Source organism: Galleria mellonella, unplaced genomic scaffold (assembly GCF_026898425.1).
Source record: "Galleria mellonella isolate WM207_F2 unplaced genomic scaffold, CSIRO_AGI_GalMel_v1 utg1260, whole genome shotgun sequence".
Classification (NCBI taxonomy): domain Eukaryota; kingdom Metazoa; phylum Arthropoda; class Insecta; order Lepidoptera; family Pyralidae; genus Galleria; species Galleria mellonella.
Window position 1 is genome coordinate 699032 of NW_026441985.1, and position 576716 is coordinate 1275747.

Sequence of the window (576716 nt, forward strand, 5' to 3'; positions counted from 1 at the left end):
AAAAGTGTTGTGTTAATATCAAATATAATATAAAACATTTGAATGTCTGGATATATATGAAATGTTTATTAAAACATTTGAAAATATATTGAAAATATGTTTTTGTGAAATTTCATATTCAAATTTAATATAGGTACTGTTCTATTCTGTGAATGGACAATCAACTGATAAAGTTTTATACATTTCCTCTCACCATATATTTTCATTTAATGTTATTTTAGTCTTTTTTTATTATTATTAAATTTATTCTTTTCTTGTTTTGAGAGAAAACATTGATTGCTTTTCTAGCTGTTCATCAAAACCTGTCAATTATAAAATAAATGTATATTTTTTTTTTAAATAATGACATATGTGCAGATACTATTTATTTATTTATTATCTATTAATGTGATTAATTATGTGTCAATCATCACTTTGACTAAATTTTGTATATTTAATATGTAAAGATTGGATTGTACATATATATATATATAATTATATATTTCTGTTTTGCCAAGGGTTGACTAGGAGAAAATGCTACATAGCATTAAGTCCGCCTTTTGTACCAATCATTTTTTGTAATGTGGTCATAAAAGAAAAAAGAAGGAACTTATATCCAGCTTCATTACTTTCGCTGTAATATGTACACAAGAACAAAATAAAATGTGATAATTGCTATTACTATAAATAGACCGGTATCTATGTCGGGTCACTTTTATCCGAAAGCTTGTTTATTATGGCCCTTTGTCCTCAATTAACATTTTAAGCGATACCTACACGTAATCAGGGGCATTTAATAGACTTACCCAAATATTACCTAGCACATTGAAATCAAACGTGCTACGAGACTAATGGTATTTCTTTAATTAATACGAGTAGTTTGTTACTAGTGTTTTCAATCATCGTTTGTTCCTTCATGTAGTATTTTAGTCCACAAAAAAACTAATTTTTGTCATTGATAAGTCTAGGTAATATATAGCAATATCTTTATATTGAAGTTATAATATCTATACGTATATTGTCCCAATAACAGATATATTAGATATCGGTTATCCAATATATAATATAGCAAAGAAAAACCCACTCATAATGAATATAGATTTTTTTTTTACAACTTAGAATGGCAAACAAGCTGACATCCCACCTGATGAAAAATGGTAACCGTCGCCTATAGACATGAACAGTACCATGGACATAACAGAGTATACTGTTTTGCCCATGATGCCCCCCTTGCGTTGCCATTCCTGAGGACTAAGGTGTTATTCCTCTGTACCCTGTAAATTCACGCCATATCCCACTCTTCAAACCGAAACACAGTCATGCAAACACAGCTGCTTCACGGTTGAAACACGAATGGGATAGAGGTACCCAAGCAATCGACTTTTGTACAAAGTCTCTATCTGACTGTTATGGGCGATATCACAATGGGCGATCATCAACGTTCAAAAGAACTCAATATATAGATATTGGGTATTATCCATCTCTAGTCATGTAAATATTAATATAGGACTAATATGAGATAAACGCTGTCGATAAAAATATAAAAAATCGGTTTAAAACTGGCAAAAATATAACTTAATATATAACAAAAAGAAATACATATACATTTTTCTTTACAATAAAGCTACTTCAAACTTGAAGACACGTGAATGTGTCGAAACAATATTATAAATCCTTACCCTTATCTTACATACCCTTGTCTTTTCTATTTTCTATCCAAAGGTTGTCTGGAAGAGATTATCGACCGCCTTTTATATCACTTCGCCTTAAATTTATTTAATAACTAACCCGACATACGTTGCCCTGTCAAATGTACAAACTGCGAAGATAAAACAGTCATTACGTTTTCTGAAATTTTCCAATTTTCTGCGCATTTTTCTTATCTTTTCTTTCCTTCAGAACCTTCCACAAAGTTTTAAGAAACATAAAAAAGACGAATGAAATCGGTTAAGTCGTTCTCAAATTAAGACAAAGGAAAATAGGAATCCATTTATATATATATATATATATATATATATATATATATATATATATATATATATATATATATAATATATTTTTGTATTTATTTTTATTTTGTTTTAAGCATGAGATACTAAAGGTACTATTGGACAACAGCAAACTGTCGTGGATTCAGAGGATTGTTAGTAATGCGGACTAGTCCTATTGCTAGCAGTATACCGACCCTGTCAAGCCGACCTCCACGTGGTCCCGCCTGGAGACCATCGTGCTGAATTCCAGCCGTATTCATCAGGGTGGGCTCTTTAACCTGCTAAAATATATGATATTTAATTGCAATATAAAATAAAACTGACTTCAATTTTATTAAAATACAATCTTTAACTTGCTATATTACAATGAAACAAGCAAGTTTTGAAGTTGGAGATAATTTGTCAGGAACTTGGACGATTATATATATATATATATATATATATATATATATATATATATATATATATATATATATATATATATATATATATATATATATATAATTTATTTTTGTATTTATTTTTATTTTGTTTTAAGCATGAGATACTAAAGGTACTATTGGACAACAGCAAACTGTCGTGGATTCAGAGGATTGTTAGTAATGCGGACTAGTCCTATTGCTAGCAGTATACCGACCCTGTCAAGCCGACCTCCACGTGGTCCCGCCTGGAGACCATCGTGCTGAATTCCAGCCGTATTCATCAGGGTGGGCTCTTTAACCTGTCTTTTCATTTTCACCTATCATCTCTCACCGGTGCCATCGTATACCAATAGCGCAGACGGGGTTGCTATTCTATTATCATCCATTAACAAAAAAACAGCAAACTACCTATGGTCGGGTCAATATTAGTTTGTTTGCATATTCATTAAGTTCCATTGAAACAGTTTATACCTAGAAATTTCGACAGAGTAACACATCGCACGACGCAGTATCTAATAGGAATCAGTCTAGCCGTCTCGACGTCTGACTAAAGTTTTCAATCTTTAAAATGTTTTTTTTTTCTCAATATTCAAATATAATTTGGTAGAATTTTATCTGAAACCTAACCAAGAGAATATTGGTTTCGCAGTCGTTTCATATTTTAATTAGATAAGTTGCTAAGACTTTGTACTTAGAAGTGGAGATTGCTCCACAAAGAAAATCAATTATTTTAATCATAATAAAATTCCTCATGTTATATTAATTAACGTAACACATTCCTTAAAACTACTGTCAGTATTTATTCTATTTATGCAATTTAGAATGGCAAACAAGCTAACGGTCCACCCGATGGAAAGTGGTAACCGTCACCTATAGACATAAGCAGTACCATGGACATAACAAATTATAAAGTTTCACCCATAATACCCTCATGCGTTGCCATTCCTGAGGACACAGGTGTTCCTTCTCTTATTCTTCTGTATCCTGTAAATTCACTGCCATATCCTACCCTTCAAACCGAAACAACAATGCAAATACAACTGCTTCATGGTAGAAACACGAATAGAACAGAGGTGCCCAAGCAAATGACTTTTGTGCAAAGTCTTCCGCTGGTAAATTTTGAATATATCAAAAAATTTTGATATATTAAAAAAAATTTGAATATATTAAAATCTAACTATATGTACATACATACCTTGTAATGTATAGTACCGTTATTGGTACAAATACTGGTAATTCTTCATTAATTGAATTTTAACTTTTTTGTTTTTTTTTTAGTAATGCATATATGTAATTTCTTTTATAAGAATAATAATATCTTTTGAAAAAGCTTTAAATGCAGTTCATCATCTTCATCATCATCATCTTTGATCTCTGTCGTCGTTTATTAGTATTATAATAAATAATCTATAAGTATGCATGTATATTTATATTTGTATATATGTTTTATAATATATATATTGTATATGTAAATAATATTTGGTTAATATATTCATGTGTATATATTTATATAATCATAATATGCAGTAATAACCCATTATATGTGTTATGATTTGTAATAAATATCGATACATACCATATGTGTAATTATTTATCTGCAGCAATTTAAAATTTTTATATCACATTTCTGTTTTGCCAAAGGTTGACTGGAAGAGAATGCTATATTCGTATAGTACTAAGTTCGCCTTTTGTATCAGACTTTTTTTTTATAATATGGTCAATAAAGAATAAAGAAATTAAAAATAATATAATTAATTATAAAATATTTTCAGGGTCCTGTTAATAAATAATTATACTAATTTTAAAGAATGGGTTACGTTAATTGGCATACTGTATATACTAATATAGTACTATATTATCTGTAATACTAGTAAACTGGCTGTTTTTTTAAATAAATTAAATATGAATATTAATCCGGAATTTGCACTGCAATGAAAAATAGAAGCTAAAGTCGTAACAAAAATAATGTATCCACTACATTAATGTAGCACTATCCGAGTAAACCCAGTCCAATATAAAAATAACCATACAAATCTGTTTCGAATTGGTATAATATTTTCGTTGCAGGAATTGAGAATCTACTCTGTTCTCTTAATTTCATTCTACATATATGCTGTCTGGGCGAAAAACTAAAAATCCAAAGGTCGGCAGAGAGTTGGTTCACCTGCCTCCTGGGGCTGCTGTCTTTCTCCATAGTGCAGCTAAGGATCCTCATGGGCTCCGGAGCACGCACAAATGTTTTATTTTAATAGGATAACGTGACATCGGGTACTTCACATGTCCATGGCACATACCAGTTTTTCCATTAATAGAAACTTAGTCTTATTATAAAATCTAACAAGTAGTACACAAAACCACGTAGCAAACTATGAATTTCACTTAGTTGTTCTTTATTATAAAATAAATACACGAAACAGAGCGTATGCTGCTAACAATCCATCATTACTTTTCGCGCCAACGCCATATTGCTTTTTTTTTTATCAATCTGAACATAGTTGCGCTCAGCTTGTTGCTTCACTGATTCGTCCAATTTATAAATTTTATCATACTAGGTTAATAAAACAATTTTAACAAATAGGTCTAGACATGGCTTAATTAAAAACAAAGTTAAAGTGTTTGTCTAACCTCTTGAAACATCTCATGCTTCCAATCATAATTATAAATAAACAATAAGACTTTTTTAATTATAAAAACACAAAAGTCAAGGTATACAATATTTCATGTCACTAACTCCATTTTTTTTTCTTTTTCACTTGATAATTTGTGTTCCTACAAAATTCTAGTCTGATACTCCTCTATATTATATGGCACAAATAATAATAAATATTAATTTAAGATTTTTACTAATTAATTATAAGAAGATAAAAGCCGAGGTACACAGTACCTTATGTTAACAACTTTATTTTTTGTACTCTCTTAATTATTTGTATTTCTACGAAATTCTAAATATATTAAATTAATATTTTATATTAATTGAAAAATCTAGTATAAATTTCCTTTATGCATATACCATATAGCATAATTAAGTAATATTATTTTTTATTTATTAATTATTTAATAAATATAGTCCTATTACTTTATAAGTAATGAACACACAATCTCATTTGAGTTAAGGGGGAAAGATTGAGGGGATAAGAGGGGTTTTGCCAGTTCCCATACTTGGCAGGTGAATTGGCAACTGTAGTTATATATAATATATATATATATATATATATATATATATATATATATATATATATATATATATATATATATATATATATATATATATATATATATATATATATATATATATATATATATATATATATATATATATATATATATAAAATAAAACTGAATGCTAAAATATATGATATTTAATTGCAAAATTTTATACAATCTTTAACTTGCTATATTACAATGAAACAAGCAAGTTTTGAAGTTGGAGATAATTTGTCAGGAACTTGGACGATTTGGGAACAAAAGTGAAAGATAAAGTTACGTTGACGTTACTTGAATTGCTTTTGATGTCTTTTTAGAGAGCATAAAGTGTCACATTTATTTCTGTTTGAAAATATATATATATATATATTCATGTTTGTAGTCATATTATAACTTAACTAGACATGCTTTGTATTTCCAAATTTGTCCGAGAAAACGAGAAATTGCGATGAGAAGAGTAAGAAACTTAGACTATAGTATAAAACATTCTGAAGAACGATTTAGTAATGAAAACAATATAAACAAGTAATTTATAGACATTGGCCGTGTGGTCCTGGCATAGGCAAAGCCACCCGTTCCTTTCCTGTGGCTGTCGTAAGAGGCGACTAAGAGTACTTAATAGTAAAAAGATGGGCAGCAACGTCCCTCTTGAAACATCTCTAAAAGCCTATCTGCGGTTGCCAATTTGCCTGTCAAGCGTGGCAACTACTGGAAAAAGTCCTCTGATAGGAAAGGCTTATATTCAGCAGTGGACATTTAATGGTTAAAATGAAAAAATGTATATATAAGTTACTATATATATGCGTATATATGTTATATTGCAAATAAAGAATCTTTAAAATAGAGATATATATCAGGGAGCTAAAAAGAGAATATTACTTATCTTTAACACCACACAAAGTAAAAATAGCAAATATGGTACAAAAATTTTTAATAGTAGAAAAATATCATTTATAATTTCAGTTATTAATTTTCCTCTTCTGAACACACGCCTCTTCTATAGAGTACATTACATAAGGAACGGTCCTGAGCCACCTGCGTCCACTGCCTCTCGACAAAATACATTTGAAGTCGTCGCTTCGTCTAGTGGGGGCTAGTGAGCAAACACTTCAACGAAAATAATGGGAAAACTTGAATACGCAATCCGTTAGGATTCTCACTACATAAAATTTTCCAGACATCTAAGTAGTTTCTCAATATTGGTAATCTATCACTTTAATGTGTCTCAATGAAAAAAAGGTTGTTTATTTATAAAATTGCATGTAATATCCTACGAAAAACAAAACTGTAAAAACATGCCAAGTTCTTGGATTCCATAAATTATATGGTTGAATATAATTCAACAAACAAGTTAGACGCGAAATATAACAAAATTTTAAAATTATTTCCTTTGAATGTATTTTTTACCTTCACATAGAAGAGTGAAATTAAAGCATTTAAAATATCTTGTCATATCGTAATGAAAAGGCTCTTCAATCCATCTAGTGTAGTAGTAATTAGATAGATAGATACTTTTTATTGTTTCCACCAAAAGATTACAACAATAAACTTATTCTAGATATAAAGAATTAAAAGTAATTATGGAGTATCCATATAGCCATACTTGAGATGTATAAAGAATCTCATTGTATGTGTACGTGTATATATATAGGTTACTGCTAAGTGTTATTATTATTATTTTTTAAACAATTCTCGTTTATTTAAAATATATTATTTATACTGCTTTGATAAAATACAAGCAAGTGCCCGTATCCATATGTCTATACATACAAACTAATTGTTTGTAAAAATAAATTTTTACAAACAATTTTAACCTCTCATCTATATGAGAGGTTAAAATTGTTTGTAAAAATTTTAAAATTTCAATATTAAAATATAATAATATGGTACTATATATTAGACGTTCGTAGAACGTATGCTTTTTCGCTTTTATTAGCACTTGGCCCTGTTTTTCGATTTCAACTCATTTCAAAGAGAAAGAGGTTCTCAATTCGATTATATTTTTTTTTATATTTGTTACCTCTTAACTCCGTCGGTTCTCAACCGATATGGAAAAACTTTTTTTTATCTGAAAATATATACTTACAAATTAGTCTCATAGAAATTTTAGCAATATCGGTTTAGTAGTTTTTATTTTTAAAACAAAATAACTGGCATTGTTACAATAGAAGTCGGTTATTTTGACTTAAATTATTGTAAATCAAATTTAATCATTTAATTTTATTTAATAGAAATATTAAAAAAAAATATTCACGTAAACTTGATAATAATTAATTTGAAATAGTCATTCTTTTTATAAAACTACCATCCAGTTTGGAATGCAAATTCAGGTGAGAATTGTATTAATTGCACATATTTTTAGATACAACTATGCTTTGCTTTTAATGGCATGGCAAATTTTGCATTAAATAATATTAATACTAACTTACAGTACTTTTGGATATTTATTTACGTTATTTCATCTCATTTTGTTATTATTACAAATTTATAATTGTTGGACATAAATTCCTTTTGTCTGTACATAGAGTTAACTTCCTACCTATGAATTTTTACCTTCCTATCAAGTTTAATTTTTGTTTGGAAACTATTTGCGTGCGTGCGTGCGTGCGTGCGTGCGTGCATGCGTACGTGTGTGCGTGCGTACGCGTGTGCGTGCGTGCGTGCGCGCGCGTGTGTGTATGTGCGTGTGTATTTGTGCGTGTGTGTGTGTATGTGTGTGTGTATGCGTGTATGTTTTTGTAAATCTATAATCTAATTTGGGTAATCATACTTTTTATTTTAATTTACGCGGTCAGAATTTCGGTATATATATCGATAGTCAAAATATTTATGATATGTGTGTGTATATGTGTGCGTGTGTGTGTGTGTGTCTGTGTGTGTGTGTGTGTGTTTGTATGTGTGTATGTTTGTCTAAATCTATAATCTGATTTGGGTAATCATACTTTTTATTTTAATTCACACGGTCAGAATTACGGTAGGTATATCGGTAGTCAAAATATTTATGATTAAATAAATATTTAAATACCGCTATAGCTAATTTTTATTTACATACCCGCGTCTGAGACTATACTCTGATAATAATTGTATCATATGACACCTCATTTCTAAAACCACAAATTGCAAACACGTGACATAACTCATAACGCATATAAAAATGGCCGTGTAAACGGCAACTTCTTTTGGTATTACAAAAAAAATAGAAATCGTTAAAAACATTTAAATTTCAGTATAATGCCGAACGCGAGGCGCCGTAGGTTTTCAGTACAAAATGACATCGCTCAAAGGGATCCATCTAAAATGCAGAACGCTTCGCCAAACAGGTAAATAGTGAAAATATTTGAACAACACTACAAGCTCTGTATATATCCCCTTATGCCCTGTTCTGAATATAAATCTATTGCTTCAGCGGCAATTCATAACCCTTTACATGAATATATAACACTACAATTCCAAAAGTAACAAGAACTGTAATTTAAAAGAAATATTTAATAAGTACACAATTTTCAAAATGTTTATCATACAACGCCACGATTTATTTTCTGCTATTTGTTATCCGTAAATACTGACATCTTTTTCTTTATATATGAAATACCGACATATGTCTGCTTACATTAATAAGATAGTATTTAAAAAAACAACTGGCTTCGCTTATGGTAAAACCGGTTATTTTGTTTTATCAACTAAACTACTGAATTGAGTGTGATAAAATTTTTGTGGGACCAATCTGTAAGTATCCTTTTAGATAAAAAATATACGAGAATTCGTAACTTGTATAGAAAGATTTTATTATTGTCATACAAATTATTTTATCATATTTATGATATATATATATATATATATATATATATATATATATATATATATATATATATATATATATATATATATATATATATATATATATATATATATATATATATATATATATATATATATATATATATATATATAGGTATCTACTTAGTTTCAGCAGCATATTTATTATATAGCAGGTATTCATAATGGGCTTAGTTGTACTGAATATATCAAATATTATATAGGAAGTCATAAATGAATGTAGATGATTTGTTGCATTATCAGTGAATGGAGGTATTAAAAGATTCCTACGTGTACACTAATACGACTGAGGAGGGGGGGGGGGGGTAGAATATCTAATAATGGGACCTAACAACCCCATTACTAGCAATGAAAAATACCCTATCAGATTAACCTCCACATGGTTTCCCCTGGAAACCATTGTGATTAATTCTTGTTCATGATAGTCCAACTGACTTGTCGTCATCACTTATCATCTATCAGTAGTGCCACACTAGCTTATGGACGTTGCTACCTAACGCGAACATTAAATTTAACTTAGTCACCTATATATAAACTATATAAGTCTGACAATAAACAATAAGTGTTACTTAGGTGAGGCTCCAGCTGAACTTCCTGAAATATTTGTGGCCAACGGAGTGGTTGCTGTTCAGAAAACTAATATCTGTAATGTAGTTTCAGTAAACTATCTGTGTAATTGTTTGCTCTCCTAAATAAATAAAAGTATATCCGGCACGAGACCTAAAAGCTAGATAAAACATTGTAGTCAAACATTATAATATGTTTCCTGAAGTTTCCTCACGGCATAAAGTAGAATTTTTCACTGATGTCACAAAAAAGAATATTCACTTTTTTATAAACGAATTCAAATAAAACTTGTACAATCGACAATCTTATGTTGATTACATTTGTTACAAATGAAATAAGTTGTTTTAACCGACTTTAAATAGAAAGAAGTTCTCAATTTAATTGTTTTTTCTTTGAAAATACAATTTTAAATAATTATATAACGCAGTCGTAATCAAACATATATGATCTGTCTGATAGTACGATCACTTATATATTACCGAAGTTTATGACTGAATGTTTCGAATTACACTAACTAGTAATTTTATAATATGCAATAACAATATTATGAAAATAAAAATGTACTATTAAATAATTTTTCCTAAATCTGAGTATAGGCACAAGATCATCTGATAGGAAAAGTGTGGGGTAAATTTTATCTTTGCTAAAAATTTTACAACATAGTCCGGTTACAACCAATTGTGCTTAGTAGGTACTTTAAATTATGTAAAATATAAATTTCTAATTACATTTCAGGTATCAAAATCCCAACACCGATGGAGCAAACCATAATGTTGGTGGCATGAAAATATCTAGTACCAAAAATAAATCATTTCCTTACAGCTTTAAAAATAATAATACTCTAGAAATAGTAGCCGAATGTGACAGTAATAAATCTTTACTAAAAGTTTCAACAGTTAATAAAAAACACTCGTCAATAATTATGGACAAAGATGTCACTGCAAGTTCTAGTAATATAGATCTCATGACAAACACGCATGCTAAGCTAAGCATGATAAACACAGATAATGAAACTAAACCTGAAATATATAACAAAATAATAAATTCTGATGAATCTAAGAAAAGAAATGGACGTACACTTCATAGAGACATAACACCATTAAGAAGAGATAAACACCCAAGACAACATCGAATTAAAGTAAGGAGTCCAAAGAGACGAATGAGTATGCCTGATAAAATGCACAATAATGATGTGAATAACAACAAACGATCAATTGGTACAATAGTTATGGATTGGAATCAAGAAGTAATAGAAGTAGTTGAACAATTAGCAGAGACATCTGATGAGTCTAGACTGAGTGATAATTCTCTAGATGGTATGTGTCGAATATGTCACGGCGGAGGAGCATTGTCATCAGAACTGGGGTGAAACTGACTATTTAAAAGTTTTTTTTATACTACTTATAATGGCAAACAAGCTGACGGCCCACCTGATTGAAAGTGGTAACCGACGCCTATAGACATGAGCAGTACCAGGGACATAACAGAGTATACTGTTTCGCCCATGATACCACCCATGCGTTGCTATTCCTGAGGACTCAGATGTTATTTCTCTGTACCCTGTAAATTCACGCCATTTCCCTCCCTTCAAAGCGAAACACAGCTATGCAAACACAACTTCTTTTCGGTTGAAACACGAATGGGACAGAGGTACCCAAGCAAACGACTTTTGTACAAAGTCTCCCTTTGGTAATTATGATATGATCACTATGAAGGTTTCTATACACGTATTTAATGGGAAGTAGGAGGACATACATTACTTTTTATCCCAGTTTAATATATCCCGATCACGCAGACGAAATCGCGAGTGAATGCTAGTTATATACCGAACAATCATTATTATCCATCCGTTCAAAATCTGGAATTTACCAAACGTCACGTTTATAATATTGGTAAGGTTTAGATACATAATACCTAAATCAAAATCAAACGGATATATACAAGATAATAACTACAGTTTAATTATACAAAGACATCATATGAATACTGTTACGGATATCCAAACAAATCAACATCCTTATCATTAACAATACGCAGAATATCAACCAAAATAGATATTTGTAATAGTGAATATTCGTTTGAACATTTTGAATTCCGATTTCCTTATCTTCCTTTGTAGTTAAATTTGATAAAGTAATCAAAATTAATCAACGCTGTGTCTCTTGCAGATTTGCCGGTTGAAATTTCCATTATTTAGTTTTGTCACCAAATTTTGTATTACATTATTACTTAGATAATTCAATTAATTAGGCACATTGGCTATTTAAAACTTTTAAAGTCCTAACTCAATCTTTTAGTCTGTACTAAGAAATATAATTAGTAGTTTTATTATCTATCCGATGTCCACATCTATCTTTCCGCTTATACTTCTACTAAACTACGCAATAGATTTAAATAAATAAATAGGGGTATTTATTTATTTAAATCTTTCGACATATTACGCCAACGCCATCTAGTTCTAAATTAAGCAATACTTATGTCTACTACTTTTTACATAAATACTTTTTGTTTAAAAGTATAATTTACACCCATGAGATGCCAAGACGGTTTGCTAATTTTTAATACATAGATATTAGAGATGTTTATATAAAATTTAGCAAAATATTTGAATACCAGTGATCGATTTTTAAAACGCACATGCACATTTTAATATGCACAATGGTTTCCAAGGAGAAGGTAGACCTAACAAGTTATATTAGTCGTAATGAGGCTATTAGATCACACTACCAACAATTCCATTCCCATACACACAATACACACAAAACGTCGCCATTTCTAAATCAATTTTGTCAATTCTTTTTGCAAGCCATAACATTTATTCCCATATGAAACGACCGTATAATTTTGGTGACAACCGGAGCAAAGTCACAGTTGTTTTTTCTTTAATTTTAATATTTTTAATCAAATTAAACATGCCGTAAATCATGGGAGCATTTTATTCGTTTTAAAATAAAGGTAGTGTAATTCCTACATACATATATATACATATCTGTCACGCCTGTCTCCCATTAGGATATGCAGAAAATATGAAACACCACATGCTACGATTCAAACAAGCCACTTTCGCGTCCTCCACATTCATTAATCTTTTTACACATGATCGCCGATTACGGATATTTTTAATTTGGCTCTTCTTCGGCTGTTGGTCGAGGTATTTTTTTTTTATACAACTTAAAATAGCAATTAAGCTGATGACCCACCTGATGGAAATTGGTAACCGTCGCCTATAGACATGAGCAATACCATAGACATAACAGAGTATACTGTTTCGCCCATGATACCCTCCATGCGTTGCCATTCCTGAGAACTCAGGTGTTATTCCTCTGTACCCTGTAAATTCATGCCATATTCCACCCTTTAAACCGAAACACAACACGACATATGGTCCATTTAGGGTGGTCCCTACCGACATTTTCATTTTTGTTCGATAAATTTTGAAATTTTTCTTTCATCCGTGCTCTCCAAATAGCCAAACTAGCGCAAGATTCCCTTTTCGATTTTCTCACTACATCGTCTTTCAGTCCACAGTTCTCTAGTCAATATTAATTTTGTCAAGTTTGTGCTCGCTGTTTTTTTTTTTTTTTTACGGATCAAAGTCATAACGTCTAGACATGATATTTTCCATTTAAACTTTTCATATTGAACTGTATTTTTATGAGATTTCACCCATACCTTATTCTACGTTATCTAATTATTTCAAGTTTCTATTGTGTCACTTAAGTATCAGTTTTGTATGGAAATGTGAAAAGTTAAGATAGTCTCAAACATATTTTTTTAAGGCTCCAATTTTGATGATATTTTTTCTTAGTCCTGTGTTATTTAAAAACTAATTTTGCGAAGGTTACCTAAATATCAGAATGGAGACTTTGTACAAAAGTCGTTTGCTTGGGTACCTCTGTCCCATTCGTGTTTCTGCCGTGCAGCAATTGTGTTTGCATGACTGTGTTTCGATTTGAAGGGTGGGATTTGGCAGTGAATTTACAGAGTATAGAGGAATAACACCTGAGTCCTCGGGAATGTCATCAGTTAACTGAATCAACTGTCCACTTAGTGGAAAATGACAATCGTCGCTTATAAACATGATCAATATTATGGTTATTTACACTGTAATGTCCAACGCTTCATACGTTGCTATTTCTGAAGACTAAAATGTTATGTCTCTGTAATTTTGTCCTAAAATTTAAGGTATTATTAATATATTTAATCAAAACTTAAATAATAAGAAATAACAAATCACAGTAAAATAAAGCATTTAAGCATATATAGAGTAGGTAGAAAGAGCGCTCTACTAATGCTTTTGTTCTTATTTATACATTTCATCTATTACAATCTAAACTAAACCTAATAATACTAATAATTAGCGTCCAATTTCAAAATCCTTCAGGTATGCTATTATTGTTGGATCGTGTCAGCGGCGACGCGTCACGCACTTGGCTGGTGGGTCTGGTATAGTTCACAATACGAAGTTCGACTCCAGTTTCAAGATAGTGAAGACTAATTAAGAAGTATCGTGAAATAATTAAATATTAAATGTAATAACTCATTTAATATACCAATTAATTAAACTATCAATGAACTTTTAATATTATTGTATTTTGTATATTCTAAAATCGGAGAATTTACATTTTAACTGATTCAAAACGAAGAAAGTTTTCGATTTGATTATATTTTTTTTTAATCTGAGCATTTATTTTTAACCAATTCAAAATGAAGGAGGTTCTCGATTTGATTCTATTCTTTTTTTTTTTAATTAAATAATATACTTACAGATCGGTCGTAGAAGTATTATACAAATAATTCAGTATATCAAGTAACTGATTTTGCCACAATTGAAATCGGTTTTTTGTGGAACACAATTTTATTACTCTTTCATGTTTACAAAATGTTTCCTCGTGTAAGCCGTGTACTTACAAAACGCGCGTGTACATACAAACTTAGATATTTTATGATAGAACTGAAATATACATTGGGTGCCGCCTCTCGTTAGAATTATAAGCCTAAACAAACGAAGCATATATAAGGGAAATATAACAAGTGAATTAAATGTTCCTCGTTTACGCAAGCTATTAATCAGCTAATGAGATTATTTTCATTTCTAACTTATTAAAATGTACATGTATATGTATATATATACAGTGTAGAAACCTCTTGATGGCGATGTCATTAGTGCTAAAATCTTTACGAATAAACATCTCATTTCTAAAGTGCATTTTAATTTTTACCCTGTTTGCCTAAATAAATTAAACCTGAAAAAATAGTAGTATAAGCTGAAAGCTAAGACATAGAATACAGTAAAAACTAAAGAAGAAATAATAATAACTACTAAAATAAAAAAAGAGTATTATCGAATTTAAAAATCAATTTGTTCAAAAATCTTGGATATTTACATTTTCAAGTATTGCTCGCTCAATAGCTGAACGGATTACAATAAAATTTAGTGTACAGATAAATTGTATTTGCATAGTATGGCTGTTAATTCATGCATGCCGAATCACGCTCGGCTTTACTTATGAATTTAACTGCGGGGTTGCCTGACTACTTATGGACTGTAAAAGAACCCTTATAATCGTAACTACGTAATTTAAAAAAAGCAATTATTAACCAATGACTAAATGAAGAAAAACTATGAAAAATCTTTACAATTTTTTACTTTCATCTTCATTTTGTCTCAAAATAATTTAACGCCCCGTTTTCGGGTCGAGACAAGAGTAAGAAAAGTTTGAATCAAAAGGAATATAAATAGAATAAAACAAACACAAAATGAATTAGTCTAAAGAGTGCAAATGAACAAATAAGTGCATGAAACGTATATCGAAGTATAAAGAAAGTTCATTAACTCCGCAAAAGGGGCATTAAAATATGTCAGGAACATTCCTTAGTCTATAAAAGAAGATATTTGTCCTTTTAATTGAATAAATACTCTTATTCATTTTGCAACTTGTTTACCAGTTGCCATTCACAATCATATAATAAAGTACCTATACAAGACATCATGCTGTCTTTCGTTGAAATATTTCTCCATCTAAAAATGTATATTATACATATTAAAAAACAACACAAAACCCCTATTTTTGTTTATTATTTATTTATTTATAAACGATAGAACCTTTTTGTTCTTTTTACTGAACTAGGTGTTATGGAAATCCATATTACTCAGTATTTGATTTCAATTATTTTGTTTAATTCCACTATCAATAGAGTATGTGTAGTACAATAGTATTAATTAGTGTAAATAACTTGATATGTACAAAAATTATAATTACCTGTAGTGTGTTGGAGTTTGACCATCTATAAACTGCAGGTAATACTAGTAATATAATAGTATAATATATTACTAATAAAGAAATAAATAAATATGTATTTGAGTGTTGGCAGACACACACATACTAATGGTAACGGAATTAAACAAAAAAAATTTAATCAAATAACATATTTGTTCTACTCTTTATATTCACATAGTATATGTAAAATTTGCATGTGTTTTTTTTATTAGGTGATAATGATGGTAATGGTAACCCCGTCTACACTATCAGTATATACTGACGAGACACCAGTAAGGGGTGATAGGTGACAATAAAAGCAGGTCCGTTAGCCCATCGTGACGAGTTCCACTAGAATTAACCACGATAGTTTCCAGGAAGAACCGCGTGTAGATCGACTTGATAGAGTACATTGCTAGCAATGGGGTTGTCTGATCCTATCTATTACTATCTATTACTAATAATCCCTTTCCCCCCAGTTTGCATGTTTTAATGACAAATTTGTAACTGTGTAGCTAGCTTTTTCAAGCAGGCGCTTCCTTTTTATTATTATTGTACCGTCTATTTTTGTATCTATATATTAGCAATATATCATTGAACAGTTGTAGCACTAACTAGAATATTACTATAATTCTATACATCAAAATGAAACGAATCGAAATTTATTATCGAATATCAGAGTTTATTATAAATAAATTCCATTCTCATTCATGACGAGACAACATGTATACCAAAAAATGCGAAATAATTGTGTTTCATCTTTTCTCCTATAATAAAATTATAACTTAACGATGTCTATACATAAGAGATGTTAAAGAAATATTAGTTAATGTTGCTGGCAAAATAATATTTTTTTTATTCCTTGTCTGTTTATCCCTGAATCGCACAAAATTATTGCACCAAATTAAAAACAGCTTTCTATCCTGAAAATTGGTGTATCTTATTGCGGATAAGAGATAGTTTTTCTTTTATTTTTTATCAAAATCAGAACTGAGATTCAATTCGGCAAATATTGTTTGTTATTGATGTTAAGTAAATAATTCCGAGATATTTCCGACCGATAAATTTAACTTAAGTATGTCATCAAGCACTTTGTACTCCGACAACATTTTCCAGGAATTTAATTTCTCCCCATATTAACATTTCATCACACTGTTTACACATTAATTTACGTTTTGTAAGATTTAATTTCTATTTACCTTGACATATTAACGTTTTTATATAAATAATGGAATAAGAACTTGGTTTACATTGACTCACATATAAACTTGTTGAGTCCTCCAAACATGTTGATTAACTAATCGTTGTATGTCTATCTTTGTAGATCTATCTATGTAGATACATCATTAGTGATAAAATTATTCAGAGAGAGAGAGAAAGGGATTAACAATTAACAGGGTCTTAAATCACCATTACCAACAATATTAGATCAACTGCCAAGCGTTTTCACCTGGAAACCGTCATAGTTAATGCTTAATGAATTTGTCATGATGAGCTATCTGACCTGCTTTCATCCTCATTTATCTCCCACTGGTGCTCTCTCAGTATATACCGGTAGCATAGGCGGAGTTAGCATTCCATTTTCACCCATTAAAGATAGCGTATATACAATTTGTAAACTTCAATGAGAATATATATATATATATATATATATATATACTCGTAAGATAGGATAGGCATCAGACAATTCTGGGGTGCCCCCCCCCCCTTTCAAATATGCCTATGATTATCACTTTCTTATAATAATAAGGAAAGAAACCCATGCCTTGTGTAATAAAGCAACAGTCGTGTTTCTGATATCTATTATGAAACCCAAAAAAATTTAGTTCAAGATGACTTCAGACATTTTATATTCTTATTAACTTTTTATATCATTAACAAATGCAGATTATATGAGTCTGTTTAAAAAGAACTTAATAGAAAGGCAATTAAGTTTACGTTTATTAAGTTTCATTGAAACTAACCATAGTGTAATTATATAAACATACTTTCAATCAAATTTCAATGAAAGTGGCTGCTTCACCTTTAACATCGCTCAATCCATTTAGAAAAGGTTTGGGTAAGTATTATTATAATTAAATCAGACCCTACTTCAGCATTATCTAAAAGAGATAAAATTTATCCCAACCCATTTGTTTTAAGCTTTCTAAAATTTAATGGATACTTCAAAACTTTAAAAATATTAATATTCTCTCATATTATTCTCCAACTCTTAATATTCAATTCAATAGTAACTAGCGCCAACACAGGATAATCAGGATAAAAAAGGCCTTAATAAATAGACAGGATTAGTTACAAATATTATGTATTTGCATCAATAAAAAATAATCTGTATTTCTTATTGTTATATTTATTATATGAGTAGTAAATGCAAAAGAAAGATGTATTTTTTGCAGTCAAACAATTACAGAATTACTATGAATATATTATATACAAGTCATTGATAAAATATCCGATATACCTATTTCATATTGATGAGTACTCAGTGATCTATAATCCTAATTTAAAGATGCATTTACACTTTTTTACAAATATATTTTTGTTATAGCATGCATAAAACCTAGCAATGTTTTAATGTTTCATGAGTGTCAAATAAATATGAAAGTAATACGAAGAAACAGACTACATAAACTTTTCTTCTTCATCAATCAATAATTCTGTATTCAAATTTGTATTCAGCCTTTCTGTAAATGCAGTTCAGTGGAAGTGTCTATATGTTGACATGGGACTAAATTGCTTTATATTGTCTTATCATTATTATTTATCTTATTCAATACCTACGACAATGCAATTTGAGCCTTGTATGAACACTTAACAATATATGACGAGCGAGCAACTTAGTTTTTAATAGAGCTAACATCTTCCATCCAGTTGGGCCATGATCTTATTTCATTGTAGAGCTTCCGTCCAGGACTCTCTGTAGCGATGAGCTGCCGGTGTGCAACCACGTGGTAGTCAGAAGTCAGATGACCATTCTCAACACCACACTTTAATAGCTCTTTTAGTGCATTAATCATAGAACTTGACAGAGGATCATCTAAAATAACATAAATAAAATTAATTATATTCTATTACAATGTTGTGATGGAGATGAGAAAGAGTGGCACTATTTTTTATTCCCAGGACATTATAAAAGATAGTGAAACATGAGTAAAATAATAAATCAGAATACATCAGAACAAGAAAAACAAAATTTGAAAGAAAATCTTTTGCCAACCCAGCTGTTGTAGGGACATTATCATCATCTTCCGGCGCTTACTTCAATTATTTGGGTTCATCTTAATATATTTTTCTTTTTCATTCATCTTTATCTGCAGTATTTTCAACATTCACTCCTTTCCTGGTCATATCATCTATTACACAGTTCATCCATCTCTATTTTGATCTTCCTCTACCATTAAAACTATCTTATTGTATCATTCATTATACATGCAAGTGCTATTACTTGGCGGTAGAATTAACTTGAAAGTCAGAAGCATAACAATTCTTGGTAAGTTGGTAGCAATTATTTTGTTTAATTCCGTTATCATTAGTATGCGTGCGACTGCCAACGTTTGAAGTTTGATTATTATTATTATTAGAAGTTCTACAACATTCCACATTAATCAGCAATCTCCGACTGTTATTCAATCCATGCACATACTCGTATACTATATTGCAACACATATTTCATCTCTTAATAAGACATCTTCAGACACATTAATAGATCACTATTCAGAGCCTAGTGTTAACCGTTCGACGCCTAAACTGTTAATTCGCATTGTTAGCAAACGCACGTATACTGATGGTAACGGAATTAAACACAGTGTTCCACAAAAAAACCTGACTTCATTTATTACAAAACAAGTTATTTTGATTTAAAAATTAAACTATTGAACCGATTTTGATAATTTTTTTCTCTGTAAGTATATCCTTTCAAATAAATAAAAAATCTAAATCTGTTTAGGACTGACGGAGTTTTAAGGTAACAAACATAAAAAATATGACCGAATTATGTAGCTTCTTCTTTTTGAAATTGGTTTGAATTCTAATCTTCTAATCTGTGATATGGGCTTCCGCAAAATAACACCCAGTTCGATAAAATATTTGAAAAATTCTTGGTAATTAACAAAGGTACACTCAACCGTTATAGATGACCTTGTACAAAATGTGCCTCTGGTCCCTTTGCAATATAAATCATGTTTGCTGAGCCATCCCACTAATCCGATTTAATTTTAATTTATTTAAAAGCTTGTAAATAAATGTGATATTTTGTTAGGTGATTGTAAACGGCTAAACGGATTTGGACTAAATTTCAACCGATTCACTTAACACATAGGATATTTTAGTTCCTCTTGAATAATTTTAACCCAATTACGGAGTTCACAGAAACAAAGTAACATTGTAAAAGCTGAATGTAAATTTTAATTGAAAACAGAATCGTCCGGGTGGCTGAGTGATGCCAATTTGACTCTACTCGGAGGCTTAAATTTTACAATTTAATATTTATTGACTCTATCTGATTATTTTAAATACAATACAACAGTACAAAATATGATAAACTTTGCTTAGTATTTACTTGCATATGGGAGATAAAATGGAAAAGATTCACATAATGTTTTTTTTCCTATACACGTACACGAAACAAAAAAACTGCTGATCACATAAGAATTGTGAAAAACTCTTGTTTCATCATCATCATCATCAGTTCCATCAAAAATACAATATAACAGTTTTACTGCAATACCTTGCCATTTAAGCAACTTCCTAAAATGAGGCTCTCAAATGGAAGTTGTACTTTTTTGTATTTAAGCTGCTCCCCAAATGGAAAAAAATCCCTTAAATGATAATAATCCAAAATTATACTTTACAAATTTCAAACATATTTTTTCATTTCCATTTCTACTAAAAATATTAATAAATAAATATGTTGCAAACTCCTTAATTCTTTTATAGATTTTATTGTTATAATATTTCGATACTTCTTTATTTTTATAATTGTCACATGTCAGTTTCATATCGCTTTCGTAGTCTGTCGTCTTTATTATATGTAGTTATTTTTCTTTAAACCCATTGTTTAATTATAATCAATACATCAACATACAGTCTATAATATCACCTACAAAATAAAGACTTAAATTCGTTGTTACAGAACTTTTATGTGATCTTTCAAAAAATAATATTATAATATGTAAAATGTTTTAGTTAAGCAAGTAATTTAGGTATGTCTGAAATTTAACAGGTAATACAGATGTTGCCATTCTTAAAAGGTAACGCTTCATAGACGAGGTGAATGCACTCCAGGATGATGCTGAATCATTATGGCTGTGTACAGAAATCAATACTTTTTACATTAAATTTAAGTATAATAAATTTGAATGCAAATACATTTCCGATTAAATACCCTGAGACATTACGAAGGAAGTTTCAATACAAATAGAAAAATAATAGAAAAATTACAGTAAATATTGATTTTAATCCTTCAACTTAATACATTGGTGGATATTTCTTTAATAAGTGAAGGAACTAGGTAATCAGCCGTATGCTCACTATAACTTTTGTTTATTTGAGTACCTTTTATACAAAGCCGTTTTCACGCGACCGCCCAATGTGTATACGGCATGATTAATTTTATTCTAATAATTTTTTGTTAAAAAGTTTTCCTCTATATTTATAGCAATCTATATTTAAATTACTTATATACAGTGTAGAGGTAAAATATTGCAATGTTCAGGAAAGGCCACTATCACTGTTATAATACTGCATCTTAATGTTTGAAGACACAATATTTCGTAAGATTCTTTGTTTCAACGAAGCATCTAGAAAAATATAATTTAAATTTAAAGTTTAAAAACGAGATAAAACGGCGTATGGCGACACTGTGTAATTAACGTTTCGGTTTGTTGTGTTTCTTTTTTATATATAATAATTTTATATTTATTTTATTTTTCCTTTAATAAAGAATCTGAAGTTTTAATTTTCTTAAATATTGTTTTTTTTTTAATACTAATTTATTATCAAATTTTACTTTTTTTATTTTTTAATAGTTATATCTAGGTATTATTGTTTTGTTATTGACAATGTTGCTGTAGTTTTCAATAGTATTGTTTAATTTTGTGTTTCCTGCACTTGTATTATACAACTTTAATGGCTGTAAAATTATTATTTTAGTGTGTAATTACGTATTGTATACCTGTCTGTTTTGCTTTAAATAAATAAATGTCTTATATTTTTACTATAGAAAGGTCATTATTTGCGAAAAAGAAATGGTAAATGCATTTGCTATCACAGACAGCTCGGTAAAAGATTTCGTTTAGTATTAATTCTCTCTTACGTTGATGTGGTATTTTAAGTTACCTTAATGGGGAACAGCACTCTTATAAAAAAATAAACATTGCAGTGACATATCTGAGAGTGCATACAGGTCTTCACTTATCCCCTCCCCCTTAAAAATAATCCTAAGTACGCCTTACCTATCATCTCTCACTGGTATTTCACTAGTTTAAACCAACAACACAGGTGAGGTTACTATTCTATTTTTAAACGAATTTTATAAAAGAAGATTTTTTCCATTGTTTCTGCCTACCCTAATGGGAGACAGGCGTGACAGATATGTATGTATGTATTTTATAAAAGAAGGTTCTCAATTAAGTTTTTTTTTAATATTTGTTAACTCCATTAGTTATAAATCCCATATAATAGATTGGTCCCATAGAATTTGTATCAAATTTAGTTCAATAGTTTAAGTTGAAATCAAAGTAACTATGCTACATTTGAAGTCGGTTTTTTAACACAATCTTTAACTATCATCCAGTAAAAAACATACTTATTCTATTATAATTTATCGAAAGAGAGCTTTTTGGGCAAACTAAAAAATTAAGATGTAACTTAAACCGTGACTTTACCGCAGTTGGTGAATAAAAGGTTAAACAGTTAAATTACAAACTTACTGTTAAAGTTTCCAAGGAATGCGATTCCCAAGGACTTTTTGTTATAACCTCTAGTATGCGCACCGACGTGTAACCACCCGGCGCCCTCGTACACTTTACCGTTACCACCAATGATAAAACTGAAAAAGGAGTACACAATTATTACGTCTTTTAAGTTTTTTTTTTATTTCTTTAACTTCTTTCTTTTTAACACTTAATAATTATATTTACACTTAAATATTATTACGTTTGTCTTTTATACAAACATTTCGATTTCATTCAATTGTTATTCTTTATTTCTTTAGGGTAAGTACAATTCTTACGTCGGCATCGCAACCTCTCGCCTAGCATTGACAATACGCAATTTGTTGTTATCTAGTTATCTAGATAAATAATTAACATATAAATGTAAATTATTGTTTTTATGAAAATAAAATAAAAAAAAAATATTCAAATAAACTCGTTTACGAGCTCTTGAGTTTCCGAATGTTTTATCTGCTGAAAAGAACATGAATCACATCCTAATTGTACACAATATTTAAAAATATCCTAACTTTCGAAAATTAGAAGAAAAAAATGTTTGTTATGGAATACCCATAAGAGGTCCCACTGCCAGCAATATATACCCTATCAAATCGATCTCCACTTAATCCTTTGAACCCAATGTAATTCCTAATCACGATGGTCCAATTTTGTTATACTTCACCTATCAGTCCTCATTGAAGTTCTGCCAGTGTACAGTGATAGTGTAAGCAGTTACCATACAATTATTATATATTATAAAAAAAACTCTCAAAAGTTGTCTAAAAAGATCTGAGCAAGAGCGATGGGCATTTTGTTTTTTTGACAAAATTTCCTTTTATGTAACACTTATAAAAGAATAAAAAAATGATATAAAAATAAAATCAAATTTTTACTTTTAAACTTTCGCGCTGCATATTTGACACATCGAGTTAATTTAGAGAAATTGTCATAGTTTGCTTAAATGATCACATTAATTGCCGTTTATTGTAAACCATAAAAGGGAATTGTGTTCACCAACAATTAAAACAACATTTAATTCACGGGCAATACTTCATTTCGTGTGCGCAGGGCATAACTGTACGTAACAATAAAAAATATTGGTGGGGAATATTTTAACTGAGCAATTGGAAAACCTATAAATTGATTGTCTATTGTTCTCAATTGTCTATTGAAATCACAAACATTTTATTCTATCTAAATACATATTATAAAACAAAGTCGCTGGTTATGTTCTTCTGTTTCTCCACGCAACAGTTTTTAACATGCGTTTGAGTTTAATATAAATATTGTTCTTTTACAGAAGGTAAGTATATATCTTAATTATACTCGTACTTTTGTATAAATAGAATTCCCAACTCGGCTACCAAGCGTAGCTAGTTGCCACGCTTGGTAGTCAGTTAGCCCATCGTGACGAATTCAACTATAAATTAGTCACGATGGTTTCAAGGGGGAACAACGTGGAGGTAGACCTGATAGCGTATATTAATAGCAATAGAGACTATCGTCCCCATTACTAACAATAGTTGACTAGTAGAGACCGCCGTTAGGTGTAAAGTCCGCTATATGTTTAAATAAATAAACAAAATAATAACATTCGTATAAAGCCGTGACGGGTTATTAATCATTTATAAATATTTATAGATGCCGATGTATGGAACTGATAACAGGTAAATTACCTCTGTGCGTTGTATACCTATACCTACTAAGAATTACTCAGAAGTTTTTTCGCTACTAGCCTCGGCCTAGGGAAAGTACCGTGCGAAATACTTAGTAGGTAATCAAATAGAATGTTATTAAGTATTGATTGTAACATTTCAAATGTCAATAAATAAGGTTTAAGCAAAAAAAGTTAATATTTTTGGAGAATAAATATTATTATCATTAAATTACAACGCTGACCATATCTTAAGTGTTATAGTACAGAACTGATAATGGTGCTAGTGTAACTACAGTAATCACTCTACTCAGAGAAATCAAATCCACAAAAAACTTATAAATGTATCTGCTGTATCCTGTGGCTTTGGTCTCATGAATCATATAAAGTATTCTACCTTATGGCCCCGGTATGAAATAGGCCACCCCGTCCATTTTTCGTGAGTGTCGTATGAGACAACTTATTTCTTATAGGTATCTAATAATCATGACATTCATCTAATTCTCAAGCCAGGATAACCTATGTTATGGGAAACTAGGCAATGAATGCCTGTGAACAAAAACAACTGGGTGTTCTGGGTACAACCCAGAACACGCAGCCCATGCAGACCAGGGGTTCCCAAACTTATTTTGTTTACTGTCCACTTTGAGAATAAATTATTTTTTAGCGCCCTCATTTTTTCACCTACTTAAAAACCACTATTACTTCAAGATCAACAAATCATCGTCCAAGCCTCTTCACAACGCCCCCATTTTTTTTGGGTCTGTTACCCCTTTAGGCCTGCAGCGCCCACAAGGGGGCGTTATCGCCCACTTTGGGAAAGGCTGCCATAGACAATTCAAATTATAATCTATTTATGTTGTAAAATAAAAAATCAAAATTAATACTTACTTATAGCCAATATCCCAAAAGCCAAGGTTCTCTATTTGGTTGGTCTGTATATTCCTCACGAGCTCAGCGCAGCGCTGATCGGTGTTGCAGGTGGGCGTCACTGTATGCGCAATAATGACGAGGTCTACAGGCCTGGGGAGGTACTGCACATGGGCTGGGTTCAGTCCATCCCACTCGCTCTTACTCACCACTCCGCAGTCTAGAAATTAAACGTAAAATCCATACAATTATGTAAATCATAGATTCCCAAATTATTTTGGACAAGAGACCCCTTTTCCAAAATGAAATGATACCTTAGACTTGCATATCCAAATAACTTTAAAAGTTCTATATCTAGTTTTTTTTTTTCTATTCTTACAAAACACTTACCAGTTTAAAAACTTTATAGTTGGTTAAGTGAATAAGCTCGATATCATTTTCTCGTCAAAATTTAACAAAATATTTACTTGTTAAATTTTCATTAGAATACATAAAATTAAATAAACATCAATTGTTATTAATAATTATTAAAAATTGAGTAGGTATTTACTTAAAAAAACAATATTAATTAATAGGGGTCGATTTTTAGATCCCGTCGATTCCCAAAATATGTTTTCATTTATGTCGACGTCTGAGAAACCGATTTCGACCCCAAAGAATCGATATTGACCATTTTGTAAATGCCTGATGTAAACGATTACTTATAGTATGCATAATTTATATTAATTTCCTCAATAAAAGACTTCAATAAACTCTGATACTCAACAACACACAAAGAGTACTTTGGTTAACATACTATCTACATTCTGTTATATCTATGATGCTTGCTCTTTATATCTATGGATGAGTGTTACCATTTTCCTTGAGGAAAGCCATCAGTTTATTTGCAACTCTAAGTTCCATTAAAAAAAAAACAATCATAACAAAACTTGTATAAGAAATTACAAAAAGAAATCGAGTCAAAATTGGTGTTGTAATCGCATAACTACAAAATATAAACAATTAAGAACTTCTTTCTTTAAAACGTTAGTAATCAAACATTTGTAACTGCATAGCTTAAACTGCTGATTTCAAAAACATTAAATTTTGTTTCCCAACTTTCATTTAAAATACGTACTTACAATTTTGTTAGGTTATAGATAATTCAGGTATGATATTTATGTATTTAATTCAATTTTATTGATCAATAAAATACCTACAAAGGATTACTTAATTATTTATTTATTGTACACAAAAACTACATCATATTACTACATGTAATTTTACTTTAAGATTTGTGCTTAAAACAAATATTTCAATAAACACTCACCTCCATTCACATAACTCCACTGTACGGTGACAAAAAGTATAAAACAATATATTAAATGCATTATTGAACAAAGTCACTGCAACCATCTATAGCAAGAGAACGAATTATACTGAATCACTTTATTCATACTTTGCATGCAAACATGTTGGAACCGCAAGATAACAGTCTGTCCCTCTCATGCATTATAATATTGAAACGAGACAAAAAAAGTTGAATGTTCTTGTTCCTTTTTAATCATATATAATTTGCAGAATAATTAAATTAACCATAGATAATTTTTTTACAAAATGAAAAATAAATTGACAATCCATTTAATATTTTGCTTAAATGTCTCGATTCTGAGATCATCTCTCTCCAATTATTTCTGAACCCAACATTTTAATTTGATAGTTTCTGTTTTATGATAAGATGGCCAACTATTTTTTGTTTAAAAAGAATACAGTTTGCAAGTATTTCATCAATGAAAAAAAAAGAAGAAAAAACGATAAAAACTATATTTTCTTTTAAAACATATTTTTGTTCAAAGTGGATTTTTTTTTTGCTAAATGAGGATGTTTGTCTAATAATATAGCCGCATCCGAACAACTTTCATTTAGCATATTAAATTTGACTGTTAAGACGGCAGATAATATTTTTACAGAAAGTTGCGACTTCTCACTGCTCCAATAATCATTCCCTAGTGAAAATACCCTTTCAACAGCAGCATTAGTGCCTGGACAACATAAGGAAATTTCTATTAATACATTTTATACTTTCTTTATGTTGTCGGATATGTTCTACTCTAAAATGCCGAAAGATTTCGACCCATCTTTTGTTAAATAAAATAATCTAAAAAAATGTTTTAGAAATACAAATGAGTATAAAATTATACAAATTAGAACTTTCAGAGTACAGGATTTGAAAAGAGTACGGTTTGCGAAAAAAGAGTACAAAATTCAGTAAATGAGTATAATTGGTCACCTTATTTATTATTTTATGGAAATTATTAGATGAAGCGACGACCTCGAATGCATTGCAGGGAATCAGTGGATACAGACAGCTTGAGACCGTTCCTTATGACGATTTGTGAGGGAGATAGTTAACAGCTGATATGATGATGATCATAATTGTTTTATGAATCATTATAAACTAAATTTGTAACAAGTTTGATGTAAATCTGTTAGAAATTTAGTTTATCTATAGTTCATATATATATAAGGACTATCCTTACTATAAAGATTTTACTGGAATATCAAGTTGAAATTTTAATTTATATATATTTTATTATTTAATTTATATAATGTACAAAACAAGTAAAAATAACCCTGTTTAAAGCTTTTTGTCAGGTGTTCTACACGAGTAGCTTGTGGGTCAACTATAGTCAAAAAACTTACAATGCTTTTCGAGTCCAATATAATAATGCCTTCAGGGCACTGTTGGGGCTACCTAGTTACTGTAGTGCGTCACACATGTTTGCATGAGAACATACGGATGATGTTTACGCAATACAGCGCAAACGAATTGTTTCGCTGTTGGGTAGGGTGCGTGTTAGCTCAAACAGTGTCCTGGAGACAATTGCTAACAAAATGGACTGTCCTATCCTAAAATATTGGGTGAGACAAGTTATCAATGTAAGAGCATTATGACCACTCATTTACCAACATAGGTTAAGTCAATTTATAACTAACAAAATGGGCTTTATGTAGTCTAATTAAATAAATATTATTGATATTATTATATATAGATTTAGAGAATAACGCCTCAGAATCGATCTTATTACGCTTATCAGACGCGCAAGGAAATTAGTTATAAATTTGTAAACAAACAGACCTTTTTCCTCAAGTCGGGATTTTTTGTAATAGATAATAAAATATGAACCCTGCCTGTTTTATCAGTATACGAATATACTACCGGCTACCAGTGAATGATGATAAGTGGGAATGAAGACAGACCTAGTGGCATGGTAACGAATACAAAAGGAATTAACCGTTATTGTTTCCAGGGAGATGTGACGTACCATGTGGAGATCAACTCGACAGGTTTATATATGGTGGTGTGTGTATTATTTTTTTATGGTGTTTTTAGTCCTTATTATAACCTAAACCTGCAAATAACTTCAACTTTTATCTTTTTGATTGATAGGTAGAGCAAATTAAATAATTATAGTTATATATACATATATAATAATCGAGAAGTGGACAGCAGCGTCCCTTTTAAAACATCACTAAAGCCTCGTTGCCAAGCTTGACAGGCGGGTTGACAACCGCAGTTAGGCTTTAGCGATGTTTTAAGAGTTTAATTTTACATATTTATTTAAAAATCTCGAATCACAGAGGAATGCAACCAAATCGTCAACAAACAAATATTTCAATATAAATGAAATATAACAAAGTATTCTACGTATTTCGTTAGGATATAACCTACACAGTACATGAACTAAATTTTATTTAAATCTTTTCAATAATTTTTACGTAAAAGAGTAACATCCTTACAGACATTCTCATTTATACGTGTAATTGTAGCAAAAGTGAACGTTCAAATATCTATGTACCTCCAAAAAAAAACTTAAACAAATTGACCTATTTTGTTTTTCTAAATATTAAAAATAGCCAAGGGAGTTCCCGCTATTTTTATTATTCTTTTTAATTGGAAATGCGTGTACTTATTATCTGTTTATGCATATTTCGTGTAATCAATTATCTGTTATACACAGCCGGCCAGATCAAGTTCAAATGTCATCTAAATATATCTCAATATTATACAAATTCAATACAGTATTACGGGAATTGGAAAGGTCGAAAAGTCTATAGGTACATCCCGTTTATTAGTTGAGAGAGTATTCAGTATTTTATTTTTCTTGAATCAGTCAATTTTAATAAAATTGATAGATATATATCTGAAATAAAAGCATATTGTTTATTACGTATATTTACTTTTTGGATGACAATTTTCTTTCTTTCTAAATAAAATGTTATATTAAGAATACAGCAGATAGAGACTGCACAAACTTAGTTCGTCATTTGCTTAGATATCTCTATTCCACTCGTGATTCTGTCGTTAGACGCGTTTATTTGTATGTTTGTGTCTCCATTTATGGGGGAATAGGATAGTGAAGTTACAAAGTTCGCAGGCATAACACTATCCTTAGGAATAACACCATATAAAAGATATCATGAACGTCACGATACTCTTTAATGTCCATAGTATCGTTACCAATATTACAAATGGGAAAGTGAGTTTGTTTGTTTGTTACCTAATAGCACTTTGACGGCTTAACCAATCTACATGAAATGATAGTTGTACTATATGTGATGGAGAAGGATTTATCCGAGTCAGTAAACATATCCCGATTACGCGGACAAAGTTGCGGGTAAAAGTTAGTATAGTAGATGGTACAATAACGGTGCTGTTCATGCCTAGATGACGGTTACGACTTTTCAAGAAATGGGCTATTATCCTATTTATCTATTTGGTACATCGACAGATTACAAACAAAACTTTTTCTAATAGAATATAACAAAAGCATTATAAGTTTGCAACCCAATTATATACAACATTAAGAGAGATAACAGGAACACGCACACTAACACGCACACGTGTTAGTGTACGTGTAGTGTGTGTTTGCAATAAAATTCATTAATTCATTCATTCATTCATTCAGGCACACTAACACGCACACGCACGCACGCACACACACGCACATTCGCTAGCATACACAAACCCGCTCTTGGACTTTATTAGAATAATTAGAATTATAAAATATTGTATAGTTAACGTTAGATAGTTTATTTTGTTTTTTTTTTTTACATTATATGTTATTTACTTACATTGTTACAACTTGTCTGGAGGTGGTGGCCTGGTGGCTGCAGCACAGGTTTTCCTAGTTCAGCCATCAGTCTTCACAATACATACACTGTGTATTCTTAAGTGAATAGTTTGTTCATACAGTATTGTGGAGAATGAATAAATATTTTGAATTTGAATTAACACAGATGAAACAGCATATATTATATTATATATAATATTTGTAATTAATTTTATATATAATTATTGTTAAATATAATTATTATTATATATAATTATATATAATATTTATATATAATATTTGTTTGTTAATCTGAGTTGTATAAATAAAATACCACACCACAAGAACGAAGTCGCTTACGGGACGTTAAGCATTTATGCGTTTAACGTGCCCTCCAAAACAAAAAAGCAAGTGACAATTATTTTTGTCTGTATTGGCTGAAGTTATTGGTACTGAGGTCAATCTAGAAATACCAAAAACCAAACCGAGCCAAGCTTATATGGCGTGGTTAATAGAAAAATATCCGTCTCTCGCGGATCACAGAAAAGTTCCATGTCGATCCAAGAATTGCGTTGCTATGATAACGACAAAGTCGTTATCATTGTATCAGTCGTAATCTGTCCACTGCTAAACATACATCTACCCCTCTTGAGGAGTTTTGCCAGTAGTTGTCACGCTTTGCAGGCGGATTAGCAACCGCAGTTAGGCTTTGTTGATGTTTAAAGAGAGACGCTGCTGCCTATTGCTTGACTATTAAGATCCCTTAGTCCCCTCCTACGACACCCACGGGAAAGGAAGGGAAAGATGGTGTAAAAACTCATAAAAATAGAATAATAGTCGAAGAAATAATTATCTTTATTATTATTTATAACATATATATGTAATTATTATAAATAATTATTCCCTTTTATTGGATAAGTCCGCCATTGTACTCATTCTTTTCTTGAGAATTCTGTATCATATAATTTAGGACTTTACTATACAATAAAGTGTTACAAACAAACAAATCATATTACAGTTACCAACCATTACTCAAAAATTATAAATACAAACATAAATGATATTCTGACATTGGAAATATCTCACAAAATATTATTTTTTCACATTAATTTTTTATGCAACTTAGAATGGGCATGAGCTGCCGACCCATCTGATGGAAAGTGATAACCGTCGCCTATAGACATGAGCAATACCATGGACATAACAGAATACCTGTAATGTTTCATGTATTTAGTCCTTTATATCTTCGAATATGTATACAAACTAGATATCGCGTCCAATATTAACAAAAGTCAAATATGTTCATCATCCGACTATACTACTATAAAACTGTAAATGATTTCATTGTAAATTAAACATTAATTACAAATGTTAAAACACATTTTTTCTTGTTCCAAAATAAGGTAAATTCATTGAAATTAAGAATCATTCATTCTATAAGTGAAGCAACACTCATATTTACTTCACCGACTTTGAGGCGTTAATTATTGATGGTCGAAGCTCAATACAGCTGAAGTGAATGAGTAACAATTAGTTTCTAATAGAGCTGACGTCTTCCAGCCAGTTGGGCCAGCTTCTTATTTCGTTATACAGCTTTCGTCCAGGGCTGTCTAAGTTCGCCAGTTGACGGTGTGCGACCACGTGGTAGTCGGAGGTGAGGTGGCCATTCCTAACGCCGCAATTCAATAGTGCCTTCACTGCATCTATCATTGAGCGTTTCACCTGATCATCTGGAATAACATGAATATATTTATGTAAGTATAATGCAATAATTACGTATTTTTTTAATGGATGACAACGGAATGTTTACCCCGCCTGCGCTAACGGTATACGCCGGACGGCACCAGTGAAAGGTGATAGGTGAGCATGAAGCAAATCAGGTAGCCCATAGTGACGAATTCAACAAGAATTGTTCACGATGGTTTTCAGGGAGGACCACGTGGAGGTTGATCTAATAGGGCATATTGCTAGCAATGGGGCTGTCAAACAATCCCTTTCCCCCCAATAATTGTGTATTCTAAATACCTGTTAATTGTAACTGTTAGTAATTTGATTTTCCCTCCGGAAATAAAATGTATCTAATACCTATTAAGTGGGAGGACAGGGATTATTAATAATGTGGACTAATAGCCCCATTGCTAGCAAGCCCTGTCAGGTCGACCTCCACGCGCTTCCCCTTGAGAACGATTGTGATTAATACTTCCTGTATTCGTCGCGATGGGCTAACTGACCTGCTTTCATACTCATCTATCATTCTTCACTGATGCCCCGCCAGTGTATACCGATAGCGCAGACGCGGTCACCATTTCATTGTCATCGATTAAAAAAAATACCTATTAAGTTGACAGTTAATTAGGTAAAGCCGTAACTTACTGTTAAAGTTCCCAATGAATGCGATACCCAAGGCCCTATTGTTATATCCTCTAGTATGCGCACCGACGTGTAACCACCCGGCGCCCTCATACACTTTGCCATTACCACCGACGATAAAACTGAAAAAAAAGTAAAATTATTTCTTAGTTAATGTATTTTTTATAAATACTTGGTCCCGTCATAGAATAGGCCACCCCTTCCTATCCCGTGGGTGTCGTAAGAGGCGACTAAGGGAGGGCGAGGCATGAACAGCAGCGTCCCTCTTAAAATATCTCCAAAGCATAACTGCAGTTGCCAATCCGTCTGCCAAGAGTGGCAACTACTGGCAAAACCCCCCAAGGGGGAGGCTTATGCTCAGCAATAGACAGTTAAAAACTGATATGGTATATACAGAAATTTGAAAAGTGGTGACACATTGTGTTTTATTATCGCCATCAAATAGAGATTTTTGCTGTGAAGCAGTTGTGTTTGCATGACTGTGTTGCAATTTGAAGGGCAGTGAAATTACAAGATATTGAGGCATAACACATTGGCCCTCAGGATTAGCAACACATACATAGATAACACATGAAGGATATCATGGACGACACAGAATATTCTGTTATGCCCATGGTACTGTTCATGAACTGTTACCACTTTCCATCAGGTGGGCCGTCAGTTTGTTGGCGATTGTAAGTTGCATAAAAAGAGGAATGTTTTGCTCCTCAGGAAATTATTAAAACATTTGTATTTTAAAGCATCGGCAGATACTTACTTGTAACCAATATCCCAAAAGTTTCTAGTTTCCATATGGTAATTCTGAATACTCCTCACGCGTTCAGCGCAGCGCTGATCAGTGTTACAAGTGGGCGTCACTGTATGCTGGATGATGACCAGATCAACGGGCCTGGGGAGGTACTGCACATGGACTGGGTTCAGTCCATCCCACTCGCTCTTACTGACCACTCCACAATCTAAAAATAAACAAAATTATCATGCTATACCACGATAATACCAATCCTGTTTTCCTCAATAATTAAAGATCCCACAAAGACAAACCGACCTCACTTGTAACAAAATTAGTTATTTTAGTTTAAAACTAAACTACTAAACCGACTTACGACTGAAGGTTATCCAAATACCAAGGGGAAGCTTTGTACAAAAGTCGTTTGCTTGGGCATCTCTATCCCATTCGTGTTTCTATCGTGAACCAGTTGTGCTTGCAGGGTTGTGTTTCGGTTTGAAGGGTGGGATATGGCAGTGAATTTACAGGGTACAGAGAAATAACACTCGATTCCTCAAAAATAGCAACGCATGGGGGGTATCATGGGCGAAACAGTATACACTGTTATGCCTATGGTACTGCTCATGTCTATAGGCGACAGTTACCACTTTCCTTTAGGTAGGCCGTCAGCTTGTTTGCCATTCTGAGTTGCATAAAAAAAGACTAATAAAATTTCTATGCGAACAATCTGTAAGTATTCCTTTCAGATAAAAAAAGAATTTTCCAAATCTATCTAACAGGAGTTGTAAACCGATTTTTAAGTTAATTTAAAGTTATAAGGTAACAAACATACATAAAAAAGCAACCGAACTGAGAACCTCTTTTTCTTGATGTCGGTTGAAAATGGCTTTATTGAATAATTACTATCGTGAGTCGTGATATATTGTAATCATTTATATCTCATTTTACTCACGTATTATCTTCAGGGTTAAAGGTTTGGGGGTAAGGTCTCCTATGCAGTTCAAAACCAATCGGATGGAAACTAACATGTAAATAAAGCCAATATATATAATTATAATAAAATGGCTTTATTGCTATCCAGAAAGTAAACGTTTAAATTTTTAATAATTATTAAGAAATACTGGACATTAGAATTTCCACTGAGATATTCCAAAACACAATTTTAAAGTTAGGATATATGATTATAATGAAAAATGTTAATATTTTATAGATAATATAGATAGAGCATCGAGCCTAAAAAACGGGACAACTTTTTGTCAGCTAATTGTCAAATTAACTGATACGTTTTTTTTTATCAGTGTTCTATATACTTATGCATAAATGTATCTTGAGGTATTATTTAATAAATAAAATGAGTATTCATGCATTAAAAAGATGCAGAAATTATAAAACAAAATATAAATAGAAGTTATAAAGAATCGAATCAGAACTATTTATCACGCAAAATTGTATGAAAAAGTTGAATAGTTTTTCTCGAAGCATTTCTATGGAGACACTCTATCTATATAATCTAAGGTTTGTACCTGAAACGTGACCTATTCTCCATCCATAGTGTCATATTATCTAAGCCTACACATGCTTATTTGAACTATACAATATCTAATACACTCGGCAAAATATGCATATGTCGGGAGCAAGGGATTATTAGTAATAGGAAATATATGCTGTCTATGCTGTCATATATTTGATCACGAGGAAGTCAATATTTCCTCGTGATCCCCTTGGAAATCATCGTACTTAATTTCAAGTGAACTTATGAAGTCATATCTATGTTTATGCGTGCAATGCAGTCAGGAAATTGTTTGTTTATTAAAAAGTTTACAGTATCAACCGTTAAGTGCCCACTGCTGAACATAGTCTCCCCCATAAGGGAGACTTTGCCAGTAGTTGCCACGCTTGACAGGCAGATTGGCAACCGCAATTAAGTTTTGTTGATATATTAAAAGAAACGCTGCTGTGTGGTTGATGAATGGACATTCATCAACCACGCAGTTCTATGGGGAAAAGGATTGTTAGCAATGGAGTTTGACAGCTCCATTGCTAGCAATATACCTTATTAGGTCGACCTCCACGTGGTTCCCCCTGGAAACCATCGTGAACAATTCTTGTTGAATTCGTCACGATGGGCTAACTGATCTGCTTCATCTTCACCTATCATTCTTCACTGGTGCCCCGCCGGTGTATACCGATAGCGCGGGTGGGGTTACCATTCCAATATCATCCATTAAAAAAAAAAAAAAAACACACAGTTCTCTTAGTCAACATATACCTACGGATACCTACGGAAAAAGAAGGGGTGGCTCATTCTATTATCACCTATTAAAAGAAACGGATACGTCTGATGTTATGTCATAAATAACATCTTATGTTACTCACAACGGCAACATCAACAAATCCCTTTTAACACTTCATCAGGCATTATAGCCGAAAGTAAAATTATTTTATTTATTTATTTATCTATTTATGTACCTAATTTTATCTCATTCAAAACTATATACCTACTCTTTTTGTACACATTCATTACATTACATTAACATTAGTCAAAACAAAATTGTACAAAGAGTTTTGTGGGCCTACAGTACTTCAAACATCAAGGCAACCTAAATTTATTTGAAAATAATTACTTTAGCTGTAATTTAATGGACGAGAATTTGTTTTAGAACCTCAATTTAATCGCTTAAAGGTTTACTTGTCAACAAAAAAGTGATTATCAAATTGTTAACAAATCTCTCGAATAACGTTTAGTAAAATGAATGTATTTCAAAATAAACAGTATTCTATCGTAAATACAAACATAGTGAGAAACTGGAACTAAACCACGAAATACTCCATAGATCATCATCATCTTTATATCAACCATTAACTGCCTGCTAAACATAGGCCCTCCTTCTATTAAGGAATTTTTCTAGTAGTTGCTATGCTTGGCAAGCGGGTTGACAACTCCTGCTAGGCTTTCGATAATGTTTAAAGAGGACACTAAGGCCCATCCCTCGACCATTAAGTTCCCTTGGTTGCCTCTTATAATATCCATGGGAAAGGAAGTGGTGGCCCATTCTATGCCGGGTCCATACGGCAAACGATTTATAGGCATAGATACTTTAAAAAAATTTTTTTAATACGCGAAATAGGTTGTTTATATGCAGATATTGCTTTACAATGCATATTCTTTATTTAAAAAAAATAGCTTTGATTAACACAAAATTAATATGCTATCATAATTTAAATAATCTCTGTCGATTATAAAGATTGTTTTCCACACAAAAAAAAAACATAAATTATAGCAAAAACATTTATTTTTATTTAAAAAGCAGTTTATAACTGACAGAGCTATATATGAGGTAATAAATAAATAAATAAATAAAAAACAACCGAAATAAGAACGACGAACGAGATAAGAACGAGATTCTTTTTTCAGACAGTTGCAAAACATTAAGACAAATTAAGAATTTAATTCTTTTGGAAATCTTTTAAAATTCGAATAACTCTATAAATTTCCTTTCCATAAAACTATTTTCATTTTAATATAAACTATTTTATGTCGATTTTGATAGTTGTTTTTAATTGGATTTACTATGAAACTAATACTAAATTTGTTTATTTTGCTGATGATACTTTTTTTATTACAAAAATAAATATAAAAGATATATACTCACCTCCTTTCACATAACTCCATTGAAGGAAAATAACAAGAACAAAACAATGTGTTAAACCCATTTTAGAACACTGCACCGATATACAGCAACGGTATAATATATACTGATTCACTTTAGTTCGTATATCTCTATATTTCACATCTGTATAAGAAAAATATCACTCTATCCTTATCATACTGTATAGTGTTAAAATGTGATGGGAAACTTAAATAATTTATCTGGTCATTATTACCTATACTGATAATTTTATATGCAAAATACCTAACAATTATCATTTGGGTTCTTTATAATAAAGATGAGTGTAAGACTATTTTAATGTCTGACTAATGAATTTGATAATTCAACTTTTGATGTTTGTGGGTTCAATCCTCGCCTCGGTCCAAACAATACAACCGGGGGGAAAGGGATTGTTAGCAATGGAGTTTGACAGCCCCATTGCTAGCAATATACCTTATTTTTTTGTTAATGTATGATAATGGAATGGTAACCCCACCCGCGCTATCGGTATACACCGGCGGGGCACCAGTGAAGGATGATAGGTGAGGAGATGAAGTAGGTCAGTTAGCCCATCGTGACGAATTCAACGAGAATTATTCACGATGGTTTCCAGGGGGAACCACGTGGAGGTCGACCTAATAAGGCATATTGCTAGCAATGGGGCTGTCAAACTTCATTACTAACAATCCCTTTCCCCCCAATATACCTTATTAGGTCGACTTCCACGTGGTTCTCCCTGGAAACCATCGTGAACAATTCTCGTTGAATTCGTCACGATGGGCTAACTGACCTACTTCATCCTTACCTATCATCCTTCACTAGTGCCTCGCCTGTGTATACCGATAGAGCGGGTGGGGTTATCATTCCATTACCATTATTTAAAAAAAAAAACAATACAACCATTATAGTCTATATACATGTGTAATAGGAATTTTCAACTGACTTCAATAAAAAATAAAGTTCTCAATTTGGCTGTATTTTTTATGTTTGTTACCTTGTTTGTCATTCCATCAGTGCTAAACTGATTTTAAAAAATATTTTTTTACCTGATAGGCTATACTTACACATAGAATATTAGAAATTTTAACAAAATCGATTCAATAGTTTTTTAAGTCAAAATAACTAATTTTTCCTGAATAAAAGTGGATTTTTTTTTTGTTGAACACCAACTTAAATTATGTGAACTTACTATATTTGTTAATTTCGTCAATTGTTTCCACTTTATTCAGAAGTCTTATTCAGGGTTAACATGTGTTTTAGCAAGTTTCTTTTTTTTTTATACAACTTAGAATGGCAAACAAGCTGACGACCCACCTGATGGAAAGTAGTAACCGTCGCCTATAGATAAAAAAATAAAAATAACGCCTATAATTTAATTTATTTTCATTAAATTTCAATATAGCAAGTTAAATTGAAACAAAATATTTTTTATTATATATTTAAATTTAAGCAAAGATGGACTCTCTTTTACGTTTACGAGACTGAAATTAAACACTTTTCTGGCAGACTTTTTTATATCCAGAGATAACAAACAAGCGTACAGCCCGCCTGATGGTAAACGATTACTATAGCCTATGGATGCCTTCAAAATCAAGGATATCACATGTAGCATAAAATTTTATTGTGCTGACTCCAATAAGCATCAGATTATATTATATATGCGTGATTTTCTTTAAGAAATCATTTATAAGTATTAACTAATAAATATCGAAACATGCCTGAGGATCCTCACAGTCTCAGAGAACCCTAAACAAATTAAGTCTTAACTATTACTTTTTTACAATAAAAAACCGATGATGCGTAATGAATACTATAAACATTCCAAAGTCTATAAAAAAAACTAAGGGAATTCCTGCAGTTTTTATTCATAAAATTATTATCTCTTTCGAGGAAATATTTAATTTAATTTATCATTTCATATAATAGCAACAAATTAAATCCAAGCATCAATAACAAGTGTTATCTATCTATACAAAGATATTATTATTCGCGCTCATGAATAAGCCGAAGCCACAATACAGTTCTAATGTCAGTCTCTATTTGTTCTCGACTCGATCTCGGGAAAAACAGTTCGAGATTGATCTTGACTGGAAAAGAACGGAGCTAGATAGTAGTTGGTCGACAATTCCTTCTTTTTTTAAATTATTTATTATTATTGTTGATTAAAATGGTAGAAATACAATATTAATATACTTATAATTTAAAGATTATTTATTTTGTTTTAAAAATTAAACCACTGTATTGATATTGAAAAACATGACATATGCGCAAACAAAAAAACAATCGAATTGAGAATCTCTTGCTTCTTTGAAGTTTACTGAAAAAGGATAAAAAATATACCAATGAATTAATTGTAGATTCACAAATATAATAGATTTCATTTATTAAATTTAAAACGCGCAATCGTATCTTAAATACAAAAACACAGAAACGAGAAGAATTTTCTGGTAACAAATTAACATCAAACAAAGAGGTCGACAATAGAAATATACTTCTTGTATATACCAAGAAACGTTTGTTGTTTGTTTTATATATTTGATATAAGTAGGCACTCTGTATAAGTAGGAGCAAAAAAAAGGAAATATACGTATACGTATATACCATTTCGTAGAATATTCGAACACAAAACAATATCAGATTTACCATAAAACATAACATTCATCGAATTATAAATAAAGCTTCAGACAAATAATATTTGAAAAAACCAACAACACAATAACATATACATGTTATCGTCATGCTATCGAATATCACAAGGTTATACAAAATGGTAATTCATAACCTTAGGAAACCTATAAACATACCGCTGTTGTTATGATATTTATCTTTTCTTTATTTATTTACTCTTTATTACATATATATTTGCTACTCATTAAGTGTCACTCATATATATGTTACACTTATGAAGTACAAAAAACGGTCATGTCGTTAAAGCAATCTCTTCCAGACACATTTGGATAGAGGAGAAAAATTATATTGGCGCAAGAAGTATATCTAGTAAAAAACGCTCATATTAATAAAACATATGTTGGGGGGAAAGGGATTGTTAGTAATGGAGACTGAGAATCCCATTGCTAGCAATATACCCAACCAGGTCGACCTCCTCGCGGATCCCCCTGGAAACTATCATAGTTAATTCCTGATGAATTCATTATGATGGGCCAACTGGCCTGTTTTCATTCTCATCTGTTTCACCCTTCACTGGTGCTCCGCCAGCGTATCCCGTTAGTGCAGGCTGAGTTACCATACCATTTCCACTCATCAAAAAAAAAACATATGCAAATAATCATATGCGTATCTTCTACCTTTAAAGAAATAATTAAAAATTAATTAGTACGATACTAAAATTATACAAACTACTAGCTGACACGACAAACATTGTTCTACCATATATTTTTTTTTCTAGAACACCTTAGCACCTAGCGATATGAAATATACTTTACTACCTATTCTTATACCTACCAAATTTACGTAAAAAAATTGATAAAAATCGATCAAATCGTTTCTGAGGAATTCGACCATAAACACAGTAATACGAAATATTTATATAAGATGTAATAGTTTATTTTCTCTCATGAACGTAGATGCTGCAGAATGAGCTCCCTGTCGAGGTTTTCTCTATATGGTATTTCTCTATAGGGTTCTTCAAAAAGTATGTATTAAGATTTCTTCAGTGTCGACAACGCCGTAACACCACGGAACAGTGTTGCGGAACTAGTGTTGCACCTCCTCGCGGGGAAACTGTCATGGTTAATTCCTGATGAATTCATCATGATGGACTAACTAGCCTGTTTTCATTCTCATCTATCACTCTTCCTGGTGCTCCGCCAGCGTATCCCGTTAGCGCAGGCGGGGTTACCATACCATTATCACCCATAAAAAAAAAACTAGTATTGCAGGCGTCCATAAGCTACAGTGACCGTTTATCAACAGACGGGCTGTATGCTTATTTGCCACTTTAGTGGTATAAAAAAAATTGAGTATATCTTACAATAGAATATAAACAAACTTTTTGTTGTTAAAGTAACATAACCCAAAAATTTGTAATGACGTTCAAACTTTAATCACTCGTAATTACCTCTGTAGTCTACAATGTTACCTTGAGTTTTTTCTCTATACTAATTATATCACAATGACACTTACGTTAGTCATAACGACGTGGAAGTTAATCTATTTTAGGTGTTTTACTTCTCAATTTTCACCTTCATGTTCTGTAAGTTCCGGAAAGTAGCGAAATGTAATTAAATTTACATTAACAAAGTCTAATCAAATAAGTCAGCATGGATACTTTGGTGTTCATTATTCTATCACGCTGAACGGATTTACCTATTTCAAGGAAATTTTTCATGCAACTTTGAATGGAAAAACAAGCTACCGAAAATACTTTAATCTCTTTTAATTAATATATTTGGAAAAAATTGCAGGATATACTTTGTAGACTATATTACCACAGGGAGACTTTGTACAAAAGTCGATTGCTTGGATACCTCTATCCCATTCGTGTCTCAACCGTGAAGCAGTTGTGTTTGCATGGCTGTGTTTCCGTTTGAAGTGTGGGATATGGCGTGAATTTACTGGATACAGAGGAATAACACCTGAGTCCTCAGGAATGGCAACGCATGGGGAGTATCATGGGCCAAACAGTATACTCTGTTATGTCCATGGTACTGCTCATGTTTATAGGCAACGGTTACCACTTTCCATCAGGTGGGCCGTCAGCTTGTTTACCATTCTAAATTGTATAAAAAAAAATTATTCAGTTAATATAATTTATTAAATACTCCTAATGAAAATACTCTGTAACTGTAACACCCCTCACGCGTTGAGGTTTACATTGTCATGCCTATAGAGGCATACAGGGTATAGATCCTGTATGCCTTTATAAATATGAGATGGCTAAGAAAATTTAATTGTCAACGGAGCAGCGTTCCGCTGCTGCCCATCTTTAGACATTACCAAAGCCTAACTGCAGTTGTCAACCCACCTGCAAAGTGTGGCAACTACTGGCAAAACTCCCTAAGGGGGGGAGGCTTATGATCAACAGTAGACAGTCAACGGCTAATAAAAGGGAGCTAATGAATAAGTAATAAACGGGAAGAAGGAATTGTTAGAAATGTGGACTATCAGTTCCATTATCAGGTCAGGTCGACCTCCATGTGGCTCTCCCTGGAAACTATTATGTTGGATTCCAGGTATCTTTATCACGATGAGCTAACTGACCTGCCTTTTCATTCTCACCTATCATCTCTCACTGATGCCCCATTAGCATATACCGTTAGCACAAGCGGGGCTACCATTCCATTATCATCCATTCAAAAAATATTATGATGACAATGTGATAATATTACATTACTATGCATATAAAACGATGATGAGATCTGAAAACTACCATTGGAATTTTTTAATCTTACTTTCACATTTACAATACATATTAATAAATTAAAACTTCCCTATGGTTGACTGGGAGAGAATGCTTTTTGCATTAAGTCCGCCATTTACACATATATATGTACTAATGAATAAATAAATAAAAAAAGCTGTTGCTTTTTTTATTTATTTTTTGGCTAACTAGCCAAACTCTAAAAGAAACAAAAGCACATTGCCCTCTCAATTTTGACAGAGCTTTGATGTTTATCACTCATATGCGAAACAAAATATTAACGATGCGGGAGAGGCACCCACGCACAGGGTCATTGTATCCATACAAAATCAGCATAATAACCTACTTTAATCTTAATAAGATTTATGTGGGATCGCACGGATGTAAAGCCTTTTAAACGAAATATTTTTGATAAGAGTTTGATGCCACTCTTATTTAAGGTTTTACGTACGTATTAGTCCCATATAAATATCAAGATTAGAGCTTTTAAGAATTCATGAAGATATTAAATAACATACCTATATTATGTGACCGTCTCCTATAAGGGTTTATTAGTAACTAGCGGCCCATCCCAACTTCGCACGGGTGGACATTTTTACAACATTTCAAAAAGTGATTATTGTGACATAACGATAATAGTTGAACATATAGTATCGCGAAGTTTTTTGTAATTATTGATATTTTCTTCAATATTGTAGAACATGCTTTTGTTCTATCACCAATAGTTTCCGCAGCGCACGCGACGAAAGATATTTTATAGCATTTTTTTACACCTTGAGTTACGTTACTAAAGTTTTAGTAAGGATCCCTAATCTTTTCTAGCCATAAATATAGCCTATGTTACTCAGGGTGAATGTAGCTTACTAATGGTGAAAGAATATTTGAAATCAGCAAAGTCGTTTTTGAGTTTATTCATTATAAACATACATACACACAAAAATACAAATCTTTCCTCTTTATAATATTAGTGTAAATGTAGATGGTGACTAACAGCCCCTTAGTTAACTATATAATTATAATACTATACCCTGTCAGATTGACTTCAACGCATATCCACATGTTTCTCCCTAAAAATTGTTGTGCTTTACTTTTTTTTACAACTTAGAATGGCAAACAAGCTGACGGCCCACCTGATGGAAAGTGGTTACCGTCGCCTACAGACATGAGCAGTACCATATACATAACAGAGTATACTGTTCCGCTCATGATACCCCAATGCGTAACTTCTGATGAAGTGCCTCATGATAGACCAATTGACCCGACTACATCCTCACCTATCTCTCACTGGTATCCCGTCAGGTTACACTAATGTGTAGACAGGACCACTGCTTTGTTATCTCTTATAAAATATAGGTACTCATTGCATATTCCTAATGAATATTATTATTATTAATATATCAGCCATTAACTGTCCACTGCTGAACATAGGCCTTCCCCATAGGAGGAGTTTTACCAGTAGTTGTAACGCTTAGCAGGCGGGTTGGCAACCACAGTTAGGCTTTGGCGATATTTTAAGCGGGACGCTGCTGCCTATCCCAAGATCTTAAACTCCCTTAGTCGCCTCTTACGACATCCACGAGAAAGGACATTGACCCTTTCTATACCGGGATCACATAGCATCGAATGAATGTAACTGAAGACTTATTGTACCACGGTGCTATAAAGTAGAGTCCTTCAAGGAATTCCATTCACCAGACCAGTATTAATCGGGGTGCGGAAATGCTAATTAATTCACTAAGAGTGTTGTTTATAATTAATTACTGTGTAATTAACGTGCGACGCATGTGGCTTGCCTTCCTTTGAGCTTAGCCTAAGCTGAAGTACGTATTCAGAAGCATTGCTCTCTTCAAAAGCCTTTAACCTCAGAGCAATTTTACCCACATAATGTTTAATATAAGAGGTAGGGGGAAGGGATTGTTAGTCAGAAGATCTAATAGCACCATTGCTAGCAATATAGGGTATATTCAGGTTGACCTCCACACGGTTTTCTCTGGAAACTATCATGGTTAATTCTTGTCGAATTCATCATGATAGACCAATTGACCTGTATTCATTCTCACCTATCATCTTCCAATGGTGCCCCGCTGGTGTATACCGATAGCGCGGGCAGGGTTACCATTCCATTTTCAACCATTAAAAAAAATATAAGAAGTGAGGGGGAAAAGAATTGTTAGTAATGGGGAGGTTAATCGCCATTTCTATCAATATACCCTATCAGGTTGACCTCCACGTGCTTTCCTCTGGAAATTATCGTGACTAATTTATCTTTGAATTCGTCATGATGGGCTAACTGACCTGGTTTTTCATCCTCACTTTTTCTTTTTTATCCTCATTAGTCCCCCGCTAGTGTATACCGATAGCGCAGCCGGGGTTACGATTTCATTACCATTCAAAAAATATAAGAGGTAAAAGGGAAAAGGATTGTTACCAATAGGAACTAGCAGTCCTATTGCTAGCTGTTGGCAACAGACCTCTTTTTATATAAGTTTACCTTTTTACATTTATATTTTTATATTATGAATATGTCTTTGATACTTATTTTGTTTTTCTATTTGATTGACATATTGTTATACTGTGATTGTCTTAGGAAAATATACTGGTAAGCCTCTCTTAATATTATTTTATTATTGTCGCTGCCCTCCTCTCCTACCAGCGCCGTTTTTACTAGCAATATACGCTGTTCAGTGAACCCCAATGCAATTCCCTCTAGAAACCGTCGTTATTAATTCGTCGTTAGTAATCGACTGATTGTGTCGTTGAATACGTCACAATCAGTCGATTGTGATTGTCAGAATTGACTTTTTTTAATGCTCACCTATCATCCCTTACTGGTGCCCCGCCACCTGGAATGATAACTCTCTATTAGCTGGCAAGTTGTTTGCTCTATGACACAAGTGCATTGTATTATATTTTCACTCATATTTCATTTAAACCAAATTTCATTAAAAAGCCTTTTGCAGGTATAAACCTGCAGAAGTCCGAAACGAAATTTAAACTTATTTAAGCCGTTTTATAGATATTAAATATTAAGGCAAGAGTTATTCTTTTCCCTCATAGAATGCCATAAGGAATGAATTTAAGCTTTCTGTACTCACTGATTCTCTGTAAGGTTTTTAAGATCGTTGCTCCATCTAGTAGAGGGTCGCTCTATACTGTGTGTGTGTCTTCTCTATCGGTTATCGGTTCTTCGATTTATGTGACACTTCAGCTTACTTATCCCTTGGGTTAAGTATATTACTTTGAAAACTTTACAGGAGTTATATAAATATCAATAATTAGGTACTTAATTCTTTTTCTATTTCTTTTTAACTGTTATTTTTTTGTTTCCCCAATTCACAATTTTTGTCAGATATTCAAAGGTTAACTGGAAGAAATCCCATTTTTTGGGATAAGTCCGCCATTGTACACATTATTTTCTTACCAACTGATTAATTCTTATTGAATGCCAAATTCGCTAACTGAACTGCATTCATCTTCATCTATCATCTCTCACTGGTGCCCCGCCAGCATATATCAACAAATATACAATATATATACAAATTAAATACACAGGCGGGGTTACCATTCCATCTTCATCCATTACAAAAAAAATAGCCGCTAATACATATAAATAGCACCAAAGACAACACTGAATACACTGTGACGTCGTAACTATTATTTAGTTGTTTTTAGCGACTAAAACAAGAGTGGGGCTCTCTAATTTCTAGGTAGCTATTAGTTGGAAATCAGCAAGTGAAGTATCCACTATCTAAACTAATACCTTTTCAAATATACGATACTGATTATTGAGAATTTAATGAACTTATTGTATTTTTGTATCGTTTTCGATAATTAAAAAAGGGTTTTTTCTATAGACATCCTTTTATTATACAAACTCATCCTTTTATTACTCAAACTTGGCACCGTTTCTAAAAAAACAAGTTACAAATTTGAATTTCGAAACAAGTATTTTACGTTTTGTATCTAGACATAATACGAGGGATCTTTTTTCGTTGTCATGTTTATATATTATTACTAGCTGACTCGGCAAACGTTGTTTTACCATATACATTATTTGTAGAACTATACATGAAAATTTATCCTACTACAATTATTATATTGGATTGCCATCTTGCAACCCTAAAATTTGTCAAAAAATAAAAAAAAAATATTTTGGGGAGGGTCACCCTTATCCTCAATGATATGAATGGTATAAAAAATAGATGTTGGCCGATTCTCAGATCTATCCAATATGCACATAAAATTTCATAAAAATCGGTAAAGCCGTTTCGGAGGAGTTTGGTAACAAACACCGTGACACGAGAATTTTATATATAAGATTTATTTTACGAAATTGAAAGTAAACCGAACCAAAGCTAACAAAATTGGGCATTTTATTCAAAGAAATATACGTCGAAAAACGACAAAAAAATTTGAGCCTCTTACACTAGTACAGCGTTATATGAATATAGCACGTAAATATTTGCCATTAATATTTTTTTTATTAACGAAATGTATTTCCTGATATATTCTACAACATAAGTAGATTCTTAATTTAATATACCACTAAATAATTTAATTTCACCCTATATGATCATATGGGCTATTACCTGTCCACTGCTGAACATAGGCATTTACCATGGGCAACATTTGTCATGGGCGGCGGTAGTCACTTACCATCATGTGAGCCGCATCCGCATGCTCATTTGCCCCCTGTGTTGTAACAAAAAATTGGTCTTTCATAAATAAGCCATAAGGGAGATTTTGCCAGTAGTTGGCATGCTTGTCAAGAGGGTTGGCAAACGCAGTGGGGCTTTTGGTGATGTTTAAAGAGGGACGCTGCTATCATCCCTCGATCATTAAGTTTCCTTAGTCGCCTCTCACGATACCCACGAAAATATATATATATATATATATATATATATATATATATATATATATATATATATGAAATATAGAAATTTTAATAATACAATAAATGCGAAAGTTTGTAATAATACTTAGATGTATGTTTGTTACTCTTTCACGCAAAAACTTCTGAACGAATTAGCACATAACGCACTAATTAACATGGGCGGAACTACGGGATACAGCTAGTTTTAAATATATAACAGCATTTAATGCTCTGGTAGCGCCTAATATTTCTCTCATCAAAAATATTTCAATACATCTTATTTGCTATAAATTTTATGTCCGATTAAAGAACTAATTAATAATCGCTTTCCAGAAATTTACAACTTTTATGTGTAGGTGGGTAGCCAGATTGCAAGAATATAATTTCACTTGTATTTTAGAATGCAAAGTTTAACAAAACTTTATTTCAAGCTATTCTTATCCGTGGGAAATTCCAGTAACACATTTTCAATGTAAATGTTTTTTAATTCATCTTTCTTTCCACTAAATGGGCCATTAGCTTATTTTTTAGTCCGTGTTACATAAAAAACAATGACATATAGCCTACTATTATTATTTCTTTGAATTTTCTTTCAATTAATGTTTAAGCAAAAAAGAAAAAAAATTTAAAATTATACTATGTAATAAGTATTTAAAAATTAAGTATATGTAAGTTCAATGATTAATATTTGCATGTTATTTTATGTGGGGAAAGTTGATAAATGCAACATCTTATTTACAATGGTTCTGGCAAATAAATTTAATTTTATTTCATGTCAGTTCCTCGCATTTCATCCCATTTTATTCTATTTCATTTCACTGATTTACCCGAGAAAACCAATAGGATAGGATAGGATGCAGGATACAGCTTGTACTTACATATATATTATACACAAGTGAAATATAACCCCCTTCTAAACAATAATGTAAGCGAAAAGGCAAGTGTCAGTTTCTCTCATTTACTCACATAGATATTTACATTTCACACAAAATCTAATTAGTAAACAAGACCATATTATCATCAGTCAAATGATAATTTTGGCCTTCGAGGTTGGGTTAAGTCCCGGGGTACTGATAACACGTACGCATCAGTACGTGATAACATTATTTCACGCTAACAATTCAGACTGTGCAATTTTGACTCATGTGTGTACATATAATACAGTTTAAATTAGAATAATTTTTCGCTGCACCAGAAATGTGGGCGTAAGCTCTAGAGCAATTAAAAATTACAGCACAGAAAAATGAACTTAATGGTTTGTGTTTTTAAATCTAGCTGTGTAATGTGATAATCTTTTCAGCCGATTTAAAAAGGGATGTGCTTCTCGATTCCACTTTTCGTAGGTGTTACGTGATAATTCTCTGCCCAATTCTGAACTTATTTTTTTTTTCATCTAAAATCCTCATAATTCTGTCAAGATGGAAGTAATTTATTTCGGTGTACATTGAAATTGGAAATTTAAAAATTCTTTTCTTCATAGAAATTTTCAATTATATTTTTTTTTAATCTCGAAGTTTTTTCGTTTATGAAAACTAAATATTTTTGATTTACACTGGCGGAGTAACTAACTAGCTACTACACTATTTTAACTATAGTACTAATGAGGGATGATAGGTTAGAATAAAATGAGATTTGCTGATCCGTGCATAGCAACAAATTCCCCAAAAATTAACCAACACAGTGTTTAGAGGAAGTCCACATGAAGTTGGATCTAACCTATATATTATATTACTAACAATTGAACCACTAAATTCCATCCCAAATAATCTCTTTTCCTTAGTAGATGTTATTTAACCGCTTTTCTTTTGGAGAGAATAAGGGATTACTAATACGATAGCGCCGCCATTGCTAACAATATAAAGTCGACTTTCACAAAAATCTCATTGTAAACCATCGTGATTACTGTTGAATTTATTACGATGGCTCAACAGACCTATTTTCATTCTCACCTATCGCCACTCACTAGTGCTCCGCTAGCGTTAACTGGTAACGCAGGCGAGGTTACCATTTTATTATCATCTATAAAAAAAATATTTATTCAATTTTAGTTTGTTTAATAAAATAAAAAAATATAATTAAATATTCTCATAAATATTGTGATAATCACTAATGAGATAATAGGAAATAATCGACTATTATCATGGTGGTCAGTAATCGAAGATTAACATTACGTGGATCATAATTCTTGACATGTTCACATGTTTTCACTGTAATTTTTAACAAACTCTCGGCTTTTGACGTGTAAATAGTAATACACTCCTGAAACGTGACGCTCTCAGAAAACAATTTTCGAGTGAGAATTCCAAAAACATTTTCTTGAAAAGAAACCGGCAGAAACAAAAACAAATTTAGAAGGAAAAAAAAACAGTTTTTACAACACAGTTAAGAAAAAAAACACCCATTTTTCTTAGAAAAACACACTTTTTCCTTAAGAAATTATACTGCCTAAGGAAAACAATTTTATCTTAATTAGGTTTTTGAAATGTTCTCTTTTCAGAGTTCCGCACCAAATGGTACACCATTGATACTCTTATTATCCGTCCATTCGTCCATTTGTCTCAGTATATATATATATATATATATATATATATATATATATATATATATATATATATAATGTTTCTCTGAAATTATTAATGCTAACTCATTTGCTCTTTTTGTCGATTTTAGGTAACAACATGTTGCTAAGGACGATATTTAAAAGTAAAGCAACTTCTACGTTTGACAAGCGATCCAGAACAAAAAAAAATCAATGAGATATCAAAAACTGTTTGCCGTATGGTCACCCCTTCTTTAGATGCCTTCCTTGTTGTAATAGACGACTACGTGAACTTAATGGTCGAGAAATGGACAGCAACATTCCTTTTAAAACATCACCAAAACTTAACTGCGGTTAAATTTTGGTGATGTTTTTAAATACACATAATGTTAATAGAGATTTAAAAGAGTGACTTGAGTTCTTTTTTGCGAGTTCTTCTCAACAAATAAAAAGTTTCTAAACCCTGCATTCATAAAAAAAAAATACAATTTAAAAATGCTTGTAAACAAGTCTATTTGAATAAAGATATTTTGTATTTCTTATTGAGTATTTATTTTGTACGTTTATTTATTTTATTTTAATAATAATAATTTATATAACAGTGATAATATAAAATCCAGTCAATTAATACCAAATAAATCGTTTATTAACATGAAATTGAAATGAAAATATTTTTGGGTGAATTTTTTAAAAAAAAAACTGTATTATAGTGATTATTTAAATTATACTTGTATTTTGTTATTTGAATAGATTACCTTTATCAATACATTATATTTATTTTATACATGCAAAAATTATATATTTAAATATTTACTTATTATATTTTGATGTTTATAGTTTTTGCGAATTATTTTTTTCTCTATCTGTAATATAATATTTGCGTCATTTATTGTTATGGTATTTGCAAACAGCGTTATTTTATTACGTAGCTGTGTTTTTACGTCATTTAATTACACAGTTAAACCATAGATGATAGTAAGTAATTATTATTAAAACGTAATTTGTTCACGAACAATGTATGTAATTGATAAACCAGTGTTATTTACGTCAATAACTGCGTTAATTCTTAAGAATTGATGTGTAACTTTGTAGCATAACTAAATCGTAACAATGTTTGTGTATGATCCCTTGTATATATATATATATATATATATATATATATATATATATATATATATATATATATATATATATATATATATATGTATAATATGAGGGACTTAAAAAAACAAATGGATGCTAAAATAGCAATTACTAGAAAATTTTCTTGCCTCTCTGTTTGTTCCGGCATCACGCAGATACTATTGGATGCAATTCACACAATTGCATTTTTGATAGTCTAACTTAAAATCTGTCATATATGTACTTTATCTTAATACGCTATCTGGAAGTAGAAGATTTTCCACATCTAAAATCCACGCATACAATGTAGTGGGCACAAGCTAGTGTATAGGTAATAAAATTGTAACTAGATGACGCCTGAAATGTAATGTAAATTGGACTCTATTTTCCGGGCTAGGCCTCTCATTTGTGCTATTGGGCGTAGATAACGCCTTTGCATAGGAGATATTTAAGAATAATTAATAGAAGAAGATCAATGGAACCCGAAACAACAGTTTTTAGATATTTTATGTCTATCCATCTTTATTTATTCGGCTATCACGCAAAAGTTACTATGACAAATTGGAAGCAGTTTTCGGTATCCAATTTAAAATCTGATGTACATTTTGATACGATCCAAAAGAGATTGGTTTTAGATGTTTGGAAATATCCAAACATCTATTTCCTATTTCCACGCATACAAATTATAAAATATAATTTTTTTTTAATACAATTTTTCAAAATTATTTGATTAACTTTTACTTCTTTAACAAAAGGTTGTCTGTAAGAGATTTCCCTAGTGATAAGACCACCTTTTGTGTTTTTTTATGTATGTACATATATATTTTAATTTGTAATTTATGTTACTGTAGTTCACTTAAATTGTTTAATTTTCATTGTATATTTTATGTTTCTGGTGTAACAAAGAGTTAAATCAATATATAACTATCTTAACATAACATAATTTTCTGGGATATTTTTATATATATTTTTTTTATGATAATTGAATGGTAAGGTAACCCCGCCTGCGCTAACGGTATACACTGGCGGGTTACCAGTGAGGGATGATACGTAAGAATGAAAAGGCAGGCCAGTTAGCCCATCGTGATGAATATACTTGGAATTCAGCACGATGGTTTCCAGGGGGAACCACGGGGAAGTCGACCTGTTAAGGTATATTGTTAGCAATGGGAGTAGTAATCCGCATTACTAACATCCCTTTACAGACAGTCTGTATGTATGTAATACTGTCTACTTGAAATAAATAAATAATAAAAATAAATGCTGCGTAATTATTCATAATGATGCTTATTTTTACCGATTGATTGACTTTGATATATATATGAATATAAAATTAAAATATATCCTTTTGAAGTTATTTAAAATGAACGCCATTTTAATTAATATGTATATATTGATTTGTGAGTAACGTGTACGTATATTTATATTATATCAGATAAGTGGACCCCAATTAAAAAAAATATCTTTTTAATCTGTATTGCTGAAAAAATGATTCCGCGAAAAGCGAACCATGGTACTGCTCATGTCTATCGGCGACGGTTACCACTTTCCATCAGGTGGGTCGTCAGCTTGTTTGCCATTCTAAGTTGTATAAAAAAAATACAAAAAATTTCAAGAAACGAAGTCTCTAGTGACTTTATTATTCATAGTATTATTTTTACTTCTTTCGGGTTCTCAAGGTTGACTCAAAAAGTCCCTTTAAGAGATAAGTCCGCCTATATACATTTTTGTTATAGCCTAATATCTATATTATAAGTGAATGTACCAAAGCATACAAATAAATAATTTATATCTGCACTAAACATAAATATGATATAGAAAGTATTAGTCAAACAACCAGGCTTCATCCCACCCACCATGCCAAAGAGTAAATAAACTACATGCGTTATTAAAGAGCCAATACTGTCCTTATATTGATAAAATTGGAAAATAAATCGATACAACCGCCTACAAGTATCATATTTATAGTATTGTAGACTGTGCATTATATTGATATGGATAGGTATCATTAAAATATCTGACACTGCGTTTCACAACCACTCAATAGCTACTACTTACTCGTCATATTACCTATACAGTAAATTTTGTGACAAACGACATCTGTGACATATTTATCTTATCTCTCCTAGACATATTTGCAATTCTCAATTTTTGTTTTTTTTTATGCAACTTAGAATGGCAAACAAGCTGATGACCCATCTGATGAAAAGTAATAACCGTCGCCTATAGACACGAGCAATACCATAGACATATACAGTCTCACCCATGATACCTTCTGTGCGTTGCCATTCCTAAGGACTCAGGTGTTATTCCTCTGTACCCTGTAAATTCACTGCCATATCCCACCCTTCAAACTGGCTGTGTTTCAGCCATACAAACATAACTGTTTATCAGAAACACGAACGGAACAGAGGTGCCCAAGCAAACGACTTTTGTACAAAGTCGCCTTCAAGTAAAATGTATATTTTTAAATTAGCTTGACTATATAGGTGCATAATATATAGAAATTTAAACTGTTTTTAATAAAGCGGTGGATTGGAAAGTCAAATAATGGAGACACCTATAAAATATATTATTATAAAATATAGATTGCAAATTAGATTGGATTAAGCTGACAGACAGTATGGTATGAGACGGAATGGTAAACCAAAATACAATAGAATTCTACATCACAAAATAGGCATATAAAAAGGAAAGTTTTTAGCGGCCAATCATGAATACTGTTATTAAAGATGTTACTGTTAGGAGGGAAAGGGATTGTTAGTAATAGGGTTAAATAACCCCATTACTAGCAATATACCCTGTCAAGTCGACCTCCACGTGGTTCGCCCTGGAAACCATCGTGACTAATTCTAGTTGAATTTGTCAGGATGGACTGACTGACCTGTTTCTTCTTCATCTATCATCCCTCATTGGTGCCCCGCCGGTGTATACCGATAGCGCGAGTGGAGTTACTATTTCATTATCACCCATAAAAAAAAAAGAAGTTACTGTTTTCTATTTATTTCTTATTAAGTAGAGTATTGTTTCTCATAGACAATAGATGGCGTTAAAATTAAAATATATAACAATGTTGCATTAAATATGTTTGTGTAAGTATGTAAGCTAAAGTACAAATAAATACACGCAAAAGAAGTCGCAGGAAGAACTGGTCCTACGATAAGCTTTTTTAATGTTATTTATTTTTATGACAGCTTTAAAGAACTTTCAAATAAATCTAAGATAGATTTTGGCAGTTTATTGTAAAACTTTATACAATTCTCTAAGAAAGAATTACCTTACTTTTTCGATCGGCACAGTGACAACAGTAATTTTTTCCTTATTGCGGAAGTTCTTGTTAGTTTACGATTGTCTTTGTAATGGATTTAGAAATACATAAAAAGTTTTTTACTTTAATATGCATTCACAATCCACTAATCTAGAAATTTTACTTTATACAAGTTTACATTGTTTTTGTACATGTATTTAAAGGCAACTATGAGGATATTTGAATTCTTAACAAACATACTCCCTTGAACACATATTATTAAAAGAGTATATATTAAAATTTTGTTTCAAAATTTTTGTTTCAAAATTTTCACAATATTATATACCGCTCTACCCGCTGATATTGATGCTCCTTTTCACTTTGAGTTTGCTGGAAGACAAACTCTTTTATAGTTAAGATCGCCTTTGTACATTTGATTACCTCTGTCATATTTGTATGTATAAATAGTATACAATAAAGTATTAAATAAACAAAATAAAATATAGATGGGCCGTCAGCTTGTTTGCTATTCTAAGTTGCATTGAAAATATTATATATATATATATATATATATATATATATATATATATATATATATATATATATATATATATATATATATATATATATATATATATATATATATATATATATATATATATATATATTAGATTAATATTTTTATATGCAACTTAGAATAGCAAACAAGCTGACGGCCCACCTATATTTTATTTTGTTTATTTAATACTTTAATTTATTATAGATATTGCTATTAGAGAAGAGAGCGTTATAACCTATAACTCTCTTGCTATCTTGAAGAAATGTTATTAACAGAATATATATATATATATATTCTGTTAATAACATTTCTTCAAGATAGCAAGAGAGTTATAGGTTATAATGCTCTCTTCTCTAATAGCAATATCTATAATATGAATGTCTAATCCCTTCATTAGTAGAATACAGGTCAAAATACTGTGAAAATAACTACAATAAACAAATTTAATATTTAAAAATAAAACAATAATCATTCATCATCACCATTTCAGCCTGTATCTATACAATGCTTGTTATAAGACTTCCCCTATGCCTTCGCTTTTCGCACTGGCAGCCACACGTCACTAGTCCTTTTTATTTGGGAATTTATTCACATAAGTCACCACGCTGGGCAACTGGTTTAGTGACAGGAATTATTGAAAGAACTTTTATGTGAATTTTTATAGGAGTTTAGGGGAAGGGATAGGATGTCACTATGTGAGAGGGTGTAGTATACAATAGTGACAGCTGTAGTCTCCGGGGGCGTATACCCGTATTCATCGGCAAAATAAACCATCCGAAGAAAACCAGAGCAATAGTATTTAGATCAAATAATGTAAAAATCTATTTTATTTAATATTATTTCTTATTACTGTTATGATTAGAAGACATGAAAACATGAAGGTGATTAACATTTTTTGTTTTATACCTATGTTTATTTGATTCAGTTTCATTCCAAAAAACACCTCCCTAAAAGAAAAGAGGAAAATATTGTTAATAAATGAAGACTAGTGACCCCACTAATTGATCCCAGCAATATAACCTGCTTTTTTTAATGGGTAAAAATGGAATGGTAACCACGCCTGCGCTATCGGTATACACTGGCGGGGCACCGGTGAGACGTAATTGGTGAGGATGAAAGCAGGTCAGTTAGCCCATCGTGAAGAATTCCATGAAAAATAACCACGATGGTTTCCAGGGTGAACCGCGTGAAGGTCGACCTGATAGAGTACATTGCTAGTAATGGAGCAGTTAGATCCTATTACCAACAATCCCTTTCACCTATAGCGCAAACAGGCTTATAAGCCCATTTTCATACATACAGAAAAATTTAAAAGACTTTTCTTTCTTCTGCAGTCAGATAAAGGGCACGTCGTGCAAAGTAGGTACTAATAGATCTTTGGCGCCTTCTATCTTCATTACCTACTTTTGGTATTGTTTGTTTGTTCAATTTACATACATACAATACGGCATTTATAATCGTATCTATGACACATATTATGATGGCCTCTCGGAAAGAGGTTAATAAATAGTATTTAAACTGAAAGTGCGTTGAATTTATTATTTAATTTTATAATAGATGTGCGGAGTACAAAAAATATGTATTATTACTACATTATTCATACATAATGCCCTTGTCCTTACAAATATATTTTTTTTTTATACAACTTAGAATGGCAAACAAGCTGACAGCCCACTTGGTGGAAAGTGGTACAGTCGCCTATAGATATTAGCAGTACCATGGACATAACGGAGTATACTGTTTCGAATAAAATATGTGTGAATTTGTTTGCTACCTCTTTCCGTTTTAAAGGTTCAACTAATTGCCACGAAATTGGATTTACAATTTCTATTTACACCTTTCACGTGGATAAAGTTGTTAAATAAAAATAATAAATAAAGTAGCAATTATTATGTATCTACAGGAGACACAGATTGTTAATTTAAACATGTCTTAATATATGGTACATTTTCCAACTATACATATAATGTAATATACGAATCAAAGGCATTATCATTATCATCTTATCGGCCTTCAACTGTCCACTTCTAAAGCCTCAACCTTGGGGGGTTGCCAGTAGTTGCCACACTTGGCAGGCAGGTTAGCAAACGCAGTTAGGCTTTGAAGATATTTTAAGAAGTACGCTACAGCCCATCCGTCGCCCTCCCTTAGTCGTCTCTTACGACACTTACGGGAAAGGAAGGTGTGGTTTATTCTATGCCGGAACCATACGGCCAAGACAGAGAATGTTAAGTTTAAATATTATATATTGTATTGTATTGTAACATCTTTATTGTACAAAAACATGCTGAATACATTAAAGGATTTAATATACAATGGCGGACTTATCCCTATACTTATAGTATAAAGGGATCTCTTACAGTCAACCTTTGAGTAGCTGAAAGAAAACTGTAGAATGCATAAGGGTAGTAACCATACAATTAAAGATAAACTAAATAATACCCAGTAAAAAATTGAATATATAATACAATAAAAACAGCTCTATATACCTACATATGTAAATAATAAAATTACATAAATAATAATATAACATTAGATAATAATATTATTGTAAATATATAAAATATATTCAAATTAAATATAATTTATTTAATTTACTGACAAATTATTAAATAACAGTAAACAATAATAATATATTCTTAAACAAATAATAATTAGTGTTACTTTGAATGACATGTCCATACAACCTTTCATCCTTTATTTTACCCCTTTAGGGGGTGGAATTTCCAAAAATCTGTTCCTAATGGATGTTAACAAAATGAAATGCTTTACCTGCCAAAATTTCAAGTTTTTAACTCTTATGATTTGGGGCTGTGCATTAATTATAGTCAAGACAAACGTTTATATATATATATATGAAGTGAAGCAGTTGTGTTTGCATGGCTGTGTTTCGGTTTGAAGGGTGGGATATGCCGTGAGTATAGAGGAATAACACCTGAGTCCTCAGGAATGGCAACGCATGGCGGGTATCATGGGCGAAACAGTATACTCTGTTATGTCCATGGTACTGCTATGTCTATAGGCGACGGTTACCACTTTCCATCAGGTGGGCCGTCAGCTTGTTTGCCATTTTAAGTTGTATAATATATATATAGAATTATTATAATATTATTATTTATTATAATAATTCTCTATTACAATGAAATTAATTATAATACAATAAGATAATAATATAAATAATATAATTTTAAGACCTTGAACAAAGCTACAAAACAGTTTGCACCCAATGCGGCCATGTTTTTACAATTGCCTGTAACTCTCTTCCAGGACTTAGTGTAGAAAACACTTGCTGATGGCCTACCAGCTGATAATCTTCAGACAAATACATATTTGTCACGCCGCATGATATCAGACTGTGTGCTGCTTGCAGCGCCTCTGTGGTGGGCAATTTGTCTAAAACATCAAAGTATCAATCAAGTTTCAGTTTATTAATTTATATACTCGTATAGCAGTGTTTTTCAATCTTTTTTATGACGCGACCCCTTTATTATAAAAATATCTTGCGACCCCCTACCCTCCACGGTTTTAAATGTGTATGAATTTTATTACAGTACAATTATAAAATACGTACAGTTGTATTTATATTCACAATTAGGTATTGATTAAATAAAATAAATAATACATAATTAAGTATCAAAAACAGACATTTAATCTATCTCTATTATAGATACTTCATTATGTATTATTGATTGATTGATGTATTTACGGAACTGTTGATTTTTCACTGCTTCGTGACCTTCCGCGACCCCTTTGTAGAGGCTCGGAGACCCCCAAGGGGTCGCGACCCACACTTTGAAAAACACGGATCACCAATTTTACCAGAGGGAGACTTTGTACAAAAGTCGATTGCTTGGATACCTCTATCCCATTCGTGTTTCACTCGTGAAGCAGTTGTGTTTGCATGGCTGTGTTTCGGTTTGAAGGGTGGGATATGGCGTGAATTTACTGGGTACAGAGGAATAACATCTGAGTCCTGAGGAATGGCAACGCATGAGGGGTATCATAAGCGAAACAGTATAGTCTGTTATGTCTATGGTACTGCTCATGTCTATAGGCGACGGTTAACACTTTCCATCAGGTGGGCCTTTAGCTTGTTTGTCATTCAAAATTGTATAAAAAAAAGTCTAAATATAGACCACCACCTTGTAGGGTATTTCCCGCAGTTGCCACACTTGGCAAGCGGGTTGGCAATCCATTCCTCGACCTTTAAGTTCTTTTAGTCACCTCTAACGACTCTACTGAAAAGAGCTGTTATTCAATAATTATTATTGAATTACAGCTCTTTTCAGATTTTGTGTATTAATAAATACACAAAATCAAACGGCAATTATCACCCGTCTAATTGCGGTTATCAACTCGCCTGCCAAGTGTGGCAACAAGTAGCAAAACCCCCCTTATGTGCGAGACCTATGTTCATCAATGACTGATTAGTTAACGACTGACATGATGATGACGACGATAATTTAGTAATCCCTTCTCTATATCCAATCTGAACATGAAATCAGATAATTTTTAGAAGGTAACACTTACTTTGAAAGTTTCCCATAAAAGAGATCCCTATTGAACGATTATTGTATAGCTTTGTATGAGCTCCGACTCGGTTCCATCCAGCGCCTTCGTAAACTTTTCCATTGCCACCAATTAGAAAACTGAAATCATATAGTTATATTTCATTTCAAGATACACGATTACAACAAAAATATCGATACCAAATTGAATATCACAATCATTACAAATTTAAAATGTTATTTATTATTATATAATTAATTCAATAAATTTATATCATTTGAAATAACAAAAATGTCAACATATTAATAAATAAATATTGTCAGCAACTACTCTGCATTCACCAGTGATATCGACTTCCGCATGATAATACCTAGTTTAGTAAAATATTTACTAAGCATTTATATTTTAAGTTTACGTCGGCTAAGCATTTTTATCATTATCATATTCTTCTATCCATGGGATATGGCAGTAAATTTACAGGGTGCAGAAGCATAATACCTTACTACTCAGATATGACAACGTATGGAGGATATCATGGGCAAAACAGTATACTCTATTATATCCATGGTACTGCTCATGTCTATAGGCGATGGTTACCGCATTTCATCAGGTGGGTCGTTAGCTTGTTTGCCATTCTAAGTTGTATAAAAAAAAAAACGTTCTATTTCATTCAAGTCCTCACAAACTTTTGCGTTTATAACAACAGTATGATTTATAAGATTTTTTATTATTTGGTTAACACAATATAGCTACGATGCAGTTTTTTTAATAGGTCAAAATGGAACGTTAGCCACGCTTGCGCTGTCGATATGCACTAACAAGGCAAGTGAGAGATGTTATTTTAAGTTAAAAGCAGATTAGTGAATTTATCAAGGTGAACTAATCTTGACAAGTTCAACAACCACTTAACACGATGATTTCCAAGAACTAGCAATGGGACTGTTAGACCCATTGCTAAGAACACCTGCCCCGGGTACAATGAGGTTTATATACCTGATTTAGACGTAATCCAATCCAAAATAGATACCTTTACTAACTTTTACATTTATAATGTTAAAAGAATTTAGATTTAACTTCTAATCAAAGAATTGTTCGTTCGTGTTCCGTTAAATTAAATGAAAGCTTTCTAGTTAACAAAAGAACCCGCTGCTTGGAAATTAGCTTAAATACCTGGAAATCACGGGCGCCTCAAAGCTGACTATCGTGAAATTTTGTTAGTACAAGTAAAAATTAGCGAGAATTAAGAAAAAAATCTAGCTCTAGAAATTTACTTTTGCTTTTTTGTCAAACAATTCGAAGACGGAAGGAGTACAGTTGTACTTTGTGTTTATGGTACACGATACCATGACAATTTCAAAAAGGTAGAATTTCTCAATTCGATAGTACCTTGAATTTGCATACATATGTATTACATGACATCTTTAGCAATTTTGAATTAGTTGCAATAAGTATTTTTGTAATTGATAAGGTTTACCTACTTCCGAATCAGTTCCATTTTCATTTTGTTGTCCTTTGTTTAAAGGAAAAAATGTTTTTTTTTAATAAGTAAAGATAAAATGGTAATATCGCCTGCGCTATCAATATACATTGGCGGGCCACCAGTGAGGGATGATAGGAGTGAAGATGAAAGCAGATCAGTCGGCCCATGGTAACGAATTCATCAAACCACGATGATTTCCAGGATGAATCGCGCCAAGATCGACCTGTTAAATCCCATTACTAACAACCACTTTCCCCCTTTAACAAAATGTTATGACAATTATTTTGTCCTCGTGTTAGATAATAATTTTTATTTTATTTTTTATTTTTAATACTAAAATCAATCGTTTTCTTTAAAGTACTCCTACTTAAAGATAGGCATTTATCCTAAAAATACGCAAAATATTTTTATAGCGAAAATTTTGGATAAAAGCAGTTATAGATAAATTTAAATATACTTCATTCACTTACGATGGACCTATGTCATCGAATCCCTTTTCGAATCTATGGTAATTCCTGATCCCTTTCGCGATAGTCTGACACCGGTCGTCAGTATTGCATTCCTGGCTCTCTGTATGTTGTATGATCACCAGCTTTACAGGATTCTGGAGAATCTGTTTACGATACGAGGATTCTCCACCCCATTCAGATATTGGAATTACACCACAGGTTTCTGGAAAAAAAATTTGAATTTTGAAGTACCATGATATAATTTAGGTAACTGAGCACTGATCTCTCTCCATAAGAGAAAGGTATTAGCTTCTGACCAAATCATTTAATGTAGATTTTTTTGCGTTCATGTATAGTACTTTATTCCCTAAGTAAATGTAAGAAATATTGAGAAATAAATGAATTGATAATTTGTAAATAAGTTACAGGTTTTTTTTCTGTAACTTACCTCTCTCCTTTTCTATATTAAGTATATATTAATAGATTGACAATTTGTATTAAAACAAATTAATTAATCAATTCAATCCAAATTATTCCTAACAATATTTCATCATGTTGAGCACATTTTATTAGTTATAAAAAGATATTATTACAGAATTTTACAGTAAACAGAAAAAGTATGAGGGAATGAAATGATAAATATCTAATAATTGTCCAAAAATATGAAAAAATACTGAATACGAATGAAACTCTTTAATAACACAACGTACTCTGAATATCACAATTATCGATACTATACAACAACTTACAAATACAGATAAAAAATATTAAAAAAATATTTTATTCGAGTTAGTTTTCTTCATCATCATCATACCAGCTATTAACAGTCCACTGCTGAACATAGACATCCTTCCACTGGGGGGTTTATCCCATAGTTACCACACTAGGGGGGCGGGCCTTTTAGTAATAAATATTTAATGTATGAATATGTAAATACAAAAAGAAAGTAATTTATTTAAAATTTACATGAAAAAAGAAATTTATTTTAAAATGAGAACACTATATTGCATAATATGAATACATACCATGAGCTTCAACAAATATCACAACGGTTACCACAAAAACAATAAAATGTTTCATTTTGTAGAAATGAAAAATTCAGTTTAATGTCAATAGTGTTCGAACAGTATTGTGTTTCAATAATGTAATATGTAAATATAAATCTTCCCTTTATATAATCATATATAGGAAATATATATAATATATATATATTATATAGAATAGAATATAGAGAATAGTAGGTTAAATAGATAATGAAGAATAGGGCTACAGAAATCCCCTCTTATCTTAAAGCTTTATGTCAGATGGGGAAAATATTATTGCTCATCCCGTACTTTTTTATGTCAAACACCGAGTACAAGGGACTTTCCTCTAACCGGTTTTATCAACTAAGGGGAGGGGAAAGGAATTGTTAGTAATAGGGTAAGTAACTTAATTACCAGCTATGTACCTTGTAAATTGGCCTTCCCCTAAAAATCATCCTGACCGATTCACGATAGACCAACTGTACTTATTCCATCCTTATTTATCATTATTTATTGGGATCCCGCAATATACAAATGATGCGTGTAGAACGGCTATTCTAATTTCATTCTATTAAAAATATCTTGCAATATAGAAGAGTTGAAACCAAAAATAAGCATTTTTATTTTTCCAAAGTTTTGTTGGGAGAGAATCATCGTCAGTATCATCATATCTGCCCTCTGCTCAACATAAGCCGGTTGATGCTTGCCAAAAGGGTTGTCAACTGCAGTTAGGATTTAGTGATTTTTAAGAAAGACGCTGCTGCCCATTCGTAGACCTTAAGTTTCCTTAGTTACCCCTTACAACACCCACGGGAAAGGGTCAGACCATTCTATGCCGGGAACACACGGCAAGTGGGAGAAAATGCTAAATACAAATAAAAATGTCTTTATTGTGAATCATAGTCAGGTCAGGTTAAGGTATTAATATCAATTTTTTTTTACAAAACACGGGGCAAATGAGCATGCGGATCACCTGATGGTAAGTGACTACCGCCCATGATCACCCACAACACCAGCGGCATTGCAGGTGTGCTGCCGGCCTTTTAAAAAGGAATATACTCATTTAAATAGTAAATAAATAGTATCTCCATATCCTGGTATATAAGCATACAATATGTTATATAAAATACTTGTATATCAGCTACATGCATTATTCAACAATAAATAAAACACAATATTACAATATTATATAGTAAAATATACTATTAGCATTTAATTTTTTGTATCTTCTATTATTTTTTTAATAATAGATCGTATAATTTACGAAAGCATTTGAACCTATATCGCTCGGCCATACGGGTCGAAAGTGTTTCCAATTATCTGCACACGGAAGGGAGAGGTCTCGTTTTTGACATTATAATAAAACTTTGGTCCATAAAAAATAGACCCTTTGATCGTCAAAAATATTTAATATGGGACTGACATAAAAATAACTCTTATAGACAAAAAAAAAGTTGAATGCTTCGTTTAACATAACCACAAAGAGTAATTTAGACGACATGCGAACCTCCTTTGAAAAATCGCTTATAATTATTCTTGCCAGAAGGAGCGTTTGTACAAAAGTCGTTTGCTTGGGCACCTCTGTCCCATTCGTGTTTCTACCGTGAAGCAGTTTTGTTTGCATGGCTGTATTTCGGATTGAAGTATAAGATATGGCAGTGAATTTAAAGGGTACAGAGGAAAAACACCTAAGTGTTTAGGAATGACTACGCATAGGGGCTATAATGAGCGAAAGAGTATACTCTGTTATGTCCATGGTACTGCTCATGTCTATAGGCGACGGTTACCACTTTCCATCAAGTGAGTCGTTAGATTATTTGTCATTCTAAATTGCATAAAAATAATTATTTATCTTACGCGCTTATCAACAAGACATAATTCACATTAGGTTATCGACACTACCTCCACGTGACCCGGCGGCACGAACCGTATCCGGTTAACAAATTGGCGTATATTACTAGCTGTTTTATTTAATTAGAATAACTATTTCAATATAATGTTCCCCCATTTTACCCTTTCGGTCTATGCAGATGTCGGGTTTTTTATTTAAAATTTCCCTTTGTGTAAGTTGTACGCGAACAACTATACAAAGAAGACACACTACTGGTGCGTTTTCTCCGCAGATCGCCCATCATCTGCACAGTCTTTAAAAACGTTCATAATTAAGTGTGACAATGTCGTAATTATCTGCCAATATTAAAAAAAAAAAAATATTTTCAACATTTCTAACTGATTATTTAAAAAGACCTCTGCTTACAAACTAAAACGTTAATCATGCAATAATAATATTAATCATGATTAACGTTTTATACTTCTTTCCACTTTTGGTTTGAACTGGAAAAGAACTCTTTTAGAGTTAAGCACGCCTTTGTACATTTGACTACCTCTGTCATATTTTTATGTATAATTAGTGTGTACAATAACGTATTAAATAAACAAAATAAAATATGCTTATTGAGCTATCACTGAAATTTTTAATTTTAATGGCACAAAATTTGTTTGTAAAATTTTTAAGCAAAATACGAAATAGGTACAAAGAATTTACAGACGGAATTCATCTTCACACGCTTGAACATAGATAGTCGCATACAGTACGGTTACAAAGGAATTATCACCCGCGAACGCTCAAGCTGTGGAATGCCGAGGCTTTCCCAAGAGAATACAGTATGGGGTTCTTCAAAAAGGTATATTAAGTTTTCTTCAAGGTCTGCAACGCGTACGTGACACCCCTAATGTTGCAGGCGTCTATAGGCTACAGTGATCATTTACATCGGGCTATTATGCTAGTTGCCACCTTTGTGGTATAAAAAAAAATTACAATAGATTTGTTATGTATTGATGCATTATACGATTAATGTTTTTACTTCACTAATAAAACACTTTTTAAATAATGGAAAGGAAACAATGAAATGTTATATTTATTTTTCAATATTGACAGATAATTTTGACGTAACCATACTTCGATAAAAAAGAGTACACCTATGTCCTGAACCCATGCCATAGTAAAAGTTTGCGGGACGTGTCTTGCTGGGCTTGTATTTACCTGCGTGGGTGGTAGATAAGTACTTGCTGAAGTGAAACTCCCTTTACAGTGTTTAATAATTATTCTAATTGTTGTTTTTATATTAATTATAGAAAATTTAACAGGTTGAACGGCAGCGGTATGCCAGAAGAGACAAAACGGAGTAGCCATACGTTAGACGTATTAAAAATAAATACGAGTATAATTTTGCCAACAAAATGAACTATATGTATTGAGAACTATGTCCATAACAATAATTATCATCATATCAGCTATTGTCCACTGAATACAGGCCTCCTTCTTAGATAAATAGATAATTTATTTGCAAGTAACATTAGATATTGGTGCATATTCGTACTTAAAAAAAAAGAGATAAAAGTATACATATACAAAAAAAAAACAAAAGAAAAGTATATAAAAGAGGTAACATAATTTTTCAAGAGAAAAATTATATTACACAAAATGTCACAACCCGGTTTATTGCCCCCAGAAGAGCAAAATACTGATATTTTGTTGTGACCAAAAGCCAATTAGGGGATTTTGCCAGTAGGCAAACATTTGGCAGACAGGCTTTGATGATGTTTTCAGATGTCTTTTTCAAAGAGAGTTGCCCATTCTATGCCGGGACCACACGGCTTATTATCTATAATAATAAATAATGATTTTTTTAATTAACTAAGTATCGCTCGTGTTCACCAGCGACTTTGTTTGACCAGAATATATTAATTGATTTGATTAGGTACAAATATCATCTGTCATTCTCCATCCCAAATATAACAAATTTGATGACTACCGGTTAAGCCATTATAACACCAAGAGGAACAAACAAACTTACTTTCACGTTCATATTTTTTTAATTAATTATTTATACTTTATTGTATACACAGATAGTACATAAAAACATGACACAGGTAAGTAAATGTACAAAGACGAACTTAACTCTAAAAGAGTTCTCTTCCAGCAAACCCAAAGTGGAAAGGAGCGTCAATGTCAGCGGGTAAAACGGTGTACAATAATATTAGTAATTTATTTTATAATAATATTATTTTTAAATAATAATATTAATAATAGATTCTACAAATATACCACATGACCCGGTAACGTAAACGGTGTCCGGGTAACAGATGGACGCGTGTTACCGGACATTTAATTAGAATAACTATTAAAATGGTGTACAATGTTGCGTATTTGAATATTATTTTCGTCCATTTTACCCTTACTGAAACTTTACTGGCATTATAATTTTATTGTTACGACCCTTATAGTTTTTGTGTGACCTTGGTCCAAAATGTCAAAGATCTTATATTTTTATGACCTTCGTGAGAATTGGTGTGGCATTTAAAGAGCCAAAAAATAAAAAAAATAAAAACTGAGCAAGTACGAGTATAAATTCGCGTGGAGATTCTGTACGTTGATTTATATTTACATCCCATAACATTTTTACAATGTTTCGCTAAATATGTAAATACCATAGACTTTTTATAAAATCTATTTTTGCATTTATTTTAAAATTTTAGGTCCAATAGGTTCTGAATTTTCACTTTATTATATATATATATATATATTTGTTGCATGATTCCTCCAAAAGTACACGTTCTTCTGTGGGACACCGTTTCAAAGCAAATTAGATGTAACAAACGGACGATCAAACAGACACGTGAACATTTCTATAAGGGATCCATTTTTTCTTTTTATGATACGAATCCCTGACAAACAATTTTTTATGTAACTTAGAATGAGAAACAAACTGACGATATATCTGATGGAAAATGGCAACTTCTAATATAAATTTTTCTTACTAAGAATAATAGATACCAAAACAATAATTGTTAGAAGTTTTGTCTATCTATCTATTTGTATGTTTGTTCCGCTATCACACAAAAACTACTGTACTAATTGATGCAGTTTACGCAGTTTATATTCTTGAAGGTGTAACTCAAAATCTGATGTGCTTGTAAGAGTTGTTATTGTAAAACACGGATATTTTCTAGTGACTGCCCTAAAAAAGGTCATTTACCTCAGGCATGAACTAGCTGACGTTGTAGTTTTTCGAGACCTTCATATAAATGGTTGTAATACATAAAACAAAATACCATTTGTCTGAATTAGCTTTTTACAAGATAAACGGTCATTTACCTCTAATATGAATTGTTTTCCGTATTTGTCCTTCGACTAAATGAATATAATACAAATAAATATATACTGCTCAGTGAAAAACGTACTTACATATACACACACACATATACATACAAAAAGGCGCGCGTGCGCAAGCACAAACACACACGCAGTTAAACGTCTAGATATTTCTTAAACTTAAACTTTACACTGAAAGTATTTGAAACAAGCTATTTCCTCCGACTTCGTCCGCGTGATTGAGACACATTGATTAACCGGGATAAATAGCAATGTATGTATTACCTTCTGCGTGGCATATAGTACACGTATACCAAATTTCATGACAATTGCTTGAGCCATTAAGGTGCTAAGAAATAACAAACAAACTTACAAAATGTGTCATCCCATGATTTTTTATTTCACTTTTATTATGCAACTTACAATGGCAAACAAGCTGACGGCCTACCTGATGGAAAGTGGCAACCGTCGCCTATAAACATGAGCAGTACCATAGACACAACAGAGTACACTGTTTCGCCCATGATACCCCCCATGCGTTGCCATTCCTGAGGACCCGGATGTTATTTATCTGTACCCTGTAAATTCACGCCATATCCCACCCTTCAAACCGAAACACAGCTATGCAAACACAACTGCTTCACGGTTGAAACACGAATGGGACAGAGGTACCCAAGCAATCGAGTTTTGTACAAAGTCTCCCTCTAGCCACAATTTCTACAAAGTCTAACCAGCAATGGGACAATTAATCCCTGTTAGCAGTAATTAATTTATTACATACATACGAGTAATTTAATACAAATATTTAAAATTAAAACGACCTACTCGAGCGTGTATGAATAGATTGATGAATATGGAGGAAAAATGAGGTATGTTATGAATCGCAGCATTTCACGCTTCATTGTTTCTGCCTACTCCATAGACAGATACGTGACAAATGTGTACGTATGTATGGTACACAAGTTTGATCTCACGACCTTTGAGGTCTACAAGTCGGGATAGTATTCCACTGGGCCATGACGCACAAAAATATAAATTATTATATTGTTTTTCATTACCTACAAGAGTAAAGACCAACCATCCAATAACACAAACACGTCAATCACAGTAACCGAGTACTGCGACGACTGACGCAAAACATTATTATATTCAAATTGTCTACAAATACTAATGGAATATTATGGTGTTTTAACTATTTTCCAAATGGCGTTTTTTTTAGGTGACAAAACTCTACATTAATAAATGTCTATCTATCTATCTATCCATTTAAGAGCTGCGCTCTTGTCGGTGGAGCTCTTGCCACTCACTACGATTTTCAACGAGTCTCTTCACCTCTTGATACGACACGACACCAACTCCTTCCTTGATCTGCCTGATGTAACGTCGGTCTCCCTCTCCCCCTTCTTCCTTCTATCTTACTTTCTATTATATATATATATATATATATATATATATATATATATATATATATATATAAACTTACATACGAGTATACTATATTTTACGACGCGTTTCCCACGCTTACTTAAATTATTTCATTCATAATTCAAACTGCTGAACGGATTTGAATAAAACTTATTACAAAGACAGTCCGTAATGCTAGCACTACCCAGGAGACTAGTACTGTCATTTTATTCTACTCTAACAAAGCCTAAAAATTAATACTTTATTGACTGATTATTGTAAAAAAAATATGAAAATCATAGAAGTCACAAGGTCATCTCAAGAGCGTTAATTGCGTAATTTCGTATACCTATATATCAAATATAACGCAATAATCTTGCTACAAGACTAATAAATATTTTAGATTAGATAATATTATAAACTATTATCATCCATTATATTCATTTATCGCAATTATTGATAAGAATATACGATATTGTATTATTATTAGGGTCAAACAAAGATTACATGCAAGTCAGACGTGTTGGCATGCTTATAATAATTACATTTCTATATTTACCTCGAATATCTCAGTAATGTATTTAATTTAATGTCAAAGATCACCCTTAAATGGCTTAAAGGATTTCATATCGCTATCGTGTTTCATAAATTCTAGGTAATTAGTTTATTTAGTAATTTAATATTCTGTTCAAGGAATGTAAATAGAGACCTTTGGAATGACAAAATTATTACGAAACCAATACGGAAGTAAATCTCATTAAATGTAAAAATTAGTTTAAAATTAACTAGCTAGGGACCGTTCCTTATGATGGTCTAAAGGGGAGGCCTATATTTTTTTCAATAGATGATTATGGTACGGTAACCCCGTCTGCGGTAACGGTATACACTAGCGGGGCACCAGTAAATGATGTTAGATGAGGATGAAAAGGCAGGTCTGTTAGCTCATCGTGATGATTTCGCTCGGAACTGAGCACGATGCTTTCCAGGGAAAACGGCAAGGAGGCCTACCTGACAGAGTATATTGCTAGCAATGGGGCTACAAATCCCCATTACTAACAATCCTTCTTCCTCCTGGAGACCTATATTCAACAGAGGACGGATGTCGGCTAATATAATGATAGCAAAATAAACACACCAACAAACAACATCGTTTTTCAGAGAAGAAAGGAATTGTTACTTATGAGGTTTAAAAGCCCCATTGCTAGCAATTGCAATATACTCTATTAGGCCGACCTTCATGCGGTTCCCCGTGGAAACCGTGATTGATTCATTGAATTCATCACGACAGGCTAACTAACCTGCTTCATTCTCACCTATCATCCCTCACTGGGGCCCTGCCAGTGTATATCGATAGCGCTTACAGAGTCACCATTCTACTATGATCCATTAAATAAAGAAAAAAGACATAATGTTTCATAGACACATTCGTTTGAAAATATTGTAATTTAGAATTGTTTACAAATAAATGTTTATGTGAAAACGAAATACGGTGGTTTCGATCGTCATTAAATTAATATGGAAATAACAAGAGGATATAACCCGAATATATACATATACTGATTGTAAAAAAATATCGAAATACGTTTATAATTGCCAACATACTCGCGTTACATAACCACAAAAAATACAGACGAATTGACAAGTACCTAGTTCATTATGTCACTTAAAAAATAAATGCGACACCAAGAATTTCAAATTTAAAAACATGTAAAAAAAATCTTGTAAATCTATTAATTTATATTTTGTGACGCGATACTAGTTATAAATAAATTTTCAGGGTGCTCCTTGAAAATTCGATGTCTCATTAGTATTAACTTAATTCAAATAATGAACAAAGAAATAATAGACCTTATTGAAACCTTAATAAAGAAGCAAGTATGGTATTATCGAAATTTCAAGACGCTTAAATGTGCCCGTAAAATTACTCCAAGTTTTAATGGCTTCGATATCAAAAGAGGCTAATTGAACAAGACAAAACAATAATTTTAAAGCATACCATCCACCGCTAATAGTGGCAATAAATGTTTTATTACTTATACTAGTTTATACCCGTGATTTCAACCGTGTAACCGTGATATATTAATTAACCGGAATAAGAAGTAGTCTATGTTTTATTCTGAACTAGATTTTTGCCTGCTTCATATACGCAGATAATATATACATAATAAAATACCAAAAAAAACATACACTAATTTTTAAATTACACCTTCAGGAATACAATAGTGAAACCCATATTCGATTTGATGTAGCAGTTTTTGCATGATATTGGGACAAATATACAAATAGACATACAAAATACCGAAAAATATTGTTTTTACTTTTTTTTTATACTTAGACTTAAATACTCGAGACCGCCTGTTGGCTTGGCATCATAGACAATTCTCATTGCCGTCTTTGAACCGAGTCAAGAGGACCAAGCTGGTACCCATACGCTCCGGTCAACAGGTGAGAGCAGTACTCCATGAGAGAGCGGGCTTGCAATTTATAAAATAACTTAGTCTCGAGGTCAAGTACCGTTACGCTCTGTTAATCACCCCGAGCTTCTTGAACGCCAGCATAATCTCATCTTTTGGACTCCTAATAAAACCCCTTACATCACTTTTTAAAAATATCTTCCATGTACAAACATTGTATCATTATTATTTATATTTTTATATACATTAAAATCATCAAATTGACATCTACAGGGCGGAGTTAATGCCTAATGGCACACTCTACCAGTCAACCGTAATATATTAGAAGATAAATACTACCTACGCGTATGTCAAATTGTTGTACTACTGTTTGTTTTTTTTATTTGTTTGTAGAAATAAATAAAGTCACTTTCACATTTATAATTATGCACAATATCAATAAAGGTACTAACTCAGGATTTAAAAAATTTATGTAATGATCTGTCGGTCTGCTAAATTCGTTGAATAGTTAATTGTATGAGGTGGATTCATAAACGATTAAACATATTTACAAACTTATTCTATGAGATTCATCATTATCATCTCAGCCATTATGTGTTCACTACTGAACATAAGTTTTCCCATAAACTGCCATAAGGAAAGGTCCTGAGCTACCTGCATCCACTGACTCCCTGCAATGCACTTGAGATCTTTACTTCATCTATGGTAGTTGGGTGTCCTCCCTACACTGGGTTTTCCCGCACGATGTTGCCACTTAAGAAACTCTTTTACCCATCCTTTGTCACTAAACTATGTGACCAGTCCATCGCCACTTTAGTAGAAATAGGTAATATTCAATATCTATATATTGACTTCTTTTGAACTTTGATGACCACCCATTGCGATATCGCTCATACCAATCGAATATCAATATTCATTACGAGCGGGTTCTTCTTTTATAATATAGTATTATATATTGGATAACCGATATGTAATATATCTGATATTGGGTCAATATATGTATAGATATTGTTACTATGATATATATATAGATATTACTAGATAATACTAACCGTTATATTTCAGCTTTCTTATCCTTCCTATCCTATGGCATTAATAGCATGCAAAACTACGAACTGTTATTTTCATATCTTAAATTTTTATTTGTCAATTATCTCAAAAGAGGTAGGTACGTCCAATTTGTTATCATCGATTTTCAAGCTTCATATGTACTTTTTACGTTATTTTTTTATTGTATTTTCCTTTTACTACTTGCGTGATAGTGTTGTAATCTGGTGTCAAAGTTTTTTATACTAACTTGACCGTATGAAAAGGCCTTTGACCTGACTAATCTAACTACGACTCTACATGCCCTCTGAAACATAAAGTAGTTGGCAAGCGTTTTAACAATTTATTCAAATACGAATTTTCGAGCACCTACGTTCCTATGCGAAAAATGAGTAGGTACCCATATATTTTTTAATTATTTATTTATTTATTTAACTCTTTATTGCACCATAAATAAAAATATACAATAACAAATGAATAATTCAAGTTAAATCCATAAATAATATAGATTAATATACATAAAGGTACAAAAGGCGGTCTTCAATCTCTTACAGACAACCTTTGGTTTTGCAGGTAATAATTAATGTTGGTAATGGAACGGTAACGTCTACGCTATCGATGTACACTAGCGGGATACCAGTGATAGATGATAGACGAGGATGAAAGCAGATCAGTTGGCCCAACGTGATGAATTCAACAACTATTGTTTCTAAGGGGAATCGCGTGAACGTCAATCTAATAAGGGTGTACTAGCAATAGGACTAGTTCACGACTTGGCACTCTCGGATCACACCGCCCAAATACTTACATGTCCTATCAAAAAAACTTGTAGTATTAAATTTTGGTATATAAAACGTCGAGATTACTCTATAGAAAATAGACAAAAGTTTATTGATTCAATTGGTCAACTTAAATTTGCTGATGTTTTTAAATCTCAGGAACCTAATCAGGCATTTAATATCTTTTATTTTTATTGACGACCTAGTGACAAAATGATTTTATGAAACTTTTAAATTGATATATGATCTATATTTCCCGATCATAAAAATTAAATGTAACGTAATGCATAGACCTAAATGGATAACACGAGGTATTAAAACCTGTAGTAAACGTAAAAGGCAACTTCTATGGGCTTACAGGAAACGTCCTACAAACAATAATAAACAGGCCTTTACTACTTATGCTAAAAGATTGAAACGTATTATAGATTTGACTCAAAAATCTCAGAATAATTATTATATACAATCCTCTGTCAATAAGTCTAAAGCCATGTGGAAAATCATAAATAAAACTAAAACAAACTATCCAAAAGAGTATATAACAAATTTGAATATTAATGGTAAGATGTTGTCTAATCCTATAGATGTGGCAAATGTATTGAATAACTTTTTTATCGGCGACACAAAATCTACAAATATAAAATGTGATACCCCCTTTAACATAAAATACAATAATTTTCGTTATTTATGACTCCAATAATTCCACAGGATATAGATTATATTATAAAAGCATTAAAAAATACTAACAGTGCTGGATATGATGACATAGTTACTAGTGTAATTAAAGATGTGTCTCACATCATATCTCCGGTACTGTGCCATATTTTTAATTTGTGTTTGGAGTTTGGCATATTTCCTGACAAGTTGAAAATTACTATAATTAGGCCATTATTTAAGAAGGATGATAGAACGATTATGCATAACTATAGACCAATAGCTCTCGTACCTATATTTTCAAAAATATTAGAAAAAATAATTTATAATATATTATATAAATTCTTTGAACAAAATAAATTATTTGCTCCTGAACAACATGCTTTCAGAAAGAATAAATCCATTAATATAGCTCTTTATGAATTTCTTAATAAAGTAATATCGGGTATGGATCGTAGATTATCAAGTGTTGCAATATATTTAGATATACTAAGGCTTTTGATAATGTTGACCATAATATATTACTTTCAAAACTATATAATTATGGAATAAGAGGAATTGCTTTAAGCCTAATAAAGTCATATTTATCAGGTAGATCACAAATGACTTACATAAATAAAATACATATTAGTACAAAAACAGAAGAAACATATATATCAAATTCTAGAACGGTAATTAAAGGAGTACCACAAGGAAGCGTTTTAGGACCACTTTTATTCATTATATATATAAATGACATGCCCTTAACTACTAGACACCATATGACTTTATTTGCAGATGATAGCACTATTTTAATATCAGACAATGACATTGCTAATTTAAAGATTAAGATTATTAATTCTTTGACATTAATAAATAAATGGCTTGATTCTAATAAATTGAAAATAAATATCGAAAAAACCAAATTAATATATTTTAAACAGCGACTACATGATAATGAAATTAAATTTGACATTAGTTACAATGGAAAAACTATTGACGAAACGACTACAACAAAGTTTTTGGGACTATACATTGACAATAAAATTAATTGGAAAACTCATATTGAGCATACATGTAAAAAATTAAGTCAATATGCATATGCTTTGTATAAACTACGTAAAATTGTTAATATGGAAACAGTTTTATCGTCATATCATGCACATGTAGGTTCCTTATTGAGGTATGGCATACTGTTTTGGGGAAACTCTACTAATAAAGATATCGTTTTGAAATATCAAAAACGTTGCATACGGGCCATTTGTAATTTGCGAAGGCGGGACACATGCGTGCCACATTTTAAACAATTAAAATTATTGACAGTGCCTTGTTTGTATATTTATGAGTGTGCTAATTTTGTAAAAACAAATATTGATAAATTTAAATTTCGCACTAGAGCTCGGCATATTGACCAATTATGTGTAGTACCATCTAAAACAAAATTGATGAAGGACAGCATATTTTGTAAAGCTGTAATAATTTATAATAACTTACCAAAACATATACGAGGATTGACTGAGGTAAATGTTTTTAAAAAGAACCTTCATGATATATTAATAAATAAATGTTATTATAGCCTGGACGAATATATCAATGATAAAGATAAATAGTCATCATTTGTAAAAAATAATGTCTCATATAAATGTATTTTGTTTCACTGTATAATTTTAAATGTTATGTTTTGTATACTGTTAACTGTTCCATATATTGTACGCTTATATAGCAGGACACGGAGATACTATTTAACTCATGTAATACCTTAATTTAACCTATGATCCACAGTAAAGTCTTTGTATTTGTATTTGTATTTGTATTTTATCCTAATACTAACAATCGCTTTGCCTACCTTTAGATAGGTGTAGTGGCAAGACTCAATGGCAAACTAAGCCCGGAAGAGAAGCAGTTTATAAAGTTGAATTTATAAGCTTTTTATTCAGTTTATATTTACATCTATAAGTATTTATGAATAGTTGAAATCTTACAAGTGAATGTTAACTTAAACATACATAATTTTTAAGTCTAATTTAACATTCACTCTTAAGATTTCAACTATTAGACTACTTACTTTTTACTATTTTACTACTTATTACTAAATTAGACTTAAAAATTATGTATGTTTAAGTCTAATTTAAGAGTATGGATATACATAAGGAACATAGATACGTATGTAGGCCCCTAGAACAAAGGCCTGGGCCGGGTTCCCCTTTTTTTTTCAAACCCTGTTAGTCCATCACTGCATAGATCAAGAGTACCTAGTGCGTCACGACTCTGTTCTGTTCATTGCCCTTTGATCAACATGATATATTTTAATGATATTATTATCTTTTATTACTAGTTATTATTATATTATTTACAATAGATACTATACTTACACAACAAAACAATTTAATTTATATATAATAAATGTAACTATCATAATTTGTAGGTAGTAGGTACTTCTATTATGATAATTTATAGCTATCTAAAAATGATATTTTTCAAAAAGATAATTTGTAATTTTTCACCAACTGACTGAAATTGAAATCAGGAAAAACTGAAAAATTATCTGAAATAAACATAGATCATCCATCCATGTCTATTTAGAAAATTTTTAGTTAAAAAATGTTTAGTTTACAATACCAAAAAATAGGTATGGAAACCGCTCAGTATGTGTTAATAAAAACAAAAAAATTCATTTCATAGTTTTTTTTTTGAGAATTATATTATAATTCACTGATGGAACACTTCCTTGAAAAAATTATAATAATACATATATATATAAGTATATATACAAAAGAACGTATCAACTCTTTCCGAAACGTCTACTTTCAGTAGTTTCTAGCATTACCAATTTAATACGTCTCTATTTGCTATAGCTTACGAACGACAGGTCAGACAATAGGATCAATTCTGAGGCTCTATTCTCCAAACCTTTCACTAAAACGAATATTTTAATTTTGTAATTTTTGCATAAAATGTAAATAAAATACCATTTGGAACAAAATTTATGATAATTTTGATTAAAATTCATTAGAAATTTAGTTTATACTAGCAATCCGACCCGGCTTCGCACGAATAGACAGAATTTTTGAAAATCAATACATGTAATAAAAAAGTTTCAGCCAATCCAACTGATCGGTCATTTTATAGCATTTTATCTTTAGATTAATATCATTATTTTATTTATGAACCGACGGAAAGAAAATACACACTAAATAATAAGTGGAACAAACTGCAACGCATTAGTGAAAGCGCATAGGTTTAAAGAGTCATTATATATCAATCATTAACTGTCCACTGTTGAACATAGGCCTTCCCCACAAGGTTTAAAATATGACGTCACAAAATTGACCCCAATACTATACCGAACTACGTGACTCCCAACACGTAAGGGAGATCCGTCACAATGTTAATCTAACAATAAAATGTTTATTTATCGTTAATTTGTTCTTTACAAATATGAGTAGTGTAGTTGTGTACCGAGGACTGTTTATTGTCTAATATATTAGTTACCATAATATTATTTTAATGAAAATAACCCATTCTAACATCCTAGTTACTAAACCTGTGGGTAGGGGGGAAAGGGATTGTTAGTAATGGTGACTGAGAATCCCACTGCTAGCCATGGAATATACCCAACCAGGTCGACCTCCACGCGATTCCCCCTGGAAACTATCATGGTTAATTCCTGATGAATTCATCATGATGGGCTAATTGGCCTGTTTTCATTCTCATCTATCACCCTTCACTGGTGCTCCGCCAGCGTATCCCGTTAGCGCAGGCGGGGTTACCATACCATTTTCACCCATCGAAAAAAAACCTGTGGATAATTACCCTCGCGGGCATAGAACAACGCTTCTACAAGATAATCAAGCTGCGACTAACGTAATAAATATGAAAGTTTTAAAATTTGATTGTTACGGAGGGAAAGAAAATAAATATAAATAATTCATATCTTATCATCACACAGGTAGACTCGATCTCTTCCTATAAAATGAAGATTCTAACTCACAATTGCCGGAGGAAAAGGATTGTTAGTAACGCGGTCTAAAGCCCCATCACTAGCAACATACACTATCAAGTTGACCTCCGCGCGATTCCTCCTGGAAATCACGTGGTTAATTCCTGTGGAATTCGAGTTCCGAACCTCGACTATTGTAGTAGTAACCGAAAGCAAAAACAAGCAGTAATATCCAGGGTATCTACCATGAAATGAACTTCCGAATTTTAGAACTCAATTTCGTGTTTTCTTTCACACCAAAGTCGGCCCAGTAAATGTAACTTAACATTGCATTCACAAATCCTACCATAATAGTCCAAAGGAACGATAGTAACATTTTTAATATTTTTAATCGGTATGTTTTACGTAATTTTAACATCAGATTTTTAATTGTTCTACCCCGAAATTTCGGAAAAGATTTCATGGTAGGCCCTTTGTCTTATTTTTTTCTTATGCGAACACTAACCAAAATGATTCCATTTAAAAATGTAAACACAGGTATAGTTTCGTTTACTATTTGTCTAGGAGAGCTGGTGTATATGGTTTATTCACCTTGTCATCTATTGCGTCATATAAACCACTGACCATGTTATAAATATACAATAGGTTAAGTTCATCCAGATATAACACAGTCATAAAGCAATAAAAGCCATTATGCGTAAGCAAACCTAACTAATGATAAACTGAAATAAACCAATTGCAACATATTATATAATTAACACAAAAAACCTATAAAAATATTAGTCTAAATTTTATATTATGTTATAAGAAGGACGCATTTGATTTTTTGTTTATAATAGAAAAAGTAAAAAAAAATACCTAACCGATTATAAAAATTGTTTCACTTATAGAAACTACATAGCTTTCTGCAGGTAAAAAAAAATGTTTAAGACTCCTTGTTAACTGATTCTTGGAACTCAGTTTCTCTAATTTACAAGAGTCTTAATTTTTTTTTCCCTGTTATTAAGAAAATTTTGAAAATGAGAAGGTATGGTAACAGGATGCACTTATACGTCAACATATAACTATAGTAACCTTAATATTTGTAATTTTTTGACAAACTCATTATACAAATTTAGTATTCTCTTAATATTATAATGATGTTTTATAACATGAACAGTTATTCAATCAACTATATAATACGAGTACTATTCAAATTACTTGTATTTTGTTCCACAAATTTTTATTCAAAATATAAAAATACATTTTAATAAAAATCATGAAACAAAGTACAAATATTTTAAATAAAATAATGTAGTCAATATAAGGAAGTTCCATCACGAAGTCACAATATTCACAGTGAATTATAAAAATATGGAAACTTAAGGTAAAACAAGTACTTTATTAATCCTGTAAAAAAGGATTAACCAAAATTTCCACAAGAATAAAAAAATGCTGTGTTTATGTTTGTGAAACCGCAGAAAATGGCTAGGTTTATATAAAACCCTTCCATTTTTTTTAATATCAACAAAAAATTAAATTATATTGCAATGTAATTAATAGATAATTAAATATTCTTGACTTGAATAAGATAAAACACATACAAATTACGAAAAAGCTAATTTAACATGCCTAATTAAGTAGACACAACAGCGACTTAATTTAATACAGATAACCTCTAATTTTATGATAGAGATAACACTTGGCGTTATCTTTGTTATGTCTCTTGCATCCGATAGTCTGTACATATTGGACGCACGTACGCGAAACACTTAACGAATAGATACTAACCTATTATCTCTGTAGATAGGCCTCTGTATAAACAGAGTACAGAGACTACATGACATTTCACTGGTGATGATAATGATTATAGATATAAGAAGAAATATCTGACACGTAACGTAATTTATTAAATTTAAATATATTTTTTTTATTTTTGATAATTCAAAATAGTAATCACACGGACGTCGGTACTTCGCAAGTTTTAGGCACTCTACTGAAATCTCCATTGAAAACAGTTCAAATAATGAGGTCGATTTTTAAATTTATTCTAAAATTAAAACATGGTGTCACAGCGATATCTTTATTCAAAGGAGGAATATGAACTTAATTTCTAGTAGATTTAAATCAGAACTATTAAAAATTTAATTTGCAATGGCCTTTAAAACATTCACTTTGCACAACTGTCATATTAAAATATATATATTTATATGTGTATGTATATGTAGTATATATTATTTGTTATAATAAGTAGTTTAATACATAATATACATTTGATGTTTTCGTGCATTATAGGTTTTTGTATATGTTGCACGTAAAAATGATTAATTCATTCTTGTGCCACCTACCCACTTCTATATGTTCTCCTTTAACCAAAAGTATGTTTATGTACATATTTTAAACTGTACTTCATGCTACTGTATTTCACTTAAATTGTTTATATGTCATTGTTTATTTTTATGTTCGTGGTACAATAAAGAATTAAATAAATAAATAAAATATTTGATAAAATAGAGAAATGGTACATCAAATCGACACCAATCTATATCTAAAACAAAGTAATCTAATAATTTGTAAGACAATCCCTTGAGGGTATTGTGTAACAAATACGAAAGATATAAAGGGAATAATCAAACATACGAGTAGGTACCAGTATATTTATTTATATTTTATTATCTTTAAATCACGAATAACATAAATCAGACCAATTTATAAATATGTAGGTCAGTAACATAATGCACCTAAATACATGGTCATTGAACCTAATATTCATCATCATTGTATATTTAACATTAGATAATATTCACTTCTATTAAATAGTAGTACTTAATAACACTATTTACTTATCTAATTATGTAGTTGTATTACTTAGTAATCTGATTCTTGAAATAATTGCTACTAGTGAAGCCACTAAACATTTATCTAATACTAGCAACATGGCCGGGCTCCACGCAGATGTCAATTTGTATGTTTTTTTTTTTTTTGTATATGAATGCGAATGTAATGGTAACTCCACTTGCGCTAACGGTATACGCTGGTAAGGTACTAGTGAGGAATGATAGGTGAGAATAAAAAGGCAGATCAGTTAGCTCGCCATAATGAATGCACCTGGACATCGTCACGATGGTTTGGAAACCATCGTGCCGATGTCCAGGTGAGTTCGTGAAGGTTGTATTTTACAGATAAAATAGTTTTTAGAAAAAATAAATTAATATTATTCCACTAATTTGTTATTCGACTTGCAAAAAAAAAACATATTTCGATGTATTATAAGTTATTGTTTACAATCTAAGTTACAAGTATACCATCTACATATACCATAACTATTACGTATTTTTTGCTTGTATATTTTTTTGTGAATACTGTAGGTAGATACATATTTTTGTATATAAATAGAACAATATACCAAAAACATGTCTGACATTGAAGTATTAATAGAATTCTTTAGTAACATTTTCATGTTTTAACATAGTAAATTTTACTAACTATTAACTAATTACTCCTTCCCATCCAAAGGTTGCTTGAAAGAAATCGCTTTCAGCGATAAAGCCGGCCATTGTTTTCTCACTGTGATCATTTCTTGTAATTACTTATATCTATAATAAGTTTACTATTATAATTTTCTGGAGGAAATAATAAAGAGTACCTATCTTTGTATCTAACTAACTCGGCAAATGTTGTATTACAACCTACCGCCACCTACTAGATTCGTTATTTCTTATTGGGATAAAAACTATCCTGTGTTTCAAGTTAAATCAAATAAATACACAACTTTTAAGATTTTATTAAATTTGCTTGAATAATGTTAAAAATCAATGCAAAAAAACATCTTGTACTGGATTTACAACCGACTCCAAAAAGGAAATTCTCAGTTCAGTTTTATTTATTTTTTACGTTTGTTAACTTGTAACTCCGTCAGTTAAAAACCGTTTTCAAAAATTCTTTTCTTATCTGAAATAATCACAAATTGGTTCCATAGATATTTTATCAAAATCGGTTCAGTGGTTTGGTTTTAAAATCAAATTATCTGGTTTTGTCACAATTAAAGTAAGTTTCTTTTTTGTGAAACACAAGTTTAATTATTTTAAGTTATTATAATTTTAAATTATCAGAACTATTTACATTAAAAGCCTGAGGTATAACGTCATAAGAAATAAACAATAAAAAAATGCATGTAAACATATTTTAATATTTAACTTTAAACCGCATTCAAGCGATCATCTTATGTCAACAATGGAGGTCAAACGTAATTGAGTTTCTACATAAAAATAATAGTGTACCTATGATTTCAAGATCTACAATCAGTATTTATTCTAAGAATTTGTCGTGAGACCTAATTAAGGACTATAAAGTTATCTTGGCGTATATATTTATTTTAAAATTTATTGCTATAATTTCCATATATAATGTAAACATTTTTCTCTAGATCAGATATAATAACGTTAAGATAGAATCGTTTATATGAGAACAACAAAGCATATAATTGAAATTGATTCATTATCATAATTCATAATAATAGTTGAAGCAATTTTCCCAATAAAATACCAACACAATTATTCTGCAAACATCGATTACCTGCAATTTGAGATCGATACTCAACAGTGATGGGTCGTCCCACCCTACATTAGCTTGTACAAGGGCACCATTTACAAATTTTATAATCATCATCATCATCATCATATAAGCTGTTAACAGCCCACTGCTGAACATAGGCCTCTCCATAGTGGAGGTTTTGCCATAGCTGTCACGCTTGGCAGGCGGCTTGGCAACCGCAGTTCGGCTTTGGTGATGTTTTAAAAGGGTCGCTGCTGCTCATCTTTCAAACATTAAATTCCATTATTCATCTGTTACGACACCCACGGGAAAGGAAGGATTGACCCATATGTCGGGACCACACGGCGAATTTTATAAGGTCTCATTTCAAATTTTTTGTAATATTTTATTATTTCACAAAATAATGTTAATTAATGTTAAAGATAATTAAATTTTTTTATATGTAACTTAGAATTACAAACAAGCCGACGGCCCACCTGATGGGAAGTGGTAACCGTCGCCTATAGACATGAGCAGTACCATGGACATATAAGAGTATACTATTTCGCCCATGATACCCCCCATGCGTTGCCATTCCTGAGGACTCAGGACTCAAATTTCATTTCTTTCGTATAAATACGAGTATGTTTATCTTATGATAGCTAATGTTGAAGGTCACAAATGAGATTAAAATTTACTTATATTAACATATTCAGGATACACCTGTGTGATATTGATTTTTTTTACGTAAACAAAGTTAAAGGCCTTTCTTTATTAACAAATTGCAGATCTTTTTGTGTCAAGTACGTGACAGACATATATACGTTTTTAGCTTTTGTTTGTTACGAGAGATCATGAGTAAACGTGCTCCTGATGACTGTAATTGTATGAGAGATATCATGGAAAATTGTTAAGGTATGTTTATAAGTGACAGTTACCATTTTATGACATCTCATAAAATGGTAGCTGTCATTTATAAACATTTTATACAGGGCATGAGATTATTTGCAATTTTTTTTATGGACGAATAAATTGGATTGAAAAGAAAGATATTGGAAGAAACAGGACTGTGCAGCATCCTATACTCAAATATCTATGCAATGAAAGAACACTAATAAATAAAGAAACAAAAAACAAGAAAACAGTAAAGAAGAAGTCAAGTAGATAAGAAGAAGTAAATAAATAAGTCAATTCACTAGAAATTGTATTGTTGATGATTTCCTATATGTACTGCATGGTTATCTAACTGACGAGATATTTTTTTTATACAACTTAGAATGGCATACAAGCTGACGGCCCACCTGATGTAAAGTGGTAACCGTCGCCTATAGACATGAGCAGTACCATGGACATAACAGAGTATACTGTTTCGCCCATGATACCCCCCATGCGTTGCCATTCCTGAGGACTCAGGTGTTATTCCTCTGTACCCAGTACATTCACACCATATCCCACCCTTCAAACCGAAACACAGCCATGCAAACACAACTGCTTCACGGTTGAAACACGAATGGGGCAGAGGTATCCAAGCAATCGACTTTTGTACAAAGTCTCCCTCCCTCCCTCCCTCCCTCAAAAAATCCCATTAATATTATAAATGGAAAAGTTTGTAACAATGGATGGATGGAGGGATGTTTGATACTCTTTCATGTAAAAACTTTTGAACGGATTTCAATGAAATTTGGTGTATGGGTAGGTTATATGGTATTCCAACTTCACACATTATACAATTACTGATTCATACGAGTAAAGCCGCGGGACACAGGTGGTAAATAATAAATGCTTTTGAATATAAAATTAGGCAGTGCATCCAGTGTACTAAATTAAGCAGAATTTATACCTATAGTACTATACCCAACTAAGAGAGACACTTAATTAGTTTTTTAACTAAATACATCGTTGCACAGAGAACAGACCTAGACAGACATACAATCAAACATTACTCATATATACAAATGTTTAAATTGTACAAGATACAAAACCCGCGGCCATTGAAAGATAAGACGAGAAGATTATTGGGGTTGCCCAATCGAAAGCCGAACGCTCTCTTATTTCACTAGGAATCTTAGGCTGTCTATCTTACCTACTCTATGTCTCCTAACTTACACTCTACCTACAAATATATATGACTCGATGTGCCCAATAGAGCAGGCATCTCGCCACTCGTAGCGAGGACGGGATGTCTGAACAAATGCACCTAAAACTATAAAAAAAGAAGCAAAAGGTATGTTACTACACCACCAATATCGTGAGTGGAGAATGGATTGTTAATAATGAAGATTAGTAGTTCTATTGCTAGCAGTACACCCTGTCAGGTCGACCGCTACGTGGTTCCCCTTGGAAACCATCGTGAACAATTCTTGTTGAATTCGTCACGATGAGCTAACTGACCTGCTTCATCCTCACCTATCATCTTTCACTGGTGCCTCGCCGTTGTATACCGATAGCGCGGGTGGGGTTACCATTCCAATATCACTCATAAAAAAAAACAAACACACTTTAACATTTATAATATTCGTATTAGTAAAGATTAGTATAGGTATCCGTCTTAGATATTTCAAAATTGGAAATCTTTTAATTACTATATTTTTGTATCAATAATTCCCTTTATGAAAATAGACTACTAAGATATTATGTATTATTTATTTATGTATCAATGTTTTATGTATGTGAGGTATTTTATAAAATTAGGGTATGATGAGGCTGACATATCCTTGTAGGATAAAATCCTCTAAAAAAAAAGATAAAAAAAATTTGACTCTGTGAATTTTATTAATAGGTACGTAATAACCGAATAAATAGTTATAAGTTAATACATATAACAATAGATGCAACAGCGGCGTGACTTATATGTACGTATGTATTACATAAAACCTGCATCTATATTTTCCTTGCATGACAGAATCCGAAATAAAGATATCCGCAAAAGAACCAAAGTGAACGACATATCCCGAAGGATAAACAAGCTGAACTGGCAATGGGCTGGTCACATAACTCAAAGAAGCGACAGCCGATGGGCAAGTAGAATCCTTGAGTGACGAACCCGTACGGGCAAACGCAATGTAGAGCAACCTCCTACCAGACGGAGTGACGACATCAAATTCATTGCAAAAAAATCAGTGGATGCAGGTGGCTCAGGACCGTTCCTTATGGTGGTCTATGGGAGAGGCCTATATTCAGTAGTGGACGGATAATAATTAATATGTTGATGACGATGATGTAAAATTCCAAGACTTTACATAACGGATGTCATTATAACCTGGTAATTAAATACATCCGTTACTTATTCACATATACATTCTGGTTTAACCATTTACACATATATGTTTACGTCAATCGCAATAGTCAATAAAGAAACAATTAAGACACCAATCACAGTGCGGTGCTAATTAGAATTACACTTACGACATCTTTTACTTCTTACAATCGATACGTAAAATATCTTTATTTAATACGATTTAGCGATCCAGCCCAACTTCCCACGGATAGACCTCTTCCAGTCATACACTCTTGACAGAGTGGTCGTGGTTTTCATGATTATAGTGGATTGTCGATGAAGCTCTTTTTCGCGATTAAGGTCCTCGCAATGTGTCTCCATCTATTCCGCTTATAGCCGAGCGAAAGTATTCCACAGTATGGAAATATATATGTGTAATATAGTGTAAAGCGATAAATCTGTTAATTGTAATTCTTAATGATATTTTCTCGACGACGTCGCGGCTAAAAATTAGTATTATAAATGTCATATTTATTAGCATTGATCAACACCTAATACTTGCATGCGCAATGTCTACGAAAAATTCCATTTGTCTTGTTTTACCGCAAATGTATTCGTCTAACGTCTACTTATTTACAATTATGTAATGTTAAATAAACTGGATTGTTGAATAAATAAGATCTTACCTAAAATCTATATCTATCTTGTACCTAGAAAATTGTAACTGAATTATGTTTATAACACGGGGCACATTTAAGAAGAATTATATTAAAAGTCTTTAACCCTTAAAAGCCTGATTTTTTAATCAAATTAAAAAATATATAAGTATATCCTTTACTGTGTCCACTAATGGGGAAAAATAGTAAAAAAATCAAAATGATATTTTTATATATTTATTTTGAAAAAAAAATATTTGGTTTCATTTTTGATACTTTAGGCATTACGGTATTTAAAATATTTAAATTTATTTAACAATGAAACAATGCAAACCCCGGTATCAAATTTGAAACTTCAAGCATTTAAGGGTTAAAAGAGCAATAGAAGCCAAAACAGTATTCGGAATTTTGTCCGTCCGTCTGTTTATCTGTCGATCTGTATATTTGTCCCGGTATTACGCTAGAACTACTACACTAAAATAGATGCGGTTTCCTCAGTTGTGTCTAACTTGAAATCTAGTATATGTTTTATCTTGATTGGAGTGGTTAATTTATTTTCTTTTCCTATTTCTAAAATCTACACGTCCTAAGTAGCGGACACAACGTATTGGAAATCTATTTAAGAGAATAAGAAGCCAAAACCATATTCGGAATTTTGTCGATCTGTCTTTCAATATTTAAATAAAATCAAATATTCGTCATCATATTAGCCTTTAACTGTCCACTTCTGAACATAAACCTCCTCTTGGAGGGTTTTGCCAGTAGTTGTCATACTTGGCAAGCGTATTGGCAACCGCAATTAAGTTTTAGAGATGTTTTAAGAGGGACGTTGCTGCCCATCCCTCGCCCTCCCTTACTCATCTCTTACGACGCCCATGGGATAGGAAGGGGTGTTCTATTCTATGCCGGGACCACATATCCAATATTACATTGTAAACAATTATATAAACATACTAATACACAAAAAATATATACAAATGAATTGAGAATCTCCGTTTTCCACTTTTTTTATACTCTTTTTTTTTATACAACTTAGAATGACAAACAAGCTGACAGCCCACCTGATGTAAAGTAGTAACCGTCGCCTATAGACATGAGTAGTACCACGGACATAACAGAGTATACTTTTTCGCCCACGATACCCCCCATGCGTTGCCATTCCTGAGGACTCGGGTGTTATTCCTCTGTACCCAGTAAATTTACGCCATATCCCACCCTTCAAACCGAAACACAGCTATGCAAACACAACTGCTTCACGGTTGAAACACGAATGGGACAGAAGTACCCAAGCAATCGACTTTTGTACAAAGTCTCCCTCTGGTATACTACGAAAGTGGTAAACAAAAAACCGTCTGATGGTAAACTGTTACTCTAGACTTTGGTCGCCAACAACACTAGGGTTGTCACACCTAGTGGCAAACAACCGAAATAAACTTAAGGTTTAGATTAAGTCTATGAACGAAATGTGCCTTTCACGAAATTATCAGGAAAATATTTTATACAACTTAGTAACAACAAACTGAGGGCCTACCCAATGGAATGTGGTAAACGTCAACTATACACATAAACTCCACCAAGGGCTTAACAGTTACTGTAAAACAAAATATGATTCGATTGAGTGCAGTTATGTATAATAGCTAGTTAAGACTATTGATACATAGAACATTCATTTGTTTTACAAACTGTGGAACGCAACGAATACGTATGTAATCTAAAAACGTTACAACTTTTACGTTTATTCGACTGCGTCAAATCTAAATCTATTTTATTATCAATCGGATTTGCTTCCGTGACAATTGTTGTTGTTTTATTGTCAATATTGCATCGTAATCAGGGTAGAAACAGACGGAAATCGTATTAAGTCCCAAAGTAGGTTATACCTATATCTACCCGTTATTGAACAACTGATCGAAAATTCAAAACAAAGATTATATAGACAGTTACTTGATCACGTGAATCGTTCTTAATTGATACACGCTCAAATGAGAATATTTTAATTATACAATTATAAACAGACAAGAACTCTCGACTATCTAGCCAGCTCGTCTATTAAAAAAAATATACTATTAGGGAGGTACACACATTCAAACGGACCAATCAAAATACATTAAACGATCACGTTATATAAATTATATCTATTATCTGACCCCAACGAAACCACGCATTAGTTTGTTAAATGTTATTTACATTCATTAACGACTGATCTGACCTGCGCATGGGCATCGTATATAGTGATATCGCTGTGACAATTTCTTCATATCGCATTCAGCGCTCTCAGTGTACGGACGTGTCAGTTCTGTGATCTGTGAAACAAAATGTATACTAATCCGTTTGAAAGGAAGCACTCGTCGCTAAGACAAACATTGGATCGGATTATAGTGGAGACGAGGCAGAGCATCAAGAAGAAAATCAACCTGACGAAGAACAAAACTAGCGGTAGCACGTCTTCCATGTCTTCGACCTCAAGTTTTGAGTTCAAGATGAAATACAACCAGAAAAGATGAAGTTTTTAACAGCAATCAGGATACCATTCATAGGAATTGATTGTTCCACTCTCGGAAAAGGTTAGTTGTGATTTGTGTATTATTTTATTTTTAATTTAGAGAAACATAATACGTTAAGAATAGGAAGGCACGAGGTGGCCATGTGGGTGACAGTTATTCTGTAATGTTCATAGACTAATTCATATTACCATTTTCGACGGTTACCATTTTCTATTAGTTAACTAAAAATATAAAAGAAATATTTTTAATAATATTGTAAATGAGAAAGTAAGTTTGATTATGTGTTCGTTTATTATATCTTGGTGCCTTAACGGCTCAAACAATCATCATGAAATTTGAATGGAGAAATGGAAGGCTACTTTTTATCCGGGTCAATTATTATATCCAACTAACATGATGAAGTCGAAGTCAAAATAATAAAACTAGTACGTAAGCTGTTATAGAAAATACTGTTTAATTCAACAATTCGAAATGCTCACCGTTCCAACCAAAATTTTTTGTCCAATATCCAATTTGTACTTACTATTATTACATACGATTGAGGTTGTAATTGTTACAAGTTTATCAAAAATATCATTTTTATTGAATACATTTGAGACTGTTTTCATATCATCTAGCTTATTATTTAGTTATCGCAAATAATCATATAATTTTATTTAAAATCCGTTGATTAGTATCTAAATAGTCACCTTCACGAATGCGATAACAAATTTATAAGTTTTCATTATTATTTGATGCCAATAAGTAGGTACCTATAATGATAAGTTACAAGGGCTTCAACACTGTATCTATATGAAATATATTCAATCAAAAGATACAACATAAATGATCTAAAACAAAATTGAAATACTATTTATATTTTGTTTTGAATTCTTCTATTTCTAAATTTAAAATCTCCTGAATAGAACTAAGTAAGTGATTATCTCTGTGACTCGACTATATCCTATGAAAAGTCTGAGCTGAATATAAATAAATAAATTCATACTTAGATAACTTATATTTCTATAAATAAATATATTTTCGACTGATTTGGAATTTAAGACACTTAGAACCATCATATATTACTGTTACAACTTCAAAAAAAAAGCTCATAAATTTTTATTCACAAAAGTGATAATGATCACAATGGATTCTCTATAAAATATGTCTATAGCATTTTTACTTCTTTGATGTTTAAAGACGGCTATCGTACTTTAACACTACTTTATAAGAACCCTAAAAAAGGAGGATAAGACGTTAGAAAATTTTACTGAAGTAGTTTTTACACATGATCGCTCGGATAAAAAGTAGCTTATCGTCTCGTCTCCATTTCAAATAACACGTGTAGGTATATTATATTACGTGGCGTTTGGTTGGGCTATATAATGAGACTCTTAGAATAATGTAAAATTGTTTAATTTTATTTGCAATTCAGACTTCGTTAATCATGCAATATAAATCCTTTTAATATACCGTTAATAATAAAGTCAACAAAATCCTTGTATCAATTTTTATAATGAACAAATAACTCAATATTAATAAGTTTGTTGTTGAAGTATCATTCAATTCATCTTCTTGAAATTGTACCTTCTGTATTTGGGTTAAAAAGATCGTTTCGAATCTAAGTATATAGAAAATAAATATTTTATACATATATATATATATATATATATATATATATATATATATAAATCATCAGGCGAACCGTATGCTGAATGTACGTCTGAGATAAATATAAAAGTAGCCTTATTAGAATAAATTTCATTAAAAGGCAGAACTCCTTGTAACATTCTGCAAAAAATTCAGAAAAAAATTAAATGAGTTCTTAAAATTTCATCTGTGCATTGATCAAACAGTCTATTACATTATACATATATAACAATATAAATATTTTGTTGACAAAATATATACTTTTTAAAACACTGGCATTTGATGTACAAATTTCAAACAGACATTATGATCTATTTACAAATAAAATGCATGTCTCTATACAAACCGACCGACCTTAGACGCGTCGGAATTAGGAAGGAACTAGGAACTGTCAAGTCAAAACCCGTTTCTATCTTATTTGACCGAATAAACAAGGCCCAAGTAACTATAAATATCTCACCAAACAAGTTTATCATCGAAAATAATGTTACAATGTTTTGTCCACAGATCGAGTGTTATTAATTAATCGGCAGTGACGTCAAACGAACCGGTATTGGAGCACACTGCGGCATTAGGAAATTAAAAACATAATCAAATACACATTTTGTTGGACCTCTAATGATTTGTTTCATTTGTTGACCTAAAATATTACAATGTTTACAGTCAATACTTACTTATACAAGTCACGATAATTAAGTACACATAATCTATTTTTTATATACTTAACACTATTACTTAGCTAACAATCTTGGCAAGTCTTATTTTTTAATTAGTCATTTAAAAATAACTTTATTATTTATATTTTTATTTATAAAAATTTACAATCATTATACCTAATTTATTCCCTAATTATACCAAATATATAAAAAAACAGATTACAAACAAGTTACAACTGGATTTTAAGTATACATTATACTAGAGTAAATCCAATTATTACAAAAAAGGAATAAACTTGAATAAAAACCATATAAATAAAGGAATAGTGTAGAATTGTCGAAGATAATACAGCGTAACATACACGCAAATATTAACTACATTCTAATTAAGAAAATTTCTTTTAAAGTTTGTTGCAAATTACCAAACGTAAAACATCTCATTGACTCGACGGAATATTTTTCTTAGTCCTATAAAAATATATCGAATAAGAGAAGGGAATTATGCTTGATTGAAAAAAATATTCAAGATACATATTTTTCTGATTGAACTAAAAATATTTTGATATCATATTATAAACGCAATTTAATATGTCATACAGATTTTATTACATAGAAAAATAGAGAAATGTATGTCATGTCTATAAGTCAACGGGATATTTAGTATGTTAGTATTTCTTTATATATTTATTATATATTACATTTATTAATTATTATATATTAATATTTTAGGATTGTAGTATTAGTAAAATACTAATAATTAAAAAGAATATGTTTGAAACTCAATTACAGTTACACTTAAACAACTTAATTTAAATTAAATTCGATATCCAGATGATAAAACACGAATTAAATCATATCTTAAATTAATACATAGAATTATCGTAATTCTTACAAATAATGGAAGAGTAACATTTAATAATTGTATTCATAGAGTTATTTTACTCTCTCTCTCTCTCTCTCTCTCTCTCTCTCTCTCTCTCTCTTTCTCTCTCTCTCTAAACATTAACTTTTACATCTTGTATATTTGTCAAGAATCTTACAAATAATCTCTGCAACAATGTATAGCTATTACAGTTCCGTTTTAATCTCCTTAACCCCAAAAAGCGACCAAGAGACTAAAATATTAGGATGATCAAATAAATAGTTGCAGAAATAAAAAGTAGTAAAGATATCAGATAAATAATAAATTACTTCACAAACAAACGCAAATAACCATGTAGGTTATTGAAGTAAATTATGTCACAATAACGATAATATTATGCCGATGTAATATAATTTGTTTCAATAATAATCCTACTTTTATGTTGAGAAAAAAATTGTAAGATCCTATTCAAAGTATTTGATGTTCTTTTGTGTTCCTTTATACTAAGTTACCAATACTCATGAATGAAAATTAACCGATATATCTGTTGCTAAGCGTAAAATTCGAGAACCGCTAAACAAAATTCGTTTTTTTTTTTTGTTTAATAATCATTAAAATTCGAGAAAGGTACTTATGAAGAGATGAAGCACGGAAAACCTCTTATTGTTTCTACTTGTAGCTGCCATTTTAAATATTTCAATACCTTTTGAGGGTACGACGACTGTTGGGTCTACATGTTTTTAATAAATAATGACTTTAAATTAATTTAATAAAATAAAACCTTTCTAATCAGTACAGATAGAGATTAATTAAAAACTTCCTTTATTTTTAACTAATTTAACCATATAACTGCCCTTTTCGGGTTTACCCAACAAAAGATGTCCTACCAATAACCTCTGTATCGAAATTATCTGATACAGAACCTGTGTTTGTATATTTTTTTTTTTACCATTTTATCAACTGTCTATTACATTTACATAATAATAAGAGAGAATATTGATCAAAAGTTTTTGATAAGTGCTTTAATACTACTAGTCATAGCTAGTTACAAATATTTACAAATTAAGTACAATATCACATTGCCGATTTAAATAGATCGCTGAGAGCTTGGCAACTGCTTTAAAACCAAGCTGTCAAAAGGTTTAATAACATTTGAAACTTCTGCAAGATAAACATGTAAGTCTCTTCGCCAAACGATAGCCTTAACTGGTCGTTATTTTATACCTTATTATTATTCATTAAACGTGAGAAATTTAAAAAGTTTCGATTATATGAATATTACTACCATACAGAATTAGTCTCAAAAAGTAATTTGCATATTTTATTTTTATCAAAATGTGAAAATATTTTTTCAACCTCTCGTATAAATTGATCTCGTAACCGCATGACTTGCAGGAAAATTACTAAAATTCCTTTTATATACAAAATTTGTTCCTTGGTAAAAATTGTTCAGTTTTATGAATACAGTAATAGTAGGGCATCGACTTGATACTTCTTTTACAACTAACTCTGTGTAATCTAATTTAGTCAAAGTAAAAAGATATTTAAATCGTGTATACCTTGTTCATACAAAGTGAAATTGGAGTTGTTTTAAGAGAGTAAGTACTAATGAAACTCAAATATCGAGTTAGTATGGGATGGGAGACTCAAAAGTTCTTGTCATTTTTCGACATTTTTCTTTATCTATTCATTTTTTTTTTTTTATAAAAAATATTCAGTTTCACTGACAGAACTACGTATTTAAAAGGGCATTGATACTTTGATATTGTATAATGTAAATAAAAAAGGGGACATTTTACAGCATGATTTCAGAAATAAGTAAACCAATAAAATAGATAACTTCTAAATGGCGTATCAAGATAAAACTAACATCAGTTTTTAAGTTAAACCTCCAGAAACAAACTGTGGAAACCACATTAATTAATTTAGTGCGATATTGATTGCATAATACTGGAGCAAATATACAGACAGACTGACTGACAAAATTTCTAAAAATTATTTTTTTTGCATCTATTTTTGTTATTAAGACCTCTCATAAATATATATATATATATATATATATATATATATATATATATATATATATATATATGTTACATTACAAATTACAATTTTATAATATTAATAAGGCATTAAGAAGGTATATTAGGGTCAATTTAAAGATACATATTCCAGTCATCCAATTTTTATCATTATATCCAATACATTTTTAAATTTTCGCATGCAATAGTCACATACACCGGGTGAAATTGGACAGACGAAACAGTCAGTCCCTGAAACAATAAATATTTATTGAAGTTTTAACAATCGCATTGCCAAAGGCTGATCCCGAAATTGTATAATATACAAAGTGTAAATAAAATATTACTACGTCAGACGAGGCTCATAACTTTGTCTGTATAAATTTTTCCATATCTACCAATAATTTAATATATAAAATTAAATGGCGTTAGTAAATTTAAATATCTATAACACATCATACATATCTACAGTTATAAAGTTGTTTAACAGTAAGAATGTAATCTAATAATATAATTAATATGAATGGATGTATGTTTGTTACTCTTTCACGCAAAAACTACTTAATGGATTTGAATAAAATTTGATACAAGGGTAAGTTATATTCTAAATTAGCACATAGGGTACTTTATATGCTAATTTACGTAGGTGAAACTGCGATATATAACTAGTAAAAAGATATTTAGTAAATAACAGTGCATAAAAAAAAACAAATAGAATAAAAGAAAACATTAAGTATGTATGTCAAAGGGTCTTTGATAAGACTATAGCGATCACAAGATATACTGTGCCGATCTGCTTTGCCAACCTAGAGTACTAAAATTACCTAAAAGAATACATAATAAGATTTGCATTTTTATGCAACTTGCAAAGGCATAAAAATGCAAATCTTACTGACAATCCACAAATAGGAAAGAGATAACTACGCCAAAAATTGTACGACAGGCTTCACAAAGTAAATACACTGTGACAGCCGGGGTATTCGCTTCAGTATCATAAGACTGTTATGCCCCCTCGCTAGTATAGCTGGCAGAAACACTAGTAACACAAAAGTTCCCATATAGACGATTTATTATGCATTACCCCAATGCCCAATGGCGGCCACATTGTTCTACTTAAATGAGGTCTCAGATTCGATTCCTTGTTGAGTCAATTTAGAAAATATACATTTCTAAATAGCATATTGTGATGTTCTAGGATTACCTGGTACCTCATAACAAAGCTAAAATAGCTTAAAGTTCAGACAATGTATAGGTATGTTGCTACTTTACAACAATAATAGGTAAGTTATCTGTCCAGACAAGTCGCTAAAAACTCTCCACTAATTAAAGAATTAATTATACTGATAATGTATTTAATAGATAAAGTGATTATGATAAATAATAATAATAGTTAACACATATAATATAGATTATTATAAATACAGACATCAGTCATAAGATATAATTGATATTGATAAAGGTATTTTTAATTAAAATTTAAACTGTGGAATCTTTTTTTTAATAACTACCTTTTTTTCTTCCTATGTGCACTGGATAAAATTTATTTTGTATAAAAAATTTTTCGCTGTTACATTTTTTCGGCACTTATTGTTCAGTAGAACAGTTCAGTTCAGGTATTCATTCGACAATATAATTTTGAATAATTACAATTTAAACGTCTTTGGCGCAGTATTTTAAGCTTTCCTATAATCTGTATATTGTCTCTTGAACCATTTTCAGCTTAATATATGTACTATAAAATTATATCACAATCGATTGTATTACCATAAAACATCAATATACAAATTGATAACAGAGAAAAATTTGAATAATCTTTGTTTGTTGTTTTCATTTTAGTGTCACATATAATAGGTATACTAAGTGTATCCTATGGATTCTTACATAAAAGAAAATTAAATTGAATTTACAGCATATAGGGTGTCATGGGCGAAACAGAATACTCTGTTATATCCATGGTACTGCTCATGTCCATAGACGACGGTTACCACTTTCTATCTGGTGGGCCGTCAGCTTGTTTGCCATTCTAAGTTGCATAAAAAAAAAGAAAAAGTACATAAAGTGTCCTCCTGTGTGTTAAGCGAGATTAAAACCTAACCAATTACCAGATTCAAATCTGTTCAATAGTTTTAGTAAAAAAGCAACAAACATCCATCCATTTTTATAAACTTGCGCAATTTATATTAATAGTAAAATTGTAACTGAAATATAAAATATTTTAATGGCATTAACAATAATTTTGACTACATTACGATTTTATGTAAAAAAACAGTACCAATTTTAAACTCTAAGAATGTTATACAACGCAATAAAATTATCACGAAGTTAGCTACAACACAATAGACTAGCTCATTAGTATTACATACGTTTGACGTCAATTACATACAACCACAGAATGGTCGGTTTGTTGGAAAAAGCCAATGCACTTAGATTAATCATGGATTGTAATGATCGTCTTCCATGTAATAATGATGTCAAAATAACAGCGATGCCATACGCTGACGCACTTTTTCCATTTCAGAAGGACAGTTAAGAAATATGAATGTGCCAAACATTTTTTTTTTAATATTTTTTATTTCAAATATCATCCGTTCATCCATTACTATATCAGTCGTTTACTCTCCGACTGCTGAACATAAAGGGGGTTTTGCCAGTAGTCGCCAAGCTTAGCAGGTGGGTTAGCAACCGCAGTTAGCCTTTGGTGATGTTTGAAGAGAGACGCTACTGGCCATTCCTCTACCGTTAAGTTGCCTTAATCGCCTTTTACAACACCCATGAGAAAGGAACGCCGGGACCACGCGATTTCTAAATATGCTAATGTTTAATAAAGAATCTTGTCATGTCCTTTTTTATTATGGTATTTGAACGCGTTTGACAACATTTTCAAGGGGTAACATGCTCTAAGATAAAACATGCAAACTTGTGTATAAAATAGACAGACAGCTAGAATTGATAAATCAGTAATTATTTGTTAGTTTTAGTTTAAATTGACTCATTTTGTTAAAAGAATAAAGAAGATTGTTGACATTAAATATGCGAAATGTAGAGAAGTACATAATATTTAAAGGAATATAGCAACAAAATAAATCGTCAACCACTTTTGAGTGCCTTAACCTTAAGGTTTTTCCATACTACTCGTATACCAAGAACTACTCGTATCTCCGGCGACATGATTAAGTAAACTTCTCGATAAAAAAGAAAAAGTTGATAGATCTTCTCGATAGGGAATGGGCATCAAATAGTATAATAAGACATCGAAGGATATTGTACATCTATCTTTTAATAAATTTAAAACTGTTATTAAAAAAACACTTATTGCACAAAGGTACCACCACCACAAAGTCACCATTATACATTTTAGTGTCGTCACAGATATTATAAAGTATTATATTATGTGTGACGACACTAAAGCGTAAACGACACACTAGTATAGTAATACTAGTGTGTCGTTTACGATTACTTTAATGACAAACGTACATATATGGTGTTAGTTGATCATACACGGACTTTTGATCTGGCTTTTTAAATTTAATGATGATGAAGTAAGTTTAGATATGTGTTAGTCACTGTGCGTGCCCCGGCATAGAACGGGCCACCCCTTCCTTTTCTGTGGGTGTCATATGTGACGATTAAGGGAGGGCAAGGGATAGGTAACAGCGATCCTCTTAAAACATCTCTAAAGTCTAACTGCGTGTGTTAACCCGCCTGCCTTAAGTTAGTTTGGCAACTACTTGCAAAACTCCCCTTATGTTAAAGCTTACGTCCAGCAGTGGACAGTTAACGGCTAAAATGATAAGTTTAGACATAATACATTAAATAAATACACATAATTTATTATTACATGATTTTAATTTGATTAAAAATCTGTAAACTGCATATCCATTTTGGTGGTCTGGATGATTTTCTTAAGTGCTTGTTATCCAAATTACCAAAATAAACAGCATAGATGTTATAAATTGTATCATTTTTATAACAGATTATCAAGAACACTCTTTTTTAGTGCATATTTTTTCATTCTTTTATTATTAGGGTGCTACCTTAATGTCTTACCAATTGCTATAAAATTTATATAGGTACAATATCGGATGGAAAAAGTTATAGTATATACTACTACTATATATAGATATACTGCTTTATATCTCGGTCAGAGAACATATCCCGGTCACGCGGACAAAGTCGTGGGTAAAAGCTAATATACGCAACATCATATCAGTCTTATCTAACCACAGCTGAACATAAACCTCCGCCCATCGGGGAGTTTTGCCAGTAGTTGCCACGCTTGGCAGGCAGATTGGCAGGTTTTGGAGATGTTTTAAAAGGGACGCTGCCCATCCCTCACCATCTTACGACACCCACGGAAAAGGAACGGGTGGCTATGCCGGAACCAAACGGAAAACCTCAAAATTATATTAAATACTCATACAATAATGTATTACTTAATTGTACCTAATTATCTAGAAAGCCACAGTGAGTCAGAGTTGTTTGATGTTTACATTAAACAATTTAGTAAATGGTATCAAAATAAACTAAGTCATTACTGTTAATGTAACCTGTTCTAAATTGTATATTATTAGAATTTGAAACACGGAATTATAATATCGCAAAGCAAGTACATGCCTACAGGCATTTAGAGCTTCATTGTGATATAGAAATTTAATTATAATTTTAAGACACCCATGTATATTAGTAATCTATTCAATAGAAATTAAAAAAGACTAGAATGCCAATATTTGTGAATTTTCAATATATTTATTCCATAGATTTTTTTTCCAGGAAATAAAACAAAATAAATAATACTATGTGTAAAAGAAATTTATTTATTTAGTTTACACTTTATTGTACAGAATAATAATAGATACAGAAATGTGATAGTTGAAAGCAAATATACAAAGACGATCTTAACTCTACAAGAGTTCTCTTCCAGGAAACGTAAAGTGGAAACAAATACAAATATTGGGTAGAGCAGTGTACAATACTCTGAACTAAATAAACTGATTTCGTTTACTATCATATAGATATAGTCAATATGACTATATTTTTTTTTATGCAACTTAGAATGGCAAACAAGCTGACGGCCCACCTGATCGAAAGTGGTAACCGTCACCTATAGACATGAGCAGTACTATGGACATAACAGAGTATACTATTTCACCCATGATACCCCCCATGCGTTGTCATTCCTGGGGACTCAGGTATTATTCCTCTGTACGCTCTGTATATTCACGCCATATCTCATCCGTTCAAACCGAAACACAGCATGCAAACACAACTGCTGAAGCAGTCGTGTTTCTACCGTTCACGGTAGAAACACGAATGGGACAGAGGTACTCAAGCAATCGACTTTTACTATAATATACTAACGAAATAATCAAATATCTTTATAAAATATAGTACAAATAAAAGACCTTATTTATTTTAGTTTTCTATTTTATTAAAAACTAGCTATTTTCCGCAACTTTATACGCGTTGATTTTAAAACTAAGAAAAGTAAAGGAACAGAGCATTTTTAGATGGCGTATAAAAATAAAATCACACCAGATTTTAATAAAAGAATGTAACTATGAAAACTGTATTTTAATTAATGCAGTAATTTTTGCTTGATACCGCAATAACGTTTATTCCGGCATCATCTTTTAAAAAAAATATCATTTTGGCTACTATTGCTCTTGTTATTCTATTGCTCTTATGTACAGACATTATTAAGTTACAATTATTTTTATATTAATATAAGATACCATTTTTATATTTAAACATTTTAAAATGCTACAGCATTGAAATAATAAAAAACAAAATGTACTGTTCCGAATCTATAGATATTAGACAAATAATAACTATTCTTTGTCTATGGTTTAAACAAAATAATACTTCTTTGCTCAAAGAATCTTATACCTTCACAAGGAGTCACGTTTCATAAGAAAAATAAAACACCCAATATAAAAATCTTTCACCGTTCACTCTTTATTAGTTTTGTACTTGACTACAATCTATTATTATTCTATAAACGTACAAGCAGATCTAAACATTCACAATCAATTTATCAACTATTTTCAAATATATATATATATATTACACTTATGAAGTACAAAAGGCGGTCTTATCGCTAAAGCAGTCTTTTCCAGACAACCTTTGGGTAGAGGAGATAAGGAAAAGGCGGTAGCTATTATACATGTTTTTTATTATTGCGCAAAGGAACAAATTTCCTTGGAATAGTATATACACACACCTTTGCTAATGCTTTAGCAATGAAAGATGAAATAAATATTAAATCAGGGTAGTTGCCCTATCTTGATTAATTACGATGACTTCAAAGGAAAAACTTCGTTGATGTCAACCTGACAGAATAAGTACATTAGTAGCAGATGGAAAGAAATTGTTAGTAATGGAGTATAACAGCGACATTGCTTGAAATATACCCCATAAGGTCGACCTCCACACGGTTCCCTGAAAACTTTCGTGGTTAATTCTTGCTGAAGTCGTTACAATGAGTCAAATGATTTGCATTCATGCTCATCTATCATTCCTAATTGGTACCTACACTTTAATTAATTAATGCATGAAATTGGAATTATAACCCTGCGTTATCGGTTTACGCTGGCATGGTAACAGTGAGGGATGATAGGTGAGGATGAAGCAAATCAGTTGGCCCATCGTGGTGAATTCATCCATAAATAACCACAATGGTTTCCAAGGGGAACCGCGTGACAGTCGACCTGTTAGGGTAGTAATGGATCTGTTAAATCTCATCACTTACAAGCCCTTTCCTTTAACAGGTACACTAGAACTCCGCTACCGTAAACCAATATCATAGGTAAGGTTGCCATACAATTTTCATTTAATAAGAAAAATAGTATTTAGGGGATTAGAGTCTCCATTACCAACATTCCCTTCCCACCGGGGGACCAATTGTCTCAAATACAATACTTAGTTGTTCTACCTAATTGTGATTCGTTGTACTGACAAACGACAGACAATAGCTGTAATTTATCGTAGTACATAGGCCGTAAGTATTAAAGTAATTTGCAATTCAAATCAATCGTTGTAGGTATTATTTGCAACATTGCTTGTAGTCTAGACTTGGTTGTTTTGTTATCCTTTACAGGTGCAAATGATAAGAAAAGATATTGTGTAGGTACACAATATCGCAAATTTTATGTGTCTAAATTAAGACATTGTTAATTGTTGTACAAATTTAAATTATACAAATAATCTTACTGATATTATAAATATGAAAATCTGTAAAAATGTTTGTATGTTCGTTTTTTTATGAACGATAATGTAATGCTAACCCCGCCTGCGCTGTTGGCACTTACGGGGCACTAAGGAATGATATGTGAGAATGAAAAGGCAGGTCAGTTAGCCCATCGTGATTAATTCACCTGGAATTTAGCACGATAGTTGATAGGAGGACCATGTGGAGGTCGATCTGACAGGGTATATTGCTAGCAATGGGACTGGCAGTCTGTGTTACCAACAATCCCTCCCCCCGCAACTAGATTTTTTTTTATGGGTGAAAATGGAATTGTAACCCCGCCTGCGCTAACGGGATACGCGGGCGGAGCACCAGTGAAGGGTGTTCGATGAGAATGAAAACAGGCCAGTTAGCCCATCATGATGAATTCATCAAGAATTAACCATGATACTAGATATTGCCCTTGACATTGTCTACATGGAATTTGATGTATCCAAAATAACTTAAGTGTATATCTTTATTTATTATTATCTATTCTTTATTTATCTCAACACGCATAAAATATATCATATCGAATAAACTTTATAATTATAATATTTAGGTATATAAAATTACATACATACATTATGTATTCACTGATAAAAGAATGGACAGTCTACACCGAAGGTGAGGTGGTGACGTCCTATAACAGCAAAGAATGAGCGAACACTTCGCAAGTGATTGCGACGTAATTGGTACAAAAATGTTATTACATGGCTACGTCCTAGTAATTATAATTTCTTAAAAAAAAAATGTGAATCTGTGAAAACCGTATCTAAATTAGTGCAAACATTTTGCGTGATGCTGAAACAAACATACAGACGGACAGAGAAGAACACGAGACAAACAAAATTTCTAAAAAAAATTGTTTCACATTAATTTTATTTAAATATCTTCTATATATAGATATTATCTAGTTACAATTTTATTATTTTATGTACAAATACATAAGTACATTTTTTATGCAACTTGGAAATATATTTGAGTATACATACCAAGAATAAAATTAGTTAAAATAATCTTCACGCACAGTCTTTGCTGGATCAGCAGAGAGGACCAAATATCTTTATCTTTACATACATAATTTAATAAATGTATCAACCTTCCACATGATTCCTCTTCCAGATACCCCACGCTGTATCTAAACATTATTAAGTTAATCTCTCTCAGAACCAACAGCTATCTACTTTCGCATTTTATGTTCTCTTACTTTGATAAATTTCAGTTTAACTTGATTCCCTATTTATTTTTCAGGGGCCTAAAAATGTAATTTATGAAGCGTTAGGTTGCTAACTTTGGATGAGTAAAAAGTTACAAATCAGTATATTTTTAGTCAGTAAACACGAATAGCGAACTTATTTCAATAATTTAATATTGTATTAAATTGTATCCTACTAGCAATACTAATTTGATAAATTTTTATAATTTGTTGATAAAGGACGTCGAATATTTATTGAACTAATTAAAAAAGAATGGTGATTTTCAAATTCTCAATTATGTGTTACACGCACGATTCTCACCAATTCTGAATTGATCTGCACTAATTCTAAACCGATTTAGGGCATTCTTTTTAAAGTCGACGGTAGTTAATGTTACGTGTCAATAGAGTGTTAAAAAATCTGCAACGATTGATTTCTTTTGTTGTTTATTTTTGTGAAATTTGAAGTAATAGATATTGTACCAATTATAATACTACATGATATTCTTAATAGTATCAACAACCTACAGCTATGTGTCTATCCAACTGACTTTTGACCGCTATTCTTAAATATGGATAAACTATGATAAAAACTCTAGTAAAAAAAAACACAATCCTTAACATAATTCTGTATTAATTTAAGAGTTTTTATATCCTCTTGATAAGTTTTATAACGTACAGATGACTATTTTCTATTATACTCTCTGATAAAGATAAACACCAAAAACGAACATAATAAATTCGCGAGACGGTAGAATACTGTGAAAAATATCGTTGTTATTCACTACATTATTTACCATCAGGGATGATAACATTGGAGACGCAGTTCTTGATATTAGGAATATCAGGTCAACCTGCACGATGTCGCCCTCAAAATTATTATGATCAAAATAGTAATATCAGCACGGTGCGACAACTGACCTGACTTCATCCGCTATCTATTTGCTATCATTTGTTTTTTAAGCAACTTAGAACGGCGAACAAGCTGACGGCCCACCTGATAGAAAGTGGTAACCGTCGCCTATAGACATGAGCAGTACCATGTACATAACAGAGTATACTGTTTAGCCCATGATACCCCCCATGCGGTGCCATTCCTGAGGACTAATGTGTTATTCCTCTGTACCCAGTAAACTCACATAGGCGAATGCACAACTCAATTTATCTATTATAAAAGTATCCCGTTAAATACAATAACAAACGCAGTTTTTCTATTTTTATTCGATTTATTGAACAGAGCACAATATAGTGTTACAGTCAAAGGCAGCAAGCAATCACATCAAACTTGCCAACTCTATAAAACTTGTTTGAACTTAAACATATCCGAAACGCACGAGCCATAGCACGTGTTAGAAGAGTATTAATAGGTTATAATGAAGACGATGATATGATCAATGACCCCATGCAATATTAAAGAGCAGTTATTTGTTATTACAAGCCTAAACGGTACCCTTACGCACACATATAAATATTACATTATCAACGTGACCCCAACTGTCTTTATTGCATTAAATACATGCCTTTAAAACGTTCGGCGCAACGTGTTAACATATGACCTTAATTAAGCCGGTTAATAAACATGTTTATTCAAAACATACGAGTACAGGACAATTAGTTATCTATGTAACAAAAAATATTTAATTTCAATTATTACGAAACTTTAGATAATGAAAAATGAAAGATGAAAAATATATAATTAAGATGAATAATGGTCTTCGGAAAGAAGGATTAAATAATAATCAACTATGACGTTATAAATTTATTTATTTGTGATAAAAATGAGATTGGCCTGCGCATATTCTTTATAATTGTTCGACTAGTTTACTTTATACACTATGACGATCCGGTTTTTCTTACAAATAATAATATTGTACGTATTAGTATACCTAACCTTATTGCAAACTAGCGATTTGCTCCGGTTCTGCACGATCTTTTTATAAATATTATACAGCCGTTGTTGCTTGCTTATAATAGCTTTCTATAGGTGAAAGAATTTTTAAAATCGATTAAGTAGTTCTTTTTTTTTAATATTATTTCAGATTACAAATTATATAATATTTTTAATTTCTGTGGAAAATATAATTATTTTTCAGTAGACATTTGTCAGTAGCTACATAACATTTCAGTCATAAGAGGTAATTAAGAGAACTAATTGGTCGACGGATTTTTTTTTAAATGGATGATAATAGAATGGTAACCCCACCCGCGCTATCGGTATACACCGGCGGGGCACCAGTGAAGGATGATAGGTGAGGATGAAGCAGGTCAGTTAGCCCATCGTGACGAATTCAACAAGAATTGTTCACGATGGTTTCCAGGGGGAACCACGTGGAGGTTGACCTAATAAGGTATATTCCTAGCAATGGGGCTGTCAAACTCCATTGCTAACAATCCTTTTCCCCACAATGGTCAAGGGATGGACAGTAGCGTCCCTCTTACATCACCAAAGCCTAACTGCGATTGCCAACCTATCCGCTAAGCATGGCAACTACTGGCAAAAACCCCCTTATGAGGAAGGCCTATATTCAGTAGTCGAAAAGTTAACAGTGGCTGATTTAATAGATATCAAAGTTAGTTAAATATTAAATAAGACACACATTTTATTTATTTAAACGTTATCGACAGTAACATCCGTAAAGTGTGCTTAAAATTTCGATAAGTTAAAAAAAAAAATTTTTATCTAAGACACTTGTTTTACAAAAAATATTACACATTTATTTACATTTCATTAATTATGAATAGGTATACATTGTCTGTACCTATCGCCTGTTTTCTATCACGCAAACCATTGTTCCCTGTTTTTATGAGAATTATCATTGAAAATATCTATATTATAATACTATAATACATTGTAACGACCCACCCATGCTTCACACAATCTCAATTTGCTACTTATACAGAAGTATAGCATACCTAATGATCATCGACATCATATCAGCCTTTAAATGCCCACTGCCGAACACAAGCCTCCCTCTTGGAGAGTTTTTCCAGTAGTTGCTGGACACGCTTGACAGGCGGATTGGCAACCGCAGTTAGGCTGGGGGAAAGGGATTGTTAGTGATGGAGACTGAGAATCCCATTGCTAGTAATATACCCAACCAGGTCGACCTCCTCGCGGTTCTCCCTGGAAACTATCGTGGTTAATTCCTGATGAATTCATCATGATGGGCTAACTGGCCTGTTTTCATTCTCATCTATCACCCTTCACTGGTGCTCCGCCAGCGTATCCCGTTAGCGCAGGCGGGGTTATTATACCATTTTCATCCATAATAAAAAAAAATCGCAGTTAGGCTTTAGAGATGTTTAAAGAGTAATGGTGCTGCCCATCCCTCACCCTCAGTTGTTCGTCTCTTTCGACACCTACGGGAAAGAAAGGGGTGGTCTATTCTATGTCGGGACTACTAGGCCAACCTAGCATACCTAGTATAGCAATAATATTATATATTGTATTGGTATGCTTGCATTTATTTATTTATATATTCTTTATTGACCACATTACAAAAAACAGTCAGGTGCAAAAGGCGGACTTAATACTGTATAACATTATCACCCTGTCAACCAATACAGAAATGTGGTGAAAAAATTGAAAATTGTTACAGATAAACAATAACACGTACATAACCATATTGACTTACAAATCACAACAATTACAATGGAGAACTACTGCATATTATGATTATATGAATATACATACATAAATACATTAAACAAATATTACATATACAAATATATATCATAAAAACGTACATACAAATATAAATATATGTACATACTTATAAATTATATACGATAACACCAATAAACAACGATAGAGATCAAAGGGTGATGATGATGAACTGCTTTGACAGCTTCTTCAAAAGATATTCGTAGATTTAAAAAAAATAAATTTGTTAGACACTTGTCCTATGTCAATGGGTGTCAATCAATTGCGTGCCCGCTTAGTACACGTATAAGAACCTTTATTAAAAAGATTGGCTATGTAAGCCACATCCGAGCACACCAACACCAATAATAGCGGAGTCAAAGCGGTCGCCGTGACCGAAAACGGTCAGGACTCATCAGCATCATACCTAGTGTGGTGGACATACAAAACTTTGGCAAAATAATTTAAGATTGGGTTCCAGAAAAAAAAACTTTCTTCGTGATAAAACTAGTTACTTTCACTTAAAAACTAAATCACTGAATCGATTTTTATAAAATTTCTATGAGACTAATCTAAAAGTATATCTTTCAGATAAAAAAAAAAAAACAATTTTCTAAATTAATTCATATATGATTAATATGACCACTTCTAGATGGCGCTTTAAAATATAACATACACCAGATTTTATTTTAGACTTTACTATTACTCTAATGAAACCAATTGCATTTTTTTTTTTTTAAATATCTCTCATATACAAATATCATCCAGTTACAATTTTAATATATTAGTCAAATAAGATATGTATTTGTAACACACCAATGAGCGAAAAATGTTTTGTAAAAACGAGATTTGAATATTATAATTTAGAAAGCGAAGTCTATAAATATCGCGCAACAAGCAGAACATTAATCAAAAATTTATTTAAATTCGGAATGCCATTTAAAGAAAACCTACCAGTTTAATTATCATTATATTAATATACAATCAAAATGGAAGTAAATTCAATCAATTGTAAAAAGAACTATCAAAATTGGTTCAGAGTTAACGAAAAAATCGCGTTATCTCACCAGAGGGAGACTTTGTACAAAAGTCGATTGCTTAGACAGAGGTACCCCTGTCCCATTCGTGTTTCAATTGTGAAGCAGTTGTATTTGCATGGCTGTGTTTCGGTTTGAAGGGTGGGATATGGCGTGAATTTACTGGGTACAGAGGAATAACACCTGAGTCCTCAGGAATGGCAACACATGGGGGGAATCATGGGCGAAACAGTATACTCTGTTATTTTCATGGTACTGCTCATGTCTATAGGCGACGGTTACCACTTTCCATCAGGTGGACCGTCAACTTGTTTGCCAGTCTAAGTTGTATAAAAAAAAAAACTATATTAACAACTAGCGATCCATCCATGCTTCGCACACACGTTTAATAACATTTTCGAAAATAATATATACTCGCTGATAATGTAGCTTTCTATTGGTAACAGAAATTTTAAAATCCTGAGTAAATTTTTGAGTTTGTTCATTACAAACAAATAATCAAATCTTTTCTCTTTATAAAATTAGTATTGATATGGGATTTTTCAAAAAACGTGCTTATAAACATTTAAAAGGCTGTTCGTTTGCCTCCTTGACAATAAAAAAAATATAACTAAATTCTACTACTAATAGAAAGCATAATTTAATGAAGAACCATTTTTTAGAGAAGCTAGTTACTTAATAAGTTTCTTTTATTTATTCTTATATTATTACAAAGGGTTTATTATTTAAGAATATGTCACTCCCATAGGTGCAAAAATATACAAAGATTTATTCTTTACATTTGATATACACTTTACAGTGAAAGTACACAACACATACTGGTAATAACAATTCATTAAAAAAATAATGTTGAAGCTTATCTCAATAAGAGATTTCTTCAAATGTTTCCATGTTAATGTGTTATTTTATAAATAAAAATAGGCAGTCATACGATCTGCATATATTGAAACATAAGTTATGTATACACAGAATAATACAAACTACACATTATAAATTACATAAAATAGCTGTTGACATATATTTACATTTAATTTATATATATATTACTATATAATATATAAATATAAAAATGATAACAGATTAATCTTATAGCAAATATATGTTTTTTAGCAAATATTACATTTTCTTATAAAGATAGATAACTTTTCTTAAACATTTAATTGTACACTTCACGGTCATTTTAGCTAATATTTTATTTCATTAATCCAAATATCCAGTACTTCGGTGTTTGCAAAGCTGGCAACATTCAAGTTGTTACTACCTAGAACTTTTCGACTTAAGAATTTATGCTCGAACTTGATACATTTAATCAGTTACCTGGAATAAAATCCTAGTAATATTATAAATGTAAAAGTTTGTAAGGATGTTTGTTACTCAGTAAACAACTAAGGTTTTTAGTGAAATTTCGTACATAAGCAAGTAATAACTTAATTAAACATATATTGGAGAGAACAAACATGCAGGAAACAGCTAGTAAACAATAATTTTTAACAACAACAAATTCCTTTAATTTTAATTATTTTACAACAGACTCACAACAACGAAACAAACTGGCTATAAGAATACTTGCCTTCAAGGCCGACAAGTAATAGCTAAATTGTAAATAAATTTAAATAAATTAAATAAATGTTATGTAATAAATTGTCATTTAAGATTGTATTCCACAATAAAAACGACTTCAGTTGTAGCAAAACCGGTTATTTAGATTTATAAACTAATCTACTAGATCGACTTTGATAAAATTTCTATAAGACTTATGTGAAAATATATTCTTTCAAATAAAAACGAATTTTCGATATCGGTTTATAACTGATGGCGATATGAGGTAACAAACGTGAAAAAATACAAACGAATAGAGAACCTACTCCTTTTTTGTGTAGAAAATAAATGAAAATAATTAAAAAAAGAATGTAAATTAAATAAAAACTTAGTTTACCAAATCACTAAAAATAATATAGTGGGAAAAAAAAAACTATTATGTGAAAATTATGACTTAAATTATAGTAAAGTATTCAAAGGATGATGGTAGTCATAACTGATTTGCCTCGTCCCATTAAATCTTCAAAGAGTACTAACGGAAGATTATAAACATCAATTTTATCAAGAAGCTTAGATTATATAGATACAGCATTGAGTAACAAAAATGTGTCATATTTAGTCAGTTAAACTAACATTTGGCAGTCTTAATTTGCCACATATTTTGTTTTAATCAACAGCTGAATAAGCTTATTCCTTTTACCTTTCTAATGATGAGGAAAAGGGAAAACAGAACCAAAAAACAAATCGGAACAAAACAAAGTATTTTTTCATTGTTGCAAGTAATTAAATTACAAATTTCCCAGAACAATTTAATTTTTTAAATTTGAATTCAGATCCGTTTCTTCTGATATTATTACATATAAATACATATTATTACATTTCAATAACCAAAGTATTTATATATTTTTGTGTACAATAAAAAAAAAAAAGAATAAAGAATATGTAATAATATCTATATATATATATATATATATATATATATATATATATATATATATATATATATATATATTCTTTTACAATTTAATTTCTCCCATATATAGAATAGTCAATGTACTCGTACATACTGGTAATCCTATTCCCACACACATAAATAATAAAGTTTACCTGTTTCTAATAAAGCATTTGTATGGAAACGCTTTCTCTATATAACCTATATCAAAAGTTAATTCTCAAAAGTAAAAATATCCAACGAAAATGTCTAAATTACAATTCGTGGATTTTATATAATACCTTCCAGTGCAATATCATACAAAAGCGACATTGTACGTAAATTTTCCTAATATAGATACTTTTTCTCTTCTCGAGATAAAAGTTATACTTCTAGGAAAAGTCTTTGAATTGGTCGAAGATTTAAAACTTACATTGAGAGATTTACTTTTATGAGCAAATCCCGATCAACTTACGAAAAGTCTTTGGAGCATTATATCAAGCACTGCGGTATTCTAAGATAATCTCTAAATGTTTTGTCAATGAATTATATTTTTAATTTTATCGAAATTTCTTCTTATTTTTTTTTTTTAAATAGCACAGCATGGAACCGCAAAATCATAAACAAATACAGAGACAACGTGGGCCATGAATGTAATCAACCAAAGAGAATGTTCTACTCTCAATGGTTGGGCGCACTATGGCGGCTCACTATGTGCTTTTACACACTACGTTTAAAGGATATATATATATATATATATATATATATATATATATACATAAGGGAAATACTATTCCATATACCTTACGATAAAAGTACTAGGAAAAGTCTTTTGGTCGAAGATTTTTTTGAGAGATACAACTTAGAATGGCAAACAAGCACTGACGGCGCACCTGATGTAAAGAATTATATTTTTGGTTTTATAACCGTCGCCTTATTTTTTTTTTATAGACATGCATGGCAATACCATGGACATAACAGATGTATACAGAATGTTTCGCTCCATGATACCCCCTATGCGTTCCCATTCCCGAGGACTCAGGTGTTATTCCTCTGTACCCAGTAAATTCACGCCAGAGTTTGAATATTTATTATATGCAAGCGCGCGGCGGTCTTTTATTGTTATTTTTATATATTTTACATATAGTTTAAGCATAAATTATACAAATAAGTAGCTAGATTTATACTAGAGAATTCTAGATCTACTGCCAATTGAAACAATGATAGCAGATAGTTCTATGACCTTAGATAACTATCCGAACGCGAATAAAAATATTATACCTACTACAACTGCCAATTAAAATTATTAACGTAACAATAATTTAACATCTATTTAACAGATCGATGGCAGAACTCTTGATAACCTTAGATAATAAACTGAATGATAACAGTACGGTACCATCGAAGCAGGAAGTAAGGCAATTGACAGCTGTAGAGGTAATATCCTCAAATAAATGTAATATTAGAAGAAAGCGAAATCGAATATTTCCAAACTGATATTGACATGAGATGCCAGCTTTTTACGTAGATGCGGCGTTTAACAGCTTTTTGACTTAGCGTTGTATAGTAATTTTCTTTATTTGTTTTTATACAATGGTTGCAATACACACAGCCCTTTAGTAAACGACTTTCATAGTCTGTGGACACCTGGAGAGTACTGGAAAATAAGGAGCGTCACGTTATCGACCCTTAAGAAATCTTATTACATACTTTTTGTAAAACTCCATACTCTAGTCTCAATATTGGCGAAAGGAAACTCCTCTGAAACTGCACTGTGCGTGATTTTTTTAAGTTTACGTAAAAACAAATTATTCCATTTGCTACAAAAAGTATCGATTGACGTATTTCTTTTTTTGTGATAACGAATAAAAAGAGAGAAAAAAATATACTTTTTTGTCAATTAATATTATATCTAAGATTATATGTTACCGTAACAATATTATGTAACGTCAATATATTTTAGATATCTATCAGTATCTACCTCGTAGATTAATGGTGTCTAATTTTTTATTCGACAGTCACCCTTTCTTTGTTTTCTATTTTTCAGTTTTTTTTTTTATTTTCACAAAAAATACAAAGTTATAGAAATTATGTTACATTAGCATTCAGAAACCACGTAGGTTTATATTAATAAATTTCCAAGAGTACTTAAAATTTGTTTGTATTTTCAAAAAAACTAATATGATAAAATATGCTAATAAACAACAGGTTGTGTCGTAAATTGAAAATATAGAATGTCGTAAATTTAGAATGCCAGGTCACCTGTCACGTAGTTTTCAAAATATAAAACTGCATTTGTTTTACTCTGCAAAGAAAAGCAACAACTTCAATTCAATGGATGCTGTCATTTGCAATAATAATTATCTAAATCAGTCCAGAATTATCAAGGAACAATCACTAAAAGAAACATTTCAAACGAATTGCAAACGTCCCTTGTTTTGAAAATGGCTTTAAATAATAAATTACATATTAATATCAATTTAGTCTTTATCAAAATCTTTGCGAATAACTTTTTTATTAAATAAATATCCATACTATAAATTTGGAGTAACACCTAATCCTATTAATATCGTAAATGTCAAATGTGTGTCAAGATATTTATCTGTTTGTTTTTTTTTATGTCACGAAGGTGTCAAACAAGCATACAACCCGTCTGATGGTAAACGGTTACTGTAACATATAAACATTTGTTATCGTACCAACTAAACATCATCATGAAAAACATCCCAACATGTGCAGAAAATATAATAATGTATGTATAATGAAAATATAATAATGTATTCCGGACAATCCTTGCAATGTTACATTAAGGCTGTCAATTTGTTACTTTAATTTTATAGCAATTATTCTTTTAATGTATATAATATCGAATGTTGTATGTAATATTTATTTTATATTTATTTTAAATATAAAATAAATATTACAATATAAAAAAACTATTTTATAAATGTATTAATTTGTAATCTGTTGCCTTGCTATAAATAAATAAATATTTACGAAATATCACATTCAAAATATTAGTAGAACCTTTTATGCAATTTAAAATAGGAAGTAGTTGTCCAAATTGGCTTGACCGTGAATCGAGTCAGCAAATTTTATTGATGCAAAGCAATATTCCAATTACTCTACGGAAGTCACCATGATTTTTTTATTTCAAGTCTTATAAAAATAGATACATAGTAAAGAATCCATAAATTATGCATATAAAACTTTACAATTATTGGTCATAAATAGGGCATGAAACTTGCTTACTGCCTAGTTACGATGATAACCCCAACAATTAACCTAAAAGAAATTGCGACAGTTAAAATTTAGGTGGCTTTTTATCTTAAGTTACCATTTAATGGTCTCTAACTAATATCAATGTGCCATTAAAAATGTTTTTATTGACACGGTTATATACAACTTGAGAACAAGTTATAATAATAATTTATTAAATTAACTAGGGGCTGTGTCATTACTTTTGTTACATAGGTATACAATGTAATTATAATATGAATATATATGATTATAATATTTATAATCCATTTTAGAAAGTTATTTCAAACAGCTGTAAATTAAATTTACGTTATACAAAGGATCCAAATTTACATTCCTATATAACGATTATATTTAAAGAAAATATAAAAAGTCTACATTTTTAGTAAATTTATTTACTAACAATAATATTTCTAATAATGTTATTATTATAATTTTGAAACAATAACCTAATAAAAATACTGTATTCATATTAAAGTAGCAGTAAGCTGCTAGCAACATTGTTTCCTTGTTATATCTAAGGTAATACATTGTCCAAAGAAAGTCTACTGAATGACTCCAATAAGATTTTATTAGAAAAGTACTACAAGTATTTTCTCTTCCACAAATAATTGTAATAAATACCTGATTGATTTCGCCATTCAATGCATTTTTAAAACCTTAAACATATACACTAGTTAAAAGAAAGTTAATAAAACAAGATGTATAGATAGTAGACGAATCCAATAAACGTTACGACATTTTCTAGACTTGTCCGTGCTGACCACATGGATACAGAGTTTCCACTCATTTAGAATGAAACTGTATACGAAACCAATCGTAATCAATATTAAATCAACATACTTTCTTATAAGTTTACAAAACCTATTACATAATGAGTAATAAAATTAAAACAAAATAACATCAAACGACTTAGGAAATAAACACAACGTGTAATTTCACAAATACCTACCTACCATCGAAGTTGTCAATAAAAATCTTACCAAACCTTCATAATGTAGAAACAAGACACGGCGCGGCGTCGACAATGAACTTGACCCTTGAGTTTTGCAAGTTTCGATGCCCACTGGCAAGCGTATTCACTCACGCAAGAACTACTATTAAGCGCGCACGAACCAAACGGAGCGCTGACAAAAAACCAAAAATGTATCCGAATCCTTTCGACAGAAAACATTCGACGATTAGACAAGTCTTGGACCGTTTATTTAAAGACTCGAAACCAATAAGAAATAAAACTAATCTCTCAAGAAAAAATAGTAACAGCTCATCATGTTCGAACTCATCGACGAATTCAGAAAGGCGGAAATACTACGGTCTTAGACTTCTCCCTTGATCGGATTGTGTGCTAAAAAGTGTTATTTGTTTTACTGCTAGCCATCACGTTCCAGTACATTAACAACGGTAAGTTTATGTCTATATTTATTGAAAAACTAAATAATTTAAACGTTGAAGTTAGAATTAAATATAAATTGTAAGTATATAAGCAAACAACATACAATAATTAAACAAATAAGCTATAAAAAGCCAAATAAAAAAGTGTAGCCCGCCTCAGTTTTCTTCTATTCCTAGGGGAATTCCCAAAATTTTTGTAATCCACACAAAAAAAAATGTAGTCAGGATAAATCGAAAAACCAAATTTGGATATAATCTAAAAAGAATTTAACTGCTAAAAAATCATTTTTATATACAATTTTTTTTTTTATTTTCTTATTTAGTCAATGTATGAGTGGTATTTCTGTTTTATCTGAAAGAAATACTTTTGTCATATAGCAATAAGGCATATATATAATAAGGCATAGTCAATAAGGCATTATTTGTTAATTAGTTATGTTCACATCAGATATTAGAGTTTAATTTTCTCACTTCTAAAATAACCTAATTGTAGCATTAGAAGCATCTTGGGCAACGCAATATCATTTTTTAAATGCACGTCGTGACTATTGCAAGAAACGATGTCTAACCACTGAAAACCAGTCGAGTCCGGTCTCGAGTACATATTGCGACACGCGAATAAATAGATTTCCACTTGCATACAAAGGAATATTTACATAATGCAATAACATCTAATGACATACAATAAAATCCATAGGTGCCGTCACTTTAATACAACCTTCTTTCCTTACGTGTTATGAAGATATTTCTTGTGATTTGATATTCTATTTGATAAAACAAGAAGCAAACAGTTCCCTACTAGCTTGTGCTGTTAACCTTCGATTTATTATCGTCTTTAAAACTTTTTGTCCACTAATATATTTTACATTTTCTTCTTCAATCTAAAACTGAATGTAGAATCATTGATTATTAATATTTCTTAGTGAAGGGTAGTTTATAATAATGAATTGCGTAGAATAAAAGCATAACGTCGTAGTTTTTAGCAATAGTACATTACATATAAGAGGTCCTGTCATGGGCATCTCAGTTTGTTATGTGATGTCTATGGTGCTGTTCCTATCTACATATATAAAGTTACTACTTTTAACAGTTGGATCGCCTGTTTCTTTCCCATTCCAAGTTATATAAAAATATATTATCTGTTAAATTCTCAAAGCGTCTATTAAAGAATATTTCTCTATAGAAAAGATTAGTGTAAATTTATTGTAAAATGTTAAATTATTTCATTAAAGAAATAACTGAGTGCAGTAGCCATTACTATGTTCCACCTTGTAAGGTTATATAAATTACTAGTAGTAATTAACCTTAGTTTGTTGTAAAGATGTAAGAAATAAAAGTTTTACTATAAAACTGACTATAAAAAATATACACCGTTATGTTTATCTCTAACAGATAACTTTTTTAATTTAGTTTTTAAGATGAATGTTTCGTTAAAGTTACCGATGCATAGTAGTTATCCTCTTTCAGTAATTATTATTATAGTAAAATTACTGTAGTAAATGTTCTCTATACAATAATAAAGAAATATGATAAGAATCAAGCATTTTTTATAATTTCCAAAAATAAAAGGCAACTATTGGAAAACAATAGCAAAATTCACAGGGACAATATCCAAAGTAGTTGGTGTACCAATCTGTCTGACTAGTGTGTTAACAGTAGCCTATAATTCTTATGGAGAGAGATTTAAATACAGCTTATTAAATAACTATATTCTTAATATGTAATCTTTTCTTGTAATTTTTTTATATTTATAATAAGTTTATTGCTGTAATCTTTTCAATGAAGCAATTTGTCTCAATCTATTTTAGGTATTTGAAATACGAATACCAACCATGTATTTGTATTTTAATTACAAGTAATTCAAAACTGCTCAGCCCTGATTGCAGTAATATTATTAGAAGTATGAACAATTGTTGACAAATACTATACTGTGTTATTTTAATATGTTTTCCCCATAAACTAGTTACTCACAGTTTAAAAATAAAATTTATAAGATTACTGGTTTAACCCACTACTTGTTTCACATAATCGGAATAATTTAATGACTGGGATTTATTTATTTTGATCCCTCATATCAATTTTTTTTTTCAAATATTTCCTATATTCAGACTAGTTATGAGTACAAATGTGTACATCATATTGCGTGTTACAGCGTTTATTTACGCTAATTTCCGAAACTACTTAACTGATTTTAAAGTAAGTAAAATTTGTAAATTTGCTATTGTTTGAGAGTCAGGTTAGTTCTCCTTTGACCGAAGGTTATCTATAAGAGATTGTCTTAGCGATAAAATGGCATTTTAATTTGTACTTTATGCTACTGTATTTCACTTGAATTTTCTAATTGTTTAATAATTTTATATTTCTGGTGCAATAAAAAATTAATAATAATTATACTGAAATTATTCTAATCGTTTTGTTAGTAAACGACCTTATCCCAACCAGTCTGGAACAACATCTCAGACGGTTGAGATCTCAAGGCAACTCACTTGCAGAAAGATGCAGAAAGCGATTCTCTTAGATACCTGAATACTACGCCGGTTTTTCTCCCTGGAGCCCGATATGATCTCCGGCCAACTTTGCTTCTGCCAGGGGTTAGTTTGCCATCTCCTCTCTTTTTAAGAGGGGAAACGTGAATTTTATTTTAAAATATTATAATAATTATGTTTATCCTAATAAAAAAAAAATATAAATCTATTAGTTGGCAGTACAGGGCAAAGCAATGTTTCCAGGTATATATTTCTGTATTGGATAAAAGTATAAGACATAAGGACTAGTAACAATTCTTAATAAGATTAATATAATTTAATTATTAGATAAGAAAGAGTAAGTATAAAAGAAAAACTTGATTAGTTGCCTATCAATACCACACACCGCATGAATAGGGTCGTAAAATATGAATAAATTTTACATTGAGATTCTATACAATAAAGATCCGCCGATAAAGGATTTTTTGATTTATCCGCGGAAATGGGAAGTGTTTGTGTGACTGAAACCTTGGTATTTATTTCTGGTATATAATAACAATATAAAGGTGAAATACGTTTCGCTATATAAACACGAACTGACTAGAATCGAAGACGATACCTATTAATAATAGTTACATTATAATCTGTTTTTTTTAACTATATTTTACTACTTTATAATTTATCCTTATAAACAATCTTGCCGTTTCTATAAAAAAAAAATGACATTAAAGATCTTGTGATGCATCAGTAAGCGTATTGCTTTGCGTAATGAAGTTCTGAGTTCGATTCGCAGTCTTGACAATTTAGAAAACGAACTTTCCTAAATTGACAGGAATCTAATTAATTTGGTTTCTCCCCCTAATTGTTGCCTGATTTCTCATGGCACAGGACATCCTAGTTATGTATATTTACTTATTATGTATATTAATATTAACATTAATAACAACAAGAATTGATTAATAAATTGCGAATATCTGCAATAAAAATATTATAGTGATTGATTATATATATAGTATTAAATAGCAGTTCTTACCCGCGACTTCATCTCTATGACCGGGATATATTATATATATGTAATAAAAAATAGACTATAAGTCCTTCTTAAATATACCAAGATACAAGTACCAAGATGTAATTCTTATGAATATTATAATGTAAAAGTAAGTTTTTCTGTTACTCTGTAACGCCTTAATAACTTAACTAATTAATATGAATTTTAATATACAAGGTTATAAGCAACCTTTTATCCCAAGCACATGAACGAAGACACGGGTGAAAGTTAGTAAACAAATAAGAAAACTCACTTTAGCTTTTATAAAATATTAGTAAAGAATATTTTTTCTATGTCCTTCTTTTATTTTTAAATGACACATTTCGATAAAAAGATGTCAAGATCATTTATTAAATACGCCAGGAATAAAATAAAAGTTACAATACTCTGGGATAGTAACTGGTTATTACTTATATTTTATATACCCTAAGGACGTAAAGTCCATCCGAAAAAACAGACCGAATAATTTGAAAGACGGGAATATTATTAGGCATTTGCTTTTCATCTAATCGTCAAAAATATTTTTGGAATGTCTGAAAATATGTGTCTATCCCATTCGTGTTTCTGCTGTAGAGCAGTTGTGTTTGCATAGCTGTATTTCAATTTTTTTTAATGGGTGTAAATGGAATAATAACCCCGCCAGCGCTAACGGTATACACCGTCGAGGCACTAGTGGGAAATGATAGGTAAGAATGAATACAAATCAATTGGCCAACCATGATGAATTCGATAAGAATTAACCATGATAGTTTCCAGGGGGAAACGCGTGGAGGTCGACCTGAGAGAGTATATTGCTAACAATGGGGCTATTAGACCTCATTACTAATAATCCCTTTTCCCCCAGCTGTATTTCAGTTTGAAAGGTGAGATATAGCAATTAAAATTACAGGGTATAAAGGCACACCACCTTAGCCCCTAAAAATAGCAACAGATGAAAGATATCGTGAATGACACAGTATATTTTGTTATGTCTATGGTACTGTTCATATCTATAGGCGACAATTACCACTTTTCATCAAATGGGCCGTCAGTTTTTTTTGCCGTTTTAAATTTCATAATAAAAATTATATACTTACAGGGATAATTAAAACTGATTCTAAAATATTATAATAAAAAAATGCCTTTAGGTGTAGTAACTAACAAAAGTATGGTGTTAGTTATAAAGTTATACCGATTCTAAACTGTTAAGTAAGATTTAATCTTATTAAAATCTTCGAAATATCTTTTCAAAGTCTGTTCTATTATTAATGGAGTATTTGAACAGTTTTCTTTTATTTCTAATTTGTGACAAAATAAAATAGTTACTTAATTGTTACCAAGGAATCTACGACAGATTCGATATGATCTTTTGATACTTATATTTATATTTTTTTAACAGTAAATGTTTTCTTTTTAACAGTTATTTTAAAAATTATTTATGTTAAAAGCCTTCTATTCCCTCAGGAAATCAGATAGGGACTTTGAAAATTTTAGAATATACTTGACATTAAATATAGGTATCTATTGTATACGAACTCTTTAATTTGGTATATCTACACCAAATGGGGAAATGGATTATGCATAACAACGGGGCAGTAAATTCATTAAGTAATTTTATGAAGTAATTAAGCCAATAAATTTATCACAAGCCAATGATGTATTCCTCCTTTATCATTCTTCACTAGTACTCTACTAAAGCGAACCAATAGTAGGCTGGATTACCATTCATTTTTAAAAACTTACATCGAGCAATTTTTTATACATAATAATGTTGTTCCATATCCAATTTATTAGTATCCATAGCACAGTCTAAAAAACTGTAAGCCTATATACACTCTACCACGTGTTGCGTCCAAACAAATCTGGAACCTTCCATCCGTGCAAGCGGAATGCGTCGGTCAGACATGGTCGAGTTTCATCATACTTTCACGCAATTCAGTTAGGTGTAATTGCATGTACCAACTCGTAATTTATAAATGTAAGTACTTAGTTAGTAGTTAGCAAACGACCTTAGTATAATTTCTTATATTTTTACTTTATTTAAATCTTTTTTTTTTTTAATTTTATTAAACATCAAACTTTTAATTAAACCCGCTGCTAACTTTTGCAGATACTGAAAATGTGTATTAAATATAAAATGAATGTGCATATTTATTTATTTAACACTTTATTGCACCAATATTAGATATTATGAGTTAAAATAATTATATTTATGTGGAATCAATCGTATGCTACTGAGAGAGCATTGACTCTCATATGATAAGTTAAATCTCAACCTAATGTTATTAAGTATCCTAATACCATAGGGAAAAAATCCTTATACTTATCTTACCTTGTTATTGTGATAATTCCGTTACGTGACTAATGGTATTTTGAAAATGAAAATATTAAATTTTCACTTTCAAAATACCACTAAATATTTCATGTAAACATATATTTCATGTAACTTTTTATTTTTTAATATACACATACAAAACCGCAAGTTATAGGTTGTTTAATTTAAATAGGTATACTCATATTTTAAATTCAATAATTGGCATTTAACATAGATGACAGATAGTTTATAAGTTAATTTAATTAAAACATTAATAATTACGTTAGGTGTAGTTAAATATGTTATTTTGTTTCATACAAAGTTAGGAGTATATATTTGTTTTTCTTTTCTTTTTTTATTTAAATCTCATTGAAATACTCATAATCGTATTAACTAAGTATTAACCTTAGATTATATAGATAGCCTCAAAAACAGGTCGACTTTTCGTCAGTTAATTTCCCAATTAATGACTCGTTTTTTTATTAATGTTCTATATATTTACGCACACAATGTATCTATATTTAATTATTTAATAAATAAAATTAATTTTGCGCATTAATATTGTAAAGAATTTAAAGAACAAAATAAATATAGAAGTTATAAAGGAATCACTCATACCTATTTATCACGCAAAATTTTATGAAAAAGTTGACCTGCTTTTCTCGAAGTATTTGTATGGCAACACTCTATCTACTCGTATATAATCTAAGGTTTTAAGGTTAACATATTGTTTAGCTAGTAAAGAACTGAGTATTAAAATAAATATTTCTTGTTATTTTCACAGGTACGTGACGATGCTGTCGATGGATAAAACCTGTTAAGATTTATGTAGATACATACCTATCTCCACCTGAAATTCATATTATTTGTGAATAATATTTTGTACATATTTTACAAGAGTCTGAACTTTAGAGAATACGTTGAACTTGTTATTATTATACGACTAATAGAAGAGTACTGCTTAAGTTTTATTGTACTTGTTATAAACGTCTACGTTGTTGACACTGCCTAACTACTAGCAATAAAAGATATAAATCTATCTAATTTTAAAAATTGCATGAGATACTTTTAAATGTCTGATCGTGTGTTCTTTATTCTTGGTAAGGTATGGGTGCACTTTACGAGTAACTTTTTCAGTTTTTATTTATGAACTTTCATATATTGTGAATTGTTTCATATACCTTCAAGGTTGATAACTTATATTATTATTTTCCTTCTGTTGTAATTATATACTTAATAGGAAATTAATTATAGCATGATTATGAATTCCAAATTTAAATTAAGACTTTATTCAGGCAATATTAGACTCGATCCAACAATCCAAATCGAACGCAGAAACTCTCTAAAGAAGTATAAGTCTTAAAAGTTTGTAATAACTTCATTGTATTTTTCATTGAATGTAATAAATATATTTGTATATATATATTTTTAATATCACTACTTTTCTAAATGAAAGTATAAAATGAAAGTAAAACTGTAATAAATAGGTATTGTTATGATGCCATTTAAAGCTTTAATAATTGTAAGACATTAAATATTAATCTTAGTAATAAATTAACACATTATTTTTTACAACAATAAATATTTTAAAAATGCAATATTTTTTCATTTTCTTTGAGACCTATAACTTTGTTGTGTTATTTTTTAATCTATGATAATAAAATAGTAACCCCGCTGGCAACCAAATCAGAATAGGCTGGCAGACCACAAATAAAATATGATATAAACAGCTAAGGTGGCTTATCGAATTAAGAATTAATCATAATAGATTCCAAGAAGAACCACATTGAGATCGACGTGCAGGTCTACTCTTGAATCTTATAGCCATATTAATCCAATCTATTTCCAATGACAATTTTACACTGCACTCATAAAACAACAGTTAGGAATTAAGTTATAATTAGGATCAATTTTCAATAGTTTGCTTGGCAAGTTACATTAATATGCACCTATCAAAACAATATGGAGCCATAATGTCGCAAACTATTGCAATTCGAGAGTGCGATACATCTCAATTTCAATCTCGATTTATTCGCATTTATTTCAAGAGTGACCCCACTGATGGGTATTTCCTAGCAGTAAAGCCGATAGATCTAAATAAGGTAGAAAACTAACTTTCCTTCTCACCAGCACTATTGTGTTATCCAATTATATAAAAAGGAAATACCTAAAGGAACCTAATCCTTAAAAATTCATCATCATCTTCCGATCTTTTTTTATATAACCCAAAAACGTAAACCCTCCTTGGGAATACATTTGTTGGTGATATCTGCTCCGTACTGTATGGAGAAAAATATTGAGGAAAAACGGAGCCTTTGGCAGTGAGTAAAGAAAATTGATATAAAAGGAACGAAGGATTTATGGGGAAAGGGAAAAAGGGACGCACGCAGTTGCGGAAGGTTAGAAACTGCCGTACCTCAAGAGGCTGGGGTCACATACCTGTGTTTATTTCATTATTTGATTTCTAATGTACAGTGTGAATATATGTATATTTAGCGGACTTAACACTGGATGGTATTTTCTAGCAGTCAACCATTGAGCAAACAGAGAAGAGACGTCACTAGGGGTGAACACGTTTGGCAGTTACTTAAGAAATATTTTTAAAAAATGTGTAATTGGATACCCACTAGTATTACAAAGAAAAAACTAAGTAATATGTGTGTAAAGATTATTATTAGATAATTCTACTTCATAAGGTTAATTTTTAACTAGGTTACCTATTAGATATTCGTAATTAAATTTACATTAACCGATAAAAAATATGATCTGCTAATTATCTCATAATCACATCCCTACAATACCGGCAAATTTAATAATTTCATACGTTCGTAAATATCCGAGTAATTACTTAATAAACGTCTACTTACGTAGATAATTGAAATTTTTTGAAAATCATAGTTCGTTATAACACTTATTAAGTGTTTTAGTGGCATAGAATGACGAGAAATGGGCAGAAGCGTTCCTCTTAAAATATCACCAAAGCCTAACAGTGGTTGCCAAGCTGCCTGCTAAGCGTGGCAACTGTTGGCAAAACCACCCTTATTGGGGAGGCTTATGTTCGACAGTGGACAATTAAAAGCTGATATAATGGTAATTTTACTGGTTCTTACTTTCTTAGTACATAATGTGAGCAAGTTACTTTAAAAAAGTGTCAGTGTAAAAATGAAAAATAGCGTGAAAATGACAGATAACACGCGACCTATTCTTGAATGAATAAAGACTCGAAATATTCCTTCCTAGTATTTTTTTTTAATTGTACAACACAGGAGAATAAGAATAAAAAAGATGATAAATTATGACTATATGGGTAAAAAATAAATATAACCGTCCGCAGATTTAGAAATTTTGCTTCAAATTATTTCTACCTACAAAATAATAAAAACTACAAATCTCGATTCTAACGCCATCTAGTATTTCATGCCTCTTTTTGTTCAGGAATCAACTACCTTAAGCTACGTTGGTTCGGGCATATGGAAAAAAATGGATGAGCATAACACCTCCTCAGAATTATTGTACCTAAACTTTTGTTTTATATTCTGCACCTAGTTTACTCATTACTGTTTTAAAGTAGCAGGCTATTAACGAAAAATCCAGCATAGAAATACAGATTCTCTGTCGAATAAATTTGACAAGGTCTGTACGGGCATGAAAATATTTATCGGTTATATCCAACAAATATTTTTAAGCCCAAAGCAGTTAAAAGTTTAAAAATAAATCAGCAAATTAAGAGACTTAAATCCTAAACAATTGAAGGAAATTACACGGTTTTACCCGCGTAGAACTTGTCGTCTGTTTGTTATGCATCTACTAGTTGTGGACATGTCGCGAGTAACATTTTCAGGTTATACTAGTTTTAATTCTTAACAATGAGAACACACTCAATAGGTAATAATAATAATAGGTAGGTATTAATATGCAACTCGAATGTGCTGAATTGTAAATTTGTGTGACGGAAATAAAATTTAATTAAATATGTGCTAAAATTAATATGGGGGAAAAATGTAATTAAAATGTACTGGTATCAATATCAATAAGAACACCCAGTAACTACGTGCGAGCACGCAATATTTACACTGCATTTATTTGATGTTCCGTTAAAAAGAACAGAATTCGTCAAGCAAGCTCCTCTCTGTCCTGCATTGAAACTACTCAATGATATTTTGAGATAGTATCCACAATTAGATGTATTTGGCTCCAACTTGCTGAAGTTTCGTCGGATGACCACAGAGTACATGTTTTCAGATATTTAAGATATACATTTTATTTCTATTATTATTGTATGGTTGTATGGCATTTTAATCTTATTTTATCTTATATTATCCCTTTTAACTATAACTGTAAAGTATGTATTATTGTATTAATGCTTTCCAGGTTGAGCGTATTGAGAGACTGTATATAAATATATAAATAATATTACTATATATGTTCATGGACTATGAACTTGAATATGAACCATTCGCCACCATGAACTATACAAATTATAGTGTAATGCCTAAGGTAATGCCCATGGCCACAGATTATTTATAGTATAAACCATGACAACTCACGTTTATAATGGGCCGGTTAGAAGCATTTATCGACCTTTGCCCTTGTGATGAGTTGGGAGAAGGGTTTCCCTATTGTTATCAATATCAATATACTCTGTCAAAATGACGTCCAAACGGTCCTTTCTGGAAATCATCGTGATTAATTCCTACATAATTAGCCACGATAGGCCAACTGATGTGATTTCATCCGCATCGTTTATTCTTTAGTAATGTCACTGACATATCGTCATAGTCGTAGAATAGTGACGGATCTTTATATATAATCTTCGTCAGATCCGTCAGTATTCTACGACTATGACGATATTTAAGATTATTTTCCATTCTGGCCCATTAAAAAAGCATATGTACTCTAAGACATGTCTTAATTTTATCTATTAAAAAATACATTTTAGTAAACATTTAAAACACATCTATCGACCTAATTAACAATGTTAGGCAATAATTATATAAATATTTATTTATTCCTTAGTACATGTATGTGTACAATTATAATGTGAACTTAATGCTAAAAGTATTCTCTCCCAGTCAACCTGTAGGAAGTGTCAGAATACTCTAATGCTGTACTAGTAATAATTGATATACTTACATACATACTAAAATGTACATACATAAATCAATAGATATATATAAATAACAAATATACTTACACATATACAAGATATACTTACTATATTATACACCGAGATAGAATAATAGATAGTATATTAAATATCTAGAATGTTATTTTTATTTATAGCACGTGTAATATATATATTTTCGCATTTGTGGTCACAGTGACCTCGATGACTCAAAGATATTTTTACTTCTATAATAGGTACCAAGAAATAATATAAAAAATCGAATTCCTGGTAGTATTCCATTAAAACAACTATATTTATGGTAAAACCTTAGGGTAAAACCTTATTGCGTTAACTACCAATATATCAACTTTTATATACTTCATTTTTTATTAAATACAATGAACATTGCAGTCTATAATTAGTCCACACGTGTGGTTATTTATCACTGAATATTCATAAATGTTATTACTATGTAATATTTAATATACCTAATATTTAATACAAAAAGTATAATTATTAGGTAGATACGTAGTAATATAATTTTAATGAAACATAATATTTTTCCTTAATTACGAGTTCCCGGTTTCACAAAATTATACACTATTTTATACACTAGTGTAGAACCAATGAAAAATAATAGGCGCAAATGAAATCACACAAAATTATAGGCGTATTTAAGGGGGGACGAAAAAGTAGTGCCTACTCCAGAATTGTCTATGCACATCACAATATGCACAACAAGCTTCTCGAGGACATGTCGAACAATATGTATGCGAAAAAAAATCTTAAAAAAATACGCCAAAGAGAAATATCGGGTTGAGCGCTGTCAACATTGATCAGGGGCTTACCAGTAAAAGATAGTAACTTTTCTGTCGTCAGAAGAAGCGTCAGAAACTTGTCTATCTTTGCGATGATAATGAAAATAAATCCCACCCGCGCTATCGGTAGCAATACGCTGGCAGTGTACCAGTCAGAGGTGATGAATGTATAGTATAAAAGCTAATAGGTCTCTAATAGGTATTTAGGTACTCAAGTAATTAATACACTAAACTTGAATGTTTATGATCTTCTTCAATGGACTTCAAAAATAAAGAAGTCTTTAAATCAGTTGTATTCTTTTTATGTTTATTCTATCTCATAACTCTGTTAGTTATAAACCACATTTATTTAACCATTTATAAACAATATTTGGAACATTATTTTTTTTATCTGAAAGGATATACTTAGAGATTGGTTCCATAGAAATTTTATCGAAATCAATTCAATAGTTTAGTTTTCAAATCAAAATAATAGGCTTTACCACAGTTGAAGTCGATTTTTTTTTGTGGAACACAGTATTTAATTTAAAATCAATTGAAAAAGCATTCGAGTCTGATAAAGTACTCATATACCAGTTCATGCACTCGAATACTTGTCTAAGTCCTCAGAGTCGACTTTGTCCTTTTTTAACAAGTGTACTTGAATACCTACCACAGAGTGAGTAATCACTAGGTTATATTGAATAGAAAACTAAAAAAGGCCGGGTCGGCACATCACCAAAACTTAGTACGTAGTAAGGTATATTAAGTCTATGACTAAAACCATGGTTTTAATACCTTTATTTAATAGCAATCAGTCGCATTTTTACGATCATTTTTGCCAGTGTCATGTACAAGAGGCTCGTAACTCGAAAATTATTATTTTTTTACAAGTAATATTCAAAGAACACCACAGTCATAACAAACAATTACGCATTGACCCACGACGTATTAATTTATACTCAAACTACATCTTTCTATTACAATTAAATGTTCACCGTTTCCGCCATTATTTCCAGCAGTACAAATAATCGTTTTAATCTATGTTTATATAGATTAAAAGCAGTAATAACGTCAGTCTTAAAGTGAGTCCACCAGTCCACAGATTATGCGTCAGTCCGATACCCAATTACAGTTTGTGCGTCAATCAGTCAATAAAGACAAATAATAACTTCAAGTTGTCACTGATCCGTCATTTTGATTTCAATTATAAAGTAATTGTCATAACAAAAGCACATGATTACAATTATACTTTCAATGAATTATATTTTATTTCATTGTACTAAATACTAATTTACTCTGTAACATAATTTAATCGAAAAAAAATTATCTACCTACATGTAGAAAAAATGTTAAAACCTAAGAAATTGGGAGATGACCTCCCTGGATTCGAGTTACCATCGAGCGAAGGGAACGCACAGAATGAACAATCCAGTACCAAGAAAAAAAAGAAGACTTCAGGCGGTTTCCAATCTATGGGACTTAGTTTTCCTATCCTTAAAGGTATCACTAAACGAGGGTATAAACAGCCAACTCCTATTCAACGTAAGGTAATTTCAACATAACCTCAACTTTCATACTATACAAAGAATTCTAATAATACTTGAAAAATATGGAAAGAAGTTTATTTTTAGTAATAATAAGAAATTACTTCAATTTTTTTTATATGCCATTACAAAATAACATTGCTTACGGATCAAAGTTTATTAGTTAAAATAACTTGTAATGTTCATTTTTTTGTTATTTTATCAAGCTTGTATAATTAAATTAAAATAGTTTATGAATTATTTTAATGTTGTTAGTCTTGTATATAACTTTTGTATCTACTTAATTTACAGACAATTCCACTAGCTTTAGAAGGCAAAGATGTGGTTGCTATGGCTCGGACAGGATCAGGCAAGACAGCATGCTTTGTGCTCCCAATCTTGGACAAACTCATAGCACCAGCTAATAAACCTCTGCCTGGGAAAAATTTTAGATCTCTTATTTTGTCTCCTACTAGGGAATTGGCTTTACAGGTAATATCTTAATAATTTAATTGATTTTTTTTTTTTATTACAAGAATTGGTATTCCAGCTTATATTTATTATGAGAGCATATTGTACTATTAAATACTCAATCTGTGATTGATTGATGAATTTAGGCTGGTATTAAATTACAATATCATGAATAACTTATTAAATCTACTGATTTCTTTTGGTTTTGGTCATACTCTATAAATCCACATTAAATCCTGAAAATTTGATAAGGCAATAGCCCTTAATCTAAAAGTATCACTCATTTCTTACTATACCTAAAGAGAAGCATTGCCTTACTTAGCAAAGAGTGCTCTAGTTCCTTTATCTTTTAGATCAAAACATTTGTAAAATAAATTAGTTGTTTAATATAATGTAGAAACTAGGTTTGGAGATTATTCTTTTTGCCTGAATATACTGTACCAATTTAATTTATTTCTATTAATAAATAAAAATATAATTTATTACAGACATTAAGGTTTGTCAGAGAACTTGGCAAATTTACAAGCCTCACTTCAGCAGCAATCCTTGGAGGGGAGTCTATTGAACAACAATTCAGTGTCATGTCTGGCAAATCGCCTGACATTGTTGTAGCCACACCAGGAAGGTTTCTTCACATATGTATTGAGATGAGTCTCAAACTGGATAACATAAGTAAGCCTTTTATAATCAAATAAGCTTAAGTGTGTTCAGAAAATAATGCTAGTTTTTAAATTTCGGGGTTTGTAGACTTTTGATGTAATTTTTTTTATTTTACTAGTATATATTCCCAAAAAGGGTTGACATCAGGCAGATGGCCAGTCGTAAAACTAAGCCAAATATTTTTGTAATATAGATAAAAACATATTATACTAGCCCCATATAATAATTGGAATAAAAGTAGGAAGAAGAAGAGGTATATATTCCCTGAAATATGATAACATTTTAAACTATTCAATGTTTACCTTGTGCCAATTGCTAAGGTTAAACACATTTTTATGAGCGGCCCGATTTTCATTTGTCAAAGGTTTTAAATAAAAATTTAACAGTTAGATAAATGAAACAAAAATATGACCAATATTATTAGAATTATCAATTACTTTGTCTACAATGTTATGTCATAGCAAATTTTTATTTTCATAAACATTAAAAATATTTAATAAGTTATTTTTAATATTTATCATATTACTTTATCGTTTTGCAGATACTGTAGTATTTGATGAAGCTGACCGACTATTTGAACTCGGATTTGGTGAACAACTGAGAGAAATTGTCGCCCGTTTGCCCTCTAACCGTCAAACACTCTTATTCTCAGCAACATTACCGAAAATGCTTGTAGAATTTGCTAGAGCTGGCCTCTCAGACCCCGTACTGATCAGATTAGATGTGGACTGGAAACTACCATCAACATTGTGGCTTGGTTGGCTTTATGTCAGGGCAGAATTGAAAACAGCAGCTCTATTGTTATTACTGGATAAAGTGTTGACACCACAAACACCTCAAGCTGTTGTATTTGCTGCTACCAAGCATCATGTTGAATACTTACATTTGGTAACTAATTTATTTATTTAAAACATTCTTAAACTAATATTTACCATAAACAGATTAATATCGAATTCAGTAGCATTCTTCTCGAGACTCTCCCTGAAGACACTTCTTGTTAGTAATTTTTTTTTTCATAGAAAAAACTGTGTGTGTATACTCAATTATTGAATTGAGTTGAAAAATGTCATAATTTTCCAAGCTATCCATACTAACTTGATACCTAGGTTCCCCATATTAATACAGTGGACTCTTTTCTTTGGGAAAAATGTCCAGGTAATTCGCAGGTAGAAATTTTTTTGTGAAATGGTGCTACTCATACTCTTTTTATTTTCCTATCCTATATAAATATGGAATCACTAAGGTTATTAATATTTTATTAAAAGCAACAATTGTGTTTCTTGCCTGTTTTTTTTAGTTAAAATTACTCTCCAAACTGGACGGTAAATTATTAAAAATATGACTATTCAAAAGTACTTTTTATTAAGTTTATTTGAATAAAAATAATTTATTGTTATAGTTAGTAACTAATTAAAAGAACAATAGGAATCAGTAACGAACTTTAAAAAAAGAGCGAGCACAAAAAAAGATCATGCAAAGGTTGCGGTGTCACAGTTTTTTCTGCCTGTAAAGCCCATCATCTTTCAATAATTATAATAACTAATTACATACTATTTTTCAGATACTGCAAAAAGCTGGTATATCATCTACATATGCATACTCCGGTCTCGATCCCTCAGCCCGTAAAATTGCACTCGGCCGATTCACAAACAAAAAATGCTCTGTCCTCCTCGTCACAGATGTGGCAGCTAGAGGGCTCGACTTGCCCGCACTTGACACTGTGATCAATTACAATTTCCCTGCTACACCTAAACTGTTTGTACATAGAGTTGGTTAGTATAATATTCTATATCCCATATTCTAAAATTAGCTAATGAATAGTACCCATGACATTGTTCATGATATTTTTCATACTAAATCATCATCGCGGCCATTATCTTTTCACTGCTGAACATAGGCCTCCCCCATAGACTACCATAAGGAACGGTTCTGTGCCACCTGCATCCATTGATTCCTTGCAAATCGTTTGAGGTTGTCACTCTATCTAGTGGGGGTCATCCTACACTGCATTTGTCCGTACGGGGTCGCCACTCAAGAACCTTTCTTCCACATCGATTATCGGTTCTTCGAGCTATATGACCAGCCCATTGCCACTGCACCTTACTTATCCTTCAGGCTATAACTTTGGTTCTTTTGCAAATATCCTCATTTCGGTACTTCATACTAAATATCTGTACCAAATTTGACGAATATTAATTAATTAAACCATCAGCTCATTAAATGTAATAAATGTAATTGTCTTTAAACAGACATTTTGTACTCAGATGAATCATACATCATTACATTTTTTGTGAGATGAAAATGATATGTGAGATTAAAGTCAAGTCAGTTTCAAGTCAATATAATTTCTGGTGAATTCATCATAATGAGTCCATTATTGCGATTTCGCCAGAAATTAATCACTTAGTAGATAATAATTTTCTGGAATGAAACTATTGTTACCTTCTAAGAATGCTACAGATTATAATGATGAACAATATGTACACAAGCAAAATGAATGCTTAATTACATAAAAGCAAAACAAAGAGGCAACAGTGGGCGGCCTTATCGCTAACTAGATAGCTATTTATTCCAAGCAACTAGGATGGCGAGGAATAATTAAAATTGTGTCTGGTCAAGTCGTAACAGAAAAATAACTGAAAAATGGAAGTCGATCTTATCGAGTAATGGTGTCACTAGTTCCCGGTACTAACAATCCCACAGAACTTAAATAGTGGTCACATCTAGTAATTATAAACAGGACGCAGTGCTCGAGCCGGTCGCGCGGGCCGCGCTTGGTCGCTACTGGCTGCTGCGGACCTCGCGCACCTGCTAGATTTGCAACTATTCCTCGGCGCGGAGCTCTTGTCGCCCGCACAGGTACGTATAATGCGACATAGACTAATAGTATCTAGATTGAGTGTCACCCTACAAATACTTAGACAAAATTTTAAAATTAGAGGTTGCTGATATATAATTACAATATCTATATATTGACCTAACAACAGGTATATTTAATATTGGGTATCCTATATATAATATCGAAATGAAAACAACAACACGCCTTCCAAGCATGTCAACTATTAGCAAATCTCTTCTTATAGGGAAGGTTTATGTCCAGCAGTGAATAGTTAACAGCTGAAATAATAATAAAAATATCCACTGACAGGTCACGGAAGTGGGTCCCGCCTGTCCTAGTGGCGTATGGGGTATCATGCCGACGAGTCAACTAGAACTTCGACACCAAGACGTCATGAGTTGGGAGAGGGATTACTCTGAAATTGTAAGTTTAAATTCATTTTCATTCTCAAGACCTAAGAAGAGATTAATCGATACACAATTAATAAGTTAAAAACTCGCAAGAAAGGCAAACTTAACAAATGTAACTGAAACTAAAATTGTCTACTTATTAATATATTAACTTAAGAAACATAGTTGCAGAAATAGGATCTTTTACGAACGTTTTACAGAATTTAAATATTAATCTTCCTGTATAATTTACTTTAACTTGAAAATTTATTTATTTACTAAACTTTAATACGCCTAGATACATATTATAAATATATACCATTTCGTTTTAGCCAACCTATACCTTCCACCCTTTATTAGCCTTTTTGCATCGTTTTTCTACACAGAATGGCAAACACGCTGACGGCCATCCTGATAGAAAGTACTAACATTTGCCTATAGACCTGAACACCACCACAGACATGACAAGACACTGTGATGCCCATGATACTCTTTGAATTTTATCATTCCTGAGGGCTATAATGTTATGCCTTTGTACTCTGTAATTGCACTACCATCTCCCACCTTTCAGACTCGAGCACTGCTGTTTCACGGTAGAGACCTGAATGAGACAGAGATACCCAAGCAGACGACTTTTGTACCTACAGTCTCCTTCTAGAATAAGTAGTAGTCTTACAGTGGCCATAAAGCATTAAAAGTTGTCGAAATGTCATAATTCCAGGAAGAAGCAGCCAGGACCTGTTCACGTGGGTTACAGCAGTACGTGAAGTGGCGAGAGGCTGCGTCAGCTGAAGCCAACAAACGGGCTAAGACGATCACACCGCCGGCACTCACACACCCATACTTGCTCGACAATGTTGGGGATGATGCAAATAAACTCGTTGAACAGCTCAAGAATTATACACCTAAGGGGGTAAGTCATGTATTTATTATACTACCAGTCTTTACCTGCAACGTTGTCTGCGTAATTAGAATATAGATAGATTGGTAAGAAATCATCTATACTTAATACCTCGATCTATCTATGTCTTTTAAATATTACGATGCGTTACATGGGCGAGAGGAGAGGGGTTCGAATAACGCGTTACGTAACATTGTTTTTTTTTTATTTAAATGAAATACTAGAGAATTAAACTCACCTAAGTTGGCAACCCTTTTCATTTATGTTTTACGTGTCATGGGGAAGGGGGGAGGTCAAAACCACAAATTTAAGTTTACTTATCTTATAATTTGTTTTTTTTTTATTCTTTTATGTATATATATATATTTATGTATATATATATATATATATATATATATATATATATATATATATATAATTTACAAAGTCTTTTGTAATTACAATATTTTACTTTTTGTTTTAGACTATCTTGGAGTTAGCTGCAAAGAATGACTCACCCATGTATCTAGCAATGAAAGTAAAAAAGCAGGTTCATGGTAAAATGGTGGAGAAAACTAGAGAAAATAAGAAATTACTGGTACGTTAAAAAAATGATTGTAATTCACAATATTATTGCTATGCTGCTAAGACCAATCTTGACAAATGATAATATTAATTATATAAGCTGAAAAACAATAACTGGTAAGAAAGTTGACACTTTTTTTAATAATAAATGAGGTAATGTCACCAATGTCTTATTAACACTGCCACATTACTAATATGACCATATAATATAAACACGGATCATTTGTCCCAAATGTAATAAATAATTATAATATTAACACTAGAATGATTTACAATGTAACTTATAAAATTTAATACATATAATTGTAACAAATAGCATATTAAAGTAGCATTTAAAATTTGTTATTGGATTGTACAGTGAACAAGTATGACAATAAACAAGTAAGACATCTCACCCTCATACCTAATTAAAAAAAAAGTAATCATAACATAATTGTTATTGTTTTAGGCTGATGGAGTACTAGTTGAAAATATTGATTCAAATAGAAAGAAAAAGAAAGAAGTGGTCCGCGATGAGAATTATATTCCTCATGAAGCAAGTGACCAGCACACTGAAGCTGGGTAAGTTGTATATGAATTTTACTGAGGTTTTCCCAAGAGAATACAGCATGGGGTTCTTCAAAAGGGGGGTAAAGAGGTTTCTTCAGGGTCGGCAACGCACGCGTAATACCTCTGGTATTGCAGATGTTCATAGGCTACAGTAACCACTTACCATCTGGTGGGCCGTATGATTGTTTGCCACCTCAGTGGTATAAAAAAAAATTTGCGAATTAAATATTGTAATAAGAAACTTTTTTCTTGATCCTTTTTATACTCATTTTTAGTTTCTTTACACATTTTTAATAAATGTATTATATTAGCACAACAATGAGATTGTTAGTAACGTAATCTAACAGGTCCATTACTAGTAATATACCCTAACAGGCCGACCTCCACGTAGTTCCTCCTGGGAACCATCGTGATTAATTTTTGATCAATTCATCACGTTGGCCAACTGAACTGCTTCATCGTCATCTATCATCCATCACTGGAGCCTCGCCAGCGTAAACCGATAGCGCAGGCAAAGTTACCATTCCGTTTTCATTGAGAACACAGCGTGTTTATCGTCACAATATAATAGGAAAGCAAAATTCATGTAGTTGTTTGAAGGGAAGTCAATATGATGTTGTGGCTTTTTCTAAAGGGTTCTAGCTACAAACATAGATAGTGACACTAAAAGTACCCCAATGTAAACGAACTTTGAATGAGGCAAATATTTTCGCTACTAAATTACTTGCCTTTATGTTATTTCATAATAAAAAGCTTTCTTGAACTATTCTTCTATCCTTTCAAAAATACCATTTACATATATATCTGTTTTTGTCAACTTTCTAAACATTTTTTCGAGATAAATTTTATGTAAGAACTCTAAATTTAATTTTAATGAAGAGATAGATATATGAAAATATATGCAGTTGTGATATCTATTGAGAAACATACCGCGGATTCGAACTTTGCACAATATAAACATTTGTATTCATGAATATCTCTATTTGTTTTAGTCTGGAGGTTTTCTATGTGTGTATTTATAAAAAAAAGTACTACTTAGTTTGAAACTAGATGGCGCTGTGTAATATTTATCCAAATTCCTGGTATTATATTTTTTTATGTAACTATGGCGGCAAACAAGCATACGACCCGGCTGATGGTAAAGGGGGTTTACCGTAGCCTATGGACGCCTGTAACCCTTGAATATGAAACAACCAAGGTGATTAGTAAGTGTTCCCCGGCAGCATGGCGGTGAACTTCAACGTTGGTGCAGCGGCGGCCGAACTACAGCTAGCGGCCGACTGCGGACAGGCCGCGCGCGCTGCCCGTTCCATGCAACGCTGGGACCGCAAGCGGAAGAAGATGGTGCACGTCGACCCGGTACGTAGTCAGAAACAAGACTATAATTGAAGACTTTTGTTTATGATTAGCAAGCCCGACAGATGTTTTGTCAAATGTTATTGGATTGTGACAGTCTATCTGTGCGATTGAAAAATGTCAAACCGCGCGTTCACGGCTGTAGTATCACAACTACGAAAATATTTCCAATATCCGCCAGCTTTATTTGGCAACATTTTCAAATAACTTTATTCATAATATAATTTTGAAATAGTTCTCTAGTATTGAATATTTTTTTTTTTATAATGGCAATTAATTTGACAGCCTATCTAACGGAAAACTGTAACTGTCGTCTTCAAATATGAATAGTAACATGGACTTTACAGAAAATACTGAAATACTGTATCACGCATAGTACAGTTCTCTTTCCTTCCAACCGTCATTTTGGCCTATAACATCACGAATCCAACTTGTCATCTCATATGTCTAAATATTTTGTCACGTATTTTCTATGATTTTTTTCCGATTAGATAAGTAATTATATAAATTTCGATTGCAGGACGGTGGTCGCAAGATGATCCGCACAGAGAGCGGCGGTCGAGTGGCGGCTAGCTTCCGCAGCGGCCGCTACGACGAATGGCGCCGCCGTAACGCGGCCGCCGACGATGACGACGACGACGACGATGCGCCTGCGCACCGTAATACGAAGAAACCCGGTGAGTAACAATATACTTCAGGTAACACTCATTGACTGTAGAGTCGATTCCTAGGCGCCATTCTCTAAATAATATTTTGATAATTTAATTAAAGAGCACTATTTTAAGGACCATCGTGAACTAAATTTAAAATAATATTTACAGTTCATATCTATCCTAAGAACAATGACTTGGTTATAATATCAGATTATGTTATTAATATTAGAGATAGGTTTAGAACATACTCATGTAATCATCATCATCACGTCAGCTTTCAACTGTCTACTGCTGAACATATCTCCTCCTTGGACTGCCAATAGTTGCCACATTTGGCAGGCAGATTGGCAACCATAGTTAAGATTTGGAGATGTTTTAAGAGGGATGCTGCTGCCCATCCCTTGCTCTCCCTTAGTCGCTTCTTACGACACCGATGAAAGGAAAGGGTAACTTTTTCAATGCTAGAAACACATGAGAAACTCATATGTAATGACATACATTTAGTAAGTTAATTAAAACATGTTAGTAGCGTTTTAGTCAAGTCACAAAGTGGCAAGCCACAGATATTTCTTAGGTACGCTCCACAACTTTTAGTTGCTTTGTTGTTCAACCGACTTAAAAAGAAGGATGTTCTCGATCTGTGTGTTACCTCATAACTCCGTCAATTATAAACAAGTTTGGAAAATTCTTTTGGAAGTTTATTATTCATAGTAATCCATACAATTATATTCAAAATACAAGTATCATAATTTGTTGAAGATATTACGTTTAACCATTCCGAATACTGTTGTACAACAATTAAATGTGTATTTGTGTCAAGTACTTAACTGGTTTTGCGATTACATATTTTTCCAATGTTTAAAACTAGCTAATGGAATGCAATGCTTATAGCTCTTTTGTAATATGCATCCAACATATTGATTTAATTATACTCTTATGCACATAATAGTAGAGTCGGGTAATATAATAATAATACTATTATAAATAATATTGGATAATAGACTTTTAATATATTCGAAAATAGACATCGGACCGATATGGGTGATGACCTTTTATCCGCCATCAAAGTCTGGAGGAATCCAATATATAGATTTGAATCGGCATCTATATTACCCTTTCCTACATAATGGTAATCGAAAAACTTTGGATTATTTCAAATACCAATTCACTCGTGTATTACACAACGCCATCTAGTTTCAAATTAAGTAAAACTATAAATAATAAAATAATACTTTTTAAAAACATAGATAATACCCAGTCCAATATAAACACAAATGTATATATGTTTGTCGCTACATAACCAAGGTCATCGAGTATAATGATCTGTTTTTTTCTCTACTCATATTCGTAAACAATTTTGATATACTTTCAAAAGATCAGTGCTACTAACCGATATTAATGCGCCAGCTGTTTCTGGCTTAATGCTGAGATATGGATCGCTCTTTTCCACCTACTTCAAAAAGAAGTTTTTCAATTTAGTTCTATTTTTGTCTCATTACGTCATCAGTTATAAACTGATTTGGATTTTTTTTCTATCTTGAAGGATATACTTTCAATTTGGTCTCATAAAAAATTTATCAAAATCGATTTAATAGTTTTGTTATATACACATGTTTTATGACCAATAAATGTTTTCTATTCTATTTTGAATTTAAGTATTAAAAAATAAAAGTAAACGTGTTTATCGTTTACAAAGTAGATGATTGATTATTACGAAGTATCTTGGCGATTTGTGAATTACGTTTTATACTAATTTTTAATACAAGAATTCAAGTTAATGCTTATTTGATTGTGGTTTTTTTGAAAAAAGTAATCATCACTACAGTCGTTGTCTCTTTGTAAACATTTTTTATATTATGTTTATATGTGTACGTATGTTATTAAATATATTTGGTTTTAATTATTTAGTATATTTTTTCCTGTTTACTATGTAATTACTATTCAATTAAACATTATAATTACTGTTTATATTTACAGTGTCAGAGTTCCGGCCTCATTGGGTGAAGCATAACGAACGCGTTGCCAAGAAAAAGGCGGAGGCGTCCTCGAAGGAATTCAGCGACAAACACAAGATCGTGAAAGAGCGTCTTCGAAAGGAGAAGATCAAGCAGAAACTCAAATACAAAATGAAGGGCAAGAAAAAGAGGAAGAAATAATCGGTGAATTTGTACAAACATTTTTTCAAATAATAAATACAAATATACAATTTATGTATTTTAATACAACATCCATTCCTAGACTGTTATTTTCAACCGACTTAAAAAAGGAGGTTCTCTCAATTCGGTTTTCTTATGTTTGTTACCTCATGACTCCGGCAGTTGTAGAGATTATTTTTTTACTTGAAAGGATACGTACTTATAGATTAGTTGCATAGGAATTTTATTAAAATCGGTTTAGTCATTTAGTTTTTCAATCAAAATATTTTGCCACAATTGAAGCCAGTTCTTTTTTGTGGAACATAATCTTAAATTATATCAGATATATATATATATATATATATATATATATATATATATATATATATATATATATATATATATATTACTGAGGTCTCATTCTTACCAAAAATAGTTAACAAAATAACTACATTGCAATTGGTTTATCCACTTGAAAGTTATTACTGGCACAACGAGCTTAACTTGGAAAAATATTAGCCAATAAATTATTGTTTCAAATAATTAATTTCTTCATAAATGTTAAATCATTATCATAACAGTCGTTAACTGTCCACTGCTGAACATAGCGCCTCCTCTTATTATACTTTGGCCAGTAGTTGCGTGGCTTGGTAGACGGGTTGAAAACCGCAGTTAGCCTTTGCTGATGTATTAAGAAGGACGTTGCTGCCTATCCCTCGACCATCAAGTTCCCTCAGCCCCCTTTTACGACACCTATGGGAAGGAGGGGATAGATTGTTAGTAATGGAGACTAAGAATCCCATTGTTAGCAATATACCCAACCAGGTCGACCTTCTCGCGGTTCTCCCTGAAAACTATCATGGTAAATTCCTGATGAATTCATCATGATGGGCTAACTGGCCTGTTTTCATTCTCATCTATCACCCTTCAATGGTGCTCCGCTAGCGTATCCCGTTAGCGCAGGCGGGGTTACTATACCAATTTCACCCAACAAAAAAAAAAAACACCCATGGGAAAAGAAGGTCCATTCTATGCCAGAATCACGGCGAATAATAATAAATATTAGAGTACCTTTAAATAAATTCATTACTATCCAAACCAAGTAAGGATTTGAATGAAAGACAGACAAAAAAATCCTGATATATGTATATTTAAAAAATTAAGATAAACATTAGAGTACCTACTTACAATTATCTGTACATGTTGATAAATATTTTTTTCTGAGGAAAATGTTTTTAAAATATTGGACATCGGATTTAATAATATAAGTACATATATTATATCCGGAAACATTATCATAAGCGAATATGTAATAAGTTTTATTTACAGATTTACTTAGTTTAGGGGTATATTACACTATGCAGTATATAGGATCATATCTAAACCAATTTACCAAACTCTTGTTGCACTTTTAATATATAAAAAAAATGTGGGAATTAAACAGATGTTATTTAAATACTTTTTGTAAATACATAGTAAATATACCTATCAATTTAAACAAATACTGTGAACGCTCTATATAAGCAACTCATTTGAAGGAAGTTTAATAGAAAAAATCTTATTGGGAAAAGTTGTATTGTAGTTATAGGAAAAAAAGGACTATAAAAGTACTTACCGTCTGGAAAATATTTTTACTTATTTCTTTTACTAAGCTGAGTAGAAAAAATAAAATATAAAGTATGTTGCTTATAGAGAGGGTGCTAATATAGAACGTTCACTGTACGTATGTTGTAAGTAGCAGGATGCAGTAATAAGACATATATGTATTTGAGATATAAAATAATAAGTTTAGTGAAAAGATACAAGACACGTTTTACAAAAATCTGACACAGAACAAACTTGAAAATAATACATTGTTCTAAAAAACCTCAGTGTCAACAGTCAGTATTAAACTTCAACAATATACATAAATACAAATATTTGTATTGTGTGAGGACCATCCTCAGGAAGGTGACCAAATGTCTGCAGTAATTTAGAAACAAAACAGTGAAATCACTTGTCTAATAATTAACCAATTTGGACTCGTAAATATAAAACGATCCTTTATATGTATTCGTGTAATATACCCATTAAACTAGTAAACATACATAATGCCACTATAAATTACTTCCATATATAAAATATGTAAAGGTACTTAGGTACTTCAGTATTATGTCCTATCTACATAATAATCATAATGCAATAACAACTCACAATAATTTACACACACTTGATATATATCAGATAAGGTTGAAACTTATGAGCAAACTAGCGATTTCATATTCTCACGAATTCTAAACTCTCTAAATATTCACTAGCAAAACGAAATATATTGTTATATTAATGAGAAATTATTCTATATACTTAATAAGTATACTCGACGTCTTTATTACGTGTAAACACTTCGACACTTTATGCAAATTAAAAATATAAGATGAATTATCTCAATCTTTCAAATACAAATCAGAATTCACCATTCAATTATACCCCTAAATAAATGTGCATAATTTATCATAAATAAAATACCCAGAACATTGTATTTATAAAACAATATAATTTTATATTTGTGGCTGATGCAATGTACTATACGTTATTTTATTATAATTAATTAAGCAATTTTATTACTAAAACTTCAAATAACAACGAATTACAGATGACGTCGGCAACACCGTATTACTCTCATTATAAAGAAAAACGCTATCATGATATACCGTTCTCAATAGAATCACATAACATATCAAATTAAGCTTTTTACATAACAGAATGCTTTATAAGTGTCTGTCTATTTCTTATTCCTATACAAATTATTTGCAAAAGAGCAAGTTTCGGAATATTGGTGAAAAGATCGAAAAATAGAAGCTTCTGTCCTACAGAAAGTGTTATCGCTATTTGGCAACAATCGTCTCACTCGCATTTAACACTAAGCGAATATATAGGACTATCAAAACCGGATCACTTTAATATTACATTACAGACGATCTTATACATTTTATCCAGAACGAATTGGTTCCATTATATTTAATGATAAAACAATCTATCCAAACGCAACCTAACAAACTGTACCGCCTTCAATTCACAACATCAAACAATACCATACAACATTGATAAATTTATTTAAAAAAGAATTATATTCTGTCTCTATAGGACGCTTTTATTATTTGCTTTAACACGACACGTCACGTGATTTTATAATTGTATGAAGTCACTTAATTTTCCAACGACATTATACCGTTATGTCCAATTTATCGAAAAATTAAAAAACTTTCATACAGCCGCAGATAGTTTTCTATCTAACATGACAATACATCATACACAGCTGCCCACGCTATTACAAATTATAAAAACGCCCTCATAAACAAATTACATTTCTATTAATGATATCTCGATCCAAAGTCCAAATTGTATGGAATTGACTCACTGGAATATTAGAACACTGAATCTCTTTAAATAATAACTAAAATGATGTTATCAAAATTAGCTTATAATGTCAATCATGCGTCAATCCTATATCATATGGACTTCTACAAGTGAATGTATTTTGTCTTAGTGGATTTTTTACATATAAGATCCACCTAGTTTACTTGGTGTCCCTGGCCTTGCTTACCTAGCGTTGGATATTTTAACAATTTACTTGCGATGATTAATCTAAGTAATGCCGTATTTGTCTTCAATGCTTTGGCATTTTTGTTACACGTCGGAAACTAATTTTCCTCTCAATTTCATTTATACTAATGCTAAGTAATAGACATCTGACTATAGTAATCGATCTGACATTTTATTTTTGTTTAAAATTTGGCTAACGATCACAAGTTATTTTGGGAAATATGTGTTGTTTTTCCTTATTATTATTATTTATTTGTTGCGTACATACGCATATTTAAATACTGTGTAGAAAAATTTTATGACACAAGTAGAAATTTTTTAAAATTCTTTGTACGTCACGAGAACTACTAATCCGATGTCTATTCCAACTCGATTCAATTTACATAATAAAACTTAAATTTACTTTCGGTTATGAAATCTAAACCTAAACCACTTTTCACGCCTGAACAATCAGTCTTCTCTTTGCGAAAATTATCATAATCATTTTACTATTTACAGATTTCATTTTTTCATTTTTTCGAAAATTTAACATTCCTACGCGCACAGTAAAATTTTATACATGAAAATTATCAGTGATTTTTACAAAGCGCTACGGGGCTCTATAGAGTAACTACAATGGACGGGTCGAATGTATTACAATGTTATGATTGAGCAACAAAATAAACCTGACGATTACAATAGCTAGTGACAGTGGAGTTATGGCACTAAATCTTAACCCCTTCATTCATAAAAACCAAAGACTTCAAACTTATTTCAACTATTTTAACGTTTTGTCACTTTTAAATTGAGAATTTAACACAAGAGAAAAAGACAAAACATATCAATAGCTAAAATAAAGTTTATAAAACGTTTTCACGAAGAAGGGATTTAAACTGTCTGAAACTACGACCTGTATAGTACACCGATAATGCGCGCATTTTAAACAAACAATACACAATATGATTTCAACAAAACGCAATTAAATAATTGTTCATCATGAAGATCTGCTATGAAGAGACACGGATCTCGAGCTAATTGTGAATTTATGACATTAAAATCTGACACCAATTCGAATAACAGTTTCGAGTAAAAACCTAGCTAAATAATTATATTTACTAAGAGTTATTCGAATCAAAATTTTAACAAGCATTGGAAGATAAATATAATTTTGATTCACAAATAAATTTTATTTATATATGCATATAAAATGAATTCTATATTGTATATCCTAGTTCAAAATATTGATTGAAATCCACTGTAGACAATTTCAACAAAACCTCACATTGTATTCATGTTGAAAAGTCGATGGTAGTCTTGAATTTGCAGAAAATTTTGTTTATATTATATATGCCAATTTTTATTTACAAATCGATTATATAATCTCATTTGAATATTCTATATTGATTGTGACAACTTATTTTATAAGTGTCAAAAATTATTTTTAGAGATTTTTTTTAAATCAAGAGTATTTTGAATTAAATAATATAATTTTAAATTTTAAAAACATAGAATGTTTGGTATGATGACTAGTGTCTACTTGTGATTTCATCATGAATGTTTTCCATATCGAACCCAAATTATAAGAACGCTAAGAGAGACATGATTGGAACATGTCATCATCTGTCATCAAAGTGTCCACAGAAGTCGATTGATAGAATTTGTCACACCATCAGAACATTTAAAAGAATATATTGAAAAAACTCTACTCGACAATCAATATTGAATTAAAATTTCCTTTTCATTTTATCAAATTAAATATATAATTAATATTAGAAAAAAATATTGTCCATTTTTTCCTCAGTTCAAATGTTCGATTCCATATTTTCCATAAAAGAACTAATGATGATAAACCGCCGACTTTATAATTTAACTTCGACATCAAAACATTCTTGGGGGTCTAAAATGGTCATTTATCAGACGGTTGATTTTTTTTTTAGTTCCTTGACCATTTTAGACGCTCAGTGACAAATAAATGGTGTGCGTACGGTAGATTCATAGTATACCGTTGGTGTAGTACTGGTAGTTGTCGTAGAGGCGCGTGGAGAGCGAGTGCAGCGCGTCCCGGACGAGGCGGTCGACGAGCGCCTGCAGCTGCGGCTCGGTGCGGCCCGGGTGGAACCGCGCGCGCAGCGACGGCACCGCGCTGCTGCTTCGCAGGCACGACAGCTGACCGCCTGCATTATAACGAAACCACTTTTAACCCGTGGAGCGAGCCCATTCGTGTTTCTACCGTAAAGCATGTGTTTGCATGGCTGTGTTTCGGTTTGAAGGGTGGGATATGGCGTGAATTTACAGTGTACAGAGGAATAACATCTGAGTCCTCAGGAATGGCAACGCATGGGGGGTATCATGGGCGAAACAGTATACTCTGTTATGTCCATGGTACTGCTCATGTCTATAGGCGACGGTTACCATTTTCCATCAGGTGGGCCGTCACCTTGTTTGCCATTCTAAGTTGTATAAAAAAGAAATACTCGCTACACCCACTACATCACCGATTATTAAAATTAGCAATTTCGATTACAGATTAGATTCGGGTGAAGATGCGTACCTGCGATGGTTACCATTCGGTAACCCCGCTTACGCTATCGGTATACGCTGGCGGGGCACCAGTGATAGATGATAGGTTAGGATGATGACAGGTCAGTTGTATATAGCGATCAATTGAACAAGAGTTAAGCACTATGGTTTCCAGTGGGAACCGTATGGAGGTCGACCTGGTAGGGTGTATTGCTAGCAATGAGGTTGTTAAATCTCATTACTAACAATCCCTTTCCCCCCAAATAGGTTTATTACCTACATGAATTAATGACCTACATAAATATAATGAAAACGACGCTGCAAATTCGAGTTATGGAACAGACGCTGTTGCATTAGCGTATGGTACCACAATTTTGTTCGGTACAGCGTATGATGCATAAACGGGAATAATTGAGGGGTTAAGTAATTTTAAAATGATGGTTATTTTTACTGGGAAGGTTTTTTTGTTACGTCCATTCTGAACCATATTTTTTTTAAAGAAGGTCCTTCCACCACTTGATGGTCCAATATCGAGAAAGAGAAGAAAGCATAAAACCTAGCTCCTATAATAACCCAAGCCAGAGCATCCTGACGCCGCTGTACAAAAGACCGACCCCAGATAGTGCTGGGATTAAGGGTAGGAAGAAGAATTCTGAACCAATTGTTTGAACGACATAGGAGGCAAACGAGCATGCAACTTATCTAATGGTAAGTGATTACCGCCCGGAACCCACAACCTCTTAACCTTTAACTGTCCACTGCTAAACATAAGCCTATAGGGGTTTTGCTAGTAGTTGCCACGTTTGGCAGGCGGATTGGTAACCGCAATTAAACTTTGAAGACATTTTAAGAAAGACGCTGCTGCCCATCCCTCGCCCTCCCTTAGTCGCCATTTACGACACCCACGGGAAAGGAATGGGTGGCCTATTCTATAGGGACCACATGGCGATTTATTGAAATAATAGTATATTTCAAATAGGTAATATTAAAATATTTATTATGTAATTGTGTATCTCACCCATTCGCATCAGTTCGACGATATGTATGATCTGGTCGCAGTGTTTCCTCGCCGCTATGAGTCCGCGCAGTATTAAAATCTTGAAGTATTGGAACATGTCTGACTGTTCGCCGTCCATCACCTCCACAAATTCTTGCGTTAGCTGTAAAGGCATTTTAATGGAGAACTTGTTTTGTTTTAAATAGTATTCTAAAATTATAGCATGCAGTAAAAACTCTAGATTTTTAATGTGCATGTAAAAATCGATCATAAGACTAGATTTTAAAGTCTCTACTGCATAATTGATTGTGGATATTGATTCCAAAGTTTCATATACCAATAGTAAGTATTCATAGCCATTACCAGTCGCTTTCTGTGACCTCATTCTTTTCCCATTTCGTGGGAATTTCATGAAATTTTAATAATAATCTCCATTTTCAGTTATGCAATCACGTAATATATGAAATTTCTGTGCAAATTCTCATATTTTACTGCGCATTGTTTTTTAGTCAATCACTGTTAGAATTCAATTAAATAGACTAACTCTTACCCGCAGCTTAACCCATGTAAATTGCCAATGTGACAAAGCTTTTTAAAATATACTTTTTAATTTATGGAATATGTTTGTTTTCTAAAATTAAATTCAATCATTTAAAATTGGATAACAAATATAGATATATGTATCTCGTACTTATAGTAGAAAGTAGAATAATAAACAAAATCTTATCGAAATGTAAACAAGAGTGGAATTATAAAATTTTATTTACCTTGAATGGCGAACTCTCGAAGCCAAGATTCTTAGGCGATATTGAGAATATAAATCCAAAGTCAATGTGTATTATATGGCCTGCACTGTCCAATAAAATATTCCCATTGTGCCTGGAAACAAAATATTATAATGAACAATGCAGTCCCGTCTAAATCATGGTATACAAATAACATGATATTGCAATACACGAGATAGTGACATCAAGGTTTGACATTTAGGCAATGGTTACCACTTTCCATCAGATTGTATACCATTCCATGCAGCACAAAAAAGTCACAAATTGTTTCGAAAGAAAGAAAGAAGTACAAAAATACACCTGAGGGAGAAGTTTCAAAACCAATCGCGTTTATAAATAATCAAAAACAATTTAATATGGGCATTGGAACAAATTACAAGAGTTTAAATAATCCTTACTAATATTATAAAACTGAGTGGGTCTGTTACCTTATAAAATACAATACACACCTTAACGACTTAACCAATCCCTATTAAATTTGGAAATATACTATATGGGATGTAAATAAACATAAGGTTACTTTTTATACCGATCAGCAAACATTCTAATAACGCAAACGAAATCGCGTAAGAAACTTTATTTCATACTGTCATCATGTAAAATAAAAGCACTTCATCATGATAAAAATCCGTACCGATCCTTTTTCCACAATTAAGTAATGAGAAAATATTCTGTGTGATAGTTGTTTGTTGGAAATGCTACGCCAAGACCCACCTGTCTTTCAACTGCAGTAGGTAGCTGGTGAGAGCGTACGCGGCCGCCGACTCCACGAAGTTGTTTTGAGCTCGAAGGAAACCCTCGCTATTGGGCGGACCGTGCTCCAGCTCCAACCAAGCGCGGAGCGACTTGCCTGACTGTTTCTTGATTTGGTGGAGCGATACTGAGTTTAACACCTGCCAAAATTTAATTATTAGTACAGGATTATTTGCTCACTTTTAAGCGCTTCTGTCGTGTAAAAATAGTAAAACTTGTGACGATTTTAAAAAGCAGACTATATTTACATCCTTCCCCAAGATTATGGATGTGCCAATAACAAATTTCACCAAGGAAAGTTCAAATTATACGTCGTGAAAAAGAAACTGATGGACAGAGACCTATTTTAGAAGTCAGGGCTCCATGAACAATATTAAATCGTGTTTTTAAATAAAAATGATTATAAGTGAATCCAAATCAGTTTGGGGGAAAAAATTATATTTACTTTTTCACTGAGGAAGATAAAAAAGCTAACTTGTCATTTGTATCCACTATTTATTTATATAAATAGTAAATACTTAGTGATAGTAGTAAAGTAATATAAATAAATAATCCAAGCACTTTCTTCCACGCACAAACACTCTTTGGAATCAACTTCCAGCAAGCAGTATTTCCGAAATGATACGACATCATAATCTTCGAGAAAAAAAAATATTCCTTTTTTAAAAGGCAATTATGGGTGATCATGGGTGGCGGTAGTCACTTACCATTAGGTGAGCCACATGCTCGTTTTCCCCCATGTTTATATAAAAAAAAGACTTCTTAAGTAATTTTTTGCTCCACTTACCGGCTGTATAAGTCCACACTCCTTATCTAAGCAAAGTATCTCGTACGGGTGCAGCTTCAACGGCACCCGCTCCAGTGCCCACACGGCCTGCAGCCTCCTGAGGAGTTGTGCCGCGAGCATCTCTTGCCGAAGGTCGTCCCCCACCTTTACGATGCAGCCGAGGAGACGCCAGCCAGCAAGCGAACCATAAGGTGAAGAGGATCGCATGCGAGCTAATTTACTCTCCCACGATTCCTGAAATTGTAATGACAAATTAGTTTATTATGAAGCGGTTTTGGAAGGAAGATTTTGAACTTCTTACCATGGCAAGGGCTTTAATATTAAATTGTCACTTCCTTGGGCACCTCTTTGGAATGTATCAATGGCAATTTTATACCAATATAATTAGCGTGGCCGTGTGGTCCCGGCATAGAATAGATCATCCCCTTCTTTACCATGGGTGTCATAAGAGGCTATTAAAAGAGGGATGGGCAACAGCGTCCCTCTTAAAACATTTGTAAAACCTAACTGCCATTGCTAATCCGCCTGCCAAGCGTGACAACTACTGGCAAAACCCCCCAAGGCTTATATTCAGCAGTGAACAGTTAATATCTGATATAATTAACCACACTTTTATTTATAAATATGAAAGTGAGCTTGTTTATTTGTTTAATTTAACGTATCGACTAATCATCACAAAATTTTATATATGGAATGTACACACGTAGATCAGAGACAAAGTTACTAATAAAACCTGATACTAACAATAATAAGTAATACGATTAAGTATTACTTATTACCGATTAATGCGTCCTCATACTGCAAATGTTTAGTCTGTATTTAAGGAACACCATACCACTAAACTAATTTAAAAAGTATACTTCACTAATTACCCTAACTGAGAAATGAAATCAGAGATCGGATTTTTTAGAACATTACTACGTATATTCTAATGTTCTTTTTGAAACACATTAATCGCATAATTGGCCATTAAAGTAATAGTAGTATATGACACTAAACTATTATAATTTTTACCAGAGGGAAACTTTGTACAAAAGTCGTTTGCTTGAGTTGAGGCAGTTGTGTTTGCATGACTGTATTTCGCTTTAAAGGGTGGGATAAGGCAGTTACAGGGTACAGAGGAATAACACCTGAGTCCTCAGGAATGGCAACGCATGGGGTCATCATGGGCGAAACAGTACTCTGTTATATCCATGATACTGCTCATGTCTATAGGCGACGGTTACCACTTTCCATAAGGTGGGCCGTCAGTTTGTTTGCCATTCTAAGTTGCATAAAAAAAAATTATAAAATAAAATCATTTAAAACTATATACTAAAATGTAGTAAATAAGATCTATTTTCCATGTGTGTTTGTACGGTAATTATATTTTATCTTAACTTATCAAAGTAACCATAAATATACTGAAGCTATACTACTATTGTATTCCGGATGTAATATAATATTCATTGCGCATATCAAAGTCCAAATATATCACACTAGTCGATTCCTGCGGCTTCTCATGCGTAGGACCCGTTATTTCCTATCCTAATTACTAAACCATTAGTACTATTATTACATATCCCAATAATGAAGGACCGCATTCGTGATTCACTGTTCATCCCAAAGGTTAATTGGTAGAGAATGCTAGGAGCATTAAGTACGCCTTTTGTGCCATATTTTATTTATGTTTTTGTTTTTATACCACTGAAATGGCAAACAAGCACACGGTCCATCTGATAGTAATGGTGATATAGATGTAGATGATGATAGTAGATGGTTACCGTAACCTATGAACACCTGCAATACTAGAGGTATTACGCGCGCGTTGCCGACCTTGAAGAAACCTCTTTACTCCCCTTTTGAAGAACCCCATGCTGTAATCTCTTAGGAAAATCTCGGCAAGGAGCTCATACCATAACCTGAGTGTTCGTGGGAGAAAACATCTCTGAAACCGCGCTGTACGCGACCATTTAGGCTATAGGATATGAGGATGAACTCTCTGTCGATGGCGAGCCATACGATGGTAGAAATTGGCTATGGGCATCATACTGAACAATTTCTCTGAGCACAATCCGTTGTACAAGCGCTAGAATACGCAGAGTGAGGCAAAATCTCTCCTAAGACTTAAGGGTTCGATACCGCTTGTAAGCCTGGGATCATCGACAATTCTCGTACGTCGTCGTTGTACCATGTCGAAGGGTTCGAGCTGGTATTTAGGTGCTCCCGTCCATAAGTAACAGCAATACTCCATGTGGGGCCGAATTTGCGATTTGTAGAGCATTAATCGCTGATCCGGCGTGAAGTAATGCTTCGCTCTATTAAGCACACCGAGTTTTTTGGATGCCAGCTTTGGTTAATAAAGTTATTTAAAGAAATAAATAATAAAAACCACGGATGACATTTCTCTTCAGTGATAATCAGATACTCTCGTTAAATTTAAAGGGTTGGGCGGAAGACGCAAACAAAACGTCCGACGACTGCGCAGATTATTATTATTGGATACTTATGTCAGATATAAATCCTACTTGACAAATTTTATTTTTACAGATAAAATAGTTCCTTAAACTATGAGATAAAATAATTCAACTATATTTTTTGTATGTTACGCGCCATTTTTGCTAATTAAGAACCACTTTTAATTATGATAATTTTGTCTTTATTCGTAAAAAAATAAGTAGATGTTATCGCACTCTTACTAAATACCTATTTAATATGTTTTTATCTTTGCTAATATAATATTGTTTAAATAGTTGATAAGATGTTTGGATATTTCTTACACAATCATACTTATAAGGCTAGACGGGTTTGAATTAAATTTGGTAAACATGGATGGAACAAATCCTAGATTAAAACAGGATAATTGTATCTTGTGTCAGGCGAACAAAGTAATATGAGAGTTTTGTACACGATGGGGCCAATTCTGAGGTGCAACTCTCTAAACCTATCTTTAAAATTTATATTTGATACCACAGCGAAATCTTTATTCTTTGTACTAATATGAACTATATTTCCAATAGATTTTAAGTAAGAATTCAATCAAGAAGAAATTTTTGCGAAATTATCAAATTAAAACTTTAATAGACAAGTTTAGAAAACCTCAGAGTCGAACCCAATATGTAATGCTAACATTTGATTGTTAAATACATTAATACACTTCTAGCGCTAACAAACGACTCAAACGTTCAAGCTCACAAGCTCGCAAGTACGTAATTAGACAAATTGGTATGTTTAACATATAGTTACTCTAACAACTGAAAAGTGAAAGGTAACCTAGATATACGTGTTACAATTCTAATTGTACTAACGCCTAGATATTATCATCACACCGACTCATTTCATATTTCGGTATTTCAATAAGTACTTACTCAATAAGACATTATTTGATAACAATTTAGCTGTTACTCGTGGTCACGCCAGCGCGAACCTACATTTACATGGTTATTTCCGGGAATTAATAACGGCATAGAATAGGCCACCCTTTCCTTTTCCGCGGGTGTCGTAAGAGGCGATTAAGGGAGCTTTTGGTGGAGATATGGGCAGCTGCGTCTCTCTTAAAGCATCATCAAAAGCCAAACTACGGTACCAACCTGCCTGCCAAACGCGGCAACTACAGGTAAAACCCCCTTCATGGGGGAGGCTATGTTCAGCAGTGGACAAATAACGGCTAATACAACAATTATTAGATCACCATGAAAAAGACTTTATATTAAAAATATTACATTTCTATATATCGTACTATAATAATTTCATATCACATTCTCAAACTGACACACAAAGGAGAAGGAGAGGAGGAGAAGGAGGGGTCCCCCTCATGTCTATGCATGTGACTCAAGTGTAACAATTTGAAAAAGGAACGCATTCAGTAAACATTTGTGTGAATACAAACGTCATCCTTGTAACATATACGATTCTGAAAATACATAATTTTTTAGTCATTCTAGGGGTCACGAAGTATTTGGAGAGTTACAAATGTGACCGTGCTTCCTAGAATCTGTTTATATAGTAATGAGAGTCATGGGTCACATCTTTTATCGAATGTGCTTGATGTGGCAGTTGTTTGGACTACGCACAGAACAATTATCTTCGATAGGTGAATCAGAGAAACTTCATTATATATACATGCATATACAAAATAAGAGTGCACGGCGGAGTTGATTATAAAAGCACCTTTGATACCGAAATAGAATGGAGGTAGGTCAATGGAGCAATATAAATATACATGCATAGATAAATATTTATAAATAATGGTAGTACATATAGGAACATGAATGAAGTGTTTATATGTAGATATGGAACGCTACCAAATCCCCCGACTAACGTCACAACATTCTTGTGGACAGGTGCCCTTTGTAGATTGCTGTCTACTCGAAATTACAATTTTATTTATTTATTCTGTATTGCCCACATTTCTTTTTAATTCTACTGATGTGTCAAACAAGCATACGGCCCACCTGATAGTAAGCGGTTACCGTAGTCCATAAACGCCTGCAATACCAGGGGCATTACGCGCGCGTTGCCGAACCAAAAGAAACCTCTTTGCCCTTCTTTTAGAGAACCCTATGCTGTAGTCTCTTGGTAAAACCTCGACATCCCTGTCATTTTATAACCTGAGCATTTGTAGGAGAAAACATCTCTGAAACTGCGTTTTGTTCTAAACATTACAAAAAATATTTGAAACAAAAAACAGGCGTAATGCTATGCAACATTCCTGCCCAGTCAACCTTTGGCAAAACAGAAAAGTAATTATGCGGAGAAAATTCGTGAAAATTGCTGTGGGTAAATAGTTAGACATAGTTTATCTTAACAAATAACATGTCATTAATGTGCTTCTGTTTGACAAGTATGCCTTTTCATAAGAGGATAATAATGTGCCATTTAAAACTACCTTCATTCCGCAAGTTTTACTAGCGAGAATTAGCTGATAAAATACCTTATACGTTAAATTTAAATAAAATCTACCCGTGTATCAAATTTCATACAAATCTATTCAGTGTTATAAAAATGATTAAACAAAAAAACAAACATCTTTAAACACTTTGACCTTTTTAATATCAGTAGAATTTCCCTTCTCTGGCACTCAAGTGCCTTGTTCAGATAGTCATCTATTACGACATCTTAAGGATAAAATGAAGTGGTGATACACTGAGTAAATAACTACAACACGATACGTAATTGATCGATAAGTAATTTACTAATTACTTAACTAATTCAGTAAATATCAAGTGGCACTAATTGTCACTCGAATCTATTAAAAATAAACGGAATGTAATAAAACATTCCGTTACAAGGGTAATAAAACCTTAATACTTGGTATTTTTTTTAATTTAAAATTTTGTTTACAAAAAAACATCAACTTCAATCATGGCAAAACCAGTTATTTTTATTTAAACACTACTGAACCGATTTTGATAAAATTTTCCAAATTGATTCATAAACAACCGAGTTAAGTAAGAAGCATAGGAAAATAAAACCGAATTATGAACCTACTTCTTTATTAAAGTCGGTTAAAGAGGGTGGAAACTGTTGACACTCTAAAGAAGTAATATACAGAAATCTCTTATGGTAATAAGCTATGCCCAACTGTGGGACATTTGCTTCTAATCCGAATATAGACCATGTCACCATTTATTCACATAGTCGAAGCGAATATTAATTTATAGAAAATTGTATTGTAAAATTTTTATTGTACAAATTAGACATCACTACATATATAAATACATATAAAACAAAGTCGCTGTCGCTGTCTGTCCGTCCCTTTATATGCTTAAATCTTTAAAACTACTCAACTGATTTTGTAGCGGTTTTTTATAGATAATGTGATGGTTTATATATGTAAAATATGCATAATATTGTAGAGAAACACTCATAATTTTAAAGTTTTCTAATGAGACGTGATGTAATGTGTATCCGCGCGAAACCAGGGCGGGTCGCTAGTATAATATGTATCAATATGGTGTAGAATGATGGGAGGAAATTTATACATCCGTCCGTACCTTCAGCGCCGTGGCCGATGGATCAGCTGGGTCGTGCTTGAACGCGTTAGGCGGTGGTGCTGCCGTAGCGTCCGCGAGCCTCCTTCTCACCTCCCCAGCTCCGACCGCAACCGACTCACGAGATCCGCACGACGACGTCGACAGCGCCGATACAGCTGATACCTGTTGCAAATGTATAATTGTATTTAATGTCTTTTTTTAAAGGTAGACAATATCTTCAGGATTTATCAGACTATATCAGCCGTTAACTGTCCACTGCTGAACATAAGCCTCCCCAATAGGGGTAGGGGGGGAGGGTTGCCAGTAGTTGCCGCGCCAGACGGGTTGACAATCGTAGTTAGGCTTTGGTGATGATTTAAAAGGAACACTGCTGGCCCATACCTCGACAATTAAATTCTATTATTCGCCTCTTACGACACTCACGGGAAAGAAAGATCATTAGAAATAGGGATCATCAGCTTATAGATTATCCGGAGCTTTCCACAATCACATTGAAACAAATATGAAATGACTGATAAAATGAGATGAATGGAAAATTACATTACGCCGTTCCCAAATGGTATAGGATAGCGACAGAATGATGATGATCATTAAATATATAAGGTATATGTAGATAATTAAAAAAAAAATTACATTTCACCAATCAATAACGAAACCATTAATACTAATAACTAGCCGCGGTCATACGTCGCGTCGAATTCTTTGATAAGTAAGGGCTGACCTAATTCATCAAATGACCATTGTTAAAGCCAATAACTTCCGAATATCGACGGCCTATATTTCAGTGGTGTAATAGTGATGGAACTGTAATTATATAACAACCATCCGTTTGCCCATTTGTGGCGCTGTTACTTTATTTTAAACTAGAAGCGCCTGCGACACCGTTCGCGTGACAGCGACATACATATTGATTGACCGAAATAAAAAAGTCTATGTCCTTTCATGTCAATGAAAAATTTTATAACTAGTTGTAGGGCTATTAAAACGAGAGGTAACAAACAGACTTTCACATTTATAATATTATTAAGTACAAATACATTGTTTTCATTGTTTTAAAGTTTCCTAAGCACACATTATGTTTTAATAACTACCGGTTTCACTTTTACGTGTAATTAGATGGAGAAAGCTCAACTAGTTGCGGAACCAATTCGTGACCCTTAATCATGAGCGGCCGTGTAGTCCCGGCATAGAATAGGCCACCCCTTTCTTTCCAGTTGATGTCGTAGGAGGCGACTAACGAGGGTGAGGGATGAGTAGTATAGCGTCCCTATTAAAACATCAACAACATGGCAACATTGGCAAAACTACCCAAGGGAAACGCTTATGTCCAGCAATGGACAGTTAAAGTATGATATAATGAATGTTAATTTTCATTTATAGTACCAAACAACAGTTGCATTGACAGCAATACAAATTTTATATAATAGTAAAGAAAACACAAAGTATGGTAAATGGCTATACAAATAATAATAAAGTTTATGTACATTTCCGATTCTTATTAATAGTTATTGAACATTGTTTACCACATACTTGTATATACGTCATAGTGCATTTTATAACTTGCATTACGATGTGTAATAGGAAATTGTTCACATTTATAATATTTACTGAACATAAGGATAATAAGATAATGACAGGTGCGGCTTGAAATTATGTCCACTTCGAAAGTTTGCAATCACACGAAAATTATTGGAACATAATTTTCCAATCTCAATAACATTTCTATAATAACAAAGATGTAAAATTCGTTGTTGTTTTACAACTTTTAGGGGAAAGTTTAATATTAAAGGTCGAAAACTCCTTAAAAAAATTGTTAATGATTCCAATATTGCTAGCTATGTGAAAGTAAGGTTGTTTGTTTGTTACTTCATAGCGCTTTAAAGATTAAACCAATTACTATAAAATTTTGTATACATGTACTATATCGTATGAAGAAAGATACTGGCTACTTTTTAAAACAGTAATGCGGACGAAGGCACAGGTAAAAGCTAGTATACAATATTAAACCTACTAATATCATAAAGATAAAAGTGTATAAAGATATTTGTATATTTGCATGTTTATTACTTAATTACGCTTAAACGGCTTAACGGGTTTGAATAAAATTTAGTACACGGGCACATCCCAACTTAACACTTTGGATACTTCATATAATAATGTAAGCGAGAAAAGTCTCGGGAAACAGGTAGTAACGTAATAATCAGTAGTGAGACCATATTTTAAACTATATCCTCAAACCGAGTCGAGTTGACTTCGAGTCGATATCGAGAACACAATGGCTTGTCCTCGGCATTTGTTCGCGCCCGAAGCCGGTTGGCCGATCGCATAGACACGTGCGTCACAACGTGATACGTGAACGATCAAACTGCGTGAAGCGCAGACGCTGGCTGCGAACGTCGTGATACCTACTCCTTATACTATTACATTATAATTTATATCTTTTAACAATAATATTAAAATATTATTGTTAAAAGTTTCGTAAGTGCACACTATATTATGTAATTACTACCGGTTCAACTTATGTGTTATTTGGTCGAGAAAACTCGACTAGTTTCGGAACCATCCGGGACCCTTAAACATATGCGGCTGTGATGCGAGTGCAAGCCTGACTATGTCCGAGACATATATAAGGAAAATCAAGCTTTCTCGACCAAGGTAGTTAATCTAGTTATTACATTATAAAATTATATTAAAATTGAGAGAATATAATTATATATCAGACGACATTACATAACCATCACAGACAGAGATAGATATCGCAAATAGATATACATATACTACACATGTGACTAAAAACAAAACGTGCCACCTACTACTTGCTTTACGTTTACAAAAACTATTTATTGATAGCAAACCCCTTTTTAAATTCATTTGAAAACTATGGAAAAGCTGAAATCAATTTTAATATAACCAATTTTAGACCAAAACTTGACAAATGCACACGTATATTAATACGAGTAAACCATATCTGTGGCGACTATTTACAATTTAATAAATCAAAACAGTTTTCTATGATGTAAGTGAAATAAATATTTTATCATTGGATTAGTAACATTACGCCATTGTCGCCGCTCTTGCAACGTCTATAAACTGTCAGTTAATTCATTCTATTAATATTTATTTTAAAACACCGACTTTTACACTTCATTTCTATTTATTGAAGATTATCGAATCATATACTTCAGTGTAATCTTGTAATCGTTTGTACTTATAATAAGTTTACAAATGAAATCTTTTGGAGGAAACTTTAAAGACTATATGTCTATGTACTGCGAGAAAATATTAACTATTTTTATGGCACATAACATTAGGTATCTTACTTAAATTTACTTAATAAAAACTCAGTGAGAGTAGTGTAAATATATGGAAATAGAAGTATAATAATTAAATACTTTATTAAGTAATCTACTTTCTTTATCAGACAATTACAAATTAACGACCCACTTTCAACAGTATTACAAGATACAAACAACTCGTTCAGGAGACTATTGTGAGAACAATAGAATTTATCTCCATACTTTTGAATATTTAGCTCATCAAACTTGGCATATAAAAGTTGATACGTAGCCTATATCCAGTGTTTAAAGCAAGATAAACTCCCCCTTGAGCTACATACTACACTAGTACGCTCGCAACCTACTTCGCAGACTTCCAGTATGCCTACGGTCGTAAAAATGAACTTTTTGCTCACTCTGTATTTTCCACGCTACACGTACCCAGTTTTATGTCCCCGAGACCTTGAGAAATAGAATCAAACAAACAGACCTGTGAGCCATATCATTTTATCTATTCGTGAATTGTTGAGAGTTACGTGTTGTTTTTTTTCTCTTACACCTATGTAATAGAAAAAAGTGTAAACATTTTACACCTAGATATATTTAAGAACTCTTTAGAACGTCATCCATCAATTTTCAAAAACAAATAAAGATTCAATATCACTAAAGAATTATTTAAAATGTTCGAGAAAAAAAAAGTTTAATATACAATAAGATTAAAAATCTATAAACTATCACTGAAATTTTGGTGGTAAAATAGTATTTGGAAACTGCGAAATCAATATTAGTAATAGTTACAAAATTTATTTATTTGAGGAACTTGCTTTAAAATTAACACTTTAGATCGCTATAAAATCATTTTTAATATAATCATTATCATACAAAAATATTGAAAACTGACAAACAATAAATACAAAGGTTGCCAAACTTCTATATGAACATTCGGAAAAGTGCTTATGGATAATGATTATTTCTATTCTATCCTATCATGTTTAGAAATTGGAAAGTGCGTAAATATGAATTTCTAGTAATAAGTACCTCTTTACGATATTCGCATGCAAAACTCGCGTGTAAATATTTAGGAGGTCGACTAACAAACATCACTTCACTAATCGTTAACTCAATGCCGTTGCCTATATAAGTACATATAACAAACCAATAAAATGCATTCAATATCAAATATTAAATCACTTATATAGAGATTAATACAGTAAATGTATATTTTTATCCCCTTTTTATATAAAAAAAAAACTCACAAACCTATATACACCGGCGGGGCACCAGTGAGGTGTGATAGGTGAGAATGAAAAGGCAGGTCAGTTAGCCCATCGCGATGTATAACTTGGGATTCAGGACGATGGTCTCCAGGGGGACCACGTGGAGGCCGACCTGACAGTGCATATTACTAGCAATGGGACTGGTAGTCTGCACTACTAACAAACCTCCCCCCCCCCCCACCACCACCACCACCACAGACTAACTGACTGCAATACTAGCGGCATACTGACCTGCGACAAACTGTCCGGTGCAGGTGCTCTATGAGGATATTGCGTGCTCAGTTCCTCATCATCGTGGCTCCAGCAGTCGCCGGCGTCTACGTCGTCCAGAGCAGAGTATAACGACCAAACTGGCCATTCCGGCACCAGGTTCTCTTCGCTTTTCGTGTGCCGTATTGGCGGCGAGTGTGGAGCGGGCGGTGCGGGCGGTAAGAGACGAGGGGGCAGCGGCTCATGCCCATCTGTCTCTAGCACCTCCACGTACATTATGTATGGTGCCTGCGGAACAACAGATCATTGGTTAAAATGACATTAAATTATGTTAAACTAGTTCTTAACTCGCTACTTGTTGTGTGCAAACTTCACATAAACTATCTACTAAATAGTCCGAACAAAGTCTAAACATTTGGTTTGGATAGGTGAGCCCGTTCTTGAGTTATAAAATTACAACGAAAAGTGGCATTTATATTTATATATATATATATATATATATATATATATATATATATATATATATATATATATATATATATATATATATATATATATTGTGATTCTGTGAAATGTATTAGTTTTAATCAGATACTAGTGGAATTATTATATATATATAGATTAGGTACGTACTACGACGGAGATGATTTTCTTAAATAATTTAAATTGTTTTATTTTTTAATTAACAGGTTGCATGTACCACAATAATCTGAAATAATAAACACGAACATACAATATCGTAATTTTAATTATATATTTTCATACATTTATAAAAAACCTTGACTTGGTGCTTGTAGTTTTCTTAATTTAGTTTCGAATAGTCAACGATCGTATCGTGCTATCGTATAACTAAATCACTTAATTTGTAACCCATTAATGATATCCGTATGGCCCACTTCGCTATTCTATCCACTTTGTTAATTGAATACGGTTGAAACAGAAACGATTGTGCATTGCAATCTATTATATTACTATTTGTACATTGAGCTAAAGGTCGAATTTGCCACGATATATGGATTTGTTTCAAGTTCAAATCTATTTAGAAATCTAGAATACTTGGTCTCGAATATAAATTCTTTAGATAGTTCTGTCGTTGCTTAGATTGTTACAACTTGGTGCGAGTTTCGAATTCATCTTTATTAGTCTATATTTTATCGTTTAATGATATTACTATTTATTATCTACTAGCGACCCGTCCCGGCGTCGCACGGATGGTCATTTTTAACATTTCCCTTCACTGCTCTGTTCCTATTGATCGTAGCGTGATGAAAAGTATACTATTAACCTGCCCAAGAATATGAAGAATAATTGTACCAAGTTTCGTTAAAATCCGTCGAGTAGTTTTTGTTTCTATAACGAACATACAGACAGATAGACAAAAATTTGATTGATTGCATTTTTGCCATTAGTATCGATCACTAATCACCCCCTGATAGTTATTTTTGAAATATATTTCATGTACAGAATTGACCCCTCTACAGATTTATTATAAGTATAGACAAACTATCTATTGTATTACTGTATTAACATGTATACCTATGAAATTATTTATAGAGGACTTATTGTGTACTTTTACTACCAATTATCACTTATGTATCATGAAATAGGGTCGGCAGCGCACAAGTAACATCCCTAAAGTTGCAAGTTGCTACAGTGACTGTTACCATCAGACGGGCTCTGTTTGTTTACCAGCTTTGTGGCATAAAAAATAAACGTGATTGACGGATAATAAAGACACTTTTAAATTTACCATAGTACGCCATAACGATTTATTGCTACGTGCAAAATATATACAACCCACAAAACACTTAAAATTCCATACACGTTCACAATATTGACGCGCAAAATTAAAAGCATCTCCATTTTATACATTTTGTATTCCCGCTATATCGTGTAGGTAAAATCGTACAATACCGTGCCGTACGATATTAATCGTACATATTGTGTACCGCCAGTTTCTTCAATCACAATACAAAAAAAAAAATACTCCGAAATCCAGAATACGTGTAAATAAACAGGAATTGTTTTATACGATAATAAATTGTGATTTAAGTCCACGAACGTCTAAATAAACATATTTTAGGACCATTATGAGTCTTAACGTGGCAATAAATCGTTTTAATATTAGCTGTTAGATATATGACATGAATTTCAATGGCAAGAAACGATAATAGTAACAAAGACTTTTTCCCTTATTCATAAAAACATAAAATATGTAATAAAAACACAAAATGTGTAATAAGGCTTTTTCAACCGATTTCAAAAAAGGAAATTCTTAATATAGTTATAAATTTTTACGTTTGTTACCTCATAACACCGTTAGTTGTAAACCGATTTGGATTTTTTTTTTTATTTAAAAGGATTTATTTACGGATTGGCCCCATAGAAATTATAATAAAATCGGATTAGTAGTTTAAAACAAAATAATCGGTTTTGCCACAATTGAAGCCGATTTTTCTTTGTGGAACTCAATTTTAAACTGTTTATTTTAATTACAATATTTTGTCTTTTTTCAATAAATTGTCGATTTAAAGAAGGCGATCCATTATTTTAGTACAAATAGTTAAAATATTGTTTTGCAAAAGGTTCAAGTTTTTACGAACATTTACTGGAAAGTAATACCGTAACAAGAACCGTTCTCCCCCATCGGTTGGAGTAACGACCTCAAATGCATTGCAGGGTGTAAGTGGATGCAAGTAGATCAGGATCGTTTCTTATGGCAGACTTTGGAGGAGACCTATGTTCAGCAACAGACAGATAATGGCAGAGATAATGGTGAATACCGTAACAAACAATTCTGTTTTGTACCTAAACATAAACATCCTTCATGCAAATCCATTTTTTGTGCTAGTGAGTAACAAACATCTAAACACTACGTACTTTCAAAATAATATTATAGCGGTTTAAAAAATAATGAAACAAACAACATCAAAATAAAGGGCTTTATATTTTTTCCAAATTTTTATGTTATGCGATATCTTCGGTGATTCTGGATCGACTTTGATATTTCCCTTTGCAATTAATACAGTTTAGTCCCGTGACGGTTTCATATTTATTTTGTCGCATTTGAGACATTGTTTGAAATCTAATTGTAGATACACTGCTGTTCCACGAATGTAGCTATTTAACAAGAAATCCTTATTATCAAACATTTCTCTACGAACATGCTTCGGTACTTCCTACTAACTGTTTTAGTATATTTCTCAGAAACTGTTATTTTTAAACAGAAGAACACATTTCAACAGTAAAAGCAATAGACAGTCACTTTGCACCGTTTTCTTTCTATTATTACTAAAGTATCACAATACTTATAACTAATTACTGAAACGGAAAAAAGAACGGGTTGCTGTTTTAGCGTTACAATGTAATATTCTGAGATGAATACAACGAATTATTTTTTGGGATATGCTAATTGTCTGTATGATAACGGAGAAAGAATATAATCATCGTGTTTTTCATTCCAAGGATGTCGTAAAAAGCGAAAAAACAAAGCACTACACACCAGCACCTAAAAGAGAAAAACTCTATATTAAACCTTACGGTCTCCTATTTTTTGGAAAAGAGCCGTATCCAACAATAGAACATTAATGAATTGTTAAGACATTCGTTATAACAGTCACAACTCGAGTTATATGTATTTAATATATTATAGATATTTTTACTAGTACAAATGAAATAAATATTTGATGCCAGCTTAACGAGGAACGCAATTTATAGGTATTTAAAGAAACCCCCCATGTATATTAAACACGCAGCTGATAATCGTGACGGGGGTAGTTATGACATTTCAAATTCCATGCATTCTATATCACAAAGACCGCTCGAGCCGAGAATCACATACCAAACGTTGGAAATTTTTTATAAGGCTTTAAATCCTGTATTATGGAGATTATTACGGTTGTCTTCACTAAAATGTTAAAAGTTTTTATTATGATAAAAAAAATTATGTAATAAATAAATATTGAGTTTATTATAATCTGTACTGATATATAGAATTTATAGTACTTTGTGGAACATTACACCAAGAAGGAATTGCCGGAAATTACCACAAAAATGGGCGATAATTTGTCTCCAAGACAGATTGTAATATTTTTATTTTTAACAGAGTATGAAAAGGAGATTCAATTTAATTCACACAGTTAAATTTCAGGGTTACAACTAGTTACATATAACCAATGAACTGAATTTATAACACACACAGATAGATACATATGTAGATACTCTTTATTTTTTCTTCCAAAGATTACAAAAGTAAACTTATTATTATAGATACACCCAATTACAAGAAATCATAGAAAAAAAATAATGAGTGGTCCTACTGCTAAAAGCGATCTCTTGCATGCAACCTTTGGATGGAGAGGAGTAATTATAAACAGTTTGATTGGAGGCACGACGAAAATCCTATCATTTCAGAATATGGAGATGTAATAATGTATGATATTATATATATATATATATATATATATATATATATATATATATATATATATATATATATATATATAAAATCATAAATACTGCTCACGTGTATACATAAAACACAAAGTTAAATTTTTTTTAGATATCTGAATAAATATTATACAGTATTCTAACCAGACAAACAAACAAACAAATTAAGAAGATGACAACTTACTCAGTTAAAAATCTTTGACAACAGATAAATCACATTCTGAACTTTTAAACGTGAGATCAAAAGTCTATGCAGAGGAAAATACGAGCAAGTCTAGATTCTGAGGCGGATATCCTTACCTTGTCCTTGCTGTTGAGGACGGCCGCCGCGTGTGGCGGTATCCTGAGCACGTAGTGAGGCCGCTGGTGCAGCGGTAGCCACACCCGCGCCGGCAGGTTCAGATCCAATGTCGCCAGTTCAGCGCGGAGCCGGCCGTTCCGCCGCTCCTTATCGGCCACGCTGGCGAGACGCCGGCCGATATTCGTCAGCGCAGACAGGAACTGCAATCATATCATTTGATTAGAGTGGGAATCATTTGGAAATTTCTGTGAGAGTGTATTCAATATCGAATTTAATTTCATACTCGTAATTTCTATATCAATGCCCATGCATTGATATAATATGCATAAAAAAATAAACAGAAAATAAAAGAAAGAGGTTATCAGTCCGCCTTTATTTTTGTAATTGAACGTAACGCTATATCTTCGTCAATTCTGGACTGATTTCGATAAATTGTAGTTGACAGTTTACTCTCAGTTACAAATCTATTAATAGCAGACTAAATAAATAAGACAAAGAAATCCTAGTAACATTTGCTTAAAACTCAAAAAAAAAATGTACTTATACCATATCGACAGACCTTTGCCTATCCTTTATCACATTAGACCCTTCCATAAGATAAGAGCAGTTCCGTCTAACAATGCTGTAAAAAATAATGAGTCTAACTATGCGCTAAAACTGATTTGGCCATGTAAACTTGCATTCTTATACTAATTTACACACTAACTGAACATAAATAACGAAAAATTTACTTCCTTTTAACCTAGAAAATTGAAATTTAGTAGCATTGGTTTAGTCTATTATGAATATAGTATTGTATGCATGTTTCTGTCTCCACACTGCTAAGAGAAATTATTGGGGTGGTTAGAATTGTTAGTAATGCGGACTACTAGTCCTATTGCTAGCAATATATATTCTGTCAGATCGACCTTCACGTGGTCACCCCCTGGAAACTATCGTACTAAATTCCAAGTGCACGATGGGCTAAGTGCCTTTTCATTCCCATCTATCATTCCTCACTGGTGACCCGCCAGCGTTACCGTTCATTAAAAAAGAGAAATTATTAAATCGACTGGATTAAAAAAAATTGACATCGATTTTTGTTTGAATTAATAAAATTAGACCAATGTTACTTTTTAAATTAATTGGAATAACAAATAAACTAACAGCAAAACTGGTGAAAATTAGTAACCTAAACAACAACACACAGAATCACCATCAAAGAATATATTGTAACGCTCATGAGACGTCTCTTGTGTTACTTGAAGGCCTGAAGACTAAGTTTTCTGCCTCCATACTCTGTTATTTCATTGACATTTTTGATCCTATAAACCGACTTTTCTTTCATTCATTTTATTCATATATATTTTTTAAGATTTCTGATACCTTGGCAAAAGGAACACCAAGAGAAAAATAGATTTCATGACTCATTTATCGATTATGGTATGCCTCATTTAGTTCTTGGTATGCAGAACAGTAATTTGTAGCTAAATTATCCTGCAATTATTTATAGTTTTAACGCGAGCTTTCCGCTTGTCTACCTATTATAACGCGATATCTTTGCCAATTGTGAACCTACTCGTATTTTGATCCCATACAAATTTGGTCAGGTTTTTTTTAAGAAAATTATCGTAACTCAAGGGTTATGTATGAATTAGAATATGACTGATACAAAATTAGATCTTAATAATGTATACTTACCATTATATAAATATTGCATTAGTTTAACTGACCCTATGTCGTTCAACATAAAATTATAATATTCGTAACACAAATGAAATCAGAAAAACTTAAGATTATCCGTTAACCAGGTGTAATTAGTTCCCAACATTTAAAGAAATGGTATTTTCCCTAGGGAAAAAAACATTACAAACACTAAAAAATACGTGTCAATTAAAATTTTCGTCATATTCTCCAGTGACGAAAAAAACTATTAATAAACCAAATTAATTCAAGAGACAGCGGTAAGCTCACCCCTCTTTATGTTGGATTTAAATATGTTCGGCGAATGTGGGGCTGTCGATTGGTACGTTCACCACATTGTCAACAAACACCTACTAATACGATCGGCTATCAAAAAATAGAATCATAAGCATTAAAATCTTAAATTATGAGTACCCATAAACTACGAGTATAACTCACAGGAATATAAAAGGTAACAGTGTATTAAAAATCTTCGTCGCCATGTAATGACGGGCTTGAAATACATATTTATAGGTTGCATTTTGTAATATCCTGAATTCCATAACATTTCCATACATTGTTGTACGTCTACTTATTAAGAACTCGAATCGAACACACGTGTTGCGACATTCGACACTACTAAATAGAACTAGTGAAATGGCAGATCAATTTCTTGGGAGCTGTCGATATCGCATAAATTTTCCTTCCATCTGAGATCAAGTATTTACACATATGTATATGATGGTAGGCCGCAAGAGAGATTTGTTTATAATTGCTTTTACATAATTGAAAGGGTTTCAGCACAGTTAACACATGGTATCAAAAGTCATAAATAAATATTTCGTGTAGATTAATAATAAACTCTATTGATTGCAAAAAGAAAAATAGATAAAACAGTAAACATAAAAATACAATTTATGCCTCTTTCTTTTTAAATTTGAAGAAGTAGTTAATAAAAGTCACGTCAGTTCGTTGCTTAATTTGACGTGAAAGAATTACTAACACACTATACTCCGTGCATTATAATATGATATGGGTGACATGTTGAAAACCAAAAAATAAAAATATTAAATCAAATCCATTTGATTCTGTGAAAGTATCAGTATATAATCATTTTAATATATATATTTTATGACACATATAATAGCAAACAAGCTGATTGCTATTATATTGATGGGAAGTGAAAATCGTGGCCTTAACATTAAAAATGCCACGGAGACCGCAGATTACACTGCAATAACCATTGTACTCCATGTCACCCTTGCCTTTTACCCTGTGATTTCACTGTCATATCGCCAAACGCACCCTTTAAACCGAAACGCGACCATGTAAGCACAGCTGCTTAATAGCAGAAAGATGGGTAGAAGAGAGACATCCATGCATGACCTTTATAGTCTCCCCCTGGTAAATCTAATATAGTTTTTCAGCTGCGGGTGACAAGATGACATTTTTCACTGCCACTCGCAGCTTTATATAACGCACAGAGTATACGTTATCATTATATTATTGCTATGACACTAATTTAGTCATACACTTAACCAAGTCTCTTTTCACGTTAACTTAATTTGTTTATATCTAATATGTACTTCACAATTTCATAGTATTCACCGTACATTAACAACTATATCACGATAAGATTATTAAATTCAACTATCTACAATATAATAAATATATACATATTCAATAACACATATATACAGCTAGTACGTACAAATACATACAAACATTTAATGAACTTCTCACGAGATAAAATGACTAAGGATTTTAAATATGAAAAATCCAGTAAAAAAAACATTTATTCTGGATACAGAACAATAGAATGACAAACAAGCTAACAGCCCACCTGATGGAAAGTGGTTATAGTGAGCTTACCAGCCTATGTTTATTTACAGGTAATTATAACCAGACGGTAATTATAACCAGACGATATCTATAAACGAGAGAAATTATTGATTGATGAAATGGTTTTTATAAAATTTGTTTATATGTTTGTAAACATACAATTTACAATTCAAGCATCACGCAACTATTCCACCAAATCGAATGCGGTATTCATTTCTGCTTTCCTGAAGATCTAGTTTAAAAACCGGTGTATTATTTATTTTGATTTCATTGCAAAAAATCAAATACGTTTTAAAATTGACAACGTAGTCATATAAAATATACACAACACAGATTGAGAAATACCAAGGAGTCAAAAACATCTTACTTTTGGAAATAGCTTAAAAATCTGTTTTAATTAATATTAAATATTGGACAAAATATCTGATATTCGTTTTTTTTTTTTGTATTTAATTTTAAAAAATCTGAGAACGTGCCATTTTAATAAAAAAAATATTTTTTATTGCAACACTTACCCATACGCTTGTATTCTAAACTTTTAAACGCAATAAAAACACGTAGGAATTTATAAAGAATTGCGTAAAAGTATGAAATCAGAATTTATTATCTTCTACTATTCTTAAGTTAGCGTTTAGAGAGACATTAATGGCCTGTACAGGTTAGGGACATTTTAGTCCGTGAACAAAATTGCCTATTGTCTGCCTCATCTCTCTTAAACCTTTCAATAGGTACAATAATAACTCATTCAAATTTAAAAATAAATGCGAAATATAATATTATGAAATTGAAACATTAGTTTGGATCTATTTCTTAAATTTAAGATGTATCCATTTAAACATAAGACATTACAAGGCATACGTGCGCAAGTGACGGATTAGTCCGTTAATAAAATTTAATATTGTACCATCCAATCCATCCAGGCTTTTACATCCAATAAAACACAATACTCGGCGTAAACTTTAGGTTTAGGTTTTTTTTGTGATACATAGGTAACAATAGGTGGTAAAACAATATAAGTCCTCTATGATCAACCCCCTCTATCGAGGTATACAAATTTCCTTATACAAAAATCCTTCTACTTAACTATTTGGCGTTCTAACAGTTTTATTTTATAAAAGTATCTATGGAACATCTTGTTCATGGGTGTTTTTTTAATAGTTATTAAACAATATTAAATAAATAGAATAAGTTCAGTTGAATAAATTTAGCAGTTAGTTTTAATTATTGTAATCGTTTTTACTATGTACCTAACTGATTCCTATTGGTTTTACTGTGAAGTAAAATTAAAGTAATTAATAAGATACCTAGTCATAACATTAAATTAAAACTATTAAAGCCGCTGATAAATGATCGTTTTGCCGCGTAAAAAAAAAACAACGTCTTAATTATTTTCTGCTATAAAATTAAATATTTTATCACTAAGATGTTTCTCCAAAAACTAACATGAATATGTTAGTAAACAAAAATTAAAAAAGTTTGTAACGCATGTTAGCGGTACTGATGTAGTAACCATTCCTAGTAATGTAATTATTAAAAATTTAAGACAACGTAACACAAAAAAAAAAAAAACTAATCTAGACAAAATTAGTTTAGGCCTAACACGGGAATAATGGAGGAAAGGGATTATTAGTAATGGGGTGTAACTGCCCCATTGTTAGCACGTAGTTCCCCTTCCTTTTTTTACTATTAATTTTATTTAATATTTTGGCAAGTAATTTTAGGTTTTTTTTTTTTCAATAGATTATAATGGAATGGTACACCCGCTCGCGCTAACGGTATACCATGGCGGAATACCAGTAAACGGCGACAGGAGAAAATAAAAAGACAAGTCAATTAGGCCATCGTAATGATTCGCATGGAATTAACCATCCTTTCACTGGTGCCCTGCCAGCGTATACTGATAGCGTAGGCGGGGTTACCGTTCCATCTTCACCCATTAAAAAAAACACGATGGTTTAAAGAGAGAACATCGCGAACAGATCGACCTGACATAGTATATTCCAAGCAATGGGCAGACCCATAGACCTATATAGTCTCCATTACTAACAATCCTTTCTCTCTTATCTTTAGCATTATGAGGATATGCGTATTATTCTATCGTTCTTTTATAGATTAAATATTACGCACACCTGTCAGTGTTCAGGTAAATGTAACAGAAAGGTGACACCGTTACAACTAGACACAACGATCCCATATCCCTTGAGTCTCTTTACTCCCATTATAATCCCTAAGCTAGTAAGGAAGGTTACAATGTACACCACAAAAAACAAATTCGGATTGAAAATATTATTCTGAAATCAATAAAAATCTATTAAATTTATAATGTGACATAATCTATTATTATTTTTATAGATCAATCATATGTTTGTTATAATCTGTTATATTATCTTAATTAATTAATACAGTGGTTGAACTCCACTAATTTCAGCACCGAATCCGATCAAGGACTTTATATTATCTATTATGTTATTTCGTCATTATTTATATCTCTATTGTGTATGGCATTATAAATACGAATACATATTGTATCAGTCACGAATTATAATATTTTATTTTATTGGACTATGTTAATTTTTCATATCTAATAACTTGATTTCACGTTTTAAAAAAATACTATTTCTGTTAAAGTTTTAATATCGTTAGTTTCCAAACTATAGCTATACTTCATTTTGATGCCTCTACGCTGTTCAAGGACGAATTCGTGAATGTATATTTTGTTACTAAAATAAAAACACTTTCTTTTTTCTGTACCAAGTACTAAGAATAAAAGTCAAGCAGGTAGCCCTGATATTGATTAAAAGCAATCAAACCGACCGACCTTTTGATGAAAAGATAAAAAACATCCAATTTTTTCAAAGAGCATAACAATACATACAACAATATAACTATAGTATAATAACAAATTACGTACAATCTATGTACACAATCATGAAGCAATAGATAATTCTAAGAAATTTCCATTAATTATCTAACACAATCAAAGTAATACAACAATATACAATATTATATCGAATTACGAATATTTTTGTTGTGTCAAACTATTTACTGTATTACAACATTTATAGTAGTCCGATCATTGATATGATAATATGCAAATAATCTACATAGATATTTTTTGTAAGCCCCAAGGGGAGGTGTGATTATTAACTAATAATTTTATTTGCTCATCTAATATGCAGGTATTTTTGCCCCAAAAAAGCTATTTTAATCGAGACAAAACATACTAATAAATATCAAGATATTTCGTAGACATGTTAAATAGAAAATATTTTATCTGAACAGATTAATCTGCAAGTGCATCTTACTCACAAATTAGTCCTATCAATAATATAATGTAATAAAAATCGAATTAATAGTTTAGTTTTTAAATCAAAATAACTGGTTTTTTAACAATTGAATTCGGTTTTTTCCTTTATGGAAGAGAATCTTATTTTACTTCATGCACACGTTTTTGTACATATGTCGGACGTACCACCATAAGGCTTTTTCAACCAATTAATATCAGACCAACACGAGAGTGGCATCTATTGTAAAAAGGACTTATCGAAAAAGGTACAGAACGGATTACGTTGCGAGATTGGCTTACATACAAAATACAAACTGAGAACTTGTAGAAGTCGCATAAAAACAACAACTTAGCTTTAATAATGACTAAAGAGGTCACGGCTGTTGGACCTTTTATACGCGATTGTAGATATAATAAGCTAGAGGGTGCGTGCCCTGTTTAGTCATGCCCTAATTTTGTGCCCAAAGCACTGTAGCAATTGCCCGCAGACACATTGACGCCGCACCCCAGACGATGGTGGGACGATAGGCTTTGTCACTATGCGGAAAATAGAATATTAAAAGAGCATTTTTTCGGCAGAAGTAAAAGTCAAGGACCGACCCGTAATGTGCTCGACAGAGACAATCGTATCATAAAAGTTCTAAAACTAGAAATTATGCTTCGTAAAAAAGACGACTTTAATAGCGACAAAATTAATATTGATTAATTATACTAACAGAAATTAATTATACTGCATCTAAATTTATGAACTATAACATCAGCTGTCAATGGTTAAATTAGTGGTTAAGATCAAAATTTTGACGTGTCAACTATATTACAGTTGATATTTAATTTAACAGACAACTATAATTTTTGGCTAGTCTCATTATCTATTAAATTAACATCAAATATAAATCCACGAGTATTATTTACGAATTCTTATAGTATTTACCAGAGACAAAAAAAATACATATTACCTGAAATTTTTATTATGAGTTACAATTTCTATTCTGTTTCGATTTTTTATTATTTTATTAATAATCAAATATTACGTTATTTTTTTAACAAGTTTTCTTCCTTTAAAATTACTTGAAATCTGTAACATAAAAAGAAAATTGTAAATATACTTCGTGACCATTTATGAAATTTGAAAAAATTTTAGTAAGGCCGCAGTAACTTAGCATGAAAACGAGTTACTTCATCCATTTCAATAACATTTTGATATGATACCATGGCATTTAAAATACCGCGGATACACAAATTTTAAGTATTTTTTTCTGATTTATTGTCAGTGTAACCGTAGTAAAATTGTATTTCATCAGTAAATACTTTAACTTTTCGATCATGCATATAAAAATAGACAAGTTAGTCGCTTATACTAACTGGTAATTTAACCAGTTAGTATAACCGTTAACTGTCAAAATTATTATAAATTTGATGCACTTAGCTGTAAATCTTATTTTAAAAGGTATAAAACAACTGAACGACGTTTCGAACATACATTACATTGAATATTTGAATTTAGAATACTATCGTCTATTACAAATAGATATAACTTCACAAACAGAAGTTGTTATCTCGATAAAGAAAAAACGACAGATTCAATCATCATACAATTAACAAGGGAACATAACGAAAAGAAAGTCTAAGGAATGAAAAAAAAATCATAATGTGTTCGGAACTCGCATTGTAATCGCATAACAAACAAAAAAAAATACAAAAATTGTCTCGACAAAATAGTATTACACCGAATTATTATGGAAACTTAGTAGTGTAGTAGATGTTTTATCAAAAATAAATTAAAACCTTGCCATTATTATTAATTAATTACTAGAAAACTTTCCAAATATATCATAGTATAACTATTAAAATATGCGGGCCCAAAGTAGAAATCTGATAATATATGTAGTTATTCGATTACGAAATGTGAACCTAAATACATAATATGTAATTTACCAAGCATTTCAACGTAGATAATGCAGCAAAGAAATAGAATCCAACGAAAATTATGAGTAATTTAGGCGTATATAACTAAAAATAAACTATTGCATTAAAATATATAAAATTGTAAGCACATTAGAAACTTCATGATATGTGAATATTATGCAGGAAAAAAACAGAAACGTTTCCACTATAAGATCTAATTTTTAAATCACAAAGTCTATACACAAATATTGTAAATGTGAGTTGTAAAAATCTATACTTATAATAAATCTGTAGAGGTCAATTCTGTACATGAAATATATTTCCAAAATAACTATCAGGGGGTGATTTGTGATCGATACTGATGTCAAAAATGCAATCAGTAAAATTTTTGTCTGTCTGTAAACTACTCGACGGATTTTAACGAAACTTGGTACAATTATTCTTCATACTCCTGGGCAGGTTAAAGTATACTTTTCATCACGCTACGATCAATAGGAGCAGAGCAGTGAAGGGAAATGTTAAAAATGTCTACCCGTGCGACGCCGGGACAGGCCGCTAGTCCATAATATAGCTAACTTATTTGGAATTCGATTTCAGTTGATTTATTTATATTAACTGAAATTTAATCAATATTTACCAACTCAAATCAATGGAAGCTGAAATTGATTGTTTGTAAGTATACTTAATATACATTTCAATACACATCGGTTGTGCGTGTTTAGATTTTATCTTAATATTTGTATACCTCAAATTTAAAAAAAAAATTGTCTAGGAAAATTAATGAAATAAATATGGGTTGAGATCTTTAGTAAAAACAAGTAAAATCAAAATCCTAAATATCGACACCTCTAAGTTCTATTGTTGTATAAACCGTCATCAGCTTCCTACCTTTATCCCAATTAACGTACGTATAACGGACGTATAAACCATATGCTAAATGCTGTCAAGCTATAATATTAAAACAATATTCTTTCAATAAACATTAGTATGATTTATATAGACAGACATTATAAATCAGTAAAAGTACGTCATAGTTATAAAAATGAATGCTTAGCTATATCTTCATTACCATTTGTACAGTACTTATGATTGTACATATGAAAGCAGTTATGATTGATACTGTTTCATTATTTACATATTTTGTTATCATTACTTTATGAACGCTACATCTAATTTATAATCAGATAATTTTACTGCAATAAAAATAGATAAAGGAAATAAAGAAATAAGACTTACTTGTGTTTGCGGGGCCAATCTTGGTGCACCGCACGAACACTGTTCACCACAAAGGCATCCATTGTCAAAAGCACGTCCAGAAGCTAAATCGCCTAAATGCCGAGCTGTAGGCGTTGCTAGCCTCAACGCGGATGCGTCAGACTGTGATCTGTGATGCCCTCTCCTTGCCGCAGGCCTAATCTCCTCAGCCAATATGGAGTCTCTCAATTTCGTAGCTTTGGACCGTTTAGCATCACCACCGAACGCAGTCAGTAACCACGCTAGTCGTAGCGAAAACTCAGCACTTTGTTTACACCTGTACACCAAATAAGGTCGAAGCACGTCCGCTACATCGCCCATTTCTATGTACATCGTCGCCAATTGGGGCAGATAGAAGTCGACGTCTTCGTGAGGGAATGAAAATAATTTGTTAGCCAAATATGTTTGGACGCCGGGCTCTTTTGAGTTAAACAGATATGAGATGGCCATACTCATGTCGAAGAGTTTACTTTCGAATAGTCTTAATAGAAAGTCTTTGTTTTTCGACGTGTCCGCGGCAGAAACTTCCGATTTGGCAGGAGGATCGACAATTGTATCAGGTGGATCTGGCGGTTTCTCTGTGTCTTCTGGATTCCCTGAATCAAGACTCTCCCTGGATCGTGCGGCGGCCGGTGGTTGTGGTCGCTCCTCATCAGTACCATCAGGTGGGGTGTGAATTCCTGAATCATCTGAACCAGCTGGAACTTCAGGTGGTAAAGCCAACCTGGGTGCAGGAGCTTCGATTGGAATTCGAAGCGGTGCGCCTTCCGGCGACGTCGGTGTCATGTCCTCCGGTATCCTTTGCAGAACAGAGTCCAAGGACCTGTTCCTTTGATGGCCGCATCCCGCTGGCGGCGCGCTCGCGCCCGTCACATGTCTATGGACAAAAGAAAATGCCATTTATAAATCTTATAAAAATCTATGTATCTCATCCTCGAAGTGTAATAATGTGAATTGCTTTGTATAAATGTATAATGGAATAGTTATTTCTAAGATTACGTACTTATAAAAAGGATCTTCATAATGTTGTATACCGACAACAATGATTTTCCTGACCATTTGGTCAATTAAAACAATAACTCCGAAACTCAATCACTGGTTTGGCACAGAACACGTTATTTAATTATTCGCTCACTGAAACATGATGGTTACGCTTGAGCACCACACGGTGTCAGAACTTAGAACAATGCGAACAGCCACGCAACATATCATTACGAGCAATTAAAGCACCGGACGTGGTGTTAGTACGCACACGTCTAACCTCGCGGCTGTTGTACAGCAGACTGCTTTACGCAACCGTGTAGGCACGCCGCTTCGCATACCATTCGAATAAGGATCACCTCGATTACGCAGCCAAAACTCAACTACGAAACAGTAGTAAACAATGATCTTAGTGGGCCAAAGATTTACCCAACCGAGTTGACGCCAAACGAATTGACAGCGCCAAGTACACACGTATTAATTTGTATTGAGAATGTGGAACCTCATATTATTTTTATTTGCATGTTTTTGAAGCCACTTGAACTAACAGACGTAATTTCGATGAGCGTCATAATTAAATGTAAAGGTAAAATTTTTAACATTTTATGTATTACTATGGCAAATGTTTATTTCATATCGTAATATGCGAATAACGTCTATAAGCCATAACCGCTTTATATTCAATAGATGATTCCTAAAGCAGTTCCTTATAGGAGTGCACCACGTATTAGGTATTGCGGCTAAGAATAACAATGTGAATAGTTACAGTTATACCTGTAAACATACGTATAACTCTAAAGCACTAAGCACTAACACAGTCGCGGTCATGTTTATTAATCTCCTCGTATTTGTAGCACGTTTACGGCGGACAGAGAGCAGGTACCATGACATAACATTTACGCATACCAACATCTTGGAGAAAGCGGCCGACGACCCCAAATAGTTTTATCACCACTTTAACTATCAATTACAAAGATCCATCCAACACAACACCAAAGTTAAGTGCCAGACGCGCACCTAACACGGTCGTCTATTCATTCAACCAAGAAAGTATAGGAAGTTGATGTGTGGAGTGGGCACTGAGAGTGAACATTCCATACACGTCGTGAGTGGCGAACGAATTAACATTGTTTATTTTCGGAACGTTATCGGGAATGGTGCATATGTTGCGTCCTACTGAACAGATGTGTCGATGATGAGCTAACAGTATTAAAAGCATCGAAAGAGAGAACACGTTCATTGGATTCTGCTTTAAATAGTATTTACATTTAAAACAGGGTTTGAGAAGTGTATATTTAAGAATACGGTCGATAAGAAAGGAGTACAAATAGTCATAGGTTGCATAATTAGAATGACGCTTATCTGTTATATCACGTCCTTCAAGTAATAACATAATTATGTAAGTATTTGACACCAAGTGACACATAAAAAAGAGTGTATTATACATTTATATCATAAAAACTATGACAATCAAATAATTTATGTATACTCAAAGCGTATTCTTAAACTCGAGAAATTTTTGAAAAGAATTTCTATACAATTTCTTATTAAGTGTAAGTAACCACTATTCACGCATTTTTTATTAATATTCTCTATTATTCAAATCTCAAAAAGTAAACAGAAGAAAAATAAACAAAATCCCTGAGGATCAACTAAATTAATATAAATCATGCTTTGTAATCGCCAGTAGCTAAACATACCAACGTATTGTGCATTAATAAATTTATGGAATAAAGCTAAAAGAATGTTTAGTTTCATCACAACATTGCGTTTTATAACTCGTTTTTTCGTACCCATTATTTACAATTTTACACTTCGAGCCAGACAGGAAACGTAGTCTATAATAACAAACTGCGTATCAAAGTGAAGCGAGCTTTCATTGCGTTACGCAGTTTTGTTTAGAAACAAATGGATAGTTATACGTGAAGGTTGATTTAGTTATAAAGATGACCGCATTCACGTCAGCAAAAAAAATATAGGTCAAACGATCATAATCGATGAGCTAAAGCTAAATAAACACCTATAGAGCGACCTCGCGTGCTGTAAAGGTAAGAAACACTTAACACACCGCGGTTCTAATATTGACTCGTTGCATAATATCAATTCAATTATTGAAAAATTGTTGTTTTTTAAGATCTGGTCTCCGATATTCTACAATAGAAATATCTGAGACGCAAAAACAAGTTAATTAACAATGTGAATGAACACAGGCAATAGAAAATAAAACAATGGTCATACCACTTAACCGCAATTGGCGCCATATTGATTTCAATTAGAATCTCTCAGTTTTAGCTATATGTATGTGCTATTTCTTGTTGCAAATATAGAACCAAGTAAATATATAATATTAAACAAGCATTACCATATTACCATTACATTATTAGTGTTTACCATAATACTAAATTCATTAAAATAAAAGAGCAAATACAGCGTAAAGTCATAATTCTTACAAACAAAAATTCAGTTCACAATTTAGACAGAAAAGTTTAAGACTGATATAAAAAATTATTTGTGGTTGTAAACAAATAGACAGCATTGGTGGAGTCAATAATGAGAATGAGCCGAGGGAACCGACACCGATAAATAATAATCAAAAGAAAGTAAGATTCGTAGATAAAAACATGAAGATTATATTTGTGTACCAGTACGCAAAGCAACAGGTGATTGCTACTCAACTTGAGAGAAGTAATGGTGAAGGCCTCTGGATACATTTCACGACATAAATTGACGTCAGCAGCCAAACAATGATGAATTGATTCGCGTTGGCACCATACTGGCATTGTATTGTTGCGATGGACATCGGTGAAAGCAATGAACATTTTCTGTCGATTTCAAAGTGCATCTATCAACGAGTTGAGCATAACCTCTCTTATATTTCAGTAAATTACAAATCCCTGTAATACTGTGTATACAACTAGTCTATACTGTTTATTTTAAAAACATTTCCTCTACATTTTACATCTTTCATCACACATTTATGTAGTCTTTCGCTGCACAAATGATTATTAGAGTTCATAAATTTCAATTGATCTCAAAAAGAAGTTATTCTCAATTCGATTGCATTTTTTGTGTGAATAGCCGATTCTAAATCTATTTCGATAATTATTTTTTTATTATACTATACCTATTCTGTCAAGATTATTTTGTAGAACGAGATTTTCAACTATAGTTTGTTATTTAGCACAAGTTCATTATCGTAATCATCATAAGCCTATTCCGATAACTATTGGATTATATATATTATAGACTCTCATCAATAGCTTCTGAGTAATGCGGTCGTGTTTTCTGTATCCTACTTGGCACTATTTTCGAAGAAACTCAGTTCATCTGAAGGGAGATCAACCTATGACACGATTTCTATAGAAGATATTCACTATTAAAGTTTTCGCCCCCATCTGTCATCCTTACTCGGCAAATGTAACCGACAAATTGGGCACAGATTATTTGTACTTTATATTTAACTATGTTATGGTTAGCGACCATGGAGACCTTCATACATTCTCTGAATTGTGAGTGAACACAACGTACATAAAGTAAGCCTATCTACCACATCGTAGCAGCGAAAGTGAACGCCTCTAGTGACCTTGTCGTCTAATGAGTTCGCACACTTTCCTACTCGGACATCTTCACACGAAATACAAAAACAATTCCATTAGAATTTCTAAATTATAAATATTTATTTATTTAAACTTTATTGACCACATTTCCCAACGAAAGTATGGCATAAAACGCGGATTTACTATGGATAGTTAGAATTCTCGTCATTTCTCTTACTTTTTAATAGTCATATTTGTCATTACTATTCAAATTCCACGACTCGACAAAATATATTAATTCAGTGGACCGTTGTTAAAAAAAAGGGCATTTTGTCCCGAAAAAAACAGACTAGCACACCGAGAATTCCGTATAAATTATAATTGGAAAAAGGAATTGATCTCGCTGCAAATTTACGGTCTTCAGATTTTTCTCTTTAATTGTGCTGTACGACATTGCTTGTTGCCAAATTTCATGATTGTAAGATAATGGGAAGTATGCTATAGGTTTTAATTCCCTTGCAAATGTCAAAATATGCGCTATTAACGGCCGTATATTTGGATTCTTTGGACTTGAATCCAAATATACGGCCGACTTGAATATTTGATATTAATCAACTTGATACCTTCCTCACACGTTCCTCAGAAAATGGATCTTGATAGACTGACGGTCAACAAAGTAATGCTATAAGAGTTTCGTTTTTCCTTTTGAGATACGGATCCCTAAAAACAGCAACTTCATAACAAAACAAATCAATGAATGACAATAAATTCCACAGAAACCTACATTAAATTTCAATTTTTAAAATTAAGAACATGGAGTTGTGTTGTTTATGAGTAGATTTAGCTATTCACGGCAGTGAACACTATCGAATACAAAAAAAGTTATCGAATTAATTGGTAACTTATTAGTAACATAATCGCGTAATATTGCCACAAAAAAAAAAAACAAACGAATTGATAACTTCCTCCTTTTAAAATTCTCTTGAAAATGGCAATGACGAATGTGATACGCTTACCATGACTGGTGGCATTTAACATGAACGATATTATGTAACTAATGTTTAATTAGTATACAAAGAAACACCTGGCGTGCGTTTTTCGTCTGTCTGTACGAGTAGTCTATAACGCGTTCGAACTAATATAAAAGAAAATATACTTTTCTTAAAAGAGATTTCCACAAATATCTATCCTTCGCTTAACAGTTACATATTAGAAATAACACCATCATATTTAATTAAATTTTATTTAAGAGAAAGATATACTATTATATATATATATATATATATATATATATATATATATATATATATATATATATATATATATATATATATATATATATATATATATATATATATATATCTGTTTTTAATACTTAATCTCATCCATACAACAGGGCTAATAAACAACTGCAATTGTCAACCGGATGTAAGTAAGGGGAATGTTCTGTAAAATCAAATAAAAGTATCATCTTTAACTTCGGTCAAAGCATACTTATTGTTTTTTTTTTTTTAAGTTAGTATAGTAGCTAGTAAATAATATTGCCATGGTTTCTCATTTCCAATAATTAATAACAATTTATTAAAAATAAAATACTAAAATAATGTACCCACTACTAAAAAAAACTAGGTGGGTGATGTAAAAAAAATGAAAGTCACATTTTAAAACGATGAATGTGAATGTATGTGAAGGGACGACAAAAGACATCAAATTGGATAACATATTGCGCCGACCCAAAATAATGGAACAAAGGCAAGACAATCATGATATTAAAAAAATAAAATAGAGATGATATGAATGATGAAATGAAAGAGGGACACTTGACTCCAAGATCCAAGTCGAAGTGAATTGACGTAGTTTATAAAGATAACAGTTATAAAACATGTTGCAAAAACTCGATTCGATTAATGTAATAATAAGAATGTATGTTACGAAAATTTACAGAAATGCAATAATTAACTATTGCACTTTGATTGCAATTGATAAGACCAGTTACTGAAACTTTGCTTTATCAGAAGTACTTAATCTAATTCAGAGTTTGCACATCGTTATAGGAATATTAAGCGTTTGATAAGACGTTAATAAATATATATTAATGATAAATGTGTATTATACTAACAGGGCATCCCACGCTTATGAGACATGAAAACACACAAGATTTCTTTTTAAAAATAATACCGTTAGACTTCAATGACCGAATCAAAGATTACACGGTTGTTTGTCAAGATACAAACGCAAATAGTCCGATGTTTTGTATGTTAAATGAGAGAGAAAATAATAATCTACAAATAATCTACAAAATAATAATTCACATTTTAATTATTTTCGCCTATTCTTAATCAATATTGACAATTCTTATTGGAAACATAAATTGTTGCTTCCGTTTTGGTCCCATATTAATTTTGTCACGCACGATTCAACTTTTTCTTTACGGAGCAAAATTCTGCTTGTATATTTATTTTGACTTAAATCCTGACCTAGTGGTCCCGTCATAACACGCAGTTTATCATTTTATTATAACTTTTCGATAGATGTTAAAACTAATATGATGGAAAAACAGTTTTAGTTTATGATTTCTTTTAATTTAATTTTAAAGACGAGTGCTATCAATGAAATTAGACATATTTCTCGAAGAAATGTAGTCAAAACATGACATGACAATTAGAGCTTCTCGTAATGGTTTGACAACTAATGGCGCCGTGTTAGTTGTGTTTCTCTCTAAATAATATTTCTCTCTACATAATAACATATGTTGTAAAACGTCACTTAAAATTTATGTTTCCAACTCCAGTCATAGGCTATACGTGGGTAGATCTGACAGTAAAGAATTTAGAACGAGTCCTTTTTAAGCAATATCAATTCGACGATATTTTTTGTGGACAGAATTTTAAGTTATGTAAGTACTATATATACATAGATTTACTATTCGATGTACATAGATTCTAAGCGCTAATTAAAGCATGTTAAGCAACCAGTGTTGGTATTCTCAGAGGCCACACGTAATATCATAAGGACCGTAATAAATGTAGTTATGCAACTTACCTTCTGAAAGTAACAATGTGATTTCATTAGCTTTAGTAAATTGAATGTTAATTAGTAAATACCTAGTGTAATATACCAACCTAAATAAGAAAGAATAAAATTAAGTATACGTAATCACTACTACTACTTTCGAAAAAAAAAAAAGGATAGATAGCGTCTTACAAAAACTTTTTGAAAATCACTGTCAACGCTTTTTTGTGTAAATGTAACATAAAAAAAATACAAGCAAATTAAAAACCACCAAATACATAACCAAACTATGTCAGTCATAATTTATTGTATAATAATTATTACTCAATTTATTACCTTATGTAATATAAAATACAATTCCTTCTAATAAAAATGCAGATGGGAGATAGCAAAGCAGCATGAGATAACAACATCGAATAAGTTCCGATATGATTACGTCTCTATTGCCCTGAATATTATAAAACGAAGTGTATGAAATTCTACTAAATAACAAAAGGTGTATAATACAAGTTTTGACTATTATGTATTTTTTAAAAAATAAAAGTCTGTACTTTTGTAGGTATGATTTTAAGATTAGTTAATAATTTTAAAAAAATTACATATTTTTAATAAACAATATTTAAAATATTGGCTATGTTCATTAAGTCATTATTTCCGAAACCGGATCTTAAATTATCTCAACTACATTGTAGTAATTTAAAAATATATCATCAAGGTTTTCTGAAGGTTCTTCTTCAGAAAATATCATTACATATTATCTTATCTATATTTCAATATTTGAAACAATTATTTGTATTCAAATAATCCAAATATTACAGTAAAAACTCGACATTCCGAGGCAATGCCAATGACCCGATATGCTCAGATGTCATTTGGTCACGTACGTGTGTCAATTGGTACTAACCACGTGTTCACCATAATAAAATAATAGATAATAAATTTTATTGTACGGGTCATCCTATAGAGATACAATTCAGTTAACAGGACATGCGGGCGCCCGTACTAATCCAATAAATAGTTATTCAACGGTCAAGCTATTACTGTACAATACATACCCTGATTCTATTATGCTTATGGCTTCTTTGACACTGCTTTAATACGATTTTATCTACATACCTAAAGGTATTATGCTATTATCTCTTGAGGAAATATTTAATAGTTCCTTCAAGATTTGTAATATTCTATTAGTTATTCATACCACAGACATAGGTGGTGAATCACAGTTTCCGTCTTTATTTTACTAGTTTAATAGAAGAAGTCTAACATAAAAGTTCCATGGCGAACTATGAATTTTACTAACCCTAATGGTAGAAACGAAACTTTAACGTTTAATAAAACTATTATTTAATTTGTTATAAGCGTACTTGTACATATTTAGTTGAATATATTTCATTTTATCATTACTATTCCAATGTCTAATTTTATAGAGCATGTTTGAGTAGAATAACTTTTCCTCAAACAAATATTTATTTCAAATGCGTGCCATGGGAGATGAAGATAAAATGTTCAAGTATACTAAACAAAATAACTACAAACAACAGTTTTATCAGATTTCAGAAATATGAGGGATGAGATGAACGTACATTATACAGCTTAGCATAATAGTAAGTCTCATTTAGCCTTTACCACAATCGATGACAACTATATTCTAAATATATTCCTGAACAAGTCAGACAGTCCTCTGATGCAGAATCTCGCACAGAGGACTAGTATTAGTAATCAAATACTAACGTTTATATACCAACTAACAAATAATCTTACTAATATAATAAAATTGTTACTAAATGATGACTTGACATGGGAGATAAGAAAAAATTATATAAGGCTTAATAAGACCAGTAATAGTCAAAACAATATTTTTTAGAAATATTGTGTCTGTCTGTCTGTGCATTTGTTCCAGCTTCACGCAAAAACTACTACCAAATTAGTATGGTTTTCATAACTGTGTTTTATTGTTATATGTATGTTTTATTTTGATACGCCATCTAGAAATGGCTGTATTTCATGAATTTTTACTTCTGAAATCCACACGTTTGTGGTAGCAGGAAAATAGCTAATAAGTTTTATTATCACATTAAATAAAATTGGGAGGCTAAAAAACTGTAAAACCAAAACAAGCTGCCATATCTGTGCACCGAATGACCTCAACCGTTCTACAAACGCCAGAACAGGTTTATAAGAAATCTTGAACGTTTTACTCCTACGAATATTTCGCAGAAGCTTAGCTCGTATAATTTAATAACAAATTTAATATAACATAACAACAATTCACCGATCTTCCTAGAAATGTTTAGAAAATCCATAACGTTGCATATAACTTGGTTATAATTCGCTACGTATAGATATAGATAGTATATCGCTACAATAGTTATATAAATTTTGTACAGATTAACAGATTCGTGTAATAATTCAACTAAACCGATGAGTTGCGATTGTGTTATGATTACATTACAACATTACACCGCTTTAAATGAAACTTCATTGTATTATGTTCTATCAACTCTGATACAACTATTTCAAAATGCGTACATTAGATCTTCGCGTGAATTTTTGTTATAATATAAATAGATTAGTTATAAATAGATAAACAAGCATGTCCGATAGGTCAATAATCTGCTTATCATGACACGCAGCCAATTTAATTATGTTATTGTTATTATTGGTACTTGGTGGTATAAAATTGGTCTTTAAAGAGTGGAAAGTACAAATTCTCACTTATGCAGACGATTTAGCAATATTACCTAAAACAAGCCTAAAACGTTTTGGGTTTTTTCTTTACACGTAAGAAATCCTATACAATACGAGTAATATTCGCGAATAAAAGATAATAAGATGCTAACTAAATACGTTTGCCAGATGATAATAAACAACAGTATTTTATCATGAGAGTTTGTAAATGATAAAATCAGCTTATTGTTTGGGATTTAATTATAGGCAACTTAGACACAATTATAGGCTACAAAAAGTTTATTTATTTATTGAGCGATATAATTAATAAAATTATAATTAACGATTTTGTTCCGTAAATAGGACTTAATAAGGAAAGAAAATAATATGAGACCAACAAGAGAGTAAACTTAATTGATTGCAAAAAAAACTGGCAGACTGCATGACATACATTGAATAATATAAAAAATAATAAGAAAAAAACATTAAAAATACCCTCCTTTTTCAAATCTCTTAAAAACTATTAATGATGTGTACATTCTACACAAGTAACTTTAACAAATGAAGAATTCTATGTTATAGGGTTATAACGTGGTTTGGCAAAACTAATAATTCATCACAGACGCGTTCTATTCTCTTTAAAATTGCTACAGGTATTATTTGCAGATGCGATGGACCGCATAGGGGCCCGTGTGAACAGCTGCAAACGTATCCAATCACCGATTGGTGAATCTACGTACGCGTCGTTTCGCAAAACGTCTGCCGGATTGATTTCGTGGGATGATAAAACTGGAATCATTATAAACGGCAGATGAAAATATATTTTTTTTTTACTACACATCAATTTTTAACAATTTTTCAAGTATATAATTTGCGTATCAGTTGAAGGCCTCAAATTTTATTAGTAGCTCTTACAACTTTTTTTTTTCAATCATAGGACGGATACATGAATTTACAAAGTACAGAGGAATAACAGTCGAATCCTCAGGAATGGCAACGCATGGGAAGTATCATGGGCGAAACAGTATACTCTGTTGTCTATGGTACTGCTCATGTCTATAGGCGACGGTTACCACTTTCCATAAGATGGACCGTCAGCTTGTTTACCATTCTAAGTTGCATAGATACGAAATCAGCGGGCATTACTCATATTTGACAGGTGTAATGAGGTTACTATTTTTGAAACAAACATTACATTATTTTAATATTATTGCATTATATTTTGCAAAATCTTGATGAGATTATTCTTATCTTTGAAAAAATCCTGTACCTACAATAAAATAGTTTGCTACATGGACTTCTTGCAAACTTGTTACTCTGGTCTCGTATTCATTGGGCCTTTGTAATTATTATGTGTGAATTTTAAGATTTTTAGTACAAAACCATAAAAGTGGCTAAGCTAAAGTAGCACGCAAATACTGAGAAAACACAATGAGATTTGAGAAATAAATAATAGCAGTTAATGTGCATGGCATTATGGACATAATGGCATTACAAAGTCAAATTGTTTCTGCGCATGAATGAATACATTTAACATGTATTGATAAGACAAATTTATTAAAACATAAAAAAGTGGCATACAAAAGATTGAAAAATAACTTTTTTTTTAATAATTGTGATACATATACTAATTAATAAATTGTAAATATATATATGAAAAAATTGCGCTACGTTACAACAATTAGATATGTATTATGAAAAACAGAAACAATGAGATATTGCACAGTAATCACAAGGGAAACAATGATAGGCTGTGTTTTAGTTATATAACTGACATTTTGCACATTTCTAGTGCAAAGAATCTATTTTATGTATAAACTGTTTTTCTATAGGCCATCAGCCGTCAGAAACAATTATCACCCTCTGTGACTTAATACTGAAAAAGCGTTATAGCTACAGTAATCAAAACGAACCATGATATCATAGTACGTTCTTTTCGTATAATCATGTTATTACAAATATAAATAAAGTACCTATATATCAATATATCTATATATTTTTATCATTAAATCAGAAGTAGATAATAATAAATACATAATTACATATCCTTGGGCATACTGAACATAAAATCATCTCTATCTATATACAATTAAATGAAAATCAACTTTAAAAGAAGTATTAATGAGCACACATCAATTGCACAAAACGAAATCAAAGCTGTAACATAGCTCTCTTTGGCTGGGACATCTTTATGAGCCCTCTCTGAAACAATGTCGTTTCCTAAGCACGAAAAACGTCTGTTTCCTATCGTCACAATAAAGGCAATTAGATTACTTCCTCCGCACACAATAGAATGTAAAAACCAGCTGGCATGACGCGACTGTAATTATGAATGACGTGGGGTGACACTAACTTTACAAAGTAAACTCAGAATAGTAGTATACCGTAGTTAGTTAAAAATAAAAATATTTACTAGTAGGTAGGTAAAGACGGATTTGTCTTCACACAAGTCAATTACTATGTCTTAATAAGAATACATTCTACTGTCAGTATAGTAACAAGTTCAAATTAAAAGAAAAAATTTCTAAATTGGTTTATAAAAGACGGAATTCTGAAGTAACAATTATAAAAAAATACAACCGAATTGAGAAACTCTTCCTTTTTTGAAGTCGGTCAGAAATGAAATTCGTGATGTGTATTGTGCTATCTTACTTGCCAATAAGGACATAGGAGTATATTTACTTCATACTCGACCCCCGGATCGCATCCAAGATGACGGATATAAATGAAGTAACGTCTTTAGATTCTATTCGCAATAGGGTCACCAGATGTTTCTTTAGTAGTATTGAACAACATAATTATAGTGTACATTACAGAGCAGTAATAAAAAAAATTAATGATAGTTTAGTTAGTTTAGTATTTTCGATCTAATAAACGGGAGAATTTTGTTTGTATCGTCTATTGTCATTTCGCGATTAGATACTTCATTAAAACTGTGACCCATTCAAATTATTTTCAAACAACTGATTGTTACTTGCTGCTGCAACTGTAGGCAGTAGCCTAAAAGATAGACGTGGATGACTGCATAGTTGGCTGATTTGTTTCTACATGAATAATAAATAATATAACGTATTCTTACAAAGAAATGTAAAAGTAGAACAAATTAAAATTTTGGTATTGCTTGACGCGTCTAAACAAGTGCTACCCCGCCTCATTTATATTGATCGTGAAGCGACAATGCGTAATGTATAAAATAACCAATGCAATAGTACATAAGAACACATACTTAATAAGCATTACACCTAACTAGTACTGAGAGCCAAACATGAGGCGTACTATGCCATAGACGGTACAAGAAGGCTGATCACCAAATAATAATGATGTTAGATATCGGTGAAGTAAAAAAAAATATATTGCATAATATAACATGACTGTACTTGCAAATATGTTTATACTCACAATATAAACCTTGTTTTCAATTAAATAATCTTTATTTTCATTTATTAAATAACTTACATTGTAAACATCATTAAAAACGTGCCTAAGATTAAAATCAAAGTAAAAGATACATTCACTTTCAGCGATAGGTGGACTTAACCAACCGAGAGATACGACCTTGCACGGCGTGCTAAACTACGAATTGGCACTTCCGAAACCAGGCGAGCGAGGCCACTCTATCCAAATGTGCACCAATTGAATTAGGTACTAGAAGCACGATAGGCGAAACACACGCTTGGCCACTTCATTTGCATATGAACTAGAAATCATCGTCTCGATCTTCTAAAATTCATTCGGTGCCTTTTACCGTCAGGGTATAACGTCATCAATATATTTATTATTTCTCTATTAGGAACTATATCTGCGTTCTTATAATGCAAACCACTGAAAGGAATTTTATAGTCATTAAACCCGATTAAATAAAAGTTATAAAAATGTTACCTTTCTTTTTTTGTAAGATAAAAATATCACGTTTAAAAAGGTCTAAAATATGAACGTGGAAAAATATAAAGAAATAAAATAACCAAAGATAAATGGACTGTGTGAAATGATACGAGCAAAAGAAGAAACTATACCTACATACGGAAAATAGAGACCAATGAAAAAGAAAAATATAATGCGCGAACTGCGGAAAATGAGATAAAAACAAAAGAAAAAATATTTACTTATTTCTTCGAGCATATAAAGACAGTAAGGCATCATCAACTACGTCATTGAACGAAGTAATGACATAGAATTTGAAAGCAAGTAGCGGTAAATTAATGCATTTAAGGTCTTCTAAGAAAGAATACGAGAACAATCATGTTTATATTAAGAACGCCAAAAGATAAAATGGTCCAGCGTGGGCGTAGTCAATGCCAAATACGAGTTAACTATTTAATATTTTTTATTATCTAAACTTCGCCCGCGCAAATCTCATTTTGTCCTATTATTTAAACCTCAGTAATGACATTCTTATATGTATTCTAAATCTCCATCTGACAACGAAACTGCACAAAAATGTGGTTTAATTAATTTATTTGTTTTATTTATTAGTACATATATGTGTACATGGCGGACTTAATGCTAAAAACATTCTCTTCTAGTCAACCGTAGAGAAGTGTCAAAATACTCGAATGCGGTATTAGTAATTATTGATATACATACACACTAAAACTACATATATAAACGAATAAATATATATAAATAACAAATATACTTAAACATATATAAAATATACTATATTATACACGAAAATGAGAATAATATAAAGTACTTTATTATATTAATATATATTAATTTCCGTTACAAAGTAAAAATGTTGCACAAAATAAGTAAAATATTCCTACAATTGATATTTTAGGCATATAAAAATTACAGAATAAGTTTTAAAAGTATTGGTTTCACACAGACTTTTACCAAAATACCCATCAACAAACGGCCATCAATTAAATAAGTTAGTTTTATAGTAGTAACCTATATTATTATTCTTAAATAGCATATTATATAAGTAAATAAAATTGAAGGTGACCGCAGAAACCTTTATCAGACCTTTATATTTAAGCGTGGCCTCAGTTTACTTCAACGTGGCTGTTTCATTTGCCGCCGGAGAGTGTTCATTATTATACTTTTCTTTCACAATTGCGGTCCTCTAACCTAAGACAGAAATATGAACGCGCCGATGTCTTGAGACTAGTGAAGGGGAGACCGTGTATCCACATAGTAGGCGACTGTTATTAGTATTGTGGACCCTCTCGTCGTGGGTGAGGGCAACTGATTGATGATTTCCGTCCATTGTGTCACTCCCTTTTATACCCTAAGCAGTGTAATAATCCAGTTCGTTTAGATTTGACCGTAACAAATGTTATCGTTTTCGCTCGTCTTGTCATAGGATGACGTCAGTGTCTCGTTTCTATTTATAGATTCAATGAGCCGTGTTTCTTCCTTTAGTTTCTTTAGAGTAATATATTTTATTTCAAATAGTATATCAACTAAGAATCCGATACAGTCTACTATCCTAAATAAGGGTCAAATACTCCAATTACCGGGGGTTGCGTTATCGGTATGTAACTGAGCCCAATGTATAAGTATTTAACTTAAAATTAAATTAAAATTAAACTGAAAATATTACTAAATTCAAGGATCACAAAACACATTTTATTCATTTCTCAAAAATCCAATTTATTACACTACGACAATTCTAAAAGTCTGATATGTAACTGAGAATTCAACATAGCCTACTGTCCTTAATGTCGGACGATGACTCCAATTAGTGGGGGCTGCTTTATCGGGATTTACCTGACCTACCACTGTACAAGTATTTAACTTAAAATTAATTAAAATTAAACGGAAAATATTATTAAATTAAAAAATCATAAAACACATTTTGTTTCTCTTTTCAAAATCCAGATTTTTAGATCAATTCTAAAGATGCGATATGTAAACTAAGAATTCGATATAGCCTACTATCCTTAATATCGGTCGAAGACTGACAATTACCGGGGTTGCCTCAAATTATCGACATGTACTTTTAGGGTTTGTAGAACACAATTTTCTGAATTATACTTAATATAACACTTTGAATTTTTTATTAACATGGATACTTGAAAATTAATGAAAAGTGACTAATGGTGTTTACAAACGGTTTGTTCGACGATATGCGTAATCGTTTCGGATGTCAATCCAAGGAGCACGATGATTCACAAGTACAAATATAATAACACGAAACATGCATATATTAGCTGGAAATACAGATCATTAAGATGCGTTAATAATGCACTGAAAGCAAGAAATGGTGCGGATGTTTTAATTCGTAATTATAAGTATATTTACATACACTACAATGTAATACATAGGTATGTATTACCATTGGGCAATATTTCGCTATTTTTAATAAGAAGGTATAGCTTCCCACTTTATCATGTGAATACACGTCATCAAATGAAGATTGCTACTGATAACTAAAAAAAAATATTAGATAGTTTTATCTGGCAGGGGAATAGATAAACTTTACATGCGTCACTCGCTCTTTTATTTTTCAAGAACACATCCATTAAACAAAACTTTAAAGGTAGCTACTGTCAGACAGAACGAGAATCGTCTCGTCGTGTCGAAGTCGCCATTTATCTCGATCACCGTGTGTGCCACGGCATAAAAAGGGCCACCCCTTCCTTTCCCGTGGATGTCGTAAGAGGCGATTAAAGGAGGGCGAATGATGGGCAGCAGCGTCCCTCTTAAAACATCTCTGAAAGCCGAACTGCGGTTGTTAACCCGTCTACCAAACGTGGCAACTACTGGCAAGTCTCCCCTTATGGGGAAAGCGTATGTCCAGCAGTGGACAGTAAATGGCTGAAATAATAATAACAACGACAATAATTACCCGGAATTCTCCAGGAGCTTTCTTTTTCGTTAAAACATGAACATAAGTTTTAAAAACTTACCCAACTACTTTTAAATAGTGTGCTCTATATTGTGCCAACTTCTTGTTTTCATTACCCCTATAGTAATCATTGCAAGAAACAGGTTTGTTTAAAGGTCAACAACAAAAACTTTATAATGGCACGACTTCTACTATTATTTAAATATATCAATTATTATATTAACGACCAGTTCAAAATACTTAACAGAAAAAAACACAATAATGTAAATCAGTGTCCCTTAAAGACTTAATGTATTTAAAACAAATACAGTTACATAAAATGTCATTTACAAGTTTTTTTTACTTATGGAAGATATATAGGTACTAATATTATAGATATATAACTTAAAAATTTTCCCCAAAACAAACCGATTTCAGTCGTACGAAATCCAGATATTTTAATTTAAAAACTAAATTACTGAACCGATTATGATAAAATTTCTACGTAACCAATTTGAAAGTGTATCCTTTTTAACAAAAAAAAATCCAATTTATAAATGACAGAGTTACGAGGTAAGAAACAAAGAAATACAACCAAATTAAGATCCATCTTTTATGAAATCGGTTGAAAAGAGAAAACCTTTTATGTGGTTATCATGTATGTTTGATATTATCTAGTCTATTTATAATATTTTTACTCATAAATGACAGATTTGGATGCAAATTAACAGTGATATAGTAATGAAACTTAATGTCAAATATTTCAAACGCTAATCATGATCATGACATACATTGCATGTGTACCTACTCGATGTATAAATCAATCTATCGATCTTCACGCAAAGTCCATGCATAATAAAGTAACACTTCAATTCTATGATACATGTTAAAAAAAGTCATATCGGTAATACTTTTTAAATATTCTAGTTTCTAACGCATTTTCAACCAATTTTAAGAAGAAGGATGTATTTTTATATTCAATTCGGTTGTATTTTTTTTATGTTTGCTACCTCATAACTCCGTCAATTGTAAGGCAATTTGCAAAATTCTTTTTTTAACTAAAAATATATACTTACAAATTGGTCCCATAGAAATTTTATCATAATCGGTTCAGCTGCTTAGTTGTTAAATCAAAATATCTAGTTTTGCTACAATTAAAGTCTTTTTTTGTGTAACACAATCTAAATAAATATGAAAAATATTTGAATGTTAACATAGTCAGTACTATTCGATATTCTATATTTAAAAATAGGACGCAACGTGTATATACATATATACATGTAACACATACTGTGCGTAGAATTTCTCTATTCAATTGGAATTTTATAAACATTTCTCAAAACCCCTGCATACTCATAGTTGGTGAGAGCAATTGATAACTGAATGAAGCATCTTTAATAGCAATTTACTATACATACAATTACATAACAATGTAATTATATATTGTGCAAAACTTCATTCACCAAAACAAATATGGCTAACTACCGGCAAGTACTAATCGACCTTATTTTGCGTTGTGGGCGCGAGGCCTCGATACAAATCCGTGGGAAGACATATTATAAGCAAGTCTCTCACAACGAGGTCTCACTCAGTAATAATGGAACTCCGTTATGTGTCCCATGAGATTGCTAATGTGCCTCCATCCGTTATGATTACCACTAAACATTCAAGCAAATCGTTACATGAGAAGAGACACTGAGGAGGCTTATTAGTTAAACTGTACATTTTAAAGTGAAATGTATACTTTAGTTAATAACCCTAAACTAAGCGAGTATTTTAATGAAAACAAATTCTAAAATAAAACCTATATAGCTATATAACGTATAGGTAAATCTATTATATAAATGTTTATAATGAAAACAACGCAAGTAATTCCCCATGTGGGTAATCTATTTTAACCTATTCAAAGCAGCAAGCAGACGCGAGCACAGTTTGTAATATACATATAAATATCCTCAAAGTCACGCGTACTCAATGCACACGGTTATGTGCAAAGCTTGGACAAACATTTGCACTTTGCTTCTGAGAGCATCACTCGCAATATCCAGTTGCGAATGCTTTATATTATAGGCACTACCCAAATGCCTTACAGGACCTTTAATGTTTTGTGTCCAATACCAGCCACTGGACAAGGTTTTTTTATTTTATTTAGATATATATTTTTGATTATTTTATTTAGATATATATTTTTAAATTTGAAGAACTGTAAAATAAAATAAACTAAGAAACTCAATACAAAATTCGTTTGATACAATAAAAGAGCTTAAAAAGTGATTGTACGCGTTTACCTCTCACACCTATATTTTTAATCGTAATTTGGTAGCTAGTACACATAAAAAAACAATTATTGCTAATTATTACCAGACGAATATAAACTAGGCAAATTGCGTCTCATAAGTTAGTCTATTCTATTCCGTTTGACTACGATAACTATATACACATATAAAACATAGGTATTACTTTAAATTAAAGATATGTATAAGGTATCTACTATGTACTGAAAATGATAACAAATTCATTGTGGAAATTATTGGCCTCCGTGTTTATAATTCATCCAACAAGTTTTAAAAACAAGTGTCATTTAATATGTATACTATCGTTGTTATCAATACATACCAAATTTGTATTCTCTGAAGTGAGTAAAATATTGTAAAATGATAGGACGTATTACTATTGCTGTATCTATCTATCTATACGTGTTGATACGAACGGCATCACGTTGTATGGCAATAGGTATTTGTATCATATTTGAGAGACAACTGTTCAAGGTCTAGAGCCATGCATATTATTTGTAGGGCTGTGTACAAATAATTTTCTAGCTTTTTGACTCCGTATTATAATGTTAAAAAGCAACGTATTAAAATCAAGACAATAATTACGGAGCCAACCCCTATCCTTACAAGAATTACTAAAATCTCTTCAATTTCCGAATTGGCAAACATATGATGTATAAAGTACGATTATGTTGATAATCTCCTCCTTTTTAAGTTGAAATTTAAAATTAATATCAATTATGTAAATTTTTGATTTTATTTTCTTTTAATAATAATTATTATGATTTATTTATTTGTAAATAAGAAAGTAGTAAGATCATACATAAGGAGTAGGATAAGTACAATACAATAGAATCTTACTACTTAATATAATAAAACTAACTAGAAGATGTCTGTACATGGGAGATATAAAAGAAAATATATAAGGAGTCTTAATAAGACTAATATATATGTAACGATTTTTAGAAATTTCGTCTGTCTGTCTGTCTGTACGTTTGTTCTGGCATCACACAAAGACTACGATACCAAATTGAATATGATTTTAACAGTAGTGTTCTTGAAAGTCTGACTTAAAATCAGGTAGGTATATGTTTTAACTTGATATCTATAGATATATCATCAAAAAGTAGTCCATTTAATTGGCTATACTACCTTTGAAATACACGTGTAAGAAATATTAAAAAGCCAGAACAATTATATTAAAAATAAGTAAAAGGCGTAGAATTGATAAATGATTATATAAATAAGCGGTGTGACTGGTACAAATTAGACAGAATGAGTGAGTGCACGTGCACCGAAACGACGATTTATCAAGTATAGCCAGAACGAGGCATTGAGGCATCTGCTTCGAGTCTACGGCAATAACACTCATTTTACAGCTATTGTATTTTCCTGTAACATAATTAACAATACAATTCAGAGTTCAATTATTACAACCAATGGCAAATAACATTGTCTTTGTGAAATAATTGCGCGTTTTAGACGAAAATTATTTGATGCCTGCGACATTGCTCGATTTTGTTTACGTTTTCATTTACAGAGAATCCAGAGCTATTTTTATACATTAAATGTTAATGCATTTATCCCCAAACTAGCCTGATATTAAATGAAAATAAGATCTAAAATGTTACACGCAAGCTTAAATATACTGGCAAAACTCCCCTTACGGGGAAAGCTTTTTTTCAGCAGTGGGCAATTAACGGCTGAAATAATAATAATAAGCTTAAATAATGCCTTCACTCTAGCCTTAAAAGAACGCATGTTAAACGAATCAGGATACATAGACGCCGGGAGAGAATTCCACTGATTAGCTGTTCGTATAAAAAACGATGAAGCGAAGGCCATGTTACGAGTAGGTGGAATATAAGTATAACAGAATTATAAGTATCTATAATAATATTATCAAATGAACAAATTATTATGTAACAGCATGGCGATGAAGGCAAACGAGTTGTGATTGATATACAAAAAAAAAATAAGTAAAGCACATTGATATAAAAAAAAATATATAATAACAAAATATTGAAAGTTAAAATTGAACGGTGTGAAACAAAAATAGACTGTAGTGTTACAATAAATTGAAAAAAAAATTTGCACGACAATTACGAAGGGATCACATAAATTGGAGATCTTGCACGAGATGGTACAATACAACTGGTTTATGATGTATGCATAATGAATACGAGTATAATAAATATTCGATTTCGTCCCGATTACTATATTTGGAGTAAGTAGTGTGATCGTCATAAAAACGTCAATGTCCCTTTTACGAAGCCCTATGTCCCTGATGAGAAATAAAAGGAGAACATACATTAATCAATATCATGAACAATATATATTGATCACTACTTACTGCAATCAGAACGGAATGGAATATTTACTATACTCGCATCATCATCATTTCCGCTGTTAACTGTCTACTATTGATAAGCCTTCCCCATAAAGGAAGTTTTGCCAGTTGTTGTCACGTTTGGCAGGCGGGTTGGCAGCCGCAGTTAGGTTTTAGAGATGTTTTAAGAGGGACGCTGCTGCCCATCCCTCTACCATTAAGTTTCTTACTCGCATAAACAACGTAAAGAAATTTTTATATAACATTAATTTCTACCTCGTACATCTGGGTAGTGAAATGAGCTCCCTTCACCAGTTTTCCCAATACAGTAACTGCACTGTAAGGGGATGTAGACACTTTTTTTGAAATGCCCTATATTAGGGGCATTCCAAAAAACATGTCTACAAAAATTTAAAAGGTCGGCAACACACAAACAACTTCTTTCGTGTTGTAGATGTTCATGAGCTACGATAGCCGCTTTCAATCAGGTGTACCGTCTGCTCATTTACCTCCCTAGTAATAAAAGAAACTTCCAAAAGGAGATGGTTCTCGTTTCGTTTGTATTTTTGTACGCGATTATGTAGTCACTGCTGGACAGATTTTGATAATACTCCTTGACATCAATATGACTTAACTACAACCGTGTTGGTCCCATATTGATTCTGTCACGATATATATTGAAGTCTGCAAAAAACTGCTTGTTGCGAAGCAATATCTAATTTTAAATACACGATTCCGCGTTCTAAATTTAAATATTTTCAATCGGTGCACTTTACTACGCTTGAAGTCAAAATATACTCAAAGTACTTACATATATACAGGAGCTCGAGTCATTTAAGATTCCAATTAAACGCGTGTGACTCAGAACAAGATAAAAGAATTTGGAATGTGGGACTAATTCCATTGACAATGACTAATAATAATTGAGGAACGTTGATTTTTTGTCTAAAGTCGGAAATCAGCAGCGAAGCGACAAATGGGCAAGACCATGGTTATTAACCGAAGACAGTTGCTTCGCCATAAAAAAATATGAACTCTAAAGAGAGAAATATTTTTTGTATATTATTATTTCTTTTAAATTTAAAAGTAAAGATAAAAAAAACCATTTGCAATAAATATATGTACGAATATATAATCACAAAAATCAGACGAATTCAGAACTTCATTTTAAAAGGCTCATTTTGAAAGTCGCTTAAAAATTTAATTTCATTCAGAAATTGAGACATGATATCTTTAGTTTAGTAAAATGCATTTATTTAGTAAAAAGCATTTCATTCTATTTAATCTTATATCAATTATGGAGATATGAAATTAAAAAATAATTTTTCGTTTGTTGAAAACATTTAAAATTCCTTTTAAATAAAAGTTTTAAAATTTTTCAATTACAACGTGGAAAGTATTTAAAATACGTCACATGACAGTATTCGACGGTCTAATGAATGAGGTACACAAATCTACAATAGGCCTTGGTCGGTCCACCGCACACCACCGGCACTGCAGAAGGCCATTCGCATTCTAAGCAAAAATCAATTGTTTTATTTTAATATACAAAATATTTTAGTTAGCACAGTATTGTTAGAAATGCCTATCAATATTGATTATCTTACAATCGCAAATTACAACCAACGAAGAAACCAAGAGTATATAGTTCTTGCAAAACCTTAGTAAACATCTTTCAATATAAACTTTACGTAGTAAACTGACGCATTTCTTACAATAAAGCAACATCACAAAAGCCACCGTAGTTTATCTTAAAGGAATACACAGCTAAATTGAAATTAATGCGAAGTTTTGAGGAAAAACCGTCACTCAAGGAGATCATTAGCTACATGACAGGAAAGTAACGAGCTTGCTGCTCACATAATGGATTTATGCTATAAATAATTGTTGCAAATTATCCACAGCATAAATCTACATTAAATCGTTGAAATATCCGTCGGTGTTATTGAAAGAAAGCTATAAAAAGAATCCTGGTTGTTGTTTTTAAAGCATTTATACTGATGAATGAGAAATTATTTATAATAGCAAGTGTAAATAACTAGAGAACTAAAATCTTTGAAATAAATAATAGATTATTATTTATTATCTAAAGTCATTTCCATAAGAATAAGTTTATTGTAGAGATCAATAAAATTGCTGTTAACCGGAGATAACTTCAGTGGTAAATTTACAACAACACAGATGTCTTCACATAATAATATGTTGGCACGCAATAGATACTTTAAAATAAGAAAGCAGTAAAATTACTCTGTTTAGTTTGACATAAAGGCAAGTACGTTAGGTCACCTGATGATGATTAAAGTAACATTGAATTTTTCTATATCACAAGAGTGAAAATCAAGCAATCTGATAGTAAGCGATCACTGCAAACCATGAACATTTTCTATATAAAAATCTTAAGTACACTACTATATAAGTATCTTAAGCACTAGATAATTTCATCCATTTAACATTTTTCATTTATTGTTTATACCACTGAGTGGCAAACAAGCATACGACCTGATGGTAAGCGCTTACCGTAGCTTATGAACGCCTGCAATACCAGGGGTATTAGCCGCGTGTTGCCGACCATAAAGAAACCTCTTTACCCCTTTTATGAAGAAACCCATGTTGTAGTCTCTTGGAAAAACCTCGACAGGGAGCTCATTTCATAATTTGAGCGTTCATGGAAGGAAATATCTCTGAAATCGCAGTGTACGCGGTAGAAATAGATACAAACAGAATTCAAGTAAAGATACCTAAACTGCTAATAAAGAAGAGAGTAGATGTGAACGAGACTAGTTACTCCAATAATAGCAATATCAGATCGGCATCTACGATATCCCCTTAGAAACCATTGAAATTAATTTCAATGGTTACCCACTGAGCCGAATGCATCCTCGCTCATCATCATTCACTTGTACCCCGCCATATTGTAAGCGTATCGATAGCGTAGACGAGGTTACCATTACATTTTACAATTCGTTTTTTTAGTCTGCCTTTACATCTAACACAAATTTGTAGTTTAGTAAAAAAAATCAGAACAGAATCATTATTTATGTATAGATGGAAACTTTGTTCACCTAAACACTAAATAATGATTAGATGACCTGTGTTTGCGAGTAACTACGAGTTAGTACATAGTTCTCGGCCTTATTTAGTCACTTGTTATTAAAGGAACCAGACAGTCATTAACCGACCCGTTAAGGAACCTATAACAAGTTAGATTTCACTAGAGTTCTTTTACCTTAGATAATATCTTCGCCCTAAGATTCGAAACTCGCGTGCAACACATGTTTAACGAGTAGGTGTTTACAAACGATTAAATAAAATTTATTGAATGTTGCTACATAGAAAATACCTTTAAGAATATGTTGATAGAATTTGTTAAATAAAAAAAAAAAAAAAGAGAAAAATTAATTCATAAGTTTTTTTTATGCAACTTAGAATGGCAAACAAGTTGATGGCCTGCCTGATGGAAAGTGGTAACCGTCGCCTATAGACATGAACAGTACCATGGACAAATAAAATATAAATTATGTTAAATTTGTAGAAAAATAAAGCAACGTGCCTCGAGCAATGGTAGACACGTTTTACGTAATTGAATCGCCGGCTTCAAATTTCCATTGGGTCAATTTAATAAACGAATTTTTCTAAATCAACTTAACCTGAGTGGACATTCTAAGATGTTTGTTGTCTATATCTTACACACCACAAATTGAATAGATATTTAAATTGCTATATTAATTCATAAAAACTTCAAACGTCTCATAAATCCATTTTAGCTATTGAACTGTTTCCTTTCTTTTACGCTAAATTCCTAATTTAAAAGAAAGTGAAAAAACAGTATAATAATTAAAGTAGATTTGTAAAAGGATTTAAATTTTTATAAATAAGAGAAATAGAATGAAACTAAAAACCTACGAATAAAAAAAATTTTTAAATATTTCAGTGAGGAATGACTTTGACGTCTAATTAGAACGCAAAAAATAAACCTTAGCAGATTACATAGTGTAATTTTACTAAAATAATTATTAAGTGACTGGCAACTATAAACAGAAATAATTAATACAACAATAATAATAAAAAGCAGGATATTGCTACATAAAAAAAAAGTAACTACTAACCACAATCATAATAAAATATTACATTTTATTACGATTGAAATTGATGGTTTCGTGGAACCGACAGGGGAATACACCATATCGATTGCAAAAATAATTATCAAAAACAATTTACAATAGCCGAAGATATCACATAACATAGGTACACGCAAAAGTCGAGCGAATTTAAAACTCTTAGAAGTCGCTTAAAAAACACAGGGATCGAAACGTAATACTAATTAGAAAGGTTTGAAATTCCTGGCGTAAACATATAAAAAAACTCGAAATGTGGTAGATACTCTTTGCTGGTAACTCTGTACATGTAAGTACATAGCTAGCTGGTCAGGAAATCGCCGCTTTCCGTCGACGAGACGCCATCCACTTTTACTTTCGCCCCGTCCGTTCACCTGGCTATGAAACGAACATGCCCTAGATACCGCCCACTTTGTGTTTACATGAACCCTAAACATTAACCAAGCGACCTGAATACTTTAGAGATATTGGAATAAAACGATCACTAATACGGGATCATTACACATTTTCATCATATTTTACAGTAATAATAAAGGTGAAATGAAACTAGAATTAAAGCTCTATTACGAACCATGCTATCTGAGGCTCATAGTTAATTGTACTTTATAACCGACATAAAAAAAAGGTTCTCAATTCTCAATTGTTACCTCATAACTATCAGTTCTAAACCGATTTGGAAAATTATTTTTATCTAAAAGGATATACTTACGGATTAGTCCCAAAAAAATCTTATCGATATCGGATCAATAATTTAGTTTTTAAATCAAAATAATCGGTTTTGACGCAATTGAAATGTTTTCCTTTTTTTTTTTGTGGAATACAATTTTTAATTGTGTGTAAGTATTGCTTCACACATTGTGAACCGATTTTATTTATTCCTTTTTTAATCAAAATTAATTAATCTATTTAATTTAATCAATTTTTATCTGATAGCGCAGCGGTACTAAAAGCACTGCGAAACAACAAAACAAATAACAAATTAATAATCGAATGCCACCAGGCACTGGATAAGATATTTTTCAATAATCAAGTTATCCTCCAGTAGATAAGGAGGCACAGTGAATCTTATGATAACGAAGCCGTAGATGAGCAATCTAAAAGGAGTTATTGAACGAAAGTGGCAGGCCTATATCCACTTCTTCCTTATCCTTTCTCGCAGTTTCGAACATGGATTCGTCAAAGATCCATTAACATACAAAATCAAAGATGGATACAGGGTACTGACTGCAGACAATCAAAATTGGCCGTGTCAACGTTGAATCAACGACTATCAAAACGTTTAATATATCTAGGTAGGAAAAACCTTAAAACAATGATAGCGACAACAACGGGTAAGTAAACATTTATACACAATAGGGGCCAAAGACAGTTTGACTATGTCGAAGCTGTTTTGAGGCCAAAGAAACGGCTGTTCACGTAATACTAGAATGTGTAGAAGTGGTCCTTTGACGTTCAGAAATATTCGTAACTGTGAGGTCGCTCCGTGAAGCCTGTGAGGATCCAGGAAGCTTCTGTATTTATAGGCCGAGCCGGGCTGGCTGTACTAGCCGCGACTCATACGCAAAATGGCCCAAATGAGAGGCTTAGCGCAAAAAAAGAGTCCAGTTTACATTTTACATGCAACATGCATTTTTAAAGATTGGTTGATGAGTACTACATATAGACATACTTTAACACATTTTTTTGTAATTAAATACTTACATATTTTACTAAGAAAATAAAAAGAACAAACAAACACACTGAATACAAATGTTTATGTTATAAATATGGGAATCAAACCTGCAATCATAAGAAGATCAAATGTCTACATCCTCCCCCTCCACCCAGTCATACTTAGATTAATAAAATAATTAAATATTCAGAAAACTGTAAAATTCATAGTTTATAAATCTCACATCTATTGTTTACATACCAGTATTTTTTATAGAATAGTTTATGGGTAATAAAAGTATTTAATCACCAAACTAATATGGTTAAAGACAGTTAACAGTTAACAGGAAGTTATTAAAGTTAATACAAGTAGGTGGCTATTAACTTTAATATGTAAAAATAAAAAAAATTTGGTTTAAGACAAGAATATGATAATTATGAGTTAATGAAGCCAAAATATTTCCATAAACAATATACTCTACAGTTTTTATTATATTATGTTACTTTAGATGGCTGCTTATGAATGTAACTGTTCCAAATTTTGTAATAATTAACTTTAAATTGAATACTTTATGAGTGTAAACTGTCTAACCCAACTATTATTATCTTATTAATTACCTATTAAAGATATCATAATAGTAAAACTTAAAATGAAAAATTATGAAAATTGATAAATGAAAAATCCAGCTGTCAAAAGCAAAATAAAAGAATGGGAAGGGTAATTAATACATCTAATGTAAGATGAGCACAATGCCTGCTCATAATGTGTGACACACAGTTTGCTCAACTGTCTTCATGCAGTCTCACATAGTATGGAAAAATAAGCCTTAAGTAATTCATTTTTAGTTGCAAATTATCTATTGAAGATTTGTAAAAAACATGTGTGATTAATGTAGAAACAGTAACACTATGACTTCACTAATGTTGAAATTGTATCATTTGTATTTCACAATTCATTCTTTATTCAGAACTGTGGTTTTTTTCTTGAAGTATTGCTATATTGTATCTTGATATGTATTTGAATTTAAAAGAAAATAGTAAAAAATGTGAGAAAAAAAAAAATATGATTTTACTATTTTAATTCTAAGCTAAAATAATTTCTATAAGTTTACCAGAGGATACTGATAATCACTTATCATGGACATTAATAATATACAATATTATTTTAATACAACATTCCTATACAAAACTTAGAAAAAAAAAGAGATTATAGTTCACAGTCGCAGAAGTTAAAACTGATCATATATGTATTGGAGAAATGAACTTGAACTGCTCCAAAAATTTGGTAATTGTTATAGGATGACAAATGTCAAATGTTGTTAAACAACAAACACAAATATAAGTGAGTAAGAAAATGAATGCATAATTTAGTAAATGTGCTCTATCTTTAATGGCCACATTAAGTATTCCAGAGAGTGATTAGTAGTGCCCACTTTTTATTCTCTGGTTGTAAAAAAACAAAAATTAGTAATTGTGGCTAAAGTGCAAAAAAAAATATTTTACTTAACCTGTCTAACAAAAATAAACTGCAGGCCATTGAATGGTACATGATTCATAATAATTATTTATTATAATGAGGTCTATGTTCAACAGTGGACAATTGGGGGGAAAAGGAATTGTTGGTAATGGAGACTAAGAATCCCATTGCTAGCAATATATCCAACCAGGTCGACCTCCTCGCGGTTCCCCCTGGAAACTATCATTATTAATTCCTGATGAATTCATCATGATGGGCTAACTGATCTGTTTTCATCCTCATCGATTACCCTTCACTGGTGCCCCGCCAGCGGGCTAATGGGATAGCGCAGGCGGGTTTACCACTCCATTTTCATGCAATAAAAAAAAATAGTGGACAATTAATGGCTGATAGGATATGATTTACTACAATAGAGTTTTTTACAGATGAAAATAGGTGTGTAACCTTGCCTGCACTATCAAATGAGAACAAAAAGACAAATCAGATTGCCCAATATGATTGATTCACTAGGAATGCACAATGGTTGAAATCAATCTGCCAGGATATAATGCTAGTAATGAGATTACTAATCTCTAATTACTAACAATCCCTTCCCCCTAGAAAGGTGAAGTAAATGCTGTAGGCCGACCCCAATCGTCAATTCTGAGACGTCATTTCTCTAAATCTATCTTTAAAATTAAGATTTCAATTTAATATCACAGCAAAATCTTTATATTAAGGCCCATTATGAACTAACTTTGTGATAGATTTAAGTGTAAATTACTATAAATTTAATTTATACTGGTCCATAAAACAGACATTTGAAACAGGAAACTATCAAATTAAAATATTAAAGATAAACAGATAGGTTTAGTGAAATGGTACATCCTAATTAAGCCCATTCTCTATCAGGCCAACTTTAGGATAAGCAAAAATATTTGATGATGATTTGTTATGACATTATATAATTGTTTGTTTGAATTTATTTGTTAGAGTTTGATCATGCATGATTACAAGCATAGTCAAAACATCAAACAATTTAGAGTATGCAGGTCAGTAGAGCAACCTTGATTATGAGTTTAGGAATCCAATATAGGAATTTGTTTATTGATGTTACTTTAAGATTTTTATGAAGCAATTTTTTGGTCAGTGGATACACTTAGGAGCAATTCTAGTATTATTTTATTTATACTTTTAGTGTTAGTTTTAGTATATCAAACTGTTATTATTTACTTAATTGCAAAAGTAGTATAATTTTGATATAATTAAATATTTTATTAATATAAACTCCTAATTATATTAATATAATCTACAAGTTTGCCCTATTATTAACTAATAAAAAATGATTTTCTTGTTAAGTGTATATATATATTTATTTAAGCATATATATTATATTAAAGTTTAAATTAATAAATAAACTCATGCTCTTTACCTTACAGACTGAAGAACAAAACAAAATCACTTGCTATTATGCAGGCATACTTCCTGGGCATCTCTACAGTCACCTATGTATACATCATTACGAACAATATTTTTAATCTATTTCAACATTGTACATGATGATAATAATTAACACAACTTTCATAATTAATTAATGGCAGTATAAACAAAACATACATACCTATTCATACATTTGGTGTTACTATACATTAAATTAAGGAGAAAGTGAATTGGATAACACAAAAAACATTGACATATAACTTGGTAACTAGAAATATTTATTCTTATTTACTTCACTCATACCTTGTCCTATGACAACCATTAATCATATTGAATTCAACAGTTTTAAGTACAACTTTTATGACATTATAATTCTTGTTTTTTTTTTTTTTTATATCAATGCACGGATCAAATTAATTTATATAAGAAAGATAAATACACCGTCAAGGATATGTCTTTACGGCCTAGATTAACATGATAAAATGAGAGACTATACCTAAAATCCAAACTGAGATTCCTCTGATGTGTGGGAACTTTTGCACCCCTAACTTCGCTTCGGCTTCCGTGGACGGGAACATCCTCCAACATGCTCACATAGACGCGGTCGCAGCACAACACAATATAACCATATCAATAATATTTCGATTCAAAGAGTAAATAACAACATTGACAATATGGCGACGAGTAAAAACCGAAACAAAACGTATTCCCGTCGTGATAAATTGTAATGGCAAAATTAACTATCTATTCACAGCCTCGATGCTCTATCAATTCTTGTTTGGAAAACAAAAATTGTAACAGATAACATTAACCAATTTAATGTCCGTCCAATTAAGATTTTACACAAACACAACGAATTTAGAGTATAATCACTAAAAATGAACACTGACCGTTTTGCAAATACAATATTATGTGCAGACGTACGTAATAAAAATAAATAAAATCGCAAAATCAAAGAAATCGATGTTTCGTCTGAAACGACATCTCATTATTTTTAGTTTTCACAATATGTCAGCTAGAGATGATAATGTTGCTATATCAGAATATTCTTTTCCATTTTTTAGGTAAATATTTTTATATAACTTGCTGTTTGATGAAATAGATAGGAAAAAGGAATTGTAAATAGCTAATAGAAATGGCGCACCTAATAGAAAGTGGTAAACGTCACTGTAATTTCACTGCTAGTATATGGTAGTGATCGAGGATATTAGTAAAAGAACCAAAGTAACCAATATAGCCCGAAGGATAAATAAGCTGAAATAGCAATAGGCTGGTCACATAACTTGAAGAACTAACAACCAATGGGGAACAAACGTTCTTGAGTGGCGATCCCATACGGGCAAACGCAGTGTAGAGCGACCTCACCACTAGATGGATTGACGACTTGTAATGCATTGCAGGGAGTCAATGAATGCAGGTGGCTCAGGACCATTCTTTATGGCAGTCTATAGGGAAGGAGAAAGAAAGATAAGAAGGTCCAGCAGTGGACTGATAATAGCTGAAATGATGATGATGATTATGGTAGTCGTCATAAAATTTGCTAACTAACAATATATCTACGACTGTATAACTGAATACATAGCTTGAGTAGCAAAGATTTGAAATCCAACGAATTACAAATTGAATGCACAAGAAAAAGATAAAAAAAATTAATAGCTAAATGACATGTTTGACGTTTTTATGGATAATGGGAAAAATACATTATAATTTTTGTATAATATTCTACAAAAATGAGAAAATTCGCATTTTGCTTTAAATAAAACAATGCTTGCAAAATCTGAACATATATGTATATACTCACGACTTTGCCCAAGTGGGGTAATAAATAATAGTAAAATGATGTGCTTTGAGGTAATTTTAATATTATTTACTGGCAATAGTTGTTGTAAATCATGTGGTCAAGTTGTCTGTTGAAAAAAAGCGCGGGAAACGTTTAAAAAAGCGGGAGTGTTTTTTGATCTTCTTTAAATTAATTTTATTTTTATTTATATAAGGATTAGTCTTTTTTATATATTGTGTATTAGATTGTATATTTAATTGTATATTTTGTAGTAATAGTGTTTGTTGCTGTAAATATTGGTAAGTAAATTACCTATATTAACATTATGGATCCACCTATAGACCCTGGGGGGACAACCCCCCAGGTGTCTGCAAATATAACTATTCCATTCAATAATAGTTTTGATATATTGGGTGAATCTAGTATGGACACAGATGGTTCTAGCGTTGCAAGTTCTAAACGTAAGCGAGTACGTGGTGAACGTCGCATTTGCAAACATTGCAATAAAAAACGAAGGAGGCACACCAAGGGCCTTGAATCTAAAATTAAAGATAGTGATTGTCAATGTATTGAAGATGAGAATCAAACTCAAGTATCAATACCAGTTGTAAACAATACCGAGTCTGTTAAACCTGCTTCTCCACCCAGTACTTTAAGCAGAACTTTGTACAATGCCGAGGATATAGCACCTTATGTCGTTCATGTACAAAAAAATGAAACACATCCTAATGATAACACTACATTACATCCTATTGCATTTGGTCGCTTTTTACACACTAATAAGATAAATAATATAGTGAATGGTAGCCTCAAAAGAATAGGAAGAAACCGTTTATCGCTTTCTTTCTCAAATTTTGAAAATGCAAATGCATTTTTAAATAATAGTAACTTAGAGACACATAATTTTAAGGCATTTATACCTTCTTTCCATGTAACCCGTATGGGAATTGTGAGGGGTATTCCTAAAGATTGGACAGAAGAGGAAGTAATCCAAAATATATCAGTACCGATAGGTTGTGGGAAAATTCTAAAAACCAGAAGAATAAAGAAAAAGACAATTAATGAAGGACAACCAAGTTTTATTAATACTGAAACCATTGTTATCACTTTTGATGGACAAATATTGCCAAAAAGAGTATTTATGTTTTACTCATCATTAACTGTAGATTTATACATTTACCCTACTATCCAATGCTATAACTGCTGTAGGTTCGGACATGTCAAGATGCAGTGTCGTTCAAATCCTCGGTGTTATAAATGCAGGCAAAATCATACAGGTGATAAATGTGAAGTAGATGAGGAAAATGTTTCTTGTATCTTGTGTAATGGTTCTCATTCAGCAATTAGTAAAAAATGTCCTGAATATGCACGTCAGAAAGCCATTAAAGAAACAATGGCCCATAGTTGTGTTTCTTATGCTGAAGCATCAAAATTTCATCCTCCAACTTCTAAACTATATTCAGATGTATTAACATCATCATCTCCTTCCAATAAATCTCATTTTCAATCTTCTTTCCTTAAAGAGAAATCATCATTACCACATATACAATCATCATATAAAAAAACAGTTACACTTAAACCACGCTCTCCTCAAAAAATACAACAAGGATATGATCGTTCTGCCCATGAAGCCATAGTTAAGGAATATAATATTCCTGCTCCCTCTAATGGTTGTGCATTATCATCAAATAATATTGACAATAATCAATCCATCATTGATATTATTCTCATGCTTATTAAAGTGTTATCGCAATCAAAAATGATACAAACAACTTTACCACCGTCCAACGATGCCATGTACAATGTATTTTCTCAATTATTAACTTCTCACAATGGATTACAAAGTCCAAATAATTCAGTGGAACTGTCGTAGCATAACAAATAAGAAATCAGACTTATTTTATTTGATTAATAAATATAATCCTTTTATAATAGCTCTACAAGAGACTTGGTTAAAGCCAGGATATCCTTTTAGGATTTCAGGCTTTACAAGTCTCCGTGATGATAGAGCTGACGGATATGGCGGTGTTGCCATATTGGTCAAAAACTCCCTTCTTTTTTCTTCTTTTTCGCTTCCTGTATATAGCGGCATTAATGCAGCTGCTATAATTATAAATGGTATCTGTTTTGTTACTTTATATATTCCTGATCCTACATGCCAAATATATTCACAACTAGAACAATTATTTTCAATTTTACCTAAACCTTTTCTCGTAATGGGCGATTTTAATGCTCAGCACCAATCGTGGGGCAGTTCTACTTCTAATTTTTATGGTGGAAAACTCCTGACGATAATTGACACTTACAACTTATGTATTATTAACTCAGATGTACCGACACGTAGAACTGCACCGAATGAAGGGTTTAGTGCTCCTGATATTTCAATATGTTCTTCTGATTTAGCTTCTTCACTGTCGTGGTATCCTCATTCCTCTACCTTCGGAAGCGATCACTTTCCCCTCATTCTTTCTTTTCCAATTTCCATTCCCTCAAGTCGAAAGAGTGGTCCTCGACTTAAATATAATTTATCAAATGTAGACTGGAATATTTACAAACAATATTTAGATAATAAAATATCGGAGTTACCTATTGTTTATCATGGAAATGAACATCAATGTTGTAATGACTTGATAATTAATATGAAGGAGGTTGCTGATTTATTATTTCCTGTTAAAAATAGTGCTTCAGGGAAAATTCCCTCCCCACCTTGGTGGGACAAAGATTGTACGGAAGCAATTAAAAATCGTAAAGAGGCTGAAAAAAATTATAATAATTACATGACATCAGAAAATTTTGAAATTTACACCGCAGTTTCACGTTCTACTCGAAAACTACTGAAAAAAAAGAAATTGGAAGGTTGGAGAAGATTTTGTTCTTCTATCTGTCCAGAAGTTAATTCATCAGTCGTTTGGAATAATATTAAAAGATTCAGATCTGCCTTCAGTGATCATACATCACGTTCTGCACTCGATTTAACTTTAGCGAATAAATTTTTAGATCGCCTTGCTCCTAGTTATGTGCCGGAATGCCTTTACAATATTTCTCTATCCGTCTCTGACGAATTATCCGAACTTGAGTCTCCTTTTACTCTTGTAGAACTTAAAGGTGTTCTAGCTTGTATTAAAGACTCTGCACCGGGAGAAGACGGTATACCGTATTCCTTTTTTAAAAATGCTAGCGATGCGACATTAATTTACTTTTTAAATATAATTAATTCCATAATTATTTCGGGAAATATACCTACTTCATGGAAGTCTCAGATTATTATACCATTTCTAAAGCCTCATAAACCACCTTCTGAACCATCTTCATACCGTCCTGTTGCACTTTCCTCTGTCTTACTAAAGCTAGCTGAACATTTAGTGAAGAACCGTCTAGAATGGTTTTTAGAAAGTAATAACTTACTATCCCCGAACCAGTTTGGTTTTAGGAAAGGTAAGAGCACCTTAGATAATGTGAGCGTTCTTATTTCAGATATTCATATAGCTTTCTCACAAAATTTGTCAATCCTCTCAGTCTTTTTAGATATAAATTCTGCCTATGATAATGTAATAATTTCTATTTTAAAAACTAAATTACAAGCTTTAAATGTACCGGTAATGCTTTCTAATTTCATTATTAATATTTTATCAGAAAGAACAATACATATGGATCTAGATGAAGATACCAAATTATCTAGAACAGTATGGAAAGGCCTTCCACAAGGATCTGTTCTCAGCCCAATTTTATTCAACATATACACATACGATCTAGAATCATTCCTTGATAAATCCGTAAAAATTTTACAATATGCTGATGATCTCTTATTATATTTTATTGCGAAGTCCATAGAATCTGCTTCTGCCAAATTATCTGATTCATTAGATATGTTAAAAACGTGGTTAGATGCAAATGGTCTTAATCTTTCTGTAACCAAGAGTAGTGTAGTTTTGTTTTCAAGAATGAGATCACCGCAACAAATTAAGGTGCTTTATGATAACTCATACATTCCTATAAAGACTGAAATTAAATTTTTAGGTATCGTGCTAGATAATAAATTAACAGGTCTGTCCCACTGTAATTATATTTCCACGAAATGTGAGCGTAACCTCAACATTCTTAGGTGCCTTGCTGGAGTTTGGTGGGGAGCACATCCCGTTTCACTAAAACTTGCTTATAATGGTCTTATAAGGAGTGTCATTGATTATGGAACTTTTTTGTTAGCTCCAGGAAGTTCATTTGCTTTTAAGAAATTGGATTTAATTCAATCAAAGGCCTTGAGGATTATCTCTGGAGCAATGAAATCAAGTCCAATCAATGCTTTACAGCTCGAAGTCGGTGATCCACCTTTGGTTTTAAGAAGGCAATATTTATCTGATCGCTTCTTTTTTCGTTGTTTACAATTATCTGATCATCCGCTTATTCAAAAGTTATCTCAACTATATATCTTTATTTCGTCTTCATCTTATTGGAAACATAAAAAACCTCCATGTTTAATACAAAGTTATGAAAAATATAAATCCATAGAATCTCCCACTTTTACATCGTCCTGTTTTCCCATTTATAAATGCTCATATCAATCTTTAGTTTTATCTCCTAATATTAAATATGATTTTGGGTTATCAAAAAATGATTCAGAATTGAATGCCAAATTTATGTTTATAACTGACATTGAATGGAATGAATGGCACTACATCTTTACTGATGCATCAAAACCAGACAATAGCGGTTGTGTAGGTGTGGGTGTGTTTCATTCACAATTTAATATCGTTCAAAAAATTAAACTTCCACCGGAATCTTCAGTTTTTACCGGGGAATGCTATGGTATTTTAAAAGCTGTAGAATATATACTTTTAATGAAATTACATAAGGCAATAGTTTTCACTGACTCTATGAGCTCTTTGCAAGCTCTAGCCAAATATCCGTTTAAATCAAAACCAGTTTATCCCATTATTTGTGACATAAGACAAAGTCTTTATCTTTGCATGTTGAGAAGGTATTCCGTTTCTTTTGCCTGGTTACCAGGACACAGTGGTATTAGCGGCAATGACAAAGCTGACCTTATTGCAAGAGAGGCTGTAACTTGTGGTGATATGTATCCGTATCATAATTACTGTAGTGACCTAGCTTGTCTCCCAAAAATATATTTAAGGTATGCCTGGAAGGAATATTGGGAAAAAACAAGTACAATAAAAGGAAGATTTTATCGCCTTATACAACCCGATATTCCTTTCAAACCATGGTTTTGTAAATTAAAGCTTGGAAAGACCGCAACAACTATTATAACTCGTATGCGTCTAGGTCACGTATGCACACCTTCTCATTTATACAAGCTTGGTATTGTACAAAGTTCGTCGTGTAATTGCGGTGCTGAAGTGGCGGACTTGAATCATATATTCATATATATCAGTTTTGCGGTCATCTGGAGGAGAAGGCTAAGATAGCTTCCAAAAAGTTAGGAGTGCTCAATAGGGTGAGACGATATTTCATGCCAGAACACCGCCTGAAATTATATAAAGCCCAAGTCAGGCCGCATATGGAATACTGTTCTCACCTGTGGGCAGGAGCGCCACAGTACCAACTCCTTCCGTTAGACCGCATTCAAAGTCGGGCGGCTCGAATTATCGATAGTCAACGCCTTACTGTCCGACTTGACCCATTGAAACTGCGCAGAGATGTTGCGTCTCTGTGCATCTTCTACCGAATTTATCATGGGGAGTGTTCTGAGGAATTGTTCGGATTGATACCTGCTGCTGATTTTCACCACCGTACAACCCGCCACAAACTAAAGTTTCATCCCAATCATCTGGACGAGTGGCGGTCTTCCACCGTGCGTTTTTCAAGGCACTTTCTTCCACGCACAACCATTCTTTGGAATCAACTTCCAGCAGCAGTATTTCCGAACCGATACGACAACATAACCTTCAAGAAAAGAGTATATTCCTTTTTAAAAGGCCGGCAGCACACCTGCAATGCCGCTGGTGTTGTGGGTGATCATGGGCGGCGGTAGTCACTTACCATCAGGTGAGCCGCATGCTCGTTTGCCCCCTGTGTTGTAAAAAAAAAAAAAAAAAAAAATATTCTTCTCATGTTCTAAATTTGACCACACCTCCCTTTTTAATCATCTCCGATCCATCCGTGTTCCATTCCCAACTTCTATTCTTACTCTACTTTCTTCCAATGATCCTATTATCTATAAAATACTATCTTCATATATATATGATAACAATATTAAGATTTAGTTATATTACATGAATACATTTATAGTTGCATCAATTGCTTTTCCTATATATTTATAAGTATATTCTCATATGTACAAGTATATCCTTCATATCCTATAAATATCCTAGACCTAATCCTTATCCTTTCTAAATTCGTTTGTGTTAGGTATTTTTATTACTATTATCGTTTCCCCGTTTTGTTCTTGGCAAAATACCCTAATATCGGGGTGAACGCCACATAAGAAGAAAAAAAAAAAAAAAAAAAAAAGTTGTCTGTTTTTTTTTATAATATAGACTGTAATGTACTTTTAGACTCAACCTCTTCTGTGGGTCTTTGCAATAAAATAGACAATGGATAATATCTAACATCTACGTACTCTAATACTTGCTAATATAATAAGGTAGCTTATACATCATATACGTCGCTAACTTTCTGTGTCGCTGCCCTCTCCCCACATAGTTTCAGATTATTTTCTAGGTGAGATCTGGCCCCATAAAAAAATCCGAATAGATATGTACTATTTTAGACATTATTTGCTCATAATTAACAACTCCACTCTTGATGCTAGGGTAGGCAAAATATAATCAAACCCCCTTAAATAGGTAAGTATTTCGTTCTTGCTCCCGCATTATATTCTATTTCTTTTTGTCTAGGTTTCGCTCACATTTTATGTGAAAAGGACGTACAGTAAAAAACAAAGTTGATAAACGTCTACCTAGGTATTTTTTTAATTGATTGATTTTATAGATATAAATATATATCTATATCTGATAGTTTTATTTTGAAAATATTAAATTTTTTTTTTTTTATAAATTTACAGTAATTAAATAAATATTTGATGCCTATCATCATCATATCAACCTTTAACTGTCCACTGGTGAACATAAGCCTCCCCCTTGGCGGATTTCGCCAGTGGTTGCCATGCTTGGCAGGCGGATTGGCAACCGCTGTTAGGCTTTAAAAATGTGTTAAGAAGGGTGTTGCAGCCCATCCCTCACCCTCCCTTAGTGACTCCTCTTACAACACCCACAAATATAGTAAATAATTTAAAGAATATTAATTTTATATATAGGTAGTAAATATAATTATTATGTAAGTACCAACCTCTTCTTACTAGCGAAAGCAGAAATATTTAGTAGTTAATCAAGAAAATTTCAATAAAAAAAAAACATGGAATATAACAAAATAAAAAATTGCACAGTTTGAAATAATTAATACTTCTATTATATATGTATGATATTAAGTGGTATTTTAAATAATTTACATATTAAATATTTAATTCAACGTCATATAATACTTGTACAATATTAAACAAGCTGACTTTACACTACACATTAAGTTATATGAGATTTGTACATATCCTCAAAATAGCAGCAGTTAATCATCATCATCTTCCTACTCTTATCCCAATTATTATTTGGGGTCGATGTAATATATTTTTTGTCCATATTACAAAAAGATTTATTTGGCTTATAGTTTTATGACCAGCTGCCTGCCTAACATCAACCCTCTTTGGGAATAAAATAGCATCAATTCAATGGTGGTTATTTAAATATGGAAATTGATATTGTACTGGTAATGGAGTTATAGTAAAAAAGATGATAATTTGTTAAAATTTTATATAAGCAGTATAAACATGGTGCAAATTATAAAAAAAAGTATATAAGTTAGATATCAACAATTTGTACCCAGCCATAATGTTCACACCAGTTCCTATCCTGTTGCAACAAATTGCCACTAACTTCATAACATTCTATACTTTTATTTCCAATTAATATATCAATTAAAAATTAGAGTTGTTAAAACTTAGCCAAATTCAAGATGTTGCATTGCAGACATTGCAGTACATAAAATACTTACAGAATAATTCCTTAATAATAATTTACAGAGTGCAACAAACTTTACAATTGCTTTAAGCTATTAATTAAAATAATTATCTCTTTATTTTCATGGTTTAGGTGAAGAATCCTGTGATTGTCTAGACGGTTGCCTTTTATGAACATTAGGTTTCCTTAATCTGTGATAATTTGGCATCACTTTACTCAAAAAGTCCAATTGAAGTAGTTGTGATGGTTGCTTCTCTAGTGCTTCCCTAATATGGTGTTCTGATCCCCATATCACTGTGTTGTCAATTAATGTTTGTGGGGCAGTTAGATGACAAGCAGCACCTTGCAAAGAATAGAGTTTGATTAAAACATATTATATTTTTTAATATATATACATGCTGTGTTTTTTTTTTTAAGGATAATAATGGAATGGTAACCCCGCCTGTGGTAACGGTATATGCTGGCAGTTCTCTAGTAAGATATAATAGGAGAGAATGAAAAGGCAGGCTAATTAGCCCATCATGATGAATATACTTGTAATTCAGCACGATGGTTTCCAGAAAAGACTATGTGAAGGTTGACCTGACAATGTATATTGCTAGCAATGGGACTGGTAGTCCGCATTACTAACAACCCCTTCCCCCCTTTTATGCTGTGTTTGCCTAATGTATAATAATTATTATACTAGTTCTAAGCTGTATGATGATATAAATCCTTATACTAATGAAAATAATTGTTGATAAAATTGAATAAATATGGTAAAATTAAATAAAATCAATTTTAATAGTAATGATTTTTTTAATGCATCTTTGAATGTCAAACATATTGGTGGTCCAACTGAATGGTAACTATTGCCTATAGACATGAACAGTACTATAGACAGAGTATACTGTGGTACCCATTATATTCTTCATGCATAGTTCTTATATATATCATCTATAGTCTTCATGCATTCCTAAGGACAAAAGTGTTATGCCTCTATACTCTATAATTTCATTGCTACATGCCACCTTTCAAACTAAAACAGCCATGCAAACACAACTGCTTCATGGCAGAAATATGAATGTGACAGAGGTAACCATACAAACAACTTTTGTACAGTCTCCTTCAAATTATCAAAGTTTGGTGGAAATTAAGAAACATAGAGGTTTAATTAATATTAGTATACATAGCATTAATTAATATTTGCAATGTGACATTGCTAAATTTAAGATATAACTGAATCCAATGGTTAAATTAAAATGTAAAAAAGATAAATTAAAATTACCAATAACACAACCACTCCCTATTTTGATGTCAACACCAACAAAAGACCTGCATTCAAATACATTACTCTCTCCAATGTGCCCACATGGAGCTTCTAATCGGCATCCAACTTCAAAAACATTATGTGCACCTATAAACAGTGGCTTTGGAGGATTCTCTTGCTTATCACTCTTTCTGTAAATAAAAAAAAAAAATAAACAGGTGATTACTTTGTAGACTAATATATTTTTGGTTCTATAGTTGTAGCAAACTTTGCTTAATTTTGTTTTTCTGTTTAATGTACTTAATGAATATCATCAATAATATTTAAATGTACACAAAATAATTCAATATAATACTTACTTATGTATAATAGTGGAGTATTCCTCGATAATACAATATTCCGCTATGATTATTGGCCCGCCTTCTGCAATAATAGTTACTCTTGGATGGATAACTGTACCTCCTCCTATTGTTATATCACCTTCGAGGGTACAGTCTTCGCAAACTGTCGCTCCTGGTAAAATCTTTATACTAAAAACAAATAACCAATTAAATAATACAAACTGTCGTGAGAATAATGCAAAATTTTATGTTTAAAACATACTTGTTGTGAGCCATAGTTATTAGAAATATAATTTACACCCTCAACGATTTAAGGTATTGTTATTTATATTTAATTTCATGGAATGTTCTTACTTAATTTACAAAATATATTGTGTATAAATTGAATTTACATTTATACATTAGTGATTTGGTGATTACATGACAATGACATCATAATCACAGTGACAGTGATGAAGAACGTGACAGTGACAGTAAATATTACTTCTACACTTTTTTTTAAGTCCATAACGTTTAAGCCTTTAGATTCATATCCTTTTGAACCATGATATTAAAATACAAAAATCAAGATTGATAGATATCGAAATAATTTTATATTACTGCACATTTTATGGATGAACGACATTTACGGCGATTATTAAATAGTGCTAGGTTAAAGCCCTATTATATAAAATGATTGCTTCTAATTGCTAGATCCATGACAAACATCATCATTTACAATTTTTTTTTCATGACAGTAGGTAATTATATTCTCTAAATAGAAACAAACTAATCGCTTTTCTATAATATAAAAATGAAATACAATGCATACCATAATTTTTTTCATACAACTACTTGACATTATAAGCTTTATAGTACCTATACTATTACTACTATTATACTACTATTAGGTACCTTTGAAAATCAACAAATTGATTTGCCACTTTAAATATTTTCATTAATTTCATTCACTCAATTCACTTAGTTCGTACACTCTGTGATCGAAACTTTGGGTTAGATAGATTTTGTGTTACTGTGTCCACTCCTGCTCCTACTCTTAGCCCATATCACCTTAAATAAAAAAATCTCTTTGAGTTCTATGTAATCTTTTCATTGAATTTAATAGTTTTTGTTATTAGTTCAGTATGGGAGTCTAAAAATCTTTTGTCTTTTTGACGTTTCATTGGTGAAAATGTTCATTTTCATTGATAGTACACTTTCTTAAAAGTATGTAGACGATTTCAATTTCATTCGAGATATTATAGTTTGGTATTATAAGAGTATTATAGTTATGGATAATTTGTAAACTGATACAAAACGGTATAAATCCTATCGAAATATTGGTTTAATGCAATTTAAAATAAAGGTACATTAGTATTACTATGAACATTGAATGTTAGAAATGTAATATTGCAGTCACAAACCAATGATAGAAAAAAGAAACCAGTATTTGTAAAAAGTTTGATACAGTACTTAAATATTCATTTATTTTATTGTATTAATATTTCTAAATCGTTGCGTAAATTATATTTTTGAGTTTTGTTAATATATGGGTAGTGTCGACTCTCAAATAACGTAAAAAAAATTACAAAATTTAAACTTCAAAGTAATAGGTATCAGTAGGTAGGTAATATGTTTATTACCATTCCAAAATTTTAAATAACCAATATATTATTATTTCTCTACTTACAAATAAAATAATATTGAATTTTTATTAATTTTTGTGAATGATATATTGCGGTTGAATTAAGAGACGAAATACAAACTTAGAAAATTCTGTTGTGATATTGTTTTGAACTTTTGGTTTACACATGGAATATTTTTACTAAGTTTATGGCAAATCAAAAGATGATGGACCCTAAGTTTTCTTTTCCTTTCAAGCCATATGCTATCCAAGAAAATTTTATGAAACAATTATATTACACAATAGAAAACAACAAACTTGGTATTTTTGAAAGCCCTACCGGAACTGTAAGTTTTTAACTTAACTCTTATTTATATTATTAATAGAAAAATAATAAGCGGACTGAATAATTGCTGTCACAAAAGCAAGTTTTTTTTTGTTCAGGGTAAATCATTAAGTATTTGCTGTGGAGCTATTCAATGGCTTAAAGATAATGAACAAAGAAATCTGGAAAATTTGGAGAAGAATATAGAAAGTCTCAAATTAGAGCTGAATAATAATTCAAGTAAGATAGTTTTTCATGTCTATTAATGAAATTTAATGTAATATGATTTTTATTCTCATGGATTGTCATACACACATGCACTCAGAATACCAACAGTTTGAAAACATCTCATTTGGATATTACTGGTAACAGGGCTGTTTTCAGAATTGTTAGTTCTAAATTGTAAAGGCATTTTATTTTCCTTCCTAATTTACCAATGTTATCGATTGTGTTTTTGTGAAACTTAGAGTGTCAATAAGCTGACAGCCCATTAGAAGAAAAGTTGCTGTAACCGTGAATATTATATCACGGTTACAGCACCATATACAAAATAGATTTACACTTTAATGCCTTTTCATTCATCTCTTATGTATTGCCTTTCCAGAAAAATATGATCTTATGCCTCTATAATTTTATAGCCATATCTTCTCCTTTTTTTGTGTGATAATATAGTTTATTATTTGTTTGCAAAAAGTGATTTTATTATAGGTGCTAATGACTGGCTAGAAGAAGAATATGAAAAAATCAAGAAGAGCCAGGAATTAGTTGCCATGCAGGCAAAAGTACATAAAATAAAGGAAAGAATTGAACAATTTAATGATATGAAGGTTCGTGTCTCTAAACTCAATTCAAGTGTTATCAATAAGAATATGGATAATTATTATAATAGAACAGATAAATATAAGAAAGGCTTGGATAAAGAAAATATTCTAGAAGAGAAGAAGACTGAAGATGATGATCTTATTTTAGAAGAATGTGAAGTTCAAGAAGATGATACAGAGCAAGAATCGGAGGATGAAGCTGTGGAAAACAAGGAGGATGTAACAAAAGTATTTTGAAATTATTTACTATCTGTATTTGAATCATATTAGCATTTACGTTTTACCACAGTGAGACTACAAGTAGTTTGTATCTCTATCACACTCATGTTTCTGCTGTTAAAGTGAAACTCTGTACTAAACTCCCTGACTAGGGTGGTAATAGTAGTAAGTTCATATATTCCTCTTCTGAAGAGAGACTTTTATCCAGCAGTGTGATTATAGTGGGTAGTTATGGATGAATAATAGATTAATAATATTTTAATTTTTTTATAAATTATGTCTTAGGGGTATCATGAGCATCACAGTAAATTGTGTAATAAATCTGATGTTGTTTTTGTTATAGAAGCAATAGTTGTTATTTCCTATTAGGTGAGCAGAGCACACCCAGTTAAAAATAAAATTTATATATTGATACTCCCAATGGAAAGTAATCTATACTGATTACTGATCCCCAAGGTTTGAGTACTTGGTGTAAAAATTCAATATTAAAAAAACAGGTAACTAATATATTGTAAGTGTTACAAATAAGTTTGGGGAGGGGAAAGAATTGTTAGTGTTGTGGACTACTAGTCTTATTGCTAGCAATATACTCTGTCAGGTTGACCCATGGTTTCCGCTGGAAACCATCATACAAATTCCAGGTGTATTCATCACAATGGACTATCTGTCTTGCCTTTACTTCTGACTTCTAATTTATCTTCTCTCACTGGTGTCCTGTCAGCTACACCATTAGCACAAGCCTTACCTTTCCATTATCATCCATTAAAAAAAAATTTGGGACTTCTTTTTTTTCTATCTCCCTTAAGGACATTCAGCTGTTGTTTAGGGATCTCTGAAGTATGACTAGATATAGTAACATCTAGATTTAAATGTTTCAGATCTTTATAGGCAGTAGGACACACAGTCAATTATCACAGTTTGTTGGAGAAATCAAAAGGACTGTGTTCAAGGATAATATGAGAGTAGTGACCCTTGCTTCTCGGCAGCATTATTGTATTAATTCAGATGTGGCAAAACTAAAAAATGTAAATCTTATTAATGAAAGGTAAATATTGAAAATACTTACTTTTAATTTTATATGTGAGAGTGACTTAAAAAGACACCATATTTCTATGTGTTCTTTACAGTTGACAGATTTTGATGATATGTGGTATGGGGATACCTTAAAGCTCTTAATATGCGACTTTTATCAATCTATACAGTTATGGATAAAAAATTTGTACCAGTTATTTAACTGGTATTCAGAGTTTGCCATAGTTAACATGGCGACAAAAAGAAATGAATAGATCACCTTAGTGAGTGTCAATTTATTGTGGCGGCTGTTCAATCAAATGTACCAGCATCTTATAATGAAACTCTAGTCTTATGGATTTGTTCTTGGTCGTTGACACATCCTCTCAAATCCAATTGTATGAATCAAATTGTACTAGTAAAAATTTCACTTAAGCATTTATAGAAAGTCTTAATTAACTTATACATACTAATAAATTATAATAATACTATAAAATTAGAATTTCAAATATATAAGTTAGTGGTTACATTATAATGTTGTTAAAATGTATTTATTTCATATATAAATTAATAACATTAATGTTCCAGATGCCTTGATTTACAAAAATCGAAATCAAAATCTACAGCAGTAGACTCAGATGGTAGGGCGACAAAGAAAAGTAAAACGAAAACATGCTCGGCATGCCCATATTATAACCAAAATAATATTAGTAAGTTAAAAGAGAAAATACTAGTTGATATTATGGATATGGAAGATTTAGTCAAAAGTGGTAAAGAGTTGAAAGCTTGCCCATATTATGCGTCTAGAGCTGCCATGGATGACGCAGAGGTAATAATAAAACTTTGATACCTTTAGAATATAAACAACACAATTGGGATCTTGGTTGGGAGGAAGGAATTATTAGTAATGTGGACTACCAGTCCTATTGCTAGCAATATACCCTGCCAGGTCAACGTCCATGTGGTTCCCCTGGAAACCATGCAGAATTCCAGGTGTATTCATTACGATGGGCTAACTGAACTGCCTTTTCATTCTTAGCTATCATCACTTACTGGTGCCCCACCAGCATATACTATTAGCGCAGATGGGGCTACCATTCCATTATCATCTATAAAAAAAAATCTCCTTGGTTTAGTAGTTGCTTGAAAATTTGAAAACATAAAGAGTATTAATGCTTTTTTCAGGTGGTCCTAATGAGCCATGCAGGCGTGGCTAGTTCTGGAGCAAGAGCAGGAATATCTTTGAATTTAAACAATAATATCCTGATATTAGATGAAGCGCATGGTCTTCCAACTGCATTAGAGAATGCAAATTCTGCACCACTTTCTGAAAGAGATTTGTCTTCTGTAAAGACTTGCTTACAGTTCTACATTAATAAATATAGTTCAAGATTGAGTTCAAAAAATTTGTTGCTGTTGAATCAGATGAGTTTTGTTGTTGGAAAGTTGTTAGGTAAGAAAAATATGTGTTTTTATTTGTAATATTTTCAAATTCAGTTTGAATTACATTTCTTTGAATTAAGAATTGTGTAAAAAAAAAAATGTGTAAATATAGCTATATATAGGTGTTTGAATATTTGTTATGATTTTGTTCAAAATGTTCAAGGTATTAAAACATACGTAGCACACAAGGATGAATGATTTTTTTAGTTTTTGTCCTTTTATACGATAGGTATCCTCCCTTTACACAGTTGTTGTTGTTGTTGCCTCCCATTACACAGTCCACCAATTTATATATATTTTTAAATACTTATTGTATTTAATTTTGATTTTTATAGCTTGCCAGGAAGTATTGAAGTGGTTTATAAATACAGTTTATTAGTAGGTTTCATATAATTTTGTAATTTTCCTTATATTATGTGGTTACGTATTATAAAACTTTATATGAGTATTTGAGTACATAGATGCTCGTATAAAATTTATAGACAGCTATATCTAAGTATAACTAATAAAATTAATTAAAATTACACTATAATAATATTTTTATTAATAAAATTAATATGACAAGAGCAATTTAACAAAACATAGAATACAATATTGAGACCAGTTTAGACAGGTATTACTATTGCTTATCCTATCGTGTTATTAGTTCAGTTTAGGAGATATGTATATCTAGTGAGTATTGAATAACATTTAAAAATGGGCTTCATTATAGTTTTATATTTATTTACAGGTTTATTGAAATCCAACAATACAAATAAAGATATACAAGAAGAAAAATCAATCTATACTGTAGAAGATTTTGTTGTAAAAGCTGAAATTGACCACATGAATTTTAGACCTATAGTGGAATTCTGTAGGAAAAGTAGATTAGCGCCTAAACTACACAGCTTTTCAATGAGGTACAGTCAAGAAGCTTTGGAAGAAGAAATCGAAAAAAGCAATAGTAATAAAAAGAGTTCTTTTAAAACATTTTTAGAAAATATGAAAAAAGATAGAGATTTGAAAAGTTGTAAACAAACGGTTGAAGATAGCGGAATAAATAGAGACAATAAAAAAGAAAAGAAAGATATTAAATTAGATAATGAAAACCCACAGGTAGGTTTGATTCATACTGATATAAAACAGTATTAGTAGTTTATAAAGATAGTGGTTTAGAAAATGTTTGAACTTGTTGCTTCATATTTGATTTAGCCAAGTAGAAGAGTCAAATATTTTTTTTTACTATAGGAAGAGTGTAAATATTATATAATATATTTATATAACTTTATCTAGAATGTTTAATAATGTCAAAGTATTTTTAGAATTTTTTATTTAATTTAAAATTGATATTATTGGTATTAATAATTAATTGTAATTGTTCTTAGAGAATTAATACAATGGAAACATCAGCAGGCACAGGATTGTATAAGATAATGGAATTCCTAGAGCTATTATGTGATCGCAGTGACAATGGCAGAGTTCTCGCTCAAACTGGCCCCCTCCACAGCGGCCAGTTAAAGTATCTCCTGTTGAATCCAACTGAACACTTTGCGGATGTCATCAAGCAATGTCGATCTGTTAGTATTGAAACAAGATATTTAAAGTGCATATTTATTATATCTGGTTTAAAAAAAGTAGATTTTACATGATGTCAGAACAAATATACTGACAAACAGATAAATGAAATTATTAAAAAAATTTGTACTGGCAACTATTGGTTTTTATTAAGACCCCTTTCATATTAATTTTATTTATATATCTCTTATGTATAAACATCAGATCATTTAATTACAATTTTATTATATTAGTAATATTAAAATTTTAAGTAACAATAATTTTTTTATACAGGTTATATTGGCTGGAGGTACTATGGAGCCCATTGGCGAATTTTTACAACTACTCACCGGCAGCTGCAATCACAATGACAGGGTGAATGTCGTAAAGTGCGAACATGTCGTGCCCAAAGACAATGTTCTGGGTATCTGCGTGTCAAAGGGACCATCTAATGTTAATCTCAATTTTGGTTATGAAAACAGGATGTCGAAAAATCTTGTAAGTTAATGAACTTTTTGATTTGATATATTCTTATAGTTCAGTATATTTTTTCCATAAACTGCTTTAAGGCACAGGTTTGATTCATTTGCTACTATTTGCGACAACTTTGAGATCGTTATTGCAACTAGTTGCGGGTCAAATTAGAATAAACACATTGCATTGCAAATATATATATGAGAAATATATCTTATGTATATTGGTTTTATATCTACTATATTTATAGTATACTACATATACTAATTTTACAGCAAAAAATTGAGGCAACTGAAAACTATTAAATGATAATTTTATTACAATTTCAGTTGGCAGAAGTGGGGCATATTCTAAGAAATATCTGTAATCTAGTACCAGGAGGTGTTGTCTGTTTTTTACCTTCGTATACATATGAGGAAACCGTATATGAAAACTTGAAGGCCACCGGTGTTTTAGAAAGTATTAGCAAAAAGAAAAGTGTATTTCGTGAACCTAAGTCGGCCGCGGATGTAGATCAGGTTTGTTATTAAATTTTGCACTTAATGTTTATGATTATAAAGGGGTGAAATTTCTTTTTTAAATCTGTTTAACACTTTTTATAATTTGGGAATCATTTATTTTGTTTTACTACACAGTTTTATATTTCATCTCATGTACCTATGCATATTTGTCCCAAACGTTTTAATTATATTTATTAATCTGTTGTTAAAAATTACGTACATGTTTATTTATTTCAGTTTTAATAAATACCTACTATTAATATTATAAATGTGAAAGTTTGTGAAGTGTTACTCATAAACAATTGAACAGATTTGAATGAAATTTGGTACATGGATAGGTTATATCTTAACACATAAGATATTTTTTATACTGATTTATCCGGGCAAAACTGCGGATATCAGCTAGTGTAATAATAAATATAATAAATAAATAAAATAAAATAAAAAAGCCTTTTATTTCCCATTATAAAGAAAAGAAAAAAAAATATTACATGCAATTTCATTCGTATTTTTTTTTTTTTTTTTTTATAATAAATATAAGAGACTGAAAAATTGTTTGACACGAATAAATCTCTTTTAGAGATTAGTTCACATTTGCTGACACTGTTACAAATTGTTATTATTACTGTATTGCAATAAAATATATATAAATAAATACTTAAGTATATTTATTATCATATTTTTAGGTATTGAACAAATATGCAAAGGCAGTGGAAAATAAACAAGGGTGCAGTACTGGTGCATTGATGTTAAGTGTTGTTGGTGGTAAACTAAGTGAAGGTTTGAATTTTAGGTGAGAATTTATTATAATTATTCTTTTTTAAATCAAAATTCACAAGCTAACCCCTGTAGGAGCAGTCGGCCGTGGTTCAGGGTCACAAGTAGAGAAACTGGCGTCCTATGCAGGCAGTACTCAAGAGCACCGCTTTCTACATCTTTTCCGGAAGTGGGTTGCTTTGCAATACCGATCACCTGAGGTGTTGTCCCACATCGATAATAAATTTCTTGTTTGTCGTTTTCGATATTTATTTCGACTTCATTCGGAAGTTTCTAAATATTTTTAAATAAATAATATAATTTTTATAGTACTCTTTTATTATTTACAGTGATGATTTAGGCAGATGTGTCATAGTAGTGGGAATGCCGTATCCAAATATAAAGTCACCAGAGTTGAAAGAGAAGATGAAATATTTAGACCGAATGGTTAGCCCTAATGCAGGCCATATCTACTATGAGAACTTGTGCATGAAGGCAGTCAATCAATGTATAGGTAATTATTTCTAATTATGTACTTTAATAATAATTAAAGATTGTATTCCATTAAAAAAAAAAACCGACTTCAATTGTGACAAAACCAGTTATTTTGATCTAAAAACTAGACTACTGAATCGATTTTGATAAGATTTCTATGGGACCAATGTGTAAGTATATCATTTTAGATAAAAAAGAATTTTTCAAATCGGTTTAGAACTGACAGAGTTATGAGGTAACAAACATAAAAAATACAAACGAATTGAGAACCTCATTTATAAAGTCACTAGAAAAGAAGTTTTTTAATTAAGCAAGTTATACCTGATATCATAAAAATCTTTCGTAACGTTTGAATTCATTTTAGGTCGAGCAGTCAGGCACATCAACGATTACGCGTGCGTTTTATTATTAGACGAAAGATATTCAAGACCTCAAACTGTTTCGGCGCTGCCGTCATTTGTACAGGTAATACATATAAATATACTTGTTATTGTTATATATTAATCTATATCTTAAATACGCTAATGACAAAAAGTATTGCCACGTATATCTATCAATCGTTAAGGCGGCAAGAGATAACAAAAACTTCAATAATTTTTAGTAAACGTATGAATATGATAGTACATAAGTAATTTTTATGATCTATCTATCTAATAATAATAATAAACTCTTTATTGCGCACAGTAGAGATGTATACAAGGAATATTTATACAATGTGCATATACAAAAGGCGGTCTTATCGCTAAAAGCAATCTCTTACAAACAACCTGGCATAAAGAATGGATAAGTACAGAGAGAAAGGTAGATGACGCAAGTCAGACACAGTAAATACATAAAAGGAATCAAACGAAATGCGAAATATTCTAAATATAAAAATAAGATCACAATACATAAATATACATATATAATATAAATAATAATACATAAACATAAATACATTAATATACTAAATAAATCATAGATCATATCTAGGATATTTTTTCTACATATAGTTGTCTAAAAAACACAACTATACGGCCACCACCTTTTGTAAACAAATTATTTTGCCCAATCTGTAACATTCATTTTATATCTTGACTACAAATTTTTGGAGGTTGATAGAATTAAAAAAATCGTAAGAAACGACGGTAATTCCTATTTTTTCGTCCTTCGTACATTAATCATTAATGATATAAGACGTGTAGGGCCCGTCGTAGAATAGGCCAGCCGTTCCTTTCTCGTGGGTGTCGTAAGAGGCAATTATGAGGAGCTTATGTGGAGAGGTGGGCAGTAGGCTATATTCAGCAGTGGACAGTTATTGACTGATTCAATGAACAACGTTAGATATTAACAATTTCTATTTTACACATTTTACATAGATATTCACATAGGTTTGACATTTTATTGGGGTTTAGATGGTGTAGGGCTATCTGACCTGCTTTCATTCTCATCTATCATCTCTCACTAGTGCTCCGCCAGCGTATATATGTAGTTAGCGCAGGCGGGGCTACCGTTGGAACCCGCGGCACCGTCGCTATTATGAGATAGGAGGTATATCGTCAGGTTATTTAGCCGGTAGGAGTCCGGCAGTACCCACACGGTCCCTAAGCTGTGTGGGTCTGCATGATGCATTTTTCCTGACGTAAAAAAAAGGCGGGGCTACCATTACATCTACACATATAAAAAAAATTACACTAATTCCAAATGTTAGTACTTATTAGTAAGTAGACTTTAGTCAACAAGTGTATAATGAACTTTCACTATATGATAAATTTATTATAGAGTATTGTAAGAGAATTTCTTTTATTTCAGAGATCACTAATCACCGATAGTGCCTTTGGGAGTACAATAAGTAATGTAGCTAAATTCTTTGCGAGGCAAAAACAAAAGTCTTTCAATGAAAGTGATAATAAATGTAATAAATAATATTTATTTAGAAAATATATCTAATATCACCAGCTCAATATTTTATTTACATATAAATACATATTATTATTTATCAGAGTAATTCAGAAGTAACCTGTAGGAAGTAAATTTATTTTAATTTAAAAAAAAATCAATGGCATTGAAAATAATCACTAAATATAAGTTTCGTAAAGACAAAACGATAATAAAATTTATTCACTTGGGACTTCGTACCTCTGAAATACTGATGTTTTAATTTATTTACATAACTACAAATATTTGTTGTAATACAAAGACTTAATACCATCAATGACCAATACCAGTCTATCAATATTCATATTAGTTTTGTCACCAAACGAAATATGTACACTGTATACCATATAATTATAGCTATGTTACATAATATATGTAAACAATATGGAAATTAAAACTTTTTTTTATACAATAACACATTTCTTCAAACACAGTTGGTTTACATATTTTTATCCAAATCATTTAATAAATATGTTTTTTATAAAACATCATAATGTTGATCTGTAAATATGATACTCTTATCCTTCTATTCCGCCAAAGCTTCCGGCAATGTAGTGCCGCAAGTACCTTGAAAGTAATAATGGAAATCTGGAGTGGCAGGCGTGGGTTCTAAGTTGAACTCCGCAACTATTGCGCCTCTTGCGGCTGCCTGAGGCGCGAACATTGCAGCAGGGTACACTACAGATGATGTACCTACTACTAAACATACATCACATGTTGACATAACAGCTTCTGTAAAGAAAAATATTGGACGAATGAATGTTGACAAAACTCTTCTTTGCCTAAGATATATATGAAGAAATCTCTATTGGAGATAAGCTCGCCTTTATGCACTATTATGTTTGTTTTTACATTTTAATAACCTTTTCTGTACAATAAAGAAAGAATAAAGAATACATCTTTGTGTAATTTTCATTCATGTAAAGCGATGGCAAGGAAATTATAAAAATCATCACCTTAGATGTCCATCTTACTTTTTTTTCTTCTACCAAACAGCTGTGTTTGCATGGCTATAATTCGGATTAAAAAATATGGCATTGTAGTTGTAGGGTATTGAGATATATATGCTGCTGGGTGCCACAGTGTATTCTACTATGACCATCAGGGGGGTCGTTAGTTTGTTTGCCATTCTGTGTAAGTTTTTAGTGTCTCAATATGTATGTCTATAGTAGTGGCAATGATGAGATGCTTTATCACCAAAGCTATAAAATTATATATTAAGTCTATATATAATATTTATTATTTTTTTATTTTACCATATAGGCTACCAAATGACCTAGTAGATATGTTAAATCATTCAAGTAATAGTTCATATTTTTAATAATAAATTATCCACTTACCAGCATTGCTAAGAACAGCTGGCTCTAAACTCTCTCCAAACCACACAATGTGTGGCCTCAGTAAGCCTTTACAATCAGGTTTTTGGCAATGTGGTAGATCCTTCACTGGTATATCAGAGCCAACTACATTTTCATCTGGAGCTCCCCTGTTAGCCAATGCCTGTAATTATTTGTCACATACTGCTTATACAGTATTTGAACATATAGATAGATAAGCACTTTATTTGAGCCATTTATGACACATGTAAATTAACAAGTTCATATAATAAAATTTATATATAAAATAATATAAAGAAATGTCATTTCCAAAATTATATTGTAATTGTATCCAATTTAATTTTAACAGTAATTTCAACATTATTCATTCTTAAAATTATTCTAATTACCTCACATATAGGGCTGTCTGTGTTGACCAAAACTTCTTTACATTTGGTGCAGCGGGTCTTGTAAAGATTTCCATGGAGTTCTATTAAGTTTTTAGTACCTGCCCTTGCATGTAGCCCATCTACATTTTGTGTAATAACTGTTATTTGTTTATCTGAGCTATGTTTCTTTTCATAATCAGCTATAGCAATGTGGCCCTGGAATCATAGTAATATAGTATTTCTGAATTTACTAATAAAAGACAAAATTTTTTAGGTAGTAAAGTTAGAATGGTATAAGGACATTCCTTTTTCCTATAATGGTATTAGTTTGTTGATAATGATAAACACATCAATTAAGTTATAGACCAGTTTAAAGGAAAGAAAAAATATGTTTAGTTAGTTTTACAAAACTCCTACCTTTCCCATGGGTGTTGTAAGAAATATCTAAGGGAACTTAATGTTAGAGGGATGGACAGTAGCATCCCTTTTAAAAATCACCAGAGCTTAACTGTGGTTACCAACCTGCTTGCCAAGTATGGCAACTACTGGCAAAACTCCTCTTCTGCGGAAGGCTTATGTTCAGCAGTGGACAGTTAACAAGTATATAACACATATACAAGACAAATATTAGTGAATATTCAAAATATTCTTTAATCATATTTGGTTACTTTTTTTTATAATTTACTTCACTTTTTTTAATGAAATTAAAATAATATAATTAGCATAACGTACCGCATTTGGTTGAGCTTTTGCAGCCACTTCTCTCCTATAATGATAAAACTCCCAAACTAAACTAGGACTAGTTTTGAACGCTCCTGGGGTTGCTAGCGACGATGCTTGGTACTTCCTCCAGTAACCACCGGCTCCTCTAAAAGTAGGTATACCAGATTCCGCACTTATACCAGCTCCAGATAAGATTACCACTTGTTTTGCAGACTTTAAAGCCTCCTTGAATTTGGACATATCACTTGATTGCCTTAGTGCCATGATTTTATGAACACTACACGAAAGTAAACTACTACGAAATACTCTTAAACTAATGTACATAATTTTAAAAGGTTAATAAGTGAATCGAGTCATGAATAATCATAAATGTTAATCGAAATGAATATTCAGTAAAAAAATAAACAATATAAATATTGAAAATAGAGCTTAAAAAATAGATTATCAAATTTAAAAAATCTGTAGTACAGAATAAATACCATTGTCTTGTTTGTCGTTTGTCTGTCACTTGTCAATGTCAATACTGACAATAGATACTCTAGAAAAATAATATCATATCCTTAATCTATAATAGATATATGTAGATGGTTTTATAGATTTTGAAGTGAATTATTTAAAATATTTAGAATCCAAGAATGTTAAAGTGTGCTTTTACTTACATTGTTTATACAAAGCGATATAAAATTATACGCAGCAAATGTAACAAGAGTACATTAATTTAAATATCTGAGGCGTTATTTTACCGACGACCTCAAAAATCAAACTGATGTAGAAAGGGAGCTTAGGGCATTGGCTATTACTTGTAACATGTTGGCGCGCAGGTTTGCTCGTTATAGTCAAGAAGTAAAAATCACACTCTTCAAAGCATACTGTTGAACATTCTAGGTATACGAGCAGCCTATGGGTCAACTGCACACAGGCCTCACTCAATGTCCTACGAAACTAGTATAATAATAGTTTTAGAGTGCTGTTGGTACTAGTTCGCTTTTGTAGCACCTCTAGCATGTTTACTCAATCTCGCGTAGATGATTACTACGCTATAAGGAAAAACTGCATCACTGCTACACAGAGTCAGGACAAATACCAACAGCATTCTGAAAGCAATAAGCGAGAAATACAATTAGGCATTTCATTCAGATACTGATCTAGTCAACTGGGTCACATCTGAGTGAATTACTTAGTCTTTTTTTTACTAATATAGTTTGGAAGGAAATTGTTACTAACAAAATAGACCAAATTGTAGCCTGAAACTAAAAATTATTATTTTTATTAAAGCGTGGTCACTTTAAGAATGTTTTGTTTGTCTGTCTGATTAAAAGAAATTTTATAACTTAATACATATTACCCTAATTAAAAATTAGTGTACGTTTTCTCGGAATCGGTAGAATGATTTGTAAGATACTAATTGATCTCTTCATTATGTGACGTCATCCTAGGAAGTCACGTAATGTTAAAGCAATACCTAAGTAGTCAGAAATATAAAACAAAAGCCAAGAATATGTTTTATATTTGATTAAATTGTTATATATATAAGCAGGTAATCAAAACTGTAGGCAGATAACTGGTATTCATATTTCTCATAAAACAATTCCATCCGACCGAAACCTCATAATGCTTTACCTGCAATGAATATTATTTTCAATTCGTGTTCATTTTGTTTGTTATACTGACTCGCACAATGTACGAGTACCAATCTCCTAATACATATACATATTCGTATTTACAGTCAAACTTAAGTAATTTACGCTTCATGAAACACATAACAAAAACCTACGAGAGTTGAATTTGGTTCAGGAGGCTGATTACCTATAAATCTAGATACCTATATGAAACCGTGTGGTCCCGGTATAGAATGGGGCACTCCTTCTTTTTTATGGGTGTCGTAAGAGGGGTCGAAGGACATTTAATGATCGAGGAATGGGCAGCAGCGTCTCTTTTAAAACGTCACCAAAGCTTAACTGCAGTTGCTAACCCACCTGCCAAGCGTGACAACTATTGGCAAAACCCCCCAAGGGAGAGGCGTATGTTCAGTAATGGACAGTTAATGGCTGATATATATATGATGATAATTAAATAAATAATTATTTTTTTTTTTATAGTGGGTAACAATGAAATGGTAACCCCGCCCGCGCCACCTGTATATGCTGGCGGGGTACCAGTGAGGGGTGATAGGTCAGAATGAAAAAGCAGGTCAGTTAGCCTATTGTGATGAATTCCACTAGAATTAATCACGATAGTTTTCAGAGGAAACTGCGTGGAGGTTGACCTGATAGGGTGTATTGCTAGGTATGGGAAAATTGGACCCCATTACTAATCCCTGTCCCCTCAATAAAAATCAATTGCCGAATATATTCTTATGTTAGCGCATCACTTTAGAATGACTGCACATATTTGGATAATTCTTTTTATGTTGTGTTTGTTAGAACAAGGTTTGTATGAAAGAAAACATTTAAAATATCGTGCGCAAAATTATTAGCGAATCACGCGGGAGAAGCCGCGGAATACATCTAGTTAACGACCACTTCCTCATAAATGAAAAAGTGATTGCGAACAGCCAGCAATAAATTGATAATTACTTATATATCGTCACTTATTGGTATCATATTTATGTTATAATGTAAGTCTCTACCCAACTAAAGCCTTACGTATATATAAGTTGGTAAAACCAGAACTTTGTTGCTACATTATCTTCATTCGGTGTGAAAGCCAGAAATCGTAATTCACTTCAAGTCCATTGTACCATTACCTCACCTAACCACAATACCTTGTGTGCTGATTCCTACATTTTATCGTCTCTTATTGTCAGAGGGTGTATACTAAGTAACAAAAGTATGTAAATTGTTAAAACTGTTACTGAATTTTTTAAGAAATGAAAATGATATGGTAATCACTAATGGTAGGTTTTTTATAGATGAAAATGTACTAAGAACCCCATCTGCGTTATCGGTATACGCTGGCCAGGCACTAGTACTAGCACTGGTGAGGACGAAAGCAGGCCACTGGTGGTTTTCATGGGGAACCGCGTGGAGGTCAACCAATATATCCTCCAATCGCTATAAGTACACACTGGCAGATGAATTCATCATGATGGGCTAACTAGCCTGTTTTCATTCTCATCTATCACTCTTCACTGGTGCTCCCATTAGCGCCATAGCATTTTCACCCATAAAAAAAAACTGCGGTTGCCAACCTGCTTGCTAAGCGTGGCAACTACAGGCAAAACCACTCCGATGCGGAAGGTCTATGTTTAGCAGTGAACAATTAACGTCTGATATGATGCTGATGATAAGTCTATTTGTTTATTACTTATCGGTGTTGAATCGATCTTCATGAAATATATGTACACAATATTTTACATGGAGATGGATTGACGTTGATTTTTATCCCAGTTTTGCTAACGTGGATGTAGCCAGTTAAAAATAAATTCAAAATTAATGCTAATATTATATATTTATTAATGCGATAAGATATCACCCCTTTCTCCTACAGTGATTAGTTCGCTGTTAAGTGTAGTGATATTTCCAATACAACTTTCTAACCTTTTTCCAACCCATCGGTCTGTTTCCATTTATCGTAGTAATGATAAATTTATCTTTTAATAGACAACAGTTGAGTGACTGTTTCTTTATTTATTTATTTTTTACTAAGAAATTAACAAAAAGTAAATAATATAAAATTGTAGTTTATGTATTGATTAGTATTAATAGTTAATCGTATTCTTAATATTAATAGTTAGGGGGGAAAGGGATTGTTAGTAATGGAGACTAAAAATCCAATTGCTAGCAATATACCCAACCAGGTCGACCTCCTCGTGGTTCCCCCTGGAAACTATCATGGTTAATTCCTGATGAATTCATCATGATGGGCTAACTGGCCTGTTTTCATTCTCATCGATAACCCTTCACTGGTGCTCTGCCAGCGTATCCCGTTAGCGCAGGCGGGGTTTACCATTCCATTTTAATCCATTAAAAAAAAAAAAAACAATTAATAGGTGTTCATACAGCACCCGTATACTTTAGTTGCCCGCTAACGACATGCTTTCCCAATGTTTTGGGTTGACTGGAAGAGATCTTTTTCAGAGGTAAATTTATCCTTGCTCACAATATTCATTAAAATATTATTTTTGTAGTTTACAAGTGCAGTAAAGAATAACATATATATAAATAAAAATCAACTGTCAAATGTGTGTAAGCGTATCTTTTCTGAACGGTTGAACCTATTTGATTAACTATTATTTTTTTGTTATTTATAAACAGTAATGACGAGGATTGTAATCAATCAATATACATAAAAATCAATTGCCGAATGTAGGTAAGCGTATCACTTCATCTATTTTGCAATTTTTTTTTGTTATGTTCGTAATTGTCAGGACAAGGTTAATAAAAATGTAAAAAAAATTGTATGAAAAAAAATTTAAGTGATCGCTCTTAGCGATAAGGTCGCCCGTTGTTTTCTCATTGTGATTATTTCTTGTAATTATTTATATTTATAATAAGTTTATTATTGTAATCTTTTGGAGGAAACAATAAAGAGTATCTATCTATCTATCTATCTAAGGAAAAATTCAAAAGGTGGGTTAAAAAATCGATACATCCATAAGATGTCGGGGTGAGTGGATAGTATAAAATAATTTATTTTGCTGTGTACTCGATATCATCGTTGAAAAATCGTGTACAATGTTCACCATAACATCATCAGATGCCTTTGTTGACCTCCTTCTAGTTTTACAGTCGCGAATATTTTTTTTTTATTATAAAAATAAAATAAAAAAAACAACTAAATAGTGTAGCTATTGGGAAAATATTGATAAGCGGAAACCTCCGCAATGCGTATGCAAAAAGAGACAAGCGGTTACAGAGTAATTTACAGTTTCTCTATTAAATATCTTGCAAAAAAGTTATTCAAATTTTCTATCGAGTATCCATTTAATTATAACATAAATATCATTCTTGTATTTGTATATCTTCAGGACTCGTCTCTTACGGGATATGCAGAGCTAAATTTCTTCGATGGTCTAAATGCTTACATACATATATTTTTTATTTACTTTTACAATTTATCCAATATGTGTGCACTGATTCCGAAGACTTCAGATTTTTTAAAAGTCAGGTTTCCTTCGGAAAGTACCTAATAGGGATAGTATGAAGCTAACCAGTCAAAGAATGACTAAGTGCTAATATCGTTTGCATGAGTAATTCTGTTTCACAAGTGCTTTTACACTCAAACTGTTCTTACCTAATTTCGTTTTGGTTTAAAGACGGCATACGGCTATGAAAATTAAATATTTGAAGGCTAGATCTCGGAAAAGGTAACGCTTTAACGGGACCAAATGCGTCACAGTATAAATTTTCTACTTCTCATGATTCATGGTGCTGCACATTACTATTCTTTAGGTGGGGCATTAGTTTTATTGCTTGTCTAAGTTGTATTAAAAAACTGTTTTTCGTAAAGAAGAAAAAAGTATTGTATTTATGACATTGGTGGAATCGGGTATAAATATTACACAATGAAAACTCTGACTTTTAACGGAAGACTAAAAAGTAAAAAGTAGAAGCAGCGAGCTCCAACTTTACTTAGCCATTATGTGCACGCGGCTACAACCATCCACTGCGGCATATATAAAACACCAACACCTGTATGCTTTGTGAACGAAACCATTGACGTCATAGGGATGAAGCATGCGCAGTTGCCAGCGTCGCCATATCTGTTGGCGTGGCGGAATTGAAAACAGGAGAATTAAGCAGAACGCGACACGCTGCTACAGCGATCACTCGCGTCACACCAACCAGAAACTTCCAAAGAAGCGCGGGAAATCATCCACCGGTAAGTAATGCAATAATTAACGTGACTAAAATTAAATCTACCTTGACTTAGGCGGGTGAAATTGTTGGATCGCTTTTTAATATTTTTTTTTCTACATGACGTTTAACTTTATAGGCTGTTTATTTTATTTTTATTAGTTAGGCGTACTCGTGAGAGAGTGATGTACTGAAAATAATATATGCAGAGCAGGAAAATGAAATTGAATCAGGAAAGTACGGGAAAGTGACTACAAGTGAATAAAGTTTCACAAAGTTGCTCCGTTAAGTTTTTTATTTATGCAACTTGAAATGACAAACAAGTTGACGACCGGAAATTAAATATCCGTCGTCTACTTAGAGAAGATCCGTATCAAGGGCCTTCAAGAACCGTGACGTCCATGGTGCAACCTATGGTACTCTTTTATATTAGCGGAAATAATTATACAGTCTTTTATATCTTTCACGCATTTTATATATATTTATATATTTATTTTATATTAATTACAGGACAGATATATTTCAGTTTCGTATGTAACAGCCAAGTTTTATTAATACAATTTATTGCATCGTTCATGCGTAGATGCTTCATTTGTGATTTGATTAGGAACGGTTTGGAGTCCCGATTTCGGTACCCGGGTTAAGCAAAATGTAGTTTTAAATTATTTATTAGTTATATTATCTATAAGTGTATTTGAGTTATAATTTTGTTATATGTAATGACAAAGTATCAAGATGGCATCATTTTATTCAAAATATTTAAATTGTCTACAAAACGACATCGGGTAATGTCGGCTCGAATGATAATGATAACTTACTGAAGCTTCAGAATTAAAACAAAATTGTACGGGGAGAATTTAATGGGATGATGGTAATAAAAACTGGGAAAGAGCGTATTGGCTCGCATAATTATGCGAGTAGTAGAGTCCTCTAAGACATCTCATTATTTTTTAATACCTACTCGTATATTAGTATGGGTAGTATAGTATTATATTATCTGTGGTATGGGTGATAAGTAGAATTTTCATAAATAATGAGTATAGGCATAAAAGAATATCAATTTTTAATTAAATGTCTATAGTTTATGGTTGCCACCTTCTATCAGTTGCGCTTATTTGTCATTCTAAGTTCCATAAAAAATAATAATAAGCACGGCGTCCGGTTAACATAACAAAGAAATTTCATGATATTGACGACCTTCGTGGCAAACGTTTAGCATCATTTTATCAACTGTTAACTGTTTACTGTTGAACATAGGCCTTTTCCATAAGGGGGTTTTGCCAGTAGTCGCCACGTTTGGTAATCGGGTTGGCAACTGCAGTTAGGATTTTGGTGACGCTTTGAGACGGACGCTGCTGCCTCTCCCTCGACCATTAAGTTCCCTTAGACGCCTCTTACGACACTCACGGCAAAGGAAGGGGTGGCCCTTTCTATATCGGGACTACTCGGCATGGCACGGCACGTGGAGGACGTTGTATAAGGCTACATGAGGTTTCGGGTTTGAATACCGATTGGGTCAATTTATGAAACGAACTTTTCTTTATTATAATACAATGGATTTTGGAATTCTGCAACATTCTCCCAGACTCCAGGTTTTCAAGTCTCTTTTGCAATAGGTAGATAGGTAATAACTACCAAAGGCCTTTATCATTACATTGTGTTCTAATTTTGTCCAATTTCATAACTTATTCCATGTGTCTCCGAAGATCCGAAGATCGAAGGAGGAGTCCCTCCTCCAAAAAATCTAACACTGTGTATATATAGTATAAAGACAGTCCACATTGTATCTAATGTACAGATGCGACTTCAAAAAGTAGATGGTTCTAATATTGACGGTATTTTTTTGATACAATGTATGTTCGCTAATTTCTCATCGATTTTGATGATTCTCCTTGCAATTTGGTTGCAAGTTGCTTTTAAATTATTTCTCAAGGATGAAGGTTTTCAAATTTTTTTCGTTTTTTTTGTGATTGTGTTATAAAAAAAACTAGTAAAGACCTAAATTCCGAATCGATTTTCAGGATAATTTTAAATCAGTAATTTATTCCTACATTGGTCCCATTTGTGTTTTGTGACGATTGAAGCTGTTGTTTCTCTTAGTAAAACAAAAAACTGTTAGTTCTGAAGCAAAAGCATTATCTGACGCATCTGGGTAAAATTTTTAATGACGCCCCTAAAAATAAAAATTAAAAAAGATTAACACGGTTGCCGAGTGAGCCGAGAGTGGTAGACTAGACTGATATTTTAACGCCCCTGAAGGTCGTCCGACTACACCGCCTCCTAAAGTTAGTAATATTTGTCAATGAATAATATCAGAAGGAGACGTACAAAAGCCGTTTGTTTGGATAACTTTGACTCACTCGTGTTTTTGCTGGGAAGCAATTGTGCTTGCACGGTTGTGTTTTATTTTCGAGGGCGGGATATAGATGTAAAATTAGAGTACACAGAAGTGTAACATCTTAGTTCTCAAGTATTTATTTATTTATCAAGACACACCAACAGTAGGTATGTATATGTTAGCAAAACACATTACAATTACAAAAATATTTTTAAAATAACGGCACAGTAAATTGGATAAATATGAAATAATTGTAATGAATTTATTGTAATCTCGGGAGGCTAGCGGTGACAGTCATATAATATTTGTTCTTTAAACAATTTTAATCTGTTTGACCTACATGTAATAAAAATACTTTAATTTCAAGCGTATTTGCTAATGGGTATATTGTTGTACAATATTTAGTATTGTATTACATTTGACACATTAAAAAAATTTAACATAGGAACAATGGCGAAGTTATTCCATTGAGGGATTTTTTATATTATATCATTTAACAAACATGTACGTAAATAAATCCCCCCCCCCCAATTTTAATAATTAAAATAACATACATAACGTGTGTATGTATACACATTTCCATGTTATACAGATGTTATCATTTAACTAATAGTGATGACCTCTGTAATTGCAATAGCAGACATGTTTCGGGTTTGATTCCCTGTCGGATTATATAATATTAACATATACATATGACTTAAGATATACAATTAATAATTAAAAGGATATTCTAACTTGATAATCAGATATTTGGTGTGATTGTGTCATACATATATAAATTATGCCAGTTTCGTTTGAAAAAATCTGTGGTATGTATTTGATCAAGCCGTATAGGTCCCGACATAGAATAGGAACTCTTTACTGAGGGAACTGATGTAGGGATGTACAGCAGCGTCGCTCTTAAAATATCACTAAAAGTCAAACTGCGGTTGCCAACCCGCCTGCCAAGCATGGCAACTACTGTCAAAAATCCCCCTTTATGAGGAAGGCTATTTTCAGCAGTGGACAAGTAACGGCTGATACAACATGTATTTGATCAAATTTGTCACATTGCGAAACTTTCGGGACGAGAGCTCTCATAGTTTGACTAAATTTTCTTCTTCGATGATCTTTCTATAGTAGCGTTTTAATGGGGTAGGTTATCCGCTATCACCTGTCATATTGTGTTTAGTGAGACGCCACACAAACGAACGTAGGTAGATATTATTCTGTTTGTCAAGATATTTCATTAGATACCCATATCAAGGAAGTAATAGTGAATAGGGGTAGTACATTTTTGTTATAACAGACTGTATGTATACATACACAATGCATACCCATTCTGTCATATTCCAAATAGAACGACTTCATATAATAAAATAGTCTATCATATTTTTCTTGCTAAGACCCTTTCATTTGGTACCCATGTCACGGGGGTAGTGAAAGGAAGCGAGAAAAGGTTATCTAAATTCTTGAGGGGTAATGACAATAGAAATTTTATACTCTATTTTAAGGGGTTGCCAAATTTAATAAAATTACATCTGGAAAGGTTCTTTATGGATAAGCGATGCGATAATATAGTTTTCAATAGATGAATAATTTTTACTTCAGAAATTCAAGAATTTATACGATATACGATACTTTCCAGGGAGACCTGCGTGGAGATTAACTTAACAGGGTGTATTGTTAGCAATGGGGCTACTAGACACCTTTACTAATGATCCATTTCTCCTAGCAACCGTAGTTACTCGACGTAACATTATTGAATATATCCGAAAATAATCAATTATTCAAAACAAACTATCACGCACTCTAAGGTTGACTGGAAGAAATCCCTTTTATGGGATAAGTCCGCCATTGTATTCATTATTTTCTTAAGAACTCTGTGTCTTATACTTTAAGACTTTACTGTACAATAAAGTGTTACAAACAAACAAACGAATAAAATGATGATAGGAAATAGGTCAACTAGATTTACATTTTCTATCGACCTCAACTAAGTACTATAAACCTATAAGTGAGTACTAAGTACTTATACTAGCGGCCCGATACGTGCTTCACTACATATAAAGTGAAATAATAAAATAAAATAATTTTAACATCAAATTTATTTATTCAAACAAAAAAAAATATTTTATTTATAGCTAGCTATTTTAATTGTACTGTCAACACTAAAAAAAAAAGTTTCAATTTGACAGCACAATCCCCATCTTAAAACAAGTTTGAATTTAACAAAATGATCCACCATTTATTAAATTCATTTCTTACAAAAAATGTGATAAATGCTCCGATGTGTGTGATGTGATAACCGCTCGACCGATTTTGTGCAAATTTCACACAAAACATCCACTAAATAATCCGAATAAAGCCTAAACATTTGGTTTGGATAGGTGAGCACGTTCTTGAGTTATAAAATTACAACGAAAAGTGGCATTAATTTTTATATATATAGATTGTTGAGCAAATACCTGAACAAGACATGTTTTTCACTAAAAGACAATCTATCTAAATTAAGTTCTTGGTAGAATAAAAGGGCTGTTACGATATCAGCGGGAGTAGACAGACGAGCCCGACTGTGTTAATACAAAAGATCTCGTAATCCAACTCGAGATGAAAAGAAGTTAATCAATGTGTAGTCAAGCATCAATTCAGTCGTTTATGTGGAGGATTTGCAAATAAGAAACATTTTAATAGCATGCAATAAATATAACCGTTAATCTTATTATCATCATTATTTACTTAATACGCTGTTGAATATGGCACTTTATTATCTGTGTATACCAACAAGTTTAAATAAAAATTCTTGCTTCATTTTGAATCGATTTCAAAAAGACGAAGGTATTCAATTCGATTGTAATTTTTTTATATTTATTACCTCACAACTCCGTTAGTTGTAAACCAATTTGGAAAATTCTGTTTTGTCTGAAAGTATATACTTACAGATTGGTGTCATAGAAATTTTATCAAAGTCGGTTCAGTCAGTAGTTTAGTTTTTAAATCAAAACAACTGGTTTTGCTACGATTAAAGTATTGATATTGAAAGATAAAAATTATAGGTATATAGTACCCTATGTGTTAAGATGTAATCTACCAGTGTACCAAATTTATATTTAATTTCCATTCCTCCATTACCAAATTAAGTTTAACTGTGATTGAGTAACTAACATATAAGCATCTTTATAAACTTTTACATTTATAACATTAGAAGGATTTTACTGTTATTTTATGTGAGAAGAGTAACAAAAGAATTTGTTTGTACAACATATTAGTATGAAGAGCATCATATATATTACAAAATAAATTTTGACGTCCATAGTACACCTGTGTAACCATTTTAGAGGATTACGACTTTATACCTTTATGGCCATGGTATTATGTTTTTCATAATTAAAAAAATATCCTATACGGTAATTGTATTTTATATATTTTTTTAACAAGAAAATAATTAGAATTTTATTGTTAAAAATAATCAACAAGCATTCATATCAAATTTTACCCCGTTGGGGATGGATTTTCGAAAAATACGTTCTTAATTAACGCTTACGTAACTAAAGAAAACTATGCTCAAAGTTTCAAGTATTCTGTTTGAAGGGTGGGATATGGCGTGAAATTATAAGGTACAGAGGAATAACATCTGAGTCCGCAGGAATGGTAACGCATGGGGGGTATCATAGGCGAAACAGTATACTCTGTCATGTCCATGGTACGGCTCATGTCTATAGGCGATGGTTATCACTTTCCATCAGGTGAGCCATCAGCTTGTTCGCCATTCTGTTGTATAAAAAAATCTGTTATCCAAAAAATTATATTGGATCACAGATTTTTAGCTTATACGAAAATAGATATCCGACCGATGTGGGCGATATCGAAATGGATGATGACTTTTTTTCCATCATTAATGTCCAGTAGAAACTAATATATAAATATCGGATCGGTATCCATGTTACCTATAGCTAGTTTACACACGTTTTTACTCTGTGTTAAAATTTTCATAAGTACTGTCTTAGCAGATACGATATAAAACAAATAAATATTATAAGTCTACAGCGCGCGTATGATAATCATTTAAAAATGATTTTATAAATACGTATAGATAGAGATGTAATAAATTATTTAAGAAGTAACCCAGTATTATTACGCTAGTAAATCTTGTATAAATTAATTAGGTAAATACGTGTCTGAGTCGATGTTTACGTTTAACTGTATGTAGACGGCGGGGTCGACTCTCATGTCTACCTTTAGAATTAAAATTTCAGTTTGATAGCGAAATTATTCTAACCAGTATGAATAAATTTATAATAGAACTGGATTTTGCCCGCTACGAGTACTTCATGCACGTGGATTTCAGAACAGGAAAACCAATGAAATAAACCACTTTAAGGAATTGTTAAACGAAAGTTAAGTGAAATTAGCTTATCAGTCAGTTAGCCCACGGTGGTTACCATGCTTTCATTCTTGCCGTCATCTCTCACGGGTACCCCGTCAGTGTATATCGATATCGCAGACGGGATCACCGTTTCATTTTCACCCATTAAAAAAATATAGCGTATTAAAATAAAACATACACCAGATTATAAGTTAGACTTTAAATAACACAACTGTAAAAACCGCGTCCAATTTGGTGCAGTAGTTTTTGTACGATGCTGAAGCAAATGCACAGACAGACAACATTTCCATTATATTAATATACCTCATATTATTTCTTCTTAAATATGTCTAATTATAATTTTATTATATTAGTAATATTGATTATTTAATATAACATAATGGCAGTTTTCATACAATTATAGAGTGGACATTTTAGTCTAAGAGATGAATAGATTTACGAAATGCTACTTCAAATGTCGACCTCAATAGTACTGAAATTTTTACTAGTATTATATACCTGTAGGCGACGCACTACGATTTTAGTTTATTTTTATTATTATTTTTTACTTTTTTATAAATGTACCCACTTAGTTAATATAGTGTTTTATAAATAAAAATTAAATACTGAGGGTACGCATAATACGTAAAAGATATAGAATTACACCTTTTTGGTTTCAGTACGTGCTCTATCAGTGCATAGGCAGCATCTAAAACTCGGTTTTTTATTTCGCATCCTTTATAATACCTAAATAGAAAAGTGACTTTGTTTTTTATCTCTTGGCATCTTAATGATTAAGACAATGATTATCAAATGTAGTATGTATTTACTATATAGAATAGAGAAGGATAGAAGTTATTTTTTATCCTGGTCAATGAACATATTCTAGTAATACGGATGAAAACGCGTATAAAAACCCGGAAGAATTGATATTTCATAATCGAGTTTCTAAGTAACCGCCCATTTTTAACAATATCATAGCAACTTCGTTATTAGCAAAGGTCAAAGGCTATTCGAATTAAGTAGTAAGTAATTATTTCGTGTTTTGTTTATGACGTATTTTAACCTCGTTAAAGCTTTACGGACGCTTACATTTCAAACTCCGGCTTCACACTGTAAACAACGACAGACATACAAATTACATTTAAATTTAAATAGGTTCAGATGCTGGCCGTCAGTAGGTAATTAAAAGGAGCTAGAGTAAAAAAAAATTTTTTTTTCTCTACTTAAAATTTTTATTTTGGTGTAATCATGCTTAGACCGCTTTGGAGTTTTAAGTCTTTTATCGCTCAACACCATTTTCATTTGTTAATAAATACTCGTAATATGTTATTCTTATATCATTCTTTACTCCTAACTTGTCTCGTTTACATATGGAATTAATGCGAACAAAGTTGCAGTAACAATTAGTTTAATACATCAGACATCTCGAGAATAACAAATTTCAACCTTCAAAAAAAAAAAACACCGATTATAATTCTAGCAAACTAGAAATTTTGATTTAAAAATTAATCTACTGAACTGATTTTGATAAAATATCAATTGGACCAATATGAAAGTACAACCTTTCAGATAAAAAAAAACCATCAAATCCAGAACTTCCTCCTTTTTTAAAATTGGTTGAAAAATACCGAAGGTTTTGCATATACGTATACTTTAATTAAGTAACCTCGTATTTTCTTCTCGTCTTTTGTTTTTTGTGCCAAGGTACTACTGTAAGACCATTGTTTAATATAATTAATTATAAGTGTAATATGAATTAATATGTTTAAAAAAATAAATGTACAAAATAATTTAAATAAATAAAAATAAATTCAGGAAATATTTTACTTTATCGTCAATTTTTATTTAAGTATTAATATATGTCAGATATTGCATATCAACCGATAAATTGGAAATGTTGAATGAGAGCATGTTTTCAATTTATCATTTTCAAATGAACGCTTAGACAAATATCGTCGTTCAGTGTGATAGAATGTCTTAGCGGTATATAATACACTATGGAATATCATATTTATTCTATATCCATGATTCTGAGGTAACGGTAAAACTGAGGAATTCCTCGATGTGACACCTGCTGTTGCATTTAACTATAGTACAATTCGCCACAAAGTAAAGTTTCTCCTCTATTATTTAGATAAGCGGCGGTCTTCCACTGTGTGTTTTTCAAGGCACTTCCATGCATAACTGCTCTTTGGAATTAACTCTCAGCAACAGTATTCCCGAACCGACACAAAATTTTATAATTTTTTTAATTTTTTAGTTTTATTTTATTGTACTGATACTCTCCTGGGTGAGCGTATTGTAAGACTGTAAAGCTCATCCAGTTGAAGTAAAAAAATTTTAACCTTCAAGACGAGGGTATATACCTTTTTAAAATGTCGGCAGCATACTTGCAATTCCTCTGGTGTTGCTTATGTTTATGGACAGCAGTAGTCACTTACTATCATGGGAGCCACATGCTCGTTTGTCCCCTATGTTAGAAAAAAGAAATACTGGCAAAACCCTCCTTATGGGGAAGCCTATGTTTAGCAGTGGCCAGTTAACGACTGGTATGGTAAATAACCTCGTAATTTGATCCAGAAATGCTGATGTATGTATGTATAAATAGTGCTAAGTTATAGCAATACGTATAGTATAGTTTAATGCTGTAATGGCTGAATTGTTGAAGGCGCTTATATAATTTACGATTTTGGGGAAATCTCGCAAGGATATCTAGATTTAGTTCTATGATTAGAATTTCATTACTCGGTTAAATTAATATTTTAATTGGATATTGATTAGATTTGTAACGGAATTAATTAACCGACTATCAATAAAGTTACGCATAAACCATGTCGTGATTTCGACTCGTTGGTAATCTAATTATTTTAAAAAGTGTATTTAATATATTTTGGAATTAAAAATATTATGTACAATTATCACAATTATCATCATATTAGCCTTAATTGTCCACTGCTGAACATAAGTCTCCCTCTTGGGGGGTTTTGTCAGTAGTTGCCTTACTTAGCAGGCGGATTGGCACCTGCAGTAAGGCTTTACAGATGTTTTAAGAGGGACACTACTGCTTATCCCTCACCCTCCCTTAGTCGACTCTTACGACACCTACGAAAAAGGAAGGGGTGGCCCATATTATGCTGCGACCACAGGGTTAATATATAATATTATCTAATAATATAAATTTAAAACAGAAACTTGTCATAAAATTTTCCTGGAACGATTATTAAAATACAAGCCCATAAAATAATTAGGTATTTAATAGACAATTTTCAACGGCAATAATCTTTTTGTTTATGTAAGAATTAATGATAAAGGAAACACTAGGTGTCATGTCGTATAGGGAGGTCAAAGATATATCATGGGATAGAACTGGCTGGAAGTAAATGTATGAATTAGTTGCACTGATTGGAGAAAACTTAAAGAAAAGAAGATTTAATGATATTTAGATTTTAGTAACTAAAAATAACCTACTTCCAAATCTTTTGTGAAGTTGATCGATTTTAATACATTGAATATCGTGTAGCTATAGCTTATTGTAATCGGCCATTTATGTATATGTAAGATGATATAGATATTTGGGTGATACAATTATTATAACATTACGTATAAATGACTATATGAAGGACTAAGTTTTAGTAGATTGCATATATTATAAGACAAACATTGTTTCACTACTTAAGGGAACATATTGTTCGTAAAGTGCTTTGTAAATTCTCGCTAGTTATTGAATGTTTGTGTTTAACTTATAAGGTACTTATTGAACATTACTGCAAGTATTTCGCGCTGATTCACCTGCGCGAACTGTTTTGGTAAAAATATTTAAAAAATAAAACACTAATTATCTAAACAGTATTTAATAAAACTCTAAGTGATTTAATATTGTTTAGTCGGCTTTATACTGTTTATTATTAATTTTATCTGCTATTATAATAAAATTTATAACCTATACCTTTAAATTTGACCTAAACTGATGTTAAACACGCTTTTGTAATAAGTCGTCTAAACATGTATTGAACACATGTCTGTCGCAAGTTTAACTATTTTTGTGGTAAGACGGTTTATATATATAAATCTCTTAATCCATGAGGTATGTAGGCTAAATCACTTAGCGATAGCGCAGAGTTTTTCATTAGTGAAAAAATTTTTAGAAATGATTTAGTAGTTTCTGCATGAGAGTACCGAAAAGGTATATCAGAGGTATATGTATACATCTGACTCGTGTTTTTTGTTTGTTAGACAGTAGGTCTTTCTAACTATAAATATTTATTGTCAATAACACAAAATACAGGTGAATTAATCCCATTTATGTAAAGAGGAATAATTTGTCTATGTAATCATATCAAGGGTTTTATAAAAATAAAATAAAAAGAAAATACAAACTACTTTACCACTTTTTTCTATTCTACAAAGGTGGCAAACAAGCATACAGCCCGTCTGATGAAATACGGTCACTGTAGCCTATGGACGCCTACAACACCAAAGGTCTCAAGTGCACGTTGCCGACCCTGAAGAAAACTTAATATACCCTTTTGAAGAACCCTATACTTTATACATGGAGCTTATTCCACAGCTTGAAGGTTCGTGGGAGAAAATTTCTCTGAAACCGCACTGTACGTGATCGTTTTGGCTCAAACGTGTGTCTGAATTCCCTATCGACGGCGAGCGGAGCGATGATAAAGGGTGGCTGTAGGTATCATTTCAAACAATTCCTCAGAACACAATCCGTTATACAAGCGGTAGAACATACAAACGGAGGCAAAGTCTCGCCTTGGGCTTAAGGGCTCGATACCGCCTGTGAACTTGGGATTGTTTCATATCGATAATATTCCACTAATATATTAATATAATATTTATAACATAGAATTTTGACGTCACTAATTAAAGCTAAGTTTGTAACTTTCAAACATTGATCCTGATCGGTGAAGAAAGTTTTCAACAAGAACAAATCTGTCTGCTGAGCCGATATAGATCAGTATTAGACTTAAACTTACTAGTCTACCAGACACAGTTCCGAAGTCTATCCCTAAGTTAAGCTAAGTTATAGTTATTGACCTTTCTCGTGGAAGAGATTAATTTTCAATTTTAAAGTTACTAGGGTAAGATAAAGATAAAGGCCAGCAACGCACAAGCAACTCCTCTTGTGTTGCAGGTATTCATAGATGACTGTTACTACTTTCCATCAGATGAACCGTCTGTACATTTGCCTTTCTAACAATAAAAAATGGTGTCTCATTTTAATATATTTCACGGAAAATAAAGAACAAAAACCTATGTATTTTTATGTATGTATTGTAGGTACTGATTCTAATATTATTATAAATATGAAAATTTGTAAGAATGTTTGGATGCTCATTACGCAAGCCTACTTATACGGTTAGTGATGTGTCGAGTCAAATCGACTCCAGTACTGATTCGAATACCTATTAAGTATTATACTCGGGTACTCGTGTATATATAGAACTCGGATATATGGTTATCGAATACACGTTTCGTGTAGTTATAGCAATCGAATATTATTATAAGTTTTTATGCTTTTCTTTTACCATTTTTTAAATATTTTCCATAATTACTAGAGAAAAAAATATTAAATTACTAATATTTAACATTTCCTTAAAAGTAAACATCAGACATGAAATGAAAATTATTCGAGTCTGCTAACACACTCGAATAATTGTAATTACCCTTAAGTACTTGTTTGAGTTCCCAGACCCTTTTTTAAATTTATTTAATTGTCACCAAAATATTTAAATACCAAAAAAGGCAGACTCTGCACATTATTAACCTTGGTCGAATCAAGTCCTGGATTAACAGTTACGAAAAGTATTATTTAATAGTGTCAATTTATTCCTTTGTTCTCTCTCTATTCTCTGCTGTATAGTTGATTGGTAGAGACCGCCGTTAGGTACCTATTTGCACATTTATTTATATATTTGGGTATTAAAGTTTAAATAAATAAATAATTACTTTAATTGAAAGCTGAAGATTACAGCTTTGTAAAAGTTCATAAATATCTTTAAACGTTAATTAATCATGTTTAAACAGTTAACCGAATTTGAATGGTACAAGAGATTTTCTGGAGTAGCATATTGTAAAATGTAAGGTATGGTTTAAAATCGCTACAAATTTTTCCATTACTCTTTTTTGAAGTAGGCTGAAAATGGTTTGGATGGAGTACTAAAACATCCAAAGGTTTAGGAAGGATGTGGTTGTACTACAAGGTCGCGGTTTCATGTAAGCACGTATAAGCTTATGTAAAATGGTAATTACCTGCACATACTCACTTGTATAAGGGTTGTTTATGTGTAATTTAAATTATCTATACTATATTATAAATGGAAAAATCCTAATTGACTGACTCATCAACTCACAGCTGCAAATATTAAGGTTAACATTAGCAAATTTTGATAGGAGATACCTTTTATGACCTAAATAGATGATAAAAAAAATTTTTTTCGAAATTCCACCCTAAAGATGTAAAATTCTTATGAATGGAAGTTGGTATGAAACTTTTTTAACGGTGCAATAGCAAAAACAGGTTTATTAGATATTTAAAGTTATTAATAATGGGGTTAAATGGCTACTTAATCCTACGTTATGAATAACGAAATTGAATTACCTCTGAAGGACTACTAGTATTGGTTTTTTATTCGTTCTCAGAAGCTTCGCTGTAATTTCGTTCTCAGCTGGTGCTATGCCGATTTTAGCTTGTTTGAGAGCTATTTCAATTTTCTGCAAATTTATGTCCAGGATATCATCTGTATAGTGTCGGGTGACTTTAGCTTTTTGGTCGTTATTCGCATTGGATTGTGATGTTAACGACGTACAGCTGTCTCTAGAACTTTTCAGTCTCACTCAAAATCTCAGACGTGCCGGAAATTATATCACCGGTGTCGGTTTTCAAGTTTGTCAGTTGGCTTCGTCCAATAGCCAAATCTCTGGCGAATACTTTGGAGTTTTGATTCGCCTCTATCGCCTGTTCAATGCATACAGTATTGAAATGGCGTATGTCATGCTGTATGCTCTTGGATATTTGCCTATTAAGTTGCATATATTCTGAAGTAGACATTGAAAACTGAGACCACAATTTACGCCATTTTCTCATGAGATCAAGAGTGCGATGAGAGAATATTTGGGTTTCTTTTGTGTATTGGGGCTTGTACAATTTACCTCCCACTGCTTGGACAGTTTTCACTAGATTATTGTTGATATTGTCCTTTTCAGAGTTCACCAGGCTCAAAGCGGTTTAACAATTCGACTAAAAACTCTTGAGATTTTTGATAAGAGCATATGAAGGTCGGAGCTTTATGAGACGAAATCTTTCCAGTCTAATATTCAGGATCAATGTGCCTCTTACCATTCGATGATCACTTCTGGTTTTTAACCTATTGATCACTGAAATATCATTGAACAAATGGCAATTTGTCGTCATGATAAAGTCTATCTCATTTTTGTCTATCCGTCAGGGCTAGTCCAGGTCCATTTTCTGTATAGCCGCTTTTGGAAAAAGAGATCATTCTTCTCTATGGAGTCAGCCTATTGCTGTCCCCTAGGATTTCGTTGCTCAAGGGGGAAAGGGATTGTTAATAATGCGGATTATCAGTCCGATTATCAGATCGACCTCCACGTGGTCCCACCTGAAAACTATAGTGCTGAATTCCAGGTGTATTCATCCCCATGGGCTAACTAATCTGCCTTTTGGTGACACGATTTTACTTTTTAATAGTCTTTATGTAATAATACAATACGTACTGGTATATGGATAAAATTAAGCATAATTTTACTGTCTCTATCTATATATCGCTCATACATTTACTCTAATGAATGCAAATAATGTACATAGTTTAAATAACAACTGCAATCACGTGCCAATCAAATCCTCGGTGTTCCGATATTCTATGTACCTACTATTTATATGATACAATGTGGATGCAACAGGCTCCTCGTAAATAGGTCGACGCTCTGTGAACTGGGTCACCAGAACACTCGGCTCCCGGCGAAACCCACTAAGAGAAATCGGGAACAAAGCTTAAAATCTATAACGCCCCGTGAATATTTGTCCTATTTAAATCATATAAATATTTAATGAATACTTTTGAGATGTTCTTTGAATTGTAAACATCAGGATAGGAGTTGATTATGAAGTGTTAATATCGACAATGAATCTTAACTTAAATATGACTAACTAGTAAAGAAAGTTTGTTAAGTAGCCGGTTACTTTTAGACTCAGTTGGGTCTGCGGTTAATAAGTTGAAATATTATGTAAAAAAAAGGATTATATTTTTCTAAAGTAAAATAATAAAAAAATACTTTAATCGAGTAAAAAATAATCGAACAACAAAGTCTCGAATAAACATATAGTCAATTAAATACTCATTTATCAGTCACATTTAATAGATACTATTTGCTTCAGTGATAGTAGATAAATAGACAAAAGAAAATATAACTGTTATTTTGATACTTGTTTGTTTCGTTGGTATCTGGTATCATATGTGATTTATTTTTACCAAGTACTATCCTTAATTTGTTTTTGATTTAAATATTTAATTTAGATTTAAATATTTTGATTCAATATAATGTTAAATATCACAAAATTATTAATGTTGTAATTAAAGTTTTCGTTAAAATGAGACGTGTATGGAAACGCATTTTTTATATAAATTATATATTTTTCGGAAGATTTGCACAGTTTGTGCTACTTTTATTGTGCTGACAGCTAGAAGTTTAGCTCTTTACAATTAATATTTATTAATCTATCAAATCGCTTAGGCATGTTATATATATATATATATATATATATATATATATATATATATATATATATATATATATATATATATATATATATATATAAACACGATAATTTTGACGTTGAATTTTGTAACTATAGAAGTTTTTTTTATGCAATTTAGAATGGCAAACAAGCTGACGGCCTACATGATAGAAAGTGGTAACCGTCGCCTATAGACATGAGCAGTAGCATGGGCATAACATAGTATACTGTTTTGCCCATGATATCCTTCATATGTTGCCATTCCTGAGATCTCAGGTGTTATTCCTCTGTATCCTGTACATTTACTGCCATATCCCACCCTTCAAACCGAAACACAGTCATGCAAATACAACTGCTTCACGGTAGAAACGCGAAAGGGACAGAGGTGCCTAAGCAAACAACATTTGTACAAAGTCTCCCTAGTTTATTATGAACTATAATGATGAAAGATGAAATTAATCTAAGGATATTAAACACAGATGTTCTTGGACTACACTTCTTGCACGTTTCCATAGTAATAAAAGATTAAAATGGTTTTTATAAGGATGTGTTCTTATGAGAATGATTATTTTTAAATTTGTTTTATTTATAAGAATATGTCAGTTCCGTCATACCCTAATCTTAAAAAGTATTTCACATACTTAATACATAAATAAATAATACCTTTGTAGTTTATTTTAATAGAGGGAATCAATAATGATGATAATTGTTAATTCTTTGATCATTGTTTAGTAATTAATTAAAGTTAATTAAAGCTACCGAAAATAAATTATACTAACTGAGCAATATCATAATGGTTTATTGAAAGCGTAGATATAAGAGAACAAATGGAAATTAATATTGTGTTTGTTTCCAGAAAATGGTACATACACGTCATGACATTGATTGAAGTTGGAAATGTCAATAATTGTAATACAATCTGTTTGTAAATAAATTATCAACATATGAAATCAATAAGCAGTACGAGTATTTACGCATTATAAATGTAGAGGAAGGCACATTATTTTACGCAAATAAGGCCTTTAGTTCAATTCTCGATCGGGCCAATTTTGAATATATTTATATTTATTTACAAATTAACTTGCTTCTGAGTTTCTTGAGTAGTAGCTCCAAATTTAAACTATCTGGTTTCTCGTACGGCATATTTAATTTTTATCTGATTTAAATGGAGTGATTGAAATAATTGTGTGATATATTTACAACTTTAAGATTATATATATAGAGCATTAAATATCAGAAACAAGTTAAAATTTAGTTATCTAATTGCTATTTTGTCTGCCAGAATTTTGACATAATATTTTTTTTTTAAATAAAGCGATGCGCGACATATTTTTAATGTTGCAAGTAATTTGATTAAAAATCTTTCCAGGTCAGGTCAAGTTTTTTAAATCGAGTTAAGAACTATTTTATCTGATGTAATATAAATATACATATGTACAAATTAATATGTACTACCACTTTCTTTGATTATGACAACAAAAACATTTTAAGTCTATTTTCATGTAAAATCAAAGCAATTAGTATTTAAACATCGTTATGAATCAATATACTCTTTGTAACCCGTTCTTTCAAGTATTTTGTATCCTTGCTATTTGTTCTCGTTTATTTTAAATTTACTTACAATATACATTTCTCCCCAATACTTAGTAATAACTATATTACTATATACTCTAGTAACTGGATTTACCCAAACATTTAAAAAGTTTACAGAGTTTAACAGACACTCCTTCTATATAATTTAAGGTACAACTATAATATCATCATGATCCTTTTTCACTAATTCTTTGATGTAACTTTACTTTAAACTTTTCTATTTTAATGTGTTTTTGTATTGGGCAATTAGGCAATGTCGCCCACTTGTGTTCTGCCAATTAATCCAGTTGTACCCTGCCAATTGTACTAGATAAATATTTCCATTCCATCTGTCGCGTTATAGATCTTTTGCTTTGCAATGATATTCATTCTAATACAACATCGCATCACGAATATGTCAATAGTATTCATAAATTATGTAACATCTAAATACTTTCACAAACTTTTATATATTAAAAGGAAAAAGTTTAAACGTAGTCACTTTCAGGGACATTAGGACAATTTTATTCATGCGAGTGTCAGATGTCAGCGTATCATCCAAGCTGTCAACGGTACTTAACAAGGGTCGCGTGTAATCTTATTGACAGATTATGTTATAGACCTTTGGCATACTTTCTATGATACGATTCCTTTATATATTTTTAAGGTACTTCATTTGTATTTTTTGCACATATATTATGGAATTACTTCGCGTATTTTTAATCTATTTTTTTTTTGCAATCTATAGAATCGGGTTTATTCGTACTATATTCATAGTGATAATTGAACCTGTTGTTTTTCTGCGTGGAACAAAACAAAATATATTTTTCAAAACAAAATGTAGGTACTTGTTAAAAAAAAATCGATGTATTTGAATGTGAGAAAGACTCTGTTTTCCGCGCTTAGCCTCTCATTTGGGCCGTTGTGCGTATGAGTCGTGGCTAATACAGCCGACCTAGCTCCGCCCAGAAGCGCAGAAGCTTCCTGGATTCTTCACAGGGCTCACGGAGCGACCTCACCGTTCCGAGGATTTCTAAACGTTGATGGGCCACAGCCTCACATTCCAGTATTACGTGAGCAGCCGTTTCTTATAAAAATCGATGTATTAATTTAGAACATGATCTGTCTGTATACTAAATGTCATTCAAATCTGTTGATCCATTATAGAGTGACTGAAGGACAAATATTAAAACTATTATAAAAACTTTATCATTTATAATACTATTATTTTTATTTTTAAAACATATGAAACGGTAAAGGTAAATACTGTGTATTAGTTATTATATATGTATATAGACATTTAAAAATTAGCAGGATGATATATCAAAGTGGATATGTTATTCGTGTATTTTATCCTAATTTCATGTAAAATGTAATACATATAAAGAAATAGAAACATTTAAAATAGTTACATTATAATTTCCATTATTTATATTATGTTATTATTCATATTATTAATATTTTTACTTATTTAATGACATTTAATAATTTAATTCTATTGTAATGTTTATCAAACACAAGGCATGCTGTGGTTGCCTATAAATGTAAGAACAGTTAATCTACCAGTGTATTGTACTGAAGTGTTTAGCTGTATCTTATGTTGGTAAATAAATAAACAGATACCTGCTAATACTGATATATATAATTTTATTTATCTATACTCTATTACTAACTATAGGTATAGCTATTAATATAATATATATCATATTATCTTTGCATTATATATATTATGCTTTATATACAAACCTTATTGATACTTTCTCCTTTCGGGTTCTCAGGGTTGACTGGAAGAAATTAAGCGATAAGGTTTTAAGGGTAAGAATGTACAAAAGCATATAAATAAACAAATAAGAAAGCTTGTCCACTTCTAACTAACTGACTAATCTATAAAAATATTAAATATATAGCCTAAACCAAGAAAGAAACCTAATACTCTTGTCTAAACGGAACAGATATAAATATTGTGTAAAAAAAAACCGACATCAAGAGTGACAAAACCAGTTATTTTGGTTTTTGATAAAATTTCTATGAGATCAATCTGTAAATATATCCTTAGAAAAAAAGCTTATAATTCTTATAATAACTATAGTTCTAAATCGATTTTGGAAACAAATCGGTTGAGAACTGACGGAGTTATGAGGTAACAAACATAAAAAAATTAAAAGAGTAGATACATAACAGACGTGGTCAACAACTCATTAAAGTCCCACTACTGGACATTTTCGTATAAAAGTAGTATATAACCGTCTATATTGCGTTCGATATGGGGAAAACAACAGATCTTATAAGTTTATGGAAAAATCCGTCCAGACAGGTGTAATGATTTCACTCCTTATGAAACGTGTGACCTAGCTCGTCGATAATCAATATTCCTTGGAAGTAGTTATGTGCATTGATATGTCTTCTGTCTACGGCCTCTGAGAGTTTCCTTCCTCCATTTCCTACTAACGATTATTATTACATTTGTTTAACGAATTATATTTGTTATGCTGTTAATATTCTTTAAACAATTGCACGATAACCATTCGATCTAACATTATTTAATTTCTTTATGATTTTATTATTTATTTATTAATTAAACACAATAAATATACAACATGAGTACTTTGGGCCCTGCATTAAGCGAACCTGTATCGCGGAAATCCATAAGGGATTACCAAGACACAGTGTTTTGTAAATATAGATCAGTGAGTAAATTTTACGAAAACAAATATAATAAAAAGACATCGTTAATTAATATAAAACTGCTAAGTAAATCCTTTACTGTGCAAGCAGTTCGCCTGTGGAACTCACTACCTGACTCTATTTGGTGCGATCAATCTCTCACTAGCTTCAAAACCTCTGTCAAATCCTACTATCTTTCCTTTTAAGTACTATTTTTCCGTGTTCTCTCTTCATCTTTCAGTTTCATTCTCTCCTGTTGTATATGTGTTTTTGAGTATGTATATATTTATGTATGGTATATATTTGTTTATATATATATATAGTGCGCCACCTACCCTTGGTCTTTTTTCTTTTCTCAATGTCCTCTAAGCAAAGGTTGTCTGGAAGAGATTGCTTAGCGATAAGGCCGCCTTTTGTATCATTTCTCATTAGAATTACTATTTTGTGAATGGTGCAATAAACTGTAAATATATAAATAAAAATAAATAAATGCTTCGTGAAGATATGTGCATAATTATTAATCTCTAATTATAAAAAATAAAAGACAATACACAGTATACTCTTTTATGTCCATGGTACTATTCATGTCTATAGGCGGCTGTTACTCCTATTCATCAGGTGGGCCTACTTGTTTGCTTTATCAAGTTCCATAAAAAGAAATAGTCATTCCAAATCTTGACATAAGAGGAAGAAGGTACGATCAGTAACTATTAGAATAGATAACATCAAAGGTATAAATATTATATTACTTTTATTTTATTTTTGACATCCTTTGTAGTGTGCTTGTTTACTAATAAAATTTGAAGCTCGATGTTTCTCTTATATATATTTTCCTAAGATTTCTCCAACTAACTACTATCCGTGGCGTATAAAGTACCACCCCTAATGTTAATAATATATACTGTTATGTCTTTCTGAAAACCTTTGCGGTTAATTATTGATGAATTTATCACGATAAATCAGCTGTTTCTATCTTTTCACTAGTACGCTGCCAGTGATGGCACAGGTAGGGTAAAAAATCTTATATATTGGCAAAATTTGTTGATGGAGTCATAAATTATATAAAGTTTCATTCCAACCATCTGGACGAGTGGCGGTCTTCCACCGTGCGTTTTTCAAGGCACTTTCTTCCACGCATAACCACTCTTTGGAATTAACTTCCAGCAGCAGTATTTTTGAATCGATACGACATCCTAACCTTCAAGAAAAGAGCATATTCCTTTTTAAAAGGCTGGCAGCACATTTGCAATGCCTTTGGTGTTGTGGGTGCTCATGGGCGGCGGTAGTCACTTACCATCAGGTGAGCCGCATGCTCGTTTACCCCCTGTGTTGTAAAAAAAAAATTGTAAGACATAGTAATATTGTAAAGGTGAAAATGCATTAGTTTCTTCTTGGCATATGAAGGTACAATCAATCTCGGCTGTGCTGACGAAGGCGTGGGCTGGGCTCATATTTAATGGAGATGGGAGAGATGTTAGTCTCCAAGTAATAATTGATGAATACACTACAGACATAATGCTCTATACCACAGACATGATATAACTAACGTACTTAAATAAGTACTAATAGACTTACCCTTTATTTTTAAAACTAAAACCTCTTTTAAAAACCTATTATAACTTTTAATAGCTTTATTATAAAAGTAATAAGTAAAAATGTATTTATTATTAAAGTATATTTGTTTAAGCAAAAGTTGATTCCTACATTAGGTTGAGCCTGTCCTGTAGGAACCGGGAATCGTATTGTCAAATACATGCTTAAAGAAAATTAACATAGGCTTTTTAGTAGTACAGATAATTATTTACATATTAGTTTATATACAGCAGTTATTTTTAATGAAAGAAAGAAAGAAATATAAAGAAAGAAACTTCATTTTACAGAAATATATGACTACGCCCACATAAGGGTCGAAAAAAAATTGTAAGAATTATAATAACGAAACTACACACAAAATATTTATATATAAATAAAGTAGAATAGAATATAAAATAAAAAAAAAAAGAATTACAATAAGATTTCATGACTAATAAATGAATTAGGATTTATGAAAGTTGTAGGATGTGTTGGTGTATGTGTGTGTGTATAACTATTATAGTGTTTTGTTACTTTCTTTTCAATTCTTACTAATATTATAAATGTAAAAACGAGTTTGTTTGTTACATTATAGCGTTTTAACGGCTTAACTAATCTTTATGAAATTTGGTATATACATACTATAAGAGATGGAGATGGATATAAGCTACTTTTAGTCCCGGTCAGTAAATATATATATGTATATTCCAGTCACATGGACGAAATCGCGGGTAAAATCTAGTCGAGAATATGGCGCAAAATATAAAAACATATCATTTCAATAGCTAAAAAACTTTTATGAGAAGATTGACGTTTTTATTAAAAAGGTAGGTAGGGGGTAGAAATTTAATGAGAGAGCTGAGACGAACTAATTACAATAGTGTGCGTGTAATGTGTAAGAGTGTAACCCATGTGACAGTTTTTGAACTAAAAGGAAGTAAATGTAAAATAATAAAAGATATTCACGTATTTGTTCTTTTTAAATTACATTACGTGTGCATTCAGAACATAGATTAAAAGCAAAATTTTGTTATCAATTTCTGTAAAAGACATTTGTAACGCTTCTATAACATCGCAGTAAAAATTAAATGTTGAAAGCAAGCTTCCATATAAAATATGTAATTTTGTGGGATTTCTTTAGGATTTATTATATCCGGGTACTGCACATGTAACTCATACCAGTTACATTCACTTAAAATTTATGGATTTTCTTTTTTACGTTACTAAATTGTGTTATAATATTTTTAATCTATGATCTGTTATCAAATTTGATGACAGGAGACGGTATTAGATATTTGCATTGTAGAAGCGTTCGGCGTTGAGATTATGTTATCTTTCCAAAAGATCTATATTGAATAAAGGCTCATTAAAATTTAAAGGATTGTCTTATGATAACGATACTTTAGAAAATTAATGGACCACGAAATATTTAGGATTCGAGGCATCAAAAATTTACAGAACTGGTGACGCGAGGTTTAAAAATAGATGAACCAAGAGATAAGGTTAGGGTCCTTATTTAATATTCGATTCTGTCTACCTACTCTGCAAGGGATTTAGCGTAAAGACTAGTGTTTATCGTTACTCTATACAAAAGTTGCCTCAACTTGAAAGAGATCGCTTTTAGCGATAAGATCACTTATTTCTAAGTACGATCAAATTCTCGTATCTGATCATTCCTTTGTTACTTTTTGGCACATTTATAGCTCAAACATTTGTCATATTTGTTATTCATATATTTGTGAGGAAGAAGGACACTTTACTTTTTATGTCGGTCAATCAATACGTCCTAGTCGAGCGAACGAAATCGGAAATACCAACACCTAATACATTGAATTCTATTTTCGTCTAACATATAATATGTTTCTTTTACAGAAGACGATGGCGGTTTTTACGCGTTGCAAATTGGCTACGGCATTGTTTCTTATGGGTTTATCTCACGCTCTGTCTGCACCCGTCGCTCAGCAATCAGGTAAGTTTATATATATAATAATACTAGTGATCCAGTCCGGCTTTGCGCGGGACAGAATTTTATATTAATGCCGTGTGGTCTTGGCATAGAATGTCTTCTTCCTTTCTCGTGTGTGTCGTAAGAAGTTATTAAGGGAACTGAATGTTCGAGGGATGGGCAACAGACTCGCTCTTAGAATATCACCAAAGCTTAACCGCCTGCCAAGCATGGCAACTACTGGCAAAATTCTTCCTTATGGGGAGGTATATCTTCAGCAATGGGCAGTTAACGCCTGATATAATATATAGCCTATGTTACTCCTTAATAATATAGCTTTCTATAGATGAAAGAGTTTTAAAATCAGTTTAGCAATATTTGAGTTTATTTTATAACAAACAAACAAATGTTTGCTTTTTCATAATATTAGTATAAATAAAAGATGATAAATGGATGAAAATATTTATATATCCTTGACAATCTGGTGACTTTGATGTCTAAAAATAGTCTGAAAGTAACTTTTCGTCCCTTAAACCACAGATTAATAATTGTTAATCTTATTATATATCTTTGTTTCTATGTTATTTTTAACTACAAATCTTACTACACTGTAAAAGGATTACAAAAACTATATCTAAATAAAAGGATTTTTTTTCTATGAAAAAAGTAAATAGCGGTTCTTGTGTTTATGCTATTATTAGAAATTCCATCAGCGCTCTAACGCTGGAATAAGCATGAATAAGAAATAGAAAATATATGACGTAATAAGTGGAAGAATAATTCATTTTAAATTAAAATGTGGTAACATTATTTTATAGAGATACAAGTTGAAATTTAAAACCAAAATACATGTATTTATTTGTAATGTAGCAGGTATTTACCTATAATATAAAAAAGATACAAGAGATTTGTTTTAATTTTCTAAAAATATGTTTGCATTTTAAAACATATTTACTAATATATATCAACACAATTCGCCATGTGTCCCGGTATAGAATAGGCTACTCCTTTCTTTCCCGTGGGCGTCGTAAGAGTCCACTAAGGGAGGGCGAGGGATAGGCAGCAGCGTTCCTCTTAAAACGTCTCTAAAGCCTAATTGCGGTTGTCATCTCGCTTGCCAAGTATGGCAACTACTGGCAAAACTCCCTTTATGGGGAAGGTTTATGCCCAACAGTGGACAGTTAACGGCTGAAATAATAATATCAACTCTAACATTACATAGATAAAGTCATCATTGTTGAATCAAAACAAAAATATCTTTACGCGATAAAAAGGTATTAAATTTTTGCAAATCGAACATCTAGTCAGTGTAATAAAAATTCAAGCTTAGTAGATACAAAATCCAGCGTGGTGCAAGTCTTTTGTGTTTATGTAACTACAAGATTACAGCGGTGCTCAAGAATTTTTCCTAAGACACTAGAATTTCCAGTGAATGCGAGGCTTGTAAACTAGCACTACATAGAGAACAAGTAAAACATCGAGGGTTTTATTAAAAAAAAAGATAAAGAATGTAGACATAATGTGTGTTTAATTTTAACTGTCTTTCAAACGAAATTGTGGGCGTAGCTGGAATGAAATAGTCATATAGCCAGGTAAGGGAAAATATTTAAATTTACACCCACGCAGATTGTAGCATATGAGATATCCATTCTAAAAGCATTCTTCTGGAATATACAGGTGGGTGATATTAATAGTCACATTCTATATATATATATATATATATATATATATATATATATATATATATATATATATTATTAAGCCAGATTAAAGGACTGTATACGGCGTAACTGAATATTATGAAAAACAATCCTAAATCCAGCTTAATAAAACACGTGACAATGCAAGTAACATACATATATTATCGTATAAATGTTTTAGATAATGTTTAATTTGATACGTCAACTATCAACTAAAAAAGAGTCTAAAAATTTCATTATTCTAATTTCGAAATAAAAAAAGGAAAATCAAATGTTGAGATATTACGTATATATAAAATATTTGAATATGGAACATGGAAGCATATGTCTATACTCTTAGATTATTTCGCAAGAAACAAAAATTCGCTCTGTAAAGAAAAACAAACGAATTGCGAACCTCCTTCTTTTTGAAGTTACTTGAAAATGCTTGATTCTATGTTAGAAGTGGATATCTATATAGTTACACTCTAGTTTTATATGTTTTAAATACTGTTAGAAAATTAATATAACCGAAACTTTGCGCTTTTATGTCGAAAGGTATTCTCTATGGGCCACTATTTTACCGTACCTCGTATCTATTTACTAACGTTTAACTTATAGCTTCGCTAGTGTACCGTATGATTAAATAGCTGGCGTTGAACAGGCATTTGTTTTTTTTGGGTAATGTTATAGGATAGGAATGTATTTACGTAATTTGTTAAGTCAGTAAAAAATATTATTTTTGTACCAAGATGATTATGATAAGTATTCGACTTATTTCCATAAAGAAGTATCTCGTTATGGATGCTATATGTATCCAATATTATATTGTCTATGTTTAAGTACATTTTGTAGCTAGTATTAATAAATGAAGGTTAATATTAGTATCAAATAATATTTTTGTTTTATTACACGACTAAATAAAAATAAAAAATATCGAAATGTCAGTGTCATTATAATTACACTAAAAGACATGTAATTCTATTTTTGTTGCTTACCGCTTACAAAATTGAATTTAGAAAACAGTAAATCTGGAAAGTCTGAAGTAGAGTGTGTCTAACAAAGAGACCGCTGCAAAGTAGTTAAGAATGGTTCGTAGATTTCACTTGGAAGTCTATTTATTTAGGACCTTAAAAGTCAAATACATTATCGAACATGCTAAAAGTCCTACACAAATATATTTAAACGATATTACAGATAATATAATGCTATATTAACTATTACCTTCTAGTTCTATTTATATTCAAAATTAAAATTCGCGATCAAATTAAAAATTTTAACGAATTTCAATATATAGAATTGGTATTTAGAAAATGATAATTCAGAAGATAGTATGGATGGATTGTATGAAAGAATAAAGAGGAGACCTCAGCAGTGGCTTAATATTTAGGCAGTCAGTATGCAAACAGTTTACTGATATAATTAAACTACGGTATAAATATAGTAATTATTACTCTACAAAATAAGGTCACTTCATGACTCTCTCTTAACTTGACCAAAAGTAGGATCGTTTGAAAAAGGAGAATATAGGTACATATTTAATGTCAGATGTTAACTGTCACTGTTGAACATAGACCTCCTCCTACTGGAGGCTTTGCCAGTAGTTGTCACGCTTAGCAAGCAGATTGGCTACTATGGTAAGGCTTTGGTGATGCTTTAAGAGGGATGCTGCTGCCCATCTCTCTCATTAAGTTCTCTTAGTTGTCTTTTACGACACCTACGGGAAAGGAAGGGGTGGTCTATTCCCACCGGGACTGTTAACAGCTGACCGGCTACTCAATTGTATTTGTTCAAACTTGATTTTACTTAGACTGACTTTTAAAGACATAGCTACAAATACAAATGTATTAGGTTATTTTTGAGCAGTTTTATTTGTAGTTATATTCAATTCTTATTTCTGAATTCTTAATTCTGAGTTAATTTTGATAATTCTTTTAACAATCGATAGTGTTTACTCCCGTGTTGGTACCATAGTCTGAATAGATCGTAACAATACTTCATACTAGAGCAAAGCTTTTTGCTATATAAAGCACAAATAAGGTCGTGTGTGTGTCTACTCGCATCTTTGGGATGGCTCCGATTAGTATCTCCTCTACTTCCTCTTAGTACATGCTCTCGATATTCTACAGAGACGAGCTGTATCGTGGGAGACACCAAGGTGAAAAAAAACTCTAGAATTACATAAAGATGTGACCTCCCTCAGTGTTTTCTGCCACCTTATCCATGGAGAGTGCTCAGAAGAATTTCATTCCCTTATTTCACTTTCCCTTTTCTGATATCAAATGATAAAGATGGGTCAGTGACTACATCCATACATAGTAGACTACATGCGTAAAAGTAAGTTTGCCAACTCTTACCCGAACATTACCGTAAAAAATGTGGAATGGCCTTTCTCATAATGTGTTTCCTTCATCCTATAACCTCGGAACCTTCAAACTTAGCATGTAAAAAGCACTTAGTGAGCTAGCGGTTAACCGTTGAGAGTAAATAATTCTCTTTTCCTTTGATTCTATTCGTGGACCATATTGTCTCTGTGTTCGCTCAGAATGGTGTGGTCACATGTCGTGCTCTAAAAAAATAAATTTATTTTGTGGTAGCCGTCGTTTTTTTTTAACAAAGCAATCTCAGCTTGTTCTGAAGCAAAATTGTGTTCCGAATAGGCGGTAGGATCATAGAATGTGGCTATTCATAAATTTACAGTTTACTTGAATAAAAAGTAACTCTGTTCTTACATTCAAAATCTTTTTGAATTTTTTTTTTTTTTTTTATACCACTGAGGTGGCAAACAAGCATACGGCCCACCTGATGGTAAGCGGTTACCGTAGCCTATGAACGCCTGCAATACCAGAGATATTACGCGCGCGTTGCCGACCCTGAAGAAACCTCTTTACCCCCCTTTTGAAGAACCCCATGCTGTAGTCTCTCGGGAAAACCTCGGCAGGGAGCTCATTCCATAACCTGAGTGTTCGTGGGAGAAAGCATCTCTGAAACCGCGTTGTACGCGACCATTTAGGCTGTAAGGTATGAGGGTGAACTCCCTGCCGATGGCGAGCCGTACGATGATAGAAAGTGGCCGTAGGCATCATATTGAATAATTCCTCTGAGCACAATCCGTTGTATAAGCGGTAGAACACGCAGAGTGAGGCAAAATCTCTCCTAAGACTTAAGGGTTCGATACCGCTTGCAAGCATGGGATCATCGACAATTCTCATAGCTCGTCGTTGCACTGAGTCGAAGGGTTCAAGCTGGTATCTAGGTGCTCCCGCCCATAAGTGACAGCAATACTCCATATGGGGCCGGATTTGCGATTTGTAAAGCATTAATCGCTGATCCGGCGTGAAGTAATGCTTCGCTCTATTGAGCACACCGAGTTTTTTGGATGCCAGCTTCACCTTATCTTCGAGGTGGCCACGGAACTGTACGTCACTAGAGATGTCGAATAGAAAATGAATGTACTTAATTTCGAAACTTGTATTATTCATCGGTGTTTTTTCACATATGACGTCACTGATTGCGGAATCAAATGTTTTTTTTTGGGTGAAATATTCTTATTTCTGGAGGAATTTTCGAAAACATGTTCTAAACATTCGGTAAGAGAATTTCCTTTTCCTGCATTATATAAGGGGTATCTGTGCAAATTTTTAAGTTAGATAATTAGATATATAATTTATTTGCATCACTTATAGCACACAAATAACATTAGCTACTGGTACATCTATCCTTATAATAAATCTGTAGAGAGGTCAATTCTGTACATGAAATATATTTCCAAAATAACTATCAGGGGGTGATTAGTGATCGATACTTATGCCAAAAATGTAATCAGTAAAATTTTTGTCTGTCTGTCTGTATGTTCATTATAGAAACAAAAACTACTCGACGGATTTTAACGAAACTTGGTACAATTATTCTTTATACTCTTGGGCAGGTTGTAGTATACTTTTCATCACGCTACGATTAATAGGAGCAGAGCAGTGAAGGGAAATGTTAAAAATGTCCACCCGTGCGACGCCGGGACGGGCCGCTAGTATTTAAATAAGTTTGTAAGTTTTTTCGTGATTAGTGAATGATATTTCGTTTGTACATGTTATTTTCAAATACAAAGAAATGGTTTTACTTCTTTTGGATTGTGCTCCCGGATATTATAAATTAATATATAATCAATATATTAAATGCTATTAGTACAAAGAAAAAAATCTCTTTTTAAATGCTATTAAAACGGGGAGGGTTCTCAATTCTCAATTGTCAATTTACTCCCGCATTGATCAATAATTATGTCCCGAATGAAGTGACTTTTCGGAGCAAAATATTTTTTTTTTACGTTTTAATTATGTCGCTTTTACTTAAGAAGTTTGCTGATTACTATAATTAAACGAAGACGGCGTAGCAGGGAAGGTATTTTTAAAGAATTTGTCTCTGGAGATATTTAAAGTCTATACAGACAGAAGTCCTTTGGCTTTCATTAAGAGCATGTATTTGTAAATAAATAAGTAAATTGTAATCAAGAATGATAGTTTAATTTAATCTGAAACTTAAATTGCCGCATACTTTAGGTCTGAAAGTTTAGACGAACATTGGAAATGTGGGTTAATGAATGTATTAATTGTAACTAAAGTTTAAGGAAAACGTGAGTGGGAGGACAAACTTAAATCCACAGAGATACTCCCCGGATCAAAACTAAAGCCGGAATTCGATCCTAACTTAATATTGTGCGTCAATTTGCGATCTTCGATTAACTCTTCATTTTTGGGTCAGTAGTTAGCACCTTTCAACTTATCCTTTATAAGTCGAATTCGAATACTTACTCAAGTTCATTTATTTGATCTTCTCACAGTTAGAATGAATGAATAGATTCCAAGGAATTGTGAACAAGCCTAATTGTATATCGGAACAATGTCAGATAAGTTGTTTAATCGGCTTATTCTGTTTTACTTTGTTCCTACCTAACTTTTCCTTTTTTATCACCAAAATTGCGAAAAGATAATTTAAATTTTCTACTTTCTTACTCGTTTTGTTTAAAATACATACAAGTTGTATTTTAATATGTATAATTTGTATAATGTATTTTTATTTTGTTACTACTATTTCATTATATCTATTTCAAATTTTAAATAGAATGTAATCTACAAAGCTAGGTAAACAAACATAAGTATAGATAGAAGATATATGTATCTATTTAGATTAGATCGGCCTTGTATGGTAGTGAGGCGTAGATAATGAGTCCTTTGATTCATTACCCACGCCGGGAAAACTAAAAGCGTTCGATGTGTGGGGGTGGAGATTTGTACAAACAAAGAGCTTCGATTGATATAGAGGACAATGATAAAATGTTTGAAAAAAAGGGAAAAGGTTCTACTGATAACGATAAGAATAAGAAGCGAAAAGGTCTAGAGAATACAGGTCTGTAATATAATACTATCTGTGTATTGTGTTTGTGAATATATCTCATAACGGAATTCTGTTCCATCCATCCACTTCCATTATTATGGTTATGTAGACACGTGTTAACTTTTTGATTTTTTTACGATAGCGTCCTAATAAATTATCTTTATAGGAAATACATTTAAGACCTATATTTGCCAGATATTATCACTACATTGTATAAAACAAAGTCACTGTCGCTGTCTGTCCGTCCCTATTTATGCTAAAATCTTTAAAACTACGCAACAGATTTTGCAGCGGGTTTTTTTTATTAGATAGAGTGATTCAAGAGGAAGGTTTGTATGTATAATACATGCATAATATAGTAGAGAAACACTGATAATTTTAGATATTTCTAATGTGATGTAATGTAATGTATACCCGTGCGAAGCCGGGGAGGGTCGCTAGTAATAAAATAAAAAATATCATTGCTATAATATCCTAATTTAATACATATCTTATTAATATAATGAATACAAAACTTTTATAACGATGAATGGATAGATGGACAGACGTATGTTTGTTACTCTTTCACGTAAAAACTACTGAACGGATTTAAATGAAATTTAGTCGAATAGGTTACATCCCAACTTAGCACACAGGATATTTTATGTACTGATTCATGAGAGCGATATAATTAAAACTTGGATTAGTACAAAATAATACCTAGATTGTTATTTAATATTTCTTTTTTTTTAATTGAAATCCACAATGTTTGATCTTGACTAACCTAAAAATACACTTAGATAATAAAATTTAAGATGGCGATCTGTTAGGTTTTATTTCACTGAAATTACGAAAGCAAAAAGAGAAAGCAAATTTCCCTTCTTTAGCAGTTTGTTTTAGAAGTGAAGAAGTGAACCGCTAGTAAACTAAGTCGCATGCATAGATATAATAAAAATTTCAAGGGTACCGTTATTGTTTCTCGGTAAGTTACCCTTCGATTTGTTTCCGAAAGGCTTATTTCGTTGTTACACCTGATTGCAGAAGAAAGGGGAAATATTACAATTTCCTGTACAGTAGCTATTTTCAATTTATTATATGTGTATGGATAATAGGTTTATAAAAGCCATTTGCCAGAGATTATTTCTTGTTACCATGCGTGATAATGACACATTGTATTCTTACTCTGTCTCCACGTGAATAGATTTAATGGAAATTAATTAAATTTTAAGACGAGAAATTTGTAGTCAAGAAATGTGTGTAAGGATAGAAGTTTAAAGCACTCGGTTCCCTCTGTCAACTTCGCAAGGGACTTGGCATGAAGATAGATGGATAGATACATTAATTGAATTGTAAATATATAGATACATTAATTAAATTTACAGAAATGAAAAGTTGTTTTATAAATACTATTTACGGTTACTAAACATGCAAAACTGAAAGGATGTGTGTATCAGGAAAGGTTTTTTTAGAATATGGGATCAAACGAGCATATGGCTCACCTGATAGTAAGTGATTATTGCCGTCCATAGGCATCCGCAACATTAGAGAAATTGTAGGTGGGTTATATGCCTTTTAAGAATGAATATGCTCTTTAATATATTCAAACTAGAGTAAAGAACTTTACTTTTTTACTTTGCTTAAACTAACCTATTATGATCAGTTAGATCGTGTGCTGTCTGAGGCAGAAGTTTCATGAGACTCTGGGACCAGTTTGCATGCATTAGATGTGTAATAACTGTGGATGAAATAAGAAATGTATAGGTACATATGTAAGGGTAAAGGCTTTTTGCATTCGATTCATTCTACCTACCCTGCAAAAGATTCCACGTGATAGTAGCTATAGTTTGTGAATGTTTGTTTCCTATTCTCCGAAGTTCCGAACTACAGTATTCGTGCTCTGCTTACATGTAAAATTGACAATCCGTATCCGTATGTAAATATTGACAATCCGACTCCAATCCTTTTGAGGCCTGAAATAGAGTACATATTTACACTTAAATGATGCAGCTTTGTTATTCTAATTCTCATTTCAATGCAATAAATAATATGTTTATACCTCGTTTATTTTCCTACACTAGGAAACCTTTATTAATTCTAAAAATAATTATCCAAAATACAGTACTTTATTATAGACTAGCGATTTGTCCTGTCTTCGCACGGGTAGATAGACTTAACAAGAATTATATGTTGTCAGTGTTATACGCTGATAAAGTAACTTTCCATAGGTGAAAGAATTAGTTATTATTATTAAGTTTATCCTATACAAATAAACAAACAATTAAATATCTCGTCTTTGTAATATAAGTAAAGAAAATGGGCTATTATAGATTTGGTATTAATATAAATTAATGGTATTAAAGTAATATGATATTAGAGAGGTTTGGATATATACTTTTGAAATAATAATATACTTTCCTATTTAAAAATGATAGGACTTATGTCCAGCAGTGGATAGTTAACGGCTGAAATAATAAACCAATGATATAAGAGCGGGCGAGGGATGGGCAGCAGGGTTCCTCTTAAAACAACTGCAAAGCCTAACTGCGGTTGCCAATCTGTCTGCCAAGCATGGCAACTACTGGCAAAACCTCCCTAGGTCCCCCTAGGGGGGTTTTGCCAGTAGGCTTACATTCAGCAACGGACAATTAAAAGCTGATACGGAGATAATAATGAAATTTCGCAAAATTAATAATTTATTCCTAATTCAATAAAATACTAAAATAGGATGTGTACATTCAGCAACGGACAATTAAAAGCTGATACGGAGATAATAATGAAATTTCGCAAAATTAATAATTTATTCCTAATTCAATAAAATACTAAAATAGGATGTGTATGAAATCAGTAGGAATCAATGTGACTTCCCTTGATTATATCACTTTACGTAAGAACAGTGACGCAATTTTATATCCCGCTGCTTTGCATTTCTCTCGCCCCTAAGCTGCTCTTGACATTGAAAAAACTTTTTTCCACAGACGGACGGAATCCTTCTGTTCTTTATAAGTTACGCAATACAATTTTTCTCAATTATAAGTTTTCTGTTTATTTATGAATACAAATATGCCAAGTAATAAGATGTACAAGTTCGAAAGTATCTTTGATTCTAATGTAATAGATCGTTTAGATCACATTTTAATGTGAAATATGATGATTTTTTTATACAACTTAGATTGGCAAACAAGCTGACAGCCCACCTGATGGAAAGTGATAACCGTCATTTATAGACATGAGCAATACCATGGTCATAACAGAGTATACTGTTTCGCCCGTGATACCCCTCATGCATTGCCATTCCTGAGGACTCAGGTGTTATTCTTCTGTACCCTGTAAATTACATAATAGACAAAAGAAACACGATATATATATATATATATATATATATATATATATATATATATATATATATATATATATATATATATATATATATATATATATATATATATATATATATATATATATATATATATATATATATATATATATATATATATATATATATATATATATATATAGCTATATAATCGTTCCATGTAATACGTAGATACTAAATTTCATAATGATTGGTTAAGCCATTAACGCGCTATAAAGAAATAAAAACAAACAAAGCCATTTTTACATTTATAATATTAAGAAGGACAAACAAATATTACGCCTGTATCGATAAACAAAGTCGAACATGAGATTTTATGTAGCTCTTTGTTAATAGAGGAACAAAGGCGATTATTTTGGTCGTTTCTACGAACTATCTAATATAAAAACATTGCGTATTTGTTTAAAACAAAATTTTCAATAAATACGCAATGAATAGTTTTTGTATTTATTACACAAAACAATGGCACGAATTAACAAAAAAAAAAAAAATACGAAGCTAAACAAAGTCCGTGCCTTTAATCAATTTAAAAAGCCAGATAATCTCTCTCGTTCACAAATTCCCGGTGACCTCTAATATCGTCTTTTTAACTGCGATTGTTTTTTTCAAGCCAGTGACTTTTAATAAAAGAAAATATTGTAAGGATACCTATTCCACCCTTGCGAAACCAGTCAAGGAATTTTTTCTCAGTCATTTTTTATTACTTTGGTAATATCGAGTGTTTCCCTTACGCTCCGACTCTATATTTAAGTGTTTATCAAATTTTGTTTACAGAAATTACTTTCCACAGAATTTTCCGCTGCAAAAATAAACAAAATTGAATACTTGACATTTATTCATATGCTTGCTATTTAATTGCTTATTTAAATATATGGAAATTCCAAAATTAAAATTATTTTGAATTTAAATAGAATTTTCTTGTATATATCTAATATAGACATGTGATTAATTAATTAATTCATATCAACTTAACTGTCTACTGCTGAACATTAGTCTCTTCTACAATGTGGGTTTTGCCAGTAGTTGCTACGCTTGACAGGTGGGTTGGCAACTGCAGTTAGATTTTGGTGATGTTTTGAGAGGAACGCCGTTACCCATGTCTCGATGGTTAAATTCCTTTAGTCGCTATTCAACACCCACGGGAAAGGAAGAGGTAGCTCATTCTACGCCGGGATCACACTGCGATATGTATACATTTTGATTGATCATACAGGATTTTTTTAATGAATGAAAATAAAACGGTTACCCTGCGTGCTCTTTAGGTTTACGTTGGCAGAGTATCAATAAAGATGATGGTGATGACAGGTGAGGAAAAGTCAGGCCAGTTGACTCATCGAGAGGAATTTATAATCTATCGAGTACTGAAACCGTGCAAGCAGAAGTAGTGTAGGCCGACACTTTCGTTAGATGGAGCGAGGGCCTTCAGAAAGTCAATGAATTTAGATAGCTCAAGGCTGTTTCTTATAGCATTCTACGCTGTTAAGCAATATAGCAGGCCTAAGGCAGTAGGCAACGTAAAAAACCCTAAAATGATCAAATGTTAAAACAACTACTGTTAAACAATAATTTTAATTTATGCTAAAATGTAAGTACAATATTATGACACTTGTTTACGACTCCGGTCCCAAAGGACAGAGCTCGGTCAAGGTTTAGTGCGTTTGTTTGTGGGGTTTGACACCAGGGCTTAATTTAATTTTTAAGTAATTTAATTGAAATTTATGATACAGCTGATGATTTGGGTCCATCTAATCTATTCGCGTTGTCAACCCAATGACATTTGATTAAAACCCTCGTCTTGCACTCGTAGAATTCAGTCCGAACTGAAGAAAAATATCGATATTGCAAAGAGAAAAAAAAATTGGCTAAAACCACAGCCGAATTAAATTTCAAAACCTATTTGAACCTATTACATGAAGGATATTATATACATACATTTTTATATTTTTTTCATATCGCTTATGGACTTAAACAAAATGGGCACGTAGATGGTTAACATCATATGGGCCAATATACGATTACATGGTGAGATTGGGATGATTACCGTCTTTTATGAATATAGATACTCTATAGATTATATAATATAGATTTATCCATCAGTGAAAGTGTGCATTTTTTCCAAAGATATTTAAGTCCATAAATGACAAACATTTTGAATTTGTATAGAAATTTGAAAACTGGAGTTAATATGAAAGAATCACACAAAGAAATATCTATAGCTTTTCGACCTTCTCTCTGTACTTACCTACTACTTTATGTCAGTTGTCTATAAGAGATTGCTTTTAGCGATAAGGCCACCTTTTGTAATTGCACATTCTACATCAATATTCTATGTATGCATATATTTTGTGTACAATAAACAGTTTGTTATGTTATGTTATTCAACGCCTACGTACGCGTACTAATGATTTTGATTTCTCTCTTTGCTATTTCTAGTGGAAAATGAGGTTGCGTGACTCGTAATGCCATTTTATTCTAATTCGCAAATTGTGAAACAGCAGCGTTTTAAAAATAATATTGTATTTAATGCTCAATATAATAATTAAGTATTATTAAAATTATCACCTCGTTTTTTTTTATTTTGTTTTCCTCTAATGCTGAAATCTTTGGTTTTTCCTATCAACAGGGAAGGCAAAAGGACTAAGCCTATACAGCTATTGTTTTCAGTTAATTTTTGTTATTACATTCTTTTTCTGTTTTGGTATATTCGAGTTCTTCAAATGTAAAAACTACATATAGGCTTTTAGTAAAACGTTAACAAAACTAACAAAATTTTATCTCAATATTTATTCTTAGCTTAAATTCAATCAAAGTGACCTATTTTCTTTAATGTATAGAAACATATAGAAAGTCTAGACAGAACGTGAGGTGGTGTGAGCGTGCGGGGTTAGATGGGGTGAGTGCGAACTAGAGCAGTAATATTAATAATCCATGGTCAACGTTACAAAATAACTTATAAGTAATCTGATATTACAGAAACATTCTTCCATCCTGACGTCTCACCTGCGTTATATTAACGAGAAGTTAATGTAATTTACTTCTGTTTTCTTGAACTCCTTTTCAAATAGATTACTCGTACATTATTTCAACAGTAATGTCGTAATCTAAATTAAATTAATTTGTAGATAATTTACCCTGAGAATTTGAGTTTTATAACAATTACAGATAATTGAATCCATACTTGGTGTTACTTAGTGTCTTTGAAATGTTATTTATTAATTAAATAATTTTATGTATCATAATGATTAGTTTTATGTATTTGTGTATTTGTGTTCTGGTGATTTTTGATAATAAAAGACTTTAGGATTATATTTTTTATTATGTTTTAGCAATTCTGAAAAAAAACAGATAATGTTATTTTATGATGCCGCTTTGAATTGTTTCTAGTATCGTTTTATAGTAAATATCTTAAAGTGTCAGAGGAAGACTTTGTACAAAAGTCGATTGCTTGGGTACCTCTGTCCCATTCGTGTTTCTAATGTGAAGCAGTTGTATTTGCATGGCTATGGTTCGGTTTGAAGGGTGGGATATGGCGTGAATTTACAGGGTACAGAGGAATAACACCTGAGTCCTCAGGAATGGCAACGCATAGGGGGTATCATGGGCGAAACACTATACTCTGTTATATCCATGGTACTGCTCATGTCTATAGGCGACGGTTACCACTTTCCATCAGGTGGACCGTCAGCTTATTTACCATTCTAAGTTGAATTAAAAAAAAGTGTCTCTCTCGGTATTGTAATTTAAAATCGCAATAGTTCAACTTAAACTTTTTCATTAGGATTCCAGAGTTCAAATCAAATTGAGCACTTTAACTTTCGGGTTCAACTTAAAAAGTCCTCATCCTAAAATATTTATAATTCTGTACTTTTGCTTTTTATTTATAAAACCAATAAAATATCTACCCTCTCTTTATAAGTTTGTCTTCAAATTTTATTCTGACACATTGAAATAGATCTATTCATTTAGCAGTTATGATGTCACAGGCAAAGATTCTAAATTCTATATATTCAAATAGAGATATTACTCAATAGGCCCCTATTGTTGGATAAAAATCCTTTTGAAAAACGCACCCACGTAATATATTCATCTCACTATTATACGTGATCTTATTGTGAGAACTTCTAACTTCCTTTGTAGCAGCTTCCAATGGGTGCAAGTATGAATACGAAAGAGTATAAATTGCCAATTACATCGTCGAGTAGGTTTAATATACCATTATCATCATATCAGCCTTTAACTGTCCACTGTTGAACATAAGCGTCCCCCTTGCATGGAGGGGAGGTTTTACCAGTAGTTGCTATGCTTGGCAGGCGGATTGACAACCGCAGTTAGGCTTTAAAGATATTTTAAGAGGGACGCTGCTGCTAATCTCTTAGTAACCTTTTACGACACACACTGGAAAGAAAGGGGTAGCCTATTCTATGCCGGATCACACGGCCAGTCTCTGTATAATTGTGTTGTAATATATTTTTTTATAAGTGCAATAAAGAATATATAAATATGTATAAACATATTGAATACTGTAAGTACGCGTGTATATGAATATTAACGACTTTGTCTGATATAAATAGATGCACAACACTGTCTGCTTGCTCAATTTAGATAATAATTGATAAGATAATAAAACGAAACCTTTTTGCTATCAGCTAATAATTGTACTAGTCTTTTATCATATACATACATCTAATCACAGTTATTACAGTGTGGTTATATATCTGAAAAAAACATTTTCCTATTTTTACGAGTTTCATCAGTAAGTAGAAATTTAAAAAGTTAAAAAGCTGATTTACCTATTTTTTTTTATACAACTTAGCAAACAAGCTGACGGCCCACATGATGGAAAGTGGTAACCGTCGCCTATAGACATAAGCAGTACCATGGACATAACAGAGTATACTATTTCGCCCATGATACCCCCCGTGCGTTGCCATTCCTGAGGACTCAGGTGTTATTCCTCTGTATCCAGTAAATTCACGCCATATCCCACCCTTCAAACCGAAACACAACAAACAACAAATCTATGCTTATGGCAGTTATTAAAAAAAAAGACAGTAAAATAAACAAGTGGTATTGAGCTTCGGAAGTTAAGATTATTGCTATGTAAAAAATATTAATGACAAAGAAAGTAATAAAAGTATCAAGTTTCGTACATCCCCTTATGTGGTGTGTATGTGAGTAGGTACTCAATATTAAAAGGCGACTTTTCTCTCCATTAGTTAACCGTGCAAATATGGGGGCGAGCTTTTAATATGGACCTAAAATTGAAACGCGTCGTTTCTTACGCGTCCGGTTATTCATCTTTTTAGATCAGTGAACCTCATTTGGAGCGATTTGGAATGAGATTGTTTACTCGAAATATATTGGCATCTTATATTTATTAAGAGGTAATGCTAAGTATCTCTTTAATATTCTTAGAAAATATTTTAAGGAGTTATTTGAAGAGTCTTTGATTACGATACGATTATTTTGAGATACATATAAGGACTGCTGTAATATAATATTAATGAATTTTATTCACCACTTAAAAAGTAGAAAAAAAAACTTTACAACTATTCATAATATTCGTAACGACTTTTGAAAAATGTGTCTTTTTATTATTTCAATCTTGAGATACAATTTTACTCTTTTGAGAATACCTAGATAATTTTCCGATCGTTTAAAGTTTTATTTTATTGTTTACATTATGATTTTGATTAATTTAATTCTATCTTACTAGTTGTTAAATGTAAATTTAACAATAGATCTAGTCGTGTATCCTTACTTCCTTTCTAATATTACAAATATGTGTTTATTTATTTGTTTGTTTATTTTATTTGCTTACCTAAACGTTGGCATTGAGAATGATATAACACAGACTTCCTTTCATTATGATCAACCAATATGTGTCAATCACTTAGACTAAGTAACGCGTACATATTCTATACACCTACTAGTTATTACATGTAAGTATAATAGGTAAATCCCGCGAGTCCTTCGTTTCGAACACAATATCTCCCTTTCTTTTGTCATTCCAAGAAATTTCAAGGTTCTTTACCCAGTTTTGTGCTACTCGCTGACAAATCTGACAAGTTAGGACATTATTTTGTCTCGAGAGAAAACGATAGGATATTTGTCTCTAATAAACAGAGTGAGATAAGGCATATCATTGGCGGACAAAAGAAATATATTTTTTTTGTAATTTCGAAATAACTGCGATTTTCTATTTTATTTCTTCTTTTTTTATTGTAATAATAGCAATTATTATATTAATAATAGGAAAATATCTAGTACTAGTAAATATCGACAACAATATATATATATATATATATATATATATATATATAAATATATATATATATATATATATATATATATATTTTTTTTTTTTTTCAAAATATTAATTACGATAAAATTGACGAAGAAGTTTGCCGTGTGATTCCGGCATGGAATGGACCATCCCTTTCTTTCCCGTGGGTATCGTAACACGTGACTAAGGAAGGCGAGGGATGGACAGCAGCGTCCTTCTTAAAATATCTTCAAATACTAACTGCGGTTGTTAACCACCTGCGAAGCGTGACAACTACTAGCATACTCCCCCAAGGGGGAGGCTTATAATCAGCAGTGAATAATTAAAAGGTGATATGATGATGATGATAAACGAAGAAGTAGTAGGTAAACATTTCGAAACAGCAAAAATTTATTTAGTCTAACCTAATTCTATTTTTGTTATTCTCCACTTACGACCACGATATAAAATTATAAGTTTCGTCAAACTTTGTATCTCGCCATGAAACCTTATATGTTCGGGTGTATTTTTAGTAAAAGCAAAGTGACATCATTCGACACGCGTTCGTCCCAACCGCTATACTCGATTCCACCCGCTCCCGCATTCTTGAAATATTCATTCCCCTCCCATTGTGAGAGCGCCCACAGACAAAATTATTTTCTTTTATTAACGCACCAGTACACTGGTACCTACTTTTACTATTTGCTCATTATATTTTGAGTTTTTAGAGAATCGCAGGAAGTTAAATGTATAATTTACCTATTAGTTTAAATTCGCGAATTTGTCCTCGTGACAGGAATATGGATTGACTGAAATAAAGTAGCGTTGGATTAAATGGATGTAGCTTTGTCCCATATCTTTTATGTTCTTTCTTTTTTAGGTTTACTTGTTTTTGTTGTTATATGTGTGCCAGATTCACAAATCGATTATCTATTTATTTAACAATATTTTTATTACTAGAACAAATTTGTCAAATAAGAAATATCACTGCCTTGAAATAAGCTACGCTATAAATTTAACTAGATTTCTTTTCACTTAGCAAAGCGCCGTAAATCTTACGGGTCTGAGGAATGCCTTATCCTTATACCCGAGGGGTTTACTACGGGTGCTTGTACCTTTTCGATCACATAAATTTTCGAATTTTGTATTTGCACAGAGCACGGGTTAAATAATATGTATAAGCCTTGACCTTTTCGCAATTAAACATTTTTGAATTCCCAGCACAGATAAATAAACAGTTTAAAAGCTTTGCTTCGATTATTGATATAAAATGGAGTGTTCACAGATTTTTCATTATTTTCGATTGACATTTCGGACTACATCTAAAAAAAGAGGTAGACAATTATATTTATCAAATAATGTTTTATGAACGTTTCACGAATATTTAAATGTATTTGATTCACAGTCGTTTTAAACTTATTAAAAAAAGAGACCATCTTAATCATCTCTTAATTTTTTCTGTTATGCGATATCTTTGCTTTTGTTCTTTCGTCTATAATTATTTTCATAATTTTCTTTGTAATGGATAGGGTTCGATATACTTATTCCCGCTGTTAAGATTGAAATTTTCAAACTATAGCTAGTTTTAATAGCCTAAGATCTCGCTGCTAACTTCTGCTGATAAGACTTTTATTTTACCAAATTTATTACATAGCCTATCAAGCGTGACAAATATTAGCAAAACCCTCCATTATGGGCAAGGTCTGTGTTCAGCAGTGGCTAGTTATGTCTGTTATGTCCATGATACTGCTCATGTCTATAGGCGACGGTTACCACTTTCCATCATGTTGGCCGTCAGCTTGTTTGCCATTCTAAGTTGTATAAAAAAAATAGTTAATATGATGTTGATGATTATATATTTGTATCTTGCCAACCGTGGATTTCGGCTAAGTGAGAACCGGTTATCAGGGTGCATTGTATTATAATTTTGCTCGTCTTTTATTTAAGTTGTTCGGTCACTAAAGAAAATTAAACAAGAAATATTAGATGACGCAGGAATCGAGACTTGTGTGTTCTGTTGAATATTTTGTAATTAAAGGTAATTTGAATTATTGATTATTATTGATAAGTAATTTTTATTATTATATATTAAATGTAAAGTAACAGATAATAAGCAATTTTTTCCTGAATGAATAATAATCTACACAATCATAATATTTCTTTTTAAAATGTATGTATGTGTTTTCTTTTACAAAGTTGTATAAAAGAATAAAAGAATACAAGAGAATAAAGACAAATATTATGATAACTCATTACTATATCGGTAAAAAATAAATATAATCATTCGCCAATTTAGAATTTTTTCCCAAATTATTCTTAATTACAAAACAATTAACAAAAACCACTAGTCTTGATTCTAGGACCACCTTGTATTTTAATTTAATTGTCCAATTTTGTTTAGTGACCGACTACTTTAAATCGTTTCATTAAAAGGTCTTGAACCATTAAAACCTAAAGAAATCGATAGGATTTTAGACTATAATACAATCGTTTGATTATTTGCCAACTATTTAATCGAAACTAAGTTTTAGTATAAATCTTAGCAGACATATTTGATCGTTTAGAGAGCTTCTGCAAAAACATATAATTATGCCAATAAGTAACTTCAATTACAAATATTATATTTTTTTAACATAATATTAATTCGTTGTATTTATTCACTTATATAATTATAGATATATATTATGTAATTTATTGTGATTGATGTATTGTAAACTTGTAGTGATAGTTGATGATCAAATACATAATTTTATTATTATTATTAATTTACAGTAAATAAATAAATAAATAAAAGGCTAAATATATATGTACAACAACTCTACAGATTTCAGCTGCTAAAATATTTACATATAAGTCCATTAATGACAAATATTACCCTTATCATGTCAGGTAAACCTCAGTCAATCCCTAAATACCGGATGGCTGTTAGGAAATTACCTACAGTACTCAGGTAGCCATTTTGAATGACCTGTAATATCACTAGTTTAGTATCCAGACATTTATCAAAGAATAGATAGGTGAATACTATAATCACAATGAAAGTATATTGTCGAAATTAGACAATTGGATTATGTTTATTTTTAAAAATAGGAAAAATGTTAATATAGCTTTTGTTTTATTTTAAATCGACTTTTAAAAGTATAAGGATTTATATAGACTGTATTTGTTTATGATTTTAAAACCTTCTGAGGGTAAATACTCACTCATATTCATTTTATCGAGATCGAAAACAATATAGTTTGTAAAACAAATTTTGAAATTTATTGAATTCCGAAAAAAATCATATGGGGGTAATTCTCATGAAATCTCGAAATTCCAGTCCTAGTAGTTTTTACAATAAACTTAACAGACTTAGGATGGTATTTTATTTTTTCAGAAAGAACATGATGAAGGCTAAAAATTTTGGTAATAACGCTGGAATTGTGGGCATTTATGAGGAATAAAAAATATATAGTACATTGAAAATCATTCCCTCACTATGTCCCAAACTACAGTAAAAAATCGATAGGATTTTAGGCTATAAAAATCGTTTGATTATTTGCCAGTCTATTTAATGGAAACTAAGTTTTTATAAATCTTAGCAGACATATTTGATCGTTTAGAGAGCTTCTCTAAAAACATATAATTATGCCAATGAAAAATAATCAATTACAAATATTATATTTTTTTAACATAATATTAATTCGTTGTATTTATTCACATTATATAATTATAGATATATATTATGTAATTTATTGTGATTGATGTATTGTAAACTTGTAGTGATAGTTGATGATCAAATACATAATTTTTATTATTATTATTATTATTAATCACAGTGTAAATAAATAAATAAATAAAAGGCTAAATATATATGTACAACAACTCTACAGTTTTTCAGCTGCTAAAATATTTACATATAAGTCCATTAATGACAAATATTAGATTTTTTATCATGTTAGGTAAATCAGTCAATCCCTAAATTTTGGATGGCTGTGAGGAAATGATGATTTATGAGGTAGCCATTTTGAATGACCTGTAATATCACTAGTTTATTATCCAGACATTTATCAAAGAATAATATAATACTATAATCACAATGAAAGTATATTGTCGAAAAATAAATGATTATGTTTATTTGAAAAATATAAAAATGTTAATATAGCTTTTGTTTTATTTTGAATCGACTTTTAAAAGTATAAGGATTTATATAGACTGTATTTGTTTATGATTTTAAAACATTCTGAGTGTAAATACTCACTCATATTAATTTTATCGAGGTCGAAAACAATATAGTTTGTAAAACAATATTTAAAATTATTGAATTCCGAAAAAAAAAAACATATGGTTATTGATTGTATGATTTTACTATAATCATGGTTTTTTATTAATAAAACATGTAAAAAATTTTTACTCATTACAAACATTTAATATATTATCTGTGCTAGTCTATAAATTGGATATACAAGTAGTTATAAGATGATTAATATTCATTGCAATGGCTTCGTTCGGTGATTACCGAAACCTTAATATTTCCTGTGAAGGAAATATTACAAAGCTCTCTCTTTTCCTTTCTGCATGAATAAAACACCGGTTCATCGTATAATGTATTGTATAATTTATCGTTTTCGATATGATTGTTTTTACCTTATTTTTTATACATTTAAAATTTGAATCTATAGTAAGGCGTATCTACAATAGTTTCCTCTTTAATCTTATTTACATCGGTGTAAAGATATATTATTTACTAGCGATCTGTCTCGATTTGGCACAGGTACATAGAATTTTTGAAAATAATATGTAGCCTATGTGATTCAGGGATAATGTAGCATTCCAATGGTGTAATAATTTTTGAAACTGCTCCAGTAGTTTTTGAATTTATTCGTTATAAACATACAAAAATTTCCTCTTTATAAATATTAATATAGAAGATTTTTAAGACATTTTTTTTATGCAACTTAGAATACACCCAAGCTGCTGCTGCAGCCCACCAAGCTGATGGAAAGTGGTAACCGTCGTCTATAGACATAAACAGTGCCATGGACATAACAGAATATACTCTTTCGGCCATAATACCTCCTACCTCTGTACCCTGTAAATTCACTGTTATATCCCACCCTTCAATTGAAACATAGCCATGCAAACACAACTGCTTTACGGTAAAAAAACGAATAGGACAGAGGTGCCCAAGCAAACGACTTTTGTACAAAGTCTACCAATGGTAAATAATAGTAATAGTACATACAACAAGTCGATATAGTAACAGTAGTGATAATAATAGTATACCTTATTCGTTTCGCTAACCGGTGAGTAAGGCATTTGAACTTTATAGGTACTTTAAATTAGTCATAAATACTCTTACCCTTAGATATCGTTATATTGATGAAAAAAGATTAAAGTTTAAAATTTCATCATCTCTGTTTAAAATTAACATTTTTACATATATTGACAGTTGTACTTTTTTTTTTTAAAGAAAATTGATAAACAATTGTCAATAATTAACGAATATATATATATATATATATATATATATATATATATATATATATATATATATATATATATATACACAATATAATCAAGTCAACAGACAATATATTTTACTTACAATTGATATAATTAATAAATAATATATACATAACAAGAATCAGCATATTTTATAAACAATTTCGTTTTTATGACCTCTTAGTTATTTCGCCTTTATTATTTACTTTATGTATTATTTTAAATACTAGGCAAGGAAATAAAAATTTACTATGTCAATGACTAACGAACTATTCAATTTTTTTAATAATATCATAAAATAATTAAATGTATTTTATTATGTTTAAAAAATTGATATATAGTTGTAAAAACTAAATTTATTATTGCTTTGTATTCATAAACAGGGTATATAAGGTAATATAATAACTTACTTACAATATATTAAAAGTATGTACGCTTATACATGTAGAAAAGTAAATATTTTTAAGCTATTTATGTACAAAAATATTTGATTTTATCCCTTTTTCCACATATTTATATAAATTGCCCGTATCACAAGCCTTGTGTAGGTAGGTATTTGTCAGGGGTTCATTGACTGACCGCATATGTAGCAATGAAGAGTGAAATTTTTCATTATTTTTAACAGACTGGAGGTTTTAGTAATATACGAGTATTTTCTAAAGACAATGTGTTATCCATGCTGAAATTTTTCGTTGTACCTACCTTTTTTATATGTACCTACGTTATATACGTAATATTTTTGCTGATTATTATTATTATTTTTAATTTATCTATTTTTCACAAAAAAAAAGAAAAATTTAGATATCTATGAATAATAATTAATATATATAAAATGTTATACATTACATAAGATTTATTGTCACGGACATACAATTACATCCAATACAATAGTGTCGTGATATTCAATACATGAATCAATTTAGTCAAATAATGTGATTGCTCAAACTGGCGTCAGCTTGCCTGGAAAATATTTATTTTGTTATCGATATTGTATTGAGATTGGTCCCTTGTATCTATAAATACCCATAAATAGAGTATAGAGGATCTAGCTCGTAAAAATATAAGATTTTATGGACGAATATAACATTGATCTAGGTATATTAAGTATATTGTCTGAGAGGGAGACCTCGACTAGACTAGTATTATATTTGAGAGAAAGCCAAAAATTTCCGGAACGTAAAAAGTATAATTATAGATTGCGTTCTACAAAAAATGGACTTCTGTTGTGACTAAACCAGTTATTTTGATCTAAAAACTAAATTACTGAATCGATTTTGATAAAATTTCTATGGGACTATTCTGTAAGTACATTCTTTCAAATAAAATAAAATTCTATATCGATTTAGAACTGACGGTGTTGTGAAGTAACAAACATAATAAAATTACGACCGTATTGAGAACTTTCTTCTTTTTAAAGTCGGTTGATAAAAGTGAATGAAGGAAGATTTATATTGTTTTGTATGTAGGAATAGAGTACTTTGGAATATTTTTTATTTTGATTTATCAACCCCATGACGAACTTATGGTGTAGATAGATAGTTTGAGAAGTTAATTGATGAATTATGATTGAATTGCTTTAATAATGGTAATGGAATCATTACCTCGACTGCACTATTAGTATTTGCTGACGGGGCAGTGAAAGATGATAGAGGAATAAGAATTAACTATGATGGCTTCTAGAGGAAACCGCGTAAAGGTCGACCTGATAAAGTACATTGGTAGCATATGGTTTTTAGATTTCATCACTAACAATCCCTTTTCCCCTAGTTGATGCATTCAACTCTGTTAGGCAACATTTGGAACAATATGTCACATTTTCGCATCTAAAATATGTCAAAGTATTCAAAGAAAAGTCATTAAATAGTTACTGGTGATAACGTATAAATTTGCAATATGGTTGCACTGTTGATTTCACGTTGTTAATCATTAAGGTAGAACCATGGCACTCAGCGAATTATAGAGCGTATAGAGGTATGCTTGGAGTTCCACTGCGTGATAGAATTCGAAATGAGGATTCCGCTGATGCTGAAATTATAATAATTTGGTTATATCTACGAATGAAGAAGTTCGTTTGAAAGATATACATCAATATAAACCATAATACCATTACAAAACTGAATGATCTTATCCAAAGAACTACCTTTGTATAAAGAAATAAATTTATTATTATTATTATTAAAGAACGTAATCGAAATATATCTTTTTTTTACTTTTTATAGAATGGTAAGTTCACGATAGTTTTAAATATAATCGATCACCGGCTTGTAGTTCGTAGGTTGTTTTCATTTTCTACTACCTTGAGGAACTTTAGTTTCATGAATATTATATGTATTCATATATAAGGTTATATAGTTGATATATCATTGTAAGAATTATATTCTCAATTAGCTTTTAGCATTACTTCGTACTCGTGGATTTCAGAAGTAGAAAAATCAATGAAATTGACCACCTTTATATAGTGTATCAAGATTAAATATACCAGATTTTAAGTTAAATTTTCAGAAATATAGCTATACAAACCACATCTGATTTGGTGCAGTAGATTTTATGAGATGCCAGATCAAACATTCATATACATATACAGACAGAGAGATAGATAAAATTTCTTAAAAACGATTGTTTTGGCATCAATTAGTTTTATAATTCTTTGGTATTAATTTCTCTTTAGTATCTTCCATGTATAGACATCATTTAACTACATGCAAATGACATTATTATGTGGTTACATGTACAATACAGTTTTACAAATACTTCTCGCATTTGTAAGTAAAATTAGCTTGCAGACACCTCAGAGAATATCGTGACAACATACCGGAGTACTGAATAGTTTATTTTTATGGACCTCTGAGATAGTTTGCAAATGTAGGAATGTACTATAGAGGTAGATATTATGGTTACAAAATGAAAATATTAGCTTTGGAGTTTCTACGTTCTCTTAGTTCGGTATTTAGTAATTTTAATGACGTACCTAATGGAGTTAGCAAACTATCAGATGTAATTATGTTCGCTTTGTTTTACAGCGAAGAATGCACTTATAAAATTATGTAATATACAGGTATATAATATATAAGTTAGTAAATATGGCGTCGTTATAGTAACACTGTACTAACGTTCTACTGTTAAGCACGGGTCTTCCTAATAAGAAAAGGTTATAAGCTTACAATTACCACTCTGAGCAGGCGGCTTAGTATAGGGTTTCATTTCGAGTTTTCCTTATCTTGCTTGGGCATTTTGTTTTGCTTCTTTAGTCGTCGTGTCTATTATTGTAGTTGTAATATTAAAAAATAAAATAAAAAAAAAAAACGTGACGTAGTGAGGTATTTCTATAATAAACGATAAAATAAACATGTGCTATTTAGATTTAGGAGTAGAGTGAGAAAGTCATCGCAATAAAAGTTCTTTCCTTATTCTTCAGAAAAGACGAGGCATATTACGAGCAAAAAGCGCGTATATACTACACATAATACTAATGAATTTTTCCCCGTATTACCGTCTAATTTGTAACAGTATCATTAATGTTGATACTGCCTAGAGGTGATGAGATGTAACCACATTTCGTAGGAAAATGACATCCCTCATTATCTGTTCAAAGTAGCATAAATATCAAGCCAACAATATGACGCACAAACAAAAATAAGATTGCATTACCATAATATATACTATTTTACAAAATTGTTTACGTTTTTTTATATTATACTAGCGGCCCGGTACGTGCTTCGGTACGTATAAAGTGAAATAATAAAAAAATCATCTTAATATCAATATCGCTGAATATCGCAGTAGCTTTAATCGAAGCACGTCCGAAATGAAATGACCACATTAATGACATAACAACATGCTTGCACTGTCAACACTGAAAAAAGTTTCAATTTGACAGCACAATCCCCAATTTAAAAAAAGTTAAAAATTTGACACAAAAATCGCCATTATCAAAATGATCCGCCATTTATTGAATTCATTTGTTACAAAAAAAATATTAAATGAAGAACCGCTCGACCGATTTTGTGCAAACTTTACATAAACCATCTACTAAAAAGTTCGAACAAAGCCTTGGACATTTGGTTTCTATAGGTGAGCCCGTCCTTGAGTTATAAAATTACAACGAAAAGTGGCATTAATTTTTATATATATAGATTAACTTTTTCTCCACTATTTCGTACGCGTGTATTTCGAATGTAACCGCTTACCATCAGGTGGGTCGTATGCTTGTTTGCCACCTCAGTGGTATAAAAAAAAAACATTAAAATAAATAATTTCTAAATAATGTAATAAGATAAATCGTGCACCTGGTTTTAAGCTAGACCTTTAGGAATACAGCTGTGAAAACCGCATCCATTTTCGTATAGTAGTTTTTGCCTGATACCGGAACAAATATACAGACAGACATAATTTCTAAAAATTATTGTTTTGGTTTCTATCGCTCTAGATCAGGATTCTTCTTACTACGGCCTTGAGGCCAAATCTAGCCCGCATGACTATCAATCTAGCCCGCGATCGCTTAAGACTAGTGTCATCGATCCTAGCGGCTAATCTCTAGAAATATAGTTAAAGGCGGAATAATTAAAACTGTTTTTGGAATATACTGAAAAAATCATTATTTTTATATTTTATATATTTTTATTTCTCTCACAAAATAACAACATAATAAAATTTACAGCTACTCGTATATAGGTTACAGTTTAAAACAATCTTTGTGAGAGACTGGTGTCGGTACCAGGATAACCCGTCTTACAGATTATGGATCTAAGGTTTCAAAGTTTGGAGACGCCTGCTCTAGACCCTTCATATTTTTTTTCCAAATATCTATCATATACAGACATCGACTAGTTACTACTTTATTATATTACTAAGAATACAAAACAAATTTTTCATTTTCTCCGGTCACAAAATCTCGTGACGAGACCCTTATAAAATCTGAATGCTTTTACTTAGTTTTAATACTTCATCCTTGTTTTAATTAGGGTATAGCATTAATTTCGTTAAACACTTCGTGGACAGGGGATGAGCTAACGCAATTTAAACTTTAATTACAATTAACAGAATTTTTATTAGAACTAATGAAAAAAATAAAATTTTTAATCATCATCATCATATCAGTCGTTAACAGTCCAGTGCCGAACTTAGGCCTCGCTTTATTAGGGGGGAGGTTTGCCAGTAGTTGCCACGCTTGACAGTGCGGATTGACAACCGCAGTTAGGCTTTGTTGATGTTGCTGCCTATTCTTCGACCATTAATTTTCCTTAGTCGCCTCTTATGACACTTACGGAAAAGAAGGGTCCAGTCTATGCCGGAACCATGCGGACATATTTTTTAATAAAGAATTTAAAACATTATACTGTATCTCCATGAGGTAAGTTTTCGGATGTATAGAATTTTTATTGCCGGCATAAATTCTTTGAATTAGTATCGTAATTAATTATTTACATTATTATTAGTTAATATTAACTAAATTAACGAAAATCACCTCATTTGAGGAATTTTTAATCAAGAATATTGTTTTTTTTTGTTCAACTTAGAATGGCCAACAAGCTGACGGTCCACCTAATGGAAAGTGTAACCATCGTCTATAGACATGAGCAATACCATGGACATAACAGAATATACTGTTTTACCCATGGCATATCTATTATGCTGTATTGGCATTCCTTCAAACCGAAACAGAGCCATGTTAACACAACTGCTTCACGGTAAAAACACGAATGGGACAGAGGTGTCTAAGCAAACGACTTTTGTACAAAGTCTCCCATTGTTTAATGTTGCAAACACTAAAAATAGCGCACTTTGATTTGTTTAAAAAGAAATACGCCTCAGCCAAAAAATACTGTACTGTACTTGACATTTCATCGAAGGATACATTATATATACTGTATTATTATCTAGAAAAAGATTAGATAAACAATCCTCTAGACAACCCTAGTTGGTTTTCTACGATTTTATAATATAATATACGAGGTTTATACAAACGTCAGTTTGCCTAAACAATCTAATCTAATATGATATCTAAATTGAATGTTCAACATTTTCTTTCAGCTTGTTGACTTCGTATATATTTTCTACCTCCTTTTTTGTAATATCTCATAACGCCAAAGGAAGCGTGTTCCAACATACAATCTTAGTATTATATATATGTATATAAGCTTGGGACACGGGCGAAACAACTGATGTATGAATATCTTATCAATACAGGCGATATGTATATTGAACAGGATTGGGCTTTTTGTCAATGATTTCGTTTTGATTCGTCTTTTATTAAATAAATGCAATAAGTATAGGTTTAAAAGGATATAAAAATAAGGATACGATCCTTGTATGGAATGCGACTCTTTTCGGAAGACCAGTGTGGTCATCCAATTCACAATTTTTTTATCAGAAATTTACTAGTAATTTAGTAGTTGCACTGGTAGTTTTGTTAATAAACTTAAATGTTTTTTTTTTTAATGGGACATCTCGCGTAAAGAAAACCAGAATGTAGAATAAAAAACAATAAAATATTTTTCAATACCGGTTTAGGATCAGTTATCATATAAATAGTGTTGTGTACGTTATTATTTTTAAAATAAAGTCGATAAATCGTGAACGGATATTAACGTAATATTTTTATTGTATGACGATAATGGTGGTTTTTTTAACTGTTATATATATTTTTATATAACAAACAAATTATATTAATTTGTTAGTTTCCAACGCACACATGTAAGAATTTATAGATGTAGAGGTACTTTAATAACTTTTATACTTAAATAACATTAGTATTGGTCTTTCTTGCAAGAAATAAAAATAAGATTCTGTGAGATTTTATTTATATTTAACTTCATTATTTGCATATTTAAAGACTTCAAAAATATCATTGTTTAATTTTTGAAGTATGCGGATTTTATTCCCAAGGGACGACTTTACAACGCGAATACTTTTTGTGAATATTTCATAAATGTGAACTCTGAATAAACATCGTTGTCGTATTTTGTTGACGTAACATACTTACCCCAATTTATATTTCTGGACGGTGATATAAAATTTTTACACTTAATTTCGGCTTTCATTAAAATTTATTAGGCACGTTTAATTTTTTGCACCTATAAAAATTTGCGTATGTTATATTTTTAATTTGTCTTAATTTAAAATTAACAATTGTTGACCCCCCTTATAAAGGAGGCCTATGTTCGGAAGTAGTCACTTAATGGCTGATATAATATGGTAAATCAGGGCTGTCCAAATTAGATAGGATCTAGGGCCAATAAAAGTGATTAAATTCATTGGAGGCCCGCAAAATATTCGTAAAAATAAATTGCAGCTATAACATTATTATTTTGTTATTGTATTACATTTTCATTAATTTATCTTTTACAATTTTGTCCACATCAATATCAATATTGATAGTAGCTAGACAAGAAACATCAACATCAGTATTGATAGTAGCCAGAAAAAAATTGCGGGCCGCGTCGATTCATGCCGCGGGCCGCATGTGGCTCGCGGGCCATGGTTTGGGCAGCTTTGTGGTAAATGATATTCAGAAATTTATTACAAATATACTTTCCTTAGCCAGATAATTCTTGTACGAAGTAGTTGCACCGACAAGAGGAAAGTCTTAAATAAAAAAAAAAGATAATTCTATTTTCAAAATTGATTTTTCACAAAAGTGGCATTTATAACTGGCCATTGGTTTTTTGATCAAGTAATTAAGCAATTTTTGTTGTGTTTTGAAAGAGAAATTTATGGCTCAGGTGTTAGCAAATTAAAAAATTATTATAGTATTGAATCATACTTATGCTGAAAAACCAGAAGGAGACTTTGTTCAAAAGTCGTTTGCTTGGGTACTTCTGTCTCATTCGTGTTTCAACCGTAAAGCAGTTGTGTTTGCATGGCTGTGTTTCGGTTTGAAGAGTGGGATATGGCGTGAATTTACTGGGTACAGAGGAATAACATCTGAGTTCTCAGGAATGGCAACGCATGGGTGTATCATGGGCGAAACATTATACACTGTTATGTCCATGGTATTGCTCATGTCTATAGGCGACGGTTACTACTTTTCATCAGGTGGGCCGTCAGCTTGTTTGCCATTCTATGTTGTATACAAAAAAAAATCTGCTTTTAATATTTTTGTTCAAATAATATCAACATCAAGCCATTAAAATTTATAATAGGTATGCATATACGGATACATATATATGAATATGCATAATTCTATTTAATAAAATTCAGACCATTTCTCAAAAAGGGACGTCATAAAAATCGCACAAAACAACTGCTGAAGTATAATGGAATACATATGGAATGGAGTGGCGAATAAAAATAAAATACTTAAGTATAAAACGGTACTTTTATGTTTTTGTACTGTAAGTACTACTGTATATAAAGAGGAAACGAGATGCTCTCAATGGCAAGGTATAATAGAAGCGATTTCTCTATGCAAATAAATAAATAAGTAAGGTATAATAGATATTATATCTCTATTCAAATATTGTGAATATAAATTAATTGTAATCTTCACCATAGTGTGTCATATAACATCTGATGTAATTTAAAATAGTAATCTATACATATAATAAAACTATAAAGGTCCAATGCCTGTACATAGAAAAAAAAAAAACGCTAAAAACCGAGTCAGGTGGATGTTAGAAGTGAAATAGAGCACGTCCAGATTTTTGTCTTTGTCTGTTTGTCTCTTCGTACGGGCTAATCTTCCAAACTGTTGGACTGATTTAAATGAAATTTTGCATGGTGGTACCTTATATCCCCGGTCAACATTTTAGATACTTTTTTTTATTTTATTAATTATGGAAAATTAAAGAGTTCCGGTGAGATATTTAAAAACCTTAGTAACTTATATAGCTTAGTACACAACCTACTTAAGTAAAGTCATTTCGACCTAAGGCAAAAAGTGAGAATGACACGTCATTTGTTAGTTTTGGTCCAGTATTTCCAAACATAATTAATAGGTAGGTACATACATCGATACATACTAAACAGGAATAACAAACACCACGCGGACAAAGTCGCGGGCATTAGCTAGTATTATAATAAAATTGTAACTATATACATGAAATCTTTACATAGGAGACATTTAAGAAAAAAATAGGCAATAGAGTTAGAACAATATTTTTTTTGGAATTTTTGTTTGTCTATTATGTTTATTTCAGCATTACGTAAAAATTATTACACCAAATTGGACACGATTTTCACTGTTGTATTCTTCGAGGAGAAATTTAGAAACAGGTGTATATTTTATTTTGATACACCATCTAGAACTGAAATCCACGCGTTCAAAATAGCAGGCAAAAAACTAGTTGATTATATAATATTAAACTTATTAGGTTTAATCATGAAGAATGATTTATGTTTATAAAATTATTATGTTTTAAAATAATAACTACCGGTTTAATTTACATGTAATTTGGCTCAACTAGTTTCGGCACTATTCGGGACCCTTAGTCTTGAATGATCCCTGGTAGTTGTTACGTTAAAACATAATGCGTATTTACGAATGTATTACAAATTTTAGTATTACCTGAACATAATGTCGACAATTCTGAATTAATTTGAATAACTCGATAGACATTCTCATTGTGATCCTATATTAAATTTATCACGATTGAAACAGCGATTTTTTTCTTTGCAAAACCAATATCCTCGTTGTTGTATCCACATTTCCACATTTGATACTCGTGTATAAAATGTATGCAGAATCTGCCTAATCAAATTTCTATATATATGTATATATATATATATATATATATATATATATATATATATATATATATATATATATATATATATATATATATATATATATATATATATATATATATATATATATATATATATAGTATAAAAATATATATATATTATGCGGAATATACAATAGATTTACGTGGAAAAAGAAAAGCAGATTATTTTTTTGTATATATTATTTTTTTTGTATATATTGTATTGCATTATATATCTTGGACAATTTTGATGATTGTTTTTTTGCAAATAAGTTCGTTAAGCGTTATTATATACATAGTTTTTTGTATAAAGTCTAATATATAAAATAATACTCGTATATTAGTTCTCTTAATAACCTTCCAGTCAATTCGTATTGCATTTGTTAGGGCTGTTATGATCGTGTGGTGGTCATAAAAATCTGCCATTTGCTCCTTTACTAGTGTATACGTTTGATTATCTATAAAAGATACAAAGTAGAACAATAAATATTTTATTGTTATTGCTATATTTATATGTAGTGGTATTTCATGACAGTACAATATGAACCATTCTTATAGTGATTATCTAAGAATACAATGTGTTACCACTTTTATTTTAGTGTTTATCACCTTTATCTAATAATCACACGTATTTTTGAAAAATAAATGACTTTTATTAACGGATTTAAAAAAAATGGAGGAGATTCTCAGTTTGTTAGAATCTTTAATTTTTTTTATGTATGTTCCCCGATTATTTTGAGATCCAAGCCTGGATTGATTCGGAAAATTTCCTTTTTGTCTGAAAAAATATACTTTTATATTAGTTTTATTGAAATTTTATTAAAATAGATTTAGTAGTTTATTTTTTAAATCAAAATAACTGGATTAAAATAGTCATTATAAATATTTTATTTTGCCATGATTGGAGTCGACCTTTTTTTGTGAGCACAATTTTAATTTCAGTATATCATTATATTTTATTATAATCGATTACAGTAAATGTTATAATACAAAAATATTTATTTTTATATTCACTATCTATTTTACAGTTACGTTACATTATTGTGTTGTATAATGGGATCGGACGCTGATGTTGTTGTTGATTTGTAGTTCAAGCAAGCAGTTCTTTTAAGCATTATATAGTTATTTCTTCTCGTTTCATGCATTCGTCTTCAATCCACTGCGGAATTTCCTTCCAAATTTTTTATTTATATTATTTAGTTTGTAAAGATAAATGGCTTTATTTTATTATAAAATTAATATGGGACGTAAGGAACCTCAAAATTTGCAAAATAGTACTCATTATATAATTTAGGAATCTTAGCGAATCTCTAATTAACTTTATACATCTTTTTACGTTAGTTCAAAAGCATACATCCCTCATCGTTATCATAACAGTCTTTAACTGTCAACTGCTGAACATAAGCCTCCCGCTAGGGGGGTTTTGCCAGTTGTTGCCGCGCTTGACAGACGGGTTGGCAAGCGTAGTTAGGTTTCGGAGATAGTTTAAGAGGGATTCTGCTGCCCATCCCTCGCCCTCCCTTAATCGCCTCTCCCGACAACTACAGGAAAGGAAGGGGTGGCCTATTCTAGATCGGGACCATACAACCGTCGTCATACATTATGTTTCGACATTGTTTTGATATTTGGATAGGTACTTATTTTATGTATAGGACTTATCTATCTCGTGATGTTTGCCTTACAACATATCGCAGGAGATCTCTAATACTTTATTGATAACAAGTATTATTAATAAAATTAATATTGTATAACAGCTATTTTTAAAGTAAAGAATAAATTTTTAAGATTACGCACCGTTAACAAATATTTTAAGCAAACAAATATTTAAAAAATAAACGTTCCATGTTCAAACACGTTTTTAATGCTGTAAGTGTTCTCTTTTTTATACCTTTTCGATTGTTATGGATAACAAATATTACGATTTGAAGTAAAATGAATTAATTTTGAACATTTCAATTTACTTTTTATATTTTACAAACGGTTTACAGAATGAAGGTAAATGTTCAAGGAAAACCTTAATTTATATAAATCTTCGTATTTAACTTTCTTAACAAGTTATTTTCAAGTGCAAAAGTTCCAAGAAACTCAAATAAAAACTAAACAAAATTACAGCCTTACATTTAGTAGGAATGTTCTAAAGATATATTTTTTAATATATAGAACTTAGTAGTTCTTGTCCTAGTTTTCGTTTATGTAGATAAAAAATAGTTTCTGTTTGTAATTCTGATATTAGTAGTTCTAAAAGCGTGGAAATTTTAAAGTTATTAATGAAAATACTAGCGTTTATTTACGATATCGTCTGCGTAATCGGGATATTTTAACTGACCAGGATAAAAAGTAATTTACGTTCTAACAAACTAACTTTCACAGTTATAGTATAAGTAAGAATTTTTTAAAATACTAGTTTTATTTTCTATCAGTTATTTTAAGATCGCCCTAAGACTCGTATAAATCTAATAATTTATACGAATTTTATGTGGCTTTGAAAACAAGAAAATTTTTTATTTGTTTGTATTCTTTTTGTATCTACGTTACATATATGGTATACATCGCTAATTATCGATTTAAATAATTCTTTTTGCAATCGATAGGAGTTATTCCCGTTTTGATCGTAAGATTTTGTAATAGGATCACGATTAATTTTGTGACGTCTTTGAAGTTGACTTTTTTCTTTGCAGAGTAGATTACTTGTTGCGAAAAACATTTATGTACTTGAAAATATATATACTTTTTTCTTCTCAAAAACTGTACTGGATTTTCTCTCGTGTAATTTAGATATTACAAACTGCTTGTATAAACCCAGCGCGAGTATAGAATAATGAAGGAAGTCGCGAGTAGAAGCTAAAAGTAAAGTAGAATATTCTGATAGAGCGATTTTCGTAAGGCAAGCTTTAAAATGATATTTTCCATTATACTATAATTACAAACTTGAATTGTGTCACTTGCTTCATGTTTTAGAAGGCACGTACAGTCATTGCCAATAAACCAAGAGGCATATACAACTTTGTAACTCGACATTAGAGGACATCACTTCCACTCTAGTAAAAGTATACAAAGTTGTGTTACAAAAGATTTGTCTTTATTTGACTTAAATGCTCTTAGTAGAATATTATACTATTAAATATTATGGAATTATAGAAAGGATAATTTTTAAGTTTATGAATTTATTGATAAATTTTTAATATCATTTTATAGTTTGATAATTAATGTTTGTTATTTTTTTACGCAAAAACTACTGAACGGATTTGAATGAGATTTAGTACACGAGTACAATTTATTATATCTTAGTACATGGGATACTTAATGTAATGATTTATTTGGAACAAGTCTCTGGATAAAGTTAGTTAATAATATAAATAATATTATTTATTATCCACTGCAGAACATAGACTTTCCCCATAAAGGGAGTTTTGCCAGTAGGCACCACGTTTGGCAGGCAATTTGGCAACCGCAGTTAGGTTTAGGTGATATTTTAGAATGGACGCTGCTGCCTATCCCTCTACTACTAATTTCCATTAGTTGCCTCTTACGACACCCACGGAGAAGGAAGGGTGGCCCATTCTATACCGGGACTAGACGGCAAATAATATAATGCGCGTAATGTCCCTGATATTGTAGGCATACATAGGCTACTGTAACCGCTTGTCATCAGGTGGGCCGTATGCTTGTTTACCACCTCAGTGGTATAAATAATAATAATAATATAATACAAATGACCAATAATCGAAATAAGAACAAGGACAAGAATAATCACGTAAACTTTAATCTCTACTCATAACTTACGTAAACAGAAACGCCAAACTGTAAGTGCTACGTGACTATCCGTTTCCCCCGTGGCCACGCGATTGTCGTGTTGAATTGAGCTTTTACCCTTGGCCTGATTTCACTACTTGTGGCCGGTATTGTGAAACAGTTGCCAATTACTGCTAACACACGTGTTGTAACCACGTGACGTTGTTAGCCGTAAACTGCGTCAACACTTAATCCGATTCCTTTCTATGAACCTACTTTTGACAATACCATTTATCATTTTGTAAAAGTGAAACATTTACGGTGTAGTTATGTGGACTGATATAGTTCGATTTTCAATCGACTTCAAAAAGAAAGAGGGTCTTAATTCGGTTGTATTTTTTTATGCTTGTTACCTTATAATTACGTCAGTTGTAATTCGGTTTGGAAATATTTTTTTATCTGAATAGAAATTTTATCAAACTAGTTCAGTTAAATCAAAATAACTGGTTTTGTGGCATCTGAAGTCGGTTTTTTGTGGGACACAATCTTTAATTATATCGTCACGATATAATAGGAGAGTAAAATGTACGCAATTGTGTGAGATGCTTTTAATTTTATGTGGCGATGAAGTGACGTCGACGTTATGACGTTGTAGTGCATGTAATATTGCATATATTTTGATCTTCTATTATATCGTGACGATACAATAGTACAATATGTCGTTCTGCGCTAAATTATAAAATCGATCGTAAGGAAATGTGAAATAATTAAAATTATCTCGGATAAACTTATTTAACTGCTTACATTTACACAATATTTTTAAATTATATAAATAAAATAAAAGAATGCATAGTGTATGATTCCGTATCTTTATATTATGGGTATTAACCAATTATATATATATATTAATAATACAAAATGATACCCATTAATAATACCCATCCTAATGGATAACCAAATAACATAAGGCACTTTACATGAACATTTTACACGTTGTATATTATTAAACTAGAATTTCTCATGAAAAATATATGAAATGAAAATCTTATTTGTTAAATAAAATGAGAAAATATAAAGAGTATTTCCTGTACAGTATCTTGTTAGAGTAAGTGCTGACAACAATTGGTAACATTCTTTCTTGTGCCAATTTTGTCACTAAATTGGTTCATCGTGTAATGTAATGTAATGTAAGTAGGACTCCATTATTCGTGTTTAGCCTCACATTTGGACTGTTATGCGTATAGAGCCATGATTAATATGATAATGGTAGCATAAAAGTTTCCTGATAATTTCACAGGCTTCACAGAAGGACCTAACTGTACCGATGTGATACGGTACACACACACACACACACACACACACACACACACACACATACACAAACACACAGATGTATGGAATAACTTCTTAGTATTATATCGCATATTAGCACATAGTAGTTAATATACAGCACACACATACAACTCTCTCTCTCTCTCTCTCTCTCTCACACACACATACACACACACACACACACACAAACACACACATAGAGAGAGAGAGACACACTCAACATTCACACATATACATACACACATTATACATTACATATATAAACTTTGATTAACGTTATGCATGTCTTTATTTAATATTTACTAATAGTCTCTTATAGTTTTATTTTGGTTATTAGTCATAAATAAAATAATGTATATTTAAAAATACAAGTAAATAGTCTTAACTGACAAAAAGGATACTGTGACGACTATGTATACATGTGCATTTGTATATATATCTACATAAAAGTATATACATAATTTTTACACATGAATTGTCTTAAAGTTGCGCATTTATTATGTTCTAAAAATGAAGCTCACTATGTTTACAGTGTACACGATATTGTACCTAATTGCAATCAGGCATTGATTCATTTTTGCACTTTTACGGTTGAAATTGTCTTTAGTTGTTTACATTTTTTGCCACAAGCATGGATTCATACTTGACCGTAATACAGTATTCTACTAATACAGAGGGTGGAAGAAAATCCTCAGTGCTTTGTAATAATCTAAATTTATATAAACTTGAAATTAGGTTAGTGTAATTGAAGTGAAATTTATTTTACATTTCAACTATACTCTTGTTTCTGTCTGCTACCTAGATATGTTAGATCAATAATAAGAGATCTTATATAAATACCCTAAGTACCTAACATTAATTCGGATTTACTATTACCCCGACTACTGGCATAGATTTTAACAAATTTAATCACAAGTATTTAAAATTTTTAAATTGTTAAATTTTTTATCTCAATATTTTAATAGATATTCAGAAATAGCTATGCATATAATTCTATAGTAACTGTGACTGTACATGCGCGATATTTACGAAAAACTTATATGAGACGTCTTAATAAGACCAATATATGTCAAAACTATAATTTTTAGAAATGTTCTCTGTCTGTCTGTATAATTTGTTATGGAATCGCGTTAAAAACTGTACCAAATTAGATGCGCTTTTTAAACTTGTATTTCTGAAATTCTAACTTAAAAACGGGTGTATAATTTATCTTAATACATTACCTAGAAGTGTTATATTTCATTTGTTTACTTATTTCTGAAATCCACGCATACGAAGTAGTGAGCAAAAAAACTAGTATAATGTATTATTTAAAATAATCTATTTTAGATATTGTCCATGAATTTGATAAGACTGATGAAATTGTCACGATGATAAATAGCTTCTGTGCGTGTTAGCTCTTAGATAGAATTAAAAAATGACTCCGTTTAAAAGTACGTGACTGATAATCATATTACAAAAAACTGGTATGAATTGCGTATGCTAGTCGCACGATTACCTACTGCATGTGAACGATGTTCTGAATAAATATTAAAATTCAATGAATTTTTATATTTATTCAGAACATCGTTATTATATAATGTGTATTAAAATATTAATTTATTTTCGCATTTTTTATACTGAAAATGTACACATATTGACATCAAAATTCGTAGCGCTACGTGTATAATATAATATACGTGTGTAATACTATAGTGTTACGACAGATTTACTATAGTGCTACGAGATCTCTACTGCAGTGCTACGACAGTTTTACTATAGTGCTACGCAATCTTTATTGTAATGCTACGTGAGCGTGCCGTAGTGTTACGTACGAGCTCTAGCGCTAACTACCAAAAAATGTTTTGAAATGATTAATAATTATGACTATCAACCCTATGACGCATTTATATTTATCGGATGGCATTAAATAGCTAAACAATAACAAGGATGAGCATTCTCGAAATGGCTTGAAGTATTTTGATACAAATCAGGAGAGTATGTTGAAAGCTATAATAAGTATACTCGATGATATATGTACTCGAGATGGTAGGTTTCTTATTCCTCGGATTGAATGAAATAACATGATAATTTATGGTTATTAATCGGATTAAAATTAGTTCAACTTCTAAGTGTTCAGATATATCACATTCCTGATTTAATTAACACGCAGTCAACTCTTACTCGCGATTCGGACTTTCGGATACATATCAGTAGTTAAATGCCCTTCAACCATAATCCAATTCAATTTGTAATTATCACAAGTAGGTTAGATCTAGTTTGCAGTTAGTAATCCGGCACGTCCCAATGTTTGTGAATGATCTCGCAAATTACATTTATATACTACAGTTATAATTAAGTATGTTTTGACGATAACATGATCTGTGACCTTATTATTACTGTTTGTTATATTTTTTATTATATTGGTAAAGAAAAATGAGGAAGTGGGATTTTGATTGTCGCGAGTATATGGACAATTCTGAATTTTTCATATAAAAATCTGCCTTCCTTTATATGTTCTACTTCTTGTATAGCGGATTATATTCTGAGAATTTATTTAGTAAATGCATGCCCACGATTAGGTTCTATTATCACAGAATCAATAGAAAAAGGCTTACAACTTTTGAGGTTGGGTTCAACCTTTTAGAAACCATCGCCCCCTTTAGAAAAATAATTAAATGCTCTCTTATTATAATTTTAATATCTTAAGACATTCTGTGGCTGTATAAGAGTGGTAATACGTCATGTAATTAGAATAATCGAGGTTGTCTGTAGGAGATTGCTGTTAGCAATAAAGTCGCCTTTTGTATCTCACAATTTTTCAAAGTATTATATTTTTTTATTTTTAGCGCGCAATAAAGAGTTTATTATTATTATCTATGTATATATTTATTTGTACGTCAATAATATTATTTTATATCTTTATTTTTAACATTAATAATATTAGTGTAGCCTTCAAATCAGCGTTGCCATTAAATTTTTGCTTTTTTTTTGCCCAAATTGAAAATATTTTTCTCTAAATTAATATGGGTTTCTTTACTTTTACCCAGTTAAAACTTGTGTAAGTTTTCATTACTTTTTACTAAGAAAATATTATGTTTATGTAGTAAAAAGTAGTGAAAACGAACTTGAAAAAAGTCGTCTTCTATACGTATTTTTTCAGGGTATATTACTACCTTTATTATATATTACTTATACTCTGTGGATTTCTATATGCTTTAAAATACCAAACCATGGTCAAAAATCAAAGTCGAATAATTAATCAATTTATTACACACCCATTTTATTTTTTACCAAAATTTCGTCAACACAAATTTTGCCTAAAATTGCAAAAAAGTATCTAACATGGCAACGTTGCTTCAAATTAAATATGCCTGTTACGCTAAGTATACTTGTAGACGAGGTATAAGAGCCACGGGAGCCATCCAACCGGACGGGCAACTAATGGCAACGAACTCAATTCCCATTACATTTGATGGCAATGTGCTTATATATAAGTAAATTGGTAAGGTCGTTGCTCTCATAATGTTCATACATGTCGGATAGTTACTTGTGAAATAATCACCTAAGATGAAATCAAAATCGTTGGCATTGTTTTAAGATTTCTGTAAAGTATATTTAGGCAAAAAAAAAAACTATTAAAAAAATGTTTAGCTTTTTATCTACCACAGCGCATTCAGTTGTCAGTTTTGTGTGAGAGTCTCTGCTTATGTTTGGAAAGAATTGTATTGTATGGTAAAATCTTTATTGTACATAATTTACATTGGACACATTAAAAAAAATGATATACAACGGTGGACTTATTCTATATGGAAGCTGAAAGAAATCTATAGAATATTCAAGGGTAAAAACCATATAGTTAAAGATAAAACTCAGCAATACCTAGTTAAAATTATATTCTATATTTTCCATATAATTCTAAATCTATCTCCAAAACTATATTCAAATTTGATAATTTCGCAAAAGTACTATTATATTGCCGTGTAGTTCCCGGCATAGAATAGATCAACCCTTTATTTCCCGTGGGTGTCGTAGAAGATGACTAAGGGAACTTATGGTGGAGGGATGGGCAACAGCGCCCCTCTTAAAATATCACAAAAAGATAAACTGCGGTTGCCAACCCGCCTGCCAAGCGTGGCAACTATTAGCAAAACCCCTCTTATGGGGGAGGCTATGTTAAGCTGTGGACAGCTAACGGCTGTTACAAGAACAATAACTATTATATGGACCATTATAAATGAAATTTTTAATAATATTGATTCATATTTATTAAAAAATTTGCACATGTACATAAGGGCCACCTTGGAATAAAAATTTCCCTAATGGAAATTGTTAAAGAGTTAGCAGCAGTTGTGTTTGTATGGATATGTTTCGGTTTGAAGGGTGGGATATGGCGTGAATTTACAGGGTACAGAGGAATAATACCCGAGTCCTCAGGAATGGCAACGCATGTGGGGTTTCACGGGCGAAACAGTATACTCTGTTATATCTATAATACTGCTCATGTTTATAGACAATAGTTAACACTTTCCATCAGGTGGGCCGTCAACTTCTTTGCCATTCTAAGTGGTAAAAAAAAAGTTATTTCAGAGAATGTCGACCACAATGTCATCATTCCTTCTTATGCCATTCAAAATCCAACTTATAGAATTGTGTCATAATTAATGCTATCTCATAAAAAGAAACGACAAATTTGCAAAAACAATAAAAACTTTAAAGTCAATCTACGATTAGTCTTAGAGTAAGGCGTTTTATTTTTATTTTATAAAAATATAGCCAACATATAACTCGCTATACTCATTGCGAGTACTGTGAGTTATTCGCAGCTCTTCAAAATAGGGGTAAAGAGGTTTCTTCAGGGTCGGCAACGCACGCGTAATACCTCTGGTATTGCAGGTGTTCATAGGCTACGGTAACCACTTACCATCAGGTGGGCCGTATGCTTGTTTGCCACCTCAGTGGTATAAAAAAAAGCTATAAAACGATCGACTGATATACCACATGTCTCGATTTTGAGAATCATTTTATAAATCAATTGATCTTTATAATGTCGTAGTAACATAATTAAATACAAAATATTACTCTCCGTAGTCGAGTAATGCCCATAAATTAATGCGCTCTCCATTTGTAAGATAATCATTAAAATCGGCTTTGTCCGGCACTGAATAATCAACTGGAGATTATGTAGAAATAATGAAGGTTAATCTGTTATTATTTGCAAATAGAGAACGGTTAATAAGCAATTTTAAGCGTTGTTACGTTGGATGTCATTTACAACCAACTTCGAAAAAGGAGGTGCCCAATTCGATTGTATTTTATTTATGATTGTTTCCTCATAAACCCATCAGCTGTGAATCGATTTGGAAAATTGTTTCTTTTTTTATCTGAAAGGATATACTTACAGATTGGTCCCATAGAAATTTTATCAAAATCGGTTCAGTGCCATCAAATATGATCGATTCAGGAAAAATTATTCTTCATATACAGATTGTTTGATTTCAGGTTATTGAATCCCGTTATATCTTTTACAGTAAAATGAGTTTAATTATTTTTATGATAATGTATTCAAAATTTCATTGAGTAAACAATCAAGAGTTCACGACTTTAATTTAGTATGCTAAAAGCTATTAAGCTTTTGTCTGTGACTAATGTGACGTATTTACATATCGCATTTGCTTTAAAATATTTAATTGTAAGTCGTTTTAAAAAAATAATAATAAAACAGTAACAAAACATCATCTACTTTTAATTTACCAATTAAGAGACTTCAAAAAGTAATAGTGAAAACTTATTCCTTTTCAATTGGCTTCAAAAGGAGGTTCTTAATTAGTGGGATGTATTTTTTGTATTTGTTACTTCATAACTCCATCAGTTATAAATTGATTTGGAATTTTTTTTATTTTATCTCAAGGGATATATTTTTAAATTTGTGTTATAGAAATTTTATGAAGACGGGTTCAATAGTTCAGTTATTAAATCAAAATAATTTGGTTTTGCCATAACTGAAGTCATGTTTTTATTGTGGTTAAAATTGTATATTTTAAAATATTACTCTTACAGTAAATTTTTTTGTATGTTACACGATATGTTAATTCTGATATATTGTTTTTTTCTTTTTACATTCGATAGGGTTTACTTCCTTGTGGGTTCTATGTTAATTTTGTCGCGTTTGAATAAGCTTTTTTTTTCGTAAAATTACATTTTTAGAGATATTCTTTGTTTAAAATAAAATCACAATTAGATACATGTTTTATATGAAGATTTCATTGTATTTATGTTTTCATAAATCTAAGATATTAGTAAGTATACGAGTATTTCCATACTATAAGCTGTTAAAGTCGTAACCATAATATATGATATCACTTCACTGATGTAAAACATCGAAAGGCGTTATGAGAAAGATTTGGGTAGTCTGAATATCATATACGTCTCTAAGCTGCTTTATGGAAACGAAAGTACGGTACGTAATAGAAGTAGGTAGAATAAGCGTACATGAAATGCGAGCGCTGTGGAAAATTTGCAGACTCTAGATCATAAAATATACAGTGTTAAATAACATAAGGGTATGAGTGATTTTCTTTACGTAAAAGTCTTTGAGAAAAAAAAAACATAAATACTCAGATATCTATACGAAACTTTGAAGAACGTGGTATTTTTTAAATGTGACTTCTAAGAGGATGAGATTTTCAATTCGATCGCATTTTTTGTGTAGTTGTGTTTTTGTATATTATGCAATATCATTGCTTAATCGAGATCAATATCTATATTAATTTTACCACGATTAAGAACTTAGTCCTTCTTTGTAAAGCAAAATTCTGTGGGTAAGTAATTATGTATTTAGAGACAGGGATGGTGAAGTAGGTAAGTATGTATACGATATGAATTCATTTACAGTTCTCTGCTATCTGCAAAACAGTTCTAGTGTGACCAAACCATAGATTTTTTCTATAAACTTGAAATTTATTCGTAAATTGAATTAACTGGTACAAGTTAGTTACTTGAGAGTCCTAATCGTAGTTCTATCAAAAGAAAACATGTGCTTTCACTGCAAAGTTCCTATAAAAGGAGATTTTAACAACTCTCAAATTGAGTTTTAGTGAAAAAGCGTATGAATTTTCAAAGATTTTGTTGGTTATTTTTAACATTTTTATTACTATCATTTTTAGAATGTTAACCATTCTAATTACTTTACTACTATTACAACTCAAAAACAAATCTTTTAAAAAAGATGGTAACTAAAGCAATTTAGATACTGTCTTTTTCTTTTAGTTTTTAAATAACTGAAAACCAAACTTACGCTTTTATTACATTCAAAATTCCACTAAGCGTTAATAATTGATTAATTTATACTATGAATACAATAGTTTCAATTCTAAAGTGCTAATAAGTACCTATCTAAATTGAAATTTAAAGTTGGATATTATAAGAAAATACTATTCTAAGAAATCATTTAAAGTTTTACAATGGAACAGTGGTTCGCTAAGTTTCTGATAGTTTATAATATAATAATTTCGCTGAATTACGAGTATCAAATTAACATTTTTGTTTTCAAAGTTTTCGAAATGGTACCTGAGAGGAATCATTAAGTTCCTTTAGTGAGGGCAGCAACGTCCTTCTTAAAACATCTCTAAAAGCCTAACTGCGATTGCCAACCCGCCTGGCTCAAAAAACTCTCCTTATATATATATATATATATATATATTATGCAACTTGGAATTGCAAGTTCCAAGTTGCATGGAATACTACTACTATCTGATGGAAAGTGGTAACCGTCACCTATAAACATGAGCAGTACCATGGACATAACAGACTCTACTGTTTCGCCCATAATATTCCCAATGCATTGCCATTCCTAAGGATTCAGTTGTTATTCTTCTGTACTCTGTAAATTCACTGCCATTTCTCACTCTTTAAACCGAAACATAGCCATGCAAACACAACTGCTTCACGGTAGAAACACGAATAGGACAGAGGTGCCTAAGCAAACGACCTTTGTACAAAGTCTCGCTCTGATAATATAAATGTTTGTATTGTACCGGGATTGAACTCGCAACTGTCGGAAGGTGAGCAATGACATTATAAGAAAAAACTTAAAGATGATGTCAAACTAGAGCTTTTATAACATTGACATACACTTTTGCGCTAATAACTGTTGTGAGTCATACTGTATTGTAATTATCTATGTCTGCTTTACTCACGTTATAAATTCAAGAAGAATGCCCGTAAAAACGGTCATTTATTCTTGTCCCTACCAATGTTGGGGTATGAGGAATGGGGTAAAAGTGGAATTTTATTCTACCTATCTCCATTGCTCTACAAATAATAATAGTATAAGTGGAAATGAATATCCACTTATTCCTCCCGAGCGCTTTTTGTCTGTAGGTTCATACATGAAACAAAATGTGAGTAAAGTCGATATAAGCGTGAGCGTGATTGGGAGACTGTAAAGCTAATCCAGTTGATGAAATAAATAAATAAATAATCACAATATACCAGCCATCTTATTTATTCTTATTGTCTTAAATATTTAACTTTTTATTAAATTATTGTGTGTATTGTAATAAATAATATAAATAAATAAATAAATATATATATATATATATGATATATTTGTAAAAAATAAATAAGTTTAGGATTTATTTATTTTGCTGCATTATCGCTGTCTTTGGGATATTTTTCAATTTTTTTTTCACATATAAATATCATAATAAATAATTGAAGGTGGAGATAAAGGAAACCATCACAGCACCAAGATCGAAGAAGGTTTGAAGGACGGTGTATCGGTATTGGTTTTCGATGCTAGCACGCATCAAGTTTTGTGGCCCACAAAATTTGATACACGCCGCTAGCACATTGATTTTGTAGGTACCTAACCAAGTGTGATTCATTATATGCTGGTCACGTTTCTGCGGCGCTCGTCAGCTCTTAGATGTAATAGAAAATAACTTTTCAACACTGTCACCTTCTGAAACTGTTTTTATTACACTATTTGTCTGCTTTATCATACATATAAAATAGTTTGTATACATTAAATAGATTTTATTAATTTATAATAGTATATATACTCGTATGTATATAACGGGAATATTATAAACTTTCTATGTTTGTCGTTTCTAGCAATTGTTTCAACTTCAACTGGAAGTCTTCTTCAGGAAAAGCACTGCGCTTTGCGCTTTATTTTAAATGTGTGAAAATGTATTCAGTAATTAGTTGCTCTCTCAAGCAAAATTGATGTAATTTCTGTATTTTTCATAAAAGAATGTGGTAGGTATTGTACTACTTAATTTTTTATCACCACTGCATATGTTATTTAAATCAGTCCGGTAATTTTCGGAAGATACACAAACGTGGTCCAGTTTTATTAAATTTAATAAATTTTCAATACAAACTAGACTATTTTGTGTATAAAACACTGAAGGTATTATGTAAAATAGATAGATACCTTGGTACTTATACACCTTTGCGAAATTATGTAAATTTGTTCATAACGTGACTGTTAATAATTATGTAAAACTAGTTGAATAATATTAGTGAATATTACGACACAGTGTACAAGTTTTGTATACAGTAACGGCGGTTTACGGTTTTGCTATAAGTTAAGCAGTTGAAGATTAGTTATTCGCTTACATAACTTGATTAATAGCCGTAGTTCTACTAATTAAGATTTACTTGAATCTTTAGTGAGATAATTTAGCGAATAATCTGTAGATGTATAAAAAAATCAAAATCAATATAATTTTTATACAAATGGATTGATTACAAGCACTTTTAGTATAATTTTTTTATTACTGGGTTCAGAAATTTATTCTCCGTTGAGAAGAACCCAAAAGAAACTCAACAGTTTCACTTTTAAATTTTTGTTAACGTTATATAATTTATTTAAATGTACTATGTCTATGATCGAATAGTGCGTAATGGACTTTTAGTTTTTAACTTGTTAACACTTAAAAGGTGGATATATATATACACAAAATATAAATATGCTAATTGTATCCTTAGGCTTTGATCGTGTGACTAATCTGTGTATCAAATTTAAAACAAATATAATGGGTTTAGCAATTTAAACATGATTAAGTAAAATTTCACATTCATATTATTGGCAGAAGAGTTTTCATTATATTCTTTTCTTCTAACCGAAATACAACATCGGCAGTTATAAAAATGTTGCTCTTGTATTTTGTAGCATTCAATTAATTGACGTATCTACAATTATTCTCTAGATATCGGTTCAATTTTTATTTGGAATCACAATTCAAATTTACTGTGCCTCCTTCTTGTCAAATAAAATGTATGAATGTATAAATAATGATGTACTACTTTGATCGTGCATCTAAAAGCATCTCATATGTTAATCCAATACATATCTGTCTGCCTTATTGGATTCCATTCATATCTATTCAGCTGTGGAAGCGTGATTGAGTAATCTAATCTAAATATCCTCACACACTTTTAAATTCGTAATATTAATAGGAAACTTACTTCATTACTTACTTAAGATAAATGTAGTTAAGTTCTATCTAAATATAATACAATTAACTAAACAAATAATTTCAGATTTATATTGCTATATAAGTTGTAAAACTTGTCACATTTAGTGGATTCATTCGTGATATAAATTATCGGTATCTTTCAAGTTAAAACAAAAAATATTTTTATAAATTTTCGTTAAAATAGGTTGAGCGGTTTCAGAAATGTGAACGAATATCGTAACATGGGATTTTTGTATACTAGCTATTTCTGGCGGCTTTGTTTGCCTGAATAAATATATAAAGTATTATATATTTAAGTTAGGACACAATATACCTGAATACCAAATGTCATTTAAATATGTTCAGTAATTTAGGCGCAATTGAGCGATAAACACACAAACATCCAAATATCTTTACAAACTTAAATAATATTAATAGGCTTAAAATTATAAATTACTCGTTTTTAGAATTGGAATCATTAATTTTAATGGCAATTTATATAATACAAATTTATTTAAAATAAAATTAGACATATAACTCACAGATAGGTACTTTAATTTCGTGGATATTCATAATCGTAGATTGAGGTTGTTTTACACTTTCAAAGATCATAAACAAAATGTTCTTTATCTAAATAAAGAAATTCTGAAACTGATTCATTCAAAAGCAATCCAATTTTAGTCGTGACCCTAAAGTGTAATGACAGTTTGAATTACATTTCAAATTTTAATTGGATTTAGATATCTTTGATGGTCTTCAGTTATATTTAACAGTTTAAGGGTGAACAGCTGCCCTAGTTATAGGAAAGGTCAAAGTGCTATAATATTTTACTAGCTTATAACTTCAGCTCTGTCTGCGTGATCGGATAAAAAAAAAATTAAAATTTTTCTCCATCCCAAACACTCACTATAAAATATGACGTTTAATTAAGTCGTTAAAGTGCTAAGAAATAACAAATTTAGTTTCATATTTATCATTATAAATTATTAAACATATTTTAAATAATTAGTACAAATATTTTAAACTAGATGTATCCCATGGCTTTACATGCGTGAATCAGTATATAATGTATCCTACGTACTAAATTAGGATATAACCTAGCCATGTACCAAATTTCATTCAAATCCGTTTAGTAGCTTTTGCGTGAAAGAATAACAAATATCCATCCATCAACCGTTATAAAGTTTCGTATTTACTATATTTCTAGAATTAGGATTATTATGAAGATGGCCTTAACTGTAGAACATACCCTCAAATGTGTAGTAATAACATTATAATCTCAATTCTGTCTATTTCTGTTATAAATAAGAATATATGTATTGTAGATAAGTATATTAAATAAATAGATTTTGGTCAACTAACATATAAAATATTCAAAAATAAATTTTAACTATCAACAAATCTCTTTTTAAAACCATTTAAAGCATAACAAAAAACGTTTTATTTCTTATACCAGTCGTTCTATTTGCAAATTGTGCTTAAATTTATTCTGTGGTCGAGTGTTGTTGTGAACGTGTCCTTCGGTGTTTGTTACGAATACTTTTCGACGGAAGACAATTGTTTAGCCGTCCATCAAGGCTGCCGTTGTGTGGTTTAGTTTTTATGTATATTTATTGTATTTATTTATTAAAATAATTATAACATCATAACAGTAAAAACCAAATCAATATTGTAACAATAACGCTTATATAAAAAATGATATTATCAGTATTTAACTCGACTCTCGATATTGTTGAGCCGCTTTTCATATAATTGGCAGGCTTAGAAAGAAAGAAAGGAAGGAAGACAGAAAGAAAAAATAAAGAAATATTTAGTGCTACTGAAAATATCAATAATGATTGTTATATTATATTACTAGCTGACCTCGTAAACGTTGTTTTACCACTTATTGCGAAATATAAAAATCGCGATTAAAAGACAGGGGTTGATCGTAAAACGATGAAAATTTAAAGTTGTGTGTATTTTTCAATGCTAAATTATAATAAAATAAAAATGGAAAAATTTGTTAAAAAAATAAAAAATAAATTTTTTGGGGAGGGTCACCCTTATCATTGAGGGGTATGGAAAATGGATGTTGGCCGATTCTCAGACCTACCCAATATGCACACAAAATTTCATAAAAATCGGTAAAGCCGTTTCGGAGGAGTTTGGTAACAAACACCGTGACACGAGAATTTTATATATAAGATATAGATAATTGTGAACTTAAGAACTACTTTTTACATACGACTTTGTCGTAGCCTACATGTGGAGATACGCTATTTTAACACTACTTTCATACTATTATAGTGAAGGCTCCATCTCAAATAATATGTATATATATATTAAATTTTAGGGTGGTTGTTTGAGCATTTAATACACTGAGACATAATAATGTTTAAATTTAAACACTTTCTCATTCATAATATTATTAAAGAATTCTCAGATTTAGATTTGTATTTTAAGATTTAATTTAATATGTTGATTCTTCTTCATTATTTGTATTTGCTCTGTTATCTTTTTTATATTATATACATCTTAAAATATACATAACCGTAAATAACTAAATATATATAAAATATATAACAGTATATTTAAATATCTATGGATATTTATTTATTTATTAATATATGTTTATAAGGAAATTAAATAAAAAATTTCAGAATACGCATTTTCTCCATTTCATTGTGTTTACACATTTACAAATGCTGCTCACAAATTTACAAAATAATAACGAATAAATTTACACAGAACGCCCATCGGACCGGCTTGTACAGAATATTAATATGTATTTTTTATTTTTAACTTATGTTTTAATTAAACTTTTGTATCATTTATGTTTGTATTATATATAATATTTTAATTTAAATGCTCATTAAAAATATAATAAATATACAACATAAATAAAATAATGTAATATTTGTTATTAACTAGCTGTTTCCGTCAGCTTTATTCATGTAAAGTGTTAAAGTACCCTACGTATTAAGTTAGAATATAATCTATCCATGTATTAAATTCCATTGAAATCCGTTCAGCAATTTAATCGTGACTATTTAATAAAAAATAAATTTGAGAAATTAAATTTATTTATGAAAATATGTAAAATAATTGTGGCTTTTCCTCTACCCTTTTAAGGGTAACATAATCCTTTTACATAGCTGATTATTATGTTATGACATAATCAGCTGTGTATTTTGTTATTTGTTGTTATTTTCACACTATGTTACGATGTTATCAGACAAGCAATTCAGTTGGAAGGAATATTCCGCGAAGCTTGCTCGGAAATAGTATACCGAGAATAGATCGAGCCGGTAATCTTTTGATTAACCAACGCGGTTTATTACTTCCCTTTTATTACTTAGTTGTTTTATAATATTTTAGGGCAGAATCTAAAATTTATTATTCAAAAATATAGTAATTTTTCCACAAGCTTGTAACAAAGTATGTGAATTTTGAATTGTGTGGTTCCTTTCACACATTCTTAGTTATGGAAGTTAGTTTATATAATTTAAAATTCTTATTAATATTGTAATAAATGTGAATGAGAGATTATTTCTTTGTTAACCCTCGCTTAATCAAATTTTAAACAAATTATGCTTTACATATATACAGTATATCAATGAAGGTAACTCATTCTTTAAAACTGGTATAGAAAAATGTTTTATATTACTAAAAATCAAAATAATAATAATAGATATGTATATAGCCCGTACTGTATAGTGCCATTGGTACAGATACAGGTCGTTATTTCGTCGAGAATTTAATTTTTTTTTGTTTTTGGTAATATAATTTTTTTACTAGGATTTTTTTTTGTAAATCTTAATAATGAATAGTAACATTAAGAAACTGGTAATATACTTTTATATAATGTATATATTTGTCACTTTTTCGTTGTGTTATAAGATTGTTTTATTTTTTGTTTTTATTAGAATCACTATCAAAAGTTTTTCTACAGGGTTTATTTAATATAATAATATTAATTATGTAACTTTGCCATACTATTTACACTTTGACATACTAACTTCTACGAAATACCAGCAATTTCAAACATTAACATTATTTTCTGTGATATCATCCCAAGAAGACGATTCGTCATTCAAAGTTATAAAGGTTTTATTTTCCGCTGTGTATCGTAGTTTCCTTTTTTGAGAAGGACAGACTTCTAGGAAACTATGTCTATAAAAAGATTTGCCAAGAAGCAATGACCTCAAATGTATTACAGAACTCATATGACGTTGACACAGGCGTTCAATTTAGGACTCGTTATTTACCCATAACTTTGTTTGTGTAACTGGATGTATGACTATGTTGATTTACCAGAATAAAAATACGGATTTTTATGATAATTAGTTGTAAGGTTATGACGCTAAGAGGTAACAAAGAAACATTTTATTTATTTATTTACACTTTATTGCACCAATTAAAAATACAGTAAAAAATAAATTCTAATGAGAATTGATACAAAAGGCGGCCTTATCGCTAAGCAATCTCTTCCAGACAACCTTTGGGTAGAGGACATTGAGAAAAGTAGTACACTGTTATATAGATACTAATATATATAAACATATAAACAAATATATTCATAAACATACAATAGGAGAGAATGAAGGAGAAAGATAAAGAAACAACACAGGAAAATAGTACTAAAGGAGAGATAGTAGGACTTAACAAGGGTTTTGAGGCTAGTGATGTATCGAAAGAAGTTAGCAATCCTAACAAAATATCAACAAACAGTATTAAAGGTGTTGCTAAAGCCCAATAACGTAAGGACAATTTCACAATTATAAGGATTTTATATACTACAAATTTTTTCCTAAATGTTGTTCGCTTCTACAAATCGTGTCGCTCCCGGGTTTGTGGACTTTAATCTAAATCTGTCTTTGTCGGTCGTTGAATATATTCTTGTAAAATGAAACGAGGAACTTGAAAACCTCTGTGATTAAACTTTGAAGATCAATTTTGTTGTTGTGATTGAATCTCTTGACCTACAAGATCAATAGGTTCAATTAAAGTGAAATTCGGATATTCTGTACATGGTATTCAGACCTAAACTAATATCATAATAAAATCAAAATAGGCTTTTACTATTATTATATAATATCAGTTTAATTTTAGTAAGTTTAATATCACTCCATATCCTGTGGCTTATATTTAAACTTCATTATTTTTTTGATTCAATATGTTATGTTTGTTACATCATCTATTTGATGATACAGTTATAAACCGATTGTTTTTAAAAGATATACTTATAGATTGTTCCCATAGAAATTTTGTCAAAACCGATTGAGTAGTTTAGTTTTTAGATCAAAATAAATCGATTTATCATAATTGAAGTCGGTTTTTTTTGGAACACAAGCTTATTTATTCTTGCATCTATTTTACATAGCGCCTTTTCATTCAATAGTTGTGAGTTCGAGATCCGCACAATACAATTATTTTTATTTGTGAATACACCTGTTTGTATTGGACTGGATGTTCTTAATTCATATATATGTATTACGGGAAAAAAATATTTAAATATGTTTGCTTGTTTGTAACGCTATACTCGTAGTACAGTGAAGTCTTAAATTTAAAATAGGGTATTCTTAGGAAAATAATGAGTACAATCCCATAAAAGTGATTTCTTCGAGTCTATTTTTGAATGTATGATAGAAATATGAATTAGTGGAGATAAAAAATAGGTTAAAAAAATAACTCTTATTAATTGTATACTAAGCTTAGCTTAGTAGACAATTGTGTTTCTAGATGGCGTTATGTAATATTATATACATCATAATTATCATCATCATCATCATATCAGCCAATGCTGATGTCCCTTAGGGGATTTTACCAGTAGTTGCCACGCTTGGCAGACATATTATATACATAAAATTTATTAATTATGTAACTTCAGTGTAATATAATGGTACGGTTCGATGAATCGACCCGGAAGATGGCTATAAGAACTTTGTTATAAAACAATGCAACCTCATAGAGTTTGAGCTCGTTCTATTTGTCTCGATGAATAGTTGGCTGACAGATGTTGATAAGGGTCTGATCACGGAACTTAGGGGTTATTTATCACAAGATATCTATTACGTTGCACCATCAATGATCTTTTTCTATTATTTCTGTCTAAAGTTGAATGGTAGATAAAGCCATATGTGTCAAGTTAGCTTTTTACACTGTCTGGATGTATTAAGAGCGTTCTTTGCAAAGTATGGTAACGTCGCAATAACCGGCGATGGGGGGGGGGGGGTTGTTAGTAATGCGGACTACCAGTTCCATTGCTAGCAATATACTCTATTAGGTTGATCTCCACGTGGTCCCTCCTGGAAACCATAATGCAGAATTCCAGGTGTATTCATCGCGAATGACTCATTGACTGGCCCCTTCATTCTCACTGGTGCACCGCCAACGTGTACCGATAGCGCAGGCGGAATTACCATTCCATTCATATCATTCCATAATCCATTAAAAAAAAACATCGCCATTTCTTGTCAATTTTCATAAATAAATTAAACATTTTTCAATGTTTCTGATTGATTATTTAAACAGTTCTCTGTTAGCGAACTAAAACGATAGTCGTGCAATAATATTTTTATTAAACTGCTTCTGAAAATTTGCATTTAGATGACAAAAATGTATTTGGAAAATTTCAAAATAAAATATGAAGTAGATGCAAAGTTTTTAGTGGTAGATTTATATGCAACGTATTCCGTGATTAAATTTTTACTTCGATATTAGAGCACTTTTTATATAACAAATACTATACAATAACTACTTTCTAAACAACAATGTAGGAAACATTGAAGAATGATCAATTGTTTTTGAAAATTGATAAATAACTAACTACCACTATGCCATGCTTCGGCAAGCTAAAGTTAGGTATGAATGCTCTTTTTAAGTTTAATAAATAAATAAGCTCCTTATAAAAAGTAAATTTTTTAAATACCATTTCTTGTGGTATTTAGAAGCTGACGATCCGTTTGATGAAATGTAGTAATCGTCGTCTAATAGACATGAACATCACAACGGGTATTACTGATTACATTATTTACATTGTAATTCTTAACACATGGCTCATATGTTGCCATTTCTGAGGAGTATGGTATTATGTCTCCATATCCTGTAATTTTAAATATAGTAGGTTGTATAATAAATTATATTTTTATCTGTGACATGATTTTATAAATTTACAGTATAATTTTTAAATTAATGGTTAAGTGCACGCAGTATACTTAAACTGATTTTGATAATTATTTTTTAACAAATTGGGATTTATCTCGACATTTATTCCATTTAAATTTCATACAATTACAATTACTCGTAGGCATAAGCTATGGTAACTGCTTCCCATCAAACGGGCTGTATGATTATTCGCCACCTTCGTGATATAAAAAAAATAGTTTTCTAGTAGTAAAAACTATAATTATAAAAACTATAATTTGAGAAACATGCTTTTATAACATTTTTTTATACCACTGACGTGGCAAACAAGCATACCCACTTGATAGTAAGCGGTTACCGTAGCCTATGAACACCTGCAATACCAGAGGTATTACGCCCCATGTTGTAGAATCTTGGAAAAACCTAGATAGGGAACTTATTTCATTACCTGACTATTCGAGGGAGGAAATATCTTTGAAACCGCTCTCTACGAAATTTACTCCGCAGTTATGGTTTTCGGCATAATATCTTTCCATTATACGTTAGAATTTAATCTCAGCATATATATGAAAATATACACCTACAACCTCGCTGTAATTGATAATACGACGTTGACCTATATATTGACTTCGGCGTGGGTGTTAACTACGCGATATATACAATTCTTGGCCTTCGTGTTAAATCATGCTATTCTAGACATTGTAATAAAATATCCTTATTAATATTTTAAATGTAAAAGTTGTTTATGTGTTACTGCTTAGTTTTAATGGTTCGATGAATATTATAAAACTTGATATACACGTACAATTTTGCATTGAGAAGGACATAGGCTTGTATGAATTTATTTATCCTGGATAATAAATATATTCTGGTCACGTGGACGAAGTCGCGCATAAAGATTACCAATAGGATACTTTGTATTAAAGTCATTTGCTTAGGTACCTTTGTCCCATTCGTGTTTCTGCCGTGAAGCAGGTGTATTTGCATGGCTATTTTTCGCTTTGAAGGGTGGAATATGACAGAGAAATTATAGGGCATAGAGACAATATTTTAGTTTTCAGGAATCACAATGTATGAGGGGTGTCACGGGCGACACAGTATATTTTGTTATGTCAATGGTACTGTTTATGTCTATAGGTGTCATTGCCACTTTCCATCAAATGGGCCGTCAACTTGTTTTTTATTCTAAGTTGCATAAAAAAAGTTTTTTTTATACAACTTAGAATGGCAAACAAGCTAACGGCCCACTTGATGGAAAGTGGTAACCGTCGCCTATAGACATGAGCAGTACCATGGACATAACAGACTCTACTGTTTCGCCCATGATACCCCCCATGCGTTGCCATTCCTGAGGACTCAGATGTTATTCCTCTGTACCCAGTAAATTCACGCCAGAATACACCAGCCAGTATTCGCCATATTACTTATTATATGAAACATGAAGTAAAAAAAAAAAAATTATACAATTAGTACAAGCATACTAATATTTACTAATTGAAAGATATTTTATTTGAATCTGAGAGAGTATGTGACCTTTTGGGAACAACCTTAATAGTTTTACCAATCGTTATAAAATTTGCATACTGTATACACAGAGAATATGCGATGGAAAAAAATATAGGCTATATTTATTATGGTCACGCAGATGAAACATCATATTTTTCCAGACCTGTAAAGTGTATTTTTGTGACAACTATCCCCAATTAACAAAAATATTATTTATTAAATCAAAACTTTATAGTTTTATTTTTTATTCATCATCTCCTTATAAACTCTCTAATGTTGATAAATATTATTTTAACCTAATTAAATTTAATATCCCGAGTCTACTCTAAGACTCTTTGTTTAGTTCACTTAGGAAGTGTCTCCATTTTTTATATTTTAATAAGTCTCAAAAAGTGCCTACAGTTATAATTTGATAAAATTCTAAGGTTTTCTTTATTGGTCTGAGCTATATAATTATTTAGTCCTTATTAACACGACAGTGACTTTGTTTATTTGTTACCTTTTAGCGCTTTAACCGCTCAATTTATTTTCATTAGTTGTGGATGTATGTACTTACTATTTGGGATGAAAAAGGATAAAGGCTACTTTCTGTATATGTAACGCAGTCACGCGATCGAAGTCGTGGGTAATTAATATAGTCTAGTATAGTAGTATACAAGTATTTTTTTTATGGATGATAATGGAATGGTAGTGCCCGCACTAACGTATACGCTGGCGGGGCACCAGTAGGGATGATAAGCGAGAATAAAATGGCACGTCAGATAGCCCCCCGTGATGAATACATCTGGAATTCAGCACGATGATTTCCAGGTTGACCACGTGGAGGTCGACTTGACAGGGTATATTGCTAACAATAAAGCTGGTAGTGCGCATTACTAAGAATCCCTTTCCCTCTCTTTGTAGTACTCGGTAAACTATAATCATTATCATTGTCATATCATCCGATAACTATTCATTGTTGAACATAGACCTCCTCCATAGGAAAGGTTTTGCCAATAGTTGCAACGTTTTGCAGGCGGGTTGGCAACCGCAGTTAGATTCTTGACGTTTTAAGAGAGACGCTGCTGCTCATTCCTCGACCATTAAGTTTCCTTAGTTACCTTTTACGAGAGCCACAGAATAGAAAGGGGTGACCCATTCTATACAGAGAATATACGGTGGCAAAATATTTTTAAGCTTAATTTTATATTATATGATATCAAATTAGCAAGTGCTTGTAAAATAAAAACAAATACTTAATATTAGTTATCACAATATGTATATACTCGTACACTTATTTAAAATAAAATATTTTTCATATTTCGTTTCATATTAAGCAACTTCATATTGCCATTCTAATTTGCATTAAAAAACAAAAAAGCAACGAGATATAAATGATGCATGTGTGTTGACAAATTGTTTTTGTAATATCTTATTTATTTATTAAACTTTAATACACATAGTAAGTGTAAATGATGGACTTAACACCATATGGCGTTATCAACCAGTCAATCTTTTCAATATTTTGTATTTGTTATATCAATATTGAAGAACGATTTAATTATCCGTTTAATTAAGCAGATCATAAATGTAACAAAGCACCTGAAATTCTTATTAGCATCAATGAGTAAATATAATTTGAATGTCATATAAAATTCGTGCTTTTTGATAAAATGAAATAATTAATTACAAATACGAGTACATTTTACTGCGTAAAATATTGTGATTTAATCACAACGATACACACGATGCGTTACATAATATTTGTAGAATACCAAACTGGGAATTAGATTTTGCCTCACGGCTTGCAAAATTTCACTTTGCAATGAAAAATGGTGACTTTAATTGTCACAAAATCAATATGGGGGTAAATTAGGATTGTTATGGGTACCTCTGTACTACTTTACCAAAACGAGACTTTTTTTATACCACTGCGGTTGCAAACAAGCTTACGGCCCACTTGGGAAAACCTCGGCCGGGAGCTCATTTCATAACCATTTTTTACAAAAATTGTCTGCTTGGGTATCTCTGTCCTACTCGTGTTTTTTGCCGTGAAGAGGTTGTGTTTGTGTTGCTGTGTTTTGGTTTGAAGGGTGGATTATGCAGTGAAATTATAGGGTAAAGAGGTATAAGATCTTAGTCCTCGTGGATAGCAATGCATGAAGGGTAACATGGAAGACACAGTATATTTTGTTATGTCAATGGTACTGTACATGTCTATAGGTGACGGTTACTACTTTCCATCAGGTGAGCTGTCAGCTGTTCTATTCTGTTTAAAAAAACTCTATCAATTAACATAGATACTATTAATCGAAATCGTCTTTACATAACTCATGTAAACAATATAAAATAACTCATGTAACATAATAATTTGATCTCAATGTGTTTATATTGTATCGATTTTTAGATCTTAAAAATATCGATCTAAACAATCGAAGATACATGTAAAAAAGATCAAATTTTCTAGATATATATTGAATAAAATTGGAAAACCCAATAGCAAAAAATATAATAAAAATCGATGTAACATTGTTGAAAACATAGCTAACTGAAAAGCGTAGGCGAAATGAGAATTTACTTCATGCAGAAGTCACGTAATTAAGGACATTGTCTACCAAAATACCAACCTCTCGGTACCTGTATGAAAGCAGTGAAACAAGCCAAATTACACAGTCATGAGATAGGCTTCTCTGCCCAAGTCCATGTTACAACGTTGTTTAACGATAGGGATACTAATACGCGTGGGCGATCATCCTTCGTTAGGCTCCGATCGTACGTCAGTTGTAACCAACACCAACTCCAATAATTGACTAACTTCAATAGGTATATGTACTTAGTGAACTTTAATATACTTATAAAGTATTAAAGACGGATTTAACATCATTTAGTCTTATCTACCACTCAACCGTAGACAAAAATAACAGAAAATATAATTGGTTGTGCAGCGAACGAGTATCGAGCAAAATAGAATAGTGAAACACATTAAAATCTTTAAATATATATAACAGAATTTTTGTAGAATACTTTTTTTGACCTTTTTTTTGGAAAGAGATTAGAAGATTGACGTTAATAAGTTGTTAAAGGAAGTTAAGAAAATATTTTCTTAATTTTTTTTTTATATTATAAAACGACAAACAAGCATACAGCCCGTCTGATGGTAAACGGTCACTGAATAAATAAATATAAGAATAACTTGAAAACAAACCTTCATCATCATTATTCTCGTTTGATTCTAAATAATGATTAAAATCGCAATTTTATACGAGGATAAACTGTGTACTTATATAAAATACGGTCGAATCCACATCTTCGAAACGATTTAATATCTAAATTATTTTAAAATTAAGACAACTTCATTCTATTATTCCTTTTGTAGATTTTTTTTATACAACTTGGAATGGCAAACAAGCTGACGGCCCACCTGATGGAAAGTGGTAACCGTCGCCTATAGACATGAGCAGTACTATGGAGATAACAGAGTACACTGTTTCGCCCATGATACCCCCCTACGTTGCCATTCCTGAGGACTCAGGTGTTATTCCTCTGTACCTAGTGAATTCACGCCATATCCCACCCTTCAAACCGAAACACAGCCATGCAAACACAACTGCTTCACGGTTGAAACACGAATGGGACAGAGGTACCCAAGCAATCGACTTTTGTACAAAGTCTCCCTCTGGTAATTATTATTATTGGTAATTTATTGATCTTATTGATAGAATAAGTTATAAAAGTAGATTAAGTTTCAGTTCTATAGTTTGTTCTGTAACATAACAGTTCTGGAAACTAATTCCATAGTCTGTTCAGTTTACGTTTACCGCGATGCCAGTTTTGAATACTACTATACTAGAAGTTTTCAGTGTGGTCCCGGCATAGAATGGACCACTCCTTCCTTTCCGTGGGTGTCGTAAGAGGCGATTAAGGGAACTTAATGGTCCAGGTATAGCAGCGTCTCTCTTAAAACATCACCAAAGCTTAACTGATAATTATTGGCACAACTCTCTTTATGGGGAAGTCCTATGTTCAGCAATGGACAGTTAAGAACTGAAATTATAAAATAATAAACTATACTAGTACTTCCAACTAACCACTAGTATGTGATAACTGTATTAACAGTTTTTTTTATTTAATTAGCATTCATAAATACATTAAAAAAAAAACTGGATTTTCAGTACCACTTAAACCTCTTGGGCTTGTGTGTGATACTTTACATTTCGTTCTCAAATGTCAATATTTACATTAATATTCTGCTGTTTTAGCAAGGTTGGACAGTAAATAGGCTTTCAGTTTAAACTTTAAGTTTTTAACAGTGATATTGTTTCGCAAGTCGGTAGGTAGAGAATTTATTAATTTAGAGCAATTATGAACTATATATGTAATAATGACAGCATATGACATTTGTCTATACGCCTTTTATTCATCCTAGCAAATATATCTGAGCTACGTAATTACACTTAGTATGTTTTATGCATTTACAATATACTTGTAATAACATGATTGCTTTGAACTATCATATGATAAATTATTTACAAAACTGAATATAGCAGGTTTACGGACCTCTATTGAACGTTACTGGCATAGATAATCTATTTATGACTGGCCGTCCATGCGGCAGTGAAATATTAAACGCCCGATGGGTGTTCCAACACCGTTTTAGTTTATTATTTAGTATTTTATTTATTATTTTTCAATTTTTTAGTTTTAAATTGGTGTTATTATAAATTTATTATTTAAATATCCGCCCAGTTCTATTTTATCTATAAGTCCATATATTTCTAATTATCTATTAACTAGGAGATACTTAAATCTACCTAACCTAACTGAGTAAATGAGTAAATTTTTTATGATAGATTAACAAACAAGCTAATTTCAAAGTAGTCAGAAAAAACGGATTTAAAAAAACTCTAACCTTAGTTATATTGTATTTCTTATATCATATCCTTGGCTCTAGTATATAGCCGTACCTAGGTAGGGGGAAGGGGTGGTATTGAGATGCCTATCTTAAAATTAAAGGCCTTAAGAAAATTATATAGATTTGCTTTTTCAAAGTCACTTAATTATATTATAGTTTTTGTCCTTCCAATATTAGGGTTTAGCTACGGCCCTGTTCTATCGGGAATAAATAATTATGTAAAATCTAAATTACATATGCATACGAAAAAAAATTACATATCCAATCTTAAGTTTTTATTTCAATCAACACAACAAAGACTTAAACAAAGTTATTTTGCTAATTTAATATTAGAAGGGTAAGTCAGAATATTCTAGAGTCTGGAGTAATATTAGGTGTGAGTTACCCTACAGCATTATAGAAGCCAAGCGTTGAATCGGAAAATTGGTTTTGTCGGCAGTGTCGATATTTCACTTCGTACACACCTGTTGGATTATAAGTAGTCTGTATGAAGAAATTTATTTATTTATTTCACGTCTTTATAGGCAATATAGGATTTCATTGATCTAGTATATCACTTTTTGTGATCTAAATTAATATTGTAAACATAAAAGTAAGTTTTTAATTTGATGACTCAATCATCGTCATAAAATTTGGTATACAAATAAGTAGATGTGGTTTATGAATGAAACAATTTTTTATTGTGCATACTGTGGTAATTACAGGTTGATAGGTAATATGGTATACAACATAGTCTATCCGCTACGGGCGTACAATATTAAAATTATCAAAAAAATACGATATACAATTACAATACATAAAAATTAAAAACATATTACAATATATAATTTTAAAAATTTAATGTCCTTTTTCTATGAGTCATTATTAAAATATTCTTTCAGGTTATAAAAGCATTTCTTAATGAGCCACTTTTTTATTGTAACTATTATATTGTACTAGCTGTATCCCACGGTTTTTTCCGGGTGAATCTGTAAGTATATAAAGTATCTTGTGTTAAGATCCTACCTACATAAAAACCTAGTCGTGTATTAAATTTTATTCAAATCCGCTTGGTAGTTTTTCCATGAAAGATTAACAAACATTCATTCATCTATCTGTATACATACACAGTGATGGTGTCGCGGATAAAAACTAGTAATGTTACCAGTACTATTAATTTTGTAACAGTTATACTTAAAATTGTTATAAGTTAAAAGTATAACAAAAACAAAAATATAATATACACTTTGAAATAGTATATAATGTGATATACAGATGTCACTGTACAAGTATTTGTACTCGTATTTACTTCTATAGATGATAACCACCATTGTGTGGCCGTCAGTGGATTGTTCATATTTTATGTAGGGTTAAATAGATATGAGACTGAATTGAAGTTATTGATATTATATCTTACATAAGACTAGTAGTATATAAAACTGATTGATGATTCACAAGTTTACAACCTAAATGCTCGTTCAAGCGGTAGTATATTCGCTAACCGTGGAAAATAACATCGGGCGATTTACCATAATTTAATAGAGGCTTGATTGGCTATTATGCTCTCAAAGGTTGTGTGAAACAGAATGTTTGGGGACTAGGAAACTCGCTATTTTTAAATGACGAGAGTAATTGTAACAAACATTTTATTTTTAAATCTTCTTTGACATAATACAGCACAGTTCCTCCTGATTTTTTTAATTAAGTGTCACGCTTCAGTTCTTGTTAAATATACCTTGCTGATGAATTTTATGCCTCGATGTTAAAAATATTAGTAAGTATATTCAGGACAGAATTCTTACTAAATTATAAAAATGAAAGTAGGTTTGTTTATTTGGTTTACATATAGTAAATGAAATGGAATAGAGAAGTAAATAGGGTACATTTTATCCCGTCCAATCAATATATCTTGGTTATACTCCTCCTATATTCTCATATTAGCCCTTAGCTGTCCATTGCTGAATATAAGCCTCCTTTTGGGCTGTTTCATATTTCACGTTTATATATAAAATATATACAAAAATTATACGAGTAATTTTATATTGTGCTTTTCAAAAATAAACCGCGCTCAAGCTTAATAAAAAATTAATATATATATATATATATATATATATATATATATATATATATATATATATATATATATATATATATATATATATATATAAAACATAGTGTACAACAAAAGGCGGTCATATTTCTAAACAATATCATTCAGACAACCCTTGGTTATAAAGAATAAAAGATTAGGGGCGCGTTAAAAAAATGTACAGCTAAACATATGTAAATAAGCACAATTATATCCATACATAAATCTAAACATACACATATTTAAATGTATACATACACAATACATATGTATATAACTTTCTATTTTTAAAAATAGTTCCCTCATCAGCTGGCGTAAAGGTAGAGTTTAGGCATTTATTTCAATTTACATTAGCCGCATCTTACGAAATGGGAACGTAAAGTTAAACACATAGAACAGTGTAGACAAATTCGTATCAACAAATTCTTAGTACTGTTACAACCAATTCTTATTACTGAACACAATGGGAACACTCACTTAGTTTCAGACCAAAAATAGATATTAATGAAACCTTTTTATCGTTGTTACAGGCGACGGAGCGGGTGCCAAGTTGGTGAGTACAACGGGCGTAATTTGGGTGACAAGTACGAGCAGACAGGCCGCCCACGCGTTCTTTTGTTCACTGGGTACCGTGCGAATCGACGTTTACTTTAGAGGAATATATCGAATATCTAAAGCTTTGAATATCAGCCCTTGTATACTGGGTGAAATAAAAATTATTCTGTCAGTTAGACTGAATGTAATACAAGGAAATGTGAGGTCTTGGAAGAAGAGGGGTATGTTGGTGGAAAGTAAATTAGCGTTATTTTTAATTGTAATTTTTAAAGTATAATATACTTTTTAGAGATATAAGTTGAAAGGCGACGGAAAAAATTAAAGTCCTAAGTGAATTGGATATGATGCATCTTAGTAGGGGATGCTCAAAATTTTTAGTTTTTAGGGTTCTGCGTCAAAAAGGTACTAAGGAAACCTTGCAATGCAACTTTGGTCATCCGTCTGTCCGTTACGGCGTTATCTCTCAGCAACTATTAACGCTGTCAATTTGAAATTTGAATTTGTTTTACATATTGCGATGGTAATAATTGAATAAATATTTTTATTTTTTTTGTTATAGATGCTTATATTAATTACCAGTTTCAATCAAGTAAGTTGACAGCTTGTTTACGATTCCAAGTTGCATAATAAAAAATATATTAGTTCATACCTAACTTTATAACAGTCTATGGGGGAGGCCTATGTTTAGCAGTGAACAGTTAAAGGATTTGACATGACGATGATATGATAAAGGTCTGGTGTGTGTGTGTGTGTGTGAGTTGTACGTACAGCCATTTAACATACGTGTAAATATTTATATATACTTGTATTTATCTCTAATACTTTTACGAAATTCAATTAATAAACTCACAGCTACCTTTCAATGCATATTTTTACTAAATTTATATTATATACCTATTAAATTTAGTAGTATCAATATCATTATGCTTCTATCAGAATGTTGTATTTTCAACCGATTTTAAAAAAGGAGATTCCTAATTCGGTTGTATTTTTTTTTGTTTGTTACCTCACAACTCCGTCAGTTTTCAATCGATTTAGAATATTCTTTTTTTACCTAAAATAAAAAAAAATCTTCAAATTAATTCTATAGCAATTTTATCATAAATGGTTCAGCAGTTCATTTTTGAAATCAAAATATCTAGTTTTGTTACAATTGAAGTCAGTTTTCTTTGCGGAACACAATCTTTAATTATACTTAGGTATACGTTATACTTTATTGCCGCGTGTCTCAATATATATTCTTTGTGTAGCAACACAAAGATCTACGCTAATCTAATGATATCCATAATCGAGTCAAACTTGTGTTATAAGGAACGCCTGTGATAACTCTATAATAAGAATCAATAATGAATAAATTCTCTCGAGGGTTTGTCTGCTTATAAAGCAGACTAGTTTTTCTATAGCTGTTACATGTCTAAGAAATTTTATTGCATTTCATTCTTATTAAAGGTTAAATCCTATCAAAATAGGAGTATATCAATAAGATTCATATTCATTTTCTATTATACATAACAGTACGATTGTTTAATTAAATTTAAATTTTTATTTTGTTACATATTAATTTAATAATTTAAACAAAAAAAAAAAAACACTGACTTCAGTTGTGACAAAGTCAGTTAATTTTGAATTAAAAATTAAAATATTGAACTGATTACTATGAGAAAAATTTTTAGATAAAAATTATTTTTCAAATCGGTTTATAAATGACGGAGTTTTGAGGTAATAAACGTTTATTATCCAATTACTTATATTATCTTAATGTTTTTGTTTTTCTATCAATATTCTATTTTGATGAGCCTTAATAAGATTTATTTTTGATGTTTCCTTTTGTTTTTCTGTCTTCAAGAAATGAGTATATTCCTTTTTAAAAGGCCGGCAGCACACCTGCAATGCCGCTGGTGTTGTCGGTGATCATGGGCGGCGGTAGTCACTTACCATCAGGTGAGCCGCATGTTAGTTTGCCCCCTGTGTTGTAAAAAAAAATTAATCTATACTAATATTATAAAAAGGAATAATTTGTTTGTTTTTTTGTGATAGATCAATTAAAAAAAATATTTACTTCATTTTAAAAATTCTTTTACTTATAGTAAGCTACATTACCAGCAAGTAGCATAGGCCATATATTATTTTCGAAAATTTTCTCTAACCGTGCGGAGATGGGTCAGATCGCTAGTTAGTTTATAATTAAGTAGGTCTAAGTTACACCTACATTTTAGTCTTTTTGTCTAGTGGCGAATTATATATAGTTATGATGCAATTCTTGTTATGGATTAAAATTGATTTACTTTTATTTATTTATTAGAAATATCAACAGCATATTATTATAAAATTTTAGTACATAAATCTTACATCATCATGATATCAGCCGTTAATTGTCTACTGTTTGCAGGCTTCCTTTTATTGAGGGGTGTTGCCAGTATTTACCACGCTTGACAGGCGGGTTGGCAATCGCAATTAGTTAATGATACTTAAAGAGGAAGGCTCTTATATATTAATTATGAGGAAGAATCTTATATATTAGTTAATTATTATTTTATATTAAAAATATAGATACATATTCATAATGTAAATATTGAGTTTATTGAGATAATTAGGTTACAGCAAAATTACACTCTGCAGCAGTATTTCCGAACCGATACGACAACATAACCTTTAAGAAAAGAGTATACTCCTTTTTAAAAGGCCAGCAGCACACCTGCAATGCCGCTGGTATTGTGGGTGATCATGGGTGGCGGTAGTCACTTACCATCAGGTGAGCCGCATGCTAGTTTGCCCCCTGTGTTGAAAAAAAAGAAAAAACAATTAATTGTGTTGAATTAGAACTGTTTTTAGCAACTCAATCCTCAATCAATGTATATTAAATCCAATAACGATTGACATACAAGTACTGTTTGGGATAGAGACCACTTTTATCTCGCTAATGAAAATTATTTTGATCATAGGGACAAAGTCGCGGATAAAAGCTAGTTATAAAAAAATATTGTTATTACATATATTAACGTATTCTAACATTAAAATATATTTTGTATTTATAATGTTTATAATACTGAAAAAAAAAACACAAAATAACAAATAAAAACACAATTAAACAGTAATAAAAAACAGTAAATAACAAAAACAGTAAAACAGTTAATAATCCATTTGGAAAAGTAATATAAGAACTAAGGTGTTATGTCTTCGGACAATGATTCCAATGCCAGCCATGTAAGTCTAGATAGGTGATAGAAACCTTAGTGAGAATTACCCAAACAGAATTTTTTTGTTGTCGCTCATTTAAATAGAACACAGTGACTTATTACAGTTAAATGCTAAGAGCTTAGGTCTGCTCTATCGGGGGATGCGCTATTTACAGCATATCACATTGATAAAAACCTTTTACGTAGCATTTCAAATTAAAAGTGATAAGGGATGAACCTACTGCGTCTCAAGGACGGTTATTTAGGTTTACAGGAATCTGGGAGTAACTCGAAAAGCAAATTTAAATTGACAAAATTCTAGCGTCAGTTAGAATGTACAAAATTCTAGCTCCGCCGTGACCTTTCGTCTCCGGGAATACGACACTTACACGTGTAAGATTAAATGACTTTAGTATTCAATTGTCTTTGTCGTAAAGGGTGACCTGAACATAGATACATCGATATTGTTTTCATTTCAGTTCTTATGTATGGAGAAGCTTCTGGATATAAATAGCTTATTTGACCACTTTTGTATTCTATGCGGTGGATTTCTAAGCTTTAAGTATGCAAATAAGATTTTATTATACTCCAATGTCACTTAGAGGCGTATATTTTTGGAGTTGGGTCGGATGTCGGATCCACTTACACTGTGCTGTTCCAACTTTATTCGTTTAATCGATGGTTAAGAATAAGATTTACGCATTCCATGGCGTAACCTGATAAGAAGGGCGCTGTACTTTGCATAAAGAAGCTTCTGAAATATATTTTCGATAGGGAAAATTTTTATGTATATAGTATATTTATTTTTACATTTATTGTATAAGTGGGTAAGTTATATTTACGTATCTATGTAATATTATAGTTGTTGTATCATCCGTTAATTGTTTACTGGTGAACATAGCCCTCCGTCTCTCCCATAAGGGAGTTTTGCCAGTAGTTGCCACACTTGGCAGGCGAGTTAGCAACCGCAGTTGGCTTTTGGTGATGTTTTAAGAGGAACACTGCTGAAGAAGGGTCAAATTAAACGTACCCGTAACATATATGAAACGATTGATGAATGTGGAAGAAGCGAAAAATGTTTATTTGAATCGAAGTATTTGGCGTTCCATTGTTTCTGCCTACCTTAATGGGAGACAGGCGTGGCAAATATGTATGTATGTATCTATTTATTTGCATTTTATATATTGGAATCCATGTCGTTTATACAGCATACATGTACTTTAGCTGCCTGCTAACTACATCCTTATCACTGTATCGGGTTGGCTGGAAGAGATCTCTTTCAGAGATAAGTCCACCCTTGTTCACTATATTTACAACTGCCTTATCTGTACAGTTTACAAGTTCTTTAAAGAATATAATATATTAAAACTTACCGGTTATACATAAAATTTCCAAAGAGACACTTTATTCGATGGTCGTTTGCTTGGATACCTCTGTCCCATTCGTGTTTCTGCCGTGAGGTAGTTGTGTTTGCAAGGCTGTATTTCAGTTTGAAGGACCAGATAGGACAATAAACTTCCACGGTACAGAGTCACAACCCCTTAGATATCAGGACTTAAGTAGGATTAGAACTATATAACTTTATACTTTTTTGTTTGTTGTTTGTGTATTTTAGCGATTTTTATTGATGGTTCTTCTTGGGATATATAGAAATCATTCTTACGCATATATCACAATGTACTAAGGTAAATTCTTTAGTGATATTTATTGTTATGGTAACACTGCACAATACAAATGTGTTTTTTCGGTTTGTTATCTCCTGGCGCCATAATGGCTAAACCAATCTTCATAAAAGTAGGTACCTATTTGTATTTTTATTCCGTTAATCAATATACATATTTCCATGGGATGATTAAAATAAGTATACGTGTGTGAAACTAAACCAGAGGGAGATTTTGTATGAAACTTCTCTGCTTGGGTATGTCTGTTCCATTCATGTTTCTGCCTTGAAGCAATTTTGTTTACATGGTTATGTTTCAGTTTGAAGGGTCGAATATGGCAATAAAATTACAGAGTACAGAGTCATAACACCTTAGTTCTCAGCAATGGCATCGCATGAAGGATATCATGAGCAATACAGTATACTCTGTTATGTCCATAGTACTGTTCACGTTTCGTGGCGACGGTTTCCACTTTCCATCAGGCGGGCTACCAACTTGTTTACTATTCTAAATTGCATAAAAAATACTGCGATGACGGCTAAAATTAGTTATTGTTTATAAAAAATAGTATTGAGAGATGCGTAAGAAATAATTATAGTATATATGATGATAATATTTGTCAATAATCTATCATATTTTAAAACCTATCATATTAATGTTTTACGAAATATATTTATTTTTATGATGTTTATATTTACCTTATAAATAACCATAAAGTAAGTAGAGAAGCTGTCGAATGGAACATTAGAAACAAAGAAATATCTAAAATTTGATTGTTTGCTTGGGCGAACATTATAAAAGTTAGAAATTCAAGTGAAATATTAATAGCTGGGCAGACTTTGTTTTTGTTTGGTTTAATTAAAGTCTGTGTAAGTTGCGAATTTTATAATTAAAAGATATATTTAATTAGGTTTGCTCGTTATTGCGAGTCTTAGGGTAGCATTGGCTGGGCGAAAGAATTTTCTTTCGTCTCTTTCCCAAATACTTTCAGGTTTTGGTTTCGGAATTTCGGGACCGCTTTTTTAATGGCCAACTACGTGATATAAGACCCTTCATTTATCTTTATTTCAAATCTTAAACGTCGTTCAATAGACTCAAATAGATCATCAATCAATTAAGTTTTTTTGTACGTACTTATATACGAATATTTTTTAGTTTTTAATAGTTATTAATCTGAGAGGTCGTTGTAAAAAAATATTATTATTAAACTGGTATAAAAATACAATGAATGAATATAAGTTATAATCTATGTTAGGCGTGATTGAATTACACATATCTAAACATCGATATTAATTTTTACTCTAGTAATCGAAAGAAAAAGTAGGTTAATTTATTTTTAAAACAGTACTATTTACACAGTTATCAGGAGGGTCGATATAGAAGAAGAATAGGCACGAAGTATATTCAAAGGAATGTTAAAAACTAGTATATTTTATACGTAAATAATTATTGCATACTTTTTACTTATCATGGTATTAATTAACTTATTTGTTTCAGGATGTACCGGTCGAGCAACTGGAGAAGTTGAAAATGGGTGAGTATTGAATTTAGTCATCTGTAGTCAAGGATTTTTAGTCTAAACATTTGCAGTCATCACTCCATCTAGTCTTCACTAGATTTCATTACAGTAGTGATTGCTGGTTAGTCGCTTAGAATTATTTTGTTTAATTCCGCTACCATTAGTAAGCGAGCGACTGCAAACATTTGACGATTGACGACTATTATTATTAATAGAAGTTCTACGACCTTACATATTAGTCATCAATCTCTCATCGTTATTCAGTTCACGCGAATGCTTCATCATGTGTTTCATTTCTAAATGTATTCACAATTGTGTGATAGAGTTCCGCAAAATAACATATAGTTCTGTAAAAAAATCTCCGGTTCTAAGCTAAAAACATTCCAAAGGCAGAAAAGGTTTTCAATTTACTCACGTCGTTTTTTCAAAAGACTTGAAAAAAATTGGTTTTTAATTAACTTGTATTTTTTATATGTTTGTTAACTCATGATTCCGCCAGTTATAACCGATTTTAAAAAATCTTTTTTTTTATCTATAAGGATATACTTTCAGATTAATTTTTAAGAAATTTTCAAATATTTTAAATATCAGTTCTATAGTTTACTTTCTTAATCCAAATAACTAGTTAATTTTTATGGGACACAATATTAAAATTTAGTTACGATTAAATTACGGATTCCATGTAATCAGCATGGAAAATGTACTTATACCCCACTGCTTAACGGTTCTTCGAGTTTAGTTTGGAAAATTGAACCGATCTATTGCTTATCTTGCTTGCTGATTCATCAGATAATACCGTCACATTGGTTGTTTTGCGGATATCGTCGTTATGGAATTTCGAATTCATTACGCTCCGTGACCCGTATAGCGATTTGTTCGTTCCTTATAAAGAGAAAATTTTGCATATTGCTAAATTCGCAAAATGTTAACTTGGCATATCATCCACTTTGCATAATGATCATCTTAAAAACAAGTTCAAGTTTTCAATGATGGTAAAAGTTGGAGATTGTATATTGGTTTGCATATTGTATATAATGACATGAAACTGATATACATTTTTGATTTTAACCAACAAGAAAAAGGTTTTTTCAATTCGACTATACTACATATATATCTTCACTTATTGTAAACTGAATTTGATTATTTATTTTATAACTCTTCATCATTTATTTATTTTTATTTATTTATACTTTATTATTATTATTTATTAATAATAATAATACATAAAAAATATAACAGAGGTAAGCAAATGTACAAAGGTGAGCTTGTATTTAAATAGAGTTCATTTCCAGCAAATCCAAATTAGAAAGAAGCATCAATGTCAGCGGGTAGAGGTAGCGAATATATCGTCATCATCATTATTTTTTCAGTCGTTAATCATTCACTGCAGAACATAGGCCTCTAGACTGCCATAAGGAACGGTCCCGAATCATCTGCATCCATTGACAATCTGCAATGCATTTGAGGTAGTTCCTCCATTTAGTGGGGGATCGTTCTATACAGCATTGTTTTATTTTATAACTTTAGATTTTAAATTAAAAAAATTAACCCTTAATAGATTAGTTTGTTTAAAATTTAAGACGGATTTGAAAGTTTGAAAATCTTTAAATTAGCGAAGTATAAGCAATAAATTACTTAATTAGATTTAAACTTTTACTTTAAAACATACTTCATTATTCATAACAATGTGAATTATTGAGAAGAAATGTAAATCTTCTAAAGTAGCTTTATTAGGTTATGTAACGTTTATATTGACTTTCATTATTTAAATCTTTATAAGTATTATAATTAAAATAGTAGTATTTAGAAATATTTTACAATACGTAGGGCTCAATAGAAGATTTTACTTATTGTAAATAATCCCAGAGATTAGGAAACAAAACAATTAAGAAAAATAAATTTGATAATATATAATGTATGGTTTCTGAAAAATAAAATATATAAAAATCCAATATCAGCAAAGCTATGACATGATTAGTAGAAGATTTCTTTGTGTTAGACGATATATAAGTTTGTTAACTAATACCGCTGACACACACTACGATTTATTGTTCGGGGTAGATCGAACAACAGCGATAAATTGTCGCCAATGTTATTGCCTCTTATACTTATATAATTATTATATATAGCTACATAAATGTATATGTAAAGAAATTATAGAGTTTTCTGCTCTGTTTAAGAGTATATTTATATATTTATATGTATATTTTTATGCAACTTAGAATGGCAAACAAGATGACGGTTACTACTTTTCACCATCACGACGGAAAGTAATAACCGTCGCCTATAGACATGAGCAGAACATAACAGAGTATATTGTTTCGCCCATGATACCTCCCATGCGTTGCCATTCCTGAGGACTAAGGTGTTATTCCTCTGTATTCTATAAACTCACTGTCATATCCCACCTTCCGAATCGAAACACAGCCATGCAAATACAACTGCTTCACGGTTGAAACACTAATGGGACAGAGGTGCCCAAGCAAATTACTTTTGTACAAAGTCTTCTGGTGTATAGAAAAAAGCCTTTTTATTTTTTCTTGTCCGTTATTTTCAGTTCAAATTGCATTCTGAACTGGACGGTAGGTTCATTATAAATGACATTTAAAAAATGCTCATTATAATTAAATTACTTAAAAATACTTTATACCTACAACCCTATAGTGCGAGTAACCATTTTCACAGCGTGGGTGGTATGCGTTTGTATAAAGCATTTGCTTTGTTTTCTTAGGTACTTGCTTACCTATTTGTTTAGGTATAAATGGTATTATGATGAGATTCTACCTGCGCTGTGTGAGCGGACTGGGAGCATTCAAAGGTATAAAAGGAGCCTGCAACAATAGGGTTGTCCATAACCTCATAGTTCAATGAACCGCGGTTGATTTAAATTGGTTTATATATAGATCATCTTACTTGCGTAATAATAACATGATTCGTTTTATTGAGATCGTATCTGCAAGTTGTTTTTACAGTTATTTCTAAAAAGAGGAAAATCAGAATAGGTTTAATTTAATTTAGAGGACACGATATCTTGATATCTTTGTTAATCTTTCATTGTGAGTCTTTCACACACGGTATAGTCGTGAGCAAACTGGGAGTGAATCATTGCTACAACATAGCAATATAACTATATATATATAATATAACAACATATCTACACGGTGAAGTCAACACAATTAGAATTCTTTTAAGGGGTGCTCAGTGATTTGAACATTTGTCATCATCGTCATGTCGTAATTATGGGTCGACAAGTAATAAAACATTTAAAGCTTGTTGATAATGGTTAGAAATGTTTTGATATATAGGTCTTGACATAATTTTAAAATTACTGTTTGATGTTCCCTTTTGTCTTTTTGTTTGTCATTATTCTAATACATAATTCTCTCTGAATATTTTTTTAACAAGCACTTTATGTATTCGACAATTTACAATATGGCTTCTATGACGCGCTCAGCTGTTAAATTAATACTGGAATTTATAAATTTTTTGTCGTAATGTGTACCATATTTTTTTGAAGATATGTTTTCTTTTTTTTATGTAACTTAGAATGGCAAATATGCTGACGGCTCACCTGATGAAAGGTAGTAACCGTCAACTATAGACATGAGCAGTACCATCGACATAACAAAAATGTACACTTGTTTAATTGGTAACACGGTAATATTATTTTGAGTTACAATGTATTTTATTAAAAAAAAAAGTCACATATAAGCTTTAATTTATTAACTAAATGAGTAAATCAAATGAATATTCTATTTTACGAGCAGAAATGTCTATTATTGAGGATTGTAATGTATTATATTAAATCAAGACTTACCGTTAGCTTCGTAATTACTGCCAACAGTGCAAATACGACCTTTTATTTGACATACCACGCCAATTAATAATTGTATGTACATGGGGGTAATTGGATTGACCAATACTTAATTAAAACCTTTTTCCTTCATATGGGCATACAATTAAATATATATTTTTTGGTACGGACCACAAGATAATTATGTCATGTTTTTTAAAAAATATTACGATCGAAATAAGTTCTTTTTCGTCGTTTTGTGACCAAATGCTTTGTATGTTTTCCTTTCTTATAAATGAAAAATGAAATTCAATAATTAGAAAGTCTTGACGATGTTAATTCTCTGTTAGACAGCAGTGATAGTGGAAGAGGAGTAAATTGATGTAGAAGTAGCATCTATAACCAACCATAAAAAAAAATTTGATAAAATAAAATTTTATTAAAATTATTTTAAAAACTAAATACAGGTACGATGATCTTACTCGTATTATTGATCTTCAAATAGTTAAAATACCAGTTGATTTGTGTAACTTTGAAATAAAAAAATATAATATTATTGCTAATATCTCTAATATTTATACGAATATATTTTATTTCTTAACATTTACAGTATACTCTGTTATGTCCATAGTACTGCTCATCAGGTGGGCCATCAGCTTGTTTGTCATTCTAAGTTGCATAAAAAATATTTAGTCTCTTGTATTGTCTTTTAGCATGAAATAAATAAAAACAATAGTTGTTTTTTGAGACATGTTTTTTTTTAAAGTATGCTAATTGTTTAAATTTCCCCCTGTATATGTATAATTGTTATTTAAAATTATTTTTGGAAAGAGCAGACAAAATAAATTAAATAACAAAGGCAAAAAACATTTAGTTTATTCAGTATATTTATTATTAATTTAAATACTAAATTGGTTCATTTCTCTTTATTCTTCAGAAGGTGGCTGTATCAATGAGTCTATACACTTTATAACAAAAGTTATAATAATGAATATTTAAACGAAAGTCAATTCATAGAAAACTAATCAATACTCATTTTCCTAGGGACAAAGGCACTTTAAGGTTAGCAATTAAATCTACTTTGATAAAAACGGGGATTATCAGTCCCTTTGGTTGCCAACCCGTCTGCCAAGCGTGACAACTACTGGCAAAAAAGACGGTAGCTATTTGGTGCAAGAAGTGTAATTGACTATGAAAGGAAAAAAAAAACAAACGAATACGTTGGATAATACAAATAAAAAATCGCTAATTGAATGTTTGGATTTATTACAAATTTTATTTATAAAGAATTTCTGTAATAATTTCAACAAAACTTAAACTATAGTTATGTTTTAAATTCGGTTGTATTTTTTAAGTTTGTTACCATATAACTCCAGCAGTTATAAACCGGCTTAAAAAATTCTTTTTTTATCTACGAGTTAAAGGATATACTGACGGATTCATTCCATAGAAATTTTATATATATATATATATATATATATATATATATATATATATATATATATATATATATATATATCTTCTATTTTCGATAGATACTCTTTGGATATGAACAATAAAACAATAAACAGTTACATGACCTGATTAGACAACGTAATTTTACTTTTAGACCACTAATCAATCACTTTATCATGAAAATCCGTTTTGTTTGGTTAAATATTTTATAAGAAATTCAAGGTAAAATTATGTTTCTATAAACTTTGATGATTTATTATTCGAATAATGAAGAATGACGTTTACTTCAACGAAGTCAATTACGTAACGATAAAGCAAGGAAATTTTAAGTTTACGAGATATTTTTAACCGCTAAAAATATATCTAGTGCAATGTAATGTAATGTAATAATATAAACTTCAATTTGTTTTTACTGTATTTGTTTTTTGACATTTGTGATTTAAGTTTTATATAATAGGGATCCATATATAACTTGATATATTTAGTAGGTAAAATTATTTAATTATTGAACTTTAATACACTTGGACAGTGTAAAAGACGCACTTGACGCCTGAAATTATATGGGTTTGCTGGAAGAAAACTCTATCAGAGTTAAGCTCGCGTTTGTACTTTTAATTACCTCTTGCATATTCTTATAACTAATGTGTACAATAAAGAAAGAAATAAATAAATAAATAATATTATATATATATAATTATATAAAAATAGCAAATAATTTATAAATACAATTATATAACATAGAATAATATTATGTAAGATAATACATATAATACTCATACGAAATTTTCGAAATTAACATGGCTCGATCCCATGCTCACTTGATAGCTTGACGCGTTAAGTTAATATGAGAATCTGAAACTTTTTTCTTGTTATTTGATCCATATTTTTTTGGTTATGAGAATGGTATTTATTTACCATTTTCCCTGTATATTTAAAAAATAAAATTGTCTATAAAGGTTACAAAAGCAATAGATCTTTATTTCACCTAATTAGTGTATCAAGACCTTGCACTCTGACACAAGCGGTGAAAATGATCTCTCATAAATCACCGGGCTGACGTCATAATTTATCGGGTAAGCTCAACCTAGAAATGTGGACGGTCGAAATCCCAATAAGGCCAGAATATAGCCTTATGTATTATGAGTATTATAAAGAGGAAATATTTGTTTTTTTTTGGATATGAATAAGCTTAAAACTACTCAACCGATTTTAATACTTCTTTCGCCTATAGAAAGCTACATCATTAGCGAGTAACATGAGTTGTATTTTAGTTCGAAAAAAATGGTTCAAAACCGGGCGGATTACTAGGTATATCAAGATCACTCATGACTTGTCGAAGAATGGCGATATACAAAATTATCTGTGAATTTTCAAAAACAATTTTCAATGTTTCTGATTGATTAAAAAATACAGGTATAATATTATCGAATTGAAAACCGTTTTCGATTGCTGATAAAATCGGAATATTTAATAACATTGGACCTTATAACTTTGCATAGATAACAAATGATTCCTACGCATATTTCTATTAATAAACCTACCCAAATACGTATTTGTAAATATGATGAGTAGGTAGTAGACGTAACTGAAACAATATCTTGTTCAATGATAGATGTAAATCTTGAACTATATATACTCACCGCTTATGTAATTAATTTATATTATACGAGAACATGAAAGGAAAAATTATACTCATACCATGAGTTTGTCTGTGTTATATATACAAAATATATATTTTCACTTTCTTTTTATTTTTACTATATTCTGTTACTTGTTTTGGGCGAAAGTAACAAAAAGTCAAAATAATTTATTCATAAGGATTTTTTTTTATTTCCGCTCATACCAGTCACTTTCTGAGCTTACTGTTCATTTGAGTAAGCAATTTCAGCCGGGTAAAACTGACTTGTATCCTTAAAAATGTACTATAAACTATAACTTTGTAACTTATTTATTTATTTAAATAACTTTATTATTCTAGTATACTAGAATAATAAACTTCACCTTTTATAGTATAATATAAAAGGCAGACTTAATACTAGCAGCATTCTTTATCAGTTAGATATAGATATAGATATAGATATATACTCTTTATTGTTTCCTCCAAAAGATTACAATAGTAAACTTATTATAAATATAAATAATTACAAGAAATAATCACAGTTAATCAACATTTTTATTATATTTTACTGAAGAATAAAATAAACTGAGATACACGTGTACGATTCACTAGCGCAAAATTCGTCTATCTTCGAATGAATAAGCTTTACTCAGGAAGTGTTTATTATTGAAATTTTCGGAATTGAAAGGCAGAACTAAAATATCCTTCGGTGTTTCATTGTAAAATTTATTTATAGCTCGTGGTAAGCATAGTATGTTTTCCTTTCCTTCCAATTCATAACAGCCATTGTACCCGAGCTCACTCATTAATACAACCAAGTAATGAATGATCAAGTATTTTTATAATATGCTTTTGCTTTCTGTACCAGCATCAAATTGTTATTTTTAAATTTGTATAATAATTCTTTTCTATTATTTCAGTGGAAACCGGTAAAGAGGAACCTGAAATTACTGAACACATGGAGTACCACAGACTCGGTGAGTTTATACTAATTACTAGCTATTTTTTTTAATAGATGATAAAGAATGGCAACTTCGTTTATTCAAGGGGTAGTATCCAGGGCCGTAAAACTGTTAATAAAAAACAGATCAGCTCTTAGACCTCGGTATACAATAGCGAGACGTCAATGAGCAATAATAGTTCAAGCTTAAAGCTCGCTGGTTTAGTACGGATACTTTTTTTAATCTTCTACCCATACTAGTTGCTGTATATTTATGTAGAAAGAGAATGGCATATATTATCCTACATCTGTGTCCACTTAGCGCATAGATTAAGAATAATACTTGCCGTATTTAGTCTGTCCTTTTTTATAATTTTCTTTTATATTATATTGTCATTAGATATGTAATGATCATCTTTGCCGAGAACCTTTTTAAGTAGGCACTTTACAACTTATAATTTTTTGTCGAGTTGTAAAAGTTTAGTAAACAAGTCCATTTAATTTAATCACTTTGACCAGTTAAATATTCATGTACTGATAGACAAATTTTTTCGTTATTTACTTCTTCTGTTCCTTATTTTTTACAGTTTGAAGATAATTATATTATAGGTTGTCTGTAAGAGATTGCTTTTAGCGATAAGGCCGCCTTTTTTATATATTATTATTATATTTTATAATGCACACAGCTTTGTTTGCGTAAAACAGCATATAAAAACAGCATATGTGCTAAATTAGGATATAACCTATCTGCGTATCAAATTTCCTTCAAATCTGTTTAGTAGTTTAAGTGTGGTTGAGTAACAAACTTACAAATATTCCTACATTCATCGTTACAAATTTTTATATTTATATTTAGTAGGATTAATGTTTATAGAGGTATTTCAAGTATAAAACATTTTTAAGCTATTTAGTTGCATTTCATTTTAAATTATACATTCCGGTACAACGTGAGGTCACAAAGATGTAATTAGTGTAGAGTTTTAAAAGGTAAATGGCACATGTCAAGCTTAATGACCGCACTTGAACCATCAAAAGATTGTAAATTCGCTGACACACGAATCATCAATATTAGTAATCAACTCAATGTTGTAGTTGTTTTATTGTTCACATATATCATATAAATTCTGTTTTTACTACATTTAAATATTTAGTAATATCTTATAAGTACTATATGTAACCTGGATAACAACTCAATTAAATTCATGTGCCAACTACAGGAATTTTTAATATACAAAGTTAGATCACGTTACAAGACTTTTTACTAGTCGTAGATATTTTTATAACATTCACATTCTATGATAAAATGCCTATGGCGGTAACATTATTAGGTTTTTATCGAATTTTTGAGTAATTCTATTTTTTGGGAAATATTTTTTTGTTATTGGGATAACAGTAGATTTAGTTTTAAATAGCTGAGAGGTAAAATTATAAATTTTTCAATCGAACAATTAGGACTCTTGAATGCAGTATTCTAAAAATATATCTAATTTCATTCCTTAATCATGTTAGGAACTTTTTGATGTAAATATATTTTTTATTGATTTAAATTTGCACAACAAACAAATTTATTAAATAATCCTATTGTGGTGTGATGGGTAAACAGAACGAAAACTTTTCCATAATACAAATTGACCTTGGCTTTGCTTATGAAAGAGATTGATTTTTGTTTAAGTTAATTTTATTAATTCACTGCCTTTAAATGAAACAAAGTTTCTTAATTGGTTTTATAATACTACTTAAACTCAATTTCATCTATTTTTAAGCGACTTCTATAATAATTGAAGAAATTTCTCAATTCATCTAACTAATGCGATTACGACATCAGTCTGAATTAATTTTGAAAGTATAATAGTTGTTTATTTTGTCATAAAATTAATTATGTTATTAACCAGGTGCATTCCGTAGCTATGCCCATTTGAATTAGTACATAAAGTATCCTATGTGCTAAGGGTATAACCTACCCAAATTTAATTAAAATTCATTCGTTCGTTTTTGCGTGAAAGAGTAACAATACATCCATCCATCCATCCAACGTTGCAAAATTTCGCATTTATTATATATTTTTGTTTTTTTTTTTATACAACTTAGAATGGCAAACAATCTGACCGCCCACCTGATGGAAAGTGGTAACGCCTATAGACATGAGCAGTACCATGGACATAATAGAGTATACTGTTTCGCCCATGATACGCCCATGTGTTGCCATTCCTGAGGACTCGGGTGTTATTCCTCTGTACCCTGTAAATTCACATCATAATTAATAAGATTAATATGCGTCCAATAATAATAATAATTTATTTATTTGCTGAAAAACACGGAATACAGATGCTAGTAATAATATGTTATGAGCATGCGTGTTTTTCCAAAACCTTTACTTTTTAAATACTAATGACAAAATATTATGTGGGTATATATTATATAATATTATAAAAAACTGTCGAGTACGAAGAAAATCAATTTAATATTGACTATGATGTCGAGTGTCGCGTAAAATACACACAAAAATATACATTGAGAAATTGATCCTTTAAATACGACTCTACTAACTTACGCATATCGACCGTGGCATAATGTTAATAGTCCACTTAGATTTAGATAAATCGTATACTACTACTTTCTCTTTTCATTTAAGAGTTTCCTCTTATCGGTGCAATTAATTCATGCATTTTCTTCCAGCTAGCTCTATTCCACGCCATATCTTTAACCTCCCTGTACGACATGACGCCTAGTGTTTCCTTTATCTGTCCCATGTAGTTACTCCTCGGGCTTCCCTTGCCTCTTTTGACCTCTATTGTTCTTTCTACTATGCTCTTTTAAAAAGTGTCATGTCGTATAATACTACAGTAAATAACAAAAAGTTAACTATTATTAATTACTAGTTTTTCTCCGCAACTACGTACGTGATTTTGAACGTAGGAAGGTTGATAAATAAGAGCTTCTAAATGGCATATGAAGATATAATAAACACCAGTTTTAAAGTTAGAACTTTAGGAATACAACTGTGAAAATTGCATCAAATTTGGTGTAGTAGTTATTGCGTGATGCCAGAATAAATATACAGGCAAACAAAATGTCTAAATATTATTGATTTATATTGCTCTCAATAGGACCCCTCATATATTTTTTTATTTCTTAAATGTCTTCTATGTATAGACACTATCTTGTTATATTTTTTATATTAACGAAATTATTGACAGTGGATTTGGAATATATTTCTCTGTTACACAGTATGTACAATTCTTGCTTCTAAATGAGTTATGAAGAAAAAAAGCCGGAAAAGATGGATGGACAAAATTTACTTTTACCATAAAGAATCTAAAAATAGATTCGATACCCGTGGTAGCACTTATCCAAGTGGAATGAAGCCATTTACTGGGTCATCCATTTATAGAGTGATTGAATCGCGAAGTTGTTATCGCAGAGAAAACTTGTTTAGCCACTAAGTATTACCAACATAATAAGTTGAAAATAGAATCTTCTAATATTACAAATGTGGTAGTAGACATGTTTTATATTCACATGTTTTATTCAGTAACGCTTGAATGGTTTTAAATGAAAGTTGGTATATGAATGGAGCGTACTGAATTAAAATATAAAATACACTTTAATCTAATCTAAATTATGTGGATAAAAATGCTGGATGGAATAGTGAAAAGTATTTGATTCCTATTTTTATTCGACTATCTTGGAAAGTAGGAGAATATCATATAGCATATGTGGTACAGCCCAGTAGGTACCGGTATAGAATAGAATAACCCTTCCTTTCCCGTGATGTCATAAGAGGCGACTCAGGGAGCTTATAAAGGAGGGATGAGCGGCAGGGTCCCTCTTAAAACATCAACAAAAGCCAAACAGCGGTTGCCAACCAGACTGCCAAGCGTGGCAAGTACTGGCAACCCCCCTCCACCCCTATGTGGGAGGCCTATGTTCAGCAGTGGACAGTTAATGGTAGATATGATAATAATATTATATAATGATGTTATAAAATATGTTTTGTGGTCATGAACCATAAACAATCTTGCAATATTATTTCACCAGAGGGAGACTTTATACAAAAGTCGTTTGTTTGGGTATCTCTGTCTCATTGGTGTTTCTATCGTGAAGCAGTTGTGTTTGTATGGCTGTGTTTTGGTTTGAAGGGTAGGATATGGCAGTGAATTTACAGGGTACAGAAGAATAACATCTGATCCTCAGGAATGGCAACGCATGGGAGGTATCATAGGCGAAATAGTATACTCTGTTATGTCCATGGTACTGCTCATGTCTATAGGCGACGGTTACCACTTTCCATCAAGTGGGCTGTCAGCTTGTTTACTATTCTAAGTTACATAAAAAAAAGTAATGTGTTTCAAAAAATTATCGTTATTTTATAAATACGTTAAAATATGCTGATTTATGTATATATTATGCTTATGTACTTAATATCTCAAAAGTTTCATAGTGTAGTAGTTACCGTAGTATCACCTAACACTTATAAGTATTAACATATTACCCAATCTCCTAAGGCTATCATTAAAGGATTGGGCCCTTATCCCCTGGCCCATATGTTAATACATTTCTAACAGTCTTAGCAGAATTCTAACAGTCTTAGCAGAATTATATATCTAACTATGTTATAGAAGCAATGGAGTTCGTGTATTAACAGCCTCTAAAATTTATACCGTTATGTACAATAGCGAGGTCTAGTAAGAGGTGAATCTTGATTACAGTATTACAAAAACATTCTTAGAGTGATGCAGCCCCTTTAATGATGCCACCGACGCCACTTGGGATGTTTTTTTAATACCGTTAAGCGATTTCCGTATTAGTATTAGCCTATGAATGCCTGTAGTACTAGGGGCATTACGCGCGCTTTGTCGACCCTGATGTAATCTCTTGGAAAAACTTCAGACAGGGGAGCTCATTCCATAACTTGAGTGTTCGTGAGAGGAAACATTTCTGAAACCTTATTGTACTCGACCATCTAGGCTCTAAGGTATGGGGAATAATATATAATATAATAATATATTTTTCATTATCCAACAAAATATATGTTGAATTACATTTCACAAACACATATCACAGTTTCGACACGTATTTTGGTAAATACGTAGTTTATCTGTATCCTGTGACTTCAACTGATGAATCAATATATAAAATATCTTATGTATTAAGTTCGTGTACCAAAATTTATTCAAATCCGTTCAGTAGTTTTTGCGTGATAAAGTAACAAACATCCATCCATCTATGCTTAAAAACTTTCGTATTTATAATTCTAATGGGATATACAATTAATACAATATTATATCGAATAGTGGATGATATAGACTGTTATATCGTATTAATATATACATCAATATTTATATGCGTCGATTCACACAGCACGCTAACGTAAATAAATTAAATTGTGCGACTGGACTTGTGGTAATATGCGTGTAGTCAGAATGATATGGATGTATGGAACAAAAAGGGCTCTGAGGGAGCCTTTTAATCGATTAATATTTTCCACTGCTTCATAACGCTTTACGTGGGATGTAATTTAGTTCATACTCTCTATATTCTCTATCAATAAAAAAATCTTAATAGTGACAATGAAACCGTATAAAATTCGACAATAATTACCTATAGTGTTTCTCGAAGACTTTTTATTACTAAATACTCATTTTTAAGCCATTTCCAAAGAAAAGAAGACTCTTTCCAAAGAAGAGGAATTTCTTTAAATTTATGCTTTGCGTTTAATCCTGAAATTTACTATTCTCTTTGCAATAGATAGGAATAACTCTTTTTTCTATTTTGCAACAGTTACAGCTATCGTATTTCTTTACGATGCAAAACAAAAATAATTTAAGCACACTGGTGCAAAAAAATTGTCTGTTGCTAATCAAAAATAATATTTACAATATGAGTCTCCACAAATCAAATCGTAGGATATCTATGATACATTTTATCGTTTATCAGTGCATTCGTGACTGAGGTTGGTTTTTTATGAAGCAATATACATATACCTGTTTTACATAATGGATTTAAGCTTTGTTTGTCTCAGTTAACAATATTTTTTTTTGTTTTTATATTTTTTAAATATATATATATATATATATATATAAGCCGTTAACTGTCCACTGCTGAACGTAGGCTTTTCCCATAAGACGGGGTTTGCCAGTAGTTGCTACGCATGTCAAGCGGGTTGGCAACCGCAGTTAGGCTTTTATAGATGTTGTAAGAGAGACGCTGCTGCTCATCCCGGGAAAGGAAGGGGAATAATCTTTTAATTTAAAAAAGAATAATTATTATTGCTAATCCACATGTCAATAATAATATTTCAACTCATTCATTCAACTCTCGTTTAAATAAATGAACTAATTTTGTCAAGTTGTAAGTGGTTCTTGGAAAACCCCCTAAATTGATTGCCACTCAATAAATACGAATATTGATCAATTAAAAACTTTGCTGAGAAATAAATAAATGCTTAGCTGCTTACGACACTCTATATAAATTGCTTTCTTTAAGACATTTTTCTTGACTAAGTGAACTGGAAACTAATTTAAAGTCAGACCAAGTTGTTCGGATTCATCGCTCATGAATATTTTGATTAGATTTATTATTAATATTGATATCACTTGCGTATACACTGCCTATGATGTGTGTTTAACTTTGTAATAATATTCCTTGTTGCACTCAGAAATAAAGTAATAGTATCAAATATAAATAATGGGACCAAAGTCGAACTTATGTTCAAAAGAGAACTCTTTTAGTCAATCAAATACAATGGTACAGGGAATTTATTGGCAAAATCAAACAGAAAATTAACTCTATAAAACAATTTTTTTCATTATATATTACATTGTCATTTAGAAGACTTTTTATCTTTGGTCTCACTTGGGTTACTGTTTTTTTTTATATGTACCATATGTTTTACGGTTCTGGATACAAGTCCTTTTGATTCTCTTCTTTCTAGTTCGAAATGTCGAATCTTGGCACTATTGATACTAATGTTGACACTTTTTTACAGAGTTGACAATTGTTAGTTACAAATCTGAAATCTTTGCACTAATCACATAAACGTGTGTGTTAGTTTTATAGTTATAGTTTAGTACACTTATCATCAATTTGTCACTTTTAAATTTTCTTAACAATATTTAAAATAAACTTGTACATGCTTGAAAAACATGGATCTTGATGATTGTTTTTCCAGTGCATGCCTTTATTAACTTTTAAATCTCGTCTATTATTACTGTCCTGTCCTATCCATATTTCCTGCCACCATCAAGGTTGCACGATGTTATTTTTTATTTTTGCTAAATGTCAAATATCTTTTATATATAAATCAATACGATTTCTTTCACTTGTACCCAATCTTTTAACATTACAAACTTGTGTTGATTTTCACTACGTTTTGCCATGTAATGACAACGTAACAAAAAAAAAAGAGTCCTCTGCGCTTAACTTTTCTTTCTTTCCGTGGTAAATTTTATCGTACTTATATACCGCAGAACGGTTAAAAATTTTTTCAAGACCATTTCATGTTTCTCCAAAATTTTGCGAATAAAAAAATGTTTTTTAAAAAAAGTACCCAATCTTGCAACGCTGATCACCAAGCAGCTTCAATGGCTGTTGAACGTTGTAAAATTACTGGATAGTACTATATATGTCTATAAGTGGTTACCAGTTTCTTTAGTATTGTTTCTTTAATGCACAAATATAAATGTACTCGTATAAGGCGCTCTTAATGCTAAAAGCATCTCGCTCAACTAACCTTTAGAACTTACGTACATATATTGATATGTACATTTCAACATATTTATACTTAAGATTTCTCTTACCTAAATTATCCACGGTATTATATATATTTTGCAGTGTAAAGTACATTATATATTTCAATATTGGCCTCTAAAACACCTACTTTTAAAGCAAGCAACCCCTAATATGCGTAATATATTTATGATTGAAGGTATCATTATAAATATATTATTCGATTACTTTGCACTATATCAGAAAAAATCCCATTATTTTGAGTACATACATACATTTCTATTTTACCTTTAGTTACCGTATAGTTAGATGTATTTTTAACAGATACGAGTTAAAGATACATTTAACTTTACGTTAACTAAAGATAAAGTAGAAATGTAGGTCAACTGATAGTAGCGGTTAACTATTCGTGATGCAAAGATAAACTTTCAGTGTGGAATGGAGAAAAGAAATTGTATTTGTCTTTTTAAAGTCTCGTTGGCGTCCGCTATCGGAACAGAGCAATGAATACTAAATATGTACAGTGACCGTTTATATTCCTTGAACGTGGTGAAAATTTAAAAAGCCCTAATGTATACCTGAGTGGGAGGGAAGAAGGATTGTTCGTAATGGGTAGGTTAATCCCCATTGCTATCAATATACCCTACCAGGTCGACCTCCGCGCGGTTCCTCCTGGAAACTATCGTGACTAATTTATTGTTGAGTTCGTCACAATGAGCTAACTGACTTGCCTTTTCATCCTCACCTATCATCTCGTACTGGTACCCCGCCAATGTATACCAATAGCACAGGCGAGGTTACCATGCCCTTTTTCACCAATAAAAAAAAATCTATTCCTGGTCTGTTTCTGAGAAAATAGCCATAAATATCTATAATATGTATTAATATTATAATCAATAAGTAAAATATATATACCAATAAATTAATTATACAAATAAAAATATTGTAAGACTAGTTTTACCCGCGACCTCGTCCGCGTAACTAGGATATGTTTACATAACAAGATGAAAAGCCTATATCCTTCTCCATACTGTATAGTATGTGTATGTGTAAATTTCATAGTGATTGGTTAAGTCGTTATGGTACTATAAGATAACAAACAATCTTAGATTTATAATAATAATAAGGATGTACCTAATATGGTCGGTGAAGTATAGACATTCTGAGTATTAAGTTCATTATAACGGAAAAAGTCAAAAATGGCTTTTATGACTTATATTTGAGTTTTCTTTATACGTACTTATGTACTATTATCATATTTTAAATATTTTACTGAACTAGGTGTTATTTTACGAGAGTCGATATTACCTACTGGTTAGTTACTTAGAATAATTTTGTCATACCGTATGTGTGCAACTGCCACTCGAAGATTGAATACTATTATTATTAGCGGAAGTTCTATAACCTTTCATGTTAGCCATCAATCCCCGACCGCCATTACGTCCACGCATTTTTTGTGACACATATTTCACCTCTAAACGAGACATTTTTAGGCAAATATAACATAGGTAATATGACACGTGTGGCAAAAGGTGCGTGAATAAAATGATGGTTGGAGATTGATGGCTGATACAGAAGTTTGAGAAACTTCTGGTAAAAATAGTGGTGGTCTATTTTTAAGTGTTGGCTACATAATATGGTACACATACTATACAATAATACACATACTATGGTTATCGGAATTGAACAAAGTAATTCTATTCAAATAATCAGAAAATAAAAAGATAATAAAATTAATTATATTATTTTGATTTGTTTTGCATCTTTTACATCATAATAAAGATGAAACAAAAAGGTGGTGCGTGATGTTCCTACTCAGTTATCAAATAAGAGAGAAAGAAGAGAACGGAAAAATATATAGAAATTAAATTTTTCCACTAATATTTAAACAAATCCAACTATACATAAAACACTGACTATTAACTACTATTATTCACTACTTTTTTATCTGTGACTTCGTTTATAAGACTATTTTTTGCCTCAGTTAATTAATATATTCCGCATATGTAGATTATCTAACAAAAAATATTTTCCATACCAAATAGTACGTGTACCAATACCAAATTTCGAAACGATCGGTAGAATCAGTAAATGGTAGTAAATCAACAGACAAATTTCCTTTCGCATTTATAATATTAATCAAAACTAAGTATAGCTATAATTTTAATTTTTTTTTAATTTGATTAATTGAAAATGAAATAATTTAGAGGCTATTGATAATTTAATAGATGCAGTAAAGACAAACGGCGAGCTGGTGTCGCGATTGGAACAGCACGCGTCAGCGGATTCGGCGCCTGGCGAGAAGCCCCATGTACACGCGCAGGCGCAGCTAGACGTGCCCGCTGAGGGCGTGCACCGCGTGCTCGTGCAGGATGGCGCGCACGTGAGCGTGCAAGATGCTACCGCCGCGCCTACCGCTGCTAGTGAGGAACAAACCACTAAGGTTAATATATTAATATTATTAGAATAACATTTCCACGAATTGTTTTCCTTTTAAGACATTATCGAAGGATTATTTACATTTGTTTTTTTTCACGCAATCAATTAAAGAATAACTTGGAGGTTATAAACGTACAAAGTTCCACCAAGTGCCAACAAATAAAATAGCATCGTTACTTGCTAAATAAAGTAAATTTAGCAAGTAACGATGCTATGCTAAACACGTTATTTATCGTCAATATATTAAAGTTCATACTTATTACGTGACGATTATCACTTTTCTTCAATAAGTGCGCTAAATAGCATAAAAAAAGAAATAAATAATATCAACATAAATACTCCAATTCTATTGACTTTATATTGAAGTTGACTATGTCTCTACGTAGGTGTTCCATGGAGCGGCTCGTTTGGTCCAGCCAGGATCTGCTACTAATAATCCTCAAAATGGGCATTCAGCAGCACGACGCGCCTTTAACGCCGACATCACTAAGGAAACAAATAATAACGTATGTATATTTGATTTAAAACAATCAATAACTGTAGAATGAATAATTAAGATTGAATTTTAAATATAGGTACTCGTATGTATTTTGTAAGTGTATAAAATATCGTAACGATTATAACATACCAGTATATTGCATAAAGACTAAGAGAAAAGTTAGTCTCTGAAGAATACGTACATTAAGAAGACGAATAATGAAAATATATTCGCTGAAACTTACATACGTAAGGACAGTATCCTTTGACCTTTAATTCTCTCTATTTAACTCATTATGAGTAAGGCCTGAAGAGATATATATACATATAACAGAAAAAAAATTGAAAGAAATAAGAACTATAACGTAGATCTAAGAGATTCACAAAATAGGAGAATTAATGACATGAAATAAAATTAATTTTGATAGAATGAAGGTAGTTTTAGATGAAAGAGGTTTACATTTCCCATATACACTTTGCTTTTATGTCGATGTGCAAATTATTAACAATATGAGAAATTTACATCTATTCTCCATTATTACCCATAACAAATCGTTCAAAATTAGACTACAAATAAAATTCTGTAATCACAAAAACCTAACGCATAATTATAAAACCACTAAACCGATCCCATCGTGAAATTACGATAAATTATGTATGGAAGGGAAGACCTTTATAAGCCACTATTAACTAATTGTGGAGACCAATTTAACGATGCTTGAACTCGATCGGTCTGCGATTAGTGAATTAGAGTTCTTCCTAGAACTAATTTCCTGCTAAATTGTCCAATAAATAAGTCGTGTAATCGTTGAAACACAATTATTTATTACTTTTTTTTTAATTTTATATTTCATTTAAGTTGCAATTAAATTGCTTATGGTATTCTCTATCTGCTAAAATTTTTTTTCCATAAATTGATAAGGTAGGTAAATGAAGTGAATAAAGTAGGTAGTTTTTTCATTGTGTTAAGTCCCAATAGTGTATTTAAAATATGCGTCAACAACACGAGAGCTTAAAATTAACTAGGTAAAAAATTTTATGTTCTTTTGAGAAATCGATTCTGGAAACTATAGAGCATTATTAGATATAATCCTGTAATATATAATAATATAATAATGCATAATAATATGGTCACAGCCCTTAAAAATAGTGAAAAAAAAAATTTTTTTTTTTTTAAAGGCACAACGATTCTTAAAGGCGGTTTAGTTACAATATTTGTGTGTAATTTTAAAATTTATACTATATATTAATAAATAAAATATACTTATTTCAAATATTACTATTTAGATGGACCATTACTCTTCCTACACTGGAGTGCAGTACTCTCCTTTGGATATGGCGGAATACGTATTTTGGACAGGTGACGAGCGTGGTGTCACCGCTTCTATCGAAGACTTCCTTCAAGAAGGATTGGTAATTATTTTTACATCTTAATTTCTATAACAGAATCAGATATAAATATTTTATCATAGACGTTATTCGATAAAAACATAGTACAAAAAGACCAGAAATGTTTAAAGCCTTAGAAACTCGGCTATACTTGTATATTTCGTAAGAAATTTATTGTAAAAATAGATAGATTAGAAGGTTTACTACCCTAGATCAAAAGATAGGTATTTTGATTACTAGATTGGTCGTAGTATATCGAAACATTAAACTTTTTTGTCAACTAAAGTTTCTAATCAAACGTTTGATGATAAATATCGTTAACAAACCTTATTAATATGAAATATGGTGCGACACTTGTCTCTTATAATTTTCAGGATTTGAGTTCTATCATCGTCACCATTATATCAGTCGTTAACTGTCCACTGCTGAACATAAACCTTCCCCATAAGGGGACTTTTGCCAGTAGGTGCCAAGTTTGGCTGGCGAGTTAGCAACCGCAGTTAGGCTTTTAGTGATGTTTTAAGAGGGACGTTGCTGTCCATCCCTCGAACATTCAGTTCTCTACATTACCTCTAACAATATGTAAGGGAAAGGAAGAGCTGGCCTATACTATGCTGAAACCACTCATACGCCAGCAAGTTCTATCATACTGTAGCTATATTAATATATATGTTATACATATTATTTTTTAATCAATCACTACACGGAAACTAATATGTATTATTAATTACTCATTATTTAATACTAAATTGTTTTCTATAGATGACAAAGGAAGAAGCAATCGCATTCCTGCAAGAAATAAAGTTCAATATTGATTACCTGCGCGCCCATTACTCACAAAACTTGAAGGCGGCTGAAGAGTCTGCTCAGCAAGAGAAACTCCGAAACATGCTTATGGAACAAGCGAACGCTAAGGTATGTATAAAGAACAGAAGTAAATATACATATAATAATTAAAGATTGTGTCCCATAAAAAGAACCGACTTCAATTGTGACAAAACTAATAATTTTGATCTAAAAACTAAACTATTGAAGCGATTTTGATAAAATTTCTATGGGACCAATCTGTAAGTATATCCTTTCCGATATAAAAAACAATTTTCCAAATCAACAAATATAAAAAAATACAACGGTATTGAAAACATTCTTTTGAAGTCGGTTAAAAATAAACGACTGATAACAGCGGATAGTATATTCTAAATAAGCTAAAGAATCATAAGTACTGATTTAATTTATCATTAAATATCTATTAAATTTCGCATATTTTATTACATTTAGGTCTTAAAGTATATCGTACCATTAATATCATTTAAATCTAAATGTAAAAATTTATGAAGTTATTTGCATATTCTGTTCCGTTAAAATTACTGAATTGAGTTTATTTTGGAATTCAGTATTCAGAAAAACTATATCGAAATGGTTACAATTATTATGTTTTTTTGTTATACAAGTTAGCAAGGCAAACAAACTGACGGCCCACCTGATGAAAAGCGGTAACCGACATCTATAGACATTAACAGTACCATGGACATAACACAGTATGCTGTTTCGCTCATGATATCTTCCATGCGTTGCCATTCCTGAGGACTAAGGTATTATGCCTCTGTACCCTGTAAATTTACTGCTATATTCCACCCTTCAAACTGAAACATAGCTATGTAAACACAACTGCTTCACTGTAGAAACGCAAATTCGGTAGAAATACGAATGGGACAGAGGTGCCCAAGCAAACGACTTTTGTACAAAGTCTTCTTCTGGTTTAATTTTAAAGATGTCTGGTTGTTTATTAATCATATTGAAACCATTAATAACTGAATGGATTGGAAAGAGCCTAATTTTGGAAATTAATACTTTATAAATTAAATATGAAATATTTTTTAATGCGTTACCATTTAGGAATTCTAAATTTATTAATAGTTTAAAAAAATCTAATATTTCGATGTTATGGGATTGTAACCCACATTTTTTTTTAAAAGGACTGAGTGTGTTATAAGTTTGTTTTCATGGGCGAAAATGAAATAGTGATCCCATCTGCGCTATCGGTATTCACTTACGAGGCACCAGTGAGGATGATAGGTGAGGATGAAGCAGTTTAGTTAGTCCATCGTGATGGATTTAACAACTATTAATCATGACGGTTTGTAAAAGGAGCTGCGCCGAAGTCAATCTAAAAGGGCAGTGGGGCAGTTAGTTTCCATTATTAACAATACTTTTCCATCTGTCTTCTCAGTAACACGATGGAATTACGCTACAATTTTATCTTAATTCACGTGAGATACAATTAGAGAATAAAGCATTAGTGGAGCTAATACATTTGGTAGTTACTAACTAGTAGTAATAAATATATACTTATATGAGCACGCAGTTGCCAGCTTACTTTCGTTATAGGACGTCTACCCGTAATTCAATAAAAGGGCAGTAGCCTTCGTACGCAATTTGAGTGAAATGCAATTTAACATAAAGGTCGAATACACAGTAATTTGCAATATAAGCGTATCTAAGTAGAGATTAACCTACTTGTACAACGTAAAAGAGCGTTATATGGATTATGAGTTTGAAAGTTTGTCGGGACTTCCTCTTTCGTAGCGGGGTTATATTTCGCTTTCAAATTATGATTTCTTTTATAAAACTGCTGGAATAAAAGTTGATAATGAATTTTATTATTATTTATAAAGGAATAGTTAAAGTCCATAAAGACGTAGTTTTGATATAATCTAATATGTATGTATGACAGATTTTTCCCAAACGATTTAAAAAAAAGGTTCTTAATTTGATTTTTTTTTATGTTTGTTACCTCTTTTTTATCTAAAAGAATATGTAAAGAAATTTTATCAAAATTGATTCTATAATTTAGTTTTGAAATAAAATAAATTAGTTTTGCTACAATTGAAGTCGGTTTTTTTCTTGGAACCTAATCTTAATTATAACATATAAAAATGATTTGTATATTTGTTTAAGCTAATCATCAAAACTGTGTTTCCGCATGGTTCCGGCATAGAATAGGCCAAACCCTTCCTTTCAAATGGGTGTCCTAAGAGGTATGCGGTTGCCAATCCGCCTGCCAAGCGTGGTAACTACTGGCAATATCCCCCTAGGGGAAGGCTTATGTTCAGCAGTGGACAGTTAAAATCTGATATGATGATGATGATGATAATGATGAATCATCAAACCACTCAACTGACTATAATGAAATTTTAAAAATGTACTCGTATATTGTTTGGTCCGACTTGAGAGATAGGACTCTTTTTATAATGATAAGAAAAAAATAGATCTGGCTTTTGCGTCTTGCCTGTTCAACCAATTGTCACGTAGTTTTGAATGGAGAAAAATATAGGTAGGTAAATATAACTAGGTATTATTTATACCTGCCAATCAATTTATTCAATTCATAAGGGAGATATCACGGGTAAAAATTAGTACGAAAATAAATTGTTGCTTTAAACTCTTCTCATCTCTCCATCAAATACACATATATTTTTACATTTTATAGTTTACAAATGCACTGCACTGAAATAGAATTATGAAGGTGACTGAATATTAGTTTTTTACTCAAAACTACAAAGTGAATGCTAACTTATAAATTTTGATTTCTATAAATTTACAAAAAATAATAGCGACTATCTTTTAATAACGTGTAAAACTGGGAAAGCTTAAAATTTACTATGATTGTACGAAGACTAGGTAAAATTTTATGTACTGACCTAAAATTCTAAAGAGGGAAAATTCTGAATTGCAAATACATCTATGATACAATATTTTAAAAGAAAAATATATTTATGTCGTTTACAAATAAATAAATAAATAGTTTTATGTGCCAAGAATTTAACCAAAATTCCATAAACGTTTTTCTATTATTCTTAAACCGTAAAGGAAAAATTTCACAAAGAAATATTTATACCTCTTCTATTCCAATATACCTACGAGATTATATGGCGCAGTCAAATGGTCTCATCACGTTATTTTACGCTAACATTTCAATATTATTTTGAATACAAAAATACGATTTTGCTTCAGAACGATTGCAATAACCAATTTAATGCTATTTTTAATTACAAAATACTAACGATAAAAAATTACGAAATCAACTAAATATTAAAATTTTCTTCTATACATTCTAAATATGATTTTTATTTTCAATTGATTTAAAAAAGAAAGCATATCTAGATTCGGCTATATATAGTATGTTTGTTACCTCATAACTCTGTCGGTTGTAAATCGATTTGGTACATTTTTTTTTTATTTGCAAGGATATACTTATAATTTTTTACAATCTGTTCAGATGTTTAATTTTTAATTCAAAAGAATTAGTTTTGTTACAATTATAGTAGTTTTTTTTTGTAGAACACATACATGTTTATATTAATGAGAAATTTAAATAAATAGATCAGTACCATCTATGATAATGGGGTCGATTCTGAATTTTTAAGAACTTATTTCTGAAATAATTTTAATTTATGATGATTTATAAAACGGTATTTTCGATAAATTATTTATCAAATTAAAATATTTGGTTAAGAGATAAGTTTTAAGAAATAGTGCCTCATAATCACCATTAGACATTTTGGTAATGTACTGTACTATATCGCGATTTAGCTACTTAATGTCTTTAATCGTGCGTGTAATGTGTATAGATTGAGTATTCTGCAATCGACTTACGTAAGCAACTAAATTAAGCTGATCGCCGATACCAAAAGTAGCATGTAATCTGTGACGTTAAGATATAGGTATAACATGTTTTATTTACATATAATACCTTTCACCCAATTCACACGTATATAACACAACAGCTATACCAAATAATGAGAATTTATTGATTGAAAACAATTTGTTTTAACAATGTTTCAACTGGCTCATTATAACTTGGGTCTCAAGATACAGATCTTACATTGCCTCAAACTTCTAAACATGCAAATATTGTTACAAATTCAACATTTAATAAAGGAATCCAACCTATGTTCTTTGAAGGCTGTTCAGTTACATAAATATTGTCTCTGAATTTTGGCTCGTTAGACCTTCGTTATATACATCTCGTCAAAGTATCTAGGTACTAGGATTGGAAATAGAAAAAGTTTCTCAGCTTCCAAATGATAATATTTCTTTTAAAACTGCTAGGAAAACAGTTGGCAATGAACATTGAGTTTATTAACTTAAACTCGACGAAAAAGTTTGATTGTTAAAGTTTCAGATTACAGGTGTTGGTATTTATGTACAGCGTCGTAGCTTTGAGAACAAGCTTATAGCGTGGAAGTTCTGAGAAATGTCTCGTGGAATGAGTCCAACTATTTGCATTTCGGTATTGGCGTTTTAACGAAAGAACTTACTAACTCGGTGATGACAAGTTTGACATCTTACTAATGTTGTGAAGGTGCAAAATTTATTAAGGTTTTTTATGAAATTTGGAAAGCCAAAGAAGTTAACGGTTCATTCGATGAAAAGTGGTAATCGTTGCCTATACATATATAACAACATTACAGATATAAAAACAAAATATGCTATGATGCCTAATATCTCATGCTGTTTCATGAGAACTGAGATGTTACGCCTCTGTACACTTATAAGTAATTTCAGTACCATATCCCACTCTTCAAACCTAAACAGAATCAAGGAAGCACAGCTGCATAGTGACAGAAACAGGAAAAGGATAGATCTCTATCCCTTTACCAAAATCTACCCAAGCATATCTACTTAGGTCAATTTTGTACAGAAGATATCGCACCGGCTAGTACCAAAACTTAAGAGTCAATTTAAGATGTCTAATAATTTCTAGTACTGAAAAATGTCGATAACAATCCAGCAATAATAATAGAACAAACACACAGACAGACAAAATATCTAAAAAAATATTGTTTTAGCTTCTATTGCATTTATTACCTTTACTACCCTCACATAATTTTTTGTCCCTTTTCATCAAAGCTTTTCTTTGGTAAAAATGTTTGAATCTTTGTTACTCAATCATCTTTAATAGCTGAATGAAATTTAGTATCTCATCTTAATATACAAATAAACCAAAGTATTTAAAATAAGGACTTTATAATTTCACGTATGCGTGCAAAGCCATGGGTTATCGGTAGTTCTTTATAAATTGAATTAATTACTTATACCTTAATCAAATGTAAAATAATTAGGATTATATTGGTTCTCCTTATCTAGATCAAAATTAAATTTGAGAGAGAGAAAGGGTGATAAAAATGGTAGCATTTTTATAGTTATTAACTGTTAACATCACATGTCTTGTGTTAAGAGCTTAATTTCTGTTTATGAGCCAATACGCATAAAAATAAAAATAGACGCACAACAAGTACGAGCAGCGTTAGGGTTGCCTATTATTCTTTGTTTCCTCCTTATTATGAAAATGAAATTTACCGGAAGGAGGAGGGACAATTTCTACATAAACCTACTCTGTGTACTTCTATCTAAAAATGAAAGGAATATAACTTCTTGGTACCTTAAAGACTTAATTAATCGTTTAAAGTGGAGATTTATTTTGAAAACTGAGCTTTGTTCGCTCGATTGTGTAAATGTGAAAGTGAGTTTGTTTGTATTTCCTTGGAAGCTTAATCAATCACTATGAAATTTGGTATACAAGTATATGTATACAGAAGAACATAGTTTACTTTTCAATCTCAACCAGTGAACATATTCCTATCGCTTGGATTAAGTCGCGAGAAAAAGTTAGTTAATTACAAATTTGTATATAATAGATTATTATAATCAAAAATGAGAAATCAACCATATTTAATTTCGATTGTTTCTCAATTACCACACGTTTTATATAAAAATTTTTTGAAGAAGACATTTGACAACCCTGTCAAGTGAATTAACTATTCTTTTTATTGGCCATATTCTATTCGTTGATTAAATCCGTTTCCGAGTGCGGCGTGTATCGAGTTAGTTGCGATTTATGAACGACATTCGCTTGCTTTATGGTCTTCGTGTACCCAATAACATTTCTTATTGGCAAATTCTTAATTGAATTAAGATGATTTGAATTTGAACTTAACAAATTCTCATCCCTAGTTTCTTGGTGGTTTTCAAAATCTTTACTAGCTGTTTTCGAAGTCTTTGTCCACGTAAAGCAGTATATAAAGTGTCATGTGTTACCATATAACCTACCACCATATACGAGTACCAATATATATATATATATATATATATATATATATTCTTTATTGCACTTGTAAGTTACATATAAAATATTGTATTTATAATATTAGGCGAATAGAATTTTATGAAAATTTGGTACATAATTTAATTTCATGCTTCCAAGTATAAGTAAGGTTTAGACTGAGTATTGTCTGTCAATCAGTAATGTGTCTTAGAGTGTCGTGAAATTAAATTGTAGGCGGGTAGGTAGGTTACATAAGATTCCAGTATGATACGAAGAAAGGCCTGTCTAGTTACTGATTGATACTATTTGCGTATTGAGAATACGCAAAGGTTCTTTAGGTCAACACATATCTCAAAGCTTTAAGCTTTTGATGAAACAAAATGCTATAAACGAGTAGAGTCGTACTAAACTACAAGAATTTTTATTTAGTAGTATATGTTCATGTCTTAACTTTTGTTTTTAAATGTATTCGTAGTGTTGGTCCCGGTATAGAATGGGCAATCCGTTCTTTTCCCGTGGATGTAGTAAGAGGCGACTAAGGGAACTTAATGGTCAAGGAATGGGCAGCAGCATCTCTCTTTAAACATTACCAAAGTAGACTTTTGACTTAGAAGCGGTTGTCAATCCGCCTGCCTAGCGTGACAACTACTGGCAAAAACTCTCAATAGGGTATATTATATAAGGGTAATATATTCAGTAGTGAACAATGGCTAATATGATGACAACGTAGAGTAAAAACTATGCCAACAATCCGAACTCACAATCACAGACTGTGGGGTGGGAAGTGTTTGTTGTAAGATCACATCACTAGTGTATATGGGACATCACTAGAGGTGGACACTGATTGGTGGATAAATAGTATTGTATAATAAATAGTGTTGGAACATAAACGCCAGTTGAGGTAATGACGTTCAAACAAAATTAATAGGTACAGTATTGTCCAAAGAAATATAAAATAAGAGCTAAATCCACAAGAATCCAAAATAGATAAAGAAAATAAAATCAATTAATCACGCAGAGAAAAAGATGATGAATAAAAGTGGAATAGTGTATGAGATAGAACATAGTGGATGGAAAGGAAAAACAAAAAAATCTTGCATTAACAATTACACTGGAATTCTAAACTAGAACTTAATGTCCGGTCAGGGCGCAAAAAAAATATATGATGACTATACTTATAGATATTATAAACAAATTGCATAGGAAATTACATTTCATATTTTCCTTTAGTAACTTTATGTAACTCAATTATGTTACCCGGAGTGAGATTATTGTATAATTACACAGAAACAATGGAGCTTTGTATTTATAATTGTAATATGTAATTTATCGCATGGAATATTCTGGAAACGAGTACGGCAATACATCACGTACTTTAGAAGGGTTTACAATTTTAGCTTGACGAAGTGTGATAATGTCGCAATTATGCGTCAATTTTCAAAAAGTTTCATAATTTTTAATATTTCTTGTTGTTATTTGATTTATTAAAAAGTACTTTGATAGCGAATTAAAATGTTAATTATGAAACAATATAAATTTATAATTTTTTTATACAACTGAGAGAGGTATGAACACTCTTAACAGATTTTTTATGTGTGTGTAGAATAAACCCTTCTGATAGAGTAATTAATTCACTCGTAAAACGTGGAAGTTATTACTCAGTAGAGAAATAGCTAATAATAATGTTCTTATGGTAATTTTATTTTTACTACCTATGTTCTACTGGTAGTCATAATAATAAATACGATACTTAAATGCAAAAAAAAAATGCCTTTTTTGATGTTGCAAACGCTATTTATTTATTTGAAAATTACTCACCACACTTACAGTTTCCCAAAACGTGTAGTGAGCTATAGGTTTATTTTACAAACTTACAAATTTTGTACAACATTTTAAAAATATATTTATTTTGACATTAAATATGTCAATATCTGGCTGCTGAGCAATCAGAGAATTGAGCAGAGAAATAGCTTGATAAGTGGGAGCAAACTGAGCAGTACAGGTGCTATAAATTATAATAGCAAACTTCTCTAGAAATACCTTTTGGAAATACCATCTGTACTTACCTACCTTATTTTGGTTTGTAGACTTTTTTACCATACTACTGTTACTGATTACTGCGTGGTCCCGACGCAGAATAGGCCACCCTGTTTTTTTCCGTGGTTACTGTAAAAGCGATTAAGGAAACTTAAAGATCGAGAAATGAGCAATAACATCCCTCTTAAAATATTACCAAAACCTATCTGCAGTTGCCAACCTGCCTGTCAAGCAGGATGCTGCCAATGGAAACTACTGGCAAAACCCTTAATAGGGGGAGTAACCGGCTATATACTGTGTAAGTGTGGCGCCCTCTGGTGTTTTCAGGCCACCTTCGTTATACTCGTATACAAAGGCCTCTAACATGACTTACCAGACGACAGTTCTGCGTGTTCTCTGAAACCTAAAGTGAATGACAATCATTTCATCAATCAATCATCAGGTTGAGATTCGTTCTTAGGATCTCCGTACTGCAGTTAAGCATCGTCCAACTGATCTGTCATCGCTATACTAACCAATTTTGTTTTCTAAAGATTTTCCTACACATTTCTATGTAGTATTTATCTCTCCTTTAAGGCTATTTGATTACCTCATTCATATATTATTGTATGAATGAGGCTCCGGGTTCGATTCCCAGTCGGATCAATTTAAGATATGAACTTTTCTGGATTGCCACTGGTCTAGATATTCTGAGTTGTACCCCCAGATGTTCATTGCCTGGTTGCTCATAAGGTTTCCTAGCCTGTGTGGCACTACTATTAGAACTAAACAATCGCTCAGGTTATGGAATGAGCTCCTTGTCGAAGTTTTTCCAAGAGACTATAGCATAGGGTTCTTTAAAAAAGGGATAAAGAGTTTTCTTCAGGGTCGGCAATGTGCGCGTAATGCTTGTAGTATTGCAGGCGTTCATAGGTTGCCGTAACCCCTTCCTATCAGGTGGACCGTATGCTTGTTTGCTACCTTAGTGGTATAAAAATCTTAAAAGGACCAAAAAGTTACACGTAAAGTAAAGAATACAATTTAATGCAAATGAAATCTAAAACTGTATGTGGAGTGAATTATGACCCGTCTATCAGATTTACTTATGGTAATCATCTAATTCACTATTCGTAGTGATATAAAAACACATATTTTACCAGCAATAAATTTTCAGGAATACCAGTACCGAAATCCGGTGACACTGCAGTCATTCCCCTTCGGTAACAGTCCCGACATCATAAGGACTATCGCGAACAAAAATTGGGAGCTTAGCAACAATCTCGCTCCTATACCAGCACTTCCAATCACGTCGGAGTTGCGGCCGGATCCTGTGAAGAGGGCGTATGATCCAATGTTGCAGACGAATATTATAAGTAAGTGCTTTTTAATATTTATTTATTTATACTTTATTTTACACACTGGTAATATATATATAAAAAAAAATATGACAGAGATAAGCATATGTACAAAGACGAGCTTAAATCTAAAAGAGTTCTCTTCCAACAAACCCAAACTCGTTTCATATTGGGTGACATTAAAATCATTAGCGCTATGTAAAACTAAGAATCCACCCATGCTATTACAATAGAAATTTTGTAAATTAAAAATAAAAAAAAAAGTATATCGAACAACCTTGAAGTTAATACGCTAAAGCTGATACAAGTAATTAAGTACTATTATATATCTTAGCCACGAGTATGAGAAAATAAAAATACACATATATTTAGATACAAAGTGAAAGGAATAGGCAAGCTGAATATGTTAATTTAATAGACTTTTACATCGCTTTTTAATAACAACAAAAAGCCATAACGACCACAAGTTCGACAAGGAAAAAAAAACTACGAACATATACAAACTCGTGGAGAATAAACAGTAATTATCACTAATCACCGAGTGATTATTTGCTTTCATTATTTTTGGTAATACGAGTCGTTATAAATCTATTTACTTTATTTAGTTTTTGTTGATGATATCAATTAAGTGATAATATAGAAAATTAAATAAAAACTATTCCACTGTACTCGTATAATGTTGCATTTATATATAGATATTTAATTGGGGTTTTTAGGGGTTTTTATAGAAATTACCTCTTTGTACTTAAGCCTTACCTTAAGGTAATGAGTTTATAGATTTTAAAATATATACACTTAATTTATATCGTATTAAAAAAAAGATATATTTGAATTTTACTTCGATTGATTGACGAGGCCAAAAGTCACAAAGATTTTATTTATGTTAGTTTCACATTATTCACATCTTGTTTTCACTGGATATTATACTTTGCACTAATAAGAATAAAAATATATATATCTACAACAGTGGGATGATAACCGAATTTGGAAAATAATAAATTTAAATTAATGAATAAATAAATATATTTCAGGTACATCAGATTACGATCGAGACGGCCCTATCATCAGTGAAGAAGAGTATGAAGAAATGATGGATAAATTGAAAGCAGCTGATACACTGTACACTGAGTATACGCTCGAAGAAATTATTTATCAGCTTGCTAAGGTAGGCTTTTTTTTATAAAACAAAAATATGAAAGATGAATGAATGAGTAATGAAAGAAGAAGCCCTAGACAGACGTGTGGTGACCAAATAAGAGACGAAGACAAAACTAAAGAAGGGCCAAATAAAAAGTACCTGTAATTGGCGAGCGTGTATAAAAATTAATTAATGCGGAGGAAGCGAAAGAAGTCTATTAGAATCGAAGCATTTGGTGTTCGTTTTTTTATACAACTTAGAATAGCAAACAAGCTTGTTTATTTCTGTCTACACTAATTGGAGACAAGGATAACAGATATGCATGTAAAGATATTACAGTAGCAAACAAACTAACTAATCGAATTTAGTAATTTCATTTATATTATAAACCCGCGATATAGCAACAATACGTAAGGAAGTTACTACTTCTTCTCTTCTAAGTACTTAATGACAAAGTAGGTTTAGTTTAGTTACCAGAAGTAATAGAGAAGACATCAATATAAAGACTTCTTTAGCATGGTTTCATTGGTTTAAGATGTTTCAAATAATTTGAAACATCTTAAACCAATGAAACCAAGCTATTTAAACCAAAGCTAATTAAACCAATGTATTTTTTTGTTATTTTGTTAGCCTATTAAATAAATAGAAGAAGGAAGAGATGTAAGATTTACGGCCTATAGCGCTTAGTTCTCTCCACCTCTAAAGACTTGTTATTAAAATAGATGGATCTATAGTCATGAATGGTTAGTTACAAAAAGCAGACATTAACTAAGTAGAATACCTACATAAGTAGATAGAAGGTAATTGCAGTAGGTACTACTGGTTATTCTCTCATTTTCTTACGTTTATCATTCGCCTTGCAATGCATCTGCATCTTGTTTTAGAAGTTGTATAACATGATAAATGGTTGTTCACAGATGATGTTCTCCCAGTCGCTATCTCGAGACCCGGCATCGGCTCGCGCGGCCACACAACGATTCATGGCTTTCCTGGAACTAGAGGCTGAGAGGGGACAACTGTCACGCACCATTGAGAAGAAAGTACTTGGTGAGTGCTGAATTACCTCGATATTTGTTTCTGTAGTAAAATAGTATACAGAATGAATTCAAATGCGTAAATAAAGTTTGGGTAAACTCGAAAAAGTTTAGGTAGGTATAGCACTCAATACTCTTAAACGTAAGCGATTTCTGATCGCCAAAAATAGTTTTTTTGTCAGTCATTGATTTTGAAATTTTATTAGTTTAAAAATGCACACAATTTTTATGTTATTGTATTTCATTGTTTTTGGAACCCAACGTGTTTCCTTCATCGTTTAACCTCGGATCTTTCAATCGAAGCATAAAAAGCGCTTAGTGAGCCAGCATAGTGTCGTCAACCGTTGAGAATAAATCATTCACTTTTCAGTAGATCGTATTTATGGACCATATTGCCTCTGTGTTTGCTCAGAATAATGTAGTCATATGTCATGCTGTAATAAAAAAAGCTTAATTTTTCTTAATTTCATTGATAATCTAGTCAATAGATCTTCTAAATTTAAATTACAATGTGTTCTATCAACTAGTCGCTCATTATATGTATTTATCAAGGTATTTATATACCTATGTAAAATGCAAAATTTACACTGTCATGTTTGTTTATAGCAGTAAATTATGTGCTTCACTTATTATGCAAGTCGCGTCGCGATAATCCGTCTTTGATTATTCACGTCAGGTTCAAGAAGCGCTATTAATCTCTCCGAACTTTCTATACATAGAAACTAATTAGTTAACAGTAATTTTCTCGAAATAACTACAAATGAAAGATTTGTACAATAAAGTAGGTACATGATAACTTCATTTGTAAGTTGGAATCGTTACAAACAGGCTCGCGTCACTTCGTAGAAATTGTATAATATCTAAGCAACCATTGTTTATTGAATTGAAAAAAATAAATAAAGTGCCTAGTATCATTTATGATACATATTGACATCAATATATTGGAGAGAAGTATATTATAAATAGATTTACAACATAAAGGATTTTCATTTTCTTTATCGCATTGATATTCTAAGATGTTTGTATAAATTAAATCTATAGTCTAGTGTCATCGAATAGCATTGCCCATAAGTAAGGTAGTGTTTCTACAAATCCCTACCTATATAGATGTAGATAGATTCTATTCATCAACGAGTGAAGACTTGATTTGCAAAGAAAACAGTGGTTTTAATGGTCAAAGATTTAAGATTGGACACAACAAAAACCACACGAATTGAGAAATTTTGACTCGAGTCAACTCTTTCTATTGGAAATCGGTTAACAAAACGTTATTTATTATTTTTACAGACGTTATGATTGCTGCTCTTACCGATACAATTGGCGACCACCCCGAATTGCTGCAAGCTCGTGAGGGACTTGGTGTGAATCCCGCTAACAGGTAAATTTGAAATTTATTTATAGGCGTTTAAGATTTTTTTAATGTCGGCAACGCGCATGTGTCACCTCTGATGTTGCAAGAATCTATAGGCTACAATAACTGTTTACCATAAGTCGGGCTGTATATTTGTATGTTATCTTTGTGGTATATAAAAAGTATTCTCAATTCAAAATTATTTCTCAAGTTCTGTGTTAATCTTTTTTTCGTTACTTTAATTTTTTATTTTTTTTATATAATACTGCAAACTATAATTTTTTTTCACCTATATAAAGCTTCAAAATCAGCAAGTAAAATGGATTGTATTTAATTAAAAAAAAATCATGCATAACCGAGCGAGTCGTGGTGGTACTTCATAAATTTAAATTCTGAAGGCAATAAAAAAAAGTCATACATCTTACTAGTATTTTTTTTTATTTTCAGACTAATGCGCCAATTCCTCGAAGCAAGTGCATCAGAACCGAGCATGTCACGAGCTATCCTCGCTGCATACAAAGACGAACTGCTGAAAGGGCCAATGCACAAAATGTCTTTCTCTGAAAGGAACTAAGCTGTAACCCAGAGGTATCAGTTCGCACGACTAAATGGTTTGTAGCATTGATAACAAAACAAGTGTCAATTATCTGTCAATTTTCAAAGATTTACATTTTTGCTTTACTTTGTTAGCGAACTAAACAATTAACTATAAATTATGTTACATATTACTACCATTAAAACCTTTGTATATTTTCATTTGGATTTTTGAAATAAATTTTTGCCATCAAAATCTAAGTTTTCGGTGACAGCTCAATAAGAATATTATTGCACGACTAATGTTTTAGTTTAAATAATCAATTTAGAAACATTGAAAAATGTTCAATTGTTTTTAAAAATTGACAGATAATTACGACGTAACTACACTACGTTATGAACACTCTTAACTTTTTATTCACGTTATCTTTTCACGTGAGTATTGAAGATAAAAATAATACCCAACTATTAGGGAAATATGTTGATATTATTGACTATAATCAATTAAAAAAATATTTTAAACAGTTTATGCAACCTTATTGCTTATAACAAGTTGTTTTTCTTGTTTCTAAAGTTAATTAAAGCTGTAATGAGTTTGTTAGTGTTGCCATTTACCATGAGTTAAAATTTAAAATATACGAATTACCTAGTCGTGCGAACAAAATATAAACCCAACAGTCTTTATCCCATAACTCTGTCAGGATTTTATTTATAATTTATACAGTATAATGAGAACTGATACAATACAGTCACATGAAGATATGCATACCCACAAATACCAGATTATACTGTGACACCCATAATACCAAGCGTGGATTTGATAAAGATCGATGTATCAAAGATTATAATGGAAATAACGATTTCAAATAAAGGATCGATTTTTCTTTTATTTTTAATAGGATAGGGAGAGAGAAATGCATGTGGGATTAGTGACTATCCGCATTCATAAAAACGTAAATCCTAGAATATAACTATTTAACTAAGTGTATTTATCGTATCGGTGTTAAATCACTTTTTCGAGCTTGAAAGGAGGCGAAACACTTTTTAATGTGGTATTTAATATCTAATAATGTTGCCAGTGTCAAGTTTCCATCTGTTATATAAACTGGCTAAATAATATTATATGTGTTACATATTTGACGTTTTTATGAATAAAGTTTCGTTCACACAGCTCCGCGTTTAGAATCCGTCAGTACTCGTCAGGGACGAGCATTAATTGCTTAAGTACTGTTTGCTTTGCACTATTTGCATAATTTTATGTAAGACGTATTCGAATACTCAATATCCCAAAACATGCTGTAATGTACGTGTAGTATGTTATCAGATTTAAATTGAGAACAAGTCACAATTAACACACGATTTAACATGCCATATTTTGTCACATTAATCTTTATAAATTATATAACTAAAAATTTATGTTTAAAATGTATACAGAAAATCATATTTACAATATTTAATTGCTAAATACTTTTGTATTATGAGTAAAATAGGACATCGTAATGTGTGCATCCTAAAACGCGGAAGTAGGTTTCTGTACTGAAGTCTATTTTCCTGATATATGAACACGGATAATGGACGGCTCGTCAGTCGACCGACATTGAAAAATCACCAACGGAACTGTGTGAATAGCGCTGAGGGTAGTGCGTGTATACCTTTTCTATGGTATACAAGAATATTAGCAAAGCAAGGGAAGTAAAGTATGACAGAATTTTAATTTAGGTATAATAGCCTAATTTTCATATTTTCTTTTTTTTTTTCATTCTAAAATTGCTCTCTATTTTCCGTTTTATATAAATACCCCTTATCCATACCTTCCCTTATCCATGTAGTATATTTTTAGAACTTCTAAGTACCCAAAAGTCAGTTACTTTAGTATTTACTTTTTTTTCGTAACATATTAAATATTACATTTAGTGTTACTTTTGAATAGGTGTTATTAAAATATCGTAATATAAAAATGCCATTTTAATTTTAAGCGTGGAATTTCTAAATTCCTTGTAGTTATTTATTTTGTACGCTTTGTACCTTCTTTTTTTTATTTTGAATTTGAATATGTTTCATCAATAATAAACAACCAGATTCAATCTAGGTAGATAAGCAAGAAGAAACTTCTTATTACCTAATTTCCGAAGAAAGAATGAATAGTAATGTTTTAGATGTATAAAAATGTATGTATGTATGTATGTTTGGATCTTTTGGTCAATGCCTAGTTTTACTGACTATTATAAATAGGATATCGTTAGATTTGTCGATTGAAAGTGTGTTATAGGTTACACGACCCTTATAAAATACCTGTCGTAAAATAACAAAATTTCGACTTTTACTTGAACCGACCGAGAATGGAACCCAAGTTTTATCCGGACAAAGTCGTGGGTAAAAGCTATAAGTAATAATAAATTTATCAGGTTTATTAAATCGGATTACTTATCTTCATTTCTGGAAGGTTCTATTGATGATGAAATATGCTCAAACACTTACAGTACCCAAACGTGTAATCGTGTAGTACTTGGTATATCGATTAATATTCATTTGCATGTTTTATGATTTTGTAAATAGCTTCTAAACAAATATATAAACATTGTGTACGCCCTAAAAGACTTATTGCAAATGCAGCTAATATAAGAGTTTATAATTATTACTTATATAAATTTAACTTAGATTATTATGTGGAAAGTAGCTTTGCATGTAAACAATACAGTGTTACCACGAATATAATTCTTCTATCTTTTTTAATTACATTTAAAATAATATAGTAAAGCAGAAGGACTTGTTTGTATGAACGCATTAAACTCTAGAACTATCAGTCTGTTTTTTTTTGCTTGATTATATTATTGATTATTAAGGAATGTTATAGGCTATTTAACATTACGACTACAGGGGAAGTCGCAGGATAAAGCTAGGAATATTTATATACACAGATATGAATAATGTATTTTAATTGCGGTTCTATAAACTATATTATTTTATGTTATTTTAAATTTCCTTTTCTTGTACGGATATATCATGCTTTGTTCTCCTAGTTGCTTTTACGACATTATAGTTATAAAAAATTAAAGAACTTTGTCGTATTTTTGTTATGTTACCACATAGAAAAATTAAATATATAAATTTAAAACACACAATAAAATAATAATTTTAGAGACCCAATTACCTATATATCAAAATATTAAAGATATTGTCCGTTTATAAGTTTTATGTGAAAGGAAAAAAACTATGACTTCATAAATTAATTAAAATTAGTACAGAAATAAAAATCCTTCACGAAGCAGAGAGGTATAATAGAGTGCAAATTTAATAATTTATCTTTTTTTTTATGTCAATATTTTAAATAATGTCGAAAATAAAAAAAAATCTCAACTGCTCCTAAAATTATTTCCGTGGTAGAACTGTATTCACGTTTAGATTTTCTGTTCCAAACGTAGATGAATTGTGTTAATCAGTAAGTAATTAGTATAGAATATATTATATAGAATATAATTATAAATTAATAGCTAGTCAAATATTTCTCAATATTTTTCTACCACAAAAAAAAAAGAATAGTGTAGTGCAATTATGTGCTGTTACTGTAAAATCAGTAATGCTATTATTTAAATAATTTATAAGGGGAGGTCCCATCGCATCGATCAATATAGTGCAGGTTTATACTGGGCAAGTTACTAACTCGAGCAAGACATACCACCACTATCACCCACACCTACCTGTTATCATAGTATCGCTCGGCGTCAACTGGGAATCCATCCTCACACGCTAGAATGTAAATGGTATGGTCGCATACAGTGCAGTTTCAGAAGAGTTTCTTCCTGGGAACGCTCGGGCTGTGAAATGAGCTCCCCACCAAGGTTTTCCTTAGAGACTACAGTATGGGGGTTCTTTATGTGGTGTATTAAGGTTTCTTCAGGGTCGGTAATATACACGTGTCATCTCTAATATTGCAGCCATTCATAGGTTACAATGGCCGTTTATTATCAAACGGGCTGTATGCTTGTTTGCCACCTTCATGATAGAAAAAGAACACCTTAGTACTAATTTTTAATGAATGAAAATAGAATAGAAACTCTTCCTTTGCTATTGGTTTACACTGGCGATGTACCAAAAAGGGATGATAGTCTAATAGGTGAGGATAAAGCCAGGTCAATTTGCCTATAATGGTCAGTTCATCAGGACGTAACCATGATGCTTTCAAGAATGCACCGAGATTGACCTATTTATTTATTGCTAAAAATATGGCTATTGTTCCCCGTTACTGACAGTCTCACCCCTCTCCTGGAACCTCATTCATCATCTTCGTGATATCAGACGTTAACTGTCCACTACTAAACATAGATCTCCCCCATAAGAGGGGGTTTTGCTGGTAGTTGTCACGCTAGGCAGGCAGGTTGGCAATCGCAGTTAGGTTTTGGTGATGTTTTAAGAGGGACGCTGCAGCCAATCCCTCGACCATAAAGTTCTCTTAGTCGCCTCTTACGACACCTACGGGAAAGGAAGGGTGGCCCATTCTATGCTAGAAGTATACGGCACGAAACCTCTTTACTAACCTGATACTATTTTCTGCCACAGTATAACACTATCGAGTCTTAATTTATACAAAGGGAGTAGTGAATTAACACTTTTATCTCAGGTTTGGTGTAGCCAGCTGTCTCAATGTAAACCCGCACTTAGTAATTATGCTCTTAGTTGTACTAGGTACAGCTACTAGCTACTAGGTAGAAGAATATCTCCTAATGGTACCTTTTATTATAAATGTCAAAGGTTTATTAAAATAGGACTTTACAAATTTTAGTAGTCTTTACCATATTAAAATTGTAAATAATATTGTAATATTAACAAATATAATTTTTATTTTAGAAATGTCTTCCATAAGAAATAAATATATTTTTTATTATATAAATAAATCCAGATTGTATTAAATACTATCAGGAGAGAGATTTCTGAGCCATATCATTATATTTTCGTTAAATTAACATATCCCACGACTAATTACACATTTATATCATTACAATATCAAGTACTTTAAAAGATCTTCATACAAATTGTCATTTTGAAAAAGTACTAGTAGCTAGAAAATAAATTTACTGTAGTATGTTTTTTATCAAAAACACGCAGCACAAAATTGCATCTCACTTCATTACCTGTTTCGACTTTAAATTAATACCAATGTTAGATACATGTATATTTTATAAGGACATACTGTATAAATAGATTAGAACCGTGTCATTCTATTAGAGTCACAAATATCTTAATCGTAAGACTCAAAAAAACATTGTATTCGGCATTGTTGGGAATAATGCTATGTTAGTGATGTGCAAAATTTATTATATTTATATTATTCTTTGAAATATATTGTGGATTTAATAAAAAAGTTTTCATGTCATTGGTGTTTCATTTTTTAATCATCGTCTTCCCACCCTTACCCCAATTATTATTTGGAGTTGGCGTAATATGTTTTTTTATCTATATTATAAAAAGATTTGGCATATAGTTTTACGTCCGGTCGCCTGCCTGACGTAAACTCTCTTTGGGAATATTTTTTTAATCATGTTATTTATTTGAAAGTAGGTTCAACTACCTTTCTACAATCGTCATCTTAGAGAAAGTTGTGTAATCTCATGAATGCTATTACTTGGTTTCGACTTGGTAAGTATACCTACTACAACAAATTCTGCATAGTAAGGGGGGAAGGGATTATTAGTAATGAAGACTGCCAGTTACATTGTTAGTATATACCTTGTCAGGACCATCATCGTGCTAAATTCCAGGTGTATTTATCACGATGGGCTAACTGATCTACTTTTTCATTCATACCTAACATTCTTCACTGGTGGCTTGCCTGCGTATACCGTTAGCGCGGGAGGGGTAGCAATTCTATTATCAACTATTACAAAAAAACTCTGTATAGTGAACTCACTTGAAATGAAATTCTATAATATTTTACTATACCAAAAATGAATTGTAAAAGAATTGATTCCTAGATACAGCAAATTAATTTTTATAATTCGGTAAAATGTATCCTCGTGATTGCTATTAACCTGTTTGAATTCGGTATACCTACTACAATTTACTCTGTACACTATACTTAAAGTTCAGTGAAGAATTTACAACACCAAGAATGAATTGTAAAAGAATTTATTCTTAATTAAATACAATAATTAATTCTTATAATTAGAAGTATCAAGTAATTAATATAAACTTGAAAGAGGTGGAAATGCATTTTGTTTGCTAACAACTACCTTCTTGTGTTGGTATGAGATATAACCTTTTATTTTGCCATCATAAATTAAATTGGCGACAATGCACTGCGTCTCATCGGAGTCCACATCATCCTGTCCCATCAACTGAAGTGCCGCTTGAAAACTCGCAATATCTATCTGATGTGTGTTTTCAGCTAAATACACTTTTCTAAACAAGTTCCTGTAAGCTGTAATTTTTAATTTCTCCACCATCAAATAGATCCCTGCTTGAATAAAGAAGCTTTCATGTTCCTCCATCACTCTGTCAATACCTCTCAAGTCTCCATTCTTGACGGCAGAAACTAGGTCCCAGAACTGAAGCAGATCATATTTCTGGAGTAAATGCTTTGCAGGCATGAAACCAAGAAGCATTTTCACAGGGACTAGATATGTTAGTATCAGTCTTTTATTCTTATTACTCTTTCGATGACAATTTTGAAACGCAAAAGATAGGTATTCATCTGCAGCGCGGTAGTCCGAATCGAACATGGCTTTGCGACCGACAAAATATCTATATGTTATTTGTTGAGCTAAAGGGAACTGTTCTTTAAATGGTGAAGAGTCTATTGCACGAATCAATGGTTTACATAAATGTAATTTGTTTATACGAAAATAAACTTTTAGCAGTTGGTTAACAAGGTTCAACATTCCAAGCCTTTTTGTTTCATAGTCAGATGATCGATTATCTGCAGCACACACTCTGAAGCATGCAAGTAAACTTTCAGCTGCTTTCTCCATGATTTTTCCATTGCTCTGTGCTGAAACAAAACAATATCCTGATTCAATATGATAATGAAATATTTATTATATCAAAGTTACAAATTGACAGCTAGCAAATCTGGAACTCCTCATTCTGAGTTAAGTTAGCAATATTCTGAAAAGATATGTTATTAGGATAATGCCCATTTTTGCCCAAAACTAAAAACTATAAAGAACAGTTGCATTTATTTAAATTATATTTTTTTCCCAAAAAGAGTCAAAACACTGATATAGCTAATTGTATTAGACATACATTTTTATATATAACAGCAGTTATGTGATTGTAACATGTAATTTAGAATACATATTATTTCTCTTAGTAATATATTATATTCTTTATTGCACTTGTAAATTACATGTAATATACCTGAATAACTTACGATTACATGCTTCCACCTTCTGTGCAACAAGCCTCAGATCTAAACATACAGTATACATAAGTGGGAGACTCCAATTTTCTTCTTTTTGTGACTGAAGAAGCCGTACAACTGATGCGACACAGGCACTCTGATGATTATAAGCCTCCATATAATCCTGCATGTACAATGCCTGTAAACAAAATATACTAAAAATTATTTGTCATAAGTTTTTTGTTATGCTACTTGGAATGGCACACAAACTGATGGAAAGTGGTAACCATCACCTATACATATGAGCAGCACCATGGATATAATAGAGTATACTGTTTCATTCATGATACCCCCCATGAGTTGCCATTCCTGAGGACTCAGGTGTTATTCCTCTGTACCCTATAAATTCATTGCCATATCTCACCCTTCAAACTGAAACACAGTCATGGAAACACGAATAGACCAGAGGTGGCCAAGCAAATGACTTTTGTACAAAGTATTCCTCTGGTAAGTTAAAATTTCTTGAATATAAAAGTGAACTTTTGAGTGAAGAAGGTTGAATGGTTGTTATATATTTATTCTCATGAGGTATAGGTTCAGTGAACAATTTCTTTTTAATCTTGATATAATTGCAGTTTGCCATATATGTATGATAGCTGAAGAAAAACCTAATCATATGCTGACAGTGTGCTAGAGCATGGTTGAATAAAGTGTGTGGGTCTTGAGATTAGAGAATCCTGTTTCGTAAGTCTGTGGCAATTTAAGCAGTCTTCGGGATTAGTCTGGGGTTGGTTAGACAAACAAAGCTCACACACAATGGCCCAAGTGAGGGGATACAGGTCTAATGACCTAATTCCTAGCAATATTCTGTTAGAAACTATCATAGTCGATTCATAAAAAATTTGAGACAATGGACCGAACTACCTGACTTTATCTACATTTGTTATTGTTAAATGGTACTTCGTCAATATATACTGATAATGTAGGCGGGATTAGAGTGGGTAAATACCGAAATAAAATTAAGTACTGAATTCTTACATTGTTACCACATATATAAAGCAGCATAATAATTTACCTTCACACATAATAAATGAGTGATGATTATTTCATCCAAAGGAGCCACACAGTTCCCTTCCACGAGTGTAGCGATGTCGCTCGATCGTAAGTTTCTATTCGCAACATGTTCGTCCCTCAAAGACAATAGCCTCGACAAAACTGTGCCTTGACCGGTCCTGTATATCCTCTCCACGAACTGAATGTACTGATTTAAAGTGCCAGTAGTCATGGCCATGACTGCTGCAAGACTATTTGGAAACAAACTGGTGAAGCATGTGTTTTTTCTTTACACAATGGAAAGAATTAAAATAAATCCGTTTTTTTGTTTATTCAGCGACTCCCATTCATAACACAGATTAAACAGAATATATGCATAAGAAAAAATATCTAATATTTTAGTATAAACAATCGTAAAAAGATGTATGCATATTAAAATGAAACTTGGAAAGGTCAGGGTTACCAGATGCAATTTTTGATCTTTTTATCCAATTTTGTTTTGTTCTAATCTAAATTTTTTTTTCTATTTAAGAAACGGAACTATATCCGTTTCTTATATAGTTGCTAAGAACAAGGAGTTCTTGTTCTTAGTTGTGTGTAGTGATTACTTACTCTGTGTATTAACGTTCTGTGTTCGCTCTGTTTTTGTGACATTGACAATTATCGGTGTGACAGTCTGTCAATCATACCTGGGGTATTGAATAATGTCTGTAATCTGTTGATCTTTTCATTTTCCATGCTTTTTTTATTTTTTCATAATATAATAATTATTTACTAGTACAGTAAGCGATTAATACAATAAGCGATAATGGAAGAAAATGTAGCACTAGACTCAACTAAACAAAAACAGTTTGTAAAGTCTATTAAAGGAATAAAAAAATTAATCAAGGTGATGAGAATATATTATTGAGGTTATGCGATGAAAGCATTTATTTTATTTTTTAATAATAATTATCTTTACTTTCTATTTACTTTGCAGAAAGATCAGAAGGGACCAAATTTGGTAATTAATAATAAAAAACCCCGCGATGTTAAGAAAAAGAAAGAAGCAGACAGGGGGTTGGTTTACTTGGCTCATATCCCTCATGGATTTTACGAGGTTATTTGTTTTTATTTTATTTGCTTTGCCCACGTAAATTGATCGGGTGAATAATTTGTTTTCAAAATGTTTATTGTGCTCGATAAGGTTTACTTACTTTTATTATGATCCATAAGATGTATGCAGATTTTTACTTTTAATATTTTTTTTCTACTCTTATTTTTTTTTAATAAACTGCAGTATTTATTATTTTTCAAGAATAAATTATGACAAACATTACTGTATTTCATATTTACCAAATATTTTTACAAATTTAACTGTTTCATTTTCAGCATCAAATGACAGAATATTTCAAGCAATTTGGTCAAGTTACAAATGTGAGAGTAATTAGATCCAAGCGTACAGGCAATTCTAAAGGATATGCATTTGTAGAATTTAAGGAACCATCTGTGGCTGAAATAGTTGCTGAGACTATGAACAACTATTTAATGGGAAAGAGACTAATCAAAGGTAGAGTAATAATTATTTATGATACTTACAATGGCAAAGAAGATGACAGTCCACATAATAGAAATAGAGGAGGAGAAGTGATTGTTACTAATGGGGTTTTTATTATTAATGCTGACAGCTCCATTGCTAGCAATATGCTTTATCAGGTTATTATATATATCTATATATATATATATTAGTTATATATTTAGTATATATATATATATATATCTATATATATAACAGACCTAAGTCTGTTATACTTATTTAATAATATATCACGGGAAATATATATAACATAGATATGACTCCATAAAGTACGATGCACATTGTACCCTCACACATTGCCATTTCTGAGGATTAAAAGGCTATATTTTCACTGCTATACTTCATCCTACAAACTGAAATACACTTATGCAAGCATTGCTGCTTTATGACAGAAACATTGATGCAATAGAGGTCCCCATGAAGCCAGCTTTTGTAGTCTTCCGCTGGTAAAACCCTTATATTGCACAAAAATAACTTAGATTGAAGCATTTTTAATTTATAATGGTACTTATTGTATACTCATACTTTAATATTTTATATATAACTTTGTACCTAATATTTTTTTTTATTTTAGCGGTTTATATACCTCCTGAGAAACAAAGGAAAGCTATAAGGAAAAAGTGGAATAGAGTTAATAATCCAGGCAATGAAGCAAGACTTAAAAATAAAAAGGTATTTTTGATATTTTTATTATAATTAGGTTTAAATTGAAATTATTATCCTAATAATAAATGTTTTATCAGTAAATCTGAACATTTTTGCCAGAGAAACATGTATTGAAAAATTTAAAATGCTTAAACTCTTATACTAATAGCTGGACTTGTTATGTTAGTGTAGAGGTGTATAATTTTGTTGTTGTTTATATTATACAATCTATGCATTTTATAGAATGTTATATAGTAATTATGACAAATTTTATTTGAATTATTACAGGTATACAATGAAAATAGGGATGAAAGTGGAGAACTAAAAAGAGCTAAAAAATTATTGGCCAAGTAAGGACATTAAACTAATAATAAAATTACTCTATTTTTAATTAGTTAAAGAATACTTATGATATTAACTAAATTTTCTTATAATACTTTCAGTCTGACAAGAACCAAGAAAAAACTAGCTGAATTAGGGCTGAATTATGATTTCTTTAAACCAGTTGATGTACCTGAACAATTATCGTCTCAAATAGAGATAAAAGAAGAAAAAGATACAGACATTAAAGAAGAAAAAGATGTAGATATCAAAGAAGAGAAGACTAAATTGAAAAATAAAAAGAAGGTATTAAAACAAGAAGAGGAAGTGAAAGGTAAAGATTTAAAAAATAAAAGAAAAACAAATAACCTTGCTGTTAAAGTGGTAGACAAATCTGTAAAGGATGTAAAAACAAAAGGAAAGCAAAATGTGCAAGTTATAGTTGATAAAAAGCAACAGAAACAGAAACAAGATAAATTAAAAGAAGCTGGTGTGAAACCTGCAGAAGATTTCATGAAACTTGAAGAAGAATCAAATGATTCTGATAGCTCATATGTATTTGATTCAGATGAATATGAAAAAGTTATGCAGAATGAAGATGAATTTAATTCAAATTTGTCTTCTGAAGGTGACAGGAGTGAAAATGATGATGGTGACTCAGAAAGGTGAGTTTAAATTAATAGCCTAAATCGGTATTTCTCAACGTCGAACCTACGCCCCACTAGGTGCCCTCATGTGGGGCGTAGTTATTTTATAGTTAGGGGGGGGGGGCAATTAAAAAATGGACTCCAAGCGATTTTAAAATACTAAATAAGAAAATATGTTAAAATGCTCTCTTATTACTAATTTCAATTATATGTTTTTTTTAAGTTTCACAAGATAAGTTCAAATTGTGAAACTTAAAAAAAAATAACATGTATATTTGTGTGTTTTGTTTATTACAGTTCTGAAGAAGTGGTGCATAACACAAGTAAAGTACAAAAGGGCCCTACTTCAACGAAAGTGCAAAAACAGGTGAATCAGGCCATAAAATCGAAACAATCTAATTCAGGAAAAAGGAAAGCTGTTGAAAGTTAGTAATATAGTGTTAATTTCTTAATAATATCTTCTTAATATGTTAAAACTCTGTCATCATTCATTCATACTGATATCCAAAACTGTTTAAACAATTTTAATGAAATTTAGTAAATGTGCATTGTTTGCTACACTTTGAGAGATAGTTTTTGTTTGTGGATACATCTTAGATCACATCATTGCTTCTTCTCTTCTTCTTTTCGTTAATGCCAATCGGTCGCTTTTATCATTGCTTTTAATCAGGTGGAGATCGTGACCAATGGTGGTACTTTTCAATAATAATAAAAAAAAACCTACCTACCTCCCTCTCTATGAGAATTGTATAGACCATCAAAAAAGATATCGAGTCTCAGCCAATAAATATTTATTTACAGGCAGTGCAAAAAAGGAAGATGTTCCAGCTGGAAAGAAATCTAAATTTGAAAAACAAAATATTAAGAAGATAACAAAGAAACAGTTTAAAAAGAAAAAATAGTGGTAATTATAATTCCTTGGAAGGTTCTTATTAATAAAACAATTATGTAAACACAGGTATATTTTATTGAATTCAAAATTTATTTCCCATATAGAAACATCCATAAATTTCAAAAAAGGATAAGAGAAAAATTCTACTATTTGGTATAATACTTTACTATTATTATTATAAAGAAACATTGATATGTGGTGGGGTTCACATTTATGGATGTTTGACCAGTAAAATAAAAACCCTCGCCATGATATTGTGGAACTAAAAAGTAATCTTAATAATATTTTTTTTTTTTTTATAAATGCTGGCAATATTAGTCTTACTCGTATAGTCATGCGAACGAGAAAATATATGAAGGTGTATAATAATTATATTTCAATGTTACATGTTCAGTGCTTCCAGGTGTTAGCGTTGCATGATAGAGTTAAATATTCTCTTATGTAATATTCCTTATAATTTTGGTTGAAATTCACTTCTTTTTATAATATTTTATTTTTGCATCATAACCATACTAAAATATAATTGGCAAAATAACATTAAACATAGTTGTGGGGGACTGATGTTTAAATTGGACAGCAAACTGTCTATGTCTTAGATCATCAAGCCCCTTTCTTTGAAAATGAACATCAGTAATTTATCAAATCATTTAACAATAAAATATATTTAAAACGACTTCTTAAAATCATTGATTAATAATGATAAGTTCCACGTTCAGATACAATTAAATTATTTAATTTATTTGGAATTATTTTCAAGTAATCATCAAGGGCCTCGGCCTTGCTCATTTTGATTTGCTTTGATTCAAGGCAAATCAAAATGAGCACGATGTGAATAGAATTGCATTGTTGTATTATAAAATTCCTAGGGCTTTCCAGCCTCATTATCAGACTAACTTATTATCACTATAATATTGCATTGTAATTTGACATTAAACGTTACAACAAAAGACTGACAACAATTATTTACGTCACCTTTACTTACGTTTTAAATTCAGGGATGCCCGATTAGTATCAACTGAATACGCCTGAAAACCAGCTTTGATGGTTACACTTAAAATGAGACATTCTATCTAATGTTAAGTGCTTGGAGTGCGACACAGTATGATATGATTGGAATGACCTGGGAATTAAACCCGTCACATGGCGACGTGAGAACACGACTGTACAGTGCCATACGATCAGTCCCACCACCACTGCTATTATAAATAGCGCGCTGGTCATGCAGTATTACTTTTGACACAACTGTAAACTGTGTGCATTAATAAGGGCTCCTATTAGGTTCGAAACTAGTCGAGTATTTCCATATTTAAAATGTGAGTAAACTTGATATAAATAATTACAATACAGTATAATTCACGATAATTATTATTTGACAATTTCAGCGAGACAGTTACATTTAGCGGCGTTTTAATTTTGCTGGTCAAGATTTACTTAACATTAAAATAGTCATAAAAACATCAAAAGAATCTGAAATGTACACAGTACACACTACACAGAATTGATTCAATTGTGAATCAAAATACATAGATGATAGAATCAGAATAAATATTAATAAAATACAATTTTAGTCTCCTTCTTCATTTAGCTTTACTATAACTGGTCGTTCATCTTCTTCGTCTGCATCTAATCCTGTGAAATCCCATTGTAGTTTCTCAGTCAAATTCTCCTTGAATCTTTCAATCATTGTCAGCAATCGTCCGTCTACTTTGCTTACATATGCTGTGCGGAAGAATTCGCGCAATTTCTTATAAACTAGATTCTTATTCATGACTATATCAGCCAAGAAATCCTCAGGCATTTCTTCAATTTGCACTTCTATTGTTCTAATGAAATGGAAGAAGACACTTCGGTATTTGTGAATCGCATCATCACAGGAGCAGAGGAGTATAACTAAATTCTTCCAATGCTCAAATGCTTCGAGGGAATGTCCAATGAGGAAACATAAGTATGCAAATTGCAATTCACCTATTATGTGAAGTGGTCTGAAAATAATATACATATATCTGATTAATGTACAAACAAAAAATATCAAAATAAAAGACTGATGGTTGCATTTTACACTTAATCTTATTGTAACTCTCCCAGTCATAGTTTGTTCCAGTAATAAAAAAAAAAAAATTAAAAGAAATCAAGTCAAATAAAGAAAAAAACTACATAAATATTAAAGGCATTTATGTATATGTATAATGGGAATTTTATGAACTTAACAAGTCTTCTAGATGAAGTCCAAACAATTGTTGAAAATGGCAAAGTTGTCAAGTTTTTTGTTCAATATAATAATAATAATAATAAAGCTTATTTATTGCCTATACATTTTACTTTTTCCATAATATATATAACCATATAATTTTAAATTATTTTTTTCAATATCCTAATTTTCCTTTTTATTCTAGGATAGGAATCCCTTTTTGGGTATAAGCCTCATCTAGTTTTAACATAAGTATCTCTATCTTTTGCTCTTAGTTTTAATATACAATCATCATCTTCCACCCTTATCAATTATTTTTGCTCTAATATGGTTTTATCCATATTGTTTAATATGACTTTGTTGTTTAATATACAATCTACTACTTAATGTATAAACTTACTCATCATGTTGTGCAATCATGAGTTCAAGTGTGTAAGATTGGTCCAAATAATGTTTTGTGATTTCCTCTGGTGTTGAACCCGGTGGGTATTTGTCACGTGGAATCTCTGTGAATCTGATTGATGTGCCTGTAAATTTAATATATTTCACACATTTATTTTCATTATTACCTGTATCTTGCCCATGAAGCAGTACATAAACTATCATATGTGCTAAGTTACAATATATCCTACCCATGCATCAAATTTCATTTAAATCTGTTCAGTAGTTTTTGTGTGAAAGATTAACAAACATCCATCTATATTTTTATTGTTACATTTGAAATTACTAACATGTAAAATTTATTCTGAAATATCTGGTATCTTAACAGTTAATAATGAAATTTTTCATACACACTACTCAGTGGTCTGGTCACATAGGCCACATAGGCTTCTTTTTGTTTCAATAAATATATCACAGATATGTTAAAAAGTCATGGGCACAGCTGTCATTTATATAATTTTAATATCATTTCAATAAGTATTTCATTATAATTGAAAGTGTTTCATGATTTAAGGAAAATCATCATAGGTCAAGATGTAAACTGCTAGATAAATTGGATATACAATGAATGGATTAGATTATTCTGCTATAGACAAGTAGAAGGACAAATTAGTGGCTTTTTGTAACAATGTAAAATATATAATTGATTATATAGAAAAAAGTAAAATAAAAATATTATACCTGGAGCAGGCTTTAGATCTGGTAACATAGAATCCTCTTTCTCTTCCCTTGTAATTCTTTTAGCTCTTTTGGCATCAGACTGTCCAGGAGTAGAGTCATCCTCTGTTGTTTCCGGTTCCTTCTGTGACTCTTCACTATTACTGTCCTGACTCTCCATAGATTTGCTGGAAGCCTTTACACCTCGGGGCCTGTCTTCATCAGTTGTAGACATGAGTTCTACTGAAGCTCTTATGATGCCATTGTCAGGAGACAATTTAGCAGCAAGTTCAGCTGTAAATATTAAAAATTTTTATTCGTAACAAAAAAAAAATTACTTACAGATAATTTTTTTTAGGTGTCTACAGATGATAGTTACCATTTTCTATCAGCTTGTTTATATTCTAAGTATTATAAATGTTTAAAATAATAAATGTGAAATTTAAAAATTCACTTTCTTTGGAGTTTGAGATTCAATTGGTGTTTGTGTGGTAGGTATGTTAGTACTAATATTATATATTTATCTAGATAAGTGTTTTAGAAAAATTAATAAATAATATACTGCAATATTTTTATATACCTTAAAACATATTTTGTATTTATTTTACTAACTTTAAAAAGGAAATAATGTTGAAATAGCAACATTAGTTATTTCTAATGCAATTTTACTCTTAACAACTCATAATTAATATTTTTTTATAATTTTGATGTATGTCAGTAATAATAAAAACAAACCTGTAACTTGTGAAGTCAGTAGTTTCCATTTCTGCCATATTTCATATGGATATGGAGCCAGATGTCGGTCCAAGTTGAACAGGTTATCCTTCAGACGTTGAATACTCTCTTCACTTATTTCATCTCGGCTTATATCCTCCAATTTCTTATCCCACATCTTTACAAGGAACTCTTTCTTATTGAAATAGTGCATAAATCCTGACCTGTTTTCAATATATGTAAACATTTTCCAGTCATTACAATCACAGTACAGTGTGAAAATTTGTAAAGCCATTTCAATATTTTGTTCTTCAATGGCACTTAACTACATAGACTTTAAGGAAATTTGGTAAATAGATTAATTAGAAAATAAATAGATTAGATATACAGCCATATAGTACAGCTAGTAATAATGTCTTAAAAAGTTTCAGTGTATTAAACTGGTTTTAAATACAATTATTCTAATTCAGAACATAAGTACAAAAGGCAAGTACCTTAAAAGTTAATTTTGAAAAATAGTTTTGTGTATGATGGGGCTGATATACCAAAGATAAATGTCGTTTAAAAAATTAAACATTAAAAAATATATTTCTGGTTACCATTGTTTATTATTATAAATTTATGGTTTGATTGATACAAAGTATTAATTGTTTTCATCTATATTTTTTATTATAATATGTATAGGAAATATTTAGGATGTGCCTTCTAAGCTTCTTAGTAGTATATTTTTATAAAGTAGGGTTATTTTATTTTAATAACTAAAAAAGTACTGTAGGCCTGACATTTGACCTTTTCATTAAATAAGATATGTATTATATAAAATTTATTAGATTGCTAATAAAAAAGTGATAAAAAAATACAAATAATTTATTGTAAATCGCTATAAATACAATCTCCTATAGACAAATACATACACAGACCAAAAACAATGTTTAGATAAAACGACCATTAGCTGTGATGGTGGATGGGCTAACATATAAAGTTTTACATTATATTATTAACTGTACAACGAGATACTTGCCTCGGAGATATATCGCCAGTTCCTTTACTAACCGCTGAGTAGTGGACATAGTGTAAACCAGGTGGTATCATTTTTATCCCTCGAAAATCTTCTTCTGTATTCCAACATTGCATATCGATGCCAAATTGTGTCTCTTCAGGCACTCCGAGAAACACAAATGTACCTCCCTCAACGAGGAGCTTCTTTGCTGTCTCCTGGTCCATTTTGTAATGGTTGTTTCAACGAAAATCAATAAAATATGATAAAAATACAACAAATCAATATGTTTACATTCCTGCAAGAAAATGATAGAAAATGTCAAAAAGTTGTCAACCTCTAATCGCTAATTGCGCTGACGTTGACAGTTGATATTATATACGTTATTGAGGAACTGACGTTAACTTATGGGGTTGCCATGCCTAACCAAAATCATCATCATCAGCTCAGCCATCATCCACTGTTGAATATAGGCGAACACCGAAATGATTTGTGTTAATTTTGACGATACCTTTTCTATTTTTGCAGCAATCTACAAGTTATAAAGCTTTGGAAAGCTACAACACATTTTTTTATACAAACAAACAAGCATATAATCTATCTGATGGTAAACGGTGACTGTAGCCTATGAAATGTATGTAGATCGAGACATTGTAGAATAAACTGAAGAGACGGAAGAGGAGATCTTAGACCATATTACGAGAATGAACAATACATTGATTGGTTAATTGTTAAAGCATCTTGATGAATCAAGAAGTAATTGGTAAATAAATCTACTTCAACGTTTATAATATTAATACGGATTACAATACAAGGACTATTTTTTCGCTATTAATCAGTATCTTCCAGTGCGAATGAAATCGTAACTATAAATAATATTTATCAAGCATTCTAGGGCAGGCAGATAAAATCCATCTATATTCACAGACGCATCTCTGCGAAGCTTCGTACACATACTTGGGTGGCATCAGGCAATTTTGAGGTGAGCACAATCCATCTGGCTTTTATTTAAATACTTTTACATTATCAAGATTGCATACATACTAATTGGGACAAGTATTACAAAAAAACCTTAATAATAAACAGATTCTACCTATAGGTAAAGGTAAATGGAAGTAATGCTATCGCTAAGAAAATTCGTTACACACCACCGAACCCATCATTCAAGCGCACTAGTTCAACAGTTTTCGGGGCGAAATTCTCGTCAGTGAACTACGTTTGAAAATTTCGAGTTTTCACGTCGAGTAGTTACCACAGAAAGGCTTGGATATTGAATTCTGGTTTTACGGCACCTGTATTTTTGTTTTACCACAGATTTTTTTGCCTAATTATTTTCAACAGGTGACGAATTCCGCAGCTCGAGTACCAACCACTACTGGCTAGACGGTGGCGGTAATCACAAAAGTGCTTCAGTTTAGCTGTCGCTCGCAATTAGTGGGTTTTATGCAGGTAATACGTACTGTAAATAATTAAAATATACTAAAAGATTTCTTTTATTACTTTTCTTTTCTTGATTGTAAAGCGAAAAATAATGATAAACTAAAGGCCTTATACGAATCGGAATAGCAAAGTACCTTGCAGTCTTATTATTATATGTTACTTATGCAATAAATAGACGCAATTCTATTATTTTTAATTGTGAGGTAAAATTTAAAGAATCTATGTAGATTCTAAACATTAGTATTATTTTCTGCTTAGCTGATTTCTGAACTGGTATACAGGTAGGTACCTACTACTGACTTAAATGCATTAAGTGAGGATGAGTACACCCTTAGGCAAGTAATAGGTGTCGGAAATGGGCTTATAATAAAATTTGAGACATTACCGGGTCGCAGGCTGTTAGATTTTAATTATACTTTCATTTCGAGCAGTTGATAATTGTTTGGTAATAAAATCGAAATTGGTAATGTGGTCTCTTAAAAATGATAGCAGAACACATTAAAAGAAGATTTTTTTTTTTAAGTTGCATTGAACTGATTGCTTCGGTATTTGATTATTTTTTAAAATTTTAATTGTACTATTCTTGTTATCCGTTCGTGAAATGAGACTGTAGAAATTGAAACTAATCGTCGGGTTGGATATTTTTACAAATAGCGACGCAATAATTATTTTTAAATTTTATTATAACTTGGCTTCGAAATAAAAAATCACGAAAAATAAAAAGTAAATCTGATTATCTCGAATATAATATACAATAAATAGTAACATATTTCCAAAATTCGGTAGCAAACAGAATTACTCGTATGACCTGCAATGGTTTTGATATTCGGTTTTTGATATTGCTGACGAATAAAGAGTCGGTTGAATCCACGTGGGAAATTAGGATGTAAATTTCCATTCGCCGCGTTCTCGCGTACCTGTATTCACGGATTCTTTGTTTTCATCGGGAATTTAGGGATACGAAATCTCTAGAGCCTGCTTCGATGCTCGGGGCTAGATACCTTTGCACATGTTGAATATATTGGTAACGTTTTCACCTATTGGATTGTTTAACGCATTATTTTTAATTTTTGTTGTCTAACAGAAAATTTTTAAACAATATTCTTTGCTGGCAGTTTGCATTCATACAAATTTATAATTTAAAATATTCAAAATTCGAAAAAAAAGAGTTGAGTTTCTTGTCCGTTTTTCTTAATCGATATTATATTCTAAAAGAACGGCAGAGCCATATAAAATAACTGTTCAAAAATGCTTAAATTTAAATTTATTGGAATTAAAATTATTTTTTTCTTCTTTTCAACCCCTATATATAAAGGAAACGATAATTAAAATATTTAATATACGAGTGAAGCCGATTTTTCTTTTAGAAAGCGGGGTAAATAAACATTTTATACTTTTTTAACTTTAACAGAACTTTTCCATTATAATATTCCATGCCATAGTTTTCGTGTTATAGTTTCGTATGATGTTTATGCTATATTTGCGAATTCTGAATATACTTGAACAATTTTTTTAATGTATGGAATGTAATAGCTAGGTATTCATTCATTATTCCTTGAAAAACGGACAAGAAACTCAACTCCTATTTTCGAAATTTGAATATTTTAAATTCTGAATTTGTATGAATGCAAACTGCCAGTAAAGAATATTGTTTAAAACTGTTTTTATTCTGTGAAATAAAATTTTTTATCATCTTATCAAATTAATTATTAAATTAAAGCAAGTTCCGAAGATTGGTTAGATAAAATCTTTCTTCATTCCACTATTTTTTGTAGAAAATTAGAAGTACTTGTATAAATAGTGGTATAACAATTCTTACTGTGTTGGAAGATATAAGTGTTTCGAAGTACGCATCTCTCAAATTTAATGTTACTAGTCTTAACCTGAAAATAGTTAAAAATATTTAATAACTTATTCTAAATTGTATTTCTTATTTTAGGTATTTTTATATACATTGTATACCCATCTCTCGTTTCAAACCACTTGGCAACTATTTTTGTAATAACTTGCTAGATAACCGGTATACAGCTGATGTACGCCGGAACGTCCCGTAGGCACTCACGGGAGAGAAACACTATTAAAAGTTTCACTAACTCTGTGAGAGCACCGACACAACTAGTTTATGTTAGGGACTCTATCTAAACACCAAATAGCTTCGGAGATGTAAGTCTTAAAGTTTCACGGAAAGATTGCGACGCGAAATTGCCATTACTTATATCTTGGACATTGTCAAACTTTTTACCAATTAAATGTGATCGAGAGGCTCAAAGAAACAGTGGCTCCGTCTCAATAATGAAATGTTTTATTATTTATTTATACATTTATTTTATTTTTTATACAATTCAGAGGGGCAAACAAGCTGATGGGCTACTTGATAGAAAGTGGTAACCTTGATCAGTGGTAGATCATCAATCAGACACTATATATCAGATATCACCTCTTTTACAGCCAACTATAGATGTTATGCTACGAACGGTAAAGGTAGTGCCATATCATCTTATAGGAGGAAGTGGGAGGGAGGAGGAAAAGAAATAGGGATTGATTACCTAGCTAGTTATATACTCTGCTACGTCGACCTCCTCGCACGTTTTCCTGGAAACCATCGTGTTTAATTCCAAGTGAATTCATCACAATGGGCTACATAACTAGCCTTTTTTCTTTTTCTTTTCAGTCTCATCTCTCTTATCATCTTTCACTGGTACCTGGTCAATATATACTGTTAGCACAGATGAGACTACCGTTCCACTATCATTAATTTAAAAAATACATCCCCAACAAAGATAGTTGTTAGTGCCATCTGTTCCTTAGTCCACTCTGGCTTCATCAAGTATGTGCTGCACTGCGTCTTCACTGTAGTCACGTTGATGATTTAATTTTTTTTACACCTATCCTTCGGTTTGGTCGTAAAATATACTCGTATTTACTACTTACGTTTAAAATACGTATTTTATTATTTGTTATCGGCCGAAGATTTTCCCGATACTAATTCAAGTAAAACAAATATCTCAAGTTAATTAATTTCAAACACAAGACAGTTTCGATACAATCGGGCGTCTTCGTTCAAAATTGTTTTATGAGAAAGTTTTTATGGTCGGACCCTCCATCGGCGGCGATAGAAAATAAGAAATGAAAGCGAAGATAGATAATTTTGTTTCTAATAATAATGAGGTACGTTTTAACATCGACGTCCTCAGACAAACTTGTATCTTTGGAGAATGGCCGCTTTTGTGTAAGTATCTATTGCGATGTGGCGAATTTATTTTATTTTATACTAGTTTATTCCCGCTATTTCAGAAGTAGGGTATTTAGTCAAACAGATCATTTTTAGGTGGCGTATTAAGATAAGAGATACACCAGATTTTAAGTCATAACTTCAGAGGCACAAATGCGAAAATAGCAAATTAGTGCAGTAGTTTTTGTATGCTGCCGAAACATATGTATATGTACATAAACAAAATTTCTAAAAATATAAAAAAAATTAAATAACAATTTTGCCTTCTATTGTTCTTATTAGGACCTGATCATATAATTATTAAGACTTAACATATCAATTTTTTCTTAAATATCTTTCATGTGCAGATATTGTCTATTTACTAGTTTATTAAACATTAGCAAGATATTAGTACAGCGTTGCTAGTATTGGGTATTTTTCATAATTTTGGGTAAAAACTTTAGTATTCGCTTAATTTTAAAGAAATTATTATTTTGGAGAAAATGGAAATAGACTTGGAGAAATGTTGGTATTTTATTAGGAAATGTTGAGTAATAGTTTTAGTATTTGTAAATTCTGTACATATATAGAAGGTATATTATCATATTAGCCGTTAACTGAGGGGTTTTGCCAGTAGTTGATATGCTTGGTAAGCAGGTTACTAATGGGAGACTATGTACAAAAATCGATTGCTTGGATACCTCTGTCCCATTCGTGTTTCAACCGTGAAGCAGTTGTGTTTGCATGGCTGTGTTTCAGTTTGAAGGGTGGGATATGGCGTGAATTTACAGGGTACAGAGGAATAACACCTGAGTCCTCAGGAATGGCAACGCATGGGGGGTATCATGGGCGAAACAGTATACTCTGTTATGTCCATGGTACTGCTCATGTCTATAGGCGACGGTTACATATAAGGTACATAATTATAATAAAAGATACATATAACAAAACGTAGTGGAGAAATGATACAACTTTGTGATAGGGTGAAAATCATATGGATTTGGAGAAAGAATATTTGACGACTGCGTAAAAATCAAAATTTGCATCTGGCAACTTTGTATTAGTAAGATATTGATGGAAAAATAAGTCGACGTCTTTTATTTTATTGATACTAATTGTAAATATTATATTGTAAATGCACTAGATTTAGCTACACATAGTTAATTATTTAAGATTGCCTGGAAGAGACCGTTATTTAGCGATAAGACAGACCATTGTTGCGTTTTTATCTTGCTTCTTGTAATGTTGATTTTTGTGAATATATTTTAATGTAATTGTATCTTTCTTTGAGGGGAAACAACAAAGAGGTTTTATTTATTCATTCATTATTATTATATTATTATATATAATATACATTAACTATTACAATTCTACAGTTGATTTCTTATCAAACATTTTTTTTTTCAATAAGTTTGAAACTCCTAATTTAAATATATAATTTTTTTGTGACATTTGCGACAATTCTGTTTATTTATTAATCTATATTACAAATAATGGGAGCAGACATCTACATACTATGAGGCAACCATGGAGGCGAGCTTAAAGTAATTAAAACTTGCTAAGAGTCCGCGCTGTCCACGTTGCACGGCACCATTATTTTTTCGCCTTTGTGGATAGCAATTGTGATAAAAATAATGTAGATAATATAATACATTCATAATTTTATAAAGGCGAGCATATTTTATAAAAGATAGTGAGATATTTTAAATATAATAAATTATATGTTATGGATATCCTGCTTATGTTCTACTAATATTATAAATGTAAAAGACTGTAAAAATAATTATTTAAACACGTTTAAACGGCGGAACAGATTTTAATACAATTTGTTACACGGGTATGTTATGTCTAAAACAAGACACTTCATAATAGTTATATTCAATATTGCATCTTCTATCACCTGTATAACGGATTGTATTCTGAAGAACTCTTCAATATGATGCCTACAGCCACCTTTCAAGATCGTAGCACTCGCTATTGGCTGGCGATCTATCCTCACGCCTTATAATAAGCACGCATAGTGCGACTTCAGCGGAGCTTCTTCCTGTGAACACTCAGGTTATGGAATGATCTTTCTGCCAAGGTTTTCTCTAAAGACTACAGCATGGTCTTCTTCAAAAAGGGCGTATTAAGATTTCTTAAGGGAAGGCAACGCACGCGTGACATCCCTGGAGTTACAAGTCTCCATAACCATTGGTAATCCCGTTTACTATCAGATGGGCCGTATGCTTGTTTGCTACCATCTTTGTAAGAAAAACAAATTTTACCGATGTATGTGAGCAAAGCCGTGAGAAACAGCTAGTTGTAAGTATATAAGCTGGCTAATAAATAAATAAGAGGTGTGAAGGTAAGCATAGATTATTAATACTCAGATATTACTATGCCTTCGTAGGTCTCTACCTATTTACTCAAACTTTGTAATTTCTATCCGTTTGAATTAGAACACGGTATTTTATAAAAAAAAATCCACAACTATTCAACCCTTTCTACATAATTAATATATATAAGATAATGGACTGCGAAAGTTAATTATATAACGATTAAACTCATTCAGTTTCATACACACAAATGCAATAATAATAAATAGGTAACCGGTTATTGTATCTGTTATTGGCGCGGAGAAAATTGAATTTGTCCACGATCCGCGGGATTGCACGCGGCTAGATCCGACCCAAAAACAAACGTTCCATTTTCCAATCTTGTTTTTCACAATGCTACAGCCCGAACGATTTAGAAACCATTCACTCGTCGTTCACTTCTTCGACTTTCTATTTTCTTTACTAGTCCTATGTTTTTAGTATATTTTGAGGTGTTTTGTAATTTTTCACTTCATATTCTTTATTTATATGCTTTTGTACGTTCATTTTTAATATAGATATTAGGTTATAACAAAAATGCCCACTGGTGAACTTATTCCTTAAAGAAATTTTTTTCAGTTAATCTTGAAAACCCGAAAGAGAAAGTATCTATAGGGCTTAGATTATATAGATAGAGTATCTTCATAGAAATGCTTCGAGAAAAACGGATCAACTTTTTTATAAAAATTTACGTGATAAATAGTGATGATAAATAGTGATGAGTGATTCCTTTATAATTCCTATAATTACTTTGTCTTATATATTCTGTATCTTTTTAATGCGTAAACACTCATTTTATTTATTCAAGATACATTTTATGCGTAAGTATATAAGATAGTAATAAAAAAACGAGTTAGTTAATTTGACAATTAGCTGACAAAAAGTTGATCCGTTTTTGAGGTTCGATACTCTATCTATGTAATCTAAGCTATAGGGTTCGTTGTGTTTTTTTTTGTTGTTTTTGGATTGTTACTGGATTGTACACACTTGTTAAGTAAACTTTGAAGATTTTCCCTTATCTGCGCAGCCCATTAGATTTGTTGTTAAAAGTAGTTTTCACCCGCGATTTTGGCTGACGTGACAGAGATATAATCCTGCTAATCTTATAAAGGTGAAAGTTTGTGAGAATGGATGGATTTTAGTTACTCTTTCACGCAAAAACTAGTGGACTTATTCAAAGAAAATTTTGTATACAGGTAGATTATATCTTAACTCCTCATTTAGCATATATGATACTTTATGTACTGATTCATGTGGGCAAAACCACGGGATATAGTTATGTCAGTATCGGCCAGTGTCGAAACTCGGGTAATTGATCGGGTACTGTAAAATTTCCTGACAGATGGGAAGTAACAAACAAACAATAAATAGGAAGACTAGATGGAGTGACGAGCTCAAATGCATTGCATGAAGTCAGTGGATGCAGGAGGCTCAGGACCATTCATTATGGCAGTCTATGGGGAAGGCTTATGTTCAGCAGTAGACAGATAATGGCTGAGATGATGATAATGATGATGAAACAAACAAATTCACTTTATAATCAAGATTTTCTACAAATTTAATATTATAAATGAGTAGGTCTGTTTTGTACATGTGATTGATGTTCAGGAAAACTATTTTAATTGAAAGTTTCAATATTTTGATGTGGGTTATACGGAAAGGATGGTATTTTAATATGGGATGCTCATGTTATACATAGTATTTTAATCCCTTATCTATCAGGTATTAACGTTATATTTAATTTACAAATGATATAGTTATTAACGATTTACATATTTGTTTGGATTTTATTAGAGAATAAATATTTTTTCGTGATATGAGTATAATTAGTATGTTTTTATTTTGCAGTCAATAAGATTTTAAAAAGTACTTGACTGTAAAAATTGGTTGAAATTTGAATAAAATATCGCATAGGACAAACACACAAAATACAGTTTAATTGAGTGGGTACCTCCTTGTTTTTAGAATCATGAAAAGATGCAGAAATCGAGTTTGAAAAAAGAAGATATCGTAATAAAAATATTTTCCAAATGTTTTCACCCGTCGTTTTCTAATGAGAAAAAAATGAAATCGAAGTTCTAGAATTGGTTTGAATTCTTTTTTTGTATAGCAACTAAAAAGTTGTGGTTTCCGCGCACAAGACGCCGCACGAATGCAAAGGGATCTAAAATAAAAGAACCCGATCAAGTTAATTAGTAAGAACGTTTTGTACAACACTAATTGAGTATTTTTTATGTCGCCGTTCTTTCTAAAGAACGAAAGTTAAAGCTACCTAGATGCTCTCATTAGTGCTGGAATAGCCTCGGTCTGGCGGTAGTTTTTATTGTCCAGTAGGTACTTTATGTTGTAATCTTGAGCTGCCCCTGTTAAAATTAATTGTTGTCTATTGAAAATATTTTGACTTAATGGTATATAAAATTGAAAGAATTTATGGACAGTTAACACATAATAATTAAATACGTAGATCTGAATATCATATCGTGATACCATTACGAGTGAAACAGTCATCACATCCAGGAGCGGACTTAAACTACCTTCTTCTGGGCAATTTCTTAACTATGTTTCCCTGATGATAAATAAAAAACAAGGTCGGACTCGACCATCTTCTCCCCTCAGATCGGTACTGGTCATAGCTTATTGATTATTCTAATTAGTGAGTAATCAATCAATCGTTCCGAAATTGTATGCATAAGTATTTGGGATGGACAAGGACATAAATCGATCACGCGAACGGAGGTACAAGTACAGCAAATAAAGTTAATATTGTACAGCTTGTTTGGTTTGCCACTAAGTATTGACATTTATTTGGATTATATTGACTATTGACTTGGAGGATAGGGTTGTTAATAATGGAAACGGTAGTTGCAATTGTTAGGAATATAACCAGAATCCAATACTGTAAGGTCAACCTTTACGCAGTTCCTCTAGACAACTATTGTATTGTATTGTAAAATCTTTATTGTACATAATTCACATTGAATACTGATAAATGATTTAATATACATTGGCAGATTTATCCCATAAAGGGATCTCTTACGTCAACCTTTGAGAAGCTGAAAGAAAACTGTAGAATGTATAACCGTACAATTAAAGATAAACTAAATAATACCCAGTAAAAAATATATATATACATATATACACACATACATACACATACATATATTGTAGTGAATTTCTATTATATTCGCAACGATATGAGCCAACTGACTCGATTTCATTCTCATTGTTTTATCCTCTATTGGTGTCTCGGCGTTGTATGCCGTTAGCATAGGTGGATGTAGCATTCAATCTTCATCCGTTGAAGAAAATTGGATTTTATTTTTAATTACTAATTTTCAGGGAAGAGGTGGTTAACTTTATACTTGTACCTTAATCTAAAAATATATCTCATCTTTGATATTTTCTAATTCGATGACTCTGGCAGTTCTGAGACAGGTTTATTTCGTATGTATTAGACTACGCCCACATAATTATGGTTTATTTCTGAGCTCACCATCAATAACTCTCTCTTATAAGTATGGTATTCCATCAATAAATGTGTCCAGCATCTTCATTAATCCACATTTCCTTTCATTTCCATTTTAGAGTGCATTTGCCATTTTACTATATATATAAAAAAAAAGCTTGTAAATTACATATAAATTTGCTTTTTGTTCACTTCAAGCTAATTTGGTTCTCATATTTCGTACAATTCATACTTAATTTACATAACAGTGCCCGCAATTTCATGCAACTGTTAGTCGGAATTAATTGGTAATAACATTGTTTATTTTTAAGAAAAATACAGAAAATAAGAAACACTGATATTAGGAAGAAAACCAAAATAAAAGATGCTCTTCAGCATAGTATGAAACAGAAGTGGAGATGGGCAGGTCATATAGTGAGGTACAAAGATAAAAGGTGGACTCTCCAAACAACAAAATGGCGAGGTCCAGCAGGAAAAAGAAATGTTGGAAGACAAAGAAAGAGATGGGAAGATGACATAATAAAGATAGCAGGAAAGAACTGGACGGGTATTGCTATAGACAAGGAGAAGTGGAAAAAGATGGAGGAGGCTTTTACCCTTGGGGACCACGGAAGTGGATAAAAAAGCTATAATAATAATAATAAAAACATTGTTTATTTTATACTAACTCTATTATGGAGTTTTTTTTTGTAAATTTTTATGACTTTATACGATGAATGAATTTATCTCTCACCATCATTTCAGCTATTACCTGTCCACTGTCTTGAGCCACCTGAATCCACTAAATCCCTGTAATGCATTTGAAGCTGTCACTCCATCTAGTGGTGGGGTCGTTCTACACTGCGTCTGCTTGTACGGGGTCTTTATATTGCACGAATTTTTACTCGACTATTATCTTTCACTGAATAGCTATCCAGCCATTTTCACGTGAAATTGTAACAGATAGACAGAAATTAATTGTAAAAATGACTCATATATATTTTATGATCTATTTCTAGCTTTTCCATAGCTAATTTTCCTGAATAAGAAACTCATACTTGTATTATATTTCTTCTTTTCTATATTGTTACAGTATTGATTTGTGTTCCCATTAGTTTGAAAGATTATAAATCTTGTATTAACTATTTCAACTTTGAAATAAAATATTACGTACACGTATTTATCTTGAAGGAGTCGCTGCATGTTTCCTATTGAAGTGGGATCCAAATAAATCCTAGATGTTGTTGGGAAGCAAATAAGATACTTTATTGCTCTCGATGTAAACCAGGAACTCGATCATGTTCACAAACGGATTTATTTATTTAGTATCAGTTTATTTGTGTTAGATCTAGCTGAATTTCTCCTTTAGAGAAATATTGCGATATACGCTAGTGAAATATTTGTTTATGTTTCATCTTAATATATACAAATTTTGTGTTCATAAAAATTTCATGTTCACGCTAATTTCCGAAATTGTATTTTTTGTAAAATGCTGGACTTATCCCATACAGAGATTTCTTATAGTCAACCTTTGAGAAGCTAAAAGAAAATGCCATTCTATAAAAAAAAGTATATGCTTCAGCAATAGACAAAGTGATAACGTATGTTTATTTTTTGCGAAGTTCCATTATTCTATTTTTAATATGTATTATAAATACGAAAGTTTGTATTAATGGATGTTTGTTACTCTTTGACCCAAAAACTATTGAACGGATTTGAATGAAATTTGGTACATGGCTACGTTATATCCTAACTTAATACAAAGAATACTTGATGCATTCACGCGAGAAATGCCGCGATATACAGTTAATATAAAAAAAAAGTTTATATGTACCTATAGGAGAGGTTTTACCTTGTTACACTAGCTTGTTTCCATTTTCGCCAAACAAGCAGAGATAGGATAGGTATTTCTTATGTTTCCACGCAGCAAATATTATTCTTTGATAAAATGGCGCACGTATCATTACGCCTAGTCTACATACTGCTGACTAACGAAGCCGTGTTCAGATGCGAGAAGAAATGAATGTATCGTAACGTGCCTCATTAGGCAGCCACGATTCACGCTTGCCATACAAAAAATATATAATACCAACATTGAGAATCTCCATTGGTAGAGCGATGCGATAATATAAAATTATATGTTTTTATTTGTGTCGATATTAGTAAATAATATGTACCATACGTATGTACCATTATTCCCTGCAATGTATTTGGTGCATGCAGCGTTGCAGGGATTCAGTAAATGCAAGTGGCTCAGGACCGTTCTTTATGGTAGTAACAGCTGATATGATGATGATGATGATGATAAAGCTCAATTGTTTTTATAAATGACTATGCCATTATTCATAACATATGATTGATTTAGTTTATTAATATCTTGTAATTTTACTATGTTATAAATGTTGATGACAGCGGTACATGGTATAGCCTTAAGGCTTATGATATGTTTTGTTTGTGACATAACATTGCACCTTTTACTTAATAAAAATAAATAAATGTATATTTTAGAATTCATATCGTATACATGTATCCATGTATATATATATTTTTGTTGTTATTGCTTCTTTTATGTTTATATGTGTGATCAATAGCCGTAACTTACAATGTTATTTATATAAAAGTATTTTCCGATTTTTTTGTTGATGTCAAACAGATTCAGAGTCAATTGTCGAGAGTTAAACTAACATAAGGGATGATTTTAAGTTTCGACTTTTTTAACACTTTGGTGCTAATCTAGCGAATTTTAAATATCCAAAGAGATGCCGGTAGGGTGTGTTCGGTGATCGGTACTCGTAAATTACAACTGTAAGTGCCACATAATTACCCAAAAACATTTGGAGTATTTTCGTGCACAGCACGAGGATATGAGTTCTCAAAATATGTGTTATGAGAATTAAGAGATATGAACATCTAAAAATACCCAGCTGATTCCTTTTACAAAGTTCATTTTTTTTAATTGGCTTGATCGAGTGTCGTTAAGGGCCTTTATATACGTATACCATAGTGCCATGAAGTAGAAATAGTTGTTGGTATATTAGAAAAAGCTGATATTTTTAATGGTAGCTCTTATAGCAGTGTAGTCGCTACCTTTGTTTGTTTGGCGCTATATTAGCACTTTTACTTGTGAAAATAACCGTGGTTTTGCTTGTAGCTAATCTCGTAACATGAAATTATGATCATTTTAATTGTCGTTAAAAATATATATTCTTTTTAGGAAATATTAATTCAGAAGTTTTATACAAAAATCAGTGTTCATTCATTAATTATATATTTGTATTTTACTTATATAAATTACAATTTGGTGTGTAATTTTGTAAGAATAAATACCGGTGACTTTTTGAAGAGATATTAATAGAGAGATGGAAATATATGGGTATTTTTTACTCAGAGGACTTTTCCCGAACCATCATGGGAATGACGTGACAATGGACATGAACCAAGTGAATTTGTATCCTGACTATGGCTTAATTAATAGTTTCTCTGCAATAAGGTAAAGTTCTGCAATAATTTGATTTCTATCAAAATATTATAGCAACTATTATTATGTGTGTGTATTTTAATTTTTCAAAGGGTCTGAAGTAATCTTTAATTTTTACCTGTTATAATTATAATTAAAAGGCTATTAATTAAGGCTCATAGGTAGTTTTTATCTCATCACTCACCTGCTGTTAAGTCAGGTGCAAAGGAGTCGGACAAAGGGGAATAATAAGAGGGGTTGAAGAGGGGATCGCGGCGTCCATAGAGAGAATGTGCCCTATCATCTTCACGACTAGCCGTCAAGTGCCCGGCCAGCCACTAGAGAATTGAAAGCGTACCTTTAGGCATTTCGCGTTTACTGCATTCGAGTGTAATACGGGGGAAGAGTAGAATATTGTAGAGATTGATAGATGTTAGAAATTCCATTAATCCTTACTAATATTATGAATGTGAAAGTAATTTAATTAATAATTTTTGTATATATGTTACTTGTTTGTGCCGTAATCATTCTACCGATCGTCATATTTTTTTTATTTACGTAATGTTTGAGATGGCGAAGGATCATAAACTACTTTTTATTCTAAGTTTGTAAATATTTCTTAATGATTAAGCCACTGAATATTAATTTATTTATTTATATATAAATTTAAACTACATTAATATAGTGTAAAGATAATGCAATTAAGGTTGGTCACTAAATAAAATTGGACACGAAATACTTGATGGCGATCGAACCGAGATTTGTGGTTTTTATTCATTAATTTTATAATTAAAGATAATTTAATACAAAATTTCTAAATTGGTGAGTGGTTTTTATTATTATCTATGAATGTGAAGTGATAGTTAACACGCCGACTTTTCTTGAATGAATTCTAATCCATAAAATTGCAACGTAATAGTAATTACATATGTTAATCCGTTTTATGTAGAGAAAAAGTGGTATAAATTATTTACTGAGAAACAAATAATAGCACCTTCAGTTACTACAAGCTAATGATTGACTGCACCAGAAGTCGCCAGACAAAGTTACATTCATCTGTTTGCTTAAGTGGCTGCTCTAAAAGCTTTCCAACATTGTGGACAAGTTTATCTTTTTGAAATATTGAATAAATAAATAAGAGTTGCGTCCCATTGTTATATGGATGCTCGGTCGGGGGTAGCTCCTTATCTGGGATGGTTTATGGGACCGTAAATAAAGAAAATTTTATTCAATACATGCCACGATGGCCAAAGTGGAGTAGGTTGAATTTTATAGTTTCCTAAACTAAAATGCAAATGAAAAGCTCAGGTGCATACGAGGACGTAAATGGAAAGTTACAGCTACGTAGGACGAGAGGTTTTACTGTGTAGTCCGCATACTAGAGTATTATGCATTAGGTATTTTTATTGTTTCTTTTACCCGACTTCTGAAGAAAGGCGGCTATTGTTTTATATATGTTATGTTAGCGGCTATATGTTAGTGTCTGTAGGTATATAGTGGGAAATGCATTTGGCCGAAGTAACAGAAACTGTGACATCCATCATACCCTTAATGTCTTGCTGTAAGGACTAATATGTTGTACTTTAATTTGTAAAAAAATTAACGTACAAAAAAATCTTATGAAAGGAATAAAATTTATTTTATAATTAAACTAGCTTTTATCCGCGGCTCCGTCTGCGTGATCAAGGTATGTTTATTGACCGGGATAAAAGCTAGTACATGTTTACTGAATTTTATAGTGTCCGGTGAAGCCATTAAGGTGCTATGAGGTAACAAATAAACTCACTATGATGATGATGATGATGAACATCATATTATCATATAAGCATATATCTGTCCGCTGCTAACTATAGGCCTCCTCCTATTGCGGGGGTTTTGCCAGCAGTTGCTTTTTTGCAGTTGCAGTTGCGTTTAGTAAGTGGGGGTAACCGCAGTTAGGCTTTGATTATGTTTTAAGAAAGACGTTGCTGCCTATTCCTCAACTATTAAATTTCTTTAGTCGCCCAGAGAGAAGGAAGGGGTGGTCCATTCAATGCCGGAACAACACGGCATGGATCAAATTCACTTTCACATTTATAATATAATATTAGTAAGGATATCTTATCGATTATAATGAATTTATAATTATCTTTTAGATTCTTATGTGCAAGTTTAGATATTCTTACATATTTCGCAAGTAATGATTTGAAAATAGAATAATTAATAATTCATATTATTTTTTTAATAAGACTAATCGTTTTACTTTATTATTCATCTAAATGAAGATGTAAAGCCAAAAATGTTTAGAAAATGCAAAAACGAACTCATTTCTAATTTGTTCCTTTGCCGCCTAAAATCAAATTAAGGAAGCGGCCATTGTCGCGAAAGAAGCCGTGAATATCTTGCAGAACAAATTGTTCGTAATCTACAAACGGCCGCAGAGAGGTGAGTTCTTACATTATGAACAACTTTCACAGCCCTCATCTAATTTAACTTGTAAACATTACAATTTAGGCGCCCATCTCGACTTGATGCCTCCGAAAGCGTTGTTCGCTACCTTTATTTGTGGATTTTTTATTTTGCTCTCACTTTATATTTTGTTTGCTTGTTATTTATTTGTGAGTAACATCGTGTTTTGGTTGTACTAGAACTCTTTGCTTAACATTATCGTAATTTTTTAGTTAATGATGCAATTATTAATTAGTTTTCATCGTAATGATGATTTTTAATTTTGCTGAGGATTTGGATATGTTTATAATATAGCTATTAAGTTTCTGTATATATATATTAAGTAACAAGTATAATATATTGAAAACAAGTGTGTTACAAAATATTTAAAAAAACAATGTTTTATAGTCTTACAACTTCGTCGTCAGACTCTGGTTACTATACAGAGTTATACTTTCATCAAGGCAAATCAAACGAGCCCAAACACGATGCATTTATCACGTGTAGTTTACAAATTTATAAGAACTCGCTACCGTCCATTTTTATCATCAAACTTTCTCAATGATGATGATGATTCTCAATGATAATTGTATTATCACTAAACTTGCATAATTAAGCCAATTTGCAATAGTTAAATTGTGTTACACAAAAATCTACTTCTAAATTACTGAACCGATTTTGATAAAATTTCTATGGGACCAATATGTAAGTAGCTATACCTACAGTTACAACTGACAGTTATAAAAAATACAGTTGAATTAAGAATTCATTTTGAAGTCAGTTGAAAAGAATGTAAAATAAATTGAAAATTGAACAAAAAAACGTACAATAAAATAAAAGCTTGTAAAATGGCTAAAATGAAAAAAGATTGTTTACGTACAAAAGTTTGTTTTCAATTCATTATTATCGTATCAAATACCATTTGAAGTTCTGCGCTCAAACATTAAATCAGATTTAATATTCCTTTGGGAATACTACATCGCAAAAAATTGAATGTGACGAGCCGATAATTGGATCAAAGTGACGAGACTTATTTACAAACGAGCCAACTTTGAAAATCCCCATCGAGGACGTCCGATCCAATGCAGGTATTCGGGAAACAACTTTGTAATGTATTCCTTTTGCTTTAAGGTTTTTTAACTGGTATTCACATGAATACAATATGTAGGAAAAGTGCTTATCATTTTATTACGTTTTTTTTAAAGGTGTTTTTATTATGTTTAATAATGTTCAAAATTCAAAACTTTGACTTCGAAAATATTCTAGGACAATTTATCGTTCATGTTCTATTGATTTTATATTACTCAAATTTCCAATGAGTTTTAAGTTGTGGTTTTGAATTATTTACTGTAGATGAAAATATTTTGTTTCTTAGCTATTATATTTTTAACTTGGCCATTTTAAATGAATTAAATACTTGTCGAAAAAAGAATATTATTAATTCAGTCAATTGTGGAAGTGAGAAAAAAGTATTTTAAAGAGTTTTTGAGTATTTAGTCAATTGAATTCTTATGAAATCTGTGTAAGATTAAATAATTGTAGAACATCCAACATTTTTTCGCATGGTAAAGAAATTACGTAGCTGACGCTAAACAATGAATATAAAATTATATGTGTATTTGTTATCGAACAAATGTACATATATATATGCATTTACGCTAAATAATAAAACAGAAATAAAGCAAAGATGATAATATTTCCTAGTAATATTATATTTAAGTGAGAAGTTGTAAATATAATTAGATATTTACCACTCAATCACGTTTATACGGCGGAACAGATTTGAACAAATTAGAACAAAAATAGTTTACAATATGGAGTTCTTCAAAAAGGATATATTAATGTTTTTTAGGGTTGGCAATAACCACGTGACAACTTTAGTTTTACGGTCGTCCATAGACTACAGTGATCGCTTACTATCAGAGGGTCTGTATGCTTGTTTGCCAACTTCGTAATATAAAAAAAATCATGTCCATTTTTCACGAAGACAAAGCCATAATATATGAGTATCAGCACGATTTAAAAGATACATCTGTAAGTTCATAATAGTGGAACTATGGAAAATTGGAATCGTTAAACTTGAGGACACCTTAGGAAGGATGCCTTTGTGAGTTGTCTTCTACCTGAAGCCAGTGAAGCTTCAACATTGCCGGCAATGGCCACTGTCCACTACCGAGTAATTGCGTCCGTTTCAGACAATATGCCTTTGTTACAAGTTAGTTACGGTATCATTTAGAATTTACCTGTTTTATCATCTAGCGTTTAAAGCTCGTCTGAACTTATTCAGATACCTGTATAATACTAGCTAAGATTTTGTATGCCATATTACATAACTACATAATTAATTTTCAGAAGGAGATTGTACAAAGTTCTTTGCATGGATACGTCAGTTCCATGTACAATTGGTGTTCGTGTTTGTAAATTGTAAACACCTGCTTTTTTATGGCCGTGTTTCAGTTTGTAGGACGAAATTATCGATAAATATGGAATCATATTATATTGATTTGATATGATATAAGCCGTTAACTGGTCCACTGTTGAACATAGGACTCCGGTACTGGCGGATTTTACTAGTAGTTGCCACGAAGGTGAATTGGCAACCGTAGTTAGGCTTTGGTAATGTTTTAAAAAGAACGCTGCTGATCATCTTTCGATTTTTCGCTTAGTTGCCTCTTATGATACCCACGAGAAAGAAAGGGGTGGCCCATTTTAAGCCGGGACCACACTAATTTAAATAAATAAGGTACCATGTGTGTTCTAATACATTCTGATGTATTCGTACCTATCCATGTTGCTCTTCTTGTCTATAGGCGATGGTTACTACTTTTTATATGCATATATAAATATATAGAATATAATATATACTCGAATAGTTCGATAGATTATAATAATTTAAATTTTTATTTAGTAACTCTTGTTTATTTAAAACATCGATTCATGTAAAAGCAACTTTGTCCGAATCTTTTTAACTGATTATCTTAGCAGATTACATTGTATGTACTGTAATGAAAACTTTATTGATCAAGGAGTTTATTGTTTTTTATTGTGATGAGATGCCATAGAAAAAAAATAATTTGGTTAACATGCCGTTACATTGTTGTAGATATTTTATATATATAAATGGATGGAAATGGAATGGATTTGCGCTTGAGATAATACCAGTAATCAAACCATTTGACGAGAATATTTGCGTGCCACTTCAGAAAGGTTGCACCTATTTGGTTATTTATTTTTGTTGTATTTGTAATTGTTACAATAAAGTTTGTATGAAAGAATATATTTGAAAAATAGTATTAAAAAGTGAAATTGATTTAAAAAATCTCCATCAAGAAAGTGAATTTGGGTTAAAAAATCTGCGTCTTTGGTATATTTTTCTTCATAACACGTCCATGCAAATATTGAGGCGAGCAATTATTTTCCTTTAAAAATGTACATACTTTTTCAAGATAAGAACTATTTTAAAAGCAGTCTAGCAATATTTATATTTAAAATTGCATTTACTTAAATACACTGTAACTACACCGTACCAAATTTAAATACTTTAAGTAAAAATCATACTATTTCTGTATTTCAAGAGGTACCTATATGTGATCACTTATTTTCTTGCCATTTGTTTGATAAAGATAAACAATAATATAAATATATTATAGATAAACAATACTATCATCAATTCTACATTGCTTGCGTGGAATCACAAACCTACAGAATACATTTATGTATATGATGAACTTCACGACACTGTTAGCCGTAAGAGCGTAGTTACATCAATTCAATTTGGGCACCTCAGAGCTGTGCAAATTGGTTCGTCGGCCATCGGAGTTAACCCTTTGATGCCGATCATTTTAGCCATTGCCTTCACTTGAACGTTTCGTGACGTTATTTCGAATCAGCCCATAAATTGTGGTCAAAGCGATTTTGTATGAATTTAGATGAGTCATGTTGAATTCAAATTTCTCTTATTTAAAATGGTCCAATTGCATTTTTTTAATAAAATGTTTTATTTAAAATAAACTGCATTATTGTATTAAATCATTGTAATAATGGTCGGAAAATTTACTTATTATATGGGAAAGATAGATGCGATGCCTTTCGCTGTGGAACTAATAGTTACTATTATAGTACATAATTCGCCTACTTTGTATTATCGTACTCTTGTCTCACAGATGTTAATTTGTTACTTTCTTTACTATTTAGCTTAAATATCATTAGATTTTTCGTAGATCTATATCAGTGTTATAATAATTCTCGGGTATCTTCATTTCAACTGTAACTCTAAGCATGTTGCATCATTTAGCTATAGTGTAGTCTCTTTATACAATATGAACTCATTTGAAGTTTCTATGGACAGCGTTCATATTATTTGCAAAAAATATTTAGACACTTAGATTCAATAATAAAATATAAAAAGGAAAACCAACATATATTACTTTAATAACATTACGAAGAAAAATTTTAAATAGCTGTGATTACAAATGAACAATAGAATTATATGTAGCGATGATTATCATTAATAAATGAGTTATAAGTTACAATCATAGAACAATGATATCTGCTGTCGCATATATAATTCTCATTGTATTCGTGTAACCTGATCCTTGTTTCCAACCAGATACTAATATGATTGGATCCCCGATCCTGATGAAGCCTTGTTCCATGGCCCATTTCATGCAAAAGGTGTACCGCTTTTCTAGGTCAATTGACCAATCTGTGTCGGGTGAATCTAAAATGAATACATAAAGGTAATTATCAAATGGTATATTAATAAATATTGTGTTATTTAGACCTTTTCCTTCGATTTTCTGAAGTAACAATAATACTCGTATGAACTTAGGTGTTGTATCGTATACATACTGTAAATATAATATGGTCATTTACTGGAATCATCAGGAAAGGATACGCAATTTGAAATAATCTAAATAGTTAATATTACTTACTATATCTATGAAAACATTATTACACAGGGTTAGTCGTGAAACTAAAAAACTTTCCCCAAAGATAAAATTAGAAAAATTAAAAGAATTTTTGGAATATTCACGTAGGTCTTACGATTTAGTGTAAAAGGTTGAAAAAATATTTTCATATTCTGATTATTGTTTTTGGGATAAATTGTTCAGTTTCATACATGATTATGGTCGATACCTTTGACTGACTTTGCTTTAGTTTGATGATGCTAAAAAAGGTATATCTTTATCATTTTGATTATTTTACTGTGGGTTGAAATTTAGTTGTTGGATTGACTAGTTTATTATTATATAAGTAAATTTGACTAACCTTCGTAAATAAGAGGTATGATTCCTCTCCACATGTGTAATTGACGAGCAATGGGTGCATATCTAGTTACAGCTATAATTGGACATCTAGGTCTGTATTTAGCAACTATCTGAGCTGACTTGCCAGTGGTAGTGATCACTATTATGGCTGCAGCTATTGTTCTTTGTGCTGCTAAGACAGCAGCTAATGCAGAACCTGTAGCTTGATCACAAGGCAAGGAGGTCTGAGAAATAAAAAAAGTTGTTTAGACTGAATTATATAAAATTATGATATTATAAGAATACATTTATATAATAAACATCAAAATATAGAATTTATTTCAAGTTTCTTTTGGCTTATTGCGAATTGTTTAAAATAACGGAGAACATTGTAGTTTTAACCCTTCTTTGCATAATGGTGGAAATTTACATCATAACATTGAATGCCATAAAATTATAAAAAAGAACAATTTAATTTTAAGTTGATCGTGTCTGGATACCTTTTTAATGTCCATTTCAGAAAAAAAAACATACCTGTCAAATTTATTTTTATAACCATTTTTCCTTTAATATTGAACATGAATTATATCACTTGATTTATTTTAGTGATGTGTAAATTGTACTCAGGAATAGTAACGATGTACTAATATGTGCAACATAGTGATGTGTATGGTGGATGCTTATGAGTTTCCAATAGTAGGCCATCAACTTGTTTAACGAAAAAGTTGTATACAAAAGTACCTATTGTTTGAAATATAAGATTTTATACCTTATCAATGAGATCATGAAATATTTGCTTTGTCCAAACACACGCTTCAGCCTCTTTACAAGAACTGGCTAAGCATGCAACTGTCTCTGTTGGGTATTGACCTACTGCAGTCTCTGCAGAGAGTACTAGAGCATCAACTCCGTCTAGGATACAATTGGCTATATCCAATAGTTCAGCTCTAAGTGGGATTTTCTTATATCTCATACTACTCAGTAGGTGAGCACTTACGCTTACTGGTACATTGCACTACAAAAAACATTTTTTTTCGACTATATTGGCTATATTTTAGCGGCTTTAATTTAAGAGAAATTTGTTTGAATACGTTACTATATTTGCTCGAGCTATCATGTTTTTCTGAGCTATCACTAATTTTTTTGGCGTGATGTCAGAGCCAAGTTCTTGTCTAGTTATCATTATGCCATTTGTAACCTACAAAAATTTGGAATATTAACTAGTTAGAAATTCAATAAATCGTTTAGTATTGTGGTTATTTATGTCGGCTTTGCTCATGTCTTAATTTCGGGGATGCCCGACTAGTTTCGAACTCAATATGCCAAACCCTTATTAATCAGCGCGGTTCACGGTTATGCTGCGAGCAGCATTACGGGACCAGCGAGCTGTTTTTCTCTTTCTCTGCATTCATGTGGTCGGCAGCGTTGGTAATGGTTTAGCCGGTATAAATAATTACAATACAATACTCAAGATAGCTATTATTCAACAATGATTTGATGTTTTGTAAATTTATTATCAATTTAACTTACAGCAAGTATATCATCAAAGTTACGGAAACCTTCAATAGTTTGAATATTAGCAATTATTGCAATTTTTTTCCCTTTTTCACCTAATAAACTTCGGAGTTCTGTTATTGCTACAGGCGAATGGACAAAGGAGGCTATGATTATATCGATCTGAAGTAAAAATAAAAGTAACAATTATAATTTATAGCTTGTAAATTAATGAATGTGTTCATTTTGTTGCAATTACAATGTCATTCTTTATTTCTAAAATTTTAATTTTAATAATAAATTTTACAGTAAAATCACTGATTTAAAAATTACTATAAGCTAAATTCATAATTTATATAAATCGTAATGTTTCTATTACAAATTTTTATTTTAAAGCTAGTTTTATGAAAAAGCATTTTAAAATAGTTGCTACTCTTATTATGTTATTTAGAATAAATAAATAAAACAGATACCTGATGACGTACTGCCATTTCAATGTCTAACTTATCTCTGTCAGAGTAATTAGGCATATTAAATACTACATTAGGAACAAACACATCTTTGTACGATCCTAAAAACCCGCCTCTTTCAATTTTACATGTTAAAGTCGAAGTTGAAATCATTTCGACTTTTAACATAATCGTTTCATTATCTAGTAAAATATAATCTCCTTTGGATATTTGGTCAGCAAAATATATAAAGTCTACATATACAGTGTAGGTAGAACATCTCTCTCGATAGGTTTCGTCTGTAGTTATTCTAACCACTTCACCTGTTTTTAACTCTACGGTCTCACCGTAACTCTAGAATAAAAAATAAATAAAAATATAAACATTATAATTGAATAGTCATATACCAGTAGTCGTAGATGATAAATGTGCATTGCAAATTTAAACTCTTTTTTGAAATTTGTATCGAATTAAAAGAGTGTAAAAAAACCATGCAGTGAAAATTAATAGTGTATTTCAGTGCAGTTCATTCATAAAACTTTTAAACAGTGTTTTGTCTCTTTCTTTTGACAGCATTTTTAATTTAAAAAAAGTCCTATATTTTAATGAGCTACAGAGAATGCTTGAAATTTTGTTGCGTACTGTATTCGAAATCAGGGTATTCGTAAAAGAGTGAAAGTGACTGATGTAGTTCGAAAAATCGCCAAGTCAAATTCAAAATAAATCAGCCATATAACTCAAATAACTGATAATCGATGGAGCAGAAATGTTCTCGACTCCATAAAGGAAAACACAGTGAATTTACCGTTTACTAGTTTACTAGATGAAGCGAAGACCTCGATGTGTTACAGAGAATTATTGCGTGTACTTGTATTAGGGTCAGTCTTTATATACAGGCAATAAGCAGTTTATAGAGAATGATTATGGTTAATGGTGAAAATTGATGATCACAATCATCAAGATGATAGATTAATAATTAAGTTTTCACTAATTGTATGATTGTTACCTTAGTATAAATTAACACTTAGCTGTGAGAGCTGTATACGCATCCAATTGATATGTTCATTTAGCCTTAAGCTTACGTATAGCATTGTACCTAGTCTGTTAACTATTGTGAACATATACTATGCATATACTATTTTTTTATTTTCAAATAACAATTCAATTCACTTGAAAAGGTTTGCTGGAACAAATCTCTTATTAGAGATAAGCTCGCCTTATACATTACGTTTAAAATTAATTGTTCTTAACATTGTGTTTGTGTACAATAAAGAATAAAGAAAGAATATTGTTAGTGTATCTTCTATAAATAAATTAATTAATGACGAATTATTAATGCTTTACATACTTCTGCTATACGGCCAGTTCGTATTTTCCTACCGGCTAATCTAGTAGCAATGGCTAGAGGATAATTCCTTCCCATCTTAGCACTGTAATTCTTTGCTGCTTGTCTAAGCATCTTTATTGTCTCGACATGTTCTTCCCTCGAGCCGTAACATAAGTTCAGCACAGCAACATTCATGCCAGATGCGATCATTTTCTCCATAGTTTCTACATCGTTTGTTGATTTTCCTGGTGTATAAAAATATTATTAAAAATATATTTCATAATTTTTATATTAAGTTAGGACGCAGAAATATTAAATTTAATTTAAAAAATGTAGTCACAATACTTTATAACTATTAGGTACTTTCTAAACATAGAAACTGTAATTTGAATAGTTTAACTTATTAAATTAAAACATAATAAAAGGTCATATAGAACTCTTCACTTCTTTCTTTACCGTGAATGTCGTAAAAGGCAATTAAGGAAACTTAATGGTCGAGGGATGGACAGCAGCGTCCTTCTAAAAACATCACCAAAGCCTCACTGCATTTGCCAACCAGCCTGTCAAGCGTGGTAACTATTGGCAGTATCCCTCCATCCCTCTGGGGAAGCATATGTTAAGCAGTGGATAATTAAAGGCTGATATGATGACGATGAAATTGATTCATGATTGAGCAAAAACAACACGTACGAGTAATACATAAAAAAACTGTAACTTTTTGTGTATGTGTTATGCGATGACTAATGATTAATGTTTTTTAATCGATAGGTGATTTATTCTCGTATTGATCTAAAGTATATTAGGTGCTATTGCCATGACAGACATCGATATTTTATTAATAGATATGCACTAAGGTATAGTTAATTTTATTATGAATTTGGTTCAATATTACTTGATGTTATCTACTTAATAAAAATAAATAAATATGTTCATAACTGTAATTCCTGTCACCGTTGTAAGTACTCGAGATGTTCACATTTTGTCAAATATATAATTAATATAAGTGTAATAGAGTAAGAAGGCGAATCCATCCCTATCACCATTACCATAAGAACAACATATTGCATGTAATTGATATTTTGTAGTTTACATTAATTAGTTGATACTTTATATTCTCATTTGGCATCAAAATCATAGATATTTGGCAACAGACACGTATGCAAAATCATGTTAAGTGCAAAATGTATATAGGTCAACAACATCTATCTTATTAATGTAAAAAAATTGTAATTAGATATTATTTGTACTTGGGAAATATTGAAGAAAAATATGACGTCTTGTCGTATAATAGATAGATATCAAAACAATATTTTTAAGAATTTTGTGTCTTTTTTAAGTACACTACCGGGACTTAACTTTTGTCTGTCTGTCTGCAAAGACTATTGCACGAAATTGTGTGCCATTTTCACAGTTGTGCGGCTGAATGTCTAACTTAAAATTTGATGTTATATATTTTTTCTGTTACGTTATGAAGTGGTGGACTATTTAATTGGTTTTCCTACTTCTCAAATCCATGAATACGCAACTAGTGTTATATGGACTAGTAGATTTTTAGGCTTATAAAAATAGACTTGTGAATATACTATGCGATAACCATCCATCATAGTAAACTCTCTGACCTTAAATCTTAATCATATAGATAGAGTGTCTTCATACAAATGCTTAGAGAAAAGTTGATCAAGTTTTTCTTACAATTTTGCGTGATAAATAGTTATATAGATGTAGAAATAAATCATAAACAGCCTATTTACATTTGCCTACCGCAAGTTAGGTGATATCTATGACATTAATCTATCAATTTTAAAGATTTTCGTTGTCTGGCTCTTTATAGCACAAGGTATACTAGCTTGAAAACCAACTAGGCGGTTAATATGATTGTGATACATAATTTTAAGAGAAACTGTATAAATGAAAGAAATATTACCCATTGTAGCAAAAATGCCAGTTAGTCTTTGACATCCAGGTGGAGATTTAATGTCCAAATTCAGTACATGGTCCAACGGTGTGTACGCATTTGCTGCGGGAAGCTGTTGTCCTGGTAACTCCATTGCATCATACTTGAACATTTATACATTATATCAGATACTATAACAACCAAATAATGCTACCATTTCATTGCATAAGACAGAGTCCATTATTACAACCTGGCAATTTAGCTTTGTTTAGTTTTTATTTTTTGATGTATATGCGCTTTGCTCCAAGTTTGTTAGTTATGGGAGGATATGACGATGCAATACAAATAAGCAACTAAATATAGTAGATACTATTAAATTTATTTATTGTTCCACCAGGACTGATCACGAGATTTCACTAGCAACTTGTGTAATATAAGAAAAATTATATTTGCTACTGCTTTTATTCTTATAAATGTGAAACGATGTTTGTTACTATTTCACGTAAATAAGTTAATTTACAGGGTACAGAGGAATAACACCTGAGTCTTCAGGAATGGCAACGCATGGGGAGTATAATGGACGAAACAGTATACTCTGTTACTGGTACTGCTCATGTCTATAGTCGACGGTTACCACTTTCCACCAGCTTGTTTGCCATTCTTAGTTGCATAAATAAAAAGTAAAAACTATTGAACAGTTTTAAATGATTTGGCACACGGATAGCTTATATTTTAACTTAGGACATACGATATTTTTTTTTAATGGATGATAATGGAATGGTTACCCCACCAGCGCTGTTGGTATACACCGGCAGGGCACTAGTGAGGGATGAGGATGAAGCGGGTCAGTTAGCCCATCGTGACGAATTCAACAAGAATTGTTTACGATGGTTTCCAGGGGGAACCACCTGGAGGTCGACCTGATAGGGTATATTGCTAGCAATATTGAACTCCATTGCTAACAATCCCTTTCCCCCCGGACATAGGATAATTATAATTTGTATGTGCTACTCACCATTACAATCTATTTGACGATTATTGTCTTTTATAAGATTCTAAGGATAAAAAAGAATTCGTCCTAATATTGATTAGAAACTAATACTCACTTCATTTAATTTTTTATCAAATTCAGTAGGCCACACCATATTCTGTAATGAAAATTATTAAATTTATTGTAAATAAAAATAAAAATAAGATTCTTCAAAACTATACTTGTTATAAAAGTCAAGGCAACTCGTTGAAAAACTTCCAATGGTTAAATGACAGACTATATTTTTTAAGGAAGTTATCAAAAAGAGTTTCGTTCAAACAGATTGAATACGAAATAAATGTTTGGTAACTTTGCATTTGAGAATTTTAAAAGGATAAATTTTCCAACTGAGTGTATATTTTAAGTTTTAAGATGTAATCCACAAAAAAATGTAATACAGATGAGTAACTTTAAAGTATAACACATAGCTCATTAAATCTATGGTATGTACCATAAACATAGCATAACGTATTTATAATTTAAATTGTCTATTATATTGTCTACGCTAAAAATGCTTATCATTTTCGAACAGCTTGCTTATAAAAAATAGTAGTATAAAAAATATATATCTTTTTATTTTTACAATTAAATCACGAGGTAAACTAACCATCCCACAATTTTCAATATTTTTCATTTATCTGATCCACAAACCTCGTTTTGATCCCCTAATGGTTTTCCCACAAATAAAACTTGGCTTTGTTTATTTTCTCTCGCTTTATTTATTTTTGTTGCTGTTGTTAGCGACAGCTGCGCCCTTTGTTTATCATTCCGCTTACCGTGATCGGTATTCTTCGGTTTCGTTTGTAATTCACCTGACTTTGGCTAAACAGAGGGTAATCCGGTCCAATCCCGCTAACGCCGCGGGATTGTGACAAGTTTTGTTTGAGTGGAATCGCTAATGATTGCAGCGATGGTTTGTTCAAGTCAAATTTAAAGGGAACGATAAATATTCTTATAAATCCTAACAAAATCTTACTATTATTATAAATGTGAATGTACAGTTTTTTTGGATGAATAGATTTTGGAATATTTATTGCAAATAGTAGCTGAAGACATTTGAATATTAAGTTCTAATATTTACGTTTAAACGTTCAATGGATTTAAATTATATTTGGTATAAACTTAGATTATATCCTAGATACACAAAGAGTAGTTTGTTAGTAAAATTTAGGTGTATCAAGCCGCATATTATGGTCACTGTTGAAATAAATGAAAATATAATAAGTAAGAAAAAAACGTAAAAATGCATTTCTGATTTTCTAGTGAATTATTACAAGTTTAAAGGATAAATTATGTGTAAATTTATTTACATTCCCTGTAATTTATAGTAAACAGTATTTTTAAGAAAAAAAAAATTGAATTTATTATTTTAGGAACAAGAACTAATCCAATATATTGGTGTAGTTAGATATTACAAAACAAATATTGTATGTATTTTTAAAATTATGTGTGCTTTTATATAACTATTTTTGCTTGTAATTTATAATATATAAAGAAAATAGTTTCATCATCGTTCAGACAAAGAGGCACTTTGTTATCATTTTGTATCTCTAGTTGTGCTTGTTGAATTCTCTTGGGTGGTGCAATCAATAAAATCTTCGTCCGTCGAGTGAGTAATCCTTTGTGCTGAAATCACGGATCCTGTCCCTATGGCATAAATCAGATGTAGAATAAAAATCAGGATTCCTAATGCTTGAAGTAGGTACTATAAAATTTATTTAACTTTGTTTTTCTTGTAATGTTTTGTAGAATGTAATGTGAGACGGTTTTGATTTACACGACTATTTATTTTTCTTTTATTTTAAAATAATAATAATAATAAAATAGTATTTGTCTTAAAGATAGTTTTTTATTTTTTTAATATTTTATGCTGATTATCAGTTCAGACGATATAGATAAAGAAGAAAATAGAGGTACTGAAAATATCTGGAGGTCACAATGATTATAATCACGGACATGGACAAAACGACAAAATTTCAATTACAATAAAAAGAATCAAAAAATTAAATTTGGAAAATAAATCAAAGCAGCCAAAAATATTAAATATAGAGAAATAAGGAAGTCCTCAGGAATAGCAACGCATGGGGGGTATCATGGGCGAAACAGTATATTCTGTTATGTCCACGGTACTGCTCATATCTATAGGCGACGGTTACCACTTTCCATCAGGTGGGCCGTCAGTTTGTTTGCCATTCTAAGTTATATAAAAAAAAAATAGTATTAACTCATCTAAATAATCGAATATTTTTCCCTATATAAAAGTCATTATAAGATTAAATATGATAGTAATTTTCAGTTTTCAAATAATAATCTTCAAATTTATATTTTTTAGGTTATCTGAAAATAATCGAATATTTTACTTTCTTGAAAAGGAATGATTTCAGATATAAATAATACTATTAACAAATACTTAAAGGTGGAATGATGATCAAAATCATCAAAGACTAGTTTCAACTGCTTTTAGTATTTGTAGCCTGATATTAGGGCAAAGAGTTAATAAACTTTTTTCCCTATCATCAAACAATAATAGCAACAGTAACAAGAGATTATTGTCTGTTCTCAGCATTTGCTTATTACTATATTTTAATAGCAAATGGTTATAGTATATTATTTGTTTTAAAAACTAAATATATGCATTGTTCATATTTGTTCATTTTTATTAATTATTAATGAGTTGAATATGCTTTTGTTTGTCTCGAGTATTGTACAAACAATGTTCCCCATATTATTTCTAGTCACCCTAATGCAAGAACTCAAGGAAAATTATTGCAAGTTGTTTTGCTACCATTTTCCTTATTTATTTGTATGATTGACTGGATATCGTCGTCTTCGTTGTCGTATTCGTTTTTACAGAATTTAAATAATATGTTAAAAGTTTATGAAGTGCTGACAGTTCAAATGGACAAAAGTCAAATCTCAGAGGTTCTAAGATCGAATATCTAATATCAAATGTATTGGATCTATATCTAACCATTTGAATTTTCGACTGATTTCAAAAAGAAAGAGGTTCTCTATTCGATTGTATGTTTTAAGTTTGTTACATCATAACTCTGTCAATTGTAAACCGATTTAGAAAATTTAGACTCGAGGATGATAATTCTAAAATACATTATTATCGGCTGATTCGGCTGCTATGTTTGCTTTGCTAGTTTTCTTTTATGCTACAGCGGTGGCAAACAAGCATACGGTCTCGGTAGGAAGCTCATTCCACAGCCTGAGCGTTCGAGGGAGAAAATTCCTTTGAAACCACACAGTACCTGTAGTTAATGGACTACAAAATTTTCTGGACTTGTCCATGTTTGTGACACTATGTTACTGGCAGAATTCCCCTATGTGGGAGGCTATGTTCAGCAATGGACAGTTAACGATTATATAACGGTATAACAATTATATATTATTTTAAAGTATTAGTAATAATATTATACGAGTATACTCTATAATATTATCTAAATATTATATCTAAAAAAATAACTTTCATGATAGTGTTCGTATTATGCCAAACCTAAAATTTATATAATTGGGATAAGGGTAAGAGGATAATGATTTAAAAAACAGTACCTACACATTTGGAGTTACAACAAAAGAATATGACACAATGGGTTAAATAAACGCAAGAAGTTTCAACTCATTGAGACCGATTCCTTAAAACGTAAGTTAAAATAGAGTTTCAATTCCTATTTGTTGAAACTTTATTACAGGAAAAGCACTCAGAGTTTACTATTCAATCTGAATCTCCTGTGGCAAAAAGCTAAACTTAAAATTCAATAGTGCCATTGTTAAGTTATTACCAGTTGACATTTCGCTCTTACCCATTTTTGTATGTCGATCATTCGGTACTTATTAATATTTTCTAATTCGTATATCAAAAATTCTCTTGAAAAAAGTATAGCATCTGACTCCTAAATAAAAACCTCTAATTATTATGAATGATTAAAAAAAAACCTATCTTAATCGTGACTAGAAAGATGGTCATATGTTATAATGATTTAACCTTATAAATCATCTATATTATTTATACCTTACTGTGTACATATTTCGCTTAAGATAATAGGTCTTTTAATCTTTTTTCCTACATACTGTTTTATTTTCTTCAACGTATTCACATGACGAACGTAGTGTATTAAAATCATGTCCAATTGAAATGAAAAGAATTAAAAATATAAATACTGCTAATGTTTATTCTATATCAGAGGAATTTGATTTCATAATTTAGATTAAATCTCTATCTATCTATCTATCTTCATATCAGGTGCCTTGCATACATCTCTTGCTTTCTGCACTTTTATAATTTAGATCTGCTATTGAAAATATTAAAGATATCTATTTTATTTTAAGTCTCATACTTAACTAAAACAAGCTTCACTATAACAGAGATTTGACTTGAGAGACTTGGAAGTTTATAATAAGTGGAACTTACCTGGTATTGTAATGCAAATCTATTTAAAGTGAATATTTAGCTATGTAACTGTTTCTAACTGATACATAACACATGTTGTGTAGATTCCCTTCTTTAGCCTATAGACGTGTCGTCTATGGTCTCAGTACACTGTAGAATTATTTAATCTAGTAAATTTTAACATTAAGTGTTAAATATAGATTATCTATATATATTTCGCTTTGGTGTGTTATTGTTTTCGTAATAGTTTAATCATTGTTAGTGTCTATGAGTAGCTGTATATAATGACGAGGAAATCCTGTATATGTTTCTTTACTTATGTGGCGTGACATTGTTTACATTACAATAAAAATGGTATTAATCTTGAATACGATCTATCTGGGTGCTAAATCTATTTTAAATCAGTTGAGCCATTTAAGTTTAATTTATTAAACACTTTAAATATCTTTATAAACTTTCGCATAATATTAGTAGGTTAAATTAGCACCGCGCCAAAAGACGTAGATAGAGATAATAAGATTCTCATTACATTTACATAATTTTTTTACTTAATTTATATTCGTAACTCAATTTATGCATATATGCCTGTATGGGAGATTTTTAACTCCATCTGAAGGCAATAAATTTCAAAATATATAGATAACGACTTACAGAGATTTGAAAATATTTGTAGAAAATGTTTAAATTGAAAAATATTGTAAACTGTCAAAATTCGAATATAATTTTGACTAATTTAGAAATTTTATAATATTTTTTCAATTCTGCCTCTTTTACCTGTTTAGAAATAAAACAAACAATAGAGTTTATAAGTTATAATAATCTATTTTTGATGTTGGTTGTAAGATTAAAACGGAAACCTAAACTTAGCATAATTATATAAGAAATTAAAATATTTGTGCATTAATATGTAATATATCTACAAAAATAATTTAGTAATAAAAGGAAATATGTATGTAAAATTAAATATTTAATATATTATATTTTAACACTACAATTTTATCTAAATTAATATTGTATAATTTATGAAAAGATTTAAACATGTTTGAAATAAATAAATAGTAAATTAAAAAGTTTATCAAACTATAGGATGTTTTACCAGGCACTGGAATATACTCGTATTATGCATGTTCGGGACAATTCATTCTGAAAAAAGAACAATGTTACATCTTAATAATATTAATGAACAAAAATAGTACACGATATTTATGGCATTGATTGTATTAGTTCGAGTTTGTGTTCTTATATTACCCTTTTCTAATATCAAATCCTTGCATCAATGAAGTATGGTATTTTATTGAAATTAAAAACTTGTTTGGTATGTCTTTATTCAAAATTGATCAGTCGTATTATTATTATTTGTATATAATATATAGTTATTATTTGAGTTTGCGTCTAACGACTTAGACCCTATTATCACGATCAGATGAGACTGTTGTCAATGCGTTTAAATTTATAAAAAAAAAAAATTAGGCACTATTTACATACAGCTGCAAATTTAACACATCAGTGGCCGTCCAGTAAGAGAAATCATTTCCGTAGATTTTGCACGAATTTGTACATGTAGAGACTAACAGCAGCAATCAGTTTGATGGTATACAGGTACTTTACTATGGATGTCTGCAACACTACAGGCATCACGTGAGCGTTACCAACCCTGAAGAGATCTATGCCTTTTCTGAGAATGCCACGTATCAATCTCATTAAGATTAGATACTAGGAACCGTGTAGGTCTCGGCATAGAATACGCCAATCTTTCCTTTCCCGTGGATATTATAAGAGGCGACTAAGGGAGCTATGGTCGAGAGATGTGCAGCAGAGTCCATCTTAAAACATTAAAAACCAAACTGCGGTTGCCAACTTGCCTGCCAAGCGTGGCAATTACTGACAAAAATCCCCCCTTATGGGGGCAATTAATGGCCGATACAATACAAAAAAATAACTAAGGTACCTATGTTTCTTTGTTTCTTCAGAAACAACCTTCCAGCAGCTAACATTGTCACAGAAGGAACTGGTAGGCGTGGACTTTCGGAGAGCTACGTACATATTCCCGTATTTGAGAATGTCACGTTTGATGCCGTAAGCAACCGCGAATTCAATACGTGCCATCATCTCATCCTGCCAGTTTTTTAAAGGTTTTTCTGTAAAAAACAAATATATGTATAAATACTCTTTATCAATTAAAAATAATATATTAACACACGAGAAAATAAAAATAAATGAAGGTCTGGGATGATTTTTAATTTTATTTTTTAACTTTAATTAATTGATGGAATTTTATTTTGCCTTTTTGTGGTTCTTAAATAAAATATAGTATAATTTATTTAAGAACCACAAATCCCTGTGGCGAACTGATCGCGACTATTAGTCCAGTGGATCATGGCAAGACAAAAATATAATAAATATTATATTAGCAAAATTGCTAATTTAGCGAAAGATGCTCAGATGTAATGCTCATACTAATATAAACAAGTACTAAGAATAATTTTCCGTTTTATGTTTCATTAAGAAATGAAATAAAAAATACTACTATACTACATAATTGTGTACTCGACTATGTTGTTTCATTTGAGATTTCAAGAAATATGTAATTGGTAGATTACAGAGGGTTTCGTCAGTAAACAGTAGATCTTGGGTCTAGTCTAATCGGCCACACCTTCTATTTGTTTTATTTAAAATTCTCTTCCTGTTTTGGTGAAACACATGTGAAATAAATAGCCAAGTCTGATACTTAGAAAAGGTACAGAGAAAAATAATATAAATAAAACAAACTGTAAATAAAATAATCTGTAAATAAATAAATAAACAATTTACAACATAATGCGAGTACACAATATTTATGTAAAGTAATATTACCAAATACAATTCAACTCGCATTAAAATGTATAAACGTTAATATATATCCATTTCGTATTCTAGAGCTTGGTTCTAAACACAAGATTAAGGCAGGTAGATCCATATAAATTATTTATTTTCATGAATAGAAAACTGTTGAAACCTGAGACAGTTAAAGACAGAGTGGATTACAAAAGGCCGTTTTAAATATTAAAAATGTAGTAGTAAATTTTGTTAAGTATTTTTTGTTTCTATGTACAAATAAGGAACTGATTTTTTAAAATGGTAACCCCACCTACACTTTTGGTATTTGCTGGCGGGGTACAACACCCTGTTAGAGTTATTATTAGGCACGGATCTAATCCCAACCGAAAAGGATATTTGTTTACTAATACTATGGCTTGGCATAGTGTTTTGTCTTTCTCTTTGATTGGAGTATTATGTATAGTTTTCTAAGATGCGAGTACATCTTAGAATATTTTGGATTAAAAGAATGGTACGAGTTGTTAAATCTTATTACAATATTCAATATAGTATTTGTCTTTAGATATTAAATCTATATTAATATTAATAAAAGGAAAGATTTATTCGTTGATAATCGATAAATTTAAAAATTACTCACCCAATTTGCAAACTTATTTCACTTATAAAAAGCTATAATATCATCATAGACTAAATATTATTTTCGAAAATTCTGTCTACCTGTGAAGTCGTCGGATTGCTAGTAGGATATCAATATAAAACAACTATGTACTCACTAGAATATATTATAGGAATGATTCCTCTATAAAGTTGCAGTTTCCTAGCAACGATAGGATTAGAACTTAACGTTAATATTATAGCTTCAGGAGCTATATGGGCGAGTTGTATGGCAGTTCTTCCAGTTACAGTAGGCAGAATCACGACCTGACTTTCAGACTGTTTGACGAGCAGAGCGCATGAGAGTATGCAGGCTTCAGCTGCGTTCACGGGTGTTTTAAACTGGAAATAATATACTATATTTATATACTAATTCTTATTTGTAACTTTGTGTGATCGGAATAAAATTTTGATTGATAAGGATGAAATGTAGTCGTATGTTTTTTTATGCTACTGAAGTGGCAAACAAGCAAAGGACCCATCTGATGGCAAGTGTAGCCTAAGTGTAGTACCTAAATTGGCGAGTAGTTTTTATTCCTATGTATAATTGCGAACACATAGACAATAGGCGATCTTTTCCTCAATAAATTATAACACACACAATCACAACGTTTCTCGTAGTATATATTTTCTCAAAGTTGTACAATACAAGATTATAAAGATAAAAATTGTGATAAATTAATAAATAATAATTGTGATAAAATAATAATAGGTAAAAAATAAATAAAAACACTCGTCAATTTAGAAATTTTGCCTCAAATTATTTTTAATTATAAAATAATGATCAAAAACCACAAATCTCGATACTAACGCCATCTAGTATTTTGTGTTCAATTTTGTTTAGCGACCGATCACTTTAATTTTTTTTAATTGAAGAAATGTTATACCTATGTTGCTTACATTTAGATTTAGGTCAAAAACTTATACTAGTGTATGTGTACACACTAGTATAATTTTTTGATGTCGTATCGTTATTGCATTACAGTTTATAACTACGTGAGTACATTTTACTACATCTACGGTTGTCATTGTTTAAGCATAAAATATGTAATAACGATTATATTAAAGGCTATTTATTTATAACCTCCATGGACATTCTCCAGAAGTCGTCTTTCGGTGAAATAGACTCTACGGATTTACATATAGAGTCCAATATTCTCATTGCTGTTAATACATAACTGGCGTCGGTATATGCACGGAGAACGAATCCGCACCCTTGTAAAACTATATTTGTAATATCAGCTATATCAGTATTGGCCAGTAAACCATTTTGTAGAGTTTCTTCCAGAATATTCCCAGATATATATAAAGGTTTCCCTCCCTAAAACGAACAAAAAATGTGTTCCTTAAATGTGTAAATTGAAACACGTGTCTTTGCTCGTGTGATTAAGTATTTTATATTGAGATGATACTTTACTTGTACTATATTCAAACTAAAAAAATGTGTGAGTAAAAAAGACGCGGTTTTTTTACAACACAGGGGGCAAACGAGCATGCGGCTCACCTGATGGTAAGTGACTACGACCGCCCATGATCACCCACAACACTTACGGCATTGCAGGTGTGCTGCCGGCCTTTTAAAAAGAAATATGCTCTTTTCTTGAAGGTTATGTTGCCGCATCAGTTCGAAAATACTGCTGCTGGAAGTTGATTCCAAAGAGTTTATTGCAGAAAGTAATTGTTTCAAGGAAATTTTAGGGAAATGTATTTTTTCTTTGTTTTTTTTTAAAGTAATTTGATGGCTCACCTGATGGAAAATAGTAATCTTCGATTGTAGACATAAAAAACACTATGGTTATCACCGAATACGCTATAAAGTCCATGGTACCCTTCATGCATTGCTGAAGTCTACTGTGTTGTACCTCCGTATCTAACAATTTCACTGCCTATCTCATTCTTCAAATAGAAACACAGTTATGCAGGCACAGACGACTGGAAGATGATTGCGGTAATCCAATCGATGGCTTCGATCGAGTAGAAATCTTGTCGTCTATATTACTTACTATATATCTCCTAACTTGCTCTCTACATTCAAGATGTAGGGGATAGGTTTCTTTGAAATGTAGACTATCAGTTCCATTGTCAGCAATATAGCCCGCCAGGTCGACTTCTACATGGTCGCTTTTGGAATCCATCGTGCTGTATTCTAAGTGTAACTATCACAGTGCGTTACCTGACCTGCCCTTTCGTTCTCACCTATCATCCTTCACTGGTGCGTATACCGTTAGCGTAGGCGGGGCTACCTACTTCATTACTATCCATTAAAAAAAAAAAAACTCTATCCCTAAATATATATACTCAATGTGCCTAAATAGAGCAGGCATCCCGCCACCTGTATCAAATAGCGAGGACGGGATGTCTGAACAAATGCACATCCAACTAAAAAAAAAACCATAGTTACAATTAAGTAACATACCTTTCTACATTTAGCATTAACAATTAATTGTATAGCAGTCATTTTGTGTTTGTCGACTATTTCATGTGCGAGGAATTCCCTTGCTAAAATGACGCCGTCTGAATTCTGAAATAAATATTTAATAATTGCATTCATATTAAATTGAACGAGTAGCCTAGATAGGATAGGCCAAGCATATTGAAGTTTTCAAACCGAAACATTATTAAAATTGGAAAACTTTAAAATTGAAAACGGATTTGCGTAGTGCAAATCTGCACTATCTTTTATACTATGTAAATATTTCCTGGTTAGATTAATTTATAACTATCATTTTGTAAAGACATTTAGTTAGTTAGTTAGTTTAGTTTAGTTAGTAAAATTTGTGTCACACTCGCGGGATGAATTAATGAGTTTGGTTAGAAAATATATACTATTTCAATTGTATAATAACTAATAATTAACGATAAATAAATATAAACTTAGATATTAAAAAAATATATATAAAGATATAACAGATATGATAGACAACTCATTAACTCAATAAGTGCAGTGATATAAATGTTACTACTTCATACTGTGATATATATGGATAGACAGTCATAGATGTATATGATAAAAGTATATTTGCACCGTAATTTGTTGTTGCATTTTACCTATGGCTTTATAAATAGATTACTAAGATACGATTAGATATTGATAATATTGGTATCGCTCCAATATCTATATATTAGGTTCTTTTGGATATTGATGGTGGAAAAAAGGTCATTTTTCGTTCCAATATCGCTTGTACAGGTCGGATATCGATATTAAATTCGATTGGGTATTATATTAATTTCGATCAGGTTTCGACATTAAATATCGGATAACAGACAGACACAGTTGTTGGCACAGTATATAGATATTGTAACTAAAATATATAGATATTGTTGTATATTATCCACTCCTTCATACGACACTTCACATACCTCAATTATAGCATCGATATTATTCAAACCTTCTTGTTCACAAATTGTGCTTATTATTAAAGGAACACGAGTGCCGTTAAAATAGTTGCGTATCTTCTTTATCGTATCTGGGTAACGAATTGAATGTATGGTCACTATGTCCGCCTAAAACATATCAATACAGTACATGAAAATAGCAAGAAGAAAAATTAAAGACTTTATGAGTTGATTTTTTTTATTATTATATACAACGTGATAGAGAGTCAAGTGATATGTGGTGATATATACATACTCATAGCTATGAATGTTTTAAACACCAGAAATATCATTCGTGTATTGTTAATCTGTGTGATAAGAAAATAGTCGAGTCGAAGTACCCGATACCAAATCTGTAGTGGCAGAAGAATTAACAGATGAGCCAGAGACATCTTTTCAGTCACTGACTTTTTCTGATTTACATTTCATGTTTTTATATTTTGAATGGTAATTTACGTGACATACTTCAAATTCCTTTGCAAACTGCAGAAGTTCAACGTCCTTCTTTGTCAGCGGAGGTCTTTTGTGTATAACACCACGGACACAAACGAATCTGACGTTTCCCAAGTACCCTCCTCTTTCGACTTTACACATCACAGTCTTCGGCGAAATTACTTCGGTACAAAACATAACGATTTCTCCAAAACATAGTGACACTTCTGTGCCTGGTTTGACTAACTTCAGAGTGTATGGATCGTCTATAAATACTCGATGCTCGTCACATTGGTTCCAATATTGGACTTCACTTGTCAATTCTACTATTGACTGTTCACTGAGGTATATTTGTGGTTCTTTTATTTCCTGGAAAGTTCATAAGGGTTCTCAAAAAAGTTAGCACTCTTGGGAGTTAAGACTTTTTTATGGAGCACTTTCAATTATTAATTTCTTTTATTTGTACAGATCAAACTAAGAAATTAAGTGAAAAATGGATACGTGGTTTTATTTATCGACCTTTACGATGTGCTCGTAGTAGTGTAAGTTACTTTATGTAAAAGATACAGGGTTGAATTTCAATTGAACAAATATAAAATATGAGTTAGAAAATCTACCTATCTAAATAATCTTGGGTCTGGAAATTCATAGCTCTCTAGGATAGATTCTTACTTTGATGTTTAGTCAATTAATCTAATTTAGTAGCATATATTTAAGTTGCATTATTATCTAAAAATATTAAGAGAAGGTAAAAACGTGGCTTAACAACAAAATATCGTTAGTGAAGTTATAATATTACGCAAGCCAAAATTTGGCACTTTACAAGAGAGTAAAAAAACACAAAACTGAATAATGTATCTATTTTTGTTTCAAACGTATTACTTTTAAAACAACTGGATTTAATATAGGTCAGTTATTTAAATACGAGATTTTTGATTAGGTGATTCGGAAATTAGAACATGAAAACTGTAAAAAAGACATAAGTACTCTTAAAATTTTACTGATGATATCATAGTTCAATATTACAAACAATAAGTTCAGGACATTTAGTACATAAAGTAATTATAGATAAACTGTAAGTAATTGTAAATAAACTTAACATATCATGCAGTTATTTGCCCACAATATACAATAAACATAGTATATAATGATCCGAGTTTGTTTAGATTTTTTTTTAAATTCGTCGGACTGGGACAAAAATACAAAGCATTGGGGTGACTTACAAATATAATTCAGTATAAATTCCCTCATTTTCTTTTACAAAAAATGTCATTTATCACATTTTCTTTTGCTTTCTTTGTATAAAGTCTATGCATAATTTTATAAGTTACTTGATTTTGGACCTTATTATTATGAACTTGATGCACATAATTGAAGCAATATAATAAAGTTTTCACTAATATTATAAATGCGAAAGTGTGTTTATTACCTCTTAGCATATAACGACTTAACTAACTGAAATTACACGCACTATGTGCAATGGAGATTATAGGCAACTTTTAATTCCGGTCAGTGAGAATATTGTTACCAGAGGGAGACTTTGTACAAAAGTTGTATGTTTGGGTACCTCTGTCCCATTCGTGTTTCTACCCTGAAGCAGTTTTGTTTGCATGGGCATTACGGGGTACAGAGGAGTAACACCTGAGTCCTCAGGAATGGCAACGCATGGGGGTATCATGGGCGAAACAGTATACTCTGTTATGTCCATGGTACTGCTCATGTCTATAGGCGACGGTTACCACTTTCCATCAGGTGGGCCGTCAGCTTGTTTGCCATTCTAAGTTGTATAAAAAGAAAAAAAAAGTGGACAAAGTCGCGGATAAAAGCTACTTAAACTATAATACACCTAGATAGATTATCTACCAGTCAACCGTTGACAGGAATAACAGAAAATTTAATTGACAGTGCAACTTAAATATTAAATAATACTATAAGCATAATTGATGTTTTTGTAATAGCCTGCCTTTGTAGTAGTAGACATTGGAAGCGGCTTCGAAATAACTGGAGTCGGATTAAATACTATTAATATAATTTTATACGTAAGCAGTAGGTTTATATATACATTGATTTGGTTTTTACCATCATAATGTTAATAATTATTTCAATAAATAAATAAATATTTACATCTTTCAGAAATCCAGTTCTGATACAAGCATTAGGTATATCGATAGAAATGGCTATTGGCCAATTGGAGACTTCATATTTTTCGCAACACAATTTCACAGCATTGTTTAACATAGTTATTAATTTTAGTTTGTCATTTCTTGTTACATGCGTCATTTTGAATCTTATTATTCGGAGACCCATTTCTATGAAGTTTTGGATGTCGATTGAAGTCAGAGTATCTTCGCCTAGGAATAGATAATTTTATTATATAAACGCCTTTTTTACACCAGTTTAAAATATATTTTTTTTACTATGAAAAGAATGGCAGATGATAGGTTGATAAAATACATATACGATGCCAATATGGATGGCTGTAGGTACTGAGCAATACTTAGATTCACTTATTATGATGAGATGAATCGTACTATATATAGTTTTCGAATTCAGAATGCATACAACATGGGATGAGATATGAAACTGTAGGAAGCAATAATTATATGTAAATATAGAGGTCTTTCGCACTTGGTTCTTTCTGGTTACCCCACAAGGTACATCTTGGTGTGAAGATAGCATTGCGATATATTAATAGCAATACAGAATTTGGGGCAAGAGCACAACCAATAACACTCAAAATAGAGCCAATTTAGAAAAGTTATCCGCCTGTATATATGACTGTGTTCTGAAGAACTCCTCGATATGACGCCTACAGCTTTTCACCATCACATTGCTTGCCATCAGTGAAATTAATCCTCACACTCTAGAACTAGAACGCATTCATATTACGCACAATGAGGGTTCGGAGGAGCTTCCTTCCTCGATCACTCAGGTTGCGGAATGATCATCCTGCCAAGGCTTTCTCTAGAGACTACAGAAACTTTAATCCCATTCTTTAAAATGGTGTATTAAAGTTTCTTTAGGGTCGTTAATGCGCGCGTGATATCCCTGGTGTTACAGACGTCCATTGGCTACGGTGACCCCGTTTACTACCAGACGGGGCGTATGCTTGTTTGCCACCAAAGTAGTATAAAAAAAAGTTCGTTCCTAAATTGGCCCCATCGGGAATTGGACACGGGACGTCGTTAACGCATAACATATCGTATATTGCATAGTGTAGTCGACAATATTTTGACTGTGTCTGTTAGGTATTATACTTACAAAATGTAATAATAAATGGAGTAAGTCTGTATGGCTTCTCCTTTTTCTCTTTAAGGATCACATTCTCGTGACCCAAAAACAATGTGTTCTGCCGATGCATTACAGTCATTTTCTGAAAGAAAAAAAATACCATTCCCTAAATGTTTAAATCAATACATATAATAAAACCGTAACTGGTTGCTGTCTGTACATGAAAGATATTTATTAATGATTATTATGCTAGGCTTTATGAAAGCAATAGAACCCAAAACAATTATTTTTAGAATTTTTGTCTTTTTGTCTGTAAGTTTGTGCACGCTAATTTCAAACACAGCTTAACCGATTTGAATGCGGTTTCCACTAATGCATTGCGGTTTGCTTCACTTAACATTTAGTGTATATTTTATTTCAATCGGTTCATAAATAAATAAGTTGCATCAATCTAAAGAGTCACATATAAAATGCTATAAAATAACCAATTAGCTGAATTGACTGAAAAATATATTTTTTTATTATATGTATTGGTTTCCGAAAATTCTGTCTACTAATGCGAAGCCGGTTCGGATCGCTAGTTATTAATATAATTAAGATTGATGATGACGATGATACTGATATCATTAATCAATAACGGCTGACCGTTAACTATCCACTGTTGAAAATAAGTCTCTCCCATAAGGGGAGATTTTGTCAGTAGTTCCCACGCTTGGCTAGCAGGTTTGCAACCGTTACTTAGACTTTTGTGATGTTTTAAGAAGGATGCTGATGCCCTAATTATAATTGTGTTTTACAAAAAAGATCTGATTATAAATATGGCAAATTCAGTTACTTTAATTTTTAAATTAAATTTCTAAACCGATTTTGATAAAATACCTACGGGGCCAATGTATAAGTATATCCTTTCAGATTTTGCTATTTGATAGTTATTTATCGCCTCAAGGTATTAATATGACGGAGAGAAATAAAAAACACCTGGAGCGGATCACTTCTATTTGTGGACAAAAACTGTTTTTGTTTACAAATATAATTATTATAAAAATCTAGGTGTACCCACATACATCATATAGATAAAAAAGAAATTTAAAATCTGTTTATAACTGATGGAAATATGAGGCAAAGAACATAAAAAAATACGACTGTATTGGGAACTTTCTTTTGAAAGTCAGTTAGAAAGGGAATAATAGAGATTTGATTAAAAAATAATTTTTAGAACGTTAATAAATTTTAAAATTAAAATGATAATTTTTATATCATACCAAATGAAAAAATGAGAGACCAAGTTTAAGTATGTTTTTGTATAGGTATCACTTACCTTACGTATAACTTGAAATATTTTATTGCAACACAAAAATAAATAAAACAATTAAATTATTAAAATAAAATCTTAACAAAAATATAAACGCAAATATTAAATTATAAAGACAAATCAAAACATAAAGAAGTCAATTTGACGTAAATAAATAATAGATTGAAAATAATTGACAAATATAATGACATGAGTAATTGACAGCACCTTTATAAAAAGCAGTCGAAAAAAGGTAAAATAAAATAAATATTATTCTTAATCTATGAATAAAATTCTATGAATATTATACGAGAGTGTGAAAGTTTATCAATTTTGTTGAATGTTTGTCAGTCAATCGCACTTAAACGCCTAACAGGATTTGATTGGTATTTAGTACACGGGTAGATTACATCCTAATTAAATACAAACGATAGTTTTTACTTTTGCACATGAGTGAAACCGCAGGAAATATGTAGTAAATATTAAAGTTATTTAGTTTCTTTTCATTTAATATTTTTTTAGATAATGATTCACATTTTAGACCATTCACATTTTCACATTTCACCGTTGTAAATATTAAGAAATTATTGCTAAATACTAAGAAAATAATTTCCAAATCGGATATATTAAATCCAGATATTTACTTTCGTCAAAAAAGGTTAAATACTCGTTTTTATTATTGAAAGGTCCCGCGATTAGACATAAGACAGGAACGTAACGGTGATTCCAGTAACTGAAATTAGTTACCTATGAAATTCCTGGAAAGATCTTCATAAATTGGGGTTATGTACAATCTAGGTCATGTTAGCTTTTAAACACAAAACTTCATCATAATCGGTCCATTAGTTTAGGAGCCACGACGTTACAAACTAACGCACAAACACACAGATACTTTAAACTTATAACACGCCTTTTTACAACGGGGGTTAAAAAGAAGTAAAATAATGGGAGTATAATTTTTGTACTTTAAATTCTAAATATATATTTATTCGATTTTCGTAAAAGTTTTTTATATAAAAAAGGAATTGCTGAAATCTGTAAATATTTCTAGAGCGTACTAGATTTTTTTATCGTTTTAATAGCTTTGGGTCTATAGTGAAAATGTTAAGTTTCGATGATAGAACTTAAACACTCCTTGTTTGACTTCTCAACCTTTTTTTTGTATTAGAAAATACTTGTTATATTTTCATTATAGTTATACGTATATATTAGTGATCAGACCCGTATGGTCTCGGTATAGAATGAGCCACCCCTTCTTTTACCGTGGGTGTCATAAGAAGTGACTAAGGGAGGGCGAGGGATGGGCAGCAACGTTCCTCTTAAAATGCCTCTAAAGTCTAACTGCGTTTGCCAATCGCCTGCCAAGAGTGGCAACTACTGGCAAACCTCCCAAGGGGGTGGCTTATATTCAGTAGTGGACGGTTAAAGGCTGATATGATGAATCAGGCCCGGATTCACACGGGTAGCTAAAATTTTTTAAAATAATATATACTTAGCTTATGTTAATCGCTGATGTAGTTTTTTATAGGTGAAAGATTTTTTTTAACAAATAATCAATTTTTTATTAATAATATTATCAGTATTATCTTTGAAACATATAATCCTATTTTTGACGTTGCGTAGTTGGATAAAAAAAAAATATCTAACCAAATAAAAATAGCATTGTATACCACGAATCAAGACGCTGTATCTTCGGGCATTCTTTTTCTATATTTTTCTATATTTGAACAGTTCGTGGGTGGCTAATGGACAAACAAGGGGTCGTTGGCAATGTTGATTTTCAGTTAGCAGTGCACGCGACATCTCTCTTGTATCCTGCAAGATTTATTTACGCTTGAGGCGAAAAGAAACTCAAACCGAACTCTCATTGTTTTTCTTGTGTAATAAAAGTTTTGAATAAGTGATACGCGTTGACAGTAAGGATACCATAGATATGGGTTCAAGTAGTTATTATAGTACTAATTACGTGCATTTTATGTTAAATTATCACACATATACACACACACGTACATGCACACGCTCACGCACACGCACACGTATACACACACATTATTATTATTTATTTTTTAAGTTAACATGTAGGCTACTGTTTTTTAAATTTTTACTTTTTTATTTTATTTATTGTAGTTTATAGTTATTATTTAGTATTGTGGTTGGTTAGTTGCTAGATACAAACAATTATCTTCGTTGATGTAATAACTACTATACGTTTTGTCTATTTTGGAATCCTGCTATAAGGAGGAGGGCGTTGATATTCGCGACACAGTTTTATACTTCTGCGGATATCATCGTTTTTCAATAATATTGTAACCAATGTTTTTGTTCCAAATAAATTATTATTATTATTATTATTATTATAGTTTTTGCCATGCTCGACAGTCGAGTTGGCAACCGCAGTTAGGCTTTGGTGGTGTTTTAAGAGGGACGCTGCTGCCCATCCCTTAGCTATTATATTTTTTAATCGCCTCTTACGATATCCAGGGCAAAGGGAGGGATCGCTTATTCTCTGCCGGGACTACATGGAATTTTATATGCACAAATAAAACTATTTGTATCGTAAGGATACCGTATTAGCAAATGCAGAAAGTAATGCAGTGTAATAAATTACTATATCACTAAATTCACCAATATACGCATAGTGTTTGCTATTTCATCGATGTGGCAAGAGGTAAATAAGTGGAGATTTATTAAAACTTGTGTTCCGAATTAGTTAATTACATCATCGTATATATATACACTGTGCTACGATCTATTAATTTGTCTGAAGATGCTTAATTTATTGCAAAACGTGTGTGAACATAATGGCAGTCGGAGATTGATGGTTAACATGGAAGGTCGAGCGTTGGCAGGCGCACACATACTAATGGTAGCGAAATCAAATAATTCTAATCAAATAAATTACTAATGTTTGTCGTTTATGATAATTATTAAAAATTGTTAATTAAGTTCATAAAATTCCCGTTGTACATATACATATAAGTTTTAAAAACAAAATTATATACATTGGGTTTCGCCATACGCTACGAGTAATTCATTGTTTTGTTTTAGTGTAATGAGTTGTTTATAAAGTTATACAATACAATTTGTATTTAAAATGTATTCTGTTGCATGAAGTTATGAAAAATACACTAATAAGTATAAACAAAGAGGAAAATTAAATATCTTTGTGTTGTGTGGAGTAGTCTGTTTTTACAAAGACAGTAAAACTGCAATCACATCATAATGCTTTTACACAACGCGAGTTTGAGTCCACCGTGTATATAAATAACAAGAGATAGATCCCTTATATTGGCCTGAGAGGTATTCCCCGAGGTTTTCCAACTTTTGCCTGTGATCTCGTCGACATCAAACTGTCTATTCCTTAAGGAATAACCCATGAATTATGGAAAAAAGAAGGGATCGGACATAAACCTTTGTCGTCAAAACTTTTCCAATGTTATTCCATGTAACTACTGCGTAGGTGTAGTTTTATGGTGATTTTTTTGTTTAGCGGTATTATAATACAAGTGTAGTGAGAATTATTAGCATCTCTTTAAAGGAGTATTCTGCCAGGGAAACTGACAATTATTCCTAAACAAATATAGTTTATAATTTATACAAAAAGTAGCGTTTCTCATACTATTTTAATAGTTGTACAAATGCGTTTTTTTGGTTTAGATTTTTTGATATGTTGTAATTTTTAATTTTATTTTTATTAAATGTATTTAATAAAAAAATATTATGAGATTTTGTCATAAGAATTTAGACTTATTTTTATTTGTTGTATAAATATATTTTGTCTTGTTTTTTCTTTAGAAATAAGGGTAGATTAAAATGTTACTGTAAGACTTTCATTGTACCTGTTTCTCTATATATGTAATTGGACGAGATTTTGCTAGACTCCTTATATGAAATCAGATGCACTCAGAATAATCATAAGTGACGTAGTTTTACAAATTAATGTAAGTTTCAAGAAAATATATTAAATAATTATTATAAACTATCTAAATATTATCTTTATGCCAGGTTCTATCTAATTGAAATGAATAGATGGTAATTAATTGAAATTTATTTTAGAAGAACTAAAATTAATTAATTTTGCAAATTTAATGTAAATAATGTATAATGATTGTACTATAAAATACTGATATATTTCTAAGTTACAAATGGCGAATATGTCTCGCGGGATACATTTATCATAGCTGTTGAAATATCTATAGTAATTTATAATTTAAAACGAACTTTTATAATTTTCTTTATGAATACTAATAATTTACAATTAAGGAGAAGATATTTTTTGTATTACGAGTATGAATATTATTAATTATTATTATGAAGATTAATGTGCCACAAAAAAGACAAAACTATGTAGTTATTTTGATCTAAAAATTTAATTACTGTAACAGATTTTGATCAGGTAACAAACATAAAAAAATACAACTGATTTAAGAACCTTCTTCTTTTTGAAGTCATTTGAAAACTGTGTGTGTGTGCTGTCCGAGGAGAATACATTTTCTTACACATACGATGAAATTGCTCTGATTTCTATTTTTATATAAAAGTATGATTACGATTGTTTTTCTGTCATGTTAAGATTATAGAATCCACTGATTTAGAAATTAGTTTGTCAATTTTATCAACTGACTTCAAAGAAGGAAAATTAGATTAGTATTTTTTTTTGTCTATGCCTTCAGACTTTGTCAATTTGAAACAGACTAACGACTTACGTTTCAATTCCAAAGTGAAATGTTGATTGCATACTAATTTATTAAAGATTGAAGTTTATAAAAAACTTAATATCTAATAATTATATTATTTAATAATCATAACCTTCAAGAAAAGAGCATATTCCTTTTTAAAGGCCGGCTGCACACCTGAAATGCTGTTGGTGTTGTGGGTGATCATGTACGGCGGTAGTCACTTACTATCAGGTAAGCCACATGCTCGTTCGCCCCCTATGTTGTAAAAAAAAATTATACATGTATTACTTAGAAACGTCGCCTAAATTTATATTTATCATAAATATTTAATAATATTACCTATTGAGCGAAAACGTTTTTTTTAAGGCTATGTTCTGTCGTTAATTTTTATATGGCAGCCTTTTTGCTGTTTTGTAATCTTTGTGTGCTAAATATTTTTATGTTATTGTATTTTTTTTGTGTATCTCATATACATAAAAAAATACAATATATAAGTATTTTCTATTTTAAGTCTGATCCGGTACGATTTTTGAATCAAAATTCTTGTAGTCATTCTCCTTTCCTATTGAGCGAACACGTTGTCCAGTACGACCAGATGTCATATCGGATGTACAGTACAGGATGTAATATTAGATACTGGATTATAGCATCCGACAGCTGGCACACAGAATCTAAAGATAAACTAACATTTCAAAGTAAATCTAAGTGCACACCGAACAATTGACGGATATACTAATGAGAAATTTGAGATCATCTCTTTATTAAATAAAGGTTTATCTTACACTGCATTATATGGTTAGCTATCTATCATTAACGATGTTACTAACTGACTGACTGTACTATTCTCGTAGAATATAACGAATTTTTAACTCAAATTAATAATCGCTATTTCATCTGTTAACACTGTTGAGTATATAAAACTTACTGCTGTATATACGCCTTTCCCATTAGAGGAGTTTTGCCAGTAGTTGCTACGCTTGACAGGCGGGTTGGCAATCGCAGTTAGGCTTTTAGAGATGTTTTAAGAGGGACACTGCTTCCTATCTTTGAACCGTTAAGTTCTCGTAGTCCTCTCTTACGACACCCACGGGAAAAGAAGGGCTAGCCTATTCAATGCCGAGACTACACGACTATATTAATAATAATAGACAAATAATAATTTTATTATTTGGTTACGTAGCTGGTAATTATTTATTGTTTGATTACTTATAAATATTTTTATATAGGTAGTTCTTTAATTAGGCACCTTACGTTTTTTGTTCAATATTAATATTGAACGACCAAGTTCAAAACAAAAAGTTAACAGAAAAAGTTGATTGGAAGGGACTCTGATTGCTTTTTAAATGCAGGTCAAGTCAAATCCTTTTTAATTATGTTTTCCGAGGGCCGATATCTTTCATATTTTTCGTTCTTCACAAACAAATTTAGGTCGGCGCCGTGGCAGCGGTAAATTTTATGGAAAATGACTCCCCAAGGAGCGCAAATAAATTTCGTTCGTACTAACTGTTCTACACTGGAACAAGAAATAAATGATATTTACATAGAATTATTAATATTGGTATGTCTGTGGCGTTTGTAAATAAATATTGTACATATTCTTTTCAAACTTGTAAACATCATAACTTCCCTTCCCATCAAGTAGGCTAATTAAATTGTTATATAGGTGTTTCACCTCTTTCTTTCTGACTGGTGGCATAAATATGACAGCGACATCTCTTCTTACATACATTTTCAATGTCATCCTCTCGATCGCTTTCCTATCGTACTCCTAATTTCTGTTTATTTATTTTATATTCTGTATATTTTTTTAAATTATTTTTTAATATAATATATGTAAATAACCAAAGCCAGTCGACTCTTATTTATTAATCCTGAACTTAATTACATTTCAATGAACGATTGCATAATTTGTTATAATTATGCATAATTGTTGTTATATAAAGAATATGTTGTAAATATTTTACGCTGTATGCGAGCACGTTTTTCTTTTTCTCCTTGCTGTAATATTTAAATATAATGATTCTTTGTCAATTGTTCTTTTGCATTAATGTAATACTATTTTTTTAATTAATTTCAGACATTTTATTCCAATTAAAAAGTGACGATATTTTCAATTGGATAGAATTTTATGCTATTTTTGTGTGTTTACGCCATATCTTCGCCAACTGTAAAAGAATTCAAATTTTTTTTAATTTAATAATTTTACTTCCATGGTGATCTCTACTATAGTTTTATTACCCTAATGTAACTCTATACTAATTTTATCAAACTTCAAGTTGCTTTTTGTAGATTGTTTTTGTAAAACGGAATCTTATTTTTCTCGTTATACCATATAAGAACTTTGAAATAAACATACACACAGTATGTGAGATATAACACTGTGATGGACATTGATCAACGAGCCAAATAATAATAATATTAGGCATATACGTGTATGAACGCTTCGAGCATATGTTGCGGTACTATGTTGAGCGACTGTCATCGACACAGATGCAGTAACGGAGGTAAAAGGGGAGGGTGGGGGGAAACTAGTTGCTTTAGACACATACATAGTAAATATATTGATTGCATTATAATTTATTCACTCTGGACTCGTCAGCAAACAATTCACATTTTTCTTTATGGAATTAAAAAGAAATGCATTTCACTTTACACCTGTGCGTACTCGTAGTATTTGGTACGGAGAAAAATAGCGACTACTTTTTAACTAGTAGATAACATAGTTCATAACAAGTTATATTCGCATCGATGTCGTTTATTAAATATTCAATTCGAGTTTTCTTGGTAGGGGAGTTATGGTTGGGTAAATTTCAGTTGGCCCGCCTCTAAGCGCTTTGTCATTAATTTCAGATACCTTTTACGATGAAATAGGCCTAATGCACAATTAAATCCTATTCTCTATTTTCCTAATGATAAATAATGTGTAATGGATTTGAAGCCCATTTTTTAGATGAAGTTATACAAAGCAGGCGAATTTACGTTCTTACCCCTTAAATTTTTTGAATTGAGCAGAGCTTTTATTATGGATAATAGAGTGACCAGATCCATCGAGGCGAAGAAAAAGAAGTCCTCTTGAGGTTTCTACCTGATTCTGCATTCTCTTACGGCAGAAAAAACCCGTTATCGTCGATAACTAATAAGCATATATTAAAAATATGGTGGAGGGATAGGCAGCAGCATCTCTCTTAAAATATCACCAAAAGCTAAACTGCGGTTGCTAACACGACTGCCAAGCATGGCAATTACTGGCAAACCCCTTTATGGAGGAAGCTATGTACATTAATAATGATATGCATTTTCATACAAAAATACGCATATCATACATAAATATTGAGCGGAATTTGAACCTGTGACAATTTTGAGGAGTGTCAAATCGATGCATCTAGATGATGCATTCAGGGTAGTTGGTAAGTTTCTTTTTCTTTTTTTTTTGTATATAGTTTAATGACTTTAGATATTTTCTTGCAGGCCTCCAGCGTTGTTAGATTGGATATTTTTTTACAAGTATGAGTAAACAAAAGAGGAGAAGCAAAGAGAAAGATTATTATTACTATTTTTTAGTTGCATTACGCAAAATATTATATGTCAAAACGTAGTGAAAACTGACACAAATTTGTGATTGGGTATAGAAATTGTGTCGATTTGGAGTAAAAATATTTGACATTTGGATAAAGTAAAAAATCGCATTTGACAGCCCTAATAGTAACACTTCACTGAAAAAACTCGTCTCGAATTCTCGCAGATATACGTCGAGATTAAATTTGGTTTGTGTTTCTAGAAATTTCTATCTATCGTTTATAACAGAGGTTTATATCTAAATGGAATATCTGTCTGTTCAGTAAGCTATCCAATGCAGACAGCGACAGTTGAACTGCATTGAATATACGGTGAAACGGAAATAACATTGATATGCGGTCAACTAGTATTTAATATTGGATCTGTTTTAAGCAGACAGATTTGAATTAGCAGTAGTTATGTTTGTAACTTTAAGTGATTGTTTCAGATCAGTAGATATGTATATATGTATAGCTGGTCACATATATATATATATATATATATATATATATATATATATATATATATATATATATATATATATATAAACTAGGTACTGAAATATTGATTCCTTATATAAAATTGTAATAAACAACAAACATCACATTTTTTATTATATTGTGAATAAATACATGAGTGTACAGTAAGCAAATCTTACAAAATAATAAATGCAGTCAGTTAAAATATGCCGTCAATACATCTCGGTACTCGTACTTGAGACGAATAAACGAACGACATCAAAAATAAAAAAAAATATCCATTTATCGCGAGATTCACGTATATATATATGAATTTCCAAATATCTTGTATATATCAAACATTTATATATAAATATATATATATATATATATATATATATATATATATATATATATATATATATATATGTTTATATACATGTATATTATGTATTATATCTCCATATTTAAAAATGATACGATCTTCATCGTGCCTCCAAACAAACTGTTTATAATTACTCCTCTCCATCCAAAGGTTGCCTGGAAGAAATCGCTTTTAGCGTTAAGGTCGCCCATTATTTTCTCACTGTGATTATTTCTTGAAATTGTTTATATCTAGAATAAGTTTACTGTTGTAATCTTTTGGAGGAAACAATAAAGAGTATCTATCTATCTATCTATCAGCCTTTAACTATCCACTGAATATAGGCCTCCCCTTTGGGAGATTATGCCAGTAATTGCCACGCTTGGCTGGCGGATTGACAACCGCAGTCAGGATTAAGAGATGTTTTAAGAGGGACGCTGCTGCTCATCTCTCGCCCTTCCTTAGTCTGCTCTTACGACACCCACGGGATAGGAAGGCGTGATCTATTCTATGGCGGGACCACGTGGCCAATATAATACGTACTGTACATTTAAAAACTATGTTATTAGTTTCAGTACAATACCATAACCGACTAAGGCTCAACTATAGACCGCAAGTCTTTCCTTAATAAGGAAGGAAATTAGTTCACTGTTATGACGCTGATTAAGTTTGGTATGGGATTTTATTTAGAGTTTTTTTTTATGCAACTTAGAATGGCAAACAAGCTGACGGCCCACCTGATGGAAAGTGGTAACCGTCGCTTATAGACATGAGCAGTACCATGGATATAACAGAGTATATTGTTTCGCCCATGATACCCACCATGCGTTGCCATTCCTGAGGAATCAGGTGTTATTCCTCTGTACCCATTAAATTCACGCCATATCCCACCCTTCAAACCGAAACACAGCCATGCAAACACAACTGCTTCACGGTTCAAACACGAATAGGACAGAGGTACCCAAGCAATCGACTTTTGTACAAAGTCTTCCTCTGGAAAAAGACTACTAGTTTTTACCCTCTATTTTGTACACGTAGATTTTAGAAGTAGGAAAAGTTATGAAATCCGTCATTATTTGTTTCCTGTCGAATATAAGTCTCTCTACAGACTATCATAAGGAACAGGACCGTCCTTTATAGCAGTTTATCATTGGGGGGATTTTGCCAGTAGTTGCCACGTTTGGCAGGTAGGTTGGCAATCACAGTTTTGTTTTTAGTGATGTTTTAAAAGGGATCCTGACACTCACGTCAAAGGAAGGGACGACCTATTCTATAGCGGGACCATACGGTAAAAAAAGAAACTATGCCTATAAGAAAAAAATAAGGCAATTTCTAAATAAACTATGACTATTAAAGAATAAATAACTCGAATATTATTTCGGATACTAATATACTAAGACAACATAACTCAAATACAAATAGCTTGTGACAAAATAGAGTTTACGAAGCTTTTACGTGTCGGGACGTAATACTAACACATCATAACGAGACTAATTTTTGGACACGGCCCCCAAAGTGGAAAGTTTCGTATCTCAACGGCGTAGGAATTTTGCGGTGAATGTGAAAATTTATGTACCATATTATTTCTGTTTTGCGAAAAGTCAGGAGAAGGTACGTCGCCGAGTGTTTCGATTAGGCGTAGGTATTCTTTATACTATGTAGTGATGCCTGCTTAGTTTTATTATAGATATAAGAATTAACGGGTAGATATAATTATTTACTCTTTGTAGAAATTAAAAGTAATTCAACTTATAGTCTCTTTTAGTAGCATTTAATGTAAAATAACCAAGTTTTGATTAAAATATCACAGAAAAACTTATTAAATGAAATTAGAAATAAATCGAAAAAATCAATAAATTAATTCATTGATTTTTCGATTGATGAATTTTCATTTGTATGTGTCATCGATTACTTCTTACAATTAATTATTTGTTTATATTTTTATTAAGTTCTATTAAAACAGAACTAACTAGTACTTTTTTTTATATTTTATATTTTCAATATTAAAATCTGTAAATTTTTAAATATCTATTAGTAAGTGAAAATTTGTAATTTGCTTATACACAATAAAGGTAGACGTTTTGAAAATGACCTTAAAAAGACGTTTTACATAATAAAAAAAACTGACAATTATTATTAGACTAGCGAAATGCCCCAGCTTTGGACAAATAGCGAGAAAATAATATATAACACATATTACTCGTCGATAATATAGCTGCTACAGGTGAAATTTTTTTTATAATCTGTTAAGCAGTTTTTGAGTTTAACCATTACAAACAAGCATACAAAAAAATCTTATCCTTCCTTTTTAAAAGATTAATGTAGAATTTATTTTGTTTACTATAAAGTTATAGATTTTATTAAATAACTATCAATATTGTATCCTATCGATCGTATCCAATTATGTAGGATAAATGTGTCTGGCGTTAGCGCGAGGATGATTCCCAAGATAGTCTGGACGTGGTAATCCAATTTGTGTAGTTACAATTATACACATAAGTCCGTAGTGCACGATTATACACAGTTGAAATTTAACGAACAAATTTCAAAATTAACTATAACTGATACAAATATAGATACAAATTAAATGATTATCGTTAATGAGTCTAGCAAAGGCTGAGTTTGTACCTATTTCCAGGCATACGTTTACTTCATAATGCATTTATTAATATATGTTCTATTAATCTTGTAATTATTGTAGAGTATTTATAAAAAAAGCCATTTATTGTAGTATTATTTTAAAATACAAAAATTCCATGTCACGATATTTATTCACGCTAATCTTCGACATTGCTCTATCGATTATGATCAAATTTTGTATTTTATTTATTGAAACTTGAGTAATAGGATAGTTATAATGAGTCATAATAAGTATATAATAGAATGAGTTATAATAAGTCAACCAATATATATATATATATATATATATATATATATATATATATATATATATATATATATATATATATATATATATATATATATTTATATTAAAATATATATTATTTATTTTAACTGCTCACAATAATTATGTAGATAATATACAATATTATTAGTAATATATATATATATATATGAATTAAAGTTGAAATAAGTAAATAAAATGACAAATTAGACTCTATAAATGACAATAAAACAATGTTTGTCACGTCAGCCAATTGGATTAAATAACTATGTTGTATTTATACTTACACATTTATAAGTTACAAATTTATTATATATAACTATCAGGGAGTGATTAGTGATCGATATTGATGCCAAAAATGCAATCAGTAAAATTTTTGTCTGTCTGTCTGTATGTTCGTTATAGAAACAAAACTACTCGACGGATTTTAACGAAACTTGATACAATTATTCTTCATACTCCTGGGCAGGTTATAGTATATTTTACATCACGCTACGATCAATAGAAGCAGAGCAGTGAGGGGAAATGTTACAAATATCCACCCGTGCGATACCAGGACGGGCCGCTAGTAATAAAATATAATCTAGGCCGTCTCAGCAAAGAATAGGTCACCTCTTGCATTCCCGTGGGTGTCATAAGAGGTAACTAATGGAGGGTGAGGGAAGGGCAGCAGCGTTCTTCTTAAAGCATTTCTAAAGGCTAACTGCGGTTGCCAATCTGCCTGCCAAGCGTGGCAACTACAGGCAAAACTCCCCATGTGGGAGGCTTATGTTTAGCAGTGGACAGTTAAAGGCTGATATGATTTTGATGATAATCCTGATTTGAAATAAGTAAATAAAGCTGATATAGCTTTATTTACTTATTTCAGGGTTGCCCCATAGATAAATCAGAGTTTTCTTCATGCCAAATACGAGCTCTATATGTTTTATTATTAAATGTTTGATAAGCAAACATTATTTTTTAATGTAATAATTACCGGATTAACTTACGTGTAATTAGATTGAGATTAATGATCGATAATCAGGTTCGCGCTCGCATCACAGCCATTCATGAATAAGGATTCCGTATTGATTCCGAAACTGACCAGAGGGAGACTTTGTACAAAAGTCGATTGCTTGGGTACCTCTGTCCCATTCGTGTTTCAACCGTGAAGCAGTTGTGTTTGCATGGCTGTGTTTCGGTTTGAAGGGTGGGATACGGCGTGAATTTACTGGGTACAGAGGAATAACACCTGAGTCCTCAGGAATGGCAACGCATGGGGGTATCATGGGTGAAACAGTACACTCTGTTATGTCCATGGTACTGCTCATGTCTATAGGCGACGGTTACCATTTTCCATCAGGTGAGCCGTCAACTTGTTTGCCATTCTAAGTTGTATAAAAAAAACTGGTCAAGTTTTTTAGATCTAATTACACGTAAGTTAAACCGGTAGTTATTATATTATAAACGTCGTTTATAGTCAACTATGACTATTAAGTAAATATGAGAGGTCATAAAGAAACAAATGAAGTCTTCAAATTTATAATATTGGTAAAGAATTTTCAGTGAGACAGCAAAACATTCTAAAGGATCCCTTGCATTAACAGATTTGCTTAGTTCAAATTAAATGCCCACCAACCAAAATTACATTCTCTACGGTACAGATACGCGATAGCGAAGTTCTTAAGAGCCGTTAGTGGTACAAAACCCACACGCACTTGTAGGACATACTTAAACACGCTTCGTTGGGTGTATTGAGCCTTGGTTGAGGTTGTAAGGGCTGACCTTGGGCCCTCTCTGACCGTACTTAAAATTGCAGTAATTTAATTAGAAGCAGACTTACGGGAGGGTATATTTTCGCCGCTTGTGGGATCTTAGGATAAAGCTTTTGATCTCTTTAATATGAATGTATACTTTTATCGGGCCACATAGATTCTTAGTAAGTGTACTTAAATATTTAAGACAAGTTGTGTTTCCTGGCTTTGTCCACGTAGTGATAAAAAATAACTTATTTTGTACATTAGAACGTGAATAATTATTACTAGTAGTACCTTCATTATATATATATATATATATATATATATATATATATATATATATATATATAATGATATAACGAAGAAGGAGATAGAAACACGAATGGGATATAGGTACCCAAACAATCGACTTTTGTACAAAGTCTCTCTCTGTTTGCTCATTATTCTATGGTATGCCGTACTATAATAAAAGAAAGGTATATAACTTTAGTCATGAGGTCCCGGCATAGAATGAATCACTCCTTTCTTTTCCATTGGTGTCATAAGAGGTGACTAAAGGAATTTAATGGTCGAGAGGTAGACAGCAGCGTCCCTGTTTAAACATCACTAAGCCTAACTGCGGTTGTCAACCCGCTTGCCAAGTATGGCAACTATTGGCAAAACCCTCAAGGGGCTATGTTCAGCAGTGGGCAGTTAACGGCTGATATGATAATGATGACATAACAGTACGCTCTCTCTTACTGAATTTAAATCTTTTACATTTGTATAAAAAAAAAGAACTACAACTTATTATTCTATTGTACATTATTCCCATGATTAATAATTATATAAAAATATGAAATACACGTACCTAATTAATTTAAATAAAGAGTAGTTATGATTTAGATTTTAAAAACAAATGCTATTATTTCTAAGCTTTCCACAGAATAAACCAATTACTCAAACAAAACATATTATTACGCGTTCAGAGACAGCGATGCAACTATTCTAATGTTGTTCTATAACAAAGGATAACAACGCTAAACTGCATAACAGGGGCGAATGATTGTAGGGTCACTATGTATGCTGATTTATGTGAGACATCCTAATTTAAAAGGTGATTGACCTCATTTCTATTTTATTATTAATTTTGAAGAAATAACATTTGTTTAGATCTAAACAATTTATGACTATTACTATGATTAAAACTATTATCGATTAAGCTCAAATCGAGCTTAATCATGTTTCAGAAGAGATTAAGAAATAAACAAAAATCTCTACTGATATTCCGTTGCGTTGTTCTAATCACATTTGGATTAAATAGTTGGGAGATATAGGTTCGAGTTTTGCATTAATTTCTATTTGAATCTTAACACGTTTTTATTTAATTATAAAATTTAAAAAATTCTATAAATTAATTTTTACGCGTCCGCATTTATTTCTTTCTATTCATTAGCTTTTGATTATTAACAGCATTTTTACGTTTGCATCGTGATTATGATTAAAGAACTTTTGTTAATATAAATAAATATTAATGTAGTACATTTGGTTTAAATATTATAATTATACTAGTATAAGAAACTTTGTGTCTATTTTTATTCATTAATTATAATTGTTTGAAATTAATTATCTTATATTTATATATACTGTCCTACATTTTACCAAACTACTTGGTAACAATAGTTGTAGGGGACAACGAGGGGAGTTAGAAACAACATGGCGCCAACGTCAAAATGTTTTCACAACTCGCAAAGTTCATTTTGAATGATTATGCGGTATGTACAAAATATATTTTAATGCTATATCATGTATTTTAATTTAGATGAAATTTAAAACTAATTATAAATAACATATAAATATTGTGTAATATCTAAGGGGAACTCCTCGTGGTTCCCCCAAAAATAACTGATGAATTCACAAAAACAATAACAACACCATACAATAAAAAAAATAACATATAAATATTGTGCTATCTAAGCAAAAATAACAACAAAAACAATAACAACAGCAACAAGAACAACAACAATAACAAATTTAAGCAACTGGAAGTAACTGGAACCGGTATATTTGTATGCACAAGATGAGTTATGAATGTAGATGACGCAATACAATATGTTACACTCGTTTTTAATCCCTGTATGGGAGTGTAAGGAATTAAAAGATTGAAAACCCATACACCCCTATTAAAGCTCTTTACTTATTGATATGATATTAAAAAACATAACAATAATTTGATAAAAAAAGCAAAAGTAAGCATGTAATGTACAAATGTTACAAAATACTTATACGTAACAGTCGAGACTGTTACGTATAAGTATTGGAAATTTGAGTGACAATGATTGTTGAGCTACTTTAAATCATTACAGATCCTAAATATTCCCCCAAAAAGAAAAATAACAAGAGAAACCTAAAGGTTATATTAAAATATTTATTTAATAATTTAATATAGTTTGTTAACTTTTATTTATTCGTTGTAATAAATTTTACAAAATTTATTGCTATATTAAATTTGAATACGGTCACATTTTAAATGATGCTTGTAAAATATCAAACAAGTCGATCTGTGTAAGAATCATCAAAATGCGTTCGTGTATTTATTTTGAATATATTTACGTCAATCGATTTGTGTTAAACACGCTTGTGTTATAAAAATACATATATAGACTGATAAATACATTACGCTCCTTTGCGTTGCGTAGTCAGGCAAAAATCAGTTTAGTTTTTATCATTTTCAGAATGCACAAAAGACAAATAGACAAGAGACAAATATATATAATAATATAAAATAAGTGTATGATACTTGGATAAAAATAGAGCATCGGGTGTGAAAAACTGATCAAAATTTTGACAGATAATTTGACATTTGGCTAACTAAATTAAGACACATATTGTTTTTAAAAGAAAATATAACGCGCTTTTAGTAGTGGTAGTTTCTAGTAACGGTGCCGCATGAAAATGGATTAAAAATATTATATCAGGTCGATTTTTTTTTATTTGAATTAGAAACTGGTTATGAAATAATATAAAATTTTACATCATCATATCATCATACTAGCCGTTAACTGTCCACTGTTGATTTGTCCACTGTAGATTTGTCCACTGTTGTTGTCCATAGGCTTCCCTCAAAAAGTTTTGCCAGTATTTGCTTTGATCATTTGATCAGTGATATTTTAGGAAGGCTGCTGCCTATCCTTCGACTTTTAGGATCCCTTAGTCATCTCTTACGATATCCACGCTAAAGAAAGGCGTGGCCCATTCTACGCCGGGACCAAACGGCTTATATCCACGAAATCTTACATGTTTCTAAGCTAATTTACTTTAACTATCAGAAATTTTATATGCACAGAAAATAATATTAGGTTGTTGCAACCTATGTTTCATTAAAGGGAACTCTGAGAAGGCCAAGCGCCTCTTAGTAACGAAATTGCTATTACGTAAATTTACGTCTAATGGACGAGTAATTGGTGGTCCCATCGACTAATGGACAATTACCTACGCTGTTTACATCACCGTTGTCTTAGAAAACATTTTTGTGTATATACTATACTATACACATTTATACTACAGTATATGTGTATATATATGTTATTTATAGTATACCATATATACTCGTAATATTATAGGAGTATAACTTATGTCTTTATTTAGTATATATGTATATATATATTTGTTACTGTAAAAGCCCGTACATTGGTAAATCTGACCATGAACATGAACATCACATATTGAATATGTCTAAAATTTTGTCAAGCATTTTAAAGCAAAGAAAAGAAACGGCGAGAAAGATAGGTTAGTTTAGATTTGGTTTGGTGAAAGATACAACATATTGATAAAATATCGAGAGGAAGGGATCGTTAGTAATGCGGGCTACCAGTCCTTTTGCTAGCAATATACCTTATCAGGTCGACCTCCACGCGGTTCTTCCTGGAAACCGTCGTGCTGAATTCCAGGTGTATTCATCACGATGGGCTGACTGACCTGCTTTTTTCATTATTCACCTATCATCCCTCACTGGTGCCCCGCCAGCGTATACCGTTAGCGCAGGCGGGGTTACCATTCCATTAATCATGCATTAAAAAACAATGATAAAATATCACATATGCTGCCCTCGAAGCGTAAATAAAAAAAATGGTCAAAGATACAAAAATGACCTTGTTTTTATAAAAACCTAACATATCCAATGTATGGGCTTATATATATATATATATATATATATATATATATATATATATATATATATATATATATATATATATATTCTTTATTGCACTTGTAAATTACAATGTTAATGCATTTATAAATATTGTAAAAATGATAGAGATCTCTTCCAGTCAACCCAATGCAGTTGAAGTGCTACAACTATTAATATTTAGTGTACATAAACAAATATACAGTTAAATAAAATATTAAGATACATTAAAATATGATACATATCTATAAATAAAAAAGATTAAATGTTATATGAATATTATTAATATTTCTAAATGTTAAAATATGTAAATATATTTGGATATTTGTTTTACAACAACACAAAGCTACGAATTTATTGAAAATATGACAGTGTGTAATAATATTTGGAGATTTGTTACGAAGACCTTTAATTTTGTAATCGTTCCAGCTTGTTTAAACAGGCATAAATCAAGTAGAGATTTTAATGTATTTAGCAGTAACTTATAAATGTAAAAGTGAAAATAAATACAATATTAAATGATAATTCAAAAAGATTAAATTATATTTTATTAATATTTCTAAATGTTAAAATATGTAAATATATTTGGATATTTGTTTTACAACAACACAAAAAAATTGAAAATATGTATATTAAATGGCTGAATCGATTTTAATGCTTCATGGGATTTTTCAAAAAGGGTATATTAGGGTTTCTTCAGGGTCGACAATGCCCTAGTGTTGCAGGAGTCCATAGGCTACAGTGACTCTTAACCATTAGACAGTTTTTGTGCTTATTTGCCACCTTTGTGGTAAAATTACAAGGTGTTATCTACTAATGCTACAATATACTAATAGCTATTTATAGTATATTATAGATTAAATGTAACTGGTGGAATTGTCTAAGTGATTATAATATAATCTAATTGATTAAAAAAAAGCCCTGTATATTTTATTTCAACATACGATTTATCTATGTATCAACATTCAAATGAATTGGGCCATTTTTGTGTGATATAAACTAATATAATATAAACTAATATAACTAATATAATAATAAAAATAAAAAATAAATAATTTCTAAAAAAAATGAATTTAAAAATTCTTTTGCCTATAGTAATTTACATTATCGGCGAATAATATAGGTTGTATATTATTAGCAAATAAAATAAAAAAAAATTAAGTAACACTTGTAACGCCTGAACAGGTCTTCATAAATTGTAGTAGCTAAGAACCATTTTGATCATGTAAGTTTCGAACAAAAAAAACAATATTATAATCGGCCCATTCGTTTAGGAGCTACGATGTCATAGACAGATACACAAATGCACAGACACATCAAATTTAGAAAACTCCTTATTGCGTTGGGGATTAAAAAATAGACGACGAAGATGGGGATGGATCGTTTGTTGATTTACAAACATCTATATATGTTTATAAATTTCCACATTTATTATACTAATAAAAAGAATTTATTATTTAAACGAGAGCTCGTAAAAGACTCTCTAACAACTTTATCACTTTTCAAAAGAAAACTCTGTACTATTCTCATTAATAAATCATACGTAGCCCCACACTGTCGAAATGGGAAACAGTTGAGATCGGTTCCGCAAACAGTGTTACCCTAGTGGCGAGGACTCTTGGACTCTATGGATACTGGATAGAAGTACTGAAGTGCTGTGTCCACACTTCCGCAGTTCACAGTGACCTGCTCGAGTTATATTTGCTAATCTCCCGACGGCGGATCGCCCGTCATATTTGCACTTGATACCTTTCGCAGGATTTTGATTTCTGTATCCGTTCGTAATCTTTCTCATCCTGTATGGCTTTTATTATGCCGTATATATAATTGTATATTAACTATAAATATAAATATTAGATTAAAAATATGCTTATGATTATAATTTTTAATGAGGATAGGAACTAATTACTGTTACTACTGCTTCGATTGAAAAAGGTCAGTAATATGTTCTTAGGAAATCGTGTAAGGTTTTATAAAATCTTTCACTTGAACTGCCAAAATCTATCCTGGACCTGTCCGAAATATGTTTTAAAACTGGTATAAAAAAGATAAAGGAAAGGCCTATTAAAGAGTAGATGACATACATACATACATATCTGTCACACCTGTCTCCCATTAGGGTAGGCAGAAACAATGGAACGCCAAATGCTTCGGTTCAAACAAACCTAAAGAAGTTTGTTTGAATCGAATATAAAAATATTATATAAAAACATGTAATATAATAATGACAAAAATACTTAGCAGAAGTAAACTCAAACTCAATTTCTGTAAGTGTACAGTTGCTAAAATTCTTTATTATTTAAAATGTTGTCACTATTGTTATTTTACTGATTTGTTTTAGTATTTTTTTTAATATGACATACAGTTATTGAATTAATTATATGAATATGAGGGTATACTTATTGTTACATTCAATTTGGTATCGATATTTTTGATGTAATTGCGTATCTTGAAATAAATTATGCTCACTTTAATTTCCAGATTGGTGGCAGCGTGGTGGGCCGAGTCGTTAGGCTTCCTGTAATATGGTTGAACACAACAATAATTTATCATAATTAAATTATACTAAATTTTTTTGTCCACAATTTTACCCAGGCGCGAAGTGAGTGACAATTATTTTTAAGATCTGAGGTTTAATCTTATATTCTTCAGATAGCAGTCACGGACTGTCCAACTGAGCTTCCTGCAATAGAACACTTCATATTATAAATGCAAAAGTTTGTAAGAATCGATGAGTGTGTATTACTCTTTCACGCAAAAACTACTGAACGGATTTAAATGAAATTTCGTACACAGGTAGGTTATATCCTAATTTAACACATAGGTTACATTATGTATTGAATCACGCAGACGAAGTCGCAGGAAATAGGTAGTTAATTATAATATGGATGTGTCTAAAGCAAAATTCAAAGCACAAAGATAACTAGCATCTGCCACCATAATCGCAGGTAATAACATCAGGCGCGACGCCTCTGGATATTCAACACACGTGGCCCGTAGTGGTTATTACGCAACTCAAGTAATTTAGAAGTGAGTTTCTCAAAATGGCTGTTGCTTCTTTTGTTTTCCGTACTATTACGGCCGATTCAATTTCACAAAGTGCGTATAATGCACGCATTGCTTTAAGAGAGGCCACTTTTGTTATGAATTGTTATAATTTAATTTAAAACAGGATTTAATAAGATTAGTATAAGACTAGTATGGGAGTAAAATTTTGTCGATTAAAAAAATTATCAAAATCCGTTTTGAGATGGAGGAAAAAATAAAGTCTAATTACAGTATAGCATTCCTTTTTTTCTTAAAAAATCGTAAATCATACAACGTATAAGTTAATGGTGTATTTTCTAGTTTTAATAATAAAATTAAAACGTTTCGTACAATTCTGTAGACCATTAAAAGAATTCGTAAAGTTATCCAACTACCTAGTTTGAATAAATTAAAAGAAAACAACAACAACTTATTTATGGTATTTCGTGTTTTAAAGAGCTCTCAGCCCAGTTAAATACCGAAACTATTTTCTTGAAAGTTTTACAACAGCTAAGAGTTTGTAGTGGATTTGTACTTACTAGAATGCCTTACAATTGTAAGATCAAGTCTATGGAATTGGCTGCAGATAGATTATAGAAGTAAATGAGTAATGTGAAATGTAAACAAATGAATAACCTTCTTATTTCTTACTAGAATGCCTTACAATTGTAAGATCAGGTATATAAAACTGACTGTACATAGATTATAGTAGTAAATTAGTAATGTTAAGTATAAACAAATGGATAATCTTTTTATTTTGTCATAGAAGGAATAAATGCGTGTTAAGTTTTCTCAAGGGTCAGCAACGCGGGCATGACATCTCTGGTATTACAGGCGTTCATAGGCTACAGTAACCCCGTTTATTATCAGATGAGCAATATACTTTTTTGCCATCAAAATAGTAGCAAAATACTCTATTTTCTTGCAAGTTTATTTCTATTGTTCATTTTGGAGATATTATTATTATTATTTTTAATTATTTCTATAACCTTTTGTCCTTACATAGAAGAGAGGTACTATTTTTTTTTATATAAATTAGAATGGCAAACAAGCTGACGGCCCACCTGATGGTAAGTGGTAACCGTCGCCTATAGACATGAGCAGTACCATAGACATATAAGAGTATACTGTTTCGTCCATGATACCCCCCATGCGTTGCCATTCCTGAGGACTCAGGTGTTCATCATTCGGTATAGATATGTTTGATAGGTGTGTACCTATTCTATATATGTATATAGATATGCCTATTATATACCCATACTTGTTATATACTATAAAGAATTTTCTGTCAGAGATTGATATATCTTATTCATTTCTATTAGACGACCAACAAAAGATACAACCGTTTATTACGAAAAAGTTCCGGTAATTCTTACAGTTTAAGACATAAGAGACGTTAAGTATATAATATAAAAAATCAACGAAAGTACATGAAAATATATATGTATTTTTATATTAAGTGATACGTGTAGGTCCCGGTATAGAATAGACAACCACTTCCTTTTCTGTGGGTGTCGTAAGACGAGTCTGAGGCAGCTTAAAACATCTGTAAAAGTCTCACTGCAGTTGCCAACTCTTGGTAACTACTGGCAAAATTTACTTTAGGGGAAAGGCTGATCCTCATTAGTGAATAGTTAACGGCTGAAATAATAATAAAAAATATTAAATAATACAATGTTAAAATTTATTTTAATATATAAATTTTATTAAATTACTAGCTGACCCCGTAAACGTTGTTTTACCACTTATTGCGAAATATAAAAGTCGCGATTAAAATACAGGGGTTGATCGTAAAACGATGAAAATTTAAAGTAGTATGTATTTTTCAATGCTAAATTATAATAAAAAAAAAATAAAAAAAAATTGTAAAAAAGTAAAAAAAAAATTTTGGGGTGGGTCGCCCTTGTCACTTACGGGTATGAAAAATAGATGTTAGCCGATTCTCAGACCTACCCAATATGCACATAAAATTTCATTAATATCGGTAAAGCTATTTCGGAGGAATTTGGTAACAAACACCGTGACACGAGAATTTTATATATAAGATAACTATCAAATTCGAAATATTTTACCGTAAATAATAATCCGAGTTACAGAGTATTTCTATTACAACGGCTAAGGTTCTTAAGAGTCGAATAAGCTTCTCTTTTAGGGAAAATAAACTTATATGACACTATTAGGGGCAGTTAGCCCCTTTTAATGGAGATCGTTCAATACTGGCGTTGTACGGCACACGTGCAAGTTGCAGAGATAAAAATAAAAATATTTCCATTGTTACGGGTTTCTTGCTCTTTTACCTATTAATGACAAAAATATAAAAAAAAAGTATTGTAAATTTTCGCATTTCTTTTGCGTAAAACTCATTTATTGAAATACTTTTTTATTACAGATTTAATAATACAGACTTTATTACAGACTAGCGGCCCGTCCTGGCGTCGTACGGGTGGACATTTTTACATTTTAAAAAGTGCCCATTAAGGACTGCCCATTAAGCTGCACATGCGACGGAAGTTTAAAAATGGAGTAACTTCTCCCGTTTCCCCAACAGTTTCCTTCACTGCTCTGCTCCTATTGATCGTAGCGTAATGAAAAGTATACTATAACCTACCCAGGAGTATAAATAATAATTGTACCAAGTTTCGTTAAAATTCGTCGAGAAGTTATTCTTTTTATAACGAACATACAGACAGACAGACAAAAATTTTACCGATTGCATTTTTGGCATCAGTATCGATCACTAATCACCCCCTGATTGTTATTTTGGAAATATATTTCATGTACAGAATTGACCTCTCTACAGATTTATTATAAGTATAGATTAAAATATTTTATATTTATTTAACAAAATGAGATAAATTTATACTAATATTATAAAGTGACTTTGTTTGTTTATGTGTTGCTTTATACCAATCACTATGAAATTGGTATATATGTACTATATGGGATGGAAAAGGATATAGGTTTTTTATCTCGGTCAGTAAACATATCCCAATTACGCAGAAGAAGTCGTGAGCAAAAGCTAGTTGATGATGAATAGAATTAACTAAAATTCAAATGAGTATGGATGTAAATACTCGATAACTACATAGATATAATATTTAATATTTTTTAAAATATATCCTTATATGTGGCTCGGTAGTGGCGATCTTCCCATCGTAACTCGATTTAATTCGGCTTTTAACGGTATTTCAAGTGTTTGATAGTTTTAAATCTATTTTATTTTTATAATATGATGCGCCATTTAATACGCTGCAGCGTGAATATCTGTAATAATTCTTTTTCGTTTCCCTTTTATCTCGATAAACATTTGTTTATCGCAATCGCGGTAAACTACTAGGTAGGTAATATTCAACTTTCTTGGTAACCTCTAACGTATAGTCCGAATGAATGATATTTATATAACAATTGTATAACACACGGAGATATTAATCCCCAAGGTGTTCTAACTATTTCTACGTAGAATATCGCGAATGGCCTAATCCAGAGATCTTTCCACGCACAACTTCTTTCCTTTCTTAAAGCGAAAAATGCTTTATGCGTCCCAGTTGGTCGATACTGGATGCTTAGAAAGTGAATTATCCACAGGGGAGAGAGGGTAAATAAAACCCACCCAAATAAATAGGACTAACAACATACACGTAGGCAATCATTTCGTTAAGAAAGTACAAGTCGAGTTATTTCTCTTGGGTGTCGACAGTGGGGGAAGTCGGCGAAGTTGGACTACAAATCACTATTATGTCAACTTGTAGTGGACTTGTGTGTTGTGAGCTCGTTAGGTAATGTATATATTTTTGTATTTCTATATCTTCATTGTAACAGTATATATATATTGTTGGAGTTGGAGAGGTATCTGAATATTTATTTATTTATTGAACACCTACACAGTATTAAAGACGGACTTAACCCATATGGTGTTTTTTACCAGTAAACTGTGCACATTGTGAGCAAATCAGTAGAAAGAAATAGGGTATTTACATATCATGTAAGTACATTATATATACCTGTATAAAAATAATAAATAACTTAATTAGAATATGACCTTATTAATCCGCAATAAGATTTTAATTTCAATATGGTAATATTTAGTCTCTTACTTATTTAGTCATAGTTAACGGCTGATATTTATTTTTTTTATTTTATTTATTTATTTATTAAATACAAAAAAAAAATTACAACAGCGAGTACATTGGACCCCGCACTAGGAGAACCTGTATCGCGGGAGTCCATATGAGATTACCAAGACACGGTGGTTTACAAATATAAATTAAATTAAAATACTAAGCCAGTTTTACGAAAGCAACAAGTTAAAATGAAGTGCTTCGTGAAGACATGCGCATAAAACAGAAAATTATGTAAATACTCTAATATTACATAAATAAATACATACAATTAAATATACTAAAGACATACACTACTATATACGAATATCAATAAATGGTATATAATATTTATTCTGTGGCATCGTAATCAAGATTTTGTAAATATCCTTGTATCCTATGTTTAGCTTCCGCATTGTTAAGACCATCCAGTTTGCAGAGATTATTAAGTTTTTTATATATAAATGGGCACGAATAATAACTAAAGCGCTTTGCAAATGCAGTATTAATGCGAGGGATGATTATTTTGCGCCTTCTCTGGTCCGAAGGTTTTTGCGGGAGGAGAGGAGATTGGTATGGTATTGTACTGAAATAATAATAATTATTTGATATTTTTTTTTATACAATTTAGAATGGCAATCAAGCTGACGGCCCACCTGATGAAAAGTGGTAACCGTCGCCTATAGACATGAGCAGTACCATGGACATAACAGAGTATACTGTTTCGCCCATGATACCGCTCATGCGTTGCCATTCCTGAGGACTCAGGTGTTATTCCTCTGTATCCTGTAAATTCACGCCATATCTCACTCTTCAAATCGAAACACAGCCATGCAAACACAACTACTTTACGGTTGAAACACGAATGAGACAGAGGTACTCAAGCAAACGACTTTTGTACAAAGTTTCCCTCTTGTGATTTGATTATTCTCCTATAAATAGATATTACTATTATGTTTAGTGTCGTGGTGGGACTTATTAAAATCATTATAATATTAGTACGTATATATTGTACATATATATGCATACGTCACGTCTGTCTCTCATTGGGGTAGGCGGAAATAATGGGATGCTAAATGTTAATATTGCAACATATCTCTTCAATTTTCTTTACATTCAATGGTCTATTCAAATAAGCTCGCTGATATAAAAAAAAGGTAAAATAAAGCCAAGTAGCATTATTTGACTTTAACGCTGAAGAACATCAAGGGCGTCAGAGTATATTCTGTCTTGTCGCTTTTCCTACTTAGACGTTTATGTACTGCCATCAATCGATTGTACTGTAATCTTGTTTGGCATTCCAAGTTAATTAAAAAAAAAACGTTATATTTAGGTAGGTACTACAAATTACGATAGTATGGTAAGGATACATTGATCTTATACTAGAAGTCCTCTTAGGTAGGTAAGCGCCGGTCGCGGTGCTTAATTTGACCTACGGCAAGGCGTACCGCTATCGTCAAGTTAGATAAGCTACCAAACTAATTACATTCTGATACCTTGCGGTGTATCTCGAAGACTAAGAGTGTAAATTATAATTTATTGTGATGCGGTATATAAAATATGATAAATAATAGGTGGTATAAACATGCGGGCAAAGGTACGGGATACTGCTAGTACATAATAATAATAATCGATTTATTTTCTCTTCACATCTCATTGCATCGAAACAATGGGACATGCTAATATTAAAGTGATCAAATTATAAATATAATTGTGAGAGCCTGGTGCCTGAGACGGGTATAAGAATGCCTGTATTACAGGTCACCAGGTCCTCACTCCGCAGGGTTACTTACTATATACTTTGTGACGGTTCGCCTATAGTACAATAGGTTTAATACCATAAGTACATAAAAGAAACAGGGGTTCCTATGGGTGACCGCTACGAAAACTGAGCTATTTAATATAAACAAACTTTAAAGTCAAGGTTCACAATAGCGTACAGAGAAGACGTTACCATATATGAAATATTGACACAGAAAGGAAACTCCTTTGATGTGTTTCCAAAGTGTAGTGGATGTCACAAGAAAATTTAATAAATTAAACAAAAATATATTATATTTTATATATAACTAAATTATAGTTTACCTTTTATCATCAGATGTAAAAAAGGATGCATACAACACAGTTTAATAAGGTTTATGAGAGCCTTTAAAGTTTTATAAATTCGATAATCAATTTAATATAAAATACCAAAATACGTTAACATATAATTAAATTGAATTTAAAGAAAAGTTCAGTTCGAATAATAGGCTAAATCTGATTATTGAAATATCTACCCTTCGGTGACATAATCTATGACGTTATTAGAGAAAGAATAGAAAGAAAAGAAAAAAAGGGAGAGCCGGCAGATCGGCGGGCGCGCGGGAGTCGGTTTTTAGGAATTGCGGAATAAGAGGAAAAAGAAAAAGGAAAATGGCGGGGAGTCGTGTTTTAGGGATTGCGCAATAAAATAAAAAAATAACTGGGATATAGATCTAGGAGGGACTGGATCGATGAAGGGGTTTGAGACCTTAGTGTATCACTATCGATTAAGTGTGTGAAATTAATCAATAGAAGACTGGAGAATCCGGTGAGCTTGTTCCATTTATTACTACGTAGTTAGATTTTTGACTGTGATCGCAGGCAAAGTCTATACTTAATATTTTTCCCAACAACTATTAAAATACGTATTTAGTCGAGTCCATATACCTTTAGGTAATGCGTATATCGTTAAATGCAATCACATTTGAACAAATTTTACATCAATATAATTTACGTACTTACGTTATTTTACTCATATACAAATCCAATTATATGGTCGTTTGATAGAACTTCATCAATTTGATTCAATGTTCTAATTGTCCAGTTTTGGAAAATACTTATTGAATCAACTATTGAACTATTACAATACTAACTAGTTTCATATCTAGTTATTTTGATGAGAGAGAGGGGTTATTGAGTGGCGACTCTGTAAATGCAAGTGCGATGTGGGCTACCTCCATTGTTTGGAGTGACTGTTTTATGTGTATTGTGGGGCCGTTCCTTGTGTCAGTCGGTGGAAATTGCTTGTGTTCAGTCGTGGGTTGGTGATGGTTGAGACGATGATGATGATGAAATATTTGTATTTATTACACTATTACAGTGTTGGTTTGGAATATCTGTTCATACTTAACGCTTCATGGTGAAGTGTTTTTATACCATTACTCGGTCGACCAGATTAATGATTCTTAGTCTATATTTGATTATCCATGACTACATGTGGGGATTTGTTTTACACCAGATGTACAAAGAGACAGCTTAACTGTTGCAAGTGATATTATGTGAATGTAATACTTTTAATACATTATTAATTGTGTTACTAAATAAATTCATGTGACTGTGGGGTGTTTATGGTAAACAAGCCTGTATTGTTTAAATAGATATTTTGTCTTGATTTATTATAAACTTTAATATTGATTTTGTTGTAGTAAGCAAGCTGATAATAACAATTCTGTGTGTATTACTGATTACTAATAATATTTAATTATGCTGATATTATAGGTGTGGATTTATTTCCTAATGGTAATAAAAATACTGAAAGATTCTCTGACTATAGTTGCTCTTGACTAGGTGTGGGGTTCGGTATGGAATTGGTACTGTATGACACTTGTGAGGCTATGTATTTTGCTCATATTTAGAAAGGAAGTTGTCCTGGCGATGGGGTTTGTATGTATGTTGTTTGTTCATGTTATATTGACTAGACAAGTTCGGACAGGGTTAATATTAGTGAATATATACTGGATTTATATTTAATATACATGTTTTGAATATTTTATGGGAATAGTATGGAGATATACAAGTAGTAAAATATAATATTAGTATTTTGTAAATTTAATTATTGAGTTATATGTTTATGTCGGACTGTATCCAAGGGGATATTATCCTATTATTATCAAGTTAGGACAATTACTTTAAATATTAATAAAGCAAACACTAACACTGATTATTTACTTCTTTAATAAATTTACATTAGAGGTTAGGAATCAAATAGATAGCATATTGGGAAAATCTTCACCACACATGTATTTGAGGAATGTTCTTGATAATTAGTACTGTATGTATATATTATTGCAAGTACAATTGCAATAAGAATGTTAAGCTTCTAATCTTCTGTTCATTCTTGAATTTGAAAGTAAGCTTGGCTACTGATATGAATATAAAACTGCAGCATTACTGGATACTATTAATTATTTCTGGTGTAAACTATGATTATTTATGTCACTGATAATTTAGTTGTATATTACGGTTGATATATGATGATTTTATATTTAATTATATTAAACAAATACAAATAAACAAACTTGCTAGTATTTGTTACGTTGACAGTTGTGATAGATAATCAAAATTCAATTCAATACATCAATACGTCATTCAATACGTCATTAATGTGACAGATGTCAAACAAAAGGAGATTATACACGTTATGATTCTATATCTAAGTCTATAGAAAATTTATATAATTTTCTGTTATTTTATAATAACTGTAGGGGAAATATTGGAATTATTTATATGAGAAATTTCACTTAAATGATATGATAATTATTTAAAGACCTAATTTCTTAGGGATTTAATCATGATGATTTAAACACTAAAACACTTGTTTATCTGAGAAATCCTCTTAGTAAATAGGTTTACTAAGACACTAAAAGGAAGTAGATATAGTATAACTATAGTACAGCTACAATAATTGTATGGGACTTACTGTCCTTTCTATACAAATATATATTTAATCTATATCTTCACATTATAATTATGCAATATATTGCCTCTACTACTACAACATACACAAATAGGATTTATTGTCCTTCCTATATACCTATATATAATAATTGACCTGGTACTTTAATGTGTAATTTATCAGTACTTATGACAACAACCAATTAGGACTTATAGTCCTCTCTATAAAGCTACATAATTATTTAATCTGATTATTTCACAATGTGATTAATCAAACCTCTATAAATATTACAAAAGATCTCTATTACTCTCAACACAATAATAGCTTGTTGGACTTAGTGTCCTCAAACTTATAGAAAACCCAACTGGTTATTTCACGAGACGTTGTTAACTTGTGATTAATCAGTGTCTTTTAAAGGACTTATAGTTCCTTTAGATATATCTCTCTGAATAAATAATTGGTTAATTCACAATGTGGTTAATCAACAATAATATTATATATAATTGACTGGACTTATAGTTCATTCAATAGCACTCATTACTTTTAGTAGCTCTCGACCTATGGGTTGGACTACTCGTTCTTAGGCTCTGGCCTAATCAACAGATGTAACTTGAACCTTGAGTATTCTTGGTATTAAGTAAATAATATTAAATTGACAATGCTATGTTATGATATAGCAATTATCAACATTATATGGCTTGGCCAATTCCGGGGTGTGGAAGGTATCCCCTATCACACAAATCTTCATCTCTATCGGACTGTCTTCACAGGTGATCTCTAATGTCACATTATAGGGCCGAAGGGTTATGTCCCAACAAAGTAGGTTCTGGTGTCTGGGTGATCTCACTTCTTGGTCTGATCTCTTGTGGAGCCGAAGGGAAACCCCCATTGAGTAAGCTCGTAACAGGGTGACGCTGGGAAACAGTTTCGTACTGTTAGTGGGTGATCTCTATGTCGCCATATAGGACTGAAAGGGTCATCGCCCATGAGTAAGCTCTCGTGTCGGAGTGATCCTGGGATTTCAGTTCTGATCCGTTTGCCTCTGGCAAACACTAATTTATACCGGAAGCATCGTGGGGCTGGTGGAGCCACTGTAATGTTGAAGTAAATGTACTTATGTTTGGTTTGGAACTGAGAATACTCATTCCCTTATTACCATCAGAGTGCATTAATAAATACCCTTCCCTACCTTTTAGGAGGAAGAGTTATAGATAGTTGGAAAGTCTTCCACTGGTCCGGGCGTGTGAGGGGCCCGACCGCTCCCCCATTTTTTTTTATTATTACAGTTATACTGTAATTTACTATTAAAATAACATAACTTCCTAGTTACATGAATTATGAGTATAATTCATTAATTATTCTTAATCCTTAAAGCTTTATCAATTATCTTCATTATTTAACTCCTATCATATACCAATTAAAGAACCTTTTGGTTATTACACACACAACGGGTCCTACATTTCTAGACGATCACACATTTATTTATTTGGCCAAATGATCAAGTGTTCTATTATAAGATCTGTTCAATATTATGTATTTATTGTAAGGGTTTATATGATTCATAGGTTGTTTGGGGTGTATAAGACAATATAGGTATGGGGTTATATTGAGAGTGTTAGACCATTCTTTAGGGTAGATTTTCATTATATTTTCATAGATTTCATTAGGTAAAGCCTTCGTAGGCTTTTCTTAGGCTTTGTAGGTTTTCCATGTGTAGGTTAGTTTAGAGGGTAATTATTATAAGGGGTGCAAAGGGGGGGGACCATCACAATTGGTGCCGTGACCAGGATATAATTGGTTCATGGCTATTTACATATCAGATCAATAAGAACACTTGGTCACAATTGGAGCTTGTGACTTCAGGGATTGGTTATTAAAATATGAAGGAGTATAAAGTTAAACAGTAATATCTGCTAATAGTATAACTCAAAACCAACTTTGATGATTATGACTAAATAATTATACCGTCATAGATCTAGGATTTGGACCTAATTTCATGATTTCTATGTCTATAGGTAAATAGCTTATTTTACTGTTATCTCATGTTCTTAGGATTTAATTTATCAAATTCATTTAGTGGTTACCTATTGGAGTCAATTATACAACAAATTTACATGATTTGGTTTATATTTTATTTTACTCTATATCAATTGAGTAAATAATATTAAGTATTACACTAATAGGTACATAACAATAGTAGTGAGGATAGCTTACTAGGTTATATTCAGTTCACATTGATCTAATTTTATGCTACAGGACACATTTATTATTCTTTTGCTTCATTAATTCTCAATACTTACTGAACTATTAATTTAACATTATATTAATTTTATAGACAATAATTATGCTATAATAACTTATACAAAAAATTGATTAATTTCATTTTATTATCAAAGAAATAATTTAAGATGAATTAATGTTATGATGCAGTGACATTGATTATATATAAAAAAAAAATTAAATAATTATGATTTAATTTTAATTTAGGATGTTTAAATAGCTTATACAATGTTTTATAGGGATTTCAAATTGAGAGTTAGACGTTTCATAAAATACCATTAGGGTTAGTTAGGGCCTTTAGTTACCTTATTTAATTATCTAAATATGAAAATTTTATTAAATGTTTTCATATTGTTAAATTTAATTCCAACAATTAATTAGGATGCTATTATAAATATATTATTTAGGGTTCTTCACATAATTTATTTATTGCATTTTACAATTATATTTCAGATTCTATTTGATTATTCACTTATTTCGAATTAGACATTTTATAAAAAAAAAAAAAAAAAAACTTTATATTTATATCAAAGGGGGATTTTGTAGGCTGTTTATACGCGTGCATTCTCTACATGTCTAAGCATTCTACATATTTAGATGTTGCGCACACTTAGTTTATTTAGTCCTTTATAGTTGCACATAACACAAAATATTTGTATCTTTTGAAATAATAATTTATTATACAAAATAAATTAATTGATGTATCTAATGTAGTTGTTTGTATTTGTGTTAGGTTTGCTGTTGTGATCTTTTGGGGTATCTATCTATCTATCTAATGGGGTTACATAATATTTTATTATAAAACTTATTGATCATGTTATTTCTGAGAGTATTAAGAAATAGTCATTGGTAATTTAAGTATATTAAAGGAATTTAAAGAGAATTTATTAAACGAGTTTTAAACTATGGGGGCCGTTTGTATTATATTATGCAACATATTTATAGGAGTCTTAAAATTGGGGGGCCGTGCAAAATTTGTCAGACAGATAAGAGTTTTAAACTATGGGGCCGTTTGTATTATTTTATGCAACATATTTATAGGAGTCTTAAAATTGGCGGGCCGTGCAAAATTTGTCAAACAGAGGGGCCGGTGGTGATAAATTACTATTTATATAAGCTTTACTTCTATGATTAAAATTAATAAATAAAAATTAAATTTATTTGAATTTTCTTAGGGACTATTATATTTTTTATTCAATGAACACTAGGTTTATTTCTTAGATAAAATATGTATTTGTGGTTAACTTAGACGTTTCATAAAGTTTTATTCATATTGTTTAAATTTATTTTAACAAATGTATTTGAACATCTTCACTTTAATATTTAATTATGTGTTATTAAATAATTAAAATATTTTTAACTATTGGGATATTCTAGTTATGCTTTTAGTAACATAGCAATTATCTTTCAATTGAATATATGTACTAGGGATTTTATCTAATTATTTATTTACACTTAGGGATTTTATTTAATCATTTATTTACAATTATTTAAGGATTTGTTTTTTTTTTTCATTTATTACATTTTAATGCTTAGGTTCTTTCACTTCATTTCGCTTTAGGTTTTTTACTTAGGCTCTTTCGCTTGTTGATATGTTATACTCATACATTTAAGCTTTTAATTATGAACTTCCATTTAGATGTTTTAACTCGTATCTTTTAAATAGATACTTTATCTAAATTTACTGATACAAATAACGTATCTATTAGGTTCTTTACTTGAAGCTCTTCACATATTTAGGTTTTATACATTTAGACTCCTCACATACTTAGGCTTTTCATACATTTAGGTTTTATAGACTCCTTTACACACATTTAGGATTGTATTCATTTATGCTGTTTATGACATTGTAATTACATGCATTGAATTTATTACATATAAATAAACGAGTATAAAAATTTTAATTATAAAATTTAATGGATTCACTCTATCATTACAGCGTATGCAAATTAATTATAAATAATTATTTACAAATCTATTCATAAATAAATATTATGCTTAATTATTAATATATTGAGTAGAAATTTTAAGGCTATTCATAACATTCAACAACACATAACTTCGGGTTTAAAGATCTTTTTAATACTTTTATTGTTTTGAGTCTTAAGAATGTCAGAGTGTTAGGCTAGTATCGATGAATCAATGAAAAATTTAAATGATGATTTTAAGCTCTGTAAAGTTAAATTATATACACATATGTGAAGTACATTTTTAGGGTTGGAAAAAAAAAATTGTAACAATAAACTTATCTTGTTGTAATTATCAATCCGGTAAACTCCTTGATAATTAGGGGGCCGGATGTGACGGTTCGCCTATAGTACAATAGGTTTAATACCATAAGTACATAAAAGAAACAGGGGTTCCTATGGGTGACCGCTACGAAAACTGAGCTATTTAATATAAACAAACTTTAAAGTCAAGGTTCACAATAGCGTACAGAGAAGACGTTACCATATATGAAATATTGACACAGAAAGGAAACTCCTTTGATGTGTTTCCAAAGTGTAGTGGATGTCACAAGAAAATTTAATAAATTAAACAAAAATATATTATATTTTATATATAACTAAATTATAGTTTACCTTTTATCATCAGATGTAAAAAAGGATGCATACAACACAGTTTAATAAGGTTTATGAGAGCCTTTAAAGTTTTATAAATTCGATAATCAATTTAATATAAAATACCAAAATACGTTAACATATAATTAAATTGAATTTAAAGAAAAGTTCAGTTCGAATAATAGGCTAAATCTGATTATTGAAATATCTACCCTTCGGTGACATAATCTATGACGTTATTAGAGAAAGAATAGAAAGAAAAGAAAAAAAGGGAGAGCCGGCAGATCGGCGGGCGCGCGGGAGTCGGTTTTTAGGAATTGCGGAATAAGAGGAAAAAGAAAAAGGAAAATGGCGGGGAGTCGTGTTTTAGGGATTGCGCAATAAAATAAAAAAATAACTGGGATATAGATCTAGGAGGGACTGGATCGATGAAGGGGTTTGAGACCTTAGTGTATCACTATCGATTAAGTGTGTGAAATTAATCAATAGAAGACTGGAGAATCCGGTGAGCTTGTTCCATTTATTACTACGTAGTTAGATTTTTGACTGTGATCGCAGGCAAAGTCTATACTTAATATTTTTCCCAACAACTATTAAAATACGTATTTAGTCGAGTCCATATACCTTTAGGTAATGCGTATATCGTTAAATGCAATCACATTTGAACAAATTTTACATCAATATAATTTACGTACTTACGTTATTTTACTCATATACAAATCCAATTATATGGTCGTTTGATAGAACTTCATCAATTTGATTCAATGTTCTAATTGTCCAGTTTTGGAAAATACTTATTGAATCAACTATTGAACTATTACAATACTAACTAGTTTCATATCTAGTTATTTTGATGAGAGAGAGGGGTTATTGAGTGGCGACTCTGTAAATGCAAGTGCGATGTGGGCTACCTCCATTGTTTGGAGTGACTGTTTTATGTGTATTGTGGGGCCGTTCCTTGTGTCAGTCGGTGGAAATTGCTTGTGTTCAGTCGTGGGTTGGTGATGGTTGAGACGATGATGATGATGAAATATTTGTATTTATTACACTATTACAGTGTTGGTTTGGAATATCTGTTCATACTTAACGCTTCATGGTGAAGTGTTTTTATACCATTACTCGGTCGACCAGATTAATGATTCTTAGTCTATATTTGATTATCCATGACTACATGTGGGGATTTGTTTTACACCAGATGTACAAAGAGACAGCTTAACTGTTGCAAGTGATATTATGTGAATGTAATACTTTTAATACATTATTAATTGTGTTACTAAATAAATTCATGTGACTGTGGGGTGTTTATGGTAAACAAGCCTGTATTGTTTAAATAGATATTTTGTCTTGATTTATTATAAACTTTAATATTGATTTTGTTGTAGTAAGCAAGCTGATAATAACAATTCTGTGTGTATTACTGATTACTAATAATATTTAATTATGCTGATATTATAGGTGTGGATTTATTTCCTAATGGTAATAAAAATACTGAAAGATTCTCTGACTATAGTTGCTCTTGACTAGGTGTGGGGTTCGGTATGGAATTGGTACTGTATGACACTTGTGAGGCTATGTATTTTGCTCATATTTAGAAAGGAAGTTGTCCTGGCGATGGGGTTTGTATGTATGTTGTTTGTTCATGTTATATTGACTAGACAAGTTCGGACAGGGTTAATATTAGTGAATATATACTGGATTTATATTTAATATACATGTTTTGAATATTTTATGGGAATAGTATGGAGATATACAAGTAGTAAAATATAATATTAGTATTTTGTAAATTTAATTATTGAGTTATATGTTTATGTCGGACTGTATCCAAGGGGATATTATCCTATTATTATCAAGTTAGGACAATTACTTTAAATATTAATAAAGCAAACACTAACACTGATTATTTACTTCTTTAATAAATTTACATTAGAGGTTAGGAATCAAATAGATAGCATATTGGGAAAATCTTCACCACACATGTATTTGAGGAATGTTCTTGATAATTAGTACTGTATGTATATATTATTGCAAGTACAATTGCAATAAGAATGTTAAGCTTCTAATCTTCTGTTCATTCTTGAATTTGAAAGTAAGCTTGGCTACTGATATGAATATAAAACTGCAGCATTACTGGATACTATTAATTATTTCTGGTGTAAACTATGATTATTTATGTCACTGATAATTTAGTTGTATATTACGGTTGATATATGATGATTTTATATTTAATTATATTAAACAAATACAAATAAACAAACTTGCTAGTATTTGTTACGTTGACAGTTGTGATAGATAATCAAAATTCAATTCAATACATCAATACGTCATTCAATACGTCATTAATGTGACAGATGTCAAACAAAAGGAGATTATACACGTTATGATTCTATATCTAAGTCTATAGAAAATTTATATAATTTTCTGTTATTTTATAATAACTGTAGGGGAAATATTGGAATTATTTATATGAGAAATTTCACTTAAATGATATGATAATTATTTAAAGACCTAATTTCTTAGGGATTTAATCATGATGATTTAAACACTAAAACACTTGTTTATCTGAGAAATCCTCTTAGTAAATAGGTTTACTAAGACACTAAAAGGAAGTAGATATAGTATAACTATAGTACAGCTACAATAATTGTATGGGACTTACTGTCCTTTCTATACAAATATATATTTAATCTATATCTTCACATTATAATTATGCAATATATTGCCTCTACTACTACAACATACACAAATAGGATTTATTGTCCTTCCTATATACCTATATATAATAATTGACCTGGTACTTTAATGTGTAATTTATCAGTACTTATGACAACAACCAATTAGGACTTATAGTCCTCTCTATAAAGCTACATAATTATTTAATCTGATTATTTCACAATGTGATTAATCAAACCTCTATAAATATTACAAAAGATCTCTATTACTCTCAACACAATAATAGCTTGTTGGACTTAGTGTCCTCAAACTTATAGAAAACCCAACTGGTTATTTCACGAGACGTTGTTAACTTGTGATTAATCAGTGTCTTTTAAAGGACTTATAGTTCCTTTAGATATATCTCTCTGAATAAATAATTGGTTAATTCACAATGTGGTTAATCAACAATAATATTATATATAATTGACTGGACTTATAGTTCATTCAATAGCACTCATTACTTTTAGTAGCTCTCGACCTATGGGTTGGACTACTCGTTCTTAGGCTCTGGCCTAATCAACAGATGTAACTTGAACCTTGAGTATTCTTGGTATTAAGTAAATAATATTAAATTGACAATGCTATGTTATGATATAGCAATTATCAACATTATATGGCTTGGCCAATTCCGGGGTGTGGAAGGTATCCCCTATCACACAAATCTTCATCTCTATCGGACTGTCTTCACAGGTGATCTCTAATGTCACATTATAGGGCCGAAGGGTTATGTCCCAACAAAGTAGGTTCTGGTGTCTGGGTGATCTCACTTCTTGGTCTGATCTCTTGTGGAGCCGAAGGGAAACCCCATTGAGTAAGCTCGTAACAGGGTGACGCTGGGAAACAGTTTCGTACTGTTAGTGGGTGATCTCTATGTCGCCATATAGGACTGAAAGGGTCATCGCCCATGAGTAAGCTCTCGTGTCGGAGTGATCCTGGGATTTCAGTTCCGATCCGTTTGCCTCTGGCAAACACTAATTTATACCGGAAGCATCGTGGGGCTGGTGGAGCCACTGTAATGTTGAAGTAAATGTACTTATGTTTGGTTTGGAACTGAGAATACTCATTCCCTTATTACCATCAGAGTGCATTAATAAATACCCTTCCCTACCTTTTAGGAGGAAGAGTTATAGATAGTTGGAAAGTCTTCCACTGGTCCGGGCGTGTGAGGGGCCCGACCGCTCCCCCATTTTTTTTTATTATTACAGTTATACTGTAATTTACTATTAAAATAACATAACTTCCTAGTTACATGAATTATGAGTATAATTCATTAATTATTCTTAATCCTTAAAGCTTTATCAATTATCTTCATTATTTAACTCCTATCATATACCAATTAAAGAACCTTTTGGTTATTACACACACAACGGGTCCTACATTTCTAGACGATCACACATTTATTTATTTGGCCAAATGATCAAGTGTTCTATTATAAGATCTGTTCAATATTATGTATTTATTGTAAGGGTTTATATGATTCATAGGTTGTTTGGGGTGTATAAGACAATATAGGTATGGGGTTATATTGAGAGTGTTAGACCATTCTTTAGGGTAGATTTTCATTATATTTTCATAGATTTCATTAGGTAAAGCCTTCGTAGGCTTTTCTTAGGCTTTGTAGGTTTTCCATGTGTAGGTTAGTTTAGAGGGTAATTATTATAAGGGGTGCAAAGGGGGGGGACCATCACAACTTGTAATAAAGTATGTGTATTCAATCTAATAAATATAATTTGTTGGAAGAGATTATTTATTTTAATTTAGGATTGGGAGTTATGCGTTGTATGCCAAATTTCACGACGATAAAGCAGTTGCGTTTGCATGGCTGTGTTTCGGTTTGAAGGGTGGGATATGGCGTGAATTTACTGGGTACGGAGGAATAACACCGGAGTCCTCAGGAATGGCAAAGCATGGGGGGTATCGTAAAAAAAGAACTATATGCAGATGATTTACAAATGTATACTCAGGCTTCTATAGATAATGTAAACGATGTCATTGCTTTAACAAACAAGGACCTCAAACATATAAATAATTGGTGTAAGACTTTTGGACTGAAAGTAAATCCTTCTAAATCTCAGGTAGTACTATTAGGTAGTCCCAATTTAATCCAAAAGATAGATCATTCAACGATAATACCTTTACATTTTGATTCTGTGGTTATTCCCTTCAGTACATCAGTAAAAGATCTAGGCGTTGTTTTTGATTTTCTTATTTGGCAACTACAAATAGAATCTGTTAGCAGAAGTTTTCAGGTCTGTGTATGTTGTCTTCGTAGACTACGTAATTTCCGTCCTACTGCTACCAAAATTTCGTTATCCCAATCTCTTTTACTTCTAATTCTTGATACTTATTATCTGGATCTTATGGAAGATCAGTTAAACAAATTTCAACGTCTTCGAAACGTTTTTATCAGGTTTATTTTTAATCTTACACAATATGGTCACATTTCCTGGTTTCGCGCTAAGCTTAAGTGGTTTCTTATTCGTTTTCACCAGAATACTCGCATTCTTTCATTGCCCCACAATATTTTTTTTAATTTTTTCTCCTGGCTACCTGAAGGAGAGGTTGGCTTTTTTCTATCCCCGCAATTATTTCAATATAAGGTCATTTGAGTGTCTCCAACTGTGGGTACTAGTACATTTCTCTAGTTTTTACGACAAATAATTTACTATGAAAGCTGTACGGCTATGGAATGGTATACCAGATTCTATACTAAATATACAATGTCTGCCAAGTTTTAAAACAAAAGTTAAGGACTAATATTTGAGTAAGTTGTCATAGTAATTTGCTTGTCTGGTTAGCATACTTATTTCTGTACGTACCTAACAATTTTATAACTTTGTGTTTTATGTTTTTTTGTAAGTGGGTTTGTGTTTATATATGTATATTTCTTGTAATTGTTTGTATCTCAAAAGTTTATTTTTATATCTATCTATCGAAGTAATTTATTTATATATCATTTATTAAAAAAAAATTCAAAGTTTATAACAATCGTTAAATGTACGTATCTATTTTTTTTATAACAAAGGGGTAAGCGTGCATGCGGCATAATTTCATAAATAAAGAAATAAAGAATGAAATAAAATGATAATATTCTTAAAATCATTTATATTCTTAGTTTATAAATGTGTCACTTGCGTTTGATACTTCAGCAAAGGAATATCCTATTTAACCAAACAGAAAACGTCTCATCTTTAGTATTTATATTAAGGTGCAGTTTTATAAAAAAACACGAAACTCGTGTTCAAGCAAAAAATTTTATTCAGTTAAAAAAATCTGTTTTTTAACCTTTACGACGCCAGCTCAAAAATCTAAAAGTGATCACTCAGCAATCCTAGTACTTTGACCACTTAACTTTTATATCTGAATCTATTCGAATAGCTTTAGAATCGAGCCATCATATCGAATGATCTTTTTACCATATTCCGTATATCTTCTTAGTTCCAACCCGTCAGCATCCTAAGTGACACAAATAGAGTGCCATCTCTGCATGCAGGCAATATAAAACGTGCTTCCGAGTTATTACGCCCGATATTGTCTTGAATATGAGCTTAGATTGTGTAACTCTGTGATTTTATCGTCGAATTACATGGACTAATGTTGAAAGAAAACGGACTGGAGGAAGTTTTTGTATAGAGACTTTATCTCACTAATATAATAAAACTGTAACTTGACGATATCTGTATATGTGAGATATTTAAGAAAAATAATGTGAGTCATAAGAGCAATAGAAGTCAAAACAATGATTTACAGAAATTTTGTCTACCTGTATGTTTATTCTTGTATCATGCAAAAACTACTATGCATCAAATTGGATGAAGTTTACACAATCGTACTCCGGAAGATATGCCATCTCGAAGTGGCCTATTTAGGGTTTTCTACTTCTAAAAATTATGTGTATTAAGTAACGACCAAAATCTAATGATCTATAAACGTAGGATCTTTACCTACTAATGGACTTTCTAAGTAAAATACCGATACACTTTGAATATTTATAACATAAATAGTGCGCTCTGTCTTCGTTGACGTGAGGGGTGGTACCTTATTATAATAATATAAAGATTTATCTATTCTTTTAGTATTTTATAAAATGAAGATAAATTGAAAAGTTATGTGAAAATGCAAAATATTTTAGTAAATTTTATTATCATCAGAATTTTTTGCCTATCATCTACAACAGTGAGTGCTGCTGAATAAATACTTGGTACAAATTATTACAAAGAACTTAAGAAGAACATCTGACACTGCGTTACAAATGTTAGTTCTTATTTTTAGTTTATTTATCTATATAAATATACATTTTAACATATTAAATGAAGTCACGAAACTACTTAACAGTATTTTAGTGATAAATAAAAAAATCTATAACTGTGTCGTTATACTCTTATTAGTAATAGTTCTTACCCGCGACATTATCCAAGATATTGATCGATTAATTTACTTATAAAAGTAGTACATGCCCTCTCTATCCCAAATACTACGAATATACCAAACTTTATGATGATTGGGCGATAAGAAGTAATAAACAAACTTTCATCAAGTTGTGTGGATTACCAAACTAATATTATTTTTTTTAAGCAGTAGAGATAAAATATTATTGTCTCTGTATATTATACACTATATTACTCTTGCAATCTAGTGTCTTCGAGTGTGATGTTGCTGCAGAAGTTGTAAGCCGCAAATTGCTAAGTTTTAGTAATTTACCAAGTTCACCTCTGTCCAGAGACTGTCATGGACTTGATGTCCTGTACTTATACTAACTTTAAACTACTCTCCTTTATAGAAATTTATCAGGATATACCATCTACGTGTAATATTCTCGCGCGGAAAGCAAACTTCGTCAGATTTGTTTTAGCTACCACTACCTGAGTATGGATGATCCTTATTCCTTACATTGTTAACTGTTTATTATCGCTCGGGAACAGCTTATAATATCAAGCTGATAATTAAAGACAATCTTTGATTTTATTTTTAGAGCACATTATTCAATGATATTCTTTTATACAACATGGAAGGGCAAATTAACAGACGATTATGTAAGTACAGCTGTTTGGCGGACAAAACACGAGTGGGTCAGACTACAAAATTTCCTTTTGGTTAATCTTATTTGTAAATTATTTTTAATCCAATTGTATAAACGTAATGCAAACAACATTATAAATTTATTAAACAATTGTAATAATGAAATATGTATAATTATAATTATGTATAATAATTCTATGTGTAAAATTCGTAAGAAGCGACTAAGGAAGAGCGAGCGATGGGCAGCAGCGTCCCTCTTAAAACATCTCTAAAAGCCTAACTGCGGTTGCCAACCCGCCTGTCAAGCGTGGCAATTATTAGCAAAACTCCCCTTATGGGGAAGGCTTATGTTCAGCAGTGGACAGTTAACGCCTGAAATAATAATAATAATAAATGTGTACAATTAATATGTATGTATATGTATATGGTACACGGAAAGTTTAGTTAGACACATTGAGGAACATCAGGTATATTCCTATAATTCTTTTAGTCATTAAAAAACAATAAAAGCAAACAGATAAAATTCCAAAGTTGAGTGCACTGTCACCCATTAACAAAACTCACCGAAACAAAATGAATAAACCAGTCAAAAGCAGCTTTTCTTTTAATTATGAGAAACTCTATGGGCGTAAATAAAATAGGCAGTCAAGCATATAATAGGCTTTTAAAACTGTTGCGGTCGGTTCATTAGCCGAGCTCAAGTTTACACTACACCCATGAGCCCTGAGATTGGAAGACAAATTAGACCTTTGATTAAACTTCAAAGGGTTTTCTGGACGCTTGCACATAGTTTAAACAGCTAATCAAATTCGGAGGGCATCAAACAAAGGTTCGGTAATCTTTCATCTTAATCCTTTGTCTTGTTTTTGAACGCAGATATAGTGACGTGCGAAAACGTTACAGATTGTGCTTGTTTGATTCTTAATAGATATTTTTTATAACACAGGGGGCAAACGAGCATGCGGCTCACCTGATGGTAAGTGATTACCGCAGTCCACAACACCAGAAGCATCGTAGGTATGCTGCTTGCCTTTTTAAAAGGAATATGCTCTTTTCTTTTTCTTTTCCAGTTATTTCATAATAGTGTATTATTGTTCTTGGTTCTCTTCTCCATTGTTCTTAACTCTTTGTGTGTATTTTTAAGAGTTATAAAAAATCATTGCCTTTAGATGAGTTTTATTTTAAATATGTCGTAAACTGGCTTAAGTGAAAAAGACGATTTATGAAGTACGACGAAGCAAGACTTTGTATGTTATGTTAGAGGCTGTTGTCATACAATTCTCGATCATTACTCAATACATTTATACTGTTTTGTGCATTCATATATTTTTAAATGACTGATTAATTGGTAATCACTTTTAATATAAATACCTACGTATTTAGTAACTAAAAGTATTTGTAATTAGCTATATATATATTTAAAAAGTAATTAATTTGCGGTAGGTATTATTATTATTATTCAAACGCAACACGTGTGATGGAAATAAATTATATTCTCTCATACAATATATCTGTAAGATATGATGTTTACGATTGGGAGAGGTAGGCAGCAGCGTTCCTCTTTAAACATCACCAAAGCCTAACTGTAGGTGCCAATCTGCCTGTCAAGCTTGGCAACTACTGGAAAATCCTACCAATAAGGAGAAACCTATGGTATAGGCTTATATGGTATAGTATGGTGTTTACCATAAATTTGCAACTGATAACAATTTTTCACATTGAATTCACAGAATCAAAATAATTTATTGATTGTTTTCCTTATTTTATCATTATTTGTTATTATCAAACAAATGAAAAAAATAGGATTTTTTAACAGTCTTGTTTTTATATACAAGCATTCTTCTCGTTAAAAACAATATTAATTAAAATTGTAACAACATAAGCGTATTCTGGGCTTTAGCTGCATTTCATACATTGTTTCAGTGGGTGGGCAAACATGCTGTCGTCACGTAATCAAAGAGGAGCAAATATGAACTTGGAACTGTGATGCGGGTGTATGTATTTAATTAATTACGATTGTGCATGTTGCTTGCCCCTGTTGTTGTGCTGTGCTCATTCTTACATACATTAAGTTAAATATTTGATTTGATAATTAAATATGTTGAATACAGACGGGCTTCAAGGAAATTATTGCGATCCTGCAAAGTGGTAGTATGTATTTAATTTTTCAAACGACTTCAAAAAGAAGTTTTGAGTTCGGTTATATTTTTTATATGCTACCTTATAACTTTGTCAGTTATAAATCTATTTGGAAAATTCTTTTTTACTTTAGAGGAGAAGGAGAGATTGAAATCATTGAAATTTTATCAAAATTGGTAATTCTACTACTATTAGTGACTAATATTAACTATAAATTATTTATCTGTGCGAAGTTGGGTCGGATCGCTAAGTTTGTATATTACTATTGAACTTATCACTTTTTTTTGTAGAGGAAAACCTACTTACACATAATCACACAATTCTGTGTTCTAAATTCAAAATAAAATTACAATACTACCTACCATTTTGGTATACGCTGGCGAGGAACTAGTGAGTGACAATAAATGAGAATGAAGACAGGTCAGTTGACCTATCGTGATGAATCCACCGCGAATTAACCACAAAAGTATTCAGGGGGATCTGATTTCTAGAAATGAGGCTGCTACATCCCCTTATCAATTATCCCTCTCCCCAAAATGTTTGTGATATGCATTATTTGACTAGCGGTCAGAATTGACAATGCAATAATAATTGGAATTGAACGATTGACTCTCTCGCATACAGACAAATATTATTGTCAGTTTTGATTGCTGATAATAACAAACAGAAGTAATTACTCTGGCCTGTACTCTGTCATCTGCACCATCCTACAATGCGGCGATTATACCTAAACAAACGTAATTCTAATTAAACGTATAGTTGATTTAAATGACGAGGTCCAAAATGGTATCAAGGTAAAGCTTAGGGTACGAAGAGGCTTCAGTTGTATTTGATTGGACATGATTAATCAATATCATTTGATATGCAAGACGTTTCCCACTGTGACATAGAGATATTATGACTAGATGTGATTTAATTATTCATATTCTATACATGATTTTTTTGTATAAAGAATTTCGGATTGATTAAGATTATTTATCTATTATTTTGTGAAGACGTTAAAAAAAATTGCACTATCGTCTTATTTATTTTAAATTTTTTGATTTTCAGATAGATTTATAGTCATAAACATTCATAATATTAGTAAGAATAAATTAATAGTGTAGTTGCGATAATTCAATAGCGTCGGCCTGCTTACCATTTTTATTAAAAACAATTGAATTGTACGCATTAAATTTAAATAAAATTCAGATAATTGTTTTACCCCCTTATTCATAAAAACGTCAATCCTCTCATAAAACTTATTGTAGTTATTGAACTGTTTTGCCTCTTTCTTTAGAGCTAAATTTCTAATTTTAAAGAACGTGACAAAACAGTTAAATAGCAAAAATAGGTTTGCAGCAAGAAGGTTTTAATTTATGAATTAATGGACTAATGAATAATACAATACACAATTGTTGTTTCTTTTACTTGATTTTTTTTATACCACTGTGGTGGCAAGCAAGTATACGGCCCACCTGATGGTAAATGGTTACCGTAGCCTATGAACACCTGCAATACCAGAGGTATTACGGGTGTGTTGCCGACCCCGAAGAAACCTCTTTACCCCCCTTTTGAAGAACCCCATGCTGTAGTTTCTTAGGAAAACCTCGGCAGACATGACCAAAGAGACTCAATTGTCGATAGTGTCTTAGTTGGTTGTTTTTTCTTGTTTAAAAATCATATTTATCCATCACACTTATTGTCCCCTAAGTTACAGAGTACGGAGTACTTACGGAGTAGACAGTGAGAACTGAGATCCAAAGGTCTTACATTTAATGATACCCCTAAATTAACACCGTAATTACCTTTCCAGTACATCTATTTTAACTGCGACAAAGGCAAGATTGTCTATCTTAATATGCATCCAAGGTGGCCGGGAGGTTCAGCGTTTTAAATTGAGTTACACAGCTGAATACTAAGTTTAGTTTAATTACCTTGCCTTAGTTGTAACAGAGATGAGTTAGTTGACTGTAGCGGTGTCATGCTGCATTGCATGTATACATATACCTAATATTTTTCTTAAGGTATTTAATACAAGAAAAAATACAAAATATATATAAAATATAAAATTTTGTTTTTCTTTTTATAACCATTTATATTTATAAATACTATATAGGTACGTTGTAGTAGTAATGTATATATACATTAATAATATTGTAAATAGACAACGTATATACATAGGAGATACTTAAGAAAAATTGATATGAGGATCTTAATAAAAGCAACAGAAGATTATACTATTAATAAAAAATTTTGTTACTCTGCATTTGTTAGGATATCACTCGAACACTAAATTGGATGTAGTTTTCGCTGTTATATTTCCGCAGCTCGAATTTAAAAACTCGTGTATGTTTTATCTTGATACATCATCTAAAAATTTAAAAATAAATAGTCGATTTACATGGTTTCGCAGAGCAAAATCTAGTTTATTTTTAATCTAACCGCTATTAATATTACCTTGCGGATCAAAATCATCATAGTCATCACATTAGCCTTTACCTGTTTATTGTTGAACATAAGCCTACCCCTTGGAGGCTTTCTAGTAGTTGCTACAATTGACAGGCGAATTAGCAAACGCAGTTAGGCTTTAGAGATGTTTTAAGAGGGACGCTGCTGCCTATTCCTCGCCCTTTCTTAGTCGCCTCTTAGGACTCACACGGGAAAGGAAGGCCTATTCTATGCTAAGACCGCAGATCAAATTAGAATATTGCATTTCTGTGTTAATTAAGTAATAAAATAGATGACGCACAAAAAGCTCTATCATTGATTCGGTACACAACAAATAGAATATGAGGTTATTATTAGAATGTTGTATCCCTGTTGGATAATTCATAATCAAAATTCACACGATGCGTACATAACTGCGCCATAACTTATCTACAACATCGAATAACATAATTATTTGAAAACGAGATCATATTACAAGCTCAAATTAATAATTAACTATAGTGAGGAACCACTACTAACACTTCTTTGAAAATGAGTCAACTTTTTATTCCAGTGAGAGTAAATTTGTATAAATCGTGCAAATACACGATTTGTCAGTATATGCATAAGTAGGTACTCCTATATCAAAATATTGTAGTTATTAATTCTACTTCCAATAATGTTTATGCTTTCCTTTGTTTAATATAAAGAGATTTTTTTTATACAATTTAGAATGGCAAACAAGCTGACGTCCCATCTGATGGAAAGTAGTAACCGTCGCCTATAGACAGAGCAGCATATGGTGCCTCCGATGCAACTGTTTATAATAACTCCTCTTCATCCAAAGGTTGCCTGGAAGAGATCGCTTTTAGCGATAAGACAGTCTTGTAATTGTTTGTATCTATAATAAGTTTACTATTGTAATCTTTTTGAGGATGCAATAAAGAGAATGTATCTATCTATGCAACTATCAACTATTGACTAATTTGATTAATTGATTAGAATTATTTTGTTTAATTCTACTACCAACATATAAGAACTGCTACAAATATTTGAAAATTAACCACTATTGATAGAGGCTCTGTAACTTTCTGTATTAGTTATCAATCTCTGACTGTTATAATGTTAACGGAATTTAACAAAATAATTCTTATCAACTAAACAGTGATATGAAGTTTCGGAAAAAAATGTCCAATTCATCAGTAAAATATCTGTTCGGTCTCTTGACAGATTTTTTTTCATTCAACAATCCGTTCAGAAGTAGGTAAATAAGCTTTAATATTAAAAAGACATTTAATTCCACTAAGTCCAGTTTCAAAATTAATTTACAAAAATTCTTAATTGAGAGGCAAAGACATTCCAGCAAGTTACCTCTATGTTCCATTTGTCTGCTAGATAAACTCTCTCTCTGCCTGTTTACTGTATATCTATCTTTTTATTGTATGGATAATCTGGTAGTATTGTTTTATTGTTACCCTATTCCTTTTGGCTGCAACAGAGTATCAGTGCGAAGATATCAGAGTATAAGAGTGAGTATCTTTTGAGGGCGAAGCAATAAACTGAGTTGTGGCCATTTTGTATTGCTATGGCACACTCACAAACAAAAATTGTATTAAGCTTTATTTATTTTTTTATCATTTATGTTATGTCGCTTTTTTTGTATATGTATGTTGTAATTTGTGTGCTGTAAGTAATGCAAATAAATTATCTATCTATCTAATTAATTTATAACACCATTTAAATTTCCCATTATAAATTTCGCTGAACTACAAATTCGATTATGCGTAATATACAATTACCTAATACAGAAATGGGGAGGTTAATTTTAATAATTACATTACCCAACAGCGGGACTGCGATGTAGGTGCGTGGCGATAAATGTGCTTGCCTCGTAGCCGAGTAACTCTTTGCATTGTCTCTTTCACAGTTCAAATTGTAACAATAGCAGTCAAATCAACAAAAATAATCAATATCAACAAAATGAGGATGAAAAAATTAACTTATAATATTTTTTAAACATTTTTGTAACAACAGTATATTTAAGTTTTGGATATTTATTTCTTTTTTAATTATTTTGTTATTTTAGATTCAATTTTGTAAACTATTATCTCATTATATATTTAAAGGGTATATTAAGGTTTCTTCAGGGTCGGCAACGCGCACGTGATACCCCTAGTATTGCAGACATCCATAGGTTACAGTGACCATTTATCATCAGATAGGCTATGTATATGCTTGTTTGCCACCTTTATGGTATAAAAATAAACTTAAGTTATAATTTTCAAAATTATAAAAATAAATATTAATAATGTCTAATATTACTTAAACGGACACAACACATACACACAACAAAAACCTTATATACAATTAAATAATTAAATGATAATACAGATGTTAATCTTTTGTCATATAAAATAGAGGTACTGATTTCTTTAACAGAATTCACAAGAGCTCAAATGTTTACAATATGTTATTGTAAAATCTAAACAAGTGTTGTTTGTTGTCTCTTGTCTACTTCGGATCTAAATAAATAAAAAAACTTTACTATAGAAAGATGATTTTCATGTAATAAAGGTAGAAAAATAAGAATGTAATTTATATATTAAATTACTCTTATAACAATCCATTAATAGTTCATTAACCTTTACAGACCCCACAAGTCGTAAGTTCAAATTTCGTCGACACTAAACACTTTTTATGTCAATTTAATATTTATCGTAACTATGTTAATATATCTAATTTTGGTACGCTCGATTCAACATTGGCATGTTGAGTATTACGTTGAACTTTGATCAAAAATTTAACTACATTTTTTGTCTTTTGCTTTGATGTATTGTTTTTTGATTAGATTTACTTTGTTTAATTCCGCTACCATTTATAGTAAATTTAATATTCATTAGTACGTGTGTGACTGCCAAAAAAGAGTTGCCTGAGTTTGTTTGTCACCTTATAGTGCTTCAACGTTTAATCAAGCACATTTGATACTTTTGTAAATAGGCAACTTTTTATCCCGGTTATCGCTCCCTTAGATATGTTAACATTTAAGGGAGCGAACAAAGTCGCGGGTAAATGCTAGTAAAATATAAACGTCCGTAAATGGGTTTTTTATTTGATAGGCAGTAATTTATTTAAATAAGTATATATACCGACTACAAATAAATTTAAACGTGTTTATCGTATTTTTTATATGAAATAGACACCTAATAAATTGAATTTTAAATCGATAGTATTAGTAGTTGTTGGTATAAAAGGACGGACTTGGCACTGTAAATGTTCTTTACACAATTTTAGTGCAGAACCCTGAAAATATATGTACCGACCCAACTTTTATTACTTAAGAATCAAGGCCTGAGTCCCTGTAAAGTGAGGCATATACAGACGATCAATAATTCACTTGTTCGTTGTATACTACGCCTTACTCCGCCGCGTCTAATCCGTATTTATTTCCCCAAAACAGCGAAACAGCTGGCTTCAGTTTGCGTCCCAGAATTTATGTCCGTGCTTCTCGCCGCTAAGGGAGCTCACGTACTGTAGCGATCCTCAAAATCGATAGAAAAAAGTTTTGTGGCGCGTCTTTTTTTATGTTAAAGTAAAAATTAGGAGTTAGTTTATACACACATTTCTTTTATACTTAATTTTTATGTAATTTACTTAAATTTACTTAAAAATTACATATAAAAGATATAATTAACCTACCTATTTGTACGCTTGGAACTAGAAAAATCAATGAAATACTCCACTTACAGATAGTGTATCAAGATAAAACGTATATCAGATTTTATATTAGACATTAAGGAGTACAACTGCGAAAACCGCATTTAAACCCATGTAGTAGTTTTTGTGTAATACCAAAATAAACATACAAACAGGCAGTCATACAAACAGATAGACAAAATTTATAAAAATAATTGTTTTGGCACCATTGATCTTATTAAGAACCCACAAATTCATCATCATTTCAGTCATTATCTATCTACTGCTAAACATGGGCCATAGACTGCTATAAGAATAGGTTTTGAGCCAAACTAAACCAAAGCATAACTGCGATTGCCAACCCGCTTACCAAGCATGGCAACTACTGGTATATCCTCTCTTATAGAGAAGGCCTATGTTCAGAAGTAGATAGTTAACGGCTGATATAATAATATATAATTAAGATATTATGCCTCCATACTCTATAATTGTACTCCCATATCTCAACTTTCAAACCAAAATTCAACATTTCGCTTTAATGTGAATATATCAGTAGGAACATTGATATCATTGACTACATTGTGACGTCTCTGGTACTCTAATTATGTGTCATTCCTGAGTGCTAAAGTATTACTTGTAATTTACCTTGTAATTTTATAACAATTTCCTACCTTTCAAGCTAAAACATAGTCATTGCTGCAAAAACAACGAAAAACAACTGTACCCATGCAAATGATCTATGTTCAGTCACTTTCCCTTTGATAATTGAATTTGTTGTTGTGAACTTACATTTATATTAAATGTTATTGATTATTTCTAAAATTAATTCCATTAGCATCTATTGACATGGAACTATTGTAATAAATTATAAAGACAAGCGTCCTTGAGGACGATACCTAAATGTATATCTATCTCGTTAAATTTAATTTAATGAAAAATAAAAAATGTAATTGAAGAATAAAGCCCGATCGCCTAGGCATTTGACCTCAAAAAAAAAAGAAATAAAAATGCTTTGAGAATACTTTGTATTCTCTCTGTAATAATTGCTACTGATATTTTTTGACAACGTTATAAATAAATAAATACCTATTATATAATTACAACAATTTCCTCAAAGTACCAAATAAATTTCAAGAAATTACATTTCTGACGTCTTAACCCAGAATACCAGCCTAGGTTACGCTAAATTCTCTCACAGAGAATGTAGCTTAGTCTAGATAGGTATTCATGGAAAGCGAATCATCTAGAACACGTATGTCTACATGAAATGTCAAGTGTCAACAGGGCCAAAAGACGTACATCTATTTTCTTTTATAAGACAGGGGGCAAATGGGCATGCGGTTCACCTGATGGTAAGTGACTATCGCTGTTCATGATCACCCACAACACCAGAGGCATTGCAGGTGCGCTGCCGGTCTTTTAAGAAGGAATATGCTCTTTTCTTGAAGGTCTTGATGTCGTATCGGTTCGAAAATACTGCTTCTGGAAGTTAATTCTAAAGAGTGGTTGTTTTATTTTTATGAACGATAATGTAAGATAAACTAGTGAGGGGTGATAGGTGACAATTGAAAGGCAGGTCAGTTGGACTAACTGACGGTTAAATTTATTGTTAATACTAAAAACTAAGCTAACATTTTAGTTTTCAGGAATAGTGACAAATTAAGGGTTGCATAAGCTTTCAAACCTTGTGATTTTACTAGCAAATCTTCATACTTTTCAAACTGAAACACAGTCTTGCAAATACTTCGGTTTTAAGACAAGCAAGAATAAAAAATCTTAATTTGAAAAACGTAAGGCTGTGTTATCGAAATATTTATACGAAGAATATCTACATATTATTGGTCTAAGCTTAAGTAATTCATATATAATTACAATGGGTGTTGATGTAATGATATATGTATTGCGATAGGTTGACTAGGTACTGCGATTAATTGCTTGATTGTTCGGAGCTGATACATCAGTATCTATAATTGTATTAATCAGTTTGATTAATATAGTGTTTGGTAAATTGATATTACAATATTCATATCACACAATACTTGCTGATATATGTGTTGTAAATTACTTAGCTGTGTAGTCCCGTCATTGAATGGATCGCTCTTACCTTTCTCGTGGACTTCGCAACCAAATCGCCAATCCGCCTGCCAAGCATGGTAACTACTGGCAAAACCCCCTTGTCCATTGAATATGCTCAGTCCTATATTCATTAGTGGACAGTTAACGGCTGATTGAATAAGAAAATAAAAAATAAATTATTTAAAACAATAATCAATAAGTTTATAAATACTCAATTAATATATATATATATATATATATATATTGCAATTTAGAATGGCAAACAAGCTTATGGCTTATCTGATAGAAAGTGTAACCGTCGCCTACATATATGACTAGTACCACAGACTTAACAGAATATACAGTAATGCCATGATACCCTCATGCGTTGCCTTTGTACTTTTGATATATATATATATATATATATATATATATTGCAATTTAGAATGGCAAACAAGCTTATGGCTTATCTGATAGAAAGTGTAACCGTCGCCTACATATATGACTAGTACCACAGACTTAACAGAATATACAGTAATGCCATGATACCCTCATGCGTTGCCTTTGTACTTTTGCCACATCCCACTTTTCAAATTTAATCAAGTAGTTGTATTTGCTTCATACTGTGTTGTATAGTAATGTACTCACCGATATGTTTAGATATTTAAAATTGAATACAGGTGTATTATAATTGTAAAAAAATTAACATTTGATTTCATATAAAACTCCATTTTAATTGCTGCAAACAAATATAGAATAATAAAACGGAGTAAACTATATTTTACTAAAGCCCAGCATAGACATATGCAAAAGATATATAAAGATAAATTAACTGCCAGTGATGTCTACATTTTTTTTTTAAGTTGGTTATAAATTAAATAATCATCATTTCTGAAACTTATTATTTCCGATCAACTTATTATATATTTCTTCCGAAGTAGCTGTATAAAATAATTTAATACATATTTTTATTATTGAGTTTATCTTTAGCTGTACGGTTTTTACCTTTAAACATTCTATAGTTCTCTTTTAGCTTCTTAAAGGCTGACTGTAAGAGATCCCTCTGTGGGATAAGTCCGCCGTTGTATGTATATTAAATCTTTTAATGTGACCAATGTATAATATGTACAATAAAGATTTTTACAACAACAACAACAACATATAATATATTAAATAAAAATATATGTAATTATTTGAATAAATATAAAAAAAATTAAAATGATTATATAATATATTTATATATAGTAGATTTATTGGCCATTAATAGAACAAGGTTTAAAATATTTTTTCAGCCAAGCTTAGAGGAAAACAGATTTTTTTGTTATTATTAGACGTAATAGATATTATATCGCATGACTTGAAAATAATACACAAAGTTTCCAAGTGGGCTGACTGAGTGCGGTTCTGTGTTTTGCTTGTGTTGTACGTGTCGAGTCATTGCTGGTATCTGCTGATAACGCTTGATGACTTTCTGCCAAGTTGTTATACTTGACAATGTAAGTATTTTTTTTTTTATTAAACTAGTGCTGTGGAATATAAAATGGGAAAAGTTATGTTTTTTTTTTTTAAACCGCATTATACGTGACTATTTCTACACTGAGTCAAATACTTCCCTAGAATGATCGTATTAACACCAAGCACATTTATGATTTTATTATTTTTTTTATTTCACATTTAGTGTAATATGGACAAATAGATATACTTTCAACCACCTCAATTTACATAAAAGTAATTTTACTTATAAGTTTCAAAAGGTACTTATTTTAATAGCAAATTCTCCTCGCAATAAATCGTCAATTCACAAATTTTTTTCGACATATTTTTTGTACATTAAATTAAGTGAAATCTATTTAAAATTTAGCTATATGTACACATGAATACACACAGTAGTTGCATTTATTTACTATTCATATTTGTGTTTTAATCAACCTATTTTTACGTTATAGCTCTTATAGTGTGTTGTAAGTATATGTATCCACTGTCATATGTATGTCTCTACCTCTCCCTCTCTTTTTCTCTTCCTTTTTCTTTCTTTGTGTGCATGTTTTTGTGTGCGAGCGTTTATATGTGCGTAAATATGCGTGCGTGTACATGTGTGTGAGTGTGCATACGTGCTTCCTTGCGTCTTCATTCAAAGAATACGTGAAGTACCTACTGGTGAGTTTGAGATCGTCGATTTCTCATTTTTTAATCCAGCCATTATGGTTTTTTTTTAACATTTACGAATTAGCAAAAACAATATCTGCAAACACACATGAGTAAGTGATAATAAAACGGAAAACGGAACATATGATATAAATCAAACAAATTGGGTCCGCCCAGATAGTAGACATACAAATTGTTTGTTCTAGAAATGATATATATTTCCGAATGTAGAACAGAATTAACGTTGCCAGTGTGTTTACATTTGAAATAATAATTTTCATATGGAATTGTAAATAACTATATATTTTAGATGTAAAAATTCTAATACAGTTTTAGAAAAATTAAAAAAAAAGAAATAATAAAAATGGGAGAGAAATTTGGTTAGTAAAATAGTATACTATATCCTCGTGATATCAGCCTTTACCTGCTCACTGTTGAACATAGGGCTCCTTCATAAGGTGTATTTTGCTAGTAGTTGCCACCGCTTGGACGGCGGGTTGGCAAAAGCTTTGGTGGTGTTTTAAGGGGGACGGTGCTACCCATTTTTCGACCATTCAATTTCTTCAGTTGCCTCTTACGACACCCAAGGGCAAAGAAAAGGTGGCCCATTTTATGCAGGGACCACACGAAAACTATATACACTTTATACAAAATTGAGAGCTTATATTTACAAATATTATATTGGTGAAGATCTCTGTTTGTTTCTATGTGTATTATATATGTATTTACAAAAAAGTATATTTAAGTTAATGAGTACTCTTAAAAAGTCGCATTCGCCCGTTTGATACGAGCCTTTAAAGCTTCACACCAAACGAGCATCATCTTTAAATCTGTCAAAAATAGACAAATGCAAAAACCTCTCAATAAATGCATATTATGCACAAAAACAACCATGAAAACGTAAAAGATTTCATAAATTCTGATCATAACACTCATATTTTTTATAAAAGATATACAATTTCTAATATTAAAAAATGTTACATTGAAGATAATGTTCTCGACGGCTGTATCCGAGCGTCAGTTTGTCATGACATAGTTTAGGTTGCATCGTGAATGTCACTGTATAAGCATAGTTATAATTCATTATTTGATACTATTTCTCACGTGAATAAAGTATGAGTAAGTCAATACGTAGTATCTATTAAAAAAAAAAATAAAAAGAAAGATCTGTTCCCTGTAATTATAAGATAAATATATAAGAACAGTAAGATCTACCAGTGTATTGTATTAAAATGTTTAGCTGTATCTTATGTTGGTAATCCTATAAATAAATAAATAAATTACTTCTTTAAATCACTTCGCGAAGGAGTTTTTTTTTTTCCAAAAATTCTATCGATTGTTCTTATACAGTTTGTGAGAAAATAATGAATTAATAAAGGAATCATAAATGCCCTATTTATATAACAAGATGCATTGCAATTTTATAAGGTAAAGACGAAATGGTTTCGGTAACTAACTCAAATATTTTACGTGGATATTTTAGACATATATTAGTTATTGTTCATTTCTGACGGTTACCACATTCTGGTAGGTATGAGAATCAGTTTGAAAACATTGAAGTTCTTAGTAAAGATTGCCCATTCTTTTTCGTTCCCGTGGGAATTTATAAAAATCCTTTCTCAGCAGGTGTCTATATCTCACGGCCAATTTTTGTGAAATATTTTATATTTGGTTAATTTATGGTTCCGGGAAATTCGTGTCAGTATTACTGTGTATTAATGGTATTAATTCTCTGTATTGTTTTTTTTTTACATAGAAAGAAAAATACACATTAAATTAAATAAGATGTAACGATAATTATTTGTCATCAGTAAATGTTGGATTAAACAGAATATTGACGTAAATAACTTAACAATTATTTAGAATTATTTACCATACCACATTATCTATTAACTGTCGACTACTGAAAATAACTCTTAGAATTATTTATTGCTTTTTAATTAAAAATATAAACTTTTCATTAAGAATGTACCTTACGACTATAACGAATTTAAATTGTTATAACTTTTATTATAATTTAAAGTAAAAACATTTTAAAAAAGGGGGAAAAAGTACTTTTTTATATAATTTTCTTTAAAAATTTCCAAAAAAAAAAAAAACAACAGCAACATGTATTAGTCAAGTGTCAACAATAATACATGCCTAGACAATGGCGGACCGGCATAAACGTAGCGGGTAGGCCGTGCATATTTTTATATACATTGCGCGGTTGAAACGCCCTCTGTGTAACACTATCCTTTACTACTACAAGACTGTCTAATTGTTGCTCTGTAAATTTTATTATAATATATCTATTTAATTAAAACTAAAACCGATAAATATGTTAAATGTTATAACTGCACAAACCGGAGTATTTATTAATGTTATATCAAACACCAAGTATGAGAGAGAATTCATTACTTTATTTAATTCATATTTTTTTTACCGAAGTTGGATTGGGGACTAAAACAGGAAGTACCCATTAGAAAGACAACATCCCTATTTAAATAGTTTCCACCCAAGATAAGGCAGGTTCCTGTCTCTATAAATCACTCGAGATCGCGACACGGACCTCCTGCTATTTAAAAGTTAAGGCGTATACGTCTTTTTATTCGTTCCGTAAACTTTTATATTCCAGTGGTCGTGCTTGTAAAATGAGAGAAAAATGTCGAATGCTGAGATCCTGAGGGAAAGAAGGAAGGAAAATATTATAAATGTAAAGGTAAGTTATTTCGTTTATCTAATCTTGACATCTTAACAGGTCATCTAATTTAAAAACTGGATATATACGTAGTATTTAAGATGTAGGAGGGTATAGACAGATAGACATTTATTACTTTAACATATTATATATATATATATATATATATATATATATATATATATACACACACACGTGCATATTGCAGGCAAAATAAACGAAAGAAGAAACAGAACAAAGATAACAAATTAGATTCTGTCTGTGCAGTATATAGGTTACTTTTTGTTATAGATAATAATCAATATATCAAAGATATGCGTACGAATTCGTAGGCAAAAACTTGTATAATGACATATTGGTATTATAATTTGATTCGTAGTTAAAGCCAGAACATACTTATATCTATATTATATTATATGTAATATTTACAATACGTAATATGCAAAATAATGAAAAGAGAAAATGGATAACGAAATAAATAATAAATATAATTTACAAAATATATTGCTCAACATTATAACATACTAACAGGAAAATACTACCCGTAAATTTTATAATACTGTTAATATTATTATCTTATAAATGATTATAGTTCATCATTCTAAATTATATATAAAAAAAATATAGTGTTGTTGGTTCCTACATTCAATCAACACTTTAGTGTTGGTTTGTATTTTTCATTTATAAATGTATATAATTATTCATCATATAAGCTTTTAACTGTCCACTGCTAAACATAAGCGTCCCCCTTGGGGGGTTTTTCCAGCATTTGCTATGCTTGGCAGGCGGGTTGGCAACCGCAGTTAGACTTTAGAGATGTTTTAAGTAGGACGCTGCTGCCTATCCCTCGCCCTCACTTAGTCGATTTTTACGACACCCATGTGAAAGAAAGGGATGGCGCATTCTATGCCGGGACCACACGGAAAATATAATTATTAATATATAATAACATATAATGATACGATATTTATAGTCATCTCATCGTCATCTCAACCATCATCTCTTTGCTGCTGAACATACACGTCGCCCAAAGACAGACATAATGACCGGTTCTAAACCACCTGTATCTACTGACTCCCTGCTATTAGTGGACGTTATGGTAGATACTTATATGTATACGAAACTTAATTGATAATCAAGTCTGATTACAGTTAAACGAAAAAACATTATGATCTACAATTTCAGAAGCATTTATAATAATAAAATTGTATTCATGAACAACATTTCTAAAGAATTATATGAGTATTTCGATGCTCCGTGTGAAAGAAAGCTTATTTTTGCAGCGTTTCTTATTAGTTTCTCCATTGCAATTAGGGAACGCGTTCAGACGTTTTCCTATTTACCGGGCCATTTCAAGTATTGCCTTTTCGGTGTTAAAACTGTTTGTGCTATCGATTCTACAGTTTGAGAACGACGTTGAGTGCTATCGAGGTGTTTCTTTATCTCAGTAATAGAGATCTTTTTATCTCTCCTCGTTTTGTTTTTTTCTCGTCTTTGATTCAGATATAGGCAGGCGTTTGATTTGCTTTCGATTTAAAATCTATTTTTCTGATTTGATAGATTAAACTTAATTTTTTTTCCTTTTTATATTGATTAATGATTTTAGAGAGATTGAAAAGGTTGTAGGGTATTTACGAAATTTCATATCGTTTGTAGGTTTGTTTCGTTTATAGATTGAAGCAATTTTTTTTGTTAAGTAATATATTTGTTATATTAATTAGTCTTCTTAATACTTCTTAGGATTCTTGTGAATTATTCTTTTCTTTTATCATTATTATTGCTTGAAAATGAAATACTGTAGTATTAGAAGTAATATTAACGTATTTTCTGATTTAATATACTAATATTCCATGAATTCAGTATTTAGCTCGTTTTGTAATGTAACGCCACATGAGTTCCTTAGAACATTTGAGTAATAAAAACTTCACGCGTAAAACAAAAACTTGTACTCAAATAGCAAAAAGTTTAACTGTTGCGCAGTAAATCTGGTCTCATTGTACACACACAGACCTATAGCTTGTCGGTTTGGCAAGAGTTTGCAATTTCTTATTGTTGGTTATGTTACATTATGGTGCATATATAAAAAAAGAATTTAATATTGAATATAAAACTTGTAGAAACTAAATTTATAGTGGAGCTTGATAAGGACCCTCACAATCAACATGTTCCATACATAATATTATTGTATGTATAATAAAGAAATGTAGATCCAAAGAAGAGCTAAAATATATTGAGAATAAATCTACATTAGTAGATTTATTAATTAATATAAACGACCAGACGGATACTTTGTACAAAAGTCGTCTGCTTGGGTTAACTAAATTACAGAGCACAGGGACACAACACTTTAGTCCTTAGAAATGGCAACGTATGAAGAGTATCATGGGAGACACATTATGCTTATATTACACATTATGTTATGTCCAACGTACTGTTCATGTATATAGACCACTGTTACCATTTTTCATCAGGTTGGCTGTTAGTTTGCTTGACATTCTAAGTTGCATAAAATAAAACTCCTATCGAAAGGCCACCAGAAAATAAAAATAAAAGTAAGAAAACTTTGCATACCATTTCTTATTACTAATTCCGAATATATACCTTTATTAGTCTATTTTTTGTTAACGTATGTATTCTTGATTGATTTAAAATGGTGTTTTCTCTTTTTAACTAATTATTATTATTTAAAATTAGCATCATATCCAAAAAAAGGACATGACATATACATAGTTAATAACACCATTTTGGTGCTTTTATTTTTCTTTTTGTCTATTGTTATTCTTTTTAATTAATGTAAAATTAAATATTAAACAAATGTTTCTTTCTTTCTTTTAAAATAATAATTAATTAATTAATATATAATATAATTATTTAATAATTAAAACACTTCAATATTTCCTGTTCTAATAATCTTTATTATTTAGTCATGAGATTTTTTTTATTGTTAATTAAATAACATTTTATTCATAATATTATTCACAATTGCAAGTCTACTCGTATTTGCAAAGAATCTGTCTGTCTACTTAATAAGAGGATATTAGTGTATTATCACAATGATAAGGTATGTCAGCTTACTACAAATAGTTAGTTTTATAGTTACACTTTTAGAATTTTATTATTTATGTACATAACGACGTGGTAGATAATGACACAAAGAAAAACTGTGTCGAGTCTGCAACAAACAATGCGTTGAATATGTACTCTGTGAGCGAAAGGGGTAACCGCAAAACCTATTGTATATATAGAAAAACCACCGGGAGAAATAATAGAGGTGTTAAACTGCATATGTTAAATTATATATGTGTATATACTGGTCATAATATAGGTTCTTTACGTGAAAATAATTCATGGAATAAAAAAAATACAGTTAATTTAATACTACCGCTATTTGAACAAAATGTTATCGTAAAAAATAATATAAATGTATCCCGTAATTTCATTCTGGTTATGGTTAATTTTTATTCAAATAGTTTCATTCATCATTTCGACACATTAATTATCACGCGTTAGTTCGCTGCGTGGTCCTGGGATAGAATAGGCCAGCTCTTTCTTTCCCGTGGGTATCGTATGAGGCGACTAAGGGAGAAACAAGGGATGGGCAGCAGCGTGCCTCTTAAAACATCTTCAAAGCCTAACTGCGGTTGCCAATCCGCTTGTCAAGCATGGCAACTACTGGCAAAACTCCCTAAGGAGAAAACTTACGTTCAGCAGTGGACAGTTATAGGCTGATACGATAGTTATCAGCGAAGCTATTAGTTTTTTTTATTATATTGATAATATTGCTTTAAGTATTTTAATAGACTAAATAAAAAAAAAAAAAACTGACAGGTTGAAAAATATTGTATTGTAGAAATTGAGATAAAATTTTCATAATACAAGATATTCCTCGTACATATATAACATTTCATACCATCTACACTTACCCAGATCCATTATTTTCGTGTACATGATATCTCATAACGAATCTACCCATCAAATACATACCTATATACATGTACTGAAACTAAGTCATGTATAAATATAATAATTAAGCCATCTTAACTTTATAGCTAAAATAAATAAATAAGATTTAAGTTCTTTAACTCAACATACTACATGTTCATATGCATAATTTACAAGCACTATTATCTCCAAATGGCCGCTCTATTGTTCAACATAGTAGGTGAATCCCAGAGGCGTTTCTGCTCCTTATGTTACCAAACTTATGGACTACGAGGACCGTTATAAACCTCAGAATATATGAAAACTATTGACTAGAGATGGGAATCGGGGAATTGGATTTTAAGACGGGCTGCAAAGTTGAAATTTAAAAATTTTTATCTGTATAGTTGCAAACGGCTTTAAAAACAAAAGTTAGTGAGTAAAATAAAAATACACATAGTGTCTTTCTAAAGTCTTAATAAAGTTCACTTATTATGTAGATATAATAATATGACGGTTATGGCTTTCACCTCCGTATAATACAAGTATTTACAAGTATATTTATATTGGTCGTGATATTTTCTATAAAAATATATAGGTATTTACATTTTTTTCAGTTCTCGGCTTTTATACTTTAGATTGGACTGCATTGTGTATGGTTAAATAAAAAAAATTTAACAATATTTTTGTCACGACTTCAACCTATCTATAGCTACACAGTGCAAAGGAGCTATAATGCTCATAGTCTGCTTTCTGCATTTATGAGGTTTACTTGTACTTCGTTGGAGGTCGCCCTACTAAGTTTGACTGTATGAGATCGCCATTCGAGGTCTTTAGGTTCTGATCTATTATTATTGGTATTGTAAGGGATGGTCTGACTGATTGTATCGAAGAATTGAGTTAAGTATATATTCAGCTATTGCTCTTATAGCTTTCTGATATTTAAGCCTTGTGAAAAGTAATGATATATAGACATTTTTGGTATATGTAAGTAAATAATAAATAAGTTTAAATCCTTTATACAGATCAATGTAATATCCATCTTAATAAAAAAGTTTACATCCAAGTATTATCACTAAAGACAAATTTGTCAGCAAACAAAAAGTTATTTAATTAATGTAAAATTATTCATCAAAGACAACATCCAATCCTATTAAGGAGCGTATCAGAAATCTTGTAACTTTCGCTTTTAGATTTACAAAGAAAAACGCGTCTTAAAATTTCATCCTAATATAAGCTGCCGGGGCGGGCCATGATTTACATAAAACTTGTTTAAATGGTAATATTAGAAGACGTCACCCACCGCAATCGTACCCGTAGGGATCTTGACAAAATCTATCTCTCAAAATAGGTATTAGCTAAAAACTTATCGTTCAATAAGTTTGCATACTGGTAGTTTCAAGTTTACAATGTAGGTGAGTTTTTTACACTGTGGACGTAGTGAAGTGATTTTGTGAGAGCCACGATTTTTCTATTTCAAGGTACTCGGTTCTGCGATGTCAGCTCGAAGTTAAATCGTTACGGAATGTTTATTATAATTTTTATTCCACATTAGATTATTTTTTGAAAGAATAGTTATCCAGATAGTGTGTATATATGAACTTTATGTCAGTCATTTGAAAAGAATAACAAACAGTAATTAGATACATCTAATAGTAGATAAGTTTTTTTAAAAGAAAGTTTCAAATATTAAAATTAAGATTAAGATAAAATTATTTAATTTGTAAAGAAATAAGGTAGATATTGACGTATTAGATAGATCATCTATGTAATATTAGAGGGAGGATCTGAAACTCTTTAGAACAGGTGTGATTACTTGAGATAAATTATGAAAGTGGATGAAGCAAGAGATATTATGTTAGGATATAGATTTTTAGGTACAATCTTTTCTCTAGTCTGTAAGAATACTTAAAAATAGATATAGTATACATATAAGTCTGTAAGAAGGCATAAAAATAAGTATAGTATATGTGTAAAGTATACCCCAGAAAAAAATATTCGTCTCATAAATATTTCTATCTTAAATATTTTCTCTTATCTTATTTATTAAGTGTTATCTTTAGAAAAGATAGTCATTAAGAGCATAATACCAGGGGGGCCCGATGAGTTATAAGTTAAAGTCGTGACTTGGCTACCAGAATTGTAGTGGATAGGTAGGTACGTGACTGAACTGCAGTCAGGTTTTTGAAAAATAATCGTACACTTAAGACTCTCGACTTAAGGTTCTAAGTTTCTGTATATTGTATATTTTATTGCAACAATCTCTCTGTATCTTCTAGCCATACGTAAAAGGCTTGCCTTGGTAGACTGACAGGCTAACTGATGTGTAGGTAACGTTTAGTTTAATATTTATATTCTTATCAATCAATAATGTTGAAGTTAGTAGAAAAAATAATAGCTCTTTAATGAATAAAAGAATTTATGTAGATACTAAGTAACAATATATTGTTATTATTTCTTTATTATAATATATAATAATAATAATGTGACAAAAACAGTTTCCTGATGAATGAATTATTGATTAAACCACTTCGTTTTTGAAAGGGGTTTAATCGATGTAAATAGAATAGTAACCCTGTTTGCATTGTTGTTTTACGATGGTATCTTATCAACGAGGGAAGATATATCTCTATTAATAAGTTATTTTATTAAGATAGTTGGTTAATTATTACAAGAAAATAAATATTGAAACTATTAATGTGTTATTTTTATTGAATCATGAGCACAGCTCTGTAGCTGTACTCAAGATACAATGCCCTATGGTCTTTTTGTGCAATTAACAATCAATATAATTATTAATATATTTATTTTTTTATTTGTAACCTAATTTATACATTAATAATTTTAAATAGTACCGGTATGGTTAATAGCATCGCGTAGGTCTGTATATATCATACAAGACGTATGTAGAACGTAGTGTAGTTCAACTGCTTCAGAATAGCAGCCGTTTATCGTCTACTGAGATATGACCTCTTTCTATTCTGAACAGACTCCGTGTTTTATATGGTTATAAATAAGTACTACGTGGTTTCTGTCATCCAGGTACAATTTTAATAGGAATATTTTCTATTAAAATTTTACCAGAGGGAGATTTTGTACAAAAGTTGATTGCTTGGCTACCTCTGTCCCATTCGTGTTTCAACCGTGAAGCAGTTGTGTTTGCATGGCTGTGTTTCGGTTTGAAGGGTAGGATATGGCGTGAATTTACTGGGTACAATGGAATAACACCTGAGTCCTCAGGAATGGCAACGTATGGGGGGTATCATGGACGAAACAGTATACTCTGTTATGTCCATGGTACTGCTTATGTCTATAGATGACGGTTACCACTTTCCATCAGGTGGACCGTCAGCTTGTTTGCCATTCTAAGTTGTATAAAAAAAAAGTCCTATTAAAATTTTACCTGTGTTTTGGTCTCTCTGTACTTTTGGCCAGATAATATTTTTCTCTTTATTACCATTTTGTGTTGCTCTGAATGTTGGACCATAAAAGTGACAGATGAAAGACTACTTCACAACTGAAATGAGAATGTTGAGATGGATGTACCACACATCTATGTGAAAAATGGATAAGATTAGGAATTAGATTATATAAGGGGAAGTTTGAAAGTAACGCTAGTGATTGAGAAGTTGAGAAGTAATCTTCGTATGAGCATGGAAGAGAATGGAATAAGAAAAGTATTACGTATGAATGTGGATATAAATACATAGGAAGACTTAATAAGAAATGGATGGACTATGTGAACGACAGGAAATATCTTTGAACCTTTAGGCGACAATCAACACTGTAAATACATTTTTAAATACTTATTTTTAGGCAATCACTACTGTTATCTATAATAGATACAAGTTATACATATAAGTTTGTATAAATGGAACTATATTCATAAATATTAATACCTAAGACTAAGGATTTTAGGTGTTGTACAATTTTATGCATATGTTCAACCTGACAAATCCTTTATTACTTGTAAAGGGGAGCAATTCTACTATAAGAATGTCTTCATTCTATAGTCACCTTTAGATATGAAGAGTTGTTTAGCTTTGACAGAATAAAGCACTGTTCGTATTGCATCGGATCCAGATAAGGCAGCCTGGACTGGCCTAAGTTTGTGGCAAAAATACAAAATATGCCCATAGTTTATACCGGCATTTTAAGCCAGTATGAACTAATCCGTGGATACAAGAAAACAAAAGCAGTATATTTTGGCGTTAATACCTACATAATTTAGTTTTTGCAAAACAACCTTATCTTATTTTACCAATCTTAGTTATCACTTAACTAATGTAATATAATAAAATTGTAACTAGATGATGTCTGTATATAAAAGATATTTAAATTATATGAGGGGTTTTAATAGGAGTAGTAGAAGCTCAATTAGGACTTTTGTCCGTTTATCTGAATAATTGTTCTGGTAACACGCAAATAATACTGCACAAAATTGGATGCGATTTTCAAATTGTATTTCTGAAGCTCTAACATGAAAACTTGTGTTTGTTTTATCGTAATATGACATCAAAGATTGTGCATTGCCAAAACCACATCTACTAACTCCCTGTAATGCATTTGAGGTAATCATTCCATCTAGTGGAGGGGTCGTCTTACACTGTGTTTGACTGTACAGGGTCGCCAATCAAGAACCTTTCTTTATATTTTATATATATATATAGAAATATGCACGAAGTCGCAGGCAAACACTAGTTTATTACACTTAGAATATTTTATATTCTACGTATCTAATAAATTGCTTAACGTTAGATACTTTTAGAGCTTAAGTTAACACTTAGTTTATTCAAAACTCTTATTAATAATTTATTGTTATTTTGGCAGCAAACAACGGGGAATGTGATTAAAAACTTTATAGTAGATACAAATTACCATTTTGTTATCTAATCAGAAACTTTACGAAACAATCAAAGCTGTATTGTGTTGAGACTCAACAAATTTTAACCAAGAGTTTATTTGACACTAACATAACGCTAAAGAACAAAAGCTCACTTAAATTGGTTAACAAGACACAAATTCGCACGATCGCTTGAACAAACAAAACAATTCGTCCCATGAATTACCGATTTTACTCGGAGCGCTTTCCGCATAGCAAGACGCAAAGAAATTTAATTAGTGTTCATCGAGATAATTCACTGCTCCCACAATAGGCCGCCGTAAAGACAACTTTGCTAAGTACTTGATATGTACACACGGTCGTCATGCCTGTCTAATAGGGGTAGGTAATATTTAGCAATATTTATATATTGGCAAGATGATAGTTGTGGTTAAATATCGACTATTCAATATACAATATCAGATTTAAGAACCCAATCAAAATTTATATATATATATATATATATATATATATATATATATATATATATATATATATATATATATATATATATATATATATATATATATATATATATATCGTATATATATATTCGATCGATATGGACGATGTTGGAATGACTATTGTTTAATAAGGTAAGCGAGTAATCAGGAAAACCTTGGTTACACTAGTAATAAGTATACATAAAGTGTGAAATTAAAATTGTTTGCTTTCTTTGATGGGTATGCTCTACAAGTAAAACTGAATATTATTTTTAAAGAAACAAAGGCCAAAAAACGACAAAAAAAATTTGATGATAAATGAAATTTTAGTTTATGGCGGGTTGTATGGTACTTAAAATCAGCAGAAAGTATCCTCAGATATTCCTCAGAGCACTCCCTTTGATTAATTTGGCACAACGTGGAAGAAAGTGAATTGACGGTGAAAGACCGCTACTCGCCAGATGTACTAAAAATACCATACATACTCTTTCTAAATTAAATTAATAACAAATTGAAAAAATAAACAAACAATCGATTTTTTATTTTCGATTATTTCGATTCGCAGTCGGTCAATTATTCGTTCGTTTACATTTTCATTACGTTCTGTAGTATAGGCAACAGGCTATAGTATAGCTTGACAAACTACCGTGCCGGTGTGTAGCTCCCTTTTAAACAACAGATCTTGATCCAATTATCTGACTGTAAGAAGAGATAAGTAACAAAGAGGAGACGAAACAGTCGGTATACTGCTTGCGTATCAATTATTCAATGGCTATTTATTATTGCAAACTAACTAAGGTAGCGGTGACTCTGATTATGCGTACCTTACATTTACTTTGCTTAGTAATTGAGTATTTTGTTTCTATTTACTATAGGTACTGTTAAGATTTATCTATCTATATAAGTTTTTTCTTCATTCAACTTAGAATGGCAAACAAGCTGACGGCCCACCTGATAGAAAGTGGTAACCGTCGCCTATTGACATGGGCAGTGCCATGGACATAACAGAGTATACTGTTTCGCCCATGATACCCCCTATGCGTTGCCATTCCTGAGGACTCAGGTGTTATTCCTCCGTACCCAGTAAATTCACGCCATATCCCACCCCTCAAACAAAAACACAGGCATGCAAACACAACTGCTTTACGGTTGAAACACGAATGGGACAGAGGTACCCAAGCAATCGACTTTTGTACAAAGTCTCCCTCTGGTAAATAAGAGGAACTCAATTGCAGAATATAGGTAAGCGCATTACTTCAGAACGGCTGTACTTATTCATCGCCGTCCACGTCCAGAGGAACTCAATATATAAATATTGGATCGGTACCCATATTACCCATGCCTAGTTTCTAGGAAAAAATCATTTAAATCTACTCAACTCTTGGAACGTGGCTGAATAACAAACATAAAAACATCTCTAAATATCCAAATATTCAAACTTTCACATTTGTAATATTAGTAGAAATTTGTAAGAGTGCCTATCGGTACGGGTCCAAAATATTTGACTTAGAAGACTAGAACCATATCTACGATTATCGAGCCACCAATCTACATATATATTCGCTCTAATATAAAAGATATAGGTGGTAGCTTGTATAGGTAATCAATAAGGCACGAGTATCGTCGAGATGAAGTTAAAACAGACTTCCCTTTACATTGCGGAAGGTCGAGCACTCTACAGGCTGTAGACGACCCTTCAGCTGAGGGTAGCCGCATCACGTTCACACCATGACACTACACATTAATATCCTTATCGACATCTCTTTCAGTCTCGCCGCGCCATAGTGGAATTAGCTGTGTGTCCATACGAGGCGTATTATACAATTGGATTTGAAATTGATGATCTTATTAGATAGTGTAGTGCCTTAACATACTTTTTTTTTAATTGATGATAAAGGAATGGCAACCTCGCCTGCGCTAACGGTATACGTTAACGAGGCACCAGTGAAGGATGATAGGTGAGAATGAAGAAGCAGGTCAGTTAGCCCATCGTGATAAATACATATAGAATCCAGCACGATAGTTTCCAGGGGGAACCACGTGGAGGTCGACTTGATAAGGATATATTGCTATCAATGAGACTGGTAGTTCGCATTACTACAACCCCTTCCTCTCTGGCTTAACATACTGTCTCATGTTCCGAAAGTTGGACTAATCATCATTTTTTAACTGTCCACTGCTGAACATAAGCTTCCCCCTGGGGGCTACGTTATTATCTCTGTGACGTTCACTTGTTTATTGTATTTATATTTATTTATTAACTTTCAGACTGTCCCATTGCTTGTTTTATGTTTTATAAAAGACGCGAAATATTGTGATTACTTAGGTAAATTATGATAATTTACTTGAATTATTCACATCGTTTCGATCAGAGGGACTACCTTAAAATATTTTCCAAAATTTCGACGCCGAATGAAAAACAAATTTGATGTTTAAAGTACATGATACAAGATACCGTTTTAAAATGTTAAATATGTTTAAATATCGTTCTTTTAGGCTTTTATGGTAGGATTTATTAACGATTAATATTTACGAATGGAATGTTAAGCTCCATTTACTGGGCCCATTTCGGTATGAACTCAAACACAAAATTGAGTCCGAAAATTCGGAATTACATTTCATAGTAGACCCCCTGGTTATATCTGCTGTGGAAGCGGAGACATGACGGCGTTTATCAGTCTAATCGTGACCACAGCCGGCCGAAACATCGAGATAATTCAGATAAATTAATCATAGTTTACCAAAATGATCGCGTTAATTCTTGTTTCTTATAACACGTTTAATTAATTTATCAAATATATATAGTTATATTTCAATTTTTTTTTATGAATACAACCATAGTTACTTATGTGTGTACACACAGTGACGGGTGCTGACTGAGGCCACTTGCCAAACTCTGAGGGCGGATGTCTCGGCTTTGTCAAACTTGACACGAACAAAGACCTGATTATGGTGCCTAGTATCACCATACTAATATAACTTCGCTCCTACCTTTGTCGGTTCGAATAAAGGGAGTAAAATTAAAATAATGCACGAATCTTTTTTCGACGAAATGAAATGGAAAGTGATTTGAAGTTCTTTGATATTATTCTTGATAACGAACAAGTATTTCCAAGAAATAAGGGTTGGACTTGGAGTATGTAATATTCGGGCTCATATTTCTTGGAAAAAGTTGCTTAAATACGTTTTGAAGTTCCCATACAAACCGCGGGGTTATGTGATCGCTTTGAGTAAAAACAAACAACTTTTTCCAAGAAGTATGGAAGGAAACATAGAAAAATAACTTTAAAATTTTCCGTAAGTATATATATATATATATATATATATTATATGAATGTTTTTAAAAATGTTAATATGTTTCACACACACACACACTCGGGCTAAAACGAACAGCTGGCAGTTTGGAATAAAATTTGGTGAATTTTGACTTAATACATATGATATTTTATGTACTGATGTTCTCAGGCAGTGTAATAATGTTGTGTATATAACCATACAAAAGATACAAAAAACATTGTTCTAAATATAATTTAAAAAATAATTGTCATATCAATAAAACCTTGTATTATATTTTTATAATATTTGTAAGAAATTTCAACATATTAGACTGCAAATATCACGAAACGTTAGAAATGAGTACAGAATTTAATAAAGTGCCCGCTCAATTTTCAGTGCATTTTTTTAGTTCCTTATTGTGTGTTTATTTATTCTTTATTGCACAATAAAACTGTACAAGTGGCGAGATTAATGCCATATGGCATTCTCTACCAGCTAACCATTAGGTAAAAACAGAAAACGTATGAGGGGCAGATGTGGTGAAAACATATAACACATAAATACTAGTTATAATATATATAGGTATACTAATATATATATGTATATATATATATATATATATATATATATATATATATATATACATAAAAAATATGGTAAACATTGAGATATAGTAACTATTGGGTAACCTGTAACTAGAGCTGGTATAGTGACATATCTAGGTAGTTAAGTTTTTATGTCCACACTGAGCTTCAAGACATCGATAACAAAGTTGGCAGAATCATAATTAGTGGTAACGCAAACTTCTATAGCATAAATGAATATCGAAACTCGTATAATTAGAGGTCGTACAACAATAGTTCATTGTAGTACGAGGTTGTTATGCGCCTAATTGTGATCTTGAATATTCAAGCGGAATCCACTTGGGGAAATCCATTAAAGTTTCTCGTAACGTTGAACTATCCATATCTATATTCGCGCTAGGTCTCTTACGGGGTAGGCAGAGAGGACTGAATGCAATGACTGTCTAAATTGAAAGTGTGTTTCGTGGTATAAAAACATGATTGCATAGATAACTTGTAGCGAATTTTAAAAGAAGGCAAGCACAAAAGATCACAGAAAGGTCGTAGTGTTACAGGCTTTTCTGCCTGAAAAAGCCCGTCTCTCAATAATAATAATAAAATAGCCCAGTTTTATAGCTCAGTATATTTTTTAGTTCTTGATTTTGCAAAAAGAGTCTAAAATTTACACCATTTATTTATATGATTAATTTTTAAGTTAAATAATAAAGTAATGAGGCTCTCAGGATGCGTCTTCGTTTCACACTTGTCAAAGTTTTAATTCTAGTTATAATTACGAATGTATAATATTGTTATTAAATAAATATAATCACATTAATTTACGTATCTAAATGTATTTGTAGGGATGATATAAAAACTTCCCATCGTAAATACATAAAATACATTTGTCGAGCAATTTAAAAGTTTAATAACTAAGAAAACAAAATATTCCAATTCTTTGGTAATGGCAAAAAATACAGAACAAAGGAGTTACTTTTTTACTTTTACCCCAGCAAGGAAGTACAACATTTTGAATAAATTTTGGTATTTTCGTCTTTTCTCTCAGAGCTTTGACAAAGCTTTTAGATAGGACCGTAACTCTTTAAGTACCGCCTAATTATGCTCTTCACTGTTTTCTAATTAGGCTATACCTAAAACGTGCTAGTAATATAGCGTCACAATGTTATTTTGAAACAAAGCTACCCAGAAGCTCGGTTGCTTGTCAAATACCTACTAAGTTAAAAGGTTTTATATTTTTATATGCAATATAGTTATATATAAATTACATAGGTTAAATAAAATTACATAGGTTTTTCTTCAAATTATTTATTTGAATGAAAAGTTTTATTTATTATGTATTTAAATCTATGATTTTTGTCTTAATCGGAAGTTTTTTATTCTATCGTATTTCAATAATTTTTTTTTATGTCATGCGTAATTTTTAGCTCACTATCTAAGAAAATATTGTGATATCTTATTTTTTAAATTTAACATTTTTTTCTTTAATTGTGTTCATGCCTCTTGGAAGGAAGATAGTTTAACAGTTTGATTCTTTTTCAATTAATTAATTTTCTAAATAAAAATGTAATTACGCTTTTACGTTTATTTATCTCAAAGTGTAGCTGTAACTTACGTTACTGAGATTTAAAAATGGAGGAAATTACGGCGGACATATTTTGCAGTACACTTGTATTTCCATCTTTTAGTGCAGACTTTTAAAGAAGACGTTGTGCGCACTTCAGAAATATTTAGACACATGGATACTCGTAAGCTTGTCTAATTTATTTCATAAGGCTCATTCAAGTTTAGAAAATATTTCTTTTATTTGCTTATTGTGTAATTGGTAACCAGTGCCTTACTAAAGAAAAAATAGAAACTAATTTACCACAGCATTTGTTTGTTTGTAACACTTTATTGTACATGAAAGTCTTAAATTATATGACACAGAGTTGTTAAGAAATTAATAGCGGACTTATTCCGTAAAAGGGATTTGTTCTAGTTAACCTCTCATAGTGTAGTTATATTATTGTTAGATTTGTTAAAATTAAAAACTTAAATGAATCGTTGTATATGTGTATAACGTGGCACGGCTGAGGCGATGATAATGATGAAATTTATAATATAATATATCCATTTGTGTAGATAATACAATTGTGATATTTTTTTTATAATTTGTGTAGTATGTATAATATTATATTATCTGTGATAGTACATACATAACTACAAGTACGATTCGCTTGAAGATAAATGTAATAAATTTCCATAATATTATAATTTTTTACTACAAATGTGACATTGTTGATTTATATAATACATTTTTATATAATTTGTTTTTTCTTATATAAATGGGGTTGACCATAGAGGACTTAACATGTTTTACCTTCCATTGTTACCTATGTATCACAATTTAAATAAATAAAATAAATAAGTAAGTTTTATTATTACTATAAGGACATCTAGAAAAGATCGTTATTGTATGATAACTTATGACAAGACCGTCCATTATTACTTTTAACATATTTCTCTATTAATAGAATTTAATAAAACGATAAATGAAAGATTTGTCAAAATTATTACAAAAACAGTCTCTAAATGACATTAGTAATACGGGGGGTATTACTAATGTCATTTTGAGGAACCCCATGCTGTAGACTCTTGGGAGAACCTCGGCAGGAAGCTCATTCCATAAGACAAATATATATATATATATATATATATATATATATATATATATATATATATATATATATATATATATATATATATATATATATATATATATATATATATATATATATATATATATATATATATAGATTTGATGATCGACGTGAATCATAAACACATTAGATATTTGTATTTAGATTTCAATTAGATATTGCTTTGTAAGTCAAGATTTTATACATTCTATCGATTACATAATTGATATCAGTTCAGAATAATCGAAGATATAACGTGACACATCCAAAAATGCACGGAAATCGAAATATCATCTATTTTTGGGACTTGTACAAAAATAACACGAATATTGTCTTTATTAGGATTAAGCTTTTTGTCGTGTTGATTCTATAAAAAGCATCAAATAAAGGATCCGCTTTGACAAATGAAAATTCATTGTCGATTGTTCAAAAATGATTGGCATTAAGAACTTTATTGTTTTTATGGCGTCAATGGGTTGCTGCAGAAATGGGTTGGAGAGTAATTGACATTTTGGAGTGTTGCGGTGCTGGCGTGGACGTTGCTGAGAACGCCTGAAATGTGTCAAACGTGACGTTATTTGGACGTTAATTATAAGATTTGATTGAATTAAAGTGGAATAAATATAGCTATTCTCTTCTATAATTTTTATAATAACAGATTTACGTGTTTTTTTAATTAAATTTACTTCTTTACGAATATTATAAATTTGGAAATGACCCAAAAATTTATGTTTGTTACCTCGTAGTGTCTTAACCTGTCACTATTAAATTTAGTATACAAATACTACGTGGGTCAAAGACGGCCCATTTTTATTTAAGTCATTGAAAATATACCGGCCAGGTGGACGAAGTCATCAGTAAAGCTAGTGTTTTTAATATCAAATTAATTTAGCTCCATAATCGGAACATATTAATTGACCGGCATAAAAAGTGATCTATGTCCTTCTTCATGTTTAATTATAGGTTAATGTTAAATATTATAATATTGGCATACAATAGGCCACTCCTTCCTTTTCCGTAGGTGTCGTAAGAGGCGACCAAGGGAAGTTAATGGACAAAGGATGGGCAGCAGTGTCCCTTTCAAAATATCGTCAAAGTCTAACTGCGATTAGTAACATGTCTGTCAAACGTAGCAACTACAGGCAAAACCGCCTTTATGGGGGAGGCCTATGTTCAGCATTGGATAGTAAATGTTATCGTGCTAAGAGGTAACAACCGAACTGAAACTAACTTTCATTTCCATTTTATATCTGACAAAGAAATGCAAGTATTATTAACTTCTTAATTTTGTTCGTGGCAACACAATCTTTCTCCTTGTAACCAAGTTTGACTGTAACCTTTATACTCGCTCGCAATAAAATATTCGCTCCATACCACAATATTCTTTATTATTCCAATATCAACTCGCAGCAGTCCACAATCGTACAATTTCCGTACACGAACAAACTCACTTACATATTTTTTATCATCATCATAAATATATAAGTGAGTTTATCATCATTTTATCCTCATAACAGTACTACTCATATGAATGTCATCGCTTGCACTGACATGCCTTTACAAGACGACGGATTTACGTATTTTTTTTGAGACTTGAATGAAATAATATACCTACATATTGTGTACCTTTTTTGTATGTTCCAGATATTTATATGGAAATTCAGAGTTTTAGACTGTGACTCTATCTTGAAATATTTGAGCCCCCAACAAGTGTTATCTGACTGAGTTCATCGCTTTTATAATCATCAACATTACAACCATATAATGGTATATACAGGAATGGCAACGCATGGGGGTATCATTGGTGAAACAGTACTCTTTTATGTCCATGGTACTGCTCATGTCTATAGGCGAGGGTTACCACTTTCCATCAGGTTGGCCGTCAGCTTGTTTACCATTCTAAGTTGCATAAAAAATATGATTTACCAAATATTTGTCATCAATATTTGCACATTGTCATTGAGTTACAGATCGTAAACCAAGAAAATAAATTTAAATAAAGATCCAGTTATATTATATACTAAAATTATTTTGTAATAGAAAGACGTACATTTTTAAAAGGGAGAAGAAAATGGTTAAACGGATATAAATAATATTTTTATGATTAAGTAAAAATATAGTGAAAGTAAAAATTTTCTTTCGTTATCGCAAATATATTACAAACAGTACTCAGCATAAACAGTAATAAGACTCCATCATGAACATTCAATGTTAACATTTAATGCAAGTTTTGCTACTGTTTCGCTAAAAAGGTTTGTTCGTATTACAAAGTCAAGATGAAACTTTTAGTGATATCTTTGGGTAGTAGTGGTAAATAGAAAGTTTATAAATTGCATGCAAACTGTAATATAGAAACTAATAAAGGTAAATTTGTAGTCATAGTTTAAAAGAGCATGAATGTATCAAAGTGTAAAAAATAAAAGACAATTCATAAAAATGTCGTGATTTTATGAGTATAATACGGATCTATTTTATACATACATATATAGCCATTATTATGTATATCATTATTAAAATAAATATAGGATTTTTATATATTGAAGTCATAATAAATTACTTTGTAAGTTTTTAATTGAATTGTTCAACGAATTAAAGTTATAATAATTGCAAAAAAAAGTCTGTTAAATTAATTAGATAATATTTTAAAATTTTGCTTTGCAAAAAAGAAATACTTCGATGCTGACAAAATTCATATGGAACTAATCCGTAAACCCTATGAATTGTAAAAGATGTGTTCTTTATGATACACGATATCTTGTGAACTAAATTTAATAATTATTATTATAATAAAAAGGATTTATATTTATACTTTCACCCGAAATTGCTGCCAATTGTTATCAAATTTTTAGACCTGTAAAAAAAAAACAGTAAAAATAATGTCATAATTTTTTCTTGCATAAAATAAACGTATTTCAGGTTGTTTTTTTTATTAAATTTAGAATTGTAATTCTTTATGAAATTCATAAATCTGGAATGTTCTAAGGTCGTTGAATATTTTAAGGGAGTTTAAGGTTAAACACTAGCGATATAATGAGACTGGTCGGATAAGCTACACGCATTATGAACAAAATTATTCAACGAGGGCTTAGAGTACGCTGTATTGTAATTTATTATAACTACATAGTTAACGGTTATTAATTGTGTGAATCGTCTGCATATATTTCAATACAAGCTTTTACCCGCGATTTCATCCGCGAGCGAGATTTGTTTATTGTCTTGGATAAAAAGTTAAAGCTTATATCCTTCTCCATCCCATATAGTAGGTGTATACTAAATTTAATAATGATTGGTTAAAACGTTAGGACGCTGCAAGGTAATAAACTAACAAACGTATCTTTCATATTTATAATATTAGTAAGGACTGGTAAGATTTTTATTTCACACACTTACGTAATGAAAAGTTTTTTTTTTTATAAATATTCAGTAACACTATACTGAGAACTAGAAAAAAATTAAAGTAACTACGTTCAGAGGGCCTACCATAAAATGTTTTCCGAAATTTCGAAGCTGAACGAAACACTAATTTGATGTTAAAATTGTAGTGTTTAAAAATATTAAAATAGCGTTCCATTAGACTATTATAGTATAATTTATGACGAACGAAATGTTAAGCTCCATTTACTATGTCGATTTCGGTTTGAACAAAAACACGAAATAGAGTCCGAAAAATCGGAATTTTATTACATGGTAGTCCCCCAGATATAATCATATATAATAAGACAATAACAATGACAAATATTATAAATGTATGATAGCTTGTCTGTAAGATTAAAGGAACTATAATTAAATTTAGTTTAATAATCTACATTTAGAAATAAAGATACTTTATTCATTTTATACATGTAACTAATGCTGCAAGATTCACATATTCATATTAAAATCGGTATATTTATTGTTATTATTTTATATATGTATTAACATAATTGTTTATTTAAAAAAATTGGAATGCTATAACCGATTAACTAATACTAATGCTGGGCCGATATGACGTAAGAAGTTATAATTCAGACATCAAAACAGAAAACGTCTCGCTCGTTCATTATCTAGTGGATGATTCCTTTCCAGCAAAAACGCCTTTCATCATGTTCCGTCTCACACACGGCGCAGAGGGCACTCAAAAATTCATCGCCCGTCTGCGAACCTGAATGGCTTCGGCCGTAGACATTTCGAAGTGGTTGTAGTAATGTGCTTAATAAGTTATTCCGGTTTCTAGAAAATGTAAAGAAGGTCCATAAGCCACTTTGCGTGAACAGGGTATTGGACTTGATCCTCGGTTGAATTAAGGAATCTATTTTTGTTGTCTACAGTTTCTATTCCAGATGTCTAGATACTAGTTCGAGTAACAGGCAATTGGTTTAATGGTGCGGTATTTATTTTTATTTTTAAAGCTCTGTGTGTTGTCATTATTAATCATCCTATAACAACTAATTTTTGATGAAACTTTACTGGATATCTGTCAAATATATATTCTCATTACACACGGGAAATGATGATGCCTACCATCTATAGATAACGATAGATTATGATTTATGTTCAGACTAGGTATGAAATCATACCATCCTGCCCCTATTCCAATAATTTGGGGTCGACGTAATATAATTTTGAAGGATTTATGAGGAAAAGGGTAACAGAAACAATGCAATTACAAAGGGGATACTGGTAAAAAAACTGCAGTGACCAGGATCACATACGTCCTAACTCTAGTACCAAACTGATCAATAGAAGAGAACGCCCCTAGCAAATTATCACCAGACACCATAACACTATTGTTTTATGCAACTTAGAATATCAAAGGAGTTAATGATCTACCTAATGATAATTAGTAACAGTCACATAGGCAAAACACCATGGACATCGTAACATCACTCTGACGCTCATATTATGAATGCATTGCTATTTTTCAAGATTCAAGATTTATGGTTAAAGTGTAAAGCCTTGGTAATAAGCATTTTCCCTATATATAATAGATGACTCTTTACGAAACAACAATGTAAGCACAGCTGTTTGGTGGCAGAAACACGAGTGCCTATGCAGCAAATGTTATCCAAATTCTCTTTCTGCATATCAGTAGCATTAAAAAACATTTTTAATTTCAGGATTCCACTTCAAGCTGAATAAAAAAAAATACATTGTTTGTATTTATTCTGCGACAAAATTTGAGAGCATGGCAGTGAAACAATCAGTATGGCGATGATACTCCAGCGGGACGTAATAGATTAAAAATTTGTTAAGTAAACGTGCTTTCTTTTTCCTTCCCTTCGTACTACGGCGCACCGCGGATTTTCATCCAAAAATATGCGCCGTGCCTCACACGGGCCCTCAAAAATTCAACGACGCGAGACTGTAGCGTCCATATTCTGGTTGGTTGCTTTAATATTAACATTGGCAGTGTACTAGGAGATTAAAGACGTATCTTTTTGTTTATTAATCCATGCGAAGTTAAGGTTGATCACTAGTTTAAAATAAGAATACAGAGATAACAATGAAGTACTGCGTTCGTGATTCTCCCAAACTGATCGTCCCAAAGTTTGAATGAGAATGCTACTGGCATTAAATCCGCCTTTCATATCATATTTTCTATTAGTCAATCAAGTTATTTAAATAAATAACTGCTAATATTAATTTTATTACTATGTAGGTACACTATATTTTGAATTAATATAATTTCAGCGATACTGTATTTTAGAATTGTTCAGAATAAGGATATGGCTACGTTTTCGGTAGGCGGAGGTGGCCAGGTCTCCAGACGATGTCTGATGAATATTTCACTTCATTATAACAGTCTGCTAGTACGTTTCTTTTGCAATATTAATCGCAACGACGTGAATATGAAAATTATATAAGTGAATTAGCTAATTTATGCACACTGAGTTAATAATTAGACAACTATTTTATATGTAATACACATCAAACACACAGACATACACTTGTATACATTTCCTAATTATTATCATATATATCATGTCATCATCATCATGTCAGCCGTTAACTATTTATTGTTGCATATAGGCCTCCCCTTTTGGAGGGGGGAGAGTTGTCAGTAGTCGACCCGCTTGGCAGCCGCAGTTAGGCTTTGGTCATGTTTTGAAACGCTGCTGCCTATTGCCTGACCAATATCTTCCCTTAGTCGCCTCTTACGACATCCATGGGAGAGGAAGCGGTGGCCCATTCTATGCCAGACCACAGAGCACCAGATATGCTACATATGGCGCATTAATGAATTTGTATATAATTTAAACTTCAAAAATAATAACGATATGTTTTATAATAAAAATAACAGGTTTTCTTTAATTAACGAGTGCTTTTTATTAGTAAATTTCCCAAATAATTACAGTTTATACTGTAAAAGAAGTATATAATTTATTGATAACATAATGAAAAAGAATGTTAATTGGTTTTATAAATGGAAATAAAACCGAGCCGCTCTAATTTTTGGTGTCTTATCTTTGTTTATACCACTGAAATAGCAAACAAAGAGGTTTCTTCAGGTAATACCTCTGATATTGCAGGCGTTCATAGGCTATGGTAACTGCTTACCATCAGGTTGGCCGAACGCTTGTTAGCCACCTCTCTGGTATAATCTATGCTGTTAAAGGATTTGGCATGGTTTTATGGCCAGCTATCTGCCTGATACCAACCCTCTGCTACTGTTAGTGATTTGGTGCACGACTAAAGAAAGATAACTGTAATTTAAAATAAGTTGTTTTTTTATTATAGGTGTGACTGAATACTTTTGGTATCGAATTAATTATTTCATCAAAGCTCTTAGTGTACAACGAAGTTAGTCACAGTTTCTAACACTTTACATCAGAGGGTGACACCCACGTCACGACACGAGTAATGGTAGTACGTAGTAATAGCGACTTCTGGCAGTATCCCGCTACAGAGATATGTAAGTAATCTGTAGTTATTATTTGGGGTGAACTAAAGATTATTAATGTAATTGAGCGCAGTCAGCGTCTCGGGCACCCTTTTCTCTTACGTTTTGCGACTAAAAGCCTTACGAAATGGTTCAACGTTTGAGCGAGGAGCGGTTCATATTTTAAACGTTTATAATTAATTATTTAAAAATTAAATATTATTATATTTAAAATTTAGTTACATACCTATAAGTTAACTATATTTGAGGTAAATATGGCACTTTTTAAAGAAAGTTTGAAAATAATTATAGTAAAAACAATATCAGTTATTTTTAAATATAAGTACGGTATTTTTCTGAAAGTGAAACTTTTCTATTAAAATTGGTCAAAAATAGGCGAAGACATGAAACATTATAAAATAAGCACATTATAAAATATATTCAAATTTAGAACCTCTTTTTTTTAATGTGTTGACAAAATATACAAGCTATTAGCTAAAAATAACTTATTTTGTTGAAACAATAATGCTTTAAACAATTATTATAAAACATTAATAATAAACATTTTTATTATATAATATGATGCTTATATAATTTATTTATTTATTTATATAAGGTACACCAACAATAGATTCCCAATAGGTTTTTTTAATAGAATGGTAACCTCGCTTGCGCTAACGGTATACACTGGCGGGGCACCAGTGAAAGATGAAAAGGCAGGTCAGTTAGGGCATCGTGATTAATACACCTGAAATTCAGTACGAACGTTTACAGGGGGATCACGTGGAGGTCGACCTGAGAGGGTATATTGCTAACAATGGGACTTTTAGTCCGCATTACCAACTATCCCTCCCCCTTGGTACACAATAGTTAGGTACAATGTTATAAGCGAGCTTAAGGATGGATGAATATAAATTGTTCTTTAATATAAGGAAAACATTACATAATACGCAATTATAACAAAAAAATTACATATACAAGAAACAATTTTTATAATAGTCACATTAAATAATATTTCTTTTAGTTCTATTCCAAATATACGGAATTATACTGAATTCCTTTGCTTCATTTTCCCGGACAATTTACAGACATACTCGTATATAAATCTATGTTGGAAATGTCAAATCAATCCCATTTCGTCGGACGGAGACTCGCAATTTCCTTATCAATTGAGCCACAAGGTTAAGATACGTTCGAAACGTAGAGGCGCACGTAAATTTCATTTACCGTTGGAAAGTGCCGAGCGGCGGGCTCTAACGCAAACTCCACTTAATTACGCACATAAATTGAAGTGCTCTCCCTATACGATGGATGTACCCCTGTTTCAACTCATAAAATATATTTTCTTAGACACCATGTGTAGTACTAATAACTTCAGTAACAAGAAATGAACGCGGTTCAAGTGAAGTGCAATCTCTCATACAGCGTATGTGCCTTATAAAGTAAATGTACTACATCATACAGCATTCTCTACGGTGTAAGGGATTAGACATATGTAGTCTCTTCACCTTTCTCAAGTTGACCCCCCCCTCGTCGTTTTCTCTATAATTCCAATAATTATGAACATTGGAATGTGCCGAGTGGCGAGTATATAAACTGCTATACCTATACGATAAATGTACCTTAATTTTAACTCATAAAATATATTTTTTTATACACTATGTAAGAAGAAACGAAAGCGGTAGAAATAAAGTGCAATCTCTCACACAGAGTGAGTGTAGTATAAATGAGTTCTACTACACCGTAGTAGAACTCTTACTCTCTCTTGAGCTGATCTCCCCCATCCTCCCCTCGACGATTCAAATAATTATTACCATTGGAAAGTACCGGCGGGCACAGAAATTGTTCTTTAATATAATTGTTTCTTGCCGTGTGTGATTCGACACAGAATGGGCCACCTCTTCCTTTCCCATTGGTGTCGTAAGAGGCGATTAAGCCAGGGCGAAGAATGGGAAACAGCGTCTCTCTTAAAACTACTCTAAAAGCCTAACTGCGGTTGCCATCCCGCCTGCCAAGCGTGGCAATTACTGGCAAAATTCCCTTTATGGGGAAGGCTTATGTATAGCTGTGGACAGTTAACGGCTGAAATAATAATAATAATATAAAAAAAATCTTAGACACCATATTTAATATTAATAATTTCGATATCAAGAAATATAGTATAGTAAAGTTTTCTATCTGATTAAGAGAGCCTATGGTGGAGATATGTATAGCAGCGTCCTTCTTAAAACATCAAAAACCAAACTGCGGTTATTAACCCGCCTGCCAAGTGTGGTGACTACTGGAAAAATTTCCCTTATGGGGGAGGCTATATTCAGGCTATATTCAGTGGGCAGTTATTGGTTGATACAACAAAGTTATCGGTTCACTTATAAATAGTACTTCTAGTAGTATTAGGACATTAACGGATGAACTACAGTGCAAGCATAGTTAAAGAAATGTATTGAACAGAGCATACTGTATAAAAATATCTGAATGAATAAATTTTAACCAGTAGAAAACGTAAAGCAGTTGTATTTGCATAGTTGTGTTTCGGTTTGAAGTTGCCATATCCTGGCAGTGAAGTTTCAAGGTACAGGGAATAACATCTAAGTTCTCAGGAATGGTAACGCGCGGGGTGTATTATAGACGAAACAGTACTCTGTTATGCCCCCATAGACATAACAGAGTATACTGTACTTGAATATGACTGCTCCATTACTACTCATGTCTATAGGCGATGGTCACCACTTTCCATCAAGTGAGCCGTCAGCTTGTTTGTCATTCTAAATTGCATAAAAGAAGTAACACCTAAAACATACTATTCAAATTACCAGTGCAAGAGAAGAAAAGGCTGATATAAAACTTTGTACTAAATTACTTAGCCAATGTGTTAAAAGTACCTTAGTTATACTCTATTTGTGGGAGAATACCATGCCTATCTATGGGATGATAATGGGTTGTTATGGTGCAGGAAGTTAAGCGACAGAGTTTTTAAAATCTTAACGACTGTTATTTAAGAGCAATAACCAAGATCGACAGTTTAAGATGATTTAAGTGGACTTTAAACTACGGAAATTGTCGAGATGTCTTAAAGAGTTTCGTTTCTTTATTATATTAATAGCAATGCGCTCCGACTTTGCTCATTTTTTTTTTAAATAAAATACAAGCCATGTTACTTGTTGTAAATATAGCTTTCTATAGGTAAACGATATTATTTTTAATCGGTCAAGTAGTTTTAGTGTTCATTCATTACGTTTTTTTTATGTCTAGTAGACATGAATAGTACCATAGCTGACAAAGAATGCACTGTGATTTCTAAGAACTGTAATTTTACTGCCATATTTATTAATTTTAATTTTAATGTACAGTGAAATTATGTATATATTTTGTGGATTTAACACCGGACGCTGTTCTCTACCAGTCAACCATTAGGCAGAAATAAGTAGGCGGTGCATTATTGAATTGAGGAAACATAAAGTAATACTTAATATATTATAAACATAATTACACGTATGATATGTAAAATAAATGAATATATATAATAAATAAATACATAGAAAACAAATAATTAACTGTATTAGAGGAGCAAATAAAACAATCTATGACTTAAAAAAGTAACCAGCAAGATGAAGTATAAAAGGAAAGTGTATATATATATATATATATATATATATATATATATATATATATATATATATATATATATATATATATATATATATATATATATATAGTACAAATCTGAACATATGTCATGACTGACAATAAGATAAACATATTAAATAATATGCCAAAAGTAAACCAGAAATCTGAGGAAATGCCCAAATTATATCGTCCTTCATATTGTCGACCGATAAGCTTTTTTGTTACAATGTCAATAGATAATTCCGGTATTATAGATGAAAGGGTAAGTCGAGATGATTTTATATCGTATCGATTATATATATATATAAAGAAAAATTAAAGTTTGTGAACATATTACGATATTCAATACGTTAATAATACTGATTCGTTTTAGTTAATCTTGTCTTTGCATTGTTTTAATTATCCGAATATAAATTAATATGTTAAATCCCTACACTACCAAGATTGTCTATATGTCATTTTAAAAAAAGAAGCTATCACTAGTAAGGAGGGTTTTTTTTATTTTAAATATAAAATTGTAAATACATCTACGTATTAAAAATCTATTGCCGAATATATGTAAGCATATGATCATTATCATCTCTTCACTGCTGAACATAGGCTTGCTCCATAGACTGCCATAAAGAACGCTCTCGAGCCACTTGCATCCACTGACTCCTTGCAATGCATTTGAGTTCACTCCATTCAGTGGAGGTTCACCCTACACTGCGTTTGCCAGTTACTTCACTCCGTTCGAATTACTTAGCAAGCTATGGAGAGGACTATGCTCGGAATTTCTTTGCGTGACAGAATCCGAAATAAGGATATCCGCAAAAAACTAAATTCACCGATATAGCTTGACGGATAAGTAAGCTGAAGTGTCAATGATCAACCCGGTCATGTAGTTCAAAGAACCGACAACCGATGAGGAAGAAATGTTCTTGAGTAGCGAACCCGTAAGCATATCAGTTCAAACCAATTAATTACATCCATTTGGCTAATTTTTTTTTTGTTTGTAATTGTCAAAATAAGATTTGATGTATTGCTGTATTTATTGAACGAACGAATGCCCAGGTTATAGAATGAGTTCCCTGTTGAGGTTTTTCTAAGAGACTACAGCATGGGGTTCTTTAAAAACAAAGGGATAAATCGAAAGAAAAGGCTACCGTTTGAGTTTACTATTTAAAATAACAACGATATAAAATTTTATGTTTTCAATATAACTTAAATTACTATTATAATAATTTAATTTCAATAACTTAATATTCAGATAAAGTAAACTTATTCAAAATAAAAACTGCAATGGGTATCATAGGGTATTGTATGATAGTCATAGATGTCATTCTATAGATGGCATAGATTCATGTCTATAAATGGTGATGACCACTCTCCGTTAGGTGGGTCTTTAACTTATTTGACATTCTATGCGGCATAAAAACACTTATTGCAAAACATTTTCAGTTGCGAAGTCCAAATATACAAGTAAATAGAAACACATATTAGCATAATGTGATGTAATTGCAGAAATTCGAGCTAAGTGTTGGCAGGATGTGTGCCAAAATCGTGTACTTTTTGGCATAGAGCTTGTACTGAAGACTGGCCTATTCCGCACTGGAGCCAAATTGGTTGTGATAGCTCCTTCTAAAAGAAAAATCAGAAACTATGATGCTTTTCAAATAGTCACTGTACTGTACACATTCTTGAAGTAACTCACAATTAGTACGCGAAATATTATTCGATAATGCAAATCATGCTATATGCTACTTTTCTATTTAAAGAGTGATATATGAGTAAGTATTAAGTGAAAAATTCGTTACTTTGTTACGTTCGTGTTTAATTGTTAACTATCAGCAGCATTAATTTAATAGAGAAGTGAAATCGCAGTTGATCAAGTACATCCTTACGACTCTAGGACATTATCAATACTAGCTAATATAATTATCATAGCTCGTGAAAATTAATAACTGTGATTTTTAAGATGTGAAAACCTATATAAATAAAATAAAATAACGAATTAAATGAAGCAGTCGTTTCACTACTTAACAGTCCAGATGCGATGATTAAATGTTCTGGTTCTAATAATATAGTTGAGACTATATTATTTTGCGTGGACTACTAAGATAATATTACGCAGAAAATATTAATTAAATGAAAATAATAGTGTTTGAATTGTATGATACTGTTTAAAGTACTTTTGCTTCGTTCCACTGTTTTTATTGTAAAATGTAGATTTAATATTTCAATTATATATGTGGTTAATTAATTGATATAGTGGTTTCATTAGTTTACTTTCGTAAAAGGTAACACGTGTTTTACTAATAATAGTTAGAATTGTTAAATTATTGAATTTGCTTATTGCTTTATTATAACATACATTATGTTATTTGCATTTTTTCTGTTATTATTCTGGAGTTATATTTGCATATTTGCTTTTACCTGCGACTTCGTCCCTGCGCATAGTATATGTTCACTGGCCGGAATAAAAATTATCCTATGTTCTACTCTATCTCATATGGTATCTGTCTACCTTTCATTGTCAGAGATATCCTCTGACTATCCTATCAGGGAACACAATCGTAAGATTATTTATTTATTTTTAATAACTTGAATAGATTAATATTAGACTAGGTAATTTATTTAAAGAGAATAAATGAGTTTACTAAACTGAGATTTATCATATTCAGTTATTTTTGGATCCCTCAATCAATTTTAGAGAAACTTCTAAGAAATCATGCAGAACTATCGCCAAACATGCGACCTCAAATTCGATAAATCACTCGAGTAATGTGTGCTTATGGTTAATTAGGAAATTATTATGAATTTATTCAATAGTTAAAGGGTTCCAGATTATCTTTTGCGGAATATTTTTTTTACTTTATATTTTTAATATCGTTAAAAGACTTGTCAATTTAACTTTTATATCCCACTTTTCAAACTGGGATGTGGGAAGCTTTATTGCAACTTATCAGCAGAAATTGTTGAGGTAAAGGTATCAATTCAGATAAGTTTGTATAAAGATTTCTTTTAAATCCGGAACGAAATATTTTCGACTTGTTAATTTTTTTTTACAACATATAGGGCAAACGAGCATGCAAGTTACCTGGTGATAAGTGACTACCGCCGCCCATGATTTGTTTTTGTTGATAAAGTTTTAATCAAATATATTTTGCTTTGTAAAAAATTGCGAATTTTTGAAAAAAAAAACAACAACAAAAAAGACAGAGGACGAAACGTTTCGTAGACACATTAGATAGAAAAAAAATGAATTTAGAATATATCTGCAACTAGATTTTGCTTTGTAACAAGCATTTTTTCATTTCGTAATGAATAAGTACAGCTTTAGTCGACATAAAATTAATATAAAATCAATATGGAAGTAAATCTCGAAGTAGATTTTTTTTTATTATTCTAAGTGGATTGAGGTCAGTTTAGACAACTTTGTACAAAGTAATTGATTTGTACCTACTCATTTTGTCATGAATATTTGTAAAAATAATAATAAATTACATAAGATTTGAAATAAGTAAAATATTGGCGTCAGCTACAAAGGGTAGTACTCTACTTTGGAGGCTTTCTATTACAACAATAGAATCGCCTATAAATTATATACTTATGCAGCCATCTAATTAGGACAATAATTTTTATGGCTTAATTAATCTACGCGTCGGACCAAAGCCAGCCAGAGTGTAAGGCCGCGTCATCATAACGAGCGCAATAAAACACGTCACCATACAGTGGCATTATATCTTTATCTCGAGCCCGCAGCTCCGTTTCATTTGTCGTACTCATCATAAAGATGGTTGGGGCGGCGATATAAATTATTGTTGAGACGCGTGCGTTCTTCACCTAAAGTTTCTCTTTGAACATTGCACGAGTTGAGATATGCCTACACAATGCTTTGCATGACTGAAATACGGCGAAGTAAACTTGTAGCGATTTTTATTTTTAATTTATTATCCTCGTGTATTTTTTGTTGTTTATTTTATGGTCTACGAAATTGGAGATGTTTGTTTAGTGTATTAGTGAATGGTATTACATTACATATAGTACATTTAGTTGCAGCAGTTGCCTGTGCAGTGGTAATTTTATTATTCAAAAATTTCTATAGGTAATCAAAATTTTGCATTTTCAATTGTCGGTGGTTATTTGTGGTGTAACCTCCGTGGAATGGTTTCAAATAATCACACAACTTTCTTCATTTCACCTTCATTCACTGCATTCTGAACGTATTTAATTATTATGGTATTATCATGGAAAGTGACTTCATTATTCGCCGTAATATTATAAATGCAAAAGTTTGGTAAGATGTTTGTTAACTTAATCACACTTCAATAGCTGAATGAATTTTAATGTAGTTTAGAATGTATACATTAATCATATCACAATAGGATAGGATTTTATTCTAAATCTCTCAAGTTAAGCTACTTAAGTAGGTAGGTATATTTAGTCACTAATTTAGTATTTTTTTATATTAATTAGATGTCTCTAACTTTGTTAACTTAATAACGCTTCAATAGCTGAATGAATTTTAATGTAGTTTGGAATGTATACATTAATCATATCACAATAGGATAGGATTTTATTCTAAATCTCTCAAGCTAAGCTACTTAAGTAGGTAGGTATATATAGTCACTAATTTAGTATTTTTTATATTAATTAGATGTCTCTATATATGTATGCGGCTGTGTGGTTTCGGCATAGAATGGCCCATTCCTTTCTTTTCTCGTGATTGTCATAAGAGGTGACTAAGGGAACTTAATGATCGAGGGATAGGCAGCGACATCCCTTTTAAAACATCGCCAAAGCCTAACTGCGGTTGCCAACTCACTTGCCAAGCATGGCAACTACTGGCAAAAACCTCCTTATGGGGAAGGCTTGTGTTCAGCAGTGGACAGTTAACGGCTGACATGATGATGATTATAATATATGTATAACAGGAATATTATGAAAGTATAGTATTTCTATCGATGCCGCTATTCATTTATCTGTCTACGTAATAAATGCTTATTTTACACATTATAATAATTTATGATAATGTTCATCAATATAATGATGTTAATTTTAACCATTATTGCAATCTTAATTCCATTTTAACCATCGAAATAGCAGCGTGAGATTTCCCAAATCTGAGTTTACAAGCAATTCCCACTTTTATTGTTAAACTTTAATAGACGGCAGATCCATAAATGGAGCAATCAATACTTTATTGTACTTTGGCAAGCTCCTGTTTCGAAGTACGAAGAGGGGTGAAAATATAAGTACGTTATGCCACCATACAAATATTTTGAGTATTATGCCAAAAGAAATAAGACACAATATCGACTACTTGTAACACACGTATGAATTTGTTGTGTGAACTCAATGTTTTGAAGAAAATAAGATTCTACGATTTCAAGTAACGTAAGCTGCTTTCACCATTTGATATTGTTGTATAAAAATAGAAGTAAAAAATTAAACCGAGTCATACATTATGTCCTTTGAAAAATTATTAAATTTGTAATAAGCATTTAATTTGAGAATTGCATCGTTGTAAGATTTTTTTCCATTTGCACAAATGTCTTTTATATGACTATAAGACTAAAAAACTTAATGATTGTAAAAGAAAAAGGATTCTAAGGAATTCCGTCTTGCAGGTTATAAAAGCTAAAAGGAACTTGCATTTAGTGAATGGGTATTCAGGGTTGGAAGAAATTCAGACCGCTGGTACTGCGTATTCTCAGCACTTTACGAATGCACTGCCCTTTGAAGACTTCTTAGTTTTTTTCGACAATCAGTCTTCAAGCGAAATTTATGTTGAAGCTCACTTTTTAGTTGTGAATAGTGAATGAATTTGTATCATTTATTCTGAAAAAGTTACTACAAAAGTGGTATATGTCAATTTGAATTGAAGTTCTACTAAATTAGCGAATATTACAGTGAAGTTATAAAAACACTATAAAAAGACACTTTGGGTTTGTTCTAAGAGAATTCTTTTAGAGTTAAGCTCGCCTTTGTATATTCGATTACCTCTGTCATATTTTGATGTAATATCAGAGTGTACAATTAAGTATAAATAAAAAAAAATCAGAATTTGGACTCTTAATGATTTAATTTGTACCTTTGTTTCTCTTATTACATTTTATATTTGATAAAACCAATGTATGGTAGAAGATATTTTTTTTTCGTAACTGCTGATACAGAATGTTAACCCCGCCTTGCTCTGTTCAAATATGCTGACGGAGTGGAGATTGAACGTGACGAATTTAACAAGAATTAGATATGTTGATTTCCAGGGAAAACCTCGATCTGTCAGTGTATTTATTTATATACTTTTGTATATTCACTTTTAGAATAGATATTATATGTACTATATATTACTACTACATAGGAATTCTCGTCCCCATTACTATTTTACTGTATTAGGTGTTATTTTGCGGAACTCCGTGTCACTTGTTATCGGATTAGATTTATTGTGTTAAATTCCGTTATTATTAGTATGTGTTCGACTGCCAATAGAGTGAGTGATTCTTTAGAGGTAAAACACGTATCACAAAACGTGCATGGAAGTAATGGCAGTCGGAAAATGATGATTAAAATAAAAGGTTGTAGAACGTCTGGTAACAATAATAGTAGTCAATCTTCGAGTGTTGGCAATCGCACACATACTAATGCTAGCAGAATTAAAATAATTCTATTCAGATGACCCATTGCTAACAATTATCCTCTTTCACCCGGTGGAAGGTATTAGGGAAGACCTATGTCCAACAGTGAATAAATACAGGCTGAAATAATGATGGTAATAAACAATGTACACATTAAACAAACATTTAATAAGTAAGTTTAATCCGTTATACTAGTTACAAATACTTTTGAGATAAAGTTTAAAACTGAGCAAAGTTAAAACTTCCAAATGAGACCTTTTGGGACCTTCGTCGAACGTTTAGTAAAATTCTTAAGATCAAAAGCCTTTCCGAGTGGTTGCTCGAAATTTCCATTATACTTGTTCAAAAAGGTGAATGCATATTGCTCTGTGAAATAATTTCTGGTTAAACTTTGACTTTGAACCCGCACTGTTAGCTTAAAATTTTTTGATTATTTTAAATTAAAACATTAACTTTAAAATATCTTGAATAATGTTTCTTAAAAATAGCAATCCGTTTTGGATTATGCAAAAATAGAAATTTAAATAGTATTTACAGTAACTGAAATAACTGCAGCATCGATAAAATACCATTACAGTATTGTTTTAGATGAACTTAGCCCAATATATTTATATATTGAGCTACGTTAATAGATATTGTCTAAATTATTAAATGTTGTTTAGCTAGTCTAATAAAGTTTATTTGTAATTTCATATACTAAAATAAAAAAATTTACTTCTATTATTAACAAAATAGTAATTTTTATTTAGACATAAACGGAACATCCGTTAGAAATACTTATGTTTACTACATAAGTCGTCTAAACATGTATTTATGTTAACTCCGACGTTTGTTGTTCTTTCACACAAAAACAATTTGATGGATTTAAATAAAATTTTGTACATAGATACATTATATCCTAACTTAGCACATAGGATACTTTATGTACTTATTAACGTGAATATAGCTAATTTCAAATAAAATAAATACAGGTAAAGAGCGATAACAAATCAGGCGGACCGCACGTAGGAGTGCCAAAGTGTGGAAGGTTCCAAGGTCAGATCACTGGCTATATACCACTGAATTTTCTAATCTATATATTTGCAAAATTTGACGGGAAACTCGGTGGAAATACTTAAAAAAAATACACGAATATAGAATCTGCTCCTTTTTTGAAGTCAGTTAAAAATACTTGCCGCTTTGGAGCTATTGGGAATCGAGTTGGCTTAGAAAATCTTAACAATAGAGGCGTTACCCTCAAACACGCCATATTAGTAGTCTTTTAAGCATGTAAGTAATTAATATCTAAATATCCAAACGATTTACAAACTCTCACCTTTATAATATTAATAGGAGGTAAAATATAACCTCTGCATATTGCCAATATCAATGACATGTCCGAGACAAATGATATCCAATTTTTCTTCTCATACGCGTATTATGTTGTAAAGGAAACCTTAATAAGAGATCTCGTATGGATAACAACATTTCAAAGAATTTCTCGAGACATACGAAAGGATCCCGAGACGAGGCCCGAAATCATATAACGATTTGTTGGGTCCAGATCCATCGTTGTTTCGCAGCGGATCCAATTTGTACAACGCTTGCTAGGGACCTTTTTAATCAGGGCGCTCGGAATCTTCTTTCTGGGCTTAGTTTGCATTAACGACTCACTCCGATGCTATATAGCTGCTGGAAATATTTTACTTTATACAAATATTTATAGAGAATTTGCATAGTATCGTAATATGTTACTATTTCTTTATAGAATTTGGCAAAGCGCAATGAAGGCACTCTGTATTTGGTAGAAAGTGGTAACCGTCACTGAACAGCACCACGGATACCTTAGAAAAAAAAATCAAATTGCCGTGTGGTCTCAGCATACATTATATATATATATATATATATATATATATATATATATATATATATATATATATATATATATATTACCAGAGGGAGACTTTGTATAAAAGTCGATTGCTTGGGTACCTCTGTCCCATTCAAGTTTCAATCGTGAAGCAGTTGTGTTTGCATGGCTGTGTTTCGGTTTGAAGGGTGGGATATGGCGTGAATTTACTGGGTACAGAGGAATAACACCTGAGTCCTCAGGAATGGCAACGCATGAGGGGTATCATGGGCGAAACAGTATATTCTGTTATATCCATGGTACTGCTCATGTCTATAGGCGACGGTTACCACTTTCCATCAGGTGGGCCATCAGCCTGTTTGCCATTCTAAGTTGTATAAAAAAAAAGCATAGAATGACGATTTAAAAATGTTTGTAAACAAGTCTATTTGAATAAAGTTATATTTTATATATTAGTTTAACTATATCTATTATAAGTTGTATTTATGTGTTATATGTGTATTTCTTATGTATTACTATTTATAATTATTTCAGGATATTGTTACAATTATGTCACATATTTTTCACCACATCTGCCCTTCACACGCTTTCTGTTTTTACCTAATGGTTAACGGGTAGAGAATGCAATATGGCATTAAGTTCGCCACTTTTACAAAATTTTATTGTGCAATAAAGAATAAATAAATAAATAAAGATAATTTGAATATGTATGGACCATCCCTTTCTTCCCTTGGGTATCATAAGAGGTTAAGGAAAGTTAATAGTCGGGGGAGGAGCAGCAGCGTCCCTCTTAAAACCTCATCGAAAGCCTAACTGTGGTTACCAAACCGCCAGCCAAGTATGGCAACTACTGACAAAAACCTCCAAGTGGGAGGCCTAGGTCCAGCAGTGGACAGTTAATGGCTGTAATAATAATAATAAACCTAAATATTATAGTTATAAAGTTAATTAAACAGTGTATATTTTATGTGTGTAGAGATAAAATATACACTTAGATATTTCCAATATTCACGCGCACAAAGTCGCAGGAAAAAGCTAGTATATAAATATTTTCATTTCGCATAATATTCACCACTTTTAATCTTTTATAGAACCTTAATAGTTTTGTAGCACACCAGAAAAAAACATTATCCGCCCGCATTTAGAAATATTACATTAACTAAATTACAATTTAATGAAAATGTACCATTGGGCTACGTTTTTTCCCATCATTTCTTACAGTGCGGTACAATAACGGCTACCTTAGTGTACGTTAACTTGATTTCCTCGTTTTCCTTGTTGCAAAGCGGCTAAATTGAGTTTTTGGCGCTTCTCTACTTTACTTAAAACCCTCTCAGTACCTATAGTACATCGTAACAGAATTAAACACGGTTTCTTGAGGGTGAGAGATGGAATTTTGTTTGTATTATTTTTACTTTATAGTCTCTTGTACGCGCTCAATAAAACTTCTCGCGAGAGATTCATAGTCGAATAAAAATGTTTTGCTTTAATTAATTTTTCTTTTGTCTTTTTTTTTTATTATTTGATATTTTATGACAAGAGATGGTATAAAATGTATATTTTTTTAATTATTAAATTAAAAAGTTATAACATTTATAATATGTTAATAAATATATACGTGCATATATTTTGCTCACCATAGAAGTAACATCTTCACATAGAAATAAAACACAGATATGAAGATATTTTGTAGGTTTAGAATGTTTTTTTTTTATACAACTTAGAATGGCAAACAAGCTGACGGCCCACCTGATGGAAAGTGGTAACCGTCGCCTATAGACATGAGCAGTATCATGGACATAACAGAGTATACTGTTATACCCATGTGTTGCCATTCCTGAGGACTCAGGTGTTATTCCTCTGTACCCAGTAAATTCATGCTATATCCCTCCCTTCAAACCGAAACACAGCCATGCAAATACAACTGCTTCACGGTTGAAACATGAATGGGACAGAGGTACCCAAGCAATCGACTTTTGTACAAAGTCTCTCTCGGGTGAAAATGTAAAATTGTGTGTACCTAAAAGTAAATTATTCACAACAAGCATAAATTTACTTCACGATGAAATAAATAAGTGGTTTCAATTGTTATAAAATTAGTATGAAACTAAAACTACTAAAAACCTATCCATTGATAAAAATATATATCAAAATCGGTTTCACATTGAGAAGGTAATCGCGTAACAGTCACAAAGACAAATTGATAGCGAACTAGAACATTAATCATGCTATAATATATTTATGAAACTGTTGTTGTAAAATATGGATTTTGATGTCAAAAACTAAATATTTTGCTGAATTAGGTTTTATTATGTACATATCATTGGTTATTTTCTTAAATTGTTTTGTTTATATCTAAATTGTGGATTTCGTAGTAGGCTTTGAGCAGCGATCTAAGAATTTGCCTGAAAATGCCTCGTTTAGAAGTAAAATACTCAAACAAAATGGCAGTCGAAGATTCATGACTAATACGGGAGGTTGTGTAACGTCTAGTAGTGGTGGTCAATCTTCGAGTGTTTGCAGTCAATACATACTAATGGTAGCAGACTTAAATAAAATAATTCAATACGATTTAATCAGCCTAAAAAGTATTCAAAAAAATCAAAAGTAAAATACGGAAAACATGCAAAGTTTTTGGTAATAGATTTACATGAAATGTATTCTATAATTAACGGTTTGTTTCACTATCAGAGAACTTTTTAAGCAGTAAAGAGGTTTCTTCAGTATCAGCAACGCGCCCGTAATACCCCTGGTATTGCAGGCGTTCATAGGCTACGGTAACCATTTACCGTCGGGTGGGCCGTATGCTTGATTGTTTCTCAGTGGTATCAAAAAAAATCAGTCAGAAATAGTGAAAATTATGAAATTGTTTTATAAAAACTGACAAGTAATTGTGACGTTTCTACACTTCGTCAAGCTAAAGTTGTGCTACGCTCTTAAATATGAAAGAAATCATCAAGGAAACAAATTATCGAGATATTGCAATGCCACTTGTCGGATACATCGACCGCGGAACAAAGTTCCGTTACGTATACGGAACGCAGAGTTCGGCGGAATTGCCAATACCGGACAGAGCCCGACGCTCGATAGGTTCTCAAAAAGAATTCCCAGGAGGGAGAAATTAGATTTGTGAAACTGAAACGTGCCCCTTTCGCAGAGAGCTGGAGAAATGTGAACGTACTGACGTAACGTTGAGAATTATAGAATCCGAGCAATGTGTACATTTGTGATTTGATAAAACGCTATTGTAAATGTATTAGAATGATTATTTATAACTAGCTCCGATCAAATTGTTTATAATTACTCCTCTCCATACAAAGGTTGTCTGGAAGAGATCACTTTTAGCGATAAGGTTGCCAATTGTTTTCTCATTGTGATTATTTATTGTAATTGTATATATTTATAATAAGTTTACTATTGTAATCTTTTGGAGGAAACAATAAAGAGTATCTATCTATCTAGTTGATTGAAGTAGCCTATCTATACTATATCTATCGCCTATCTATATATAGTAGTTCTTTTCTATTTCATATACTATGTGTAATTTATCATAATTTATAATAATAATAATTATAACCAACTTTTATCTGCGACTTTAACCGTGTGTCCGGGATATGTTCGCTCACCGGGATAAAGTCACTTACACATTCATAAATATTAGTAAGAATGTTAGTAAGAAATAGACGTTTAGTATTTTTTTAATTAATTAATTAATTTCATTTATTTAAAACAAAATAAAAACAGCTTTTTATCACTATTTATCAGCCGTTCACTGTTGAACAAAGGTCTTCCCCATATGGGGAGATTTGCCAGTAGTTGTCACTCTTGGCAGGCGAATTGGCAAGCGCAGTTAGTCTTTGGCGATATTTTAAAAGGACGCTGCTGTCAATCCCTCGACCATTAAGTTCCGTTTTTGTTAGTTCATTAATTGAAAATCAGGACTTGTATGATTTAGATATCTCTGAATCGAACTCGAATATTTCGCTGGTTGAATAATTATACTCGACGGTCAATTTCTGTCTACGACTGTTTCTGTCTGACTACTGTTTATTACTCTATCTATATTTAATATTTTAAAATATTTTCAATAGATATAACTCAGTAAAGTGAGAATCGGCCCATAATATTGTACAGCACAGAGCGAAAACCGTCACGGTTCCATTTTTATCTTTCTTTCCTTATGCTAATCGAAACCTACTATTCGGATTCCGATGTCTTGTAAATACACGTACAGTGTTAGCAACCATTTTTTTTTTATTTTTAAAGCCAAAAGAAAATGCTTAATTTTCATTTTTGTTTTTTAGTTATTAGCTATTTCAAAAAGGCGATTCTCGATACACTAGTAGTATTTTTGAGTAATTCATATATTTGTAGATTCTAAACAGACTTTGTAACCTCATTTTTTTTTAATTAATTTGATTTACAACCTTGTTAGACCCATAAACATGTTTATGAATGAAAAATGCTAACCGTTGCCTATATACGTGAACAGAACTGTGGTAATTTATGAAAACTGTGATATTTCATGGTATCTCTCACACATGGTCATTCAGACTTATCTCTGTAAGTTGTAATTTCCCTGTCACGTAGTTTCATATTCTTCAAACAAAGAACACAGTCATGCAAACACAAATACGTGACAACAGAATTAATAGACAACTTTAAATTATCTTTATTTTATTTCAGTGTCTAATTTGTTTGTACTTTGGACAGATCAAGATCTATGACAATATATGTCTAATACTGTTGAAACACTATTAAGGCTAGCAAAGCTGATTATCATATTGTTATAAATACGAAATAATAGGTACAAAGACTTCAATGAGATTACACATGTAGCAAGTCCATTCCAGTACGTAAATTCCAATAAATATAAGTGTAGAATAATAGTTGTGAAAATGTAGGTAAATTTATGGGTAAGGAGAGTGCATAGTGGCTGAATGGTATACTAGCCTGCTTTATCGACTATAATGGTCGGAAGTTCGAATCTGTCCCAAGTCAAATATTACTTAAATTGAGGCACTAATTATATGAATTTAAGTTTTCGAGAATTTTTCCGATGAGTAAAAAATTGGAAATACTGACGATAACAAATTAATCCGTGTGCTGATGATAGGTTCGCGTCACATTGTATTCTAATATGCTCGATGAAACGTGGGAGTATTACGGTCATCGTAACAGCAATAGTAGACAAACGTTTCTGATTACCCCGTTACGGATTATAGTCGTGAAGAAGCTCGTATTTTCTCCTTGTATGAGACTACTGTAAGTTTATATGCTTACTTTAGTAAATTCATGGCTTAATAGCAGCAAATAAGCAACTGGCAAGTCATTAAGTTGTTTTAACAACATTGTTGTGAAATAAATCTGTTACTTTTATATAAAGCTCGCTTGTTTTGTACGAGCACTGGAAATATCTCTTGGATAGGAAATGAACAGTATCTACCTTCGATGCACAGAAGTTGTTGCTTATCTAATAGTTATATAGCTTCCCATTACGCGACTTGACGCTGCAGAAACTATTTCACGTCAATGACATATAGTTTTCAGATATTGGAATGTGAATAGTTTCAAGAGTTCCATTGTTGTTAATAAGTTTTCTACATTAGAAGTTTTAATAGAATAAAATATTTATATTCTTATTAAATGAATGCGAAAGTAAGATTGTTATCTATTGGAAATGTAAAACATTGTACATTTGCTGTAGAAAAGAAGATAGACTAAACAATAACCTATTCTATTTCGTACTAACGAAATGTACAGTAAAAAATTTAGGCAACAGCCAAGTGTTTTATGATATTAATATTTTCAGATTTATATATCTATAGTATTGAAAATAAAATATTTTTTTATACAACTTAGAATGGCAAACAAGCTGACGACCCACCAGATGGAAAGTGGTAACCGTCGCCTGTAGACATGAGCAGTACCATGGACATAACAGAGTTTACTGTTTCGCCCATGATACCCCCCATGCGTTGCCATTTCTGAGGACTCGGGTGTTATTTCTTTGTACCCTGTAAATTCACTGCCATATCCAACCCTTCAAACCGAAACACATGCAAACACAACTGTTTCACGGTAGCAACACAAATGGAACAGAGGTGCCCAAGCAAACGACTTTTGTACATAGTCTCCCTCTGGTATTATATATATTAATAATGTAAATATGTGTAATAACAATGGTTTATATAATAAAAGTTACCAATTATAAGATGAAATTTTATACATTTTAAAAAGAATACTATTTAAAATAAGTTGAAAAAGAAGTTATTTTTCGGCTCATTTCTAAAGATTTCATTTTCTCTACAAAATCATTAATGTAGATCTAATAATATGTACATTATAGGAAGGTTATATTAGTCAGCTAACATTTATATAAATGTTGTAATGAGATGTAAAACTAGGATATAAAGTAGAGGAAACAATTTTCTATATGGAAGAAAAAACATTCAGTGGACTTATATAAATTATAAGCTTTATCATCTGTCCATCCATCCTTTGTTCCCACGTAGCACAATTTTACCTTAATCATACGGGATACTAGTTCGGCACTTCCTTTTTTATCTGACAGAAAAGGTTCAACGAAATCTCGTCAGGTAAAAGGTAAACGTATTACTAAACGTTAAAAAGAGCTAACGGCCCACGGAAGTTGACCCAAAAAATATAGTCCATAATTTAATCTGGCTGAAGGGTGAATATCTATTTTGAAGGTACAATCATAAGAATAAGGTATACTAGCTAGAAGTGACACTCTCGCAAATTTAATAATAATACCTCGTACTTGACTCTAGCCTTTCGCTGGGCTTAACGTTCCTAATCAGCAGGGGTGCGCAGTACTAAAAAGTTCACCTGTCTCAATCACCATTACCGCTGATAATATAAATAGTAATTACTTGCAAGAGGGAGACTGTACAAAAGTCGATTGCTTGGGTAACTCTGTCCCATTTGTGTTTCTACCGTGAAGCAGTTGTGTTTGCATGGCTGTGTTTCGGTTTGAAGGGTGGAATATGGCGTGAATTTACAGGGTTTTTTTTTTTTTTTTTTTTTTTATACAACTTAGAATGGCAAACAAGCTGACGGCCCACCTGATGGAAAGTGGTCATCGTCGCCTATAGACATGAGCAGTACCATGGACATAACAGAGTATACTGTTTCGCCCATAATGTTTGTACCCCCCATGCGTTGCCATTCCTGAGGACTCAGATGTTATTCCTCTGTACCCTGTAAATTCACGCCATATCCCACCCTTCAAACAACAGAGGAATAACATCTGAGTCCTCAGGAATGGCAACGCATGGAGGTATCATGGGCGAAACAGTATACTCTGTTATGTCCATGGTACTGCTCATGTCTATAGGTGACGGTTACCACTTTCCATCAGGTAGGTCGTCAGCTTGTTTGCCATTCTAATTTGTATAAAAAAAAAGTCATTGCATTATGATGTAAAGCGTCGTTTCATAAGTATTTCATATTATTTCATATTAGTTTTACACTGTATAGAGTTAAAACAATGCTAAAATTACTCATTTCTGGCATTCGTCAAAAATAAAGGTGCCATCTATTGATTCTTGAAAGAATATGAAATATTTATTAGATTGGTTACTAACGAAATTTTTTATGTTTTCGATTTGGATAATTAATTACCTGTTTAGTTAAATTAAGGTATTGATAATGTACTTGAGAATAATTTTGTGACAACCCTACACAGATAATGCAAGGAGATGTGATGTATAAGGTGGAGAAGAATATATTTTAGTGGGATATATTTACAATGGAAAATAGATTAGTGTTACTTCTACCCGGATATTTTTTCTTATGGTACAACTTACAATGGATGCCCTTATTGAAGGGCGGCCTGTTATTCACACATTATATTCACGTGACAATATCAACGAATGACACAATGGAATCGCTGAGTTTTATTATTTCAAAAGGCTTTTACTATTGACATTTTGAGGTGTTGACTTTATCACATTATGCATAAATGTAATTTTGTACAATTGTATCATATGATCTTTATTGTATTGTTATGAAAAGACACAAAAAAGTAAATAGTAATTTTTTAATATACGTATAATGGAATATGATTAAAAGAAAATAAAAAAAGTTCACCTTTAATTTGAATTTTTCATTTTTAATATTCGTATAATAGAATATTCGGTTGTCAACTCGCCTGCCAAGCGTAGAAACTACGTGTGAGAAATCCTGCTAATGAATTATCATTAGCAGGATTCTCCAGTCATTAAGAATAGCCTCTATTCTATGGAGACCTATGTTCAGCAGTGGACAGATAACAGGCTGATGATGATAACATATTTTTTGTAGACATTTTCTGTGCAGAATCTTTACAATTTCGGCTCTAATTAGTGATTTTATATTTCTTAAACAAATATTTGAATCTTGAATATATATTTGATTTTATATAATTCTATTTTCACAAAGATTTTAAACTTTAAATCACTATGGCTATATTTATAGTTTTTGCCTTATTAACTTGTTGTTTCAGAGACATTTTTCGATCATCGACTTTTGTACAAAGTCTCCCTCTGGTTGCGGCCTTTCTGTCTATCCGACTACCATTAAGTTCCTTTATTCGCCTCCTACAACACCCACGGGAAAGGAAGGGGTGACTTATTCTATGCCGGGACCACACGGCATTTATTTCTATATTTAAAATTAAATTGTAGAAAAACCATTTTTTGTAATTAATTCCCAGCTACCTAATTAACTTACCTGATTACCTAAGTCTTTTAGATTGAGCAAAATTACTGTAATTTAATAAGAAGAACTTTTCGATTTCTGATGAATGGTATAATGAATAAACTTTCCGTCAAAACCATTCTAGTAGCTAGAGTTTTCAGCGATTCATAACTTACTTCGGAGTCTTGAAATTGCTCTGTTATTAAAGATTAAAATAGAGATTCTTATCCATTATTTGTTATAATTTATAAAATGAGAAATATATTTTATTCACACAGGTTTTTCGATAAAGTGGCAAAAAATCAGCATAAACAATCGTGACAAAAGCCTTTTTTTGTACCACTGAAATAGCAAACATGCTTACCGGCCCGCCTAATGGTAAACGGTTACTATAGCCTATGAACATCAGCAATAGTAGGGGCATTGCGCACGCGGACATAGAGGAGGATGAAAAAGATGAGAGTCTTTCTTATCTATATAAAGTAATGAACCAGGAAGTCCTGAAAAGGTGAACAAGAAAAGAAAATAGTAAAAATAATAGAGCATAAAAGAGGCAAAATGCTGGATTTTAAAGAGTGTAGTAACAAAAGAGGAAAGGAAAGATCGGGAAATAACTACATGGGACAGATAAAAGAAATACTAGATGTCACGTCATATAGAAAGGCTAAAGTTAGGGCCTGGAACAGAGCTGGCTGGAATAGGATACATGAATTAATTGGCCGGACAAGAGGAAACCTTTAAATAAAAGAAAAAAAGATATGTAATAAAAATATATTATGACGCAGCTGCAAAATAAATATGTTTCTAGCAAAGTGCAATGATTATCGCATGGTGACGAATGATACAAAATTTAGTTTAAAACATTCCATCTCTCTCTTGAGTTGTCGTTTCTTCAATCAGTTCTTTGAATGAAAAATAATGACATATTTACACAGTCACCGGGTAGTGTTTATAATCTACTTGATTATCATCACGCATCTATAATAGTATTAGTATTAGTGGTATGTTATATTCGGATTGTTCAAATTTCATACGCAAATAATCCTCAAATTTAAGCTCATGTATATTCATAAAGTGAAATCAACAATTTTGTCTAATTTTCACATGGTAGCTGTTAGTACTCGCAGTTACAGTGAAATATGGCACACTGTAAACTTACGATTTAGGGTTCCGTATATGTATAATAGAGTCGTTAAGATTTCTTCACCTCTATTCGATTATTTATTTATATTTCATTGGTTAGATATAACATAATGATGTGGAAGAAAAAGATTAATCGATGTTTAATAAAATGTAAAATTGTAATTTTCAGTGCTTATTAAGTGAAAATAATAATAAGAAAATAATAGTTTATTATCATACTCATACTAGTTCATATTATATTATACTAGCTCATATTCGCGACTTCGTCTGCGTAACCAGAATATGTTTACTGACCGAGATAAAAAGTAACATTAGCCTTCTAAATCCCATATAGTTTGTGTATGTCAAATTTCACAGTGATTAGTTAAGTCGTTAAGGTGGAATAAGGTAACAAACAAACAAATTCACATTTACATTACTAAGGATTATTATATTTGTAGCAAAATCTCAATTATAATAATTTCATATAATAATCATTTAAATATTATAATATTTATATTTTTTTATATGTTCACTTAGAAAATATTACAAAAAATGCAAGCAAATTTAGTAGAATTTTCCTGTTTTCGCTTAAAAATCGCTTAAAAATACGTTGCAAAAGCTTATATACAACCAGTTTGAAAACGCAAAGTCACAGCCCCAATAGATTGCAATGTCCGAAATATCCCAAGACGAACGTGACTCAAACAATCCGAAAAGGACAATAATTAAATTGCCATGTACAGTGGGAATTCTAAAAAAATCTATTAAGATAAAACATTCATTTTCAAGGCGAAGAAGTTTTATGGTTTGTAAAATATTGAGGACATAAATAAAGCGAGTGTCATGTATAACAGCAAGTCCCCGCGACGCCGCTTCGCTGTATTTTATCTGGGATTCTCTTATTCCGTAAAAATAAAAAATGGCTATAAAATTGCTAACGTGTACTGTTTTGCACGCAGCCGTTTTATGATATTAAATAAATCATTGTATTAAGTATTATACATACAAGTTATCATTACATTTATGAATTAAACATGTAAAGTTTAAAGTCAATTAAAATAAAAAAAAAATATGATCTATTTAAACAAATATATAATAAATATCTCGATAGACAAACAGACAATAGACCAAATAGCGGTTTTAATGCTAACATATACCTAAGTATAATATACTAAAGTATCATTGAATTGATTGAAAAGAAAATAAAAATTAATATCTTTTCATATATATATATATATATATATATATATATATATATATATATATATATATATATATATATATATATATAGTCATTATTATAACATATGATAATGATTATATTGATATGTATATGTCATTTGTAACATTTTCAAATGTAAACTCCTAGTTAGTAAACTTTTGCCTTTTTGAAAAAAAAATAGATTAAAGATATTGATAGAATGTTCAGATTAACATTCAGTTCTTCAGTTTCTTATGCTGTTTTCATTACATGATTTCCGTACGGAAAAGGGAAGATTTAGTTTCATTTATTATATTAGTATACCTGTGCGAAGCCGGGGTGCGCAACTAGTAGTGGGTAAATTAAAAATTAAGTTGTATACAAAAGACAGTACCGAAAATAGAATCTGTTAAAACATCAAAAATAAAACGGATTATCCAGATAGTTTGACACGACAAAAAGGAAAACAAATAAAAGCATTTTTTCCTATAAATTCTTTTATTTTTCTCCTAAGATCGTCGGCCGCGCAAAATGAAAAGATATAGACGTAAAATTGGTTAGCTATTTTTTATACAGTAGGCATTCGTATGGAGGCATCTACGGCCTAAATGGGCCGTCCTAAGAAAACACGCGCAATCCGAACAAGATCTTGATTTCGTTTTTGCGATTGTGTGATCGTCTTACTTTGATTCATTTCTTGCCCAATTTCAATAGGAATTTATGTCAGAGTATTAATTTAGTATAATTTAACAGTTATTAATTTGTGATATGTATGTTAGAAAACATATATAAGTAATATTTATCTGTTACTACGAAGTAAAGGAAAAGTAGCCTAAAATTAGTTGACCCGGTAAACTTCGTGTCACCTACAACACCATCTATTAAAAGTAATCCTAAGTAGCGATTCATCATAAACATTACCAATTTTTAGATTTTTCTGCTGTTCCGACTTTTTTTCCTTTAAGCCATCCTTGTACTACAATAAATAAAACGGAAAAAAAAATAAAATGGGATAAGCTGTTTTTGAGTTTTGGCGAGACAAACAAACAGCAATTGACTTTTTAGTTCAAATTGAAAATGTTTAAATTGTGTTTTCCAATTATCAGAAGATCTGTAGTAGTTGCTAGACATCAGATGAACGCTCTTAAGAAAATCAAATACTCTAGTTTTTTAAATCTAAGACGAATGTTTTGTACACCTATATAACTGAACCACAGGAATTTAATGAACTGATGTTTCCGACAATTGCTTTTAAGTACCCGTATGAATTAATGTTTTTTTTTTACAACACTGGGGGCAAACGAGCAAGTAAGTAAGTAACTACCGCCGCCCATGATCACCCACAACACCAGTGGCATTGCAGGTGTGCTGCCGGCCTTTTAAAAAGGAATATACTTTTTTCTTGAAGGTTATGTTATCGTATCGGTTCGGAAATGCTGCTACTGGAAGTTGATTCCAAAGAATGGTTGTGCGTGGAAGAAAGTGCCTTGAAATATAGAGATAAGAAATATTTAACTAGTGTGTTTCTATATCATCAATGGTGTTGATATATTGTTATGGGGGCAAAATACTTTACAAGATAATTATGCAATGCGATCCATGAAAGATTCAAACTTATCTGTACATAGCTTCTTTCATAGATCTCAAAAACATAACTTCTCTTTCTGTGACTGTCTGGTAAAACAGAACCAGTTTACATTGAAATGCCGGTTAACTTGTAACGACACAGGAAGCCGCAAAGTGTTCAAGATCCAATCGTTAACTTCCGCAATAAAACCGGGCCGTTAAAGTTTTCGCACATTACAATGTGTTGATTACGAACACTAACGGTTAGTGCTTGAATTTGTAGTGATGAAGAATGAATAAACTTTTCCGTTAAGATTAAAGAAAATCTTATGCGAAGTCTGTGTTTGTTTTTGATTTCGAGGAAAATATTTTCCAACAATTAACTTTTCTTACCTGACTATTGAAGAATAGTGAGAATGCCTAAATTTTTTAAGGGAAAATATCTTCTGTAATTAGCGTTTTTATCTAACTGTGGAAGAAAAGTAAAAAAGGCTATTTTATTGGATAATATCTTAGAAAAATAGTTTTTTTTATCTGTTTCAGAAAGGTAATAAAGCCAATTTTTTTGAGAAAAATATCACCATAAATTAGATTTTTTATGTTTTTTTTATACAACTTAGAATAGCAAACAAGCTGACGGCCCATCTGATGGAAAGTGGTAATTATCGCCTATAGACATGAGCAGTACTATGGATATAACAGAGTATACTGTTTCGCCCATGATACCTCCTTTGCATTGCCATTCCTGAAGACTCAGGTGTTATTCCTCTGTACCCAGTAAATTCACGCCATATCCCACCCTTCAAATCGAAACACAGATATGCAAACACAACTGCTTCACGGTTGAAACACGAATGGGACAGAGGTACCCAAGCAATCGACTTTTGTACAAAGTCTCCCTCTGGTGGAACTGTCTGTCTATCTGACTACCGATGAAATATAAAAAAGGATATACTATTGAGTATACGTAGCAGGAAAATAAGAATATCAAGAATTATGTAAAGTACCTAAAGAAAGTCACGGAAGATAAGGGCTTTCTAATCTATAAAAACTTATTGCTGTAAAAATAGTGAATCAACAAAATACAACAATGTTAGGTACATTTAGTAAAATGGGAGCAAGCAAACAACTAGTAGTTGCTTAGTACAATGGAAATAGGAAAAAAAAACTAGTCGTTGTCAGGAAAACGTACGATTCTATTTTATACGCAATATCTTAGTCAATTTAAAACCAAATTTAATATTTTCTTTTCAATTCGATCAATTTTTTTTCAAGTTGAACTCCATTTTAACATTCCCGATTGTAAGGTAAACATTTCAAAATGTTTTCAATGTTATTAATTACAGTACATTAAGTACGGGTTAAACCAATGGCTTAAAACGATTAACGCGGCAGGATTTGAGCCAACAGTTTAATGTGGCTTAAAAACCAGCATGCAGTTTATTTTGTGATGATAATGCTATTTCCTACGTATTGTAATAATTTTTAAATAAAGAGGTTGTATGTACACCGACTGTCTTCTAATCTTCTTGATTTGCTTTCTGTTAATGCAAATCTATACAAGAATTTAAATTTTGCTAAATGCTATTTTGAAGCTATAAAACGATTATAGAAATATTAATTATACATTGCGAGGACATTGTCGAAATTATTAGCATAGATTAACATACAATAATTTAAATTTTTATTTAATTTTACTAGCGACTCACCCCGGTTTTGCACGGGATCAATTGTTTACTGTTACAAAAGGTTAATAACGATACTGAAAACAATACTCCCTGTATTGCAAAATCTTACATAATTTGTTTTTATGTTTTATTTTATTTAATATTTTTTTTATTCACTTTTTTATTATATTTTTTTTTATTAATATTGCAGTACAACAGTCAATACAAACCGGCATTTTATTTTTACTAGCAGTTCACAACAGATACAACGAACCTTCTGTAGAGAAAATGTCTAAATAACGGTGGAACTCGTATCAAAATTCGTTGAGTGGTTTAGAAGTAATAAACAGAGAAACAGACAGATGCGGAGAGCTTTGTTTTGTACTATCTACAAATTAAACTTCAATGCTTGGGTCTTGAGTGACTTTAACTCTCAACATCAAACAAAAGCCTCACGTTTCATCATACATGTTTTGGTCCTTTGAGCCGGATTAAAAAAGTTTATTTTTAGGATGATCGCCTGCTGACATCCAAAACATTACTCATGTAAATGAAAAAGGCACTTAAGTATTTAAATAACACAATGTTATTATAGTCTAAAGAACTCATTACTAAGCATTCGTAGATGTCGGACGTTATGTTCGCAGAAGAAATTCTTTATTTTTTCCAATCTACGCCGGCTTTTAAGTCGGACGAAAGGCAATCTTTGGGGTAAAATTTTGTTCATTATTTACAAAATCTCTAAAATTGCTACAACATATATATGTTGTGCAAGTATACGGCTTTCACAAAAGAAAAAAATTGCGGATAAAATACTTATCGTCTGGTTAGGCCTTTTAAATTTAAACAATTATAGATATCTATTTGTGTAAATTTACTTAAAGTTGGAATATAGCGAGTATTATTAACTGGCTTATTTCAAGTTTATAGTAGGTATAACACCTACACAGAGTCTACACAAACAACTTCATATATAGTAAATGTTGAAACATTTTTAGTTATGTTCTATATTTATTTAGACGTCTAAACATATTTACAGACAGTATCTGTAAATATGTTCTATTCTAGGCTCCTTTCTAGGCTTCTTAGGACTTTATCAGCAAAAATATGTTGTTTCATTTGGTGGATATTTTAAGAAATAATAATTCCATCAGGTAGACTGTCAGTCCGCTGTCTTCTTGGAACCTAACAAGAACTAAAAGTCAGTACAAATATTTTTATAATAAATTAGCTCGGAAAACCAATAAATTAAACCACTTTTAGACGGCATTTCAAGATAAAACATATACCAGATTTTAAGGTAGACCTTCAAAAACATAACTGTAAAAACTATATCTAATTCAATGCAATAATTTTGGGGTGATGACAAAACAAACATACAGATAGACAAAATATCTTAAAAATATTATTTTAGTATATATTAGTCATTATATTAATTTTTAAATATCTTCCATGTGCAGATGTCTTCGAGTTATAATTTTCTTATATTAGTAAGATATTTCAAGACAGATATAAAATGGATGGATAACTTATTCTGTTAGATACTCGCAGATAAGTACATAGATATAATAAAGGCAAGTTCTTCGATTTTATTACACCAATTCGTAAGATACGAGCTCGTAAAGTTAATTAACTGCAAACGAAACACCTCCGAAATGAAACGTTTGTATGGGTTGTTGACACTCGTGCTAAGTGCTCTTTGATTGCGTGATAAATTGTAAAAGACAACGTAGCTCACTAAATTGATAAAAATTACCATTACAAATTGATTTCATTACGCAGAAAATAGCAAATTTAATCTTGTCCAAATTAAAATTATTGACAAATTCGATGTTCTTACAGTAAAGCAAATATTTATGATAATTAAATAAATAAATATAACGAATAGAGTACATTGAACCACCTTGTCGTATTTGATTAAAAATATTTTAATTTGGAATTCGTAATATATGTTCTATAAATATAGAATGAAATTAATGGATTATCTGTTACTATTAATGGAAATCTTGAATTCCTGTGGAGGGAACTGTAATTCAGGATTTTAATTTTACGAAGAACGTCAACGCACGTTCACGAATGCGTTCAAGTTTTGTGAAATAATCACTTTATATTAGCCAGATAATAAGCTTTATTATTTCTGTTATGTAAAAGAATGTAACAAGTAAACAGGAATTTTACTGTGAAAGACAACACGTTAGGCTTTGACAGCATCATATATCGCATGGTACCATGGATTTCATAGTTTATTTCATTCCCATTCGTGTTTCTACCATGAAGCAGGTGTGTTTGCATGGCTTTTTCGGTTTGAAAGGTGGGATATGGCAGTGAATTCACAGTATTCAGAGGAATAACACCTGAATGAATAGCAACGCATGGGGGATATCATGGGTGAAACAGTATACTCTGTGATGTCCATGGTACTGCTCATGTCTATAGGTGATAGTTACCATTTTCCATCAGGTGGGCCGTCAGTTTGTTTGTCATTCTAAGTTGCATAAAAAATCTATAATGATCATGATATTGTCCATGTCTATAGGCTACAGTTACCAATTTTTCCTACCTAGAGAAGTACCTACAGCCAAATAATTACAATCGTTAAGCGTTTTAATACTCCAACATTCAAGCTCGTAACAACTGGAGCAAATGACGTTGTCTTCTTAAAAAAAGTATTTTAATTCTATGAAAGAAGTTCCATGAAGTTGAGACGTCGCGAGTCGACCGCGGCAATACGTTGTCGATTTGCATTTTTATGGAAACGCTTTACGATGGGGCGCGGGCCCTGGTCCCTTCGTACGAACGAAACCTCAATTTTACCGAATCGACACAATCGAATCGTAATCGAAATTGAGTGGTCAGAGACATCGAGCAAGTCATACTAAACTATTTATGTGGCAAGACAGATGTCCCCTTCCCCTTTAATACGATTTCATGCATGTTGATAAGAAAGCTACACGGATATAGAACGTAGATTTACCTACTCACTACCATGTCTAAGTAGTTGTTACAAAAAAATAAAATGTTTCGAATTTATTTGTGTTTTTATGTGTTACACGATTATGTTATCAATTCGGAACTGACTTATTAAATTATTTTTTAAATCTATAGGATTTATTTTTGTGTCTGGCCAGTATTAATTTTGGAACTGTATAAAACTTTTAACAAAATATATTTATATTTGTAGATACGATTCCGCGTTCTAAATTTAAACATTTTCAATTTAATGTATCTACAAAACATCTTCTAAATTATATATAGACTACTGGCACACGAAACCACGGAATCGTTATCACTAGTGAGTCCATCCGTTGGAATGAGACATCGGATGCTACTATCCCATTCTAACTCATGGTTTCATTAGCGATAACTATTTTATCGATGGATTCGCTTCCGACTTGTCTAAAGAGCCAAGTATATTTAAAGTATTTATAAAGCAGAATGCATTTCTTTGTAATCGATTAGGTATACGACTTAAATTTTATTATTTGATCACAATTGGATTTTAAATACAGACTTTTATATCGAGCCTAAACTATTTGCATAATTATTAAAGTCAAGTGTTGCGTTACGGAAATGGCTATAACACATGCAGATTGCTGCAGCTTGTTTATTGCATAGCCATTAATCTTTACACGCGTATGTTATTATCGTTAGTGTTAAGTAGAAAATGTTTATATGAATGAATCAAATTTATATATTTTTAATTACTTTTTATTAAGAAAATAAACAGAAATTATATAATTTAAATTATTCTGTTTGAAATATAATTTTCTTATATTTTTTAAGTATTATTTAGCACTGAAATTCGGCTATGTTTTGAATACGAGCATTGGCGTATTATTTTCGGTGGGAGGGGGGGGGGGGGCTGGCTATATATATTCGCAGACATGTCGTCTATAAATGCTAGATCAACCACTATTAGATACTTATATAATTGCTGACGGTCCACTTGATGAAATGTGGTAACAGTTGTCTGTAGATATGAACAACACCATGGATATTAGACAGAATACTCGTATATTGTGATGTCCACGATACCCCGTGGGCATACAATGAGACAGACAGCGAGACAATGTATGAGAGGTACTCATGCGTTGTCATTCCTGAGGACTAAGGTTTCACGGGTCTCACGAGTCATTTAGTAAGAAAAAAAGTCTACAATATTTTTTATTTCACGCTTTTAGTTACTAAATAACTATAATATAATTATATCATCTGTATTATATTTATATATTTTATTTTTACTTTTACTTTAATATAACTATATTATAATTTTAGATTAGTCAGTTTACATCGTTTTAAATACAGATTTTAGCCAATTCTTAGTATATTTATTAAAATTAAAATTAGGTTTTAGAAAACATAAGCTTTACCATTTTCGATTTCACTCTAAATCGTCAACAAATCTTAACTTATAAATTTTTAATGAGAGGGCTGCAATTAAAATTTTTACAAGATATACTTTGAGTATTTTTAATTTATTTTACATCCTACCATTTGTACTCGGAACTTTTTTGACGTCTACAAACTGCTCGCGCAATGTTCGAAAATTATGAACAGGCGAAACTTCAAAACAGACTTAAGAAATTTTTACTTTAATAGTAGTCGACCACTTAAACTGAAGGGGCATGAGATCCCAGAACTTAAGCAATTAGAGAGCTCCAGTCAGACAGCAATTAACGAGAAATGCTATTTGAACACAGAAAAGGTAGAAATAATTCAGCCAATAACAGGAGGGATGGCGGGACGAGTTCACTCGTTAGCTAAATTATTCATTAACTGCTAATGACCGAAATATATCAAGGACACTTCTGAATACTCTGCGGGTTGATTAACTGGTAGAACAGCGCGTGCATACATTATGTTTATGTATTGTTCACTAAGATGTTATTTGTCAGTTACTAATTTTATATTCTGTTAGATTATCAATTAAATTAAAATAAATATGCTCAGAACTATAATAATAGAATAATAGGGTAGACAGAGACTTTTTTTATAGATGAAGATGAAATAGTGCATCTGCCTTTGTTAACAATATACTGGGCACCAGTGGGGGATGAAATGATGAGGATGAAATCAGGTCGGTTGTCACATCGTGGCAACTGGCGTCCCCTTTATTAATATTTGTTCATCCCCAGTCAGAGATATTGGTTAGCAGGTGTCATTGTGGTGAACATAATAATCGTCATGTTTTAATGTCCAGATGGGTGGTGGCGTGGTGGGCCGAGTCGTTGGGCTACCTATAATATGGTTGAACACAATGATGGCTAGCTCATCCGATATACGTATGAACGGGTGCTTCTTGTAGGGACTGGTCTATTAAAGAATACTGTGATTGATTGTAGATTGTTAGCTTTTTTTCATTATAAATACGAAATTTGTTATAGTCATTTTATTCATTTATAATTTTTTTGTTGCAAACTATCATATTTGAAAAAAAAAACAACAGCTGTGTTTCTTATCCATTTTTCTCAGTTGAAATTGTATTCCGAACTGGGCGGTAGTTTATAAAAAAAATTACTGTTCAAAAATGCTTATTATTAAGTTTACTTGATTAAAATTATTTATTATTATTATTATAAAAAAACTGCTTATTTGCTTAGAATTGCAAATAAGAGTATTTTACTGTACTGGCGGCCGATAAGATGGAAAGTAGCAACTGTCGCCTATAGACATGAACAGTACCATGAACATAATATACTTAGTATATTGTGTTGTCCATGACACCCTTCATCATTAAGACTCTACATGTTCACATTTCATTACAAATCATCGTTACAGGGAACGAGCCTACTGCAATCACTCATAGATTGTTAATGGTGTTTTCTTTTATCGGAGAGTTGTGAATCCAAATTGTAATTTTTTTGTGTCAGCTAATTTGGAATGATCTTTGCGATCTGTAAGTCGAGGACCATGGTTTGATGAATTGTACTAGATTCGATGGTTTCAACTATAAATCTCTTATCATTAAAATAAATCGTTATTAGTAAATCTTTGATGCCATATTATATAATATTTAAGCTCTCTAAAAATATTTATAACAACGTTTTTTCGATGTTCATTAACAATTCTATAAAAACTCAATCTCAGTAAATTTAGAAACAATGAAGTTTGCAGACGATAAAGAGGTTTAAAAATTTATTCGTTCGAGTATTGAATTAAGATGTATTCACCAAACTTTTTTTCTAGTTTCTAAACAATCAAGCAACTAGACTCTTGGAGTTTTCCAATTTAGAAAGTAAAATTATTGAACTTTTGTCTCCTTTTAAGAGGAGAAGTTAGATAAAAAATTGCCTTTCTCACGCTTCTCTGATTTACGCACAAGGCCGTATTCAAAGCCGTTGAATGAGAAAAATTCTGTAAAAGAAAAATGGTGTAGCGACCGATCGATTAGTCTTCATTAGGGTGGGAATATAAAATTATATCTCCACTGTAGATGCACAAGTTACCTTACAGATATTCCACTTGGAACCAGCTTTTAATATCTGTTGTGTAAATATTGCTTTAAATACTACTTTTATTTGTATGTTATGTTTGTACCCCAATATTTTGTAAAATAATAATAATAATAAATTGATGGCAGAAAAAATGTCATCGCCCATTTCGATATCGCCCATACCAGTCCGATACTTATATTAATTTCAATCGGGTACTTATTTTTTTTACAATAAAAAGATGGCAAACAAGCATACAAGATCTTCATTATATATACATATACATATACATATACATATACATATACATATACATATACATATACATATACATATACATATACATATACATATACATATACATATACATATACATATACATATACATATACATATACATATACATATACATATACATATACATATACATATACATATACATATACATATACATATACATATACATATACATATACATATACATATATATACATATACATATACATATACATATACATATATCCTTCCTGTAAAATTCCCAAAGTATTAGAGTGTTTTATCAGAGTAAAAAATCTGCAAATATAAGAAAAATAGCAGACGGACCAAAGTGACTCAAATATTTCGAGGGATAAGTAAACTATGTTGAAAATGGGCTAGCGATATAGTTTGAAGTGGCAATTCCACCCAACCAAATACAGTGCAGGTCGATCTCCCATAAAAAGACGACCTTAAATGTATTGTCAAAGTTAGTTTTTTATTGTCAACTAATTATGGCAATTTAATAAATAAAACAGCTATAAGTACAATAAATTTAAAATACTCATTTATTTATTAACAAATAAATATTTTACTCAGTTTTTTTTTTATAGATTTGAAAACAAAAGGTTATAAGTGGAAAGGCGCTAGGTTCTGCTAAGCGTGATTTATATTAGGCTCGGCAGAGTTTCGCGGCCCATGTCAAGCCTGCTTCCAAGAGTTTCTGCCATTAATATTCATTACAAACCCCAACTTGTTCGCGTTTATTTAATTTAATTTGATATACACTATTTTGCGATTGAAACTCGTCTATAATTTTTAACACATTAGTATAATTAAAAGTAATACTCTGTCAACAAGTCTGTTTAAAAACATTTTTAAAAATAAGCTTTAATGGCCTAGAAATAGGGTTCATCATCGTAGGCACAGCCTTGATGAATTCATAACGATGGACTAACTAACGTGTTTTCATCCTCACTTGTCATCCTTTATTGGTGTCCTGCGTATACTAATAATGCAGGCAGACTTCCCATATCATTATCATCTATCAAAATAAATATTAGGAGTTAAATGAGAATATTTGCAGAAGAAACAAAGCGATTGCATATACGAATAGCACGAAGGACAAACAAAGAAGCAATGGCTTGCTAGGTTGAGTAAACAGATGGATAAGAAAGGCTCTCAAGTAGAAACTTTATATAGTCAAGTACAGTGTACGACGTCCAGCAATAGCCGTCTATTGCTGGAAGATAATGAAATAGTACTCCGTTCGCGTTATTGGTATACACTGGCGGGATACCAGTGAGGGATGATAGATGAGGTTGAAGTTAGGTCAGTTGGCCCATCCTGATGAATTTGACAATAATTAATCATGATAGTTTCCACGGGGAACTTCGTGAAAGTCGACTTGACAGGATATATTGCTAGCAATGGGGATGAACGTCCCCATTACTAACAAACCTTGCTCTTCCTCCTGGACATATATCTATCGCAGCAGATATTTAATAAAATTATGAAATAGTAAAAAGGTAAAAAAATCTAATCCAACAGCTTATAGTTCTGATAGTGTTAAAAAACAAAATAACAGATTTTTTTTATATAAAACGATTGAAATTTGTCGGATCACATTCAAATGTGTTGCGAAAAGTTTAAATTGCGATTTAGTTGTGTAAATTTTAAAGCGTACATTTTTATACATGTATAGCGTAAATATTTTAATAGCTGTGTAAATTTGTCCATTTGAAAAGTGTACTTTGAGAAGTGGACTACCTATTTGAAATGTGAAAAACAGGAAACAAACTTTTTGAAATTCAATAAAATGTTCGTATTCCATATTTATTTAACTATTCAGCCGTTGCTGAAAGATATTTTATTAATGCAACAAGTTGTGGAAGTTGTTAACATACGTTTGGCAAAGAAAATGCTAAAATAAATTGACGGAGAGTAAAAGAGATATTGCAGGCATTAAAATAAATAGTGTAGAAAAAACGTATTAAAAATTGTGTTTCCTATTTTATAAATGGTGCAATAAAGTGTAAAATAAATAAATAAATATTATTTTCCGTTTTGTATCATATTATGAAATTATGGGCATAACACCTTATATCTCAGGAATGGTAATGTATTAAGGTTATTATAAGCGACAAAGTATACTCTGTTATATCCATGGTGCTGTTCATGACTATATGTGACGATTACTGCTTTCAATTAGGTAGGCCATCAGCTTATTTGCCATTATAAGTTACATAAATTTTTTTATAATTTAGCTTGCATTATTTAAAATTTATAAAATTAAAGAAAAATAAATTAAAAGAAAATCAATTTGTAAGAAAGTGCTTCCTTTTAGAAAGTTATCCTGTAGATTCCCCTTAAAGAGTACTAGGAGAGCAGAACAATACAGAAAGGTAATATTTAATATAATGTGTAGCAAATCTGTTTTTAAACTCATATACAGAATGTTTATTTTTTCTAAAATGGAAATTTACACTTGTCTTGCAACCCATTATGGGTTATGATAAACCGTTAACTATCGGGCAGATGGTACGATCGATTGCCACTCTTCTTACCCGTGAATTTGTCCTTCTAAGTTTTCTATATCATCACATTAATTCTTAAATTATATGATTTGAGAGAACATTTAAATCAACTTAGGTGTTGAGATTTCTCTATGTGTCAACTCTTTAATATTTCAAGAAATCTTAATATTTTACAAAGTGCAGTGGTTTGTCATTAACTAAGAAGGTAAAATGCAAAACTACATCTTCCTCGTGATTTCTGCTTAGTCTACAATTTGATTTTATCCCCTTTTCTTCGTTAGGGTCTTTTCATACTGAATGTATAGTCAGCCACTGACTATAAGCGAGCATTTACTAATGTTTGACACTTGTTCACACTAAAATAATCCTTTATTACACTATACGTATTTAGTGATTTTCGATAGACTGAATATTCTAATGATATACAAAGAGATTATTTACAGTTTTTTGTTTCTTGCCTATAGTTGTCGGTAGTCTATGGGGTAAGAGTTATTTTATAGTGAAGCTACTTGAAGTATCGGATATCTATACGTTTGGTGTGAATGTGACCTCAGTCATTCACAAACTGCTACAAGCGACGAGCGCCATCTTATAGACTTCTTTCAATCTTCATAGCCTCCGACTTTAAACGGGTATTTGCTATGGAGGTAGCTTTATGTAAATATTAATAATATTTTAAAATTTTATTAATTTAATAGCACTTCTTTGAGACTTATTAAAGGAAAAATGGCTGAGATGATTATGATGATAAAAGGAGAAATTTATTAAATCGAGTATCTTAAATGAGTCATCATCATGATGAATTAATGAGTAAATGTAATAAATTAGTACAAAAAAAATTGTATTTGTTTTTCTTCATGATGCACACTATGTCAAATTTATGAGGATTGATAGAACAGTTAAAACACTAAGAAGTAACAAACAAACAAATTAACTTTTACGCTTATAATATTAGTAGAACTAGCTATACTCTGCAGCTTAGTCTACAGTGTAGACTTTACATGAATTAGGATGAAACATACTCTATTTGTAACCCGGGATCTATTTGCGTATCAAATTTCATTTTAATTTGTACAGTCTTTTAATTTATGTAACAAACATCATAACAGGTATATATTTATGTATATGTATATGTGTATTTGTACGATAAAATATAATGTAATTAATTTAACTTTATCTGTTTAAAAATTGTACACTGCTGTATCCGCTGACATTAATGCTCCTTTCCACTTTGGGTTTGCTGGAAGAAAACTCTATCAGAGTTAAGCTCGCCTTTGTACTTTTGTTTACCTCTGTCATATTTTTATAACTAATGTGTACAATAAAGTATTAAATAAACATCCAAATCATTACAAACATTCGCATCAATAACATTAGAAAAATATTATTTACTATTTTTAAATATATTCAACGTCTCTCTCCATAATTGTGTATCTTTATTTTCAAACGACTCGGCCAGTGGTAAGTAAAGATACAGTTTATGTCAGCTCTCCCGCTAGCAGAAACTATTTCCTATGAAATGTTTAAATATGCCTTTCCATGATAGCGGTGTATTTTATCTCCTTTGATAAGTACTTGAAGTAGTTATTCAAGCAGGAAAACTTTCAGGAGAGCTGTTTTTAACTGCCTAAAGGATGAGTTTCTGAATTCAACTATTTTTTCCTGACTGTGTTACTTGGTTAAGTTGCTAATTCTGAACCGATATTTATGATTATTTTTGCAATAGATAAGGTTTTCAAGGTCTACAATATAATTAAATTAAAATGTTCTAAATGAGAGTGATTGTATTTTATAATAATACAAGTAAGTATTTAAATAAGTGACAATGATTATGTTTTTAAGTGTGAGATCATTATCATCAGTATATCTGCCAATTGCTGAACATAAGCGTCCGCCATTAAATCTCAGGCGGTTTTGTCAGTTGTGGCAATGTTTAGCAGACACATTGGCAACTGCAGTTAGGCTTTTAGTGATGTTTTAAGAAGGATCCTGATGCCCGTCACTTGACTATTAAGCTATGTTACGTGATTAAGTTTCTAATTCTCAATCGATATTGATGATTATTTTTTCAATGGATAAGGCTAAATATATGTTATATATAAATTAATTTTTTTTAAATGAGAGTTATCATATTTAATTAATTAAATATAAGTAAATGACAATTTTTTTTAAGTGTGGGATATGGCAGTGAAATTAACATCTTCGTCGTCAAGGATGGCAATACATCTAGGAATACCATAACACAATTGTGGGATATATCCTGACTGTGCACATACATATACGCACGTACCTACTTATGCACGAATGCACAAGCATGCATGCACGCACTCACTCACTCATACACAACACACACACGCGCGCGCACACACACACACACACACACATACACACATACATGCACTCACCTTTTCACATAGTTTTCCTTATTTTTTTTGTAAATAAAGTGTACTAAATAGGTAATCGCACTCATAGTCCCCAAGATACAGGTCTGGCCTAGTTTGGGGACTGATGGTAATGCAGATATTTTCTCGTTGAATATAAATTGTAAACATTGTAAATTGTACCTTATGCAACTGTGTCTTTCTTGAATAAAATTATTATTATTATTATATTCATAGTGTTGTTCATATGTGACAATTACCAGTTTCATTGCCATCCCAAGTCGAACATAAAAAAATGTACCTACACACATTTTATTATAAAAATACGATAAATTTCCATTCTATTTTTTGAACGATTCATTTTTATTGTATTTTCATGTTTTATTAAAGGTGCCATGAAGAATGTGAGAAAATAAAAAAAATATGTATTTTCCGTTCGCGGCTCGAGCGTCACATGGGAAATTATAGAATATATTTATTCCATCGTCACCCAACCGAATATTGGGCTGGTATTTTACGTTCGAGCTTGAAAAATGAGAATGGTTGATATTATGACATGTCCCGCCAAAAAAGGGGGATTTCCATAATCCTACTTTACACTGACTCCTGATTTAAGTAGAGTACAATTGATCCCAGACCGGATATTTGTAAATTGGCATCTCCAAAGTTTATTCATTGGAGAACAGAATACCCGCCAGTTTTTCTGTATTTAACAATTTATTTTATGATAATTATATAGAATAATGAAATTCGCAAATAACACTTTTTATATAAATATCGTTATCTAAGAGTCAGCACTGTCTTTATATTGAAGAAGTTTGGGAAATAAATCTATGCAACCATCTAGAAGGATTAAAATAATTAAGGATATGAAATTTATATCGAATAACAAAATTCGCAAATAACAGTTCTTATATAAATTTTGTTATTTAAGAGTCAGCACTGCCTTTATATTGACAAAGTTTGAAAATAAATCTACGCAACTATCTAAAAGGATTAACTCAATAAAGGAAATGAATATTCATAGTGTTGTACAAGTACCTATTTATCATGTTTCTGTATAAAATATTTATATCCATAGGTATCATAAAAGATCTATGTAGATTCGTTATAGTGAGAGATTAAGATTTTGTTCCAAATATAAAATAACAACTTCAACCAACCAGTTATTTTAAAAATTAAACTGCTAAATCGATTTTAATAAAATTTATACTATATCAAACATTTTTGTATGAAATGATGGGACCCTGAGAAATACATACGTCCAAAATGTTTCTTTTTTTATTAATATTACACTCATTCACGTTGGGTTTGATAGGGAGGGGGCATTAGATTTTGTTATTTTACTGTGAAATATCCTTTTTTTTAACTTTCGCTTATTATCAAAAAAAGAATTTAAATATTGTATTCCAAAATTGCCAAAAATATCATCTAAGCATAAAACAAAATAAAAACAATGTCGGTTTCATTTGTATTACGAGTATGACGGAGAAGTTCTCTTATCTATTCTTGTCACAGTAAAATATTTCCCAGAAGAAAAATAAAGGAGGGAGTAATGAAACTAACGGATAAACTTATTCCGAGTCAATTCGCCGATAACGCAGCACACAGACACATAATTTGCATTTTTATTGAATCGTTTAAAGACAGCGAATGCGTCGAATTTCATTGCGCGGAAATACACATTCTCTTTTCGCATCGGAAACATTGATTTATTGTTTATTTGTTACTAAAGATAGAAAATCCGAATTTACGAGAATTCAGTTTTTTTTTTGTGTTATATATTATGTGATTTTTTTATATTTATATACAGGTTTCTTATGGATTATTAGTAAGAACCGATTGTTAATATGATAAATAATAATAAAAATATGAAATTTTATTGTTTAAACAGCTGAATGGGATTTTATTAAAGGTATATAGATACCCTGTTTTCTGCCTTTTTCCCCTTACTTAAAACCGTTGATTGTAGCTAGTGTTGGATAAAAAGAAGGGTAAAGGACAAACCTGGTTCACGTAGTCCCCGCGTGTAAGTCTTTTGTACGCGTTCTCATTCTCTCTTCAAATTATCCAATATTTTTGTTGATTTGCTTAAGTATCACAGTATGTTGCGCGGAGATCGCAGCTAATAGAATAATTCGCAACTGGCGGAGATTTATTCGTGATCTTAGCGGAACTTGACCACCTCGACGCGCAGTTGGTTTATAGACTGATTTTGTCCATCTACCCCCCAATGTGATCCCAGATTTGGTAGGTAATATGGATAGGTAAGGAGGGTAGAAGGATATTGCGTTCGGAAATGTTTTATTGCATATACAAATAATGAAATTATATTTAGCAGCTGTCAGATTATTATTGACAACTATGTAGGTAGTTATACATATAAGATATTCAAGGTAACTTGTATGAATCTTCATTATAATAAATCAGTGATTGTTTCAAGCTCTTCTTTTATTGACGTGCTCCACCTATCAAAGTTGACATGGCGCAGTCGGTAGGATCCATATAAGTTTAAAAAAAAAAAAAAAAAACATATGAGTAAACGAGTAAACTTACAAATAATTAAAAGTGCATAAAATCAAAATGGAGACTGTATTATCGCCACCGTCACCGTTTCACTTCGATGAAAACGCGATGGACATAACATCAGGAAGATTGAGTGAAAAGTGGGAACAATGGAAGAAAGGATTTTTGATATATTTTAACGCATGTGAACTGAACAAGAAAGCCCCCATAGTTCAAACTAATATATTATTACACATAATTGGGGATCAGTGTCGTGAAATTTTAGGCGAATTGGCATCAGCTGAAAATACGTTAGAAGGTATTTTGAAAATTTTAGATAAAAAAATTTAAACGAAAAAAGAATGTAACGGTTGAGCGACATAGATTTTTCATCAGAAATCAACAGGAAAATGAGACTATTGAGCAATATATATATGAATTGCGAAAATTAGCACAGAATTGTGAGTTTGGAATACTATATGAAGATCTTATCAAGGACCGTCTAGTATGTGGCGTATTGAGCGCGGCAATCAGAGAACGTTTACTGCGAGAAGAGAATTTAAATTTAAATAAAGCCATGGACATATGTCATGCGGCGGTTGTGTCGAAGGTCTACGCGGAAAACATTAAGCGAGAGGCTAGTCGAGTGGATGAAGTCCGATATACTGAAGGGGATAAGGAACAACAGGATATATGGACAATCAAGAACAGCAAACGGTTATCTATTAACCGAGCAAGCAGTTCCTGGGGCGCAGGTGAAACCAGGGCGTCGGCTTCGTCGGCGAATGGCCGTTCCGATGACACCGGTTCATGTAATTGCTATCAAGGAGGGCGTGCGCGACCCGCGCATTGTCGACGTGCTATCGGCATGACAAGGGAAGCCTCGGCGCGACGCATCGTACCCGAGACACCACATTGTAGCAGATGTGGTTCCCTACATGGATATAAAGCTTGCCCGGCGTTTGGCAAGAAGTGTCTACGATGTTCAAAGATGAATCACTTTGCGCGAATGTGTAAAATATGTAGTGTACAAGAATCGGAAGAACAGGTAATTAATTGCATATTTTGCAATAATAATGATTGGATAGTATCATTAAATATAAATAATAATAATATTAAATTTAAATTAGATTCTGGAGCTGATGTAAGCATTATTCCTTTGAAATATATATCGAAATTAGGCATCAGAAAAAGTGATTTATTAACTTGTGATTCCCAATTAAGTGGATATGGAGGTGAAAAATTAATAGTTCATGGAAAAATATATTTAAAAGTGGATTATAAAAATAAGATGTATTTAATGGAATTTATTATTGTAGATGTTCCAAACCAACCCCTGTTAAGTCGTCATGCCTGTCAGCAGTTGAATCTGATTCATCGGGTCATGTCGGTGGAGGAGTCCAAACAGGTAAACCTTGATATAGTAAGAGAATATGAGGATGTATTTAGTGGAATAGGCTGTCTTCCTGGGAAATATACAATAAGATTAAAAGAAAATTCTATTCCAGTAGTTCATGCGCCACGTAAATTGCCCTTTGCTATAAAAGATGACGTAAGAAAGAAATTGTTAGAAATGGAGTCTCAGGGTATTATAGCGAAGGTTGAGGGACCAACTGATTGGGTAAATAGTATCACGATAGTTAGAAAAGGAAATGGTGACTTACGTATTTGTTTAGATCCAAAAGAGTTAAATGAATGTATTAAAAGAGAATATTTTAGACTACCCACTATAGATGAGATATTATCTCAATTATCAGGTGCCTGCTATTTTAGTACTTTGGATGCCTCAATGGGATTTTGGCAGGTAGAATTAGATGAAACAAATAAATATTGTACTTTTAATACGCCGTTTGGTCGATATAAATTTCTAAGAATGCCGTTCGGAATATGCTCGGCCTCGGAGGTATTTCATAGAAAGATGTATGAAAACTTTGATGATATAGAAGGTGTATGTATGTACATCGACGATTTGTTAATTTATGCTAAAACGAAAAAAGAACATGATAAAGTATTAAGAAAAGTATTAAATAGGTGTAGAAAGATTAATTTGAAGTTGAATATGCAAAAATGTAAATTTGGGTTACAAGAACTAAAATATCTTGGTCATCGGATCACAAAAAATGGATTATGTGCAGATGATTCTCACATTTCCGCAATACAAAACATGCCAATTCCGAAAAATAAAAAAGATATAGAACGTTTTTTGGGACTAGTGACTTATGTAGGAAAATTTGTACCACATTTGTCAGACAAAACCATATTTTTGAGAGACATTCTAAAGAAAGATGTGGATTGGCACTGGGATGAGAATCAGGAGCGTTGTTTTTTAGAATTAAAAAACGTTTTATCATGCCCACCTGTTCTTCAATATTATAGCATCAAAGAACCAATAGTCATATCGGTGGATGCGAGTAGCAGCGGGTTAGGTGCTTGTCTTATGCAGAAAGAGTTGCCCGTATGTTACGCGTCTAAAGCGCTCACTACAACTGAACAAAGATATGCTCAGATAGAAAAAGAATTGTATGCGTGTGTGTTTGCATGTGAAAGGTTCTATGAATATATATATGGACGATCAGACGTTACTATTGAGACTGATCACAAACCGCTAATAAGTATCATTAAAAAACCAATCGTAGATTCTCCAGCGCGATTACAAAGAATGTTATTGAGATTGCAGCGTTTTACATTTAGACTAATTTACAAACCCGGTAAACATCTTTATGTCGCAGACGCGCTGTCGCGTGCGTACGAAGACAATAGGATAGATGAGTCATCGCTGAGTGACTGTGACAACTTCAATGATGAGATATGTATGGTTTTATGCGATAAAGTCCTAGCGATTTCTGAATATATCCCCGATTTACAATTGACTGCGATTCAAAAACGCACTCAGTCGGATAGTGAATTAGTTCAGTTAAAGAAATATATCATGCAAGGCTGGCCAAATGATAATTCGGATGTACCTGAGATAATAAAACCCTACTGGAATTATAGAAATGACTTGTCATATACACTTGGGTTGGTATTCAAAAATGACAGGATAGTGGTACCGAAGGAATACAGGAAGGAAATTTTAAATAAAATACATATAGGTCATTTGGGTTTAGAAAAGTGTAAATTAAGAGCTAGGGAAATAGTATTCTGGCCGGGAATGAATAATGATTTGCATAATCTAATAACAAACTGTAACACATGTCTGTCACATAGGAAAAGTAATCAAAAACAGGAACTAATACCTCACAGCATACCCGATCGAGCCTGGGAAAAAGTAGGAGTAGATTTGTTTCAATTGAAAGGTGAGGATTATTTATTGTTAGTGGATTACTTTAGTAAATTTTGTGAAGTCGTTAAATTACATTCAACCATGTCTGAGAGTGTAATTAATGCATTAAAAAATATATTTTATCGTCAAGGAATTCCAAATATAGTTATGTCAGATTGTGGTCCACAATTCTCATCTAGTTTGTTTAGACAATTTGCTCTTGATTGGGGATTTATACACACAACATCATCCCCGTATTATCCTCAATCGAATGGACAAGTCGAACGCATGGTACAGACTATAAAAAACATCATGATAAAAACGAATGAGGACCAAATTGATTATCGTTTAGCGATATTAGAATACTTAAATACTCCATTGACAGACAGCTTGCCTTCTCCAGCAGAGTTATTACAAAGTAGAAAATTAAAAAGCATAATTCCGACATCGAATAAATTATTAAAATCCAAAGTACACACAAATGTTAGAAATAAATTAATAGAAAGACAGGCATTACATAAGTATTATTATGATAGAAATAAAAAACATTTAGAATCGTTATCAATAGGACAAAAAGTAAAAGTTTACAATAAATTTGCAAAGCGCTGGACATCTGGAATAGTAACAGGCATATTGAGAGACAGATCTTATGAAATTCTTTTATCAAATGGCAATAAAGTGGTAAGGAATAGGCGACACATTATTAGGGACTCCTCTCAACGACATGACCCGCCACAGGATTACAACTTTGAATATGATGATAACTGTCAGTATTGTGATAATACTAATAATTTAAGTAGCGATACATATTCTTCAGACATTCGTCGAACTCGCTATGGAAGGGTGGTGAGACCGCCGGACAGGTGGGGTTATGAAAACGAGTCTTAAGTTACTCCTACATAGTAATAGTACCTACTTACTACTTATTTTTGTTATGGATAATTGATAAAAATATTTATTATAACATTAGTAAAACAATTATGTTAATTCATTTAGAAATTTAATTTATATTTTAATTGTAGTAATTTATATATGCATGTTTTTGTTTAATATAATTTTTTGTTAGTTTTTTTTTTTTGTTTTGTAAAAAGGAAGATGTCAGATTATTATTGACAACTATGTAGGTAGTTATACATATAAGATATTCAAGGTAACTTGTATGAATCTTCATTATAATAAATCAGTGATTGTTTCAAGCTCTTCTTTTATTGACGTGCTCCACCTATCAAAGTTGACAGCAGCTAGTGTAAAGTTTTTTTTTATATTTCATCTCTGAACAAATAAATTTTTTATAGGAATTAGTTCTCTGCTTGTTGTATAAATTTTTATAGTTTTGCGTTGGTACTGTACAATCAGCAAAGTTGAATTCACTTATTGTTTAAATCTGTTATAGCAGGTATTGTTAATGTGCATAATTATGCTATACATTACGAGAAAGTAACAAATAAATTATAAGTTACTTATTAATATTATATGTAATGAAAAAAATACTATTCATATATATATATATATATATATATATATATATATATATATATATATATATATATATATATATATATATAATATAATAAATTTTAACCTAGTTCAATACTTCAAGGATAAAATACATTGAAAATACGTAAATAATTGTATTTATGTAGTACTTGTTATTTTCAAATAATTCTGAAAATCACAAAGTTTTTAGATGCACTAATTTCGAAAAAAAAATATTTATCTTATTTCAAATAATTATAATTTTGTATTTTTAAGAAGATTGTGTTCCACAAAAAAAACAGACTTCAATTGTGGCAAAATAAATTTCTTTTTTTATACCACTGAGGTGGCAAACAAGCATACGACCCACCTGATAGTAAGCGGTTACCGTAGCCTATGAACGCTTGCAATACCAGAGGTTAGATTCTTTTTAAAGTTATTTTGATTTAATTAATAAACTACTAAATTGAATTTGATAAATTATTTATGGATCCAATCTGAAAGTATGTCCTTTCGAATAAAAAAGTATATTCCAAATCGGTTTAAAATTAATGGAGTTATGAAGAAACAAACAGAAAATGAATTCTATGAATTCAGAACTTCCTCTTTTTTGAAGTCGGTTGAAAATCTAAAATTATTTTAACATAAAGAATGTTTAAATTAGGAAACCCGGTACATACTTTAACAATTGTGAAGTAATTACATAAAAACGCATACATATCTCATAATTGATTAAAAAAAAAAAATTAAAATGAAACCTCGAATTAAAAACTCACTTCTTCAGAGCTTATACAAACGTATTTACGAACTCTGTATGTAGCAAATTTTCAAAGCAGTATGTCTCTGAAAGTAACAATGGAAAATGTCTGTGCCCGCCACATGGAGTATCATCGTCTGCCACTCTTTTCGGCTACAGCACAATCCTTCAAAGGTGCCTCTCATCTTAATATCCCTGTTTTAGTCTTATTTCATGTGACATTAGCGGGCGCTCGTTGCAAGAACAAAGACATGCCTATTCTGAATATGGCGGAAACTTTTTAGTGTACTAGTTTTTTGTTTTACTTTTCACTTCTGTCTGGCATAAAACAATATTACGAATAATTCTGTCAAAAGAATTTTATTAAGGGACAACATTTTTTTTTATACTAGTGTCACCTTACTCTGAGTCTCTAGTGTGTTTGCCAAATTTACGTTATTATTTACTGCGTTAGTGTTTACCTATACTGAAAATTTTAATTGAAATTTTAATAGTTGGTTCGAAATGTAAAACTTCCATACACAATTTTGTACAATCGATGTAAACATGAACGTTAGTACTAAATAATGGAAACCTTTTAACAATGCACATTGAGAACTCTGTGCAGTTAGATTAAATTTTAAACTATACTTCTTTTAAGTAAACAACATATACGATAACTAAATACAATATAATTAAAAATTGTAATTTTTTTTTGTAGTCTTTTATTTTTCTAACATTTTGCCAACTTGCCTGCCAAGCATGACAACTACTGGCAAACTTCACTCCGTCCCTTATGATGGTAATTTTTAGATATATATATATATATATATATATATATATATATATATATATATATATATATATATATATATATATATATATTTAGATTCTATTGTAATAAAGAGTGATTGATATACTTATTAACATATTTTAAAAACCACTCGAAAATAAAAGAATTATAACAGATAATTAATAAATAAATACAGTAAAAGAATTAAAAAGCAATCTCTAAATTTGACATAAAAATTTGCTAATATATTGCATTAAATAACATGCATGTATACAAAAATATAGTAGATTTAAGAAACACTTTTTTTTTTATTGAATAATAGAAGTTTTTATTCATAGAACTCTAAATATGCGGTGTAATATTGTAATTTTCTCTCAGATCCACTGATTTTGCTGAATATGCCTGCTGAATGTGGGATGAGCACATCTGAATACAAAGAATCCTTGTAACACGATGCGATATGCATTGTAATACCAACGTGAGGTGTACTTTCGTCTAGAAGATGATATTTTCATTTAAAATAATCTTTATGTACATAGTTGGCTAACATGTGGTAGGTAGATTGTGTATTAGTAGTAATATTACATATATTACATTTAAATAGAAATAATATTAATTTAATTGATATTATTTTTTATTCTTAAAATAAAAATATAATGAGAACTTATATTGTTAATATCTCCTGCGTCCCTTTGTTCGCCTAGTACTTTGTCTTTGCATTTTAGAGTTTTACAAATTGGTCATTCTACTCAACAAGAACGCTATGTGCGATTTAATTTTATTATTTGTATAAATTTTTTTTCTGGCAAATCCTACAAACAACTTGCTGATCAGACAAGTTTTTTTACGTTTCTTACCTCATAACTCCGTCAGTTTATAAACCAATTTGTAAAATTCTATTTTATCTGAAGGAATATACTTTCAGATTTTATCAAAATCGGTTGAGTAGTTCAGTTATTAAATTAAAATAATTGGTTTTGCTTCAATTGAAGTTTTTTTGTTTTTTTTTGTGCAACGCAATCTTAAACTATATTTAGATTTAAACATAATAATAGCATTACAGTGTATAAGAATATAATAAAATGATAATGTAATAAACCCATGCAAATGCTTATTAAAATAATTAATTTACCTAACACCTGTTCACATTTAAAATTTATTATACATGGTTTAATTTGAATTACCATACTATACGGTAAGTTCGCAATTAGCGGTTACAGTACGTACCTATAAACACTTCCTAAAACTAGCTGTGGCAAATATTTGTTTAACAATTTACACTTTAATTACAATACACACAATTCTATTATTAATAACACAAACACAAATCTTGTTGGGACAATCCGTTATAATTAAACTGTTTGGTATTTGAAGAGCTATTTACAGTTAAAGGCAATTGAGGCAATTATGTGCCTACATATTTATCTTAGAAAATACTCATATATTTAATTCTCCGCGTATTAGAATCATCATCATCATCATATCGGCCTTTAACTGTTCACTGCTGAACATAAGCCTCCCCCTTGGGAGGTTATGCCAGTAGTTGCCATGCTTGGCAGGCGGATTGGTAACTGCAGTTAGGCTTTGGAGATGTTTTAAGATGGACGCTGCTGTCTATATCTCGCTCTACCTTAGCCTCGTCTCTTACGATACACACGGGAAAGAAAGGGGTGGCCTATTCTATGCCTTTTTTATGAATGATAATGAAATGTTAATTCCGCCTGCAGTATCAGTATATGCTGACGGAGTACCAGTGAAGAATGATAAGCGAGGATGGAAGCAGACCATTTAGCCCATCGTAACGAATTCCATAAGAATTAGTCAAGATGGTTTTCAGGTCGACCTGATAGGGTATATTCAATACACCTACACAGTGTAAATGGCGAACTTAACACCATATGGCATTATCTACCAGTCAACCATAAATAGGAGTGACAGAAAAGATAATTCACAGTGTAACATAATAAGAAAATAATAAATATGTAGAGAAAAAAAAACAATATAGTGTATATATCATGTAAATACATATGCGTGCTTGTATTATTATACAAATATATATTTTTTACTGTAAATAGTTGTAATGAGTGAGTTTTTGGTATCGAAATCAATATAATAAGAGTTGGGTATTATAGGTATCGCAATGTATTCTGCGACGCCCATGATACTGTTTATAGACGACAATTACTATGACAGATGGACTGTCATCAAGTTTGCTATTGCAAATTACGAAGAAATATTTTGTTGGTACGGTAAAATATGTATTTTTGAGATAATAAGTCGCAATTAATGATTAAAATAAATTTGCTGCGGTTATTTATAAAAATAATGAACAATTTAAGTACACAGTAGATGCAGTCCCAGTGGTCAAATTCTGAACTATCTCTTTACTGACCTGAATCTAGTTTCATGTTTTACCATCGATTTGCAAAGAAGAATATACTTTTCGTTATTATTTAATGAACAAAGTAAAAAAAGAAATCGTGAATATTTTTTTTACAATACAGTGGACCAACGAGCATTCGGCTCACCTGATGGTAAGTGACTACCGCCGTCTATGATCACCCATAACACGAAAGGCATTGCAGGTCTGTCGGCCTTTTAAAAAGGAATATCCTCTTTTCCTGAAGGTTATGATATCGTATTGGTTCCGAAATACTGCTGCTGGATGTTGATTCCAAAGAGTGGTTGTGCGAGGAAGAAAGTGTCATGAAAAATGCAAAAATTATATATATGTAGTTAATAGTTCTACTATAATAGTACTTTACTTATGCAAACGATATTTTCGGTTTATTTACAAGAGGATAAAAGATTCTCCTCTTAGATAATAATATCTAACAATATAAATAGTTCATAAAATATTTTATAACGCTTGTGATTCTGGAATATTTATTTAGGATCAGCCCTAACGCTACATCAACCCTTACAATCAATCAGAATTCAGGATGAAATCTTTTCTATCTCAAATGTCCCCGAATAAGAATCAATTGAGATAGGTCAAGTTCTATATAAAAATATTTACATATGGAGTTTATTTCGTTGTTATAATTAAGTTTTAATTTATATTTTAATGAAATATGATTAGAGTACTAGAGTATAAAAAAGTAAATAATGCTCGCCCAGGACATCTGTAAGATTTTCTGTTTATTCCTCTCTTGAGGCTTTCATTATTAAATAGATTGGAATAAACATACCAATAAAAAGATAGACAATAATTGTAAAAAATATTGTTTAGTTTCTATTGTTCCTAGTAAAATCCCTCATATAAATTTTTCTTAAATATCTCCTATGTACAGACATCGTATTGTTGCATTTTATATTATATTATTAATATATTAATTTCAGTGAAGGATTTTAATTAAAATTAAAAATAAAAGCCATAACAATATTTTTTTAAAATATTTGTATGTTAATGCAACTGTATGATTATCCTGATATCATACAAAAACTACTACCATATTAATATGAATGCGGTTTTCAAAGTAAAGATCCCGAAAGTGTTATTTGAAATCTGATGTATCTCTTTTCTTGATATGCCATTTAGAAGTTATCCTATACTTGCAAAACCCAGATAATCGTGGTTGCGGGTAAAAGCTAGTTTGTTTTAATATTTGTAAGGATAATGTCCTTTTGCCCGAGTCCGCTACATTACACCATAAATGTATGACACAATAAAAGTTAAATTCTGTTGGCTTGTATCCCGCCGTTCAATAGCGGAGTTCGCCTTAGTTAACTTAATTAGAATTTCCTCTAACTAGCACTGGGGACTGGAAACGTTCCCCACTATCACCGAAGTGACTACTGCATCGCGAAGTTCCTGGCCTCATTACCCATTAAACATTCAGAATGGTCACTATATTTATATTACATTACAATTTATTAATTAGTTTTAAAAACTAATAATAATTAAAATCTCTGAATCAAATTATTAATACTTTCTTTATTTATGAACTATTGCTTGCTTGATTAGTTTATTATTAATCAAGTAGGCAGTAATTCATCATATCTACATATTATTTTCTACCGTGAAGCAGTTGTGTTTGCATGGCAGTGTTTCGGTTTGAAGAGTGGGATATGGCGTGAATTTACAGGGTACAGAGGAATAACACCTGAGTCCTCAGGAATGGCAACGCATGGGGGGTATCATGGGCGAAACAGTGTACTCTGTTATGTCCATGGTACTGCTCATGTCTATAGGCGACGGTTACTAGTTTCCATCAGGTGGGTCGTCAGCTTGTTTGTCATTCTAAGTCGTATGAAAAAAATAACAGTTATACGAACAATGGCCAATATATATATATAAAAAAAAATCAATAATATACATTCTCATAGACCAATGACGCTAGCATAGATCAAATTCAATTTGGGAGGTGAAAATTGAAGAGGGTCAGAAATGATGGGTGAAAACGGCGACATGTCGAGCGGGAATAACGTGACTGATTCTAGTTAGGTCGCATTCACTGCGACGTGAATTAGGAGTGAATAATTTGATATTGGCTACTATCGGTAAATTGATAATCTTGACTGAAAAACACAAACTGAGTGATGGTAATGATATTAACTATTAGTTGTTCATTGTTGTTCAGAGGTCTCCCCTTGGGGGGTTTTGCAAATAGTTGCTACGCTTGGCAGGTGCATTGGCAACGGCAGTTTGGTTTTGGTGATGTTTTAAGAAGGATGCCGCTGCCCATCCTTCAACAATTAAGTTCCCTTAGTCGCCTCTTACGACACGCACGGGAAAGGAAGGAGTAGTCTATTCTATGGCAAGACCACAGGAACACTAACTGAATAAATTATGAATTGTGTAAATAGGTAGATATTTTTGATGTTAAATAATTTAAAAAGAGTTTTGATTGGACGATATTTTTGTACTTGTTCGCTATATCCTCGTTGTCTATGTACTAATTTTGCAATGTTTATTTACACATTCTTATCCTACAATAATTGAGATCTGTTTTAAAAGACTTTCAGAGGAAAGTAAGCAGTTTATATACATATAAATAAATAAATAATAAAATAACAGCAAATTATACATGCTATCATAAATATTTGAGATTAAATTTTATAATCCATGGCCTTAAAAGACGCAAGGTTAGATATATATATATATATATATATATTCGTGTATACATAGAAAGCTAAGAAAGTATAAACTTTATACCTTTACATTTAATTTTACAAGTGTAAGATAATTTAAAAAAAGAACTCTCACAACATAGTAGGTACTTCTTAATTCAAATAACTTCAGCTGCCTTCACCGCACCACTTACAATCTACGTTGAAGTGTCTGCTTTTCAGACTTCGATTTTGTACTTTTTACGCGTTTTTTGACACTTACCGCCCTTTACCTGGGCTCAGATTCAATGCTGCCCTCAGATAGAATCTAAATTACTCTGTAGCAATATACTTTTGAGATTAAAAGGGTGTCTGGGGCCGGGAGCATGTTTGTAGATCGCTTAAACAATACAGATAGAAAGTAGAAAGTAACTTGCTCACCTGTTCCCTGTAACTTATGTGATGTCTACACTGTGAAAATATTACGCTATTCTATTTGTCAATTTCTAATGAAACGGATATTACTCTGCAAAAAAGTGACTCTAGCAGTGAGAAAATAAATATACACAATTATTTTATCGAATTAGATTTTATGAAATTATATATTACTGGTTATTTGATCACAATTATTTTCTATATTTTCGCTATGATTACTAATGTGTGCGACAATCAACACGCGATGATTGACCACTTTTTCTATTACTAGAAGTTCCACAACCTTCCATATTAGCCATCAAAATTAATTGAGATTGTAATTAAAAGTGGAATCTCCGATTGCCATTTCGTTCACGTATGTTTTGCGACACGTAATTTACTTTTAAACGAAGCCTCATTGGACAAATTAACTGATTGCTGATCGCTGCTTGGTGCCCATTGTTAACTTAAACTGCAGATTAGGTGTCGAACTTCTTGCAATGATAATGGTGGTCAATCTTCGAGTGTTGGTAGTAGCACACATACTAATAATAGCGGAATTAAACAAAAAAAATTGTAATCATAACCTTCAAGAAAAGAGCATATTTTTTTTTAAAAGGCCGGTAACACACCTGTAATGCTGTTGGTGTTGTGGGTGATCATGGGCGACGGTAGTCACTTACCATCAGGTGAGCCGTATGCTCGTTTGCCCGCTGTGTAGTAAAAAAAAATCATACAATCAGTATTCACTAGTTATCTGATAATTCTTATTTTCAAATGAATCAACGGATGACGAAATTTTTTTAAGACATTTAGAATATTTGAACTTAGAATCTTGTATTTGCACGTAACTAGATTTTGGTTCGCTAAGAAAAACATTAGCGAATCGTCAATAATGGTAGTTTCAGTAATTTAATATGTTATAATTTTATGTGGTTTCAATATTTAAAAATATTAACAAAATGTAAAAATAAACGTTTTTATTTTAATTTATTTATTATGAAAACTTTGTTTTAGTTTAAGATATTGGTATAGATGGCGCTGTATACCGAATATGAACAGTGATTATTTAAAAATATTTATTTAATAGTTTCGAGTATACAACTGTTAAAGATTTTTTTATTATATTTTTATTTACGAACTATTTAAACTAACGAAAGTTTTAATAAAACTAGTAGTTACTCTGACGCAAACTTTAGTGAAGAACAGAACATCTTTATTAATTCTAAACGAAACTTTATAAGGGAGTTCCCGGGAAATTAATAAAGTGGAGAAATACAAAGTTTAAAGAAACTCTGCGGACTATATGTTGCAGTAATTGCTCCGAGAGGTTTGTTGAGATTGTAATTAGAACTTGAAGGGCTAGCAATGTCGACCGGGGTAGTCGTATGTTACGATCCGAGTATGTAAACTTTGACAAATGTTTTCGTTACTGAATCGAACGTGAATATATCTTTTTTTATATATTAATTTTATTTATAAGGTACAGATGAATAACATCTTCTACCTAACAGTTCTTAAAAATAGCAATATATGAAGGGTATCATGGATAGAACAGTATACTCTGTTATATCAGTGGTACTACTCATGTCTAAAGGCAACGGTTACCACTTTCCATCAGGTGGGCCGTCAATTGTCTGTTTTAAATTGCATAAAAAAAATTAAAGAAATATCTATGTCATCATTTTGTCACCTTTCTGAGGACTAAAGCATTAAGACTGCATATGTCTTGTAGTTTCATTGTTATATTCTGCCTCAACCCAAAAATTTTTTTTTAACACAAGGGGCAAACTGGAAAGTAGCGGTTCGCCTGATGGTAAGTGACTACTGCCGTCCATGAGCATCCACAATACTAGAGGCATTACAAGTGTGCTACTGTACTTTTAAAAAGGAATATACTCTTTTCTTGAAGGTTACGGTGTCGTATCAGTTTGGAAATATTACAGCTGGAAGTTGATTCCAAAGCGTGGTTCTGCATGGAAGAAAGTCATTTCATTGAAAGTCCAAAATATATTCACATAAGCAGGTCTGCTTCACTGTGTCGTATGGCACATCACCGTGCGGTCTCGGTGTAGAAAGGGCTACCCCTTCTATTCCCGTGGGTGTAGTAGAGACGACTAAGGGAATTTAAATGATCAAGGGATGGGCAGCAGCCTCTCTCTTAAAATATCACCAAAGCTCAACTGCAGTTGCCAAATGTGGCAACTACTGGCAATACCCTCCGTACGTTCGGTACGTTCGTTACTTTTTCACACAAAAACTACTAAACAGATTCAAGTGAAATTTGGTACAGAGATAGTTTATATCCTACCTTAGCATATAGAATTCTTTATGTAATGGTTAACACCGGTGGAGTTGCAGGATGAAGCTAGTATAAAGTATAATGAGGCAGACCTGACCTGTTAACCTCTGCCTGAAGTTAGTCTTTATTTTCCCTTTCTCCTTGTTTGTGAATTACCCCCGCATAACTTGTAAGAGCAACAGTGGAGCTAACTTATTACTGTCAGATATACAAGTTAGCAAGTTGAGCTCTCTCCAAGCTACTGCTGAAGTTCAGATAGCATTATCCCTGAGTCAGCTCGCCATAATAGCATTATGTAAATGAATTTCACAATATTGAATTTAATAAACTTAAATATAGGGTAATTTTTGTTGTATGTAATGTGATTAAAGCTATCCGTACATCGCTATGTACGAATAGTTCGCTTCGTCTGTGTAGAGAATGTTGGATAGGCGATAAAAAGAAAATCAAAATTTTAATTAATATTTCAATAACCTAGTTTCAACAGTTATTTTTATATACAATATTTTAAAATATATATTGTTTTTTTTTTAGAACACAGGGGGCAAACGAGCTTGCGGCTCACCTGATGGTAAGTGACTACCGCCGCCCATGATCACCCACAACACCAGTGGCATTGCAGGTGTGCTGTCGGCCTTTTAAAAAGGAATATACTCTTTTCTTGAACGTTATGTTGTCGTATCTGTTCGGAAATACTGCTGCTGGAAGTTGATTCCAAAGAATGGTTGTGCGTGGAAGAAAGTGCCTTGAAAAATGCACGGTGAAAGACCGCCACTCGTCCAGATGATTGAGATGAAACTTTAGTTTGTGGGGGTTGTACAGTGGTGTTTGTAAATGAAATTATATTATATATATTATTATGAATTTATAAATACTATTATGGTTAATTTTATACCAACTTGAGTAGAGTGCATATATGCATCTTATCACCGCTCATGAATTGCTACAACTATCACTATTTCTAATTTCTACTTGCGACTTATAATAAAAGATATTAAGTTCGATCTTCCAGAATACAACTATGAGAACTGTATGTAATTTGTTTTTTTTTTTTATGCAACTTAGAATGGCAAACAAACTGACGGCTTACCTGATGGTAATTGGTAACCGTCGCCTATAGTATAGTTACGGTTTTATAATATGTATGATAAATTTGATATGATATGATGATAATATGATAAATATTTTACCAGAGGAAGACTGTACAAAAGTCGATTGCTTGGGTACCTCTGTCCCATTCGTGTTTCAACCGTGAAGCAGTTGTGTTTGCATGACTGTGTTTCGGTTTGAAGGGTGGGATATGGCGTTAATTTACTGGGTACAGAGGAATAACACCCGAGTCCTCAGGAATGGCAACGCATGGGGGGTATCATGGGCGAAACAGTATACTCCGTTATATCCATGGTACTGCTCATGTCTTTAAGCGACGGTTACCACTCTCCATCAGGTGGGCCGTGAGCTTGTTTGCCATTCTAAGTTGTATAAAAAAAATGTAATTTTCAACCGACTACAAAATTCTGTATAAACAGGATTGTTCTTAAAGTATACATTGATACTTCAGGGCAGTACCTGTATCAGGATGTCAAGTGTCAACCTACGTTAGAAATTATAATAACATAAGCATATTTTTTTTTATAATAAAAATATTTTAATCTACATCAAGAAATAAAACAAACATGTCGGGAACATTTGTTTTCTCAAATCAGAGTATAATGAAGAGGGGTTGCCTGCAAAGAAAATAACAAAGTGCCCCGGGCAAATGAGATTCGTGGACTGACATTAGACTTGCTAACAGTCGGAAAATTAACGTTTACTTAAGTACCATCCATGCTCGAGAAATTGAAATGTTCCAGTTGTTTCAATAACAGTTCACTATGATGAGGTCACTTAAGAAATTGCTTTTATTATACTGTATTATATGGAATTGTTTAATTTTAGTACTTCGTATTTTAAATACTCTTATAATATTTTATTATTTTAATTTTAGAAAATTTTTAACGATGGATGAAATGAAATTTGCTGTATAATAGCTGTATCTCGTAGCTTCGCATATATGAATCAATATATGAAATATTTCATATGTTTAATCTATTTGTTTACTAAATTTTATTTAAATCCATTCAGTATTTTTTGCATGAAAGAGTAACAAAAATCTATCTGTCTATCGTTACAACCTTTCCTATTTATAATAATAGTATTATGACTAAAATTACGCAACCAGAGTTATCGCCACTGCCATATGATCTTTACATTGTAGAACGTACAAGTAAAACTTGCTACTGTAGAAAATACACTTATTATATTAAAATGAGGAGATTAACAAAAAACACGTCTGTTAACTCAAACATATATGGCAGGGGAGAAAGGAATGTTAGTAATTGAGACTGAGAATTCCATTCCTATCAATATACTCAACAAGGTCGACCTCCTCACGGTTCCCCCTGGAAACTATCATAGTTAATTCCTAATGAATTTATCATGATAGGCTAACTGGCCTGTTTTCATCTTCATCTATCATCACTCACTAGTGCCCCGTCAGCGTATACCGATAGCGCAAGCGGGGTTACTATTCCATTATCACCCATAAAAAAAACATATATGGTACAAGGGAGATACCCAACAGAACACACTTTAAAAAAAATACCTACATATATACAGTTACTCTGCATGTAAGCTTACATCTTGTTTTACTATTATAATAAAATTGTAACAGGACAATTTTTGTACATGGAAGATATAAAAAAATAATATAAGGGGTTTTAATAAGAGCAATAGAAGTAAAAACAATAATTGGTAGAAATTTTGTTTGTCTGTCTACTAAAACTTCTATACCAAAATTACCGTTTTGTTGTGTTCCTGAAAGTCTAATTTAAAAGTTGATGTATATTTTATTTTGATACGTTAACTATAAGTGGTCTATTTCATTACATTTCCTTCTTCTAAAATCCGGCAATCGAAGTAACGGACAAAGAACTAGTCTATACTATACGAGTATAATACTTGTTTCATATTTTACGTATTTAATTACATATATGTTATTTTAATTTATATGTAATGTTTTTAATAATATAAAAACATATATTTAAAAAAATATGATTATGTGACTTCAGATAGATTCTCAACGTTTTTATATATTTTTTGTTTTCAAGTGTTTTTTATAACGGTTACAGTTTAGTTTTACATTATGCCCCTAATGATAGTATGCTATGGAATGTCTATAACAATAGAGGTGTCACAGGCATGCTTTTGACCTTGAACACTCTTGAATTACATTTAACTTTTAAGTTATATAAGTAGATTTAAAGCCTGAGAGAATCATGACCTTGACCTCTTTCCCCTTATTTCGGATCGTCCCAATATATTTTCCTATTATTTTTTCTCGTCAATCACTTTTGCCCTTTATATTTTTTTACACATAAAAAGTCTATATCCATAACTATATGGATTTCGTAAACATTTATATAAATATCTCAAGTAAATACGAATATTTATTCAAAATTTTGTCTGAAAACTTTTGTGTTGTCGTTTTAAAATGGGCGTTCATCCATGAAACGTCTCCCATGGGTGAGTCATGTAATATTCATACACTTATCTGAACAGTTTGAGGTACATGTACATTATATTTTTTATTGTTCATTTCAGACTAGCTTCTAGTCGTATCGTGATGTTAAAGTGTTATTTATATTAGATTATAGACTTTAGTATTATACTCAAGAAATGAGCTATCAAATGCAAAAAAGAATTTTCATGTCCGAGTAATTACAGAGTTTAACGCATTCAAACAAATGAACAAAATTATTCGTTTTCTATATTAATAGACATTATTTTATGAAATAATTCTATAAAAAGATTTCTCATTTTTTATAAAGCGATTTTGTAAAATAAATAAAAAAAAACATTTATAGTTTATATTATTTACATAGTCCAAGAGGTTACCTGGGTTATTTCGACATTTTAACCAGGTTATACCCGCTGTATGCTTCCGCTTCCGAGGCAGAAATTTTTCTTCTACCCACATATTAACCACCAAATCCCAGAACACTCGTAATATAAATTTATATATAATATAAATATGATTGTATGTTAATTTATACATATTTAATGTCTCTTATAATTCATATGTAAATTATGCAATGTAAAACTAAATTGTCAACTGTTGTAATGAAATTGTAGGCTTATGATTACTTTTGATCACGATTTTTATTTATTATAATAATAAACTAGTTATTGCGCACAGAAAACAAAATGAACAAAATTATAAAGATGTAAAATAGGACTTAGTCTATCTATGACATAAACTGTTTATAACTACTCCTCTCGATCCAAAGGTGGCCTGGAAGATATTGCTTTTAGCGATAAGCCCGCCCAATGTTTTCACAGCGCGAACATTTCTTGAAGTTGTAAGTTTACTACTGTAATCTTTTGGAAGAAACAATAAAGAGTATCTTTCTATTAAAAGTTACTGACAGTTGAATCGAAAATAATATAAGTATATATTAAATACAGAAGTAGGTGTATTCTAAGTTATAAAATGTGACTACTACAGAAGTAGGTGTATTCTAAGTTATAAAATGTGACAGCTGATTTCACTGATATACAAACTTTGTATAAACGTTTTATAGGTACGACTATTTGCATAGTTCACATGCACGTCTCAAGACTATTGAGGTTTCGAGACAAGTGCATTCTAGGTTAAGTACATCAAGTGTGTAAGTTGCATAAGCCCGCCGATGCGGGTGCAGGAATATGCTTCGTATATTTCAGTCAAATATCCTGTTATGTTTCCTTTTGTACGTCAAAAAGCGCTGTTTGCATTTGTTCCTCTATATCTACATCGATCTTCACAAATAGAATCCGATGCGGGAATACATTGAGTGGAACGCTGTTTCCTATTTTATTCCCTTTAGAAATGATTCTATACATGAATATAATCTCACTAATATTATATCCGGGAAAGTTTGTATATTTGAAAGGTTTGTTCATTTGTCTGAATGCGCTAATCTCTGGAACTACAAGTACGTATTGAAAAATTTTTTTTTGCATTTAATAGATCATTTCTTTTCTTCAATGATGATGATATATTAATAATATGTTCACGGGAGAAGTCGTAGGATACAACTAGTTATATATAAACGACTCAACGAATTTTAATTAAAATTTAATACAGAAATTTGACTGATTGTGCTGGCCAAAATTAGCCTAAGCTGAATATTGAATTATTGTTTCGAGGATTTAAAACAATAATATATCTAATTAGACATTAGTTTTTATATGCAAAAGGAGTAATGCAAGCTTCATAATATGTGATATTTATTGTATATAATTGTGTATATTATATTATATAATATGTAATAGTTTTAACCGACTTCAAAGGGGAAAATGATGAGGTTCTCAATAAATTATCAAAAAATATTCTGTAGAGAACATTTTAAGAAATAAAACTACGAATTCAACGTCGTGTTTGAAATTAATATACAACTTATGTACATTGTAAAAGAATTATTAGGATTGGTTCAAAATTGTTGAAGACACCGCGTAATACATGAATGAATGAATTATAACTTTATTTTTACATACAAAATTATAGGAGAATTGAAAGCTTCCTTTTTTACAGTCGCTTTCAAATTAATTCATTTCAATAAGTAACTTTTATAACATAGAATGATTTAATGCTGTATTTTTTAAAGTCAAAGGTTAAGTTTACACTTTTGTTCCTATTTTGGAAATATTGTTACAACGTTTCGTCACTCACTTCTGTGAAATCGTTTCAGTGACGTCGGTTCACAGAAAGCGATACCTTTTAAAGATAAACATTTACTTTCTTACTCTTCTTTATAAGATATATTTTTAATATAATTCTACATAGATCTGGCCATGGCGCGCGTATTTTGAAAGATGTTAATTATTTTATTATACCATGGAATTAAGGTGATATTTGTGGTAAAATCGTAACTGTGTCCCCCCTCAGTCCTATAATAATCTCCGACTAAAAAACTATGACCGTATTCACTATTAAAGACTATGTGCCAGAAAAAAATCAACTTCAGTTGTGTCATTTTAATTTAAAAACTAAACAACTGAACAGTTTTTGATAAAATGTCTGTGGGTCCAAACTACTACTACTATATACTTTTAGACAAACAAAAATCTAAATCGGATTAGAATTGACAGGTTATGAGGTAATATGTACATAAAAAAAATCCAACCGAATTGAAAACCCCTTTTTTTTAAATCGGTTGAAAAATAAACCACTATAATAATATATGACTTAAGAAAATATACACCTAATTTTATATATATATATATATATATATATATATATATATATATATATATATATATATATATATATATATATATATATATATTATATATATATATATATATATATATATATATATATATATATATATATATTAATATCTCTTGTGTATAAACATCGTCTAGTTATTTATTACGTCTATATTTAATTACTCGATTCACTCGATAAATGTCCTGTCTAAATTCCAAATGTTTTCTTTTCCTAAAATAAACGATGTAATATCGTCATCATCATCTCATATATCAACATAGGCCTCCTCTATAGACTGCCATAAGGAATGGTCTTGACCCATCTGAATCCACTGACTCCCTGCAATGCATTTGAGGTCCTTAGTCCATCTAGTCAAGGGGTCGTCCTACACTGCGTTTGTCCGTACGGGGTCGCCACTCAAGAACCTTTCTTACTTTCGTTGTCGGTTTTTCGAGCTACTTGACCAGCTCATTGCTACTTCAGCTTGCTTATCCTTCGGGCTATGTCGGTTATTTTACATACTTAAACAGTATTGTTTAAGTATGTAATGTCTCTGTTATGTCCATGGTACTGCTCATATCTACTTTCCATCAGGTGGGCTGTCAGCTTGTTTGCCATTCTAAGTTGTATAAAAAATACCTTTAAAGATATTACATCTAAAATATTCACGACATTTTGTTAGAACGTTGGCACAAACATTGACTAGAACATGTAGATGTGGGCCAATAGAAATATATTCAGAGAGTTGTCGGCTTAAATAAGCTGAGCCATTGCGATTTAGTCAGTGGTTAATTAGTCAGAGTCCCTTCTCGCACCTGCCATTGTAAGGGATTTGCCTCGAGATACAAGTTTTGTGCTTTTAAAGTACAGGTATATATTTTACTAGTCTTAACTGACGACTACGTCCATATGACTGTGAAAAAATGTAGCTTACGTCGTATATATTAAAAATAATATAATATAACAATAGATTATACATTATATAGATTATTTTATTTCATTTCCTACTGTAATCAGTAATTTTTAGAATTGTACATTCATCAAATTAGATCATTTAAGAATTAGTCCTTTGTCGACATATATTTTTCCCCATCATTATCATCTTCCTATCCTTATCCCAACTATGGTATCATTTGGGGTCCGCGTAATATGTTTCTCTTCCATTCTTTTCTATTCCCAGTCATTTTCGCATTCACTCCCATTCTGGCCATATCGTCCCTCACACAATCCATCCATGTCTTTTTAGGTCTTCCTCTCCTCTTATAGCCATCTACTTTCATTCTTACTTCTTTATTCTAAAATAAAAGAGAAATTTTCTTTATGTATTTTAATAATCATTCACAACGTACGTGTTAACGTATTCAATAATCGATATACTCATAAATTCATAATTTAATCATTCATTCTTATTAAACTATATTCTTAGACCATGCTACCTCTGATATTTCATCACATCACGAGAAAGATCTTGCTACCTAATGAGAACGGATTGCACCCTCCGTCTTCTCAACGCTACTTTAGAATTAGTGCATTTTTCACTAGACACCTCCGTGCCATTCATCTCGGGTTAAACTTAAATTTATTATACCCTTAAATTGATTTAATTCTCATTCCAACTTGAAACAGGAAAGTGTAATGTAATAATGTTTTAGCACACCCCAGATACTTTATAAAAATAATAATAAACTTCAACAAATAATAAACCTAATTTTATTATTTTATAATTTATTATTATTGTGTATGTATTGCAATTTTATGTTTTTATTTTAAATCGAACAAAATTAAAAGCATCGATTGATATTTGAATTTGGAATACGGAATTTTTGTCAAATACACGGATGGTTTTGTCACGAACACAACAATTAATTGTGGCATGTTTAGTTTTCGTCTTAGTTTTCGTTTAGATGTTGCGTCATGTAGATTAATTAATCTATGTTTAATTTTGAAATATTATAATTATATCGATTATAATATACATATATACATATCTGTCGCCTGTCTCCCATTAGGGTAGGCAGAAACAATGGAACGCCAATCGATTATAATTATATAAAAAAAAATCATGTGGAGTACTTGTTATTATAATAATTACATATACTTTTAATTATTTTACAATCAAATATTTTACACAAACACACACACACACACACACACACGTGCACACACATATCCATTCTGTATTACATTTGTGGTCACCAGCATGAATGTTTTTTTTTCCTTACATAATTACATTGTACATTTTTTGTTCCATTACTAAAATATATTTTTTTTATATATTTAATGAAAATTACTAATTAATTACACTGTGTTATTATCTCATCCGCGCCATTGGTTATTTTCTCTCTCTTTCTTAATTAACTAGGTTAAGTAATATCGTCACAGAGATAATAAACGCAACCTTTACCATTACAATACGGCATGTTCATTTATGAATAGTATGTGAAGCGTGAAAACACACGGTTGTAGAATCTGTATAGAATTTCAATTATAAAAATAACCGAATTGACTAACGTGAAATAACATTGTCGAGAATACTCAATTAATTTCGAGTTTACAAAATTATAAAATAATATTTGAGACCATTATATTCATTTACAAAATCAAATATGACAATGTTACAAAAAATTAAACTGCTGAATTTTAAATATTTTAAAAGTTTCTATGCCGTCATATGATTTTACATTATCATAATTTTGTTAAGAATTGTCGTCCTCTAATTTTACATTGTCGTTATCTAGTTTTACATTGTTGCCATCTGGTTTTTACATAGACATCATATAGTTTTACACTGCTGTAATCTATATTTACACTTTTTTAATTATAATAAATATAATGACACCTTATTTTGTGAAAACTATCAGATTTAGATTACACAATACGTTAATGATCCAGATAAACCTAACAACATACACGTAAAAACCATTACCTTCTTTTCTTCAGAAGCCAAGTAATGGGTAAAAGAAATAAATTAAAAATTTTGTTTGCCACTTGGTTATAATTAGACTAAATGTACAGTTATTTCTTGCATATTTTCCCTTCATGAAACAATGCATACACGTATGGTGTTGCATGTCAACTGAGTGAAAGCTTAATAAATATACCTAAAGTTGATAAATGCACTGTGCTGGAAAACTTAACGATTTTGTTAACTAGAAATATGTAATATTCTGTTACACAAACCACGTAATTATAACAGTGTTTAATTACTATAGCTAGTCATTTAAAAACATATCTGCACGAACTGTTTGTTTAGTGGTATATGAAAAATGTTGTGTATAATATTTGATATTTATAATCTTAGATATAGATGGCGCTCATAAAAAAGAAAAGGTAATAAATGTTCCACATTACTAGTTTTGAATCTCAACGTCAATGTCTCGTTTCATTTTTCACTTCTCCCGAATTAAATATTAATAATTGATATTTAGAAACAAATTTACAATTTGTTTCACGTCAAGTTTTTCGTTTCCTTTTTAGAGATAAAAATATATATTATATCACAATGATTTCACCAATTTTTTTTATAACACAGGGAGCAAATGAGCATGCAGTTAATCAGATGGTAAGTGACTACCGCCGCTCATGCTTGCCCGCAACACGCTGAGCCATCACGAGTGTATTGCCGGCCTTTTAAAAAGGAATATGCTCTTTTCTTGAAGGTACGTAAGGTAATTATTGTCCGATTATGGTCTTATACCTGCACCCTCTAATGCATTGCAGGAAGTTAATGCATTTGAGGTTGGCTTACATAGGATCGTTCCTTATGACCAGTCTATGGGGAGACCTATGTTCAGCACTGAAAAGATAGCAGCTAATATGATGTTGATAATACTACCCTTCAAACTAAACCATAACCAAGTAAACGCAGCTGCTTCACGGTAAAAACAGATGTGACGCGAATGTACCCATGTAAGGATTTTTGAACAGTCTCTGGCAAAAACAACACATGTGAGGCGAATCTACCCATGTAAGAACTTTTGAACAGTCTCTCTCTGGTGATGAATAAGGGATTGAATTAATAATAGAAACTAAGGGCCCTATTGCTAGCAATATACCCAACTAGGTCAACATCCACGTGGTCCTTCGTCTTCTGGAAACTATCGTGCTGAATTCTAGGTGTATTTATCACAATGGGCTAACAAACTTTTTTATTTTTACCTATCATCACTCATTGGTGCCCCCACCAGTATATATCGATAGAATAGGTGGGGTTCCATCATCATCCATTAAAACAATAAAGTCCCTCTATAGTAATAACACACTAGATATGACTTTAATACCTAAAATTTAATACTTAATTAGTAAGTCACAACCAATTCGAGGCCAGCTAATTGAACGGAGTTCATTAAACTGGCCTCGGAAAACCGAAACGTCTGTCACAATTAAGAAACTGAATTCGTAATCCGAAATAATGGCAGCTTTCCACAGATGTCTCTTACAATTTGAATCAATCAATCCTTTTGTATATTGCTGGTTCAAACTATGTTTGAACCGCTTTGGTATGTGTGTATTGAATAACTATTGATATAACTAAAAATAATTATGGTATTAATATGTATGTTAATGTGTTAGGGTTAAATGTTATCTGTATTAATATAAACAAAGAGTAAATATTTGATTGTTTATTTGTAATAGATAAACAACAAAACTATCCAACCGATTTTAATAATTCTTTCACGTATAGAAAGTTACATTATCAGCAAGTAATATAGACTATATTGTGCTTATATACATATATATCTTTTAACGTTGTTGTTTTTATTGTTCATTAACATTCTACACTTAAATATTAAAAATCAATGTATACTCTTTTATCTCTGGTAATGTTAAGTACGACTATAATTGGATTGCAAATTTATAATGCTATTGTATTGTGTATTCTATTAGAAAAAGTTCTGTTTGTTATCTATTGATGTACCGAAAAAATAAATAAATAAAATAACGGAAAATTAATGAATTGACCGTGTTTGCCGTTTCTGACAATTAGTTCGACTTAATCCGGAAGTCTTCTTCAGGGGGTATACAGCGCTTTGCGTCACGGCATCTCGCCTGGAACCATCAAAACAACTGGTTTTACCACAACTGAAGGCTTTTTTTTCGCGAGAGTAATTTAATTATTTAAGACATGTTTTTTTTCTACGTAGTGTATATTGACTGAACCCAGGTTCCATGTACTCGTATTTCTGGAACTTGGGATTTCTACGAAAATGGAATATTAGACTTCTAGCCGATGAAATTGTGGGAAATGGATAGTTACACTATTATCTATAATGTTACCGTAAAATATTATTTCGTATTAGTATTTTTTTAATGAATGATAATGGAATGTTCTCCCCTCCTGCGCTAACGGTATACGCTGGTGGGGCACCAGTGAGGGATATTAGGTGAGAATGGAAAGGCAAGCCAGTTAGTCTATCATGATGAATTTACCTTAATTTCAGCACGATGGTTTCCAGAGGGGTCACGTGGAGGTCGAACTGACAGGGTGTATTGCTAGCAATGGAACTAGCAGTCCGTATTACTAATAATCACTTCCCCCTTCGTATTAGTACTACAGACGCTATTGGTACAATTGTGTATTTTCACGCGTTAAAACGGTCGAAAACACAACAGGCTCCCAAGTATTTCTCCCGGGGCTCCGTTCTTCGCACATGTTTATCCAATTTGGCGCAGTCTGGAAAGTTGTGAGCTTGCAACACGTGTGCCCAAATTAGAGATTCATATTAATTTAAGCGAAACAGTGACACTACTTATGGCTGTAGTTGCGAAGACGTGGTCTTCAAGTTTCCTAGCTATTTTACATTATTACTAGCTACGCTCGCGGTTTCTCCTGCGTAATTGGTGCATATTAATTAATTGATATAAAAATGTAGAAAAATTAACTATGGCCTTCTGTACAATATATATATATATATATATATATACACTAATATTATAAAGGGGAAAGATTTATTTGTTTATAATGAATAAACTCAAAACTACATAATCGATTAAAAAAAAAAAAACACTTATATATATCACAGCTATATTTTCAGCGCAAATATAACCTATATATTATTTCAAAAATTTATGTACCCATGCGAAGTCAAGCAGGCATTTTATAATTTTTATATTTTTCAATTTAATTATGTGAACACTTCTGAATTGTTATAAACGGTACGCCATTTTATGAGATAGACTTTTTAAATATTCTCACAACGAAGACACGAAAGTTTTGCTTAGTACAAATTAAGTTTATAATTATATCCAACTACTTTATTGAGTTTTCAGAAGCCACCCTAACGGTCGCGCCAAATTGAGTTTACCAGGCATTGTGCATCTGAATTACTAGACGTGCATGCAAAAGTAACTGTAGCATTGAAATGCAATGCAGTGCTCTTATTGCAAATGCAAGAGACGACATTTGCCGAAATATGTTGTACTCCCAACATAATTGGTTAAGGGTCTGCTCAGCAGTGATGATGTAGGCAACGCAAGTACTCGTAATAGTAATGGAGGTTTAATATTTGTCTTTAAAATATATATGTATAGAGGCATAACACCTTCATCATCACCATCATATCAGCCGTTAACTGTCCACTGCTGGACGTAGGCCTTCTCCTTGGAGGTTTTGTCAGTAGTTGGTTTTTTTTTACAACACAGGGGACAAACGAGCATAAGGCTCACCTGATGGTAAGTGACTACCGCCGCCCATGGTCACCCACAACACCTACGGCATTGCAGGTGTGCTGCCTAAAGGAATATGCTCTTTTTTTGAAGGTTATGTTGTCGTATTGATTCGGAAATGGTATGCTTGGTAGGAGGTTTCGCAACCACAGTTGGGCTTTGGTGACATTTTAAAGGGACGCTGTTGCCTCTCCTTCTACCACTAAATTCCCTCAGTCGCCTCTTATAACTTCCACGTGAAAGGAAGGGGTGGCCTACTCTATACCATGACCACACGATTATACGCATATGACATAACATCTTCCTCAAGAATGGAATAGCATGAAGAGTATTATGGATGTTAAGGAAATAGCTGATTTAAGTAGTAACTTGTTAGCTACACGTGGAAGCAAAAGTAGTAATATGAGACTTAGGCTGGGCCCTGGTTCTAGGTCCCATTAAAGAAGTATTAAGTTTGTATATCAAAATGATACGGACTCACCTTGATTGCAAATTTAGCGTAAACTGTATATATTCAGGATGCACCAGGTTTCAGGAAGCCACGCTACGTGAATGTCACAATGGCACCAATCTATTTTGGTCTACTCGTGAAAATTACACTATATATATCAGGTATATAATCACATTTGGAATGCGACATTTGGAAACGATCAATAAGGAATATGTAAAGAGTTCACGAGTTAACACAGTAAGTAGGTTCTTGATTAAGGTAGACACAAAAACAGCAACCCATTGCACATTATTACGCGGTAGACGTTAAACTGGGGCCGACCATTTTGTCTGTTCGTCTTAAGTTAGGGGAATCGGTAGAATATTACGTGATTGGAGGGTATTACGATATTTATAGGGATGTGACTTTTTAAACTTAAACAATGGGTAATAGAGTATACTCTTTGGGTAGAGGAGAAAAGAAAAGATGGTAGTCGCGGACAGTCGATGACACCTCCTAATGTTATCTTCAAAGAAAGTAGAGAGTTTAAGTTTGCCCACCACAACTTTCTCTACTTCCTGTACTTTTTTACTTCCACTACGTTCCGTGCGATTGCGCATTCTCAAATATTTATATATGACGTGCTATCAATTCTAACTGTTGCTAAAGGTTGCCCAAAGTGTTGGAAACGAATGATTGGAAAACTGTAAAGTTTGCTGCTAACGTAGATCCAGTAATGGGTATGGTGTTTACCTTTTGTATGTCATTTCGAAAGGCAGCCATTTTTGCATTTAATTGTTTTATTATAGGAAGAATTATATTTTGTAATGTGTCCATTGTGAGAGATAAAAAAGAAGATACTAACATTGGTACAGAGAGATTGATACTAATTTTGTTGATTTTGTACTAAGTTGAGTATGTATATATAATTAGAAATATATAAAAAAGATAATTAAAATAAGAAATAATTAAGTTCAATGACGAATAACGAATAATAATAATTTTTCAGCCATAATTTCTTTTGTTTTTTTTTTCTTAGTTGAAATTTAAATAAAACTTTTTATTAGTTATAGCCATGTTTATCACATTTTTAAATTCAGGACAGATATGAGTTTACAAAAAATCTGGCTGCAAAACACGACAGATATGGATTTTATAACATTAATATAGATCTTGGTCAAAATAACTAAGATGATGAAAAGCGTACGGATCTATATTTAACTATTTAAATAAGGCAAAAGTCAATTTAACACATACATTTATACATACATTTTTAATACATTTTGCTCCTTAATTAAGGTGCTGATGAATGACAAAACGTTTTATAAAAATTTGATTGAAAATATTTGAATTTAGAACGGAATTGTGTATCTAAAAGTAAATATTTAATATAAGTAGTTTCAAGCTCCGAGTAGCGATCTAGCAATTTACCTGAAGATGCCTCGTTTAGAGGTGAAACAAAACGTGCGCGAAGAAAATGGTAGTCGGAGATTGATGACTAATATGAAAGGTTGTTGAACTTCTACTAGCAATAGTGGTGGTGAATCTTCGAGAGTTGGCAGTCACATACATACTAATGGTAACGGAATTAAATAAAATAATTCTAATGAAATAATCAGCTGGTGAAAGTCCATATGGATTTCCACGAGCTTTTATTTCGCAAACAAAAATGACAGATTTAATTGTCATAAAATTTGTAGGATCGAAATGGACTTAAATTTTATCGATTTTTCAAATTCTGTTCAGGTATAGCGATGTGATTGCATAAAATAGCTACAAAAAATACAAAACATATTGACTACTTGATATTATTGGAAGTTTTTTTTTTATACAACTTAGAATGGCAAACAAACTGACGGGCCACCTGATGGAAAGTGGTAACCGTCGCCTATAGACATGAGCAGTCTTCTTCTTCTTAAAAAAAAAATACATAGTTTTGGCGACTTTAACCAAAACAAGCTATGTAACGTTATTCGGTAAGTAGACTCTTATTTTCATTAGTATACTCAGACGCAAAATTATTCAGTTTTAAACATTAATTATTTTTAACGAATATTCTTAGTGCCCTCCACGTCCGCTACTCAATATTTTAAGTTGGGCTTAATTAATATGAGGCGACACGCTATTCGTCGAAATTAAGCCTGCAGCGGAATTTTATTAAACGTGCCATGCGTTTGGTAGGTAGTCTGACAAAAATCACGTTAGCGGGTTTGTACTGAAGATTTAAATTGACTGAATATGTCTCTTAACTAGGATCTTCGGCATATGTTGACGAAGACAGAAGATATTTTACACTCAGGTAGGTTATCAGCTTATGCATATTTTTTTATTGCCAAAAATTAGAATATATATATATATATATATATATATATATATATATATATATATATATGACAGTTAAAATAAATTTACATATTTGATTGCAAAGGTGTATATTTTGTTTTTTTTTTTGCTTTATTTTTGTATATTACTTGTTTTCTTTTAATCATATTTAGCGTATAATCTTGGAACATATTTTTTTAAATCAATAATTTAAAATGAATTTAAAGTATTCAAAAAATCCTATTAATACTGATTTACATATGATGATTTGTAAGCATGGGGTTTAGCGGTCTTATTTCCAGAATTATAATCTGTCATATCGACCTGCACACACATCAGGAAACTACCATAAATTCGTGGTAAATTTATCACGATGTGTGTAACTGATCAGAGTACATACTCATCTGTCATCACTCACGCACTAGTACCCTGTCAGCGTATACTGATAGCGACAGACGATAGCTGACTAGGTTACCATTCTACTTTCTTTTTTTTTTAAATAATATACTCGTAAACCTTGAAATCTGTAGGCACAATTTTCATTACATTAAAGTCACTAAGCATCAAAGCTGTTACAATCTCTCGGGTAACACAAAAACCAAGTGTCATCTCGTGTCGCTTCCAGCGCTTCTATCAAGTTTTACACTGAAGCCAGAGAGGGGGTAGGCAGTCTCGAGAGCCGTCTGCCGTAAAGTATCGCTTAATGACGTGTAACGAGCGTGGTACATGAAAAACCAGACGGCGATGCGACGGGACTGAAATGAAAGGACTCTGAATGTATTTGTGACTATCAAGCCGAGGTTTGTTACTCACTATCCAAAAGTGAGGTAGTCGAGATTTACAGACATAAAATTAGATTTTTCGAATTTAGAATGTTGATTTTTAAATAAAATTTGATGGACTTCGATGACTATATTGACTAAAAATATTACTTAAAACTGTATTTTGCTTGATTAAAGTATTATATATATATATATATATATATATATATATATATATATATATATATATATATATATATATATATATATATATATATATATATATATATATATATATATATATATATATATATATATATATATATATATATATATATATAATGTAATAGTAGGTTCTTATAATAATTTTTATCGTTACAACACAAAATTATATAAATGTATGTTAATTGAACTATTCATTTCGATACTTCAATCTTTTTTTATTTATTTAATGTTTTCATATTCACAAAAATTCAAAATTGGAGTTTTTAAAAGAGCAACAATCGAGATTTTATCATTGCGGTAATATTACTGACTTTTCATAAATTATTCTTTATTTCATAAATAATTCTCTTTATTTTTAATTTTAGAAGCGTATGGGCAACTCATGCTATGGACGTGATTGTTTGGTACTTATTGTTTGTTTTTTATAACATTATGAATTTCTCATCAAAATCATTAAAGATTCAACATTTTTTCCATCGCAATGATTTAATCACGAGAGCGGTACGTGTACAGGGCAATCTCATTATCTCATTTCGTGCAGCACTCGCCTCGGTACGACTTTTTCGTCAATTTGCATACGTAATTAATTAACTTTTTTTTTCCAGCGAATGTTTTTATTTTTTTCTCGCTACACCAGGTGGACGAAGATAAAACTGTTCAGCCAGTGACTACGGGTTTGTTAATGCAATTTAAATTTCTTTTTTGGTTGAGAAACAAATGCGTTTTTACAGTGCTATACCGGTTGAAAGAGTTCTATAATTTTTATATTTATTTATTTACTCTTTATTGCACCATTTAAATAATATATATAAAATTAGTGCAGCCATGAAGATTTGAACATTTGACATGAAGAAGAGAGAGGCGAATAAGGACATAGAAATTGCCTGACAGTGTATATAGCTATAACGTGACCGTTAGGTAGTAATCGTTGCTTGTTTTTTTGTGTTTAAAACAGATTTTTTATGTGTAAAATATACTTTACATAAAGCGATATAAATTAGTATATAAAGTATTTTTGTTAGTTTAATTGATTAGTTTCTGGTTAATAAACATGAATAGGTTATGGCATCCTATAATATTTACTGTGTTCATGATTAAATTTTAGAGGACACAGAAAATATATAGATTTAAAATTTCCATTTCCCTTCGTAATTTTTCTATTGCAAAAATTTCTTTCTCGTTTATTTAAAATGTTACTATTAAAAACATCATAAATTTACAGGTAATACACACAAAATTTGTTTGAAGATAAAATTTATTCCATTAAAAAGTAAGAAACACTTTCAAATAAAAGTAAAATAAAAGTTGCAATAAAACCGCCCTTCTACATATCTATGCCGTATGAGTAGCAACATTAAAAGCTTCTTAGCAACCCAGCGCTTGGGTTTCACTCTCCTGGGAATGCTAAATATTTAACAAATTGGTTCTCAAGGTAAGTTTAGGGATCCACATCTGACCACACACCCTTTCAGCGGCGGAAGCTCCTAAGGAGCTTGCCAGGTATCAGACTCCGTCGGGATGTAGTAATGTCCGCTATTCGCAATACTGATGTTGGATTCGATACTGCAATTCTTTATAAAGGATTTTTAAAAAAATTATGAAAGGTAATAAGGTAGCGAAGTGGCAAGTATTAATGGTAGTAATATGATATACTCTTACATTAAATTAAAACAATACTATATAATAATAATAGTCTTGATAAACTTATTAAAAAGAATTTATATATATTTTTTTATAAATTAAATAAGTAGGTCAAAAGTTTTGTCTATATTTTTTTTTTATTATTAAGTAGTGTATTATTACAATAATGAATTTTCTAGCAATAACACAAGGAATTAAAACGTGATTTTTAAATTGACTAGATGCAGATACGCTATTTTTTGGACAAAATTGCTTAAAAGCTTAAGAGTAACAACAACAGCTGAGATATTTAAGTTTAAAATTATCAACATTTCTACCTAATAAATATAAAAAAAATATGCCTGAAATTCCTCTGGTGTTGTCGGTAATCATGGGTTGTGGTAGTTTTTATCCGGTGAGTCGCATGCTCGTATTTTCTTGTCTTATAAAAAAGTTACGTTTATAAAATAATATTTTCAATAAGGTACATTTAATTTTTAAATGGAAAGATAAATTTAAGTTGAAAACTAGAAATGAGAGAGTCGAATGCACTTATATTAACGATAGTAACACGCGGTCACGAAGACTACACTCACATGTGGTTTCTGAGGAAAATTACATCAAATCAGCTGAATTATTAAAAAGTTTAACGGAAAGGCTCTATAGTTTGCTGTTAGTGTTTGTTTTGAGTTTGAAACTTTCTACGGAAAATATCGACGTAGTCTCACCCTTGGGAATTGGAGCATTAAGTTGTGCTGCGTTGAGATATTTTGAAAATAAAAATAAAAGTTTTCAATACGATCCTCAGTAGATGAGAGTCTGAAAATTTCTCTCTGTAAAGAGTATAAATTATAATACATTCAGTTATTCTGTGGCTTCATCTGCATGAAGCAGTTACAAAGTATCTTAGATGTTAAGTTAGAGTATAATCTATGTACTATTAAATCATGTCATTTAAATCCGTTCAGCGTTTTTGCGTGATTGAGTAACAAATATATAAAATTTTAAACATCTTTACGAACTTCCAT

General features: G+C 31.3%; 15 protein-coding genes, 4 long non-coding RNA genes and 1 pseudogene across 21 annotated transcripts; 11 read left to right on the forward strand and 9 right to left on the reverse strand.

Annotated features, from left to right (window-relative positions):
• The first annotated feature begins 8772 nt into the window (after window positions 1-8772).
• Window positions 8773-11426, forward strand: LOC113515670 (uncharacterized). The gene is made up of 2 exons (XM_052899954.1): window positions 8773-8916; window positions 10736-11426. Exons 1-2 carry the CDS (start codon window positions 8828-8830, stop codon window positions 11367-11369), a joined length of 723 nt encoding a protein of 240 aa, XP_052755914.1. The 5' UTR covers window positions 8773-8827; the 3' UTR covers window positions 11370-11426.
• Window positions 11427-18548: 7122 nt separating this feature from the next.
• LOC113515510 (peptidoglycan recognition protein) lies at window positions 18549-27186 on the reverse strand. Its single transcript, XM_052899965.1, has 4 exons — window positions 27026-27186; window positions 25738-25936; window positions 23190-23308; window positions 18549-19297 (listed from the first exon to the last, which is right to left on the reverse strand). The coding sequence occupies exons 1-4, from the start codon at window positions 27084-27086 to the stop codon at window positions 19098-19100; spliced, it is 579 nt and encodes a 192-aa protein (XP_052755925.1). The 5' UTR covers window positions 27087-27186; the 3' UTR covers window positions 18549-19097.
• Window positions 27187-31643: 4457 nt separating this feature from the next.
• LOC113519541 (peptidoglycan recognition protein) lies at window positions 31644-37719 on the reverse strand. Its single transcript, XM_052899961.1, has 4 exons — window positions 37560-37719; window positions 33937-34135; window positions 33183-33301; window positions 31644-32539 (listed from the first exon to the last, which is right to left on the reverse strand). The coding sequence occupies exons 1-4, from the start codon at window positions 37618-37620 to the stop codon at window positions 32340-32342; spliced, it is 579 nt and encodes a 192-aa protein (XP_052755921.1). The 5' UTR covers window positions 37621-37719; the 3' UTR covers window positions 31644-32339.
• On the forward strand, window positions 32428-50890 carry LOC128201831 (uncharacterized). The gene is made up of 2 exons (XR_008253448.1): window positions 32428-32563; window positions 50480-50890. It is a non-coding gene; the product is annotated as an uncharacterized LOC128201831 (long non-coding RNA).
• Window positions 50891-57524: 6634 nt separating this feature from the next.
• Window positions 57525-62895, reverse strand: LOC113512706 (peptidoglycan recognition protein-like). The gene is made up of 4 exons (XM_052899971.1): window positions 62740-62895; window positions 61736-61937; window positions 59807-59925; window positions 57525-58669 (listed from the first exon to the last, which is right to left on the reverse strand). The coding sequence occupies exons 1-4, from the start codon at window positions 62792-62794 to the stop codon at window positions 58482-58484; spliced, it is 564 nt and encodes a 187-aa protein (XP_052755931.1). The 5' UTR covers window positions 62795-62895; the 3' UTR covers window positions 57525-58481.
• Window positions 62896-87846: 24951 nt separating this feature from the next.
• Window positions 87847-91248, forward strand: LOC113515542 (uncharacterized). Its single transcript, XR_003402211.3, has 2 exons — window positions 87847-89060; window positions 91137-91248. It is a non-coding gene; the product is annotated as an uncharacterized LOC113515542 (long non-coding RNA).
• A 22258-nt stretch (window positions 91249-113506) lies between these two features.
• Window positions 113507-121798, forward strand: LOC113515483 (uncharacterized). The gene is made up of 2 exons (XR_003402210.3): window positions 113507-114400; window positions 120985-121798. It is a non-coding gene; the product is annotated as an uncharacterized LOC113515483 (long non-coding RNA).
• A 5503-nt stretch (window positions 121799-127301) lies between these two features.
• On the forward strand, window positions 127302-138218 carry LOC113515588 (ATP-dependent RNA helicase DDX54). The gene is made up of 13 exons (XM_052899994.1): window positions 127302-127654; window positions 127943-128122; window positions 128590-128773; window positions 129303-129649; window positions 130323-130533; window positions 131502-131620; window positions 131910-132023; window positions 132711-132902; window positions 133354-133467; window positions 133903-134015; window positions 135227-135362; window positions 135880-136036; window positions 137990-138218. The coding sequence occupies exons 1-13, from the start codon at window positions 127454-127456 to the stop codon at window positions 138166-138168; spliced, it is 2247 nt and encodes a 748-aa protein (XP_052755954.1). The 5' UTR covers window positions 127302-127453; the 3' UTR covers window positions 138169-138218.
• Window positions 138219-139277: 1059 nt separating this feature from the next.
• LOC113515673 (phosphatidylinositol 4-kinase beta) lies at window positions 139278-204228 on the reverse strand. 2 transcript variants are annotated; one of them, XM_026899933.3, is made up of 10 exons: window positions 203717-204228; window positions 172969-173863; window positions 163037-163237; window positions 158309-158575; window positions 153526-153687; window positions 147551-147784; window positions 146725-146903; window positions 145993-146104; window positions 145247-145388; window positions 139278-143882 (listed from the first exon to the last, which is right to left on the reverse strand). In XM_026899933.3, exons 1-10 carry the CDS (start codon window positions 203806-203808, stop codon window positions 143701-143703), a joined length of 2466 nt encoding a protein of 821 aa, XP_026755734.1. In that variant the 5' UTR covers window positions 203809-204228; the 3' UTR covers window positions 139278-143700. The 2 variants fall into 2 exon arrangements, with proteins under 2 accessions (XP_026755734.1, XP_026755735.1); XM_026899934.3 differs by lacking the exon at window positions 203717-204228 and adding an exon at window positions 173990-174282.
• A 2164-nt stretch (window positions 204229-206392) lies between these two features.
• Window positions 206393-215068, reverse strand: LOC113515499 (dynactin subunit 6). Its single transcript, XM_052900026.1, has 5 exons — window positions 214880-215068; window positions 214636-214806; window positions 214295-214467; window positions 207307-213369; window positions 206393-206516 (listed from the first exon to the last, which is right to left on the reverse strand). The coding sequence occupies exons 1-4, from the start codon at window positions 214891-214893 to the stop codon at window positions 213149-213151; spliced, it is 579 nt and encodes a 192-aa protein (XP_052755986.1). The 5' UTR covers window positions 214894-215068; the 3' UTR covers window positions 206393-206516; window positions 207307-213148.
• A 1105-nt stretch (window positions 215069-216173) lies between these two features.
• LOC113515330 (ATP-dependent DNA helicase DDX11) lies at window positions 216174-225734 on the forward strand. Of its 2 annotated transcripts, none has more exons than XM_052899979.1 (14): window positions 216174-216567; window positions 216665-216785; window positions 217254-217594; window positions 218464-218630; window positions 219185-219425; window positions 219782-220049; window positions 220770-221134; window positions 221404-221595; window positions 221867-222070; window positions 222376-222564; window positions 223233-223339; window positions 223653-223816; window positions 224162-224262; window positions 225589-225734. In XM_052899979.1, exons 1-14 carry the CDS (start codon window positions 216430-216432, stop codon window positions 225700-225702), a joined length of 2712 nt encoding a protein of 903 aa, XP_052755939.1. In that variant the 5' UTR covers window positions 216174-216429; the 3' UTR covers window positions 225703-225734. The 2 variants fall into 2 exon arrangements, with proteins under 2 accessions (XP_052755939.1, XP_052755943.1); XM_052899983.1 differs by having other exon boundaries at window positions 217254-217372.
• Window positions 225735-226222: 488 nt separating this feature from the next.
• Window positions 226223-228601, reverse strand: LOC113513891 (NAD-dependent protein deacylase sirtuin-5, mitochondrial-like). Its single transcript, XM_026897873.3, has 4 exons — window positions 228152-228601; window positions 227441-227635; window positions 227055-227214; window positions 226223-226446 (listed from the first exon to the last, which is right to left on the reverse strand). The coding sequence occupies exons 1-4, from the start codon at window positions 228464-228466 to the stop codon at window positions 226241-226243; spliced, it is 876 nt and encodes a 291-aa protein (XP_026753674.2). The 5' UTR covers window positions 228467-228601; the 3' UTR covers window positions 226223-226240.
• A 5260-nt stretch (window positions 228602-233861) lies between these two features.
• Window positions 233862-364946, forward strand: LOC113515306 (uncharacterized). The gene is made up of 14 exons (XM_052899996.1): window positions 233862-233965; window positions 257074-257170; window positions 320654-320676; window positions 327013-327049; window positions 334821-334877; window positions 344797-345011; window positions 345394-345513; window positions 346772-346897; window positions 347636-347788; window positions 357172-357370; window positions 358384-358517; window positions 359408-359537; window positions 360812-360902; window positions 361323-364946. The coding sequence occupies exons 2-14, from the start codon at window positions 257080-257082 to the stop codon at window positions 361447-361449; spliced, it is 1503 nt and encodes a 500-aa protein (XP_052755956.1). The 5' UTR covers window positions 233862-233965; window positions 257074-257079; the 3' UTR covers window positions 361450-364946.
• Window positions 364947-367516: 2570 nt separating this feature from the next.
• Window positions 367517-370295, reverse strand: LOC113518652 (PCI domain-containing protein 2 homolog). The gene is made up of 3 exons (XM_026903615.3): window positions 369821-370295; window positions 368776-368944; window positions 367517-368394 (listed from the first exon to the last, which is right to left on the reverse strand). Exons 1-3 carry the CDS (start codon window positions 370034-370036, stop codon window positions 367586-367588), a joined length of 1194 nt encoding a protein of 397 aa, XP_026759416.1. The 5' UTR covers window positions 370037-370295; the 3' UTR covers window positions 367517-367585.
• A 179-nt stretch (window positions 370296-370474) lies between these two features.
• LOC113518654 (MKI67 FHA domain-interacting nucleolar phosphoprotein-like) lies at window positions 370475-373942 on the forward strand. The gene is made up of 8 exons (XM_026903617.3): window positions 370475-370687; window positions 370778-370897; window positions 371170-371347; window positions 371949-372046; window positions 372308-372369; window positions 372463-373005; window positions 373285-373412; window positions 373789-373942. The coding sequence occupies exons 1-8, from the start codon at window positions 370607-370609 to the stop codon at window positions 373887-373889; spliced, it is 1311 nt and encodes a 436-aa protein (XP_026759418.2). The 5' UTR covers window positions 370475-370606; the 3' UTR covers window positions 373890-373942.
• Window positions 373943-375226: 1284 nt separating this feature from the next.
• Window positions 375227-379204, reverse strand: LOC113513557 (protein AAR2 homolog). Its single transcript, XM_052900010.1, has 5 exons — window positions 378901-379204; window positions 377901-378103; window positions 377190-377459; window positions 376468-376594; window positions 375227-375861 (listed from the first exon to the last, which is right to left on the reverse strand). The coding sequence occupies exons 1-5, from the start codon at window positions 379101-379103 to the stop codon at window positions 375444-375446; spliced, it is 1221 nt and encodes a 406-aa protein (XP_052755970.1). The 5' UTR covers window positions 379104-379204; the 3' UTR covers window positions 375227-375443.
• Window positions 379205-399614: 20410 nt separating this feature from the next.
• LOC113515592 (uncharacterized) lies at window positions 399615-421700 on the reverse strand. The gene is made up of 17 exons (XM_052900064.1): window positions 421592-421700; window positions 420455-420681; window positions 418364-418699; window positions 417884-418027; window positions 416940-417044; window positions 415608-415844; window positions 414643-414865; window positions 413001-413190; window positions 406733-406784; window positions 405657-405789; window positions 403754-403977; window positions 402430-402759; window positions 401993-402139; window positions 401559-401660; window positions 401232-401477; window positions 400485-400707; window positions 399615-399933 (listed from the first exon to the last, which is right to left on the reverse strand). Exons 1-17 carry the CDS (start codon window positions 421698-421700, stop codon window positions 399746-399748), a joined length of 3216 nt encoding a protein of 1071 aa, XP_052756024.1. The 3' UTR covers window positions 399615-399745.
• A 55111-nt stretch (window positions 421701-476811) lies between these two features.
• On the forward strand, window positions 476812-501242 carry LOC128201866 (uncharacterized). Its single transcript, XR_008253483.1, has 3 exons — window positions 476812-476901; window positions 480168-480251; window positions 501108-501242. It is a non-coding gene; the product is annotated as an uncharacterized LOC128201866 (long non-coding RNA).
• A 42173-nt stretch (window positions 501243-543415) lies between these two features.
• Window positions 543416-544485, forward strand: LOC128201856 (uncharacterized; annotated as a pseudogene).
• Window positions 544486-544721: 236 nt separating this feature from the next.
• Window positions 544722-547487, forward strand: LOC128201857 (uncharacterized protein K02A2.6-like). Its single transcript, XM_052900081.1, has one exon. The coding sequence runs from the start codon at window positions 544722-544724 to the stop codon at window positions 547485-547487; it is 2766 nt and encodes a 921-aa protein (XP_052756041.1).
• Window positions 547488-576716: the final 29229 nt, after the last annotated feature.

Excerpts from the sequence above, each read along its gene's own strand:
- LOC113512706 (XM_052899971.1), bottom strand. The coding sequence starts at position 62,794 with ATGAAACATTTTATTGTTTTTGTGGTAACCGTTGTGATATTTGTTGAA. Across the intron at positions 61,938-62,739 it reads GATATTTGTTGAAGCTCATG|AAACCTGTGGTGTAATTCCA; the intron begins GTATGTATTCAT and ends TTTTTTTTCCAG. Across the intron at positions 58,670-59,806 it reads TTTTATGGGAAACTTTCAAA|ACAAATTGCCCACCACAGAG; the intron begins GTAAGTGTTACC and ends TTGATGTTTTAG.
- LOC113518654 (XM_026903617.3), top strand. The coding sequence starts at position 370,607 with ATGGAAGAAAATGTAGCACTAGACTCAACTAAACAAAAACAGTTTGTA. Across the intron at positions 373,006-373,284 it reads GATGATGGTGACTCAGAAAG|TTCTGAAGAAGTGGTGCATA; the intron begins GTGAGTTTAAAT and ends TGTTTATTACAG. Across the intron at positions 373,413-373,788 it reads AAAAAGGAAAGCTGTTGAAA|GCAGTGCAAAAAAGGAAGAT; the intron begins GTTAGTAATATA and ends ATTTATTTACAG.
- LOC113515673 (XM_026899933.3), bottom strand. The coding sequence starts at position 203,808 with ATGTTGGAGGATGTTCCCGTCCACGGAAGCCGAAGCGAAGTTAGGGGT. Across the intron at positions 163,238-172,968 it reads GATTGGCCCCGCAAACACAA|TTCCTGTCTGCGCTGACGAA; the intron begins GTAAGTCTTATT and ends ATATGATTGCAG. Across the intron at positions 146,904-147,550 it reads AGTGTGGACTTATACAGCCG|GTGTTAAACTCAGTATCGCT; the intron begins GTAAGTGGAGCA and ends AAATTTTGGCAG.
- LOC113515592 (XM_052900064.1), bottom strand. The coding sequence starts at position 421,700 with ATGACTGTAATGCATCGGCAGAACACATTGTTTTTGGGTCACGAGAAT. Across the intron at positions 405,790-406,732 it reads TTGATAAAAAATTAAATGAA|TATGATGCAATGGAGTTACC; the intron begins GTGAGTATTAGT and ends TAAATGTTCAAG. Across the intron at positions 401,661-401,992 it reads ACTTTGATGATATACTTGCT|GTTACAAATGGCATAATGAT; the intron begins GTAAGTTAAATT and ends AAATTTTTGTAG.
- LOC113513557 (XM_052900010.1), bottom strand. The coding sequence starts at position 379,103 with ATGGACCAGGAGACAGCAAAGAAGCTCCTCGTTGAGGGAGGTACATTT. Across the intron at positions 377,460-377,900 it reads ACTGACTTCACAAGTTACAG|CTGAACTTGCTGCTAAATTG; the intron begins GTTTGTTTTTAT and ends TAATATTTACAG. Across the intron at positions 375,862-376,467 it reads ATGATTGCACAACATGATGA|ACCACTTCACATAATAGGTG; the intron begins GTAAGTTTATAC and ends TATTATTTTCAG.
- LOC113513891 (XM_026897873.3), bottom strand. The coding sequence starts at position 228,466 with ATGTACATTAGTTTAAGAGTATTTCGTAGTAGTTTACTTTCGTGTAGT. Across the intron at positions 227,636-228,151 it reads CAAAAGCTCAACCAAATGCG|GGCCACATTGCTATAGCTGA; the intron begins GTACGTTATGCT and ends CTATGATTCCAG. Across the intron at positions 227,215-227,440 it reads CAGACAGCCCTATATGTGAG|GCATTGGCTAACAGGGGAGC; the intron begins GTAATTAGAATA and ends AAATAATTACAG.
- LOC113515499 (XM_052900026.1), bottom strand. Across the intron at positions 214,468-214,635 it reads TACTCCACTATTATACATAA|AAAGAGTGATAAGCAAGAGA; the intron begins GTAAGTATTATA and ends TTTTATTTACAG. Across the intron at positions 213,370-214,294 it reads AGGGAGTGGTTGTGTTATTG|GTGCTGCTTGTCATCTAACT; the intron begins GTAATTTTAATT and ends ATTCTTTGCAAG.
- LOC113515670 (XM_052899954.1), top strand. The coding sequence starts at position 8,828 with ATGCCGAACGCGAGGCGCCGTAGGTTTTCAGTACAAAATGACATCGCT. Across the intron at positions 8,917-10,735 it reads CAGAACGCTTCGCCAAACAG|GTATCAAAATCCCAACACCG; the intron begins GTAAATAGTGAA and ends ATTACATTTCAG.
- LOC113515588 (XM_052899994.1), top strand. The coding sequence starts at position 127,454 with ATGTTAAAACCTAAGAAATTGGGAGATGACCTCCCTGGATTCGAGTTA. Across the intron at positions 129,650-130,322 it reads ATGTTGAATACTTACATTTG|ATACTGCAAAAAGCTGGTAT; the intron begins GTAACTAATTTA and ends ACTATTTTTCAG. Across the intron at positions 132,903-133,353 it reads AGAATTATACACCTAAGGGG|ACTATCTTGGAGTTAGCTGC; the intron begins GTAAGTCATGTA and ends TTTTTGTTTTAG.
- LOC113519541 (XM_052899961.1), bottom strand. The coding sequence starts at position 37,620 with ATGGGTTTAACACATTGTTTTGTTCTTGTTATTTTCCTTCAATGGAGT. Across the intron at positions 33,302-33,936 it reads TTTTGGGATATTGGTTACAA|TTTTATCGTCGGTGGTAATG; the intron begins GTAAGTATCTGC and ends CTTTTTTTTCAG. Across the intron at positions 32,540-33,182 it reads ATTCATTGGGAACTTTAACA|ATGATCAGGTGAAACGCTCA; the intron begins GTAAGTTACGGC and ends ATGTTATTCCAG.
- LOC113515330 (XM_052899979.1), top strand. The coding sequence starts at position 216,430 with ATGGCAAATCAAAAGATGATGGACCCTAAGTTTTCTTTTCCTTTCAAG. Across the intron at positions 216,568-216,664 it reads TTGAAAGCCCTACCGGAACT|GGTAAATCATTAAGTATTTG; the intron begins GTAAGTTTTTAA and ends TTTTTTGTTCAG. Across the intron at positions 221,596-221,866 it reads TCATCAAGCAATGTCGATCT|GTTATATTGGCTGGAGGTAC; the intron begins GTTAGTATTGAA and ends TTTTTTATACAG.
- LOC113515510 (XM_052899965.1), bottom strand. The coding sequence starts at position 27,086 with ATGCATTTAATATATTGTTTTATACTTTTTGTCACCGTACAGTGGAGT. Across the intron at positions 23,309-25,737 it reads TTTTGGGATATTGGCTATAA|TTTTATCATTGGTGGTAACG; the intron begins GTAAGTATTAAT and ends CTCCTTTTTCAG. Across the intron at positions 19,298-23,189 it reads ATTCCTTGGAAACTTTAACA|ATGATCCTCTGTCAAGTTCT; the intron begins GTAAGTTTGTAA and ends ATGTTATTTTAG.
- LOC128201857 (XM_052900081.1), top strand. The coding sequence starts at position 544,722 with ATGTCGGTGGAGGAGTCCAAACAGGTAAACCTTGATATAGTAAGAGAA.
- LOC113518652 (XM_026903615.3), bottom strand. The coding sequence starts at position 370,036 with ATGGCCATGACTACTGGCACTTTAAATCAGTACATTCAGTTCGTGGAG. Across the intron at positions 368,945-369,820 it reads CTCATTTATTATGTGTGAAG|GCATTGTACATGCAGGATTA; the intron begins GTAAATTATTAT and ends TTTTGTTTACAG. Across the intron at positions 368,395-368,775 it reads GAAGGTGGAAGCATGTAATC|CACAGAGCAATGGAAAAATC; the intron begins GTAAGTTATTCA and ends GTTTTGTTTCAG.
- LOC113515306 (XM_052899996.1), top strand. The coding sequence starts at position 257,080 with ATGGCGGTTTTTACGCGTTGCAAATTGGCTACGGCATTGTTTCTTATG. Across the intron at positions 345,514-346,771 it reads CTAAGGAAACAAATAATAAC|ATGGACCATTACTCTTCCTA; the intron begins GTATGTATATTT and ends ATTACTATTTAG. Across the intron at positions 357,371-358,383 it reads GTTGCAGACGAATATTATAA|GTACATCAGATTACGATCGA; the intron begins GTAAGTGCTTTT and ends AATATATTTCAG.